This window comes from Martes martes (assembly GCF_963455335.1).
Source record: "Martes martes genome assembly, chromosome: 4".
NCBI classification, from domain to species: Eukaryota; Metazoa; Chordata; class Mammalia; order Carnivora; family Mustelidae; genus Martes; species Martes martes.
The window spans coordinates 176,206,893-176,783,608 of record NC_137891.1 but is presented as its reverse complement, the minus strand read 5'-3'; the positions used below and the strand labels follow the sequence as shown (position 1 = coordinate 176,783,608).

The window sequence follows — 576,716 nt, the reverse complement described above, 5'->3', positions numbered from 1 at the left end:
GCGGGCGCACAAGGCGCGCGCCCTGGCCCGCCTGCTCCGCCAGACCGCGCTGGCGGCCTTCAGCGACTTCAAGCGCCTGCAGCGCCAGAGCGACGCGCGCCACGTGCGCCAGCAGCACCTCCGCGCGGGGGGCGCCGCCGCCTCGGTGCCCCGCGCCCCGCTGCGTTGGCTGCTCAACGCCAAGTGCGCCTACCGGCCGCCGCCCGCCGAGCGCGGCCGTGGGGCGCCGCGCCTCAGCAGCATCCAGGAGGAGGACGAGGAGGAGGACGCAGACGCGGAGGAGCGCGAGCGGCCCGAGGTGCTCAGCCTGGCCCAGGAGCTGAGGACGTGCAGCCTGCGGGGCGCCCCGGCGCAGCCCCCGCCCGCGCAGCCCCGCCGCTGGAAGGCCGGGCCCAGGGAGCGGGCGGGCCAGGCGCGCTGAGAGCGTGGGGGGCAGGACTTGCGGCCCCAGCCCCGGCCAGCCTGACTTCCAGCCTCCAACCCTGGCCGTGCCTGCTTCGGCTCCCCTCTGGTGCCCTGCCGCCCCCGCCCCCCGCCCTTGCCTCCCTCGTGGTCTCTGTTGTTGTCTACCCCGCGTCTCATCCTGGCTCAGGGTGACGCCTGATATGCCCTTGATTATTGGGGGACAGAGGGGAGGAGAGCAACAGAAGTATTCGATGTTCACCTTTCCCCCACATCCGGAGTTTCTGACTGCCTTCCATCGTGGAATTGTCCATAAGCTTTACAACAGGTCTTTGTCCATAGACCACCCTCTCGCTCCCAAAACAACCTCTCCAAAGAAGGGGGAAGAAGTTTCCAGAAAACCAGGCGGGTGGCCTCGGACCGTTGGCCAGGGGGAAGAGGTGGTCCTCCTCTTGGCCAGTCAAGCCTTCCTCGCTAGGACGGGACCAGTTCTGGGCAGGCATTCTCATAGAGGACGAATAGTGGCCCCAGAGACCTGAGACCAGGTGCAAAGTGGGAAGGGAGTCCGCTGCCATACACACAGGCCCTATTCCTGGCCTCCCTGGAGGACTTCTGGACTTCACTGCTCTGCCTCTGGAGAAGACTGGGATGGTCCTACCAACCCGAACAACAGGTTAGACCAGGTAACAGCCTTCTGCCCGAGGCAGCTGCCCAAGATTGTGCCCTGGTACCTGGCACCCCCAGAAGACTCCACCCCCCCATCTCCACAGACAGATGTGTGGGGTTCCCCACTAGGTGCCTCCAAGTGGGACCAAGATGGGGTCTCCAAAGGAGGTAAGGAGAACCTCTGGCAGGTGCTTGAGGACACTGACTACCCAGAAAGTGGACACAGAAGGGATGTCCCCCTCCCCCCACCCCCAGTGGAGACTGGTCAGAGCAGGAGGGTCCTGACAGCAGGTGGGTTCTCATAGCCAGCTGAGGAAGGGGAGTGTGTTCACCCAGCAGAGGGAGAAGGTCCCTGCTCGGGTGTGTCTCAAGAAGGCCACAAAAAGCCCAAAGATCTATGTGTCACCAAATGATCATTGTTAATAAAGTGGACCTGCTTTTTCATCCTTGTCTCCACTCTGGTGTTTTGTTTGATGCCAGGCTTGCTGGGGACAAAAATACTATCAGAACTCTAAGGGACAGGACAAGCCCCTAGGAAGGGGCTCCCTTTAGCATCTGGAGCCAAGTGGCAGGATGGGCGGGGAGGGGCTGCCGCCAGGAAGCTGTTCCCTTAATGTCAGGGAAGGAGACGGTAGCAGGTGTGACATCACCTGTGCCAAGCCTTGGAGGAGCGTGTGCTGTCTGTCTCGGCCTCCCAGAATGTCTGTCTGCCTGGGCACTCAGAGGCGAGTGTCTCTGGGATGTTCGGCAGGGAGAGGGCACGGGGCTGGGGACTTCTCATCAGCCCCACCTCTTTGAGAAGATTCCCGTGTATGTCAAAGCCTGTGGTCTGAGCACGGTGTCTCCCCAGGGATGAGGAGGGGGGCGGGTCATAAAGGAGATGGGGTGGGTAGCACATTTTTCTTTCCGAGGAGCTAGAGAAATCTGCCCAGACCTTTGTGACGGTGAGTGTTGAGCTTGGATATCTTCTTTATTCCTGTACTGAACTGGGCACCGATCCCAGACTTCTCCGGAGCCCAGACGAGTAGCCTCTGCAGTGGCTGGCCGTCAGGACAGTTCTGTTTCCTGGAGCTGCAGGAACAGAGGGTAATGCTGCCACTTCACCGGGCAGAGCCCAGGCAGGGGCAGGGCTCCTCGAAGGGGGAGGCTGGAGATGACTCTATGTGTCGGGGAAGAGGAACGACAGGGACCCACCAGCCAGGAATGCCCTGCATGTTCATGGCTCCCCTCTTACGCGTCGCCAGCGGTTCTGTTGGTGTTCCTCCCCATTTGCAAAAGGAGAAGAGGACCCAGGAAGATGTCAGACCAGAGAGGCCAGAATGTGCTGCGGCCAAGGCAGCTGCTGGTGTGTGAGGCAACCTCACCAGGAAACAAGGTCGCAAGTGCACCATCTTTAATCAGACTCATGGGGGTAACGCCGACCCGATGCCTGTCTCGGGACAGGCACTGAGCTGGACACTGAGGGTCCAGGAGTCCCTCCCCTTGGGCTCTTACAGTCTTAGGTGAGATGCACATGATTAAAAGAGCAGAATTGCTGCATAATAATGCACAGGCACGTTCTCAGCCTCAGCTCCTACTCCACTTTCCTCTGGGAGCCTCCCAAAACACACACACACGTGCGCACGCATACACACACACACACACACACACACCCCTCCTCCCTCCTTCCCATTCTACTCTCTACGCCTGGGATTAGAAGACCAGGGCGAGGGGGCTCTGCCTCCTTACCAGCTGTGTGACATGGGGCAACTCACTCAGCCTCTCTGAGCCTCCACTGGATTAACAGTAAAAAAAAAAAAAAAAAAAAAAAAAAAAAGGATAATATCGACCTCACAGGCTAATTGTAAGAATGAAATAGAATCCTACCCCAAAACACTTTGGTAAACAATAAAACACCCAGCACATACGGAGAACAGCTGCTTTACCCAGAGGGCCCTTCTCTTTATTTATTTTTTTTTAAAGATTTTATTTATTTATTTGACAGACAGAGATCACAAGTAGGCAGAGAGGCAGGCAGAGAGAGAAAGGAGGAAGCGGGCCCCCTGCTGAGCAGAGAGGCCGATGCTCGATCCCAGGACCCTGAGATCATGACCTGAGCCAAAGGCAGAGGCTTTAACCCACTGAGCCACCCAGGCGCCCAGCCCTTCTCTTTAGATTAGGACTTCAGTTTGCCTGCCCAGCACCCACTGCACCCCCACAGCAGTGGTTACAAGTTGTCTTTCTGGCCACATCTCCACCTTCAATGACATAAGCCACAGCGTAGCATAAACTGCTACCAGGTTATAGAAGGGGATCTCTGGGAGCATCATTCCCATCCAGAGAAGGGGTCCACTCCCACCTCCATCTCTGCACTGACCTTGGCTCTCTCCCTGATCTTCGGTACAAAATGGAGAGGAGCCCTGACCCCCTGGTCAAGCTGTCTGGTGCCCCTGCGTGCTCTCTCCCGGCCGCTACAGGTTCCCCATCTGTAAAACGAAAATTGGGTGGGCTGGACCAGTGATTTTCAAATCATGTTCCTCTGATTCCCCAGGGGTGCCCATGATGCTGCTATCGGGAGTGATAGGCATATGGGATGGGAAGGCCCCCCAACCTGCTTTAACTGAAGCCGCTTATCTGTTGTTTTCTCTTTGGGGTTTCTGTGATTCCCTTTGAATAAGGGGACCCTCCCGATTTTCCTTTTTTAAGTTCAAATCACTGGGTGACCTGCTCTGTCAGCTCCCCTTCCAGCCCCGAGGCTGCACTCATCTGAGGTCCGTTGGGCTGACGGGGTCTAAGAAATAGCACTGGCATATGTCTTCCCAGGACCTCTTGGGCCTCATTTCCCACTCTCCTGCTCCCCCTCCACAGCAGCTGAGCTGTGACAAATGTGGCTTGTGCCACAGCCCACAGATCCCAGCATCAAGTCGCTGACCCACCCTTAATGCCATCGTGACTCTGTGGCTCATCTTCCAGACCGGGTCCTCTTCCCAGTTCCCCAGACCGGGCCATGTGCTCCCCCACCTCGAGGCTTGTGCCTGTTCTCACTACCGGGAATGTCCTCTTTGGCTACACATTTTCAAATCCTACCCTCTCTTCAAGGCCCAGCTCAAATGCCACCTCTTCCAAGCTTTCCCTAATGCACATCCCTCTTCCCCTCCTGCCAGATCCAGGGGTGAGCTCTCCTTTCAAGCTCGCGCAGGACATGGTCCTCCTCATGTGACCCCCTAGGATTGCCCTTTTCCTGTGTGTCTCTCATAGAGATCTATTTCACTTCCCCGCTCCCTTCGGTACGTTGACCACAGTGGGGCAAGGGCCGGTGCTTGATACGTATTTGTTGAATGAGTGAGTGAGTGAGCCAGATGAAAGAGCCATCACAGGGTAGGAAACCAAGTGGGTGGAGAAGCGTCCCTTCTGCCAAGCTTCTGCCTGGAGATGCTGAAGGAGAGCTATATCCTCAGACGCCCTATTCAGATGGATGGCTATTCTTGGGGAGAAAATCAGCAAGCTGACATGAGGTCACTGGGGGAAACAGAAGCCACCGTCCCTGGGATCTGCTCTGTGCTCCAAAGCCTCAGGACTAGGCTTTCTCGCTCTGCAGACTAGACCAGCGCCCAGCACAGGGCTGACGCAGGACAGAGCAGCTCCTCGTGGTGACCCTCCACGCTTGCTGGCTGGGCAGCCGGAGGACCGCGCAGACGGCTGCACTCTCCAACACACAGGTAGTCGAACCCGGATTTGGGCGTCAGACACATCTGAATGCCAGCCCCAGAGCTGCGCTTTGGACGGCTGTATCACTTTGGGCAGATTTCCGAAGGTTTCTGGAGCCTTGGTTTTCCATCTGCAAAAACAGCGATAGATGAGTCTAGGTCTTATATGGGTGTTGGGAGGGTGAAAGAAGGAGCTGCCTTTGGGTAATTTATTTAGCCCCGTGCCCGCCAAACTCAGTAAGCAGTAGCTGCTGCCTTCTGTTTATTATTACCATTCTAGCTGACGCTGCTCACTGACAGCACTGGGATGACATCAGGTGCCTGGTCACATGATGCCTGCTCCCCACCCCAGGGTGGCTCTCCGCCTAAAGTCCCATCATCTCTAAATCATGGGAGGAGATTCAACTACCGCGTGTCTCATTTTTGTCTCTAGTTGTTCCAACCGACATAAGCCCAGTCCTCTTAACTCTAGAGTAGACCTAGTATCTTGTGTCTTTTTTTGTACATCCTTTTCTTTTTGCAAAAGCATGCCGAGCAAAGCGCACCTAGGTGAATGAATGAATGAATGAATGAATGAATGAATGAATGAATGAATGAATAAATGAATGGGTGAATAGTGAGTTAAGATTAGCAGCTGCAGGCAGCAGTGCTGACACGGATCCTTCCCAGCCAAGGTCTTCAGAGAGCTGGGAGGTCATTCCTTTGTGAGTGATGGCTCCGCTTCTCCCTGCCGCCCCCCACCGCCCAACCCTGTTTGTCCTTGGCTCCAGGCTATGGAGACGAGGAGGATGCTGCTGGCTTAGGGACCAGGAGTTCCCCAGGAGAGCATAGCAGGAACGGATTAAGGGGGCTGACGTGCAGATGTCATGAGTCTCGGAGCCAGAACGGTCCTCTCTCTCCTTCTGCTCCACTGCCTGCCTGTCCAGGAGCCCATACGGGTTTGCTGACTGATCCAGAATAACTGACTTTCATCATCCTCAACTTCTGAGGGGACAGGAAGCTGGGCAATCAAGACACTAAAGAGGAAGCTGGCAGTCAAACCACCATAAGGCAGACCTCAGCTCAGAAGAGCGGGCTAGTACTGCTGCGTGCTGGGACATCTTGGCAAAGAGAGAAAGGAGCTGGGTGGTACTGGAAAACAGGCAGATCTTGGTTTTGCCTGCCCAGCATTGCCCCCCTTTATGGTGGAGTCTGCTTCCTCTTCCTCCTGGGAACACAACTAAATTCTCCCATTCTCCTCCTGTGCTGAGGTGTGGTCATGTGACTGAATTCTAGCCAACACAAGTCATGACTGTCACCTGGGAGGGGGCTGGACCACAAAACATAAGCTTTGCTTTATTCTCCTGCCTGCCTGCCGGGTGTCATCACCCAGGGTGTCCTTGGCAGCCATGTGTTGAAGATGACAGCGCCTCCATCAGCCTGGGCCCCTGAATGACCGCAGGAAGTGGACCCCCACCCCTGCCGCCAAGGGGAGTTAGAAATAACATTTTCTTGTTAGCCCCAAACATGTCAGGGCTGTTGCAGCACATAGCTTACCTTCTTGTGACCCACTGCCCCGGTGCTCCCGGTGAAACCACCATCCCCCACTCTCAGTTCCTGGCGTTCTTTCCAGGGGAGCCGGCCTCGCTCACTTGGGCTCCAGCGGAGGTCATGTGTTCGGGGCCTGATCAACCACAATAGTCCGTCTCCTCAGCTCCAGAGATTGGTTCTGGGATGGGCAGGAGCAATCAGAGACAGAAGAACTTCATTCTGGGGCTGTAGGTGAAACTTGGGGAAAGAGAGACTCTCTTTCTGCCAGGGTTCCTGAGAGGTGGGGATATATCCGGTGTTGCCGGCAACCATCTTGCCACCATGAGGATGGAGAGCCTGAGAGACCAGCACTGTGAAAAGCAGAGGGGGACACAGAGAGAGCAAGACCAAGCCCCATGGCATTGCTTGAGCCCCTGGATCCCACCACCCCTCCCCAGTTCTACTTTCGGTGTTTGCAGTTCCTAAAGCCAACAAGTTGTACTTTTTGCTTAGGCCAGTGTGAGTTGGGCTCTGCGTCTCTTGAGTCAGAGAGAACCCTGGCCCTGCCATCACTGTTCTCATTGGGTCCCCCATGCTGGAAAAGGGGGATCCTTGAAAGGCTTCAGGGTCTGTCACAGGTCAGGTCTTGTTATGGGACATCCAGCTAGTTCACGAGATCCCTAAGTCCCCAGGCCCCTTCCCTCTCTGGGGGCCACCCGGTCTTCCACCCTGGCTTCCCTTTACACCCCTTCCCCCTCTCCTCTCTCTGGTGTGGCTTCCTTCCCTGTTCATGTGCCTCCGTGCCTTTGCCCAGGACATGGCTCTGACCCCAGCTCCACGTCTGGTTACACTTCAGTATAACCAAAGTCTCTGGCCTTCTTTCAAGTGCCACAGCATGAGGCAGGCAGGTGCAACTCAGCCTCTGGATGGTCCCCCAGCTCTCGAATCCACCCTCCCCCACTTAGCTCCAACTGGGGAGTGGGCTCACCAAATGGAAATCTCTTAGGGGACCTTCCATGGGGAGACTTGCTTCCGACAGTGGAGCCGAGGCTGAGCAGGCTGATCTGGAAAGCAAAAGCCTAGAACTGCCTTCTAACTGCTCCGAATGTCCACTTTCTCGGTCACGTAGAGGCGACGCTCCCAGCCGCTCCTGCCTCGGAGGGTTATTCTAAGCGGCCGTCCAAATGGGATGGAAGGCCCAAGAGCTGTGAAAAGCATCAGCTTCCATAAAAGAGCCTGGGGCCTGGGTGCATCCTTATTGGCTCCAAGCCAAGAAAGCTGGGGCGAGGCAGCTCTGCAACACTCAGGCTGAAGGCTCCCATTTGGAGGAAGGAGCCCACAGCAAAGGAAATGAGCACAGAGCCCAGGGAGGGAGGTTTAAAATAGACATCTGCAGGGATTTCCCGCAGGGGAGAGCCACATGGCCAGGAAACAGCTTGTGGAGCTCCCAAGATAAGCTCCCCACCTCCGCGTGTGCACAGACACCACCCCCCAGGGTGGACTTGGGGGAAGGGTGGTGCACCCCTGTCTGCACACAGAGGGGACCCCCGAACACCCTCGCAACCGGAGCTGCCCCTGGAGTTCTAAAGCAGGAATGGGGAAGAGCGTAAGCCCACCTGTGCTCTCCTCCTCACGGGCCCTGGGCATCTCCAGTGCACTCCAGCCACTAAAGACAGCCTCAGATCTCATCCATCGAGTGTGGAGACAGGGAGGGGAGAGGGACTTTCCAGTAAGATCAAAGAGGACACTTACCGCTTACTCAGTCTCCAAGGGACAGGAGACTTGCATCATACCAACCCCTCTGCCAAATGCCACTGAGACACAGGTGCAGATGGCAAGATGGACTCTGGGAAGTCTCCCGCTAGCCTTAGGGGAAGCACACTGGCGGATGACTTCCAAGTCTAAGTATTGCCCACGGAGCCGTGCATGTTGTCAGTGGCAGGAGATGTCTGCAAGGATGTGTCCCCCAGCGGTCTGACTCCTTAGAGATGAATTAAATTATTTTTCTAAGATTATAAAAAGGAACACTTTATTTTGAAGCTAGCAAAATGACAAAGATTTAAGAAAAAATTAATACTCTCTCCCAACCCCTCTCTATTCCTTGATTCCCGTGCCCTCAGCATGCACACACTGCTAGATAACTAATGGTACAGACTGGGGGTTCCTCTCTCCCACTGTTTTCCTTACTTGTGAACGTAAATAAACCCACATACACACATATAGCAGTTTTGCCATTTGGTTGCACAAAAATGGAGTCATTCTCAAACCCACTCTGCAAGGAGTTTTATTCTCACTTACTTCATGCACCCCCCCACCCCACCCAGTTCCCTGGACCCGAGTCTGACTCCTTCTCTTTCAACAGAAGCACAGTGTAGTCCACATCTTCTGTTAGTGTGTGTTCAGGTGGTCTCTTGTTTTTAAAAGCACTTAATGAACGCCTGCCAAATGCAGATCTCCAGACCACGTCTCCAGGAACTGGACCATGAGTTCTAAGAGCCCTTTCAGCTGAGACATCCCAGCACCATGGAGCAGGAGGAAGGAAGCTCTTCCCAGCTGTGAGGTCTGGGAAGAAGGAGTGTGCTAGGAAGAAGAGGTGTGCTGAGCATATCCACATGTGGGCTGAAAATAAATAGAGTCAAGAAGAATTGACAAGAACTCCTGGTGCCGGGATAGCTCAGCGGGAAGGGCCCCTAGAACTTGTGGTCCAATTCCCCGATTTCCAGAGGAGAAGGGGGATTTGTCCAAGGTCCCTCCTGGACCCCCAGCTGGAATCCTGGCCTCCCTGTGGGTTTCCCAGCAGGCAAAGGAGATACTGACCATCTCTCTAGGGTTTCCTGTGCTCCAGGGATTGGGCTGCCGACCAGGAATCCATAACCTGCCTCCACTCAACTTTCTTTAGGTCAATGCCGAGTGCCTCCCGCATGCCAGGCACTGTCCTAGGTGCTGAGGAGACAGTGAACAAAATACACAAAGATCTTCCTGCCCACATCCTAGTGAGGAGCGGCCAACAATCAATAAGAATCATAATAAATGAATAAGTTCTGAGAAAGGTGATGGATATATGCGAAAGAAAAGAAAAAGTAGAGTGGCACGAGGAGAGTAGGTACCTCTTCCCTCCCCTGGTCCCTTGAGATGGAAGAGTCCAAGGTTATCAAATTTCTGGGCTAGCAATGGCCATGGTGGCAGAGACTGGTTAGTTAGATGGTCACCAAACCTTCTTCTTCCAGAACCATAGCTACACATTTCCTAGCCTGGCATGCTGCCAGGTGTGCCCATGTGACCGAGTTCTAGCCAATAACATGTGAGCTCTCTTTTGTGGCCCACAAAAACCTGCCCTGAACACAGCCTTGTTTTTCCACTCCCCATCTGCCAGCTGCATGGAGAGGACACCAGGGGAAGGGGGTGCAAGTAGGGAGCACGGCCCCGGGAGGAAGGGGTCTGGCTCCCTGAAAATGGGGAAAGGGCAGAGTCCCTGAAGAGACTCAACTCCCTCATCAGACTTTGCATGAGGGAAAAGAGGGTTCATCATGGGGCTTGAAGACGAGGGAGGTGGTCTGCAAACAATTTCAGGCAGAAAAGAGATGCCAGGGGCTTTTAGATCTGTTTGAAAGACTTCTCAAAGTCTTCCTTTCTCACTGTCCCCCTCCTGTCCTACTCCACAACCCCCACTCATCCATCCATATTCTTATTCATTCAACTAATACTTATTGAGCTCCTACTATATTCCAGGCACTGTTTGAGGCACGGGGGATATGGCAGAGAACAAAGCAGTTGAAAATACCAGCCCCCAAGGGGTTTCCATTCTCTCCAATCTACCAATCATCAGACCATAAACCAAATAAGAAGAAAAGAGAACGCTATTACTGGACCCATTTTACAGACGAGCAGCCTGAGGAGCAGAGGTTAAGTGACTTAAGCGGCTATGATTTTGGCTGCTTGTTATAAAAGCACAGCTGGGAGCCTGGGAAAGACAAGCCTGCCATCTTGTCATTTCACAAGGTGGGGACTTAATTCCTTTACAAGACAGTGGAGCACCTGAGCCACGGAAGCCAAGAGCTTGGGTTCACGCTGCCTCTCAGCAGGCGAGGGGCCTACAGCATGTTTCTTACCCTTTCCGACCCTCAGTCTCCCCACTCGTAAAGCACAGGTAATAACATCCTAACCTCTGCTGCAGATCGCTCCATAATAGCCTCTCATGAATTCTCCCTCCCCGTACCCACTCCCTCCTGTGGCCCCTTCTCACGTTGACTCTGAACTTGGCCACGTGACTTTGTTTGGTAATGGGACTTCCACAGACTCGACGACTCATGCGAAGGGGTGAAAACTGCAGGATGGGGCTTGGCTGTCTTGGGACTCTGTCGCCCCATGGAAGAAACCCAGGCTGGCCTACAGGAGGCAAGTGGCCCCGTCCGCAATCGGTGCCCTCCCCCAGACATACGCAGGAGCCCATCTTCAACCATGTAGCCCCAATTGTGCCCTGATGTGATTGTACACGCGGGACGGCAGGCAAGACCATCAGAAGAACTGCCAGTTGAGACCAATCCACATTTGCTGGCCTGCAGAATGGCGAGCGAGTAAAATGGTTATTCTGTTAAACCAAGGAGGGTCGGGATGGATTGTTTTATGGAAACCTCAAGGCAGGGTTCTAAGGAGTCAATGAGAATATGCATGCAAAGCACTTAAAATGTGGTTTGGCACAAAATAATAACTCAGGGGCGCCTGGGTGGCTCAGTGGGTTAAGCCTCTGCCTTTGGCTCAGGTCATGGTCTCAGGGTCCTGGGATCGAGCCCGGCGTCGGGCTCTCTGCTCAGCGGGGAGCCTGCTTCCCCCTCTCTCTCTGCCTGCCTCTCTGCCTACTTGTGATCCCTCTCTCTCTGTCAAATAAATAAATAAAATCTTTTTAAAACATTTAAAAAAATAAAAAGAAAACAAAATAATAACTCAATAGGTTGTAGCTATTATTAATACCGTGTCACCTGGAGCCAAGTTTCTTAGTTTCAGGAACCCTCCAGGTTGGCCTCTTTAGTTACCCAAGTGTAAAGTGAGCGGATTCTGGAGAATTCTGTGAGATCCCTTGAATCGGCCTGCAGTGGCTACAGACTGGGAGGTTAAGGGCTATTTGGGTGGACTTTAGCCTAACTACTCCTGAATGAGGAAAAGGCAGAGACCGGATGGCCCCAATAGGGAGTTATTTAAGGTTATGTAACCAAGATTGGCAACACTGTTACGGACTCCTGGGTGTTTTCTGGGGCCCCGGAGTTTGCCCTGAGCTGTACTTTGTGGGCTTCTTCCCTCCCTTCCAAGTCTGTGTTTTGAACCTCTACTGTGTGCCAGGGACAGGTCTAGGTGCCCAGGACACAGCAGGGAACAAGACAGACAACCATCTGTCTATAGGTAGAAGGACCTATAAGTAATGCCATCAGACAGCCATCAGGATCTGAAGGGACATGGGTAGGGTAACAATAGAGAGTGATGGGGAAATGAGGTCAGGAAAAGGCTTGTGGAGTGGGGGCCACGTGAGGATCCCAGGAAGGGACATCCAGGAAGAGAGAAGGGCCTGTGCCAAGATCCGATGATGAGAACCTCGGTGCGCTTGATGAGCCTGGCAGCTGATGGTAGAAGGCTGGGGCCTGCGGCCAGAGGGACAGGCAGAGCCTGTCCACTTGGGCCGTGGAAACTTCTGGAAGCCTTGTGTCTTCGAAAACTCACTCAGACCACTTTTTACAGGATGGAATTGGGAGAGGGAGACACAGAAGAAACAGGAGAACCAGTCAGAGATGCAGGTGGGAACCAGTGGTGTCTTGGACCAGGACGGGAGCCGTGAAGACGAGAAGCAGCTGGCCTCAAACCTAGTTTGAAGGAAGAGCCTGGGCGTGGTGCTGGCGTGAGTGTGACCATGAGAGGAAGCGAGGAGCTGGGAGTCATGGCCAAGTTCGTGGCCTGAGTAACTGGGTGACCAGCCGTACCTTTAATGGAGGCACAGATGGGGCGGAACCGGGCAAGTCGGGGGCCAGGAGAGGGGAGAAGCGATTCTGGTTCAGATCACCTTGGATTCAGATGCTAACAGGCCTCAGTCAAGGGGCCCAGAGGCCGAGGAGGCGACTAGGTAGACACAACTGGCTCCAGGATGGAGGCACATGAAGTCTGGGGGCCACGATTCTAAATGGCATTCCAAGCCGTACTTCTGGATGGAGTCTTCCGGGAGAGGAGTGGCCGCAGAGAGAGGCAAAGAGGGCCCCCCCATGCTTGGTGGCTGAGCAGAGAAGGAAGGAGCCCAGGGTGCGGTCACAGAGGGGCAGGAGGAAACAGGGAGATCAGGGCTTCCTGGAAGCCGAGTAAAGAAAGTGAACAAGAAAGAGGGCGTCCATGCATCTAACAACACTGCAAGGTCGAGGGCGATGACCTCAGAAAACTGACTCATGGTTTTGGCAAAATGGAGGTCACTGGTGATCTCAGCCAGGGCGACTCCAGCATTAAGAGAGAAGGGAGAAACAGGTGGGGAGAGAGTTTTGTTGAGAGCACCTAAAACAGAATGACCGGCGGGGACGGAGGTCGTGGAGCCTTCTCTCGGTCAGCCTCTCACTCCCCCAGCACACGGCTTACGGAGCTCCAGAAAGGGCAGGCCCTGAGCCCTGGGGGACAGTGGGGAACAGGGCAGTCCCCTCCTTCTGCCTCAGCTTGCCAGCCAGCTCGTGAAGAGATCTTGTCGACCCCGCTACCCGAAGTGGGGCCCCTGGGCTCTTCTCTGTGCCAGATCGAGCTCATATTTACAAAATTCAAGGTCCCTTTGGGGAAACTGACCCTGATGACTTGTTACCCTCTTCCTTGCTAACTAGAGAACTAGAGTAGTGATTTGGCCTTAAAGGAAAAATACTCAGGTGTTTGGGGAAGCAGCTCACGAGGGGCCCCGACCTGGTCTCAGTCGTCAGAGGCCTCCTGAGGAGCTGACTTTTGAGTCAAGTCCCAAAGGACAGCGCATCTCAAGGAAGAGCAGCTCAGACTCAGGGGAACAGCAGATGCAAAGGCCCTGAGGCGGCAAGGAGTTTGACACCTGAAGGATAGAAAGTGGGCTCTGGAGAATCGTGACCAGGACAGTGAAGGTTTGGGAGCAACAGCTTATGAGGGACATCAAAGAAGCAGAATGTGGAGTTTGGAGGAAAGAAGACTGGGAGGGGGCAGGGGCAGGAGGTAGGATCCCTGTCCCTCCCAGTCTGCCCTACCCTCAAAGCTAACACCTGGGGCAAGAAGCAGCTTACCTCCTCCCTCCCTGCGCAGTTCCAGGGTCCAGGGGGCAGCACACCCACCCTCTATAGGTGGAATGTGGTTTAAAAAGACCAACAGGGAGACAAGTGACAAGGGACAGCTGTGGTGGTGGGAGTGGGTAGAAGAATGGGAAGAGGCTTTTCACTTAAGACAAGGTCAGGACGGGGGCAGGTTGGGCCCTACTATGTACTCGTCTGGGTCCTTTAATTAGCAGTCACTGAACCCCCTTCTCCTCCCTCTTCAAACCCCACTCCAGGGGAGATTTCTGTCTGTGGATGGGCCTCACTGTGGATGAAACTTGGACCATATAAACTCCCCCACTTGAGTCTTTGCTGGCAGGAGGGGGCCATCCTGGCTCCCTATCCCCGCCCCACAATGGGTCCCCATGCAGGGATCCTCTCATCATCCCTCTCCCATTTACTGGCTTCCCTGGGGGTCCCATCAGCTTCGAGGCTGTGGTGGCCACAAGGTGTCCTGAGCCCTACAAAGGTGTGGCCCGTACGCCTGACCCCATAGCCGACATCCTGAGAGTTCCCCACAATGTGCCTGGCGGAGCCCCACCCCAGGCAGGAGGCTCCTCCCTCTCAAGAACGAGGGTTCCCCGCTGGGACAGTAGAGTCTCAACAGAGCCGCTCATACACAGGAAGAAAATGCCGCTGCCTATTTTGGTCACATGTTCTCCTGCTCAATGGCGTCTAGGGTCATAAAGATCATGGGTCCCTCTCTCCCTTGCTGAGGGATTCTGTGCAAGGGATTTCACCTCTCAGAGCCTCGATCTCCTCATCCATGCAATGGGCAGCACATCTCCCTTGCACAGTGGCTGCGAGAACGGCAGGTGCGTCACGGCACCCAGCTCGAGTCCTGGCAAGTGGTGGTGTTCATCAGACTCATATCTCCCCTTTCATGGCTGCCCCATCCAATCACCTGGGCTCTCTTTTCTCTGGGACTAGCCATGACCTAGAATATTCTCCCCAGCATCCTGTTTACAGGCTCCAGAACAAGGCCACATACCTTTGATACTTCGAAGATTTTTACCATTAATCTCTATAGGGAAACGGAAGTAGCAGAACAGTGGACAGCACCTCTGAGCTATTGTGCATGCTGTTCCCCCTTTCTGGAATGCCCTTCCCTGCTTAACTCACTGGTGAGCTACTCATCCTTCAAGATCCAGCTGTCATAGCACTTCTTCTGGTGCAGGAGTTTCTTGCTGTCCCCTCCCCAGGTAGAGAGACTCCTAGCCCTCTGTGCAGCCCTGACCCATGAGAGGAGGGAGCACTGCAGAGACACACCCTGGTCAGAGGTGCATGGAGGGTAAGCACAGAGGGAGCATCTTTGCAAGGTCCCCTGCTGCCTCCCCCCAGGCCAGCCTCTACCCTACCCAGGGATCCCTGGAACCCTGGAAAGGGATTCTTGGTCTCAGAGGTAGGAACTCAGCCCTTTGGACCCTGGGCCATGTTAAAAATTAATCTACAAGTACTTCATGCTACCCTGAGCAGGCCACTCTGCAGAGAGTTCTAGAAGTTGTCCCACCACCTACTCTGTTGCTGGGGCTCGGAGAAGGGGAAGGACTGGCCTGTGAGTTCCTCTGGGATGTTTGGATCATAGGGGTTATTGTCCATGGGCCTTGGGCTAGGAAGGATTGTTACCCTGGGAAGGACTGGCTCAGCCAGTGGTTAAGCAGGGAAGGACATTCTAAGAAGAGGGAAAAGCTTGTGCAATGGCTCAGAGGTACAGTCCATCGTCCTGCTAGACTTTCACTTCCCTTCACTGGACTCAGCCAAAAAGGTCCCCAAAGTCCCAAGGCTTATTGCAACTATAGCATTAGCATCAATAACAACAATAGCTTACAGTTAGTAAACATCCTCTATGTGTCAGGCCTTGTGCAAGGGCCCCGTGCGTGTTCTCTTGTGTGGTTCTCAGAATAAACCCACCAGAGAGGTGCCGTTGTTACCCCCACTTTCTAGGTAAAGAAAATGAGCCTCAGGTCACCTGGGTGACTCAGTGGTTGGAAGGCTGCCTTCGGCTCAGGTCATGATCTCAGGTCCTGGGACTGAGCCCCACATCGGGCTCCCTGCTCAGTGGGGAGTCTACTTCCCCCTCTCTCTCTGCCCTTCCCCTACCCCTGCTCATGCTTGTGCTCTCTCTCTCTCTCTCTCTCTCTCAAATAAATAAATAAAATCTTTAAAAGGAAAAAAAAAAAAAAGGAAAATGAGCCTCAGAGAGAAGCTAAGTCATGATCAAGGTCGTACAGCTAATCCACTAGTCCCTGTGTGATTTAGCAGTGGCCCCTTTTTTCAAATACACTTAATAAGTTTATTTAAACAGAAAAGATCGGCTTTATTATGCGTGTGTCTTTTTGGTTCAAACGTATACCTTTATCTAATCTTAAGTCAATCACTGAGAACCGTGAGCCATTGTAATATTTTGAAAATCTCGAGCTGGAGCTCTTGCCTGATCTTTCAATCTTAGAGCAGCTTTAGGATCTATTAGACCGACGTTTTGTAAGAATGCCTCTAGAAAATGCTCACTCCCATGGATAATAGCTACAAAGGTAACCATTCATGAAGAGCTCACCTGCAGTATCTGAATGCTCTCTAACTGTTCTGATTCAGAAACTTAAAAGAGGCATGATAAATAAGCACATTTTGTTTCAAAAACAAATTCATTGTCTAAAAGTTACTCGCGCTCCTAGCAGAGAGGGTCAGGAGTATTCAAAATGTACCACAAGGGGGCGCCTCAGTGGCTCAGACGTTAAGCGTCTGCCTTCAGGGGCTCAAGTCATGATCCCACAGTCTTGGGATGGAGCCCCACATCCTGCTCCCTGCTCAGCGGGAAGCCTGCTTCTCCCTCTCCCACTCCCCCTGCTTGTGTTCCCTCTCTTGCTGTCTCTCTCTCTCTGTGTCAAATAAATAAATAAATAAAATCTTTTAAAAAAATGTAGTAAAATGTACATTAGACAAAAGGTCACCAGCTGTTGTAAAACCATCTCACTCAGGGGTTAGTGAGTAGAAATCTATCTAGGTACTCCAGGCAGAAAGGAATTTAATACAGGGAACTGATGCTTATGAATCACAGAGGGACCAGAGTAGTGGAAGTTGGGGGTTCAAGGTCATACTACAATAGCTTCCAAGGTCACTGCTACCATCCACTGCTGCTGCTGCCCAACTGTCCCGCACCTATGACCACTCCCCTGCTTGTGTGCTCTCTCTCTGGGGGGGGGAAAAAAATCATTGGCACTCTCCTATGTACTAACATTCTTATGTGAAAATTTGGGGGATGTAATTTTCTTCAGTATGATTTTTTTAAAGAGTTAAAAATACATGTTAGGAATGATAGACTTCTAGTTCCTGATGAAAATCACAAGCCAGCAAAGTTCCCAGTCTCCCTCCCTCAAATCCTGCCCTGAGAGTGCCCTAGAAAACCAACGTGGCTGTGGAGTGGTGATGGATAGAAGGAAGTGAGAACGTGCTAAGGTGTTGTCTTGTTCAGAAGAAAAATATGAATATTGATAAGCTTTAGAAATTGATGGGAAATTAGCATAAGCATGAGTCATACTAATATGGATAACCACTAAAGAAAAAAAGAAAATGAATAGAAAAAAAAAAACACGGATTTAGTAAAAGTCGAAAAGGTGAGGACGGGAGAAAACAAAACACCAAATCCAAAAGATAACGGCACCCCAGGTCCACTGCAGCTTTACTCGGAAGAGCCAAGATATGGAGCAACCTCAGTGTCCATCAGTGGATGAGCGGATAAAGAAAATGAGGCATAAACATGCCATAAAAAAGAAGGATCTTGCCATCTGCCACAGTGTGGAGGTATCTTGAGAGCATTATGCTAAGTGAAATAAATCGAAGGAACAATTCTGTGTGATCTCACTTATATGTAGAATCTAAAAATAAGGGGCAAAAATGAGCTTCTAGATGGGGAACAGATTGGTGGTTGCCAGAGGCGAGGGATGCGGGTGGGTAAAATTGGCGAGGGGATCGAAGGTACAGATTTCCAGTTATAAAATGAGTAAGTCCTGGGGGCGCCTGGGTGGCTCAGTGGGTGGCTCAGTGGGCTAAAGCCTCTGCCTTTGGCTCAGGTCATGATCCCAGGGTTCTGGGATCAAGCCCCGCATCGGGCTCTCTGCTCAGCAGGGAGCCTGCTTCCTCCTCTCTCTCTGCCTCCTTCTCTGTGATCTCCGTCTGTCAAATAAAGAAATAAAATCTTTAAAAATAAAATAAAACAAATAAGTCCTGGAGATGTCTTATACAGCACGGAGACCATAGTTAATACTGTATTGCACGTTTGGAAGTTGCTAAGACAGTAGATTTAAAAGTTCTTACCAGGAAAAAAAAAAAAAGTGTGTCACTATGCATGGTTATGGATGGTAAGTAGACTCGTGGTGATCGTTTCACGATATATACAAATATCAAATCATTACACTGTGCACCTGGAACTCGTATCAGTGGCGTGTCAATTACATCTCAATTAAAAGAAAGAGGGGATTGACTACGGGGATTAGTTTGGCTTCAGACTCGTTAGAAGGATGGAGACACAGACTCTATTTCAGGAATAACCCCGAATCTCACTGCAAAACTAGCCTGGTGGGGGCTCCCGCCACTACTGCTACCACTGCTGATTTAAGGACTTTGTGGCCGGTTACAGTCAGGAAAACCTCCATGCAGGCAGTGGCTGACACTCCCACTCTGCACCAAGAAGGCAAGGACCATCCTGGCATAAGGCTTCCGCTGCAGCTTCTGCAAAGGAACTGAAACACCTCCCAACAGTGCATCCGGAAAAGCTACGGGTCCACCTCCTTCCAGAGCTCTACCTTCCATTTCTGGCCAGCTGGCATCTCCCTGGCAGAAGCCAAGTGATCTGTGGAAATCCTAGCGGCAAGAGAGTCTGGAGATGTCCTCTCTAGCATTCCAGCCTCCCCAGCAGAAGCTGTGATGGAAGGAGCTTTGGAGGGATGCTGAGTAGGGTCAGTCTTCAGTATTGGCCACAGTCCACCTCTTAGTTCCTCAACATCCATCCCCACCCTACTTTCCATCCTTAAGCCCACAAAATAGCCACCACGTGTCACCACCCAACCTAATGCAAGTGTGTCTCAAACAAGAACATCTTTAGCCTTTCCTCAGAAAAACAAATCGTAAGGCCGGCAGTAACCGCATCCAGCTCCCACACCAGGGAGCCTGAGCAATGTTCTCCTCTTCTCAAACCACATCTTGATATCCTATAATCTATACACTTAATGGTAAAGTTTACCACCAACAAACCACGCTGTACAAAATGGCAGAGGAAGGAGGGACAATTGGCACCATCAATAAACATTTACATGACTTAGTAGAACACATCAATAAGTACTATAATTCTCATTTCTGTCACAAGCCATGAGACATTTAGAACATCCTTCCTCTGCTGTCTATTCCATGTTCCCTAACCCTTCAGCAAGTATGTCTTGGGGTCAGAGGTTTTGACCTCCTGGGATGATCTGAGCTTCATTCAGGAGGAAACTGAGCCCGCAGTTGTCCTGCTCATCCTGGGCTGCTGTCCTCTTCCATTAACTTTTACCACCAACCACGGAATTAGAAAACACCCCAGAGGATTTCATGGGATCCAGAGATGCCCGTCTCCCTGTTCCTACTGTGAAGCAGCAATCAGAATTCTCCCTTAACGACCAGAATCGATCACTCCAGCCAACACAGAACCATTCCCCCCCCCCACAAGCCTGCTTTATCCCCCCACCCCACTTCATCCAGGGCACGTGGATTCTGAAATGGCCAGATGTTGGTCTCAGTTTCCAAATAAGGGGGACCTCTGTAGTTTGCCCTGGCGGAAACATTCTTCCTAGCATAATAAAACCTCTAAACTAGCAGAGCCCAAGGTCTTGGGGAGCAAAAACTTTAGAAGTTACCCAGCCCAAGATTCCCCAATCCATGAATTCTGGAAGAGAGAGAAGTAGCCCTTTGCACTGGCTGCCCATTCAGAACATATGCCGACACTGGGCAAACACTTCAGAGTCATACGAGGTCATCTTGTTCACTGATCCTAATCAAGTCACTGACCCATAAAGCAGAGTGATTCTAGTGATTAAAGCATTTGGCAAGACCCGTGAATCTCATGCTGACCTACCAAGTTCTTTATTGCTTTTGCTGAAAAACGAGGCCTCTGGTCAGAAGTAATGCTATTTGCATTACCAAGATTGTGAATAAGATGTTCAGGAAATCCACCAATGATGTTTCAGGCAGAAGGATGGCAGACAGAGCATGCAAACCCATAGCCAGAATAAACACCTAGTCCTGGGAGGGCTGATCAATCCAGCCTCCATAATGAAAGGAACCCAATGTAACCAACCTGCCACCAGATGGCAGGCTGGTCCTCTCCAGATCAGGTACCATATTGAAGGCTCAGAGCCACCGTGAACAGTTGGCCTTCAGCCATGGTGAAGAGACTTGAGCAGAGACTGCTAAAGGTCACCCAATATGCACTGATTTTGTTCAGGCCATCCATGTATGCATCCAAGAGAAAGCATTTCTCAGCTTCCCTTGCTACGTGATGAGACCATATAACTAAGCTCTGGCTAATGAAATGTAAGCAGAAGTGCACCCTTACTACTCTTCTACCCTTCTTTCTGCTGCTTGGAATGAGTTTAAGGCTTAAGCTCCAGTAGCCATCTTGGGCCATAAGAGGAACTTGAAGATGGAAACCACAAGCTAAGCGGGTAGAAGCTGGGTCCCTGATGGCTATGGGATCCTAGACTAAGACAGAGGAAACTGTATGTTATTTAAACCACTATTATATAGTGTTTTCTCTAATGTAAGTCAAATCTAATTCAAACTGATATATAGATATCATGAGTAAAATGTCAGAGGAAAATCTAAAACAGCAATTATTACAATAAGTGTAAATGGACTGAGTATCTTATCAAAAGACAGAGACTTCCAGAAGAGTTTTTTTAAATCACCAGTAATATATCATTTATAACTCAATCACTTACAATGAAGGACCAACAGATTAAGAATAAGGCAGGGGATGGAGCGCCTGGGTGGTTCAGTTGGTTGGGCATCTGACTTGATTTCAGCTCAAGTCATTGTGAGGGTTTTGAGATCAAGCCTGGCTTTGGGCTCTGCACTGAGTATGGAGCCTGCTTAAGATTCCCTTTCCCTCTCCCTCTGTCCCTCCCCACACTGAAGGAAGGAAGGAAGAAGGAAGGAAGGAAAGAAGGAAAGAAGTAAGAAAAGGCAAGCGTTCTTGTTTTAAGACCCACAGACTCCCAGTAAGTCATTGGATAAAATTCAAAGAGTCTGTGAACTTGGAAGGAAAAAATATGCCTTTATTTTCACTAACCTCTAACTAAAACTTAGCATTCCTGTTATTTATAAATGTAGACAACAAATCACAGAAATATTAGCACATCTGTGACTTTGTCACCAAAGTAAATCATACATATTCTCATATCACTTTATTGTAGTATCCTAAAATATCTTTTACTCCTATCACTACTTCAAAATCACAGTAGTGGGACACCTGGGTGGCTCAGTGGGTTAAAGCCTCTGCCTTCGGCTCAGGTCATGATCTCAGGGTCCTGGGATCAAGCCCTGCTCTCTGCTTGGGCTCTCTGCTCAGCAGGGACCCTGCTTTCCCCTCTCTCTGCCTACCTCTCTGCCTACTTGTGATCGCTGTCTGTCAAATTAATTAATTAATTAAAATTAAGACATAAAAAACAAAAAAAAGTCACAGTAGTTGTTGGGCCTACTGTTCAATCTTGTAATTTGATACATCAATAAAAAACTACATATAATATGACAAATATTTTAACTACTCTGATAACTATTTTAATATAATTGGTTTGCTTTCTAATTCTATGCATTTATTTTTTTAAGATTTACTTATTTATGTATTTATATATTTATTTAAGAGAGAGAGAGAGTGTGAGCAAGAGGAAGGGGAGAGGGAGACAAGTAGACTCCCCATTGAGCAGAGAGCCCCAAGAGGGGCTCAATCCCAGGACGCTGAGATCATGACTTGAGCCAAAATCAAGAGTCGGATGCTTAACTGAGTCACCCAGATGCTCCAATTTCATGCATTTAAAAACATTATTTTAGGGGATACCTAGGTGGTTCAGTTGATTGAGCGACTGCCTTCGGCTCAGGTCATGATCCTGGAGTCCCAGGATCGAGTCCCACATGGGGCTCTCTGCTCAGCAGGGAGTCTGCTTATCCCTCCTCCTCCCCACGATGTTCTCTCTCTCATTCTCTCTCTTTCAAATAAATAAATAAAATCTTTTTAAAAAACAACATTAGGGGTGCCTGGGTGGCTCAGTGGGTTAAAGCCTCTGCCTTCTGCTCGGGTCATGGTCTCAGGGTCCTGGGATCAAGCCCCACATCGGGCTCTCTGCTCAGCGGAGAGCCTGCTTCCTCCCCTCTCTCTCTGCCTGGCTCTCTGCCTACTTGTGATCTCTGTCTGTAAATAAATAAATAAAATCTTTAAAAAATATATTATTTTGGGGGGGCCACCTGGGTGGCTCAGTTGGAACAGCTACATGCAAAAGAATGAAACTGCCCACTTTCTTTCACCATACGTAAAAATAAACTCAAAATATGATAAAGAGGGCTACCTGGCTGGCTCAGTCAGTGGAGCCTGTGACTCTCAATTTCAAGGTTATGAGTTTGAGTCTCACATTGAGTATAGGGATTACTTAAAAAAATAAAATCTTGGGACACTTGGGTGGCTCAGTAGGTTAAGCATCTGCCTTCAGCTCAGATCATGATCCCAGCGACCTGGGATCGAGTCCCACATCAGGATCCCTGCTCAGTGAGGAGTCTGCTTCTCCCTCTCCCTCTGCCCCTCTTTCCATTCATGCTTGCTCGCTCGCTCGCTCTCTCTCTCTCTCTTTCTCAAATAAATAATTTTTAAAAATCCTTTTATGGATCCATATGAAAGTATTTGCTTTCTAGGTAAGCATCTTTGCTTACCTAGAGCTGGAAGCAAAGCATCTCAAGGTAAACACGCATCTGATTTCACTAAGTCCTGCTACATTACACTGTGGAAGGCTGTTCCAATTTGCAACCCCAGCAGCTGCACATGAGGGTTCCAGCTTCCCCTCATCTTTACTAACACTTATCACCACCCAGCTCTTCTTATTTCAGCCATCCTAATGGGTGTAAAGTGACATCTCCTTGTCTTAATTTCATTTCTGTGACTGTAAAGAGGTCAAGCAAATACTTCCTTCACCATTTGCATTTCCCCTTCTGCAAACTGCCTACTCATATCCTCTGTCCAGCTCTCTGTAAGTCTCTGGTCTTTTTCTTGTTGATTTGCCATGAGCTCCTTACATAGTCACTGCATTTGTTTGCTATTGTTCTAGCCTTTGAAAAGACTCCCCCCTCCCCCAGTTTTTCAACCTTCTGCCAGCTTTGTCTATCAAGTCTTTAACTGAACAAAATTCTTTAATTTGTATGTGGCTAACTTTGAAGACAAAAATGTTGACAGAAGTTCTTTCCATCCCCATTTCCTCTGTAAAATGCCTGTTCAAGTCTTTTGCCTACTATCCAAATGGGATATACATGGGTGTGTGAACCCAACTCCAACACTGGGGCTGGGGTGTTGCCCATACACCCAACAGCAAGCAATTCTCGAACCCCAGTTCCGTGTCCTACAATTCAACTCAATTCGAGCAGTACCCACCAGGAGACAGCATCAGATTCCACAGGTTACGGGTTCTGTTCTACAAGAGGGCACTCTCCCATCCCCCATCCCTTCAGGTGTCTGTCGCAAGCCCAGATTGTCACCTGGACTTCTCACCAACCAGCTACAGAAGGTTCCAACAACCCCTCCTTAGGTTCAATTAATTTGCTAGAGCGGCTCACCGAACTCAGAGAAACATTTAACTCACTCAGTCACCGGTTTATGGCAAAAGGCTAGAACTCAGAACAGCCAGGTGGAAGAGATGCACCGGGCAAACAGAGTATATGAGGAAAGAGATGTAGAGCTTCCGTGCGCCCTCCGGTGAATCACTCTCCCTGAACCTCCACATGTCCGCCACCTCAGAAGCTTTCCAAGCTCCTTCCTTTTGGGTGTTTATGGACACTTCATTATAGAGATGGATTAAATAATTAGACATTAGTGACTGATTCAGCCTCTAGCCCCTCCCCCACTCCTGGAAGTCAGGGTTGGGAGGTAGTGGATAGGACTGAAAGTTCCAACCCTCTAATCATGAGGCTTAGTCCCCTGGCAAGCAGCCCTCCTCGTTCTTAGGTAAGGTCCAAAACTCACCTCATTAACGTAATCAAAGATACCTCTTATTAACTTAGGAAATTCCAAGGATTTTTGGAGCTCTGTGCCAAGAGCAGAGTCAAAGACCAAATGCATATTTTTTTAAAGATTTTATTTATTTATTTGAGATAGAGCAAGAGTGAGAGAGAGAGAGAGAGAGAGGGCACAAGTAGTGGGAGCAGCAGGCAGAGAGAGAAGCAGGCTCCCCGGTGAGCAGGGAGCCCCATATGGGGCTTGATCCCAGGATTCCAGGATCATGACCTGAGCTGAAGGCAGACGCTTAACAGACTAAGTCACTCAGTTGTCCCCAAATACATATTTCTTAATATAAATGAAAATATTACAGGATACCTGCCATTTTTCCTACTGATTTTAGGAATTTTTTTAAAGATCTTATTTATTTGAGAGGGAGAGAGCACGAGCAGGGGAAGCCACAGAGGGAGAAGGAGAAGCAGATTCCCCACTGAGCAGGGAGCCCCATGTGGGGCTTAACCCCAGAACCCTGCGATCGTGACCTGGGCCAAAGGCAGACACTTAATGGACTGAGCCACCCATGTACCCTGATTTTAGGAATTCTTGATGTATTCTGGATCCTAATCCTCTAGGAGGCATTAGCTCCCCTACATTTCTGGCCTACCCTAAGCACTCCTACGCCCAGGGTATGCTTAAGGTAGGAAGCCATAGGTCTGTCCAGGAACCACCCACCAAAGCTGGAGGAGACACCTGAAGGGGCGGAGGGTGCAGAGGTGAGACGCTCAGACTCGCTGTGCTCACTGGAGTGGTTTCCTAGCGCCACCATGCCAAAGTACCACAAACCAGACTTCTCCCCCAGTGCTAGAGGCTGAGGCTACCAAATCAAGCGGTCAGCAGGTTGGGTTCCTTTGCAGGGCTGCAAAGGATAGAGTTCCATGCCACTCCCCTGCCTTCTGGTGATGACCAGCAGCCTTGGCTGGTCGATGCCCCATCCAACTCTGCCTCCATCTACCCGGGGTGTTCTCCGGTGTCTCTGCGTCTTCACATGACTGTCCTCTTAGAAGGAGGCCGGTCCTATTGGATTGGGGACCGACCGTACTCCACCATGACTTTGTCTTAACTAACTGCATCTCCGGTGACTCTGTTTCCAAGTACACTCACATGCTGAGGTTCTGGAGTTCAGGACTTCTGTGTGTCCATGCGGGGGTGGAGGGGAACACCATACAACCCATCACACCCACTTTGTCCAGTGTGGACATCCACCCATGATGTAATACTCCTGTCATTTCCGAAGCTTTCTCCAACCCCCCTGACCACCACTTCCTCCCAACAATGAGTCACTATTGCCCCAGGCCCCGGGAGCTGCTCTTGGGTTGGGGTGTTTTGTACCCATCCAGTGACGTGTCTGTCCCTTCACGAGAGCATGAGGTCCTCCAGGGCCGTGTTCAGGTCTCATTGACCTCTGATTCCCTGATACCCTGCACAGGGCCTGGCACATAGTACTCCTTTTTTTTTTTTTTTTTAAGATTTTTATTTATTTATTTATTTGACAGAGACACCGCGAGAGAGGGAACACAAGCAGGGGGAATGGGAGAGGGAGAAGCAGGCTCCCCTGTGCTCAGCAGGGATCCCAACGCGGGGCTTGATCCCAGAACCCTGGGATCATGACCTGAGCTGAAGTCAAATACTTAATGACTGAGCCACCAGGTGCCCCCACAGCACTCCTTACAATGGGAATGACCACTGAGCATTTATCCTGGGCCGGTCCTTGCACTAAGAGCTTTACATGTATTACCTTGCTTGATTTTTTACAATCGCAGGAAATAGTACATTAGTCTAGATGCCACGGGGTTGCTAGAAACAAAACTCAAACAAGTTTAAGCAAGAAGTCAGGGTTCCTGGGTGGCTCAGTTGTTAAGCGTCTGCCTTTGGCTCAGGTCATGATCCCAGGGTGCTGGGATCGAGTCCTGCATTGGAGGTCCCTGCTCAGCGGGAGCCCGCTTCTCCCTCTGCCTGTTACTCCCCCTCCTTGTGTGCTCTCTCTCTCTGACAAACAAAATCTTTAAAAAAAAAAAAAAAGTGAATTTATTGGTTCAATTAAAAAAAGTGTAGAAGTATGTCTTCATGGCCAAATCCAGATAATCAGAAAAAAAATCAGGGTTTTTTTTCCCCCCGCCCCCCGCCCCCTGCTCCCATCTCTCAGCTCTGCTTTTTCCACCTGGCTTCACTTTACAAGCAGGCTTTTTCTGCCCAGAAGGCAAGCGAGCTGTCAGCAATAATCAGATCCTCCTAGCTCAGCAACCACAGTGGGAGAAACCAAGGCTCCCACTGACTCAGGTGGAAAGTGAGGTCTCTGGCTGGCCGTCCTGTGTCCACCGCCTCTCTCTACCAGGGAGTGGAAGCACCGTGTCCGGGAGCCCACCAGGAGGTCTCCCCCAAAGGAACCGCAATGAAAGAAATGTGAAATCTTCCTGTGCCCAATAGGACTCCAGTCACCATGACCCACCACGGTGGCTACTAGTGCCGTCCCTTGTACAAACAAGGAAAGAGGACACCGAGGGATGAGCTAACCTGCCTGGGTGCCCAGCTAGTAATGAGAGGCAAAAGGAGGCTTCAGACTGGGGGGTCTGATGCCAAGGCCTGAGCCCCCAGTTGGTCCGTCATGGCAGTTCTCCGTCAGTTCTGGGACAGACCATAGCTCATGAGTCATTCAGATGGGGGCAAAGAGACTCGGGTTTGAGATCCCCTTCTGATCTCTGTAAGCTCGAGTGTCCTTGAAGCAGGAGAGCAAGGTTCTTGTCTCACAGAGACGTAGAATGAGTCTCGCGGACAAAGGAGAGTGAGCAGAGCGATAGAATTTCATGAAGCAAGGGTACAGGGAAAGCCCTCAGGAATGAGAGGGGTCCTGACCCCGTCGCCAACATGGGGACCTTGTTGCCTTACCAGTATTGTAACATCTCGGTTCGGGGAAGGACTGGTGATAACATCTCTAATGGCTTACTTCCTCTTTGGGGTCTGGTCATTCTTTGTGGTCACAATGTGATGTCATAAGAAGACCCCACCTCTGATACCCAGGGCGGGGTGGTCTGGTTTGTTTTCTTGTCTCTGATTTCTTTGGCCTCAGCATTTCTGGGATTTTTGCGGAGCCTGATCCTGTAGACCCCTGCCTGTCCCTCCCTACCTAACCCTGTCTGTCCCTTTCTCATTCCTCCCCCTGGAATAGTAAACCAAACTGCCAGTCAGGGATTTTCCTGGCTGTTTCCTGCTGAAATGGGGTGACAGGCTGTGCGGCTGTTAGAGTCTAACCAAGGGTCAGTCTGGCTGACGGTATGGCTCCGGGAGGGGGAAGGGGTTGTGTGTCAAGATGGACAGCAAATGATACATGCATCACACAAAAGGAGAAGCATAAAACAAGTATGAGGCCCAAAATTACAACCACATCCCTTAGATAAGATCCCCAATTACCAATTTCATCAAATAGACCAGTGGATATCTTGATCTCATTTAACTGATCATGAATGTCCCCTATTAGTTGATAGTTAATTAATAATATATAAATTTGTTTGCATATTATATAAATATAATATACATTTAGCATAATTAATTATTAATTAATTAACACCTTGCGGGGATTATCGGTAAAGTTATGACAATACATGTGAGGAAACTCCTCACACCCCTAATGGTATAGCAATAGTGGAAAGCCAACAGTGGCCCAGTTTTTGACTCTCTGGCTTCATTTAATTCTTGGATGAATGCATCTACTGCCTGGGAGATGCCATTCAGAGTCCAGCCAAGCAAGCATACAGACGAGGATTGCCATGGGACAAAGAATACTTACTGAGACCTTTTGAATTTCAGAGGGTTCAGGTAGAGAGAAAAGTTAAATGCTACAATTTGTTTATAAATGAATACTTTATCACGTTTCTATAAGTCATAGATATCGTTTATTTATTTATTTAATTTTTTAAATTTTTAATAAACATATAATGTATTATTAGCCCCAGGGGTACAGGTCTGTGAATCGCCAGGTTTACACACTTAACAGCACTCACCGTAGCACATACCCTCCCCAATGTCCATAACCCCACCACCCTCTCCCTTCCCCCCTCCCCCAGCCCCCCTCAGTTTGTTTTGTGACATTAAGAGTCTCTTATGGTTTGTCTCCCTCCCAGTCCCATCTTGTTTCATTTGTTCTTCTCCAACCCCCCTAACCCCCCATGTTGCATCTCCACTTCCTCATATCAGGGAGATCATATGATAGTTGTCTTTCTCCGACTGTATAAGTCATAGATATCTTAAGTGAAAGTTTCCTTAATCTGGAAGAGTAAACATTAGAGAACAAGCAATGTTTCAAACAAGGGTCATGAAACTATCATCTTTTTAGTTCCTTTAGTCCCATGTTACTAATTCTTGTTCGGTCTGAATACAGCCTTTTAGTTAGTTCTGGACATTCTTACCCATTTCAGTTTCATGATCTTAAAGATAATGAATACCTGTATTCATCCTAAAAGTCCTTTTTACGAATCTCCTTGAAGATGAAACTCATTTCACAAGAGGACAATTATAAGTGACAAAAAAATCAAAAACAAATCTTGTTAATGACCTGAGAGTCCATTATGATGCAACTGACAAGGAAATTCACTTATCTCTACACAAAACACTTCAATAATCAGAATATCAGGTGATGATGGCCTTATAACCAGAAGGTAACATACCAAACAAACAAGCCTAATTAGTCAACGAACTTCGAGATTTCATTTATGACTCAAATCTTGGAGAAGTTTGTTTGTTTGGGGGTTTTCTAAGATTTTATTTATTTGAGGGATGCCTGGGTGGCTCAGTCGGTTAAGCGTCTGCCTTCGGCTCAGGTCATGATCCTGGGGTCCTGGGATGGAGTCTGGCATCAGACTCCTTGCTCAGCAGGGAGCCTGTTTCTCCCTCTGCCTGCCATTCCCCCTGCTTGTGCTCTCGCTCTCCCTCTCTGACAACAAAATCTATATATACATATACATGTACATATACATATATATATATTTTTTTTAACTTTATTTATTTGTTAGAGAGCATGAACAGGGGAAGCAGCAGAGGGAGAGGGAAAAGCAGACTCCCCACTAAGGAAGGAGCCTGATTTATGCAGGACTCTTGGGATCATGACCTGAGCCGCAGGCAGAAGTTTAACCAACTGAGCCACCCAGGTGCCCAGGATGGGCATCAGGCCGGGGGCGGGGCGGGGGGGGGGGCAGGTTGTTGTTAAACCCTTAGAAAGTTCTAAAGCACAGGCCTAAATAGGATTAGGGATCATTAAAGACCTGATTAAAGTAAATAATAGAAACTGGTTTTTCTGGGAAAAGAAAAAAAGCCTTTGCTTCATTTTCTTATAAAGAGCAAACCAACAATTCAAGAAAACTTTCTTTTTAACAGAGAGAAAGCAGACTTTCAATCTTATATCAATATACCTTAAAATCCATTTACTTCCATCTTAGTCCATCCTGACACCTAAAATTCCTTTCCAAAGATTTCCCTTCACAAACTTTCCACAACTTTCCTTTGCATTCAGATTTTGTCCCAAGCCATTTCTTTCCAAAAAACCCGTCTTACTTAGGATAGAATTACCTTCATTTACCTTCAACAAAAATGTGGTTCCATTCCTTATAGCTTTCTTAAACCTACCAAGCTGCTTGCCTATTTCCATCAACCTTAATTCCACTTAGCCAAATTTTAACTCTTAGAAACCTCAGCCAAACTACTTAGTGAAGACAAAGTAGTAACCAATGCAAATTGTCACACTAGAATTCTTTGGATGGCAAACCCACGAATCTATTAAGCATGGCTTTTTCCAACAGATGAAAGTATCCTTAGTTTCTTTGCAATAAGAGGTCAAACGGGCACACCTGCATTTGACCATCAATGCTTTAGCACTCTGTCCTGTTTGGAAAACACCTAGATGTCCAATGAATTCAATCCAACTTACCATCCAAGCAAAACTTCAAAGTTGCAGGTTATCAAAGATTTTTCTTTTTAAGATTTTATTTATTTGACAGAGAGAGATCACAAGTAGGCAGAGAGGCAGGCAGAGAGGGGAGGAAGCAGGCTCCCTGCTAAGCAGAGAGCCCAATGTGGGGCTCGATCCCAGGACCCTGGGATCACGACCTGAGCCAAAGGCAGAGGCTTTAACCCACTGAGCTACCCAGGCGCCCCAGGTTATCAAAGATTTTGAAAGCTATCTTAATAATTACCTATGAAAACTTTGAGACAAACAAGTCATCATTTTAAATAACCACATTGCAACAGAGATAACATGAGCTTATCTGACCCTCAGTAGATCTTGGTAGAACAAGTTTCAATTAGTTCAAATGTCAAAATGGTGTCCCATCTGGGTCCACTTAAAAGTCAATCAATTTGTTCCCCATTGTTTATTTTTACCTGGGGCCCTGGTGGGGAAATCTGAAGTGTGTGGCGTTAGAGGCCGCACCCAAGGTGATGTGGAAACTGAAGGAGGGAGTGGGGGAGGGGGAGACAGAAGAGGCGAAGTGCCGCCCTAAGGCAGAGAGAAAGGGTTCCTGATTTTAAAGCTCATCCGCTTGGACAGATGAACAAATGCCATGGTTTTTTGTTTTTGTTTTGTTTTTAAGATTTTATTTATTTATTTATTTGCCAGAGATCACAAGTAGGCAGAGGCAGGCAGAGAGAGAGAGGAGGAAGCAGGCTTCCTGTTGAGCAGAGAGCCCGATGTGGGGCTCAATTCCAGAACCCCAAGACCATGACCTGAGCCGAGGGCAGAGGCTTTTAACCCACTGAGTCACCCTGGCACCCCTGCCATGTTTTTTTCCCCACCAAGAAGTGGAACAAGGCAGTCCATGACGGGTTGGAGAAGGGAATTTCCTTGAAATAAAGGGAGTTTCAGCAGCTGCTTGGGAATATTCCTTAAAGTACCCGTCCTGAGGTTAACTAACTACAGTTGGCTCCAGTGACAGCCATTAACCTGATCATGAATGAGGGAGAAGCCCCCACATCTATTAGGACAGAGAGAGAGAGAGACCGAGAGAGAGAAAGTCAGCATCCCCTTCATCGGGGATAGCCTGTTTCTTCCAGCAACCTGGGTTCTATTAGGAGACCTATTTGGATAATTATCATCCAATAGATCACGAGGGATCCTTTAAGCGAAAGATGACAACAGGGGACGTGGTCTTTGCATGTCCTATTTTTCCTTCAGAAGCCCATACCTGGGGGTTGACTTCAACCTGTTAGAGGGAGACATAAAAGCTATCTGGGGGCCACCAAGACAGTAATCATCTGAGCCAAAATAGCTCTTCCCAGTAAGGGTGTCGGGCTTTCAGGCATGATTAGAAATCAAAGAGTAAATATTATCTCTTCCCAGACACAGCAGAGGGCTTCTCCCGAGACACCCCTTACTGTAACCCTCTGAGTAATGAGGTCACCAGGATTGGAAAGAAGGGCAGAGTAGGTGGCCCATGTATCCAGAAGGAAACTGATTGTGTTTCCTTCAGTCTCCAGTGGGACCCAAGGCACCTGCGTGGTGATGATCTTCTGGGCCACTGGGCAGAGGGATGGAGATCCGGGCCCCTGTCAATCTTGCTGGATCCCTTGAGAAGGGGACCAGGCCCCAGACCTTTGTCCATGAGGACAGTTGCTTCCAATGGTCTCCTCTGCATATAGGACAGAGCTGTGGCAGCTTTGGGATGGGGGAAGACATTCTCATTTGAAGTGCCTGATTTGCCTGCATTTCTAACAGGCAACCGAGTTCCTTGGATCGACTAGAGTGTAAGGATTTACAGGTGAGATACACACGACACCAGGCGAGATAGGCGCAAGGCAAGGTTTATTAAAGGCGCCCTCAGGCGAGGTTCCGGGACTCAGGAGAGGAGAGTCGGGGAAGTTGTGCCCGGGAAGGGGTTGAGTGAGCTTTTATTGGGCCAAGGCAGGGCAGGGCTCATAACCATATTTGGTAAGGTTAGAGGTTGGGGGTTGGAAAGTCCCAATGTGGCTGGTTTCTGTTTCTCACATAGGTTTCAGTTTACTCAAGGCGACGTGTCCTTGACAGATGTCCTTCTGGCGGGAAAGTCATGGGTAGAGGAAGATGGCGGTCTGGAGGCCATTTTATTGTTCCTCCTGCATTCCCAGGGCCGCCCGACCTAACATAGAAGTCTTGTCCTTTACGGCTGCCGCTAGAAAAATGGCTTCCTTTTGGTTGCCCCTTTCCTTCTCCTGGGCCTCCCATGGATCTCTATTAATAAAAGGTGGAATTAGCCATCTTCAGCAGTGTGTCTAGGGAGCTGGCTGGACCTACAGCCAGCTTGTGCAATTTTCTCCAAATACCGGAAGCCGATTGAGTTACAAACTTATCTTGTGATATTATTCTCCCTCTGGAGTATCCGGGACGAGAGAGGTGTGTCATGTTAAAGCCTCTCTTTGTCTAAGGTAGACTGGGGCTCGAAGGGCCCCTGCACTACTTGGGCCAGCTTGGACTAGTTTAAATACTTAGCCCTGGTTCTCTTAATCCTTCTAAAACACATGCCTGAGAGTGTTTTTGTCTCCATAATCCCAAGAACAATCATAGTCCCATCTGGAGTCTTCTAGAGAGACCTCCTGTTTACCAGCTGGGCAGGTCTCCTGACCTATTCATGTTACAGGATTTCTTTCTCCATCGGTGCCCGTGGCTCTTGGTCACGTGTCTTCAAAGAACTAAAGAGGTAGACCAGAGAGTGGCGGGCAGCAAAGCAAGCCTTGCCAAGCAACAGCAAAACGATCGTACAAGCCTCCCAAAAGGGAGGGGACCCGAGAGGGTTACCACCCAAATTTCTATGTCTGGGGGCTTTTATGGGCTTGTTGGCAGGCTGTTTTAATCCGATTAACCCTCCCTGCACCGGTCATCCAATCAGGTTTTTGTCTTGTGGGAAAGGGTGGCGGGCTTCTTCCAGGATGCTGTAAAATCCTTTTAAGGGTGGTTTCCTCTTAGGGCAGGGGCTCCTGTCCCTGCCTGCCGGTTTTCCAATGCTCTGTCGTCACTGGTATTCCTTTCCCCATCGGCCATGCTTCATCCCCAAAGTACTGAGCAGCCTGTAGGGCAGCTGGCTTTTCTGTAAGAATCAACATTACAGCTTCCCAGTCTAATTCCAACATTCGAGTTAAATTTTGAAAGACTTCAGTGTATTGGTCAGGGTTATCTGCGAATTTGCCCAAATCCCTTTTAATCTGTTTAAAATCTTGAAGAGAGAAAGGTCCGTGTACTTTAGTTGGGCCGAATTCACCGGCATCTTAGTTCATGGACATAACGAGTGTACCTAATTTATACCCAATTTATAGGTTTTACAAAAATCTGCCTGCTTTCACAGGGGTAAAAAAAAAAACCTGCACATAAGGAACTTCCTCCCATTTACCCTCTCTTCTACAATAGAGATCTAATTGTGGGTTTTTTTAAAGATTTTATTTATTTATATGACAGAGAGAGAGATCACAAGTAGGCAAAGAGGCAGGCAGTGGTGGGGGGGGGAGCAGGCTCCCCACTGAGCAGAGAGCCCGATGCGGGGCTCGATCCCAGGACCCTGAGATCATGACCTGAGCCAAAGGCAGAAGCTTAACCCACTGAGCCACCAAGGTGCTCCAATAGAGATCTAATTGTAAGGTAATATTATATCTAATACTTGCCCCTCTGGGGGCCAAATTTCACCATCCTCCAGGTGACATTGAGGCCAGGCAAACAGAAAAACTTCATACATTTCCTTTTAAGCATCTGTGGATCATACTTCTCCCTGTTTTTGTTTTTCAAGGTTTTATTTATTTGACACACAGAGACACAGCGAGAGAGGGAATACAAGCATGGGGAGTGGGAGAGGGAGAAGCAGGCCCCCCGATGAGCAGGGAGCCCGATGTAGGGCCCGATACCAGGACCCTGGGACCAGGAACCAAGCCAAAGGCAGACACCCAACTCACTGAGCCACCCAGGCACCCCAAATTTCTCCCCATTTATCAGGATGCATTCAAAAGGAGTTCCCATGGAGGATGCGGTGCTTCCCATCTCGCGATCCTGGTGGGAGTCAGTTGCCTAGTACCTGTTACAGAGAGGTGACTACAAAGGTGTCTATCATCTCTCTCATAAGCCAAGGCATTCCTTAGCGTGCCTACCCAATGTGAGAGGATGGCCTAACATCTTGGGGTGAGGAAGGACCAGGCCGGCAGGAGTAGCCATCCTTGCCTGCTTTGGGGTGTGACCTCCCAGGGCCATCTCCATCCTTTTATGTGTCTCAGAGACCCCCGGGTCACCCATGGAGACCAAACGCCAGGTGCAGAATGCCAGATTGCCAATCCTTATGTGTGCTCCCTGGCTGAACCTCGGACAGAATAGGGGAAATCCTTTTCAAGGGCCTCATTCTTCGGAACTCTCTCGATTGAACTCTCATTGTTTGGTCATATAAATTCACTTGCCACCCTAGCCCCGTGGTGCCTGGTCAATCAGGCTAATTATAAGCCAAATTCAATTATGTTCCCTTGCCTTACGCCTTGGGCACTTTTTCCATCCATATACCTGATGTCCCATTTGCAAGTATGGCCTGATGAGGGGGGCGGGCCCTGACATTTAGCATCATTGTTATTCCATATTCTTTGTTGTTGGAGCAAGAAAGTCTCAACTATATGACCCCTTAAAGCCCCAGCCACTAATGCAACTAATCGAGGAGTTGGCTGGGGGTTTTAAATTCCCTCCTTAATGCCCAAAGGATTCCATGGAGAGTAAAGGTCCAGGAAATTTGCCACATAAGAAGATAGCTCTAATCCTGCTTGCTGATAATTTGGGTTTTAATTTCTGTGGTTACACTTAAATTGTACCTAACAGAAAAACCTTTGTCTTACCAGGCAGCAAAAAATGAGGGAAAGGTGATACCTCCTAAGCTAAGTTCTCATGAAAGATACTTTTTTTATTTAAAGAATTTTATTTATTTATTTGACAGAGAGATCACAAGTAGGCAGAGAGGCAGGCAGTGAGAGATAGGAAGGAGGAAGCAGGCTCCCTGCCAAGCAGAGAGCCCGATTCAGGGCTCGATCCCAGGACCCTGAGATCATGACCTGAGCTGAAGGCAGAGGCTTAACCCACTGAGCCACCCAGGCACCCTGAAAGATACTTTTAAATGAAAAAGTCTTATATCTACATAGGCAACCCCCTTCCCACAGATGACAGTCGGCGGGAAGACCACTTTCAGAACCGCTGAACCCATGATTCCCAGGTGCTTAGAGAAGAAATTGCAGAGGATAGAAAGCGATTTTAAATCCTAAAATGAATCCCTGATTAGAAGGGGGTACTTGAGGCGCCTGGGTGGCTTAATGGGTTAAGCCTCTGCCTTCAGCTCGGGTCATGATCCCAGGATCCTGGGATTGAGCCCCACATTGGACTCCCTGATCAGCAGGGAGCCTGCTTCCCCCCTCTCTCTCTGCCTGCCTCTCTGCCTACTTGTGATCTCTCTCTCTCTCTCTGTCAAATAAATAAATAAAATCTTTTAAAAAAAAAAAAAGAAGAAGAAGAAGAAGAAGAGGGTACTGATTATCGGGGGTTGGAAGGGCCTTACTATGGGCAAAGTCCCTGAGGTGGGAGAAAGCCATTTTTAAAAAGTCAGTGAACAAGGGCACCTGGGTGGCTCAGTGGGTTAAATCCCCTGCCTTCAGCTCAGGTCATGATCTCAGGGTCCTGGGATCGAGCCCCGCATCGGGGTCTCTGCTCAGCAGGGAGCCTGCTTCCTCCTCTCTCTGCCTGCCTCTCTGCCTACTTGTAATCTCTGTCTGTCAAATAAAAGAAATAAAATCTTTAAAAAAAAAAAAAAACAGTGAACAGAAAGCAGAGCTGCATAGGGTTAGGCCAACATTCCCTTCTTTTATGAAAGGGGGATTGACCAAATCTTTGTCCAGAAGCCTGTCCCCTGAGACTTGAGACCAATGACGACACTATTTGCTTTTAACTGGCTGACAGGTGCCTGGTTTTGTTGTTTATTAAAAGAAGAGGTCATCCAAGGGAAAGACACCTCCCAGGAAAGAAAAGAAAAGAGTTCACTTTTCTCACCCTTTGGTGGGAGTGTTCCCGGGTTTCAGCACCAAAACAAAGCAAGAAAGTGAGATTCTTGTCTCACAGTTGAAGAATTAATTTTGCAGACAAAGGAGAGTGAGCAGAGCCTTAGAATTTTATGAAGCAAGGGTACGGAAAAAAGCTCTCAGGAGTGAGAGGGGTCCCAACCCCGTCGCCAACATGGAGACCTTGTGGCCTTGACAGTCTTGTGACATCTTGGCTTGAGTAAGGACTGGTGATTTCATCTCCAGGGTGGGGTCATCTGGTTTGTTTCCCTTATTTTTGATTTCTCTGGTGCCAGCATTTCTGGGGTTTTTGCTGAGCCTGATCACGTAGCCCTCCGTACCTAACCCCGCCTGTCCCTCACTCATTTTCATCAGTAAAACATGAGCAGGAAACTTGCCTGCATCTACCTCTTGGTGAGGATAACACGAAATAATTCAAATCATGTATTTAGCCCAGGGCTTGGCGCATGGGAAGAGCTTAATAAGAGTTAGCTGTGATTATGAATAACTGTTCTTTGAATGAAGAAGTCAGTTAATGGTATCTGAGCTCTAAGTCGGGCATCCTGGGTGGTCCTCCTTCACAGAGGAAAGGCCTGGGGGTCGGGGGGAAGGGCTTTGGGCCCTGACAATCTCCACCGCCACTCAAAACACCTCTCTTAGATATTCCTATTCTTTGAGCTGGGCAATTAACTTTTCTTAATTTTATGTAGAGCAGAGATTAAAGCATGTTTAGAAAACGTTGGTTAATATTATTAATCTAAAACTTAGCTCTGTACATGTTTTCAGGCCCACTCTCCCCTTCCAGATGACCACTCCAAGCCCGTTCTGTCAGGAATTCTGGAACGACTGCTGGTCCCAAGCCCCATTCAGCTGGGTGTGCAAGGGGCACTGTCCCCACTTGTGACCCAGGTAAAGAGCTTTGAAGGGGCCAATGCCATAATTTGCCTGGAGGTCATCCACGTTTTCCTGATGCTATGGAGCCAAGAAGCCCAGCCCCAGTCCCAGGTAGGGCTGGCCTCGGCTGATGTGAGTCAAGACAGGGCAGGGGACAGAAAGAGCACTGCTTATAGAGGTGTCCGACAGGCCTGATAGGACAGCAGGGCCTATATCCCTTGTCCCTTTGCAATTATACTTGGCTCCCAAAAGCTTTAGAATTCTTTCCGTGTGGAGTGGGTGCACTCGGTCCCCAGACATCCTTTGTTTTCTTTCCTGGAACCTTAGGAGAGGGGACATCAGGTAGCTGGGTAGTACAGCAGTACAAAAGCCAGAGGAACATGAGGACTGGTTTCTCTGCCAGTCCTGCTTCAGATCCAAGAAAATGCTCTCAATGCCAAGTGTGTAGAACCAGAAGAAAATTGCATCAGCCGGCAGGAAGGAACCAGCTGCCTCTCTGAGGGCTAGATGTGTAGAAAGGGGGTGGGAGGAATTTGAAGGGAGGGGGGCAGGAGAGGGGAGAGGAAAACGAGGCAGACTTTGCCCAGCTGGGTGTTTGCCTATACCTCCATGTGGGAGAGCTCCAGGCTAAAGGACACAAAGATACTGGGCTGCGTCTGTTTTGCCCGAGATGTCCGCATGCAGGATATGGACATGCTGCCTCATTTTCTCCCCCTCTTCCACTTTCCCCCCTTCTCCTGTCCCACCCTCTGTCCAAGACCTCGGAGAAGCTGCTGGTTCACTTCCACTTGCTGGGGGTCTGTGGACGTTTGGACACCTCTGGACATGCTATCTGGTGTTCTGCCTTTCTTATATGATCTTGGCCCAGTCACTTAATGATAATAACTTCGTCTGCATGAAGTCACAAAGTGTGCTTTGTCGTGATGCCACAGGAGCCTCTAACCATACTCACTGGACACACATTATCTCATTCGAACCTCATGACGACTCTGCAAGATACTGTTAGTGCACCCACTTTACAGACGAGGAACCCGAGGCTGCAGAGACAGGTGGTATTAATTTCCTAAAGTCCCATGGCTAGTAAGAACTGGAATTCCAGCTAGGGTCTACTAAACTCCAAAGTTCAAGCTCTTCTACAATTCAAGTAGGTAGAACAGAGATGGTCACTATCCTCACTGTAGAGATGAGGAAACTAGCTCAGAGAGGTCAAGGAACTGGCCAGTGGTTGTACATGTGGAAAGTGGTGCTGCCAATATGCAAACCCATTTCTTTGGCCACCAACCCAATGTTTATTTTGCCAACAAAAAAGTGAGGAAACCTGAGTAGACCACCTCAGAGATTCCCTCCAGCCGAGATACATTTAAATTCTGGGTTAAGACAGGAATCAGAAGGAGAATGGGTGAAAATAAAGAAGCAATTTGGTCCTACTGCTTTGTCTCACACTCCCTGCCTCAGGAAGCCTGAATGGCTGCCCCAGCTCTGCCCTTTCAGCCTCATCGCATCACCCAGCGAAGGAGACAGTCAACACATTGAGGTGCATTTCAACCCTTGGAGTTTGGACTCCCCAGACCTCACACTGACCACCCCCCACCCCCGCAGCCTCTTCCCTGAGGAGCGAGGAGCGTGTGTCCACAGTCGCCCCTTACACAGGCGCATCCATGCCCTGACCATTCGCCCCTCAGTGTGTTAGCAGCGAGAGTGGTCCCCAGGGAAGAGGGTGAGCACACGTGGGCACAGTCGCATCCTTACACACTGGGCCCCACACGGCACCCTCTAATCCCAGCCTGCGGAGGGGGGCGGGAGGCGGGGGGGGGCGGTGGCTGGAGACCCCGGCCCCGCCCAGCGCCCCACAGGGACACGCCCCGGAGGGAGGAGCTAACGTTTCGCTGGCCCGGCGGGGCTGGGAGCTGACTTCTGCGCCTCCGCAGCCCCGGGGGAGAGACATGGCCCACGAGCGTCCCGCCGGCGCCCTGGAGCCCGAGCTCGTCCAGCGGCTGCTGCTTTCCTGCCGGGAGGCCAAGAAGTCCGCCTACTGCCCCTATAGTCACTTCCCCGTGGGGGCCGCGATTCTCACTCGGGACGGAAGGATCTTCTCCGGTAAGGGCGCCCCGGGTCCCCCTCGGCCGCAGCCCCGGCGGGAGGTCGCAGGAGGACGGGAGGGAGGCGGCAGACCGGAGGGCAGCTCTGGCCGCTCGTGGCTGGGCCACCCTTGTAACGCTGGCATCCCCCCTCCCTACCGCCCCCCCCTCCCCCGCCCTGCCTGCTGTCCGGGACCGTGGGGCTGAATGCAGGTGCTGCTCAGATGCAGCGACCTTTTCAATTCTTAGCGGACTGGGAAGCCAGAGGTGGGACGGGGAGGGACATGGGAAGGGGAGGCCGTAACTCAAAGCTGGGAGGGACACGTCTGATACTTTGTGAGCCCCCCTCCACGCGTGGCCCTCTGCGAAGGCTTCCAGGTTTCATTACCAAGTCCTTACCTCTCACCCCACCCATATCCGTGTTAAGCCCATTTTTCAATAGAGAAACTGAGGACCAGAGAGGGGACACGGCTTGCTCAAGGTCACACGGGGCGCTGGTGGTGGAACTCAGGGCTGGGGTCCACCAAACCCTGCTTTCTTCCCATCACCTACTGGGCGAGGAAGGAGATTGAGGAACCCATGGCCAGCAGGCAGTGACTTGTTAGCGGAGTTCAGGCCTTGCAGAGTGATCCTGGAGGAAAGAAGCAGAGAGAAGTTTGGGTGACTAGCAATGATCGCTGGCCTGGGGAAGGTGGGAACTGGACGATGGAAACTGGAGTCAGCACTAATCTGTTCCTAAGCTCCCTTTCTTTGGTCTGTTGGGTTTCTAGAAGAGCTCACTTGAACAAAAGTTCAGGCTTGTTTTTGCTAAGCTAAGAGGCATTCTCATTCAAAACAGTGGGGGACTTGGTGAGGAAGTAGTAGGGAAGCTATGCCCCTCCCCACCACTTCGGAGGGTAGATGAGAATTGGCACAGTGGGACAGATGGGGACACCCAGCACTGCTGCCCAGAATCCGCCTCTACTTGGCAATGGCAGCTATTTAAAGGGACAGAGGTTCACAGGTGGACATCTAATCCATGACCTCCAGTAGCCTAAGGCCAGTTGTGAGCCACTGCTCGGCTGTGAGTCTGGCTGGGGATCCCTGTCTCCCCTTGAATGGTGCCCCACCTTCCCACCCCCCCACCCCCCCGCCCCGGGCTCTCCTTGCTGTTCATGTTACCTCTTGTCTTGGAGGTTCTGTCCCATTTCTCCATTTCAGGAGTCACCTGGGTCTTAAACCCCTTTGAGCCGGAGAAGGAACCTTGAGGGAGTGCTAGTATGTGAAAGGATAGTGAAGAATGTTATCCATTAACCCTTATAACCCCACAAGGCAGTTTGAGATCACAGAGAAGGAAATGGAGGCTCACTGGAGCTAAATGCCCAAGTCATAAAGCTGGGATTCAAACCCAGAGTTCCCCTGACTCCGAGTCGGCTACTCTGTAGGGAATCAAGACTCTGTGTGTCTTGTGGGAATTCAGGCCTGGCCTGGTGGCTCAAATGACTATTAAACATTAACCACCTCCACAAACAACATTGCAGCCCACACTGTCCTTGGGTGCCAGGGGCTTGGACGGTGAATCTGCCATTGGCTCTTTCCAATGCCTCCTTGCATGGGATTCATTCATTCAACAAATATTTGCTGAGCACTGTGACTTCAGAGGTAAGGTGCCAAGTACCAGGGATATTGCAATGAGCACAAATGATGTAATCTCTGCGCCCCCCTCCGCCCCCCACGGAGGTTCTGTGTCTTACACAGATCATGGTTCGAAAGGGGAAGCCTCAACCAATGACTATAGGAGTGAATGAAAGAGGCGAGCCCGAGTGCAGCCTGTTGAAATTGCAGAAGAACCTGGTCGTGCAGTGGAGATTTAGGGAAGCCTTCTGGGATGGGGCGAAGGCTCTGGACTGGGTGTGAATCCTGGAGCTACTGTTTAACCAGCTGTGTGACCCTGGACATGACCCTTCACCCTAATGTGTCTTACACATTTGTAAACTGAGGATCGTGCACCCACCTTTCTGGATGGCTGTGAAGAGAACTGGTTTCCACCCTGATGGTTGGTGCCTGTGCTGATCAGCCATCAGGTCATGAGCTCATGCCTATAAGATGATTAGCACAGTTTCTGCCCACAGGAAGGATGCCACAAGTGGTGGCAGCTTCTTCTCTCTTTTTTTTTTTTTTTTAAGATTTATTTATTTATTTATTTGACAGAGAGATCACAAGTAGACAGAGTCAGGCAGAGAGAGAGGAAGGGAAGCAGGCTCCCCACTGAGCAGAAAGCCCAATGCAGGGGCTCAATCCCAGGACTCTGGAACCATGACCTGAGCTGAAGACAGAGGCTTTAACCCACAAAGCCAACCAGGCACCCCAGCTTCTTCTCTTTTAATACTATTATATTATTTTTAAAAATACTATTATATTATTACTATTAATAATATAATTTATTACTATAAATATATAATAATATATATTATTGTATTATTATTCTTTAGAGGCAGATTGTGGAGGACTTGTGAAGGCCAAGCATTGACACTGAGATTGGAACGTAGGGAACCAGGAACATTATTAAGAAGAGTAACATGAAAATGGAATTCAAGAGCAGTTAGTCTGACAAGTACTCAGGGAGGGCCAAGACGGAGGAAAGAGTGTCAGGAGGATGATGTCTGTCTTGTTTGCTGACCCATCCACAGGGCCGGCACACTGACCAGCCTTAACATGTCCTCAGTTAAAGTTTGTTGAATGCATGAACGAGTGACTCGGACTAGGACAGTGGTACATGGAACAAGGAAGGAAAGGCTTGAGAGAAACTGTACAGGACAAGTGGACTGGGCTTGTGGTGAGCGGTACTGGAGTGAACGAAAGGAATACAGTTCTAGATCTTCAGCCAGGTAGACCAGGGGAATGATGAGGCACTGGCCAAAGCAGGGAGCAGAAGGCAGAGCTGGATTGGATGGTGCTGAGGACATCATGGGCAGGGACCAACAGCTACAGTGGATTGATCGCCCACTTAGTGACTGATCATTCGCTAAGCACTTGGCATGGAAGATCTCTTAGGAGATCTCGTTTGGTATCTCAGAGCCCCCACATGAAGGGAGACAATGAGTGTCACATGCACTAGAGCAGTTTCAGTTGTAAATGACAGAAACCAATCAGAACCATAATGGGTAACAGTAGATCTTAACTCAGGGATGGCTGGGCCCAGGAACTCAGATGTCGTCATGCCCTTTATCCTTCTGGGTGCTTGTTTCTTTCTCTTAACCCTGTAGGTGGGCTTTCTCCAGGCATCAGGAAACATGAGTGCAGGCAGCCTCTGGTTCACATCAAAAGCAGAGAAGCAAGAACTCTTTCTCCACTAGTTGGAGATGGAAAACTTCCAGGGAAGGGCTCTGATTGGTCCATCTCCAATCACGTGCACACCCTCGAGCCAATCACTGTTGTCATGATAGAGTAGCGCAATTGGTCTGGCTGACTCACACGCACATTGTTCCCAGGGTGGCGTGGGGGGTGTTTTACCACAAGAAGGAGTATGGAGGTGGCAGAGCAAAACCCAAACACGCGCTCTACAAATGCTGTAACTCAGGTCAGCTCTTTGTGCTGCCCTGTGCCGCAAGGTGCATGTGCGGAGGGGGCCTGGAGAGGGGGACGAATGGAGGGTGTTTACCAGAATCCCTGACTCACCTGTAGATGGGAAGAGAGGACAGAGGGTAGTAAAGCAGGGCTTGGAGAGGTGGGGACCTGGAACAGTCAGAGGAAACATGACATGTGTCATGGGATGAACTAGAGATGTTTGGGAGACAGAGAGGGTGCGGCTGAATTTAGACACGGAGTTTATTGTTTGGTACGAGACAGACCTGCCAAGTTCTGTGACTTTTTCCAGTTGTACCAAAGACCAGCCTCTGTGGAGTTTCCCTCCTTGGGACAGCTGGTGCCCCATTCAGTTCAAAAGCAAGTCTGACAGCCTTGCTGTCATGGCCTTGTAATAATGATCGCTTCCCCTTGACCCTGGCCAAGGTCTTGTGCCTCTTAAGGATGGGCCACAGGATGGTGACTCATCATGACAATTACCTTCTGTGATCGCTGCTGGAGACTTGCGGGGGAGAGGAGCAGCCCACCAGGGAAGGAGGAGCTGCAGAGGGAGAGGGAGGTGGGGGGACAGAAGAAATGGGGCAGCAGGGGGAGTTGGCAGGGACGGTGGGGTATCCCGGGGCAGCCAGGGTTTGTGTAATGCCAGATGGGAGGTGGTGGAGGAAAGTCATGGAGACCACTCTTTGCCGGCACCATCCAAGGGATGGGCAAATTTGTCCTTGGGATGGTGGTCTGTCTCCCTCACCCCCTCTCCCTAGAGGGACTTCAGCACTCTATATCCTCCTTTGCTGTTTGGGGGAAAGCCACTTTACTGGATCAGCTGTAGTGAATTCTGGGAGGAACAAACCACGTTTCTAAAAAGACACTTAGGGGCGCCTGGGTGGCTCAGTGGGTTAAAGCCACTGCCTTCGGCTCAGGTCATGATCCCAGTGTCCTGGGATCGAGCCCCGCATCGGGCTCTCTGCTCAGCGGGGAGCCTGCTTCCTCCCTTCTCTCTGTCTGCCTACTTGTGATCTGTCTGTCAAATAAATAAATAAAATCTTTAAAAAAAAAATAAATAAAAAATAAAAATTAAAAAAAATAAAAAATAAAAAGACACTTAAAGATGTCCTCGTTAATCGCTGAATCCAGCTTGTCTTGGCTTTAACCTTTAAATCTGATCCTTCATGGTCTTCCCCCTGAAGAGCCAAAGGAGATGAAGTCCAACAGGTAGGCAGGTTGGGACCAGGTTTTGTGAGGCCTTGTAGTCCCCGGAAAGGATTTCAAAGTGTCAGAAGGGCAGACTCAGAGCCACCATCACACCTTGTCTAGAAGGAACAGGTGCTCAGTCACACAGGCCTACCACCACCAAACCCTTGCCTTTATTATCATTAAATTTTATTTCAATTAATTAGCATGTAGTATGAATTTCAGAGGTAGAGTTTAGTGATTCATCAGTTGCATAGAACACCCAGAGCTCATTCCGCCACGTGTCCTCCGTCCTGCCCATCCCCCCGTTACTCCATCCCCCACCCACCACCCCTCCAGCAACCCTCTGTGTTTTCTCTAGAGTTAGGAGTCTCTTACGGTTTGTCTCCCTCTCTAGTTTCATCTTATTTCATTTCCACCAATTCCAAAATTGTGCATTTGGTAACAGCAGCTGGCCACTGCTGACCCACAGCGCTGTGCTCGTCGCTCTACGTGTGTGATCTCGAATCTTTCTCACCAGAGTCCTCTGAGGGAAGTGCTATGGCTTTCACTTCATAAATGATGAGAAAGTTTTAGTGTCTTTCCCAAACTCTCAGAGCCAGTAGGGCCAAGGGTCCCAGGGCAGAACGGAAACTCGGGGCTCTTTCTTTCTTTCTTTTTTTTTTTTTTTTTTAAGATTTCATTTATTTATTTGACAGACAGATCACAAGTAGGCAGAGAGGCGGGCAGAGAGAGAAGGGAGGAAGCAGGCTCCCTGCTGAGCAGAGAGCCCGATGGGGGGCTCGATCCCAGGACTCTGGGACCATGACCTGAGCCGAAGGCAGCGGCCTTAACCCACTGAGCCACCCAGGCGCCCTCGGGGCTCTTTCTGCAAAGCCCTGATTCAGCCGTGGGCTCTCTTCTAAAACAATCTCTCAAAAAAAATGAATGAATGAATGAATGAATGAATGAATAAAACAGTCTTTCTTCCTTCACTGGCCCTTTTAAATTTTTAGGCACAGTAAGGAAGATTTCTCCGTATGAGGCCATTCTGAACTTCAAGTGCAGACCCAGGCAATCGACCTGAGGAAGGAACCTTCCGCCAAACCCAAGATTTCTGTGAATCACGTTTAACAGGGAGAGTGCCCCTGAGTCAGGGAGGAGGCAGGGCTGGGGTGGTTGCCTGATAGGGAAGGACGTGGGGGGAATAAGGCCAGCAGGAGAGGCAGAAGTCAAATGCAGGCAGGCCAAAGTCAGCAGAGGTGGGCAGGGCAGGCAAGGGCTTGTTTAGAGGAAGTCATTTCAGGCAGGCACTGGGAACTTGGCTGGGGAGACTAGGTGGGGGAGCGAGCTGCATTCATTCATTCATTTAACTTTCATTGCCCTGGAGAGAGGGCCAGTTATCCGGCTGTAGTGACTCACATGTGAATGCAAAGAAATGTAGTGACTCACATGTGAATGCAAAGTCAAAAACACTTGGCGTTCAGGGCTAGAAGTCCCTGGTCACTCCTTGTCCCGCAGCCCAACTGTACAGACTGACTTCTGGGTGACCGTAAACGACAGATGCCCATCCGCACTATTAGACAAAAGGAGGGCGTGTTGGCTCCTAAAAGTGTGGGAAGAGATGACGTGTAGCCGGGCCTCAAGGGCAACTGCACCAGCCCAGACTCTTTTCTGGCCATCTCTCATCTCAGCTCCCATCCGTTCTTCTGAGTGTCCATTCCCCCAGCGGTCTCCTCCATAATGAACGGAAACCAGGGCAGCAGCCCGGCCCAAGCCCAAACTCTCAGTCTCCTCGAGGAACTGAAGTTCCTGTGTAGAGAACTGTGATTGGCTCAGTGTGGGTAAGGTGCCTGGCTCTGACTGGCCCAGGGAGTTAGTTAGGTGCTCAACTCTGATTGGCCCAGTGTGGGTCAGGTACTCATCTTTCGACCGATAAAAAGGTCATGTGAGACAAGATGGCCGCTCCCATTTGAACTGCTTGTTGTGGGGTTTGTTGCAGGAGGTCTGGTGACATTCATTCCTCTCCATCTGTTGGACATGAATGCCTGTGATCTTGAGAACCATCATGATGATTAGTGGATCAAATGATTAACTGAACCCCTCCTAAAGCGTCCATGTAAATAATGCACTGACAGAAAATTCTGTGGGGAAAATACATGAGGAAATAATGACCAATTTCCAAATTTGACTACAGTAGGAACCAAATCCTGCATAATCACATTTGAAAAAAAAAAAAAAAAAAGGAGTGACTTAGGTAAGGAACAGTCTCAGGTGATGAGACAAATAGAAACATAGTGACTCGCACAAGATGGCTGCTTGCTTCTCTCATCTAACAGACCAGGGATGGGCTGGAGTCTTGGGCATATGGACTGTTCTGCTCTGCTGTGGTCTACGAGGCTATTCAGTTCAGATTCCTTCTCTCTCGATGTCCTGCCATCCCTAGAGTGGTGTCCACAGCCACGTGTTCCAAACCAGTACACGTCATCACATCCATGTTCCAGCCCCCAGGAAAGGGAAAGATGAAGTGGGGAGCAAACAATGGCCCCATAAAGATGTCATCTGGAAGTTGCACCCACCACTTCCACTTGTATCTTAATTGGTTAAAGCGACAAGACTATAGGAAGTTTCCAGTGAGGCTGGGAAATGTGGTCTTTTGGTTGGGTAGTCACATGCCCCACTCAACTCCAGTAGCTTCTGTTGGGACAGTGAACCCTGGGAACAATTAGTCTTTGCCACAGGACTACCTGTGGCCTGTAAGTATCTGTATACATCCTTCTTTCCACATGTAAGACCCACTTACCACCTTCTTAAGAGAGGCGACCCAAAGTCCACCCAGTCATGGCATCCAGCTCCGAGAGTGGAAACTCAGAGCTGTTCAGTCTCCTTCCTGAGATGTGGATGTGGTCCTGTTGGCCTAGAGGCCCAAAATCTAAAAGTAATCACCCACATCCCAGTTCCCACTCACTCCCACAATATTCAGTGCAGAGAAGGAGCAGGAAAGAGTAGGAAAGAATAACCACCATCAAATCTTCTGATTGGAAAAGGGAAGAACAGGGAGCACACAGTGGCCACCAGTCCATGCAGTTGTCGGTCCTACTGGGCAAGAAGTGTGAAGGCTTGCTGCCCTGGTACACACTCTCTTACCTTTCTGCCCTGAGGGTAACTGTCCACTCTCTACGGTGGCCCCAGACTTTGCCCTCTGGGAACTCTTCCTTGACTATCCTAAACTCAGCCACACATCTGAAGTGGGTTTTGGGGAGAATCCCCCCCACCTTGGGGGCATACAACTCTCTCAGTTCACTTCTGATGGTGGGGTTTTGGGGACCCAAGGGTTTCTTTTGGGATTAAACAATCACAGGATTTTACAGAGCAGACTTTTGGCTTCTCTGGGCTAGCCAGTTCTGTGAAAAACTTAGAAACCTCCTGGTTTATTTGCTTCCAGTCTCTTCCATACAGGAGTACCATACTCGAAGATCCTTTCTGGGCATAGTTCTTAAGCCTACCAACTCCCCTTTTTTAGTAACTGGCTTCCCTGTTTGGCCCATCCCTGCTGCGTCATTTTGATGATGGCCTCCTTGAGGCCCCAAAACAATAGACTGGGTAAGAAGGTGTCACCCTTCATCAGATCTTTGCCATGGAGCTGATTCCATTGTCAGGTAGTAAATCCTAATGGTATGTAGCACAGTCTGCTTCCCAGGTTATTAAAGAATGGGGCTTTACCAAATAACCTGCCGCCAAGTAACAAGGGCCATCAGCTTTCCACAGGGCCATGTCTGTTTTCCCATTCACATCGCCCAACTGCTAAGCCAAGGCCATGTATTTTTTTTTTCTTAAGGTTTTATTTTTTTTGTCAGAGACCACAAGCCAGGGGAGCGGCAGGTTGAGGGAGAAGTAGGCAGAGGGAGAAACAGGCTCCTAATAAGCCATGCGCCCGATGCGGGACTTGATCCTAGAACCCTGGGGTCAGACCTGCACGGAAGGCAGACACAACTGACTGAGCCACCCAGACATCCCAAGACTATATATTTTAGATGTTTGTTTTTTCAAGGCTGCATTTCACTCTCATTACCAATTTCTCTATCAGTTAGATGTAGGTTAAAGCTGCTGTAACAAAAATTCCCAACACAATGACTCCAACATGACAGGATTCTCTTTTATTCTCACATAACAACTTAGAGTAGACAGTTGTGCCAGGGCAAACAGGTGATTCAACTCTGCTGCATGAGTTGGACCAGGGTCCCGAGTGCCTTCTGTCCTGTTGCTTCTCCATCCCCATGACCATAAACGGCACAGCCAGAGCTGTCCCACCTCCCCCCAGCCTGTAGAACATAGAAGAAAGGAGTGAAAAGCTGTCCATCTCTTTACCAAAAATGTGATCCTGAAGTTTCCCATCTTGCTTTGGGCCACATCCCACTGACCAAAATTGAGTCGCATGGTTGTACTATGCTGCCAAGGAATCTAGCAAATACGGTCTCTCGCTGAGCGGCTGTGTGGGCAGCCATGTTGGAATAGGGGTCATTTGTATTACTTAAAGCAAGAAGGAGAAGGTCACCTGGGTGGCGGTTAAGGTTCTGCTTTGGGTCATGGTCTTTGGGTCTGGCATGGTCACGTTGTGATTTCAGGGTTCTGAGATCGAGCCCCACATCAGGCCCCCTACTCAGTGCTTCTCCCTCTCCCCCTCCCCCATCTCCCCCCACTTGTATGTGGGTGACTCACACCTGTCCGTGCTCTCTCTCGCTAATAAATAAATAAAATATTTTTTTTTAAAAAAGGAAGAAGAAGACAATAAATCCTGGGGAGCAATTGATAATCTCTGCCTCAGAGAGAAAGGCAAGCCATGAAGAGTGACACAGACCACATCCTGACAGTCAGGGGGAAGCCCACTTTCTGCGGTGATTATCTCCGTGGAAATGGAGAGTTTGTTAGTCATTCAATCTGGCTATGCCAGTGTTTTGTGTCCTGGGAACAGGCCTTGCCAGTTGTCACCCAGGGACGCTCCTGGGAGGGACACTGGGGAGGGCTCCCTGACTGTGGGCTCTGCCACCAAGCAGCCGGCCGCCCATTGGAGGGCTGGGATTGCCCTGAAGGCTTGTGCAATCACAGACACCTTTTGCAAAGCTTGGGAGTTCCTTGTTTGTTAGTGTGTTGGTTTTGACAGTTTGTTTTGCAACACGACTCAAATAGAGTTCACTTGAACTCTGAGAGCTGGTAAACACCACCAAAATTTTGCCCAGGCCCAATCGTTGAACCTTCTGTCTCTTAGATCCAGGGCTGGGGGGGGGCTCTGCTCAGCCTCTTAAGCCACAGCATCTCCCTTGACCTTGACCTTGACCTTTGCTGGGGAGGGGGGACTGTGCTGCCCCTGCTCCCAGGCTATGCTTCAAGACGGAGGTATTGGGTGAGTGACAGGGGTCGGAATGCTGGGAAGGGCCATAGCAGTGGCAGGGGGTCACCGAGTCTCTGAGAGCTTCCTGTCAAGCTGTCCTCTCTGAGTAATAGTGTTCTCCCTGCGCTGGAATGGGGCAAGCCTCTTCTGCAACACCTGCCACGGGAAGTGGTTCTGCTGGAAATGCCACTGGGTTTTCCTCTCTTCTCAGGGTGCAACATAGAAAACATCTGCTACCCGCTGGGCGTCTGTGCGGAGCGGACGGCAATCCAGAAGGCCATCTCAGAAGGACACAGAGAGTTCAGGGCCATTGCTATCTCCAGGTAAGGGGTGGGAAAAGCGGTTGCAGCTGTATGCATCCATCTGTTTGGCCAACACTCGCCACACACGTGTTATTCATCCATTCATTCATCTAACACATTTATTCTGTGCTTCCCATGTGCAGGCACTGTTGGGCTTGGCTGAGTGCTGAGAATAAAGAGAAAAATCAGAAAGGGACTCTGCCCAGGATGCCTGGGGTGGTTCAGTTAGGCAACGGCCTTCGGCTCAGGTCATGATCTCAGGGTCTTGGAATCAAGTCCTGCATCGGGCTCCTTGCTCAGAGGGGAGCCTACTTCTCCCTCTGCCTGGCACTTCCCCTGCTTGGGCATGGTCTCTCTCTCTCTCTCTCTCCCTCCCACAAATAAATAAATAAAACCTTAAAAAAAAAAAAAAAAGAAAAAAGAAATGGACTCTGCCCTCACTGAGTCCAGAGCAGATAAACAACCAACATATCTTTAGCTTAAGGGTAGGTGTGGTTTTTGTTCTAATAACAGTGCAGACTACAACAGGATGCCTACAAGCCACAACAGAAAGGCAGCATAGAAACCTAAAGCTGGAGGGACTTAAGAATCACCTGGTATAGACTCCCTGGCCATGACCCCATTTTACAGATGGACAAACAGGCCCAGCAAGGTTGGGCGACTTCCCTGGGAATTCGTGGCAAAGCTGGGAAGATCCCAGGTCTCTGTAGTCTCACTCTGGGCTCATTCCGTGCCACCGTGCTGTGCTGGGAAGTCAAACACCCTTCCCCACTCTCAGGGAGCTGCCTCAGGGATCCCTCACTGTGAGAGGTGACTATTACACTTGGCATTGCCCACCTTTGAGTGCCAGGAAGCAGGCTACCAAGACAAGCTGGTGGGGTGACAGCCAGGTCAACCCGGGTTACTGTTCACACTAATCAGATTCCATTTGGGTCCTGACTGAACAAAAGCATTAATCAAGTCTCTCTACATGCTCCAACATAAATAACCAGGTTCCTGCAGCCACTCCGGAAAACAGCATGGAGGTTCCTCAAAAAGTTGAAAATAGAGCTACCCTACGACCCAGCAGTCGCACTACTGGGTATTTACCCCAAAGACGCAAAGGCACTGATCCGAAGGGGCACCTGCACCCCAATGTTTATAGCAGCAATGTCCACAATAGCCAAACTATGGAAAGAGCCTAGATGTCCATCAACAGATGAATGGATAAAAAAGATGCAGTCTGTATATATACCGCATCTTCTTTATAATATATATATATTATACAGCCATCAAAACCCCCGAAATCTTGCGATTTCCAATGACATGGCTAGAACTAGAGGGTATTATGCCAAGCAAAATAAATCAATCAGAGAAAGACAATTATCATATGATCTCACCGATTTGAGGAATTTGAGAAACGAGACAGAGGATCATAGAGGAAGGGAGGGAGAAATGAAACAAGGTGAAACCAGAGAGGGAAACAAACCTTAAGAGACTCTTGGTCTCAGGAGACAAACTGAGGGTTGCTGAAGTGGAGGGGGATGGGAGGGATGGGGGGGTTGGGTGATGGACATGGTGGAGGGTATGTGCTATGGTGAGTGCTGCAAATTGTGTAAGACTGATGAATCACAGACCCACCCCTGAAACAAAGAACGCATTATATGTTAATTTAATAATAAATAAAGAAATAAATATCAAGGTTCCCACATGTGGACCCTCACAGGACATTCACTGAGTTCTTGTCATAGGTCATAGGGTAGCTCTGTTGGCCCTGGACCTAGGCAAGGTAGCATCGGGATTTGAGTACGAATGGGCTCTTTCACTCCCTCGGACCCTGTTCCCCTTCCAGTTTGATGGTGAGTTGCTCTTGTGTGCACCTTTGCATTGTCTGAGGGCGAGTTCTCTTTTATTACTCTTTTTTTTTTTTCCCAAGATTTTATTTATTTATTTATTTATTTGGGAGGAGTGCGAGTTGTGGGAGGGAGAATCTCCAACAGACTCCCTGCCAAGCCTGAAACCCCACGCAGGGCTCAATGTCATGACCCTGAGATCATGACCTGAGCCCAAATCAAGAGTCCAGGAGGCGTAACCCACGGAGCCACCCAGGCGCCCCCAAGAGAGTTTTCTCAGCAGAGTAATGGTGCGGGGGAGATGCCACGGGAAATGTTTAATCTACTGAGAGAGCGACTTCGAGGCTGACCAGATGTTGGTCTTTCAGGACCACCAGGTGCCTGGGTCACAGATGAGGAGTGCACTACCCCTCCCTCGTGGTGGCCCTGCAGGGCCTTGTGGGCAGAAACGCAGGGACTTAGCACAATGCCCTGCAGGGGCCACATAGTAGAAACAACCCCCCATTTCTTTTTTTTTTTTTTCTTAAGATTTTACCTATATATTTGGCAGACAGAGATCACAAGTAGGCAGAGAGGCAGTAGGCAGAGAGAGAGAGAGAGAGAGGAGGAAGCAGGCTCCCTGCTGAGCAGAGAACCCAATGCGGGGGCTCGATCCCAGGACCCTGGGATCATGACCTGAGCCAAAGGCAGGGGCTTTAACCCACTGAGCCACCCAGGCGCCCCCAAGCCCCCGTTTCTTTATAGGATCCTAAACTTTGCCTTAGTCTGGCCCTGAAGTGGACCGGGCTATTGAAGGCTATTTTCCTGAGCGACTGGAGCCAAGGGGCGCTGACGGAGAAGGGCCCAGCTTCCCAGAGCCTTCCCTTGTCACCAAGGTCTGTCCTGGCTCCCCTTCAGCTTAGGGAGGAATAAATGAGGCTGTGCTGGGAACATTTTGTGCAGATGAGCAGAGCTCGGGATGTGGATTACACTTAATTTAAAAGCAGGGTGTGGGGAAATAACTCATACAAAGCTGATCCAAGAAAATAACGGTATTCTGGGCGAAAAAGAGGCCAAAGTCAACAAAAGAGGATAATGGCACGGGAGCTTTGCTCTGTTTAGAATGTTCTAAATGAAAGGCTTTTTCTCCTGGTCATTATCTACTTTTAAAAAGGACTGGGTTGGGACGGCTGGGTGGCTCAGTCGGTTGGGCATCTGTCTTCGGCTCGGCTCATGATCCCAGGGTTCTGGAATTGAGTCCCACATCGGGCTCCTTGTTCAGAAGGGAGCCTGCTTCTCCCTCTGCCTGCTCTGCCTGCCTCTCCCCTTGCTTGTTCGCTCTCCCTCTCTCTCTCTCTGTGACAAATAAATAAAATCTTTAAAAAAATAATAAAAATTAAAACTAAAAACTTAAAAAAAAGGACTGGGTATTGCCAGCGATGATTAGCAAATGTCCTTATTTACATAAAACCTGCATTTTTCTAGCACCCATTTTTCTAGCACTGCTCCAGGGATCCAGCCTGCCCCAGTGTCCCTGAGCCAGCAATGCAGCCATTATTGCATTAATGACTGGTAAATTGGGAGCGTGGGTGCAGAATGAGTGGAAAGTGCCAGCTCCCTTGTTAACACTGATGGGTGTGAACAGTTTCAGAGAGCCCCTTTGAGAGCTCCAGGATGTGTGGAGCCCAGGATGGGATTTTGCTAACAGGAAGCTAAGCTTGTCCCAGGGGGGGCCCCAGTGTAGGCATCAAAGGCGATCGGTTTCCAGCCGGTCGCGTCTGATGAGGATGCTCCCAGTGTGTGAGCAGAATCAGCACAAATACAGAAACTGTCGATCCCAGCACAAGGCAGGAGAGGTAGATGTCCCGCTGCATCAACCGTATTTTGGGGCGTATCTTCTCCCAAGCTCTCGATTCTTACTCTTGACAGGAAGATTGAGTAATGGTTAAAAATCCTGGTTCTGGGGTTAGTGAGACCTGGATAACCCTGTTCCACTGCTTTTTGTCCCTAGCACGGAGGAGATTAACACACACACCCTGGGCTGTCACCACGCAACAGGAAGTGATTTCGGTACAGGTCCTGTCACAGAGTATGCAACAAATTACAGCTATCGTTTTAACTTTATCCTTATGACTTTTGCAAGCTCCCAAAGGCAGAGCCCGCAAATCCTGGATTCAGATCTTGGTCCTGCTAGCTCTGTGACCTTGGGCAGGTCATGTCATCTTCCACGACCTATAACATGAGGATGATAAGACTACCTACATAGCCCCTACCTTATGGGGTTGTTAGGGGATTAAATGAGTTCGTGTCCCTGAAGTCCTTAGCACAGGAGCCCGGCACAGAGAAGTACAATGTAAGGGGAAGCCAGGACTGTTACCAGGCTCTCTCTCAGCCTAAGAGCTATGCTGCCTGGAAGTGATTTCTTCTGACCTTTGAAGCCAAAACCAAGTCCAACTTCCCGGTTGAATGCATGTTCACCCCACCCACTTGAAGACCCTAATGCCGGGCACCTTGTCCAGGGAACTGTCCTTTGGACAGTTGGCCATGCATATCACAAGACTGAGAAAGGGAGTGGTGAGCTTGGCAGAGGCCAGATTATACAGGGCCTTACAAGGCATGGAAGGGAGGCTGAATTTGAATCAGAACTCCTCTACCATGGTCTTTTTTTTTTTTTTTAAGATTTATTTATTTTAGGGGAGATAACACAGAGAGAGAGGGAGTTGGAGAGGGAGAGAATCTGAAGCCGACTACCCGCTGAGTGTGGAACCTGACATGGGGCTTGATCCCACAACTCCGAGATCATGACCTGTGCCGAAATCAAGAGTCAGAGGTTCAACCAACCGAGCCCCCCAGGAACCCCCCCGTCCTCTCCCATGGTCTTAACCACAGCCTGCCTGTTTGGAAGTATTAACATGCAGACTTTATCTCCCCTTCCAGACAGTAAGATCCCTGAAGATAGAGATTCTCCAATTGGTCTTTGTTGCTCCTTTCTCGTGTCTGCCTGGTATGGTCAACATGTATGGGAAAAAGTAAAAAATAACACAGAATCCAGCCTCCAAAGAGCTTCTGGAAGGCTCTGGCTGCAACCCCCGTCACCTGGTAATCATAAGGGTTCATTTGGTTCAGTGTGCATCCTGGGTCACAGGTCCCCACCCTCTCACATCCCCGTGTGCTTTTGTTCTGAAGCTGGGAGCCTGCTCAGAAAGGACTCACCTTTCCATGCAGCAGAACCTTTCTTTGGAACCCCACCTATGAAAGGGAGTTACAAGGATTCGATGAAATAACACATTATCACTGTCTCTTCCCTCAGCTGCTTTATGCAATCCCTACCGTCTGTGTCTATCTCCACCTCATGCATCATTGGTTGGTTCATTAGCCGATTATCCGGCTTCTCTCACTGGTCCTGACTCCCGAGTGCAATGAGTTTTGTCTGTTTTGCTCATTGCTGTATCCCCAGCACCAACAGTGCCTGGCACAATGCACCAATAAACATTTGTCAGTTAAAATGAGATAATTCATTTAAGTGCTTTGCAGGATGCCTGGAACCCTCCAGGCACATATTAAATAATATGGTAATCATTGCCAACATATATATGATAAGTTAATTTTAAATTATATGTAAGTTATATATAATAAATCTGTGTGAGGAGGTACTAAAATGAAGACAGAGCTAATACGTGTAAAGGAATGAGTGCCCAATAGTATAGGCAGTAGTGATACGTGTAGACCACTCTAAGGTTTACAAAGCCCTTGGCACACTATCTCATTTTGTCTTCCAGCATTCCTACAAAGTAGGTGCCATGATTCCCTACACGTTACAGGCAAAGAAATGCACATTGAATGGGTTAAAATGACTTGGTTAAAGTCACACAAGATTAGCGAAAGGAGGAGCCAACCAAAAACCAAAACTGAAGTCCTGTGTTCTTGCAGAGGTCTCTCAGATTTGTGGGTCTAGAAGAGCAAGGACGATGGTGGTAGCGGACATAACCGCTGGTGCTCCAGCAGGCTTGGTGGTCCCTACTGTTAAATTCACCTTCCTTAAGTGCCACCCCTCATCCTGCTCAAAGCTGGAGGACTGCCTGTAGGTGCCTCCTTTCTGAGAGGCCAACCCTTGGCTGTAAGCGTCTCTTCTCTAGACTTCTCAGATGCCAAGAGCCTGTTTTACCCTTTGACTCACGTGTCTTTTTTTTTTTTTGCATGCCACAGGGCCTTTGCACATACTATTTCTATTGTCTGCAGCACAGAAAAACATGAGGCTTCGGTCTAGCACCTGTTAGTTACTTCATTTCACTGAACCTGTTTTCTTGCAGATAAAATGGTCATTCTGACACTCAGGTTGCACTGAGAATTCAAAGAGATAGTGGATAGCCAATGCCTGGTACAGATCTTGGCACACAGTAGCTGCTTGCTAATGGTGACTTAGGAACGCTCCATTTCCTCCAAGGACAGGACCAAATGCCACCTCCTCCACAAAATATTCTCTATAGTTCCTCTGTCAAGGATTGTCTCCCCGTAGAGTACGTTCTTATCACATTTTGTTTAAAATGATAATTCATCCAGGTGTCTGCTCGTTCACTGGGCTGAGCAGACTCCTGAAGGCCAGAGACATATTCCTCTTAACCTTTGTGTCCCTGGTGTGTGGGTGACAGTAAGTGTTTTGTGTCCCCGGAGTGTGGGTGACGGTAAGTGCTCACTAAACGTTTCCCAAAGGCACTGATGAAAACAACACGCCTCTGGTTGGAAACTGCCTGGTGGGGTGGGGTGTGACCTCATCCAGAGCTGGGCAGAGCCTCGGGGCCTGATCTCGGCAGCTATCCTCATGCCTCAGGAGAGACTGATCCAGGTTTGATTCTCTGTCCCCACAGTGACCTGCAAGATGACTTTATCTCACCCTGCGGAGCCTGCAGGCAAGTCATGAGAGAGGTAAGCACCTTGCCTTTCTGGAAAAGGTACACCAGGTGCATCCCTAGCGTCCCTGGGATCCCAGGCTGTGGGAGCAAAGCCAGGCTGCCAGCCAGGACACATAGCTACCGTCCTGTGTGCCCTGTTGGCCAACAAGCTTGCCCAAGCTTGCATGAATCACTGGAAATTATTCGTTCATACGACAGCCACTGGAGTATCTGCTGTGTGCTGAGCACTGAGCTAGGGCTGGGGTGACAGCAGTGACCAGACAAGCCAGGCCTTGTCCTCATAGTTCACAGTCTAGTGCAAGAGACAGACAACAAACAAGGAGCAAAATAAACAGTTTCTGAGAATGATGAGGTCTATGGAGAAAAGAGTGCAGAAAAAGGAATCCAAGGTCAACAAACATTGGTCCAGGGCGAATCCAGCCCCGTCCCCTTACTTTTGTAAATAAAGTTTTATTGGCACACAGCCCCACCCATTCCTGTATGTTTTGTCTGTAGCCGCTTTGGCCCTACGACAGCACAGCTGGACAGTTACAACGAAGCCCTGTGGCCTGCAGAGTCTAAAATAGTTCCTGTCTGGCCCGTTACAGAAAAATAGTTTGCCCGCCGCTGCTTTAGATAGCCAGGAAGGGCCTGTCTTGGAGGATGACATCAGCGCAGAGATATAAGTAATAAAAAATGAGGCAGACAAAGATCTAGAGAAGGTTTCCAGGCAAAGGAAGCAACATTTTTAGTGCCCATACAGTTGGTGAGTTTGATTAAGTCGTGAGAGGGCCAAAGAGGCTGGAACACAGTGAATAAGGAGGAGAAATGATGGGACAGAGGGCCTTATGGGCCATGGGACAGAGGGTACACTGGCTTCCAAAAAGAAAGGGAACTGAATTGTGCCCTTAGAAATGGTGAAAAGCAGATTCGATGAGTTCTTAATCTTGACTCAGTGGTAAGTTTTTTTGTGCATATATGTACATTTGGGGAGTGTCAGTAGCTTTCCCAGGCTCCCCAAGAGGTCTGTGTCCTCCAGAGTCCCCAAAAGGTTAAAGCCACTGGCCTGGAGAATCCCACAGGCCCTTGAACTTCCAGGTGACATCATCAGCCCTTCTAAACACAGCATCTCATTTCATCTTGACCCCAGCCTATCAGGGAAGTGGGGGGTCATTACCCCCACTTCCCGAGAAGTAAAACGGCCTGCCGAAGGACATACAGCCAGATGGTGGTGAGCTGGCGTTCATGGTCAGTTCAGGCTCACTGCTCCTCACGGCTGTCCCCCTGCCTTTGTGGGTCTGTAAACAAGACTAATTCCCTTGGGCCCTGGAGGAGATATAACGGTGCTCTGCAGACTAGGAGAACAGGAGTGCCTGGTGCCCTGGAGATTTCTGCTTTTAGAGTTGTTTACATCTGGGAGAGAAGGGGTTGTTTCCTTTCATTTGCTTTTGTGCCCTGGGGTTTCAAAGCATTGCCGGTGCAGACAGCTCCATTGTGTCTCTGCTTCTTGCCACGCCTGCAAACCAGACACAGTTAGCAGCGCATGGTTCCCCAGTTCAGATGCAAATGCCACCATAAAGGCATTGAATCCGCAATATGGACTCATCTCACGTTCGAGGGGGCAGAAATGGCTGCCCAGCACCTTGTCGTGTCCAAGGCCATGTGAGGAAACCACATCAGGGTGCCAGCTCCCTGGCGCCCCAGGCCCCGGCTTAGGCCAACTGCTCATTGCTGTTTTCCCCAAACAGATTAGATGCTGGCAAACGAGAGAAGGTGAATAAAAAAGCTGAAGGAGGGAGAGGCAGAACTGAAACCAAAAATGCAAATAACAAGAGATGAAGCTTGGGGGCCAGGACTCGCCACCACTCAGGTTTCATCCATACCCTCAGGCAGAGCCTGCCAAGCAGAAAAATCTCCTTCCTTAAAGCATTAATTAAAAAAAAAAAAAATCCAGAGACTGATCATGCCCCGTAATAATGTGATTCAGACAGAAGCGTGGAAGGCCATTAGGCTACTAAATACCAGTCAGTAAGAACGGCTTCCATTAGCTGAGCACCGCTATGCCCAGGCACTATGTCCAGTGCCTTCTGTCCATCATAAGTCTCAAAACGCACAGCCGGGCCGAGCCCCAGTTTGCTGACTCCAGCTCTGGGGCCCTGCATCGTGCACAGCTGTCTTCCTGCCTGGTACTTTCTTCTGTGTTTTTGGTTTTTTTTTTTTAAAGATTTTTATATATTTATTTGACAGAGAGCTAGAGAGAGAGAGAGAGAGAGCACAAGTAGGCAGAGAGGCAGGCAGAGGGAGAGTGAGAAGCAGGCTCTGCTGAGCAGGGAACCCGACGAGGGACTCAATCCCAGGATCCTGGGATCATGACCCAAGCCAAAGGCAGCTGCCCAACCAACTGAGCCACCCAGGTGCCCCACTTTCTCCTGTTATTAAAGTCATTTCACACATCAAGATGCTGAGCCCCAGAGGATCGGATCATTTGCCCAAGATCAAACATCAAGCACGTTTTAGCTCCTGAGAGTAGAAGAGAAAGATGGGGAGACAGATCTGAGCTAAAATTTCTTCTTTGCTGGCTTTACCCTCTTAAGCGTAAAGTAGGGGTATGATAGCACGTACCACAAGAGCAGAGAGTAAAATCATGCATGGGCAGTATCTGGTGTGTAGTGAGCCGAGCATGCACCTGCTCATGCTTGGGAGGAGTGGAGGACGTGCTGGAGGGAAGCAGGGTTTTAGTTGTCGAATGTCCTGGCAGGAGGAGGTCTGGCCCTGGGGGTTACTATTCCTGTAAAGCCCCGGGCAAGTCTCATCACAGAACAGAGCGCTTACTGCTCCTTAATAAAGTGCTGAGCACTGTTTTAATTGCTCAGTGGGCATTCTTACATTGGCTCTGTCCTCAAGCTCTCTGGGCCAGGTATGATTACTGTCATCCCCACTTTACAGATGAGAAAACTGAGGCACAGAGAGGACCATTCTGCAACTAGAGTCAGACTCAAATCCACGTCAGTCCTAACCCCTTGGGCACGCTACCTCCCTCACGATGGCTTTGCTTCTTTTCCAGTTTGGCACCAACTGGGCTGTCTACATGACCAAGCCAGATGGCACCTATGTTGTCAGGACAGTCCTGGAGCTGCTGCCTGCCCCCTTCGGGTCCATAGGCTGGCAAAAGATCCAGTGAGTTCGGAAAATGCCCACTGCCTGGAAGAGCCTGGGTTTCCACGTGTGTTTAAGGGGACAGCTGTCCAGAGAACTTCACGAAGATGTTCTTACAGACCTGGACAGGGCTGGGCAGAGATGGCTTTTTTAAATGACACTCGAGCACGGAGATCTTCACTGAAGCAATAAAGGGTTTCATTCCAACCTGGGCCAGCATCCCTCCTGGCAACCCACCTTGTCCTTCCTGGGACAGGAGCACCCATCCCTTCCTTTCCTTCCCAAGGGCCATCTTTAAAATTCCAGCCAAGTCTGGACTGCTTCCCCATCAGTCTTCCCAAGTTTCTATACTGTTCTGAGCAACTTTTCTAATTATAGACCTCACAGAGTGTGCGTTTTGCTCCGTCTCTATCATTGTTCACAACTCTAAGGGTGACAGAGTGATTTGTCTTTCTAGAAAGACCTGGACACTTTCTGCTAGGGGAAAGTGGGACCGTGTACCCTTCGGTGTGGAGAGCTGGGTTTTTAGGCAACTTGCTCCTCCAGATGGGAGGCCCCACTGGGTTGGGCCAAACTGCCAATGGCCATTTCTAGAGTCTATTTTGGACTCAGGGTAGACCTGAGCACCTCTGGATGCTGTCCCCCTCTCCACAGCTGTATCTGAGTGATTCCAAAGTATAAGGGGAAAGACAGGAGTTCGTCTAGACAGGGTAAAAATGTATCTCTGGGGGCACCTGGGTGGCTCAGTGGGTTAAGCCTCTGCCTTCGGCTCAGGTCATGATCCCAGGGTCCTGGGATCGAGCCCCACATCGGGCTCTCTGCTCAGCAGGGAGCCTGCTTCCCTTCTCTCTGCCTGCCTCTCTGCCTACTTGTGATCTGTCTGTCAAATAAATAATAAAAATAAAATCTTTTTTAAAAAATGTATCTCTGAAGACCGACTGTGTGCTGAGTACTTCCCCATGGATTCTTTTTTCTTTTCTTTTCTTTTCTTTTTTTAAGACTTTATTTATCCATTTGACAGAGACACAGCAAGAAAGGGAACACAAGCGGGGAGGGGGCGGGAGTGGGAGAGGGAAAAGCAGGCTTCCCGCTGACCAGGGAGCCCGACATGGGGCTCAATCCCAATCCCCATCCCAGGACCCTGGGATCATGACCTGAGCCAAAGGCAGATGCTTAACTCTGAGCCACCCAAGGCGCCCGCGTGGATTCTTTTTATTTAAAGTGCCCAGCCGCTCACTGAAGTGGTTATCTCCCCCTTCTTAGAGATGAGGGCACTGGGCTTCAGAGAGGTTGAATGACTCACTCTAGGACTGTGGGAAAGCTCAGACCCGAACCCAGGTCTCGGAACTCCGAGTGTGGTCTAGAAATAGTGCGTGATCTTTGCCAGGAGCTGTGCTAAGGCGTGTAACACATATGAAGGCTTATGTGAACCCTCATTCATCAAGCTCAAAGTGCATTGTCCTCATTTTACCAAGGAGCAAATGGAAACTCCGAGAGGTAACATCCCTTGCCGGAAGTCACACAGCTAAGAGGCAGCAGAGCTGGAACTGGAGTCGGGTCTGTCTGATTCCAAGTGTTTTGCTGTTGCTGTTTTTTCCCCATTCTCCTGCAGCTGAAGTTTGGCTGCCTTTGTATCTTTTACATGGCAAATGCTGCAAAGTGAAAGATGCATAAGAAATAGTCTGTGCCCTTGAGGAACTAACTCACAGTCTGACGGAAGAGAGGTGTAAACAGGTCAAGTGCGCGGAAATATACACAGTGATCCAGGCGAGTACCGGATGCGAGGTGCCATGCTCCCTTCTGGAGTGTGAGGAGGTTAGGGAGGGGACCATTGCATTGATGCAATGGTTACCAAACGTTGTCCGTCTGTCTGTCTTTTGTCCCTCTCTCATGCACACACACAGTTAGGAAGGTGAGGCCTCAGTAAGGGAGGGAGTCAGGCTGGCCCTCTAAAGGGGGCTGATGGCTCTGGGTGTCCTCCCTGGAAGTTGGCCTTGGGACCAGCCCCACTGGCTGAGGTAAGAATAGAGCACAGATTTCTTCTTTCCTAGGCCAGCAAGTTACTGGGGGCGCCGGTAGTGGACAGGCAAGTCACCCCTTTCCTGTGAGTCCTTTCTACTCAGATCCAGACCTCGTGGAAGTATTGCTGTCTGGCTTTTCCACAACACACCCAGACCTCCCTGCCGCCATCCTGGGAGGCAGGAAGGTGGTCCCAGCATGGCCGCACGGCGCAGAAGTCAACTCTGCCTTTCTTTAGAAATGGTCGATGGGGTCTTCAGCTCAGTCTTCTGAATGTTCTCAATGAAGCGGGATGGAGAAAGAAAAAAAAAGAAAGTTGAAAGAAAATGCGCTAAGATGTTAACATCAGTTAAAATTCTGGTCAATGGGAATCTCAGTTCATGACTTGTTTTCTTTGTACATATCTGAATTTTTAAAAAATATTTTATTTATTTATTTGACAGAGAGAGACACAGCGGGAGAGGGAACACAATCGGGGGAGAGGGAGAGGGAGAAGCAGGCTTCCCGCCAAGCAGGGAGCCTGATGGCAGGGCTCGATCCCAGCGTGACCTGAGCCAAAGACAGACACTTAACGACTGAACTACCCTGGCGCCCCCATATCTGAATTTTTTTAATTTCCAAAATGTTTTTAAGAACTTTAAAAAAATGAGAGCCCAATGGGTTTCAAGTTTGGAGTCAGCCAGCCTCCAAACTAGGCAGCTTTGGGCAAGTTGTTTGATTACTCTGAGACTCAATTTCCTCATCTCTAAGTCAAGGATGATAGTGTCCACCCCATAGAATTGTTGTGCGGGTTGAATGAAATCCTGAGCCCAGAGGTGGACCTTCAGTAAGCTCTTTTTGATAAAATCAGCCATGACTTTTATTAAGGGTGACAAATGTTGGTCCTTTGAGGACAGATTTGATTTTTACCAACAAGCCCATCTACCCGTTCCTTTAACAATGATTGATCTGATGCCTACCGTGTTCTAGGGCTGGTGCCAGACCCTGGGGACACGGCGGTGAATAAGACAGATAAAATTCCTGCCCAGTTCTCAGTTTACCCCCTGGGAAATGAGATCTAAAGATTATAGGACGTCATGACAGTCACTGAGGGGAAGACAGCACTCTGGGAGGAAAGCAGCCAGAGTGGAGCTTGTCTGAGAATGGGAAGGCAGCTCCGAGGAGGGATCGCAGCCAGACCATGAGAAGGGTCCTCCCATTAGGGAACAGAGCTGGGGAGGGGCGAAGAATGAGGACTGCCAGAAGCACTAAGTCCAGTGTCCTTAATACTTCTGTGGAGACAGACTGGGGAAGACAATCCTCAGAGATCCCAGAATTACTCCAACAATGTCTGCTTGGAAGAACAGAACTCACTTGGCTAAAGAGAGGCTGGGATGTTTGTTTAAAATAAAAGGACACTCGTTTTGTGTCCCCTGTTTGAGGCCCTGTGATTTCAGAGCAGCACATGCACTGTTATTCAGAGCCGTCTGTGTTTTTTAGGACTCTAAAGTAGAGTCCCAGATTCCCGTGGAAAAAAATAGAAGCATGTATATTTCTGCTGCTCTTGGCAGCCGCTGCTAATTGCTCATGTGAAATAGAAGATTCTTGAGGATTTCCTTTTAGCGGGGAGGAAAGCACAGCTATAATTGACAGGTGCAAGGGGGTACTTTGGGTGCCTAGGTCAGAAGTGAGGCTAGAAATTACTATTCATGAATAAATAATGGAATGGCCTAGTCTCTCACACTTAGTGTTTTGTGTATGATTATGGACACAGAAACAAGCATGGAAAGAACATCCAATCTGTTACCAATATTTTTGAGGACTAGGGTAAGGGACAGTTAAGGGGAGGGGGATTAAAACCTCAATGACTGAGCAGGAAAAAATAGGGCATAATGATTGCATTACATACCGATTGCAGTGTAACAAATTATGCCCAAATATTGCAGTAGCCTAGGACAACAAAAATGTATTATTTAACAGTTTCTGTAGGTCAGGACTCTGGGCAGAGGGGGGTCATTTGCCTCAAGGTCTTGTATAAGGCTGCGGTTTAGATGTCAGCCAGGGCTGTGGTCTCACTTGAAGGCTTGACCAGGAAATGGTCCACTTCGAAGCACACTCACGTGGTGTTGGCGGGATCCAGTTCCTGTGGACCATTGCTGTTACTAGTCCTCGCTACATGGGCCTCTCTGCAGGGCAACCTACAACAGCAGCTGCCTTCCCAGAGAACAAGTGAACAAGACAGTGGGAGAGAGTGAGCCAGACTCCTTTTGTAAACCAACCACAAAGGCGACATCCCATCCCTTTTGCCAAAACAAAGAAGCCATATAAAAATTCATTAGCATTCCTGTAGCTTAAATACTATGGGGCAAATGCAGTAGTTGGTCCAGTGGTGGTGGGGAGGGGAGGCAGGGATGTGTGTAAGCTATTTGACATTCTGAACTGCTTCCTTCTGGCTCCTCTCTACCCCCTCCCTCCTTCCCAGGGGGAGTGAGTGCTATGATTGGGAATTTAAAAGGATAGCTCAGCCCCTTCCTCTCTCCTCCCCCTTGGGGGCCAGGCTGCCCACAGAGGGCTGTCAGGCAAGGGCTAGAGAGCCAGCAGGCCCCACGCTGGGTGCTGGGGACCCCAGGTTTCAAAATCACAATCCCTGAACTAACAGAACTAACAGTTTAGAGGAAGAGACAGAGAAGAAGCATCCAGCCCAGTCTAGGAAAGGTCAAGGAAGCCTTCCTAGACTAGGTATGAATGGGGATTCCTTTAAAGAGGTAAGTCAAGACAGAGGCACCTGCATGTTGCTTGGGACATCTGCAAGTAACTCAATATGGCTGGGCCATAAATAAAGGTCAGGGAAGGGGGGCAAGAAGAAAGATGCCAGGACCAAACAGAGAAGGACTTGCTGTACCAAGCCAAGGAGGTTGGGCTTTGAGGAGCAAAGGGCAAGGGCAAAGAGCCTGCAAAGGACTGTAACAGCAGGGGACGGGGCCATGTTTCCACTTTGAGTTATCACTGCGGGGCAGCGAATTTATGGGACTCGAGCCACAGAGTGCTGAATTTCTGAGCAACACACCTTCTCCCTGACCCCCATCATGTTTTCCTCCATCTCGGCCAGACGAAACAGACACCCTTCTTCCCAATGAAGTCTCTCTCTCTCTCTCTCTCTTTCTCATCTCTGCCCTCCAAAAACTGCAGCCCAGGAATTTCAAGTAGCCGGATTTTGATCTCGTAGCGGCTTTGCTCTGTCAACAGTTTTAGCGAAAACTCCTCCACCTCTGCTGGCAAATTAGAGACAGCATTTCTGAAATGGTCTGTGGATAAAGGATGTTGCCGCTCTGGGAAAATTTGTCTCCTGCCAGGAGGAGACAAAGAGCATGAAATGCTGCCAAAGGACGTTGTCCACAAGGGAAGGTCAAACATCCCTCAACAGATCTTTTTTTTTTTTTTTAAGTCTTGTCTTTTTCCATTTTTACACCAGCATCAGCTTTTTCTCCCCTGTGTCCTTTGGGGGAAGGTTAAGGGATGCTTCTTAGGATTATTACCAAAATGACACAGTCTTGTCACCTGGAGGGTAAAGGGTACAAGGAAGACGGAGGGATGCCACAGAGCTGTGTGTCGGAAAAGCGTCCTGGGGCTTCTCCAAGGACTCCCTCTGTTCTCCTCGAATTCCCGTGGCTGAACATAGCAAACCACGCCTCGTTCAGAGTAGATATGTAATAAATGTTCTAGGGATGAAGGAGACAGGGTACACAAACATTTCCGCAGAAGACCACATACCCCACACCCCTCCCCAACTTCATCGTCTTGGGATAGCACAGAAGAGACAGAAGAGGTTTCAGGAAGATGCCCTAAGACCTGAGACTTGGGGCCACTCTCGGAAGCCTTCTCCTTCTCAGGAGGACCGAGGGGGACGAGTGGAATCAGGGTCACAATCCCTAAGAAAGTCAGCTGTTGTGTCTCACCACATGAGGCTGTTTCTCTGCCCCGAGAACAGAGAACACAGAACCCCTGCGATTTCTTGGGAAGCCTCTCGTTTAGAAATCCACTCGCCTGCCCTTTCCATAGGGAGGGCAGTAGAAGACTCGAGCTTTGTGCTGTGCTTGATTCAGACCTGTCAGAAGAAACATCGATTTTTTTTTGTTTTTGCAGGAGAACTCTCTGTTGAACCAGAAAGTACTACAGCCTCCAATGGAGGGCTAATTAATATCACTCTGGACAGTTCCTTTCTGCAGGTGGGTGGGTTAAGCATCAAGGGCTGGCGAGGTGGTTTATAGCTCAGGGGAACAAAACCAAAGGGGGACAACAAATGCCCTCTTTACTCAAAAACACTGATATAACGTCCCTTCGGTGAATACCTCTTATAAGCTGGGTAATTCATCACAAGCCTTAGGGTAAAATATTCCATTCCTAGGAGAGTAAAGAAAACCCTTGTAGTTAAAACATTTAGTCTCTCTGAGAACCTCTTGTTCCTTCTCAGTAAACATTAAAGAGAAGGGATGTAACGACAATGACACAAAGCAGATGAATAGATATAAACTTCAAATGAGACCTTTGCCCTGACTAGGTTTCCATGGATCAGCCTGAGATTACTGGAGTGTGAAGTTTCTCCAACCTTCTCTTCCTTAGCTTTGTCCAAAGGGCAATTTCAATGGAGCATTTAAAATTGTAACTTAAAATTCTCTGAGATCCACTGAAAAGAAAAAGACAATACCTGATGTCTATGTGCCCCTAGAAAGAGGAAAGAAACTCATCTATGTATCTATGTATGTCTCGGGGTGCCTGTGTGGCTCAGTGGATTAAAACCTCTGCCTTCGGCTCAGGTCGTGATCTCAGGGTCCTGGGATCAAGCCGCATCAGGCTCTCTGCTCAGTGGGGAGCCTGCTTCCCCCCTCTCTCTGCCTGCCTCTCTGCCTACTTGTGATCTCTGTCTGTGAAATGAATTAAAAAAAAAAAAGTGATACATATCTATGTATGTCTCTCCCACATTAATATGAAGGGGTGTCATCAGGGCCCTGCAATTTCTCCTGATAAAAGAGATTAGGGGCGCCTGGGTGGCTCAGTGGGTTAAAGCCTCTGCCTTCGGCTCAGGTCATGATCTCAGGGTCCAGGGATAGAGCCCCGCATCGGGCTCTCTGCTCAGCAGGGAGCCTGCTTCCCTTCCTCTCTCTCCCTGCCTGCCTCTCTGCCTCTCTGTGATCTCTCTCTCTGTCAAATAAATAAATAAAATCTTAAAAAAAAAAAAAAGAGAGAGATCAGAACACACACACACACACACACACACACACACACACACACTGCTGAGACAGTTGACTGTCTGACCTGTTCCTAGCCAGGGGCCCACCCCATGGCCAAGCAAGCCTGGGGGTAGGTGATTGAAGACTCCTTCCAGCATTAACATGTCCCCCTTGACTTCATATTTAAGGTGGAAGAAAGGGGTTGAAACATGTTGTTCTCTCTTGGTGTCCTGCCTCTCCCACCACAGCATCATCAGGAGAATTGAAGAGAAGATGCTCCCTAATGTTGGCCTAAACAATGGTGATTCCCATCCTCTGTTTCAGAAAGAGGTTGACTCAGATGTGTGCTACTGCAGAGCAAAGTTCGACTCCAGGTTTACGATTCAGCAAAGTTCATTATTAAAATGCATTTGTTGGGGCGCCTGGGTGGCACAGTGGGTTAAAGCCTCTGCCTTCCGCTCGGGTCATGATCCCAGGGTCCTGGGATCGAGCCCCGCATCGGGCTCTCTGCTCAGCAGGGAGCCTGCTTCCTCCTCTCTCTGCTTGTCTCTCTGCCTACTTGTGATCTCTGTTGGTCAAATAAATAAATAAAAATCTTTAAAAAAATGCATTTGTTGTTTGATACCACTAAGTTCAAAGACAGTAAACTTTGTGAACTTTAACACACTATTCAAAATAAGTTCATTTTGGGGGGCACCTTGGTGCTCAGTCGTTAAGCATCTGCCTTCAATTTCAGGTCATGATCCCAGGGTCCTGGGTTCCAGCCCCGCATCAGGCCTCCCCCACCCCGCTCAGCGGGGAGCCTGCTTCTCTCTCTTCCACTCTGTCTACTTGTGTTCCCTCTCTCGCCATCTCTCTCTGTGTCAAATAAATAAAACCTCTAAAAAAAAAAATTCGTTTTTTTAAAAGTTGAGACCATGAGTTAGACCGAACTTTTCAAAGAAGTTCTCATGATGTTAAAAAGATGCTTATGTAAAATGTTTATTGAGATGTTACATACAGAAAATTGCACAAGCCAGAGTGTAAATCTAGATGAACTTTCATCAAGTGAACATACCCAGATCAAGAAAGAGAATGTCACCAGCCCCGAAAGCCTCCTTGAGTCTGCTTCTAGTAAGTACCTCCTCAGGCCAACTGTTCTCTTGACCTCTGACACTGTAGATCAGTTTCACCTGCCTTTGAACTTGATGCAGATGGAATCATAATAATCATTCTTTTCTATGTTTGCCTGCCTTCCCGATCAGTGTATTTATGAAATATATCCATGCCGTTGCATGTAGCTGTAGGTACTTTTAGACTATTTAGTAGTCCACTGGGTGAACATACAATTTACCCAGTCTGCTGTAGATGGCCATCTGAGTTTTTCCAGTTTTACACTATGAGAAATAGCACTACTCCAAACATTCTTGGGGAAATATATATATGCATTCCTCTGATCTATACCTAGGAGTGAAAAATACCAGGTTCCCATTTAATGCCTATGTTAGTTTCAACATGTTTCAATTCACCAATTCAAGGGCGCCTGGGTGGCTCAGTCAGTTAAGCATCTGCCTTCAGCGCAGATTATGATCCCAGCTCCTGGGATGGAGCCCAGAGTTGGGCTCCCTCCTCAGCGGAGAGCCTGCTTCTGCCTCTTCCCCTGCCCCTCTACTTGCACGTGTGCTCCCTTTCTCTCTCTCTCTCTCAAATAAATAAAATCTTTTAAAAATTCATCAATTCAAAGATGAAGCATTTTGCTGTTTTTACATTTACAGGCTAGCATTTTTACATGCTAGCCTGCTATCCCTACTTACTGCACAGCCTGGAACCAGGGCTGTCGGGAAGGACCCATGGGAGCTCTGAAATAAACGGGTTAGGCTGTGTCTATTTACTCAAGCAACGGTGAGGTGGGTCTCAGACCAGACAAATGTCTCCTTGCAGAGAGGCTCACCCACACCACACACACACTAAGCTATGTGGCCACGCCTACCCAAACGTTTCACACACCTCCCAGGGTCTCTTGCTCACAACCAGCCTTAGGGGTGAGGAATAGAGCTACCCATGATTACAGGGACATTTAAAAACTGACACCACATGGGGCACCTGGGTGGCTCAGTGGGTTAAGGCCTCTGCCTTCGGCTCAGGTCATGATCTCAAGAGTCCTGGAATCGAGCCCCGCATCAGACTCTCTGCTCAGCGGGGAGCCTGCTTCCTCCTCTCTCTCTGCCTGCCTCTCTGCCTACTTGTGATCTCTGCCTGTCGAATAAATAAATAAAATCTTAAAAAAAAAAACAAAACCTGACACCACCACAAAATATACATCTGAGGGTTGGCTTCATATTCTTGTTAAAGAATAACTCACTGGCCCAAATAAATCACGTAGACCGTGTTTGGATCCCAATTTGAATTACTATAAACCAAAATAAAAAGATGGGGAGATCTGAATATCAGCTGGAGAGTAAATGATATTACGAAGTTCATGTTCCTCTTTCTAGAGATGATAATAGTATGGTTAATGGGGTTTATCTTTTAAAAGAATTCTTATCTCCTAGAGATAGCTACTGAAGTATTTATAAGTGAAATATAATGTCTGGGATTTGCTTTAAAGTAACGGGGGGAGGAGGGTTAGTAGGAAGGTATAAATGAATAAAATAATGGCTATTTGTCGGTAATTGTTGAAGCTGGATAACGGGTGCATGGGGTTCACTAAATTCTTTTTGTTGCGTATATTTGAAATTTCCCATTAAAAACAAAGTCAAGGAAAGAAAAAAGAAACCACTCAGTACAAATCCCTCTACCAGCCGTTCCTAACAGCGGCTTTGGGTAAAAGGGCTTTGCCACTAATAGGCAATGTGACTTTAGGCAAGCTGCTTCATGTCTTGGGGCCTTAGCTTACACATTGGAAAAACGCAGACTTAAGGCGAGATTTCTCGTGGGGGGTCCTAAGAAGGGAAGAGGACTGTGGGTTTGTAGAGAGGAGCCTAAGGGCATGAGGTGGTGGGATGGGTGTTTCAAGGAATCCATAATAGCTGAACTTGCCATTTTGAAAAAGGAACACTATATTGCTATTATAAAAACCTAGTAGAGACAGAAGTGGAAAGGGAAAAACAAAGGAATCTACACACAGACAAGGGTACTAGGAAGCAGTAAAGGAGAATAAGGCAAAGTTACATCTGCAGGTTCTTACAACATCCAGCCTCATCAGCTGGGGAAGCCCCTTGGAGACAGCCAGGCTGGAGGTTGCATTGAGAGGCCTGGGCTGAACATCCTCCCCTCAGGTGAGATTTCTACCCACCGTCCCCATAAGGGCCATACTTCTACAGCAAATAATGGAGTCTGAAGTTAAACATTTGTTTGCCTACATGCAGTTTGGAGCAAGCTGCATTCCTCTGTTATCATGTCTTTACGGCAAGGAGCCTGGGCTAGGTGTGTTTGACCCCCACTCCTGGATTCCATTCTGGGGGCTCAGCCCAGCCTGGAGCCAAAAGGGATATAAGGCAAGATGTATAGCTCTTTGGAGTCCAGGCCAGAAAAGCTAGTTCTTTTTTTTTTTAAGATTTTATTTGAGGGGCACCTGGGTGGCTCAGTGGGTTAAAGCCTCTGCCTTCGGCTCAGGTCATGATCCCAGAGTCCTGGGATCGAGCCCCGAATCTGGCTCTCTGCTTGCTGGGAGGCCTGCTTCCTCCTCTCTCTCTGTCTGCCTCTCTGCCTACTTGTGATCTCTCTCCATCAAATAAATAAAATCTCAAAAAAAAAAAAAAGATTTTATTTGAGAGTGAGAGAGAGCATGAGTGCAGAGGGAGAGGGAGAAGCAGACTCCCCACTGAGCAGGGAGCTCAAGTTGGGGTTCCATCCCATGGCTCTGAGCTTATGACCTGAGCCCAACGGCAGATGCTCAACCAACTGAGCCACTCAGTTACCCCCAGAAGGGCCAGTCCTAACCTGGAGCCCACCTAAAGTCAACTAAGCAGGCTCCCGAAGTCATTCATACAGGACGAGTCTCACAAACAACATTCTTTAGCCTGCCTGTGTGGGTGCAGGTCAGGGTGGTCCGTTATGCAGGACAAATCACAGAAACCTCCATCCATATACGGCAGTGGGCAAGGCTCAACAATCAGGGCAACGTGAACTTTCATCTCAGCTCTGACTGACACCGCATGTGACAACAGACTGTCACCCCCCGCTTTCCATGCCTCAGTTTCCTTATCCATAAAAATGGCATCCTGTGCGAAAATGAAATGAATTAACAGATGTAAAGAGTCTGGCGCGGCGGGCGATGGTCCATCAATATCCGTTTCCTTTCTCAATTTCTCGATTTCGCCCAGGAGCGAGATGTTCACACTCAAAACTCTTAAACCCTCCACGCTGCGTTCAAAGTGCACAAGCGAGAAAGCACCCGCCACGCAGGTACGCGCACGGCGCCCCCTCGCGCCCAGCCGGGGAACCGCCGGAGCGGAGGCCCCGCCCCCCGGCGCCCGCGCCTGCGCAGAGGCACGGCCCCAAGTTTGTTGTGGTGCCGAGCGTCCCGGACGCCTGAGCGGGCTGGAGGGAACCGGGTCGCGGTGCCACCATGGCGGTGCGACAGGCGCTGGGCCGGGGCCTGCAGCTGGGTCGAGCGCTGCTGCTGCGCTTCACCGCCAAGCCTGGTCCGGGGTACGTCTGGGGGCGGCCCGAGCGGCCGGGCCCCGCGGCGGGCTGGGGTCGCGGAGAACGCCCCGGCCAGACCGCGGGACCCGGCGCGGAGTCGCGCAGGCTCGGGCTTGGGCTTCCCGACCGCTACCGCTTCTTCCGGCAGTCGGTGGCCGGGCTGGCGGCGCGGCTCCAGCGGCAGTTCGCGGTGCGGGCCCGGGGCGGCGCGGGCCCTTGCGGCCGGGCCGTCTTTCTGGCTTTTGGGCTGGGCCTGGGCCTCATCGAGGAGAAGCAAGCGGAGGGCCGGCGAGCGGTGTCGGCCTGTCAGGAGATCCAGGTGAGCGGCGGCCCGGGGCGGGGCCGGGCGGGGCTAGTGGGGGGGGGGCGGGGGCGGGGCTGGGAGTCACCTGCTGCCTGGGACCACGGGACCAAGCTCTTCCTCTGGCCCAGGTGGAAATGCGTTGGACGTGAGCAGTTGAGGTTCATTTGCCGTGGTACTGCTCTCCTGGTTTGGGGCCCGCACCTCCCATGTTCCCTTCCTCAAACGGCATGTTCTGGAAGTCATGCTGCTAATTTTAGTGCCCGCTGCAGCATGGCTGACGGCTTTGTGTAAGTTTTCTAAAATGTAATGACAGTTAAGTCATAATACTTCTTTTCCTGAGGTAGTTGTCATCCCCAGTTTATGGATGAGGAAAAGTACTCAGAGAGGTAAACTAATTTTCTCGAAGCCGCACAGCTATTAGCAGTGCCCAGTCTGGCTCTGCAAAGCCTGTGCCTTTAACCTGAGCCTCCACAGTTCAGCCAATTAGTGACATAGCTGAAGCCAAAGTAAAAACTATGAACAGCCGTAGCAAATATAAGGCCTAACAGTTTTTAGTACATCTGTATGAAGTTACCAGGAGTCACTGGGTATGGGGGAGGGGAGGCTTTGTAAATGCCTAAAACAGCTCAAAGACCTGTTTCTGCTGAACCAAAATATGTATTAGGCTTGTCCAGACAAACAGAACCAATAGCATGTGTTTATTTATTTATTTATTTATTTTTAAGATTCATTTTAAGGAATGGGCTCTGCAGTTGTGGAGGCTGGCAAATCCAAAATCTGTTGGGTAGTCCCGCAGGCTGGAGACCCAGGAAAAGCCATTCTTGTGGTTCAGGTCTGAAGGCCATCTGCTGGCTGAATTCCCATTTCTTCCAGGGAGGTCAGTGTTCTGGGGTCTGAAACCGCTCATGGAGTTAGCAGAGGGCCTGGGTTGTACAGCGTAAGGCTGAGGTCAGGGAAGATGGGGTGACTTGCCCAAGGACACAGCTCGTTAAGGACTGGGCAGTGTCTCCCATGTTCCCTGGTTTCCAGCCCTTGTTCCAGTTCTTACTCATCACCAGAGTGTCTCATGTTTGAGCTCTGGCCAGTCTGGGTGGCAGGTGACATCTGGTCTAGTCCCCAGCTGCTGTCCTTGTCAGCAGTAGATGTAGCTGTGGAAAACAGTATGGCAGTTCCCCCAAAATTAAAAATAGAATTATCATTTGACCCAGGAGTTCCACTTTTGGTTATATGCCCCCAAAGAACTGAAAGCAGGGGCATGAGCAGATGTTTCTAGACCCATGTTCATAGCAGCATTATTCACAATAGTCAGAAGAATCCAGATGTCCATGGGCGGATGAATGGGTAAACGAAGTGTGGTATCTACATACAGTGGAGTATTATTCAGCCTTGAGGTCCTGACACATGCTACAACATAGATGAAATTTGAGGACATTATGCTAAGTAAAATAAGCCAGTCATGAGAGGAGAGAGATTGTATGATTTCACTTACCTGAGGTCCTTATAGTCAGGTTCACAGAACAGAAAGTAGAATGGTGGCTACCAGGCACTGGAGGGAGGAGGGAGTGGGCAGTTAGTGTTTAATGTGTACGGAGTTTCAGTTTTGCCAGACGAAGATGGAGGTAGATGGTGGTAATTGGTTGCACAGCAGTGTGAATGTGCTTAAATAGGGGCATGGGTGGCTCAGTGGGTTAAGCCTCTGCCTTGGGCTCAGGTCATGATCTCAGGGTCCTGGGATCGAGCCCCACATCGGGCTCTCTGCTCAGCAGGGAGCCTGCTTCCCCCCTCTCTGTCTGCTTCTCTGCCTACTTGTGATCTCTCTCTCTCTCTCTCTCTCTCTCTCTCTCTGTGTCAAATTAAAATAAAAATCTTTTTTTTTAAAGATTTATTTATTTGACAGGCAGAGATCACAAGTAGGCAGAGAGGCAGGCAGAGAGCAAGGAGGAAGCAGGCTCCCCACTGAGCAGAAAGCCTGATTCGGGACTCGATCCCAGGACCCTGGGATCATGACCTGAGCCAAAGGCAGAGGCTTTAACCCACTGAGCCACCCAGGTGCCCCAAATTAAAATAAAAATCTTAATTAAAAATTTTTTTTAAAAAATGACTTAAATAGTCCATTTTATGTTATGTATATTTTAACACAATTCGTAAAAATAATTTTAAACCCTGCATGTGAATGTTCATAGCAGCAATATTCATAATAGCAAAATATTAAAAACAACCCAAACATCCTTCAGCAGGTGAATTGTTAAACTGTGGTACATCTGTACATAAATATTAAGCAATAACCAAGAATCAACAATTGATACAGGTAACAACTAAATTAACCTCAAGGGTATTAGGCCTAGTGAGAAAAGTCAGTCCCCAAAGGGTACATACTATATGATCCCATTTCTGTAACATTCTTAAAATGAGAAAACTGTAGAGATGGGGAACAGATGAGTGTTGCCAGAGGACAGGGGTGGGTTAGGGGTAGTGCGATGCAGAGGTAGCATGAAGGAGTTCTTCTGCAGTGATGGCACAGTTCTGGATCTTGATTGTGGTGGTGATTACACAAATCTGTACATGGGATCCGTTTGCGTAGAGCTGGCAGTCCTAGCAAGATGGCGGCGCCCAGGGCAGGATCGGAGCAGGCTAAGAGAGGACTGGGGGGAGGTCGAAGGAAGAGTTCGGGGACTTTAAGAGTCCCTGAAGCTGGTGGCCCTGGTCTGGAATGGGGGTACCAGCGGCATCCATGGCCTGGGCAGGGCAGTGGCCCCAGAGGGTAATCAGAAGAAGGGGAGGTCCCTGCTCCAGTTCCTGGCTGACCACTTCTATAATGTGGTCGCTCTTGACAGTGCCTGCTCTGAAAGCAGGTGTCGAAGGTGCACCAGAAAAATCAACCTTCACCTACACCAAGGGGCGATACTTCGGGGGTGCCTGTGACATCCTGAAGCAGGGAGGTGCAGTCAAGTTTCAGGGCAAGGAGTGGATATGGTCAAATGAACATGGTTACTTCTCTCTTGAGTTCTTGAAGTTCCAGATGGTGCCCCTAGAGGCTGTTGTCGATGTCAGCAGCTGTGTTGCCAACTACCAAGGCCTGGACAGCCTCTGAACCTCCGCAGGCTGGACGTCCCAGACCTCCCTGCTGTGGCCAACCTGGCCCTCACTTAGACCTTGTTGGAAGAGATGCTGTCCATCTGCGAGGTTCTGTGGATGACTGGGCTCAGGGCCTCAAGCTGGGCCAGAGGAGCTGTCTCAGGACACAGTCAGCCCCATCCCTGCCTGGCCCTCGGCCCCCCTCCATCAAGCTGGATCTCGGCCGGGCTCTGCAGACAGTTCTCCATACTTCTGGCTTCCATCTGGGTTCACTCAGCGTGGAGGTTGGAGTGGGCTGAGGGATGTGGCCTGGCGGGTCAGAGGGCAGAGCATGAGGTTGGGGTATTTATTCCCCACCTCAGGGGCTGTGGCTGTGCTGAAAGGTCACAGCTCCTGTCATCCTGTTGGGCAGCTCTTCTCGCACGCTTCACTCCTGGGTTCCACTTCCTGCCTCTTCAGGCCTGGAGGATGTAGACAGCACCAGGGAGCTGCACTCCCCGTGGTTTCCCAACCCTGCCCACCACCATGTCCAGAAACTCTGCTCTTTTGTCCAGAGACTTTTCTCAAAGTGTCCTTATTTGAGTGTGCTGCTGTTTCCTGCCGGGACCCTGACTGATACACAGGGGCTCCTGGCACATTTCCGGGCTGGTTCTTCCCTGCATGAAACTGCTCAGCTCACCGCATGCTGCAGCATCCCTGCACTACAGTCGCTGAACTCCGGCAGTGCCCTGAGTCCCACAGTGTTCCCCCTTACCAGTTTATTGACTCAGCTCCAAATTCAGCTTTCTTGTTTGCTCTGTGAAAATGGACCTGGGCCTTTGAAATGTTTTCCTTTGCTAAGTGACAGGGTAAGATTTGTCAGGAGAGGGTCCAGGAGAGATTGCAGGAGGAAGGGCTTTCGCTTCCTGGTTCCCCACCTATCTGCTTGCTCTGTGGGCTCCTGGGCACCTGCATGGCCTGCGGCCTCCCCAGCATGTGGCTCTCGAAGTGCCTGCCGGGTGGTCGGCAGCTCCCCCCACCCCACACCGCCTCCCTGCAAATGACTCTCCACCGCACCCTAGAAGGGGGATTTCCAGTCAATGCCAAGGCACCTTACCAGTGAATCTCTTGTTATTTCTGTTTGCTGTTAAAGTCAATTAATTATTTTTTTAAAAAATATTTATTTGAGAGAGAAAGAGGGTGTACACAAGCGGGGGAGCGGCAGGCAGAGGGAGAAGCAGGCTCCCCTGCTGAGCAAGGAGCCCAGGACCCTGGGATCATGACCCAAGCAAAGGCAGATGTTTAACCAACTAAACCACCCAGGCGCCCCCCAGTTAATTCTTTATATTAAATGTCACATTTTTAAAAAAAAAAAAAGTTGCAAAGAGCTACGCACACACACGAATGAATGCAGGTTTTAAAAGATGGTGAAAACTTAAGTAAGGTCTGTAGTCTAGTTGATAGTAGTGTACCAATTCACTCTCCTGGTTTTGATATTGAATTGCAGCTTTATAAGATGACACCATGGAAGGAAACTGGGCGAAGGGACACAGGACACTTTGTGCAGATTTTTTTTTTTTTTTGCAACTTCTTGTGAGTCTAAATTATTTCAAAATTAAAACTTAAAAAATAGGGGCATCCTGGGTGGCTCAGTGGTTTAAGCCTCTGCCTTTGGCTCAGGTCATGATCTAAGGGTCCTGGGATCGAGCCCCGAATCAGGCTCTCTGCTCAGCTTCCCCCTCTCTCTCTGCCTGCCTCTCTGCCTACTTGTGATATCTCTGTGACAAATGAATAAATAAAATCTTTTAAAAATATATGTCTCATTCTCAAAGCCATGGTTGATAAAGGATTACTGTACAGAACACTGCTTCTGCTCCATGGAGTTTAAAAACTATTTGGCAAGGCAAGGTAGACTCTCTTTTTTTTTTTCTTAAGTTAAAATTTCTCCCACAAGGTGTATTAGCTTATAGGTACCCAGTGCTGTAGGAATCCTCCAGGTCAGGTTGCTGTGGGCTGGGCTGTCCGGTCTGGTTCTAGAGGAGGGAGGAGCTTCAGGTGGGACTTGGATGAGTAGGGGTGGGCCAGGCCGAACCACTTCACAGAAACAGGTTTGGAGAGAGGCGCATGAAGGTGAGTACAGGCAGTGCACAGTAGAGCCCAGTGAGCTTCCACAAATAGGAAGCACTAGGCCAAGGTACTGAAAAAAAGGTGTTTGAGCGGATGAGTGACCTGTGAACGTGAGCTGGTAACCAAAGGATTAATGGCACTAATAAGCACAGCTGCAGTTTTTACCCAGGCTTTCTCCACTTGCTGTGAAGTACCCCTGACTCTCCTCCCCCAGGGAGGCAGATTTGAGCCTTCTCCCCACTTCCCACCGCCCCCACCTTACTTGGTGGCCTCTCAAAAAAAAAAAAAAACAAACAAACAAACAAAAAAAACCCCTTACCTTGCTGTCTCAGTGATTTTGCTGCGAGTCAGCAGGAGTTATACCCCGGCTACCGTGGCTAGTGTGGGGAATGCGGTGACCTAGGCTCTTTGTCCTAGGGACTGTCCCCAGAGTCGCACCCCCACTGGGCACTGCCAGCCGTAGGCACCTAATTGAACTCTTGCAGCAAGGAAGCAGTTTTTGATTTCAGTTTGGACACGTGTCTCTAAGTGAGTATTTCGTGTACAAGGCCATGTGAGCTTATCTCCTCTTCCTGGTGGGTTGCCTCCAGCTCGGGGACTGCTGTGGATCTCTGAGCCACAGCCTGCTCGTCTGAGAGTTGACTAGGGAGCCCTTCCGTTCAGTGGGTAAAGCCCCAGCTTTGGAGGAGGAACCCATACTCACAGAGGCACTCATGACTCCATTTGGTTTCTCTGTTGATGCAGGTTTTGGTATCTTTGGACAACACCAGCCATGTTCTAATTGGAAAATGGAAAGTGAATTTGATTCCCCAGTGCAGCCCAAACTTGGGCAGTCTTTGTTTTGCAACACTGCTTATCATAATATTCATTAGACTGGAGAGAAATCCCCAATTAATGGAGCCATAAATCATATGTTTGGAAATTGGGCCTTTAAGATTTTGTTTGCATCTCATTTGTGTATTTGTTTGTCCATGTATGCACGTTGGAAATGTGAGATTTTTTTTTTTTCTCTACCTCTGGATGATGGTGCCAAAATTAATTTGTAGAAGAGCTCAATTTAGTTGGTGTAAAGGCAAGTGGTTGTAAGAGTTGGGCATTCTAGGGGTGCCTGGGTGGCTCATTTGGTTTAGCATCTGCTTTCAGCTCAGTTCAGATCTCGGGGTCCAGGAATGGAGCCCTGTATCAGTCTCCCTGCTCAGCGGGGAGTCTGCTTCTTCCTCTCCTTCTGTGCTCTCTCTCTCTCTCTCAATTAAATAAAATCTTTAAAAAAAAAAAAAAGAATTGGACATTCTGATACCAAGAAAAATACTTTCAAGTTCATGTGATCTGGGAAAACATTCAATATTAAAGATAATTTAAGGTTGTTGGCTTAATTACAATGGACATGTTTTTGAAGTTTCTAATAGTAGAGGTAGAACTTTTGTTCTGCATGTATTTACTGAAAGATAGGTTCGTGTTACAAAGTATTATGGATAATATAAACATAATTACTGAGAAGAAACATAGGTTTGTTTTTGGCTTCTTTTAGGAGAAACAACCCTGTATGCAAGGAAAGTGTGACTGATTGTTTAAAGAAGGAAAACTTAGGACAAAACCTGAACGTAAGAAGAAAAGTTGTAGAAGGTCTGTGAGAAGGGAATCTTTGGAAAGAAATTCTGTGCATGGTTGGGACCAAGATTATGGAGATTAGTCAAGAAGTTTATTCCGGAGTGATCGACAGCTGGGGAAAAGACAGACGGTTAAGAGAACAGAATCAGGCAAAGGTCGAGCAGTGACACAACATCAGCAGAAGCCTCAGCCCATTCTCTGAGGAGTTCCAAAAGCTGGATTACCATCCAGAATTGGATTTTATATACTCCTGTTGAACAGTCGTTGGTTGAGACCACCTGGGAAGAGGGCATGACCTCAGCAAGGCAGCTGTCTTCAGTCAGGGCCTTCTCTAGTGACCGCCGAGAGCTGAGGGCTATTGGCTACATTCCCACAACTGAAGGTCCTTCGTTCCTGCTGGGGGTTCTGGCCAGCACATCCCAGCACCCACCACAAAGGCGCAGATCCATGCAGCACCCCGGCTGGCTCTGTCTCAGTGTATGTCAACACGCCATGACAGGGAAGGACAGCAGAGGGACTGCATACATTTTTTAATTTTTATTTTTATTCTAACTTTTTTTAAGATTTTATTTATTTACTTGACAGAGATCACAAGTAGGTGGAGAGGCAGGCAGAGAGAGAGGAGGAAGCAGGCTCCCTGCTGAGCAGAGAGTCAGATGCGATGCCCGGCTTGATCCCAGGACCTGAGATCATGACCTGAGCTGAGGGCAGAGGCTTTAACCCACTGAGCCACCCAGGTGCCCTGGGACTGATACATTTTTAAAAAAAAAATTCATCTTGTTAGAATGAATGAGTTTTACTCTCAGAAGTACATCAATACAAGATTAGAATTTGGTTTTCCTATTAAAATGACCATTTTCTTAGTTATTGGTCTACTCTTAATAAGAAATTATAAACAAAGGCTTTTTTCTTTATCTTTAATCTTCCTAGAAGAAAAGTTTCCATGTTTTGTCTTCATTAGGTCTTTGATTACTTCACACTTGAGTCTTAATATTAAAAGAGCTAAGTTTTGCTCTATAGAGAGCTCTCTTTGCCTTTAGAATCTTATTGCCACCTTGGTTAAGTAGATAATTAAGTATTAAGTTTTGTAATGATCTGTAATCCTGTTTAGGCATGTGCTGTAAAACCTTATGATATTTTTGACCAAATTCCCAAGATTCCGCTTCTAAATGAAATCTTTTTTATTAATGAGGCTTGTTTGTTTGGCATCTTACGTGGAAAGCATTGTCAAACAAGTGGTGACAAACCTTAGATTATGTTATATGGATAAATGCGATAACTGTTCCAGAAATTATGCAAAATTTCCAAGGTTTTGATATGTCCTGGTATAATATCATCATTTGTTCTTTTTTTTTTTTTAAGATTTATTTATTTATTTGACAGACAGAGATCACAAGTGGGCAGAGAGGCAGGCAGAGAGAGAGGAGGAAGCAGGCTCCACGCTGAGCAGAGAGCCCAACTCAGGGCTCGATCCCAGGACCCTGGGACCATGACCCGAGCCGAAGGCAGAGGCTTTAACCCACTGAGCCACCCAGGCACCCCATTATCACTTACTCTAATTACTGAAGTGTTGTGTGTCACAGAAAAACCATGGCCATTTTTAGTCCTTTGTCATTTACAGTCATTGTTTTACTCTGATGCTGTTACAGATATGTTTCAGCTTCAAGGAGATTTGTGGAAAGGACTTTTCACAAGTACAGGTCTCTGATACCTTTAAGATCGTAAAACCAAACTGAGTAAGAATTTCAGGAACTAACAGGAAAACTGCATTCAAGCAGAACAAGAATTAGTAACATGGGACTGAATAAACTGAGGAAGATGATTACTCTTGTTTGAAATGTTGCTAGTTCTCTAATGTTTGCTTTTTCAGATTTAAGGAAACTGTTTTTCCTAAGCTGTTATGACTTGCAGAAATTTGGTAAAATATTCCTTTGTAGACAAATGTGAAACATTTATCTTTTTCCCCCCACCTGATTCCTCCAGATTCAGAAACTCTCCATGAGCATTTTTATGTATTCATGGCAATGTATTTATTTGCATAAGTTCAGTAAGAATCTGTTCTTATGATAGGACACGATTGGAATCATTGGTTATATTACCAAGGCTTTGGCTGGAATATCGTCTTTGAGGGTGACATGCATAGACTCCGATATGACCAGGCAGCTTTAAGGAACTAAGATTGACTTTATGGAGCCAATGAAGCCCCTTGGAAAAATCAGCCTAGTACCTTGCTTATAGGGTTCCCAGAAGCCTTACCAGGTGAATTAAGATCACTTCCTGCAGGTACAGGAACCTCGGGTTATTTTGGGGACCTCAAGAAGAGAGGAATTTACCCAAACCTATAGGTGTTGCAGGCAGAGTCTGATGGCAGATATTTGGCTTGGCTTCTTAGCCTTCAGAGACTATTAAAAGTTCTGAAATTCCTTATGAGAAGTTCTGGCAAAGCAGATTTTCTGTTTAAAAATAAAGCAAACCCTATATGGCCAATCACTGTTTATTCTTGCAGCACTTATGTAAATAAATAGGCCAAGGTTGTTAAGACTGGAGTCTTAATTTGGCTATCTTGGGTGGAAATGAGGGTGATTTTAGAAAGAGAAATCACACATTTGTGGAAGTTAAAGCAACTGTCTTTGGGTGTTTGTTGTTTGCCTCTAAAACTGGGCTGGATCCTAAATTCTGGTTTCCTCCAGTATCTGGTTATGATTCTCCAAACTAAGCTTTCCAATTTTCTCCCATTCCCTAAAGCTGCCCTTTCTTCTGAAGCCCTGCACACTGAAGCTGGACAGCTTGAGGTGGACTTCAGATGTTTTAGAATTATTAGAGCTGTTTTGGAACCCAAGGAGGCAGATACTGTCCGCTGCCAAGGACACCAGAAATGGGACTGCTTGATTGCCCGTGGGAATGATCAGGCAGATCAAGGTGCCAGGCTGGCGGCCCATGCAAAGACTCCAAAACCTTTTACGGAGGCTTTAGTGGTGGACACAGACTTAGCCAAACAGCAGCCCTAGATCTCCTCCGTAGGTCCGAGGAGAGCTGCCCGAGAATCATCCCGTAGCTGCCTGCACAGAGAGCTGTCTCTGTGATCAGAAGCCTCCAAGGTTGTGCGGGGAGCTTGACAGACAAGGCGTGCCAGCTGCAGCAGGGCAACGTTTTGACTTCTTGACTGATGCAGGTTCCGTGCTCAGCGGTCTCTGATTGCAGTGAAGGCACAGAATTTGAGAAAAAATTATTCTGAATGATGGGAGAGAAAGGGAACTTGGCCTAAGCCCAGGATGAGCAGTAAAACCCAGTTTGGCTGCGTTTTTATTAGCCCTTGGTCTTGTCAGTGAAGATCATGCCTGGCTCTGCCTCTCCCCTCCCCCACCACCCTTCATTTGGGCCTTAATAGACATCCTGGCTCATGGTGCGTGTGTTGTTCCTCACAGGCAATTTTTACCCAGAAAAACAAGCTGCTGCCTGACCCTCTGGACACCCGACGCTGGCAGGGCTTCCGGCTGGAGGAGTATCTGATAGGGCAGTCCATTGGCAAGGGTTGCAGTGCTGCTGTGTATGAAGCCACCATGCCTGTGTTGCCCCAGAGCCTGGAGGTGGTGAAGAGCGTCAGGCCTCTTCCAGGCAGAGACCCAGATGTCGTTCCACGAGAAGAGGAGCCAGCTTCAGCCCCTGCTTTTCCCTTGGCCATCAAGATGATGTGGAATATCTCGGTAAGGAGGGAGCCTTTCATCTCTGAATTGGGCATTTCTCAAAACACCAGGGGTACCTGGGTGGCTCAGTCAGTTAAGCGTCTGCCTTCTGCTCATCTGGGGTTGAGCCTCACATTGGGCTCCCTGCTCAGTGGGGGAGTCTGCTTCTCCCTTTGCTCCTCCCCTTGCTTGTGATCTCTCTCTCAAATAAATAAATTAAATCTTCAAAAAAAACAAAAAACAAACAAACAAAAACAAGCCCCAATCTTGGTGGACCTGCCAGTGCTTTTTCCCAGGAGGCAGGCAGGCGGGCTCTCCACAGCCCAGGTACCTGTATGGTTAGGCTTCCTTGCCCACTCATGCAAGAGTCGGAAGCACTCTCAGATTGTAATGTCTGCCAGTCACCTGAGGATCCGGTTAAAAGGCAGATTCTGGTCATCGGGCCTGGGGTGGAGCTGGGATTCTGCCTTTCTAACCAGTTCTCAGGTGATGCCCATGCTTCTGGTCTGGTCCACACACAGCAGCAGGTGCCTAAGCCCCTTGTTCCTCATGATCCAGTTTGCTGAATTTGGGTCTGCAGTTCCCACCATCCTCCCTCTCTCCCTCCCTTGACCTGCCTCACTGGAGAGGAGAGGCCACACTCCTGTCCTCCAGACTCCCCCTTCAACCTCCCCTCCAGATCAAAGGCTTGCTTGTCACCTCTCTGCTCTCAACTCTGGGACGACTCGAGGCTTAGAGAAACTAAGTGTTTTCCCTCCACAAAAACAAAGATTTCGTCTAGAGCAATTTATTTCTCTTCTTGCTATATATGTGGGTTTAGAAAATTAATCAAGGCCCGATGTTCTTTTTCCTGCCCAGAGCATCCACCCAAGCCTAAGCTGGGACACAGCTGTGGCAGCTCACGCTGGACACTGAAGAATTGAGTTTCTGGTTTTGATCTGGGGGATGAAGGTTATTAGACTCTTGCCTTTCCAAGCTAGGTGATTAGCTAACAGGTAGCCAAGGCCTTTGCCTGTGCAAAGCCAGGGTTAGCATCAAAGCTTCCAGATGCGCATACTGACTACTGCACTCACAAAAGCTAAATGACTTGACTCACTAGAGGGTTCCTGACTGGTTCTTGCTGTTATTCCCTTTTACTGAGGGGCTGGGAAAGCCTCAGCACAGCCTTATCCAGGGCAGGTTTGTCTGGCTCTGCCTGTCCGCTGAAGGCAGCCGGCAGGGGCGAGTCTTAGTGACCCAGTGGCCAGTTGGAGCCTGGGGGTGACCAGAGGCATTGATGGCAGGAAGAAAGTTCCCTCCCCCTATCTTGCCATCTCTTCCTACCCTGGGCACCTGAGTTGTCAAGAGTTTGAGGTGAGATGTTGAAACCCCCTGGGAGTTGGCACAGATGGCATCTCTGCCCTCTCTCTTCCTGGAGGGACTAGCTTGACTTGCTATTTCAGTGATTTTATCTTTTTTTTTTTTAAGATTTTATTTATTAGAGCATGAGCAGGGGGAGAGGCAGAGGAAGAGGGACAAGCAGACTCCCTGCTGAGCAGCACCCCACCCCACCCCACAGGGCTCAATCCCACAACCCTGAGAACATAACCTGAGCCACCCGGATACCCCCAGGGAGTTTATCCTAACTTGAATATCAAAAGCAATTCTGGGAGCACCTGACTGGTTCAGTCAGTGGAGCATGCAACTCTTGATCTTGGGGTTGTGAGTTCAAGCCCCACATGGGTGTAGAGATTACTTAAAAATAAAATCTTTTAAAAAAACCTCAAATAATTCTAGGCAGTAGCTGTCTAATCCAGATTGCATGGAGGACTTGGACATGCTCAGGTCTGTGTAACTCCAAATTCATGACTGTGTTCCAGGCGGGCTCCTCCAGTGAAGCCATCTTTAGTACCATGAGCCAGGAGCTAGTCCCAGCTAGTCGAGTGGCCTTGGGCGGGGAGTATGGAGCGGTCACGTACAGGTAAGCACTCGTCTGCCGACCAGACTGGCTGTGAGTTCTTAGCAAAATCCTCACCTGTGTCCTCAGAGCGGCGTCCGGCGGACGTGTAATAGATGGTAAGTGGTGTAGTTAATGGTGGCTTTGTAGTAGTTGGATGACTCGGCCTGGGGAAGAGTGCAGATCTTCCGACTCCAACTGTAGATGCAGATGGCTGGTTCACCCTGGAGCAGAGAGAGCAGGCCGTCCCAGAATGCCCAATTCAGAATGTTGGAAAATCGACCTGACTTCTGATTGTTAAGTAATGCCCAAGGGGAGCGCCACTCATCCCTACCGGCTGCTCTGTCCCTGACGCAGATAACCCTCATTCCAGTCTTGGCAATGCCAGGAGCTTTAAAAAAATGCGGCCTGGGGAACCTGGGTGGCTCAGTGGGTTAAAGCCTCTGCTTTCGGCTTGGGTCATGATCCCAGGGTCCTGGGATCGAGTCCCGCATCGGGCTCTCTGCTCAGCAGGGAGCCTGCTTCCTCCTCTCTCTCTGCCTGCCTCTCTGCCTACTTGTGATCTCTGTCTGTCAAATAAATAAAATATTTTTTTAAAAAAATGCGGCCTGTTCCCCAAGAGTTGTGTGTGTGGCAGAGGAACCAGACGAGTCGGGAGCAGAGGTCAGGGTAGGAAGTGCTAGAATCATGGATGCTCGGGTGCTGAGGGGAACCCATTCAGAAAGGCCTCTCGAAGGGACCATCAGTGCTGCCTTCTCCACAGAGGGAAGAGGGATGGGTGGCAGCCCGCGCTCCCAGCTCTGTGACAGGCAGTGTGCTCGTTTTCCTGCTTGCAGGCCCTGTGAAGAGCTGCGTCTCGGCTGCTTGTCAGAAGCAGGGGGCACAGACGCAGGGACTTGAGAAAGCAAGTGGAAAGCCCCTTCCGTGGTCGGGAAGACTCTCATGTGCCCAAGGGGCCATGTGGGCCAGCAGAAGCGGCTGCTTGGTGGGCTTGGTGTCCTTCTCTCCTTAGTCCTTTGTAGGGAAGGGCTGCTGCTTTTCCTCAGGTGGTTTTCCTCAGGCGGTTCTGTGCTCACTCCGGCCTGCTGACGTCTGCGGCCAAGGCTGCACAGTCCTCCCACCTGAAGTGCCCCCCGTCGGCCTCCGGTCCCTTACCCTGCTTTCTGTTTTTTCGTAGCATTTCTCACCGTCTGACCTTAAATCATAGACGTCTTTGTTCTGTCTCTCCCGTTGTACTGTGAGCCCTCTGAGGGCAGGACTTTTCTGTCCCTACAGCTCAGTAAATGTCCATCAAATGATTCCATGAATTTGACAGAAGGTCTGTTACCTAAGGTACCGATGATGTCAGTGACTCGGACCCTGAGAGCTCTCTGGGCGTGTTTCCGTCTACCCTCTCTGCCCATCTAGGGATGTCAGGCTCAGCCCTTGTAATCTGCTCCTCCTGCCGGTCCCACCTGATCTCTGATCTTGTCCCGTTTACACCCTGTGCTCCACCATACTGAATCCATACTGCCCTCGACGAACGTGCCAACTCCTCCATGCCCATCTTCTGTACAGTTAGCTCTCCTCGGGCTGCCCTCCCCACAGCCTCCTGTCCCACTCCGTGCGTCCATTCGAACACACCCACACGTACACATACCTCGCGCAGCCACTCTGCCCTTGGGCTCCCACGACAACTGGGCTGAGCTCTCCCACTGTGACATGGACAGCCTTGAGCCGTGATCCCGATTCTCCCACTAGCCCCAGTGGCCCCAGGCTAGGAACAACGCTTTAACTCCCTTGATTACTTACAGAGCTGCTCTCAGATGGACTCAGGAGAAAGCAGTAGGCTGCACGTGGACTGACTCCACAGCTCGGGAACTGAGGCCGATCTTAAGACAGGGGCGGGCATCTTGCTCCCTTAGTGTTGGCTTCATGTCTCTGGACTTCTGCTCCATTCTCTGCTTTCTGCCACCCCAGTGTCCTTATTTCCTTTTTAAAAATTATTTTAAGATTCTATTTATCTGTTTTTATCTATTTATCTATTATTTTAAGATTTTATCTATCTATCTCTATTGACAGAGAGCACAAGCTGGCAGAGAGGTGGGCAGGGGGGTGGGGCGGGGATGCAGGCTCCCCGCTGAGCAGAGAGCCTGATGCGGGGCTCAGTCCCAGGACCCTGGGATCATGACCTGAGCCGAAGGCACAGGCCCAACCCACTGAGCCACCCAGGTGCCCCCCAGTGTCCTTATTTCTTACCCCACGTTCTTCTGTGTCTGTGTGCCTTTGGTTTCTACATCTCTCTGGCTTCCCGTGGCCCCGGTCAAGCCTCATGGCATGCTTCACCTTCAGCTCCACTGCTGACTGCTTAGTTACTACCATGTTTTTTCACTAGTGCTCCTCAAAAAGAGAAATGAACTGGCCCTCATCCCTTTTCCCACCAACCATTTGTGTCTCGGATGTGACAGCAGGCTTCTTGCCCTGAAGCTAGGATCCCACCCAGTGAGAGTACTGGCTGTGGGGTGGGGCCCAGACCTAGCAGGCTGACTCACGCCATGCAGAACACAGCCACTGTGCTCCTCAGCAGGGCTGTGAGACTTTGGGGCTCCCTGAAGGGGACAGGTGGGCAGGCAGGTGACTTCACTATAAACTGCATCTGTGTCTGTTCATTCATTCAGCAAAGGTTTTGTGGGGTCTTTTAAAAGATTTATTTGAAGGGCGCCTGGGTGGCTCAGTGGGTTAAGGCCTCTGCCTTCGGCTCGGGTCGTGATCCCAGGGTCCTGGGATCAAGCCCCGCATTGGGCTCTCTGCTCGGCGAGGAGCCTGCTTCTCCCTCTCTCTCTGCCTGCCTCTCTGCCCACTTGTGATCTCTGTCTGTCAAATAAATAAATAAAATCTTTAATAAAATAAAAGATTTATTTATTAGAGAGAGAAGGCACGAAAGAGCAGGAGGAAGGGTAGAGGCAGAGGGAGAGGAAGAAGCAGACACCCCACTGAGCAGGGAGCCCGATGCGGGGCTCCATCCCAGAATCCCAGGATCATGACCTGAGCCGAAGGCAGATGCTTAACTGACTGAGCCACCCAGGTGCCCCTCAACAAAGGTTTGAGCTCATACTACACTTTAAGGGTTATGCCAGAATCTGCCACCAGAGATTCTAGGTCCTTTATATAAGCGTTAACCTTACAACTTAACGTTACTACCTTATTCCCTTTGGCAATGAGACTGAGCCCAGAGAAGGAACCTGGCCATAGGCTTACAGTAGCGGACCTGGAATTCAAACCATATAGTCATGATTCCAGTCTCTTAACCACCATATTCCACTGCGTGGGGATTGATGGATGGAGACGGATGGACCAGGGGAGTCATCAGATGTGACAAGTCATATTTATGGGTTTGTTTTTTCACTTTAACACCAGGTTCTGTACCCAACACACAGCAGATCTACAGTATATATTTGATAAATTAAAAAATGGGTGAATGTCAGTATTTATCATGGCATGATTATCTTTCCAACCGGTTTGTCTGATACTGGATTCCTATATTTGTCCCATTTGGCCAAAATAGAAGATCCAAGGGAGGTCCCAAGCAACTGGCCCCTCACCCCAACATCATCCGGGTCTTCCGTGCCTTCACCTCTTCTGTACCACTGCTGCCAGGCGCCCTGGTCGATTACCCCGATGTGCTGCCCCCACACCTTCACCCCGAAGGCCTGGGCCACGGGCGGACGCTCTTCCTTGTTATGAAGAAGTAAGTAGGAGCTAGTCGTGACTCTGTGCACCTGGAGCCCCCGTTGGCAAGGAGGGGGGCCCTCAACCATGCTGAGGACATAGTATCCCAGGAGGCGGGGTTCCTTTGGGGTGACCTTTCATGAAAATGGAGTCTCCTCTTCATTCAGAACCTAGTTCTCACCAGTGTTTTTAGTCCATTTGACCCTTGCCCCTCTCTATGGCTTGCCTTACCAGTTGTGTAAAACCAGTTCTCCTCCCTAACCCCCTACACCTCCTGGCATGGCTGTCACTGGCATGAGGAAGGAGCATCTGTTCCATTACTTCCGTCATGTGGGGCCCCAGCTCTCCCGCCCTGACTTCAGGGTAATGGGTGGTAACAGAATACTGCGGGGGGGGGGGGGGAAGAAGATCAAAAAACTCCAAGAAGAGGGAGGGCCATCATCCTAATAGTAAATAAGATGTTGGGGGGACCACTGATGTGCGACAGCCAGAGGCCCTGTCACCCTCTCCACCAGCTACCCCTGTACGCTGCGCCAGTACCTTCGTGAGCACACCCCAAGCCCCCGCCTCGCCACCGTGATGATCTTGCAGCTGTTGGAGGCCGTGGATCATCTGGTTCAACAGGGCGTTGCGCACAGAGACTTAAAATCTGACAACATCCTCGTGGAGTTGGATGCAGGTGGGTCCTGGCCCTACCCTCCCAGATCTCCAGGGGCACCAGACTTCGGCTCTGCAGACACTTAGGACCCTTCAGTCCTTTCGGGTTTTATGTCCTACTAGAAATTATGTCTTAATTTAGCTCTGTACCCAAGAGATGAGCAATCTCTCCTTCAAAATGGGGACTTTCTTCTCTTTGTGGGGCTTTTGGAATGATGGTTAATAGTCAGTCCCCCAGTTCCTTCTGTTGCCCACTTACGGAACAAAAACCTCAGTGGTGGAAGTTTTCTCGAAGAAAAGAGAGGTCGATTTAGCTCAGCAGAAAAAAGAATTTTCAGACAGTGGGAGCTGTCCGAATGTAAGCCCAGCTGCCTCTGGAAACAATGAGCTCCCAGCTCCCCACACAGGAAGCACCGAAGTGGAGGCTGGATGGCCACTTAACCTGTGAAGGACAGCCAGAGGTCGGGTAAATTTTGAGCTGGAAGACAAAGTAATGGGCCATTAAATTGCTAGAGGAACTAGCTTCTTGAAGGAAGTCTGTGTGAATCCTTTTACAAATAACTAAACCCCAACATACCCGTTTCTTAGGTTTGGACTTGGGGTTTCAAGTTCAGATCAAAGATCTTTGGGGCATCAGAGCTAAGCGCCATCTGCTGAGTAAACCGGGAGCAGCTCCTTCAGTCTTGGGACAGCTCCGATTACTTGATCAGTTACATTGAGCCCAACTTTAATCTAGTTCTTTGCTTGAGAGCTTTGGTTTCCCCGGAGACATCTTTGGGCTCCTGTAGCTGGCCTCCCGTTGAGCGCCCTAGTGAGTGGCCGCCCACCTGGGCCTCGCTGGCCAGCACTCCTGGGCTGATACCGCGTCCCTGTTAGCCCCTCACCCACGTCTTGGTGTCCGTGGTAGGGCTCCAAGGAAGGCCCCTCAGGAGAGAATCAGTCACTCACCTCTGCCTGGCCCCTCCCCAGATGGCTGCCCCTGGCTGGTAATCACAGACTTTGGTTGCTGCCTGGCTGACGAGCGCACCGGCCTGCAGCTGCCCTTCACCAGCTGGTATGTGGATCGGGGTGGAAACGGCTGCCTGATGGCTCCAGAGGTGAGTCTTGCGGAACATGTCCTGTGCTGTCAGCAGACGTCTCCATCTTGTTTCCACTGACTGGGAGGACGAGACTCGCTGCCTCATTACCTACCCGACACCTCTCTTTTCTGACTCTTAATTTGGCACAAGTCCCTTTCCCCTGTGTGTTAGTCTGGCCCTCCCTAATGTTTGCAGGAGATGTGTGTTTTGTCAGCATAAAGTAGGCAACCTAAGAAGATTCTTCTGGGTCTGAGCCACAACTCACTCAAATTCTGGGTTCCTTGGGACAGAGTTCAGATTAGCCCATGAGTCAGGTGCTATGTAGGTACGTGAGTGTATAGAAATGCCAGCAGCGGGGCGCCTGGGTGGCTCAGTGGGTTAAAGCCTCTGCCTTCGGCCCCCGTCATGATCTCAGGGTCCTGGGATTGAGCCCCACGTCAGGCTCACTGCTCAGCAGGGAGCCCGCTTCCCTCTCACTCTGCCTGACTCTCTGCCTACTTGTGATCTCTGTCGATCAAATAAATAAACTCTTAAAAAAAAAATACCGGCAGCGTGAAACTCACCCGTTGCTTTCCAAACAGGTGTCCACCGCCTGCCCTGGGCCCAAGGCTGTGATCGACTACAGCAAGGCTGATGCCTGGGCCGTTGGTGCACTCGCCTACGAAATCTTCGGGCTCTCCAATCCCTTTTATGGCCAGGGCGGGGCCCACCTTGAAAGCCGCAGTTACCAGGAGGCTCAGCTGCCCGCACTGCCAGAGTCTGTGCCTCTGGATGCAAGACAGCTGGTGAGGTCACTGCTCCAGCGAGAGGCCAACAAGGTGAGGCCGTCCCCAGGGTTTGCAGGGAGTGTGGAAGTTTATCTTCCAGAGTAAAGATCAGGTTTGGGCAAGACTAGAGTGACAGACAGCTCCTCTTAGAAAGATAAAGGCCCAAAAAAAAAAAAAAAAAAAAAAAGAAAGAAAGATAGATAAAGGCCAAGTACAGGAGAACAAACTTTTTAGTATTAACACGAGTAGGGGAGTCGGCCACCAAATGAGAATTCCAGCATCGCAACTCTTCTTGGCTTTAGTGGCTTAAGGTACTTAGAAGATATTTTTAAGGAATATTTAATGGAGTTGTAGTTTATACAACAGTTGACACCTAATGAGACAGATGAGAAGACCTCTCCCTGGAGCAGATCTGGACATTTTCGAGATCAATTAGGGAACTTAAAGGCTGGAATCTTTGAAGCCGTGATTGGGCACCGTCGGCCCAGTTCAGCTGGAGTGCCTCGTGGAAGGGCACAAAGGCGGACAGGGTTCAAGCTGCTGCTCGGCCACTTCCTCCCCCTGGGCGGCATGCTGTCAGGGCCACAGCCTGTGCTCACTGCTGCCAGTTACCGAGTGAGGAGAGGACCCCTCACTCCAGAGAGTGCTAGGACCCAGGCGGTTTGTGGGCCTTCCTTGTTGGGGCGGCTATTTCAACAATGCAGACTGCACAGGGTACGGGTATGCCCCTGGAAAAGCCTGGAGCAGGGGTAGAGAGCAGCCAGCAGGTGTCCGGTGAGTGAAGGGTATTCTAGGAAGCAGACACAAAGGGGTGAACAAGAATTTGGTTTTGGGGCCAGAGAAGGGAAGATCCTAAAATAAGAATTTGCTAACGTACCAGGTTGTGGGTCGAATGCTTTGCCAGTGATGTTCTAAGCTTCCGCTTCCCTGCCTGTTGCAGAGACCATCTGCCCGAGTAGCTGCTAACGTACTTCATTTAAGCCTCTGGGGTGAACATACTCTAGCCCTGAGGAATCTGAAACTAGACAAGATGATCGGCTGGCTCCTCCAGCAGTCGGCCGCCACCCTGCTGGCTGACCGGCGCACAGAGAAGAGCTGCGTGGAGACCAAGATGAAGATGTTATTTCTCGCCAACCTGGAGTACGAGGCGCTGTGCCGGGCAGCCCTGCTCCTCTGCTCCTGGAGAGCGGCCCTGTGAGGGCTCCGCTGTAGCTGGCGTATTACTAAAGAACTTAGCAACATCTGTGTGGTGCTGGTCTGTGAGTGCTGCGGGGCGGGGTGGGCTCCCAGGCACGAGGGTGGGTGGCACGTGGAGGATGGCGTGGCGAGGCTGGTCAGCACTAAAGAAGGCCTCTGGTTTGGCAAATGGAAGGAACAGCCGGCGGCAAAGTTCACGGTCTGCAGCCACTAACTCACCCTAGCTGTGCAATTTCAGGTGCATCGTGTAACCTGCGTGAGGTTCTCTCACCTGTGCTGGGAGAAACTGGACTAGAGCGGAGCTGGAGAAGCTGGCAGACTTTCCGCGGAGCGCCCGTGGTAAATACTGTGTCACGGCTGCTCCACTGTTGTTAGAGCACAAAAGCAGTCTGAAATGCGTAAATATACCGAGATTTGAATTCATGTGTCACTAAATACTCTCTTAAATTTGTTTCAACTATTTAAAAACGTGAAAACCACTTCTGGCTTGCAGGCCAAACTGGCCAAGACATCATTTGTCAACCCGTGGTCTAGATGAATCCAAGGGGCCAAACTCTAAAAAGAAATGATAATCACTAGGCCCTCTGTATATTAGTACTAACGATGTGGTAAGATCAGAGTACAGATCCACAGGAGTGAGTTCTCTGTAGCAGGTGAGGAGAGGGGCCGGTGTTAACTGTGGGCCAGAAGCCCTGCCTCCCTCACAGACCTCTGTGAAGTCCATGCCTGAGCAGATCTCTTGGGGTGGGGTGGGGGGTTCAGGCAAAGCAGGGGTTATGAGGACAGCATGGACTCCAGGAATGGATCCTGGCTGGTTTGAAAGTGGCAGCCAGGACCTCGGTCTGCATGTCTTCTGAGCTAAGGCAGAATTTGCCAGGTCAGTATATGTAGGCATCAAAATGAGAAAACAGCCAGCGAGGCTGGAAAGCTCGGGGCGTCTGAGGAAGCACTTCTGCTGAGCTCCTCCAGCTACTGACTCAAGTCTAACAGAGCTAGAAGCGATGATGGAATGGAAATTGAGAGTGTGTTGTTTAACCTGCTGATCTGCCTTTTGACTAGCATTTCTTACAGGAATTGTGAAGAATTAAATGCACATTTACAACCAAAGAACACATATTTGCTTTGAATTGAATATGTGGCTTTAAGAGTGATTCTTACACCCTAATAAAAGACAAGAAAATTCTGTGAGGAGAGATCAGCAATGGGGACGGGATTCCACATACAATTTTACACGTGCTTTTTAGAGATCCAACTACCATCTAAAGCAAGGTGAACATACACGTCAACTCGATAATCCTATTAGAAAGTCAAACACCTTGCTGTATTTAATTAACCATGTCCTCTCCCTCAGAGTTCTAGGATTTCATGCTTAAGGGAAATGCAGTCCTTGGTCAGCAACACAACTGAACAGCATCCCCACCACAGCAAAGCACAGGGCCAGACAGAGTTGGAGGGCAATGTTTATCTTAGAAATGAGAGTGACCACATATGAAAAATACCACTTAGCGCACATAAAAATCAGTCCCCACCCCCCACCCCTTGGTACTCGATGCTGCATTTCCCCGAGGTAAGGCTGTGCCTCTGTCACAGGGCTTAAAAAAAAAAACAAAAAAAAAAACAAAAAAAAACCCACCAATCCTACGTAACTCCCATCCGCGTGTCTTAAGGAGTCCCAGGGCTCTGCCCCTCAGTCAGACTTCTCCTTCTCCTTCATGTGCAAGAAGACCGTGCTGAAGATGAACAGGCCCAGCATCATGGAGAAGGCGCTGGCATAGTAGGGATAGGCCGAGGGGATGAAGCGCTCGTACTGCGTGTGCTGGAGTGGCCTCACGGACACCTACGACAGGACAGAGGTGACAGGTCTGGGCTGCCCAGCAGCACAGGCGGGGCCGCTGTAGCCAAAAAGGGGACCATGACTGACGCTCACCTGAGTGGAAGAGTGCAAGTGCGTGTAGCCTAGCCGGTTGTAATCCACTTTAAACTGGAACACTCCATACACATCTGGCAACTTGAACTGGACGCTGTATTTGCCACCTGGGGAAGATCCGAGACCGTAACCAGGAGCGGCTTCCTGCCTCACCAGAGCAAGCCACCGTGGGGCTGTCGGCCCGCAGCTTTCCCGTGCAGTGCTCCTACTTACCTTTCTTCTTCAAGAACGTCCTCACGAAAGGATCGATGCGGACAAACTCCAGCTGAATGTCATCACCATCAAAGGGGACCCATCTGCCATCCGAGAGCTGCTCGATCACGATGCTGTACTCCTGAGACAGCAGGCTGGTTAGCCAGGGGGCCGCCACCCTCAGAGCTGCTCTGAACCGCTCGTCTGCCTGACCGGACTCCGGGGGAGCCCCACCCCCCACCCGGGACAGGCACTCCGAGCCACAGCTTGGCACAGGCCCATCCAAGTCTGCACCCAGACCACTCGCTCACAAGTGGGCCGGGCACTCTCGGGCCTTCTGCTGCCACCTTCCCTAGCCCTTTACATCCTCCAGACCCGCCTAGCGAATCCCGCTCCCGGCAGCGAGCACCCGGGGAAGCCATCCCGCTCCTGCTCTTCCACGGCGAACCCACGCCCCTTCGAACCCACACCCCTTCAGACATCAGCTTATGTGCCAGGCGCTCTGCACCTACACGGACATTCTTAGGAGTAGAGATGAATTTCTTCTTCCTCATTTAGGCCACTAAGGCCATCAGAGAAATGTTCAATAAAGACTTTCAAGCCGAAGTAACTTGGCCAAAACCGCAAGGGGACCCTCCTACTCCAAGGCACACTTACCACGAGGTCGGTGACAGTGTAGGCATTGGGTGGGGCTGTCTCACCCACCCGATGATGGGACACAGGCCCCACGCGGAGGACCCCTTCCTCCTTGAACACCCAGCGGGACAGGGCCACAGCTAACTCATAGTTGCCCGTCTGGGAATACCTGCAGAAGGGGAAAACGAGGCTAGAGCACCAGAACCGGCTTCTTTCCAGAGGTGCCTGATAGGTGAGACAGATCCCTATTCATCGAGATAAACCCTGGGGGCTGTGCATATCGAGGTATCCTGCTTGAAGGGCATGTGGCAAAGCTGTCAGGTGGTGGTGCTCTAGGGGGTCACCTGTACAATAAATACACATCAAAACACCGCCAGGTAAGCCATTACTGCTTGAAAAGTTTGGAGTGCCAACACCAATAACAGCAACAAAGTCAAGTCCTCAAATTATTTTAAAGTATCTGAAGATAGCTAGCCTCTGACACCCCTGTCGCTAAAAGGCTCCTCCTTCCCCAGCACCCCGGACCACACCCCCTGGAGCCCCCGGCACTGACCTCTGGGAGCCGGGCGCGGCCTTCTGCACTGCTGAGTTAAAGAAGGCATCACTGAAGAAGTCCAGGGAGCCGCTGAAGATGACCCGGGCGTTGTTCCTGGCCTGGAGCCCGGCAATGAGCAGGGTGTTCTTCCCCACTGCATGGGGGTACTGGGAACAACAGGGGGCTGTCATCCAGGAGAGTTCGGGCAAAGGACAAGCGACTAGACCGCAACCACCTGGGTCTTACCTGATGGTGGCACCTGAGGCCCCACTGCCTGTCCCCCCAACCCCCCGCGTCTACCAACCTCTCATTGCCCAGTCCCCGCAGTGAGCTCTCCTGTTTTTCTTTTTTTCTTTTTCTTTTTTTTTTTTTTTTTTGAGAGAGAGAAAGGGGGCACGGAGACAGGTTCCACATGCAGCATGGAGCCCAACAAGGGCTCAATCTCATGATCCTCGGATCAAGACCTGAGCTGCCCAAGAGCTGGCGCCCCACTTCTCATTTTCAAATAAAGTGCTCTACTGCCAGGTCCAGGACCTAGAGGCCTCAAGGCGACAAAGGCCCCTCACCTGGGTGATAGGTTTATCCGGGAAGAAGGAGTAAGAGGTGGAGGAGCCCGTCAGGATGTCCAATACCAAGGGATTGTCAGGATCAGCCACCATCCTGGGGAAGGAAAAGAGAACACCCGACACTGAGCCCAAGGACCTGCGGTCCCTAAGGGCTGTTTCTTCACAGGGATGAGTCCTGCTTTCTCAACAGCTGAACCCCTGCTACAATAGCAGCCCTCCTCTCACCGCAACAATAAAGTCTGACTCTTGAGTTTCTGAAATTAATTTTGTGCACGTCCTCCAGGGAAAGGAATGCCCCCAAATCATCAGTTTGGGTTAGTTTCCCAACAAAAGAAAGAGGTCCTGTCCTTTTCAGGGTTTCTAGCACCCTGTGCCTTCTCACTCACCCGACCCCTCGAAAGAGGATGGGGTTCAGAGATGATCTCCCGACAATGGTTGGGGCCTTCAACAGGTTCTCGGGGTCAGCCACAATGAGCGTATGCTGCAGCGGCAGAGGGAAAGACGGGGGTCAGGAAGAGGTGCCCCCCACACCAAGGACTCCCTCCCGACCTCCTCTCGGTTTCCCAGCTGAACTCTGCTGTAAGGGCCTAATTACCTGGCCAAGGTCTGAGATGTCATAGTTGTGATGGTCAATGACAGCCGTTTTCTCCTCATCGAACTCAATCCCACACTCACTGCCCAGCTCTCGAAGAGGATCACCTGCACAGACCCAAGAAATGCCTGGCTCAGCCCTTACAAGTGCACCCTGGGCCAAGCAGTGTCACTTCCCCTGGCATCCTGATGACTCGCTCTGTCCCAGTCACCCCAGAGCCCTGCAGCTTTCCCTGGCTGAGGTCAGCCCCAGCTGGACTGCAGGACACAGCATGGCATTCTGACTGCGGGGGTCAGAACCTGAATAGGTAACACAACCAACCACCTGGCTGCCTCCACCCCCAACACACAGAAACCCCTCTTGGGGCAAAGCAGGTACCTCAGACAGACATGACCTGGATGAGGCTGGCCTCACAGGACTTCTCTCCTCCTTGTCACCCCCAATGAGAAGCCCACCCAGTATGGTCGTAAACATCTGGCAATGCTGGGGCACCTGGGTGGCTCAGTCGGTTAAGCATCTGCCTTTTGACTCAGGTCATGGTCTCGAGCCCCAAGTCAGGCTTCCTGCTCAGCAGGGAGTCTGCTTCTCCCTCTCTGTCCCCCTACTCCTATGCTCTTTCTCTCGAATAAAATCTTAAAAAAAAAATAAACAAAAATAAACATCTGTCAATGCTGAGAAAAATGAAACACGGCTGGCCAGGTGCCTGCTGAAGCCGAGTAATGCGCATGCAGACTTCAGGATGCTGCTCTCTCCCTACTGCCAGGTAGCTTTGAAATTTTCCAAAACAGGAAACAAAAAAATAATCTACCAAAATGCTCTGAGGTCTGCCCAAGGAGCCCCTACTTGTCGTCTTTTTGTAAGGGGAGTCCCACCAACATGAACAAAAACAAAACAAAGGGAAAAAACAGGGCCCCCAGCCCTTAACAGGCCCAACATCTCTGGTCACAGGAGCACAGGAGGGACTGAATGGCTCTGGAGTTCCTGTACTCACTGCTCAGCCCGCCTAATGAGCACCAATCTGGCAGCTTCCATTTGTAAAACTCGCCAAGCTTCCCAGAGAAATGATGGAAAGCACTAGACCTTCCCAACTCAGACTTACCAATGTCTGAGCTAGCAGCCACCAGGACACTGCCTCCACCGTCGATAAAGGTACTGATGGTCTCCACATTGATGTTGCCTCCGAAATCTGAAAGCAGCACCAGACTGAGTGAGCCAGAGTGCTCCTCAGACATGTGGGCGGGGAGGCTGGACCGCCGACCAGCCATGATCCATCCGCCTCTGTGGCCCACGACGAGACGGTCATTTACCATATATGCCTCTTTCCCCAAACTGAAGATCTTAAAGGGATGACTTGAATTCATAAGCTTTTAACTTTGAGAAGTACAAATGACAGAGTCAAACACCTGCCAATTACAGTTGTCAAGTAAATAATGCACATTTCAAATCACATATAAAATACATGTTCAGAAAAGCTGCATTTTCCCACTCAGGTTTCATGATACAACTTCATTCAAACTCACCACCTGCGCCTTTCACATCAGTATCTCTGTCATCAATGGAGTGACTTCCGGCTGACAGTTTTCCAGAGCCCATCAATTTCACTTCCATCTAAATTGTCTTAGAATGAGCACTTCTAAATGAGGACGATGCAGTCACTTGACACTAGTACTCATTTGCCAACAGGCGTAACTTTGCCCCCTAGTAATCCTATGATTTAGATCCACAAGAGCCACAACAGAACCACTCTGTAGACTGCTTTTATTAAAGTGATCCCCAAAAAGGCACATTAACTTCCAACCTTTGTACTTATGAGACGGTATCTTTCTTTGGTCAGTCAGTCCTGGTCAGGGGACGGCCATGAGCATCCAGAACCAGATCAAGAGTCTTCCCCAAAGTAAAACCCGATGTTCAACATAGACTAATGTAGGGAGTGCTTAGGAATTCACTTAATTATTACAAGAACATTATTTCTTTTGTGCAGAAAGAAAAGGACAGTGGGAGGGAGTGGGAGCTACATATACAGAATGTCAGGGAAGACCCAGGGCAAGTAGCATCTGAGGTGTGAGAGTGGCCCAGGCAGCATGGGGGGCATCGAGAATGACAGGTGTGGCGTCCCCGAGGCAGGTGAGCCTGTCCCAGCAAGGAGCCCAGCGTGGCTCAGCTGGAGTGTGAAGGGGCGAGGAGAAGCAGGTGAGGCCGTGCTGAAGCGGGGAGGGCAGCTCACGAGGCTTTACAGGACCCTGTGAGGTTGGCTGGCCATGAGGAGGAGCCATTGGCGGCTTTCGAACAGGACACCAACATGACCTGCTTTATATTTCTAAAGGACAATTCTGGCAGCTGGGTGGAGAATCAGGTACTAGAATGGAAGCAGAGCAGTGGGTTAGGAGGCCACTGTGATAATCCAGGCAGTGAAGAGAGTGAAGAGAGAAGTGTAAGGGAGGGAAGGAAGAGAGGAGGAGGAAGACAGGAGGGAACGGGAGGGGGGCCTCACTCCTATTCTGAAGGTAAAGTCAGCAGGGCCTGTTATGGACCAGATACGGGGTATGAGAGAGAGAGGGGTGCTAAGGACAACCCCAAGATTTCCAGCTCAAGCAAGTGCCGTGTACTGAGACTGGATAGAGAAGTCTGTCCATTACACATCCATTATGAGTCCGTAATATGACTATATACAGATACAACTATGAGAATGGCCTTCTGAGGGGTCATTTTCAGGAAAAAACAAAGAAAAAAGCAGTTTACCTTACCTTCAGGCACTGACAGAATATTTTGTACCTACAACTTCACCTCTTCTACTACATTCAGAAAGCCCTCTATCCCCCCTCCTACAGACAGGTCGGGCAGGGTCGGACAATTCAAAAGCAGCTCCAGGCACAGTGGACAGTGTGGTTCCCGGCCAGGGGCAATTCTGCCCTACAATGTCCGGAGGTGGCTACTGCCATCTAGTGCAACACAGGCTCAGAATGCTGCTACACATCTTACAGTGCCCAAGACCGCCCCCTACAACAGAGTTATCCAGTCCCAGATGTCCAGAAGCGCCACTGTTGAGAAATCTTTGTACAGTGGCAAGAATTCAGGCTGTGAGATGGAGCTACCTGGGCTTGAATCTAGGACACCTCTTCACCTTTCTGTAGTCTTTTCCGGGTACGAAGGATGTGCTAAAGGACCAATTTTCTATGCCATCATTGCATATGACTTGGGAGCTTCCTAATCGCAAAGTCAGGGAGGAACCCAGGGGGATGGAGAAGGAAGCCAGGCCAGGGTTCTCACACCTGAGGGGGCTAACTAGTCACAGCACCACAGAGCCAAGGCCAAGTTCTTACCCTAAACCGCCCCCAGCACATACAAGTCTTCTCCCCAGGACTGCCCATGCAGCTTTCCTGCAGCATGCGGGACTTACTGTGCTAGGCGCAGAAAAAGTACAACAGTGATGTGGGGCAGAGCTTTAAACACTGAATCTCAGAGAGACCTTGCCCCATCAAAGAGAATGTCTTAGTTTGATACTGATCTTAACATTTCTCTAATGTTTGCTAATCTCCTTTAAATGGAAGCCCCAAACTCAGTGCCTTCAGCAGGCAACAGAAGCTGGCTAGAACTTAACAGCGTTTACTCTATTTATAGTTACATTTCAGTGAAAAGAAGTGAGATACCAGCTTTCCATTTTTAGTGGAGATACTGGGTTCATTACTGGTTTCCTTTTAAAATGCTGTTAGAGTTTTCTCTTTTTTCTTTTTTTAAAGGGATCAATTTAAAGAAAACATTAAGTATTAAAGGGTGATATGGAATACAGTAAAAATCAGGAAGGAGGTACAGAAATGACTAAGATTTGAGAAACACTGTTTAGCTTCTCTGACAATCCCAAAGCAAGAGCCTAGCTCAGCCTTCCCCCAACCCTTCTCACCTTCAGCTCGCTTCCTTCTCGGTGACACTCCCATCCACCTGCGCACAACTTGTATGCTGTCACAGGGATGCTGACGTATCAATTGGATAAGCCAGTGAAGACATTCATTCTGTTCAACAACCAGCTCTCTGCTAGGCCCTGGACATACCCATTGAGTCTCCAGTAGGGGGCTGGGCTAAATTATGGCTAATGTTCTAGCCATCAGAAACCGAATCCATCTCAATTCTTACCATCAGTTATCACAATGCCTCTGCAAGCAAACTATTTAATAGCATGCCATTTTCTCTCCCCCCCACAGAGGCCAACCAAAGCAGGGGCACTCTCTGTCTTTCCTACCAGACCCTTTATAGAGAAAACCCCCTCTCAAGGTAGCAGGGCCTGCACTTCCACCGTCTGTGCAACACTTGAACCCACAACCCTCAGCTGTGTCTTTTAGAAAGGAGACATTCCCTCCCGGGCCCAGGTCAGAAGTGAACATTTTCCTCTTCCCGCGTAGCAGCAGTGTCCAGGGCTGGTGACCCATGCCATGACCCAGAAAATGCACAAGATCCAGAAGAAAGAGATCAATCAATCGTGGGCCTTGAACCCCAGTTCTGGGAGCGACGTGCAGTACTTACTTACCTTCTACCGAGGGGGAGAAGATGATGAGATTGTCGTAGAGGAACTCCCCGTACTTAATGAGGGACAGGCTCGGGTCATCTGCGGTCTTGAATGTGAGTTCAAAGGCCCTGTCTGGACGAGAAGAACAGGTTGCTGAGGCAGACGGGACGCCAGGGGAAAGCACCGCTGCAGAGACCACGACCACCCCCCGCGAGCGAGAGGCCAGAGTGGACAGCCTCTTCGTGGAAAATTGGTGGGAGGGAGGGAGAGTAGTCGCTGCCCTGGGGCTCGGGAGCTTTTCCAACCCGACTTTCCCCCATCGCCCCCTCGGGCCCCGGTCTCACCCTTCAGGCTTCGGAAGAAAAGCGAGTGCGTCTCCCGCAGGTTGAGGTTGTCCAGCAACACTAAGGTACGAGGACCGCTGGCGCAGGCCGGGCCAAGCAAGGGCAGCAGCACCCACAGGAGAGACCAAGCGCGGGCCGCGGCGCCGGGCTCCATCTTCCTTCTGCCAAGAACCCAAGCACCTGGGCACCGGAAGTGCCCCGTCTAGGCTGCCCAATCGCAGCTCGTGGTCTTGGAGTAACACCCGGAAGTGATCTGAATACACCGCGGCCGGACAGCCTGGGCCGCCGCCGGGACGGAGAAGATGGGAGAGTATCACCGGAAGTTCCCCGGTTGGGGGCGGAGTCTCTGAACCCTATTGGCGGAAGGGGCGAGAGGTCCCGCCTCCCCAAAGGAAAAGGTTCAATCCTAGAAAGACAGCTCCGCAGCCGCAGCCAGTCAACAAGGCCGAGCGCCCGTAGGCTCCGCCCAGGCCGGACTCCCGCCCGGACCCCACGTCCCGCCTCTTCCACCAGACCGGCCTGTCCCTCTCGGGACCTGGGGCGGTGGTGGCCGCCAGGGAGCACCTCCCCGGTTAGGGTTAGGCTGGAAATAGAAACGACGGCGAGGCCCAGCGCTCCCACTCACCTGCGGCCTTTGGAAAAGCCTGGGCTCGTGGGAGCTCGAGGACAGGTTTGAAGCACCTGGTGCAGAGTGAGACTGAGCATCAGCCCCACCACGGGTCTGAGTAAAAGCTGCCGCAATCAGTTCCAAGATTTCGGTGACTCTCTGGTCCCAACCACAATCCTGGGGCAAATGGTGAAGGTAATTGCGGAGAGAGAAGGTAGCTGTTCTGACCTTTCACACTTGTCCTCGAAGCGCAAAAGTCAAAATCTCCCTCCATCCGTCCCCTTAACTGATTCTACCTCCTCTCCATCTCCACTGGCTCCGCTGTGAGTTCAGCCTCACCCCTGCCTGGGGCCGCAGTCCAGCAGTCCCGCCCTTCTGCGTGTGAGCCCACATCTGTCCCCCTGGAACTCAGACCCAGTGATGCCATTTGGTGGCTTAGGAGTCTGCCAGAGCTCAGGGACACCCAAGACTCCTCACTCAGGTCTCTATCGAAGCTGATCTTGGCAGCCACATCCTCCTCTCAGCCCTGCTCAGGGCTTCCCTGCTGCAGGGCTCCAACCTTGAACACTCTCTCCACCTTCTGCCTTTGCTCATGCCCCCCCCATTCCCATCTTAAGCCCCCCCAGGATCTTCTCCATCCTTTATGATAGCCCTACCCTTCACAAGGGCACTCTGTTCCCCATAAACACCCGATCTTTCTTCTTCTCAACACGGGTACTGCAGCCTGCCTGCAGTTAGACTGATCCCCAGGGCGTGAGCTTGGCCCAGGCATGTGGCTTGTGGGATCCACCACAGTAATTAATGCAAAATGCAGAGGAGAACAAACAAGGGGGATTAATACGGGGCACCTGCTACATGCTGGGAACATCACTTAACTCTCATTGAACCTTCACAATACCCCTAGGAGGCAGCTGTTCCCCTCTCACAGATGGGGCCCAGGGTGAAATGAGTTTCCTCTTCAACCAAAAGCCAGGCCTTTTCCCTCAGATGGTGGGGCCCTCCTGCAGGGCAGGCCTGGGGTACGAAGGGCAAGGGGAGGGCTGTGCCCTCAATAGCCGGGATGACCTGGGCTCATTCCTGGCCACTTCAGGGCACCCAGTTCCAGCACAGCCCCTGAGGACACGCCCCTGGCCTTTTTCTGGGTTTCAGCAAGACACAATCTCTATTGTCCAAAACAAGGGCTCTGCTTTCCTAACTCACAGATCTTTGGAGAATTGAATGACAGTTGAGGTGCTCGCCCCAGAAAAATGTACTTGTACTCATGAGTGTGGGGAGTTGCGGAAACCCCACAGCCCATTTTAAAGGCATCAGGTAGTTAAGAAACACCGCTCCAAAAAGCACTTCCCCGGGAAGGCCAGGCAGCCGTGGCAGGAGGGGCCCCGGTGACGCCGTCAGAGGACTGGGGAAGGGAGCTCATCGGTAAAAGGCAGTTTATTGGGGCAGCCTCATGTGGGGAAGCCTCCTCTAGGCCACAGACCAGCTGGGTGTGAGCTCCAGGACTCCTGTGCCCACGCCATCCAGCTTCCCGGCCTGGTAGACAGAGGCATGATGGTCTGTCACCGAGATGCTGTCCTTGATCAACACGGAAGTTGCTGCCCACTCTGTCGGGGCTGCTGGTGAACGCTGTGAGGTTTCTGAGCCCATCGAGGCGCAGAGTAACAGAACGGGGGAGGGGGCGCGCGCGGCGGGCCGTGGCAGGTGAGCAGATGAAACACTGGTGCGGCATGGAGAGCTGGAGCGCACCGGCGCACGGATGGGTAACAGGGAAGGGAAAGCCTCTTTGCAGGGCAAGGACCCCTCTGAGCATCCAGACACCGTGGGGGCAGTGGGGAGGAGGTCTGGCTGGGGCTGCCCTGGCGGGGGTTGGGGGGGGCGCCTGGCAGTCTCAGGGAAGCCCCAAGGCAGGGCAGCAGCGGGAGGCCGTGTTCACAGAGGCTCACTGCCAAAGCTGCTTTTGCTTTTCTTACGCTTGGCCTTGGAAAAGGGGATGTCAAGGGACTCGAGGCGGAAGGGCCGGGGCTGGGGCATTTCGGGGGCCTGGGTAGGCGACATGGCAGAGGTGTTGCTGAGTGGGGAGCCGAGGCCAGGGGGCGAACTGTGATGCGCTGTGGAGAAGGGGGCAGAGAAGCCAGTGAGCCAGGGGCATGGGGATGGGGAGCCCACCTCACCCCACACAGTTGAAGGTCTGGTCCCACCAGAGGGTCTGGGCCAGGAGCTCGGAGTTCTAGAGACTCAGACTCAGGCAGCCCAGGATCTTGAGCCAGACAGGCCTGCACTCAGGGCCCAGCTGCGTGCAAATGTGACCTCGGGGTGGGGATGGTGGTGGGTGGTGGTGCTCAGTTTCCTCATCTGCAACATGGGCACAGTGCCGGGTCCTCAACTGGTGTTCATTTGTGTCCCGTGCTATTTTTCCCTCCCGATCCGCAGCTCTACTGAACTCTGCCTCCTCAACAATCTCAACGCAGAACTGAGATTTGCTTTTTGTGGCTATTTTATTAGAAGCTCTGTGGCCTTTGATTTTGCTTTTAGAAATGGAAGAACGAGGGGCACCTGGGTGGCTCAGTTAAGTATCTGACACTTAACTTGGTTTTGGCTCAGGTCATGATCTCAGGGTTGTGAGATCGAGCCCAGCGTCAGGCTCCTCAGTGGAAAGTCTGCCTTAAGACTCTCCCTCTCCCTCTTTCTCTGCCCCTCCCCTGTGCTCTCATGCTCTCTCTCAAATAAATACATAAATAAAATCTTGAAAACAAAAATGGAAGAACAAAGTGATTTTCAATTCTTGCTTTTAAAAGTGTTTCACTTCTGTGGCCCCGTCTGCCCCCTTTGGCTCCGTAGGAGAAAGCCACACTACTGACATTTGTGGAAGCCGGTGAGCACATGCCGGGACCCCAGCTGTGTGTCGCAGGCCTCCTGTGCTCGGGGGAGGCAGAGGAACCAAACACAGCCGCTCTGTGCCAGGAGAGGAAGGGGGACAGGGAGAGGGAGTCTGGGCACGGAACATACACCGTGTGCCAGGCCCTGGGCTGGGCCACTCCCCCGCCTCATCTCACCTAACCCTGGGAGGTAGGCATGCCCCCTCGGTGTACAGCTGAGGAAACTGAGGCTCAGGGATGGGAAGGGGTTTTTACCCTGGACCTGACTCCAACCCACCCATCGCGTTTGTCCCAGCTGGCAGAAGGCGGGCAGGGCTCTCCCTGGGAGGGGCTGCGGGACAGGAGGTGGGCGGGGCTCTCACCGAGGCTCTTCATGGGATCCGTGCTGAGGATCTGGCTGGCTCGCTTGGACCGGAAGTAGTTACTGGCAATGTTCTCGCTGTCGCTCCGGCTGAGCATCAGCCTGTAGCGGTCTTCCTCCTGCTGAGATACCACATTCTTGTGGGTCAACGCCCTTTGTGTCTACAGTCCTCCCCTCTGCTAGCCTGCTGGGGCGGGGGCCGCCCGGAGCCTCCCGGCCCACTCTCTGGACCCCACTAGAGACCCCAGACTCCTGGGGTGGGATCCAGGCAGCTCAGGAGAGTCACAGCTCCGGCCAAGCTGATGCCACCTGCCTTCCTTGGGATAGGAAGTGTCTTGTTCTCCAGTACCACGTAGCCCAAACCCATCACGACGTAGTCACAGACGATGAATGCTCCACGGGCACCATCAAGGTCATTACAACTGGAGCCCCCATCTCTGATCCCCAAAGACTATGATTTGTCACCACTATGACGGACTCTGCGTCAGCCTGACTCTCCCTTCAGGGCTACCCTTCTCCCCCTCGACATGGTCCTGGTGAGGCGACCGTTCACTGTGCCCTACCACCACCACGCCCTCTCGCCCACGCCCGGCTGCACAACTGGGCATGTGACCAGCCCGAACCAGTCACAGAAATATACATCTTCCAGACATAAGTCCCTGGTCCAAGAGCAGACCCCCTGACCCAGACACGCTGATCAGAATCTTTCCACAAGGGCTGGTTTAAGATGTAGTAAGAGACTGGGTCTCTTCCTCTTGGATCCCCATCTGTCCTGCCGCGCACAGAAAGCCTGCCTGAGTCGAAGCTGGCACCGCCGGGGAAGCGGAACCGAGAGGTGAAGAAGCGCCCAGAAAAACGGCGTGCTCTACAGGAAGGTTTCCTGACCTCCGCTGTTGTAATACGAAACATGAGAGATGGGCGAACCGAGTGACTCTGGAAGCCCAGTTACTGTTTTGTGGGCTCTTGAGGGCCCTTTGGTCGGAGGATCCCAGCGAGGGCCCAGGGAACCAGAATGTACGGCCTGGCCTCTGCGACTGAAGACGAAGCTTCGGTCCTTGGTCAGTGGGATGGACTTTCCCTCTGGTCTCTAGGACCATAAGTGCCTTTGAATGAGACCCAGAGCAGGGGAGGGTCCAAGAGAGGGAGACAGAAGAGATCGGCTTCTGCTCTGACCCTCAGGTGGGAGGAAAGTAGAAGCCCAGGGCCCTATAGGGAGGCTGACCAGCAAGGCCCCCCTCCCCATCACCCCACCCACACGCCAGCTCCCCACACCTCACCCCCTCCCCCACAGGCCTTACCGTGCCTGGTTCACCATTGTCTGCTGTGGAGGCTTTGCGGACTGCCTTGTGCTGTGGCCCTGTTGGAACTGCTGTGAGAAACACAAGCTGAAGTCCCTGCTGCCTGGTCCCCCGTCCGCGGGCCAGAGGGCCAGGTGGGCAGGAGCACTCGCCCAAGCTTGCAGGCCCGGAGCCGGGGGGACCACACTGCCCAGGCCACAAGATGACTTTGGGAAACATACCAGGAGGGCTCAGATGCCAAAGCAGCCGTTCTCCTGCTTCCCACACCCCAGCGGGCAGGAGAAACCCTGCGGACGATGCCAGTGCTTGGGAAATGACTCAGAGACTGAACAAACGTTCTCTGATGGGGGGAGAGGGGGCGCTCCCAGCTGTGAGGTCGGAGACAGACCTTCGAGACCACCTTCCCCAGCCCCTTCTTTGTGAAGATCCGGGACCAAGGCCCAGAAAGAAACAGTGACCTTCATAAGGTCACACGGAAATCAGGGCCAAAAGCAGAAGGTGAACCAGTTTCTATCCCTGGTCCCGGGACTCGCTGCTCTGACTGGGACCCTGGTCACTTCTCTATCTGAGGTTCCAGCTCCTTAGATGTAAAACAGGTGCAATCATCTTTGCCCTCCCCACGGCGTTGGGGGAGCTAATGAGTGAAGATCACGACAGTGACCAAACGTAGCACACACTTGCCTCAGCCCAGCCATGGTGCTAAGGGCATCACACGCATGAACACATGCCAAGCCAACTAGCGATCTTTACAGAAGGTGCGGTTACTAATCCCCATTTCACAGATGAGGACACTGAGTCCCAAAGAGGCCACACAGGGAGCAGTGGGGTACGAATTCCAGCCCACATCTGTCTGACTCCAGAGCACACCACTTCTCTCTCGGGTCCCCACTGTCTTGGAGTCCCAGGGTCCCCCCGGCTGCCGCACCCACAGCCAGCAAGCCCGGGGCCCCGGCTCCGGGCCAGCCCGCAGGAGGGCACGCTGCGCGGAGGAGGGCCGAGGGGACGGCCGAGCACCTGACCTACTGGGAGGCTGGTTTTTATGATGATGGGCTCGGGGATCTTCCAGAAGCCATTGTCCTCGTCCCAGCAGGCCTCTCGCCTTATCTTCTCCAGGTTGCTGTAGTTACAGTCCCGGCGGATGAGGGGCTGCACCTGCTCCAGGAGCTGCTGGAGGAGCAGGGAGTCGCGCTCCTGCCGGCGGATGGTGGCCAAGTAATCGATCTTCTCCAGCTGGAATTCCGACTGCAGGTCTTTGATCTCCACCTCTGCTGCCCGGAGCTGAAAGCAAGGGGTTGGAGGGTGGGGGCGGCAAGAGGTGAGCAGGGAAGACACCGAGCCATGTCGCCATCTGCCCACCCACAGCACCCACGGCCTGCGCCTCTAGCCGCGCACTTGCCATCTGGGCGCTGACCCGCCCATCCACCCACGTCTGCCGCCCATCTGTCCACTGGCACTAAATGAGCACCTACTGTGTCCACAGCCCTGCAGGAAACAGGAAAAGGACTCACTCATCAGCCCCCCTGCCGGCCCCCTGGGATGATCCCGCACAAACACATTTTATCCAGGAGCCTCTGAGAAAGCGCCACACATAACACTGGGGTTACCATGTCCTAAAAGGTGTCAGAAAGTTGTACAAATCCTTTTCCTGAGGGGAGTGGAGGCATAAACTCTCAGCCTCAGCAGTGATGGCTCTCCCATGACCACGGCCAAGTTATGATGTGACAGACGTCGGACTTAAGAGGCAGAGCCACCCCGATTTGACCATGGATTCCACACTTTTGTGATCTCCTGCCCAGGACTGCCTGAATGGAGATTTCCCCCCAAACACAGGTGACTCCCAGCTGCAACCGTAACCTTGCTGTCCCTGAGCCCCAAGCCTCCTGGGTGCACAGTCTGTTTCCTCAAAGAGCAGGTACAGTTTGATTAATAAAGAAGGATGTTTTCAGTTCACGGGGATGATCATCACACGTAACCAGGTGAGAACGGACGCCGCCCGGTAGGACACAGGTGGGGAATTAATAATGCTCCATTCCTTAAGCTGGATGGTGGATACATGGTATTAAGGGTAAAAATTTTATATATCTTTGTACATCTGGAAGGATCTGGAATCCTTCACAGTGACTTCTGTAATTAACAGATGTATTGCGATAGAATTCTCACGTCCTACAACTCACCCATTTAACATGTACAAGTCAATGGTTTCTAGTATCTTCCAAGTAGTGCAGCCACCAGCATGGTCAGGTTTAGAACATCTTGTGGTCCAGAAAAGAACCCCACCCCCACAGGTACTCATCCTCCGCTTCTCCCCAACCCCCAGCCCTATGCAACCACCAATCCACTTTCTGTCTCTCTAGATTTGCTTATTCCAGAAATTTCATATCAAAGTAATATACAATATTACTTTTGTATATTGTATATACAATATACAATTGTATATACAATATACAATATATAATATACAATATCTTCTGCATGTGGCTTCTTGCACTTAGCACTGTTTTCAAGGTTCATCCCTGTCGGAGCATGTGTCAGGACTTCCTTTTCTTTTTTTTAAAGATTTACTTATTTATTTGAGTGAGACAGAGTGGGAGAGGGGCAGAGTGAGAGAGAGAGACTCTGAAGCAGATGCCCCGCTGAGCACGGAGCCCGACTCGGGGTCAATCTCACGATCCTGAGATCACGACCTGAGCTGAAACCAAGAGTCAGATGCTTAAATGACAGAGCCACCCAGGAGCCCCAGGATTTCATTCCTTTTTACTGCGCAATAATATTCCATCATGTGGCTATACCACATTGTATTTTCCCATTCATGGTTGTTTCCACTTTGAGATTAGAATGAATATTGCTGCTATGAGCATTCGTGTACAAGTTTTTCTGTGGCTGTATTTTCATTTCTCTTGCTTGTAACTGCTGGGTCACAAGGTAACACCATGTTCAACCAACTGAGGAAATGCCAGACGATTTTCCAAAGCAGCTGCACCATTTTACACTCCCACCAGCAATGTATGAGAACAGTCATTTCTCCACCTCCTTGACGACGTCTGTTACTACCTGTTTTATTATGGCTAACCCCCGTGGGTGTGAGAGGGTAGCTCTACACCATAGATGGTAGTTTTGTATTGGAGATTTGCATTTCCCTGGTGGCTAATGACATTCAGCACCGAGTTTCTCGTGTTTATTGCCCAGCTGTTTATCTTCTTTGGAGAAATGCCTGTTCAGATCCTTTGCCCATTTCTAAATTGGATTATTTGTCTTTTTATTCTGGAGTTGTAAGGGTTCTTTATGTATTCTGGATATAAGCACCCTATTGTGATATATTACTTGCAAATATTTTCTCTCATTCTATGGGCTGCATTTTCTCTTTCTTGATAGTATCCTTTGAAGCACAAAAAGTTTTAATTTTGATTAAGTCCAGTGTATCTATTTTTTTTCCCTTTGTTGTTTGTGCTTTGGTATCATACCTAAGAAAGCAATGTCTAATTTATTTTTTTAAGATTTTATTTATTTAATTGAGAGAGAGTGAGGGAGAGGGAGAAGGAAGTCTGACTCAGGGCTCGATCTCAGGACCCTGGGATCATGACCTGAGGCAAAGGCAGCTGCTTAACTGACTGAGCCACCCAGGTGTCCCAGCAGTGTCGAATTTAAGGTAACAAAGATTTACACTTTTGACTTTTATAGTTTTAGCTCTTCCATTTAGTTTCTTGATCCATTTTTGAATTAATCTGTGTATATGGTGTGAGGTTGGGATCTAACATCATTCTTTGCCATGCGGGCATCTAGTTGCCCCAGCACAAAATTGTTGAAAAGACTGTAATTTCTTCACTGAATAATCTTGGCAGCCTTGTAGAAAATCAACTGACTATAAACACAAAGGTTATTTATAGACTCGCAGTTCCATTCCATTGAACTTTATGCCTGTCTTCATACCAGGACCACACAGTCAGGATTACTGTAAATTTGTAGTACGTTTTGAAATAAAGAAGTGTGAGTCCTCCAACTTTGTTCATTTCAAGATTGTTTTGACTATTCTGTCTCTTGAATTTCTATATGAACTTTAGGGTCAGCATGTCATTCGTTGCAAAGAAGTTATTTGGGACTTTGACAGTGATTGCCTTGAGTCTGTACAACAGTTTGAAGAGTATTCCCATCTAATCATTATTAAGTCTTCCAATCCATGAACATGGGGTCTTTCCATTTATTTAGGTATTCTTAATTTCTTTCAACAAGGTTTTATTGTTTGGGGAATATAAGCTTTATACTTCTTTTGTTAAATTTATTCCTAAGTATTTTATTCTTTATTGATGTATTGTAAATTAAAAATTTTTAAACGTTTATTCTTTTTTCTCAAGATTTTATGCATTTATTTGAGAGAGAGAGAGAGAGAGAGCACGTGCACAAGCAGGGGGAGCAGCAAGTAGAGGGAGAGGGAGAAGCGGGCTCCCCGCTGAGCAAGGAGCCCTATGTTGGGGTAGATTCCAGGACCCTGGGATCATGATCTGAGCCGAAGGCAGACACCCAATGACTGAGCCACCCAGTGCCCCATGGAATTCTTGTTTTTTTAATGTTTATGGATATTATATATTTTTATTTAAGTAGTCTCCACATCCAATGTGGAGGTTTAAACTCATGACTCTGAGATCAAGAATTTCATACTCTACAGAATGAGCCAGCCAGGTGCCCTGTGGAATTGTCTTCTTAATTTTATTTGTAGATTGTTCATTGCAAGTGTGTAGAAATACAATTGCTTTTTGCTTATTGATCTTGTATTCTGCAACCTTGCTGAACTTATTGATCCTAGTAGGTAGGGTTTTTTTATTTTAGCAGATTCCTTAGGACTTTCTACATAAAAGATCATGTCATCTATAAATAGAAATAATTTTATCTATTCTTTTCCAATCTCAGTGCCTTTTATTTCACTTTCTTGCCTACTACCCCAGCTAGAACCTCCAGCCCAATGTTGAACAGAAGTGGTGAGAGCAGACATCCTTGTCTTGTTCCTAATCTTGGGGGTAAAGCTTTCAATCTCTCACCATTAAGTATGATGTTACCTGTGGACATTTCATAGATGCCTTTTATCAGAATGAATTAGTTCCCTTCTACTCCTAGTTTCCTGAGTGTTTTTATCATAATAGATGTTAAATTTTTTTCAAATACTTTTTCTGTATCATTAAGATGATCATGTGGGTTTTGTCCTTTATTCTATTGATATGGTATATTACATTAATTGATTTGGGATACTAAACCAACCTTGCATTCCTAGGCTAAATCACACTTTGGCATGATGTATAATTTGGTTTGCTAGTATCTTGTGGAGCATTTTCTGTCTATATTCATAAGAAATACTAGTCTATAGTTTTCTTGTTATGTCTTTCTATGGTTTTGGTATCAGGTGATATGGGCCCCATAGAATAAGTTAAGAAGTGTTTCCTTCTATTTCACAATTTTTTTTTAATTTTTTTTTGACAGAGACAGAGATCACAAGTAGGCAGAGAGGCAGGCAGAGAGAGAAGGAAGCAGGCTCCCTGCTGAGCAGAGAGCCCGATGCGGGGCTCGATCCCAGGACCCTGGGATCATGACCTGAGCCGAAGGCAGAGGCTTTAACCCACTGAGCCACCCAGGCGCCCCTCACAATTATTTTTTTTAATGTTTTTTAAGGGTGCCTGGGTGGCTCAGTGGGTTAAAGCCTCTGCCTTCGGCTCAGGTCATGATCTCAGGGTCCTGGGATCGAGCCCCGCATTGTGGGGGGGGGGTCCCTGCTCAGCAGGGAGCCTGCTTCTCCCTCTCCCTCTGCTCCTCCTCCCTGCTCATTCTCTCTCTCTTTCTCTCTCTCTCCCTCTCTCTCAAAGTCCTGGGTACCTGGGGATGCTGGCAGCTACCTAAATCTGAATCTCTCCAGGGAGACCCTCCGAAACAACACACAGAACAGGGAAAGAAAATGAAACTCCCCTCCGCGAAGCCTACACCAGCAGGTCCAAAATATCCGAAGCCCAGCAGAGAGCTGGTGGGCCTGCCCCACAGCGGGAGGAGTGGAAAGCGCCCAGCAAAGTGTGGAAGGGGGAGGGCAAGATGCTGGAAGGCAGATAACATCACTCCCGCAATGAGAAAGCCCTACTTTGAGCGGGGAAATACTGAGGATAGATCAGATACTGCAAAACCCAGAATGCACTGGAATGCAGGTCGGTCTCTGCAAGTCTCTGGAGAGACCGAGGGGTGAGTCTCTGCAGGGCATTGCTTCTGGACGGTGTTGAGAAGTGGGAGACCCCTTGAGATGCAAAATAAAAGTCTGCAGAAACAAGAGAAAATCACAAAAGACACACGGACCCCTCCCACTGAAAGAGAGATTGAGAGAGAAAGAGCGGACCCAAAGATGAGAGCGAGATTTGGAAGGCAAAGTCTCGACCCCTGTGATTTCCACCCCTTAGGACGTGCCCGTAACTATGTTCCTCTTCCACAGCAAAAAGGACTTTGCAAATGGAATTAAGGTTATTAATCTGTTGACTTTAAAACAGGGAGATTATCCTGGATCACCTGGTGAGCCCAGTGTAAACACGTGGTGTGACCAAGGGGTGTGGAGAACCAGGCAAAGGAGAAGTGATGCTTTAGATGAAGGAGAGTCAGAGAGCTGAAGCCGAGGAGGGGCCGGCCCCAGCAGTCTCTAAGGAGGCCAGGGGGCAGGCGGCCTCTAGAAACAGAATGACCCCCAGCGGACAGCCAGCAAGGACATGGGATCCTCAGTCCTACAGCTGCATCGGCCTGAGTCCTGTCAACAACCTGACTGACCCTGGAAACGGATTCTTCCTTAGAACCTCTGAGGAAAACCAGCCCTGCCCACACCTTGGTCCCAGCCATATGGAATTCTAAGCAGAGGAGTAAGTCATGCTAGAGCTGGACCGTGACCCAAAGAACTGTGAGATAGTAAGTTTGTGGTTTTTTAGGCAACTCTATCTGTGGTGACAGCTAACTCCCACAGTAATAGGGGACAGTCTATTTAATACTGCACTTCACTACAGGAACAGAAGAGTGTGCTGTCGACTGAGCAAACCCAGCCAGCCGCCCAAACCCTCACCTCTGCTTTTAGCTGGTCCTGAAAGTGCAGAAAAACAAGACACTGCAAAATACACAGGAAAGAGCAGAAGTAGCTAATCAAAGCTGCTCTTTGAAGAAAGAGGAAATGAAAATCAAAGCATTTCAGAAGAAAATTCCCCCCCCAAAGCATGAGCACATAGAACCAAAATATAACCCAACATCCCAATGTGCATAAAATTTCCTCCAGTTCACACATAGGAACATTTCAAATCAGCAATCCAGAAACCTTAAAGTGGGAACGGACAGAAACGAAGAAGGTATAAAATGGGACGTTTAACCGAAGCCCAGAAAGAATTTTTCAAAACTTAGGTGCATAGACGAGATTACAGAATAATCCCAGGAAGAACAAATTTGGCTGAAAACATAAAAAGGGTATTAAGAAAAAGCACGAAAATAACCAAGAAAATGTAAACACTACAGAGGTTCAAAGAGGGGAAAAGCATCAGCTTCTGCTTTGGCGAGATCTTTGGGTGAAAGGTGTCCGCTGGGGATGACAGGTGCCCTGCGGATGGCCGAGGGGGACGAGTCAGGGGCCAGAACCCCTGGGGGTGTGCCGAGGGACGCAGATGGTCGCTCCTCCGCTGTTGTCCTCAGTCCCCGTGCTCAGTCATAATTGCATCCCTTCTCCTCCTGGAGCCACTAAGCTCATATTGGGTACTGGTCCCTCCCCCAGCCTGGAAGGCTCTGCCTTGCGGTGCAACCTGGCCCCACCTTTCCTAAGGTTCGGGTCCCACCTCAGAAGCCACCAGCTCCAGAGAACGTCCCTGCCCCCCACCCAAGGTGGCCCCCAGGAACTTCTAGGGTTCTGCTAATGCTCAGTTCCCCAGTGCAGGTGGTGGTTCTAGGGGTGCGTCCACTTTGTGGAAATAAGTTGCGTACTTGTGACTGACATGTATGTACTTCAATCCAAGAAAAAAATCAAAATAAAGCCACCTGATGTGGAAAACAAAGGCAAAAGAAAAATGATTACATTTCCTTACTGCCTACAGCCCATGGACATGTCCTTGAAACTGGCAGAGGGACATTCCTCTAGGAGCTCAGCTGCCTTGATGTCGACACTTTGTTTAAGGGCGAGAGGCAATCCCAGCCTGACCCCCACCCCCGACCCCCACCAGGATCCTGGAAGCCTACTTTAACATATAAAAATTCCTTTGGAAACTTCCTTTATCTCTACCCCCCAAGATACGTGCTGGCAACCGTCCCCCAAGCCTATGGCCCACCGATACACACCTGCAGGGTCCATGACTCGGGTGTTACGAGACGGTCATGAATGACCTTTCCCCAACGATAGCTAGCCCCCTCAAGGTCCTGGAACCTTGCTTCCAAAATTCCTCGGAGCCTCACACTATCCCAGCGGGCCACTCCTCATGGCCCCGGTGCAGCTCTTTCTGCCCACAGGTCCTGTCCCCGTGCTTTGATAAGGCCACCTTTCTGCACCAAAGATGTCTCAAGAATTCTTCCTTGTCCGTCGGCTTTGAACCCTGATGTCTTTCCTACATCATCACCCTCCCCCAGAGTTCCCTTCACGGCACTATCACTGTCCAGGCCTAGCCTGCTTGTTTCTCTGCCGTCCCGTTTGGTGCACACACTCGCCCAGCACAGCAGACACGCGTCGGTCACCGGGACGGCCTCCAGGGCAGGCGAGGCATACAGCAGGCACCCGATAAATGCCCATGTGCGGAATTACGGGCCGCAGCCGGGGCCAGCGGGGTGTGCGCCGGGGCCTCACCTTCCGCTGCATCCGCTCCAGCAGCTTGCTCTTGGCCCGCACCTCCTCCTGGATCGAGTCATAGACATTGAGCAGCACCCAGTCGCCGCCGTCCTCGTCCGAGTTCTGCAGGGCCGCCACCAGCTGCTTCTTGCGCTCGTCTGCGTACCGCTTCCGGCATTTGTGCTTCTCCTTCAGGTCCTTGTTCTTGGCCTGCTCTCCCCCTACCACCTGCTGCTCCAGCAGCTGCAAACTGCCGGTGGGGAGAGGAAGGGACATGTCAGTGGGGCGGGGCCGTCACCGGGCGCTCGCTGTCCAGCGGGACATCGTGGGGTCCTCGCAGCCACCCCTCATGGACACAGGCTTGGGCTCAGACCCCAGGGGTTCCGAGCAGAGTCACCCAGTCCTGTGCGCCCAAGAGGATGGGCGAGCATCTCCCTGTGGGCCAGAGCTGACCCACCTGCCACCTGCCCCAGGCCTCCCAGAGCCCAGGGTCCCCACAGCGCACATGTTGGCAGCCGTGTTCCCCGGAACCCTGTGGGACCAGAGCAGCCCAGGCTGAGCAGTGTTCATCGTCTCCCTCTGCAGCCCCCCACCCAGCTCGCTCCAGGTTTCCCTGCTGTGCGTTCTCTAAACAACCAGGCTTCTGCCCCGCGCCGCACTTTTGGGCCACCCTGTATCTTGATGCCTTCCTGAGGCTTCTGGCCTTCAAACCCCATTCAGGGGGAGCTAAGCAAAGCTACTCTAAGAAACGGAAAACAAAGGCTTCTGTGAAGGCTTCCCGGACCATACTCCAGACCACGCCCAGACCACAGCCACGGGCATGGAGAGTTTTCTCCGGGTCTGGTGCTGGGTGGGCGTGGTATCCTTTGACCCCCATGACGAGCTTCTCAAACTGGAGCTCTTATCACCCATTTTGTAGATGAGAATCTAAGGCACAGGGAGGTTTAACGTTGGCTCCGGTGGTAGAGGTAGCAGTGAAGGCGGATGGGAGCCCAGACAGTGGACTGCACAACCCACTGGCTTCTCACACTACAGAAGCTGGCCCTCCCTGGGCCTGGGTAGCTGGTCCCCCTGGACCATGGGCCCCCTGCAAGCCAAGGTGGCAGCTCATTCGTCCTGTGTCCTGGTTCCCAACCCGCAGCCCCTGCTTGGTTCACGTTTGAACCGTGGACTGTAGGACTGGGTTTGCCACTGCTAAGAGGAGGCTGACCCCCTGGCCGTGGGGCTGACCATCACAGAGGTGACCCTGATGTTATTCTCATTTACAGAAGTGAGAACCAAGGCTCAGAAATGTTAAGTGGCTGGCACAGAGTGAAGACAGCCCAGCTCCCCAGACGGGCAGCCTCTGAGGGTGATCAGGGTGGCTTGTCCCCAGAGTGAGCAGGTCTCACATCAGGAGGGCACGCTGGGAGCTGAGGGAAGCCTGCGTCATGCCACCCTGGGATTCCTGAGAATTCCTGAGAATGCAGGCGACAGTCCCTTCCCTTTCTCCCGGAGCACCTGTGCCCCAGCAGGTGCCTGAGGGAGTCTGGTGGCACCTGTAAGGTTCCCCGGGCAGAGCACCGCCCGCCTGGCTGATGGCACCATCCCTGCCCCTTGCTCCTAAAGAGAGGATCAGGGCCTCTCCAGCCTCATCAGGCAGGGGAGTGGAGTGGAGGCTCAGCTCTCCAGGCGTTCCCATCCCCAGGCCTGGTCACAGCCCCTCCCTGCCCTGCCACGGGGCCCCACCAGCCCCATGCCCCAGCACTTACCGGGCAAGCACCTGCTGCTGGTCCACGACAGGCAGCAGGTCGTCGGTCAGCACCGCCACCTCCACGCCCACACTGTCCCTTCTCACACTGGTCGTGGCCAGCAAGGGCTGAGGCTGAGCCTCCAAGGCCATCTGGGCCTCAGCCTCAGCTCCGACGCCAGGTTCTGCTGCCGGCACCACCTCCTCGGCCACTTCTGGGCCCGGGTCAACCTCCTGAGCACAAAGAGAAACCAAGATGGAGGCAGAGAGGCCGCCCCCTGGACGCACGCTCCCGCGGCCTCAGTCCCAGATGGCAGCAGCAGGGTCCCTCATGGCCCAGGATGGGTCATTCGGGCTCAGAGCCACCCATTACCTGGTCAGGTTCCTACCCCACCATTTCCTCCAACACCCGGAAACAGTTTCTTTCCTGCCCTCCTGCCCCTGGGGACCCAGCCTCCCCACGGCAGCCGGGGCAACTTTCTCCAAATACAAATCCATGACAGCCCTTTCCCAATGAGAACCCTGCACAGATTCCCAGTGGCCTGGCAGTAAAATCCAGCTTCTTCCATGGCCTTTGTGCCCTCCGTGCCTCTCCCTGCCTTCCCCCTCCCCCAACCGCGTCCACCCAGCTGCTTCTCTGGCCTCGTTTTTCTATTGCTGAGAAAGTCGAGCTCTTCCAGGCCACAGGACTTTGGCACATGCCATCCCCTGGCCTGATGCTCTGGCCTGGCCCCTTCTTCCTGCTTGGGTCCCCTCTCAATGTCACCTTATAGCCAGGGCACCCCAGGCCACCCCATCTCCCATCTACTGAGAACCTCAAGTATGCCAGCTCCTACCCAGTGATCCAGTCCAGAGGCTGGGAGATAATTTTCTCTCTCCACACACGTGGGTAGATTGAAAGCCTTGCTCTCATTCTCCACGGCCTCTTGTGCTTTCTTAAGCAGAAGAGAGAAGGGAGGGCTCTGAGAGCAGCAGTGTTCAACCTGGGACCCAGGCGGCTCCCTGCCAGCACGTCGGGACCCCCGCCCCCGCGCAGCAGCCCTCGCCATCAGCACCCACCGGGGCCTTCATGCTCTAGACAGGCTGCCAAGGCCAAGCAAAGTCTAAGAGTTGCCGAGCAGTGGCCTCTTAGTCATAGCGATAATAAGAGGTAGGCCTGCTTTGTGACGGGCCAGTTCCGATAAGCTGGGGGTGGGCTGGGTTCACAGCCCCCGTCGTGGGGATGAAGACACTGAGGTCCAGAGTGCCACAGGAAGACCCAGGCTCCTGGGACTCCTCCGGCCTGAGGGTCTGGACCCGGGGGGGGAACTCACAGTCCCGGGCAGGAGGAAGTCATCTGCCTCAGCTTCAGACCTAGCGACACCAGGCCCCAGCAGATCCGTCAGGGAGGGGTGCTGGCAGGAGGACAGGGTCGGGGAGGGAGAGGGACAGTGGGCCAGGATCATCTTCCACTCCCTGACCTCCCCTTCAGTGCCCCACACCCCAGCCCGGCGCCTCACCAAGCCACCACCTCCTGCTGCCTGTCACCGCTGAGGGGACCACTGGGGAGCAGGGGCGAGGCGAGGAGAGAACAGGGAAGAGAGAACGCGGAAGGGAGCGAGCTCCGGGAGCATCGACTGTGGTACCTGAGGTAAAGCACGCGTCGGCACCCCCATTTTAGAGAAGAGGAAACCGAGGCCCAGAAAGCTGACTGCTCGGGGTCACACAACTCTGTGGGTGGTCGAGCCGGGCTTTAACCCAGGTCTGTCTGGCTCAAAGGCCCGTGCTCTTTACACACACGCAGGAAAGGGAAGCAAAGGAACAGGATCACGAGGGAGACAAGGGGAAGAGAATTTAAACCAGAAGAGAGAGCGGGAAGGGGGACATCACCCAGCAAAGCGGCAGGAGGGCAGGGCAGCCCCCGCCAGAGCCGGGGGTGGGGTGGGGGGTCCCTGAAAGGTGGCAGCCTTCCCGTAGCCTCCAGCCTCCTCCGGCTCCTTCCTTCGGGGCCTAGAAGCTCAGTGTAACCATGGCAACCCAGCAAATCCCCCAAGTGGGTGTCCCTCCATGAGCAGAACAGGTGCCCACCCGGCAAAGCCTCCTGTCTCCATCCCCTCTTCCCCACCGATGAGCTGAGACTGGGTTTCTGCGGCCGCCAAGCCGGAGCCCCCGCACGGACCGGACCGGACCGGACCGTCAGCACCTGCGCCAGCACCCTGCGTGCCCCCCGCCACCCGGGCCGAGCTCCGCCTGCTGCCTTTCGGCACGACATCCCGTGTGACATCAGCTACCTGTGTGGGGAGCCTGGGGGTGGCCGCCTGGGGCGCCTCGGCCCCGGCCACCGCGGAGGAGAGCCTGGCCAGCTTGGCTTCCACCTCGGCGAACGGGTCGTGCAGGCCGGGGAGCAGGCCCAGCGCCGCCAGCCGTGGCTGCTCGTCCTCGGGGACCGGCCCGGCCCTCCGCGGGGCTCCGGCGGCCTCCCAGCTGAGGTCGTGGTCCGGGAGGGAGCTGCCCACGGCCTCCGCCTCGGGCGCGGAGAACTCCACGTTGGACGGCTCCTGGGGCGCCGGGCAGGCCTCGGACATGGAGGTGTCCTCGAGCGTGGAAGACTCATCAGATCCCAGAGACGCCTCAGACTCGGAGGTCCCCGCTGTGGGCAGCTCCTCGAACCCCGGAGAAACCTCAGTCTTGGAGACATCCTCGCCGGCCAGAGCACACGGCGTGGAGTGGATCTCGGGCTTCGTGGCCAGCTCGCAGTGGAATGCAGGGGAGGACTCCGACCAGCTGACAAACTCCGCCCTGGACGTGCCCTGAGCCTTGAGGACCTCCGCCTTGAGGACCTCCGCCTTGAGGACAGCCTCTGCAAATGGAGACTCCTTTCAGCGTCTGACAGAGTACAATGGGTGACCCCCTGGGGGCCGGCCCCAAGCACATGGTCTCTGAGGGGCAGGCTTAAGAGCCAGAGCCTCCCAGACCCCCAAATACTGGCCTCCCGTCTCTGCCCTCTCCTCTGTCAGAACTCAGACCCCGCTCCTGCCTCCTCTTCCAGGAAGTCTTCCCTGACCAGCACCAGGAGCTCTCTATTCTCTGACCTCCCCGGCCTTCAGTTGCCTTGGGGCTGCTCTTCACACAGAAGGTGACTGCCCTGTGGGTCTTGTGGCCTCCGAGGCCGAGAGCTCCCGCTCAGCAAGCAGACTTCACACCCGAGACCCGGAGCAGGGGCCTCTACAGGGCACCCCTGCTCAGGGCTCTCGTCCACAGAAAATGCTAGCTCCATGGGAGTTAAAGGAACACCGCGGATGATCGTTAGACCAAATAAAACCACCTGGAGGCCTAACATTCAAACTGGACTAGAGGAACACTCTGAAGGACAGAACATGCTAGAACCTGCCCTTCCCTCTCCTCTGGGTCTGCCAGCGTGGACGAGACTACAGTCCCAAAGGCCTCCTCAGGGCTCCCAGCTCATGGGCATTACAACCACTCACTTCTTTGTCTCTGTGCCCTGGGCTGGAGACACATTCCCTTTGCTGAAAGAGGACATCCTCTCCCTAGCTCAGCGGCCAGAAGCTCCCCAAGCCTCAGTGTGCACCATGGCAATGTGAGGACTCAGCATGTCCTCACTCACTGAGGGAGTACCTAGCACCCAGCACCTGCCACGCAGCAATTCCCAATAAAAGGTACCCATGATGTGACCAATACTGCCGTCATGACAAGGCGGGGTTTATAGTATTTGGGTGAGTACTAGGAAGTCTGAGCTGCCTGGCAGCACAGGTGTTTGGAGGATAGTGGTAGGGTAGAACATTCTAGAATGTCAAAAAGACAACGAAAATCTTCAGCAAGGAGGAACTTCTTGATAATAATTGAATCCTTATTTGGGGATGTGGTTGCTTTGTTCACAGAGCAGCTCAAAAATGAGAGGAGACTAGAAAATGCTGAAGCAGGAGGGGGGAACTTACCCATGAAATATGGGTGATACGTTGTATTGCTAAGTCAGCCTTGGGCTAGGGCCCAGCCTGGGGCCAAGGCTTCACGGATGCAACGCTGGGTGGGTGAGAACACTGCCTGGGTTCCAATCCTGACTCACTTCACCAGCTGTGTGACCATGGACAAATTACTCACCCTCTCTGTGCCTCGGTTTTCTTACCTATAAAATGAGCCTCATGGCGGTACCTACCTTGCTGGGCTGTCGTAAGGAGTAACTAGAACTGAGCCTGGTGCATAGGAAGTGCTCTGTGAATGTCAGTTAGTAAAATGGGGAGGGGGAGCCAGCTGGCCACCCTCCCGATAGCCCGGGTCAGGTGCCCACCTGTCTCCTTACGCAGGTTCTCCTCCAGTGTGGACAGCTTCACGTCGTAGGAGTTGCGCATGGCAGTGATGTCCTCCTCCAGCCGGGCCCTGGACTCCTGCTCTGCCTCATAGTCGGCCCTCAGCCGGGCCAGTCGTTCCTCGTACTCCTGGGAGCGGGAGTGGGGGAGGGTGGGGGGAGAAGACACGGGGTGGGGGTGGAGGCCCAGGCAGCATCAAACCACAGTTCACCTTCTCTGTCATTCAAACAACCCGGAAATACCAACAAGCCAAAAGACCTAAGTTAAAATTACCTACACAATACAGGGATGAAATTGGCTGGGGTAGGCCCTTCTGAAGTTTGTCGGCATTTTTTAAAAGATTTTATTTATTCATTTTATTTTATTTTTTATTAAAGATTTTATTTATTTGACAGAGAGAGACACACAGCGAGAGAGGGAACACAAGCAGGGGGAGTGGAAGAGGGAGAAGCAGGTTTCCCACTGTGCAGGGAGCCTGATGTGGGGCTCGATCTCAGGACCCTGGGATCATGACCTGACCTGAAGGCAGATGCTTAACAACTGAGCCCCCCGGCTGCCCCTTTATTTATTCATTTTAGAGAGAGAGAGAGAGGAGGAGAGGGTAGAGGGAGAGGGGGATCATCTCCAGCAGACTCCCTGCTGAGCACAGAGCCCTACACGAGGCTCCATCCCGTGACTCTGAAATCATGACCGGAGCTGAAATCAAGAGTTGGACGCCCAACCGACTGAGCTACCCAGGCGCTCCTAGACTATTTCAGTGGCTTCCTATGTTACAGGGCAAAATCTAAGCCTCTCGACCGAGTCCCCAGAGATCTGGACAGCCCAGTCCATTACATATACCCCACATTGGGCACATGGACCACTTTCCACTCTTCGACAGGCCCACGTTCCCCTGCCTCGGGGTCTCTGCCCTCATCCCCCAGCGAGCTCTTCCTTCAGCCCTCAGCTCAGTAACACCCCCTCCAAGTAGCCCTCCCTGACCACCCTCTCTGACAGCACCGTCCCCTCCTGCAGCCTCAGCGCCTAGCACAGAGGAGGGAGGGGCTCGGGGCAAACTCCTGAGTCCATGAGTGCCTGGAGCCCACCGCTGGCCTGGCCAGAAGGTAACCGGACCGCTCTGGCTTCCAAGCACACCTCCCACGGGCAGGGCCAGGGATCAGGCTGATGACAGTACATGACCTCCTGTGTTGTGAAGCTGCCCCTGAGAAAGCCAGACGGACAGGCCGGGGGAGGAGAGGGACAGCCCCTGCGCACACACCCACCTCACCAGGACCCTTCCAGAACACAGCCTGGAGTTCTACGATGGCACAGACTCTATGACCCGGGCTCTCGGGGAGGGACAAAGGATCGTTAATATGTGACTGAGGTGCATTTGAGTCCCAGGGCCAAACATAGGGCTGCTAGGGCCCAGGGAGGTGACTTGCCCAGAACCACACAGCTCTCCAGTGGCCACAGGAGACCTCCTACACCCCATCTGCTTTCTCACTGCCCCCCCGCCCCCTGCCCTGGCTTCCTCTCCTCCCCAGCAGGGACTCGGGCCCTACCCTACACTCCTCCTTCAGCAAGCTCTACACAGCCCCCTCCACAGTTCCCTCTCTGCACGGCCCTGGCCCCAGGGTCACCCTGGCTCAGCCTTGTCACACCTACACAACCAGGAAGACCTGGCTGGAGATGCAGGTAGGCACATGTACACACTCACGTGCACACGTGTGCACACACACACAGCAGTACCAACCTCCAGTCCCAGTGGTACATGTGTGACCCTGAACCACAGAGGGTCTCTTAAGCTGCTGAGCGCCCCTCCCGGGTCCTTCTGCTCTCCCTCCTTCTGCAACCCTCCACCTCTCCCATTTCCCATCTCCTGCTTCCCAGACAACACTGAAGCATGCCCTCGCCATCCCAGCCCACGCCTTCCCATCTACCTGCAGATCTACCCGAAAGCGCTTCATCGTCCTGCGACAGTGGACAAACCATGTGAAGCCAAGCCACCCACTTAGTGACTTTGCTCTTTCCATCCCTGTCTCCCACCCGCAGCGCAGACTTCTTTCGAGATCACCCCCAGCAGTTACAGAATGTGCTCTGATACTCGACACAGAACAACTCTCCCATGGCCCCTTGCAGAACCCCAGCTACAGGGCCCAGTGCCAGCAGGGGCTTGGAAAATGCCTGCCAACCCAGTCCCCCAAGTCCTGCTTGGTGCTAGTTCCACGGTCCCATGGTAAGAAGACCCCCAAACAGTCTCCGAGAGCTTCAACAGCCTGTCCTGGGGCACGGAGCCCACCAAGAACTGGGCTTGCAGAATGGAAAAGCTGGATGGACCCAGGAATCTTCTGGTCCAAATCCCCCCTTCCCTGGTGCAGCCGGGAGACTGAAGCCCATGGAGTCATATCTCCCACTCGTGGAGGAGCCCATCCCTGGCCCGGTACCGTCGCCGCCACACACAGGGGCCACCCCCTCATCGTGAGAGTCCTGACTGGTTCCGGATGGGAAAGGAAAGCACGGTTCCAGGCACATAGTAGGTGCTCAATAAATATGAGGGGCTCATAAGTGAAACGGGAAGGAAGGCGAGAGGGAAGACAGACACCTTTGACTCTTCCTCCAAGTGTGGCTCACAGAAGAAATAGCAGGGCCTGAGAGGACACGTGGTGGTGGCCACGGGCGGGGGGTGGATACGCAGATGCAGCAGCCACGGGGCTATCTCGTGAAGACAAGGCCAGCGATCGCCACCCCCGGCGGAAGGACCTGCCAGTCACTGGCTCCCTGAAGCAGCCAGCCCAGAGTGGAGTCTCCTCTCTGGTGATGCAGGGGGGATGGTGGTGCCCTGCTCCTTGGCCGGGGTGCCAGCCCCACCCAACCAGGCTCCCTCAGGGGGAACAGCTGTCATGGATAGCTTTTAGGGACTCTGGCCAATTTCTCCCAGCCCTCCAGCCCACAGGACTCAGACTCCCAGGACTTACCTAGTCTGCCCCTCAGAGGCTCGGCCCCAGACCCCCACAGCCTCACTAGGGCTCCCAGGGGCCCCAGGGCTTATCACTGAGTTTATAATTGAGGGGCAGAGGCCCAGCTGCGGACACATCCAGGGATCCAGTCCCTGCAGAGCTATCCCAGTCTGGCCTTCCTTCTCCACCAGGAAAAAGCCAGTGTCCCACGCCATGCTCAGGTCTCTGAATGGGGCCCTCAAATGGCAGGGATTTCCGGAAACCAGCAGGGCCTGGAGTCAGGATGGAGCCTAAGCTGGGAGTTAGGGGCTCTGCTGAGTCTGGCTGTGTAAGCTCCCCGCTAGGGATCAGCTCGGTATCTGTAAACCAGGGCATTGTTACCTGGCCTGCTGGTTCCCAGAAATGCTGGAAGGTACACATGGGGAGAAAGAGGGGGCCCGAGGAGACAGCTTTTTCTGGGAGGCCAACACCCCACTTACCCACTGGCCAAATGAGTGCCTGGGCCTCCCCACTGCCCAGCCAGAGCACCCGGCTCTCAGCCTCTGACTTGTGGGCACCTGACAAAGCGACCAATTCTTCCGCTCTGCCCCCTCTGCCCAGCTCAGGCTGTTCCCACCACCAGGAAGGCCTCCATTTCCATCAACCCACAGCCACCCTCCTTCCCACAGTACGGAAAAGAGACAGCACCCCATTCTAGAGTCAGGACCTGAGTTCAAATCCCACTCAGACTCTCCTTAGCTGGGAGACCTTGGGCGAGTCACGGCACCTAGCTCCAAAAGGGAGACTGAGGTACCAAGCCCACGATTCTGGTGGGGGTAAAATGATATCATTCGGCAGGTGCTCTCCTGCTGGGCCCCACCTGCCTGCCTTTCTCCCACCTACCCCGGGGTCTCACCTCTCGGATCAGCTGCTTCTCGGCCTCTGTGTCAGGCTGGATCACCGGTGGGGGCGCCAGCTTCTCCTCAGTCTGGACAGCATTTAGGGGGGCCTGACCGGACAGTAGATCTGGGAGAGAGACAGAAAGGAGGGCTGTGACCGAGCTGCGCAGAGTCTGCGAGAACCAAGCCAAAATCTGGAAAGAGACAACCACAGACTTAATGCAAAACACACTTCACAGCATTGAGTCTCTTTCAAGCACGTCTCTATGTAAAATACTAATTTACTCAGTCATTCAACAAATATTTCTTGAGCACCTGCATGTTCTAGGCACTGGCGACGCAGCATTAAACAAAACAGACAACACTCCACACCCACACTGAGTTTTCAAACAGAGGAAGAAGGTACACACAGTAAATAAGCAAAATGCTAACATGTTATAAGCGGACGTGTTCTAGCAAGAGAGAGAAAGCGGGGAGGGTGCTCAGAGTAAGAACCAAGGGGGTGGGGGGCACAATTTAAACAGTGCGTTCAGGGAGGACCTCTTAGATAAGGTAAGGTAAAGGCAGTGGCCTGAAGGAAGTGGGAGAGAGAAGCAGGCAGAGATCTCAGGGAAGAGCTTTCTAGACAGAAGAGAGCAGTGAGTGCAAAGGTCCTGTGGCAGGAGTGGGCCTGGACTGTTCCAGGAACAGCCAGGAAGCCAATGTGGTTGGAACGGAGTAAGGGAGGGAGAGAACAGGTGACGAGGAGCTCAGAGAGGGTGTGGGGGATCACAGGGACACTGAAAGCTGTGCTGATGACTTTGGGTTTGACTTGGTTAAACAGGCCAAGGTTGGGGGGGGGGGGGTTGTGCAGGGCCGTAAAAGGACATGCATTTGGACAGGACCTCCCTGGCTGCTGTGTGGGGAATGGACTGAGGGGGATAAGGACAGACTCCTGGATACCTGTTGGGGGGTGTCCCCTAGTAATTCAGGTAGGAGATGCTAGTGACTCAGGGGACAGCAGTGGACAGATTCTGGACATCTCTTAAAGGTAGAGACAAGATCTGATGCTGGATTGGATACAGGTTTGTGTGAAAACGAGAAGCTAAGGGCCACCCCAGGGTTTCGGGTTTGAATACTCAGAAGGAAAAGGGTTGCCATCCCCTGCACGGGGACCGCCAGGCTGGGGGAGATCAAGAGCTCAGTGTCAGACACGCTAAGTTCCAAATGATCCCTCAACAGCTGGATGTTCAAGTCTGGAATTCAGAGGACACTGTGTCGCAACTGTTTTTTAAATTGTCTCTATTTTGTGATGTTTGATATAGCGGGGGACTTGCCCGCCAGGGAGAGACGGCCTCTGGCCAGGCTGGCTAATTCCTAGAGAAAGCAAACAAACTATTAGCCCGCCTTTCACCTGCCAACCAAGCGAGTCCGCACCCCTCCTGCCCCTCCATCTGACTCGCACTCCCAGCCAGGATCTCCCCTGCCCTAAGTTCCCGGGGGCCGGGACTGCCCCTGTGCCCCTGCCCATAGGAATCCTTCAATCCAGTCCTTCCTGGGCTCTTGCTCCTGCCCAGACTTTCCCACAGAAACCCTAGTCATGGCTCCAAATCCAGCTCTGGTTCCGGATCCCCCTCGTTCCTCCCTGTCTCCTGACCGACGCTGGAGCTCCCCCACCGGACCCCCCCAGGACATGTGGCCCCATGTGCTGTCCCATCCTCTTGTTTCTAGTGTAACGCTGACCTCTCCAAGGGCCCCCGCAGGCCCCTTTATGAATGAAGACCTAGACACAAACCACACGGCCAGGCTGGGGGGGCCACACGGGAGCCAGAGCCCAGAGATGGTGTTTAAAGCCACAAGGTGAGGCCACCTTGGAGGGAGTGTGGAAAGAGGGGAGGTCCTGGTGATGAGCAGGAGCAGAGGTGGGGAAGCGGGGAAAGAGGAGGAAGGCAGACTGCCGGTAAGATCTCTCACCTCGGCGCTCAAGGCCCTTTTCAGCCCAGCATGTCCAGCCCTTACTGGCCGTCTCCCAGCGCCCGGCTCGGCAGGCTGCCAGCACGACTGCTTGTTTCCCAAATATCCCTTATAGTTTTGTGCATCTTTTCACAGTCTGGCCACTCTCATCCTGGCTAACAGGGAGACCTCTCTGCCTCCAAGACTCTGCTCAATCACCTCCTCCTCTGGGAAGCCTTCCCTGACTGACCACACCCTACCCCTAAACAGACTTGGTCACTTACCCCCTTCTGCCCTCTAGTGGCCAGTTCGGCTCTCTGACCTATGTGTACTGTCTGCTGGAGGGTCCTTCTCCCCCAGACCAGATGCCCATGAGGCAGAGGCTGGATTGGATTCGTCTCTGGGCTGTCAGTGCCCAGCACAGGTGCACACACAGGGGGCTGCTCAGTGAGCTTTGGGTGGGTGGATGGGTGGATGGATGTGTGGGTAGGTGGATGGCTGGGTAGGTGGGTATGTGGATGGGTGGGCGTGTGGGTGGGCGGGTAGGTGGACGGTTGGGTGCATGGGTGGATGGATGGATGGGTAGACGGGTGATAGATAAATGGGTATGTAGAATGGACGGACAGAGAGGAAGGTGGGTAGGGAGGTAGATGAGTGGATAGACAGACTCAGGCTCTTTTGTGCTCCCTTCCCCAGGGAATTCTCCGGTAAAGAAAACCCCAGAATGTGCAAGGACCCCAGAGAGCTTGAGCTGCACATGGAGATCTCTCCTTGCCGGATGACAGCCAAACACCTGGGTGTGAGAGCTGCGCGATCACAAGGTGCCTGAGTGGGGGTGGGACACGGGGGAGTGAGTCACCCGGCTGCTCGGCAGCATGGTGTCACGATGCTGCCACAGAGACAGATGCTGCCACAGAGACAGCAGCCACACAGGTGGGATGGTGGCTGCGCGGCCAGGAGGCGGCGAGCCCGTGGCTGACGGAACAGACCAAAGAGACCCCTTCCCGAGTCCCTGGGGGAGCAGAGGGCCCCCGACCATCACTGAGCCAGCTCTCACCGACTGTTCATGCTCACAGGACGCGGAGAGGAGACGGGGCTTCGCTTCTGAGTCTCGCGGATGGGCAGCCAGAGGCAGAAGACTAAACAGGGGCGGCAGGGGGGAAGCCTCTGTCCCCAGCCCTGGGCCTTCCTGCCCCCTCCTCCCCCGGCCACCCACCTGCCAGGTTGCCGGGGCTCATCTGCTGGGCCAGGATCTCCTTCAGCTTCTTGATCTCCTCCTGGTACTCGCGCAGGAGGGCGTCCTTGGGGTCCTCGTTGATGCGCGGCTTGTTCCTGATGTTCTTGGCCCGGTTGGCGTAGCGCAGGGTGCTGAGCGTCTCGTCATAGTTGTTGTCCGCAGGTGACAGGCAGGCCACCATCAGCGTCTTCGTGTTGCCGCCCAGCGAGTCCTGCAGCAGCCGCGTCAGCTTCGAGTCCCGGTAGGGGATGTGCTTACAGCGCCCGTCCACCAGGGCCGAGATGACGTTGCCCAGGGCCGACAGCGACAGGTTGATCTTGGTGGCCTCCTTGAGCCGCTCCCCCGTGGCACCCGTCTTGGACTGCCGCTCGCTGCCCGCCAGGTCCACCAGGTTCAGCTTGCCGGCACGGAGGTGGTCCTGGCCCCGCTCGTCTGTGGACGGACCAGGTGGAGGGTGAGGGGCTTTTGGTGAGCCCCACGTGGGACCCTTAGCCACAGGCACACATCACTCCCACCACCAGCCACCTAGGAGCCCCTGAGAGAGGCACTGTCACCATCCCCATCTTACAGAGGAGAAAACTGAGGCTCAGAAAGGCATTTAACTGGCTCAAGGTCACACCGCCGCTAAGTGGCAGACCCAAGGTCAGAACACAGGGCTGCTTGACTCGGGGAGCAGAGGCTAGAAGGTCCAGACTATTCTCTGAGCGTGGTGGGGATTTCTTTCAGTGATCACAATGGCTCCCCCAGATTCCCTGCGAGGCCAAGAGTGGGAGTATATGACTGGGTCACCCAGGGCCTTGTATCCTTCACTGCAAAAGACATTGGCTTTGGAGGCTCTTGGACCTGGTTCCCGACCCAGCCCCACCTCCTCCTTGCTGTGTGACCTTAGCAGAGACTTGCACCTCTCTGGTCCTCAATTCTTACAGCCACAAAATGAGACTAACACCATTTCCCCACTCGGGAGGAGTAAAGTTACAGAGTTGACTCAGGGCCCAGCACACAGCAGGGGCTCATCCCCCCAAGAACAAGCCTGGATCTGAGGTGACCAAGGTCGTGTGAACAAGGCAGACCCCAGTGGTGAGCGTGACAGGAGTCGGGCCCTGGCTGGTAACATGGGCTCAGAGCACAGATTTTGAAGGCGCAGATCTTGGGCGTCCAATCTTGATTCTATATCTTAATTGCTATGAAACTTGGGGAAAACAGCTTGACTCAGTTCCCACTGAGATGGGCGCGGGGAGGCAGGTGGAGGGGCAGGAGGCTTCCTCCTCGGTCTCCTGCGGGTTGAAACCAGAACTGGCCTCATGGTGCCCATGCACACAGCAACCTGGAGTAAATCATATATAGATGGACAGTTTTTTTTTTTTTAATCTGACACCAGATCCCCAGCCACATCATATATAGATGGACAGTTTTTTTTTTTAATCTGACACCAGATCCCCAGCCACATCATATATAGATGGACAGTTTTTTTTTTTTTAATCTGACACCAGATCCCCAGCCACATCATATATAGATGGACAGTTTTTTTTTTTTTTTTTTAATCTGACACCAGATCCCCAGCCACATCATATATAGATGGACAGTTTTTTTTTTTAATCTGACACCAGATCCCCAGCCACATCATATATTAAAAAAAAAACTGTCCATCTATATATGATGTGGCTGGGGATCTGGTGTCAGATTAAAAAAAAAAAACTGTCCATCTATATATGATGTGGCTGGGGATCTGGTGTCAGATTAAAAAAAAAAAAAAAAAAAAAAAAAACCTGGAGTAAATCAATAGCGAGTCCGGCTGGTACCCAAGAGAGACTTGGACACATGAGGGGCTTGAGGTTTGGGGCTATTTTTTTTTTTTAAAGCAGCAGCAGGACAGAGGGACTGGGAACTGTGCTCTTGCCTGAATGTACTGGGAACCTTAAACAGGTTTGTACTCTTCGCCCCAGGAGGTCCACTCCTGGAAATGTTATCCAAGGAGATGACTGTAAAAGCAGAAAAGGCTGGGTGCACCAAGATGTTCATGGTAGCATTGTTTACAACCCCCCCAAACAGGAAACAACCTCACTGCCCTTTAAAGATTGGTTAGAAAAGCACATGAGAAATGTGCCCTCCTTCAGCCGGCACCCAGGGTCTCAAAGACCAGGCAGGAACGATGCTCGGGGATGGCGTGGGGAATGGGACGCAAGGGAGAAACTAAATACAGCGTAAGAGTTCGATTGTTTTTATAAATTTCACAGGATAATAAGGACCAAAAAACCCCAATACACTCAAATGCTAACAGGTGTGCTTATGAGTAATTTTACCTACCTTTCTCTAATTCCTAAATAGCATTATTGAACTTATTTTATAATGAGAATGATGGACAACTTTTAAATTTGTTGACAGGGCACCTGGGTGACTCGTTTGGTTAAGTGCCCGACTCTTGACTTTGGATCCGATCATGATCTTGGGGTCATGAGATGAAGCCCTGCTTAACATTCTCCCTCTCCTTCTGCCCCCCTCCCTGCTCACACACACACTCACTAAAAAAAAATTTAAAAATAGAAAAATAAATTTGTTTAAAAGCCTGTCTCCAGGCAGCCTGCTCCATCCTTCAAACCCTTCTGCAAAGACCAAGGTACACCCCCAAAGGCACCCTGTCCAGATCCTTCCTCACCTGCCCTAGGCCCTGCCCCCCAAGCACAGACTCATGGCAGGACGCCGTGACCTCACTGACCCTGCCCAACCCATATCAGCACCCTGGGGAGACTCAGACCCAGCAAGCACCAGGCAGTTGGCCTGGGGCCAGGTCACCCCATATGCTGGGCGATGTCGTGGGAGGTACCCCGGCTTTGACCTTGGGTCCGGGATCTCTCCAGAATTATGTTTCTGGTTAGGCGGAGGCTGTTTCCTGCTGCAGTGCTCTAGAGAGTTCTATCCATGATGGACTTGGAGGCAGCTGCCATGTTATTGGGAAAAGCCCAGATGTCAGAGAGAATCAGGTTCAAATCCCAGCTCCCCCACTTATCAGTGGGACCCCACACAAGCAAGCCACTGCACCTCTCAGAGCCTCAGTTTTCCCGTCTGTAAAATGGCAATAGAACGCCTGCCTCTAGGACTCCCGTGGGCTGTAAACAGAAGGAAGCCTGGGAAGTGCTTAGCATAGCCGCTACCAGTGGCCAGAAATAAATATGAGTTTCTTCCCTTCCTCAGGGACTCTTCTAGACAGGGGGACGCGGGGGATGACTGAAGGGTGGGGAGCACCGCAGAGAAAGAGGAGACACGGAAATATCCAGGCAGGACACGCTGGAGACAGAGCCCTGGGATCGAGGCCCAGCTCTGACACTTTCTAGTTGCGGGACCTCAGTTTCCTCATTTGTAAGATGGGGGCGATGCTGGTAGCCACCTCCTGGGCTGTGGTAAGGAATAAACAAGCTAACGCACAGAAACTGCGTGGCACATAGTAGGTGCTCAGTGTGAGCGGCCAGCAGCAGTATTGTTGATGCTGCTGCTTATCCAGGAAACCTGGGCCCTACCTAGCACAGGAGGGTCCTCCTGGGCGGCTCTCAGGCCGTTTGAGCACCTTCTCCCAGTTTCGAATGGGGCCCCCAAGGGCCCTGGAGGTGAAAGGTCTCGGCGCCCGGCTCCGGCTCCCCCGCCCCCAGCAGCACCCGCACGTACCCACGGCGTAGATCTCGATGCTGATGGTGAAGATCGAGTGGGAGCGCGAGGAGTCCTTGTTCATCAGCGTGTAGCCCACTGAGCGGTTCTTCCAGCCCATCTCCATGATGCGCTCACACTGGGCCACGCTGTGCACCGTGTGCATGGAGAGCCCCTTCACGTACACGCCCCTCTCCGGGTGCTCCTTCAGCTGTGGGTGGGAGGGACGGGTCAGAGCCTCGTGGGACCAGGGATCCCCAAGGGACCCAGGGAAGGGCCCAGTTCGGGCTGCCTCTGCCCTCCTGCAGTGCAGGGAGGCACCTCACGGTCCCTCAACAGGCAGGGGCTTTGCTCCGGGTGGAACCAGCCTCAAACCCACCCCACCTCTTTCTTCCTTGTTGTGGGATCTTGAGCCAGTAACATAACTTCTTCGGGCCTCGGTTTCCGTATCTGTAAAATGGGTATGAGATACCCATCTCTTAGGGATGGGATGGGGATTCAATCAAATAAGGACCGTCCAGGCTTGGCACAGGGACTGGCACGTGGCAAGTGCCCCGTAAAGCCAGGCGCTGTCCACGTTGTTGGTGGTGGCAGGATTATTATGAAGGGGCGTTCTAGCCCGGGCACTCAGCTGCCAGGGGCTGACCCTGTGGTCCCCCGAGGGCTCGGAAAGCTGCTCCTTCGCCCTTTCGACAGGGCTCCTGGTCGCCTCTCTGCTGTAGCTCCAGGGAAACGGGAACGTTCCCAGGCCCTTGGATCGTGGCCGGCAAAGGGCCATTTGTTGCCCAGAACTCCCACTGGCGCCAGCTCAAACCAGCCTCCAGCCCTCAGCGTGATGGCAGCGAGCAAATTAATTTATCTGACTGCTCCCTGCTTCCTCTCCAGGCAGCCAAGTTATTTTGTTGCTGACACAGAGCTGTGAAATGCAATATTTTTCAAGTGTGAGGAAATAAAACCACCCCGGCGAGAGCAGAATGAATTAGGACAAGTCATGTCCCTGCTGGTCTGAGCCACAGAGGCTCAGTTGCTTGGCTCCCGACAGCTCTGGGGTCCCACGTGGGGCTGAGCCCTCGCTGCGTGGGGTCAGGGGACAGACACACAGGCTTGCCCTATCTGCTCAAGTGTGGAGAAACACCCAGACCCAGATTGAAGGACTGGAAAACCATCAGAGGCACAGACTAGGAAGGGATTTGCTGAAGGTCACAGAGCTATCAATGGGGTCCCCCGCGATGGAAGGATCCACAGGCCTGGGATGGAGAAGCCGGAGCATCCCGCAGTAACTGAAGTCTGAAATGACAAAGAGCTGACCTTGACCTAGGACATAGGGGGTGAGGGTAGAACACCAAGGACGGAAGCAGGAGACCCTGCCAACAGAGGGTGGTTGAAGCCAGCCTGAAATGCGCTGGCAGCGCCCTCTGGCTCCCATCACCTGCCCGCCTGCCCCCCCCCCCCCGCCCCAGGACCTGGAAGCCACCTGCACACAGTGGGATCTGGGCCCTGGGGGTGAGCAGTGGCTCCCGGCCTCAGCCTCAGGGAGCAGCAGGCTCCTGGTCTCCTAGGGCAGAGGCCTGGCCTTGCCACTTGCTGGCCGGAGAAGTCAATTCGCCTCTCTCCACCCCGGTTCCCTCTTCTGTCTGATGATGATAAGTCCTGTTTCTGTAAGACCACTAGGAGGGCTGAGAAGAGGAAGGAGCTAGGGGCCAGTCTGGGGGGTACGCGGAGGGGCGCCACCAGCCGAGGGCATGGGGGGTTGGGGGCGCCCCTCAGGAGCAGGGAATGTGGGCAGGGAGGCAAGCCCTCCCGCAGCGACGCCACTGCCCTACTTTTAGGCCCTGGAAGGCTTGCTCCCCAACCTCACGATCCCCCACAATCCTGCCCCACTCAGTCCCAGTCCTGCTGCCCCAGGGAGGCCCTGAGTGCCCGAGTAAATACTCCCTCCGACCCAGCCCAGAGCCTGGGCACCATGGCAACAGCTGGGATGCAGCTGGTGAGGGGCAGGTGCCCCAGGAAGAAGGGGCTCCTGTCACTGCCCCCCAGTACAGTGAGAGGCCCCCGAGGGCTCTACCTCTACCGCCCAGGGTGGCCTGGTTCCCTGAGGCTGGTTGGTAGTGGTGTCCGGGCCGATCTACTCACCTCTAATCACCAAAACCATCAGGCCCTGTGGGAAGCACAGGTTCCCAGCCCGTGCTGCGGGGCCGGCCACCTGGACTCAAACCCAGCCTCCCCCTTTCCTGACTGTGTGCGCGGAGGCTGGCCCCGCCCAGGCGCATTGAGCCTCCGTTTCCTCCTCTGGCATAAAGGGTCAGAGCAGCAGCCCCTCCTAAGTCTGTCCCGAGGTTCCCAGGAGCACCCATCCGCACCTTCTCCAGGAGACAGCGGGTCAAACCCCCCACACCCGGGGCGCTGGCGGGGAGTGTCTCGGGGTGCCTCTGTCACTGGCACCCCCAGCAGCCTGACTCACCAAGCCTGAGGCCTGGGGGCCGGATGGGGCAGGGGCACAGCTGCCAGCCCTCAGGGCCTGCGTCATTGAGGCCCTTCTAGGGTCCTGGGTGTGGAAGGAGGGGAGGTGAGCTCCCTGCTGCCCCAGTGCGGGTTGGCAGGGGACCCTGATCCCCCAAGCTGGCCTTTCGGGACTGACACGTGGGAGCAACGACCTGTGCCTTCCTCCTCCTCCCCATCTCCCTGCCTCGGGGCTGAGCTGTGACTCAGCTGCTCCAACTCCCGGATAGAGAAGACAGTAGAAAGGCTGCAGGTGGGTGGCCAGAGGTCCCAGCCCAGAAAGGGTGCTGCTGCGTTTGTCGGGAGCTGAGGCTGGGGGGCTGGGCCGGGCCGTCCCGTCAGGATGGGACCTGGTGGGGGAGGGAGGTCACACCCGTGCCGACCTGCTGTAGCATGCGGCCGGGCACCTGGCACCGGAGGTTTTCCCAGGCTTCGCTGCACGAACGGGTCACCGGCTGGATGTGCTTCCCTTGGCTGGAAGCCCCCTACTGGCTTCTTAGTGCCCCGGGGGGTTCTCTGTGTTGCTGACCCCAAAGCATTCTGGCAGGAAAGCCCCTGACCACTCAGATCCCACAGGGTCTGCTACCAACATCATTACTAGCAATTAGCTGTGTGGCCTCGGCCACGTCCCTTCTCTTCCCTGGGACTCAGTTTCTTCATCTGTGCTAGGAAACAGCCGACTAGAAGCTCTCTAAGGGTCTCCCCAGCTCAAATTCTTAGGGACTTTTTCCCCCAGTATGGCCAAAACAAACACATTTTTCAAGACATCTGCTGCCTGGGGTCTGATCTGTTCACTTGGATCAAAGCGTGGTCGCAGGTCAGACAGGAACTCACAGACGCCCCCGTGGGGGTGCCCAGGGGACAAGTAGGAGGTTCAAGCAGAGTAGGGACATAGCCCTGCCCCCTCCACGTGGGTAGGAATCGGGGGAACCAGGTGCTTCCGACACCCTGTCCAGTCTGGGGGTCACCGGGGGTCAGGAGGACCGGGAGGCATCAGCAGCAGCCCCGTCACCTGGTTCTGTCAAGGATTGGGCCCTGGGGAGACTTAAGCAGCTTGTCACAGAAAATGTCCAACCCTGGGGATGCCTGGGTGGCTCAGTCCGTTGACGGTTAAGCGTCAACTCTTGGTTTCGGCTCTGGTCACGATCCCAGGATCTCAGGGTCCTGAGATCGAGCCCCACACTGGGCTCCGTGCTCAGCACAGAGTCTGCCTGGGACTCTAACCCTCTCCTCCCCCTCCCTACTCACTCGCTCTCTGACTCTCATTCTCATTAATTAATTAATTAATTAATTAATTATTATTTTAAAAACGAAAGAAAATGTCCAACCCTGACTCTGGCTTCCTAGCCTCAGGCAAGTCACCTTCTCTTTCTCAAACTGTTTCATCCATAAAATGGGAATCTCCATGGCAACCTCCTGGGGGTGATGCCCGCCCCAGCTCAGGCATTCTGACTCTGCAGGAGGTGGGCCTCTTGGGAAGTCCCCTGATTGCTTGGTTAGATAAGAAGCATGGGAGTCAGGGGTACCCCCCCCCATTCTGGCCACAGGACTGGCTCAGCCTTCCCCCCCATCCCCGCCCCCTGGGCTGGCCTCTCCCCCTTGGACCCGACCCGGCTGCCCCAGCATTTAAAGAGTCCCAGAGAGGACACATAATCCAGACCTCCCACTCAGGCCGAGACCTGGGTCCAGCCTTGCCACCAACTGGCTGTCGGGCCCTGGCAGTTCACTTGACCTCACTGGGCTCCCCAAGGGGTCAGCCAAATTCTGCCTATCGTGTGTGACCCCCTCAGAGCCGCACGCTGAAGGCCTTGTGTGCGCTGGGCTCTGCGAAGGGCTCATGCTTGCCGCCCTCTTCGGTGCTCACTTTGTAAGGGTCATGTCACCGGTCCTGGGGTGCCCCACACCAGACACCTTGCAAAGGGGAACAAAGTCCCAGAATCTGAGGCCACAAACAACCGTGAAATGGGATGTTTGAGAGTCACGACCTTGAAATCAGACAGACCTAGGTTCAATTCCGGTTTTGGCCACGCACATAGGCAAGTGAGTTAAGCTGTCTAAGCGTCCCTTCCCACACGGGGAGACTGGGGATAGCAGCTACCCAATGGGACCACTGTGACTAGTGACAGGGTCGTGTGCCTAGAGCAGCAGCAAAGAGAACTCAATAAACGATAATCATTATCACCTTCCTTCTAGCTTTTGGGGCCCTCCGAGATTTTTAAGTAATTTTTTTAGAAGTGGAACCTATTTTTCAAATGAAATCTATCACAAAACTCCATCTACTTCACCAGATATACATGGCCTGACCCCAGGTAAGCTCCAGTCCTCTACTGTATGGTCGGGGGTAGGCCTGTGAGCGCCTCCCCTGCACCAGGGACTCTGAGAATCCTTCAAAATTCAAGTTCAAAAGTCCCCACTCTCATCTGAACCAGAGCCTGTGGCCCCAGGATACCTTCCCCGTGCTTCGGAGGGAGCACTGATGCCAGCCTCTCCCCTCCCTCGGTCCATCCCTGCCCCGGGCCATGTTCACACCCACCTCCAGCTTCTGCTTGGTGTCCGTCCCCAGCAGGTCACGGACATCTTCGTTGTAGATCTCCAGGTAGGAGGCCCGGACCAGGAACTTGGTATTCTCTGCACACTGCCAGGTATAGACAGGGACAGCCAAGACACCTGAGTGCCTACTGCCAACACTGACCCAGCCCCCTACACCCTCTCCAGCCAGGACCTAATAAAAGGACATCGCGGCCAGAGAGGCGTGACGTCAACGGGAGGGGAGTCCCCAAGCCCTCCTGGCCCTGCCTGCCTGCCTGGCCAGCTGCCCGCCCCTCCACTCCAGCCCCGTGGGTCCCTGGGCTCCTCTGACTTGCTTAATTCTCATACTGCTACTGTCACATGCTCTCTCCACCACCTCATAGGAAAGGAAATGGGAGAGGCCTCCCCATTATTCAGGTAGAGAAACTGAGGCCAAGGTAAGGACCAAGCACTGGCTTTGGTCTGATCCTTCCTTGTTGCTAAGGTTCCCCGGGGTGGAGAGAAGGCACAAAATGAGTCCTGGGAGCAGGTACGGTAGGCTCTGTGGCTGACTGGGGTCGCAGGCTCCACTCTGCCATCTCCCCGATGCAAGGATCTCTGCTCATGGCCAGGACTGGCCACCAGGGCAGTCCTCACCTGCAGCCCAGACACTGGGACCCCCAGTCTTGCCCTGCATAGAAGGGGGGTTAAGTCTGGGCTTCCCTATGTCGAAAATGGGGACAATGGAGATCTCCTGGGCAAGGGTGGGTGTTTGGTGAGATCATGACGCAAAGGGATTCCCACTAGGCTTCGTCAGTAGCAACTGCTTCATTAATCGTCACAATCCCTTCTCGGGCCGGCGCTCTGGGTCATCGGGTCCACATGGGACAGCAAGTAAAACATTGGAGTCCAAAAATGGCAGGACAAAACCACGGAACTGGGAGGCAGGATTTTCTCAATGTGATGTTCTTCTCCCATCCCCCTTTCAGAAACCGGAGCGTGCCTCTGCTCACGGCAAAGGTCACGGCAGTCTCCAATGTGCTGAGTCCTTGCTGCGGGGCACCGGTGCTCCAGGACCCCTCGCCGGAACGTGTGGGGAGCCCCCGGGCCCTGAGCGCCAGCCCTGCCCCTTCCCGCCGCGAGGCCCCTACCTGGACACTCTCGAAAACGTGCTCGAAGGCCCTGGGGATGACGCCTCTCTGGGAAGGTGGGTCCGGCAGGCCCTGCATGGTGAAGGACTTCCCGCTGCCCGTCTGACCGTAGGCGAAGATGGTGCCATTGTAGCCCTCGGTGACACCCTGCGTGGGGGGACCACAAGCCCGGTGCTCAACTGGCCGGGCCCAGCGGGACTCGGGGCCCCTCCCCGGGTCTCACGATGGCACCCGGCTGGCAGGCAGTGCAGGGACGAGTGAGCCCCGCTCTGCCCTCAAGGAGCTCACCTCCTGGTGGGGAACCTGACACATGCAAGTGACCCTCGTACCAGGCAAGCGGAGGTGTCCGGGGAGCGGGCAAGGAGAGGGAGGGCAAGGAGGGCATTCTAGAGCCTCCGGGGGGGGGGGCAGACAGAAGAGGAGGAGCCACAGGTGGCTCAGGGTTCAGGAGGAGGATGGCCCTCCGGGCTGATGGGAGCGCGGAGCGGGCAGAGGCTGAGGGCAGGTGGAGCGGGAGGAGGGGAGGGAAGACAGGAAGGAAACCAGAGCAGCACTGACGTCGGGCTTCATTCATGGACACATTTATTCATTCCATAGGCACAGGCACCACACTCTAGCTGGGGACACAGTGATGAAAAAGGTGATCCCAGTCCCTGCCCTCGAAGAGCTCATGAGCTCATGGATTCTAGAACTCAGCCTAGGGGAGGGGGGAGCCTGTGTCAGCGCGCAGGACAGCTGCTCCCAGGCCCCGAGGGCCCACCTGGCATCTTCGCCCAGCAACACTGCAAAGACCCATCCTGTGGACCACCGTGGGGCCCGGGATCCCCAGGGACTGCTGCTGGAGGAGACCCCAAGTCACGATTCACTGCTTCTCGGAGGCCTAGGCCTCATTTTTATGGGCAGAACTGGACAAGCACCTCTGCTTTGTCCAAGGAAGCCCTGAATGTGTGGGTTCCTGCACCTCATCAGAGGGAGGGGGGCTGCATGAAGGGACAGCCCCCTGCAGGGGTATGGGGGGGGCAGGGCAGACTGGTCACCTGCTGGAAACCTCAGAGCCGGGGACACCTGCAGCCCCCGGATCAACATGGTGCTGGGCCCAGCGTATCTGCGTCACCCAAACCCGGAGGAAGTGTTCTACGAGAAAACAGAGATGGCTTCACTGGCGGGTAGGATAGCCAGCAGCCATGCTAGAAATGGGCCCAGTGGGACTGAGAAACTGAATTTCTTTGATTTGATCTAGTTCATTTGCATCTAACTGAAGCAGTAAGAAATGTTTTTCCATTAAGCATCACTTTATTTTTGGTTTCATTTCGTTTTAACTGTTGACACTCGAGCATCTGCACGGAAACATGGTACAGTGTAAAACACGGCTGAGTTCAAAAACTGCATGAAGAAGGAATGGGAACTATGCCACTGTCACTGTATGATGACAACATTTATCAGCGCGTTTTCTTGAAATAAAATTTTGGGTATACTGGGTTAAATAGAATCTATTATTAAAGCTAATTTCACTTTGTTTCCTTTCCCTTTTTAAAATGCTCAGTTGGGGGGCACCTGAGTGGCTCAGTGGGTTAAAGCCTCTGCCCTCAGCCCAGGTCATGATCCCAGGGTCCTGAGATAGAGCCCCGCATCAGGCTCTCTGCTCGGCGGGGAGCCTGCTTCCCCGCCCCCAACTCCGCCTGCCTCTCTGCCTACTTGTGATCTCTGTCTGTCAAATTAAAAAAAAAATCTTAAAATAAAATAAAATAAAATGCTCAGTGGGTTGAGCGTGGGACTCTTGGTTTAGGCTCAGATCATAAGGGGTCCTGGGATCGAGCCTCGCATCGGGCTCCCTGCTAAGCAGGAAGCCTACTTCTCCCTCTCCCTCTGCTTGTGCTCTCACTCTCTCAAATAAATAAACAAAATCTTTTAAAAATAAAAAAATTAAAATAAAAAAATTTTTAATTAAAAATTAAAAAGTCACAGCTCTCACAAATCTTCTATATAAAACAACAAATATCTTTTTGTTTTTTAAAGATTTTTATTTATTTATTTGTCAGAGAGAGAGAGAGAGCGAGCACAGGCAGACAGAGTGGCAGGCAGAGGCAGAGGGAGAAGCACGTTCCCCGCCGAGCAAGGAGCCCGAGGTGGGACTCGATCCCATGACACTGGGATCATGACCTGAGCCAAAGACAGCCACTTAACCAACTGAGCCACCCAGGCGTCCCAAAACAACAAATATCTTAATAAAACCAAATGTGCTTACTAGAACATTTAAATTAAGCATGTGGCTCATGTTACATCTGTACTGGAGATCCTTGCTCCGGATCTAGGCTCTTCAATGCGGCAGCCACTAGCCACATGTAGTTATTTAAATTTAACTTGACTTCAAGCAAAATGAAAATTCAGTCCTTCAAGTAGCACTAGCCTCTGTTCAGGTGCTCACCTGCCATCAATGGCCGGTGGCAGCTCGATACAGAACATTTCCACCGCTGCAGAAAGTTCTACAGAACAGCATATCGTTCTGCAGTGAGGTAGAGAACAATTTTATGTGCATTTTTAAGGCAAAACATAGGATTTCAAAAAGTTTTCACCCATCAAGTGATACCTCCAGAGCTGCAAGGGACAAGCTTGCCCGCGGGACAGGTCCTGACTGTGGCCCCTCGTTCCTCCACCCCAGGGTCCACACGTCTCCCTGCTCTCGTACCAACCAGCAGACTTGCAGGAAATCAATGGCTAACGGACTCTTTTCAACTTGCTGTCACCCTTGGCAATAGTTCCCATGAAACTGCATTACAGGCTGGATGTGCTGAGTACTTTTCTTCCCTTACATTAAACATGTAACTATTGCAACTGAAATTAAAAGCATCTGTCCAGGCGCGCCTGGGTGGCTCGGTTGGTCAAACATGTGACTCCTGATTTCAGGTCAGGTCATGATCTTAAGGTCTGGGGATTGAGCCTGCTTCTCTCCCTTTGCCCCTCTCCCCACTTGGGTTTTCTCTCTCTCTCTTCCTCTCTCTCTCTCTGAAATAAATAAACCTTAAAAAAAATTTTTTTAAGAGCATCTGTCCTAAATTGCCTCATGTCCCCCTTCACCCCTTCCCAAGCATACCACTGAATGTCCTATCTGGGGACTGAATCCCATGGCTTCTACTGCACTGATGTCTGGGCATGGTAGAAGTCATGGTACCTGGCCTGTGGGTGGGCTGGGGACGGCTCATCGGGGCATCTCCAAGACCATGGGTGTGAAGCCGGGAGAAGGGGCAGATGGCAAAGTCACTGGCTGGGAAAGAGACCGTCGACCAGGTGGCAGGCCAGGCACGGAGGTGAGGAGCTCAGGTGAGAATGGGGTGAGGAGGTGGAGGGGAGGGTTTAGGGTGGGCAGCACCCAGGAAAGCCAAAGAGATCACCCAGGGACAGAGAAGATCAGGAATAGGGACGGGATTTGAGGCCTGGAGAAGCAGGAAAGAAAAGGGCAGGAAGGAACAGTCAAGAAGTGCCGGGGGCTTTGTGCAATAGGGACCCAAAGTCAAGGGCCTGGATGGGGGGCCCCACGGAGGTGGCAGAAACCCCAGGAGAGCCTGAGGCGGGCTCAGAGCCCCGCCGAACAGACCCACAACCCCTGGCCCTAAAGGCACAGCTGCTCCAGGCTGAGTCACTGGAGCTGTGCTCGGCGTGCTGCTCACTTAATGGGAGGCAGCAGGATGGAGCACGGGACCAGGCACTGTGCGGGGTATCAAAACCGCCCCTCAGTCATTCTATGATACTCCAGACCTCAGTTTCCCCACCAAGAATGAGGACTCCAGCTCTATACTTGTCCCCAGAGTCAAATGCAGGCCTCCACCTGGAAGGCCCCTACCTCCACCTTCCTACCTGGCTTACCCCTCTCATTCTTCAGGTCTCAACTTAAACCTCACCACTTTCAGAAAGCCCTCCCAGCCTTCCTCTCCCTTCCTATACCCTCCAAGCCCAGGTTCTCTAGCTGTCAACATGCCCCAGGCTTCCTCTCCCCTTCATCACCTTGGATTGTAGTATTACAACCCTGGAATGTGGGCAGGGGGCTGGAATTGGTGTATTAGCTTAGCTGCTCCTCCCCATGACCATGAGCTCACCGAGGGCAGAGGCCATGCCTTTCAGGGCTGCGCTCCGCAAGCCGAGGACCGGCCTGGTGTGGAGCTGCTACTTTATAGCTGAATGGGTGAATGAATGAAAATGAGCTTCTGTCATGTTGAATTTGAGGCTCTGGGGGATGTCCAGAGGCAGGTGTCTGGCAGAGAATCCCAAGTAGTGGGGGAACTCAGGACAGGAGGGAGAGCCAGAGGGGAGATGTGATAGAAACACTGTGTCCTTAGTGTCTCCTACCCGGGGCTGGGGTTTCCTGAGGAAGTGCTCAGGGGAGTACTTCCAGGATGAGGCAGGGACCCACGGGCAAGGCCAAGGAGGACGCGATCTCGAAATCTTTAAATCTCTAAGGGGCCAACCCTGGAAAAGGGAGCAGAGGAAGTCTGTAGGGCCTCGGAGACAGAGCCAGGACAGGTGGCTAAAAGCTTCAGGGACACTAACTCTGACTCACCACAAAAAACAGTCTCCTAGGAGCCAAGAAGCAAAGGGGAAAGGGGCTGCTTTGGGAAGAGTGAACTTCTGCCACTGGGTGGACATTCAAGGACCCGGTGAGGAGAGGGGGCGCACCAGACACAACCCCTCAGGTCCCTTCCAGCCTAGGACTGCGACAGCCTCCCAGTGCAGGAGGACAGCCTAGCCATCCCCAGCGTCTGGGACCACAACCTAGGGAGAGCTGCCCTCGTCTCCTGGGCATCATTTCCATAGGGCCCTGACCACTGGGGAGTTCTGGGCTTCAGAACACTTCAATGCTCTCAAGGGAGGGCTTTAAGCCTTGGTAGAGAAATGGGGCAGTCGAAGGAGGTGCTCTGAAGGATTTAATTGGCCTGCCAGCGAAAACAACAAAGGTTCTACCACGCATTTTGGAAACACTGGGTTTAGGAAGTCAAATCAGATTCTTCAGTGCAGGACTCTCCAGAGCCTCAGGTATCTGAATATGCCTTGGGAAGCTTCAAGCGAGGGAGGGCGTAAGTACCATTTCCCAAAGTTGTCCTTTTTTCCCGGGACAACCTGTGACATCTCACTTAACTAATGACTCTCTGAATGGCTGGGGAGATGCCTTGGGAAGAACCCGTGGCCAGAAGACATGAGGCGTAGCTCCAGCCACTCCTCTGCTGGAAGCTTGGGCAAGTTTCCCTCTTCTGGGCCTCAGTCACCCCATCTGTGAAATGTGCAAGCGACCTAGTGTGAGTGCTCCGGGAAGCAAAAGCCCTATGAAGGGTGACAAACTGGTGTTGCCTCTTTGTTCGTCAACTGCTGAGAGGAAGATGATGATGGGTTAGATCAAAGGGAAACGGTTTCCGTTCCTCCCAGAAAAAGGCAGAAAGGAGGGAAGCAGAGATCTTTGTTGGAGGGAGGATGAGAGAGGATTCTGGATGCTGAGGGGAGAAAGCAGAGGCTATAGCCGGGGAAGAGGAGGAGGAGGCTGGGGGAAGAGGCTTGAGCGTTTGGAGAAGTCCTTGGGTCCTCTGATGGTGGAGGGCAGGCAGCCTCGGAGGCTGGAGCTCTTGTGGGCAGGGGGCTGCGAGGGGTGGGGGCGAGGGCCAGCTCTGGCCTTACAGACAGTGGACACCGGAACCTGGACGTTGTAGGTGGCTTCCAGCTGTCTCCTTCCTAGACAAAAGACTTCAGCCCAACCTGTTGGTGTCCACCTACTTCTTCCAGAAGGGCGTCCCAGCCCAGCTCGGGGACAGCGCTGTCCCTTCAGGCCCCCCGGGCGGCGGCCTCCCGGGCGCCCTCACCTCCACCAGCGGGTAGGCGATCTCGTTGTAGATCTGCTCGGTGAAGTGGTCCATGTAGTAGGCGCCGTCGAAGGTGAACTGCTTGGGCGGCTCGTCGGCGGCGCCGGGGTTCTGGATGAAGCACTGGCCGCGCGCGGAGTCCACCGTCACCACGGGCTGGCAGTTCAGCTCCCGCTCCCGCTGGTTCATGGGCCGGCAGCGCACCACCACCTTCACCGACTCCGAGGCCATGGCGCCTCGGCGGGGGTCCCCCCGGCGCGGCCCGACGTGGGCGGTGCTGCCCGGACTCAGGACCGCCGGGGTCAGGGGGCGGGGCCAGCGCCGGGCGCGGGGGGCGGGACCTCGCGGCGGGGGCGGGGCCGCGCCCGCCGCCGGGGGCTGGGACTCCCCGCCGAGCGCCCCGAGAAGAGGAGGGGCGCGGCGGTGGGCTCGCAGGACCGGAGCCGGGACCGCCGCCTCCTCCCGCGCCCGGGCTCGCCCGTCCCTGAGGCCCGGCCCGGGGAGGAGGCAGTGGGGGATCCGCGCTGCAGGCGCCGCCGCACGACCGAAGCCCCGGAGCCGCCCCAGCCGCCCGCGGGCACGCGCGCCGCCGCGGCGTTCGCGGTTGCCCGGCAACGCCTGTGGCGTCACAGCCGACGGTTCCCAGGGGGTGGGGGTGAGGGGTCTGCGCGTTCTCGGCACCCAGTCCCTGGGAGAGTCGCGCAGGAGTCTAGCTGTTGGCTGGCCGGGGCGGCTCGCTTCGCTGGAGCGTCAGCTCTCTCCTCTAATTCCCACTGCCCAGTTCAGAGAGGTTAAGCAGTCTGCCCGAGGTTGCTCAGCTAGGACGGGGAGAGATGCAGGAGGCAGGGCTTCACGCGGTAGTTAGAGGACTACTGAGAAAGGCGACAGGGACCTTGCTGCCTTTTATCCACACCCCTCTACTGATTCAGGGGAGGGCTGCCTCCGACAGAGCAAATCTTCCTTCTAATGCTGCCCTCATTTTTTCTAAGACAAAGGTTAAAAAACAAAACAAAACCGTTTTTGAGAACCGAAGTCTTTTGGTCAGAGAGGTTGCCAGGCCAAAATCCCCCGGCTCAGCCCAAGTCCCTCCAGCCAGAATGGCAACTGTCATTTCCCTGCAGGAAGTACCCACTGAGGATTTTAACAGAAGAGACAGGATTTTAATTAATCTACCTATGCTATTCCTTCAGGACATCCTGAGCCCCTGAGGACAGGATCCCTCTGGTTCACCACCCAGCACCAGCTAAAGTTATGGTTGGCAAACCAAGAAAGGCAAACTGGACAAAGGACCTTGACTTTCAAAGGAAAAGTCTGTGCTAGACAATCGGAAGAAATGCATTTTATTTGTTTGAAGTGCACACAGTAAGGAGAGCTGGTTACCCAGATGGTGCCAGTTGGAACAAAGAGAAAACTGATCTATGGTTAAGACATTGAAGCATCTGCACACACGGGTCAAAACCCTTGCCCTATGCATACCACGGGATGAGTACTGTGTGAAGGAATGTTAAAGTGCTTTGAGAACATTCTTGATACCTTGTCCACACGGAGGATATGCTCAACGATACCCATCTCTCACAGAGGTAGGCTTTGGCCTCAGGCCAGGCCAGTCACCCGGTCTTAACCGCGTGTAATACCAGCACCCCAGGACACCCTGTATCGGCAAACCCCTCTTCTTGCCAGGGAAATGTGAGACCAGGCCTCCCACGAGGGACCGTGGGTTCTGGTGGAGATGGCTATAAACTGAGTCCCAGTTCCCCCTCCCATTCAGTTTAAACTCAGTGCTGTGGTTCCAGTGAGAAGAACCCCCAAAGGACAGGCACCTCCTACCCCTGCTACCCCTTGTGATGAGAGTGACATGGTCCCCAGCCCAGCCCATTTCCTGGGCAGGAGGTTGTCAGCTGGGAAGCCAAGGCCTGACCTCCGGAGGAGCCTCCCTTCTTTCTCTTCCATCAGGGCCTCCCTCTTCCTCCCAGGAGTCAGAAATTGTCATTTTCAAGGCACAGAACAGTTACATCCCACTCCCAGATGTGGGAGAGGGCAGCCCCCAGATTCGTGACTCGGCCTCTGCCTCAGGAATAGAAGTTCCTCCAAAGTGAAACAGTTCCCTAGTAATTCGGTATTCGTGTCTGTCTTTCGAGCTTACTTGTTGTAAAGGCTCTGGGTACCTGGATCTGTCACTCACTACAGGACCACTCCCTTAGGCCACAGTCATTTCCCTGTTACTGCACCCACCCCTCGAGGCCCAGGACCCTCTGGCAGGACCCACATCAGTTCCACCTTCGGACGGTTCTGCTCTGAGCCCAGCCCCAGCGCTGCAGGCCTGGTGAGGCGGCCCCTGACAACCATGGCCAGCGGGCCGTTGTGGGGAGTGGGCCAGAACCAGGTGGCTTCCCAGGCAACCCCCAAACCCAGACCGGCCCACAGGATGAGCTGAATAGGACCCTGGTCACCCTGCACACCTGTGGCTCACTGCGGACCCCCTCCTAATGCACAAAGGAAATGAGCCTGTGTGTGTGTGTGTGTGTGTGTAGGGGTGTGTGTCTCGGTGGTCCTGGGGGTGTAGGGGCGGGAATCACAACCCTGTGGATTTGATTGGAGACAAACCAGCCTTTCTAAGCAGCACAGAGTTTCTTTGTGCTGTTGGCTCCCATCCCTTCTACAGACAGGTTTCTGCGCGCGTGCGGGCGTGTGGGGGGTGTGGCTCTTCGTCCATCCTGCCCTTCTGTGCCCTCCTAAGCTTCATTCCTAAGAATGGAATTCACAGAATTCAGTGGAAGGCTCCCTCACTGTCAGAGGCTGTGAGACACAGGCTGGCAGGGTGCAGCTGGGCCCAGCCGCCAAGCGCGTCAGCTCCTCCGAGCGCTCTCGTTTCTCTCCTGGAGAGGGTGGCTCCCTCCCAGGTGTCTGCCCACAGCGAGGACTCACTCCGGCCTCCCCAGTCACCTCCCTCATGTGCCCGGCCACCTCAGTCAAGTACTGTCGGGAGACTCCCGGTCAGGGCCCTGAGGGCTGGCCTCTTCGGGAGAGGACCACATCCCTCATGAACAAACCTTCCTGCCCCTCAGAAAGCCCCCCTCCCGGGCGTAAAGTGAAGCCCAGAGACAAGCATCCGAAGTTACCCAGCAGGTGACCGGGAAGCCTGGAGCTCGGCCCGCCCCGCCTACAATCTCCGCAGGCCACATGTCTCATGAGAAGCCACCAGCGATCCCCAGTGTCAGCGCTCCCCCCTACCACAGGCGGTGACGTGATGGAAGACTGGTCCAAGGGGCAGAGTCGGTGGGTGGAACCGGTGACCAGCAGGGCAGCAGAGGGGCAGAGCGGCCTGGTGAGGCCCAGGAGCCAGGGTGAGGGAGGGCCGGGGGCTCGCCTCCTAGCCCAGGCCCTGCAGCTCTGCCTCAGACTTGGCATGGCCAAGGGGCCGCAGTGTCCGGGGGGGTCTGCCCTCGGACCCGCAGTCCTGCTCTTCGTAGCTGGGGTTCAGGCGGCCCATGTCAAGGGAGCAGAAGAGGCTGCGCTCCGTCCCAGCGTGGTGCTCCAGCAGGGCCTCCAGGCTGGCAAACTCGGCCGGCAGGTGCTAGGGCGGAAAGGGCTGAAGCTCCGGCTTCCCTTCCCCCACAGCTCCGCTCTGGGCACCCTCCACCCCCTCACAAGGAATCCTGCCCCACTTCAGAATGGAGGAAATTCGACCTCAGATAGGTCACCGTCTTGCCTACGGCAGAGCCAGACACTGTCTCCTCTCTTTCTGTCTCGCCAGCCTGGACGGGACTGAGCCATTCATCTTGTAACAAGTGCACACATCCAGCCCCTGGAAACCTGTGGTCAGGCCAAGACTCCAGACTTGGAAGCCCAGAGGCTGGGTGAGGTTAGGCCAGTGTCTGCCCTCTCTGAGTCAGTTTCTAGCTCCGCTAAAAGATGGGCTAGGGCGTGGGAAAGCCACTTTTTAGAGCCTGGATTCCTATAGAAATGGGAGGCATGATCCAGGCCCAAGACTCTGAGGGCACCTGGGTGGCTCCCACGGTTAAGGGTCTGCCTCCGGGTTAGATCATGATCTCAAGGTCCTGGGATCAAGCCCAGCGCCCGCTCCCTGCTCAGTGGGGAGCCCCCTTCTTCCTCTCCCTCTGCTGATCCCCTTGCTCGTGCTTGCTCTATCTCTATCAAATAATTAAATAAAATCTCTAAAAAAACCAAAACGCCCCTCTGGAGGCCTGAGGGTGGGGCCAGCTGGGCCAATGACAAACTAAATGGAGAGTTAGTTAAGGGGTGTGGCCAGAGAGAGCCAATGGGGTACCATGATGAGGCACCTGTCCCCCCCCCCAACTCAGGTTATAAAGGATGGGGCTGGGACGAGGGGCCCGGGGCAGGGCCCAGGGGCAAGGGCAGAGCAGGGTGCTTGCTTGCTCACCTCCACGCAGTAGCGGCCCAAGTGGTTCCGGAAGACCTGGTGGGGGACCACACCGCACTGTGTCCGCACCGACAGGCACCACTGGCCACTGGTGCCGGGCTCGGGCCACAGCAGGAAGGCCCCAAGCACGTCTCTCCGCAGCAGGGCGAGGGCGCTGGGCCTGGCAGGGCAGTGGGGAGAGGCTGAGGGCAAAACTCCGGCCTCACGTCACTCCCCGGGGTTGATGGCATCACCCGACCCCTCTGCCGAGGGAAGCTTCCTTCCTAAGAGGCGTTAAGGGGCCCTTGACTGCTGACCGCTGCAAGACCCACCCTGGAGAGTTTTGAAGAGGTGGCGGTTAGGAAGCAGCTGCCCTGTGACAGGCGAGGTGCTGAGAGCTTTCCCGGAATGACCCCGTTTGATCCTCTCCACAGGCCTGCGATTATCTCCATTTCACATTTGAGAAAACAGGCCCAGTGGCGGAAGCCCCTGGCCCCAGCCCACCAAGGCCAGGATGGCTCTGCCCCTGTCCAGGAAGGTGGCACACCTCAGGGCCCCGGGGCAGCCCACAGTCCATTCCTCTGCCCAGCCCAAGGGGCTGTGCACCAGCCCGGGCCAGGCACCCCCGTACCTGGAGATGCCAGCAAAGGCCCAGATGTTCTCCGTCAGGCTCCCCTCGCTCTCCACCAGACACGAGGGGCCACCAGGCCCCCAGGGCCACGCCTCCCATGCGGCAGGAACTGTGGAGACCACCCAGCGGTCAGAGGGAAAGAGGCCGCCCCACAGCTACCGACCCCATCCCGGCCATGCTCCCCTCCTCATCAAGTCTCCCCCGAGCAGAGATAGATCCACCCACAGGCACAGCCCACGCGCACCCACCCGCTCACCAGCTGGAGCACACCCACAGCTGTCCGATCACCTGAGCAAGCCCCCAGGTGTGCACACCTGGCTGCACACTCACGTGCACACACGCAGATGCACACACAGGCCCAGCCCTCTGGTTCACAAGGACGCACGCGGGCCTGCGCCCCCGCACCCACGCGGCAGGCGAGCCCCGGGGACTCACAGGCCTCCCGAGCGGACAGCTGCAGCTGGGTCTCGTAGGTGCAGCCGCGGTAGGCCCCAGAGCGGATCACCTTGCTGCGAATGGCCTTCTTGCGCACCAGCGTGGGCGAGCAGTAAGGATTCCCCAGGCGGGCATGACGGGCCCCGCCTCGGCCTTCGGACTCCAGCAGCTCCTTCTAAGGCACCAAGAGGGGCCCACAGGGGCAGGCCGACTCAGGCCCCTGCCCAGTCAGGCAGAGCCCCTTGCCGCTGCTGCGCTGCATTCCCCTCCCATGACCCCCAAACCCTCGCCCAATTCCCTCGTCCACTGCCCGCCCCGCGGCGGGGGTGCTGCGTACCCCACTGCCCACGGGCCCCTCTGCTGGCAGCCGCCGGAAGGAGACCAGCGCGTGCACGTTCTGTGAGAGCTGACCACGGCTGAAGGGTTCCCGTACAAGGCCAGGGGGGCCCCCAGGGCTGGACAGCTGCTTCGGGGCTATGTCCCCTGCAGACCCCAGGCAGGACTCGGGCTGTGCGCGCTGCTCAGGGTGCTGCAGGAGGTAAGCGAGCTGGAAGGAGCGGCAGAGCAGCAGGTGCAGGATCTGGACCTGGGGAGGAGGAAGAGGCTGGCTCAGGGGGGACGGGGTCCCTGGGGGACTCCTTAGACAGCAGCAACCCACTCGCTATTAGCGCGTGCAGCCCGCGGCTTGGGATCCTCTGCCCCATTCTTCCTGGGAAAACTCCCACTCATCCCTCAAAACTTCACCACCACGCAGTCCCCCCAGCAGCTTCCTTTGTTCATTGAACAGATCCTGGCCCCGCTTTGTTCCAGGCGTCACGCTTGGAGCTGGGAATACACAGGCTAAATGCACGCCCGCCCCTAGCTTGACTACCCCACCCCATGTCCATTCCCTTTTAGAGGATCGGCTACGAGCCCAGGCCCTCCAATCCCAGCTCTGTCACTTAGGGGCTGCTGTGTGATTCTGGGCAGGCAGACGGGGGACTCCCCATCCCCACTTTCCTGTGCTCCTTCAGTGAAGTAGAGCACAGAGAGCCCCCAGCATAAGCTTACCGCTTTGGGGCCAGTACGTTCTACCCCCCACATACATTACCCAGCCCCAAAATGTTGGAGCTGTGAGCTCCGGAAGGTCAAGGGCAGCGTCTCAGGCCCCTGCCCTTCCAGGAGCCCGCACAAGAGCTTGAGATACAGGGCTGACGGCAAATGTTGCTAGCTGGCACCAAGCCCAGTCCCTGCTGGCCACACAGTCTTCTGCCAAGCCTCTGCTGTTCATGGTGGCCGTGCTGGCTTTGGATCTGGGATCTACCCACTCACCCACTGGCCCCACAGGGACACGCACCAGAGCTGTTCAAGACCTGGCCCCAGTTTCTACTGTCAAAGAATTCCATTGTCTGTGATTAGGGACAGACCAGTGACAGAGTGTGGTTCATGTTCCGAGACCTCAGAAGGAAGAGTGGTCCGGAGGACTCAAGGTAGGCTTCAGAGACACCTAGGCTGGCCTTGAAGGTCGAGCTGGAATTTGCCAGAAGGGGAAGGGAATTCCAGGCTAAGAGACAGCATGAGCAAAGGCCTGACAGAGTGACCATCCAATTTCTAAGCACATGGCCTGATCCCCATGTCCAGGCCCTGGGGAATGCTGAGGCCACTAACCTCCTTTTGTGGAGTCCTCAGTGGGCAGAGACACAGAAGGCGCTGGTGTGGGAAGGAGTGGCTGCCTGGAGGGGACTCCGGCCAGCTTAGCTGAGCCTCCCGAGGCCTAGGGGTCTGGAGCCCATGCTGATGCACAGCACATCCCCAAACCCAGCCTTGGTGGTGGCTCCCCTGCCCCGGGCCCCAGGTACCTCTCCAGGCTGGTTACCCACGAAGAGGTGGCAGAAGAGCTTGCTGGCCGGGCTCTGGGGGTTTCGGGCCATGAATGCGAACTGGCAGTCAGCCGGGCACCAGGTGGAGTAGAGGATGCGCCGCAGGGCGTGAGCCATCAGGAGAACCTGGGGAGGAGCGGGCGGGATGGGCTCCATCAGCCCCACGTGGCCTCTAGCTGCTGGCCCAGGGGGTGCCTGCCCTGTGGGTCCCACACGCCTGCTGGCTGGCCTCTGGGGCCTGGTCTCTGGCCTCAGAGCCCAGCTTAACCCACCCTCCGCCCCCCAGCTCCTGGGGGAAGAACTCTTCCCTCCTCCCAGGCCTGCCCAAACCCTGCTTCAGATGGGAACTCTCAGCCTTCCCGTGGCCTCCCAGCTCGGTCCTGGTCCCGTGCTCCCCACTGTCAACCTGCTGGCTGGGATTGTGCCCCACCCACCACCCCGCCCCCAACCGCACTCCCCATGCTATGGATCCAAGTGGCAAAGCGCTCACTGCCTGCAGAGGCATGAAAAGAGGCAGTGGCCAGGGGCCCTGGGGTGCACGTCTGGTGTCTGGAGTCAGAAACCACCACTCTCTGGGTGACTCGATCAGGTAAGCACAGCCCTCTGAGCCTGCGTGACACTTACTAAGTGGGGACAGTGCCCCCTCTGATGGGGTTGTGGGTGGGGGCCAGTGAGATCTCGTGCAAGTGCCCAGGACCTGACCGCAAAGCCTCCATGACGCCCAGCTCTGGGACACGGTTCGCACCCGTCTTAGGAGACCGGCCCCGGGGTTGTGGGGCACACAGTCCGACACAAGGTTAGTGTTCAACACACACTGGCTTGCCCCAGGACGAGAAGGACTGGCGATCAGACAGGCACTCCCGACGGGCCTCTGGCCTGAGTCTGGCCCTGGCCAACCTTGGGCAGACCCACCCAGAGGCCCGCAGCCTGCAGAGAGCTGACGATCCTGACGCTCAGGCCAGGAGGTAGCACCTGGAGCTTTTGGAGGGCAGAGCCGGGGGTGAGAAACCTTTGCCAGGGACATTCAAAGGCCCAGAGCAGGCTGGGGAGGCAGGGACGCTCGAGGGGTGGTGCAGGGCTGGGGGCTTTCTGAGGGAGGAGGACGCCGGTCCCGTCCAGTCCTGGCTGGCACCCACACAGGCTCCTACCTCGCCCTCCCCGCTGTAGATCTTGAGGCCCTGAAGGCTGAATTTCAGGATGACAGCCCGGCGTCGGGGACAATCCTAGGTGGGAGAGAGTTGGTCGGGCCCTGCCTCAGCACCAGGCCCACCAGGCTGCTCAGTCAACTCCTCCCCGGCTGCCAAGGGACTGGGCCCTGGAGAGTGGACTCCCCAGGAGCTGCGGAGGTGCGGATGGGGCCTGGCAGACCGCCCCCCAGCCAGAGTCTTAGCGGGCCATGTTATGACCATCCCCCACATCTCCATTGTGGCCTCCACCCATGGGAGGCAGGTCACGATTGCCCAAGGGAAGCGGTCCCCGGGGTTTAAGGGACACGGCTTCAGGAGCCTGGGTGTGGTCGTCTCTGGGCCCACTTCTCAGAATGACTTTGGTCTAGCCCCTCCCTGGGCCTCCCCCGTCCCATCTCTATGATTGGGGTTGGGTGAGATGGTCACAGGGGCCATTCCAGCCTGACCCTCCCAGGCTGTGATCCCTGCTAGGGACAGGGACAGGGACAGGCACGTGCCCGTCCTGGCTCCCTACCTTCAGTGCCCACAGCTGTTGCTGCACGAGCCACACGCTCTCCTGGGTGTCCAGGTCGTCCACGGGGAAGGAGCCCACGTACTGCTTGGGGGCATGGTGAGGGCGGGAAGGAGGCCAAGCAGTCAGGACCGTGGCTGCTGATCCCATCCTCCAGATTCTTCCCCCCGCCCCTCTACCAAACACACTCTGCTCTGCCGGGTAAGCTGGGGACAGGTTACAGAGCACTGGACTCAGAGTCTGGCAGGGCCTGCTGCCTTCCCAGCAGGCGGCCTTGGTCATGCCTCTCTGCCCCTCTGAGGCCCCACCTCCTCATCTGTGCCCACACGCATTCTAGAGTCTGGGTCCGCTGGGCAAGCGGACATAGCTCCTCCCCACCCCCCAGGACCTGCACTCAGCTCCAGCCCACCGAAGCGCACCCCGTGGGGGCAGCCCCACCCACCTGGGCGAACTTGGTGATGCACCTGGGCCGGTGAGGGGCAGGGCCGCAGTCAGAGGCCCTCCGGCCCCCTGCCCCGGCCCTCTGCATGGCCCCCAGGGTCCCCAGCGTCCAGCTCCACGGGAGAAAAGACTGCAAAGGGCAGGGGAGAAAGGATGACTCCCGGGAACTCGAGCCGCACTGCTCCCACTCAGAGGCCGGGGAGCTCCTCCACCCTGCAAATCCTTCCCGGGCCCTTGCCGTGTGCCTGACAATGTCCAGGGCACTGGGAACACAGGGAATACACAGCCCAGAATAAAACGACAGACTCCCTCCTGCCCTCGGGGAGCCAACAGGCTTGTGTGGAAGACAGACACTGAACAGATCAATCAGTAAGATATGGAACATGCTAGATGGTGATAGAGGAGAGAGGAGGCGGGGAAATGCAGGCTGGGGGTTGCTGCAGCTGCAGGGGAGAACACTCGGGGAGGAGCTCGAGGTAGGGGTGGGGCAGACCACCTCTGTGCTCTGGCCTCAGCCTGCCCCGGGGTGGAAGTAGGGGCGAGGGCCATGGAACCAGCCTGTATAAAGTGCCAGGGAAGGGGGAACGCCTGGGAAGGTAGCATCCGAGAGGAGGAATGTGACAGCAGCCACTGTGCAGAGGCACAGGGAAGAAAGCAGCTGACCCCTTGGCTAGACCTTACCAGAAGAGTGGGCCAGAGCCAGACTGGGATCAGCCTTTAATGTTACTCCCCAAGGCAACTGAGGCTGTGCCCTGTGGGCAGTGGGGAGCCATAGAAGGCTCTAGGCCAGGAGCTCTGTGACCTATGGGAATGGCCCATGAGCTTGGTGGGCTGAGCTCCTGAGGCTAGCCATGTGCTGCACAGGCCCCGCCTCATTCGGCCAGCCTGATTGAAGGAGCCCTGCCCCCCAACTCAGCCTAGGTTTTGGTCTTTCGTGGGGCCCCTTTCCCAAATCCACTAGTGGAGGAGAGAAGGAAACCTCCCTTACTAGACCACCCTCAAGGACAGGGAGAGCGCTCACTCCCCATTTAGAGCTCATGACCGCAGCTGGTGCACAGTGAACATGGAATCAAGGCGTCTTGACAAAGAATGGCTGACGGCCTCTGTCTGGGTCCCCCATGACTCAGTTCCCTCAGTCCTTCCTGGGGCCAACTCAGACCCCACCTCCATCCCCCATCCTGCCTGGCTACTCACCAGACTACTTCCAATCACTGCACTTAGGATCAGAGAAATCCGGGTCCAAATGCTGTGTGACTTTGGGCAAAGAGCCCTACCTCTCTGAGCCTTCATGTCTGCATCCCCAAACCTGGGATCATGTGAGGACCCTAGAACTGAATGGAGGAGCAGGCACCCAGCATGATCCCAGCTGGGCCTGGAGGAATGCTTAACAGGTACACGGAGGGTGGGGGGACCCCAAAGCCTGCTGTTCAGGAGGGAGCTTGGGAGGACAGCGAGGTCTGACCACTTTCAGGGCCCTCCTTGCACGGAAAGACAGGAAGACCTCCCAGTCAAGGAGAGTGAGGCAAAGGGAGAGGCCGGCCTGGGGGCCAGGATTCCTCCAGGAGAGAGCAGGTATTAGGGCGCTGGGCAGGAAATGGGTGTGTCCCCAGTGTACTCAACCCCCCTTCCTACAGACGCTCTCAGTGCCAAGAGCCCAGGATCCTATCGGTGTCTGCCCAGACCTTCAGCCCCAGGCTCAGCCCAGGTGGGGCCGGCAGCAGCCACCCACAACATTCTGGGAGCAACCCCCTACTTCACTTTCCATGAGTGGCTGCACTAGAAGAGCCAGAAATAAAGGCTGCAAGGTCCCGTGGACGCTGTCCTGGTTCCTCCTTCCTGTACCCTCTCCCCTCCTGCTTTTCTGGCCTCGCACCCTCCACCGTTTGATCCTGATCATTTTTTCACATCACGTCCATTACCTATTGTCCATTTTATGGTTTTTTAAATTTATCTTTAGTTTTTTGGTCCATTTGATGTTTAAATACAACCAAGTTAGATGTGTAACAGGCACAAAGGCTGTGTGGCCGCTGTTCCAAGCGTGGAGATAGCGCTTCCAGCGAACTCGCCTTTTGTCTTCATCATCACAGTATGGGCTGGGGTGCCCTGGACCCACAGGTGGAGGCAAAAACCAAACCACAAGTGGGGCAGGAGGGAGAGAGGGAGAGAGGGAGAGAGGAGAGTTTGAAAGGCAGTCAGCAGACGTGGGAACAGAGAAGTAAAGACAAAATAATAGATAAAGGAGGGATGGGGGGAGGGAGAGATGAACACATTTCCCATCCTGCCTGTGCTGACACAGCCCCTCGGACACTAAGGGTGTAAGACAGCAAAGAGCCACAAGGGCCCTCGGCACACTCACATTCACACTCACACATGCCGAGACAGCTGTGTCTAGGGCTGCAAACCACCTCCTCCTTCCAGATACAGAAAGGCAGCTTTCCTGGGGACACTCCACGGTCCAGATAGTGGGGGTGGGGAGCCCCCCGCTTCACCTGATCCTTCCCCCAGGAAACTGGAAGTTTCTCTCTTCCTCTCTCCCTCCCAGTGCATGTCACCCCCAGGCCTGAATTTGAGGGTACCCAAACAAGGGAGGGTACCAGGCTCACCCTAACTCCAGAAACAGACCTGCTTACTCATTCTGGGCACAAACACACACTTATCTCTTTGGAGCACACTTGTTTTTCCAAGGTTTTACATAGGAACCTGGCTGGGCCAATACCATTCTAGGAGGACACTTTTGGAATGAGCCCAGGGCTCTTCTTTTGCTCCTCTGAAAATTTCCAGGTGGTCCTGCTTAGAGACAGGGTACTGAACGGGTTGACTTGCCTCCAGGGTCAAGGACAGAAGCCCTCTACTGCACTGCACCATGGCTGAGTTGAGTCATGGGGTTGGGGGGCGCTTTATAGCATCCTGGGAGACCACTCAGCCTGGACTCTGGGCTTAGCAAAGGGGAGCTCAGAGGGGTGAAGCCACTTGCCCAACGTCACACAGCACAAGGGAGAGCTTGGAAGCAAACCTGGGTCTCTGGGAGCTTGTCCCCTAGGCCATGGCAGTGTCCTTCTGCTTAGACGCCTCTCCCAAGTAAGCAGGTGTCCATCATGGGAGCCTGGCGAGTCCCAGTCTTATCCCCCTGCCCCAAACACCTCAGGTGCTGGGGGCTGATCTTACCAGCAAAACAGCTGCTTTCTCAGTCTGACTGCCTCCTGCCCAGATGGTCTGGGGCTGCCAGAGCCTCTCTGGCAGCTGCCTCACCTCCACCACCTTTGGCTAAGCCTCACAGAAGAGCCTCCCCCCACCCACCCACCAGCATCCTGAGGCACTCCTTCTGCCCTAGGCCACCCAAGCAGCTGGAGCTCAAGATCAACATCATGGATTGTGAGGTCCGCAAGTCCTCTCAGCCTCCATTTTCTCACCTGTAAAGTGGGGATAGTAATAGCAGCTGCCTCTTGGGGTTGTACATTTATCTGCTCCTTCTGACAATATTCCAAGTGCCAACTATGTGCCGGGTGAACAAAACAGAGTCCCAGCCCTTGGGGAGCGCCCAAGCAGGGCTAGGGGAACGGTACTGGAAATCAACATTTCCGGGGGGCTTAAATGATTTGGAGAAAAATACTGTAGGGTGAGGAGGATATATGATGGGGGGGCGGGGGTGCTATTAATACAGGGTGGTCGAGGATGGCCTCTCCGAGCAGACGTCTTGGAGCGGAAAGTGCTGTTTTCAGGATTAAGTGGGGCGCTCTCCCGCGTGGGTCATTTGTCCTGCTATCATCGTCGCGCCTGTGGAGTGCGGCCAGGGCTTTGGGCTGACAGTCCCCGGCCCGGGGCAGAGAAACTCCCCGGACCACCCGAGTGGCGAGCGAGGCAGGACGCTGGCGGAGGGACAGGGGAGGTGACCGCGGAGGTGATGGACGGCGACCGTGGCGGTGGCGGTGATGGAGGGAAGCGGCCGAGACGCTCCTCCCCATCCGAGACCTCTTCCCACCTCCGCGCCGGGGGTACCGAGCCCCGCTCCCGGCGATCCGCCAGCCCCGGCCCCGCTCCCCCGCGCTCACTCACCGCGGCCGCCGCGTCTCGAGTCCCGCCGCCGCAGCTCCGCGCAGCACCCCCGGCGCGCCCTGCGCGTCTCCGCCGCCCGCCCCCCACCTCCCCGGCGCCCCCCGCCCGCGCGCCCCCCACGTGGCCGCGGGAATCAGCATCCCGTATCACCTGGCGGCGGCGCCCAGCCCTGGCCGGCCAATCGGCGCCCGCGGAGCCGCTCCGGTTAGGCGCGCCGCCCAATCAGCGGCCGCGAGGGGGCCTGGCACCGCCCCCGCCTGCTCGCGCCCCGGCGCTCCGCCTTAAAGGGCCTGAGGGGTTCCTCCCGCCCAGCGCCGTGCCCTCTTCTCGGGCTGAGTCCGAGTGCCCAGGGCCTGGATGGCAGTTCCTTCTTTGAGGAGACCTTCCCCTCCTGCCCCCTGGGAAGCTCCTCCTCCTCCAAACCGCGGCTCCCGCAGCTCCTCCTCCGGGAAGCCTTCCTAGACCACCAGTGACTCCTCCACCCCCTGCAGAGCCCTCGCGACTCTCGCTGGTCACCCCACTCCTCTTACTAGCGTGCAAGCGGCACTGATCAGCAGGGGCCTCCATCCCCAGTGCGCAGGACAGAGCCTGGTTGGTTCAGTGGTTGTCGTCTCGACGACCGAGTGAATGCGCTCAGGACCCGGCCACCGGCGTCCGGGGCACCCGGACCAGTCTCACCTTTCCTCCCCTCAGCCTCGGATGGTCGTGGGTATCCGCATCCTCTTCCTCATCCTCTCCCCGCCCGGCCGGTTTCCTAGGACGATCCGAACGTTGGCCCCCGCACTGGGGCCGTGACCCTATCCTTCGGGTCGCACGGAAATCCACTTAGATGGGGGAAACCTGGTGGGCACACCCAGCCTGAGTGTCAGCGTCAGCTTTGAACTGGAAAGCACTTTTGTCCCCATCAGGCCAGGGACATTTTTGGTGCCAAAAAATACATTGCAAACTCGATACAGCCCAGCCTTTGGTGCGTGGGAAGCGTGAGTTCTGCGGAGGAAACGCGGGACATTGCGCACGTGCCACTCCTCAGAGAAAGCCGGGGTTCAAGTCCAACGGGAAGGGCACGCTGATAGAGGCGGGCGAGGCAGAGGAACAAGGTCTGGAGCTGAGGACTTCAGGCGGGTTCCAGGAGGAGGCTGGTTTGAGCCACGCCTGTCTGTGTCAGCCAGAGCATCTGCGTGCCCTTCCAGAGGCAGCACTGGGCTGTAACGGCTAGAGAGGCTTGGTCCCGAATTTGGGCACGTTGTCTTACTAGATGTGGGACCTTGGGCAAACACCTTAATCCCTTTAATCCTGAGTCCCTCGTCCCTAAGTGTTACTAACACTTGACTCATAGCAACGTCAGGATCCAATGAGTTATGTGGGCAAAGTGCTTGGCACAGTGCCTGACACACAGTGAGACACTCGGTAATTAATACTAGTTGGTGTTAAACTTTGCTTCTATCCTTGAGTCTCTTTTATATATGACTGAATGGCAGGTGTTTAATGAATTCCACATATCAAGTGCTCTAGGAAGCCCTTCATGAAGCCATGTTGAGAGCCTTGGCCTTGAGTACAGTGATGAGAAAGATCTAGATGGTTTACAACTTGCTCCTGCTTTTTGAAAATCTCAATTTATGGAATGCAGGGCATACAAAAGATAAAGGGTTAATTCTTACTAGCTTTTTTTTTTTTTTAAAAGGAAAAAGCATGTGAATTTTGTTTTGTATTGAAAAGATTATTTATTTGAGGGGCACCTGGGTGGCTCAGTCAGTTAAGACTCTCCCTTCAGCTCAGGTCATGATCCCAGGGTCCTGGGACTAAGCCTCATGTTGGGCTCACTGATCAGCAGGGAGCCTGCTTCTCCCTCTCCCTCTGCCTCTACACCCCCCTTGTGTTCTCTCTCTCAAATAAATAAATAAATTCTTTAAAAATTTTTTAAAAGTAAAGATTATTTGAGAGAGCTGGGGGTGGTGGAGGGGTAGAGGGAGAGTCTCAAGCAGACTCTGTGTTGAGTGCGGTGCTTGGACTGTGAATTTCATTTTTTCGGCATGTGAATTTTTTAAAATTTATTTATTTGACAGAGAGAGAGAGAGAGATCACAACTAGGCAGAGAAGCAGGCAGAGAGGGGGGTGGGGGAAGCAGGCTCCCTGCCGAGCAGAAAGCCCGATTCGGGGCTCGATCTGAGAACCCTGGGACCACGACCTGAACCGAAAGCAGAGGCTTTAACCCACTGAGCCACCCAGGCGCCCCTAGTTTGTGACTTTTAAATAAAGGACTTGCCAATTACTAAATTTGCAGTCCCACTTTGACTATTCAGAGAAAGTCACAGTTTTATTAACTACTGACTCTAACAAGTTTCTGATGCATGCAATTAAGGCTGATCATACACTTTTAAAAACGGGGATGGGGAATGCCTGGGTGGCTTTGTTGGTTAAGTGCCTGCCTTCAGGTCAGGTCATGATCCCAGGGTCCTGGGATAGAGTCCTGCATCAGGCTCCTTGCTCAGCAGAGAGCCTGCTTCTCCCTCTGAATGCAGCTCCCCCTGCTTGTGCTCCCTCTCTCTCCCTGACAAATAAATAAATAGCATATTTTAAAAATAAATAAATAAACGAGGGACTGGAATTTGCTTCAGATCAAAATGAAAAAAGACCAAGGAATTAAAATCAGATGGTGAAACAGGCAAATCAGAAAGAGAGTTCTGCTTTCTAAATGCTTCTCAGGATAAGGGGACAGGTCAAAGTCTCAGTGGCAGGCACTGCACTAGGTCCCAGAGATCCTGAGATTTTAAACAAAACATCACAGAGCTGGAAAGATAAAGTGCAAAATATATATGTTACATTGGCTCCCGACCACTCAGGATCCCCTTTTCATTGATCTTCATCCCTACCCAGAGACACCATGTTTCAAAACCATTAAATACATTTATACATTTGAAGTTCATTCCTTCATTTTTATTTATATATCAAAGTGATGTAAGTGCTTATCTGAGCGATTCCCCCAGGTTACCAAATTCAGTTGATCTAATTCCAGAATCTCCAAGCTTCTACTGTGCACACAGCCTTACTAAAGGTGCGTTAGATGTAGAAGCTGATGTTTGCATCAAAGGAAACAGATGCCGGCGGGTGTCAGCCACCTCCATGTCAAGCCAACCTAGTTCCGCTCAGGATGGCCGCATAAGCCGGTCATTGCTGCCTCCTTATCCACCCCCTGTCTAATCCTACATTCTTGTCAACACAGCTCCCCGGAGCCATCAGGGTGGGACTTCAACCATTGGATTCATGACTCACTCTTGCAGGAAGCCCAAAGGAATGATCTATATTCAGCAGAGAAAGAAATGACAAAAAAGGCAAGCTGGGGCGCTGGATTCATGAGCCCTGAACGTGCCGGGGCGTGTGGCCAGGCCGTGGTTATTTCCTGATGAATCAGTAACATTGACTGAACTTGCTCGCTCTCACAATCTCCCCTTTTCTCTAAAATCCCAGAATCTCATACTGGAGCTGTCAGCTGATGAATGTTGAGCGGGAAGTAACACCACCTCATTTCGAATCTGATCGCCGAGGTGGTGGGCCTGCCACAAGCCTGGACGCAGCAGCTCCTGCACATCTGGCTTTCACGGGGCAAGCGTCCATGCGCTTGCTCTGTAACACTTCCCCATGTTGACAGTTCCTTACAACCCTGAGCACCATTAATTCCATTCTCTAAGGTGACTGTCCCTGCAACTTACCCCCAATAGTGCACCCTCCCAAAGTGAGTAACCTAGGACACAAATTCAACAACAACAGAAAATCAACCAACCCAGAGATGTGTTATGGGTTGAACTGCATCCCCTCTCTTAAGCCCCCATTCTTCAAGTCCTAACCCCTAGTGCCTCAGAATGTGACTGTGACTCAAAGAAGGGGTCTGTGAAGAGGTAAATTAAAATGAAGTCATTAGGGTGGGCACTCTTCCAGTATCACGGTGGGGGGTCCCGATAAGAAGAGGAAATTCAGACACAGACACACACAGAGGGGAGACAAGGTGAAGACACAGGAAGAGAGCCACGCCTAAGCCGAGAAGGACTGGGACAGATCTTCCCTTGGCTCTCAGAACTAGCCCGGTTGACACCTTCAACTTGGACTTCTAGATGACAGAACTGTGGGATGAGCTGCTGGTAAACAACCCGGTCTTTGCTACTTCGTGACAGCAGCCCAAGGCAACTTAAGACCATGATTGATATAAGATCCCTTTTCACCCATTCAAAATGTGGAGGACAAGCCTATGGGGCCAGATCCCTTTTCCCACGTATTCTGGTTTGGCAAAGTGTGGAGGTTACAGGATCAGAGAAACGTGATCACTTTTCCAGTTGGGAACCAGAAGGTTAAGTGCCTTGCCTGAGTTCCCAATGGGACACAGACCGTAGGCACCTGTCAGGGGGTCATGGTTCGGGGAGTGCTTCTGCTTCTGGGGGAGAGGGAAAGGGCACTGCCCCGAGGGTCATCTGCGAGAGCCCAAAGCTGCTGCTGCAGCTGCCATTTTATTTCTAGGAATCTTGTTTTATCTTATTAATTACTGCGGACTTCGCACTTTCTTCTCTTTGTTTCAGTTTTACCATTGATATGATGGCATCCCTCCTAATATCTAGGCACTCTATCTAGCTACCTGCACCCTACTTGAGCAGGGGAACAAGGAATGGTTCCCAGTACTTTCCCACCTGGAAAGTATAGGTCTGAATAGGACCTTTCTCCAGAAACACTTGTTAGGACTTTGTTGCCAGAGAAAGATCAAATAGAGGAGACCTGGATATGTTTTGGAAAGGCGAAGAAAGGCAGTGAATAGCAAATATTCCCTAAAGTAACGACTATGTTGAAAAACATGAGCTGGTAATAGTATTCAATGGAGCTTAAAAAAAATATTGGCATCTCCGGAAGGCATGTGACTCGACTCCTGGCCGTCAGTTCGAGCCCTGTGTTGGGTATAGAGATTACTTAAATAAAACTTAAAACAAAATTGCACATGGAGCAGGCACAGTTTTCTTTGAGCCTCTCTTCACCCACAGCCAGTTAAGGCCCTAGCTTTGACCCAGCTGGCGGCTGATGGCTGCCTAGGCCTCTGGTGACCCCAGCTTAGAGGGGACTCCTAGCTCTCAGCCACCTGGCTGCCCCTCTCTCCTGCTCCCTGGAATTTGAAACTCAAAGTTATAACCGTTTCCTCTTTTCTTACTCATCTTCTTTTTTTTTTTTTTAAAGATTTTTATCTATTTATTTGAGAGAGAGAGAGAGAGAGAGGTCACAAGTAGGCAGAGAGCTGGAAGCAGGCTCCCCACTGAGCAGAGAGCCCGATGCGGGCCTCGATCCCAGGACCCTGAGATCATGACCTGAGCTGAAGGCAGAGGCTTAACCCACTGAGCCACCCAGGCGCCCTCTTACTCATCTTCTAACAAGCTCCTAGCAGTTTAAAAACCTAATTTCAAAATCTGCTAACTGCTGCCCACTGATCTTTAGCCCGAACCTGTTGTAAATTGTAGCCCGAAAAGTTTTGCTCCCTGAGCTATCAGGGTCTAAAAGTGCTAGGGAGGGTGTGGAGGAGAGGTAATTGGCATCAGGTCTACCAAGTCTGGGTTCATGTGTAACTCCGTATCACTTACTACACATTTAATCTGGGGGAAATTAATTTGCTTCTGCAAATTGGGGTTCATTTCACACATCTTTGAGAATATATTTCTGAGGACTTGAGCTAGTGTGATTACAGTGCCTAGCAATAGGAAACTACAGTGAATGGTAATTTAAACAAGTACTGAACTCTTGTGGAATTAGATATTCTAGCTCATTTATTTAAAAAAAAAAAAGTCTTTCCTAAAATTCTAAAATGCCTTAGTAACCTTAGTGTAGTGATCATGGTTCAATGCTTTTACACTTGCTTATCTCACATTACCTTTGGGTGGTTATTCTAAAACAAACAACTGTGGATTTAAACACCTCTCTTTATTTTTTTAAAAGATTTTATGGGGCACTTGGTTGGTTCAGTTGTTAGGCATCTACCTTTGACTTGGGTTATGATTCCGGGGTCCTGGGATCGAGCCCCACATGGGGTTCCCTGCTCGGCAGGAAGCCTGCTTCTTCCTCTCCCACTCCCCCTGCTACTGTTCCCTCTCTCGCTGTCTCTGTCGGATAAATAAAACCTTAAAAAAAAAAATTTATATACTTATTTGAGAGAAAGACAGCGCGCATGCACCGAGGGAGAGAGGGAGAAACAGGCTCCCCGCTGAGCAGTCTGATGCGGGGTTTCCATCCCAGGACCCTGAGATCATGCCCTGAGCTGAAGGCAGATGCTTAACCGACTGAGTCACCCAGGCGCCTCCAACACCTTTCTTTCACACGAGGAAATGAAAGCTCAGGGAGATGAGGCATCTTGGCTGGTAAGTGACGCAGCCTCCAAGGACCACAGCTACAGATGTTAGGATCCTGACCTGAGCAATGTACTCTAGTCACGAGTCTATTTCAGTTTGGAATTGATGAGAATTCCTTACTTGATATACTGCACCAGCAAAGTTCTGTTACACAAACAAGCAGTGTAAGGGATTTCGGTCTGACGTGAGAATTTCATCAGAACAAAAGTTCTTTTTTTTTTTTTTTTAAAGATTTTATTTATTTATTTGACAGAGATCACAAGTAGGCAGACAGGCAGGCAGAGAGAGAGAAGAGGTAGCAGGCTCCCTGCAGAGCAGAGAGGCTGATGCGGGGCTCGACCCCGGAACCCTGGGACCATGACCTGAGCTGAAGGCAGAGGCTTTAACCCATTGAGCCACCCAGGCGCCCCAGAACAAAAGTTCTTAAGCAGTAAAGTAAATGAGCAAGGATGCTGGGTAACTCTCTGGGTTTTAGGAAAGAGTATCTGTTGGTACTGGGGGCAAACAAAGCAGAGAGAAGGGGAGACCAGGTGACTAAGGTTTCTCTCAGAATCATGAGTAGCAAGGATTACCAATATTCCAGCTCATGATTACTAAGCAGATATCCTGTCCACAACATTGTCAAACGATCCCCCTTCTGGCACTGCTCTTGGTGGGCCTCCTGAAGTACAAGTTTACGGCTTATAAGGAGGGGAGAGCTGCTTACTCAGCAATGTCACAGTTCTGATAGAGGCTGTGGCTCCTGGAGAACAGCTCACAAGCATCAGGATCCCGTTAACCGTGAGAACCTGCCTGTAGGGGCACCTGGGTGGCTCAATGGGTTAAAGCCTCTGCCTTCAGCTCAGGTCATGATCCCAGGGTCCTGGGATCGAGCCCCGCATCTGGCTCTCTGCTCAGCAGGGGGCCTGCTTCCTCCTCTCTCTCCTTCTGCCTCTCTGCCTACTTGTGATCTCTGTCTGTCAAATAAATAAATAAAATCTTAAAAAAAAACAAAAAAAAAACCTGCCTGTAGTAAGTCAACTTCGAGGAAATCAGAATGTGTCCCAAGGCTCGGATTTGAGAATGACCAAGTCCTTGTACCGTATCCAAAATACAGCTTAGGGAGGCCTAGACAACATTCCCCAGTAATCTGAGATCTAATTGTAATAGTTTTTATCAAACTTCTTAAGCAAACGTCTAGAAGCAAACTTAGTAAGTTTCATCTCATTTCCAAATCCTCTCTGCTCTTAACTCCTTTGTCAGGAACAGAACACAAACTCCACTGGGTTACAGGGTAAGAGAATTCAGAACCCTGAGGCACTACCGGTTGGAAACAACAGGGCAGAGCAGCTAGAGACGGCTCGGCCTTCTGAGAGTGTGGGTTTAATTATGGCTTTGCCATTTACTATGACTTGGCGCAAGTCCTGAACCACACCTATGCCTTAGTTTTTCCCTTCTGCAAAATGGGGATGATACACAATCACGATCTCATAGGGTTGCGAGGATTAAATGAGATAATGTATGTACAGAGCCTGACTTGTAGAACAAATTCAGTTCGTGTTCACCATTATTGTCACTAGTCTGACTTATGTTAATAAGTCAAATTTGTAACTACACTTCATTGACCATTCAAGGCACTATAAGCATAGATTTAATAGCAAACAGTGCTCATTACACATTTATACAGTACTAAGAAAAAGAGAATTGCAGATTTTGAGGAAAATGACTGGGGTTGATGACAAGACTGAGTAGGAACAGTTCAGACTAAGTGAATAAATTTAAATAACCGAAGGTAGAAAATTTCTCCAGCAGAAAAACCAGTTAAGAATCTTACGGAAAATGATAGAAGGAAATAATACAGAAAAAAATGTTAGAGATTAGTTTTTAAACTTTTTCTTAGTTGGCTAAATACAGCAGTTCATGAATATGGCTGGCTTCCCCTCTTCCTCCTGAACCATCAGGATGGCAAGAGCTATCACAGCTTGAGCAAGAACAATTTCGTAGGTTCTTTACGGTAGGCACAAAAACCGGTTAGCAAACCTAGACTAGGGCTGATAAACTTTTCCAAGACAGGAATGATGGAAAAAATGTTAAAGGTATCGGTGTATTACCTAGCTTTTGTTTTCATGTAATTTTCTGGTTAATTATCCAATAGACGTGATTAAAACATACCTGTTTTCTAAGATTTATATTGGACCAGGCTTACTTTAATTAAGTCCGTGTGGATGGTTAGCATCTGTATTGAATGCTTTTATCATATTACTAAGAAAAGATCTCAATTTTTTGTTGTTATTGTTGCAATGGTAGCTCTTCCTTCTCATTGTGTAGGTTAAGAAGCTGACAATCTCTCTCCCAGAATTTTCTGAGACTCATTTATCAAAGCTAGTTTGTAGATGGTTTAAGAAAACATGAAACAGGGCACCTGGGTGGCTCAGTTGGTTTAGCGTCTGCCTTTGGCTTGGGTCATGGTCTCGGGGTCCTGGGATTGAGCCCCATGGCAGGCTCCCTGCTTGGCGGGAAGCCTGCTTCTCCCTCTCCCACTCCCCCTGCTTGTGTTCCCCCTCTCGCTGTGTCTCTGTCAAATAAATAAAATCTTGAGGAAAAATAAAAGACTACATGAACCACTGTAGTTGAGCTCAGTCACTAACAGAACTGAAGCCACTGATCCATGCCAGAAGTTGCTGGGATTACCTCTTGAGTTTGCGGTTTTCCCTTCTGTAACATGGAAGTAAAATTTAGGTGTCCTGCTCCTCTAGAATGCCTAGAAGGGAGAAAAACCCAAACATTCCTTTATCTCAAAAAAAGTAAGGTGCTTGTTTTTGATGATGGGAATTTTCACTGAAGAGTGCAGTGACCCTTCTGTCTTTTCCCTTTACGTGATTCTGAAGGAAGGACCGTTTTGTCCTTACGTGAACTTTGTGAAGTTAACACAATGTCAGAGCTGGAAAGGATTTCAGGTGATCTAAACTTCCTCCCCGATGCTGGAGCCCCTGATGTACAATATAGCCACCAGGTGACCATTCGGGGTATCTTCTTAAAAGCGGTATCGTAAAACAAAGAAACCAACCAAAATCCTCCAACTTTTGACCCCAGAAGAGTATTGTTCGCACAGGTACCCAACAGCCATACTAAGAAATTACTACCTGCCAAATAGCGTAACAGAAAACAGAATTAGGTCTGTAGGGTTTATCAACCCTTTGGCAGTCTTTTTTTTTTTTCCTAACCCAAGAATATATGTGAACATTAAACATAAAATAACTGGACTCTATGGTCTTGAAAATAAGTACCTTAGTAAAATGCAAAACAAATTTTTTAAACCTCTTACTCATTAAATAACCAGGTTCAATATTATCAAGAGAAACATCATTAACCATCCATATAAAGAATTCAAAAGCAAATAAACTGGAGCTTGTATTTAAAAAGGAAGATGGGGGTTTGCTGCTGGCTCAGTCAGCCCAGCATGTGACTCTTTATCTTGGGGTTGTGAGTTCAAGCCCCACACTGGGTGTACAGATTATTCAAAAATAAAATCTTGGGGTGCCTGGGTGGCTCAGTTGGTTAAGTGACTACCTTCGGCTTGGGTCATGATCCCAGGGTCCTGGGATCGAGTCCCACGTCGGGCTCCCTGCTCCTTGGAGAGTCTGCTTCTCTCTCTGACTTTCTCCCCTCTCATGCTCTCTCTCACTGTCTCTCTCTCAAATAAATAAATTAAAAAATAAATAACTAAATAAAATAAAATAAAATATTTAAAAACTTTTAATTAAAAAAATAAAATAAAAATAAAAAGGAAAACGGATGGCAGCTATTCCAAGGAGTAGAAAAGACTCAAGTGAATGCGACTTAGCTACTTCTAAGGATATACTAGAAATTTTTAAATATAAGCTACAGTTCAGCAGCTTTAAAATTTCATGTTTATTCATATTTTTCAAAATATATGTACATAAAAAAAGGAAGATTTACAACAGGAAAGATTGCCTTACATGCAACACAAATTCCAATGGGCTCATGATGGGATCACACATGATTTTGGATCTACTTCCAGCCAAAATTCTCCAGTCCATTTCCCAGCCGCACGCTAGGCCGCAGACGAGATCCCAGGAGACAATGCAAGTGGAATGAACGAAACAAATGTCTTTTGCCTCTGGCAGCACTCAAAGGGGCCAGAGGCATACACCAAAAAGTTTAAGACAATTAAAATGTCAAGTGCCATAGGGAGGGTAAATGATAACCAAAAATCAGTATTTCCCAAGTAGAAAGCTAGTACTATTGAACACAACTGCACAATACTGAAACAAATACAAATGAGGAAGGTTTAGGTAGTCGGGCTTCATTTGCCTTTTTTTTTTTTAAAGTATCTCAAAAAGGAAGCCACTTGCTTGATATCAAAAGTGCTGTGGAAAGAAAGGAGGGGGAAAAAACCCACAGATGAATCTGGAATTTAGTTTATTTTAGCAAATTGTATGTTTTAACATTTCTACATTAGCAATGATGTAACTCTCCAACATTTCCTTATAAAAAAGGCAAACTGGAAATGATAAGTCATGCTCCAAATATTAAAAAATATATTTAAACATTTGATCAAGAAGATTTTATATGTTTTGGTTTTTGGTAACATAGGTGACACCAGAAATCACAAATTCAATGTATTCCTATATTTCTCCTTCAGTCAAAAATCAAGTGGTGGAGGGAATTTGTGCTTGCGGTTGAGGGAACACAATGCCCTGGGCCAGTGAAAAAAAACTGGAAATTGACCAATATGAAAGTGGCCCAAAGGAGTCACAGGTCTTCAGAACCTAATGAAATCATAACATTTTTTGGCTTATTCCCAAAGGTAAGGTGTCTCTGTATTTATATAATTGGAGAGAGAGGGTTAGTGGAGTGGTTTTATAAATAAGATTAATTATTATAGCTATAACTGGAGTCTCCAGGCAGAAGGCTTTACAATTCAGTCAGTGCTATATACTGCCTCTTTTTTACTTCCAGCACCTGACCAGCATCCTATTCATGATGCTTTCTACAAATATAAAAATCTTTGCAACTGTTTAGATAAAGCTGGAAGGAGGGGGGAAAAAAAGCCAAAGCTGACCATAAAAAGAGGGTTGGGTGGAGGGAGAAAAAATGACAAGTGTAGATTATACAGTTCAGGAAAATCCAGAGTTACCGCAGAAATTAAAAGGACTGAGGGAAGGGGCAGGCACCAAGAACAGCACCTAAGCTAACAAATGCCTAAATTGGTTTATTTATATTCCCTCCCCACAATGTTCATAGGGGAGGAAAAAAATGTAATTTTTAAAAGCATCAAAACTAAAACAAATGCACACTGACCTTAGAAAATAAGATTCTGAATTTTATCATGATACCCTTTTTTTTTTCCCTATAAAATTTACTTTTTTGTTTTGAAAGATTTCTTCATGTTGGATTTGCCCTTGCCGGGCAATTTCACTTCCTTTCTCACACTGGCTGCAGGCTTCTTTGAAGAGCCACCACTAGGTTTCTTGATGACTGAAGGTGAGGGTCTGGCTTTCTTGGCAGGAGTTTTAGCCTTGGGAGGGGCTTTCTTGGGCGGGGGCCTAGCTTTCCCACGCTGGGCAGCTGGAACTTTAGGTGCAGGCTTGGACACTCTCTGCTTCACAGATGCAGCCTTCGTGGATGCCTTCGCTGGGGTTTTCTTCTGCAACCTGTGAGAACCAAAGAGCAAAGACCATCACTTAGTACTTGAGAGATTCACGTTGCCAGGATGACCAGATACTTTGCCACAAAAGATCTAGCGCAGATAAAAAGCCACTGATGGAAAGGAAAGAAATGTTGTTATTACTATTCTTTAAAAAGATTTTATTTATTTATTTGACAGAGATCACAAGTAGGCAGAGGGGCAGGCGGGGGGAACCAGGTCCCCCCGCCAAGCAGGGAGCCCCATGCGGGGCTTGATCCCAGGACCCTGGGATCATGACCCTCATGAGCCAAAGGCAGAGGCTTTAACCCACTGAGCCACCCAGGTGCCCCGGAATGTTACTATTTTTTAACTGGAGCCTTTACTAAGGATTCATGGAAGTCTATACGTAATTCATGATGTTTTTACTAAAAAAAAATGGGATTATTTTTCTTTGAATAACCAACAAACTATGGACACACATACAGATTTGACCAAACGGTAAATTACGTATTCACAGGGCTTCCTAAGTTCAAAGTCCCTGAACTTTCAAGAAGACAAAATCAAATGTTACACAAAGAACTTTCTGAGAGGGATCCGAGTTGTTAAGTCACTGTCACTATTACTGCCATTTTTACCTCCTCTTAGGTGGAGGCTCTTCATCCTCAGAGTCTTCTTCTGAGGAGTCATCCTCCTCTTCATCCTCGTCTCTTGAATCATCTAGCTCTTTCTTTGGAAATAGAACTCCCGGGCTATGAAAAGAAAAAAGGGAAGAAAAATTAGGTAAAATTAGGTCAAAGAGAAGTCCCATATAGGACAAGAGAGAAATGTGAACCTAGGTGCTATTTCGTGGACATTCAAATGCCATGCTGCAAGTATCAGGTTACAGTTTAACTTATTCTGAACACACAGTTATAACAAATCTGTAAAAGTCCCAGACCATACCTCATTCCCTTCCTCCTGCCATTTAATCAAATTGATTCTTAATCACTTAGTAAAACAATTACTTAAGCTCTTAATGTGTGTCCAGCACTGTATTAACCACTGAATACAGAGCAGTGAATTGTCTATAAAACAGCAAACCGTTTACACAGCAGTATACATTTTTTGCCCTCCTGATATTGGCAAAGACCTCAAAATAATATAAAGGCTGAATCTCTTCAAGTTTTGGAGAAATACAGTGAGGATTTTCTATTTTCTTTGCCGTTACTGATAAAAATATTGATCCCAGGACGCCTGAGTGGCTCAGTGGGTTAAGCCTCTGCCTTCGGCTCAGGTCATGATCCCAGGGTCCTGGGATAGAGCCCCGCATCAGGCTCTCGCTCAGCGGGGAGCCTGCTTCCCCTCCTCTCTCTGCCTGCCTCTCTGCCTACTTGTGATCTCTGTCTGTCAGATAAATAAATAAAACCTTAAAAAAAAAAATTGATCCCATTGACTAATAATTCCTTAAATTATAACATTTTATGTGCATGACTTTAAGAATTAAATTTAATGTCTGAGAAATTTAAGTAATACGCAACTAACCAAGTAACACCTATTTAGGCTTGTGCACAAGGTACAATATAAGAAACTACACTATACTCTTGCTAAAATAAGGTTTTAAGAGTGCCTGGTTGGCTCAGCCATTAATCATCTGCCTTCGGCTCAGGTCATGATCCCAGAGTCCCGGGATCAAGCCCTGCACCAGACTCCCTGCTTGGCAGGAAGCCTGCTTCCCTCTCCCACTCCCCCTGCTTATGTTCTCTCTCTTGCTGTCTCTCTCTGTCAAATAAATAAATAAAGTCTCAGAAAAATAAAATAGGGGCACCTGGGTGGCTCAGTGGTTTAAGCCTCTGCCTTCAGCTCAGGTCATGATCCCAGGGTCCTGGGATCGAGTCCTGCATTGGGCTCTCTGCTCGGCAGGGAGCCTGCTTTCCTCTCTCCCTCTCTGCCTGCCTCTCTGCCTACTTGTGATCTCTGTCAAATAAATAAATAAAATCTTTAAAAATAAATAAATAAAAATAAATAAAATAAAATAGGGCTTTAGTGGTACATGTCACAGCACTTTACTAGAAATGAGAGTGTAAGAAGGCCATCAATCGCATGGGCCACACAGGACAGTGCTTGGCCCATGGGAGGTGCTCAACTTATTTTTTAGTGCAGTAATAAAGATAAAAAAGGTTTTTAAGGAAATGGCCCTGCCTCTATAGTATGGAGAAGGCAAATCAGTATTCTTGGAAGCAGCCAATGCTCTTTCTCCTTGAACAACTGACAATTTAAAAAAAAAAGATTTATTTATTTATTTGTTGCGAGAGAGCGAGTGAGCGAGCATGAGCGAGCATGAGCAGGGGAAGAGGTAGATGGAGAGGGAGAAGCAGACTCCCCACTGAGCAAGGATCCCAATGTGGGACTCGATCCCAGGATCCTGAGATCACGACCTAAGTCTAAGGCAGATGCTCAACCGACTGAGCCACCCAGGCACCCTGACTATGGACAATTAAAACATAACCAATCCTCTAATAATCTTCTTCTCGTTAGCATTCACTTAATAAAAGAAGGACTGAACATAAAAATGGCCAAGGAGCTCAAAGAATTCAATGCCTGATTGTAGGAACGGATGGCTAACAATAAGCTCTGGCAGGGTAGCCCAAATCCCCTGATTCCTACATAAAAAGCTTTTACTCTAAAACCATATTGCCTTAGGTAGGGGCACCCAGGTAACTCAGTCAGCTAAGCATCCAACTCTTGGCTTTGGCTCAGGTCATGATATCAGGGGTCATGAGAATGAGCTCTGAGTTAGGCTCTATGCTCAGTGTGGGAGTCTGCTTGAGATTATCTCTTCCTCTCCCCACCTCCTGCTTGTGCTAAAATAAATAAACCTTAAAACAAAAACAAAAACAAGGGGGCGCCTGGGTGGCTCAGTGGGTTAAAGCCTCTGCCTTTGGCTCAGGTCATGATCCCAGGGTTCTGGGATCAAGCCCCACATCGGGTTCTCTGCTCAGCAGGGAGCCTGCTTCCCCCGCCCCACGCCGCCCCCTGCCTGCCTCTCTGCCTACTTGTGATCTCTGTATGTCAAATAAATAAATAAAATCTTAAGCAAACAAACAAAACCAAAACAACACTGCCTCAAGTAGTCTTTACTTTCAAGTAGGACAGTAACAAGTTAGTAAGTTAAAAGCCCAAGCCTGTAACCTAGAATCAGATTTTAAATTTACAATGACCAACACTTCACATTATGGGCTAGCTGCTTACCTGGGATAATAGGGAAAACAGAGCTGGAAGGTGCCACTGAATCCTTTGCCAGAGATCTGTTCCATCCACCCATTCTTTTCACATTTCTGCAGAGTTTTCTTCAGCAAATGCACTGAACAAAAAATTCAGAAAGAAAGTTGTTTATTAAATTTGATAATTACCTCAACTCTAATCAGTTATACATCAATTTACTGTCTTATCACAGATACTAGTTGACATGTGCTAAGGGAATTCTTTGTGGTCAAAGGGATGAATAATTCACTTAACAATTAAGTGCCCAGAAATTTGAAAAAGTTAAACTGTCACAGCAAGAGATTTAGAGACCATTAAGCCAAGTTCTGAATTTCAAAGAAAGGAAAACAGGAGCCCAGAGTGGTCACTTGCCCTACAGTGGCACAAAAATGATTAAGAGCCAACTTAAAACTAAATCTCTCATCTCCATTCATTTGAACATCCCCTGAATGCCCGTCTGTACTAGGAAAATCATCTAGGAGAATATCGATAAAGAGTAACATCACAGCAAACCACAGAACAATACTATGGCTTCTAAAAGGCCTCACCGATTCTCATCTTTCATACAGAGATACATCAAAACTACATTTTATGGTGATTCAGTGTCCAAAATACAGTAGCAGTATCAGTGAAACTGAAAAGGTTAATAACCAACTTCATCTTCTCTTCTAATACTCAACCAAAGGGGAAAATCATGAAATGGTTTGTAAAGGGTCAGTAGACACAGTAAACACAGTACATATTTTAAGGAAGGAAAGATTAAAAAAAGTCACAGCAGTTTTCAAAGTAATGTATGAAAAAAATGACCAGAAAGCATTCTTCCGTAACATTAAAGAATTGATACTGCATATATGCTAAGCCACTTAATATTAAGGCTTCAAAAGTACTTTTAATTAAAATAATACAGTCTAGTTTGCATTTTGTTACCTATTTTCCACATTCTTTACCTACACCACTATGCCTAGTCTAGCACCTCACTGAGAAAACGCCCAGCCACACTACTCCATATATGACCGTGCTGCTAGGATGAGACTTTGAATCACAAATCACTACCTGACAGAGTAAATACACTTTACTGAAAAAAAAAAAAAGCATTTTCTGTTTTAGGGCTTAAAAGGCAATCAGCAATAGCAAGTCATATTTTAAAACACCAGCTTGGTTTCAAGGTGAAATTAGACGTTTTAGTAAATATTCAGAAAGGCAAAAAGAAACTATACTTGAGAGGTGTCCTGAACCAAGGATTTATCTAAATTACAACAAAAATAAATATGAGAAAAACCTTTACAGCGAAGTAAAATCAAATCCTCATCTTCAATAGAGATTGTAAAAATTAAGGAAAAGGGGATGCCTGGGTGGCTCAGTGGGTTAAGCGGCTGCCTTCGGCTCAGGTCATGATCCCAGGGTCCTGGGATCAAGCCTCAAATCGGGCTCTCTGCTCAGCGGGGAGCCTGCTTCCTCCTCTCTTTGCCCAACTCTCTGCCTACTTGTGATTTCTGTCAAATAAATAAATAAAATATTTTTCAAAAATTAAGGGAAAGCTTTGATAATTTTTCTTTTTGTAAATAATAAATCTGTAAAGTTGTTGTTCCCTCTTAGTTTCACAGTCGGCACTTAATGCTTTGTCATTAACAGCATGAGCTCTAAAATGTTTCATAAGGTAATTCCCCTGAGCCCAGTCACCGCACACAACTCTGAGTCTTACTTTGATAGTTAGAATTGGTCCCTGGGTGGTTCTCCAGGACATACTTCTTCAGAGCAGTGGTTGAGCAGGTCTTCGGCTCATTCATGGCAGCAATGGCAGACAAGATTGCATATTCCATCAGGCTTCCACCAAGCAGGGGTTTCTCCCCTGATTTCTTCAGCTGTTTTCCAAGGAGGAAGAGAAAAGCATCAAGACAACACTCTCCCAAAGCAGGTCAAGACAAGACTCCTCTGCACCAGGTGGGTCGGAGTTCCTGCATTAGCACAGATATGTTTTACAATAAATTGTCAGGTTAGGGACTTTCTCTTCCCACTCATCAGGTATTCAATCTGACTGAGGAGTCCCAACCCTCCTATGGCCTCTCCTCTCTCCATTTCCCCTTCCATCCAACCTAAAACAGCAACAGCTACCCTAACTCAGAGTAATCGCTCTACCCCAATAAGCAAGTTAACTTGTTAAGCCCCAATAAATAAGATACTTTTGAGAATACTCCTTTGTCCCAATCTGAAAAATGAAGTAGTTATAAAAAAAAAAAATAACCTTTTTAATCCTCCAAGGAAAACAGCAAAGGAAAAGTTTAGTAACTATTTAGGGTATCATACAACAGAAAATTACATAGCATATTCCAAGGACAAAAGGATGGGGAACAAAGATCAGCATCAATAATCAAAAAAGGGTAAAAGGACAAACTCAGGTATGGTCTACAACTGAGATTCTCAAAGAGCAGTCTACAAATTCTCTGGGGTTCCCAAGACTCTTTCAGAGGATGTGTAAGGTCAGAACAATTTTCATAATAATACTAAGATGTGATGTGCCTTTTTCGCTGTGGTGACATTTGCCCTGATGGTAGAAAAGCAATGGTGGGTAAAACTGTTGCCACCTTACCACAAATCAAGGAGGAGACAAAAAAAATGTACCAACAGTTACTGTATTCTTCATTGCTATGCACTTGTGTTTAAAAAAAATAAGTCAATTTCACTTAGGAATGCCTTTGATGAAGTAGCAAAAATTATTTTACTGCATCTCAACCGCAGTGCACTCTTTTTGCTATTTTATGGGATGAGATGGGAGGAACACATAAAGCCTATCAGCTGCATTGGAGGTATGACAGTGGTCTCAAGGACAAGCACCCTCAGCGACTAAGCTGTGAGCTGAACTAGCTGCATTACTCGTGGAACACTCTTTTTACTTGATGGAACAACAATCAGATAAACTATAGTTATTTAGGACTTGGGATTCTGGTAGATATTTTCTTGAAAATGTATTAAATAAGCGTCTCCTTCCTTCAAGGAAAACTAACAATATTTGTTACCAAGCATAAAAAGCAATTTTTAAAAAATATTTATTTATTTATTTGAGAGAGAGAGAGAGAGAGTGTGAGAGTGGAGAGGTCAGAGGGAGAGCAGACTCCCCACCGAGCAGGGAGCCCGATGTGGGACTGACCCCGGGACTCCAAGATCATGACTTGAGTCGAAGGCAGTTGCTTAACCAACTGAGGCACCCAGGTGCCTCTAAAAAGCAATTAAAAAAAAAAAAAGGCAATTTTTAAAGAAAAATTTTAAATCACAGAACACTTGTATTTACACCATGGTGAACGTGGTAATTTCCCAGTACTTAAATATTGTTCTGATGAGGTCAGCAGGTAATTTAATGTTACTTTTGTTATTATTTGATGAAATGTGGTAATATTTTAATAAGCTACATAATTCAGTGAAGCACTATTTTCCAAATGATCCTGTTATGAAACTGTGCCTGATTAGAAGATCCACTCCAAGTTTAAGACCAAATGATTTTAAGGGCAAGAATACAAAAATTTCACTCATACAGTCTCAGGTTCTACATGGCAACTAACCTTTAAGGAATTACTACAAAATCAGTTAATGTAATACATGATATTAACAGGATAAAGGACAAAAACCACACAAACATCTCAAGAGACACTGAAAAATCATCTGACAAACCCAAAAGCTGTTCACAATAAAAACTCCCAGCAATTTTCTCAACTTGGTAAGAGGCATCTATGAAAAGCCTACAGCTAACTTAATGGTGGAAGACTTGATGTTTTTCCCTCTAAAATGGGGAATAAGATAAGGATGTCTGCTCTCATCACTGTACTGGAGGTTCTAGCCAGTACAATTAGGCAAGAAAAAAGCAAAACAAAACATCTAGATAGGAAAGGTAGAAGTAAAACTGTCTTTATCTGCAAACAATATGACTATGCATGTAGAATATCCTAGGGAGTCCACAAAAAATCCTAAGGAGCCTACAAGAAAACTACCTAGAACTAGTAAATGAGTTCAGCGAAGTTGAATTAATATAAAATCAATAGACAAATCAATTGTATAAAATCAGTAGACAAATCAATTGTATTTCTATAGACTAGCAATATCCAGAAGTGAAAGTATTTCCATTCACAATAACATGGAAAAAGAATAAAATACTTAGGAATAAACTCAACGAAAGAAATCTAAGACCTTTATACTACAAAATGCTGCTGGAAAAGTTAAAGCTCTGAATAAACAAAAAGACAGTGATCATAAACTGGAAAAATCAATATTATAAGGATAATGATTCTTCTCAAATTGATATATAGGTTCAATGCAATCTCTAACAAAATCCTAGCTGGCTTTGTGAAACTTGACAAATGGATCCCAAAATTCATATAAAAATGCACACGACCCAGAATAATCAAAACATTTTTTTAAAAACTACATTTTAACATTTCCCAGTTTCAAAACTTACTGCAAAGTTTTCAAAGCTATAGTCATCAAGACAGTGTAACCCTGGCATAAGAATTCACATACAGGGATGCCTGGGTGGCTCAGTCGGTTAAGTGACTGCCTTCAGCTCAGGTCATGAGCCCAGGGTCCTGGGATTGAGTCCCACATCGGTTCTCCACCTCCCTCTGTTCATGCTCTCTCTTGTTATCTCTCTTTTAAATAAGTAAATAAAATATTTTAAAAAAAGAATTCACATGTAGATCAATGGGACAAAATTTACAGTTCAGAAATAAACCCTTACCATTTAGAGTCAATAATTTTTTTTTTTATAAAGATGCCAAGGCAATTCAGTGGGCAAAGGACACCCTTTTCAATAAATAGTGTTAGGACAAGTGGATATCCACATGCAAGAACATAAATATTTATATCCTCACTTCATACCACAAATAAAATTCAAAATGGATAGGCCTAAATATAAGAGCTGAAACTATTTAAAAGACCATAGTAGTAAATCTTGTGATCATAAGTTAGGTGATGATTTATTAGCTACAACACCAACAGCAGAGGCAATTTTAAAAAATGATCATCTGGCTTTCATCAAAATTAAATACTTTTGCACCTCAAAAGACACCATTAGGAAAGTGAAAGCACAGACCACAGAGTAAGAGAACATATTTGCAAATCATGTATCTAGTGAGGAACTTATATCTAGTTACATAACTTTTATATCTCAGTAAGATAAATAATCCAACTTTAAAAACAGGAAAAGTAATTAAAGAGACATTTTACCAGAAAAGATAAACAAATGTCCATTAAGCATTTGAGGAAGCTTAATTCTCATTAAATATGAGAAGATGGTCAATCACGAGGGAAAGGCCGACCCAAACCACAATGAAATGACACTCTATCCACCAGTATGGCTAGCATTTTAAAAAGACAGTAACAAGTGTTTGAAAAGATACAGAAATTAGAACCCTTACACTTCATTGGTGGGAATGTAAAATAATGCAGCCACTCTGGGAGTTTCTTACAACATAAATTTACCATACAGTCCAGCAAGTCCACACTCCTAGTTATGTATCCATGTGAAACAAAAACATGTGCCTGAACAAAGATTGAGATGTAAATGCTCACTAGCAACATTACTCAGAAGAGTAAAAACAGTGGAAATAACCCCAATTTTCATCAACTTGTGAATGAACAGAAAGTGTTAGATTCATACAGTGTGATACCATGTGGCAACAAAGGAATGAAAGCACTGATTCATGCTGCAACATGGACAAGGCTCAAACAAGACTATGCTAAGTGAAAGAAACCAGACACAAAAGCCACATATTGTATGACTCTATCCATATGAAACATGTAGAAAAGGCAAATCTATATGAAGAGAAAGTCCACTACTAGGTTGGCTGAGAATGAGAATGGGGAGAGACTCCAAATGGGCACAAGACAGCTTTCTGGGTGGGGAAAATGTTCTAAAACTGGATTGTGGTGATGGCTGTACAACTTTGCAAATTTACTAAAAATCACTAAATTATAAATCGTAATTTAAAATAAACGTATTTTGGGGCACCTGGGTGGCTCAGTGGGTTAAAGCCTCTGCCTTGGGATCAGGTCATCATTTCAGGGTCCTGAGATCAGCCCCGAATCAGGCTCTCTGCTCAGTGGGGAGCCTGCTTCCTGCTCTCTCTCTGCCTGCCTCTCTGCCTGCTTGTGCTCTCTCTCTCTCAAATAAATGAATAAATAAAATCTTTAAAAAAAAAAAATTTTAAAGGGGCGCCTGGGTGGCTCAGTGGGTTAAGGCCTCTGCCTTCGGCTCAGGTCATGATCTCAGGGTCCTGGGATCCAGCCCCGCATCAGGCTCTCTGCTCGGCAGGGAGCCTGCTTCCCTTCCTCTCTCCCTCTGCCTGCCTCTCTGCCTACTTGTGATCTAATAAATAAATAAAATATTTAAAAAATAAAATAAAATAAATGTATTTTATGATATATAAACCATACTTCAATAAAGCTATTAAAGAATTATCATTTGTTCCAACTCTTAGTGTTGGCTCAGGTCATGACCTCAGGGCGGTGAGATCTGAGCCGTGGGTGGGGCTCTGCACACAGTGAGAGGTCTACTTGTCCCTCACCCTCCCTTCCTGTCCCTCTCACCCCCTACATGCTCAACAGCTCTCTAATAAATAAATATAATTTTAAATTATCATCTGTTGAGTTTTCATATAGGATCAAAGAATAATGTCCACAACTATTTAAAAATTATCTGAAAATACTCCACACTTGAGTAACTGTATTACTATGTGTGGTAAATTTTCTTCAGATACAACCCAAAATGTGTTGAACAGATAGATACCAGCTGTCTTCTCTTCACCAAGATATTAAAGACTTTCGCAAGTTTTTAATAAACAGTACCTCTCTTCTCTTCTTATTCAATATTTTTGTTTTGGCAAATATATTTATTTTTCACCAAAAAATTTATCATTTATGTTAATGTGAAAAATTTTTTAAAAATTTAATATTGAAAAGTTTCCTCAGTTTTAATTTCTAATACCATAAATATTGACAGGTATAACCCACATAAAAAAAACCTCTTGGGGTCCTCAAATTTTTAGAGTGTAAGGAGGTCCTGAAATCAAACTTCTGAGAACCACTTCTCTACAATCCTTTTCAGCCTCTAACCTGGAATGTCCCAGAAGCACCTTTGCCAGTTATTTGTTCTAACTGGCCTCTCTCTACTGCTCTCTGCAGAGCATTCTTCAACAGCTGAGGCCTGCAGAGAAAACAAAAGAATAGCAATCAATACATCAATGAAGGAGAGATTTGAAGAAACAAATCCAGGGTTATTCCCTGAACTATGTTCTAATTCTTATTATATGTGCTACTTTGTTAAAATGGACAATAATATAAAGTACTGGCACCCTTAACACAAGTGGCATTCTTTTTTCTTCGAGCAAAGAAGTCATTACCCAGATACACAGAACATGTACCACATGCAACCAATTTCTGAATTTCAAGACACTCCAAACACCCTCCATTTATTTTCATCAACAATGGCAACCAAACCATGTAATCAAGCAAAGCATGGGTATGTTTAAAGTCCCATTCAAGGGGCGCCTGGGTGGCTTACGGGTTAAGCCTCTGCCTTTGGCTTGGGTCATGATCTCAGGGTCCTGGGATCGAGCCCTACATTGGGCTCCCTGCTCAGTGGGGAGCCTGCTTCCCCCTCTTTTTCTGCCTGCCTCTCTGCCTACTTGTGATCGCTCTCTGTCAAATAAATAAATAAATAAAGTCTTAAAAAAAAAATCTCAGAATGGCCCATTCTTTCACCACTGCCATAACCTTAGTACCAGCTACTATGCCCTCCCTTCTGGGCACTGTGCTGTTTTCTGTTTTCATAATGCATATCACTATTAGGTCAATACACCTACGAAGTCCACCTTTATGATGTTACTCAACTGATGAGGTGTCAGGGTCCTAATGCCTCAACCCAGCTTCAAAGACTTCCATGACGTAATCCCACTTCTTACTAGTCTAGATGCAGTCAGACCCTTTAGTTATCAAAAAAGAATGCCAACTCCTGCCGCTGCAATTTTCTCATGAGGCGCCTTTAAGAATGTCTTCCCCACTCCAACATCCATCTAAATTCTAAACCCCTGGGACACCTGCGTGGCTCATACCAATTAAGCGTCTGCCTTTGGCTCAGGTCGTGGTCCTAACGTCCTGGGATGGAGTCCTGCATCAGCCTCCTTGCTTAGTGGGGAGCCTACTTTTCCCTCTGAATGCAGCTCCCCCTGCTTATGCGCACTTTCTCTCCCCCGACAAATAAATAAAATCTTAAAAAAAAATTCTACTTTCTTCCAGATCTGATCAAGCCCCATCTCTTTAACTTATTGGTAATTCGCAGGCACAGATCCAGGTTCTGAAAAATTCTACAGTCTGTATCACACCATTCTGCACTTACTAAGATGCCAAGTGCTATCTGAAATACTTTATTTGCATGGAATAAACTAGAAAATACAACAAATCCAAGAAACAGGTACTATTACTGCCCATACTTTAGTGATGGGGAAAGCTGAATGACACAGAAAAGTCATTTCTCCAAGGTCAAATAGTAGGCAGTGGAAGAACCAGTTACAAATTTAGACAGTCTGATTCCAGATTCTACAATCTTGCTCACTATGCTATGCTTGCATTTTCCAATAAAAGACACCCAGAACAGTGGAAAAACCAGGAAGTATGAAATTGAAAAACAAAATAAAGTTCTGGCTTTACCAGTGAACAGTCAGGTAACCCCAGGTAAGGAAAATTGGGGTTGGGATATGTATTTTTAAGTCAATTTTAAGAATTACGGAAAACAGTGTAAATAAAAGTGTTTTATACTATGAAGTGCTATACACATTTAAGGGACTTTTTATTATTATAACAAGTTTTGTTCTTAATTAGATCATTATACCACTTTAATTAGAAGCAGGGAATAATGGGTGATTGCTGATAGCCAAGTTTTTCAACTGTGGAAAAAATCAGTCTGCATTGACGGATATAAAAATGAAAGCCATGCACAGAGAGAACCAAAGGTAAGGGATGGAAAACAAAAATGCAGCTGACGGCAGCAAGGATTCTGAGTTGTAAGCATCTGAATAAGAAAGTTACATCAGTGATGCCTGCATGGCTTAGTCATTAAGAGTCTGCCTTCGGCTCAGGTCATGAACCCTGAACCCTGCGTCCTGGGATCAAGCCCCACATTGGGCTGGTCTCCCTATTCGGAGGGAAGCCTGCTTCTCCCTCTCCCACTCCCCCTGCCTCTTCTGTTCCCTCTCTCACTGTCTCGGTCAATTAAGTAAATTTTTAAAAATCTTTAAAAAGAAAGAAAATTACCATCAGTCTGGTAGAAATGCATTAATGGGGCGCCCAGGTGGCTCAGTCCGTTAAGTGTCTGCCTTCAGCTTGGGTCATGATCCCAGGGTCCTGGGATCAAGTCCTGCATCAAATCCCTGCTCAGCGGGGAACCTGCTTCTCTCTCTCCTTCTGCCCTTCCTCCCTGCTCGTCCTCACCCTCTCTTGTGCTCTCTCTCTCAAACAAATAAAATCTTAAAAAAACAAAAAATCCATAAATGGAATTAAGAACATCAAAAAACTCTTGAAATGAGTGCTGAGAATGTTAAGAAGGGTCACCAAAGATACTAAAAAGTTTAGAGAAAAGTATAGGGCATACAACAGAATTTTGCACTATGTTCTTATTCTGGTGGAGGCAGAAAAAAAATCAAAAAGACAGTATGAATTTATATCAGACAGAATGATTCCTAATGCCTTGGAAAGTTTTTTTAAATTTTATTTATTTGACAGAGTGAGAGAGGGCATGTGCATGTACGAACAGGGGAACAGCAGAGGGAGAGGGAGAAGCAGGCTCCCGGCTGAGCAGGGAGCCCAACGTAGGGCTCAATCCCAGAACCCCCAGATCATGACCTGAGCTGAAGGGACCATAACGCTTGACTAACTGAGCCTCTACCCTTGAAAGTTCTAAAGGTACCTTCCTAGAATAAACCCAAAATCTTGTAAACCCAACATACCCAGTTTTTAATTTAGAGTTGCAAAAAATCATTGCTACCAAATTAAAGAGGTGACTTGCATATTATATAAAAAACACTGTCTTTTTAAATTTATATATTTTTAAAGATTTTATTTATTTATTTGACAGACAGAGGTCACAAGTAAGCAGAGAGAGAGGGGTAAGGAGGCTCTCTGCTGAGCAGAGAGCCCAATAAGGGGCTCGATCCCAGGACCCTGGGATCATGACCTGAGCTGAAGGCAGTCGCTCAATGACTGAGCCACCCAGATGCTCCCAAATTTAAGGTTTTTTTTTTTTTTTAATTTTTTTTTAAGATTTTATTTATTTGCCAGAGAGAGAGACAGAGAGAGTACACACAAGCAGGCAGAGAGGCAGGCAGAGGCAGCGAGAGAAGCAGGCTCCCTGCCGAGCAAGGAACCCGATGCGGGACTCGATCCCAGGACTCTGGGATCATGACCTGGGCCGAAGGCAGCGGCTTAACCAACTGAGCCACCCAGGTGTCCCTAAGGTTTTTTAGAGAGAGAGAATTGGGGGGGTGGGGAGAGGCAGAGAGGGAGAGAGAATCTTAGGCAGTCCCCACACCCAGCACGGAGCCCCACATGGGGCTTGATCTCACAACCCTGATCTCATGATCTGAACAGCAGTTAAGAGTGGGAAGCTTAACTGACTGAGCCACCTAGGTGCCCCTAAAAAATAGTCTTTAAACATTAGAATCATATTTAGCATAGTGTAATGCTCATACCATAAGAATGATGTTGGAACTGAGACTGAAAATATTAACATGCATTGAGCACTAACTATATGCCAGGCACTGTTCTAAGAGCTTAACATGTGCTAAGAGATTTGAGCCTCCTAACAACCTTATCAATATACTGCTTATCAGTGAGGAAACTGAGACACAAAGGGATAACTTACTTAGTGATACAAAGCTAGGAAATGACAGAATCAGGATTTAAACCTAAGGGGTCTGGTTCCGAAGTCTGTGCTCTTAACCATAGTGCTCTTACAGCTTCTAGGTATATGGGAGAAGAAATTCACGTCTCATTTCACATGCTCCAGGACACAGTCTCCTTGCGGAATGGCCAGGTGAAAAGCCCATATTCATTCATTCATTCATTCACTCATTCAACTAATATTTACTGAGCATCTACTATGTGTTAGGCTTGGAGGAAAAAGAAGTGAACAATTTAAATAAAAATCCTGGCCTTTAGGATTCTGACATTTTAATGGGGTAGGCAGGTAATTTTAGAAAGACTAGGCAGATGTAGTATATGTTAGAATGTGATGAGTGGTATGGAGAAAAGTAAAGCTTCAGAGAAGTAGAATTCTGAATCCTGGGAGAGAAGGAAAAGGCTGCAGATGTATTTTGGGTGGTTCCATCAATAAAATGCAGTGTATGGGCCATGGCTGGATATTGACTGCAACAAAACTACAAAAAGTCATCCTGGAGGACACTGAACATGACCCGCACATTAGATGTTAAGAACTTAAATCATGTTAGTATGATGGTTTTGTTCTCACTGCATTTATGTGTATGTTTATAAGTTTCCAAAATAAAATGATTAAAAAAAAAAAAAAGGGAAGGTGATCATGGCAGAGTCAAGGCACTCTAACGATGACATTAGAGTAAAAACCTGAGGGTAGTGAAGGCCAAGTGGATTATGGGGGAAACCATCCAGGCAAAGGAAACAGCAAGCATGCAGACTCTGATGCCAGTTAAGTGAGGGAAGGGTAGTGGTGGTTTGGTCAGAGATGCAATGAAGTGTAGTGTCTTATATACTGTTTCCTGAGACTCTGGCTTTAATTATGTGGGGGTTGGGAAGCCACTAGAAGGTAGAGTGGCAAGGGGATATGATCTATCTTATATTTTTACAAGTCCCACTCTCATTGCTATGCTAAGAACACACTGAAGAGGAGGAAGCATGAGATGTGCAGTTAGGAAGTCACTGCTGTAATACAAGTTAGAGACAATGGTGGCTTGGAAGAGAGAGGTAACAGTGGAGGTAATGAGAAGAGGTCTGTTTATAGTAATATCTTAAAGCCAAAGTAATTGCTTACAGATTAGATGGAAGTGTGGAATAAACGGAAGAGACTATCATAAAAGCAATGTTTCCGGCTTCAGCAGCTAGAAAGATGATGTCGCCATTAACTGAGGGATAAGATACGGAAGACAAAACTTTTTGGGGAGGGGTTCAAGAGCTCAGTTTTGAACATGTGAAGTGAGAAACACAAGTAGTGACAGGAAATAAGCGTCTGTCTATATGAATGTGCAGCCAGGAGGGAGGTATGGGCTAGATTTATATATCTCTGAATTAGCAGCGTACAGCTTTGACAGTAAAAAAGAATTACCAAGTGAATGTGGATAGAAAAGACAAGAAGGAAGCCTGGCTAGCTAGCTCAGTCAGAAGAGCCTGAGACTCTTGATCTCAGCATCAGGAGTCTGAACCCCATATTGGGTATAGAGATCACTAAAAAACAAAAACAAAAACACTAAACAAAACAGAAACCAAACAACTAAAAAACAAAAAAAAGACAAGAGACCTACAATCTAATCCTTAGGAGACTGAGAAAGAATGGGTAGTGAAGTTGGAAGAAAATCAGGAAGATAGGCTGCCCTAGAAGGCAAGTGAAGAAAGTAAAGAAGGAAAGGAGAGGAGTTCGTGAATGCGTTAAGTCAATGCCACTGAAAGACCAGCAAGTAAATTAAGGACTATGAATGGACTACTAAAATTTATAACATGGACGTCACCTGTGGCACTGACAGGAAAAAGTATTTCAGGTAAGATGGTTGAGAGTGAAGTGTGACAAAAGTGGGTTTAAAAAAAGGTAGGAGGGGAAGGGCACCTGGGTGGCTCAGTCGTTAAGCGTCTGCCTTCAGCTCAGGTCATGATCACAGGGTCCTGGGATCAAGCCCTGCATTGGGCTCTCTGCTCAGCAGGAAGACTGCTTCTCCCTCCCCCACTCCCCCTGCTTGTGTTCCCTCTCTCGCTGTCTCTCTGTCAAATAAATAAAATCTTAAAAAAAAAAAAAAAATAAGAGGGGCAAGGAGTGCCTGGCAGGCTCAGTTAGTAGAGCATACAACTCGGGGGCATGATCTCAGGAGCACAATCTCAGGGTTGTGAGTTCAAGCCTCACACTGGGTGTAGAGCTTATTTAAGAAGAATAAATAAAATTAAAAACAAAATGGGCAGGAGGGGGAAAACTATAGACAACAAATACAAATAACTTGTACTTTAAAACTGCATTTTTGGGGCACCTGGGTGGCTCAGTGGGTTAAGCCTCTGCCTTTGGCTCAGGTCATGATCTCGGGGTCCTAGGATCAAGCCCCGAAAAGGGCTCTCTGCTCAGCAGGGGGCTGCTTCCCCCCACCTTCTGCCTGCCTCTCTGCCTACTTGTGATCTTTCTCTCTGTCAAATAAATAAATAAAATCTTTAAAATAAAATAAAATGAGGGGCGCCTGGGTGGCTCAGTGGGTTAAAGCCTCTGCCTTCAGCTCAAGTCATGATCTCAGGGTCCTGGGATCGAGCCCCGCATCGGGCTCTCTGCTCAGCAGGGAGCCTGCTTCCCCATCTCTCTCTTCCTGCCTCTCTGCCTACTTGTGATCTCTGCCTGTCAAATAAGTAAATAAAATCTTTAAAAAAATAAATAAAATAAAATGAAATAAAACTGCATTTTTTTTGCTCTTTTGTTTGACCAAGTCTAAGTACAGCTAAATTGTCATGTTAATTGTATGTATGACAGGATTCCACTACAGTCAGAGACAAAATTATTATGGTGTCACAGCAGTTAAAAAAAAAAAAGAGTTTCAAAAGAAAAAGTTATCGGGTGCCTGGGTGGCTGAGTTGGTTAAGCAACTGCCTTCGGCTCAGGTCATGCTCCTGGAATCCCAGGCTCCAGACCCACATCAGGCTCCCAGCTCCATGGGGAGTCTGCCTCTCCCTCTGACCTTCTCCCCTCTCATGCTCTCTCTCTCTCTCTCTCTCAAATAAATAAAATCCTAAAAAAAAAAAGTTATCATTAATAAGGTCATAGATAAAGGTCTTCAGGTTTGTTACCATTATGGGTTGGTAACCCATCTATTATCAGACAAATTTTATTTCAACATAAGACGATGACGAGAAATGTTCCCAAAGATTAGATGCGGAGTGAAGTTCTGCTGCTAGCAACAACCTGTCTCCTGTGAGAAGAGCAGTATGGTAAGGAAAGAAAAAAGCTGGGAGGAGATAAGGTCTCTAGTCACCAGAGAGTAAAGAGCAATGAACGTGAAATGTGTTTCCATCTTTAAATGCATCGTACATGCATCATACATGCATTTCTAGCTCACAGCTCTAACTGTGGGTCATACTCGGCAGAAATAGCATGAAAAAAATCAGGATATTAATTTCAAACTTTGTGCTTCTATAATTCCCTTTTCTTTTGTACCATTTCACTGACTCTTTAATTGGGCACTCTGAAGATCACGAAGTGCTTTTCTGAAAATGTGGCGTCTGGGTTGAAACTTCAGCAATGCTAATTGCAGGCCTCAGCAATGCAAGTACGTACTGGAGCTAAACAGTACAGGACAATGTGCATGCAAGACAGAAATCACAGAAATGACTCTGGATTGGAAGACAATTCTCTGAAAGTCATATAACAGATCTCACATAAACACACTTAAAACACAAACTCTGCAAATTATAAATTTAAACAATACGTCTACATGAATCCACAAATTAGCACATGTGACAGTCTAAATGATCATTCACGTATTTTTTAAAGCTCTTTTTTTTTTTTAAGATTTTATTTATTTATTTGACAGAGAGAGACCACAAGTAGGCAGAGAGGCAGGCAGAGAGAGTGAGAGGGAAGCAGGCTCCCCGTTGAGCAGAGAGCCCGACGCGAGACTCGATCCCAGGACCCTGAGATCATGACCTGAGCCGAAGGCAGCGGCTCAAACCACTGAGCCACCCAGGCGTCCCACATTCACGTATTTTTAAGTAGCAAATTTTTTAGAAATGAATTACTATCAAAATTCTCCCAGAACCCTACCTGAAATGTTTAAATGACGAAGACAGTACTGTCTCTGTAGAGGTTTTTAGAAACCTGAATTCTCTTACGTTTCAAACTCTAAATAAAAAGTAGAGCATACACCAATCACCTCATACCAACTGAGGACAACTAATATCAAAATACCAGAAAAACAGGGGTTGGCGAGGACATGGAAAAATCAGAACCATTGTGCACTGTTGGCTGGAATGTAAAATGATACAGCCGCTGTGTAAAACAGTATGGCAGTTTCTCAAAAAAATAGAAACTAGAATTATTGTATCATCTAGCAATTCCACTCTTGGGTATAGACCCCTAAGCACTGAAAGCAGGATTTTAAAGAGATGTTAGTACATCTCAAGTCACAGCAGCATTATTCACAATAGCCGGAATGTTAAAGTCAACCCAAGCATTCATTTTTATTTTTAAAGATTTATTTATTTGTCAGAGAGAGAGATACTGAGAGACAGAGGGAGAGAGCGTGTACACAGGCTAACAAGCAGGGGGAGCAACAGGCAGAGGGAGAAGCAGGCTTCCTGACAAGAAAGGAGACTAATGGGGATTTCAATCCCAGGACCCTGAGATCATGACCTGAACCGAAGGCAGACTGAGCCACCCAGGTGCCCCTAAATGTTCTCCTTCTTGAATATTTATTCTTTCCCTTTCTCATGAGAAAGGGGCTAAGGGAATAACACAGACCTCTGTATTTTGAAGTCTAGGCCAACAGCTCATACCTGATGTCCACTCTAAGTTTAGGGTAATACTGAGACACGTATTTCCTGATGAGACTGTAGGAAGCTTCTTTAGGTTCACAAAGGCGAGTAAAGGCCAATGGGAGAATATCCTCCAACTTTACTTGTGGTTCTGGATCCACTGCAGAGTTTCTGTTCTGAAATATAATATCAAAAATTATCATCATTACAGAATATGGAGTTCTCTGTTCGAATGCTTCTATATTCAACTCAAGGGCTTACCTAAATTGACTGCTAAATCAATTGCAGAATACTATCACTTTTTTCCACATTCAAATAAATATACCACAGGGGTAGTATAATGGCACTTGTGAGGCAACTTATTTGAGATAAGAACTTCAGATTGAGAGTTAAAATATGTATAAATATGAAAAGAGGGGCGCCCCGGTGCCTCAGTCGGTGAAGCATCCGACTCCTGATTTCAGCTCAGGTCATGATCTCAGGGTTGTGAGCGCAAGCCCCAGACTGGGCTCTGCACTGGGTGTGGAGCCTGCTTAAGATTCTCCCTATCCCCCCCTCTGCCCCTCCCTCTCTTAAAACAAAGAAAAGAAAGAAAGAAAGAAAGAAAAAGAAATGGTAGACTTTAATTAAAGGTCCTAGTTTATCCTTAGCCTTTAATAACAAAGAATGAAAAGGAGCATGCAGCACCAAAAAGCTCTGTAAAGAGTTTATTCCATTCAAAGTTTTAGAAAAAAAGTACAAAAATCTTTGGAGTTAAAACAGACATAGAGGGGTGCCTGGGTGGCTCAGTGGGTTAAAGCCTCTGCCTTCGGCTCAGGTCATGATCTCAGGGTCCTGGGGGCTCTCTGCTCAGCAGGGGACCTGCTTCCTCCTTTCTCTCTCTCTGCCTGCCTCTGCCTACTTGTGATCTCTGTCAAATAAATAAAATCTTTAAAAAAAACAACAACAACAAAACACAGACACAGAGAAATAGTCATGATTTCAGTTACTGACATAGAGAAAATACTACATATTTCACTTTATTATAGTACAAATACTTTCCATATATGAAATTATGTATCTCAAGGAACAGAAGTGTTATTAGTATGCACGAAAAAGAAAAGGAAAAGGAAAAGGAAGAGGAAAAGAAAAACGACAACAAAAACAAAAAGGCTCTGGGTATAGTTCTGGGGTCTAATATTGGGTAAAGATGTACTCATATGCCCCTTTTACTTTAACATTTCATATTTCATTAAAGGGAATATAATTCATACAGTTGCCCATAATTCAACATATGGCAGTTAAGTGCACGGGCTCTGGGGCTGGAGTGCTTGGATTTACACACTGCCTGTTTTCTACTCATTAGCTGGCCAAGAGTGAGCGAATCATTTACAACCTCTCCAGGCCTTAAGAAAAAGGCTGCACTGGGCACAGTGCTGGCACACAGGGAACACTCAATCAGTGCTGCTATGTTTAGTGGAAGAAATAGTTTTACAGAGCTCAAACTGTGGTAGAGACTTCTTACCTTTCTATTTCTGGATTTCTGAGGTGTTTTTCTTGATTTTTGGACCACAATAAAACTCCCAGAAGCACCTTTTCCTTTTACCTAAGGTAAAGTAATTACAGTTGCAATAATCAGTATTTTTAAATTACTGTGTTATTACTATTTATAACTTTACACTACCCAAACAAAATACAGGGCATGGTACTACAAGAACTAACGTACAGTACTGCTCAACCCTTCAGAGAAAAAAGAACAATGGACAGACTGAAAGGCTTGGGATTGAATCCTGTTTACGGTTACCATCTAGCCATTTAGTACTGAACAACCCCCTAAAGTTTCTGAGCTTTTGTTTCCTCATTCACGAAACTGGGAAGAATGCTATTGTGATACCAGGTTAAATAGTCTACGAGCTTTCCACCTCCCAAAAAAGTACTATGAAAGAAGGGACAATCTTGGGGCGCCTGAGTGGCTCAGTGGGTTAAGCCTCTGCCTTCAGCTCAGGTCATGGTCCCAGGGTCCTGGGGTCGAGCCCCGCATCGGACTCTGCTCAGCGAGGAGCCTGCTTCCCCGCTCTCTCTGCCTGCCTCTCTGCCTACTTGTGATCTCTGTCAAATAAATCAATAAAATCTTTTAAAAAGGGGGGGGGCAGACAATCTCTTGGGGATAATAAGAAAATCTCTATCTTGAAAGGAAGATCATTCCTTGGCAAAAGTTTACAGCCTGCTGATCTCAAACTACAGTGCTTCCCAGATCGCCCATTAGTGATTATTACTGCACATGGGAATAGTTATCTGATTAATTCTTAGTCACCCCATATGGTATGTGTAAGTCTTACCACATATTTCCACAGTTTACAAAGCACTTTCATAGAACTTTAAAGCTGATTGGCACTAACCTGAGTCCTCCACACCTTAGCTTTATTTGTGCTACTATGAATGTAGCAATCAAGCTGAAATGCTTTCAGCCTATAAACTGTTGTTTAAGCATCAAACTGAGGTCAGCCTACGAGGCAAGAATAGGTCATAAACTATATTTCATAAAAAAAAAAAAAAACACACCACAAAGCCAGCTCATAAACTGTGCTGACATACGCTATGGTAGAGGACAAGTCTCTGGTTCTAATTACATTGGTTAGATAATACCTTTTAATCAGTGACTGTTTTGAAGGCCATACAATTATCGTTATACAACATTCTGAGAAAGCTGTGACATTAGCTCCACAGCAGGAATCTGTTTTACTCACTGATGGGCCCCTAAGGACCTGGCACACAGGAACAATATATATTTGTGGAATGAAGTACTTCTTGAAAGATCCTAATCAGAATGTAAATGCCTGAGTGGCACAGAATTCTGTATTAATCAAACTGTGCAGAAAGAAAGGCAACAGGACTCTTGGAATGCAGTTAACTAGGTCCTCTGACCATTTTTGCCACTACCATGGGATTGTGATTACTGGACCCATGAAGAGGATTTAAGATAAAGTCCATTCCAACTTTAAATTTTTATGATTCTAAGCAGTATTTTTATGTATTATGCAAAATTACATGGATTTAGGCCTGAAATCAATATTGGTTTTAGACCAGTCTCAATTTACTCAGGCTTCTCTGAGCTCCTAACAAGCTTTAATATTGTTAAGTTAAAGCGAACCTATTTACATACATACATTACATACATACATACATTAACAGTAACAAGTCTAGTTACATAACTTGGGCTTTAAAACTAACAAACACAGGACAAGAATAATTCTTTTTTGCTGCTCCAAGAAAATGATTCCTTAATCCTAGCTCTCATCTTCAGTACTAGGTGATCTCAAGCATATGTGGCCCCCAAAGAAAATCTAATTATGGGGCACCTGGGTGGCTCAGTCAGTTAAACAACTGACTCTTGATTTCAGCTCAGGTCATGATCTCAAGCCTTGTGTGGGGCTCTGTGCTCAGCACGGAGTCTGCTTAAGATTTTCTCCCTTTCGAGCTCGCGCACTTGCTCTCTCTCATTCTCGCTCACTCTGCCCCTCCCTCCTCCCACCCCTAGCTCATGGACTGGTGCGTGCTCTCTAAAAAAATAGATAAATAAAATTTATAAAAGTACAAGGAGCACCAGAAACAAATTACACTATCATAATGCTTCTGCTCTCCAAAACAGTTAACTTATCAAAGGTAACTGGCACCCGTGATTCTGAAACCTAGTCTCAAATAATAAAAATAGGTTAAGCTTAAGCATTTCAATCATGTTAATTTACAAAAGAGGACACAAAAAATCTAAATGTTGTGGACTTATAATTAATACATGCTAAAATGATCTCATCCCCAATAACTGGTTAATACCTGTTTGATGACACCTCTATTTAATTCTCTTTTCAGTGCTTGTTTAAGGAGGTAGCCCCTTCTCTCCAACTCCAGAGAAGGGTACTTATGGATAATGTATTTTCGAATAGCAACCACTGATGCACCACTCTTCTGGAAGCATGCCTAGAAAACAGATTTACCAAACCATACACATTACTTTATACTAGCTGCTTTTCATTAGACAGAAAAACTGACATGTTTTCAAAATAAATTATTTTGGAGGTGAACTTGACAAAGGATAAAAATGGCAGAAAGAAGGAGTAGTCTTTCAGGTAACTTCAGTTCATCATGGCTGTTGAAAAATACAGAAATACAATCTTTTTGCAACAATAATTTTAACTTACTTCAAGACAGGCAAAGAGAAAATACAACATACGAACGATATTCTCCGTGTCAAGGAAGAACCTCTTCCCATTTTAATTCTATTCCATATTTAAAAGACAGATCTCCAGCATTAAAATGAAGAAAACATAACATTTTTATTACTTGTAAGATTACAGATCTGGTTCATTTTATGGAATGAGCTTTAAGCATACAAGGACCAATATTTCTCTGTAGACTTTGTGTGAATGTCAGCAGAGAACATAAAGATAATCTGAATAAATGGCGTAAAACGGTTTACAGATGGAAAATCTTAAGCAGAGTTTTGGGTAACAATGAGGGCATTCGGCTGTGACTTAAAATGCCCTCTTCTGTTTCCATCCAATTTATCTATACTCCATTTGAATAAGGACCATGGAAGACTTACATAGGTCATTACGTCACTAAGGTGGCAAATTTTTTTCAAATGCTTTACATAAAGAGCATCTGTTACCAACCTAATCGGCTAGTACACCAATTTTGTGTTGCCGTTGTCTGTAAACTAAACGTGTCAATTAATTCTCATTGGATAAAGACTTGGTTGAATGTTATTTTATATACTTTGACAATAAAGAAAAATTGTACAACATAAAACAAAGTTGTGTTAATATGGTTCACCTACTTCAAGTAAGTATCTTTGATCTATTACGACCCATTAAAGTTTACTCCTAATCTTTTAAGAAAATACAAAGAAAATCGAGCAGAAAAGAACTCTTTAATGCTAAAACAATTCATGCTGCACCAAACTGACAGAGATGGAAGTAGACATCAGGACTTCTGTTTATTCACAAAATGGTATCAGTGGTCTGAAATCATGATTTGTTACGTTGCATGGAACACAAATACACACACGTAGCCTCATTTGTACAAATATGCGCAGTCAGATTCAAACTATTCTTCAGGCCTATATTGTTCTTTTTGTTTCACTACTTTTAAATTTTAGTCCGTTCTCCAACCTCACTGTAACTCTGCTCCTCAAAATCTAGGTTGAGAGGTCATGAAGTGAATGAAATCCTGGAAGAAAGGATATACAAAGAAAAGAGATCTCACTATAGTCAAGCTATCTAGACCAAGAAAGTTTTAAGGAGTTGAGAGCCCTCTTAAAAGAGTACAGGGAGAGGTCTGAAGGCAAACCCTTTTCCAGTTCATGTGTCATTCTCAAATTCTGAGAATGACCACAAGGCTCCTCTTTCCTCTGTACACCACAGTTGATTACACTGGTCTTTATCCCTAATTTTGACTGAGATCCTAGCAACAAGGTCCCGAAAATGAGGGCATTTTATTAATTTGGATGATGAGATGATAAGAGGAGCTAGTGAGATTATCATCTCATCATGCAAAATTAGCAAGGTAAGCATAACCAGAAAAACTTAAACAAAAAAGGCAAGGTCAGATTAGAAGAAAACCTTAAAAATAAAAATAAGCAAGCTACCGGTAAACTAATGGGAGTCAGTGGATTACAGCAAAGTCATAAAACTGTGCAAAGAGAATTTTTGGTGATGAAGCAAAGTAGTAAGGTTTTTAAGAGGGTTTCTTAGAGCTCAGGTGAGAAAGCTAGCTATTACCAGTATTAGATACTCAGCTTTAAATTGGACCTAAAGACAGTGTATCTTTTTAAAATAAAAATCCTCTATGCGACTCAGTTACTCTCAGTCAGAATCAGACTTCTTAAGGGCAAAGATGACCCTGTTTGTTTTTTTCTCTGCTATATCCTTAGCAGGGTTACAGATACACAGAAGTTAGTCCTTAAATATGTTTGTCGAATGAATTAACAGGTTCAGCCTTCAAATAAATACTATATTTAACCAATAAACTGAAAAAAAAAAAAAACACCAAAACACTAAAGTTAAAATACTTGCTCTCATAAATTTGAATTAAAAAATTAACAGTGCTCGCCAAATGTGATTTTCTTAAAAAACAAAAACAACAACAAAACATGAACTTCACAATGGCTTTCTTCTATTTAAGTACCTTTTAGGAAGCAGAGCAAGATTTCTCATGTCTGGACAGGAATATGCCATTTTCAAATAACCCAAAGACAAACAAAATAAATCTAAGATGAACTGCTTGTAATAAAAACTTGCCTTAATGGCCTCAGTTAGGATTGCATCCATCTTGGGACGTGGGGAGGAAGCCATCGGTGTTTGTTTCTGGGCCCTGGCTAGCTGGCTGGCAGAAAGGGTAGCCCAGGAAGGTATTGTTTTTTTCACTTTCTTCTCCTTTTCTTTAGACTGATCTTTTTCACTTTAAAACAAAGAATTGTTATTATGCAAAGTAAACTGCAGAAAGAGGTACAAAATCAGAAAGTAGACAAGGGAAGGATAAAAATGAATGTTTTATTTCCACACTAAAGTGATACATAAAACGAGCAAATTTTCACAAAATAAAACCTTTTTAAAAAATTGGATACTATAAATGAACAAAAAGGTGTTTTCTCTTAGTTGCAGAAGTCTGATAAATTAGCACTATGAAGGTCCAGCACACTAAAGAGATGAGAATTTTAAAACATATTCTAACTACAACAGCTGTCATTTAGCACAGTGAAAAGAACTCAAGCTCTGAAGTTGGAAGACCTGGGTTTGGGTTTTTGCTCTAACATGTACTAGCTATATGACCTTGGCAGGTGACCTGAGTCTCAGCCTCCTCAGCTGTAAAATAGTAATATAAGGCCAAATATTTCACAAGTTTGTTGCAAGAATTATATTTGTAAAAACAATTTTGTGAGCCATAAAGCATTACACAAATTGTATTCTAAAAATAACAATAGCACTCCATGCACCTAAAATACAGGGTAGCTGCTAAAAATTCCAGAGAACTTAAGCCTATAATAGATTCCCTGAGGACTATACCCAGAAAAGTGCAGTTATTACTTAGTTATTCATTCATTTAAAAAGCAATTCCTAACAATTCTGACCAACTATGAAAAGAACAGAACAAAACCAGCTGTCCTGCAAACAAACAAAAAATCAAAAACAAAAAAAACCCACTTTAAATTAAAAAAGAATTACTGGGGTGCCAGGGTGGCTCAGCCAGTAAGCGGCTGCTTTTGGCTCAGGTCATGATCTCGGGGTCCTGGGATGGAGCTCTTGTTCCTCGCCCTCTGCCCCTCCCGCTCTTGTGTGCGCACGCGCTCTCTCTCTCAAATAAATAATAAAATCTTAAAAAAAAATAAAGATAAAAAAGAAATGCCACCACATTGTACAGATTATCAGTAGCAAATTTCACTTTCAGATTCTCAATGTCACCCTCCAACTGATGAATACTTCGTCAAACATACACAGAGTCTTAGGTGACTCTGGCAATAGTTGGTACAGACTTATGTTTTCTTACAGAAGCATATAAAAACAACTCACAGAGGCAGAGGCAGGAATAAAATGGTGAAGTGTTTCCCAGGTCAGATTTTTAGAGTCATGTTTCATTTCTTATTGAAATTATGTCAATGATTAAAATATCAGACACTCCCACAATGAATTCTAAGCAAAAAAAATTCCAAGGGCAAGAGCAATGAATTTTGAGTTATTCAAACCACTATTACGATAACTACTACAAACTCTAATAGGCCATACAACTACATAACAAACCTATTTCAAACAATAATTCTAAAAAGTAAATCCAAGTACACAGCAAATATCTAGCATAAACCAATGTTACAATGCCTTAAACAATCTGATCTACAGTCCTTTTACACAGTCTTCAATTACTATAAATAGCAAGAATGCATGGCTCCTTACTCCTTTTTGGTTTCCTCTGAAGACTTGTTCTCTTCCTTCTCTTCATTCTCAGGTTCTCCCTTTGGCTGCTCCGTCTCACTAGATGTAGCAGGTGGAGTTTCATTCTCTTGTTCTTCTACAGTAGAGACAGATTCCTCTGAACTTATGTCTGGTTCTAAAAAATCAGGTGAGCAGAATTGGATCAAGTAGATATATTAGAGACTGAGTCAATAAAAGGGCAAAAGTCTAATTTATTAAACAGAAAAGCCAAATGCTCCAACTGACAGATGTATTCTAAAACAAACAAATGACAATCAGTTGCTGTTTTCTTTCCTTCCTTAGGTCACTCAAACTGCCTATTCAATGGATTGTTTATCCAGACCATTAGGTGAGAAAAGGAGATGGACCAGGCAATTTGAGATTATCTCAAATCAAATCTCTTGCCCACAATCTGCAATATTAATGATAAGATTCATAATTAAGAAATTAGCTATTTCATAATTGAACAGACAAATGTCTTAAGAAGGGAATGAGTAACAGAAAATTAACACCTATTTTCCACGTTAAAGGACTGGGACAAGAGCAGAAATCCGAGAGGGGGAATAGTGAGGTCTGCAGTTGCTAATTTGGGTCTTTCTCAGCATTTCTCTTAGACCAGTTACTACAAGACACAGTATGCCAGATATGGTTAAGTAGGGACTTCAAAGAAAAGGACTCTCCAGTGACAAAACTTAGGCAAAAAAATAAAAGTATAGGCTTGAAGAGTTTGGTCACTTAAGGGGGCGCCTGGGTGGCTCAGTCGGTTGAGTGGCTGCCTTCAGCTCAGGTCATGATCCCAGGGTCCTGGGATCAACCCCCGCATCGGGTTCCCTGCTCGGTGGAGAACCTACTTCTCCCTCTCCCTGCTGCTCTGCCTACTTGTGTGCGCGCTGTCAAATAAATAAATAAATTCTTGAAAAAAAAGAGTTTGGTCTTTTAAATTATGTGAACAAATTACTATCATGATGAAAACTTCTAAGAGAACAAAAAAAATGCCACTTCCTTCTTATAACCAAAACATATATATAGTTCTAAAGGAATTTCTAATTTTCGACAAATTAAAATTCTAAACCATGAATTTGAGGACAATCAACTATCATTTGTTGATCTCATCCTAGTTATGCCCTTCAGCCAGACTTGCATATTAGCTGAAAATCCTCCCACATGCGTTTAGCCAAAATTGAGGTTTTAGAGTCAGACACACCTGGATTCAAGTTCAGCCCTTACAACTTTCTAGCTTGCTATCTTAGGGCAAGTTCTTTGATGTCTCCAAGTTTCAGTAATCGTACCTCAGATCTATCATGGGTATTGCATACAGTGCTTTGTACGTGCACGTGCACTATGTGGGTGATTCCCATTCTCCTTTGGCCTCTCTTGCTGGTTCTAGAACTATTTTGCAAAGTATTAAAGCTAGAACTTCATTATAACAATGGTATCTGTCGACTCAGATAATAACTGTAAAATGTATTTTTTAAATCATATCTTTTACTACCCCTCACCCCACCGATTTAACTCCTGCGTGGATAAGAACTTACTAATAGTTAGTCGTTATGCTTATTTATACATTGTCTTATTCTAAAAAGGACGAAAAAAACCGTTTACTGGGTTTTTCTCTAAGAGTAGAGCTATAAATTCAATTTCACATTATCTTCTCAAGAATAACTGCTTAGGGAAACCTGGGTGGCTCAGTGGGTTAAAGCCTCTGCCTTCGGCTCAGGTCATGATCCCAGCGTCCTGGGATCGAGCCCCACACCGGGCTCTCTGCTCAGCAGGGAGCCTGCTTCCTCCTCTCTCTCTCTCTGCCTGCCTCTCTGCCTACTTGCGATCTCTGTCAAATAAATAAATAAAATCTTAAAAAAACAAGAGTAACTGCTTAACAGTTGATGGATTAATAAAAGTGTAGTAAACGCAACAGACACTAACTACGCAGTATGTATAAGACACTGTTTCCAACTCCATAAACTCCATTGTGTCTGTCTCTGTGAAATGCAGGATTTATAAAATCTAAAATATGAGTGAAATCCTATTATTTTTACATACAAAATCCTATAATGGGGGATTACACACAGAACTTGTGAAGTGAATACGGACCCTTTCTAAATTCCTGGTTGACTTCTCTAATACCTAAACTCTCCACAGGTATTCTGAAAACTGATGCGATTAGTGATTTAGTGGCTTTTAGCTGGTCAGTTGTTAAGCAAATGTGGCTTAAGATGGGCCATCAAGGGCAGTGCTGGACAAAATAACCAACTTCACCTCACCAGCACCTCTCCTTTTTCATATGCTGATTCCCACGTCTCCTAAGTGCCTCAGGCTATTCATCTGGATCATCTTTTAACAGTCATTTTGAAACAAAACCCAGCTTCAGCTGGAAAAAGAGTATACTCCTGCTGCAGTGAGGTATAAAGGCAACAGCGTGCACATTATTTTTTATTCCCAATCTATGCTGGTCAGCAAATATTTAGTTCTAATAGCCACAACAGGGACAGCACCATGTGCTCATCACTGGCAAACCAAAGCTGAAAGGCAAGGGAGAAAGGGGAAAAGGATAAGGAAAGAAAGAAAAAAGTCACAAGAAAAAAGCAAGGAAAAGGAGAAGAGGCAATTAGAGATGCCATAAAGGAGCACTATTACCCAGTTTGATGGATCTACATTTCTCTTGATTCATTATGTTTCTGACTATGTCTAGCCGATCTTCTCTCCACCAACGCTAAATACAAACCAATACCCTGATTGCCCATTTGCTCCTTTAAGGCCTCATGATGATTTCTGAGTGACACTGCACTGTCCATCCTGAAGGCTCAAGTCCCCCATTTCTCCACGGCCTTCATCACCACAACACGGTATGCCCAGAAGCCACTCTTCGATGGTTCCTGTTCATGCCAACTATTTACTTTTGAATTCCGAGAACATGAAATTTTTGCCTTCTAAAAATCTTTAGAGAAGATGAAATTCTTACTTCGCTCACTTTGGTCTGGAAACGACTTATCTATAGGTACCACTTCTCTCTTTCAATGTCCCCCCAAAACAGCCATGAAAAAAGAACAACTAAGTTCAAAGGAATTTATGGGATACTCCAAACTGGAGTAGAAACTTTTGCTATTTTAGGTTGTTTACTGCTTTACTTTACCTGGCTTTTCTTCCTCCCCTTCAGCAAGCTTGCTTTTGGGAGGGGTTTCCCGCGTAGAATTCACAGTTCGACGAATTGGCATGGTGCTATCTTCTACCTTCTAAGAAAAGAGACAGCCATAGTCACACATGCATAAGAAAACTTCTCTATTCTCTCTTTCTCAAGGGGCCTAACTGGGTGTCAGAAGATGTAGGAGAATTCTTCAAGTCGACTCCAGGATCTGATGCAAATTACTTTTAACAGGTTTTTTTTTGAAGTAATAAATATGGTTTTTAAGATGTACTTCACAAAATATTTTATTTTAGCTAGGATTTCAAATGGAAACAGGTAATTATACTTGATTTGGAATAAATTTAGAAGGTTGGAGGTTTTCTCAGGAATTTGAGGGGAAAGGGAAGATGAAAAGAATTTTGTATGTTTGATCCTTTTTCAGATTCACAACCCAGAACTCCCCAAAGTAAGGAAAGGAACATGTACCAAGAAGGACCCAGCAGGGCCTGAAGTCAGGGACTGATCCAAGAGTGAGCTTCAAGAATGTGTCAGCCCCTACCTCACCTAACTTGTCCGCGTGGATCAGCTGAGCTCCTACTATAAGTGGGAGTGCCTTAGGATGGACGAGTTCACCTTGAGACGTATCAGTCGCCATTTAAAATAATTTCTAGGCCCGAGTACAGGTTACACTCTGAAGCCTCTGCTGTTAACCACAAGGATTTTTCCTAATGGTTTCAGTGTGAAGAGTCAACCTAAAGCACAGAAAAGACCTGGTGTGAAGATTAACAGAAACAAAACTAAACTAAATGTCTAAATTTAATACACATCCAAAGGGGAAAAAATTAACTATAAAACTTATAGGTAAGTGACAGATGACTTGATCAGTTATCATTCAGAAAGATAAAATCAACTATCACAATATAGACTATGTAAAGCAGCCACTAAGACAAAATGCACAAGCCACAGCAGCTGTTGTACCTTCCACATGAACAAAGGCAACACGGACAAGAAAGCTCCTACGGAACCTATCCCCAACCCCCTCCGGGTACCATCAGGAACTTAGAAAGGACAGAATAAGGAGACTAAGGAACAGTTTAGTCAAATGTTACTCAATACTGAAGAGAGAAGGTTTTTGTTGTTATTGTTCTCAAATGGATTAAGAAAATAATCTGCAACCTTGACTTCATCTCCATTAAATAAGCAATCCAAGGGCAAAAATCCTGCTGAAGACAACGTGATACTCTAAGAGCCTCCAGACCTAGAGAAGCAAATTTAGACTGTCACCTAGGAGAACAGAAGTATGCCTCCAAGACCTTACTTATTACTTTTAAAGTAGGCAAAACTAGCACAGAAGAACATAATTAAATATTCAAAGATAAAATCCATGTTTTGAGTGACCATGTAGTCACTCAAATTTACCTGATCATTAATACTCTCTGCCCTCAAAAAAAAAAAAAAAAAAAAAAAAGCTCATCTGGGACTCAGTGACATTTTACAATAAAAATCTCTATAAAATATAAGAAAATGATCATTTGAGTGTTTAGATCTTTGTGCTAATGAACATTAACAAAGACTTGGGGAATAGCAGATCAGTCATTCAACCTCTACTTTAAGCTCTGACCCTGTCTAGGAATTCAAGAGCTTTCTATTTGTCATGTAATAGTCCTAAGCTACAATAACTAGGATAAATCCAAAAAACCCAAACATAGAGAATCCTTTCACATTTACAGGGAAAATCTTTTTATGGAAACCCCCAAGAGCAAAGCCAGACTTGTGACTTGTCAATCAGCTGCAAGCAAAGGCAGCTGAAAGAATTCAAGATGCACTAAAACTTATTATCAAGAGTAAATTAGTAATATCCATGAATATTTTAAAAATTATGTTATAAAAACTACTTAAAATGTTCCTGTAGCAATTCACTTCAAAGAATTATAAAATACAGAAATAAGAATAATTGTTTTTTGGTCTGTGAAAAGATGGCCACATTGGGCTTAAGAACACTATTTAGGCTTGTGAAACCTGGAAGTCTATCTTGGAATAATCTGAATACAAAAACCTGCTCATTCATGCAACTAGCACTTACACAGTAATATGTTTTCTCGAACAATTAAAAAAAAAAAAAACTAAGCAAATCTGCTGCTGTCTTCACATGTGAACCCTACAGAGAATTAAACCACCACAATCAGGTTATTCTTCGTAGTGATATGCCTAATGAATTCATCTTTCTTAACCCATGATAACACTAGCTATGCTGAAAATGCTACTGCAAAGTCAACAAAAACCTTTAGAAGACTCTGTTCATAGAGTATCCTAAAAAAAAAAAATTCTCCCTGTAAACACAATACTGAAAAAAGTATCAAACCTTTCCAGGCTACTATATTAATTACTCAAAACTAAAACAAATGAGTTAAAAGGGGAGGGGACATGCAAAGGAAGCTACTACTAATGCCAATGTGATGAAACTAGTATCAGCGCAACAAGCACATGGTCCATAAAAAGATATTAGACATCATTAATCCAAGGACAAAAATGACAGTTTAAATTAGGTTGGGTAAGAAGCATGCTCAGGTTGGAATTTAAAAAAAAAAAAAAAAAAAGTTGGTTTGCCCAACTTTCTGGCTGCCATCCACCAAAAATATAAATCCTGACACTCTCTTGCTCAAAACCTCCCAATTACCATATCTCCCTATTTTACTAATCTCACCTCCTACTACTCCACCCATCACTCTACTCTCTTGACCCCAAACACAAAAACTTTCTTTTGGTCCAGGCACTGTGCTCTGCTCATCCCTGCCTCAGGATGTCTGCACTTGCTGTTCTCTTAAACTAGAACCCTTTTTTCCTAGACACTTCAATCAGGTTTCTGCTCACTGTCACACCGCTCAGGAAGGCCTCCCATCCTCCCCATTCTTTGGGTTTCTTCAGCATTTAATACCAACTGAAATTCAAAATATGTGTTTACTTGTTTATTATGTATCTCTCTCAAATGCACTGTAAGCACTACAAGGTCTAGGACCTTTAATTCACACTGTATTTGCAGCACCTAGAACAGTGTCCAACACATAATGTGTTGGACAAATTTTGGGGAAAAAAGTTAAATGAACAATGCCATCTAATTAACTATTTATCACTATATTTAGTGTATGTGAATAACACTCCAAAAATGAAACCCAAAGTTATTTGGGATAAATATTAAGAAATGTTTCCTTCAGAGGCACCAGGTTGGCTCAGTCCATAGAGAGTGGAACTCTTGATCTTGGGGTTGTGGGTTCGAGCCCCACATCAGGCAAAGAGTTAACTTTAAAATAAAAATGTTTGCCTCAGCTCTGAATTTCCTTGGGAAGGGTCATGGAATTTAAAGCTTCAGTGTGTAATACTTTCTTTTTAATAGACTGAATAATGAGTTACTTAACATGTTCAATGTTCATTACAGACCTAACAAAACTATATGAATGGTTAACTCACACTGCCTTATCATCACCATGTACCTATTAATTTAACTTCTTGTTGCTGTACTCTTGAATCAGACTTTTAGGCTACCATGTTTATTCCCTAGCAGAGATCTTATCTAGGTGGTTCACTGCTGCATACTTGGTGCCTAAGAATACACAAAGCACAGAATAGGTGCTCAACGAGTATTTGTTAAATGAAAGGATGATGAATACATGAAAAAGTTTTCCAGCTAGGTTTTTTTATGTGCCAAAACCAATATGTGTTTACCTGTGGTTTATGTGGTCCTCCTGTGGTCTCCAATCTGGGTTCTTTTTTTTTTTTTTTTTTTCCCCTCCAAATGTTAGATTAATTACACAAAGAATTGCCTTTTTAAAAGGAAATTCTAAATTGTTTTTAATTTAATGCCAGCAATAGAAAGAGGTGATAAAGTCTGGAATTTCAGAGTTTTTATTTTTCTCTACGTTATGAGAAAGCAATAGAAAAATTAGTAGGAGGTTAACAATGTATTTCAGTTTACTGACATCCTTGAAGATACGCATTTTAGGGAAAGTACTACTATTTTCATATTTTATCATAAAATGTGCAACAGGTTATAAATCACAAAATCACTAGTTATAGGCACAGAATATATCAAACTGTTTGCAACCTCGTCTTTCCCTGTATTCTGACTTACTAGTAATGTCACAAAAAGCATGCCAGTAATTTGGTGGCAACTACCCCCCCAACTTTTACACTTCAATAAAGCAGTATGTACCTAATTAGTGTCTACCTTGGGAATCTATGGTATGTATGGACACTTACATGGCACCCCCTTGAAAGACAATCATAACGTTAACTGCCTAAATAGTTAAGATTTTCATCTATCTATGGACAGTTCAGAGTACTTCCTCCAATTTTCCGCCCTAAATCGTCCAAGTTAGTTTAAAAACTCAGCCAAACCAAAAATTAAACAAAACACAAAATAAACCTTTAAAATGTTACTTCTACTTTGAAACATAGTAAACTGAACTTTTCAGTAGAGCACTAAAAACTTTAAAAAAGGGTCGCCTGGGCGACTCAGTGAGTTAAGCCTCTGCCTTTGGCTCAAGTCGTGATCTCAGGGTCCTAGAATCGAGCCCCGCATAAGGCTCTCCGCTCAGCAGGGAGCCTGCTTCCCCCGCCCCCCGCCTGCCTCTCTGCCTACTTGTGATCTCTGTCAAGTAAATAAATAAATCTTTAAAAAAAAAAACCCTTAAAAAAAAAGCTCCAAGTAGCTTTATGCCCATGCCAGATAAAATCAAAGTATCTTCCAAAATAAAACCAGTCACATCTAATTTCACTCTAAGACACGAGAGCTACCTCCCATCAAGTCCCAGGCGAATTCCTAGACGTATTTCTAATTGGACTCTCGCCTTTCAGTGTAATGAAAAGTCAGGAGCGTAATAAACAACAGAGAATTCAGAATTTGTACGTTGAAGAGGCAATCAAGTTCACCTTGTCCAGTCCTCCGTGCAGAAGAGAATACTCCCCCCCAAAGGCTAGGTGACCCGTTCTCGGTCACAGACAGTGGCCAATTCGGTGTCAAGACTCAGATCTGAGGCTCTCACTTCAGCAAACCTGCCGCCAGCTCTTGACAAACGCCCACATTCACGAGTTCGACTTTTTAAATTAAAACCACACCTTCTAAGGCGCGGTGAGTTACAAGCTCCGGGCATGCCAGACGGGAAAACGAAAGCTCAGGCCCGCATCGCGGCAGCAGCAGCAGCAGCAGCAGCAGCAGTGGCGGCAGCGGCAGCTCGGAAACGCCCGCCCTGACCGCTGAGAGGCACACGGGGAACAGCGCAGCCGAGACAAAGAGGCAGGGAGCGGCCGGTGCGGGGCGCGAGCAGAGGCGGGGGAGCGCAGGGCCAAGAGGAAGGCAGCGCTGCGGAGGACAGGAGGGCTCGGCGGCGGACACCGAGGAGCCCTCCGCGCGGCGCAGGCTCCGCGCGGTCGGCGGCTCCGGGCGCGTCGGTCGCGCCCGGGGATGCACGCGGCCGAGGCCGACGCCACGACCCCGGCAGCGGTCGCCCGCGCGACACCAGAAACGGCGGACCGCGACCACTAGCGCTCCGCGCACTCACCACTGGGAGCTCCGTAATGGCGGCGGCAGAGGCGGAGAAGCCGGGGGGCGGGCCCGCCGCAGCCAGTCACCGCCGCCGGCATCTTTCGAACCCGCTCCGAAAACCGCTGAGGGAGTGGGGCGGAGGGGGAGGGTAAGGCGGGGGCAGCGGCGGAGTTCGCCGCGGGCCTCGGGAGCATGCGCAAGGCCTCAGCCAATCGGAACGCAGCGGGAGGACGCTGGCGCAGGCGCGCTGGGACGTAGGGCCCGGGACCAGGGAAGAGCTATCCCCTCCTCCCCTCAGTCCAAACAAAACAAGGGCGGGAGCGCGCGCGCCGGAGGGCCCCGGAGGAGGCGTCAACGAGAGGGGCAGGGGGCTAGGTCGCAGGGGAGAGGGAAGGGAGGGCGGAGCGGCCCGGAAAGGCAGACAAAAGGCACCACCTCCGGGGACCCGAGCGCCCCGCCCCCTCCACTCCGGGAGCGGCGTCGGCGCCCCGGGCGAGCGGCCTCGGCCACTCGCCTTCGGGGTCCATCGAGCCCGCGCCCACTCTCCGCCCGCCTGTTCCGTCCTGCGTTACCTCTGCGCTCCCCCCTTCCTGGCGCCCGCGTTCGGCACGGCTTCTCAGCGCCGCTCCCGCTGCCGCTCGTCGTCTCCGCCGCCGCTGTCCTCCAGGCCCAGCCGCCGCGCTCTGCCGCCCCGCCCCCCTGCCCGCGGTCCCGCGCGCGCGCGCACTCTCGTGCCGGCCCCGCCCCCGCGCGCGACCGCGACCGCGCCCCCAGCCCGCGGGAGTCGAGGGAACGCGCGCGACTGGCCTCCCCGGCCGGGTGCGCGAGAACGCGAGAGGGCGCTCGGAGGAGGGAGGACGCCCGGGAGGCGACAGTGCGTCGGGCCACGCTTCTCCCGGGCACTGCCCCGTGGTGCCCGTTAGCTTGGGTGCGGTTTCGTTTTCCTCGGAGGAGCCCTCTTTTCACTCCCTTCCCTTTCGCTACTCTCTAGTTGGCTCCCTGGTCTTAACCGGGTCTCCGCTTTGGAGATCCGTTTGCCTTTAGAGGGGCTGGCATCTCCCGCTTCTCAGTTTAGTCACCGCACAGGAACAAACTGCCTTTCTCTGATGACCGTGGAAGAGTTGAACAACCAGATAGCGGTGAATTCGATACTTCACGTTCATTCCTATTAAGTATCCAGACAGTATAGAGCAGAGTAGTGATTCAGGAAAAAAACTGGAAGAGTTGCTTTTCTAGTCTATGAAGTCCTTGGCCGCCTGATCTGCATACGCAAGAAGGGTTCTCGGAAAGTAAACCCTGGCCATCAGGAAAGAGGGAATTCCCTTTGAATTGTCATGTCACTTTGGTATGAGCGGACTTCAGCAATGTACATACTGTTGAAAAATGGAACTTTCCAAAGCCAATGTATTTAAAGTAGGTGTTTTGTGGTGGGGTAGAGGTAGTGTGGGTAATGAATATAGGGAAATAAACACTAGAATTACCCCGAGGCCACAGCAGTGTGGCTGATACTCAAATGCATGTGCTAATCATTCTAAAGATTTTTTAGGAAACCATTTAAGCACTTGCTAGCCCAGTCCTCAGGCTGTATAGTTAGCATTTTAACTATCTCACCAGCTTTCACAGTCATAGCCATCCTCTCCATCAACTGCAAAATGAGCTGTATAAAATTTAACCACCACCACCCAAAACTGCTTACTAATGGCATGACCAGTGCGCTGGCACTCTGTCGTCGTATTCAACCTGTTCATAAGGGGTTTCAGTCATTTTGTGCCATTTCTTTGTCCTGCTCAATTCCTTTATTCTTTGTTAACCTTTCTATCCTTTGCATACCTTTTTATGGACTCTATTCCATTTTATGTGTTCATATACTTAAAACATCTTACCTTTGCTCTTTTTCTCTAAAGTGTCTTTAGTGCCATTTATACAAGAAGCAACCCAGTTAAGAGCAAGCTAGATTTCTCCTCCACAGACTTTTGCTCAACACACACACACCCTTTATTCTGTTCTTTACAGCTGAATACCCAAGAAGGGAAAACCTTAAAATTCTTCCTCAGGGATGCCACACACAAACCATGTGCTAAGGCTACACTTGCTGAAGTCTTAAGTTTTCTACTTACAAAGGGATTTTAAATTTTCTTACTGTACATATATATTGGTTGAGGCATCATACATCTGCTAAATGTAACATCTGGCTAGTTTTGACTTTTACACTTAGCTGCATCTGAGTTAAGACTCCATGGAGGTATGGTTTTATAGCTTATCTCACTTGGCTTTCTTTGATCTATACTGTAAAAATATTGTTGTGTTTGTTAAACAGAGTTACAGGATGAATTTTGTACTATTCAGCTTTTAAGGCTGTTTGGCTTGAGGGGTGCCTGGGTGACTTAGTTGGTTAAGCAACTGTCTTCAGGCTCAGATGGTGATCCCAGGGTCCTGGGATCCAGTCCTGCATCAGGCTCCTTGCTCAGCAGGGAGTCTGCTTCTGCCTCTCCCTCTGCTTGCTGCTCCCCCAGCTTGTTCTCTCTTTGTCAAATAAATAAAAATGCAATCTTTTAAAATTAATTTATTTTTTAAAAGATTTTATTTATTCATTTGACAGAGAGAGATCACCAGTAGGCAGACCGGCAGGCAGAGAGAGGGGGGAAGCAGGCTCCCCACTGAGCAGAGAGCCCCATTCGGGGCTTGATCCCCTGACCCTGAGACCATGACCTGAGCCGAAGGCAGACGCCCGACTGACTGACTATTTCACTTGAACTGGGAGGAACACACACCTTGTCAAGTTTAGGAGCAGGTGAGCTCTTATGGAGTGTATGGAGCCTACCGTCAGAGCCTTGGAAAAACCCTATGCTCACAGAGATCTCTTACATTGATATTAGAGCCCTTGAAGTCCCAGCATTCAGAGACTCATTCCTTTGGTTTAAGCTTCACTCTCTTCTATAACACTTTTAAAGTGCTAATGCCAAGGAGAGCTAACAAATAAGTCTCACAGATCATTGAGAATTCATTGTTTTTCTACCTCTAAACTTGAGAATTAAAGCCTTCCCTTCCACAGTCAGAGATCAGAAGAGTAAGAATTGTGGGTGTCTGATTAGAAGAGGAACTTCTAGCAGACAGAAGTAGTAAACGTGCTGTTGTCTGTGATGACTTAATTCTGCCCAGGAATACCTGGGATACAGGAATGACCTGAGAGTTCCAGAAACACAAGGAAATGTAGGTTTTTGTGAACTAGAAAGCAAGTGTTAAGAAATCCCCACAATGCAACTGCATCATCTCTAGTTTTCCACAAAATACCCACTTTTTCAGAAGCCGATTCCCTGTTGAAACTTTTAGCATACAGCAAGATTTGCAGATGGCCTGTTGTTAGTGCAACAGATAGTTTTTCACTGTCCCTCAAATTTAAAGCTAAGTGATACTTAAGTCCGTTAGGCTAAGACGCCTTGTTTTGTATGGAAAGGCAAAATGCGTGGCTTTGGAGTTTGGGGCATAAGGATAGGGGACGTTGAAACAATTGCAGATTCCAGGAGGGTTCCAGAGCAGAGCTATGATATCGCAGTCATGGGACTGAACACTGAACGTTACATCTACCTGATTTATTCATATTCCACCTCATGTTAACAAGGAGAGATTTGAAGAATAATTCTTTATTGCCTGGTGGGGAGAGGTTTCTGTTCCTAGCAAGGCTGATCTTTATTATCCCCACAAATCAAGGCTGAGGGACTCTCATTTCATGCAGAAGTAACCAAAAGCTGGGCCAGGGCTTGGATCCCTTAAGAATGTATGGTCCTGGCAGGATTGGGAGTCATTTGACATTTCTGGTTTCCAGCCAGAGAGACTGGAAATAACTTTCAACTTAGTTGTAGCTCAGAAAGAGGTGGCGAGACTTAACAATTTACACTATTGGGAAAAAAAAAAAAAAAAAAAAAAAAAAAAAGCAAAAATATTATTCCTCCAACTCCCCTGCTATGGTTTACTTATTTCTAGTTATCTGAGGCTACCACTCTGGTTTAGAGACAACAATCACCCTGGGTCCTCCAGTGTTACACTTTCCTCTACTCATTGGTGGTAATAATTTTATTCAGCCCAGCAGTCATCGACCTGTAAGCCTTTTTTCTAAACTATAAAAAACTCTGGATCTGAAAGATACCTGGTCCCCATTGTTTTGGTTAAAAGATGGTGAACCAGTTATATAAAAACCAAATCGGTTTACAAAATAACACTTCCTTCACGTGTTCTGTTCTATTATTTTTTTGAATGCTGGTTGTCAATGATTGATTTAGTCATTCGGTTTGATAACCTCTGTCCTAGATGCCATTCGCCCTTCAGTGTTCAACTGGAGTCAACATTTCTGGGTACTTGAGGGGGGTCTGAAAAATGTGTCAAGAGTTTATTATTATTTTGAGGATGAGGGTTTTAAATAACAGTGGTCCGTTAGTTTGAAGTATCTGACATATTGGATGGAGTTACAGTTAAGTCCTCAAGGCAACAAAAACATGTGGGTATGTTATTACAGGTATCCTTCAGTGGGGAATAGAATCTAGAACCGGGTAAGTGAAGTAATTAGTTCTACCATCTTTAAGGAAAACAGGACTTACTTTCAAGTTTGTTTTCATGTCAGGTTATGGAAACTATGTGTTGCACGGTCTTTCCCCCTTTCAAACACAAGAGGCAAGACAACTACACCTTAAAGACTAAAGATACTCTATTTGCTAGATTTACTGAAAAGCAAAACATACCCAGTTTTGTTTTGACTATATAACCTGACGTCAACAGTATTACTCATCTCCCTCCACTCCTACACTTTGTTGCTTATTTGGAGTAATTTGTCTGCAAGGCAACCAGGCCTGTGATAGTGGCCAGAGATAGCTGTGGTTCAGATCAGTGACACCCAGGGTGACCAACTATTCTGGTTCACCTAAAAGGGGGAGGTTGAGGGGCGCCTGGGTGGCTCAGTGGGTTAAAGCCTCTGCCTTCGGCTCAGGTCGCGATCCCAGAGTCCTGGGATGGAGCCTGGCATAGGGCTCTCTGCTCAGCAGGGAGCCTGCTTCCACCTCTCTCTCTCTCTGCCTGCCTCTCTGCCTACTTGTGATCTCTGTCAAATAAATAAATAAATAAAATCTTTAAAAAAAGAGGGGGGGGAGGTTGACCATTAGTGGGAGACAGGACTCTGTTTTTAAACCAGGAAGTTGCAGCAAAATGGATTATTTTAAGACATCCTTTCTTTGTGGTTATTTAGTAGTTTTAGAAACTTTCTTTAAATGGGAAGATTTGGGGGCCTGGGTGGCTCAGTTGGTTGAGCGACTGCATTCGGCTCAGGTCATGGTCCCAGAGTCCTGGGATTGAGTCCCACATCAGGCTCCTTGCTCCATGAGGAGTCTGCTTCTCCCTCTGACCTCCCCTCTCATGCTCTCTCTCAGTCTGTCTCTCTCTCTCTCAAAATAAATAAATAAAAATCTTTTAAAAAAATAAATGGGAAGATTTTTTTTTATTCAGCAAAACCTAGTAATTTATGTTTTTTAAGGTTTATTTGGTGGGGGCAGAAGGACAGAGAAACCCAAGCAGACTCTGTACTGATTGTGAGCCCAACACAAAATTCGATCTCAAAACCTTGACATCAAGACTTGAGCTGAAACCAAAATTCAGATGTCCAGCCAACCGCACCACCCAGACGCCCCTGAAATCCAGTAATTTAAAGGAAAACATGAGTCACAACAGAATTTTTAAAATTTCAGAATTATGAAATTGGATCCATTTGTTTCAAAAAAGTTCTAAAAAGATGGTGATGGAAAGAATCCTTTCCTTTTATAAAAAAGTGAAACTGCATGGTGATAATGGAATCTTCTCAAAAAGGGAAAACCAGAAAATACCAACTTTGAGTATTATTTATTTTTTAAGGATTTTATTTATTTAAGAGAGACAAAAGAAAGGCAGGGGGGAAGGGAGAGAGACAAGCAGACTCTGTGCTGGGCGTGGAACTGAAAAGGGACTTGATCCCACCACCCTGAGACCATGACCTGAGCCAAAACCAAGAGTCAGATGCTTAACTGAATGAGCCACCCAGCCACCCCTGGCTTTGAGTATTCTTGAAATACTTGCAGCAAGGCTGTTAAAATTTCAACCAAAAGTTCAGAAAGAGTGGCATAATTCTTGAGAACCATACATATTAAGACTCAAGACTGTTAGTTCATGTTTTAAAACTCATATTTTATCGGTGATGCCCCTGGCTCTTTCCAACAGATAAAACATTTTGACCAAAAAGACCCTACATGATGATGTTCAAATTTAACATAACTTTTGTGTTTCTGCTTTATATTCTCCTTGGTTGAGTCTATGATACTTAAAAAAACAACAACAAAAACTAGAATACATGTCTCATCAACTGGCAAGCTTATTTGGTATAGTTGTCTCTGTATCTGAAGTAGGTAGCATCTCCTACAATAGGAACAAGGCCAGAGTTGGATGTTACAGGATAAGCACTTTTAAGTTTATTATGGTTTTGTAGCAAAAACTAGGCAATTTTTTCTTTCACTCTAGGTAGGGGAATGTGTAACTTGCAAAAGGACACTAACCATTAGTCCTGTTGCGATACCTTATGAAACCCTAGGAAAAGAGAAAGCTAAAAGCTTCTACCCCTCAGGTTTGTTAGCAAAGGATAAGCCTGAGACTTCATAGTGTATGTTAAGGAAAGCAAAATAATGAAAAAATCTGAACTGTACAAGGAGCATTAAAGAAATGTGGATAGGCAAACCATGATCTCCTATGGTTCCGAAGATAGTAAAGATTGTTTGTGACTGAATACAGCTAAGGTTGTAGAATGTGGTAGAAAAGGAACACTGGACACAGGTAGGATGTGCACTAGGTATTCCATGCAGAATGCTGAGCGCCTGATCTGATCTCTTTTTGTTAATTTACTCAACAACCCTATAAGGTAGATGGTGTTATCTTATTTTACGGATGAATAAACCGAAGGTTTAAACAACTCAAGCAAATTTAGAGTAAATCCTCTATTCTTCTAATTTCAATCCTTCAAAGTATATCCACACTTTTTCCCCAGTGTGGATTAAGACTTCTGGTGGAGAGCAAGCATATTTTTGGAAATAAGTGACTTCTAGAAAACCAAGCGCAAATCTCAGCTCTGACACTTGTTAGGTACCCGACTTCTGTGACACTTAGTTCCCTACCTATGGAAAGTAGGCAGTACACCTCACAGAGGTCATAGGGCTGATGAAATGAATTAGAGGAAACCCTGGAATGCTTAACAAACTATACCTTACAAACTGTTCTAACATATATTGGCTCATTGATACTGTGATGTAAGAAGGGCTTATTGTTTTTGTTTTGTAGATGTGCAAACAAAAGACTAAATGAGTGCTTGTTTTTAGTTAGCTTTCGGTGAAGAGCTTTATAAACCAAGGCAGGCAAAGGCAGTACTCCTAGGCAGTGGTTCTCAAACTTCAGTGTTCCCAAGAATCAGCTCAAGAGTTTAAGTTTCTTGGGCTCTTTTAACTCATTCGGTTTTGGTTTAGTAGGGTGGGATCCATGAATCAGCAGTCCTTTTTAAAGTTTATTTAAGCAATCTCAACACCCGAGGCGGAGCTTTAACTCATAACCCTGAGATCAAGACTCACATGTTCTGAGCCAGCCAAGTGCCCCAAATCGGCATTTCTAGTGAGCTCACAAGTGATACTGATGCTGCTGGTCTATGGCCACACTTTGCATGACTCTCATCTTAAATATAACTACTCACTCCAAAGAGCCTGAAGTTATTCCAATCCACTGTGTGACTTAATAATGGGGATTGGAAATGATACTGCCATGTCTTTTGCTGAGAACTTACTTAAAAAAACAAACAAACAAAAAACAAACAACTAAGATTGGTCTCTAAGGACTTCTACTAAATTGAGAGTACAAGGCAAGTTTCAGAAAGTTCATTTCACCCATTTGTCCAGAAGGGGTATGTCTGGATTAATTTGTGATGGGCATGTTTAAATTCCACTTTTGAATGTGAAAGTGAACTCTCACATACTCTGCCACTCTTTTTTCGTTTCTCAAATATAACATGCATCCCCCTGCCACAGAGCCTTTGCACTCACAATCCCTTCTAGGGATCACCTAGAACAGAGGAGACGACCACTCCCTTAACTATTCAATACTTTTCTCAGTTTAAAATTCTTTTCCTGCAGGAAGCATTCCTGAATCCCTTTACAGAGGGTCATTATATGTACTCGTAGCACTGTTTTCAAAACATGTGCCATTTACAGTTGTGTGTGCCAACACCCTGCAGTTAAAAATATCTTAAATATTTGAAAATATATATCAATCTCTAAGTTGCTAAGTTAACCAGGTAAGCCATTCCACAGAGGTCTCAATCCTGCCTCGTATTAGGATCACATAGGGAACTTAAAAAAAATGATGCCCAGGTCTTAAACTTGGAAATTCTGGAATAACTGGTGTGAGGTGGGGGTCCCAGGATTTTTAAAAAAATTTTTAAACATTTTATTTATTTGAAATCAGAGAGAGAAGGTGCTCACAAGTGGGAGGAAAGGGAGAAGCAGGCTCCCCGGGAGCAGGAAGCCCGATGCGGGGCTCAGTCCCAGGACTCTGGGATCATGACCCGAGCCAAAGGCAGATGCTTAAAGGACTGAGCCACCCAGGTGCCCCTTGTATTTTTAAAAACTCTTCAGGTGAATCTAACATGCAGCAATGCTGAGCACCATTACTCTATGTTCTAGGAAGTAGTTAAGGCTGGACAGCTATTTGCGCTTGGGCAAAGATAGTTTCCTAAGACTTCAGGCCAGAAGACCTGTATTTACCAACAAAAGGTAAAAAAGTCAGAAGAGTCAGAAAGGAAAGCACTGGTAGTACAAATTCAACTGCTAGATGGTAATTGGTTTAGAGAACCTTGATATTCCTAACTTTTAAAAAAATATATTTATTTGACAGCGATCACAGGTAGGCGGAGAGGCAGGCAGAGAGAGAGGAGGAAGCAGGCTCCCCGCTGAGCAGAGCCCAATGCGGGGCTCGATCCCAGAACCAAGATCTTGACCTGAGCCGAAGGCAGAGGCTTCACCCGCTGAGCCACCCAGGTACCCCGATATTCTTAACTTCTTTGAAAAGTTTAATATCCTGTTATCAAGACTTTGTTAAACATGGTCAGCAGGGATTCTGGATGTGCTCATATGGTCGGTGTGAGTGAACCATTCTAGGGAGGACAGTGAGGCCCACAGGAGTGGAGTGGTCAAGTGACCGGGAAAGAGCAGCAGCATAGACCACCAGTCTCCCACCCGAGTCAGGACCTCGTCTCTGCTACAGCATACAACTTCCTCCTATGTAGAAACTCCTGCTATCTACCTGATATTGCTATTCCCCAGTGGTTCTTCTGATGGCCCAATTTAACTCTTTCATGTCTCCTAATAGATGCATTTAAGATTTATATTTATTTCAAAATACTATTTTAGGGGGCGCTTGGGTGGCTCAGTCAGTTTAGCATCTAACTCTTGATTTCGGCTCAGGTCATGATCTCAGGGTTGTGAGATCCAGCTCCCCCCGTGTGTGGAGTCTGCTTGAGAGTCTCTCCCCCTGCCCCACCAGTGACGCGCTCTAATAAATCTTTTTTTAGAGGGTTTTATTTTTTAAAAGATTTTATTTTTTTTGAGAGAGAGCGCATGAGAGGGGAGAGGGTCAGAGGGAGAAACAGACTCCCTGCTGAGCAAGGAGCCCAATGTGGGACTCAGTCCTGGGGCTCCAGGGTCATGACCTGAGCAGAAGGCGACTGCCTAACCGAGCCACCTAGGTGCCCCTCAAATAAATAAAATCTTAAAAAAAACAAAAAAAACCCTCCTATTTTAGCTGCAGTGTCACACAAGTTTTGATATGCAGTACTTAACACTGTCCGTTAACGTCTAGTTATCTAACAATTTCCCTTATTATTTAACTAGTCACCCAGGTAACATTTTAATATTGCACCGTATCATCGCTTGGTAAACTGAATATTGCTAGCTAGCTAATGAGGAAAGAAAATAAAGGGATAGTTCCAATCTTTTTTCTTGTTATGTAGAATGAGGAAAAGAATGATTGGAATATCTATATAGTTGTGTGTTCTAGAAACCAGAGGTATATAAAAAATGAAGCAATATTTTCTACAAGTCATTGGTGTTCCTTTGAAAGTGGCTTACTCACCTGGCAAGATCTTATCTTCAGTAAAAAAATGGAATTTAAAATGCTGGCAGATCTAGATGCAGACACACTCCAGGAATAATGAGCTCACCCAGTGGTCAGATTTTGGTGTCTACACATTTTTCTAAAGGAAAGCAAGTCTCCTTAAAATGGCTGATCATAAGGCTAGGGCAGGGAAAATACAAGATATGCCAGTAACAGGGTGCCTGGGTGGCTCAGGTTAACCCTCTGCCGTTGGCTCAGGTCATGATCTAAGGGTCCTGGGATCGAGCCCTGCATCAGGATCTCTGCTCGGCAGGGAGCCTGCTTCCTCCTCTCTCTGTCTGCCTACTTGTGATCTCTCTCTCTGTCAAACAAGTAAATAAAATCATTAAAGAAAAAAAAAAAAGATTTGCGAGTAGCATCTTATAATGTCACAAAGTAAGTGCTCTTGAAGAAGTTTGAAGGAATGTCAAAGGGTTACATGAATGAACTTGAAAAGAGCTCCCAAGGCCGAAGCTGGAAATCTGGGCAACACAACCATGTTCTATTGCGTTACAACTCAAAGTATAAAATAAATATATAGAAGTCTGTAGTGATGCATTTATTTACACACATACACAGTCAAATAAAGAAATGATAGAGGAGACAAATCTTCCTTGCAGGAGGATTCCAAATAATTTTAGATACTCCTCACTCAAGGAAAGAAGTGGAGCTTAATTCTCTCTTCCCTCCTCCAATGTAGGTTGGACTCAGTGACTATATTCCAAATAGACCAGAATAAGAAAGGGAAAAGGAAAAAAAGGAAAGTAACTTGAGTGGAGAACCTAACCACCTGAACCATGTAGTCAAGGTTAAACACCACCAGTGATGTCATGGGAATCATATTCCCCCTGATATGGTAAGGGCACTTCACTTACATGGTATTTTTTTGTTTGTTTGTTTTTAAGATTTTATTTATTTATTTGACAGACAAAGATCACAAGTAGGCAGAGAGGCAGGCAGAGAGAGGAGGAAGCAGGCTCCCTGCTGAGCAGAGAGCCCGATGTGGGGCTCGATCCCAGGACCCTGGGGTCATGACCTGAGCTGAAGGCAGAGGCTTTAACCCACTGAGCCACCCAGGCGCCCCCACTTACATGGTATTTTGACCTCAAACCAGTAACTCCAGTTTAGGTCTGAGAAAAACACCAGACAAAACAAATCAAAGGACAGTCTACAAAATACCTCACTAGTACTTCTCAGAACTGTCAAGGTCATGAGAAAAAAGTAAAGATGAAAAAACTGTCAAAAGGCCAGAGGACAGTAAGGGTATGCAATCACTAAATGCTATGTGGTATCCTGAATTGCGCCACAGACTAGGAAAAGGGCATTAGGAAAACTCAAATAAAGACTGGGGTTTGGGACACCTGGCTGGCTCAGTTGGTAGAACATGTGACTCTTGATCTCTGCATCATGAATTCAAGCCCCATGTTGGGCGTAAAGTTTACTTTAAAAAAAAAAAAAAGAAGAAGTAGTCCAGTGTTTAGTTAATAGCAATGTACAAATGCTGGCTTCTTAGTTTTGACAAATGTTGTATGGTAATGATAATCATATTAGTGGTAACTGAATGGGGGGTATATGGAACTCTGTGTAAACTTGAAACTTTTCTGTAAGCCTGAAATTATTTCAAAATAAAGCATTTATTTAAAAAATTTGTCATATGATTGTTCTGGCTTATTTCTTTGATATGTAAATCATTTTGTGACTTGTTAATACAAAACAATGTCTTTCTTCTTCTTTTTTCGCGGGGGGTAGTCCCAACACTGAATGATTATTTTTCCCCTCTTAGGGATACATGTAATATTTGAAGCTGGTGAGCACATGGTGTCTCTCTCCCGAAATTACTGGAGGATACGGAGACCTACAGCTCAAGCTTAAAGGTGACTGAAAGCGATCTTCTATAAGACTAATGAACTGGGACTAACTGGTGGTAGAGGTTCTGCCTCAATTTATTTTTATTCCTTACTGAGCAATTTTACTCTCAAGACAAGCAGTCTTAGCTCTTCAATAAATAGGTCACACAGTATTTGAGGCAAATGTGCCTAAATGAAGAGGACACACAAAACCTCAGACTCCAAGTCTTAACTTTTTTTTTAACATCTTAACTTTTATAGAGTACACTGTAGTAGCCTTTAATTCACACAGGAATTTCAATCCTGAAGAAAACTACTCAAGTAGCAATAAATGAGAAGTTAAAAAGACCAGACCCTCGGTGCCAGTGCTAGGATGTCAGCCATCTGTGGTCATATACACCAAGTCCACAGGGTGACAAAAGGAGTCTCAGGAACTTATTTAGATTAAATATGCTGCCAATTATACGAAAATAAGTGACAGAGAACAAAGCTAAATCAAAAGGTAAGGAAAAACCTGGGTCTAACCCCTGCAGTCAGGTCCCTCACACTGTAAACACCTGTGAGATTTGAACATTTGCTGAATGTTGTAGGTCAAAACAAAAAGCAATGGAATGCAGGATTTCAGTTATGTGGAATGTCCAGAATAAGCAAATTCATCTGAACAAAAAGTAGATTAGTGGTTCCCAGAGGCTGAGGAGAGTAGAGAATGAGAAAAGCCTGCTAAAGGGTATGGGGTTTCTTTCTGGCATGATGAAAGTGTCCTGAAATTACACAGAGGTGATGGTTACACAACTGTGACTGTACTAGAACCACTGAACCCGCATACTCTGAGAGGGTGAATTTTACAGTACAGGAACTATCTCAGGAAGAGAAAAAGGAACGCAAACAAAGAAGAAACAATGCAACACGTTCCTCTCCACAAAATGGGGAATAATAGAGTTCACAAGTGCTAATGGCATGGTCAAAATGGAACATCTGAATCCCTACACTTTTTTTTTTTTTTTTTTTTTGGTAAAGAACAAAACCTGAGTAATGAAAACACAGAATTAGATCCAATAGCCTAAGATGATTTTTTCTACCTTAGAATCCACTGGACTTGAATAGACCCATTTGAAACAAAAAGATATGTCAAAACCCCCAGAACTGTAACTTGTTTGGAGAGTGGTTCTAGAACAGAGAAAATGGTCTTTGGATTTAATTTTTGTAAGTCATCTAGAATGCATTCTGAAATATGAAAATAAGACAAAAACCAACCAAAGATCTGTCAGGGTAATGAGGGGCAGACATTACTTAGTGGGATAGGAGGTTGATGAAGCATGTGTAAACCTCTAGCTCTTTATTTATTTATTTATTTTTGCATGAAGAACATGAGGTCCATGAGAGGAGAGACTGTTTTATTCAGTTATATTCCCTGCACTTAGTACACAGTAGATGCTCAGTAAATACTTGCTGAACAAATCAAATTTATGATGCAGCTCTGAACTGGCTTGTTCATCTATGCAAGGATCTAAAATGAGTTTATTTTGAAAACTGGCATCTTGTTCTTTTGCTAGAAAAAAATTCTCCTTTAACTTACTGAATAGCTGTAAGTTAACTAGTTTGAATACAGGCACAAACCACCTGAATTAATGAATTAAACTTAAATTAATGAACCTGTTCCCAAAGTTAAAAAGGGTGAAAGAGCTTTTGCAAAAGCCTGAAGGAGTAGACGCCATGTCGTTGCTGGCCATGTCACCGATTACTCTACAGCAAAAACCACCAAACCCTGCCTTCCAGTAAGAACACTGCAAAGAGGGTAGGAATCATGATGATGCTTTGTAGTACAGCTGGTATTAGCAGAGATCAGTTATTGCACTTTGCTCTTATGTTGCCATTAGCTAACAACCCTTCTCCCCGTAAGTAAAACTCTGTGTTTATGTAAAGCAGTAAGAGAACCCAAATATTACTCTGGAGTCAGCCTTCATCACACCTCATGTTTTAGGTGAGATTTCAAACATTAGTTATTATTGTACAGAAGCATTTTCAACTCTAGAATTTTTTTTCAAAAATAATATTCTCTTCCCTCCATTCCTGACACTTGTCCAAGTCAAAAATACTGATCAACAGGCCCTTACTACTACCTGAAGGCCAGAGCCCTGCAAGCAACAGCCGCTGATTTCCAAGAGGCAGTCACTGCCCTGCTTTCCCCAAACTGCCCCCTGCACCCCGTGAGTGCTGCCAACACCTAAAAAGACCTACATCACTCAGGAGAGTCCTGGATCAGAATCCTCTGTACTTAGGTTCTGGCAGCTATTAAAACTCAGTGTATCATAGATTCATGTTACTTCTTCCGACTGAGAGATTCCAGGCAGAGCCCACAGCCAGACTCTGAAACAGCTTTTCAGGCCCCATTTTTTATGACAGATGCTGTCACATCTCTGTCACAAGACTTCCAGGACTTGGTTCTTCGAGAACAGCTCTCCACCACCGTGGAATGGGTTCTGTGGACTCACGTAGCAGGATCCTGTATTGTGTTCAACTACACTCTGAAGAAAAACATTTTATTGCTATGGAAAATTTTGTTCTTGTGCTTCACAAGTCTTGCCAAGTCTCTTAATGTGGATATTTCTTCAGAGATGGAAGCCAGAAGAACTCTTTGGTTATACAGATAGAAAATGCAAAGACTGTTTATTTGGGAGCAGCCCTGGCTTTCTTCGTAAATACATTTTGTAGGGGGATGGCCTACAAACAATTGAAATGAAAAACCATCTGTAGAGACTGCAATTTCATAAAAGAAAAAACAAAAAAAGCACAGTGTTCCAGTATCTGTAGGAGAAATAGGCTTAAAACACAGTTGGTTTTATACTCACCAGACTGGCTTGAGTGAAGTTGAAGTTGGGAACAATGTGATTGTCACACATGGTATTGGTTTGGTTTTAAATCCCATACCCACTTTAAAAAAGCATTATTTAGCTTTGGTTTCTTTCATTCTTTAGAAGACATATTTGGGTTTCTTAAGCATCAGAGGTAATTGATGACTTAAAATTAATGGTAGTGGTAGTTTCAAAATGGATTAGTTTCCCTACTCCTACTACACACAAGGGGACATTAAGTTATTTAAAAACTTGCCCTTAGGTTTGCTCCCATCCTGAATGCATTTCTAGCTGAAGTTGGAAAGAAGCTTCCTCTGGACTTCCCAAGGGGCTCTCCCACCCAAATATAAGTTCCCTCCTTACCCACAAAGTAGCTTGCCCTCTTCCAACTGTAGATAGACAGACAGACAGACAGACAGACACACACACACACACACACACACACCCCTCAGGAGTGATTTGGATTAGACAACGATTAGCCAGACAGCACCTCCCAGAGATGGGCGCACATGCAGCAGCTGTCAAAAGGAGAAGTCATTTTACTTTCTTTTAAACTTGCAATGTTTGTCTTTATTTTGTTCTTTATATTTTGAAAGTGAAAAGAAATAGTATTGAGTCAATTTTTGTTTTTTTTTTAAATATTTGTTCTATGTATTTACAAGCCTTAAAGTTGCTCTAAAGATTTCAAAAGTATTAAGAGTACTTTTCGCAGGGTAGCACTTTTTTTAAATTTTTTAAACAATTCTTGGAGTTCTCTGGTCCACAGCATTTCCTTCTGTTCCAAGGTTATGTATGTTTGATTACTATTGTGATTTTTTTTTTTTAATTTTCTGAAGCAAGCTGAGAGGCAGGCAGAAAGATTTGATGCCAAAAAAAAAAAAAAATCTTTCTTACCTTGTTCACTCCAAACCTTCTTAAATCTGGACTAACTACTATGCTTTAAAACAAACGTGAGGTGCATCTGAAGGGGAGGGAAATTTATTTCTCTGCTTTTCTATTATACAAGTTGTTTACAGAAACTGCAAATTAAAAAATTACACTGGCATTTGCAGTCCTTAAAATAAATTAAAAGTTCTCAACTTTTTTTTTCTGCTAAACAGATGTGTTTTTTTAAAGTATGAGTCCTTGTTTAAAAAGAAAAGATTAAAACAGAAAATATTTTCTATAAATAATACATGTATTTTGGTTTTAGTGCTCCCGCCCTCAGGTTTGAAGTTTACTTTTTTCCAGTACCTTTTTCCTCCATGATCACCTTTTTTCTCTTTCCCCTCTCCCACTCGTGCACACGTGGGGATTTCTGCGAGAATTGGCCTTGCTGCACTGTGATTGGCGAAGACGTGAAACTTTTTAAAAAAATACTTAAATTGTTTCTTTTGTTTCGTTTTGTGTATTTGAAGCTTTAGTTATCCTCAGACTCCTCTTCTGCTTCCCGCAGCCACGTGAAGAACGCTGTGACAGATTTCAGAGCCACACCCTTCCCATTCTGCTCTGCAGGGTCCTTGCTGCTCTCCCATTTGTAGAAGGCATCCTCGGAGATCACCTCCTCATCATACAGGCAATCAAAAAACATCCGTAGCAAATCTGCAAGGACGTAAAATACACCATCAGTTCTGGAGGCGCTGTAGTTGTGATGGAGAGACTGTATTTCCAAGGAATGAATGAATGAATGCACATGAATCCCCCTAGAGAAGAATATCCCTAACAATTTATCATACTCCCTTCTTTATAGTATAATAGCAAAATAACTAGTCTAAAGAACAGGAAAGGGGCACCTGGGTGGCTCAGTGCGTTAAGCCTCTGCCTTCTGCTCAGGTCGTGATCTCAGGGTCCTAGGATCGAGCCCCACATCAGGCTCTCTGCTCGGCGGGGAGCCTGCTTCCCCCCCTCTCTCTGCCTGCCTCTCTGCCTACCTGTGACCTCTGTCTGTCAAATAAATAAAATCTTAAAAAAAAATAAAGAACAGGAAAAAGATTTAAGCAATCTAAATTATTTTTATTGCTACTATTTTGTTCAATCTGAACTATTTTCTGATAGTGCTAAGGTGTTTGATATTATGTAGTTCTCAAACTACACACTATAAAAATTAAATACAAGATTAACTTTATTTTCTTCTTTATGCATTCTATACTGGTTGAAATTTTACAATAAAAATATATACTTTATATAAATTTTGGAAGAAAAAGGCAGAAGGTACTTTTCCTCTTTCTAATGTTGCTTTCAAATTGGAAAGAGTAATAATTTATATGGAAAACATGGGTAAAAACTATCTCCTCTGGATTTTATCCAGAGAAAAAAAAGCCTGTTGTTTTCAATGCCCTGATGATCTGGGCAAATTTAATTTTCTGTTTTGTTCCCATAGTGGAAACTTAGCTTATGTTATTGTTCAAAAAGAGGAAAAGTTGGTAAAGTTATATATTCTTTAGTTTTAATCCCTTCATTATGGGCTCTTAAGTTCATTTAAAGTCAGCCTCCATTCATATGAATGAAGGGAAGCAACAGAATAAACAATAATTGATAATAAATATTAGGCTTAGAATGAGTCATTACTAAAATTTTTCTTTGGATTTATCTTTGTAATTTTATTAGTTAAGCTAAATTGAAATCACTTCATTCTCTAAACCTTGGTTGGCCTATGGGGAAATGGAAACAAGTGGTCAAGATTCTACTGATGGTAAATCTAGAATTAAACATCTCTCCAGGGATTATCAAAGCTGATAATTATGGGAGATACTTTAATTTGACTGGCTGAGTACATAGCATCAATTTCATCTCTTGAAAAGTGAATGAGTCCTCATCCTTATAAGAACAGAAAAGGGAAGTCATGATGTTAAATGACCCTCCAAAGGTCTTGAGAAAGAGAAAACAAAGTCAGTTAATTCTCTGATTCAGACTTGATGTCTCCTCAGTTACAGCCTGAGAATTATTTGTTTCAATCTTTTCCTTTATCTCCCAGAGGGATTCATCAGCACTAGCAAAGAAGGAAAGCCCAGCAGCAAATACAACCTAAGGAAGTACCAAAGAGCTACTTCAATGTCATCTTTGAAATTGCCCTCTACTTTCACAAGTTTCAACTGAATTTTCAAGACTTAATATAAGACTTGGGTGGTCCAGGTTACCTTATTTGTCTGGTTAGCAAAGAATTCATCATAACCCTGAAGTGAAAATTAGTCTAAAACACCTTAATGTCTCTGTTGGGTGTCTGAGGATTCTGAAGAGTATCATCCTCTTTAATTACTAAAATCTGTGCCAAAGAAGGTAAAAGACTGTAATGCATGTATGCTATCACCAGGATGGTCTGCATTATCCAAAAGTGTAGCCACTAACCATGTGAGTTATTTACATTTAAATTAAATAAAGTTTAAAATTAAGCTCCTTAGTCACAATAGTCACATTCACAGTGCTCAAGTGAATATACTGTACCATACTGCATGGTACAGATATATTCCCATCAGTTAGGCAGATTTGCCCTACAATGAGGATTAAATCTCTAATACAAACTAGTTTTATTACCATTTTCTCACAAAAGTACATTAAGAATTCAGGTTTATTCAAGTTGTTGGTTATCTGAGCTTTTGTTAGTAGTGATTATTTTATTATTTACTATTCAAAACCCATCAAAGCATCATAAATCTTCCCCACTGGTTGCGTTAATTTTAAGAGATAAACTTACTGGCAGGTTGATCAAGTTTTACTATTGATGCTTGTAGTGCATAAAGTGCTTGCAGTTCCTTCTCTGTATCTGAGTCTAGGTACTTGAGTAAGATCGGCACTCTCTGCTTGATAACAGCAGTGTCCACTCGGAAGGTAGAACAGTCGGCTACAGGTGATACAAGAGCTAAATGTTACATTTAAGGAGTTAACGCACAGCCATTTCAAATTTTCTGAGTTGGTAAGACGTGACTACAAGGAAAGTGGAAGCAAGGGGGTCCAAGGAAAAGATTTCGAAATCTAAGATATTCTGAATTTATTAATGGGACATTCTTCCTGCAATAGTAAAAATACTTAGAGGGGGAATGTATTTTGAGTGCTGGGTTCCCTCAAAAGAAGTGCACCAAATTCGTTATCTTTAATCATAATGAAACATGGACAGTGGTTTTCTGACATTCCAAACTACAAAAGAAACATTAAAAAGAAATTAAAGTGATACTTCATGCTAATCTTTTCAGAAGGGTAAAACAGAACCATGTTATTGTTACTAGGAGGGTGAGGACTAACTCCAACAGTGGCAAACAACACATACAACCTAAGCCTTCTGGGGTAAAGGCAGAGTAAAAAGAGGTTGAAGAAATCATCCTCAACGCCAAGAAGCATGAGGTTTTATTTCTTCTGTAAGTTAGCACTGGGACACAACCTTGTTTTTTAAAGCAGCTTTTATACTTTCCAATTGTGATTTTTATTTTTTAAAATATTTACTTTGAGAGAGAGTGTGAGTGAGCACAGGGTGGGGGAGGAGGGGCAGAGGCAGAGAGACAGAATCTCCAGCAGACTCCCTACTCCCTACTGAGGAAGGAGCCCAACACAGGGCTCAATCTCATGACCCTGAGATTATGATCTGAACTGAAATCAAGAGTTGGTCACTTGACTGAGCCACCATGCACCCTTAAATTGTGATTTTGAAACACCAGCCTTACGGAGCGCCTGCGTGGCTCAGTCAGTTGAGTGTCCAACTCTTGATTTCAGCTCAGGTCATGATCTCAGGGTCATGAAATCAAGCCCTGCATCGGGCTCTGTGCTCAGCGTGTCCCTCTCCCTCTGCCTTTTCCCCCTGCTCGCTCTTGTTCGCTCTAAAATAAATAAACAAATCTTTAAAAACAAAAACAAATAAACTCCAGAAAAACCCCAAACACCAGTCTTACAGTTCCACAGATAGTAAAAATGACTTATGACATTTTTTATAAAGACTTTCTACTAGCAGTTTGTTATTAACCTCATTAAAGACCTAACACTGAATATTCTTCTACAGAAAATCTTAAAATATAATTCTGAAGCTATCTTCTAAAATGATGACAGACCTGAAATTCTGAACAACTTTTGAACTGACAGGATTTTCTTCCCCACTGCAGCGATAGAAATGTGAATTTCTACCTGAGGCTAGGTGCATGATCTCATTCAATACTGTTAAATACTATACGCAGCTGAAGTAAGCAGGGTTTGTACCTGCCCTAACCCTATCCACCTATGTGATTAGCATTCAGTGACACTGTCGTATCATCTAAGATCAACATAAAGCAAAAGAAACAATTGTTTTCTTTCCTCATATATGTTTTTATATAAAGTGGCTTCTCTCTTGAGATGAGAAGCCCTTCCTTGATTCTAGGTTAAGAATACTCAACCCAGGGGCACCTGGGTAGCTCAGTGGGTTAAGCCTCTGCCTTCGGCTCAGGTCATGATCCCAGGTTCCTGGGATCAAGCCCCGCATCGGGCTCTCTGCTCAGTGGGGAGCCTGCTTCCCCCCTTCTCTCTCTGCCTGCCTCTCTGCCTACTTGTGATCGCTGCCAAATAAATAAATAAAATCTATTAAAAAAAAAAAGAATATTCAACCCATTCGTTATAACTCTTGAGTGGAAGACAGAGGAGGCATCAGGTACTAGAGGTGAAAGGTGAAGGTAAAACCACACCCAACAGAGAGAAAACCACCCAAGAGGCATGCACTCACTTTCTTCCTGAACTAGAAGAACACAAGGCACAGGGTGGCTGCTCAGATCTGGGTTTTCTACAGGTACGGCAGCTAATTATCCCCCTGCCTGAGACAGCCAGGCATTGGAGACAGAAACGGCACCCATTTGCACAAGAAAATGAGTTTCACAGGGCAAAATTTGAAGGCCATATAAACTCAGACCCATATCATCAGCAGTTAACATAACAGGGATTTCAGATGTTAAGAGCTGCCTTCAGAAATGTTACTTACCTATAATAGCTGCTTTACAAACGGCTGTCATTAAAGCTCTAAGGAATGTAGGTGAACTCATCTGGCTTTCATCTAGATTAGCCTGAAATCAAAAGTAAATGGAACAGTTAAAAGTACCCTTACATCAGAGAAATTATTTCTCTTAAAGCAGGTCTCATCTGGCACCAGGGACAGATGGGGTCACATTCAACGTTCTTGTAAAAATTAATCTTGAGGGGCGCCTGGGTGGCCCAGTGGGTTAAGGCCTCTGCCTTCAGCTCAGGTCATGATCCCAGGGTCCTGGGATAGAGCCCCGCATCGGGCTCTCTGCTCAGCGGGAAGCCTGCTTCCCTTCCTCTCTCTCTGCCTGCCTTTCTGCCTACTTGTGATCTCTGTCTGTCAAATAAATAAATAAAAATCTTTAAAAAAAATTAATCTTGATTCACGGGGAAATACTTGGGCTACCACCGGTTCTGTCTGAAAATACTCTAAGTGGCAGCATTTAGTTTTCAGAAAGCTAACTAACTGCTGCCTGCATTTTGCTCAATTATACAGTGTTGCGCACTATATGCATTTGGAAGTACAACCATTTAAAAACATTTTCTTCCTCAATAAATAACTTATATTCAGATGATCTCACTACAGTGTGTTTTAGAAACTACTTTTCTGAGTAGTGTGCAATGAATTTTAGATGTGCTAACACTGCTTTTTTATCTTAACTTTAATGTGAACTAGAGATTAAACTCAAGCATTGTCTCAAATCTTTCAGGTGGTGGTGAGAAAAATGTTACTCTTTTCTAAGGATGGCAGAAAAAAATGTATTTAGAGATATGTTTAGTAGAGTAAATGGGCCTCAAATTTGTTTTAGTTTCTCTTAAGATCTTATCTTCTTATCTTGCTATAAAACGCTATACTATGCCAGGGGTGCCTGGGTGACTCAGTGGGTTAAGCCTCTGCCTTCAGCTCAGGTCATGATCTCAGGGTCCTGGGATCGAGCCCCGAATCGGGCTCTCTGCTCAGCGGGGAGGCTGCTTCCCCCTCTCTCTCTATGCCTGCCTCGCTGCCTACTTGTGATCTCTGTCAAATAAATGAATAAAATTAAAAAAAAAATCCTCAAAAAAAATTAAAACAAAAACAAAAACAAAAACGCTGTAAATGCCAGATGAATAGCAAAACACAAACAAAAGGAGACATTTTCTAGGCAGGTATTTAAAATACTTTTCAAAGTTTATGTTCCTTATGCCTGTGAACAGAATTAATGCTTGTCTCAGCTTCTTTTAATAGCACAGCACAGTATTTTCCACTGGGTCAGCCTTAAAATGACTGGCCAGGAAAAAACTTAGGATGTCACTATAAGCCTCTGTGTTAGAAATTAAGAATTTCAAAGATATTCAGAGATCATTTAAATGTTTATGAATATTAAAACTGACACAGATTAACTAGCAGCTCTCCCTCTGTTGAATACTTAACCTCAAACATCATTTGGTGAGAGCCAAGTTAAGAGGGGTTAACAAGTCAGATGGTCAGCTCTGCAGGATACCAGCAGCACTGCACATGGCGGGCTATGTTACAGTAAGAGGTTTCATTACCAATCTTTTCCAAAAGAACAGAAACATGTGGTGCCACTGCTAACTGTGGAGAATGGGAATGGGATGGGGGAAGAGACATATATAAAAGATTTGATGATATATGTGTTATAGCCAGTTACTGGTTTACACCTTGTAAACAAACAAACTTTATTTAGACTGAAGCCAGGCTGGTCTAGGCCCAGAAATTACTTTTGCAAAGTCTGAACAATTATTTTTGAAGAATAAATGAGAGAATAAGAATACACCATTACTTTTTGGTTCAACAATATTTAAAAAAAAATAGGTTGATAGAGAGCTATTTCAAGTACTGAATATCATCTGAAATTCCCAAATACTTCAGAAAAAAATCAACAAATGAGCTAAAAAGAATTAGATAATAAATACCACTTTCAAGCCATCTGTTTCTTATAAAGAAACAAACCGCATATTGCTTCTACCAAATAAAGCTAAATGTTGTAATTTTAACATTTAAGAATACACTAGACCTAAAGAATAGTGTTGAGAACACTATAGATTTAAGCAAAGATCTTTTTTTTTTTTTTAAAGATTTTATTTCTTTATTTGAGAGAGCGAACGAGCACGCACAGGCATGGGGAGCAGAAGAGGCAGAGGGAGAAACATGCTCTTCACTGAGCAGGGAGCCTGATGCAGGACTTGATCCCAGGGCTCTGGAATAATGACCTGAGCTGAAGGCAGACGCTTAACCCACTGAGCCACCCAAGTACCCCAGATTAAGCAAAGATCTTAACAAAAATGGGCAAGATCAAGAAGGCAGGTGGGTCTGCTGAATAAGCAAATTCAGATGTACATAATTCTGGTACCAAACACAGAGCAACACATGTCTTCATGTACTATGAGCTCAGCTACTCTTACATTTTTGGTTTTTCTCTCCTTTTAAAAAAGTCATCTTTATTAGCATAATCTACATTGTGAAATTTACCCTTTGTCTTCTCTGTGAGGAGAATAATTGTTGGTCTAGAATAGGCAGAAAAAATAGAGATATAAAAAAATGAAGCCCGACATTGATGAAGAGGTGAAAATAGCCTCATTTGGCAATATATGAGAACATAAAAGACCAAATGGTTGAAATGATGGTGATCTATGAAAAATCATGGCAAAAGAAAGTAACGTTAAATATGTAAACACTGACTGGATTTCTATTTTTTTAAAAAGATTTTATTTACCTGAGAGAGTGTGAGAGAGAGAGTGGGCATGAGCAGGCAGGAAGGGCAGGGAGAGAGGGAGTAGCAGACCCCCCACTGAGCAGGTAGCCTGAAGTGGGGCTCAATTTCATTACCCTGGGGTCATGACCTGAGCCGTAGGCAGCTGCTTAAAGGACTGAGCCACTCAGGGGGGCTCCTGACTGGATTTTTTAAAAACAGAAAATACGGCATGTCAATAACATACCAGAAAGGCTGGTGCTGATTCTATGCTAACTCCTACAACAAACTACCACATAAATGACTTAAAAGTCTTAGAGAGGAAAGAGGTGGTTATGCCAAGAGGAGTAAGTCAGTACATGAAAAACAAGTGACGCTAAACGAACCTCCTTGCCTTTTCTGATTTGATTAGTATACGGTAGCTCAGACGGATATAAGTATATATCCCCCGGACTTCAGCAAGGCTTCTGACCAATTATGTAATGGCAGCTGTACCCTTGTGGGCAAGATGATGAGATGAGACAGACAGTAAAATATTGTGAAATAATAAACAGCTGGAAGTGTACATGGGGGTAGGGGTGGGATCTTGTTCCTAAAAGGAAGCTAATTTGCCCCATTCACATATTTTACCCACAACTTGGATGAAGATAAAGTTGACATATTAATGAAATGCAAGGAAGACACAAAGTGAAAAAGATAGCAAGGAAATTTTATGACCAAAGTCAGAATCTAAAATGTCCTGATAGACAAAAACTTGTATCTAGTTTAAGAAGATGAACATAAGCAGAAATAATTTTTAAAAGCCCCATTCTGGTTCCAAAACTAAACGCATTAAAGTTGCAGGCGGCACAGATGACTAAATAGTAGAACATAGAAGAAAGGGTACTCTATGACTGAAAGAGCAATCTGAGTTCAGTGTGGTGAGCGCAGAGTCCAAAACAAAAAACATGACAGCACTGCCTAACTCCACACTGTTGCATCACATCTGGCAATCATGTTCAATTTGCACATGTCACTTGTGAGAGTGATACTGAAAATCCAGGCTATGTTTGTGTAAGAGTAACCAAACAAGAGTCTGGGTATCAAGATTTTAAGAAAGAATGAGAGAACCTAGAGAGGGAGACAGGGATATAATGGCAAACTATTACAATTAATTAAAAGATTCCCAACTAGGTGACAGGATAGATTTACTACCCTGAATAGACATGGAGGAAAAAAGATTAAAAAAAAAAAAAAACTGTCATAAGTTTATTTCTCAATGCCTAAAGTAGATAAAGAATGAATAACCCATTACAAGGACTATAAAAAAGGATTTATCCAAGAGGGAAAGGACCAGATTAGTCTTCCATGACTTCCTTTCAACTTGATTATATGATCCCATGGAAAATGTGTACAGTAAACATACTTACATAAACAAGAATCACTCAAGGAAAACAGTAGCAGATTAAAAAGAGACATGATCAACAGATTGCACATGAAAGGTATAAAATTTTCAGAAGGGAGAATTACTATGAAGATGAAAGCCAACATAATTCAGAACAATTACATATTATTTATTAATTTCATCCAGAATGGTATTTAAAATGCAGGAACATTTAGGAAAAACATATATTTTTTCTAATGAATCATTTTTATTTATTTATTTGAGAAGAGAGAGAGAGAGAGAGAGAGAGAGAGAAGGAGAACAGAGAGGGTCAGCAGACTCCTGCTGAGCAGAGAGCCTGACGTGGGACTGATCTCAGGACCCTGGAATCATGACCTGAGCTGAATGCATGTGCTTAACTGACTGAACCATGCAGGTGCCCCAAATATGTCTTTTTTGAATAGTAAAATGTAGGGTCTATCCTAAACTAATGATAGGCCCAGGAAAATGGCTTCTGTTTGGAGTAGTTTTACTTGACCTTATAAAAAACTGTAAATCTTATAAAGATAAAAAACAGCCTTATAGTTTCAAATACACATATGTGAAAGAATAAGAAGTAACTTCATTAAGGTTAAATACTCCTATGAAGTGGAAGGAAGATACAGGCATACCTTGTTTTATTGTTTATGTACTTCAGAGATATTGTGTTTTTTACAAATTGAAAGTTTATGGCAACACTGCATCGAGCAATTCTGTCAGCGCCATTTACCCAACAGTATTTGCTCACTTCAGTGTGTCACATCTGGATAATTCTCACAGTATTTTGAACTTTTTAATTATTACTGTATTTGTTATAATGAACTGTGATCAGTGATTATGACTCACTGAAAGCTCAGAAGATGGATGGGTAGCACTTTTTAGCAATAAAGTATTTTTCTTTAAGATACTATGTACTTTTTTAGACAAAATGCTATTACAGACTTAACAGACTACAGCATTGTGTGAACATAACTTTCATATGCACTGAGAAAACAAAAAATTAATCTGACTTGCTTTATTACAATATTCGCTTTATTGTGCGCACTCTCTCTGAGGTGTGCCTGTACGTGAATGCAAGTGTTCCCAAAAGAATCGTTCTTGCAGAGATACCAGGGAAGGTGACATAATCTCTATACCTCTACCCAGTCAAAGATCTGTTCATCATTCGCTTTGTCCTCGATAATGAGTTTCTCGAGTCGCTTATACAGCTCTTCAGCAGAGAGTTCTTTTTTTGAAAGTGCTTCAGAGGAACAGGAACTATCAGACTCTATAAAGTCCAACTTCTGAAACATAAAATGTTGTATATATTAACGTAAGTCAATATTAGTAACACCCTGAGAGGAAAACAAAGTCATGGGCAATGTTTTATTTTACATGGGTCAAAATTATCAGCAGAAGCCATTTTCTACTTATAGTTCTGTAAAAGTCACTCTCCTACCTTTCTGAATATTTCTCCAACTTTTTATATTGTCTATCTCTGATTCTCCTTAACAACAAAAAACCAACAAGACCTCTACAATTATCTCTGTGGCTATGCTCACTCCAAATCATTCAGTTGTGCTCTTAGCAATGACATAGCTGCATGGCACGGCATGAATACTAACAGTACAATTTAACTCCTTCTGCAGCCTATGGTTTAGTATCAGTACTGGCACAGAACAGCTGTCAAAATTCTAAATTTGGTGAAGTCCTTCAAACACCTCCTGACCATTCTGAATCCAAGTCAGAGAAATGATGCTATATTATAAAATTCCTGAACAACCAGTGTATTATAGGGAGGACAACAAAAATGAAGGGTTTCATCAGTATTGCACAAAAGACCTTTTTCCCCACAAAAATCATTCAATTCCAAAGGACTGAATAATCTGGTATGGAGAAAGACTGTATATATGTAGTCACTGCACCAAATCACACCATCATGGCCTGTGTGGGTCCAACCCAAAGCAGAAATGCCTTTGCATCAGCCTTGAGAGCACCACCCGCACACACAGTTCACACAGGCAGCAGGCATAGAGGGCCCCTGGGAAGCTCTGTGAGCACACATAAGGAGCTCTGGCAGCCCTATTAGGAGCACTGGTTTCACTTCTCCTGTCCTACTCTCACTCTGTTCTTAAATACTTTATAAGAGTTATCTGGCTGTTGCTTCACATCCATGACAATGACCCTGGACAGCCTAAAAACAAATGTACATGCCTTCAAATTCTCCTAGAACACTGGCTCGCTCTACCACGTAAAGTTCTAAGGCCCCCACAAGTGGCAGCTTGATGGAGCACAGATATAAGGACTCTAGAGTCAGGGATGGGGGTTGGGAGTTCAGGTCTGATTCAGTTACTTCTTCTTCTTCTTCTTCTTTTTTTTTTTTTTTAAAGATTTTATTTATTTACTTGACAGAGAGAGAGAGAGATCACAAGAAGGCAGAGAGGCAGGCAGAGAGAGGTTGGGGAAGAAGGCTCCCGGCCAAGCAGAGAGCCCGATTTAGGGCTCGATCCGAGGACCCTAAGATCATGACCGGAGCTGACAGCAGAGGCTTAACCCACTGAACCACCCAGGCACCCTGACTCAGCTACTTCTACCAGGAAGGCTTGTTCTAAGATGAGAAGACTACCACCAACCTCAACCTCAGCCAGTTCCAAGGGCTGAGGGCACTAAGAATGTGCACCCTGCTGGCACCAACAGGGCTCTAGGACCATACACTTGGTAGAGCCACCCACTAACGTGGAAGGGAAAAGCTCTATACCAGCAGGACCACACAGGCGCCCCAACAATTCTTTTGCAATAAAAGTATTTTGGGGGGGGCACCTGGGTGGCTCAGTGGGTTTAAGCCTCTGCCTTTGGCTCAGGTCATGATTTCAGGGTCCTGGGATCGAGCCCTGCATCAGGAATCTCTGCTCAGTGGGGAGCCTGCTTCCGGCTCCCTCTCTGCCTGCCTCTCTGTCTACTTGTGATCTCTCTCTGTCAAATAAATAAATAAAATCTTTAAAAATAAATAAAAAGTATTTTGGGTGGTGGTTGCACAACATTGTTAATACACTAAATGTCATTGAATCGTACATTTTAAAATGATTAACTGGATGTTATGTGAATTTCACCTTGTTAAAATACTTGAAAAATTTTGATGATTTTTATGCCATTCTGACACATGTACATAAAATTATGATTACACACATATACTAAATATAAAAAAGGAAATCATACCATAATTGTTCAATTCTTAGAGGAGTGGTTAAAAAAATAATCAAAATCATTGGTAATTTTCAAGAATATAAAGCAATGTGATATAGAAGTATGCTTTACTCAGTGAAGTTTCACTATACAAAAACCATAGGTTAAAATATTAAAGATTATTAGCACCAGCTTTACTCTAATACCTTTGGGGACATTGATATATTCTTATACCTTTCCCAGATCCACAAAGGAAAAGCTACCTTGAATTCCGGGAGAGAAGGATTCATCCTACTGTTTTGATTGTTTTTACCATTTATGTAGCATTTTTTTTAAGAATTTATTTATTGGGGCGCCTGCGTGGCTCAGTGGGTTAAGCCTCTGCCTTCAGCTCAGGTCATGATCTCAGGGTCCTGGGATCGAGCCCCGGGCGCTCTGCTCAGCAGGGAGCCTGCTTCCTCCTCTCTCTCTGCCTGACTCTCTGCCTACTTGTGATCTCTCTGTCATACAAATAAAATCTTTTTAAAAAAAAAAAAAGAATTTATTTATTAACAATAAAATCAAACAAAGTATATTGCTCATTAATAAAATACAACATAAACATTTAAAAATGAAAGCCTTTACCACTGCCAAAGAGAGTTGGCGCTGAGCTGTAAAGTTTGCAATCGTCCCTGGAAAGAAACAATTGCTTCTCAGAACCCCTGTGTTTCTGCATAACTTATCTCATCTTTCTGGAGCCCAGAAGGCTGGGCTTCAAATTTACGAATCAGTTCATCACTACCTCTTGCAGAACGTACTAGGGTCCCCAGGAAAAAAAGGCACTGAACCAAATATTTTAGAAAAAAGCCAAAAGTCAGGATAGGGAAGACCAGGTTTTTTAAAACCTCATTTTTCTAACTACCCATTAGATATTTTTATTAGTAACAACAATATTCATAACTGATTACTTCTCTGTGTTCAGTGTTTCTTAAACATTATCCTATTTAATCCCCATAAAAATTCCACAAGGCAGGTATTATTATCATTTCCTAGGTGATGAATCTGAGGCTTAGAGAAATCAGGTAATTTGTTCAGAGTCACATGAAGTGGTTCAAGGCTGGAACCTGAATCCAGGTTTATTTGAAACCCAGGTGCCATATGATTTCCTATTTCCGGATATATACCTAGAAATGCAATTGCTGGGTCATATGGCAATTCTGTGAGAAACCATCTTCATGTTATTTTTATAAATTATATCTTTATACACTGTGTGCCTGTTTATACATATTTATAATTATTATTTTATGGATTTGCCTTTTAAAACATATAGGAAACAAAAAAGAGAAACCACAAACCACAACACAGTAATACTTGCTTTTATACTTACCTATGTGGTTACCTTAACCACCAGTGATCTTTGTTTCCTCATATGGCTTGAGGTTACTATTGAGTGCCCTTTTGTTTCAGCCTGAAAGACTCACTTCAGCATTTCCCGTAAGGCAGGTCTACTGCTGACAAACTCACTTAGCTTTTAAACCTGGAAATGCTTCACTTCCTCTTCATTTTTATTTTTTTTTCCCTCTTCATCTTTAAAGGAAATTTTGCCATATAGAAAATTCCTGGTTTAAAGTTATTTAATTTCTTTTTTTAAATTTATTTTTAAAGATAGTATTAATTCATTTGAGAGAGAAAGAAAGCACAAGCGGGGGTGGGGGAGCAGTGGGAGAGGGAGGAGATACAGACTTCCTGCTGAGCATGGGCCCCAACTAGGGGCCTGATCCAGTCAGACATTTAATAGACTAAGCTACTCAGGTGCCCCCAAAGTTATTAAATTTCTTAAACAGATCATCCCAGTATCTTTTGGCTGATGAAAAATTGGCTATTGATCTTACTGAGGATTCCTTGTACAGACCAAGTCACTTGTTTTTTAGCTGCTTTCAAGATTTCAGTCTTTGTCACTCAAAAGTTTCATTGTAATACATCTCCGAGTAAATCTCATTCAGTTTATCTTGCTTAGAGTTCACTGAAATTTCTACACATGTAGATTCCTATCTTGGATCAAGTTTGGGATGTTTGTGGCTATTATGTCTTCAAATAATTTTTCTGCCCTGTCCTTTCTTTCTCTCTCTCTTCTCCCTTCTGGGACTCTCTAATGCCCATGATAGTATGCTTGATGGTGTCCTACAGGTCCCCAGGCACTGTTCATTTTTTTGATTCGTTTTTCTTTCTGCTCTGAAAACTGAGCAGTTCTTTCAAAGGCCCCTTTATATGTTTAATGAATTAATTTTCCAATATGTATTATCATAAAGTTTATTTTTAAAAAAACCCAAAGTATGAGGATTTTTAAAAGTTTAAAACACTCAGTGAGAGGCGCCTGGGTGGCTCAGTGGGTTAAGCCTCTGCCTTCGGCTCAGGTTATGATCTCAGGGTCCTGGGGTCGAGCCCCGCGTTGGGCTTTCTGCTCAGCAGGGAGCCTGCTTCCCCTCTCTCTCTGCCTGCCTCTCTGCCTACTTGTGATCTCTGTGTTAAATAAATAAATAAAATCTTAAAAAAAACCCCAAAAAACCCAATCAGTGATACTCATAGTTTCATATAACACCACCAGAAATTTCATTTCAAAAATTAAAGATGGATTTTTATGGCAGCAAATTAGTGTCAATCAGTGACCCCCTGACTGACAGAGCAATTTCAACCACTTTATATTCAAATTTGTGGATTCTTTCTTCTTGTTGCACCACTCTAGTTATTTTCTCATTTTAGCTATTCCAACTTTCAGCTCCAGAATTTCTATTTGGTTTGTTTTTATAATCTCTACCTCTTTATTGATATTGCCAGTTTGATCATACATCATTCTCCTGATTTCCTTTGGTTCTTTGTCCATGATTCCTTCAGCAATTTGAGCATATTTAAGGCAGTTAGTTTAAATTCCTTGTCTGGTTATGTCCAACATTTGGGCTTCCTCAGGGATGTTTTCTGTCAATTTGTTTTTTCTTGTGAATGAGCTGTATCTTCCTGTTTCTTTATATGCTTTGTAATTTTTTGTTGGCAGTTAGATATCTTGAATATTGTAATGTGTAACTCTGGATATCAGACTGTTGTAGTCAACTGTTTATTGACGTTAGACAAAGACTACCTTCCTTCCTGTGTGTGTGGTCATTACAGTCTATGACCCATTATCTCCCCACAACGCCAGTGACCGTGCAGAGATTTCCGTGAATGCATGAATCCAATGAGAAAAGTGTGGGGTAGGGTGGAGTGGGGGTGAGTAGGACCACAGTCAAATGCATCTGGTTCTGTAAATTCTTTGACAGACACCATTCAGGAAACCTTTGGTCTAGGCAGTTAAAACAATGGCCGGGCCCTGCACTAGACCCTCAGCAAACTGCCAGGCAGATTAAAAGGCATAGCACCCATCTTTGGAGGACAAGGTCTTCATTTCTCAACCTGACACCAAAAAACTGTACCACCATCTCCCCAACTGTCTACCACAGGGCTAGGGGCTAATAGCTTCTATGCAAAATGCCAAGGTTACTGAAATTTACCAGATTTTTTTTTTCACCAAGCTTTTCCCTGGTGTTGGTAGCACACTGACTAGACTCCACAATTTCAAAATAGCTCATTCTAACACATCTTGCTAGCTCAACAGTTGTTTCAGTGGAGGAGTAATTCTGGAGCTGCTTACTCCTTCATCTTCTATACATCCACACAGTGATTTCTGAATGTTTTATTATGTTACCATAATATTCCCGTGATAAAGGCTACCTGGTTGTGATGTATTCTTTTTTTTTTTTTTTTTTAAAGATTTTATTTGACAGACAGAGATCACAAGTAGTCGGAGAGGCAGGCAGAGAGCGAGAGAGAGGGGGAGAAGCAGGCTCCCCACTGAGCAGAGAGCCCAATGCGGGACTCGATCCCAGGACTCTGGGATCATGACCTGAGCAGAAGGCAGCGGCTTAACCCACTGAGCCACCCAGGTGCCCCAATGTATTAATCTTTTAATATAATGTTGGACTTCACCTGTGAAAATTTTGTTGAGAAATTTTCTGGGCATTTATTAAGAATATTGGTTTATAGTTCTTTTTTTATCTTGAAATGTATCTGTCTAGTTTTATTACAAGAGTAATGCTGGTCTTATAGAATGAGCTGGCAAGGAATCTCTCTAATTTTCTGGAGGAACTGGTACAGAATTCTTTGCAGAACTAGTATTACTTCTTCTTTAGATGTTTGATAGAATTCAACAGCGAAAACACCAGGGCCTGAAGTTTTCTTTGTGGGAATGTTTTTAACTACTTCAGTGTAATAGATGCTCAGGTTATCTATTCTTGAGTTAGGTTTAGTGGTTTGTACCTTTCAAGAAATCTGTTCACTTCAACTAAACTGAGGTACTTACTGGCATAAAAATTATTCATAAGTTTCTCTGATCCACTATTACGTGCAGAAACTGTGTAACATCATCTCTCTCATTCCTTCTACTGGTAATTTGCACCTTCTTTTCCAATTTTGTTTTCTCTGATTAGTCTGGTTAGAGATTTAACGATTTTATCTTTTCAGAGGGCCAGCTTTTGACTTCACTGACTATTCTCTATTGTTTTTTTTTCCACTGATTTCCACTTTGATCTTTATTATTCCCTTTTTCTATTTCCTTTGAACTTCATTTGTTGTTCTTTCTTCTAATTTCATAAGGCTGAAAATGAGGTCACAGATCTGTTCTAAATACAGGTGTTCAGTGCTAACAGTTTCACTCTGAGTACTATTTGAGTTGCATCCCACAAATTTTGATGTGTTGTGTTTCTTCAATCAAAATTTTTTTTTTAAGATTTTATTTATTTATTTGACAGACAGAGATCACAAGCAGGCAGAGAGAGAGAGGAGGAAGCAGACTCCCTGCTAAGCAGAGAGCCCGATGCGGGGCTCGATCCCAGGACCCTGGGATCATGACCTGAGCCGAAGGCAGAGGCTTTAACCCACTGAGCCACCCAGGCGCCCCTTCAGTCAAATATATCTTACTATCTTTTATGATTTCTTCTTCAAGCCACGGGTTATTTAGAAGTGTGTTAAGTGTCTAAATATATGTCACCCACATTCTTTTTTGTTTTTTTAAAGATTTTATTTATTTACTTGACAGAGAGAGAGATCACAAGTAGGCAGAGAGGCAGGCAGAGAAAGAGGGGGGAAGCAGGCTCCCTGCTGAGCAGAGAGCCCGACGTGGGACTCGATCCCAGGAACCTGGGATCATGACCTGAGCCGAAGGCAGCGGCTTAACCAACTGAGCCACCCAGGTGCCCTGTCACCCACATTCTTAAAGGTTAATTTAGTTGGAGAGACAATTCTAGATTAACTAACTGATACTCTCTCAGCCCTTTGAGATTATTCCACCATCTTCTGTTTTTCACTGTTGCTACTGCAAATTCTACTGTTTCTTTGTAGGTAACATACTTCTTTATAACTGTTTTAAAAATCTTTTGTCTTTGATATTATGCAGTTTCACTGAAATTTAATTATCCTCCATAGTATACATGTGCTTTCTATATAGATTCTTGTTTCATCAGCTCAGGAAAAGTCTCAGTCACAGTCTCTTCAGATACTGCCTCTTCATTTACTCTGTTCTTCCTCCTGGGATTTCCATGAGACATTTGTTGGACTTTCTCATTCTACCCCCTAAATCTCATGACATCTCTTGGAAATCTACCGTAGTTTCTTCATTTCTTTCAAATCTTCTCAGTCATTTTGACTAATCTTTTCTTATTTGCTCATTTTTGTGAATTCCTCTTTCGTATATAGCATTATGTCATATTCCAAGTGAGAATTCCGTTATTTCTAGTCTTTGGGGTCTAAATCTACCATTATTATCTGTTCATTCTCACTCATGGCTGCTTGTTTCATTACAGGTTAAATGGGCTCTAAGTATTAATCATGTATTTAGATAATGTTAATTTTTAGAAAATAATCAAGAGACCTAAGTTGAGAATGTTTTTTCCAAAAATAATTTTGGTTTGCTTCTTCTGGGAGCCAGGGTAATACTGAACTAGGACCATTTCAACTTCTTCCGAGATTTTTGGTAGCACTTATAATGGCACTGAGCAACATGCCCTTCATGTGTGCTCACTGCTAAGGGTTCAGGTTTCATCTCTGGCTTTTTTCTTCACTTACTAGGTTAGTTCCTTAGCAATTACGTTCACTTTCTACGAACCCAGCAATGCAAATAAATTATGCTTCATCTAGGCTTTTACCTTTTGGCAGGAGGGCTCTCCAGAGTATCTAGGAAGTTAACGTCCCCAGTAACCCAATGCAGTGTCTTTACCCAGCACAACATACTTACTTTAAAATAATTTTCAGATTGCTTTATTTTCATTTTACCTGAGTGATTTTTTTCTACTTATTCATCATTTTGTTAGCTGTCTTGGTTTTAATTTTCCTATACTTTAGGACTTGATTTGTAGGATAATTTTTTTTAAGATTTTATTTATTTATTTGTCGGGGGGGAGAGAGAGAGAGAGAGAAAGAGAGACAGCGAGCACACAAGCAGGGGGAGCAGCAGAGGAGAGGAAGAAGTAGGCTCCCCACTGAGAAAGGGATCCAATGTGGGACTCAATCCCAGGACTCTGGGATTATGACCCGAGCCAAAGGCAGACACTTAATTGACTGAGCCACCCAGGCATCCCTTGCAGGATCATTTTGAGAGGGAGTTGTTTCCTTTCTCTGTCACTCTTCCTCATCTAATATTTTTATGGTTGCCTCTACCTGATCCTCCACAATTCCTTAATGAGAACCAGAATATATTGATCACGGGGTCTTATACCTTGTTGTGGATTTCTGGATCAAGTTACCACGCGGACAGCCTACCTAAGGTTTCGGCTCTATGACTGTGTCTATTTCCTTGCATATATCTTTCTATGGAGTTCCTACTTGGTTTCATGCAGTAAGCCTATCCTCCAATTTTCTTCCCTGTAAGGGGCATACTGTCCTCATTACCTCATAGAAATAATTTCTGCCTGTCTCTACTGGTTTTTAGACCCAGAGCTCAGAAGACTTACAGCTTTAGCCCTATAACCCCCGCTTTATTTATCAATTTCCTTTCTGGTTCATGGAGATATGTAGCTTGTTTTCTGTGTGTGGCTACATCCTTTAAATTTTATTCTTTATCGATCAGCTAATGAGTGAATAGTGGAGTGGCCCTAAAGCATGGACTTAAAATGACATTTTGACCATGAGTCTTATTTTGGTCTACTTTACATGACTGAACTACTAATGAAATGACCTTCGTTTAGTCTATAAAACAGACCAACTACTATAAAGCAGGAAGGTATAAACCTTGTTCTTACCTGCTCCAAGAGAAAATTATGTACATCTTCTCCTTCTGGTAAAAAGTCCTTCCAGGTGAGGTCAGCCTCCCTCCATAAGGCTCCCACTTTCTTATGGCTCTAAAACAGAGATAAGTCCAATCCATTTACTTTTACATTGTGATAAGAAGGAACAGGGGGAGAAGGAGGTGGAGGAGGAGAGGAGAAGACTTGCTTAAAGTCAAGAGTATAGAATTGTAAAGACTGAAAACTCAAAACTTTGCCTTTTTTTTTTTTAAAAGATTTTATTTTTATTTATTTGACAGACAGAGATCACAAGTAGGCAGAGAGGCAGGCAGAGAGAGAGGGGGAAGCAGGCTCCCTGCTCAGCAGAGAGCCCGATGTGGGGCTCAATCCCAGGACCCTGGGATCATGATCTGAGCCGAAGGTAGAGGCTTTAACCCACTGAGCCACCCAGACAGCCCAAAAGTTTCCCTTGTTGATATGAAGTTAATGTCTCAGGACTCCTTGCTTTCACACCAAGGTATCTGAATGTATGCAAATGTAATGGTGAATGACTGTGATATAGCTATTTAAGGTTCAATAACTTATTTTATCAGATGACTAATCTGGGGAACTGTAAACTCATGTTTGGGATTTATGAATTTAAGCACCTAAAAAAGGTTCAATTCAGAGTTCATAAATTCAACAGTGTCTCTCGTCCTAGATAGTGTTATATACATCTGCTATTAAAGCCATTCATCAAGCCTCACTGGAACCCCTCCCTCTTCATAGTAGATCACAATTACGCTAACATGAGAATGACTAAGGAGGTTACTGCTCCTGAACCAGGAATGAGAAGTATTTCAAGGGCAAGAGGAACATGGTTGAGCCCAAGAAATAACAGAGAAGAGCTGCTGTCAGCTGAAAACTGATGAGAAGGTACAAGTCCACTGCCTGAATGAAGTCACAGTGATAAAGGGAAAGGTCAGCCGTTAAGCCGTGGCTACCAGCTATGAAACATGTACTGATTATTTCATAGAGTAACTTGCCCAAGGCACAGCTAGCTGATAACCCACCAAAGTCAGGATGTAAACTCAGGCTGACTGCAGAATTTATGCTCTATGAGAACTTGGTCGGGAGAAATGAGAATTTGCTTTCTGTTTCTACACATAAAAGTTAGTAAGAATTTGAGTTTTTAATAAGGACTAAAGTGAAGTAGGTTAGGAAAAGAGGAAGGAATTCTGGACCTACAAATTAGGGTTCAATAAAAACTTTAGTGCCATCCAGTAAGTAGTATTAATAACAAATAACTAGAACTAGAGTCCAGGCTCTTTAGTACACCCGTCCATGAATAACTCATACAGAGATGTAATACAAAGGGACTTCTGTGCACCCAGAGGGAGAAATGAAACAAAACAGTTTTACTGATGCCTATAATAAAACAATGAAATCTATCATCCCAATACCTTTGGCTCTGGTTTGAATAAGTCAGGATTCACTCCAGAATTTTCATGTATGAATTTTGTTTTGATGTTTCTCACCCCAGGTCTTGTTAATACCACTTTCCCAAACCTCTTAGACCTCTAATAGAGCACTGAAACACTCTTCAAAGTTTTGGTTTAGACTTGTCTGTCTCCCTTTCTAGTTTATGAATTCTTTGAAGGCTTAGTTATCTTTGTAAACTGGGAACCTGGCATAGAGCTTTGCAGAGAAATGTGCAGTATTTATTAAACTAAATTAAAACTAAATTAAATATAACTTTAAGATAGCAATTCACAATCCTGTAGAATAATTTTTTTTCTGTAGAATAATTTTTAACACCTATTACTAATCAGATTACCTATCCTGAGATCCAAAATTAATAAAATTATCATTTTAGGCATCTTACCTTGCTCTAAAAGCAAGGAGTTTTCACTGAAATCTACTAAAAAGTATAAATAATACAGCCATTATGTTTCAAGAAGATAAAATTACTGGCCACTAATACAACATATTTCGAGATTCTTTAGAATTATACCAAATCCAGTTGAGATTAGAGAATTCTTTGCCAAGTTACTACTAACAGAAGGAGAAATAGACCTCTGTAAGAAATCAGGTTGAAACACTTCTTTTTAAATAATAAAAGGCTACAGAAATACTTGCACAGTGATACCTAAGCTCTTCACGGATAACTCAGGACCAAAAATTACTGCCCTTCCTAATACGCTGTTGAGTCTGACACTCGGTTTAACACTCACCATTTGTTTGCATAGAAGGTGCAATATTTCAGAAAGCAAGACCCCAGCTCTTCCAACAGGAAGTAAAGGTTTGCTAAATTCTCTGTAAAAGACAGGAGTAGTGATTAAGTTCCTCTGAACAAACTCCCTATTCTAGAACAGTAGGCAAACAATGTATGCCAAAAGAACAGATACTACACAACCTAAATAATAATGGGCAAGAGAAAGCTCCAGGACATGCTCTAAGTAATGTTCAGCAGAAGACTTCAAGTTCACTTTATGCTTCATGGAGAAGCTGGAAAGGGACCTTAGAATTCCTGAGTTTTGCCTTTTTCTTTGATTGCCTTAGTGATAGAAGCAATGCAATGATCAGTCTCACTTAATCATCTATTTACGTAAATACCAGTTCAAGCCTAAAGGAGAGAAGAACCTTAGGTAACAGGGAGCTGCAAAGCTTAATTATGAAGTATTTTTTAAAAAGGAAGATGTTCTTTAGGACTATGGATGAAACAGAAAGGGACCATTTTTTTTCATAGTCTAAATCAGTATTTCCCACACTGTGTTCCATAGGATATGAATAATTATTCCTCAAGAAAAGGATTCTACAATTAAGTGAGGCAATGCTGAATTAAACAAAGATAAAATCTTTTTAAATTTGCATTTTTTTAAAAATAAGCTCTATGCCCAGTGTATGGCTTGAACTCATGACTGAGAGATGAAGAGTCGCATATGCTACAGACTGAGCCAGCCAGGTGCCCAAAGTTAAATAGTTTTTGTTATTTTGTTTTACTACAGAATTCTCATATTCTTTAATGTGCTGCAAGCCTCAAACAAAAGGGACACATAATATGTGGAGTTTGACCATATGAACAGTTTTTGGGGAAATACTAATGTTGTCAAAAAGAGTTTAGGAAAAATTAGTCTGTACAATATAGCAACAATTCCCAACTCCTGTCCAAATCTAGGAATGCCTAAAATGCAGTTCCTTTTATTATAACCAGAGCATGTACTATGCAAGTGTCAGTCTGACAAGCTATTATGTAGAAATAACTTCTCATGGCATTTAAATAATGACAGACATAAAAGTCAGATCAACATTAAGTTTCCAGGACCAATAACTTTCCAGTTAAGTGATTCTGGAGCCCTATCGACAAACATTGTTAACCTCAATGGACCACAGGGTTATCATATCCCCATGACTTCTCCACTGCAGATAAAGTGTAATGTAACATTTTCACAGTGAAATGTCTTTTTTTAAACTGAAGTATAGTTGTATTAGTTTCAAGTGTACAACACAGTGATTTGACAATTATATATATTATAAAATGCTCACTGTGATAAGTATAGCTACCATCTGTCACCATACAAAGTTATTGTGATATTACTGGCTATATTCCCCATGCTACAGGTTTCATCCCCATGACTTATTTACTTTGTAACTGACAGTCTGTACTTCCTAATCCCCTGAAATGCGAAGTTGTGAAGAGTCACAGGCTGCATCCAAGAGCCTCCAAAGGGACCGAGGGAACAATACTACGCTAGAGTTCGCTGCTAAAGTTTCGCATCAGTTTAGCTTGCTGTATACACACCCACAAAAACAAAAACAAAAAGCAAGTAAAACTTACATGAGAAGTTCTCTCATGGAGATTCCTCCTTCTTTTAACATGGGGGTCACCAGTTCAGCAAGGTACAACCAAATGTGGGGAATATCAATAGCCATGTCATCTGCCAATTCCAATGTTTCTGAAAAACTGAAAAGAGTAAGAGAAAAAGTCACACAAATGTAATTCAAAAGTTAAGATTAAATAAAGAGACCAAAAATCAGTCAGTCAACAAATACCTATTAAAGCATCTATTATGTTAGATACCATGCTAGGCATAAAGTAACTGATAAATAGTAAGTTCTTATTCTCAAGAGCTTACATTAGTGGAGGAGAAAGAACAGCACAAACAAAAGCACACCTGCAGAAAGGACTAATATCTGAAGAACATGAACTATGGTACTAGGATGTCCCAATCTAGACGGGGACAGAAGATAACTCCGTATAAAGGTGACACGCGGAAGATTTTAGGATGAAAACAAGGCAGCCATGTTATGTTCTGGGGGAAGAGATATTCAGTCTAATCCTACACTATCTACAGTTCAGTATGGTATTCCCTGTGTCAGTCAGATGCCCCAAGTAAAAATTTTGGCGTAATGTAGACTAGACCTAAAGAGAAGAAAGGACAAAAATCCTTGTCCTTGAGGAGCATACAATGAGGGCAACAAAGTGACTGGATATAAAAGAGTCTGATAACATTACTAATAATATTATCATTATGACATATTAAAAACTGTTGTACCTTTAAATAAAAGCTAATGGTTTCAGGATAAATGGGATTTAAATATAAAAACTTGGAAAGTCAAATAAATACAAAATATCAGTACAGATCTATTTAGGGTGAAAAATCACAGCTATTCATTTTTTAATATAAAAACATTTAATTCAAGACTTTGTGAATTAGTCCCATACACAGCATATTAAAAAGGACAAAAACAAAAGTAAATTTAAATAAAGGAGACATACATATAGTTACAAGGACAATTGTAGGTAATTGTAAGGAAAGGGATGAGTAAGTGCTGGGGTATGGGCAGGTATATTTGTCTTCACAGCTTTCCATATCTCTGCATACAGAAAATGTGTGCTTTTTTTCACTGTAGTTCAATTCTTAGCTAGAGCACAGCACTCTGTGTACCTACCATAAGGGTCTACACGTCATTAAAAATTCTCACTTAAAAAGAGATACCACTACAAGGCAGGGTTACCTTTCTGAAGGTGCCATTTCAAAACAGTTTGTAGCTCTGCGACATTATTTAACTCTGGGCTTCATGAATCCTTAACACCAACTTTCTGGCCTCACAGCTCATAGTGATTCGACATCTACTTGCTGTACAACATATAACTTAACTATTCTCTTATTATGTGCACACTTTAAGCTCAGTTAATGTGCCACTGATGGCACATTATCTGGCTGGACTCCACGATTTCTGGGCTAATCATCCTATAATGTCAATTCATGTTCTATGGCTTAGTGGCATAGATTAAGCTATTTAATGAGCCCATGAGACAACTGTAGCTTCTGGGTCTCTCAGCAGTAGATCTGTGATTTTCACTTCACTTTACAACTAGAAGACGTCTACCCATACTCTTGCCTTTGTTTTCTATTCCTTGATGAGTCAGTACATCATGAGACGGTCTCCAGAACACAATCACTGGTCAAATCCATACTGCTGATAAAAAACATATTTGGCTGAACACAGGGTTTCTATAGAACAAGCTTGTAAGAGGCTTCTTTTCAGACTTACAGGTCCTAAATCATCTTGTACATTTTTTAAAGAAAAACACGTGGTGGGGTGCCAGGGTGGTTCAGTGGGTTAAGCCTCTGCCTTCAGCTTGGGTCATGATCTCAGGGTCCTGGGATTGAGCCTTGTGACTTCGGGATCTCTGCTCAGTGGGGAGCCTGCTTCACCCATACCCTGCCTGTCTCTCTGCCTACTTGTGATCTCTATCAAATAAATAATTAAAATCTTAAAAAAGAAAAAAAATAAAAACACATGGTGTACAAAAGTCCCTAGGTAATTATCTTTATGTCTTTGGCATATTACATAGCCTTTAACAATGCCTTGTATAATACACATTTTCTGCTGGCTGAATGAATGAGACAGAGCTACACCATAATCTTGCTTCTTGGTACATAGTGACCATTACATCCAATGGACTAAACTTTGGGGAAGTCCAGAGGTGGGACTTTAAGCATCCCTCCCTCATCTCAATTATAGAGGCTCTACTTTTACTCACTTTATGAGACTGAGTTCCTATCTAAAATTTAATTAAAGGGGTACATGTGGTTAAAAGTAAAAAAAAACAAACTTTTTTTTAGTTCACTGAAGTTCAGAAATCTGAAAAGGCAATCTTTTTTTTTTTTTTTTAAAGATTTTATTTATTTATTTGACACAGGGAGAGAGATCACAAGTAGCCAGAGAGGCAGGCAGAGAGAGAGGAGGAAGCAGGCTCCCCGCTGAGCAGAGAGCCCGATGCAGGGCTCGATCCCAGGACCCCAGGATCATGACCTGAGTCGAAGGCAGAGGCTTAACCCACTGAGCCACCCAGGTGCCCCATGAAAAGGCAATCTTTCATAATTGGAAATGGTATTATCAGCAGCATCTCCCACAACTTCCACTGTGATAATTAAAAAATATATATCTTGATATATAGATAAACAAGAGAGACAGTGAGGACATCTAAAAATCAAACAGGTTAAGCATTATTATGACTGGTCATAACAGAATCTAACTACAGGTAAAAGGAAGAAATAAATGAAGATGAAAGCTTCTTACACTTCAGTATCATATTCAAAGGATCACTACAAAGATGTTTTAATTTTTTAAGATTTTATTCATTTATTTGACAGACAGAGATCACAAGTAGGCAGAGAGGCAGGCAGAGAGAGAGGAGAAAGTAGGTTCCCCGCTGAGCAGAGAGCCCGATATGGGGCTCAATCCCAGGACCCTGGGATCATGACCTGAGCCAAAGGCAGAGGCTTTAACACACTGAGCCACCCAGGCACCCCCAAAGAAGAGTTTTTAAGCTAGCCCTTACCTGTGTAAGCAAATGTGGTCTCTACTGTCAACCAGCACCTCTGCAATTTTTTAAAAAATTTGCATTTCTGCAATTCTGCATCTGAAACTTAAGTCTGCATGTCTGTGTAAGCTTTGAATAGTGGGGTAGAATTGCCTTAAGTGGCAGGAAAAGTTGCCCAAAGTAGTCGAAGAGATAAGAATTTTCTCTCCAACAAATATCTCCCAAAGTGAAACACTAATATATCAAACTTCCTAAAGGTACATATTGTGTGTCTATTGACAACTCCAATTTTTACCATCCTGGTTTTCATTTGTTTATTAAATTTCCAAATAGATTCCAATTCCATGGCTAATAGTGAACTGTACACAACTATTTTTACTAGATAGCTTTAAGAATGAAGTCTTCCAAAGCCATGTTATAGAATGAATGTATCAACACTGTTTGCAATACATCTACCTATACAATAACATATCTACCAACTAACCTATCTAATTGGCATCATGAAGTATTTAGATTTAAGTCCTGAGAATTTCAAGATGGCTTGATGTCACCTTTGTGGGAATATTTTTTTTAAAGATTTTATTTATTTATTTGACAGAGAGAGAGAGAGGAGCATAGTAGAAGGAGCAGCAGAGAAAGAGGGAAGCAGGCTTTCCACCAAGTGGGGAGCCTGATGTGGGGCCTGATCCCAGGATCCTGGGATCATGACCTGAACCAAAGGTAGGCTCTTAACTGACTTGAGCCACCCAGGTGCCCCTATGCTTTTGTTTTGTTTTGTTTTGTTTAGGCTTTATTTATTTATTTGAGAGAGAGAGAGCTCACACGAGTCAGCTAGAGCACAAGCAGGGGGAGGGGCAGAGGGAGAGAGGCAGAGAGAATCTCAAGCAGACTCCTCAATGAGTGTGGAGACTGATACAGGGCTCCATCTCACAACCCATCAGATCATGACCTGAGCAGAAACCAAGAGTCAGACATTTAACTGACTGAGCCACCCAGGAGCCCCACGGGGATTATGTTTTACACTCAGCAACAATTATGCTTTGCACTGATAAACTATCTAGTAAACAATATGACACAGACAGCCTATTTGAAACTTCTATCTAGTATCAGAATTTAGTAGCAGTGCATACTTTGAAGAATTCTGTAGAAGAAATGGCAGACTAATAGCTGGCTAATCAGGGCCCAGTAAACAGGGAGGCCTTCTACCTTCCATCACCTCTGGCTTGGGGAGCTGGGCAGAAACAGCTTTAACAACTGCTCAGAAGGGGTGCCTTGGTGACTCAGTCACTTAAGGATCTGAGTTCAGCTCAGGTCATGATCCACGTCAGGCTCCTTGCTCAGCGGAAAGTCTGCTTCTTCTTCTCTCTCTGCCCCTCACCCCACTCAAGTCTGCTTCTCCCTCTGCTCCTTACCTGTTTGTGCTCTCCCTCAAATAAAGAAAATCTTTAAAACAAAAACAAAAATATTAACTGCTTAGAAATTGGCATCTACGGGGTAGCAGCATCCTAGGAAGTTGACCTTAGATGTTTGCCCACAATGCTATGTAAAGACAGAGGTCTTTGGATACTGGGACTAAAGAGACAAAAGTCTCAGGGTATTTCTGTGGCTCAAATGAAATGGCCTCTCTGGGCTATGTGGGGGCTTGGGGGGTAGGAAGAGAATAAATGAAACAAGATGGGATTGGGAGGGAGACAAACTGTAAGAGACTCAATCTCATAAAACAAACTGAGGGTTGCCGTGGGGGAGGGGGGTAGGGAGAGGGTGGTGAGGTTATGGACATTAGGGAAGATATGTGCTAAGGTGAGTGCTGTGAAGTGTGTAAACCTGGCGATTCACAGACCTGTACCCCTGGGGCTAATACTACATTATATGTGAATAAAAAAAAGAAAAGAAAAGAAATGGCCTCTTTGGACAGTATGAACAATTTATAATTTGGGCTTTAGAAGTAAATGAAAAACTCTGATCTATTTGCAAGAAAGCTCTTGGTGGAAAATGACAAGTGGCTATCACTTTGTGTTCATCTTAGAAAAAAACTGCTGGGCCTCTCGATTTAGGAAGGAACAGGGGTCTTCATAGGGGTTTTAGCCTAAGGATGGCATGGTTAGGTCTAAAAAAGTATTAAAAGTGAGGTCTAGAGTCACTGCATTATCTCTAGCTGGGGAAGGAAGTAGGGATAGAGGAAGATGAAGTAGCTACTGAGACACAGAAGTGTTCATCTCATTTTCAGTATAAATAAAAGGTGGTGGTTGTATTGCCAGGAGTAGCAATAGCATCACCACCCATGAAAGTGTAGACACAATGTCTCAGTATGACACTTTTTCGTCAAAGAATCCCCCAAAGGAAAATACCAACATCTGAGGTAGCCAAGAAATCAAGCTAGCATCTCACAAGTTCAATGAAGTGATAAAGCTAGACCCTACTTCCTAGGGTCTTTCTAGATACAAATAAACTATAGAGTATACTTTGAAGAAAGAGAGAAAGGGTAAATAGTAATCCAGCATTCTCATTTGTAAAATTATCCGGTGAATACATCATAACAGATGAGAAAGAAGCAAATATTTACAAATTAATATAATTGTGACCTCAACTGTAGTTTGCAAGGCTTGAAACTATAATTTAGAGTTGGCTAGGCTCAGAAAATTTGTGAGGGCTCGGATACCCTCATTTGCTCTATTTACACAGGCTGATTATTGAAGTGAACTGATTTCTCTTTCTGAAACTGGGAAACCATCTAGGTCTTAAAGGCCAAGAATCATAGTAACTTTAGCCACAGTTTCTAAGAAGGCCTTAATCTAGTCATTTATTGAATTCATCAAAAACTACCTTATTGCTAAAAGACAAGTTATTAATTATCCTAAGGGCAAGTATGTATTTTCTAGGACCTTGAAGACACTGTCATAGTTCCTCACAAAATGAAAGGAGTAATTTATTCATAAATACAATCAACTCTGGCATTTAATGGTTACCTTATTCGAAAGGGTTGACCATATCTGCAAGACATACAGTGGCATTTCATCACAGGTGCATTTAATTTACAAGAATGTACTAAGAGCTTGGCCAAAATGGTTTACAAAGAGAAAAATAAGTAGTGCAGAATTCTTACTGCCATTCTACCCAATAAACATTTACGCTGAAAATGAAATATGAATCTGATGCTCAGCCTTCAGGAGGTCGTAGTTCCTAACTGATTAGAGAGTGGGCACCTGGCAGTGCTGGATGTGTTTCTATGTTTACATTTGCACAACACGGCTCCTAAAATGAAATTTTTTACTCTATGCAATTTTTACCTTAAACATTGATTTCAGAACCTAAGCCTGGGTAAGATTCTGGGTTATACCACAAAGAATCCATGCACATATGATGATCACAAACATATAAGAACCTGATCTGATGAGTACACAACACTACTGATAACTAGACTTCATCAAAAGAGCCATCAACAAGACTCATAATGAAACCAATCTGAAACAGACTAAATCATTAACAGTTTGGAGTTAACCTCCTTCTAGGGGGATAAAGTGGGTAGACAAGCATTCATTGACAAAATAACCACAGTTTATTGAAAGTTTTAGGTTTAAGTTGATTTTCCAGAATTTTCCTCACACAAGAAAAGCTTTCTCCTTAAAGAATATGCACAGTTACCATTTAAGTGGGCTGGTGAGGGCCTGAGTTTCCCTAAGATTAAGGGGTCTCTGGTACCTTACTTATACCATAATACAGATCTAACAGTAAAATTTAGGAAACCAGGAGATAACCTTTATGCCCTAGCACAATCTACCACATGCCATCATATCCACTAACATACTATCAACATATTATACATCAACACATTATACTGGACATAATTTTACTCTATGAAAATAAATGGTTAAAAATGTACTTTAAAAATTAACCACTGCTCAAGAGCCTAGAAAATGAATGTCACTCTAGAGGACGATACTGACCCTTTGAAAATGTCCTGTTTGCTGAGTTTTTCTGACTGTACCAGCTGATAGAGTAATTGGCCCATGTGATCCCTGGTGATCTGGCTCCTTTCCAGGGTGGACTCCACTCCCATTCTCACAAACACATGTAGCAGGCCCTGGGCATTCAGCTCTTCCACACATTGCATGGCTTCCTGTTCAAACAGCAAATAAGAGCTTACTCTGAAACCTGGATCCCATTACCAGAGTGTTAAAAATAAGTTTAAAATCTTACACTTACGACAAAGTCAGCAGAAACCTCCACAAACAAGACAGTCTTCAGATATTTTTTTAAACATTAATATAGCTCAGTAAATTGCAGGCTAACATGGGCAATATTAACCATATTTAAAAACAACAGAATAGAGGATCTTTACAAGGGTAATGTATTTAGGTTAACAATTTTACTAAAGATCACTCAAAGAACCAGAGTCAAAAATATATTTTTCTACAGAATGTTTACCTGTGTTATGATCATTTAAAAAACTAAAAATGGCATATTATGAAACATTCAATATCATGAGTCAAATGACTCAATGTGGCAACTGAGATAATTTTGTTTGTTAATATTTGCAAAATCTTAAGTGAAGAAGGTCTTCCTTTATAGGAAAGTTAATATGGTTAGCTTAAGTACTAAAACCTTTTAGGAAGTTCTTGGGGGTGTGGGCTTGTGAAATGGTCCTTAGCATAGGGGGATCTGGCGAGGTCCGTGTCTCTGAAGCCAGGCAGCCAGGGCTGCTGAATCACCAATATAGCAGTGTACCTCCCTGCCCTGATCTACTTAACTTTGTCTGAATCCAAAATTCTTTGGTTGAACCTCTGAAGAGAGTAGCTCTTCTGAGGGGAAGATGCATGTGAGAAGGGCAGCCTCCTGACTGAGGAAGGCAGGAAGGCACATCTAAGTTTCTCACTGCTGCTTTATTTCCCCTCTGTTATTTTATCTCATACCTCCCCCACATCCACTTTTTATCTAAAAAACTTTCAAACTACAGGGAAATTGAATAGTACAATGTACACATATATAGCTTAATTCAATTGTGATTCATAAATTGTTAGCTCTCTTTACATATATGTAAGAATTTTAATATCCATATAATGTCAATAAAAATATTATCTGAGGGACGCCTAGATGGCTCAGTGGGTTAAGCGGCTGCTTTCGGCTCAGGTCATGATCCCAGGGTCCTGGGATCGAGTCCCGCATCTGGCTCCATGCTTTGTGAGGAGCCTGCTTCTCCCTCTCTCTCTGCCTGCCTCTCTGCCTGGTTGTGATCTCTCTCTCTGTCAAATAAATAAATAAAATCTTAAAAAAAAATGCTATCTGGTGGGGGGCCTGGGTGGCTTAGTCAGTTAAGCATCTGACTTGTGATTTCGGCTCAGTCAGGATCTCAGGGTGGTGAGATGGAGCCCTGCACTCGGCTCCATGCTCAGCAGGATGTCTGCCTGAGATTCTCTCCCTCTGCCCCTCCCCCAACTCAGGCTTATTTGCTCTAAAATAAATAAATAAATCTTTAAAAAAATGATATATGGGGTGCCTGCATGGCCCAGTTGGTTGGGTGACTGCCTTTGGCTCAGGTCATGATCTGGGAGTCCTGGGATCAAGTCCCCCATCAGGCTCCCAGTTCTGCGGGGAGTCTGCTTCTCCTCTAACCATCTCCCCTCTCATGCTCTCCCTCACTCTCTCTCTCAAATAAATAAATAAAATCTTTTAAAAAAATGCTATCTGATATATAGTGTATATTCAAAATTCCCACAACTGTCCCCAAATGTCCAACATAGCTATTTGTTGTTGTTCTGGATACAACTGAAACCCTGACATCACATGTCAGGATGCATGATGTTTCTTTGGACTCCTTTAATAATAATTTTATTTTTATTTTTATTTTTTTTTAAAGACTTTTTTTGTTTTAAAGATTTTATTTATTTGACAGACAGAGACCACAAGTAGGCAGAGAGGTAGGCAGAGAGAGAGGAAGGGAAGCAGGCTCCCTGCTGAGCAGAGAGCCTGACGCGGGGCTCGATCCCAGGACTCTGGGATCATGACCTGAGCAGAAGGCAGCGGCTTAACCCACTGAGCCACCCAGGCATCCCAATAATTTTATTTTTAAGTCATCTCTATACCCAACGTGGGGCTCAAACTTACAAACCCAAGATCAAGGGTCACATGCTCTACTGACTGAGCCAGCTAGGCGCCCCAATATCATGATACTTTTAATGTCTCAGCTATTCATAATCTTGTCCTTTCCCTGATTTTCTCATGATTTGAATCTTATCATTCAGTACTCAGTACTCAGTACTCAGCTGAACTGACACCTCTTATGGTCTCTGTGACTAATCATGGGCTATTGTGTCACCTAGTTTTACTTCTGCACTGAAACATTACTTTTCTTTTTGTATTTTTGTTTATTTATTAGCTATCTTTAGGGCTGCTCTGTACCTCTCATTAGATGGTAAGCTCCACAACTGACCCACAGAAGCAGACTATGTTGTTCACTATATACACTACAGAATATCCAGGCAGTCTTCCCCAAAATGTGGCTGGCACATTTTAGATACTCAATAACTATATATCACAAAGGCTAAAGACACAGGGTGTAGAATCAAAGAAATGTAGGTCTGAATCCTGGCTTTGCTACTTCCTACTAGGTGAATTTAGGAGTGTAACAATCTTTCAGTCTTAACTTCTCCTCACAGAGTTACTGTGAGGAATGCACATAAGAAAAGGACTGGACACACTGCCAAACACAAACAAAGGTTCAATAAATATTAGTTTGTTTTTTTTTTTTAAAGATTTGTTTATTTATTTATCTGAGAGAGAGACAGAATATGAGCTGGGGAAGGGGCAAAGGGAAGGGTAGCAAGAATCCTCAAGCAGACTCCCAGCTGAGCAGGAAGCCTGATTCGGGGATCAATCTCAGGACCCTGAGATCATGACCTGAGCCAAAATTAAGAGTTGGCTGCTTAACCAACTGAGTCACCCAGGCACCCCAATTTTTAAATAATAATAGCAGCTACTAAGATGCTAGAAAAATCTCTTCCTTAAGATGTGCTCTGTAAGCCTTTAACACAACATACTGATATGCTAAAGGTAATAAGATATGCTCTGAAATTAGAAGCCTAATTTAATTATTTTTAAAAAATATTTTATTTTCAAGTAATCTTTACACCTAATGTGGGAGTCAAACCTACAACCCTGAGATCAAGAGTTGCATGTTCTCCCAACTAAGCCAGCCAGGTGCCCCATTTTTATTTTCTTAAGTAATCTCTATTCTCAATGTGGGGCTCAAACTCATGACAACCGAGATAATGAGTCACATGCTCTACAGACTGAGCCAGCCAGGAGCCCCTAGAAAACTAATTTTAAATCCAGAGTCAGCCACTTAGCAGCAGCATGACTCTGAGAGAGTTATTTTACATCTTTGCTTCTCAGTTTCCTTATCTATAAGATAGCTATTATAATAATATTAACATGAGGAGGGTGATCCTCCTAAGGACTAAATGAACTAATACATATAAAATATGTAAAACAGCACACCTAGCACATAGTAAGCCCTCACTATGGCTAATAATATTACTTGGTTCTTTTTTTTTTTGTTTTTATTACTTGGTTCTTATCATCACTCACAGCAGAGCTGTTTTACACACTGTACAATGAAATTCCTGAGTCCTTGGGTGCCTGGGTGGCTCAACGGGTTAAGCATCTGCCTTTGGCTCAGGTCATGATCTCAGGGTTCTGGAATTGAGTCCCACATGGGGCTCCCAGCTCAGCGGGGAGTCTACTTCTGCCTCTCCCCCTCCTTGTGATCTGTCTCTATCTCTCAAATGAAAAAAAAAAAAGCATCTGCCTTCAGTGAGGGTTGTAATCCCAGGATCCTAGATTGAGACCCACATTGGGCTCTCTGCTCAGTGGGAAACCTGCTTCTCTCTCTCCCTCTGCCTGCTGCTCTCCCTGCTTGTGCTCTCTTTCTCTCCCCCTCTCTGTCAAACAAATAAAATCTTTAAAAAAAAAAAAAAAGAAAGAAAGAGAAAAGAAATTCCTGAGGCCTAATTAACTCTGTTTCTTCCATCCTGCAGGCCAGGCCTAGGGCTAATGATTTTTCAGAGAGCTCTTCTTTCACACTTAGGTGTTACCAAGGTCTTCCCCACACCTCCCCTCATGTCTTCAGTTCATCATAGGGTCATACTTTTCTCCTTTCCGTGTATTTGTTGCTCACTGACGGGGCATACCTTCCCAAACTACCTGGCTCATCATCAAAATTTCTTAGTACTTCTTCTCCATTTTGAACAACTTCAGAGGATTGAGGGTTTTAGAAAGTTAGGCTATGGTTAACCAAGGTGACTGTTAAGTAGAGGAAGCAGGTAATGACTACACTGTCAAGAGAACAAGTAAGCTTGAAAGAATTTTTAATATAATGCCAAAGTAAAAGAAGTTAATATATCTGACAATTTAAAGATAAGTCTTTGCTGATTTCGGATCCCTAAACTAAGTCCTATTATATGATCTTCCCAAGACCCAAAGGTCTACTGGCATTTATTATAACTACAGTTTAAATACTTATCTGTGGAGTTAAGTTTTAATGATCTGTTTCTGCCATGAGAGTACAGAGCTCATGAAGTCCAGCATTATGTCTATCTTACTCACTACCATCTTAAAATGAAGCTCAAAGAGAAGGCTAGGGTTAAAGAATGGCAGATTTAAACCTGGGTCTTGAATGTTTCACTTAGGTTATTTGACCCTGACACAGTGCTTACTCCTTGGTGCCTGTTTTCCATTTATGAAATAAATAAAAAGTAACACCAGCCATACTTCAAAGTTAATACAAGAATGATGATAAAATGATTCCCATGATAAAGTTCATGGGAAGCAACACAGAGGGAGACAGAAATTCCTAATAATGGTAACATGTTATTTTTTGTTTATTAGTATCAAAGTCAAATGTGGTTATCCAACCGTAGGGATAGACTGGTGTCCATTCTCCCTTCCTGCTTGCCGTGTGATCCTGGGAACTCTGTTATCAACATAAAAGAGAATAGTTGGCAAGGATGCATCAGAGTTGTGCAAACTGAACTGTGGGGGACTTGGATTACTTCCTCTAAGTCTTAGCGACAAGAGACTTATTAGACCAGAACAAAGTTACTGTATCTGTTACGGGGCTTTCTGTGTTGTTGTTGTTGTTTTTTAAAATTTCATTACCTTAAAATCGTTAATGTGTAGAAATTCGTCAATAATAGATTTGGACTTCTTCTCCATCTCCAATTCTGACAATGCAGGTTTGTCAGGAACTGACGTTGCTGGAATTTCTGGTTTCACTACTAGTGAGGTTAAAAAAAGTAAAAGTAAAAATGACAAAAATTATCATTAAAGTGGTGGGATTGTAGCTGACAATATTTATGTGTTATTACATTAATTTTCCCATAAAAACATTAAAAGAGACACAAATTTGACAAGGCAAGACATCTAAAAGCAGAAAAGAAAAATGTTTATTACAGCATAGATACACACTAAGTAACTTCATATTCTATAATTAAAAGAATATGTGGATATGGTAAACTTTTTATAATTAAAGCATTTTTGTTCCTTTCTGCATTTTGATTCTTCTCCACTGCTCCAATGATGAAGAGCACGTGAAGCTTCCACAATCACGAACAGAGCTCTAACCATACTGGCCTTCGGCCGTTGCTTGAACATACTGTGGTTCTACCTGCCTACTACTCCTTTTCTCATAGTACTCCTCCTGGTTGGAATGCTCTTTCTCTCTGCTCCATACCCATCCCTCCCTATAAACCTATTTTAACTCCTACTGGTCCATCGGACCTGAGGGAAGCCTTCCCATCCCTGTGTGTCAATTCTAGCTAGTTCCTTTGTCAAGTACTCTCTTAGAACTCTGCTCCTCTCCTCTATAGCATTTTCCTCAGTCTGTACTTGTATATGACTGAAGGCTGAGAGTGGAGGTCCAGGGCCCACAATTCACTAGGTGGTAAGTGTGCATGTAGTGAATAAAGCAAATGACCCAGATAATAAACATACAGAGGGCAGCTGTGCTATATTACTTACTACACACTTGATATTTTCATGCCCTATCTTGTTATGTTCCCCAAATACCTACCATAGATAAGAAAGCCACATGTCCCTAAAGCTAAAAGATCTGAAGTCTAGATCTGGGAGAAGACATTCCAATTTGTCTTTGAATTCATTTAGAGATTATAGTAAGGAAACATAATTTAAATACTGAAACAAATCTGAAAACTATAAAAATGTTATAAACAACCAGTACTACTTCAAAATTAAGATTTTAAGAATGCTGAAAATTACATTTAAACTGTTCTTCATTGTTGCCATCATCATCATCATGACATCTAGTACCTTTTGAAAAATCTGTTATTTATCAGATAATGTTCTAAGTATTTTACCTGCTTTAACTTCTCATTTAATCTTCACTATAATTCTACAGGGGAGGTACATTTACTAACCCCATATAACAGATGAGGAAACAGAAACACAGATAGGTTACATTCATGATAGTAATTTTTAGAGCATTACTGGAGTTGGTCCTCTAATCATACACATGCTAAACATATAGAAAAACCACAGAAGTTTCCAAGACTAAGGTAACAAAAGATGATCTGATATTTCCTCTTAGGTTTGCCTTGCAGTGGCACAATAATGTGAGAATTTTCATACACTCGAGGGCCCTACAAAGCATATATGTACTCTAATGCACAGTGAGTTGTTATTTATTTATTTATTTTTTGCATAGTGAGTTGTTATTTTGAGAACTTGTAAGAAATTCAGATTGCTTAATACAGCAAGTGGTCCTCGTCACCATCACATTTACTAAAGAAAGCAGAAAACTTACAAATTGTTGAACAAAGGGATAACTGAGAAATGAGAACGATGTTACAGAACTACTTAGATGCCCTTTACCTTTGAAGACACCACTGTGTCATTATCACACATTGATTCTGAAATCTACAGAGGCACAAGGTGTCCTCTGCATTTTTTTTTTCCACATTTAAGGCCCAAATCTCCTTCCTGTATGTATCAAGTCTCTCACCTGACTCACGGGCCTTGTTTCGGTCAGCCTCAGCACTGCTCCTTTCCACATCCATGCCTCCCGTAAGCTGTTTCACGGTCTCTAGCATCTCTCTGCGTTGCTCTTCCTGAGACTGATTGTCCAACAGGTCTTTGCTGCTGCCGCCCCTCATGAAAGTATTGGGACGAGCTGCTGCAGATGGAAGGGGCTTGTCATTCTTCTCTCTGCCCGTGCTTCCACGACTTAAAAGACAAAATACACTTTTCAGAAGAAAGACCACCCCTTCCCCAAATATTCAAATTATAAAATAACACTTAGACTTTCTAAAAGTATGCAGAGTAATTTTTCACACATAACTTCAAAGGTGTGAGGCACCAATTATACTTCAAACTGTATTTATATAAACAAGTGGAATCAGTGCTTTCAAGAGAATGTTAAGCATGCTTTTACTTTTTTCACATATGTTAAAAGGGATATTACTTAAAATTTTAAAATGCCAATGGCATCTCTTTATTTTAGTTTTTAAAATTTTTTAAGAATAAAGATAGTGATGAATGTATGAGCTAAAAAACTGAGAGACAGAATACCAAATAAACACGGTATCACTACCTTACAAATTACAGAATTTATTCAGAAACCTCAAATAGAAGTAAAATATTTTGAGAACCAAGTAGAAGTAGTTTTTTAAAAAAAGATTTATTTTAGAGAGAAAGCGCGCTAGACTAAGAGTGCAGGGGGGGAGCAGCAGCAGAGGGAGAGAGTCCCAAGCAGACTCCAAGTACTGAGCCTAATCTGGGGCTTGATCCCATGACCCTGAGATCACAACCTGAGCCAAAATCGAGAGTCGGACACTTAACTGACTGTGCCACCCAGGCACCCCAGAAGTAGATTTTGAAAGGCCAAAGTCACACATTTTATTAAGAGAGAATCTTCCTAAATCTCCCTATTTAATCACTAAACTCCCTATTTAGACAATTCTAATCAGCTGGGCAAATAGTTTCTTGGCCCATAACAGATCAGGAGCAGCCAATTAAAAGGAAGAGTAGAGAAATGACTAGAGGCACAACAATGATCTAACCTCTGAAAGAACATACACGAAAAAGTACTCAAAACGCAGAACCATCAGGGGAAATTTATGGCAGGACAAAGAGCCACAAATACCCCAAGAGCACAAATGATGCTTCATGGCAATCTGAGCCATCATTAAAATCTGAATTAGGCTAAATATATTTTGTTGCAGAAGCCAAGGGAACAGTAACATTGTTTAGAAGTCTACCTGGTCAAACTGATTACAATAATAAAAAAGAAAGTTTCAGAGCTTAAAGCAACTTCAGCACTAAAAGCGCTTAAATAAAAAAAAAAAAAAATTTTTTTTTTAAAGATTTTATTTATTTATTTGACAGACAGAGATCACAGGTAGGCAGAGAGGCAGGCAGAGAGGAAGAGGGAAGCAGGCTCCCTGCGGAGCAAAGAGCCCGATGTGGGGCTCGATCCCAGGACCCTGAGATCATGACCTGAGCCGAAGGCAGAGGCTTAACCCACTGAGCCACTCAGGCGCCCCTTAAATCAAAATTTTTGAGGGGAGCCTGGCTGGCTCAGTTGGTAGATTGTGTGACTCTTGATCTTAGGGTTGTAAGTTTGAGCTCCATGTTAGACACAAGAGATTACTTGCATAAATAAAATTTAAAAACTTGAAATTTTAAAAAATAAAAAATGTTGTTTTCTGTCATTATTCTACAGGTCTTTATTCATTCTTTGTAAACCAACCAAAAGAACACTTCACTATATCAATCCTACAAAATGAAAATAGCACAATACAGAGAATAGTGAGAAAAAAGGAGAGCCTCAAATATAACTCGAAGACCAGTGTGACAGAAAAATATACGGATAGGCTATTATGCCCTTTAATTCATGTGCTTCGAAGTATGAGCCTAATCTAGAGCATACTGAGGCTTTAGCAAGCCCAGCACCGGCCTCCAGGGCTATTTGGGTGGGTCTGGTCTCTTAAGAAACAAACTATTAGAAATTTTCCAGGTAACCTGCTCTTCTTTCTCACCTCATCCCAAATCTACCACTCAATTATGTTCTTATCTTGGAAATTACAAAATGTGAAGATCAAAGGAGGAAAAGAAAAAGAAAATCAACCTTAGGGATAAAAGGCACCCATGCCATAAGGATGATTATCATAGTATCTGTGGGTGTCTGTGTGTGTGTGTGTGAAAGAGAGAGAGAGAGAGGGGGAATGATAGAGAGAGAACACACATCGACAAGTAGGTCAGTCCTGAGTTAACAAGGAGTAAGCTTCTTACCTGGTTAAGGTCCGTCGGGAATCAAACTCTAAAGGCGTAGATGATGTAGACCCTGAAGGTGCTGGAGGTTGCAAAGCAGAGAATCTGTTTAAACTGGAAGCACTGGACCGTAAGGCATCTATAGGTGTTGAGGATTGAGGGGGAAAAAATACAAATCACATGACTAAAATGCAGCTGCCTTTAATTTTTAAGATTTTATTTATTTATTTATTTGAGAGAGAGCATGAGTGGTGGGGAGGAGCAGAGAGGGAGAGGGAGTAGCAGACTCTCCGCTGAGCAGGACCTCAGGATCATGACCTGAGCCAAAGGCAGAAGCTTAACCCATTGAGTAACCCAGGAGCCCCTCAAATGCAGCTTCCAAATCATCTGCCTCCCTTGGGATGAAGGTGGATTGTTGGGAGACTGGGTATTTCTAAAGAGCCTAACAAGGTGATGTCAATCTCCTGGTCCATAGACCATACTTAGAAGCATAATGTTAGAAGGATTTTATCTGTCTGAGGAATGGGGTAATTGGGTGATAGGCATTAAGGAGGCCATTTGATGTAATGAGCACTGGGTGTTATATGCAACTGATGAATCACTAAACTCCACCTCTGAAACTAATAATATACTACTTGCTAATTAAATAATAATAAAAAAGGAATTAGTTGCACCCCCCCCAAAACTTAGAAATCTTGTTCATTACAACCATTTGCTGCTTTAAAAACATAATTAAATTATCCTAGGTAGGCAAGGGGGTGGGAGTGGTAGACAGGGAAGGAGGGGGACAAGCAAAAACAAAATAAAATACTGAAAAGCTAATACAAATCCTATGTATTTATATTATGTAAAATTTGCATGTGGGCTTAAGTGAATAACACAATTTATTTTAAAAACTTTTCTTAGGGGTGCCTGGGTGGCTCAGTTGGTTAACTGTCTGCTTTTGGCTCAGGTCGTGATCCCAGGGTGCTGGGATCAAGTTTCACATCCAGCTCTCTGCTCAGCAGGAAGTCTGCTTCTCCTTCTCCCTCTGCACCTCCCCCCTGCTTGTGTACTCTCTCTACCTCAAATAAATAAATAAAATCTTTAACAAGTTTTATTTGTAGAGAGAGTGAGAGCACAAGTGCAGGGAGCGGCAGGCAGAGGGAAAAGCGGAGCCCAATGCGGGACTTAATCCCAGGACCCTGGGATCATGACCTAAACTGAAGGCAGGTGCTTAACTGACTGACACACCCAGGCTTCCCAATAGTACAATTTTTTAAAATTTAAAGAAGCAAAGGTCAAAATTCCTTAATAGAAGGGAAATATGGAAAGGAGGTTAACAATGAAGTTTTTTATTTTCCATCGGACTTTCTTAGCTTTAAAAAGATGTGTTTGTCATGATCTAACACTTGAGGCCTAAGGTCAAATCTCTCAAAATGTGACTTTTTTTTTTTTTTTAAGATTTTGTTTATTTATTTGAGAGAGAATGAGTGAGAGAGAGCATGAGAGAGGAGGAGGTCAGAGGGAGAAGCAGACTCCCCAAAGAGCTGGGAGCCCTATGAGGGACTCGATCCTGGAAGATCGGGATCATGACCTGAGCCGAAGGCAGTCGCTCAAACAACTGAGCCATCCAGGTGCCCCTCAAAATGTGACTTTTGTTTCAAATTTTTGAAAAATATTTCACTCCAATTCTTTCACAACTTCCTTTTACAATTCTTTTTCTTAGCAAAATGAGTTTTCTTTTTCCTTTGGGGTACTAGTAATTTCTCTAGTTATACTGAATTAGTGAACATCAACTTTAACAAAGGAACCTAAGAAACTAAAGTCTTAAATTAAATAGCCTAACTGAACTAAAAAAATTGTAAATATTTAAAATACCTAAGGATCCACAGTGAGAGGGACACCAGTAAGTTTGGGCACCCTTCGTCTATAGATCTTTTCCTAAAACCATTATTAAATGATTGTGGGAGTGTGCTATAAGCTGAATATTGACAGACCACATCCAGGTTCCCAAGAAGGGACACTGCTTACTTACCAGTCTCACTTGCCTTTGCTCCACCACTGCTGCCCTTTCCCCAACTGCCCAGCTGTGCTTTAGGTACCAGCTGAATTTTCTCATCAATTGTGGGCTGTAACATAAGTGACCACAAACCAATTACAGGAAACATTCCAGAATGATTTTTCTTCTTTTCCTATAAAGATTTATTTATTTCAGAGAGATAGTGAGCATGCATGCGAGTGGAACGGAGGGGCAGAGAGAGAGGGAAAGAGAGAATCTCAAGTAGACTCCTTGCTGAGCACAGAGTCCAAAGCCGGGCTGGATCTCACAACCCTGAGATCATGACCTGAGTGGAATTAAGGAGTCAGCTGCTCAACCAACTGAGCCATCCAGGTGCCCCTAGAATGGTTTATCTTCTTTCCCCCTTCAGTGCAGTGAAAACCAACTTTGGCAAAAAGAATAGTCCTTGGGGGGCGCGTGGGTGGCTCAGTGGGTTAAAGCCTCTGCCTTCGGCTCAGGTCATGGTCTCAGGGTCCTGGGATTGAGCCCTGCATCGGGGTCTCTGCTCAGCAGGGAGCCTGCTCCACCCCCCCCCCACCGCCTACTCGTGATTTCTCTCTGTCAAACAAATAAAATCTTTAATAAAAAAATAAAAAAAAGAATACTCCTTGGAATAACAATTTAAGAAATATAAACTGGAGCTGTTCACATTCACACGGGATTCTGGTGGACCCTGAACTACTTTCTTGGAATCCAGCGTCCACAAAACAGTTTGGAACCACTGGTCTGCAGAATGCATTCAGGTCCTCTAAGTTGGTACACCATTTGACTAAATGTAAGCAGTTTCTAGTAATTCCTCCTGTCTAGTAATGCCCAGTGAATATATAAATTTTGTATACCACAAAATTAACAGATTAATCTCTTCACCTTACTGTCAGAAAACAGGTCAGATGGCACAAAGATTTCATATTTCAGCAAAGCCTAATATGTGGGAGCTAAGGATGGAGAAGTGGAATCGTAGTATTCGATAAAAGGCAATAAGAAAAAAAGTGAATATAGGAAATTAGACAGGAAGTTAAAATGCCTCTTTAAGGTTTAATCCCCCAAACACAACTTCAGCACAAATGAATGGAATTAGAATGCAATATTAAATAGAAAACACATACCAAAAGCTGCAATGTAGCTCTTTGCAATAAAAGTGTTCATAAATTCTCATAGTGCTGCCTTGCTCTACCACATGCTTTCACACGAATCTCTCCCAGTTAACAATGCCTTTGTTTAATGGTTTTCAACTTTTTCTAGGGTATTTAAGTAGAGTACCTACACTGTAACTATCGGAATATACACAAAATTTATTAAGAATTTAAAAATTTGCACAATATTAATAATATTATAGTTTTAATACCAACACTATTCATTTTTATAGCATCCATGCATGGAAACAATATGTAAAAACACAAATATTATTAGTAAGTACTGATATAGTTTTCAAAGATGCTGGAGTTGATATTGGAGGGATTGTCTTTTTAACATAAGATTTTTGTTAAAATAAAATAGTCTCTTGCTAGAAACAGAAGTGGATGGGAATCAAGCTGTATTCAGCAATGGAATCCCTGCACTGAGACATAAATAACTAGAAGAATGTACCAGAATCTTAGAGAATAGGATCTTTGCTAATTAAAATCAAGGGCAATCTAGAGATGGAATGTTCTATCCTGAAGCAATACTCTGACATGAAGATGAAAATGACATAGTCCATCTTCTTCCAATTTTCTCAAACTCTTTTTCTTTCTGTCAGTTCTCTTTCATTTGGTGATTCCACAACAGCTTTAGATTGCTATTAGTATCCTACCGGTAGGCTGCCAATTTTCAGAACTATGCAAAGTACATGACATAGGAAGGATCAAACCAGACTTGCACATGATTTGTAAAACCCACTGGGCTGTAGGAGGTTTACTTTTACAAAAGGTAATGCCACTTGCTCTATGTTCTCCAAGGTTCTTCACCTGACTTACAGTGATCAACTTCTACTGCTGAAAACATCTGCTAGGAGAAACCTCTTTCCTCTTACCGCCCACAGATTCTCAAGAGAGGAAGGTAGAACATATTACATCTTCATCACAGAATGATTTCTAGTAGTAGTCTTCTGTGATTTCTTTGAGGCCTTGGATATGGCAAACCATTAATTCAAGCTAGGCTTCAACAGGTAGTTGCTTCTTCCCCAGAGCTAAGGATACATTGTATAAAGCTTACAACTTATAGCTATTGAAGTATCTTTATTATTATCTCTCCTAGAGTAAGCATCTCATAACTTTATCATCATAAACTCATCACTTCCCCCTTAGCAAACTCTCCAAGAAATGAGAGGAACAGCAGGAATGAGTAGTAAGAATATACGGATCAATACTGACTTGGAGAAAAGCATCTGCATTAAAAAAAAAAAAATACTCACCTACAAAATCTGCAATATGGCTATTTTATATGAGCAAGAAATAATTTTGAGAGTTACATTCTCTCAATAAGTTGTGTTTTAAATGTCACACTCACCTTAGTGATTTTAAGGAATTTTGAGGGGTCTAATACCCGACTATTCTTGGCCCCTTGTACAGTGTTCCATCCCCCTTCATCCACTCTCTGGACACCTGCAGGGAGAACAGAGTGTACGTCTCTCATCTACCTCAAGTCAGTTTGACAGCGACAGAGTGAGCAGTATTTTCAACTCAGCAGCTCCAATGAAAATCAAGGAAAAGGACCAAAGAGATGATTAAAGCATTGCTGACCGTCTCTTTAACATCCAGGATGACATGAAAATATCAGGTAGAAATACCAGGAGAGCCCACCTAGGAGAAACTAACTGATACAAGGGCCAAATCTAGTGTTTATAGTGCATGATTAGAACCCTTCAGGATACATCAGATGGAAAGTATTTATTACAAAGTTTTTATTACACTTAATAGTGTAAATGACACAGTACACTTGGCTCATTCCCCCAAAACCTGCTTCTCCAACCCATCAGCTGCTCAGGCAGAAACCCTGTTCCTACTTCTCTCTCTCACTTGGTACCAAATCTTGTCAGTTTACCCTTAACAATATATTCAGCATCTAGCTCCGTCTTATTACTACCCACACTACCATTTTGGTTTTCACCAGCAACACTTAAAGCATAAAAACATCTTCACTAGCTCCAATGCTTCCATCCTCCCCCGTCTGCTTCATTGCGGCCAGCACGGCCCTAATTAAGTGCAAGTCAGGTCCTGTCACTGCTGTACTCAAAACACTTCTATTAATCTCTCCAACTCACTCAGACAAAAAACCAAATTACTTCTAAATGGCCTACAAGCTCTGAGTAATCCAGCCTCCCCCATCTCAAATCTCAAAGTACCTATCTTCCACTACTCTCTCCTTATGTTCTTTGCGTCAGCCACTCTGGCCTCCTTGCTGTTCCTTGAAAATGCTACTTCAGGGCCTTTTACTTATTATTCTCTTTGCCTAAAAACCTTTCCACAAATACCCACATGGCTTAATTCCCTCAACACTTGCTTCAGGTCTTCACTCAAATTCCAATTTTAACAGGCACCACCATCACCCTATTTAGAACTGTACCTTTACCCACCAAGCCTGGCACGACTCACACTTTCTCACAAAATTACGTATTTTATTTGAGCATCTGTTGTCTGTCCCCCTGGTACGGTGTAAGCTGCATGAAGGAAGGGATTTTGTTTCTCCCGTTAAGTGACGGGCACTTAATATTTGTTGAATGTAAACCATCAAACTCTCTATTCAAAAGCTCTTCTGATCCTCACATACATGATTTTCTTTGTGCTATCCGGTATTACTGATCGTGAACAAACTCGTTTCTTGTTTTTTTTTTCTTATATCCTAGTCCTTCTTCCTCTCCAGTTGTTCTTTATCTGTCATTTTCCCAAGACTTCTTTTCTTTAGTCATCTGTGGACATCTTTCCATGGACTGGGCTTTCAGTCTAGTTCAATAATAAGTCATTACGTGAAAGGCACTGTGCTAGGTTCTAGGGCAAGGAAGGTGAGGGAGTGTGGTGTCACATGAAACTTAAAAGAACACTTTCTTCCATGGAGGATTCATCTCTCATAACTTCATTCTGAGCTCTACTGTTTGTGTTAAAGAACAGTTCACGGTCATTGAGTAGTGACTATGTGCCAGGTGCTATGCTGAACACTTTACAAGTTACGCCTCACCTCATCCTCACACAAACCCCAGCAACCATTATTTGATCCATTTTACAGATTACGTGACTTGCGCAAGGTCATACAGCTACGATGTAGGAGAGCTGAAATTCAAACCCAGACAGTCTGGCTTCAGAGTCTATGCTCTCAACCATTACTTACATGACCCAGTAACCACCATGCTCATGTAACAGCCCAGTGGACAAATGAAAGCTCCTATTTGGATGTCTCTTGCCATCTCAAAACAAACAGGTTTATGAGAAGAATGATCATTTCCCTTCTGAAGAAGTTTCCTCTTCCAATGTTCATATGCTTAGTCAATGAACTTCCTGTTTTCTCCAGTGTAGAATGCCTTCTATGCCACTTTTCACATTTCCCCACCCATTTCTTCCTTTTATAATTATTGTTACCAGGATTTCAGCAATGCAACATTTCTGAGTCCAATGTGCCCTTTGATTCATCGTGTAAAAATGATCAGACTTGTTTTATTTATATACCACTAGCATGACATCATTCCTTTGTTTAAAAATTTTTGATGGCTCCTTGATGTCTACCATGTACAAAGTCAAAATTTCTTAATCTGGCTCCATTCTTTCAGACAAACATTTTCCCACTGAGTCTCAACACTTAAATTTTGCTCCAATCGGGCTTGTCTGTGCCTCTTCACAATATATATTTATTTTAATTTCATGACTAAAATTATTCCTTTCATTCCAAATATTTAGCATCCACCAGAACTCAGTTCAAGGGTGCATTCCTAAAATAAAGATGTGTTCTAGCTTGCTTTCTTCTTCTCCTCTGAGTCTTAACAATCTTTTTTTTTTTTGGAGGAAATTTGAAGATTTTTATTTTAATTTGATTATGGAAATTTTCGAGCATAGAAGAAAATAGTATGAACCCCAATGTGCTCAACACCCAACAATAATTTAAAACATTTGCAAATATCCTTATATCTATCCTTTCTCCTTTTTTCTGTAGCATTTCAAGAATTACATAATTTTATCCATGTGTATGCATATGTAACCAAAAACAATTATCATTTTCAGATAATAACCATGATGTTATCCCAACTTTAAAAACTAACAGTAATTCCATAATAGCATATAAACAGTACATATCCAGATTTCTCCAGTTCTTTCAAAGATAGGTTTTTACAATTGGTTTGTTCAAATCATGGTCCAGATAAGGTCTGCACAGTGCATTCAGTTGCCAAGCCTCTTAAATTTTTTTAATCTACAGTTTCCCTTCTGTTTTTTGCTTTTGTTGTATTTTAATTGGTATTACTGTTTTGTAAAAAAACTAGGTTGTTTATAGAATATTCTACATTTTGCTTTTCGCCAATTGCAACCTTGTGGTGTCATATAATTTGTTCCCCATTGCCCCATATTTCTTTTCTTTTTTTTGAGTCTTAACAATCTTGAGAATACTTTCATAATTTTATTATCTTCTACTTGACAAATGTTCCCTTTATTAGTTTTGTCTTCTCAGATAAACTGTATGCTTTCAGAGAAAAGAAACTGTATCTTCCACTTCCTTTTATATCCCTCACCAATTCTGAGTATACAGAAGATGCTCAATAAAGTCTTGTTGATTACTGACTTTAAAGTAGTCAAAGAAACCATGATGAGTCCTGCATTCTTGGGTTTTACTCAAAAACCAGTCTCCAGATGAAACTGCTTCACTTACAAATTATCACTCTATTTTTTGTTTTTATTCTTTCTGATGTCATTTCATATCTAAATATAGAATTTTTAAACATCTGTCATTCATCTCCCTAGTTTTCCTAACACCCCACTGGACTCCACCCCTCACCTGTTCTTCTCTTCTCTTTGGTCATGAGCTGCTGGACCTTCCTTTGCTCTTCTTGTTCTTCTATTTTAGCCTCTTTGTGAATCTGTTCAATAGTTTTAGGTCCTTGATCTGCTCTTCGAGATACCCAGTTGCACTATAAAAGGAGAAAACAACATTATCAGCTAGTAAACAAAAAATGAACAAAATAAAATTTTGAAAATCTATTTTATACTTCTCACTGCTGGAAAAGTATAAAATATATGTAAAATCTGTACTATAGTACTTTTTTCAACTGTCTTACAGATGGCACCATGTGCAGTTTAGGATTAGAGACAAAGAATTAGTCTGGGGGCCCCTGGGAAGCTCAGTTGGTTAAGCAGCACAGACTCTTGATTCGGTTCGGGTCATGATCTCAGGTTTGTAAGATCACGCCCCGAAACAGTCTCTATGCTCAGCAGGGAGTCTGCTTGAGATTCTCCTTCCCTCTCCCTCTGCCTCTTATCCCCACATGCTCTCTCTCTTTCAAATAAATAAATCTTAAAAAAAATTAAATTTGTCTCAACCAACCCTGAACTATTATATGCTGAGTATTCCAATAGCTAATGAATAAAAAGAGTGAAAGACTGATCCAAATCTATTTTTAAAAAATTATCTTGTGGGACACCTGGGTGGCTTAGTCATTGAGCATCTGCCTTTGGCTCTGGTCATGATCCCAGGGTCTTGAGATCGAGCCCCGCTTCGGGCAGGCTCCCTGATCACTGGAAGCCTGCTTCTTCCTCTCCCACTCCCCCTGCTTGTGTTCCCTTTCTTGCTTGTCTCTCTGTGTCAAATAAATATATACAATCTTTAAAAATAAATAAATAAAAAGTTATCTTGTATATTTGTAAGGAGGAGCCAGAAGAGGAATCAAGAAAGCTCAGGGTTCTTTAGCCTTGCCTTCATCTGGGTTATTGGTACCTAATTCATATCGCATTCCATGGGGGCTCTAAATCGAGAACTAGCATTTTTCTTCCTCCATATCATGGTTCTCATATCCTGCACAAAGTGCCACCTCTCTGCCCTTTGATTATCCTATTAAGGGCAAGACAATTTGTCTGATTACAATGATACTTCTCCCTTTCCTTCCCAACCATAATCCCGACAAGTAATTGAGGGCACAGGTGAAGAAGTTTTTTATGTTTATTTACATTTCCTAGATGCAAGGAGGCAAATAGGTCCAAATCAGCCCACAAATTCTGATCACCTGGCAGTGGCTTTGGTAATAAGAAGAATCGTGAGGTCACATTTAACCTTTAGCAAGATAAAGAACCATCACCAGTGCTATATGGTCTAGGTATAGGGCAGGGAAGAGGTAGAACCTGCATTCTCTTTCTCTAGTTTAGGGTCAGCGGCAGTAAATAAGAATAGAGAAAAGAGGTGGGAGTGGTAAACACTGCACCTGTTATGAGAAATAAGCAGCAGCAGCAGCAGAACAGGAGGATATACAGGAAAAACAACAGAGAAGAAACACCAACACTTCCTATGAGCTAGGCACTTTACATAACCACATCACTAAAGCTTGTGCAAGGTAGGCAACATCCCCGTCTTAGAGAATAAATATGTAAGGCTCAGGGAAGTTAAATATAACCATTTTGAAGATGAGGAGTCCTGATAAGCACACTAAAACTAAATTTAATTGAACACAGTTTGAATTCAGAATGGCTGACTTTAAAAATACAGTGTGGTTTCATAATTAGCACAGAGAGAAGAAATGTAAGAGGCACGTATATGTGCTTGTATTCTCTCACACAGCTCTGTCATGGAAGTGCGTCAATTCAGTTTTGGAAGTCCTTCCTGCAGCATTATGTTTTTACACATGCACATACTGGGACATCCTCCCCATTCCGACTCCTTAAAAAAGACTGGAGTAGTTGCCTTACATTTCTCTACTTACCAGCCTTAGGTCTATCACATCCTGAAGCATGAATCGGATCCTAGATGAGGTTTTTCTTTCTTTCACGATTTTCTCCATCTGATTAAAATACTGGTCCATACGTGGCTGCAAGGGACAAAATATTCAGTATGCTTGGCTGAGGAACTCAAATGTACTTTTATCATATAAAATTTTTAAAAAGACTAGGTATACAACTTATAGCCAAAAGATAATGAGGCAGAATTTTTAACTGAGCATATGATGCCCAAAATAAAGGTTATGTATTCTAAGGGCTGTAGTCACATGACAGGCAAGCAGAATAAAAATGGAAGTGTCATGCTGCAGCCCCTGGAACCTTCCTTAAGAAAGAGGTGGCCATGACCTTTGCCTCTTTCCAACCTTCTCTGCTGAGAATGTAAGGACAAGGGCTATACTTTGGGGATGACAGAATGTTAAGCACGAGGAACTGAACTGTTTATCACCCCTGAGCCACCAAACCAACCTCAGATTTCTCACCTCTGAACTTTACTTACTCGAGTGAGAAACCTTAATCTTGCATAAACCACTATATTTGGGATTTTTTGTCACAAACATAATCCCAGCTGATTCTGATGTTATTAAACATTTCTGATACTACTTCTTCAAAGCATTTCTAATTTTCCTGCCCCCTTACGTGGAGAGCACCATGTTATGTTTGGGTCATAATATTGTTAATGATTTCTTATGGTTAGATAGCCCTGTGGTTAACTTGAGCATAAACTTAAGAAAACTCCTAGGTTTTCACTTCCGTAACACCCTCAGTCCTGGCCCACAGTAGCTATTCTCCTTGCATTTCTGCTGATAATATGCTATACATAAAAATGACCTGTGAGGGGCGCCTGGGTGGCTCAGTGGGTTAAAGCCTCTGCTTTCGGCTCAGGTCATGATCTCAGGGTTCTGGGATCGAGCCCCTCATGGGGGGGGGGTGTCTCCGCACAGTGGGGAGCCTGCTCCCCCCCCCAACTCCCACCTTCTGCCTGCCTCTCTGCCTACTTGTGATCTTTGTCTGTCGAATAAAGAAAGAAAAATCTTAAAAAAAAAAAAAAAAAAAAAAAAGACCTGTGAGATGGTCATGCAGAAAAAGGAAAAGGGACAAATAATCTGAACAATTTCCAAGTTGGCCTCATCACTTACCATGATGGAAAGGTGGTAAGGAGCTCACTGGCCAAACACCTGACAATGAGAAGGGCAAAACAAGACAAAGAAGGAGCCTAGACTGCTGGGGTGAGGTGGAACTCTCCTGCTGATGGTTCTAGTTCTAGTTCTTTTCACAACTGACAGAGGCCACTCTGGGTGCTTCTGAGTTTGGGGTGCTTACCTTTGCCTTCTCGAAGTCCAGGTCTCTGCCGATGGTGGTCAGCAGGCGGCACAGGCATTCCAGGGACTCCTCATCATGGTTCTTCAGCAGCTTCACCACACAGTCATGCATGATGGCTTCCGTCAGCATCTTGAGTTTGAAGAGTTCCCCAATAAACTTGATGTTACCAATGGATCTCCGCCGGGCTTTGTCCTTAGCTTCTTCTAGTTCATCATGAAGCCTCGTCCTCTCCTCTGGCTGTTGTATAAGGAAGAGTAATGGGAGCTTGATGAAGACAACTGTACTGCACACAAGATGCTAAGAACATACACTTGGACTCATGGTCTTATGCTGTGTGGGAGGTCAGGGATAGTCTGAGAATCTGACAGTAACTGTAGTCCTATTCCTTAGAAAACTGCACCACACCCAAAACTTTGCATCCATTTCAGGAGATTTCTGGAACTCATTGACCCCTCTGAAATCTGGGTTCTGAATTCCTGTCTTAGGACGTTGAGCTGCTCTAACAGATGGCACTAAACGGAATAAAGCATTCCTCTAAACGTCAATATGTCTCCACATGAAAAAAGAAGCCACAGTCATCTACTGAAATAGGGAGATGTAACCAGCTTCATAAAAATGCTGTTCGCTAACAAGAGAGCATAAGCACACTGTCTTTCTGTGCAAATACTCACAGCACTGGCAGCCTCGAGTTCTTTCTGCTTCTTCTCAAAGACATCATCATCTGCTTTATCTTTTTCAAACTCCTTCTGGCAGCGGTTCAGTAGCAGCTTCCGGAAATTCACTGTGTTACCAGGTTTGTCTGCCATGGGTACTTTCAGCTGCATCCATATAGGAAAATGCAAAAGCATCAAGATTACTTAAAACATTCGATGATTCTCTCAAAATATCTATCGTCTTTACTTAACTATAGGTAATGCTGAATGAACTACAGGTAAGCTTTTACAAGAGGTACACAATTTAGTTTCAGGCAGTTCATGTTTTAGTGGTAAGAGGTCTGTAATTTTATACAGAAAAGATATACATTCCTTTCATATAAATGTACTCTATCTTTATGGTTGGTTGTGCCTCTAGCTGACTTTGAAATCCATGTCTTACTGTGACAACTACAGCTCTGTCCTTATCTAAGACCTTTGTAACTCTACAGGGTTTTACCTTTGTTTTTTTACTACCATTGTAGGTACTGTGGTTTAAAGAAACAGATAGAAATGACATAAAGCATGGCCATAGGAAAACAGTTGTGGGTGGGGATCCTTATTCTAGAAAAAAGCAGAAGAGGGGTGGGGAGGACAAATTTGATGATTTTTGAGATATCCTATCCTTGGGGAAATGTCATTAACAATGTGATGCTGGTACTTACCTTGACTATCAATGCACTATGTTTACTGATTATTTCTTATGTGCCCAAAGAAAATACTAGTTTTCTGAAAGTTCAGTCTAAAAAATGGCCACCTGTGCAACATTTTTTTTCATACACAGGAAGACCCAGACTGGAGAGGGCAGACCATGTGGAGGCAAGATGCTTACAGAGTTTCTGTTCGAGTCTCAGAACTGCTTTCTAGTAACAGCAATAGCTCTTATCTTCAAGGTTATGTGTAACCTTGGTTATGTGTAACACAGAAACGTTCTTATAAGAAAGTGGACTGGTACACTGAATGACTAAAATGCATCATTTTACAAATGCAACCTCCCTAAGCACCATTCTGAACAGCTACTGTATAACACAGCAAAATGTTTTTTTTTCTGGAATCACAAAATGGCTCTCAAAGTTCTGAAATGCATGGTCTTTGCCCTAGGTTTAATGGGAGAACTTCGTTAAAAAACAGAATGCATTGTATTTACACTCACAAAAGAGTTAATGTTATCAACCAGAATGAACTTGGACAGTTGTTGATTAAGGTCAAATGGCTAGAGAAACTTCTTGAGAATTGAAGACTATGATGCTATACTGGATTTGTGCTAGAACTGATGGACACACTCTCCAACAGATGCTCTACGACACATGAAAGACCATTTAACAGTCCAGTGCTTTTTTAAACATTTTATTTATTTATTTATTTATTTATTTTTAGATTTTTATTTATTTGACACAGAGAGAGAGAGAGAGAGAGATATCACAAGTAGGCAGAGAGGCAGGCGGGGGGAGGGGCATCAGGCTCCCCCCTGAGAAGAGAGCCTGATGTGGGGCTCGATCTCAGGACCCTGAGATCATGACCTGAGCCGAAGGCAGAGGCCCAACCCACTGGGCCATCCAGGCACCCCTAAACATTTTATTTTTAGGTAGCTTCTACATCCAATGTGGGGCTCAAACTCACAACCCTGAGATCAAGACCCACTTACTCCACCGACCGAGCCAGCCAAGTGCCTCAACAAGTCCAGTTCTAATCAATAAAGAGAGCAAGCATTTCATTACACATTGTTTTCAGCTGGAAATATTAACTCAGGAAGAGGGTAAGTTCACCAAATATTTTTTTTTAGTAAGCATAAAAAAACTAACATGTCCTTATCACCAAATTCAAGCCAAACAAATTCAAGTGACCATAGATAATTGCATAGTCAGGCCTACTCCAAGACTGCAAAGGAAGGCAGGCATTTAATCAGCCTTTAAGAAAGAAATGCTACATGAAAGCAAGGGCTTTCCAAAGGAAAAGCCGAAAGTGGACTCTATTTAGGACCCAGAACATAAAACAACGTACCACAAAAGAGAACCAGAAAGCATATCCATAAGCAAGGTGGTATATAATAGACCAACAACATGATATTGGGTTCCAAAACATACTAAAACTCTTAAAAATCAGCAGAACAAAACCCTCAGCAGTTGTTTCCAATTTGTTGCTTTACAGGAACACAGTAAACCAGCCAAAAAGTTCTATCCAGCTTCTTGGAATATTTACCAGCATCATCTACATTAATTCTATGGACACAATCGGTAAGATAAAAATCGGATGAGCCACAATCTATCAGCCCTAAAGAGATGTTTCTTGTATTATGGATTGTAATGTGCAGGCAATGGAAAGACTGTGGACAACAGTATGAAAATCCAAGCCACGCTCTCATGAGGAGAGGGACCAGAATTAAAATGAATCAAAAAGATTAAATAAATACAACTTATGACACTTTGCTTTACAGTGAACAAGTAGAAATGATACAAGGTAAGGGAGAGCTTTTCCTACACAAAGGATATAAAAAGCTATGCCTTTTAGACTTTTTATACAGGGAAGGCTATGTTCAAAGTGTTGGATTAAGGAATGGAAGATAAGCTTACTTACTTTTAAACAAAGGCAATTCTTTTAACCCAAGTTTCCATTTCATCCTCCAGAATAAGGGAGACACAATACCCAAGTCTAACCTAGAGTGCCGCTTTGAGCATCCAATGAAATAGGTTTAGTGGAAGCACTTTGTAAGTCACAGAGAAGAAGGATGGGATGTTTGAAACACTGAACATTGAGCTTTAGTCTCTTCATCTGCAAAAGGAGACATTCTAATGACTACAGACTGAATTATAAAATAGCTGTTGAAACAGAAACTAATCCCTGCTCTGCCAGCTGACTTTGGCCAAGTTACTCAGTTTCACCAAACCTTTATTTCTTTCTAAAATGGGGATGATAACATCTGTCTTTTAGGACTGTTGGAAGAATTACATGAGATTAGTTTAAATAATGCAAACGATAGTGGCTGGCACATCACCAAGAGTTTAATAAGCTAACATAGCTCTATTTATATACTTAGAGCTGCAACTGACATGTTTATGATTAAAAATAAAAGAGTAATCTAAATTATAACATGGGTGTCAAAAAAAACCATATAAGCCAAGTCTGCTCACTAAGAAATTAGGGAGAAAACCATAAATGGCAAGAAATAGGAATACCTGCTCTACCAAAATGATGATCAGGGGAGATTTCCCATGTACAAGTCATAAAAAACATGACTGTAGAGAGGCTTTTTAGATATAATCAAATGGAAATATTAAAACTAAATAATCACCAGAATGGCCACAGATCTGCAAGTACACATATCTTCAAATGAATGAATGCCTAGCTACACAACCTCCTAAGGACTTGTTTTGGAACATGGTTTTAATGTTCTTGGGATGATGAACAGGGTAGTGGAAATATGGAAATAGGCCAGTGAGAACATATTCTCTGAGAATGGTGATGCATGGTAATATTTTTGTTCTTGAGATGATAAATTCAACAGGGTTATGACATCAGTAAGTCAGCCTGTGTTGTCTGCTGGACATAGACTACTCAGGAGACCCAATGAAATTGTTTAGTTAGAAAAGACATGATGAGTGGATGTCTTGGTCTGCAAGGGCTGCTATACTAACTACCACAAAATCGTGGCTTAAACAACAGACATTTATTTCTCCCAGTCTCTCAGTTCAAGACTAAGGTGTCAGCAGATTGAGTTCTTGGTGGCCATCCTTTTCCTGACTTACGGCTTTCTCCTATATCCTCAACTGGTGGTCAGAAGCTCTTGAGTCTCTTCCTCTTATGAAGGCACTAATCTCACCATGGAAGCTACACCATTAGGACCTCATCTAGCCTAATTACCTTCCAAAGGCCCCACTTATTGATGCCAGCAGACGAAGGGTTAGGGCTTCAACATATGAACTGGAGGTGGGGGACAAAAATATACAGTCTGTAACAATGAACAAGGTAGATATTTGCAAGTGTGATCATGGAAAATAGCAAAAAAAAAAAAAAAAAAAAAAGGTGATGTGCTACAGTGAGAACTTTAATTTTCTTTAAACAGTAGTCCACAATCAAAACTAAGACATGTTTTAAATGGGTTGTCTGGGGGCGCCTGGGTGGCTCAGTGGGTTAAACCTCTGCTTTCAGCTCAGGTCATGATCTCAGGGTCCTGGGATCGAGCCCCGCATCGGGCTCTGTCAAATGAATAAACAAAATATTTTTAAAAAAACGGGTTGTCTGAGATAGTTTCCCAGGAAGTAAGGGAGTCAGGGGGAATAGTTCAGTAAGGCTGTTCAGTAAGCTAGATACACTGGAGAGAACCTGGCTTTTCATTTTTACACAACTGTAAACTAACAGTGTAACATATTAGACCATAAACTAATCACACCATGTATCATCTCATATTGGGATGAGATCTGTCCACATATCAGTCACCCAGCAATCTTGGATATGAATGTTGTCAGCATTAGGAAGTCATTTTCTTTAAGCAAAAGGGCCTGTACTGCTGATATATTTGATAGTGTTGAGGGTAAATCCTTCTTATTCCTAAAAAGAGCAAGGGTTGCCAGCTACGTGTTAATTATGGTAGTCAAATAAGAGACTAGACTATGAAAGTACCAGCCCTGGCCATGCTTAGCATGCTCCCGATTTTCCAAGCTGTCTCAGAACATAAGCAGTGCTAGTGGGAACCCATGGCCGAGGAGCCATTTTGCTCCTGAAGCATGTTCCAATATGAGGTAAAGTATTTGGAATAACTGGTGTAATGAAGTGCTACCTCCAAGTTACCTCTAACACGTGAAGTGAACAGTAATAAATCAGTTGTCCAACTGTCACTCCTGAGTCCATGGTGACATACTACTCTGTCAGTAGTTATGTCCTGACCTTAGCAAAATCACCTATTAAAACTGAATGAACACACATACTCTGAATGTACTACAAACACATGAATTAAACTGTATCTCTGGTTAGACACATCTGAAGCGGTATGGCGTTCTGAGAGATGCCCACAAGATTCAAAATGGAGTTATGACAGGGTAAGTCATTTCTCCTCAATGTTTCTTTAAAGCATTTTGCATCTTTCATCAGGTGAATTGAACATTCCTCCTCTTCCAGTTGACTCTAGCCACTTGCTGTTGCCCAAAGCTGACTTTCCTGGTCTGTACTTCAAAGCTGCTGCTGCTTCTTTTTTTTTTTTTTAAAGATTTATTTTTGACAGAGACACAGCAAGAGAGGGAACACAAGCAAGGTGAGTGGGAGAGGGAGAAGCAGGCTTCCCACAAAGCAGGGAGCCCAATGCGGGGTGGGGGTGGGGCCTCAATCTCAGGACCCTAGGATCATGACCCGAGCCGAAGGCAGGTGCCTAATGACTTAGGAACCCAGGTGCCCCTATACTTCTAGGCTTTTTCTTTTTTTTTTACTTTTATTTATTTATTTGACAGAGATCACAAGTACGCAGAGAGGCAGTGGGGGGGTGGGGGTGGGGGTAAGCAGGCTCCTTGCCAAGCAGAGTGCCCAATGCAGGGCTCGATCCCAGGACCCCTGAGATCATGACCTGAGCGGAAGGCAGAGGCTTAACCCACTGAGCCACCCAGGTGCCCCCTAGGCTTTATTTCTGATGAGATTAAATGTGTCTCCTTCATTCTTTCACCATCTCTTCCTGTACTCAACCCTCCCATTCTTTGCATTGTTTACACTTAAAACACTTGAGGAGTGGCAACAATGAAACCTCTGGATATGGCATAACAGGACACAGAATGCTCAAAAATCTGCCTTTAGTCCCTCCCTTTATAGATGAAGCATGCATGTCTGCCACAGCGCAGATAAAAAGTACAAACAAAGCCCCCCTTTATAAAATGCAAAGCATTTAACTACAATTCAGTACTCCTCTTAGGAGGATGACAATTGAATTGAATGGCTAACAGAGAAGACTGGACAAGAGAGAATGTTGTCCTGTATTAAATTTGGAGTTAAGTTAAATAAAATTTTTAGTTGGATTGTTGGTAATTTCAAACTGCTGGGCTTTTGTTTAATCATAATTCAAATCAAAATCCACATCTCATGAACCCCATGAGCATGTAAACTCCTAAGGGCAGGTACTTTTTCTGCTTTTTTGTTGTTTTGTTTTTTTCACTGCTAAATAAATTCCCAATGCCTAGAATGGTTCCTGACACATCACAGACTCTCAGACATATGCTGTAAGTGGGTAATGCATGAACAGAAGAATAACAACTTGAGTTTATTTTATGCTCAAAGTCTGTTTTGGGGTGTTGGTTTTGTTTGTTTGCTTGTTTTTACAATATTTTTATTTATTCATCTGTTACAAAAAATGCTACTAACATTTTTGCATATGTTGCCTGGTATGTAAGAAATGTAGGTTTATCAGTTGGGTACACACTTAAGAATGGAAATGTTTATTATAGCAAAAAATAATTTCAGCCTTCTTTTCTTCTTCTTTTTTTTAAGTAGGTTCCATGACCAGTGTGGAGTCCAGTGCAGGACCCAAACTAATGACCCTGAAATCAAGACCTGAGCAGAGATCAAGACTCAGATGTTTATCTAACTGAGCCACCCAGGCACCCCCAACTTTAGCTTTTACAGTTAAGCTTGTCTCCAAAGTGGCCCTCACCACTTTATATTCCCATTAGCAATGCTTGAGTTCTTGCTTCACATATTTGTCAAATCCTGGTAAGTTAAGCAGTCTGGAGTTAATGTAAAGTTTTATACCTATCTAGTTAATGTCATCATTTTGTTGGTCATTTGGATGACCTCTTTGGTGAATTGTAGGTGTAAGTTTATTGTCTGTTTAAAACACTGAGTTATTCTCGATTTCTTTCAGCTTGACCAAAAATCTGATATAGACCCTTCATTGGATTTCGTGTTGCAATTATCTTTTCCTAATACACGATCTGCATTTTTACTCCCTTAATAACATCTTTTGAGGAAAAATATGCTAATTTTAATGTAGTTCAATTTTACCAATCTTTTTTTTGTACACAGTGACATTTGGGTCCTAAGAAATCTACTAACAAATTATTGTTCTTTTTTTTTTCTTTTAAAGATCTTATTTATTTATTTGACACAGAGAGAGAGATCACAAGTAGGCAGAGAGGCAGGCAGAGAGAGGAAGGGAAGCAGGCTCCCTGCTGAGCAGAGAGCCCGACACGGGGCTCGATCCCAGAACCCCGGGATCATGACCTGAGCCGAAGGCAGAGGCTTTAACCCACTGAGCCACCCAGGTGCCCCAAATTATTGTTCTTATTAATATCTCCTCCCCATCCTGGTTTCTTTATATTTTTTAAATGTAAGCCTTTACTGTATCACCAGTCTAAACATTTTCCTTCATTTTCACTTTTTTTACTATTATTCATGACTGGGATTTGTAGGAAATTGTTTCAACCTATGGTTTTAACATCTTAGTACTTATGAAAAATTTCTCAGCCACTTTCTTCAAGCATCGCTTTCTTCCTACTTCCTCCTCTCTCCTCTTGGGACTCCAATTAAAGCAATGTTTGACCTTATGGAATCTTCCTCATCATTTACCCTCCCTTTTGTATCTTTATTTTTTGGTCTATCTGCTTCTTATGGATTCTGCAGACACATCTTTTACTTCATAATTCTTTATTTCATCTGTATCTAATTGGCTATTAAGCCAATCCATGAAGTTCTGAATTTTATTATATATTAAGTTGTAGGATTTCTATTTCGTTCTTTTGATACTTTTTCTCTCTCCGTTAAAAATTTCAGCTAATCTTTATTACCTTGAGCATAATATAGTTATCTGATGTCTGTGCCTGATAAAAGCCAATATCTGGAGTGCCTGGGAAATTTGTTTATTGCTGTTTCCCACTCATGGTGATCTTTTTCCCTTGTGTGACTGTTTCTAACTATGTGCTGGACATTTTATTTGAAAAATTGTTCAGAAATAATCTGAAGACTAATAGGACAGTTTGAAAAATATGATAACTTTAAAAAGAATTTGTGCTTGCTTCTTCCAGGCACCTAGCAGGCACTAACATATTCAGAAATCACTACAATCCAAGTTCAAGGACTGAGATTATCTGATGTTGAGCTACACACAGTCCTTGTGAGAGCAGGTCAATTTTCGATTCGTCCATGTTTCAAGCATGCAGTCCTTTGGGATCTCAACCTAAAACATGAGTCAAGCTCCATAGCCTCTTCTACCACTCTTTTGGTAAACACTGTTCCCAAATTCTAACCCCTAGTCCAATGAATTTTTGAAAAACAAGTTTTTCAAGATGTTTTAGTTGCCTCTTCTAGGGGGAAGTTTTACTATACGTGTCACTTTTCTTTGGATTTCTACCTTCTCCAAGATCTTAACCTTAGTAATTCTTTACTTCTTTTAGCTCTCTGATACATTCAAGATTTTAAAGATTATTGTAGCCAATTTTTCTAATTGTTATCCACGGAATGGGTGGTCTGGATCACCTAACTTGTCAAAACTAGAAGCTCTAATACTTACTCCTGTGTACTTGTCCTTAATCTAAAGGCTTTTTATCTCTTACCTTGAATTTGATGTTTGGTATTTCCAAATGGTCTAATTTTATTATATATATATTTAGTATAAACAATAATTTTATTTTGCATATTGTAAGTATTATTAAATGATGTTATACTGTTATTCAGTACTATTTTTGAGGTTGATTAACCCTAACACATTTAGTATTACTTCATTAATTTTAAATGCTGTATATATATTACTATTCAAATCCACTGACCAAATAAATTGTGGTATACCTATTGTCTTGTTTAGGCTTATTTCATTTGTTTCCTATTATTCACTATTAAAGCCAATACAAAAAATAAACATTCTTAAAAATGATTCCTTATATTCATCTGGTAATTTCTGTGGGGTATATATCAAGAAGTAAAATTCCTGAGGAATAGTATATGAACATCTTCAACTTTATTGTTTAATTACTCATCAAAGTGACTGTTTTAAAATGATTTCATTTTTTTCCTTACTCTAACAAGTGTGACTTCTATAGAATTGGGGTTTATTTGTTATTTCCCTAACCATGAATAACGCTGAATATCTTGTTAAATTCATCAGCTAACAGATTTTTATTTCTATAAATTGCCCATTTAATTGGGCTGTTTTCTTACTGACTTTTCTCCTTAATTCTGTATTTTAATATTTTATCAATTATTATGTATTCCAAATAGATTCTGCCATGCTGTGGCTTAGTCTTTTTATTTATAGTATCATTTGCTGCACACCAAGGATTGTAAATTTTAACAGTCAAATTTTGATATCTTTCTGTTATTCACTTTGGATCTTAATCTTGCTGAACAAAATTTTCCCCAACATTCATGACAATAGTCTCAATTTTCTCCTAAAAGATTAGCTTTTCTTATTTGGATTTTCATTATTCCCATGACTGTTTGATTTTTGTATTTCCTACATAGTAGGAACCAATGATGACTCTATTTCCATTGCCCCCTTTCATTTTAAGTCCTTAGTACCTCAAAAGTCCTAGAAGCCATGACAGTGGTTACTTTTAAGGAATAAGGAACAGTATAGTTTTATTTACTGACCAGGGTGGTAGGTATGCTCCCTTCACTGATATACACTGAGCTGTACACTAATGATGTGTATAACCTTCTGTATGCATGTTGTAATGGTGTGCTAAAGCTAGCTCATACTGGGTCATGGGAGCCAACAATTCAGTTGATATTTTGTGAACTACTGTCAAACTGTTAATTGGCTTAAGATCAGCCATGAAGATACTGTATCATGACATCTGACAAAAGCAACAAATGAGGAATTTTTCTTTTCCCCAATAGCATGTATGTCTGTTATACTTCAATTAAAAAAGTTTAAAAACTTTTATCGTTTGGTATATAACTGGGGAATTTATACTAAAAAAGTAAATCCTCAACACGTAAATAAAGGAAGTATACTTTGGTGTTTATTGGAGTGCTGCTTGTGGTTCCAAGAAAATCTGCAAAAACCAAAAAAGTAGAAACAACATGGAAGAAAAAGAGGAGGGGGATGGGGCGCCTGGGTGGCTCAGTGGGTTAAAGCCTCTGCCTTCGGCTCAGGTCATGATCCCAGGGTCCTGGGATCGAGCCCCGCATCGAGCTCTCTGCTTCGCAGGGAGCCTGCTTCCTCCTCTCTCTCACTGCCTGCCTCTCTGCCTACTTGTGATCTCTGTCTGTCAAATGAATAAATAAAATCTTAAAAAAAAAAAAAAAAAGAGGAGGGGGAGAGAGAGAAAAGGCTGGGGAAACTATGGTACATGTATGTGTGTGTATATATATATCTTCAGATATTATGCAACTACTAAAAAAGTAGGAGTAAAATCTCTGTAGTGACATAGGGGTATGCCCAAAACATATTAAGTGAAAACAAAGTAAACTGCAAAAAAATACATACATGATAGAATTTAACTACTACAAAACCAAAAGTATTCTCTTTATATATATATATGTATTTGTGTTTATATACTTTTATGAATACAAATAAAACTGTGTAAGTAAAGATATAAACCATTCACAAAGGGAAGTGTAACTGGATGGGGCTGAAAGAAGAGCAGTAGCTTTCTCTACGAATACCCCTTATACTGCTGGACTTATTCCAAAAGGTTATTCTGTAATTTAAAATAATCTAGTAAAGTTTAATCAACCTTATTTAAAAAGGGCTGAATCATAACCAAATTCACATAAGTGGTTGGTTTATCTATAACTGTATTTTAATTTAACTTATATTATTGCCTTTCCAAAGGCCATTTTCATCAAAGATACTCTTCTATTAAAAAACATTAACATGGGCACCTGCGTGGTTCAGTCGGTTAAGTGTCCTTAAGTGACTCTTGATTTTGGCTCAGGTTGTATTCTTGGGGTTGTGGGATTGAGCTCCACATGTGGCTCCCGTCTTGATAGGGAGTCTGCTTGAGATTCTCTCTCTCCCTCTGCCCCTCCCCCGACTCTCGTGCTCTCTCTCTCAAATAAACAAAATCTTAAAAAAACAAAACAAAACAAAAAAAATTAATAATCCTTCACTGCCTGTAGGATTAAATCTAAAATTAGTAAAAAGCACTAAAGTATAAGTCAGGAGATCTGGGATCTAGTCCTAGTTCTACTGAGTGGCTACAAGATGTCATGGTTGCCACCTGCCACAAGGAAAATGAGAATCATGAGATGGAAAATTAGTCCGCCTTCAGATACCTACAGTATGGTACATTAGAAAGAAATATGGCAAGTGGTTCAAGAATCCTAGACTTGGATTCTAGCACTGCCACTTACTAGTTATGTGACCTTAAGCAAGTTACTTACCCTTTTTTAAGTCTCAGTTTCTTGTTCAGTAAAGTGGGGCTAATAATACTAAACCTCCAGGGTTATAATAGCTATCAACAAGAATATATGTAAAGCATCTACCCGTAATGCAACCTAGTAGGAGCTAAATAGATAGTTTCTGTTATCACAATCATCCTCATTCAGCCAGCATTTCAAGACCTTTGCAATCTTTTCCACCACCAATACAATTCTGAATTATTTAGGGATGATACAGGTCAAATACTGAGCTAGGAACTTTACATACGCAATCTCATTAAATTCTATTATTAGTAAATTAATGTTATCATTGTAATAGCCTCAAATTGTGTGACTTAATCTTATTTTATGATTAAAAAATGAGGTAATGTAATTTTATGAAGTTACAAAGTTTATAACAATTCATTATAATTTATTACAAAGTTTATTATTGAGTTAGCAGCTTGCAGAGTAGGAACTTAAATTTAATTTTAAAGTTAGAATTTAAAGTCAGAACTGTGAGACGAAAGGCCCGTGTCTATGACTACTGTGCTGCATGCGCTGCCTCAGACATGAGCTTTTGCTGCTCTACACTTGTTACCCTCAACCGCCGAGCCTCTCAGGCCCACCCTGAACGCCACCTGCTTCACAGAAGCAGTCTGTCACTCTACCAATAACACAGTCATTTCCTTTTTGCTCTACTTGGTTTTTAGGTCTAGAACATCCATTCAAGCATCAACATATTGCAATTTCACAGAATATGCTCTAAGTGATCAATCTGTTAAATGCTAAGTTTTGTTTTGTTTTGTTTTTCAATATGAATTTTAAATTCCTTAAAGACAGAAGAAGTAAAACTTTCCAGGTCACAACAGACTTACCTATCTTTGACACAGGAACACAAAAATACTGGGAGAATGACAGAATTCTGCACTTTCATAACAAGGCAAATGACAATGAATTGTGATAAGAAAAAACCCCAAATGTTAAAAGACACACGTTTCTGACACAAGTACCTGGGTAACAGTAACAGGCAGAGAAAACACAGATGGTACATGGTAGTGTTCTGACTGCAGAATAGAGGACAATGAACACTAACCAGAAGCTCTTTGGTCTCCCATTCTGTCTTGCCCTAGATTTGACAGGCTGCAGAGATTAAATGGCTGTGGACAATGTAAAGAGAAAGAAATCTAATAGTTTCTAAGAGATGAAATGATCACTTTTGAAACTTTTATGACCATAACTATCTTTTCATTTCACCGAGGCTCAAATGAGAACCAATATATTTTCAGTTTTGAATTATATGTGATTGTAAGCATTCACTTTATAAGAGACAACAGGAGAGGTAGGTTGCTCAGGCCAATAATTTCACATTACTAATTTAAAACTTATTCAGTATTGCTCACGATGGGTGGGAACATATCAGGCCTATTTCAGTCTATTTCTTTATCCCCTCCAGAGGTGAGGATATATTTTAATAAAGCAAGATTCTTTTTATACATTGAGAATATTATATTAAAAAGTGCTAAAAATATATTCTCCCCTTTATGTTGCCCCAATAACACTTCTGGGAAGAATGTGTAGTGAGGGGAGAATATACCTCTTGGAGATTTCTGGTTTTACTCCTTCCTCTCTTCTTACCGTTACTAGACATCGACACATGTTTGCATAAGCCACAGAGAAACTGGGCTCATCGATAGCCTTCTCAAAGACCAGGTCAATGACTCCCTTCAGCCGCTCCTCTGTGTCAACCGTAAGTCCTGACACTTGCTTCATCAGTTGGTTGAACATCTGTGGTGTCAGTTTATTTAAGATACTTCGAACTTTTCTAAAAAGTTCCTAGAGGGGCCACAAAAAAAGAAAACAGTGTTATAGTAACTGTGACAGGATGATTCTTTCTGTAAAGATTAATATTTTGTTTATAATTTGTAAGTTCAACTTCCCAAATTAACAAGGATTGTGAACTCATAACAGAAATAATTAAATCTATCTATTTTAATAAACATCAAACCATTATATCACTTCTTTTCCATAACTGATGAGAATTCTAGGAACTAGGTATATTCACTGGCAAGAGTATCATCTGGTACATTTCTCAAGGCAATTTGGCAAGGTGTATTGAAAGCTTTAAAACTATGACGTATCTTTTTGTTTGTTTGTTTTTAAGATTTTTATTTTTTATTTTTATTTGAGAGAGAGAGAACAAGAGAGAATGAGCAGGGAGGAGCCAGGGGTAGAGCGAGAGGGAGAAGCAGACTCCTGCTAAGCAGGGAGCCTGATGAAGGAGTCCATCCCAGGACCCTGAGATCATGACCTGAGCTGAAGGCAGATGATTAACAGACTGAGCCACCCAGGCACCTTTATGATGTATCTTTCAAAACAACTACTATACTTTTAGAAACTTATTCATATTTAAGGATAGCTACAAAAGATTTTAGCCACAATAACTTTCATCACTACCCCTTTATAGCAAATAAATGTCCTAAAATAGAAAATCTGTCTAAATTATGATATAATATAAATTATGGTACAGAATACTAGGCAGGAGGTATTTTAAACTCTCATCAAATTAAAAACAGAAGAGAACTTCCTCAATTAGGAAAAATTATTTCCCTCTAAGAATAGGAATAAGGCAAGAATGTCCATTCTTACCATCCTATTCAAAGCCATACTGGAGTTCCGAGTCAGTGCAAAAAAGCAAAGAAAAAGAGCTACAACCTGTATAGATTGTAAAGGAAGAAATAAAACTCTCTATTAGTAAATGATATGATTACGTAGAAAATCATAAGGAATCTACAAAGAGATACTAGAACTAATAAATAAGTCTAACAACACTGCAGAATATAAGTCAACATACAAGTATCAATTTTATTTCTATATATTAGGAACAAACTAGAAATTACATATTTTAAAAGTACTATTTACAATAGCACCAAAAACCATGAAATACTTAGTTAAAATCTAACAAAATGTCTATAGGAGCTATATGATAAAAATCATAAATCACTGATGAAAGAAAAAATGGGAAGACCTAAATAAAGAGACCTATGTCATGTGCCCATATTAGAAGATTCATTATTATTATTATTATTTTTTAAAGGGATTCTTTTTTTTTTTTTTTAGATTTTATTATTTATTTGACAGAGATCACAAGTAGACAGAGAGGCAGGCAGAGAGAGAGGATGGGAGGCAGGCTCCCTGCTGAGCAGAGAGCCCGACGCGGGGCTCGATCCCAGGACCCTGGGATCATGACCTGAGCCGAAGGCAGAGGCTTCAACCCACTGAGCCACCCAGGCGCCCTGAAGATTCATTATTATTAAGCTGTCAATTTTCTCTAAACTGATCTATAGATTTAAAACAATCAAAATAAAAATCCTAGTAGGGTTTTGGAGCTTTTAGACAAAAATCAAGAAGCTGATTCAACAATTTATGTGAAAAGACAAGGGAAAAAAAAAAGCGAGAATAGCCTAAATGATTTTGAAAAATAACAAAGTTGGAGGACTCATACAACCTGCTTTCAATATTTACTATACAAAGACACTGTGATATTGGCCAGGGAACTGACACATAGATCACTGGGACAGAATATAAGTCTAGAACTAGATTCACACATATATAATGAACCAATTTTCAACAAAGGTACAAAGAAAACTGAGTGGAAAAATGATTTTTTTAAAAAGATTTTATTTACTTGAGAGGGAGTGAAAAGCAGAGCCAAAGAGAGAGAGCACAAGTGGAGGGAAGAGCCTGACACAGGGCTCCATCCCAGGACCCTGAGATCATGACCTGAACTGAAGACAGACGCTTAACCAACTGAGTCACCCAGGCACCTGAGAAAAAGGATAATCCTTCCAATAAATGGTGCTGGAACAACTGGATATACATAAGAAAAAGAAAAGAAAAAAAGAACCTTGATCCATATCCTCCATGAAATAAAGAAATTAATTAAAACTGAATCACAAACAGATATGTAAAACCTAAAACTATAAACCTTTACAAGATATGAAAGGAGAAAATTTTTATATTCTTGGGTTATGCAAAGATTTTTTAGATATGACAAAAGTACAAACCTATAAATGCAGAAGTTGATAAATTCAACATGATCAAAGTTGAAAAATTCATTTCTGCAAAGATACTCTTTTTTTTTTTTAAGATTTTATTTATCTATTTGACAGACAGAGATCACAAGTAGGCAGAGAGGCAGGCAGAGAGAGAGGAGGAAGCAGGCTCCCCGCTGAGCAGAGAGGCCGACGCAGGGCTCGATCCCAGAACCCCAGGATCATGACCTGAGTCGAAGGCAGAGGCCTTAACCCACTGAGCCACCCAGGCGCCCCTCTGCAAAGATACTCTTAAGAGAATGAGAAGACAGGCGGGGCGGGGAGCCTGCTTCCTCCTCTCTCTCTCTGCCTACTTGTGATCTGTCTGTCAAATAAATAAATAAAATCTTAAAAAAAAAAAAAAAAAGAGAATGAGAAGACAAACCACGAACTGGAAGAAAATTTTTGCAAAACACACATCTGATAAAAGATTTGTATCCAGAATATACACAGAACTCTCAAAAATCAATGATACGAGAACCACCAGCCAATGAAACAGGGTAAAAGAAGAGAAATTTTACTGAAGATACAAGAATGGCAAATAAGCACAAGAAAAGATTTGTTTATTCAATATATTATTCATTCAGAATCACAAATTAAAACAATGAGATGCTACCACACATGTGCATTAGAACAGTTAAATCTGTAAAGCACAAAGGAACAAGTGCTGGCGAAGAAGTGGAGTAACTGGGAGTCTCGTGCCTTGCTGCCGGAAACGCCAAACTGTCCACCCTGGCAAACAGTCTGGCATTTTCTGATAAAGTCAAACCTATATTTACTAGATAATTCACGGATGTCATAGCTACAATTTTACCCCAAGAGACAAAACCTTATGTTTACACAAATCCTATACAATGATTATAGCACTTTTATTCATAATTGCCAAAACCTGAAAACTGTTTCCCCTGTGAATGGATAAACTTCTATGGTGTATCCGGAACAATGGAATACTAACAGGTAATAAAAAAGTAATGAATCATACATGACTACAAATGGAATGTGCCAAGTGAAGGAAGCTACATTCAAAATGATTCCATTTATTTGGTATTTTGGAAAAAGCAGTGCTATTGGGACAGATTAGTGACTGCTTAGAGGTGGGCATGCAGGGAGAAGATGGATATAAAGTAGCACAAGGAAATTTCTGGGGTCTGATAAAAACATACCATATCTTGATTGTGGTGGTTGTTACATGCCTACATGTGTTCAAGAGTTGCAGAATTATACACCAAATAGTAAAGCTTACTAAATATAAATTATGTCTCAGTAAAATATGAAGTTACAAAAATCCATGAAACCATGATATAACTGAAAAGACCTATAAAATGTTTTATTTGATCCCTAAAAAATTAGTATCTGAATGTAAGGATTGTTAGAATACATGTCAATATGTTAATAGTTTTCTCTAGGAAGGAGAGAGTAAATAAATCCATTTATATCTTTAAAAAATTATATAGTCAGGTTTTTTCAGCAATGAGTTAGCACTGCTTTTATTTAAAAAAAAAAAAATTCAGTTTCTTAGGGGTGGGCAAAGTCACCAAACTTCTCTCAATTGCCTCGCTCAATTGATAGTATTGGTGAGATCTAAAACAACCTGTGCTTTATATCAAGGCGGGGGGAAAAACCACCTTGGGGGCGCATGGGTGGCTCAGTCACTAAGCAGCCAGCCTTTGTCATGATCTCAGGGTCCTGGGAGGGAGCTCCATGTTGGGCTCTACACTCAGTGGGGAGTCTAACTTGAGTTTCTCTCTCCCTCTCCCTCTGAAAATGCACCTGCGCTCTCTTTCTCTCCTTCTCTAGGGAGGAAGAAAGAAGGAAAGAAGGGAAAGGAAAGGAAAGGAAAGGAAAGGAAAGGAAGAATAAAGACGGAGGGAGGGAGGAAGGAGGAAAGAAGGAAAAAAACCACAACCTTTAAATATCTCAAATATTTCAGATGATAATCTGAGCTTAAAAACTAAGATAAAAAAGTAATTTATTAATGAACAGCAAGGTGACTACAGTTAATACTGTATTGCATACTGCATCAAAAGTTGATAAGACGGTAGCTCTTAAAGGTTTTCATTGCAAGAAAAAAGAATTTGTAACTATGCATGATAACAGATGTTAACTGGACTAATTATGGTGGCCATTTTGATATACACAAACGTTAAATCATTACAGTGTATAAACTGAAACTAACAAACAACAAATTTATTGAAAATCATTAATTCACATCTACTTGAGGCCCAACAAATTCTGTATCAGGTACAAATAAAATGTCACACACAGTTGCTGCCTTCCAGACCACTGACTTCAGCTGCAAAGACAAGATAATTGTAAGTGAGGTGATGAGCAAACACCAGGTGAATTAGGAGGCACAGAAGGGAGCAGTTTATGTATTAGAGAGGTCAGAGGCAATGGGTTAGTCAGCAAATGAGAATTGGGCCAGGTTATGAAGGACAAAAAGAGCTGGCTAAGTGACTGTGTATCAACTATACTCAAATAAAAACTAAAATTAAAAAAAGAAATAAACAACTAGGGGTGCCTGCATGTTCAGTCAATTAAGTGTCTGACTTAAGGGCCCCCAGGTCATGATGTCAGGGTCCTGGGATCGAGCCCTGCATGGGGGTTTCCTGCTCAGTAGGGAGTCTGCTTGATCCTCTCCCTCCACTTCTACCCCTCCACTCGTGCGTCTCTCAAACAAATAAGTAAAATCTTTAAAAAACCACCACCAACAAAGAAAACAACTAGCCAAGTAAAAAAGAAAGAGAAGAAGACATTTTATTTATTTTATTTTTTTTTTAAAGATTATTTATTTATTTATTTATTTGACAGACAGAGATTACAAGTAGGCGGAGAGGCAGGCAGAGAGAGGAGGAAGCAGGCTCCCCGTGGAGCAGAGAGCCCGACGCGGGGCTCGATCCCAGGACCCTGGGATCACGACCTGAGCCGAAGGCAGAAGCCTTAAACCACTGAGCCACCCAGGTGCCCCGGAACAAGACATTTTAGAAAGGGGAAACATTTTAGGAAGGAGTTATTAGTGAGGGTTTTCTATTTTGGGAATAGAGAACAACAAGGAAAGAGCATAGGGCTAGTGTGTGAATTGTTGAGAGAAAATGAGGTATTTATTTTTTATTTGAAAATGAGGTCATTAAAGACAGGTTAAAAGCTAGGATAGAGATCTAAAAATCAGTCCTTCAGGTAGAAGAGTCAGGCAGAAGCAGTAGGAATGCTATAGCAAGAGAAGAGAAAAGAGACAAAAGCAGGGGATCTCAGCAGTGGAACCACCACAGTAGTATATGTGGTTGAAGTCTAGACAAATCATGAGGCAATGACTCCTAGAACTGCCTCAAGGAGAAGATGAAATCTTATGATATAGGAAAAATAAGGTCATTGGTATTATTCATAGTGTTGTTAAAATACAGCGGTAGGAATGAAGTCAGAATGAAAGAGGTTTTTAGAAGTCGAAGTGGCAACAATAAAACCACTCTTTGACAAAAGAGTAAAGAAACAGAATTAGCAGGAACACCAGGTCAGTGTGATGTAGACCTATGCAAAAGAGAAGAATGGAAACACCAAAAAAAGAGAAGGAAAAGAGCAAAGATGCACCATACTCAGAAGAAAAAATATCAATAACAAGAGGATTGTATTCGCCCTGAAAAAGAAGCCTATTAATTCTCCACTGGGTTTGCTTTATTTTTCACTAAAGAAAACTTAGCCAATTAATGAATGATCCCTCAAGACAAAATTATGTTTCTGAAATAAAACTTAACCAGTAATGGGGAGAACTTATGGGGCGCCTGGGTGGCTCGGTGGGTTAAAGTCACTGCCTTCGGCTCAGGTCATGATCCCAGCGTCCTGGGATCGAGTCCCGCATCGGGCTCTCTGCTCAGCGAGGAGCCTGCTTCCTCCCTTCTCTCTCTGCCTGCCTCTCTGCCTACTTGTGATCTGTCTGTCAAATAAATAAATAAAATCTTTAAAAAAAAAAAAAGTAATAGGGAGAACTTTGTTACAAAGTAAACAGGCAGATTACAAGGTGCAAGGAATGGACTATTCCACAATACCGAGGGTAACTTAATTTCTCGATACTTCAATTTTCTCATATATAAAAGAAGGAAAATATCCATTCCCTCCTTCACAGCTGCTTCAATAATCTAATGAAATGAGGCACGGATACAAGTGCCTTAACTACTAAAACAAGACCTCTTCGCCTTCAGTGATAAAGATTCACCAGGAATTTCACCTATCCTTGCAAGTCATTTAGGCCCCTTATCAATCAGCTCTTCTCAGAAGGATTGGGGGGAGAGATATAGAAGGTATTTCTAAAATAAGGCTGAGATACATTGAAAAGAAATTAGATACTTGATTTCAGTGACTCTGGAGGAGGATGTACTTAGGGACAAATAGCTGAGGAAATCACTAAAAAGATGAACAAATACAAGCAGCCAATTGAGGTTTGACAGCATGGCTTTGTGATGAATAAGTTCATCTTGGTCTTGATCTGTATGAACAACTTTGTTAGTTAGTTTATTTGTTTATCAAGTATACTGAGTATCTACTATGTCTGTGGTTCTATGTTGGTGTTGAATTAAGATCTAGATGTATAAGGCACACATCTGACCCAGATCATCATCATACCGAGTACCTGGGTTCCAGGAACCATGCCAACTGCTTTATATTACTTTATTCAATCTTCAAAATAGCCCCATAAGGTAGGTAAAGGTAGGTGATATTAGTATCTTCATTTTACAGTTGAGATTAAGAACTTGCCTAATAGGACTTGCCTGTCTCTAGAGCTGCAGCTTTTCACTGCTGTATTAAACTATTCACAATGAGAGGAAAGATACTTAAGGAATGAGACACTGACAAGTCAGCATATGATCTGTGATGCCTAACTCTGATATAGGTGCAAAATTCAAGAGGAGACTCTAGTCTTGGTGCCTAGAAGCAAAAAATCCAAAAAAGATAGTAGAGGTAACCGTAACCCAAGTATAGGAAATAGCATTGTGTGTACAGCAAATGATGAATGAAGACTACATAATTTGACACAAAAATTAATTTTGTTTGGATTAAAGGAATTTATTCAATTTATCCTAAGGAGTTCTGCAGGCAGGTATGCATAGAAAGATACGAAGAATTCAATTTTATTCCAAAACAAGATTGGTTTCTGAATTCTAACTTAATATAGAAATAAAGGCCTGACAAGGAGACATAAAGCAATACGCTAACTGGACTAGCATAGGGTACTAAGAATCTAAAAACACATTTTTAAGAAAAGCAAGCATTGATCTAAGCCTAAATGATCAAAGTCTATGACATATAAACCCTCTAGATACAGTAGTTGTTTTGACAACCAAACAAGAAAAAAGTAGGTACTTGGCACCCCTTATGCTAAAGATTTTAGGATAATGCTTTTAAAAAACAAAAAATGTACAGAAATAATGAACTAAAATCTCTAGTACAGGGACGCCTGGGTGGCTCAGTTGGTTAAGCGGCTGCCTTCGGCTCAGGTCATGATCCCAGCGTCCTGGGATCGAGTCCCACATCGGGCTCCTTGCTTGGTGGGGAGCCTGCTTCTCCCTCTGCCTCTGCCTACCACTCTGTCTGCCTGTGCTCGCTCGCTCTCTAACAAATGAATAAATTTAAAAAAATTTAATTTAAAATCTCTAGTACACTAATAAGACAAAATAACAAGTTAAAGCACATTAAAACAACAGCACTGAAATTCCAAAACAATGTGAGAAAGTGCTTCTGTTCTCACCTGAGTTTTGATGTTTTCAGGATCCTCAGCTTGGCTGTCTCGTTTTTGGCTGGGCTTCCAGGCATTCTCTGCTTTTTTCAGGTGCACATCTTCTTTCACAGAGACTGTGATAATCTTCCTCGGCTCTCTTCTCTGGCCAGGTTGAGATCTTCGTGGTCCAACATTCAACAACTAGGACAAGAATATTCTTTATTATATCTACAGAGTGTACTTAAAATTTACTGCCTCTGCTGTGCTTCCCAAGTCAAATCTGACGATCACACTGAACATTTCTTACATGCAAAGATGGATATTAAGCACTCAATTTGATGTGATCTTTCTGGGGGAGAAGAGGAGGACAACCTTAGAATAACATCAGTGTAATGTTCTCCACTACTACAGTTTCTAACCCTGAAGTCCTAAATTAGATAATATGATGGAAAATTCTGTTTGATACTGCTATTGTTCTTAACAAAAAAGAATACCCCAAACTGAAGCTTTATTCTTCACTAGCTGTGTGACTCTGGATTGCTCACTTGAATAATTATACAAATTCACAGGCAGTAATCATCACAGTTACAAAGCTGCTTCAAAAACTAGGTTTCTATACTGCCAGTGTGAAATGCAAATACAATTTTATCACAAAAATTCTTTATAGCATAGACATCCAGCCTTAGTACAGATTTCATTTATTTATTTATTTATTTATTTATTTATTTATTTATTTATTCGACAGACAGAGATCACAAGTAGGCAGAGAGGCAGGCAGAGAGAGAGAGAGGAGGAAGCAGGCCCCCCGCTGAGCAGAGAGCCTGACGCGGGGCTGGATCCCAGGACCCCGGGATCATGACCCGAGCCGAAAGCAGAGGCTCTAACCCACTGAGCCACCCAGGCGCCCCTTAGTACAGATTTTAATGGATCCCTATAAACTTCCTGGGCCAGAAATACTAAAGTAAATCTTTTTTTTTTTAAAAGATTTTATTTATTTATTTGACAGACAGAGATCACAGGTATACAGGCAGGCAGAGAGAGAGAGAGAGAGAGGGGAGGAAGCAGGATCCCTGCTGAGCAGAGAGCCCGATGCGGGGCTCGATCCCAGGACCCTGAGATCATGACCCGAGCCGAAGGCAGAGGCTTTAACCCACTGAGCCACCCAGGCGCCCCAGTAAATCTTTCTTAAATCATTAAATGAGATTTAACTAAATTGTTCCCTGAAAAAAAATGTCTTCTCTTTGTCAGTTCTTAGTTCCTGCTAGAGTCCCACTATACTCACTCTGTTAAAAACACTTGTTGGGGGGCGCCCGGGTGGCTCAGTGGGTTAAAGCCTCTGCCTTCGGCTCGGGTCATGATTCCAGGGTCCTGGGATCGAGCCCCACATCAGGCTCTCTGCACAGCGGGGAGCCTGCTTCCTCCTCTCTCTCTGCCTGCCTCTCTGCCTACTTGTGATCTCTGTCTGTCAAATAAATAAATAAATAAACCTTAAAAAAAAAAAAAAAACAAACACTTGTTGGCCTGTCACAATGGTCATCAGATTAAGACTAATTACTGTTAGAGATAATGAAGTAAAACTGGCATTCTGGGTATTAAAATATCACTAACAGTTGCTATCTCAAATGCCAGGAAATAACCTTTCAAGATTAAACATTTGGGTTGATGTAAGTTTTTTTCCTCCCAGATCTATTGCATACTGACAGCCTTTCCATTTTGTGATATGCCATTTTTTTTCTTCCTTTTTTTAAAGTAGGCTCCACAGCATGGAGCCTAAGCAGGGCTTGAACTCACGACCCAGAGATCAAGACCTGAGCTGAGATCAAGAGTAGGATGCTTAACTGAGTCTCCCAGGAGCGCCCGTTATATCATTTTCTAAATCCTGAGTAAATATTGTAATTAAACTTTAAGAGGGAAGGAAAAAAAGTCATACAAGACATATAGATCAGAATCATATCTCTATTAGTGCCCTAATATTGCCCTTCTGAATTTATATGAAGCTTCAGAGAAGGAAGCAGAAACTTAAATTTCAATGCTTTATATTAAAAAACAGGTTCTAAGAAATACATGGTCTGAGGCTGAAACTGGTAAGACTGAAAGCCTTTAAACAACACTCATTCTCAGAATTATACTTCATCATCTGCCCTAATCAGTAATAGCAGTATCAAGCATGTATCAGGATCAAAAGTTAGCCTTCCTGGGCAATACACACCAATCTTGTCAAATATATCCAGCTAAGTACTCAGAATAAATGATACAATCTCAGAGTATTCGGTACACATTAAAAAACATGAGGTACCACACACAGTTTAACTAAAAAGGACCTGAAGAGGATCACACTAGAAAAGTACTAACAGGGAGCAGGTGCTAAACTGGACAGTACTACTATAAAAACATTTATTTGTAACTGAAACTTTGATATAATAGCCCAGACAATTCTTTTTCTCTCTTTTTAAACAGAAATAAAGATTTATTATTTTTTGTTTAGATTTAATTAATTTATTTTAGAGACAGAATACGAGAGAGAGCATGAGAGGGGAGGAGGTCAGAGGGAGAAGCAGACTCCTCACAGAGCTGGGAGCCCGATGAGGAACTCGATCTCGGGACTCTGGGATTATGACCTGAGCCCAAGGCAGTCGCTAAACCAACTGAGTCACCCAGGCACCCCCAAAACAATTCTGATAAGAGAATGCAGCACACCAAATATTATCTGATTTTTGTAATTCAGGTTGTATTCTAGTATAAACAAGAATGGATAACTAGTGTGGGTTAAAATCTTATCAGTGCTTGGATAAGTTCAAATAACTTATATATAACTTGTATCATAGGACATTTATTTTTTTTTTAATCATAGGACATTTAAATTAATCCATGCATTTGCACATAAAAATCTGTCAAGAACAAAGATTAGGGGCGCCTGAGTGGCTCAGTGGGTTAAAGCCTCTGCCTTCAGCTCAGGTCATGATCCCGGGGTCCTGGGATCGAGCCCTGCATCGGGCTCTCTGCTCAGTAGGGAGCCTGCTTCCTCCTCTCTCTCTCTGCCTGCCTCTCCGCCTACTTGTGATCTCTGTCTGTCAAAAATAAGTAAAAAATCTTAAAAAAAAAAAAAAAAAAGAACAAAGATTAGTGGGTGCAATGAAAGGTAATTATGTCAAAATCAGATAAGAGGCATAGTAATCATAATTTGGGGATATAATGTTTTTTAAAGATTTTATTTATTTATTTGACAGAGACATAGCAAGAGAGAGAACACAAACAGGGGGAGTGGGAAAGGGAGAAGCAGGCTTCCCATGGAGCAGGGAGCCTGATGTGTGGCTTTATTTTGTGGGGCTCGATCCCAGGACCCTGGGATCATGACCCAAGCTGAAGGCAGACACTTAACGACTGCACCACCCAGGCACCCCAATTTGGGGATATAATTTTAATCATGTTTGAATGAAGTATGAAATTTCCATTCCCTAAACGTACTTACTGGAAACATCAATGACTATGCAGTGAGATTTGAATCTAGGAAGTAAATATGACTTATGCCAAATCTCTTTACCAGCTCTAACACAAATATATATGGATTTCAAATGAACTGCATAAGATGTGAGAAATATTACTAAATAGGTAACGTTTCAAAGGAAAGTAAGTATTTAAAAGGGAACATAAGCTGTTAGTCCCAGATAAAAAATTGGTATTATAACCTATGTGCAAGCTCCCAAGACAACCTTGAAAATTATTTGGTTCACTGCATATAATAAGAAAGATAATGTTCACAAATATTTAACCAAGAATACTGAGTCTTCAACAGATCTATTATACTTATAAATGCTTAACACACTTAATACATTAATCTCTAATGTACTCATGCTTATACTCTGAAAATGAAAACATTATGTGGAACATCAGTACCTGGAAAGACTATGGTACAGCAGAAAAAGAGGCAGATTAGAAGACAAAAGGACTGTTCAATTCTGCTACTTATCATCAAAGTTACTGTGAGCAGGTCTCTGAACTCTGTTGAACGTAGGCTTTCTCATACATTAAATGCCAGTCCTACCCACAGAAGTTACATTATGAGGATCAGGGATATAAGACATATAAAAGGACCTTAAAAACTAGGTTAAGTTATCATCAATACAAAAGAAGAAAAAGAACTTTTTAAAGAAGTGTTATCTAGGGGCGCCTGGGTGGCTCAGTCATTCGGCTCAGGTCAAGATCCCACTGTCCTGGGATTGAGCCCCGCATCAGGCTCCCTGCTCAGCGGGAAGCCTCTTTCTCCCTCTCCCACTTCCTCTGCTTCTGTTCCCTCTCCCGCTGTGTCTCTCTCTGTCAAATGAGTAAATAAAATTTTAAAAAACTTTTATATAAAAAAGTGCTATCTATACTGATATATTAACCTTAAACATTTCATGTCCTTTGGTGTGTGTGTGAGCATGTGGAAAGCTTAATACAAACTATCAAATTTATAGCAACCTTCGAAAGATGCAACATATATAATGAATGATTTATTTACTAAACACACATGAAATTAAAGAGTTATGAAGTGTACATATATAAAAATGAGTCTGGTCTCCTTGCTTAAAGGAGAGACAATCCTGATTGGAAGAGGAACTCCCTGGCTGGCAGAAGAATTTTAAGGCATAGGGTGCTCAGGGTCCAAAAATGTGACAACTCAAATGAAACATCAACATTTGGCATTGATTGGGATGCCTGGGTGGGTCAGATGGTTAAGCATCTCTCTTTGGCTCAAGCCATGATCCCAGGGTCCTGAGATCAAGCCCTGCATCAGGCTCCATGCTCAGCAGGGAGCCTGCTTCTTCCTCTCCCTCTACTGTTCCTCCTGCTTATGCTCTCTCACTCAGTCAAATAAATGAATAAAATCTATAAAAAAATCTTTCTGGCATTGATTAACTAGTGAGATGCATTTTTTCCCCAGGTGAACTGAGTTTTAATTTTTTTTTACCTTCTCTCATATATTTTTCTTAAATGTATTAAATAAAAAGCCATACCCATCTCTGTTTTAGAGATCAATATACATTGCTCTTATCTCATAGACTATAACATTAAACTTAACCCAAACAGGACCAATAATCATCCTACCATGTTTTAAAGAGAAACAGCCAAGTGTTCATTTATGGAGAAAGGGAAGGATGATATAAGCTCAGGAAACCTCTATGCCCATAGAATTTTTATAATAGCTCAGCTAGGGGTGCCTGGGTGGCTCAGTTGGTTAAGTGTCTGGCTTTGGCTCCGTTCATGATCTCAGGGTCCTGGGATCGAGCCCCGCATAGGGCTCCCTGCTCAGTGAGGAGCCTGCTTCTTCTTCTCCCTCTGCCTACAGCTCCCCTTGCTTGTGTTTCCTCTCTGCACCTCTCTCTGTCAAATAAATAAATAAATAAAATACTAAAAAAAAAAAAAAAGCTCAGCTAACCTCAAAGCTAACTGAAATAAATATGAATGGTAAATTACTAGTCTCGGTCCACTGTCTCTTTCAATACATGTCTCTTGGGGCACTTTCTGTGATGTCTGCCCAGATTACCATTTAAATTAACATCACAGGGGCGCCTGGGTGGCTCAGTCCTTAAGCATCTGCCTTGGGCTCAGGTCATGATCAGAGAGTCCTGGGATCAAGCCAGGCACTGGGCTCCCTGGTCAGCGGGAAGCCTGCTTCTCCCTCTCCCACTCCCCCCAGCTTGTGTTCCCTCTCTCACTGTGTCTCTCTCTCTCTTTGTCAAATAAATAAATAAATAAATCTTTAAAAAAGAATAAAAAAAAATTAACATCACCCTTGCTAAGTAATTCGACTTTTAAAAAAGTAGAGAGGATACTGCTTGAGTGCCTCCAACAGATCTATACATTACTATCCATCAAAAGACGTTTATGTTTGAAAATGTTATGTAACTGCATATGACATGTTAAAACAATTGCTACCCACTTGTAATAAGTCTTCTGCAGGGAAGTTTATAGTAGGAGTCATAGTTACTTAAGCCACACCATGAAGAATTAAGTCTAGCAGATCTTAAGATCTTTGGATGGTCATCATTTATAAGCCAATTGGGAGGCTGGGAAAAATGATTAGAGGTATGGTACCAAAAACAATGAAGAGTAAGACTGCTTCTTTTTTTCCAAACAGCATTATTAACCGTTCCTTTACATGTTACATAGCTATATCCTATGAAATTCCCATTTGAATCCACAATAACATACCAACATAAGCAGGACAAATTAAGTGGAGCATGTTTGTTAGCTGTGGGAGATGCTGGAAGAATAATTACTTGCATTAGGCTTAACATACCAGTATTACTCTGACAGATCACAATTTTACTTAAAAATTAGCTTGTGTCACCTGACAGAGCTATTTAAAGAAAGTGAAATAACTGGAGCTAACCTTTTTGGAGACATTACAAATTCCTCATAATGGCTCATTTCCAATCATATTTCTTGGTACCAAATAACTCATTTACATATGTAAGCAGATAGATTAGTGATTATCACATTGTGATAATTTTAAAATTCATTTTCTAATTTCAATATTTTAAAATAGACATAGCTTATTCTCAGTCCATAGCACTTCCTTTTTGCTATACCTAGCTATTAAACAATAGCAAGCTGGTGATGAAAAGTGGCAGTATACACTGGAAGATGAGACACGTCAAATCATACCTTCTGTGAGTGACATATGAACAAAACAGAGCAATATGATAATGACAGATGCTGTTAACCTGAAACTAATCAAAAATGGCATCAACATTATTTCCAGTGTTTGGCAAAGCAAAGATATATATCAAAACCGAAACAAAAACAAAAACAAACACTAATAGAAACACAACTTTGCACTACCAAAAAGGGAAATAATGCTGAAAAATAAGGTATCAAATGGTTTCTAGAAAGCTGCTTTCTAAGACTTTCTGGTGAGATAATTAAAACTTGAGAAAAATTTTCATTTAGTATACAGAAAATAAAGACTAAATTTCCAACCTGGGTGAGAACAGAAAATCACACACAGAGATATTGTTAAGATGGTAATGCTCAATGAATAACATGCTTCAAATTAAGGAGATTTTCTGTAGGTTTTACAAAGCCTTCAACGCACTATAGGCACTGAAGTATTTTTAATTAGTATTTGGCTGCAGACAAACAACAAATAATTCAAATATCTACAAAGTGACATTTGTTTCCTGATGTGTACAGTCTTATTGCAAAGCAGGTTTCAAAAGTTGCCACTCCAGAAATAAAAAGGTGATGGGAAAAATAAAAAGTGTCACCTTAAATAAAAGTATTTTTACAAACAAAATCAAGTAGATTTGCAAATGTACATCAAACTCCAAGCTCCTCCAGAAGTTTAAGTTAAGTGCTCTCTGTACCACTCCAATTTGGGAAAAACAGGTATTCACATCACTGGCAACCTTCCCCCATGCTTTCTGCAAGTCTACAAAGCAGGGAGTAGGCACAGCCTGCCACATCTTGCACAGCGCAGTGCCCCAGCATAACTCCACTGGTGACGTCACTTCTACCGCTGAAGAGCCTGCCAATGGGGGTGTAAGTGCAACCTGCAGTATACCAACACTGCACTCTTTTGTACATGTCATGTGTTCATATAGTGACTTCACAACCTACAGTAAGTGAGAAAAACAAAACAGAAAAGATCATAACACCAGAGACTATTGTTAAAAAAAAAAAAAAAAAAAAAGGATTCAGCGCACCCCTAGAGGCAGGCTCTTCAGGGGTGGGTGCGACATCGCCAGTGGAGTACAAGCTGGGGCTTTGCTCTGTTCCAGAATTGGCAATCCATGCCTGCTCTGCACTTTGCAAATCTGTAGAAACAAAGACAAAGAGATGACCATTAGCTGAATGTCATCAGAGAACTCAACTATATCAGGACACCTCAAAATAAAGCAGGAATCCTATTTAAGGTTAGCTCTATTTCTAACCCATCTGCAGTTCAATTGAAAAAAATACGGAAAAAAATCAAGACCAAATTAATGCAGACCAGTTTCTCTCAGGTAAAAACAACTCAGTGTATTCTTTATTTGCTTTAACATTAGTATGGAAAAAAGGACAGTTGTCACCTCTTCTACGTCTTCTTGGTTAGAGGAATCAATGAAAAAATGCTGCTCTCTTGCCATTAGACAAGTTGTCATGGAGTCTCTAACAGTTTCTAACTAATTGGGTTGTAGGGAACTTGCACTTACAGGTACGCCTCTTCCACCAGGGGTTTGCCTTCCAAAATCTGCAAAGGCTGGAGTAAAGTCTGGTCCTCGAGGCAAAATCCGAGGATCCAGAGTTCGCATTGGCAATTTGGGTTGGTTGATCTGCATGAAGAAGCAAAGGAAAGCTTAACACAAGTTTCAGAACACTCGGTGCCCAGAAAGTAAAAACTCAGACTGAAAAGTTATGTCAGCTAAAATGACGAACACTGGCTTTCTGAAGCAGTGAAGTCCAATCTGAACCACGGTAGCTTCTCTGGACTTATCCCTGGGAGTGATTAGGCCTAAAATTTCCAAGGAGAGGCTAGACATAGTAAGTAGACTGGCTCAACAGACTCTCAAGGACCAGCAGAACGGCACAAGAAAAGCTATGAGATCCTATGAAGTAGGGACAAATGAGGGAATTTTTTCCAGGATATTCACCAGGAAATCAGAGCACTTGCTTTGAAAAATCCTGTTATCACTTATGTCAATTGTGCTGTTGTTGTTTTATGGTTAGCAAAGCAAATATTCTGAGTGAATAGTAAGTCTCTAAAGGAGATATTTTAAAAATCTCACTCAATCCGCCTTGTTAATTGGAGCTATCTGGCTTTGTATAGGCATGTATTGTGATGGCAGACGAAACAAAGTGAAGTAGCTCAGGGAGAAATCAACTAGTAACTGGGTGAAGTCAGAAACCAGTAAGGTAGGGAGACAAGAAAGAGTATCTTCTAGAGGGTAACTCAATTTAGGGTATGTAAAACCCACCCTCTAAACAGTCTCAAATTAGCACTACCATAAGTAGCCGAGAGAGAAGACCTAGATACCAAGAGAAATAAGAAACCTTGTTGCTTTAAAGAGGAGAATAATACACTTAGGGATTGGATAAGCAACTTCTGGAAATCTCAAAAAGAGGTATATCTCGTTCTGAAAGACAGTTACCCTCTATGCTTCAAAAAGGACTAATATTTTCTCTTCAAAACAAAAATATTTTAAGCTCTGTCATCATTGAGAGACATAAAATTATTTGAGCACCTACACATCTGACTCTACTCTTTTTAAGTTAATAAAGATAAAATAAATACTGTACTAATTTCCTATATGCACTATTAAGCTCAGATGTAAAGAGAAAAGATGCCTACTTATTTGCTAAAACTGAAAAGTAATCACTGTAAGTATTTATTAGAGAAATTTTGAGATATAACATTATTTGAATTATGCTGATTACCACTTGTTTGATTTGCCAAATACACTCTTAGGCATCTGACCTGTCCTCAACGCCATTCTAACTCCATAATGGAATTTTATTTTATTTTATTTTATTTTTAAAGATTTTTATTTATTTTTTTGTGAGAGAGAGAGAGAGAGGGAGAGAGAGCATGAGAAGGGGGAGGGTCAGAGGGAGAAGCAGACTCCCTGCTGAGCAGGGAGCCCGATGCGGGACTCGATCCCAGGACTCCAGGATCATGACCTGAGCCGAAGGCAGTTGCTCAACCAACTGAGCCACCCAGGCGCCCCCATAATGGAATTTTAGAACAGTGAATAAAGAGCTCCATATCCCTTTAGCCGTATTAGCCCAGCAGACACACATTTTCATATCACTATGCAATAGCAATAATAAGCAGGCAATGAATGAATTTTAAAACATTACCACTCAAATATGCACCAAACCCCAAAGTTTCATTAATCCACAATAAACCCCAAATCCAACAATATGGAGGAAAACTCTAAGACTTAAACATTATATATTTTAATTCAAATACATATAGTCTAACAATTCCTAAAAACTACTCGTACTTCACACATCTGTACTGATAACTGAATCCAGTTCCCTGTACAAAGAGCTTTCTCTGAGTATACAGCTTACTTTGTCAAGAACCACATCACTGATGGGAGGCAGGCCCTCCGGTTTCTGTATACAGGCTGGCATGAACTGGAAGTCCAGCAAAAACTCCCTGTCATACTGCTTCTTGCCTTCAGTATCAGCAGGCTTCCAGGAATCTAGAAAAAGAGATGCAGACAAACAAGTCTCTACGGTCATTATATGGATAACCCGTAAGAGTTCAAACTGGATTCCGATATTCACTTTACCCTGTCATAGACTAAAATACAAAGCAAACACTGAGCTACTGTCAGAAAATGTCATGTAAAAATTTTAAACTGTCTTATGTTCCTTTATCCCTTCTGAATACCATTAGCTTGTAATCTGAAATTGCTACAGAAAACACTTAACTATACACATTAAGCAGCCTTTGGCCAGAAACATATAATAATACTCATTAGATAAACTACCAAGCCTTTAAATACCTCAGAAATAAGGAATCTATCTATAATACTCTTTGGTTTCACGTAAAAGGATACTTTGGTTGTTCACTTGGAAATGCTATTTTGGAGGGAAAAAAAGGCAAAAGGACACGAAACAAATATAAATAACTTCTGTGAGATTCTGAAAAGGCTAACCAGCTATATATAATTTTTCCCCCGACCATGGTTTATTTTATTTAGTAGTGTATTTTTTATTATATGTATTATATATATATTATATAACTAGTTTTTATTTAGAAGTATAGTTGATTCAAAATATTGTATTAGTTTCAGTGACTTGACAATTACATACATTACAAAAGGCTCACTTACCATGGTAAGTGTAGTTAACCACCTGTCACCATATAAAGTTATTACAATATTACTGACTACATTCCTTACGCTGTACTTTTCATCCCTGTAACTTATTTATTTTGTAACTGGAAGTCTGACCCTCTTAAACCATTTACCTTTTTTGCCCACCCCACATCTACCTATCCTCTGGCAATCACAGGTTGTTCTGTCTCTGTTTTTGTTTTGACTTTTAGGTTCCACGTATTGGTGAAATCATATGGTATTTGTCTTTTTCTGTCTGACTTATTTCACTAAGCATAATACCCTCTAGATCCATTCACACTGTTGCAAATGGCTAGATTTCATTCTTTTTTTATGGTTGAGTGATCTCCACCATGTGTGGGTACACCATGCATGCAAAAACACATGTATATACACACATCTTCATTATCCTTTCATCTATCAGTGGACACTGAGGTTGCTTACATATCTTGGCTATTGTAAATAATGCTGCAATAAACATAGGGATGCATATGTCTTTTCAAATTTCTGTTTTTGTTTTCGTTGGGTAAATACCCAAAAGCAGAACTATGGGGTCATATGGTGTCTCTATTTCTAATTGTTTGAGGAACCCCCATACTGTTTTCCATAGCAGTGGCACTATCGTTATTCCCACCAATAATATTTTTTTTAATTTAAGATTTTACTTATTTATTTGACAGGCAGAGATCACAAGCAGGCAGAGAGGCAGGCAAAGAGAGAGGAGGAAAGCAGGCTCCCCGCTCAGCAGAGAGCCTGATGCGGGGCTCGATCCCAGGACCCTGGGATCATGACCTGAGCCAAAGGCAGAGGCTTTAACCCACTAAGCCACCCAGGTGCCCACCAATAATATTTTTAATATTAATTTCAAATTAGTTTTTTGCCATAGCACTCACTTTGCTACTATGACTATTGTTATAGGTATCATTTCTCACAATCCTAATCTCATTATATAAAGTTGGAGAATTTCCTGAAATTTTTGTTGGATAAGAAAAGCAAGTCACAGTATTTTTCTTTTAATTAACAAAACTCTCATCAAAATCAGGCCCCAGATCACTTCACGATAGTACTTTGGGTCCTTTTTTATGTTAGTGATTCTTAATACATAGGTGATAGACTCATGATGGTCTGTGAGAACACTGTAGATATTTTCAACCAAATCCTTATTATCTTCTTATATTCATTAAAAGGCAGGCAGTTTATTGGGATCTAAATTTTAAACTGGCAGGGAGCCTGGGTGGTTCAGTCAGTTAAGCATTTGCCTTCGGCTCTGGTCAGGTTCTCAGGGTCCTGGGATCAAGCCCATGTTGGCCTCTCCACTCAGCAGAGAGACTGTTTCTCCCTCTCCCTCTGCCTGCTGCTCTGCCTACTTGTGCTCCATCTCCCTGCCAAATAAATAAATAAAATCTTTAAAAAAATAAACTTTAAATTGCCATTTTCCAGTTACTGCAAGGGTATATTACAATTTAGTTGTTCAATATAGTTGGGGCCTTTTCCCTTGCCAAAGGATAAAAATATAACTGATAGGGGGCGTATGGCTGGCTCAGTCAGCAGAGCACGGGACTCAGAGTCATGCATTTGAGCCCCATGCTAGGCATAAAGCTTACTCAAAAACAAACCCACACACACACACACACACACACACACACACACACACTCACTGCTATAAATGACAATAGTGTCTCAATCTCCTAAAGGACTGGTGGTAGCCACAAGTGCTTTGTGATATAATACAAACCTAGATCTGTAGAATTTTAGTATACTGAGTCCTAAAGTTGAACGAAAATTTTACTATAACATACCCCTACAATTTCATAAAGCCCATTGGCAGCAGTTTACTGGTAGTGAAAAGATCAGTTTATTAAGGTGGTATCTATCAGTGACTTTCAAATATTTCTTACTACAACTCCCAATAAGAAATATAATGACTCCATGACTCAGAACAAATACAATTTTTTAAAATTTTTTTTAGAACAAATACAGATTTAAATAAAAGAAATCAAAGTTTCTTAAAACAATATTTGCCCTTGCTCCTGTAATGCACTGACAATTTTTTATTCTCCATGTTAAAAAATGTTGGTTGTACATCACTAATTTTTGTCTAAGATTATTTTTGATGTCTGATATTCTGCTTTCAAATCCAATCTCACACAGAAGTCACTCAGATTTCGCAGACTATGAAAAACGTTGTACCTATCCCAAACTTTCTATCAAATGAACCATCTTCTCCCACATGTCCATGCCACATCACTCTGAAAATCTCAAAGTCAATCATGATTTATATAGGATTGGAACAGACTTTAATGGACTTGATGGTGCCTGAAGATGAAAGAGCCTCTGAGGCTCATCACGTGTTCCACAGGGCACGTCTCATACTGCATGTGCTTAATAAGCTAGTCACACTGCTTCTGACGATTGTAGTTCAGTTCCACAGAGTGATTTCTGTCGTCAAATTTCTCTTGTGAAATCAGTGAGTTACAACCAACATTTTAAAATTCTTTTTGTTTCTTTTTTCATTTCTTCCTTTTAGGTAGGCTCCATGCCCAACGTGGGGCTTGAACTCATGACCCTGAGATCAAGAGTCACTTGTTCTACTGACTGAGCCAGCTGGCTCCCTACAGTCCAACATTTTAAAAAGAGAATAGAGTGAAAAATGTCAGTGTGTTACATGTAATAAGGGTAAGTTTTAAGGCTTGTGAAATGATGAGCACAAAAGAGCACTGAAACAGCCCTTTCAATTAAACTAAGTAAAATTAAATTCCTCTTGTTGAATTCCACTAGCCTAGCACTGACCATTATCCTCTGCCAGCTGCTCTTCCAATGCCTGTAAAAGCAGAATACCGGCATCAGATATCACTTCCGTCAACAGAGAACTCCCTGGATTTGCTACTTACTAACTTATGCCTGCTAATCTATTCTGTAAATATTATACTGTGATGAGCCTCTTATCTTCCATCCAATATCTCTCTACAAAGAGCCAACATTGCTGTAAGGTTAGAACAGTGAAGGTGAGAAGGAAACACATGCACAGGAAGGCAGGGATACACTTACCTGGTTTGAATGGGAACATCACCCCTTCACCAGAACTATCAGTGGAGCCTGAATTAGCATCTATTCCTTCACCCTCAGAAATACTCTCAGCACCATTACGTACAGGCTCAGCTTCTTCTCCATTTTCTTCCACAGTTTTTACTTTTTTTAGGTCAGAGGGGTCTCTTCCAGGATGAAACCCTTGGCTCATTTTATCCTGTTCAGATTCAAGTACTTTGTCACCTGAAAGCTCCTCTTCAGCTTTAGGCTAAAGCACAAGTGAACACAGAGGTTACATGATTTTTACCATGTAAATATGCATGAAAAGCTGTACCTATCCCCTCAAAAGGCAAGGGAAAACATCACTCAAAAAAAGGATGTCTGTGTTCGGCATATGGTACTAGCATGCTAAGTTTATTTAAAACACTTTTCTCATTTCATCTCTTGGCATAGAGAAGACAAGTCACATGGCTACTGAAATGCTTTAACATGACTAATGACATCTAAATGTACCGAAGGATAGAATGGAAAGAACTGTTAATCCTTGCACTTGTTGGACATGAAAGAGTCCTAGTCAGAAATCTAAATCAAGCACTCCTACCCTTGCCATTAAGGCTCAGCAAATATAAAAAGAAACATTAGAAGGTATTTTTTGTGTTCTTGTTGCTGCTAAATGGAGAGTTTGATGAATAAAGTATCTAGGTCCTGCAAAGTTGATCATCTCTCATTTTATAAGGAGGCCACTTGTTAATTAAAATCTACCTTGTTTATTGATTCCTGGAATTCTCTGTGGTTGTAACCTTATTCAAATTATGTATAGAAAAGTGCTTGGCATATAGTCTTCTATGGAGGGAGAAATCTGGGTTCTGGTGCATCCTATTTCTATTTTTTAAAGATTTGTTTTTATTTATTTTTGAGAGAACAAGAAAGCACACAAGTGGCAGGGGCAGAGGCAGAGAATCTCAAGCAGATCCTGTGCTGAGCACAAAGCCCAATGCGGGACTGAATCTTAAGACCCTGAGATCACAACCTGAGCCAAAACCAAGAGTGGGATGCTTGACTGACTGTGTCACCAAGGCGCCGCTGATGCATCCTATTTTTAAAAAGCAAAATAGAATTGAAGTTATTCACCAGATGATTTTTGACCACCATCTGACCCATGGTTTTGGCTCAGATCATGATCTCAGGGTCATGGAATGAAGCCCTACGACAGAATTCTTTATCAGCGCAGAGTCTGCTTGGGATTCTCTTTTCTCTCTCCCTCTGGCCTTCCCTCCACATGCACTCTCTCTATACATAATTAAATAAATACAATCTTTTAAAAAAAATTTCTTGAGGATCATATGTGAACTATCAAAATTCCTTGAGGCAGTTCTCATGAACTTTATGTCTTTCTTTACCATGAAGGGTAAGCACTCTAAAAAACAAGCCTTTGGAAGAAGCACTCAGAGGAAATAGACATTCTAAATTGATAAATTCATGCTAGGAGAGAAAAAATAGAGGCTCTGCTGAATTCTTTCAACAGAGGATTGTATAAAAGAATGTCACATACACAAACAAGTGGTTATGCCCAACTGATTCATAAAATTGTTTTTTCAAAAAATTAAAGAGTTAAAAATCCTACTTTCTTACATAAGTGAAATACTATTAACAGATAAACTACCAGTCAATTTTCTTCTAACATACATCAGATCATGGGAAAAGACAAAATTTTAAAATGCTGTCTACAGGGGCGCCTGGGTGGCTCAGTGGGTTAAAGCCTCTGCCTTCGGCTCAGGTCATGATCGCAGGGTCCTGGGATCGAGCCCTGCTTCAGGATCTCTGCTTAGCAGGGAGCCTGCTTCTTCCTCTCTCTCTCTCTGCCTAGTGATCTCTGTCAAATAAATAAATAAAATCTTAAAAAAAAAAAAACCAAAATGTCTACAGAAACAGATGGTTTTTAGGACTTGCTTCCATGATGAAAACAAAGAGTTCATGCAAACACAGACACACATACACCCACACTGTGTGTGCATGTGTGCTTTCTCTACTCGCCCAACAGGAAAACATAGTATGGAAACCATCAAAAGAAAGACATAAAAATTTCAAGAAAATGCAGGTTGAAATAATTTTTTTTTAAAACATGGCGCAGAATGAGCATCTTTTAAAGTTTGAGAAAAAACCGAACTCCCAAGTTTGAATCATGAATCAACAAATTTCTTTTTTCTTATTCTACATTCTCTTGTAGTCTAACTTATAATGACCTTGCAAAGCCACCTTCTAATTAAGTACAGATCATCAAGAAGATCTTTTAATAATTTGGCATGAGAGTCTGTCACTGGTACTTAAACTTATTAAAGAGCAGTATAGCTACATTATACAGTTATAGAGAGTTCTTTTTTCAGAGCTTATAAAATGAAGAAAAATGTTATTTTAGAGGGAAAAAAAATTATTATGTCCTCTTCTCTGTACCTAAAATCAGCAAAAGAAAATCTACTGGATATAAGTAGAGCATGTATGACTTGGAAAAGTTAATTTCTAACTGGAAAAAGAAGTATGAAGAAACTTGGTTCCATGAATGACAAACCATAATTCAGAGAACACAAAATCACTGAGCTGTCTGAGGCACACTGTTAGGATATTTTTCAAGGGACTCACCAAATGAGCTGCATTATTTAGCTGGATGAAGCCCTATTAAACGAGCTTATAACTGTCTAACAGTTCCTAACCTGTTTACTAAGAAAACCAGACTGAAGAAAGGAAACACATTATTGGCTGGACTGCCAAAGGTTAAACTTTCATAGGAAGTTGTTAAAAGAAGAATTTAGTTGATAAAACTGCCTATTTAACTCATGAGTTTTAAAGTGCCAGAAAGCCAGACCAGACCACTATGTATGTTAATAACTGATGAAATATCCTAAAATTTTAAAACAAGTTTTAAGATGCCCTGATCAGCAATTTTAAGATGACTCACCCTTCATGTTACCCTTCTAGGCTATAATTTATAGAATTTGATAAAATATTTGCAATGATATAACAACCAAATATATAACCTAATATGCTCATATCTGAAACATTCTTTTAAAGGCTGAGAAAAATCAGTTAAGAAAAGGAGAGCTTAAGGATCAGTGAAAATAAAGATAATGACAACCAGTATGCACTAAACTACTATAATAAATGCTCAACTACAGGAAAGACAAGGAATTGGGATTTCTGGGGGGGGAAAAAAGGTCTGTGTGCAAACAATCAAATTCTTTTTTATTATACCTTAAAACTATAAGGTAAAGAAAAAGGTGACTGATTCAGAATGAGTCAAAACAGTTCTCATGTATGAAGAATAACAATCTGAAGCAGGCTTTAGCCAATTATGGCTCATGGGTCAAACCTGGCTCATCCCATATCTGTACAGTGTGCAAGGAAAGGATGTTTTCTGCATTTGTAGTCACTGAAAAAATTTCAAAGGAGAATATTTTATGACACATGAATATTATATGCAATTCAAATTTCAATGTCTGTTGATGAAGTTTTACTGGAATATAGTCACGGCCATTCATTTATACATTGTCTATGGCTGTGTTTGGGCTACAGCAACAGAGCTGAGAAATTGTGACAGGGGTCATTTAGTCTACAAATTCGAACTATTTACTATCTGGACTGTTACAGGAAATGTTGGCCAACCCCTGACCTAAAGAAGAGGATGAATAGTAGTGGTGGCCTACCCATTTAATATTCAATAATGCTTAGAACTCTAGCAATGGAATATGAAGTATAACAGAAGAAAATGAATAAAAATAGCGGAATCTAAAGAGAAACCAGTTTATGAAGCTCTTACAGCCATACCAGGAATGTATGAGATTCCCCTGCCTCTGGAAGGTATTTTATTCTCTGTAGGAGCAACATTTTCTTGTTCAGCTGCAAGACAAGTGCAGCAACTATTTACACCTCTACAACTTCCTGCCAATTCTTATCCCCTGATAACCACACTGCAATCACTTCCATGAAACATTTTAATGGTTGCTATGGGACTAACTGTGACATCAGGAGAGCATCATATAAGAGCAGTGACAGGACAGGGGGAAGTAACAAGGGGGTACTGTGAACTGCTTGCAAAGGGTAAGAATTATAACTAGAGAGAAAAGCCTTTTGAAACAAATGCATTTAAAGTCACTTTAAAATAATCCATATATTCTAATGTTATCACCTAATGCATTTAATAAAAATTACTTTAATAAAGTAGATGCTAAGAGTTTAAAAAGAAAAAAGCAACATACGGATTTTTTAGATTACTCTTCATTTATAAGCTTCAGTATATAGCACTAAGGATACTGAGATTATAGACTATGAAACTGATAGGACACTCCTTAGGACTAACACTACCCTTGTTTCTTTCTTCCATGGTCTCCTATCATGCTGTGACTTACAGCAAAATCTGGCACGGTTTAGTTCAAACATGTAAATCACATGTGAAAAGTTATGTTACGGGGATGCAGTTAAAAGATGACATTTGCAAAATGAATTTCTCTAAATGTACTTGATAATTTCTACCACCACTGCTACTCAGTATTTGAAAAAACTGCTTCTATTTTTTTTAATTTAACTTAATTTTTTTTCAGTGTTCCAAAATTCATTGTTTATGCACCACACCCAGTGCTCCATGCAATACGTGCCTTCCTTAGTACCCACCTATTTTTCTTTACCAGAGTAGTTTTTCCATCTAGTTAACAGAAGGAAAATTTCAATTGAGGGGGTTGGAAGATTAACCAAAAATTAAGCAGTAACTCAGTTTTGCCATTTTAGAAGAGGCATTTTGAAAGACAGACAAGATTCTAATGAAACTGAACATGGTATCAAAAATCTTTTTAAAATTCTGTAGGTGGACCAAAAACAATCAGACTCTGAGCTTGATATATCACATTTTGTTTGAAAAACAGTATCTCAAAAAAGAGATATAAACCCACACTTGTCTTAGGAAATGGCACCACTACTCTGAAGATAAGCTAAAGAGATTTACTTTGTCCCTTACCTCCACTTCTGCCTCTAACACCTCTTCAGTGGTTCGGGTCCGATCTTTTGGTTTCTTCCACATCTTTGGTGCAGCTACAGCTGTCTGAGCTGAAATACAAGATCAGGGCCATTACTTCCCACTGCAAAGTCATGTTTGGAAATACTGAGTCTAAAATGATACCTGTATTCAAATTTAGCATAACACAAGAGGGCTTCACCCATATGGAAGAAACAGCTGAATGATCAAGTGAACAACTGTGTGGTTGTGGCCCAGACACTGCACCAGCACATATCTTAGGCACAAAGTGTTCACATCAGCACATAGAGCCTTCCAACCACTGTCCTAGGTTCCTCCTGTTTTATGGTTAGGATACATAATTTGGTATCTATACAAGAAATTGGCCCACCAGCCAATTCTAGACTTGGGTCTGCTTCTATTATAATTAACTATGTGACCGAAAGCAAGTCACACTTCTCAGGCACCTGCACATTTAACTAAAAAGAGGGGAGTGAGATTAGGTGGTATCTAAGCTTCCTTTAAGTCACAAAACATATCAAATTCCAGCTTCTGTTTTTCAAAGCTTTCTCGACAACAAAGCAATACTCCGATTAAGATTTCACTAGCTAGGCAGCACTTCTACAACATTTAGTTCTCATTTCAGATCAATACTGTCAGTCTAGTCATCCACACCACTGGGGAGAAAATCAAGAGAGACAATCTAATTTTTACTGATGATAATTGGATCAGAAGTTCTATTTGGGAAATTAAGCCTAAAAAGGATTTTTAAATATTTATTTGGCTTGTGAATTTCACAAAATCATTCAACACTTGGATGTACAATTTAAAGACTAAACTTCAGATAGCAAATAGAATATATTAAAAGGAGTCTACAGAAGTCAACACCTGAGTCAACAGATAGAAGTGAGATATGAAAGGCAGATAGGTAGGGAGAAGAGTCCACAGAAAGCCACTTAACAAATAGAGACATTATCAAAAGTGAATAAACACAAGCTGAAAGGTTCCCTGTACTGTTTCCCTACAGGAATATAAGATAGTTCATTAAGCAAAACCAACCAATCTCTCTGGACAGCCTACTCTTTTTCAGAAGAACAGAAAAATATGAACACTTATACTGTTCTGCGGAACAAGGAAAAAGAAACATTCAACATTCTTCTCAAAATTATTGCACCATCCTAAAAAATACTATTGTAAATCTCCTTTGTTACACACACCTCAATTTTTTTTTTCCCTTCCCCTCACGGACCATAATGAACAAGAAAACATTAGATCACTGTTATTCTTCTTTGGTGATCTACTCAAAGTAAACTATTCTCCCAAAGTATGGAATTAAGATTGTGGTAACCATGCACAGGTTTAAATTTTCTACTGTCTCACAGTCTTATACGGGATACGTATGTTCACGTGTGCATGTATGCATGTAGTGGTCTCTTCATTTTTTATGGGTCTTCTGATTTTATATAACCGGTCTGTTGTATGTGCATCTCTCCAAAATGTGACTAATTCTCCTTCCACTGCAGAATCCTTTTTAAGAGAGTTTAGTAAACATGTACATTTTATTTTAAATTTTATTTCATGTAAGCGTAAATTCAGCTCTAAATTCCATTCATAGAAAAGGGGAAGACCACTTTCTGGAGGATTCTTTGCTATTGAATATACACCTAGGAGTGGCTTCCTCTAAACAACAAAAATCAAAGATGTAAATAAACTTTATTTTTCAAGAATATATCAACCATACCCAACCGAAAACCATTTAAAAAAAAAATCCAAAAGACAAAAAAACAACAAAAAAACCCACAAAAACTATTTCTTCCATGGACAATGTAACACATTTAACATATTTTTTTAAAAAAAGAGCTACTTATGCAGCAGAAATTGTTACTGTGTTTAAGTGGCTATTTAAAGTTCTGATTTAAAGTAATAATTCAAGGGGTGCCTGGGTGGCTCAGTGGGTTAAAGCCTCTGCCTTCAGCTCAGGTCATGATCCCAGGGTCCTGGGATCAAGCCCCGCATCACATCGCATCACATAGCATCGCATTGGGCTCTCTGCTCAGCAGGGAGCCTGCTTCCTCCTTTTTCTCTTTGCCTGCCTCTCAGCCTACTTGTGATCTATCTCTGTCAAATAAATAAATTAATTAAATAAAATCTTAAAAAAAAAAAAAAGAAGCTACAGAGGTTAACTGACCCACGGCCACACAGCCAGCAGGTGGTGGGACAAGGGCTGGCAGCCGGGAAGCTGAACCACTGCTTCCCCACCCCCCTCTCTGCCTGCCTCTCTGCCTACTTGTGATCTCTGTCTGTCAAATTAAAAAAAAAAAAAAAATCTTAAAAAAAAATAAAGTAATAATTCAAAAATGAAGTGAGAGAAAACATACACTTCTTTTGGGAGATATGCAATCTTTTGAAAACCTGAACACAGATATACACACATACCTAGTGTCTGGAGAGATTATGATATACATCCCCTCTCCTACCATTACTGATGGAGAGGTGCACTAAACTTTGGGTGTTCTACAGTGGGGAGGAGAAGAGTGGGGAGGAAAACAGAGACATCAACTCTGATTTACAGGACAATTAATCCTGAATTAGCTAGAATAAGACAATTATATTTAAGACACTGTCTCAGATTTGTTGTTTCCTTTCTCATCCACTCCCAAAGCCTACACCTTAGATTAGGACCATACTATTGCACTAATGTTACCATAAGATGATCTCTTAACTAAGTATCTCTGATTCTTATTTTAAGATATCATATGCAATACTGATGGATGGCCCTTATAAATAATTGATCTGACTGGGTTATTCTTTTATTGAAAATATTCTTCAAGGCATCATAAACCATGCCAAGCATAGTTCCTTACACAGAGTGGATACTTAACTTTGTTGACTAAAGAAATAATAGCAGCTCTATGTGAAAGATATAATACTGACATTCCCAAGACAAAGACATGGATTCTTTCCCCCTTGTCTTCAATGAAAGCACCATAGGACAGGTGACAATCTTTGTATGAGATTCTTAATTATCTGAATTTAGAGGTACCTAAAGTAGCTTCCCCTATCCCTCATAAGAACTCAACTCTATTTTTTTTTTTCTTAAGGTTTATTGAGAGATCACAGGTAGGCAGAGAGGCAGGCAGAGAGAGAGGAAGGGAAGCAGGCTGGCTGCTGAGCAGAGAGACCGATGTGGGACTCGATTCCCGGACCTTGGAATCATGACCTTAGCCAAAGGCAGAGGCTTTAACCCACTGAGACACCCAAGCGCCCCTATGATGTCACTTTTGTCAAGAGTAAGTAGGAAGAAAGAAAAACTACCTTAACATGGAATTATTCTGCTGAAGTGGCAACTGACCGAGACCAAGTCGCAGCAAAGATTTTTATGAGCTACTTCGAGTAGCAAAGATTTGGCTTTGGGCTAGTTAGATTCGGCTAAGGGCTTAAAAACAGATTAGGCTAAGAGAGAGAAAAGGCAAAATAAAAAATTCATTACATTTATAACATGTAAAATACTTACATAAAGTCTGGAAGGAAATGAAGAAAAGTTTAATGTTAAGACTCATTATTAACTATGAAAAAAAAGATGCAGGACTACAATATTTGAATAATGGGGGGCTTTCCTCTGTTCTTTTATTATAAATATTTTATTATAAATAATAAAAATTATAACAATAATTTAAATTTGAAGAAATAAAAGAGTGAAGCTTTTAAAACTGATTTTTACTCATTGTTTCAATCTTGTTTTATCTTATATGACTGAAGTGGATGTATTTTGTTCTAGATTTTAGGACTGCTCTTTATAAAAATACTACTGAAATAAATATTAAAAACTGTTAATCTTCTTCCAGGATGCCTGGGTAGCTCAGTCACCTAAGTGCCTGCCTTCGGCTCAGCTCATGATCCCAGGTTCCTGGGATCCAGCTCCACACTGGGCTCCTTGCTCACCAGGGAGTCTGCCTGTCCCTCTGCCCGCCACTCCCCCTGCTTGTGTGTTCTCCCTCTGGCAAATAAATAAAATCTTTTTTAAAAAGCCTGTTAATCTTACCAAAGATGTTAAAATTTTACATATGTTTTTTGATCTGTGGACTTGGAGAACTCATGGAGCTCTTTGACAGCATTTGCTTTATACCAAAAAGTGGAAGCGTCATCATTCCACAGAGATTAAGAGAATGTGAAAGAGGTGATTACATAGGAGAGGTAAACTTTCAGTCCCAACGTATTCCACTAGCTATGCAATATAAATCTGAAAACAACTTTTACTGAAGATACCATGTTGGTAAACTTGCTTCTTTTTACTAGATCACTTCTTCCTTATTACTTATTTCTTCAGTAGTCAAGTTAGTGCCCAGTAAACTGTTGTGGGTTAAGAAAATTTCAATTTTTTTCTGGTGCCCAAAAGGGAAAAGACCTTTTTTACTTTCCCTTTTCTTAGATCTTTGCCTAGAGAACGCTAGTAATTGTAAATCCTTCCTCTATCCATCTGATATATGTGTAAATCTTTTTAAGATGCTAAAGACTCTTGGCAGCTTTGTAATTCAGGAATGTTTTTCTTAAGAGCCTGGGAGCCATCTCTCTCCTTGGAATCACAGGAGCCTCCTCTCAGCAACTACCTGCTTATCACAAACAAATGTCAAGTTTAACTTCCCCTCTGGATAAAGGCAAATGACTAACATAGATGTACACCCCAACTACAAAGATAATTTCTGATGAACAGTCCTTCTGGTACAGTCCTGCTACATGAGGCCAAATTATCATCTTAAGAACATGTATGTAACAAATTGTATTTGCCTGGCTTGAGGAAAGGGTGAGAATTACTTCTGTAAGTAATCTCATTAGTGGGTTGTATACGAGGCTCACTTAATGCTTATTCAATAATAAAACTATTTTCTTTCTTTTCTACATTTGTAAAGAGCATTTTCCGGTTTGGCAGGTTGTTTTAAATTTTTCCCCAGGATCCAGTAACAAGAATGAGATGGTCTAGGAGTACTTAAAAGGAACAAATCAGCTAAAGATCTTGTGGCCATATAACAACCAGATAAGAGACCCTGAATTACACACATATATATATTTTTAAGAGACCCTGAATTATAAAAAGTCTCCCTTCTAGCACTCTAATCTTTTGGAATATAATATGAACTCCTTAGCTCTAAGACTTAAGATGAGTGTGCCCAGAGTCTGAGTCTCTGGACTGAAGAGACACAACACTATGAAGAGTTATTAAAAGCAGATACTTCCCTACTGGTAAGGGAAGGGCCTCCTTACATTGTCACAGGGTTGTGTATAAAGAGTAGAATGTTCCAATAATGGAACTTCCAATCAGAATTCCCACACTTAACACCCAGTTCTAATCTCTTCTCTTTTCTATCATATTTTCACATTCTTTCCCTTTTTTGGATCCTGGTTTTTAATTCCTAGAAGCTGGCATTAAATCGATCTGATTACAATATATCCAAGAATTTTATTTAAAGTTTCTTGAGGCTGGGGATCCTAATCTTTTTTTTCTTCCATAGATCCTTATGAGGACCTAGGAAAATCTGATGATTCTTCTAAGAAACTGGGCAAAGAAAAAACCCACCTGAGAGAAGGTTAAGTTTTTACAATGGAGATGTACGTGAACAAGAAAACTAATAATTGTGATAAAATACATAATAATGATGGGTCACTGAGAGATGTCAACCAAAAGAAACACTAGGGAGTAAGTCTGTCATTGTTTTCCAGCCATCTTCTCAGGGGTTACTATTTGAAATGTATGAATGGCTTGGTGATTATGCTTCCCTTCATATGTTAAAATGCTCTATGACTTCTTCAGGTAAGTTAAAATAGTAAATACAAAATAGTATATAAACATAAAATAGTAAATAAAAAAAAAAGTAAAATAGTAAAACTGGTCTGTTCAGGGTCTAGCACTGGAACCAAAAAAGGAAAACAAAATGAGGGTTCTAGAACAGAATTCCACCAAAGACATACATCTGTAACACAATTAAAAATTTTTTACTTCCACGCTGAATCACTACGTTGTACATCTGAAACTAATGTAACACTGTACATTAACTGGAATTAAAGTAAAAATGTAAAGTTAAAAAACAAACTTTTTTACTTCCAGCTTTAACATTACATATTGTGAAGCTAAAAGTCAAGCTGTAGTTTTGTTCATTTTTTTATTTTGGTTTGTTAATCCTTTTAATGTTCTCAATAATTGCTTTTTTCATTATATGGGTCTTTTTCCCTAATTCTTTTGTTTTCTATTTTTTTAATTTCCCTATTACCTTTATTATTTCCGTTAGGCTTAATTTGTTCTTCTTTTTAAAAATATCTTGGCTTTGTTGAGGTAAAACCGACAAATCAAATAATAAGACATTTAGAGTGTACACTGTGGTGATCTGATAGACGCACACACTGTGGAATTCCCTTCATCTAGTTCATTAACACATCTATCACCTCACATATATATTTGGGGGGGGTGGTGCTAAGAACATCTAAGTTCTTTTTTCTTTGCAAGTTTCCATTACACAATATGATGCTATCTATCAACTATAGTCACCATGTTTTACATTAGATCTCAGGCTTTATTCACCTTACATAATTTGTTATTTGAATAGCTTCTTCACACGGAGGCTGAGGTCATTAATTTGAGACCATTTTTCTCTCCTAGTATGTGCATTTAGTGATATAAACTGCCACCTAAAATCTATATTAGCAGTTGTGATACGCGGAACAATGCACTGCCAAAGACGTCCATGTCCCAATCCCTACACCCTATGAATAGGTTACCTTACATGACAAAAGTGACTTTGCAGATGTAATTAACTTAAGGGATCTTAAGATGGGAAGAGTCTTATATTGAATTAACCTAGTGGACCCAATGTGATCAAAAGGGCCCATACAACTGGGAGGGAAGCAAGAGAATCAGAGACATATGAAGATGTTATGGTCCTGGCTATGAACATGAGGAAAAGGCCAGAACCAGGAGGAATATAGGTAGCCTCTAAAAAATGGAAAAAGCAAGGTAACAGATTCTCTTCCAGAGTCTCCAGAGAAAACACATTTTTGTTGCTATCTCAAGTTTAGTCCAATGAAACTGATTTTGGATTTCTGACCTCCCAAAATGTGACATAATAAATGTGTGTTCTTTTCAGTCAACAGGTTTGTGGTGATTTGTTACAGCAGCAACAGGAAATGAGTATAAGCACAAATTTTGATTTGGGTTTTACTTCCACCCAGTTGAAAACACTTTATAATTTCCCTTTTTACTTTCTCTTTTGCCCCTGGGTTATACAGAAATATGTAATTTAGTTTCTGAATATTTGGGGGATTTTTCCAGAGATGTTTTTCTTACTGATTTCCAATCTAAATGCATTGTGGTCAGAGAACATACCTGCTTGGACTTGAATCCTCTGAAATTAAAACTTGTTTATAAGTCATAATATGGTCGATCTTTGTAAATTTGCCATTTGAACTCATGTGTCTGTTGTTTGAGTGTTTTGTATCAATTAGGTCAAGTTGGTTGATTGTGCTACTGAAGTCTTCTATAGCCTTACTAATTTCTGTCTACTGTTTCTATCAATTATGTTTCTCTAATTAATTAGGTCATGGATGTCACTACTTTTTGAACATGTGAAATGCAGTTATAATAACTGTACTCAATAACTATTTTGTCTGCTAATTCTAATGGCTATGTCAGTTACAAATCAGTTTGATTGACTCATTTTCTCCTCATTATGTGACCTACCTTTTTAAAAATTTTTAAAATATTTTATTAATTTATTTGCAGAGAGAGAATCACAAGCAGGCAGAGAGGCAGGCAGAGAGAGAGTGAGAAGCAGGATCCCTGCTGAGCAGAGAGCCCGATGTGGGGCTTGATCCCAGGACCCTGAGATCATGACCTGAGCCGAAGGCAGAGGCTTTAACCCACTGAGCCACCCAGGTGCCCCATGGGACCTATTTTTCCCATAGTTTCATCAGTCAATTCTACTAATCATTTGAGGTGGAAGTAATATCAATTCTACACAAACTTTTCTAGAATACTGAAGAGGAGGGACTGGTTACCAACCCATTCTATGAGGTCAACATTACCCAGATGTCCAAATATGAAAATTATCAGAAAAACCACAGGCCAATATCCCTCAAAAAACCTAAATAATACTTTACCAAACCAAATTCAACAATACAAAAACATACAAACCCACCCTACTTCAGAGACAAATTTTATTTCAGGAAAGCAAAGTTTGTCTATTATTTAAATATCAAGTAATATAAAGCAAGTAGTTAACAAAAGAAACCATGACTGTCTCAAGATGTGTAAGAAAAACATTCAATAAAATCCATTTCTATCCCTGATTGAAATAAAAAATCTCTCAGAAATTTAGGAATAAAAAAAATTCCCTTGACCAAACATTCAAAAACCTACAGCTAACATCATACTTAACGGTGAAAGATTGAATGCTTTCTTTCTGAGATTGGGACCAAGATAAGAATGTTTACTTTCACCACGTCCAGTCAGTATTATATTGAAGGTACTAGCTAGGGCAGTAAGTCATGAAAAAGAAATAAAAGGTGCCTCCAGTTAGAAATGAAGTAGAACTGTCTTTGTTCAGGAATGACAAAAGTACTTACACAGAAAATCCAAAGAAAGCTCTATAAAAAAATGCTAATAAAACTAGTAAATGAATTTTAGCAGTACTGTAATATAAGAGACTGAAAACTCTATTGTATTTCCATATACTAGTAATGAAAAATTAAAAATTGAAAGGAAAAATACCATTTATAACAGCATCTAAAGATACAAATTTGACAAAATTATGAAAGACTTGTACATTAAAACCTTCAAAACACTGCTGAGAGAATTAAAGAAGAAAAACTGTGATGATATGCCATGTTCATGGGTCAGAAGATTCAGTATTTTAAGATGTCAATTCTATCTATAGTATTCAACACAAATCCAATTAAATTCCCATAATGAGATCAAGAGTTGCATGCTCTACTGACTGAGTTAGCCAGGCGCCCCAACCAACAGGCTTTTTTGTAGAAAATATTTGTAGAGAAAACTGATTCTAAAACTAACATAGTTAACTGTACTAGAATTAAGATAAAAAAAAAACTTAGTAAGATGCAAAAAAATAAAATAAATTACCATAAAAAAGTAAAAGACTTAGAATGGCCAAAACAATTTTGAAAATGAATAAAGTTGGAGGACTTAATACTATCTCATTACAAGAATTATTACAGGCCTCAGAAATCATGACAGTGTGGAACTGGCATCAAGAAAGAAAACTAGATTAATGGAAAAATAGAGAATCCAGAAATAGACCCACATATAATATATATAACATATTTTGGGAAAAGGTTTTAAGAAAATTCAACAGAGAAAGAACAGCCTGAAATTCTCACACACTGCTGGTGGGGCTGTAAAATAGCACAAATATCTGGAAAATGGTTTGTAGTTTTTTAAAAAGGTTAAAACATACATTTACATGGAACCAAGCCATTTCACTCTTACGTATTTACTCAACATATTTAAGAGAAATGACAAAATATATCCTTAAAAGACTTGTACACAGATGTTCACAGAACTCTGCTCTAATAGCTCCAAATTGGAAACAACTCAAATATCCAATAGGTGAACAAACTGTGGCACATCCATAGCGTATCAGTAATTAAAAAAAATAAAAATGAGCTACTAACATATGCAACAATATGGATATATCTCTTGAGTAAAAAAGCCAGATCAAAGTTTATGCTTTCTGATTTCATTTATAAGACATTCTAATAAATGCAAACTAATCTATAGTGACAGAAAGCAGATCAGTGCTTGTCTCTGGAATGGAGTGAGGGTAGTGCGCTCAAAGGGATTTATAAAGAGGTATGAGGAAACTTTTTGGGGTGATATTATGTTTATTACCTTGATGGTAGTAATAGTTTCACGAGCATATATACAGATGTCAAAACGAATACAATACTTTAAAAATATATACGTTAACTTTATGTGAATCACATGTCAAAGGTGTTAAAATGGTTCAGGTTGTTTCTTAAAAAAAAATTAAAACGGAAGTATATCCACGTATCTATTATGAACCTGCTGAAAAGTGATAAGTGTTTTTAAAAGACTTTGAAATAGCTTGCGTAGTATTCTTCCATTTATGAAAAGAAATATATATCTGTACATCCAAGTAATGGGGCTCCCAAGGGCTGTTTCTTCTTCCTGTTGTTGCTTTTTATCTGTTTTCTTTTTTTAAATGACAAAAGTATCAATTGAAACAAATATAAAGGTAATACCCCCCCTTCCCCAACTAATTAATTCTAGTGGCTTGAGGTAAACAACATTAACACTCTTTGGTATACAGTTGGCCACACCTTAATGACTCATACAAATAATCATAACCAAATACATGTATTTATTTTAAACGGAAAAATGGAGTCATACTAAAGTTATTTTGCAAAATGCTTTATTTTCCCTTAATTTATTATGAAAATCTCTCCAGGTTATCACACAGTTCTATCTCATTCATATATTAGTTTAAAATATCCAGAATAAATATGTATAATTTCCCTTGAAAGATATTTTGCTATTTTCTTGCCAGATTTACCCCCAAAAAGGTAAAAGTTAACCCTTACACAAATACATGAGTGTTGTTATTTCCTCCCTTCTCACAGGTAACTTGGTATTATAGCTAAAAATGGTATTTCCCACTCAATAATGGATGGGCATCTTTTCTTTCTTTTTTATGGGGGGCCTATTTGTTCTTTCTTTTCCATGAATTATTTTTGTTAGTTACTCAATCTTCTATCAGATTGTTTGCTTTCTTCTTTTTTTTCTTAACTCACAGGTACTCTGCAGACAGGTTAACCTTTTACATACCCATTGTCCTGTTTCTTTTTGCCAAGATAAAATTCAGAATTTTATAATGAATTTTCTCTAATGAATGCATGTTTTTACAAACAACACCAACACAAAAACCATGAAAGAAAACACGCATTTTAATTATTCTGAAATTAAGGCAAGGAAATTTGATAATGACTAAAAAACTTAAGAATGTAGAACTTTAAGATCCAAAGATTTTTAAATGGATTCACTTGAGGGAGCCTGGCTGGCTTGGTCAAAAGAGTATGCAACTCTCGATCTAGGGGTTGTGAGAGTTTAAGCTCCATGCTAGGTGCAGAGATTACTTAAATAAACAACACTTGAAAAAAAAAATAAAATTGATTCACTTGGATGAGAATAAATCCACTACTAGCAATCATCTACTTCGCAATCTTTAAGACCACATGTTTCTCTAGTTTCTGAAGCATATCCAAGCTAGGAATTTATCTTCTATCTTGCAGGACCATTTCCTGCCCCACCAGCACTAAAAATTTTACCACCAACACACTTAATGAGTCTTTGCTATTCTAAGGCAATCATGGACATGACACAAGTTAAGAACCCAATTATTAGAGTTTGAGCCCTTTGATGATAAGGACTACATCTTTTTGGTCTCCTTTGTATATCCACCATTTAATATAGTACCTAATCCATAGCAGATGCTCATTGAAAATCTGTTAATGAATGAACTCCCTGCAAGCAAAATTCAGTCCAAAGTTAATGTCTCTCCATAACACTAAACACTGGTTGAGTCTCCTGTGCATTTGGAAGTACTGCATTATCTCCATTTCAGAGATGAGGAAACTAAAATACAGACAGATGAACTCAATTGCCCCAACCCCAGAAACAGTAACCACTGGAGCTGGAACTGAAACACAGATGTAACTGAAAAGTCCTTGCGTTCGCAACATAACACCCTCTTAACTCTGGCTTGTTCCTGCACCTTCTCCCCCAAATTACAAATTCATTTACATTTTGGTTAAGAAGACTTTTGTTCTGTAGCAGAAGAGGATAAACAAGGGAGGGCAGTGTAAAGAACAGTTTGTCTATCACCACTATGGCATAGTATGTCATGAGGAAAATAAAATGGCAACGTAACGTTAAGGAAAAGATCTGTTTCTAAAAGCCAGAGGACAGTGCATATGCAATTCTATCAGCAGTAAGAGCAAAGATGACTCCGATGAGGCCATCAGCATATTTTCTAAGTGTCTGTATTTTACTGCTCTTTCTGCATTAACCTAGGCATTTCTGCATTTTAATAAATGCTTTTGTACCACCACTACCATAATCAAAATAGACTACAACTGAAGGTTTAAGTCCGGCACAGACGAAGAAATGTCAATCACTACAGCACAAATAGACAAGACACTACAGCACAAGCAGCTATGTTTCTGTGTACTCAATGCTTTTCAACTCTAAATACAACACAAAGGCTCACTGCCTTGAATATGCTAGAAAGTAGATTAAAAAAAAAAACACCTTCCTGTTTGATCATCAGTGAGATCACATTGCCAGTGCTTTGCAAAATGCCCAAGATCACTGAAACCTTGATCTGGGAGAGCCACTATGAGTGATAACACACATCCTAACAGATATGTATTTCCTCATTTCTTCATCTTACCCATCTTAGATTTACACATGTCTCTCTGTAAGATCACTGAGTTCCCAAATACTGTCAAATGACAGAATTATATTTAGGTGTTAAGGGTCGAGGAATTATCAGAATGGAAAATTTTGTGAAGACAGCCATACAGAAAAAACTGTCAACAGGGTCTTTAGCACCTTATTGGCTGAGAAGTGAGCATGACGACAACAATGTGGGAATTAGCACCTATTAAACAGTGTGAAGGACTGGCCAAAATAAAATTAGAGAGAGTTAGGAATTCGGCCTTAGCTGAAGGCTTACCCGAGTCTGGATCTTAGACTTTTGAAACAACTGTCTATACCACTCTTGGATAGATATATCCAGAAATTATTTTCTCTGGAAGACTTTACTGGAGTTTCCAAGAAAAGTCTCAAAGCAGAAAGAGCTGTGATAGTTGGGGTAATCCGCTGGTCTATGAAACGGACTTTCTATAAAGGAAAGTGGACTGAAAAGGTAGATGAACAAATGAAGGGGAAGGACAGCTGGAAGGACAAGAAAGGTCAAATTGTGGGAGTATTTACCCAGAGTGGCTCAACAGAGGCAAAAATACACAAGAACTAAGCTAACTAAGAACTAAGGAAATGCAGGAATCATTACTTCTAAAACACCAATCCCTGATGTATTTCATCCATTAATACTGACATTGCTCTCTCAGCGCAGTCAGGTGTTCCATATTTGTGACATCAAACAATGCTCCTAGAATGGCTACTACAGTGGCACATTCACTACCTAGCTGAGAACACCCTCTCAAACTCAGGTAAGACATAGCTACTCGTAAAACAGTAAGATAGAGTAAAAATAATACAAAGTTCAGACATAAAATACATCAAAAGACGATTGGCTTTTGGTTGTACTCCAACATTCTTCCAAATCTGGTGCTGTTGATTATGATATTTTTGTTGAAATCTATTTCCTAAATTTCTAAGCTATAACTTCCCTAATTGGATTCATTTCTAGCTTCAGGGTTTCCTAGCATTAACTTCTAAGGCTGATGCCTCTGACAGATCCTTTTCTTTCTTTTTTTTTTTTTTTAAGATTTCATTTATTTATTTATTAATCATTCATTTATTTATTAAGATTTCATTTATTTATTTGACAGAGATCACAGAGATCACAAGTAGGCAGGCAGAAAAAGAGAGGAGGAAGCAGGCTCCAATCCCAGGACCCTGAGATCATGACCTGAGCCGAAGGCAGAGGCTTTAACTCACTGAGCCACCCAGGTGCCCCTGACAGATCTTTATATACGCTGGTGACACAACCACTCGAAGTCCTATTCATTTTTTTAAAATAATAGCTTTATTGAGAAATAGTTAATATACTATAAAGTTCACTTTTTTAAAGTATACAATTCAGTTGTTCATAGCTGTAATGGAAAAGTCTTGCCACTTCCCTTTGTAGGGAAAAACTCAGTTATTTCCTATTGTGTGTTTCCTTTACCACTTGGAACACTTCTTGTCATCAAATATATGGGGTTTTCCCCTCCATAACAAGCAATTCTCCATGACACCAACTGGGTGTCCTACAATTTAACTCAACTCAAACATTATCAACCTGAAGATGTCAGATCCCACAGGTTAGGGCTCAGTTTCACAAGATGTTCTCCTCACTCCTACTTCAGATGCCAATCGAAAGCCCAGGTGGCCAATAAGTATAGCTCAGAAGTTCCAAAGACCACCCTCTCCTCAGGTTTGATAAATTTCCTAGAGCAGTTCACAAAACTCAGGGAAACATGTACTTGCATTTACCAGTTGAAGATATGATTACCAGTTTAAAAGATATAAATAATCAGATGAACAGCCAGATGAAGAGGCATAAATAGGGTGAGGTCTAGGAGGGTCTCAAGCGCAGAAGCTTTGATCCTTGGAGTTGGGAGTACATTAGTTGTTACTGGTATGGACGTGGTTGCCAGCCTGGAAGCTCTCCAAACCTCCTCTCCCTGAGATTCTACGGAGGCTCCCTCACATAGGTATGACCAAATACTAATTCCATATGCAGTCCCTTTCTTCTCTCAGGAGGATGGGCCATGGGGCTGAAAATTCCAAACTTCCAATGACTTGGTCTTTCTGGTTACCAGCCCCCATCCAGAAGCCATCCAGGAGTCCACCTGGAGTCACCTCAGTAGAACAAGAGGATCTTAGTGCTATCGCTTAGAAATTTACAAGGCTTTTAGGAGCCATCAGTGGAGGTAAAAGACCAACATTAGAACAAGAGATGCTCTTAGTGTTCTTACCACTTAGTAAATTACACGGGTTTTAGGAGCTCTGTGCCAGTAATGGGTGACAGAGACCAACAGATATTCTCCACTGGAGTGCCTGGGTGGCTCCATCGGTTAAGTGTCTGCCTTCAGCTCAGGTCATCATCCTAAGGTCCTGGGATTAAGCTCCATGTCAGGTTCCCTGCTCAGCAGGGGAGTATGTTTCTTCCTCTTCCTGTGCCCCTGTTCTTGTGCTCTCTCTCTTGCTCACTCTGTCTCTCAAATAAATAAATAAAATCTTCAAAATACATATATACATATCTATATCTATTCTATTATTTCACAACAGCATATTCACAGAGTTGTGTGACAATCACCACTATCTAACTTCAGACACTTTCATCATCCCCACAAGAAAGCCTATACCCATTAGTACTCCCTCCCCAGTTCCTCAACCTCTGACAACTATGTTTCTACTTCTTCGGAGAATTTGCCTATTCTGGACATTTCACATAAACAGAATCATACGCTATGTGGTCTTCTGTGACTTTTTCACTTAGCATGATGTTTTCAAGGCTTATCTATGTTGTAGCATGTATCCATACATCATGCCTTTTCATGGCAGAATAATATTCTCTATTACACACACACACACACACACACACACACACACACACCCCATTTGTTTATATATTCATCAGTTGATGGACTTTGAGGCTGTTTCCATTTTGGGACTATCCTATTCATTTTTTTCCCCATTCGTTTTTCTCTCTCTGCTTTTCTTCCTAATTTTCTACTGACCTAAACAGGAAGTTAATGTTATTTGTATCATCTCCTTAAACGCATGCCTAAAGTTTTTCAATGGTACAGATTTTCCTGGTAAAATTCACTGTTCTAAACATACCTCCTGCCTTCCAAATGACAGCAGAGGTCACCACTAGAGGTGTGTGGCCACTGGGAAGGTTAAAAGATATAATGGGCACAGAAGCCTCTAATCAAATTTACATACACAGAAGGGACTATTGTGAAGAAGGGCTTTCCACCATTTCATGCTCATGATTTAATTAAGAACTTCTGAGATGGTATCATCTTATTAAGCTTCTCTTCTTTGGAATATAAATTCCTAAGGACGGTGATAAGGACACCCATTTATTCTGTGTAACATAAGTACAGTTCAAAGGGAACATTTGGTCCCTTAATACTAGCTGAAAATAGAAATATTAACATTTAACATTTACAGAGTACTTATCATGTGTCAGACACTGTGCTAAGTGCTTTACATAGATCACATTTTATGTTTACTAGAATTTTATGAAGTAAATATAATTATCATCTTAAAATTCTGGACAAGAAAAACTCTGAGGTTAAGAAACTGGCCCATGGTCACAGAGACAGGGGAAAGGCTAAGGTGCAGGAGTGTCTGACTCTGTTGTCTTGATCTTGACCACTACACTTTACTGATAGTGTTGAGATTAACCAAACACACAAAAAGTAATAAACAGATCCTATGCATAAGTATTCAGAAGACTGCTCCTATAACTAAATATAACAAGAAGATCTTGTAGTAAAAAGTAGAAGTGTAGAGTTTGTTTTGAAGGTGAATGCCCCCCAGTGCCACCCAACATCCTAAAGGGTTTAAGCAGAGATAAAAAAGGAGTGGTAAAGTCAGATCTATATTTTAAAGAGATAACTGCCAGATGGAGAATGAATGTGAAGGGGGGGCAAAACTGGAAATGCCAGGGACATGAGAGGTTATAATGCAGTGAGAGCAGTAAAAGGAGAGGAGGAAACAAATTCAACAACCATACCAGGTAAAAATCAGAGAACCTTGTTAAATGATTATACAGGGAAGATGAGTAACTCAAGGAGTAAGTCCATCAACACTGGCTTCAGGATTTTAGCTTCTGTAAAGCCAGTGGCATAACTGAGATAAAGGAACAGGTTTAGGGAACTAGGTGATTAGTTAGATAGTGGACATGTTAAATCTGAGATGGCTCTGGGATTTTCAAATGGAGATATATGGCAGGCAATAGGAAACGGATGATAGAAACTCAGAAACAAAGATGAGTATGGAGATAAAAATTTGGAGGTCATCTGCATATACCACTGGGAATCATCTACCATCAGAGTAGATGAAATCAACCCTGAAGACTGTGTTGAGTGGTGACAGAATGAGAGCACGACCCAAATATAACGGAATTGTTGAGTGATGGAACTGTTCTGTATTTTGACGGTGGTAGTGATTACATGACTTAATGTGTCTGTCAAAATTCACAGAAATGAATGCTAAAGGGAGTGAATTTAACTACAAAGAAATTATAGGCAATAAATCTTACTAAAGAAAAAAAAGGAGAGAGCAATGAGTAGTGTCACATTTGGTGAAAAGACCGTACGACAGCATGCTGGGGGCAGAAAGCAGATGATGTTAGTTGAAAAGTAAACAGAGAAGGAGCAGAAATGATTGACTGTTCTTGGGAAGCCTGGATGAGACAAGGAAAAGCCGAGTTTCAATGACAGCTAAATGGACGTGTTGGACTGAGGGTGTGTTTTCACTAGGAGGTAGACTTCAGCAGATTTACAATGACAAAGAAGTCTATGGGAAGGCAGTGAATATATAGGAGACTGCAAGGGACAACTAAGAGACTCCGGGGAAAGTCTGGATGGAGTCAGGCTGGTAGTTCTAGCATAAGGTTAAAAAAGGCATACGTAATGCACTCAATAGTCTACAAAGACACAAAGTCATTTGCTGAGGGTGAGGAGGGTTGGGCTGAGTACAGGATTTCATAAATGGCAAGTCATATAGGAATGGTTGGGCAGAGAACATGAATTGGTAGATATATCTACATTCACAGTGGCACGTATTGTCCAATAGTACTCTGCCTGCTGGAATTTAAGAATAGAGAAGATGGGGTAAAGCTAACTAACGTTTCTCAAAAGGAAAAGTTGGTAGGAAAACTACAGATTTTTATAAGAGGATAGTTCAGATAATCATTCTCCTCCACCTCTGCTTAAATCCTTGAAGACTACAGCTCTGTTCATGTGACTTAAACATAAAACCTGCTGCCTCTCCAACACTCCTTTCCCTGATTATTTTTATATCACTTAAAACATTCTAACACACGGGGCACCAGGCCGGCTCCATCGGTGTAGCATATGACTCTGGATCTTGGGATTGTGGGTTCTAGTCCTACATTGGATGTAGAGATTACTTAAAAATAAAATCTTAAAAAACAAACAAACAAAAAACCTTTCTAACAAGGGCAGAGATCTTTTGGATTCTTCAATTCTTGGAAACCTTGAGTGCCCATAACGACAGACTCATAGGAGGCCCTCATTAACTATTTGTATAGTTGAAACAGGTGGGCTTCTACATTTCTCTCTGAATATGGGTCACCAGCCCCTAAATTCCAAAACATTCAAAGAACTTTACAGCAATATGGAAAGCATGTTAGAAAAAGTAAAAGAAATGTGAGGTAAAGGAAGGCTTGATTTGTAATTCTTCTTATGCCTCTGAGAAACCCAATTTACCAATGCATGGCTTATTTTTTATATCAGCAAAATAGGAACAATTCTATCCCAGGAATAACTGCTTAAGTCATAAGATTAATGCCTGAGAAAAGGCTCTGTAAAAATTAAGAAAGTAACACAACTTTATTATGACTGCAACAAAATTAGCAAGTACTACTAATACAGCAACAGTAAATAGAAAAAAGAAATATATTGAAGAAATGTATTTTGGACCCCTTTTTGCACTAGTAGGTAAAATTTTCTTGTTGAAAGTATTAGAAACAGTTCTCAAGAGTACTGTGTGCAAGGCGGAGATCAGTACTGGGAGAAGAAAACACTTTTAGCAAGACAAGGTTTTCCTGTCGAGAGCTCTCTTGCCCAACAGAGAACAGCATTCCCCAAGCTGTCTGGATTACTCTGTACGGAAGCAGGTAAGCACAATGGGTTTCTTTTGAAAGTATATTAGTTAAGTCTGGGGAAAAGTGGGCTGAATGCTGGACAAAGAGAATCTATGTCTACTCATGGAGATATATAGGACTACGTTTATTAATATCCAACGAATGAAACTTTTGAGACTCATGTTGCAAAGAAATGAACTACTATAAATAGTAGGAAAGTGTATATCATACACAGATGAGAGATCGTACAGGGGTTTGCCACAAGGCTTAGCACTTGAGTCTGTTAGTACGTTACAACATTTGGTGTCTGGGTTCATTCTGCAGCATATAAAAGAAATTGAGGGGCACCTGGGTGGCTCAGTCGGTTAAGTGTCTGCCTTCAGCTTCAGATTATGATCCCGGGGTTCCGGGATGGAGCCCTGCATTGGGCACTCTACTCACTGGAGAGTCCACTTCTCCCTCCGACCCCCAACCCCTGCTCATGCTCTCATTTGTTCTCTCTCAAATAAATAAATAAATAAATGAACTTGACCCAACCCCAATATTTTCCAGAAAATGCTTAAGATTTCACTGTGAAGAGCAGTAAGAAAGTAGGAATCACAGGGCAGAAATGTACTTTTTAGGCAGCTCTGTTTCGACCATTTTTATAAATAAGGTGAGGAAAGTCAATCATTTTAATTTATTTATTCCTAAGGATCACTCAAACTCAAGCCTCTGAAAAAGGGAGCCTAAAGCCTTTGTTTTAAAAAGTGCTCTACTATTTTGATAGATAACATGGAACCAGGAACATGTAAGAAGTCCTGCACATGAGGCTTCAGAACATATTTTCTCTAAAGGAATATGAGAAACTAAATTATAAGGATGTAGATTAAGGGAGGGATTAGGCTGGCTTGTGGGACATCAAATCACAGGTGATCTGTTTTTAGCCAGAGGAACTAAATATTCCAGGGATGTTTCAAATATTTCTTAGAAGGTGTAAGTTGAGCATGGCAAGAATAAATTTTAGATTCCTAATTCTTGCTGCTGACCATCAGATCATGGTTTTCACATGAGACTCGGGTTAGTCTACCCAAACTGAAAGGCTTTTGTTTTTTTGTGCTTACTTATGTTTTATTTCTTTTAAGGCACTGTGAATTATTCTCACAGGTGAAAATAAATCAAAGATTACTACTAGGGCACCTGGGTGGCTCAGTGGGTTAAAGCCTCTGCCTTCGGCTCAGGTCATGGTCTCAGGGTCCTGGGATCGGGCCCCGCATCCAGCTCTCTGCTCAGCGGGGAGCCTGCTTCCCCCCCTTCTCTCTCTGCCTGCCTCTCTGCCTACTTGTGATCTCTGTTTGTCAAATAAATAAATTAAAAAAAAAAAAAAAGATTACTACTAAAACATATTTTCCTGAGTTAAACCATGTTCCTTTTATGCTGAAGTGAATCAAAACCAAAAGAGAGAACAGCAATGTCACTGGCTATATGGATCAGTATTTTATTAACACCCACAATACACACAAATGTACCTCCATTTGAGAAACAAATCTCTCTTCTTGCAACCTACAGAATCTGGAAACCATCACTCAACCTTAGCTGAGCTTCCAAGAACATAAGGGAAACTCCTGGAAGCCACATAAACAAGGTGTGTTGTTGCTACTACTGTAGTCGCTACACTACCGGGGATATGGGACACAATGCCAGTCTCTAAAACCCAGGAGTTTACATTTTAACATCAATGTGGAGATGAAAGATCTTGGATCCCAGTGAAGTGAGGACTTGGAATTGAGGTTCTCACAAAAAGCCCTGAGACTCCAGGGGCGCCTGGGTGGCTCAGTGGGTTAAAGCCTCTACCTTCGGCTCGGGTCATGATTCCAGGGTCCTGGGATCGAGCCCAACATCAGGCTCTCTGCTCAGCGGGGAGCCTGCTTTCTCTCTCTCTCTCTGCCTACTTGGGATCTATGTCTGTCAAATAAATTAAAAAAAAAAAAAAAAAAGGCCCTGAGATTCCAGAGTGACAGCCTCAGTGAAAAGGTAGTTAAAACAATAAAAGAGAACAAAATAAACCAGTGAACCAACACAGAGTAAAGACAAGAAAGGATGCTTGGTTTCACCTAGGTGGAAAGGGACTGTAGTCATTCGAAAAACAGTATCCACAGGGAATGCTTTCACACGTTGTTTGGAATATGGAAAGAGATTTAGGACATTGAACTCAGATTAAGGTCTAGGTAATGTTTTCCTCAAGACACATGGTAAGTAAAGCAAACACAAACACACTTTGGGATGACTTGCCCACAATGTACATCCAGTAAAGTTTTGCTGAAGAGGAATTCATAAAACAATTTTTTAAAATACACAAAGAAACAAGGTACTATGAGCAAGAGCCAGAAGACACAATAAGTTGAAAGATTAAAAATCTCCCTCTGCCAAAGGAATGTCAAACAATATTTTTATATCAGAGATAATAAAAAAGCCAAACTCATTATTATTTTCAAAAGTGAAAAGCTCACATCACCTGGTATGCACCTTACATTGTACGCGCATTCAGGAAATTATATAAAAATGAATTGCTGGATGAGGAGTCGGGAATGTTTTTCCACAAGTTCTGAAACCCTTTTATTACCCAACAAGTACACAAAAACCATAATAAAAACCCTAAGACTTCAAGAAATAGCCAATTAATATAGATTTCTGCACATTTCATTACTGAGGTGATCATATGAACTAAGTAATCAAAGGTCTGGCCAATCTCCCAGGCTTCTCAGAGCACTCTGAACATAAACACAATTATCACTTCACAGGGCTTGCTCTTCAACACCTAAGTATCCAGAATTGCTGCATTTTGTTCCAGTCAGAAATATGATCTAGAATAGTTTCAAGAAAATGTTTTCCAGCACAAGTTAAGAAAAGGGACTATATGCCCAATGTCTGATGTTACAGCTTTAAACAAGTATCTCTATACCAACTACGAGGTAGTCGTCTTATGTACCACACCTGTCAAAAGCAAATGTGTTCTGAAGCGAGCTTTAAAGTGCTTTATCCTCAGGCAGATGCAGTGAGACCTATTCTCAAAAGTTACCAACAGGGGTGCCTGGGTGGCTCAGTCTGGCTGGATGTTAGACACTTGGCTTTGGCTAGGGTCATGGTCTTGGGGTCCTGGGATGGAGCTTGACTGGGCTCTGCACACAGGGCAGAGTCTGCTTGTCTCTCTCCTTCCCCTCTGCTCCTCTCCCCTCTCGTGGCTCTCTCTTTCTCAAATTAATAAATATTTGTTTTTAAAGTCAACAAGAGGGGTGCCTGGGTGGCTCAGTCGGTTAAGCGGCTGCCTTCAGCTCAGGTCATGATCCTGGGTCCTGTGATTGAGCCCCACATCGGGTTCCCTACTCCGTGGGAAGCCTGCTTCTCCCCTGCCTGCCATTCCCCCTGCTTGTGCTTGCTTTCTCCTCTCTCCCTTGCTGTGTGTCAAATAAATAAATAAAATCTTTTAAAAAATAAATAAATAAAAATAAAAGTCAACAACAGAAGACTGATATCCAAACCAAATTGTTATGATTTAATTATCTCTCAAGGTAAACAAGATACTGAATGAGTAAGTGCAAATAAGACTATAGTCATTAGGAACAGAACAACTTCAAATGGATAGATCTTCAAGAGTAATGATAATTTAAACACTTGCACAGAAATGAGAGAGCCAAGAATGTTTTTGGTAGCTTTGTAATTTAAAAAATGCTCTTTACATGGGTTCTTCAGGTCCATTTACTTTGAATTCTGAAGAGTATAAAAAATCAAGGGTATCACAGAACTTGTAGTTCTTTTAGTACACATAATACATTTATAGGTTAAAAAAAATCATAAACCTAGAAAAGTGTCAGGACACTTTACTTCCCAACATCACCAATCTCTACCCTCACCCCTAAATCATGCAAAAAAGACATTTCATTCTTTTCTAGCTATCTTCTGGTTGCTGCTGAAATATCTACATTCTCTCACTAAGCTGCTAGAGGCATATATTACTAATTCCCAGAGGACTGGCATTTCAAAAAAAAAAAAAAAAGGAACCATGATATGAAAATTACTTGCCATAAAATCTGTCTGTCCATCTATCCCAGGGCACAGACTTGCAAACATCAGGCCACCTAACTGACACACTACTTAAAAACACAATGTCAGGAATGAGTGGAAGTAGGAGTTTGGTGTGGGCTTGTTCTTTACTTATTTCAGGATTCAGGTATGGTTTGTATCTCTGACTTGTATTCCCTCTGATTATTTTGTTTTTCTTTCTGTCCCTTGTTTTTTGTTTTTTTTTAAACGTTTGTCTTCAATAGCTTCTCCTAATTTTGGAACTACCACATCACTAGCTATTGGATGACAACTCACAGGTAAGTATGTGAAAGGAGACAATGAAGGGTCAAACTACTCTTCTCCAACACAGGAGTGCTCCTTGGGGGGCCTTCACCTGTAGCCACATCCAAACTGTTTTTTTCGTAAAGCCCCAGGTCATCACCCCACCAAGAAAAGAAGGTTCCTGAAATAGTGATGACACTGTGAATTCTGATCTGTTGGAGGACAATCTCTTGAGAAAACAGGTGATTTACAAACTTTATGATAAATTACTGCCTTTCTCTACCACCGTGCAATGTTGCACTATGTTGAACTAGATGTTCTTTTGTTCCAAGGAACCAGACAACCTCCCTAAGAAATTCAGGAGGAAAATGCCTCAAGAACTGAGAGCTGTGTGGGAAAGCTGTATCTTAAAACTAGGGATCAGGTTTTTGATTTCCTAAGTTTCCCTATCGATTAGACAGCTCAAAAAAGACAATTAGCACCAAGGATGTTGATGACTAAAACCTCCCCACCCAGTGCATTTCTGGGACAACTGCTGGGGGAGCATACAATTTTCTAATTATATAATTCCACCTGGGAGGTATACAGAGGGTAAAGTTTACTGCATGGGACACTACTGCACCAGATGGGCTAGCTGACTTATTAAAAGCCATGTGGCTTTTAATGTGGACTAATGACTCAAGTTGATAAGCCTCAGATAATTTTTTATTAAAATTATAAAAATTCAGGGGCATCTAGGTGGCTCAGTTGGTTAAGCATCTGACTCTTGATTTCTGCTCAGGTCATGATCTCAGGGTGGGGAGATCAAGTCCCTAGGCTGGGCTCTGTGCTGGGCGTGGAGGCTCCTTAAGATTCTCTCCCTCTCCCTCTGTCCTTCCCCCACACACCCCCAGTCACCTGCACTCCCCTCTCCCTCCCACCTTTTTGTCTCTCTTAAAAAAAAGGGACAGCACCTGAGTGGCTCAGTTGGTTAAGTGTCTGCCTTTAGCTCAGGTCATGATCCCAGGGTCCTGGAATGGAGCCCCATGTCAGGCTCCCTGCTCAGCAGGGAGTCCGCTTCTCCCTCTCCCTCTGCCCCTCCCCCCAGCTCCCCCTATCTCACACACACTCTCTAGTGTTCTCTCTCAAATAAAATCTCTTAAAAAAATGACAAAAGTCCAATAATTCCTAAGTTCCTAAGATCCTAGGTGATGCTACATTAAATAATTAAGTAATTTTGAACTGGGAAGAATATAATACTTTGAAAATATTAATGATAAAATTCGTATTACAGGAAAAAATGAAACCTCTAAAGGAAAAAATGAAGAGCATTAAATTTCTCTTTGAATCAGAGAGGGCACTTTCATTTTTCAGAACTAGTTATAAACTTCAACGTTGTCACTGCTATTTTTCTAAATCCCAAATTAACTAAGTGATGAATTCCTTTATGTTTAGGATTGATGGGGTTCTAAAATTTTGAGAAGATAGGATTAAGGACTATGGAGTATGCTTGTTTTAATTGGTTTCCAGCCCCAAAGCTACTAAATTAACCAATGAGGAACTGATTCATATGAACAAGGCAAAAAAATTAAAATAAAAACAAAAAACACATGTACAGTGACATATACCTTGGAGGCATTTTGTATATTTGAAATTTCATTTGCATTTTTAGACAATGGAGTAACTCTTTTGCAGGCTGCACTAAAACATAAACACACCATTGAAGAAATCAGACTACGAATGTCAGCATTCATTTGATGTTTCTGGAAGTCAAGGAAAGTAGCCAATTAAAAAATAACTCAAACACTGCTTCTTTTTCATGTTCAGCAAGCATACAATAATTAATGGCACAGTAGCTTACCTGGGCCAGGGCTCTTTCTTGAACTTAGGCTCTGAGCATCCATAATCTCTTCTGTTTGCCCGTCTGCTTCTACCTCTATTTTGTTCTGAATCTCTTTTGCATCTTCACTAAGGCAAGTTCTTATGCTCTCGTCCTCTTCTAAGACCCTCTGGACTGCGGTGGGAACACCAGCAGTACTAACATTAGAGGCAGCAGCAGGAACAATGGCTGGTGTGGGAGGAGGAGGAGCTGGAGGAGTTGGAGGAGATGGAGAAAAGGAAGGAACTGTGGAAGGGGTAATGGGAGCCGGGACACACTCCACTTTCCTTTCTTCTGGGGCATTTTCCAGAATCTCCAATTCAAGAGTCAATGGCAACACCTCCTGTTTTACTATTTCCACAATGCTCTCTGTGGCTGGTAATGGTTCACTAACTCCATTCATTTCATTAATTAGATTAGTACTAGCAATCAGTGGAATATCATTAGGTGCTACATTACAAGATTTCTTGCATATATCATCATCAATTACATCTGTTGGTGATGGATCTGATGTCTCTGTGCAAGATACAGGGCTGGGTACAGGAATTGTGTCTTCTTTTGAGGAAGAAAGTTCACACCTGTCATCTACAGCAGTGGCAAATATTGGCTGGCTACTAAGAGCAGCAGAGGTGGGGGAAGCAATTGTACTTCGAGCAAGTGGAGAAACAGTGGTAGGTGATGGAGGCAGAGGAAGCTCTGGCATGGATTCTACTGCAGTTGTCTCTGATGTCTGGCCTGCTTGTTCTTTCTTCTCGCCACTAAAGACTAGCCTAAGGACTGGGGAAGGAGACTTTAACACTGGATCGGGTTTTGGCTTCTCTTCTGGGGAAGAAAAAACAAAAGAGTTTAAGAATAATCTTATATCAGAGATTATACTGTATTATTTCGGGCTCGTTCTTTTAATCTCTTACCCAAAATCATGGTCAACACAAGACACACCAAATTATTAGACTTACTCTGCCACTCTAAAAACAGTGTCATATTTTCTAGTTATACCTAGTGTTACTTGGCCACCAATAAATTTAAAGTTTATTTTGGAGAAAAAGAAGGAATCAACAATTAAACAAATAATTAACTCAAGAATACAACAGAAAAGTTCATCAAAATTGAAGCTAAACCATCCAGAAATGGGAATGGGGCTTTATTTTGCTCCCTATAGAATTTTTTTCTACCAGGGATACACTACAGTGGCAGAACAGATCAAGAACAAATAAGAACAGATTAAATTATTGTAGACTGGTATTTTTATTTTATATATTTCTGCATTGAGGAGAATTTTTGTAAAAAATGTGTATTACTTGTATAAAAAACTGTTTTAAGAGAAGCTATCATGGTGACATTTATTATCAGTACAATTTATTATCTGTGAAATCAAGTCCCTGAATATAAAAATTCATTTACAAATTAAGTTAACTTCCATTTTTCAAAAGAGGCAGCATGTATATAACCAGAAATAATGTGAAAATATAAAAATGAAAATATATCTTGTAAAAAAAATTTTTCAGGGAGAAACTGAAGTTAATATTCAGATAAACAAGTCCAATTAAGAAACATAATATATACATCTGAAATACTTGAGAATATATAAAATGTGTATCTGTGTATAGATGAAAAAGAAGAGAAGAAGAAGAGAGAAACTGATTACAATAAAGGTATACCAGAAATATGTAAGAAACTGTAATTCATGAAAATTTCCATATTCTAAAATTCTAGGTAAACTGATATGTGATTCATTCCAGGGTCGATGAAGCCACAGGACATTTAGACTGGTTTCCAGCCTGATCCTTCTGTAGCATGATAATGAGGCTCCACTGGAAAAACAGATATTCATGAATATGTTCAACAAACAACAAAAATTTTAAGCACTACTAAAAGTCAAGTTTAAACTGAAAGGGACTTTACTTTCTCTGCCAGAATCTTTATGCATCAGTGAAAACAAGTCTTTACAATAAATTATTGTAGTTAAGTTTGTCATAGAAAATGTGCTCTGTTAATCAGAAAAACAAATGGTAAATATTACCATTAAGTTGTTAAAGGATAATTCATCCTTTAATATCATTTATCATTCATCATTCATTAACCACTTTTGCTGGCCTTAAAATTCATTTTAATTTATGGGTGTAGTAACCAGTGCTTCTTAAATTGAACTCTACCTGTTCACTGTATAGGAGAAATAGGATCATTAGGCTCTCACTGTCAAATCCCTCAGACTAAGTTGTCAAGGCAAAAGACAAAAATATTTCGAAGCAATCTATCTATTATATGTATTACATACATGTAAGGAATATAAGTACACATTTATTAAAATATCGCTCACAAAAATAATTTCCAACTCACTGGAGTTGGAAAACTGCTACAAGGGTCACCCAGATTATATGAAAGCACTGTGAAAGCACATCAGAGTAACACCCCTTTTAAACACTGAATGAAGCAGTAAATAGTAAAAGAAGTAACAGTAAAATAAAATAAAATAAAAGCAGTAGATAGTAAAAAGTGATTCTCAATCTAGTAAGTTTGTCAATTCTACTATTAATTTTGAAAAATAAAATTTCTAAAACCAAAACAAACAAAAGCAGACCTAAACTGAAATTTCTATATAATCTTGAGAAAAATCTAACATGAAGAAAAAAAAAAAACTCTTTTAAGAGGTCCTCATTCTGAAATAAAACTCCTTTAATTCATTCAAGTTTTAATACAGAAAACTGAAAAGTATACACAGTAAATCTAAACAAAGAACACTGATTTTATCTGAAAAGTTTTATTATTGAGTATGCTTTGCAAAAAAAAAAAAAAAAAAAGAGTATGCCTTGCATGAAATAAGTCAATCAGAGAAAGACAATTATCATATGCTCTCCCTGATATGAGGAATTTGAGAGACAGAGTGGGGGGGTTTGAAGGGTATGGAAGGAAAAAATGAAACAAGATGGGATCGGGAGGGAGACAAACCGTAAGAGACTCTTAATCTTACAAAACAGATTGAGGGTTGCTGGGGGGAGAAGGGGTGTGGAGAGGGTAGTTGTGTTATGGACATTGGGGAGGGTGTGTGTTATGGTGAGTGCTGTGAAGTGTGTAAGCCTGACAATTCACAGACCTATACTCCTGGGGCAAATAATACATTATATGTTAATAAAAATAATTAATAAAAAAAGGATTGCAAAGTCATGATAGTTTGAAATCTAATATACTGCATTACAAATATTTCTATCATTTGGCCATCTTCAAGAAATTGTAGGAATTTCATCTTTAATAATTTTTTAAATTCTTAAATCATGCAAGAGGGAGCAAAAATAGAGGTCTGGAAGATTTAAGGTTATTTATATTAATAGTGTATAAGCAACAAAATGAGAGAGAAATAGACTAAACGTCGAACATGAAAGATTTATTAAAGAAACAACAGTGTGGGCCATATAATGGTATAATACAAAATCATTTAAAATAGGCTCTTAGAAGAGTAGTGATATGGAAAGTTGTTTATGATAAACGATATGTTTTCTCAAAAAGCAGGGCACAAAACTGTATGAGAACATAAACCTAACTTGGTAACTTAAAAAAATGTATGCTACTAACATATGCACATGGGAAAGTCTGAAATTAAGCTTATTGACAATGGCTCTAGATAATGAGGCAAGAGATATTTTCTCTTTCTACTTATCCACAGTTTATACAATGAATGCCATATTTATAAGGAACAAACTGCTCCCTTTATTCTCAGATGGCAGTGGAACCAGCTGCCTAGATGGGTACCTTTTGGTTGCCAGGAGTCTCATGTAACTGAGAAGGTGATACCATCATTTAATGGGCAGAGACCAGGAACAGTAAGCATCCTCCAACTTGAGGGACATTCTCACTTGACAGAGAATAGTCCTGTCCTAAATTCCAGGGGAGCTCCAATTGAACAGCACCGCTATAAATCGTTGAATTACAACAGAATATCATTCACTGAGTATCTACTCTACACTAAGTGCTTTCAGAAAGCACTAAGGCTACGACTAAGTCTTTCACTGTCCATACCATATCCTACACACTGGGCTGAATGTACCTACTCAAACAATGGCAAACAATCAAGCTGTGTCTAGACATCATCAATGCCAACTGATAATTTTAATTCATTCAACATTCAATGGCTTTCTCTCTATAAACCAAGGTGAAGGTCTTCCCTGTGTCTCTCTCTTTATAAAGTAGCAAGCAACTGGAAATGTCATATTTCTCTGGCAATTTGGTGTTCATGTAACCATTTCAGCTGTTCATATCACAAACTCTGAGAAAGCCACAAGTTTAATAACGGTAGCTAACGTTTATTAAGCACTTCTTATGTAGTAGGAACTGGGCCAAACACCAAACATACACAGTGTCCTTTAATTTTTACAAAGACTGCTGGGGTAGAAACTATTATGTTCATGTTTTACAGATGGGGAAACTGAGTGTTTTATAGATTAAGTCATAGGTCCAGGGTCATATAACAGTTAGTGTTGGAACTTGAAAAGGATTCCAAATCCCATATTTTTCCAGTTCAAGGGGGAAAAAAACAAAGGTGTATGGAAAAAGAAGTATTTCAGTGAAGCAAGCTGGTAGGAGATTTTGAGGCTAACATGTGATTCTGTTACCCAATGCAAACCCACAGCAATGACATTTCGACTGAGAGAAAAACCAATCTGACTATAGAATGCAGAGGCTATTGTTTCTGAAGGTAATCTAGCAATCTTTGAAAACAGTATATTTTTGTATCTTTAATTTTAAAAGGACTAAAGGGTTAAAAAGAAAATTTATGAATTTCTCAACTGTAAAGAAATTTTTCTGAAAATTGCTAAGCCTTTTCTAATGTTACTTGAATTACAGATATTTGGTTTAAAAATTACACTGAAAACTATTCTATACGTTGGCAAACCATGGTTACAGTTAGAATTAACTGAATTTTCTAAAAAATAATTAGTACTAAGAAGGAAAGGGCAGTAGTCCCCCAGAGTAATTTATAACCACTACAAAATATACTTAAAATTCAAATTTTCCTTTCCATCAAGGTAACCTAAAACATTTTCAATGCACCCATACCTATATTGAACATCAATCTGGAATGTTTATTATTCAAATTTCGACTAAGCTTAAAAAAACAAGAAAAAAACCAAGAGTTCTGCATTCTTCCTTAAGGAAATCAAGGCCTAAATATGACAAAAATGAAGGTTTTTCATAATCTAAAAATTGTAGCAGGGCAGAGCTATCACTATTAAGACATCTTATGAATTCTTTATATTGTGGCCCAGCTGAAGTTTGCATAGAAGAGATCCATCGTGAGGCCTCTTCGGGTGGTAAGTATTCAATGTGCTTAGCATAGCTCTAACTAGCAAAAAGATTATAACTGTGCAAACTAAATAATAAAGTTTTTAAGAGAATACCCTGAAAATTCTTCTCTACTCTGAAAACATTCTGATTTTTGACTCAAAAAGGCTTTCCCACTGGAAACAGCATCTTCTACGATATCTACCAAGTGCACTCCTGAAAGGTGAATGGCTTTCATATTAAAAAAAACTAACCTCAAGCATGCATAAGTCTTTAATGTCTGAACCCTGCTGAAAGAAGTATCTGACAGATCAACTTTTAGAAGCATGCCAAGTTAGGGTTTATTACCTATTTTTTTGTTTGGAACAATCCTACAAAACAAAATATACAATGTATCTCTGTTCAAGTTAATTAGGTTCCTCAATACTAAAGGGCTCTAGAAAACACTGAAATCAAACTTAAGTTTCTAAGTGTGAAAACATATAAAAAATAATATTAAATAACATGCTAAGGCTATGTGCCAACTCCCAAGTACTTTTTAAAGAATAATTTTTACAAATTACATTTATTAACATCCACCTATAAAGAAGTCTGGAGGAATGAATAAATCGAAAAATTAGAAATCACATATACTTTCTATTCATTCTTACAATGAAGTCAGAAACATTATAGAAGCATGTTCCAAGTCACATGTTTTCCCCCTTGTTTTTCCAATTTCCCCCAATTTTGGTTAAGGTCAACCTACATCCGACTACTTAAAAAAGAAAGACTGTGATATGCCATTTTCTGACATGAACTTTCCCTGACAGTTTTCTATTATAATCCAAAAGGCAATTTGTGTATTTATTTTGTGTATTTATTTCAACAAACATTTTATACTTCACGTTCAAGGTAAATAGAATAGAGACCTCAGTATGATTAAGATACACAGCATAATGACTCATCAAGACCAAACACTAGTGCATGATGAAGCCAGAATAAACTCAGTACTTTAGAACTGAAGCTACAGAAGCCAAATTTGTAAGAAGACATATTTCACATTTTTAAAAATAGCAAGATACACAGGAACATGTTAAATGTAAAAATGAAACGTTATTATTGTAAAGCAACGTATACTTTATTTCCTCAACCTTGTTCCCCTTCCCCACTAAAAAACAAAATAAAACCAGTTCCAGGCAACTAAATTTTTAACCTACAAATATATATCAACAGTGAGGCATTACTAAAATATAGGAACACATTTTTACTAATCAACCCTATTTTACTTTCCTGGAGGTAGAATGCTTTGATTTTCTATTTCAAAGCTTTGTTTACAAGTGGGTATCTAAATAACCTTCAGATATTTCACTCTTGCTCTTAAATGCTGAGGGCAATATAATCAATTTTTTTAAAAAAAGGGAAGAAAAAAGTTATACACAAACCTTGCTTCTGGTCGCTAGCTGCAGTGACAGGGGTGCTGGCAGCAAGATGAGCGCTCTCCACAGTCCCATAAACCACAGGGCTGTGCTCAGGGACCTGGCTGGACAGCTGCTGGGATTTGAAGTACAAAAAAGGGTGATAATGAGCGTGCGAACGTAAAAACTAGCAACATGGAACCCAAGCAAGTGGGAAACACAGAGTGGTGCGGGAGATCACAAAATTAAAGAAAAAAAAAAAAGGAAAGCAAGGAAAAAATATATAGGCCAATTTAATTCAAAAAGTACGGAAGACGGCAAGAAAAGGAAAGAGGCAGCAGAAAAGGGGAAGGAAAAGAGATGATTACTATTAACCACAGCAAGAGAAGATAGCACAAAAATCATTAGTATAAATGCATTCTCCAGGATTCCTTCTAAGGACAAACAGACTTTCTACCTAACAGCAGACATCAGATCTGGTATGGAATTTAATCTCTTCCAAGTCAAAGACCAAAGGGATCTGGTCAACTTCACCAACAAACTACCTAGCAAAGAAGTTCATCTGACAAAAGCTGGAAAAACAAAATACGATGAGTTTTAAAACCAGTCACTGATTCAAGAAAGCAATATTGAAAAGCGTTCCTCGTCATTTGTCTATATAATCACAAATGTGAAATGCAACTTGTAAAGTATCAAAAGGCATTTTTCCCTTAAAATGTCTTTAGATTCTGGGACAAGGATGGTATCTATTCAGAGTCAGAAATCTGAGTAAAATATCTGTTTTTCAGAGCTAAGAGGAAACTCTTCATTTTCACTCAGCCACTTTATTGGAATCAAAAATGGCCACGAAATCCTAGCACAGTGGGTTGAAAAAAATGCAGCCATTGTTCAACTTGGGAGGGAAAAAGAATTACACAAGAACGGACAAGAACACTCATTCTACATCACCTTCCATGCAGGTATTTGTTCTGGATTTGAGGGTTACACAAAAGCCAAAAAAAAAAAACCAAAAAACAAAGCTGTGTCTCTCCTCAGAGATCTAAGGTCATTTTTTCATTAACTATAATCTACATTGAATTCTATCAGTGCTATCAGAGCAGTCCCTGGACAATTCTGATGGGTGTGTGTGTGTGTGTGTGTGTGTTTTAGACACAAGGGGGAATTAAAGTGTGAATGAATTTGGGGTGAGTAGGGACACTTAAAAAAGTGAGTCTTAATAAAAAATATTTTCAAATCAGTAAGTCTCATAGAGAATAGGAATATAAAATAAACCAGTTTAGATGCATACCTTTTATCATATGTCATTTTAGTAACTACTATCCAGAATGTACAGCATGTAATTTACATTTGATTATATCTGGACTGTAGAGAATAATAGACAGGAAGAGGGAAAATTCACCTATTCATCAGACAATGAGAGTGCTGATATTCCAAATTATTTCTAAATAAAGACTACTAAAATTATATTCCTATATATAAAAATTGAAGAGTTAGTGTTTTTACTTTGAATCATAGCCAAATAAATGAATAGCACTGCCTTGATTGCTCTGAATCCTTAGTTCCAGTGGGAAAAATGTTGTTATTAAAATTCAAAAATTAGGACCTCTTCATAGCTATAAATGAAAATATGGACAGGCTAAAAATAACTCTAGAACAAAGGAAAGGCCCTAAGTTACTTAGCATTTATTAAAAAGGAAATAAAGACATATAAATGGTATTATTTACCTAAAAGGGAAAAAATATTAACTACTCCAGTTGCCTGGGAAACTAAACCCCAAAATGGGTAACTGCTAAAACTAGGTCACCAAAATGACAGGTATACATAAGGTGAGATGTTTAAGACAGTAAAAGGCAAATGATACCTACACATCTATGTTAAACAGAGAGTTTCTCAAGGTCAGATTAAAATATCTGCAATCATATTCAAGAGACAACTGCACAGACATTTTTAAATTAACAAAGTCCTAGGAAGATTTTGCATACAAACATTTACAAGAAAGGACTGAGATAACATGCTGCTTAAATCCCAGTTCCAAACCCAAACATCCACAACATAGTTAAACAACCACAACCTGCTAGGAAAGGACCTTTCAGTTTCCTCAGCTGTAAAATGAAAAGGAACTAAATAAAGATCCTCCTAAAGATCCTAAAGTCCATTTAGGTTTAACAATCTCTAAGCCTCTGAAAGGATCAAGAAAATGAAAACATAATATTCACATCAATATAATTCAATACTCTCACCTTGTTTTAGATTAATTTTAATGTAGGATAATCTTAAATTTCAGCTTAAGCTCTAATTTCATCTCTTTTCACCTAGTGAAATAACTACAAAAAGCCTGTAACAAAGGAGTTCCTTATCATTCCAAGGTATAATTAATCATGGATTATTTTATCTAATTGATAAATCAGAAAAACCAGGAAACAAACTTGGAATATTGTGACTGAAGACATCATATCCAATGCTATACACATTCAAATCCATATATGGAAATACAGCTTTTGGGTAGCTGGAGAACTGAGGTAGTATTTACTATCTAAGATCTACTCTGCTCAGAATATATTTAAGGACTTTCAGAATCTCTCCCCTTTATTCATATTCACTATTGGTGGGAATGAAAATTTATAAAAATCATTCTGGAAGAGCAGTTAGTATAAAAATATCAAGTAATTCAATAAAGATACTCAGAAAGTCAGAGTTAAAAGGTTAGGGTTGATGTGACAAGTACACACTATTACAATTCATAATTTAGGTCAATGCTAAATTCCATTACCTCCACATGTTTCAAAATTAAGGCTCTAATTGGCAGAAGAAAAAAAACTTCTCTCATTTTTCAACTACACTTACAAGGAATCTTACAATATGGCAAGATATTAGATATCCGATAGTATCAAAGAAATTAATTTCCATTAAAAATTCTTTTAAAAATCTCCTCTGTTGAAAAAAAATAAAATTTAGTCTGTTGAAGATTTACATATTAAATCTGAAGTACTGGCCTCAAGAGATAATGGTAGACTATGGCAAAAATACTGGAGAAATTACTTTTTTAAAATAGTGCTTACCAATAGGTAAAACAGGCAACAAAATCTGGAATTTGTCCTTAAATAATTTTTATACAATTAAAAATTCCCATCTCTTTATATAGCCCACACTATTCCTATCCAGAAAGGGGCTATCTCCCTTTACTACCTATTTTAAACTTGTATACAATTATTAATTACACAGAAGTAGTTATAGACAGAATGTCAGCAAACTATGGCCCAAGGACCACATACCTGTTTCTGTATCACCCATAAAATGTTTTTTGCATTTTAAATAATTACCAAAAAAAAATTAAAAGAATAAAAGTTCTTGACACTTAAAAATTATATGGAACTTAAATTTAAGTATCCACAAATAAAGTTTTGCTGGAACAGCCATGGCCATTCATTCACGTATTTTTTATAGCCACTTCTATTCTACAATAGCAGAGCTGAGTGTTGGTGAAACAGACTATGCCTGAAAAGTTGAAAATATTTACTATCTGCTCTTCTGTACAAAATATTTGCTGACTACTATTATAATTCACCAAGAAAAACCAGAGACTCTAAGTAGTAATGCAAATATCACAGGATGCTGATATAATTCATTACCATCACAAGATACTGTATTTGAATGGTTCCTATCCCATGACTTTAAAATAATCATTCTAATACCTCATGTGTTTTTGAACATCTACAAATCCTGGGAATAAACAAGTATAGCTCTCCTCCACCCTGCCCTGAGAAACATTATAAAGATTAAGAAGTAAAATAATAATAAATGATGCCAGAAAAAAGGACCAAAACCTGCTTCTTTCTTAAGTGGGAGGAAGTCTTCTTTGTTTGTTTCCTTCTGGTGTCTACCATGCACAAAACATTAAGAACCCACTGCTGATTAAAATAAGACAAAAATCTTTGCTTCACAGCACTTTTATCAACAGAAACATATGAAAGAATAAAGCACATAAACACACAATTATGGAATATTCACCCATAGAAAAGAATGAAATCTTGCCATTTGTGATAACACGGATGGACCTAGAAGGTGTTATGCTAAGAAAAGTAAATCAGACATCAAAAGATAAATACCATATGAGCTCACTTATATTTGGAATCTAAAACAAAACAAAACCAAGCTCACATGAACAGAGAATAGACCAGTGGTTGCCAGAGGCAAGAGGGTGAGTGGTAGGCAAAATGGGTACAGGGAATCAAAAAGTCCAAACTTCTAGTTAATGAAATAAGTAAGTTATACAGATGTAATAAAGAGCATAGTGACTACAGTTAATAATACTGTACTGCATATGTGAAAGCTGACAAGAGTAAATCCTAAAGGGTCTCATCACACACACACAAAAAGATTCTGTAACTACATATGGTGACAGATGTTAAGCAGACTTACTGCAATGATCATTTTGCAGTATATACAAGGGCTGAATCATTACGTTTTATACCTGAAACTAGTGTAATATGCTGTATTAATTATAACTCAATAAAAATTATTTTTGCATCAAATTAAAAGAAATAAACCACAAAATTAATGATTTAATTACCAAGGCCATAATTCTACACTGGAGTATTAAGGGTACAGAGATAACATATATTCTGAGGTTCTGAATTTGTATGTGGGTGAGGATTTTTTGAGAAAGCAAAATTTAGGCTGAACTTCAAAGAGTCAACATGAATGCAGTCATATGGGTGGTATATGAGAGGAAGTAGGAGGAAGCAGGTCAGGCAGAAGGAATAGCACATATGAAGGCTCTGAAGGGAAGTGTATTAAATAATCAACCCGCTTTTAGGAGTGGGGGAGGAACACAGGAAGAGCTGGGGAACTTGAGAAGTACAGGCCACAATAAGCATCTTGGTCCTTATTCCTTCAAAAATGGCCCAGGAAAAGATTTTAAGCAGAAATGTGATATAATAAGACTTATGTTTTTGAAAGATCCTTCTGACTGCTGCATGGAGAATGAACTGGAGGGAAAGAAGAATGTTATAAGGACATAACACAGAAGTTTACTGCAGTGGTCCAAGAGAAATAATTATGATGTAAATAAAGGGTGCGTGTGAATAAATTTACTTAAACACGGGAGTTAAACTGACAAGATTTTGGTAACTGATTAGTTATGGTACGGAAGTATCACTAAGGAGAGACGGGATAAAAAGAAATACATTAGCTTTCTAGTTTATGAGATGTGCGCCGGTCACTGAGATAGGGAACACTAGAGAGAGATACCAGGTTCTGGCAGTCAAGAAGCAGGGGAGAGGAAAACCACAAACTCGAGTTTTGAGTGTGAAATGCTTGTGAGATACCTGACCATAGAGTACAAGCAGAAGTTGGATATGCAACCTGAAGCGCAAAAGAGTACTCATTATGTAAGCAATCTACGGAGTGATATCATGAATACCTCTTATTTAATACAAGGACTAATGCACAATAAGTAATGATCACAGCAATAACGTAACAGTAACAATGCACTGAATTCTAATGCTAGAACCAAATAGATCATAAGATGTACGAATAGAAAAGGCATCAACCACATGATCAGTTCTTTCATTCTTTCTACACTTTTCCTAAGAAACTACCAATTCTATTCAAAACATCTTAAATAACATCAAATTACTATTTCCAATGGTGGAACCCTTCTCAGGACTGGACAAGTGTTTTACCCCGTTATCCAATGTTCCTGGTGGCTCTGAAACAAGAATCTTATCTCTTCTATGGAAAAGTTTCACACAAACTGACTATCTTATCAACAATTATGCCTTAAATTAGGTGCTGGGAGTATAGGGCTCAAAAAGACAAAGTACTCCTTATGTTTAGAGAGCTAACATTTTAGTGGTAGAGACAAACAATAAGCTAGAAAATAAGCATAAAATATGTCAAGACAAAACTTAATGCTATCAATAAAATTAAAGAAAAGTAAAGACCAAAGAGTGAAAGGGGTGTGAAGGTGCTACTTTAAAGGAATCTGGAATGGTTTTCCTGAAAACATGATATTAGAAGAGACACCTGAAAGGGGGAAAATGACATACTTGGGATGTAGGAGACCATTTCAAATATAAGGAATAGCAAGATCAAAAGTGAAAAGGTAGAACAAAGCTTGTGAATCAAGGGCAGGGAGGCCAGTAGCAATCACTGTCATGGAGGAGAAAGCGAAGGACAGGAGAAGGGATTAGAGAAATAGCCAGAAACCAGATAATATATGACTCATAAAGACCTCCAAAATTCCAGAAGTATGGACTTCTGTATAGTTTAGTCACCAGCAGAGAGACATTGAATAGTTTTTAGTAGGGAAGGGATGTGATCAGATTTATGTTTTATAATGACTCACTATGGCTACTATATAAAGAACAGACACAGAATATGTCAAAAACTCATTAAAATTCAATAGCCAAAAAACAATCCAATTTTAAAAATGGGTAGAAGATCTGAACATTTTCCAAAGAGGACATAAAGATAGCCAATAGGTACATGAAAAGGTGTCCAACATAACTAATCATCAGAGGAATGCAAATCAAAACCACAAAGGGATATCATCTTATACATGTCAGAATGGCTATTATCAAAAAGACAAGAAATAACTAACAAGTGTTGGTAAGGATGTAGAGAAAAGGGAACCCTTGTGAATTGTTGGTGGGAACGTAAATGGTATGGGCGCCATGGGGAAAAGTTTGAAGATTCCTTTAAAAAAAAAAAAAAGGTTAAAAATAGAACTACTATATGATCCAGCAATTCCATTTTTGGGTGTTTAGCCAAAGAAAACAGAAACACAAACTCAAAAAGATATATGCACCCCATGCTCACTGCATTACTTAAAATAGCCAAGACATAGAAACAACCTAAGTGTCCATCAATAAATAAATGAATAAAGAAAATGTGGTATTTGTACACACTGTTCATTTTAATTTCAAAAATACATTTTTAATAACAGATAAAAGATGAAACCTGATGGTTTCTTGTGATCTCCTGTAACACTTTTGACCCCTGGAACTAAAGACATCATAGTTACTGGAAGACTGTAAGCTGCAACACCACTGTTCAATGTCTGACTGGGAGTAGGTGGCAAGGGACAAGAATCGTGCTACATGTGTAAAAACTGAAGTTAAGTTACACTTTCTTTATAATTAGGATTCAGATTTAGAGTATCTAAGGTAAAATCACATCACTATAACAGCAAAAGATTTCACAAAATTTGAAGAACTATGAAAAAACATCGTTCAAAGTAAAGATGAAGAATCACTGAACATAAAATAAAATTTACTATTATTAATGTTCTGTAAGTGGATCTTTATTGGGATGCCAAAACAATTTAAAACACATTTGCTCCACCAGTTTCTAAAAAGATAAGGTATCTCAAAAACGGCCTTACGTCAAATTTTGTTTTCTGGCTTTAGGAGATTCCCATAGGCATTCAAGCTGGATAATCTTGGTTTCATTAAAAATTCAGGACATTTTTACAAAACCCTGATTGGATACAGACCTGATGAAATCAACAACTCTGCTTTATGACTCTAAGTTGGACCCCGATTGTCCATTTACAAATTCATTTTCAACAACAGAACAGATTAACCCTATAACCATTAAGGGTCTTTGCTCATTGCGACATCTCATTTAAAACTTTTAAGAGAATCAGCCTCCCAATTAGATACCTGATTAAAGTTTACAACACTTTCTAAACTATTGAAAAGTACTATTTCTTTCTTTTTTTTAATTTTTATGCCCAACATGGGGCTCAAACTGACAACCCCCAAGATCTCGTGCCCTACGGAATGAGCCGGCCAGGCACCCCAAAAAGCACTATTTTTAAACAAAAGAGATTACTAATGAGAAATTATTTTATTAAAGATGAAAATGATGTGATTTAATTCCATGACCACTATCTTTACTGAAGACAACACTAAAACAAAAACATACCTATGTGCTTCAAGATAGACAAGTATATTAACTCATTAGTGCTATGACTAATTTGAAAGGTGACATTTTAAAAAGTTAAGATGGAAGGTCCCTGGGTAGCTCAGTCAGTTAAGCATCTAACTCTTGATTTCAACTCAGGTCATGGTCTCAGGGTCCTGAGATTGAGCTCAGTGTGGGGCTCTGTGCTCAGCGCAGGGGTCTGCTTGGGATTCTCTTTCCCTCTCCCCCGTCTTGTGCATGCACATACTTTCACTCTCCCGCTCATAAATCTTTAAAAACAAAAAATAAAAATTAAAAATAAACGTTAAAACTGGGTTTGTTTGCATTACATGGATATCTTCTTTAAATTCTTTATGTACAAACTTACCTACTTACTGTACAATTGCTTGTATCATTGTCTAAGCTTCAGAACCTAACTTAACTACTACTGCTAAAACTATAACAAATGGTCAGAATTTAAGGTTTCCAGTTATCAAGTTAATAAGAAGCTCTTCAAAAGACTGAATGATTTGCTGATTTGGCAATTTTTCTAAATGCCAAAGGGGAGGCTATATCTTTCCTAAGATATTCTAGCAATCCATAAATTCTGACTTTCTCTGCGCTCCTATACTCCATGGCATAGGACTCTCTCACACATTGTAATAGTACTTCACTGTAAGAGTAATTTTTTTAAAAGAGTAATTTTTAAAACAGAAAAAAGAACAAAGGTAGTAGGGAGAGGAAGAAAGATATATAAAGTAGTTCATTTAAAAAATTGAGTCATTTTTGATTCACCACCCCAGCCTTCAGAAGTAGACAATTCTGGAAGCCTTGCCTATATAGCATCATATATTTATTTTTATCCTAAGGGGTTCCATAAAAACTTCCAGGCATCTAGCACATTTCTTAATACATAAATGTTCCTTGTGCCTTATTGCTATCAACAACAGAGACACAGCTGAGAGATTATGATGATGAGGGAAAGTAACAAACACATCCCCCTTCTTTCCCACTTTAATATTTAAAAGCTAAAAGGGAACTAAGTTTACTTACTACAATCTCTCATTTTACTGATGAAAAAGTATGGCTTCAAAGGACTTAATGTTCTGCACTAAGGTCATATATCTAAGTGACAGAGTGGAGAGCTGCAGCAAGTGTTCTAGTACTCGATGAGGTCTACACATGCACCTCTCTCAGTGCACTGTGATCACCTGAATGGGCATGAGTACATACATGCATGTATTTTTTATATATTTGAGACATAAAATCTTCAGGTGTTATTCCATAGATCATTTTAAAACTGAAGAAGGAGGACAATTTCAAATTCAATCTACTCTTTAGGGCAAAAACAGTAGCAGCAAACCCTGTTTATCCTCTCCCTTCTCCTCACATATACCTACTACAGTTTCCCTAAATTCACTCCCTCTTATCTTGAATGCTTGCCAAAATGAAACTTATTATTCCCCTCTTCAAATATAATCATGTATATTCTATGTTATATTTTACTATAAATGCAGGTGTATCTAAGCTGGAAGAGTCAACCTCTGACCGTTCCCTCTTTTACAAGTAGGGGAACCATGCATCCTGTTTATCTGAACAGTACCAGTTTATGCCTGTTGTCCCAGCAAAATGACTCACAGCATCCGCATGCACTGTAAAACTGCCCCCAATTCAGATGACAAATTATAAGGTCACTCTATAATCCTTAGTAGTAATCAACTGCTACATATTCTTCTATTTGTAAAAAAATAACTCCCTAATCTATCACATGAAATGACAATCCTCTCCCTTCATCCCGTTTCTCATCTCTACCTGCCGCCTTCTTGCACATGCTGTCCCTCTGCCTGGAATATCCTTCTCTCTCTTTTCATTATGTGAATACCAATCTGGGAACTCAGACCAAATGTCATCTCTGCTGTGAAGCCTTCCCAGAATCTTCCAGTCATGTTCTGAGCCTTCTGCACTAACGACTGCAATATTAGTAACGGAAAGTGTATATCGAATGTTCGCTGTGCTCCGAGCTCATGCAAATTTTAGGTATTTACTCTTATTTAATGGTAGAATAACTCTACATGGTAGGTTTTGTTTTCCTCGTTTTTTTTTTTAATGTGGAAATTAAGGCTCTGGAAAATTCAGTAATCTGGCTAACATTACAAAACTAAGTGGTGGAACTAGGACTCAAAACCAAGTATGTTTGGTTCTGAGCCAAAGCTTTTAAATCCCTCCCCTGTATTATCACACCAGCACCACCATTAACAGGTTTCTCTGATCCAACATATTTGAGCCTGTGTTGTAATTCTGTCCCACTTGGTCACTTCTGTGCATTCATAAGTCTTTGTATACACTCCACAGGAGATCCAATCATATATTAATAAGTGTCCTCTATCTCACTTAAGATGGGGATGACCTCAATGATAGGGAAAGGCTTTGCTTATTCATGGCACCTGCATTTGTACTTAAGGCAGATATATGATAAAGCCAAAAGCAATACAGTACTTACTATTCAAACATAAATTCTAATGCAGAGGGTTGTTTCATCTGTGGTCTTAATAACTAGAATGTGGTGCAGGAGCTATCTAGAATTAGACCACAGCTGCAAACTAACAATCTTTAGGGTAAACCTAACAGGTTTTCTTAGGCTGGCACAGTGCTATTGGTACTAGAATTAGCCGTCAACATTTAAAATGTGCAGATTTTTTACATAAATAAAGATCTCTAGCTTCTTTTGAAACACTGGGTCAACATTTTTACATAATCTAATAGTCAGGAAGTAAAAACTGCCTACTTTACCCAGGGATGTCTTCTCCCACTCTATGTGCACCATTCTCTCTATATTTCCAAAATTAAAGCCAATGGTCAGTTGCCATCATCATGTTTATGCAGTTGTTCTCTTTTTTTTTTTTTAATATTTTTATTTATTTATTTGACAGAGAGAGAGATCAGATCACCAGTAGGCAGAGAAGCAGGCAGAGAGAGAGGGGGAAGCAGGCTCCCTGCTGAGCAGAGAGCCTGATGCGGGGCTCCATCCCAGGACCCTGAGATCATGACCCGAGAGGAAGGCAGAGCCTTAACCCACTGAGCCACCCAGGCGCCCCTATGCGGTTGTTCTTAAAAGGAAAACAAAATGTTTCTAGCACCTAGATCTTTGCTAAAAAGTTATGTGTGCATTCCATGAATTTCATGCATTTGGAAAAGCTACACATTAATAAATGTGGTTTTGAGTGCAAATAACAATGTAAACTCAGGCTCAGGACAATATTACACATCAAAAAGTATTACCAACATTATAATTATTGACTGGTGGCCTTTATCAATTAAAAGCACACATTTAATGTGCTTTATGTTTACACAAACACATACACTTGTTTTCATTCAGGCCTGCGGTCCCTGATAAAAAATAGAGAGCAAAAGGATTTCTGTAGGGGCGCCTGGGTGGCTCAGTGGGTTAAAGCCTCTGCCTTCGGCTCAGGTCATGATCCCAGGGTCCTGGGATCGAGCCCCGCATCGGGCTCTCTGCTCAGCAGGGAGCCTGCTTCCTCCCTTCTCTCTCTGCCTGCCTCTCTGCCTACTTGTGATCTGTCAAATAAATAAATAAATAAATAAATAAAAAAAAAGGATTTCTGTAGCTAAGGGTAACCAAAAGAAGGTAGGATATCAACCTGGTAATATTAAAGAAAAACATACCACAGGGAATTAAAATGCAAAAAGATATACTAAGACATATTTGATTGAGAATTCGAACACAAATCAACAAAAGGTTGTCAAGTATATAGACTCAGAGTAGTAGTATTTTAATTAATGTGGGAAAACAGAGATCAAAATTTAACTGGCCGAAGCAACAAATTCCAGGTTTTTCTGTAGTATGCTCTCATCTAACTGTGCACATAAGTAGAAAGCTTCAATGCATAAATGCTACCTGTATCATATTCACTCACAGGGAGGAAATTAAATAAACTCACACATTTTCAAGGGGCTCTGAACTCAGCCATTTATTTGTGATCTCAATTTTTAAGAACATTTTTAACAATTTTTTTAACCTGTGCTACTAATATCAAGTCAATAATCCATCATTCTAAAATATTTAATCATCCCTATCACTTGTTCATAAACTAGGTCCTGAGGAATACCTCACAATCAAGCCACGAAGAGGGAAGCAAGCAGCCCCTACTCCTTAATAACTTTCATATTTTCTGTCTTATACACTGAGCTCTCAGTTTAGGTATTTTAAAGCTTTGAAAATCAATCATCTCCTCCGAATGGTTTTTCAAAATTTAAAGTGATCAAGTGATGAAATCAAAATCCTGGCAAATTCGAGGACTTTCAGCCTCTACTACAGTTTACTAAACTCCAGTTCTTCCTGGAATGTCTTGATTTCTAAAAGCAAGAAAGTGAACTATTAGAAGACCATGATAACTACTACATTCTGCAATAGGAACAAAAAGGTGCTTAGCTGACAGAATTTCCTAATACCCCATGTAAATAATTAAAGAAGACACCCTCCAAGCAAAAAGCTCATTTATGTAGTTCTAAAAGGTAAGAGGGATACCTAAAATACATCCAACTGTACTCTGAATTACACAGGCACTCACACCAAACAATACTGTTAAGTAACAATGTTTAAATTTTCAACCTTAATGTTTTCACGAACATAGTATGCAGCATTTAATTCCTACGGCTTCATACTGAAACATGAAATACTGATGAGGTTTCCATAGGAATAGCAGCTCCTTTTGGTATCATGCAATAGTTCATTAGGAAGATTGGCAGCAGCTATGCTCTGAATGTGGAGACAATACATAGAAATATTACCAGTAAAAATCTGGAGGTTATAACAATTTGTGAAGACAAAGAGCATGTCTGCTTAAATATCATTTAGATATTCAAGGCTATGAGACAACTGATGGACATGAGAAGTACAGAGATTGGCTAGAGAAAAAAGAAGAGCCCAGCAGAGGTTAGCGAACAAATAAATACACAGTGTCATCCCTCACGGTTCACTCTGTCTTACCTGAGGAGGAGTAGGTGTGGAAGTGGGTCTCCCTATGGGAGGAGTAGGATTTCTGCTGCCACCTCCAGACATAATCTCCTCTGTTATGTCTTTCCCTCCCTGGTTTGGATCCCGAATTCTTATCTGTAAGGTCAGAATAAGATGGCATATTGAGAGATGGGTATCTATGTGGTACATTTATAGGCATATGATTGTTAAAGGTATAAACTGGGAAATCTATCAAATGTTAAAGTTGATAATCACCACATATGACTTTATTTCAATCACAGAACCATATGGGGTCATTCAAAGAAGTTTAGGACATTACATTTGACTTAAACTAATTAGATTTTTTTTTTTTAAATTTTTTTTTTTTTTTAAGATTTTATTTATTTATTTGACAGAGAGAGATCACAAGTAGGCAGAGAGGCAGGCAGAGAGAGAGGGGGAAGCAGGCTCCCTGCCGAGCAGAGAGCCCGATGCGGGGCTCGATCCCAGGACCCTGGGATCATGACCTGAGCCGAAAGCAGAGGCTTTAACCCACTGAGCCACCCAGGCGCCCCTGACTTAAACTAATTAGAATAACACACTAAAATGAGATCCAGTTGGTTGAATTTCTGGATCAAAATGGCCAAGTATTTATTAACGCTTATCTTATAAGCACTGCCAAATTCACTGATTTTATTTACAATGCTTAACATAAGATTCATAAATAAAATCATTTTAAAATATATGTTACTCTGTAGAATAAAGCTTTAGGGGTTGTAAATGGTTCTCTAACAAAATGAAAAATGCACAGATCCTGGTAATTAGGAATAATTTATGTTGCAGATAACTTACATATGTATATAAGAATGTTCATTTCAATAGTGGCTTTTCAAGCAAAGGCAAAGAAACACGTTCAAGGCTGATCAAGAATATAGTAATTAAAAAATATGCTACATCCTTACAATTAAATATTAATCAGCCAATAGAAAGAATGAAATAGATCTACATGTACTGATATGGAATGATCATCTATATGTATTCATAGGTAAAAAGCAATGCAGAACAATGTGTTTGGTGTTCTTTCAAATTTTTAAAGGCTAGTTACGCTTATAGATGTCAGTGGAAATGGTGCTGCAAAGGAGACAGAGCACTTGGGTCTAGGCCTTCTATCCTATGACAGTGCTGAGACCTAAACACCCCTTCTGCTATCACTACCTCCAGAGTGAAACCAAGGTAGCCCTGGATTTCTAGATATGTCAAAGCATTTGTTAATAAAACCCCCTGGAAGGGCACCTGGGTGGCTCAGTGGGTTGAGGCCTCTGCCTTCGGCTCGGGTCATGATCCCAGGGTCCTGGGATCGAGCCCCGCATCGGGCTCTCTGCTCAGCAGGGAGCCTGCTTCCTCCTCTGTCTCTGCCTGCCTCTCTGCCTACTTGTGATCTCTGTCCAGTAAATAAATAAAATCTTTAAAAAAAAAAAAAAAAAGCCTCTGCCTTTGGCTCAGGTCATGATCCCAGGGTCCTGGGATCGAGCCCCACATCAGGCTCTCTGTTCAGTGGGGAGCTTGCTTCCTCCTTGTTCTCTGCCTGCCTCTCTGCCTACTTGTGATCTCTGCCTGTCAATAAATAAAGAAAATCTTTAAAAAAAAAAAAAACACCTTGGATCTGGAAATTGTTTTGGGAGTTCTTCAGTAAGATTTCTAATATCAGCTATTTTTTCAGATACAGAAACCTGTCTCTTCTACAGTTTTAAACATTGCTTCTCTTTCATTTGTTCTACTTTCTTGTTCAGCTACATCTATTATGTCTTCCATTTTCATCATCTTCTTTATTAATGTTTCTGCATGCTGGGTATTTTTCACATCTAACATCTACCATGCTGTTTCAACATTCCTAAAGCACACTTTCTCAACTCCAGTATTCTGATACATGGGTATGTCCTGCTTATTATGGTGCATGCACAAGAAATTTGTTTCTCGTAATAAAAGAGCCAAATTTTGGAACCTTATTAATTTTTATTAAATGAGAGTACTTTCAAGAGTACTGAATGCTATGGGAACTCTCCCACATATCTCATCCTTGTGAATTCCATTTGATGTGTCCTAATGGGTAAGAGATTGCAAGCCACTCTTCTATAGGCTCTCCCGCAATGTGAATTTTATATTACTGCACTCTAATATTCCTGGGCCTGACTTACTAGACAGAAGCAAAGTCCCTGTAACTTCCTAAAAACAGAATACATTTTCTAAATTCTGCTATTTCTAAAAATAAATCTATTCCACAGGGAGGATTTTTCTTATTGACCTTAACACCTTGGTCATTTCTACTTGTGCTGTTTTTCCCCTGTAAGTTTATATTTGAATGTAGAGCTGATTAGAACTGAAGTTAAAGGACAATAATCACTATGTGAAGATAGAGCTCAAATTTCTCCCACTTAGTAAGATCTCAGGGGACTGAACTCTCCCAGTTATAAAGAAGGCATGTTGTCATCTAGCATAACTAGCTCAGTGCGTGTTGAAAAATGATATTAAGCAAATGGTTCTTGTAACTTCTACTTATTATGTCCATACAAACTGTCTAGGTCTAGCGGTAAGGATATAAGCAAAGAAAAAAAAATGGCAGTCATTTGTGAACTCAGATGAATAATGATTACAGCTGTGGGTAAACTTATTTAATAAGTTTATTTTTATTATTATTTATTATTTTTATTTAGTGTTTAAGTTTATTTAATAAGGGAGTGAACATTCAATTGTAAAATAAGAAAAGTTAGTAAGTATCTCTTACGGTTTTTTTCTCTCTCTTGGCTGGAGGGGGCTGCTGCTGCGTAGGCACTATGATTGGTGCTGACTGATACACTGGCTGACTTGGGTAAAAAGGCGTTCCTAAAGAATTAGAAAAAAAAATGAAAAGAAGCATTCAGTTATTTTGTCAACCATTATAAGACTACTAATGGCACCGTGTCTCTGGACAATCAGTTAAAAAAATAAGTAACAAAAGCATTCTTCTTAATCTTCTCTATCCATTAGCTCTCTTCTATTTACGGAAGTACTCAAGAAATGATTCCCCAAAACTCAAGAACACCTAACTCTTTGTCAGCATCCAATATGAAGACAACTAAATATGAAGACAAATAACCAACTCCTGCAGATTGCCACCAGAGTCACCTTTCAAAAAAACTAATCATATTATGTAACACTGCTTTTAAAAAATCTATTCTGGGTGCCTGGCCATTCCCTGCAATATGATTCTCAAGCGAGGATCTGTGTGAATATGTTTTGTGTGGGGGTTTGGTCAGAGGAAGGAGAATACATATGATCATCTTATGGAGTGGGAGTGGTCTGATTCTTCTCCCTACTTACAGAGAACCATTATCATAGGGAACCACCCTTAAGGCTTAGAAAATATCACACTATTGGAGCAGAAAAATGTCTGAGAACAAGCAGCTGAAAAATAAAGTCTGATACTAGGAGTCCAGGGTTTTAACTACCTTATGTACCATTCTCTAGCTCCATACCTTTGCTCTAGCAAAAACCTATACCTACTACTATCCCTTGAGTACGTGAATTTCTTCGACATTTTTCGTACCTTTGACTCTGTTGTCCTTCTACCTGAAATTACCTTTTTCCACCCACCCCGTGGACTCTTAATGAATACTTTCTTAAGTTTCGAAAGTTTGGCTATTGTTGTAATTACTATTAAGCCAGAGTACTAAGAGAAGAGGTGATGAGAAAGGGTCAAATACTGGATATATTAAGTAGCACCTACAGATTTGCTGACAGAGTGGATGTGACTATGACAGAAAGAAGTGTCAAGGAAAGCTCTTCAAGGTTTTCTGTTGCAGCAAGTGTAAGAATGACAATGCTATTTACTGTGCTATTTCTTTACTTAGCAAGATGAGGAAAACTAGACGAAGAGTAGAGTTTAGGGCATAAGAGTCAAGAGTTCAATTTCGGACATGTAAAGTTTAAGATTCTTACTAGACCTCCAAAGGCAGATAGCAGCAAGTAGGCAGGAAGAGACACAAGTCTGGAATCAGAGAATCGGTGTCCAGTTTGGAATTAGTGGAGTATGGACAGTATTTAAACCATGAGACTGGGTAACTGAGGAAGTTAGTACAAATACAGAATGAACCCAAGGATGAAATTTTAGAGCACTGTATGTTGTTCAGAGATTATAAGTATAAAGAAAACCTAGCAAAGAGGATGAAAAAGAAAATCAAGGTAGTGGTTGAAGTAAAGAGAAGGGTTCAGGAATGGGGAGCATGCATAGTTATCTAAAATGTCACTGAGAGTCAACCAAGATTCAGCAAAGTAGAATACACATGTGACCCTGACAAAAGTTCTAAGGGTGGAGGGGCAGGAAAGTGCATCCTGATTAGGGTGGGCTCAGAAGTGAATGAGATGGAAATGAAGAGAGCCGAGTATTCTTTTCTTAAAATTTTGCTATAAAGGGAAGCAAAAAAGTGGCTGGGGTTTTTTGTTTGTTTGTATATACCTGTATGCCAAAGGGACTAAACCACCAGCAGAGAGAGAAAGAAAATGATAAAGCCAGAAAGAGAGAAGAGAACAGCTAGAGTAATAGCCTTAAATGTGTACATGATGGGATCCAGTGCACAAGCAGTACAAGCCTTTGGTAGAAACAGTGATGGTTGAGTCATGATAGCAAGAAGGAAAAACATGAAAGTATAGGTAGGTAGTTAATACAGGTAAAATCCTTGGTACTTTAGTTAGAAGTCAAATAATGTTGGCTCTATTATCACTGTCATCATCAACAACAAACCACCCCCGCCTTCATAACGTCTTCAAGAGGTAATTTCTTGGAAGCAGTACCACATTTGCAGGTACCAGAATTCTGCAGGTCTCAATCAAATCTGGAGAAGATTTAAATAGGGGGCATGGCTAGGATTTCAATGAATTCAGGGTAAAAAGAGAAAAACGCCTTATTAGCCATACTTCTGGTAGTGCATACACTATTCTCAAAGTCAAGCTTAAATAGGTGATTCTATACTACCTTATAATGTTACTAGTTCCAAACTCAGAAAACAATCCCCTAAGACTGGTTTCAAATGCTGCTAGACAGGCAATACAGTCTGCTCACTTTGCCATATTTTTTAAACTAAGTGACACAAGATCCAAAAGGTGAATCATCCCTTTAAGAAAAAAATTCAGATTGTTCTAATGAAACAGTTTTGAGTCAACACGACTGGGGTAGAGATTGGCATATAATACACAAGCAATAAATACCAGCTGAATAAACCTGGTAGCATAAGACATCTTGGTAATGGGGTTAAACACAATTAGTAAAATATCAAGTAAACTGTGGACCCCAGCAGAGTGGGACTTCTATCCTACCAAATAATGGTTATTTTTTATAAAATACTAATTCAACTTCTTATATAGTCAGAGACATTTAAAAACATTTATTCTATTCTATTAAAAATGGGAATAACTTTTACATACCATTTACTAATTAGGTACGTTACATGATGCCCCTGACCTCTTATGCATGGAATGTAGCAGGTTTATCTGGATTAGGGGTATGTCAACTAAAGCCAACAGGCTAAATCCAGAATAAAGTTTTATTGGAATATACCTATATATAGTTTTTTATCTGTTACCTGTGGCTGCTTTTTCACTAAATGGCAGAGTTGCATAGTTACAATAGAGACCATACGGCCAGCAAAAGCTACAATATTCCCCGTTACAGAAAAAGGGCTAACCCTTTTCTTCCCCTGATCCCCGTTCTCGATTGGTGGTTCTCCAAACTCCAGTCTATACAAAATGCGTCAATGATATACAGCAAAATTTATTCAATAATAACCACATTACTACACTAACACACACAAAGCCACAACTATAGGCTTGCTAATTTGACATTTTGGAAAGGTCTGTTACTATTCTGAAATTATTTCAGTCTTGTTCCTTTGTTGTTCAAACAGCCTTCCTATATGAAATGCTTCTGACATTAAATAACAGTTTTCTTTGAAAGACTGTGGCAAAATTAAAAAGGGAATAGTTCTGTATGTTTCTTCCTTTATTTTACTTTACTTTTTAAAAATTTTATTTGACTAGGATATAGAAAAATTTGGAAACCAGTGATCTGGTAAACATTTACATTTGTTCTCAATGGTAAAACCCCAAACACAAATATCAAACAAATGCACTTCAAGAGCCTGAAAGGCAAGGAGAATATCTCAACATTTATAACCTATAAAATACCTAGCACATTGTCTTATACGCTGTAGGACTTCCAAAAACCTACCAAAACTGAATTTTCCCACAGAAACAATATAAAGATAGCGGTTAAGTATGCAGGTTGGCACATTAAAATCAGTTTATCCCATCCCAGAACAACAATGTTAGTATACAACCATATCAACACAGTATTTTTTGTTGTTTTTTTTTAGATTTTATTTATTTATTTGACACAGAGAGACACAGCGAGAGAGGGACACAAGCAGGGAAAGTGGGAGAAGGAGAAGCAGGCTCCCCACTGAGCAAGGAGTCCAACATGGGGGGTCGATCCCAGGACTCTGGGATCACGACCCAAGCCAAAGGCAGACACTTAAAGGCTGAGCCACCTAGGTGCGTATTCACAGTATTTTTAAAAAAAGATTTATTTATTTGAGAGAGAAAGAGCATGAGCAGGAGGGGCAAAGGGACAGGTAGAGAGAATCTCAAGCAGACTCTGCACTGAACACAGAGCCCAATGCAGGGCTCAATCCCAGGACCCCAAAATCATGATCTGAGCTGAAACAAAGAGTTGGTTGCTTAACGAAATCACAGTATTAATCACAGTTGATTAACAATCACAGTGTTAACATTCCATTAACACATACCTTGGACGCCAGAAAGTTTCCCACTTACACACCATGGAGAACAATGAATGAATCCCTCAGCTCTTAGGAGCTGCTGAATAAGGCACCCAAGTCCCCACTGAGCTCAGAAAAAGAGTGCAAAAGAAAATGAAAGGAGGAGGAAAAAATCACATGGTACAGTGAGAAAAGGGGAGAGTATACTGGTTTGAAGCAAAGGAGAATGGTGCTTTTTTTTTTTTTTAAGATATTATTTATTTTTCGAGGGAGGGGGAGAGTACAAGCAGGGAGAGTGGATGCAGAGGGAGAAGGAGTCTCCCCACTGAGCAGGGAGCCTGATGAAAGACTCGGTCCCAGGACCCTGAGATCATAAGCTGAGCCAAGGCAGATGCTTAACTGACTGAGCAACTCAGATGTCCCAGAATGGAGTCTTTTAACTATGTAAATTCTCACTCTTTTCTTTTTCTTTCTCAGTATCACTGTCACTGTTAACTGCATCTCTTTGCTCCCAAACCCAAATTTTCACACCTTGGGCCATCACCTCTAGCATTTGCCTGGAAATAATTTCAGTCTTCATGAGGTATTTTTCTGATACAACAGGCATCAAAATATTTAAGAAACACTGATGAGAGAAAAACTGAAAAGTAACTGATTAAATACTACACATTAGTTATTTTTCAACACTATAGAAACACTCCAAGAATTATAATGTATTAACAGAATTTTATGATCTTGGTTATTGAACTTCAGTAAGGATAAAAACATTCTTTGAGAATCATTGTTCAAGATTAAAACTGAATAGAGGAGTAAAATATTATTACCCTAGAGTGAACTGTAAGCTAAGCACAAAGAACTAAGACTTCAGCGAAACAGACTGTCCAACTCACCAACTCCACCAGTAGGGCAGGAAGGAAAAAGACTAGGATTCTTTCCTTACCAATTCTGCCAGAGGAAGGCCCTCTGCCCTAGAAGATAGGACTGCTGTGCTTTAGAACAGAGAATTAGGATTCCATTCCTTAAACTTGCTTTTTTTTTTTTTTTTTAAGATTTTACTTACTTATTTGATAGAGATACAGCGAGAGAGGGAACACAAGCAGCGGGAGCGGGAGAGGGAGAAGCAGGCTTCCTGCTGAGCAGGGAGCCCGATGCGGGGCTCGATCCCAGGACCATGGGATCATGACCCGAGTTGAAGGCAGATGCTTAACGACTGAGCCACCCAGGATCCCCTCCTTATACTTGCTTTTAACCTGAACCCAAGATTAGGAAGAAGAGGAGGAAGAGTAAAGGGGGACGAGGATCAGAGGGAAATGAAGAACTGGGAATGGAAGGGTAAAAGAAGAGATTCCAAAATGAGAAAACAGGAAGGGGGATGTTTATATCCTCTAGACCGTAAGGCCAGAATAGCTGCCCTGAGGTGGTACAGCTGAAGGACCTATAACTGATGGGAACTATTGGATCAGAACTTTTAAGTCTGATAAAAGCATACTAACTAATGATAAGCCTTAAAACTAAAATATCTGCCCAAATAATGAAAATAATCTAAGCCTATCAGTAGAGGACTGGATTATACATTGTGATTCATGTATGATCATGTATGATTCATTCACCTAAAATATGTTATGTAGTTTGAAATTCTATAGGTAACGAAATGGAAAGATGTCCATGAATATACTGTGAGATAGGGGAAAAAATACCAGAAAGTTTTAGAACATTATAAATAGTATGTGACCATTTATATTAAAAATTTGCTTAAATATAAATGGAAAAGTATATATTAAACTGTTAAATCATTATTTCCTTAGGGAATGGAGAAAGGGAAAAAACTGGCTACTTCAAGTTTATACATTCCACATCATTTATATTTTTCTCACTAACTTGTTTACTTTCGTAATGAAAAATTATTTTAAGATTGTTTTGCTCATCCTAGCCTCAGCAATCAGACAACAAAAGAAATTAAAGGCATCCAAATCGGCAAAGAAGAAGTCAAACTATCACCCTTTGCAGATGACATGACACTATATGTGGAAAACCCAAAGACTCTACTATAAATCTGCTAGAACTTGTACAGGAATTCAGTAAAGTGTCAGGATATAAAATCAATGCACAGAAATCAGTTGCATTTCTTTACACCAACAACAAGACAGAAGAAAGAGAAATTAAGGAGTCAATCCCATTTACAATTGCACCCAAAACCATAAAATACCTAGGAATAAATCTAACCAAAGAGGCAAAGAATCTATACTCAGAAAACTATTAAGTACTCATGAAAGAATTTGAGGAAGCCACAAAGAAATGGAAAAATGTTCCATGCTCACGGATTGGAAGAACAAATACTGTGAAAATGTCTATGCTACCTAAAGCAAGCTACACATTTAACGCAATCCCTGTCAAAATCCCATCCATTTTTTTTCAAAGAAATGGAATAAATAATCCTAAAATTTATATGGAACCAGAAAAGACCTCAAATAGCCAAAGGAATATTGAAAAAGAAAGCCAAAGTTGGTGGCATCACAATTCCAGACTTCAAGCTCTATTACAAAGCTGTCATCATCAAGACAGTAGGGTACTGGCACAAAAACAGACACATAGATCAACGGAACAGAATAGAGAGCCCAGAAATAGACCCTCAACTCTCTGGTCAACTAATCTTCGACAAAGCAGGAAAGAATGTCCGATGGAAAAAAGACAGCCTCTTCAACAAATGGTGTTGGGAAAATTGGACAGCCACTTGCAGAAAAATGAAATTGGACCATTTCCTTACACCACACATGAAAATAGACTCAAAATGGATGAAGGACTTCAATGTGAGAAAGGAATCCATCAAAATCTTTGAGGAGAACACAGGCGGCAACCTCTTCGACCTCAGCCGCAGCAACTTCTTCCTAGGTACATCGCCAAAGGCAAGGGAAGCAGGGCAAAAATGAACTATTGGGACTTCATCAAGATCAAAAGCTTTTGCACAGCAAAGGAAACAGTTAACAAAACCAAAAGACAACTGACAGAATGGGAGAAGATATTTGCAAACGACAGATCAGATAAAGGGCTAGGATCCAAAATCTATAAAGAGCTTAGCAAACTCAACACCCAAAGAACAAATAATCCAGTCAAGAAATGGGCAGAGGACATGAACAGACATTTCTGTGAAGAAGACATCCAGATGGCCAACAAACACATGAAAAGGTGCTCCACATCACTTGGCATCGGGGAAATACAAATCAAAACCACAGTGAGATCCCACCTCACACCAGTCAGAACGGCTAAAATTAACAAGTCGGGAAATGACAGATGCTGGCGAGGATGCGGAGAAAGGGGAACCCTCCTACAATGTTGGTGGGAATGCAAGCTGGTGCAACCACTCTGGAAAACAGCATGGAGGTTCCTCAAAAAGTTGAATATAGAGCTACCTTATGTCCCAGCAAATTGCACTACTGGGTATTTACCCTAAAGATACAAACGTAGTGATCCGAAGGGGCACGTGCACCCAAATGTTTATAGCAGCAATGTCCACAATAGCCAAACTATGGAAAGAACCTAGATGTCCATCAACAGATGAATGGATAAAGAAGATGTGGTATATATATACAATGGAATACTATGTAGCCATGAAAAGAAATGAAATCTTGCCATTCGCGACGCTGTGGATGGAACTAGAGGGCATTATGCTTAGCGAAATAAGTCAATCAGAGAAAGACAATTATCATATGATCTCCCTGATATGAAGAAGTTGAGAGGCAAAGTGGGGGGTTTGGGGAGCAGGGATGGAAAAAATGAAACAAGATGGGATCGGGAGGGAGACAAACCATAAGAGACTCTTAATCTCACAAAACAAACTGAGGGTTGCCGGGGGGAGGTGGGTAGGGAGAGGGTAGTGGGGTTATGGACATTGGGGAGGGTACCTGTACCCCTGGGGCTAATAATACATTATATGTTTATAAAAAAATAAAAATATATGAGAACAGCCACAAAAAAAAAATTGTTTTTCTCACCTTAAGGAAACTAGGTAAACTGTTTTAATCTAGATGACAAACTGCCTACTTGATGGATTTTGGATCTGCATAAGAATTTCCCAGGGAAGAAAGAATATCTAACAAGAGGAACAGACATCAACAGTGTCTGAGAAACAACTGCCTCTCAATACCCTGTTTTTTGTGAAAATAAACAAATACAGTCTATAATTAATAAAAATAAAGCCAAATACATTATAATACTGTATATACAAATCAGAAAAATATTTCCCTACCAGTAAACTCATCTATATTGTTTCTATATATACTGCAGTAGTATTAAGAGCAATAAAGAGGGCTGGCACAGATTTACAACAGAATTTTAATGACAACATTTTGTGTCAAAAAATTATTTATATGATGTGGGGGCGCCTGGGTGGCTCAGCGGGTTAAAGCCTCTGCCTTCAGCTCAGGTCATGATCCCAGAGTCCTGGGATCAAGCCCCGCATCGGGCTCTCTGCTCAGCAGGGAGCCTGCTTCCTCCTCTGTCTCTGCCTGCCTCTCTGCCTACTTGTGATTTCTGTCTGTCAAATAAATAAAAATAAATAAAATCTTAAAAAAAATTATTTATATGATGTGTAAACAAACAGACTAGAATTCAGTGAGAAGCCTTTCAAAATGATTTTGTGAATTAGAAGATACAACTGCGTAAACCTGGTGATTCACAGACCTGTTCCCCTGGGGCTAATAATACATTATATGTTTATAAAAAAAAAAATTAAAAAAAAAAAGAAGATACAATTGCATTCCCATTACAACATGGGATTGAAAGAGAAAATTCTATGGATTTTAGCATGCTTACTCTGCCAGTCAGTTTCACTCACAGGTTTTCTATTCAATAAATTCTTGATGATAACAACTGTCAATTTTACACTTAAAAAGAATTTTAATTGGGGATGCCTGGGTGGCTCAGTCAGTTAAAGCGTCTGACTCTTGATTTTGGCTCAGGTATGATCTCAGTGTCCTGGGATCGAGCCCCATGTCAACTCTGCCCTCAGAGGAGAATCTGCTTGTCCCTCTCCCTCGGCTCCTCTCCCTGCATGCTCTCTCTCTCTCTCAAATAAATGAAACGAATAAATAACTAAATAAAATCTTTCTTAAAATCGAAAAATAATTTTAAATGGATTTAAATTTATAGAATAAGTACAAAGACACTAAAGTGGTATGAAAACCCTGAGTTCAAACTAACTTCAAGGGGCTCAGAAGGGACGCCAACAGTACTGTCAACATTCTACATCAAAGCTGGGTGATGCACATGTATTATTTTATTTTAAAACACCTATAAGCCACGTGTTGTTTTGAAAATATCAAATATTTCCTAGTAAAAACACAACTTCAGTAAAACCATGTTTCATACATACTTGCAACAAATATTTCATGACATTATGAAGTGTATCATTTTGCAACTGGCAGTCTCACAAGCAATAGTAACCAAGGTAAAAGAAAGGTTTTCCCAGGACGCCTGGGTGGCTCAGTCATTGAGCCTCTGCCTTCGGCTCAGGTCCTGATCCCAGGATTCTGGGATTGAGCCCCGCATCGGGCTCCCTACTCGGCGGGAAGCCTGCTTTTCCCCTCTCCCAATCCCACTGCTTTTGGTCCCTCTCTCAGTGTGTGTTTGTGTGTGTGTGTGTGTGTGTGTGTGTGTGTGTGTGTGTGTGTCTCTCTCTGTTAAATAAATAAAATCTTAAAAAAAAAAAAAAAAGGAAAGGTTTTCGCTTTTCTAGAAGTAGTAAAACCAGGTTCCTTGGCCTGTTTCACCTCAAAACCTAAGGGAAATGTTCTTGGGCTATTCTAATGCCAATTAATTCTGATGTAAAGAATTGAGACACTAAATCTCAATGTTAGGAAATTGGTTAGTGGATACCTATTTATCTAAAATAGATTACACTATCTTAAAAGAACAAGTTAAAATTTTAATATGTCCTTACTGGTAACAGAAAAGATCAATGCTTAGTGAATCCTAAAGTTTAATTTTTCAAGAATTTGCTGATTTTAACTCTTAAAATTCACTTTCTATATAATAAACCAAGTATAATATGTGGTAGAAATTTATGGAATAAGTCATCTTAGTACTGGTTCACAAAGTATAAACATGGCACTTATTTCTCTACATTAAAAAAATTTTGATTTTTTAAGGCATTTTCATTTCACTAATTCTCATAACCTTCCTATGACACAGATCTTATCACAATTTTGCAGAAAAGGAATCACAAAAACACTGAATTATACTCAGGCATCCCACTCCAATACCTTGTCACTATAGGTGTTAGGGATACAGGAGTGAACAAAACAGTAAAATTCATTGCCTTTGTGGATAGTATATTCTAGTAGGAAAACGTTAACAAACGTTTTGGTAAAAGGTGATAAATGTTTGGAGAAAAAGAAATCATGGAAGGGAGATAAGTTATAACTGACCTTTGAACAACACACGCGTTAGGGGCACCCTCTGTTGGCCTGCATGCAGTCCAAAATGCATGTATAAGTTTTGAAGCCCCAAAATCTTATCTAATATAGCTTACTGCTGACTGAGAAGCCTTACCAATAATGTAAACAGCTAACAGATATTTTATATGTTACATGTACTACATATATATATTCTTACAAAAGCGTTAAGCTAAGAGAAAAGATAATGTTAAAGAAATCATAAGAGAAAACACATTTACAGTACCATACTGTATCTATCCAAAAAATTCGTGTTTAAGTGGACCCATGCAGTTCAAACCTGTGATGTTCAACAGTCAACTGTATATTTATTCCATCATCAAAAATCCAATAAAAATCTAAGTAATGATGAGTTAGTTGGTTGCAGATTCAGAACCTTAAGACATGGGTTCTTTGCAACAGAATTACCAGCTCTTTCAGGTGGTGTTATTAACTAAAATAGTTCTGTAATATCCTCTCCTTGTAAATCACTCCCTAAAGAGCTTTTGATTCAGAACTGTTTGCAACATTTTATTTAAAAATTCTTTATACCACTAAACCTCACTGACTAAACTGATCAGCCAAACACAAAAACGAACTAGAAGGAATTCCTCAGTATTTCATACTTACCATAAGCATTGGGGAAGTCCCCAGGTCCTGGTCCAGGATAAAAAGGCCCTGGCCCTGGTGGCTGAACTGGATACTGTTGTGGGGGCCCAACATAAGGAGGGCCACTATGACGGTACTATAAAAGAGAAATTAAAGATATTTATAAATAATATGAAGAAGGCTATTAAAAAAAATAAAGTTGTGTGTGTGTAAGACAATTACTGAAATAAGGTGAAAATTCTTGGTTAAATACTTAAAAAAATGCTTGCTTGCCATCAAGATGCAATGAGGATGAAGAGAAAGATGTGCATTAGGTAAAAACCTTATAGCACATGAGTGCACAGAGAGACATCAGCTCGCTGTAAAATTATTTTAGGCTGGTAGCTTTCAATGAAATTGAATGTTATCACAGGAACAGCATAATTACTGAGTCTGTTTTAGAGCAGATGGATATGTGAAAGGGATGGGGTAAAAGCAAGAAGATAAAAATAATTTCTCAAACATCTTAGAAAAATGTAAGAGAAATATCTCTTATAATATTATGGAAAATGACAAAATAGCCAGACTTACAGCCAATAGAAAAGTTCACATACCACTAAAAACCAATGCCATCACCCACCCTCCCTGCTTCCTCTGATGAGAATTTGGGTTAATTTCCCACTCTACTGCTGGACCACACAGACCTGAGAGATACTTTACCTGTGGAATACAGTACTGAGGACCCTGGGGCACTGGGTACGGCATGGGAAGATGGTTAACCATCATGATGTGCTGATTGGCCTGATACACTGCAGTGGGTGTCTGTGCACCAGGACGAATGGAAGGACTGCTGTTCGGGATGGTAGCTCTAGGAGGCTGTATCTGAGGCCTCTGAAAAAACTGAGGAGGGGAGAAAAAAATATTTATTTTTTTTACAAAGGGGAATATGTAAATTTTACTATCTTGAGCTTTCTCCTTTTGTCCACTAATAGAAGTGTTACCAACTGCATTGGAAATACAATATACACAAAAAGAGGCTAAACTGCATGTGGCTGGGATCACTAAAAATATTCTATACTAGAATATTTTTAAGTCAAGTTTTGATCAGTGCTATCACACATATGAAAACAGTCGGGCAGTCTCACTTTTAAAATGAAGCCTCAGCTATCTTAAACAAAAAATTATATACCATAATTATTAATTTTAAAATGTGTGATAAAATAACAAAAGGAGTAGCTTGTGTTTCTCTAAGTTGTTCTGCTATATAAAAGTACTTATATTAAAAATTAAAAGCAGTCCCCTAAAAAGCTACCATTCAAGTAATTTATAAAATATTTCTAGACATAAAGATTTGCATCTCAGTCTATCGAAGTCAAGTTAAAGTAAAACTATCAGGAGAGTTGTTACATGCTGATTTATTACATGATGGGAATGGCCTTGCTTTTCTAAAAAGTGGAAACCCCATATTAAATTGAACCCAATTTTGCTTTCTTGAATAGTTTGCAATAAAAGTGGAAAATTTAGACAGACTTAAGAATGGTCTGGAAGGAGCAGAACTCAAATTTATCAAATGGCAGCCAGTACCTGTGGTTATTTATGGCTCTCATTGCAGGCTTAAAAGCCTTGAAACAATATACCAACAATAAATTCTCACCGTGAATGCATGTATATTCATCAGCAAACAATCAATCTCACTGTAATAATGATAAGGGAACAGAGTAATAAAGAGGCCATGCAGAACCAGTAGTTGTTACCTGGATGGGTCTGAATCCTCCCTTCAATTATGAAGCAAGAAAGCAGCAGGAAACAGAAAGAAAGCCAATGGAAAAGCTTATAGATCAGTAGGAAGGGGTAGGACATAGCATGCAGCTCAACAAAAATATCTTTCTATTTCGTAATAATAGGAGAAGAAGGAAGATTAGAAAATCAGAATGACAATTCTCCACTTGAGAATTCAAGGACACATGGAACTGAAGAACTGAATCACACTTAATATAAATAAATCCAGTGGCAAAAAATATTCTTATAGTAGCTACAAGTTATTAACAGCTTGAAAGGATATGTCTGTTTTTAAGTACAGTTGGGACTGATTCCTGCTCTTGGCTCTACAGACACCCATTATGTGATTTGGCATTAGTTATTTAGCTTCCCTATGACCCACCATCTTTAATGGAGAAAACAGTTAATAATAAAAGTGCCATTCATTATTTTAAAGTTTGCAAACGTCCTAAGAAAAACTAAACTTTTCAAAATATATCAGGCCCATCAGGAAAGAAATCTGCTCTTCTCAATTAACATGTCATGTAAGAGCCCACTTAAAGCTTTAAAATGAGGAAACATAAAACTAGTCTTAAAATGTTGTTTAACTCCAAAATCTCTTGAGTTGTCTCACAATTCCAGACATGAATATTGATTATGATTGGTCCAAATAAAGCAAGGATGAGCTTTGACCTTTGGGCCCTCTCAGGTCTTATCCTGCCTTACTCTTAAGCATCAAGTCACCCACACATAGTAGAAGAAATTACTTTTTATCTTGTGTTGTTTGGAAGAATTAGGATCCAACGTCCAAGGCTCATCCTCATTCGGCCTTCATAACCCAGGACAAAGAAAGCCCTAAAAAGAGTTAAGTCACAGAAAAGCAATAGACAGTACAGCAGGAGAATGGAGTGGATGAGGGAACCAGATGGGGAAGGCCATAAAGAGTAGTTGATGAAGATGAAAAGAAAGTACAAGAAGCAAAGCTGATAATAGGAATCTGGGCTGGACCACACCAACAACGATAGTCTTGCTGTTATCTCCACTGACACAGTTTTGGTGACAGACCCAAGAATTCTGTTGGCTGCAACCAAGAACATGAACCAGTAAACTTTCCATCCTACACTTCACCTCTCTTAATTACACAGCAGACAGAATCTATTATTCATCAATGCATGTGAGCTGTAAACACACTTCACGAATGAACTTAAGCATTTTTATAACTTGGTTAATATGACAGGAGCCACTAAACTGTTACAGGCCTCAAAGAGAGGACAGTCATTCATCTGCTCAACTTAATGAGCATTACTCCATGCTGGATGCAGTGGACAGAAATCTTACTCCTGTAAGATCCTCTTCCACCAACTCTAGAGGGCAGCCAAGACAAAGAGTATCAAACACAACAGATGATGATCCACTGTAGTTATATTATCACCAAATTTTGTAAGAATATTTATGTTAAGAGTATTTACTGCCTGGTGCACCGAAGAGGCATGGTGTTACTAACTTGTGCAGAGCAAGAAAAGCAGATATGGGCAAAGTTTCTCCATAATTCTAACAGTTTACTGTATGTGAGTCCTTCTCCTGGCACTAGTTTCCAACTCCTCTGCTGGAGTTTTTAATGCCCTGATTACGACAGTTGAGAATACAGCTTATTCAAGGAGGATTCAGAAGCCTGTTTTCTTCAGTGGTTTTAAAAAAGAAATAAACAAGTGTTTCTGATGATGGTGCTAATATTAACATACAGCTGAACCCAAAAAAACACAAAATTTATGGTTATGTGGACATGCAATATTTTTAATAAACTAAGACTTCAGCTTTGAAGCAGTGTAGGAAAGTGTATTCACATATGCACATTAACTAACACTGAAGCTTGATATAGCACTTACTAGCTACCATGTACTACTCCAATTATTTTCCATATATAGTAAATTATTCTTACAACAAACCTCTAAGGCAGGTAGTATTATTAACACCTCCATTAGATATATGGAGAAATTGAGGGACAGGGAGATTAAGTAACTTTCTAAAGGTCTCCCACCATAATTTAAACACAGTCAGATTTAGGTGTATAAACTTTAACTGTTACACACTCTCCTCTCATGAAATGGAACACCCCTCATATTTTCAAACAACTGTTGACAGTCAAAAGATATTTTTTCTAAGGCTCAAGGTATGTGGTGAGACTTTTATCCAACTGCACTAATGGGTAGCATATCCCTCAATTTTAACATTCCTGGTAACAGCAATTACTTCACAAAATTCATGCTTATTATACAGGAAAATAAACTTCTTCTACCTACAACACTCTAATTCTCTATCTCCCTTAAAGTAACTGATACCTGTTCATACGCTTTTACTTCCTCGGTACAACATTTAACAGACCTTTTACTCAAACTCACTGCACAAGAATTTTATAAGGACAGGCTGTCTGGAGCTTATTTTTCACCCTTAAGAAGTTCCCTCCCTTCCTCATTCTCCCTTTCCCCTTCCCCCATACAGGAGATTCTACTATCTATAGGATTAAAAAAGGTATAATGGCTGGAAAGGCAAAGAAATAAAAAGAGAATGTACTAAAGAAATAAATAAAAGAAAGAAAAAGAGAAATAAAAAATTAATGTACTCTCTCCTAACCATTCAATTGTAAATTTAGAATTAGATTTAATAGTGGTACAAGAAATTAAAAATCTGTGGGTGGGCATGGCAGCAAACTACATGTGAATGTGAATGGGCCTTCCCAAACTGCTGCAATGCTTCTGAATCCCTTTTCCTCTCCACTAATCAAACTCTCTGGGATGCTAGATGGAAGGACAGTACAAGCCATTTAGTCTAACCACATACCTAAAATTTAAATCTCTTATTTGACATGCCCTTCAGGTTACGACACTTGAGCAACCAAAGACACAGTCCATTTCATTATTAAATGGAGTTCTGACTTTCTGTCTACTGGCTCCCAATTTTTCTCTCTGTATCATTTTCCCTCTGGTCCAATAAATATTCCTAAAATCACATCAAAGTCAAATCCTTCTTCCACAGAAGTGATAAATCTCTAAGTTATGTGGAGACATCCATCACTGCCAACCTTCACACCAATGTCTATTTTTTGTTCAAAGCCAATTACTACCCTCCATGCCCTGTCCCTCCAACCAACATATTAAATTCCCTCTTCAGTCTTCTCTCAATATGGTCCCACAGTTAAAAGTCTCACTAAATAGAGAACCACACAAATACCCAGGTGGTGTCTCCCTAGAATGTACCTGGCCTCACTCAATAAATTTATCTGTTGCTAAATGAAACAGCAACATCTCTCTCTTATTCTGGCTGACTGTATTTCCATTGATAAAACCAAGAATAACAGGAGCTGTTTTGTCAACCACATTTTACTACTGACTGGTACTGAGTTACAATCTCATAAAACCCTTACGTCTTCTTTATATATAACCTGGCAACAAGTCATGTTCTTCACTTCTGTGTATACTCTTAGAGCTGTGTAATGAAATTCAGATAGGGAATTGTGTATGTTGTTTCTTTGAAAATGTATTTGGCTAATTTCAACCCATCATTTCAGACTGTACAGATACTTCTGGATTCCAAATGTATAATACAAGGTCAAAACCACATAACCATCAGCAAATTTGACAGGCATGTCATTAATCCAAGTCACTGATGAAAATGCCAGAAAAGGCTAGGTAGAGAAAGGAGGAATCATGTACAACATAAGTATCATCCCCAAACTTGATTTCAATCTGTTTTAAGTCTTTTATCCTTCAATGGTCCACTAGTATGCCAGGAGAATGGCAAGGCAAAGAATCAGCTCTCATTTGAGGTGGTACTTTGTGCAACTTTTCCAAAGGGCTTGGATACATTTCTAACAGAGGCTGAATTTAGAGTACTCATGATAGCTAACTTTCACTGTAACATTCTAGAAACCAGAAGGAAAATGTTACCCCTTGGAAAATCCTTCTATAGATGTGATAATTATACCATTACCTAAAGTTTCCTTGCCAATAACATTAGGAATAAATGTTTTTTGAATATGTTGGTAATTCTATCACTTTTCATGACTTCACTCTTTCTAAAATCATCAAAAGACAAGGATGTCTCTAAAAAACTACATAATAATTTGATATTCTCTGAAAGCTACCTATTCATTTTCAGCAACTCGAAAAATCATATTCAATAACATTAGTTCTTCCTATGTGGAAAAAACTACAGAATAATTATTACTTTGCAAAGCAATAAAAGCTATATCAAAAATATGCTTCTGAAATCCCTAGCTTTCTGCAATATATAGTTCAGCCTCCTAGAGGTACAGTAAGATTTGCAATTATGAATTTTTTAGGTTAATATCTTCAAAAATTCTAAAGTACTTTTGAGAAAAATAACAGTGTTATAATTTTCTCACAAGTTGTAAGGGAATAAACAGTGAAGAGTCCATGTAATGGGATATCATTCAAGTATCAACCAGATACTCTGCTGACTTACACCAATTTATAACGAAGGCTATTATATTCTAAATTCTTTCTGTACCTTCCCTGCATGTGGCCAATATCACATAATTTGTTTCATTAAGAATTAGAAGATGTAAATAGCCAAAGGAATATTGAAAAAGAAAGCCAAAGTCGGTGGTATCACAATTCCAGACTTCAAGCTCTATTACAAAGCTGTCATCATCAAGACAGTATGGTACTGGCACAAAAACAGACATATAGACCAATGGAACAGAATAGAGAGCCCAGAAATAGACCCTCAACTCTATGGTCAACTAATCTTCGACAAAGCAGGAAAGAATATCCAATGGAAAAAAGACAGCCTCTTCAACAAATGGTGCTGGGAAAATTGGACAGCCACATGCAGAAAAATGAAATTGGACTATTTCCTTACATCACACACGAAAATAGACTCAAAGTGGATGAAGGACCTCAATGTGCGAAAGGAATCTATCAAAATCCTTGAGGAGAATGCAGGCAGCAACCTCTTTGACCTCCACCGCAGCAACTTCTTCCTAGGAACATCGCCAAAGGCAACAGAAGCAAGGGCAAAAATGAACTATTGGGATTTCATCAAGATCAAAAGCTTTTGCACAGCAAAGGAAACAGTTAACAAAACCAAAAGACAACTGACAGAATGGGAGAAGATATTTACAAACGACATATCAGATAAAGGGCTCGTATCCAAAATCTATAAAGAGCTTATCAAACTCAATACCCAAAGAACAAATAATCCAGTCAAGAAATGGGCAGAGGACATGAACAGACATTTCTGCAAGGAAGACATCCAGATGGCCAACAGACACATGAAAAAATGCTCCACATCACTCGGCATCAGGGAAATACAAATCAAAACCACAATGAGATACCACCTCACACCAGTCAGAATGGCTAAAATTAACAAGTCAAGAAATGACAGATGCTGGCGAGGATGCGGAGAGAGGGGAACCCTCCTACACTCTTGGTGGGAATGCAAGCTGGTGCAACCACTCTGGAAAACAGTGTGGAGGTTCCTCAAAAAACTGAAAATAGAGCTACCCTACGACCCAGCAATTGCACTCCTGGGTATATATCCTAAAGATACAAACGTGGTGCTCCGAAGGGGCACGTGCACCCGAATGTTTATAGCAGCAATGTCCACAATAGCCAAACTGTGGAAAGCGCCTAGATGTCCATCAACAGATGAATGGATAAAGAAGATGTGGTATATATACACAATGGAATACTATGCAGCCATCAAAAGACATGAAATCTTGCCATTTGCGACGACGTGGATGGAACTAGAGGGTATCATGCTTAGCGAAATAAGTCAATCGGAGAAATATAACTATCATATGATCTCTTTGATATGAGGAAGTGGAGATGCAAGGTGGGGGGGTTTGGGGGGAGGTAGGAAAAGAAAAAATGAAAAGATGGGATTGGGAGGGAGACAAACCATAAAAGACTCAATCTCAAGAAACAGACTGAGGGTTGCGGGGGGAAGGGGGACGGGAGAGGGTGGTGGGGAAATGGACATTGGGGAGGGTATGGGCTATGATGAGTGCTGTGAAATGTGTAAACCAGACGATTCACAGACCTGTACCCCTGGGGATAAAAATACATTATATGTTTATTAAAATAAAAAAATTAAAAAAAAAAAAAAGAATTAGAAGATGTAAGCTCTAGAGCTGAGCTGTCCAATACAACAGCCACTCGCCATATTTGATGACTTATAATGAAAGATTCGTTCTTCAGTTGCACTGCACATTTTCAGTGCTCAATAGCCATATGTGGAAACATGTGTCATGAACAACACAGACACATTAACATTTTCACCACCATTACAAAAGTTCTACTAGATAGTAGTGCCATAGAGGATTATGTCAGATGGAAGGAAAAAACCCCCAGGATTCTGTTCAGGGACAGGTGTTCTGTCTGTTCATGCTGCAGACTCTGAAAAATGAGCATCCTTGTAGAATACTTTGCTCACAGGTAAAAACAGGCTGAGAAAGGAGGGAAAGATAGGCAGGTTATGTCACTGTTAAAGAAAATTGACATTTACCCAGAATCTACTATATGCCAGGGACTCTGACAGGCAGGTACTCTGATCCTCATAATCCCCTTAGGAAATAGGTGCAGTTGTTGTAACACTTCAATATTTTATCACTTATGAGCATACTTTATCCATTTCCCAAGATAAGAAATCTGAGGCTCGAAGTTAGTTTGTAGCGAAGCTAAGATTTCCAGTTATGCCAACTCCCAACCTATATTTTTCTTTACTATCTCTGCCCTAACCCTACAACTCTTTGGTGATTAAGGCACTAGATAAACTGCCCATGACTGACTTACATAAGCTCTGAAAAATCTAAGAGGACTGGTCATAAGGCTGCATAAATTCTTGATCTTATTTCCAAGTAATATCCATTAGACTCTGATATGCCAAGTCTGACTCCAGAGGCAAACCTCTAAGCTTACATTTATTTTATTTTCCAAATCTAAGAAACTGCCTAGAGCAATACAAATATTTCTCTAACAGAAACTAAGACTTCAAATGTAACAACACAAAAACCTTGAAGGGTCATAATGAAAAAAATTTAAAAAACAAAAATAAGCCAGTTGTTTTCTTTTCTTTTAATCTTTTAGCAAAAAGAACAAAACTACAACAGGAAAACATGCACAGTTTCACTGTTGTTTGCCACTAGGTAACATATTTCTTTGATGTGAAATACTGTTAAGCTTTATCAAGCTTTATTTGTTTACACTAAATCCAATTACTTCGAATATGGCACACTATTCAACATTTGTCAATATTATGGGAACTAAAATCATGTATCAACACACTGCAAAATATTTTTGTTCTATGAACACTTTTAAATACCAATTCCCTGGTCTTTCTCAAAATGCAGACTACTCAGCCATAGAATATAACCAACACTTGATCTCTGTTGTGAAACCCAAAAGTAAAATAAGGACAGGAACACAAGTAACTTTAAACCACAACTACACAAATTTCAACAACTAAACATGAAATTAATAACACAAGCCAGAATCTACATTATACCAAGTGACTTGCTTTACTTATGAGTGTACGTTCTGTTCTTTCTGTTTCTAATTACCTTGGGATTTTCAAACATCAGAGTAAAAATAGTTGCCATATTTCTAAAGCCATGGGTGTCTGCATATAAAATTACTTAGTACTTCTTCTTTTACCTTGTAAGAAAATTGTTAGTCTAATCTAAAGCTCTCTTCAGGCTACAAAATGCAAAAAGAATGGAACATCCTAATTAATTAATCTGAAAGAATTCCTGTAAAAGCCTAAAACTAAAAAACTAATGGTACTGGAAGAAGACACGGCTGACATAATTCTAACTGGAGCATGGTATCCCTGACTTGAGGGACTCAGTAAGAGCTCTAGCTGGCCACACATAAAGATACTCTACCTAAAAGTAGTTCCAAGAAATACATTCTGTAACAGTTTCTTGATCCTATTCAACTAAAAATATCACTATCCAGAACGTTGTTTCATTTCAATTCAGTTAACTTCATTTTACAAAGAAGAAAAAAAATATATACACATAGGTTCTATATTACTAAACTGGACAATTGTGTTTTCATTTCACAAGCAATTACCTCCAATTAGCTTATCTAAATAACAGTATATTTATTCTTTGTAATGTTTATAGAACCAATGGTTACTAAGCAGTCACAAAAACTTAACGTATTTACAGTTGGACTTTAGAAACAACAATCACAGGAACCATCATCCAGCATCAAATTACTGTGTTTAAAAAAAAAAAAAAGATCAAAGCATGAAAGGATATGTGGTCAGAAAGGCAGCCACTGATGAACAATTCAATAAAGGAGAAATAAGAAATCTATTCACTAAGTCTAACTATTCAAAGCTAATTCTAACCCCTGATTTAATTCTTTCTGGCCAAAGGAAACAATTATAGATGAAAAAAATCATTTGTGCCTTCAATTCACAACAAACCAAAAATAACCTAGTACACAGATGTTTTACCCTTTAAAAATATATTCTCTGTGTACCACTCAATGTTTTTTACCATTTGCTCTCATTATATAAGTTTCTATGTACTGTTTTGTCTTATGAGCATCTCCTTCTCTATGAACCTCTACCTGACTGACTTTCTTTTTCTTTTCCTTCCTTCCTTCCTTTCTTCCTTCCGTTTTCTTTTGAGACATCGGATGGGGATGCGAGGAGGAGCACAGGGAGAGGGAAAGAATCTCAAGCAGGCTCCATGCCCACCAATGGAACCTGACATGGGGCTCGGTCTCACAACCCTGAGATCACAACCTCAGCCAAAAACCAAGAGTGGGACACTTAACCAACTAAGCCACCCAAGGAGCCCCGCTACATGACTTTAGATTTGAGGAGAAGACTGTTTTAAATACAAACGTCAACCATTAATTCTCAAATGGGAAATAGTATCATCTCCATGGGGGTTATTTGGAAATATGTGAAGGTGTTTTTTGTTTTGTTTTGTTTTTTAATTGTCACTGGGGGAATTCTACTGGCATTTAGAGTCCTAAGGTTGCTAAATGAACTGCAATTTACAGGGAAGGATTTCATAACTGGTTATCCCACCCAAAATACCAATACTTATTCCATACTGGAACAAACCAAACTGGACTGTACAGCCATGGATAAAGCAGAGCAAGTTCTTCCTAACAATTCGCTCTCCGCCGCACCACGGCTTCAGCTAGCTCCCGCTCAGCAGTGTCACTTCAACTCCCGGCCCTCCCTCTCCTAGTCTTCCAAGGGGACTAATTCCTACCGCTGGCTCCACCAAAGTTATAGGTTTCCTTAACTCAATTCTCTCTGGTGTTATGAAAAAAATTTAACTGCTATTTAGAAAGGAGGAATGCCAGAGTAAAAAGCAGCCAGCTCTCTGAAGTTTTTGTATCCAAAAGTAACACTCTGGATTTATGATCCATCTCAAGAATCGATTTTCAAGAACTTGTGTCAAAATGTAATTATTTTCCTTGCTAATGAATAAATAGTAAGTATATACACATAGAGAGTTCTACTCTGCTAATGGTTGAAACATGCCATAACTTCACAAGCATCATCCCATAGCTAAATAAAGAACCAATCTGCCAAAACTTTCTTGAGTCATATGACACATGAAAATCATTTCAGAAATGAAATCAACCTTTTCTCACCAAGACTCCTTTAAGTTTTCCTTGGTTTTTGGAATTAAAGAAGACAAAGAGTATCACGAGACTTTAGGCTCAGGAGAAAGTTCAGAAAACAAATTTTCCCAAAGTAGACTTTTTTATAAAGGCTTAACTACAACATCCCTATTTGAGGACCAATGCAATTGAATAGAAATTATAGAAACACTCAGCCTTATATGAAGGAGCTTAGAAATAGTTTTTCTTAATCAGTAGTTTTTTTCTACACTGCTTCTGGAGCAGAGATCTCCCAGGTTTCTCTGTTAGGAGTAGCTCTCTGGCTTGATCCCTGACTAAAATTTAAGCCTTGCCTCCATGACTGTTGATGAAATATTTTATAAAATTTATAATCAACTTTTTTACCTATGGGCTTATCTTCTTTTCAATTATTGGTAATCAATCTAGAATTGTAGTATATGCCAAACAGTGTTAATCACTGTCCTTCCATTATCTCATTTACTCTTCATATCAGTCCTAAGATGGGTACCAGTATTGTCCCCATTTTACAGATGAGAAAACTAAGGCTGAGACCAATGAATAAATTGCCCAAAACCACTCAGTTAGAAGACTCAAACCTAGGTCTAGTTGACATCACACTGCAAGCTCTTAAAGTACTTTAACAACACTGTCTGTTGATACTAAAAAATACCCGAATTTTATTTCTTCATCTAACCCAAAGAATTGCCATCCACTTCACATAACCATATATGCAAAGTGTCCTTAGCACCTCAGAATTTGCTTGGTTTTACATCATCTAAATTGAAGACTTTATTTTGAGAAATAGAGCCTTATATCACTGGTAGACAATGAAATCCTGCAATTACACCATGTCCATTTACTCAATAATAAGAATTCTAACTATGATTAACACAGGTAAACAATGGGTAACACTTCTTTCATTTTATCAAACCATGCTAGGCTGCATAACAGTATCAAAAAACAGCTACCACTTATTGCTGTTTACTATGTGTCAGATGCCTAAGGAATCTTATCTCTAAAATGGAGGGCATTTATTCCCGTTTTCCATATGAGGGAACTGAGGCTCAGAAAAAGATCTGTTTAACCCAGCTGTTGCACAGTAAACCTGGTAATATGAACCCAGATCTGTAAGGCCTAGGCCCTCTCTACCGTCGCAAGAGAAAATGTTTCAGGACACTCTGTAAGAAGCTATTTGGAGGGAAAAACCCTGCAAGGTTTTTCTTTATCCCAAACCACCTCCTCTAGTATATTCCTGCTAAATAAATTAGTGCCAGCATATACATTTTTGAATTTTAATTTATATAATTACTTCATTTAAAAAGAACCAACTGGCTACAAATATTAAAATTAAATAATGTATTTATTTTCTACGTATCCTGAGAATAATTCTATGAAACAAATGACTATGTATTACTGTTAATTTGATATTAGATCTAAGTTAGTAACTGAGATTAAATGGTTTTAGAAATACTAATGCTATTTTATACACATCAATACAAGTTACATCAGAATGTTAACAGAAAACCCTTAGAATGTTGCCTGTTCCAGTCAAATTTAAACAATACATATAACCACAAAATCTGTGAGGGCTCACCATATCTGAAATTTTTCAGTGTTCCCTAAATTGAGAGCAATTATTGTTTTGGGGAAAAAAATCACTTTATTATTCTTAAATTGTGCCATTAACAGAAGGGAATGTGTTCGTTAATAACAAAATGCCATGAAATTAGTGAAGGGCAAAAAGAACAGAATCACAGGAGACTGGAGCTACTCTTAAAGAGTACAGGTTGGGTGGTTCCCTGGAATGGCAGCATTCTAAGGGTCAGCAGCTACTAAAGCCCCCACCTATTAGTTAAAGGTGATAGTGAAGGGGCAAGGGTACAGTACCTGGTGATGGGCAGGTCGAGGCCCCGCTGCAAACTGAGAAAAGGAGGGAAAACAAACACAAAAGGAAAGGCACAAAGAGTCAGAAACACCACAACAAAAACCAAAATGTCACACAATATGCCAAAAGAAAAAAACCCACAAGAAAAAAAAAAAACAAAACAAAACACAAACAATCAAAGCTTTGCTGCAGGACAGTGACAGACAGGTACTAAGATTCAACAGGTTAACACCACTCCAGCTATAGTTTCCCATTTATCAGCTGGGAGAGAAACAGCTAAGCTGTTAGGCACGTCAGGGTATCTCTATGATAGGAATATTAAAAAAAAAAAAATCCTAAAATAAAGCAAAAGAAGGTTTGAAATACTAAGTGATTATATTAAGACAAACATGAAAAAGTCAAGGGTGCTTATGCAACTGATACAGCTGGAGGAAATGGAGAAGTTTTTATATTACAAGAAATAGCCAGGAGGTAATTAAAATGTCCAACAGGAAATACAGAATGTTAACAGGACCGATTTCAAATTCACTTTAGTTTAATGGGGTATCTCACACGTGAAATGGAAATTCAGTATCTTCCTTTATTTCTTAAAGAATAAAATATCATTTATATATCTATAAATATACAAATATATTTATAATATATAAATATATATTTAAATATATAAATTATGACATATATATTTAAATACAATTAACTAGTAAAGTTTAATATCAGGCATACCAAAGCAAATAGCTGGTAAAGGACATCACCCTCTAAAACGGTTAATCAAAGTGGTACTATTATAAGCTCAGGAAGAAAAAACAGTGAAAGAAATCAAATCTCTCAGTTTTTATACACAACAGCACAACACTGTCCATATGTACCTACTGCTATTTGATACTGAGAATAAAAACAAAAAAATATAACTCCTTAGCCCAACAGAGTGCTTAAAAGCAGGTAATACACACTCTCTTACTTTCCCTAATGTACAATGAAAGAAAAAGCTTTCCTACTAATAAAATTTTAAATACTAAACTTGTAAGATCAACTAATTCTTCACTAGACCATTAATTAGACTTCCAGTGTGATTTCACTAAAAAAGACAGAGAAAACTATTCGGGACATAGTGTCATGTACTGGCTACTAATACATTAACTATTGAAATGTTAACGACCCCTTTAATAGTGAAAAGAAAATATTTACAAAGCAGTTTTGAACGCAAACCACACAGGACTTGAATGGAATACATTTAAGAAACTAAAATACGTCTTCAGTTATTTCCTAGAAAGCCTTCCTTCTATTAACTCAACACTGCAGGTGAATCAGACTGAAGATTAACTAAGAACCAATCCCTCATACTCAGAATTTAAGTTACATGCAAGAGATGTGGAGTTATTCCCCAACTGCTGTTATTTCACGTAAATAATTTTCAAAAAATTGCAGTGGAGCACATGCCACAATGTAGGAGATGGCTGAAGACTGCTTTATTAAGAATTCTTCTTAGAAGCTAAATCATCACCTATTTTTCAAGTAATGAAAAGTGTCTTAAACACAATTCGAAGTTTTTCAGCATAAATTAATGAGCCCTTGATGACCTGTGTGATTAGAGTGTGTTAGGTCAGCCATTATATCTGCTAACTACTGTAAAAGAGTTTTTTAGAATGATGATAAGGGCACCTTTACTTCGTGAACTTTTTCTCTTCATAGAAACTGAGGTCTTATATTTTCAGTTTTCCAATTATGAAAAGAAAACAGATCATACCTCTACTATGGGCACCAAATTTCAAGAATAGGCAAAACCACCCATGTGGTATGAAAGTAGGGGGTGGAAGTGAGATGTTTCTTCATGACACTTTTGAAGAAAATGAGAGAGAAGGGCCACGTTAAAAAATTAACCTGAGTACAGCAGTACCTGTCTTATCACTGTTCCACAGAAAGGTCTCATTTCTAAGGCTCTAAAATAAAAGTTGCAACTTCATATATTTGGAAGGTTCCAGTCAAAAGAGAACTTTCTATGAGCAAGAGGAGTACCTTATAAAATTACACAAATATTAAAAAAAAACAAAAACAAAAACAAAAAAGCAAACAAACCAAAAAAAACACAAGTTAGTGGGAAAGTACCCTAGTCTATTTTGCACTAGTCACCATTGGCTATTGAGCTTTCCACTTGGAATGACAACAGTCTTAATCCTATGGGTAACTGTAAGCAACAGAACAAACTGTAGTCGCTGCTGGCTCATATTAAAAATAGAAACATTCATTTCTTCCTTTTATTTTTTAAGGGGTTTTTAGATGGTGAGGACTGTAGATATTAAGGAAAGCAGCCTTCTGTGAACTTGGATCCAATGTTAATGCCACCCATCCACCTATTCACTCACTCTTCTGTGCACAGTTGGCAACAAGGCATGGCCAACATAACACTGATGCATCTTTGGCACTTAGAACCACAAAATATAACCAGTGGATACAGGTTACTGCAAAAGCCAAACTGTTCCCCCTTCCAATGAGGCATTTAATAGATACTCTGGAGGCTATTTAAAAATAAACTATTTTTTAAGGAGTTCCAGTATAACCAAAAAATGGAACAGATAGGAAGCTAACCAGTACCTTTTTGCTTTTAAACAAATTTTCAATAATATGAATTTCACTAAGATACTATACATCAAATAGAAATATGGACACAAAGATAACCTGAAAGAGGGAGGGGGTGTCACGTGAAGCCACTTGGATTGCAAAGGCAGCTGTCCAGGGAAGAACAGAAGAGCCTAAACTGTGCAATTGCCAATGGCCCATTAATGCAGAAATAGAATGGAGTAAGCTTTAGCTGCTCTACAAAGCCAAGGGAAGGGTCCCTTCCTTAGTGCAACAGCTTACCTCTCCTCACCAGTTGAGATAGCTGTGGGATGGATGAGACTAAACTATGGCAACTTGGGATGTAGAAAGAAAATGCAATCCTGTCAAATTTCATATCCCAACTTCACCCTCCCAGCACCAACACAAATGAAATAAAGAAAACTGGACCCAAAACAACAAGCAAGAGTAGTCTAGGGTTTGCTAGTCTTGCACTTGTTTTGGGATATGTAATGGAATGTTATATGTGTGGTTTTTAGTAATGGGGGTGGTAATGGTCACTAGCAGAGCAGATGGCAAAAATTGCATAGAGGATAGTATCTGAAGAGTTTATGACCACAGAAACATGGCTGACAACTACAGACAATTTCCTCTTTGATATTCAATTATAAAAAGGAAAGAGGGAAAAAAAAGCCTTGAAATTTATCTTTTAATATCAAATTTATCTGAAAGGGATATCCCTCTTCGAGTTTAAAATAAAGAAAAATCTAAACCCCAAATTACTCCTGGCTAATTCCCAATCAAGAAGACCCACCCAATTTGTTATTCTTTTCCCCGCGATGCCTGGCAGAAACTGCCATGCTAGGTTAGACTTCCAGAGAAGAAGCAATCAAAGCATTTTTGTTCATCAGCCAATAAATGGATGTGGTCAAAAATAATGAGTGCCAGAGGCACCACTGCCTGCAAGAAGTACAGTTTGTTATATTGCTTACAATGCAGTATTTTATCCAGCCTCTTCCAGCCAAGGACCTGTAAACGGGAGTCTGTTCCAAAACCTTCCTCCTCTTCCAGTTGTCTGTGCAATGTATTGGCACTGTTCTGCTGGGCTGTCAAAAAAACTGGTTTAGAGATGCAGCTCTTCAGTCAGGTTTTGCGCCAGTTCTAACCATGTAAATTTCTTTTCTTTCAATAATTATAAAAGGGGGATGGGGGTGAAGAGGGCCATAGTTCGTTGCAGTAAGAGCTTACCATAATGTCCCATGTTTAATGACTAGAAGCAGGGACTATCTAAATTAATCTGGTGAGATCTCAGGCCCACTCCAAGTAGTCAAGTATCCACAACCCCAAACCACTCTCAGAACACAACTTGCATTGGACATCTTGTTGATCATTTCAGCAAAAAAAAAAAAAAAGAAAGAAAGAAAAAGAAAAGAAAAAAGAAAAAAAAAAAAGACAAGCAAACAGGCAACTAGGACCAAAGTCCCACCTCTTTAGAAAGGTTCTTCCACCCCCTGGGGAGAACCAGGATCTAAGAACAGGTATTGGAGAAGAGGGCAATAGGGAAAAGGAAGACAGAAGAGGGTAAGAAAGAGATTACATTTTGGTGCAGTCCATGATCTCTAGTTCTTTGAGCAATCTTTCATACATTTCAACATTTCTCAGTTCATGCATAAAACCAAATGAATAGGAGCTAATACAATGAAATACCCCTATACTACAGGCAAAAAAGCAGGGGTGCGGAACCAAAAGAAGATACCTGTACTCTGAGGAAAACAGAGTTGAGATACAAGTAGGAATGTGAGATACAACATGAGATGTTACAGAAGCACCTTCTGGCAAAAATTAGTCATGCAGGGCAGGAAACGACGTTCTAAGGAATGGACAGCTGAAGCCACTATATGCTTTTGTGAAACAGAAGGATGAACCTAGAGTAAATTCTCAGTCTTTGCAATATTTATTGCAATCCATGTAAAGGATGAGCAAAGAGGATGACAGCATTTTAATTTGTATCGCAATTTATTTAACATCTGAAAAAATGAATACACCACTGGTGTATGTCATGCATATGTCCAAACTGTCAAATGGTTAGAACTGATCTAGTGACACCGATTCAGAAATCTTACTTCCCAAACCACTGAAATTTGAGAGTCTAATTAATGAAATTTAATTTACTTTTAAAATCACTGTGCTTTACTGTCCTCCTGAATTGTGAACAGTACAACAAATTAAGAGCTGAAATGAACTTGAATGCAACCAGATTTAAAAAAAAATCATGCCACAGAAAAGTAAAAGAAGATAAAAAGCTCCATTTCTTCTCTCAATAAATTTAAAATTATTCCTATACTCAAAGTCTGAAAATGTAGTGCTGACCAATAATAATAATAAAGTAAAATAAACTGTCCTTGGAACAAGTTTCCAAAAACGAGTAAAAGTTTTAGCCGAAGGAACCCAAGCTCCTAAAAACACAAACTTAAACGGAAAACATTGTCTAGAACAAGCTTCTGTATACTTACCGGAGAACGGGTTTGAGGTTGTGAATTCATTGTCTGAGGGGCTTGAGGGTATACCAACGTGGTTGGACCTGCATTCTGTCCAGAGGGATATGGGGTCTGTCAAAAAAATGACAAGAACAATATCATATTTTGAATATATATGGCAGGATAACTCAAAGTATTCAAAAGAAATTTATAAAAGTATTTATTAGCACAGTTTACAGGTCTACTTTTAAAAACTTATCTTTACCACAATACACAGCAATTCAGAATCAGAGTGGCATTTTTTAAGAGGTTACCTTAAACACCTCCTGATAAGGAGACATCTGCAACCCAACAACTAGGTACAATGATTTGATAACCTAAGTACAAAGAGCACTCACTGTCAATTCATCTATTTCAGAAACGGACAGACCATGCCACAAACAAAATGAAACACGGCTGAGAGAATGTGTTACTGCTGTGGTGAGTTTTCCAAAGTACCTACAAGCAAAGAAAACCGTTGAGGAAGACACCCCAGAGCCAAATTAGCAGTTCACTAGGTTAACTGCTATATTGTTGCTGTTCTCTTCCACTGCTTACACTTTAATCCTTTTACACGACCATTTTTTTTTTTACATAAAAATATATAATCAATACGAACTTTAGACAAAAGCATGGTGTAAGTGGTATTATGTACTAACTTACCAGAGGTTTTCTGAAAATAAGAGTATAAGCTTTTCATTATGAAACCATGTTAAATACTACAAACTAGCATTTGTGCTACTGAATCCAGGAAAAAAAAAAAAAGAAATCTGTAACATGTTTAAAATGAAATAAGGGCAATAGCAATGGACACAGAATCACAGGACTTGGCTTCAAATCCCAACTGCCATTTACTTGGGCAAGTAATTTATCCTTCCCATGAATGTAAAAATATTAGCTAATCTACTTCACAAGTAAGTTCCTAAGATTAAATGAGCAAAAATCAATTACTGTACAATCACCTTTTATTACCAAAATGCCAGTTCTACAAATGAGGAAATCAAAGGTCAGAAAATTCAAGTGTCAGGGCACCTGGGTGGCTCAGTTGGCTAAGTGTCTGACTTTTGGTTTTGGCTCAGGTCGTAATCTTGTGGGTCAAGAGACTGAGCCCCACGTCAGGCTCCACGCTCAGTGGGGAGTCGGCTTAAGATTCTCTCTCTCAAGGAGGCTGGGTGGCTCAGCGGGTTAAGCCTCTGCCTTGGGTCGTGATCTCAGGGTCCTGGGATGGAGCCCACATTGGGCTCCCTGCTCAGCAGGGAGCCTGCTCCCCCCGCCCCTCCATGCCTGCCTCTCTGCCTACTTGTGATCCCTCTCTGTCAAATAAATTATAAATAAATTCTTTAAAAAAAAAAAAAAAGATTCTCTCCCTCTTCGCCCACTGGCAAGCTTGCTCTCTTTCTCCCTGTCTCTCTAACAAATAAATAAATCTCTAAAAAAAAAAAAAAGAAAAGAAAATACAAGTGTCTTATCCAAGGTAACAAAGTAAATGCTATCTCTAGAAAGTATTCTAACTTTGTTTTAAAAGAAAATTCTACAATTTTTAGTGTCTGCTGACCATTTAGTGGCAGTTTAGCTGGGATTAACAATTTAAAGCAAATGTTTGAGAGATGCCTGGCTGGCTCAGTCAGTGTAGCATCCAACTCCTGATATTGCAGTCATGAGTTCAAACCCCAAATTGGGTGTAGAGATTACACACACACACACACACACACACAAAATCTTCAAAGCAAATCTTTGAAAACTTTATCATAACTTTTAATTAATGAAAACAAAACAAAATCAATGGACACATACTGGACACAGAGGATAACTTGCAATCTTTGAACATGGTAACATTATACCCATCTCTATAACCAACATTAAGGTCCTACCTACATCAGGTTAGTTTCCCTTTTTCACAACAGGTGTACTAAATCTGACCACAAATTGAAAATTATGACAGCAAGCATCTCAAATCTATCAAATAGGTGGTAATTGCATCACATATGACCCAAAAGTTAGCCATGGATTTCTCACCAAAGATAATTTTTAGCACTGTTTGAAAAATCAAGTTTATGTCTATGTATCACATTCAAACTCTAGAAGGCTGGAGGTTGACTATTTCAACTTAAAGTTAACTTTTTAATTGAAGTTAACTATTCCAACATAAGAGAGGTTAAGTAGATTTCTTTGCCAATTTGAATGCCTTTTATTTCTTTTTGTTGTCTGATTGCTGAGCCTAGGACTTCTAGTACTATGCTGAACAATAATGGTGAAAGTGGGCATCTCTATCATGTTCCTGACCTTAAGGAAAAAGCTCTCAGTTTTTCCCCATTGAGAATGACATTTGCTGTGGGCTTTTCATAGATGGCTTTTATGATACTGAGGTATGTTCCCTCTATCCCTATAGTTTGAACAGTTTTAATCAGGAAAGGCTGCTGTATTTTATCAAGTGCTTTTTCTGCATCAGTTGAAAGGATCATACAGTTTTTGTCTTTTCTTTTATTACTGTGCTCTACCACGCTGATTGATTTCTGAAAGCTGAACCACCCTGCATCCCAGAATAAAACCTTTTTCTTTTGGGTAAGCCTGGGCAAAGGTTTACCAATCTTACTAATTGCTTCAAAGAACTAGTTTCTAGTTTCACTGATCTGTTCTACTGCTTTTATGATTTGTATTTCATTGATTTCTGCTCTAATCATTATTATTTCTCTTCTGTTTAGTTTAGGTCTTATTTGCTGTTCTTTCTCCAGGTCCTTTAGGTTTAAGTTTAGCTTGGGCATATAGGATTTTTCTAATTTTTTTGAAGAGGCTTGGATGGCTATGTATTTCCCTCCTAGGACGACCTTTGCAGTATCCTACAGGTTTTGGGTCGATGTGTTTTCATTCTCATTAGTTTCATTGAATTGTTTAAGTTCTTGAATTTCCTGGTTGGCCCAAACATCCTTTAGCAGGATACTCTTTAACTTCCAAGTGTTTGAGTTCCTTCCAAATTTCTTCTTGTTGAGTTCCAGTTTCACAGCATTGTGATCTGAAATATGAAGGTGATAATCTCAATCTTTTGGTACCAGTTGAGAGCTGATTTATGACCCGGTATGTGACCTATTCTGGAGGAAGTTCTGTTTGCTCTGAAGAAGAACAAGTATTCTGTTGTTTTAGGATGGAATGTTCTGTATGTATCTATGAAGTCCATCTGGTCCAATGTGTCATTCAAAGGTCTTGTTTCTTGGTTGATCTGCTTAGATGATCTGTCCATTGCTTGAGTGAAGTGTTGAGGTCTTCTACTACTAATGTATTATCAATGTTTCTTTATTTTGGCTATTAACTGGTTTATATAACTGGCTGCTTCCATGTTAAAGGCTTAGATATTTAATTGTTAGATCTTCTTATTGGATAGACCTTTTAGGTATGATATAGTGTCCCTCTACATCTCTTACTATGGTCTTTGGTTTAAAATTGAATTTGTCTGATATGAGGATTGCTACCCCAGCTTTCTTTAGAGGTCCATTAGCATGGTAAAGGTTCTCTATCCCCTTACTTTCAATCTGGAGGTGTCTTTAGGTTCAAAATGAGTCTCTTGTAGACAGCATATGGATGTTCCTGCTTTCTTATCCAATCTGAAATCCTGTATCTTTTATTGGGAGCAATCAGCCCATTTACATTCAGTGTACTATTGAAAGATAGGAATTGAGTGTCATTTTATTACCTGTAAAGTCCATTTCTATAGATTTTGTTTCTTTCTGGTCTGTGTGACTTATGGGTTGCTCTTCACTTACAGAATCCCCCTTAATTTTTCTCACAGGGCTGGTTTGGTGGCCACATATTCTTTCAGTTTCTTCCTGTCCTGAAAGCTCTATCTCTCCATCCATTCTGAATGACAGCCTTGTTGGGTAAAGTATTCTTGGCTGCATGTTCTTTTCATGTAGTACCCTGAATATGTCTTGCCAGCCTTTTCTGGCTTGCCAGCTTTCTGTGGACAGGTCTGATGTTATTCGGATGTTCCTCCCTCCATATATAAGAAATCTCTTCCCTCTAGCTTCTCTAAGGGTAACTTCCTTGGCTCTAAGATTTGCAAGTTTCACTATTATATATTGGGATGCTGACTTATTTTTATTTATTTTTGGGAGGAGTCCTCTCTGCCTCTTGGACACAAATGCTTGTTTCCCTCCCCAGATTAGGGAAGTTCTCAGCTATGATTTGCTCAAATATACCTTCTAGTCTTCCCTCTCCCTCCACCTCCTCGGGGAGCCCAATAATTCTGACATTGGTATGTTTCATGACATCATTTTTTGATCTCTTTTCATGGGCTACTAGCTGCCTATCCCTATTTTCCTCAGCTTCCTTCCTATCAGTTTTTTTCTAGATCACTGATTTGCTCTTCTGCCTCATTTATGCTCGCTCTTAGAGTATCCAGTTTAGACTGCATCTCATTCACAGCATTTTTTAAAAAAGATTTTATTTATTTGACAAAGAGAGACATAACAAGAGAGAGAACACATGCAGGGACAGTGAGAGAGGGAGAAGCAGACTTCCTGCCGAGCAGGGAGCCCGAGGCTTGATCCCAGGACCCCAGGATCATGACCTGAACCAAAGGCAGATGCCTAATGACTGGGCCACCCAGGCACCCCTCATTCATAGCATTTTTAAGTTCAGCCTGATTAGATCTCATTTCTGCCCTTAGAGAGTCTATATTGTCACTAATGCTTTTTTCAAGCCTAGTAATTGACTTCATGATTACTATCCTGAATTCCATCTCTGACATCTTGCTTATATCCATGTTCCTTAGTTCTGTGGCAGAGGACATCGTTTCTGGTTCTTTTCTTTGTTGAGAGTTCCTCCTCCTAGTCATTCTGTCAAGGAATGGCTGAGTGAATGCAGAGTCCAAAATATCAACCATGACCCAAGCTAGATGCACCCTAGCAAAATGCAGAGGGGTCAAACACCACCACCAAAGAAAAACTAAAGCAAAAATGAAACACAAGAATAAAATTGAAAAATTGAAAAATGGTGGGCTATAATTTCTCATTGGGCAAAACAGGGTATTTCAGTTGTTCCTGGGTTTATTTTGGTCTGTGTGTTAGAGGATACCACATCCCAAAATTAAAAGGAAAGTAAAATTTGTATATATGAAAAAGGTAAAACTGAACAGAGTGAAAAAAGGTCTAAAATAAAGCATATATCTATTTTTAAAAAGTGTACATGTGTAAAAAATACAAGTTAAAAAGCAACTGTGAAAAATAAGCTGATATAACAGACATCTAGCTGAAATGAAGAGAAGAGAAAAAGAAAAAAACAACAGAGAAAAAGCATGAGAAAAGGAAAAAAAATCTGAAAAATAAACAAGTTGTGAAGTCACATCTGGAGCTCAATATACAATTTTCCTCTGGCATTGGGATTTTACAGCCTCATAGGATCCATAGGATTCTCATCCACCTGTTCTTCCAGCCTGTCTTCTGGGGGAGGGGCCTGCCGCACTGTTTCTCAGGTAACCCCACCTGTGCAGAGATACCCTGCTCCCTGTCAGGAGGATGGGCTCAGTAGAAACCAGTCTTCTGTGTGGCTTTTGCTCCCTGGATGCTTTCCCTGCCTCTTCAGAAGATCAGAGCAAAAATAGCTGCAGCCAAACTTCTGGCCCAGAGCAGAAAAATCTCAATCTGTCCTCTTTAATAGCCCTTCCAGGACAAACAATCTCCACTTCTGCAGGTGTTGCTAAAAACTGCGGCCTCCTGTGGTGCGCGCCCATAGCAACTCTCTCAGAGGTAGTAGTCTCAGGGGCCCAGGAGTGCCACTGCCCTTTGTGATTCTAAAACCATGAGTGGCTGAGTTCATGTGTACACCTAAAACTCTGGAATCAGGTCTAGGTTCTGCTCTGAAGCCCTCTCCTGGCCACTACCATGCTGTGAGTTTTTGCCTGGTTGAAGGTTCAGGTTCCAGATTTTTTCAGGCTCTTGAAGGAAAGAGCAGTTATCGACTGGCCTGGCTCCCAGTTTATGGCAATCGGAGCTGAGAGTCCCTTCCTGGGTTCACTAACCATAACCTGTTTCCTGTCTCCAATGCTCAGGTACTCTACCATTTCAGGAATCCCATTCTGCTCTGTGGTTCCCCCTAAACTGAGACCACAATGCTCTACACCTAGAATTTTTGCCTTTTCATTTCCTGAGCCCCCATTAGAGAGGTATGTCTCTCACTAGAGCAGATTTCTAAGGGTTCTGAATTGGCACTCTGCTGTTGTACCCCCTTCCAAGGTACCAGCTTTGGAGGTTCCCTCCCCGCCTTCTGCTCATCTTCTGGTATTTCCCCACGGAGTCACGACTCTAAACATCCTACCTTGCAAAAAGCAGCTGCATTTCTGCTTGTTGAGATCCAGATATATATTCATAATCTAAGGCTGATTCCATGGGTGTTCAAAATGGTTTGATATATATCCCGCTAAATTCAGGGGACCAGTTGAAACAGGATCCCCTACTCCTCTGTCATCTTGCCTCCTTTCCAAGAGAGGTAAGTGGATTCTTATCAACTCTGTCTGCACTCTAAATTGAAAAGTATTTTGTCGAGTTTCATAACAACATTTTGGATATAGTTGTAAAATACAGCACCAATTTCATTCTTTGTCAAATTAAACAAAGTGAGTAACTGTTAAGAAAGCCATATTCTCAGTGGTAAGGCTTGTTGGTTTAAGGGAATCTTGACACTTTATTCTCAACATTTAGTTGATGTTGGTTGAAGCAAAAGCTTCTGTCAAGATACCAAATACAACATTGAAAAGTACAACTTACAAAAAACATACAGAAGTGTTCTCTTTCTAACCTTCAAGAAGTTACATGAGAATTTTGCCTTCCCAGAGCTACAGTACTACAAAAAGGAAGAGCACCCTAATTTGTTTTCAGAGAAGATGCTGAAAATATGCTTAATGGCCACATCTGACTTAATACAAAATTTTCATTAATATCTTCAACACTGGAGACATATAAGGCAACAAACACATCTACAGTTGACTGAAAAAATGGCATGTGAATTACCATTCAGGCACAAGTTCTTTCATTAGGTTATACACCATTCCTGGCAACACATATAGCTGGTTCCCTGTCAATACATGCACTGTATCATTGGTCTTAAAATGAATACTATTAGAAGAATTTATTTTCCTTTAGCTTTGAATTACTATTTTAAACAAAAAATAATCAAGTACTTCTTCTACTCAATCTATATGTATGCCAAGAGCAGATTCATATTCTACACAAGCGGTTTCATCTAAACACGAAGCATAATATCTGATGACAGCCACACACAGAAGTGATTCCACTTTCACAACATATGCCATTGTGGCCATTGTGCCATTATGGGATTTTTTTTTTTTTAAGATTTTATTTATTTATTAGTCAGAGAGAGAGAGAGAGAGAGCAGACAGAGTGGCAGGCAGAGGCAGAGGGCGAAGCAGGCTCCCTGGCAAGCAAGGAGCCCAATGTGGGACTCGATCCCAGGTCGCTGGGATCATGACCTGAGCCGAAGGCAGCCGCTTAACCAACTGAGCCACCCAGGCGTCCCACCATTATGGGATTTTAATAGAAGCACAGATAAAGGAATTTTGCCTATAATAGCTCACTTAGCTTCTCTCAGAGGATTACTCAATTCTTTGTGGCTGGTTTTAGAAACTTCTTTGGAATGATAAAAGTTGTACCTGTCGATGCTGCAAAGAGTGCAACTGTGAAAGATGGGTCTAGGTTTTTTTCTCTCTTCTCTGCATGTAATGACCTGATTCACCAAGTTTAAGTCACTCTGGAATAACTTGCTTAATATACTACTATACTTTGTTGGAAAATATTGCAAATATTTAAATAGGAAAATTCTATAAGCGTGTTTCATAATATCGAATGAACAGAGAACTAGGGACAGATCAACAGAATATCACTTCAATAGTCATCATAGGTTTTGTTTGTCCTTTTTCTTTTTGCACCTTCACAGGTATTACAAAGACTTACTTCTCCAAAGACATATATATGAATTATTCATATTTAAACTGTCAATCAGTTCACTGTTAAATTTACATGAGTTACAGACTTAAAATCTCATTTTCATCATTACTTTTATGTTTCAATGAACCTTCCTAAGTCACTGATACCTTCTTATCAACTTGGGGAAATAAGAACACAACAGTAACAAAAACTAGCAAATGGTGTTAACTGACAAACTGCTAACAGAATGCCAATTTAAAAAAAGCCAACCAAAACAGTTTCTGTGCTGCAGACATAACCTTTAAGTCCATAATAACTATTTAAGAAACAGTGATTTGGATATTTAAAGATAAAAATCTGAGGGTAAATTCCATTACAAGACAGAACACCATAATATAGCATCAGGTCCAGATGTGATGGTTTTTAAAATATATGAAAAAATCAACAAGGATTTTCAATTTTGGCAATATAATACAATGGACTTAAACCAACAAAAATAATTCTAACAGGGGTTGCCTAAGTGGCTCAGTCGGTTAAGTGTCTGACTCTTGATTTTGGCTCAGGTCATGATCTCAGGGTCCTGAGATCAAGTGCTGCATTGGGCTCTGTGATCAGTGGGAGTCTGCTGGAGATTCTCCTTCTCCCTTTGCCCCTCCCCCTGCTCACTCACACACACTCTCTCTCTCTAAAACAAAAAAATAAATTTTAAAAAAATGAAAGGGGCACCTGGGTGGCTCAGTCTGTTAAGGAGCTGGCCTTGGCTCAGGTCATGATCCCAAGGGTCCTGGCATTAAGCTCTACCTCAGGATCCCTGCTCAGCGGAGAGCCTGTTTGTCCCTCTCCCACTCTCCCTGATTGTGCTCTCTGTCATATAAATAAATAAAATATTTAAAAATAATTAAGATTCTCCTATTTAAGACTCTTCCTTCACCTGAAACAAATACGACCAAAATGTCTAAATTCAATACTGTGAATGTGTGCATGAACATGCAAATCTGATTGAAAAATGAAGTTGCAGGGCACCTGGGTGGCACATTTGGTTGGGAGACCAACACTTGGTTTTGGCCGAAGTCATGATCTCAGGGTCACGGGACAAGCCCTGTGTGGGTGTCCATGCTCAGAATAGAGTCTGCTTGAGATTCTCTCTGTCCCTTGCCCCTCCCCATGCTTTCTCTCTCAAATAAATAAATCTAAAAAAAAAGAAAAGAAAAGAAAAAATTAAGTTCCCACAACGTTCTGAGGAGCTAGTAGATAACACCTGCCAAATTTTACTTTTTAAAATTTTTATTTCAGTAAAGTTAACAATAGTGTTACATTAGTTTCAAGTGTACAATATAGTGATTCAACAATTCACACCACATCTTCATTGTCTATCCATTTATCAGTGGACACTTGGGCTGCTTCCATAATTTGACTATTATAAATGATGCTGCAAAAATATTTTTGAATTAGTGTTTTCATAGTCTGACATTTTAAATAAGCTTATCCATTTGATACAAGAATTCCTTTCAAGAAACAGATATATTCAGGGTGCCTGGGTGGCTCAGTCGTTAAGTATCTGCTTTCGGCTCAGGTCATGATCCCAGGGTCCTAGGATCGAGCCCCCATCAGGCTCCCTGTTCGACAAGAAGCCTGCTTCTCCCCCTCCCACTCCCCCTGCTTGTGTCCCCTCTCCCGCTGTGTCTCTCTGTCAAATAAATAAATAAAATCTTTTAAAAAAAGAAAAAGGGAACAGATATATTCATAAGGCCAAATAAAGGGGAGGCATGTTAAATGTTGGTGTTTTTCTAAGTAAGAGGCGAAATTATACTACAGTAATTCAATGAGAGAATATAAATGCACCCTACTTGTGGGGATTTTTTGATACATAAAATTAATATATTAATAAATGAATAAATTTACATAAGATGTCTTCCTAGGCAAACTTAGTTTGCTAAGCAAACAGCATCACCTACTTCAGAGGAATGGGAACTGGAAGGAAAGTACAAGATACAACTTATGGTTCTATTTAAAAATTCTGTATTACATGTTTTTCCTTATTCAAGGATCAAAAGGATTACTTTAATAATAAAGTCATGGAAATAACCTTTATCCTTCAGTTTCCTCTTCACATGATAGAAAAGAAAAAGAAACTCAGCCAGAAAATCCAGTAGGAATTCTGTATTTTGCAAAATTCTAAATATTCTTGGAATATAAATGTCATCTCATAAATCACAATTAAGATTAAATCAACAGCATTTATTGAAATCTAACACAAAGAGACACTATATATAGTTGTGGGCTATGTACAAAAATGAGGATGAAGATTTATTGGTGCAGGTTTCTTAACTTTCAAGAAATTCACAGCTTAACCGATAAAAGATAGATATAAATGTAAAAATGATTTACTCAGCCATAGAGTATAATCTTTTATAGTCATTAAAAAAGATACAGAATAACATGATATAGAATGAATGTTACTGACAGAGAATGTTGAAATAAGCACATATATGTATAGAAGGTACTAATAGCATTTCAAGTCAGTAGAAAAATACACAGAATTACTTAATAAAATGTTTTGGGATAACTGGATAATAATTTCTGGTAAAAGGTGAATATATACCCTTAACTCATGGTACCAAAAAAATTCCATTATTAATATAAAATGCTAGAATGTAAAATATTAAACTGTACAGGTGCTAGAGGCAAATCTTTTTCTATCATTCAGAGCTGGGAATACCTTTTAAAATCTGAAAAGAAGACTACAGCTACACCAAATTTTTAAAACGTAATTATTAATTTATAGAAGTTCTGAACTGTTTTATTCTTTTTCTTTATATGTGTGTGCATATACATGAATGTATTCCTTCATGCTTGTTACTAGCTACTATAGAATATAAATAGTGAGAAACTCTTCCACCACACAAATAAATATTTGATAATTAAATCTGGCCAGAAAAGCAAAGATAATACCCTAAGGTAAAGTCTAGACCAACACTCTGACCATGCTGGTATCCACAATGCCTCCAAGCACCTCAACGTCTTGAGAACTATTTTCTTGAATGTTACACAACCAATGTAATTAGAAATTTCTGCAACAACTGTAAATGGCCTCCATCTAAACTGTTCAATATGTCAGCCATTAGCCACATTAAATAGTTGAAATCTAACTAATGCAACTGAAAACACAAATTTTTCATTTTATTTAAATGAATTTATTAAATTAAAATATATTAAGGGCACCTGGGTGGCACATTTGGTTAAGCATCCGACTCTTGTTTCAGGCTCAGGTTGTGAGACCCATCCCCACCTCGGGTTCCACAGCACAGAGTCTGCTTAAGATTCTCTCTCTCCCTCTCCTCTGCCCCTCCCATTTGTGCTCGCACACTCATGTGTGCTCTGTTTCTTTCTCAAGAATAAACAAATCTTTTTAAAAAATTAGAATATTTTATTGTGGTACGAAACACATAATACAATTTATAGCTCAACCACTTTTTTAAAAAGATTTTATTTATTTATTTGAGAGAGAGAGAGAGCCCACAAGCAGGCAGAGTGGCAGGCAGAGGGAGAGAGAGAAGCAGGCTCCCTGCTGAGCAAGGAGCCTGATGCAGGACTTGATCCCAGGACCCTGGCATCATGACCTGAGCTAAAGGCAACTGCTTAACCAACTGAGCCACCCAGGCGTCCCTCCATCATTTTTAATTGGACATTAGTGTTAATTATATGCACACTGTGCAAAAGATCCACAGGATTTTTTCATCATGTAAAGCTGGAACTCCATAACTACTAACTCCACTTAAATTTTATTTATATACATTTAATCTTTTAGATTTTAAACTTAAATAGCCAGATAAGACTAGTTGCTACCGTACTGCACAGCATAGGTATAGAAAGCTGTTAATTTGAAAGTTTTACTCTTCTCATGTCTGCCATTTATATTATAAACATCTATTTCTGTGTTTTCAGAGAGTACAGTAATATCCAACAAACAAGAGTATAATATAAAACACTGGAGAGAGAGGCAGAGACCCATATACAGTCTTAAGTATATTACTTGTTTTCCTCAGCTAAATAAAGGCTGGGAAGCTTTAGGTCACTGATTCTCAAACTGTGGACTGCAGATGTCCGGGCATTCCTGAGAGCTCAATTAGAGGGTCTGCCAGGGAAAACATTTTCAAAATATTAATGCTAAGCTATTATTAGCCTGTGCTAACACTTGCACTAATGACAGAAAAGCAAGGTGGGTAAAACTACCCATAGTCTTCACTTCTACATTCTATGTACTTACAAAAAAAAAAAAGTACTTAAGAGTGCCATTTATGTGAAAGTAAAAGTTATTACTTCTTGAGTAAATCTAAATTCACATGGAGTTTAAAAAATAATACAGAGAGTTTCCACACAGATGCTCTTCATCTAGTTTTCCCTAATGGTAACATATATCTACAGTATAACAACAAACCTAGAAAAGTGACACTGATTCAGTGCATCAGCCTTATTCATAATTCAGCAGCTTTATGTACAATACACATTCCTGTGTTTAGTTACTGGCAATTTTATCACATGTATAGATATGTATCACCACTACTACAGACAGAATAAATAACAGGTTCTTCACAAGGATCCATCAGACCACCCTATCATAGCCATATTTACCTTCCTCCCTTCCTCCCTCGCTCTCATGCACCTAATCCATGGCAACCTAAAGTCTATTCTCATCTCTGTGATTTGGTCACATATAAAACATTATAAAACTGGAACTACATAGTAAAGAAGCTTTAGCACATGTCTTTTTTAATACTTAGTGCGACCAAATAAGAGAAGATAAACAGTGCACTTCCAAAGCATACTGGCATAAGATGTCTGTACTGAGAAAGAGTAACTGCTTGAGTTAAAAGCTGAATTACATGCTCATTTCATGCAACACCATTTTATTTGAAAGAATAAGTAATAGACAAACTATGCTTATGAAGACTCTGGTACATGGCAGACATTTTAGTAAAGATGAACAAAGTGAGCCTGTCACATCAAGGAAAATAAACAGTATTTGTTACCAATAATAAAATTAAAACTTTCAAATAAAAATTAGACTGTTGAAAATACGTATCTGTCACTACAAGCTTGGTACCTTCCCAATATTTAGACTTTTCCGATGAGAACGTGATTTTTTTATACCATGTAATAAAAAGTTTTGTGTATAGGGCACCTGGGTGGCTCAGTCAGTTAAGTGTCTGACTTTGTCAGATCAGGTCATGATCTTGGGGTCCTGGGATTGTGCCCCACAAGCTCCCTATTCAGCAGAGAGTCTGTCACTCTCCCTCTGCCCCTCCCCCTATTTGTGCTCACTCTCTCAAATAAATGAATAAAAACAAAAAATCATTTTTAAGAAGTTTTGTGTAAAATTCAGTGAAGCAGTATTTTTTGAATGACCAATGTGTGATATTACAAATTCATATAATAGTAGATAATTAATTCAAGTGCAAGACACACCAGTAGATTTTAACATACCAGAGGACCAACAGGTCATGAACATTGATTCAGATTCCAGAATGCAAATAACGTTACCACTTAATGAATGTGACATAATTTCAAAGAATTACCACAAGTTTCTGAAAAGGACTGTATAAAGTATGTCTCCCTTTCCCAACTACACACCTGTGTAAGACTGTATTTTCTTCATATACTTCAGCTGAAGTAATATACTGTAACAATTAGAGTGCAAAAAGAGATATGAGATCCCACCTAACTTCTATTATTGCAAAACTGTAAATAATACAACTTTTTCATCAATGTTTTTGTTTTGGAAAATATTTTTGCATAAAAATATATTATTGATGTGTATAATAAATGAACTTTATTTTTACTTTAAAATAAATATTTTTAAATTCCTCAGTTTTAACTCCTAATGTAGCAAATACTAATAGACATAACATGAAAAAAATACTGAGAACCCCAGAGCTATTTAAGAGTATAAAGAGGTCCTCAATCAAAACATTTGGAAACACTGACCCAGATTAATACTAAAGTTAGAAGTGACCCTCCTCTTGCTCTGAAAATACTGAACACTTACTTTATTTCTCTACTCTTAAGTTTATCCTTAAAAAAACCCAAAAACCACACTTGCCATTCCTGATGGCTGTGAAACAGTTGTTTTCACTCTCTCATATTTACACAGGTCCTGTGTTTTACTGTGAACCTAAAACAATTTTCCATCTACACTGTTTCTGAGCACCTTCAACCTTCTCAAAACTGTCTTCCTGAGCTCTACACAACCACATTCAAAAGGATAGGAAATATAGTGGTGTTTTGCGAGCCCCTGCCCAAACCCCCTCCCTGGCATGGCACAGTCTGGAGGAAGCCACCCAATTGCCAGTTTCTCCCTTGAGACAGAAGAGAAAAATGGAACTTGTGTGCAACATTCTGACTTGGCTTACCTAGGGGCTGCTTAAGAGACTGGTTTCTATTTCACCATACTCAGAGCACTGATGGAAACAATGGCATAGTTTGTATATCACCCTGGAGTCCCACAGAAAGCAGGGGCACCTGCTGAGCTACATGAGAACCCCAGGGAGACTTCAGACCTGCAGGCATCTGGTGCAAGAGATTACAGGAGGGGGAATACAACAGAACATTTAAAGCCATGAGAAGGAGCAAGGGTAAGACTCTTAAGGAAACTGAGACATTTAAAAGAAGCCATGGATATAGTGGAATTGGAGGGAAACCACACACAAATGCCCAGAGAAGATGTATGAACAAAAAATGCCTAAGAAGATCTTTATGCCTTCACACTGATGAGTAATGAATGGTCTTCCCCTGCAAGGAGCCAGGCCCCCAGTACTAGGGGGTGTGGCTGCTTTTCAAATGCTCAATTACAAGGCATACAAATAAACAGGGAAAACTGACCAAAGAACAAAGTAAATCTCTAGAAACCAACCTTAAAGAAACACAGACTTGGGAGTTACTTGACAGGGTCTTCAAAACAAACAAAACAAAAACAATAATCTTGAATATGCTCAAGAAAATAAAGGAAAACAGAGACCTAAGAAAACCAGGAAAACAATATATGAGCAAAATCAGAGCATCAAAAAAGAGTTATTTAAAAAAGAGAGAACCAAACAAACTTTGAAAAGAGCACAAATCAGAGTATCAAAAAAATTGTAAAAAAGAATCAAATTCTGGAGTAGAAAAACTCAGTAACTTTATTTTTAAAATTCACTAGAGGGGTTGAAAAGCACACTTAAATAAACTGAAAAAAGAATCAGTGACTTTGATCAGAGGACCCTTGAAATTACCGAGTGTGAAAAGTGGGGAGAGAGAGGAGAAGAAAGATGAGGAGCAGTAGGAAGAGGCAGAAAGTGAACAGAGCCTGAAGAATATAAGGGACCAAGGGATCCCTGGGTGGCTCAGTGGGCTAAGCCTCTGCCTTCGGCTTGGGTCGTAATCTCGGGGTCCTGAGATGAGACCCCGTGCATTGGGCTCTCTGCTTGGCGGAAGCCTGCTTTCCCCTCTCTCTCTCTGCCTGCTGCTCTGCCTACTTGTGATCTCTCTCTCTCTCTCTCTCTGTCAAATAAATAAATAAATAAATAAAATCTTAAAAAAAAAAAAAAGGAATACAAAGGACCTCATTGAAAAAAATCCATATATGCATTATGGGAGAAAATAGAAAAGAAAGGTGCAGAAACCTAATTTGAAAAAATAATGGCTGAAAATACCCTGAATTCAAAGAAAGACAAGGACACACAAATACAGGAAGCTCAATAAACTCCAAGCAAGAAACATTATAATCAAACAACTGAAAGGAAAAAACCTGTCAAATGAGAATTCTATGTTCCTCAAAAATGTCCATCAAAAATAAAGGTGAAAAAATACTAGGCAGTAGCTGGAAGCCACAGAAAAATACAAAGTTCTCCAGTGAAGTTAAATTCATGGGCAAATATAAAAACCTGTATTCGTGTAACTCTAGCTCATAACTGTTTAATTATTTTATGGGATTTAAAGAACAAAAGCATGAAACTAATAATCTAGATTAGGTACATCTTCTGTATATACAATACAGAAAGACATAATCTATGACACCAGTAACATAAAAGAGGGAGGAGGCAGAGGTGAAAAGAAGTAGAGTATTTGTAAGTTATTTGTAAATTAAACTGTTATCAGTTTAAAACAGATGGCTGTAATCTTAAGATGTTACATGTAATCCTCATGGTAATCAGAAAGAAAACATATATAGGATATACACAAGAAGGAAATGAGAAGTGATTCAAAACATGCCACTACATAAACTCAACTAAATACAAAGGAAGACAGTGAGGGGGAAAATGATTTTTTAAAAAAAGAGAGTTTTAAGTCATAAAGTAAATAACAAAATGGGGTGCCTGGCTAGTTCAGTTGGTGGAGGATGCAACTCTTGATCTCAGGGTTCAAGTTCCATGTTGGGTGTAGAGATTACTTAAAAACAGAACCTTAAACAAAACCAAAAGACAACTGACAGAATGGGAGAAGATATTTGCAAACGACAGATCAGATAAAGGGCTAGGATCCAAAATCTATAAAGAGCTTAGCAAACTCAACACCCAGAGAACAAATAATCCAGTCAAGAAATGGAAAGAGGACATGAACAGACATTTCTGCAAAGAAGACATCCAGATAGCCAACAGACACATGAAAAAATGCTCCACATCACTCCGCATCAGGGAAATACAAATCAAAACCACAATGAGATCCCACCTCACACCAGTCAGAACGGCTAAAATTAACAAGTCAAGAAATGACAGATACTGGCGAGGATGTGGAGAGAGGGGAACCCTCCTACAATGTTGGTGGGAATGCAAGCTGGTGCAACCACTCTGGAAAACAGTGTGGAGGTTCCTCAAAAAACTGAAAATAGAGCTACCCTATAACCCAGCGATTGCACTACTGGGTATATATACTAAAGATACAAACGTGGTGCACCGAAGGGGCACGTGCACCCAAATGTTTATAGCAGCAATGTCCACAATAGCCAAACTATGGAAAGAACCTAGATGTCCATCAACAGATGAATGGATAAAGAAGATGTGGTATATATACACAATGGAATACTATGCAGCCATCAAAAGAAATGAAATCTTGCCATTTGTGATGACGTAGATGGAACTAGAGGGTATTATGCTTAGCGAAATAAGTCAATCGGAGAAAGACAACTATCATATGATCTCTTTGATATGAGGAAGTGGAGATGCAATGTGGGGGGCTTGGGGGAAGGTAGGAAAAGAAAAAACGAAAGAAGATGGGATCGGGAGGGAGACAAACCATAAAAGACTCAATCTCAAAAAACAGACTGAGGGTTGCTGGGGGGAGGAGGGACGGGAGAGGGTGGTGGGGATATGGACACTGGGGAGGGTATGGGCTATGATGAGTGCTGTGAAAGGTGTAAACCTGGCGATTCACAGACCTGTACCCCTGGGGATAAAAATACATTATATGTTTATTAAAATAAATAAATAAATTTTTAAAAATAGAACCTTAAAAACAAAAACAAAAGAAATTAACAAAATGGCAACAGTGAATCCTTAAGTGCCAATTAATTTAAATATAAATGGTTTTAATTCTTCTTCCAAAAGATGGATTTGGGAGGCCCCTAGGTTTCTCAGTCAGCTGGGCCTGGAGCATAATTAAGAAGAGATATATAAAAAACAAAAAATCCTCAACAGAGTATTAGCAAACAGAATTCAACAGCACATGACCAACTGGGATTTAGTCCTAGAATGCTAGGATGGTTCAACATACAAAACCCAATCGATATAATGCACCAACACTAACAGAAAGAAGGGTGGGGGGCAGTTTATGATCATTTCAACAGATGCATGTAAAGCACTTGACAAACATCAACATACTTTCATGATAAAAACACTCAACAAGGGGCGCCTGGGTGGCTCAGTGGGTTAAGCCTCTGCCTTCAGCTCGGGTCATGATCCCAGGGTCCTGGGATTGAGCCCCGCATTGGGCTCTCTGCTCGACGGGGAGCCTGCTTCCTCCTCTCTCTCTGCCTGCCTCTCTGCCTACTTGTGATCTCTGTCTGTCAAATAAATAAATAAAATCTTAAAAAAAAAAAACACTCAACAAACAAGAAATAGAAGGAAACTACCTCAATATAATAAAGGCCATACATGAAAAGCCCACATCAGGCATCATACTCTTGGTGAAAGACCAAAAGCTTTTCTTCTAAGATCAAGAATAAGACAAAGAAAAAAAAAAAAATAGAGTAAGACAAAGATGCCCATTTTCAACACAAATATTCAACATAGTACTGGATATTCTAGCCAGAGTAATCAAACAAGGGAAAGAAATACAAGGCATCCAAATTAGAAAAGAATAAGCAAAATTATCTCTGTTCAAAGACAACATGATCTAGAAAACCCTAAAGACTCCACAAAACACTGTTAGAACTACTAAGAAGTTGACCAAAGTTGCAGCATAGTGAACACACTAAAATCAGTTGTGTTTCTGTACTTTACTGAAGATGAAGTTAAGAAAACAAGTTCATTCACAATAACAACAAAAATAACAAAATACATAGTATTAAACTTAACCAAGGACATTAAAGACTTGTAAAGTGAAAACTACAAAACACTAATGAATGAAACGAAAGAAAACACAAACAGAAAGAGATTCCACATTCATGGACTAAAAGACTGCCTAGTTTAAAGAAGTCACTATTACCCAAAGAATTTTACAGATTTAATGCAATCCCTATCAAAATCCCAATGACACATTTTTGCAGTTATAGAAAAACCTATCCTAAAATACATAAGGAATCTCATGGGACCCTAAATAGCTAAAACAATCTTGGAAGTTGGAAGTCTCATACTTTCTGATTTCAAAACTTGTTACAAGTCTATAGAAATCAAAACACTATGGTACCTGCATAAAGACAGACATACAGAATGAATGAGGACAGTCCAGAAATAAACCCTCATATGTACTAGCATATGATTTTTAACAAGGGTGCCAAGACTATTCAATGGGGAAGGAAAACGACAGTCTTTCAACAAATGATGTTTAAAAACAAACAAACAAACAAACCTGGATGGGGCGCTTGGGGGCCCAGTCATTAAGTGTCTGCCTTCAGCGCAAGTCATGATACCAGAGACCTGGGATCAATTCCCCATCGGGCTCCCTACTCAGTGGGAAGCCTGCTTCTCCCTCTCCCACTCCCCCTGCTTGTATTCCCTCTCTTGCTATCTCTCTGTCACATACATAAATAAAATGTTAAAAAAAAAACAACAACTGGATAACCACATGCAAAAGAATGAATATATCTCACACTATATATAAAAATGAATTTGAAATGAATCAAAGATCAAAACCAAATAACTAAAATTATAAAAAATCTTATAAGAAAATATACTGAGCAGGGGATGCCTGGGTGGCTCATCTGATTAACTGTCTGCCTTTGGCTCGGATTCTGATAGCATCCTGGGATTGAGTCCCACATTGGACTCCCCTGGTGTGTATACACTTTGTATGGCGACAGATGGTAACTACACTTTTGGGGAGCACTGCATTATGTATAGAATCATCAAATCACTATATTATACACCTGAAAGTAATATAAAACTGTATGTCAACTATACTCCAATTTGAAAACAAAATAAAACAAAACTTCTGGGAACCAAAGGACACAATCAACTGAGTGGAAAAAAAAACCCACAAAATTGCAGAAATTATTTGTAAACCATGTATCTAATAAGGGGTTAAGATACAGAATATATAAAGAAATCCTACAATTCAAGAGCAAAAAAAACCCAAACGGCCATACTGAAAAATAGTAAACACATTTGAATAGGCATTCCTCCTAAGAAGGTACACAAACAGCCAATGATCATATGAGAAGATGTTCAACATCACTAACCACTGGGAAAATGCAAATCAAAACTACAATGATATAACAAATCAAGCCCATTAGGATAACTACTGGAAAGAAAAAAAAGAAAGAAAACACAGAAAATAGCACCTGTTGATGAGGATGTACAGAACACTGGAGCCCTTGTGCACTTTGGGGTAGTAATGTAAAATGGTATAGCCACTATGAAAAATATGACAGTTCCTCAAAAAATGAAAAACAGAATTAAGCTTGTAGTCCTGGAATTCTATTTTTCTGGATATATATATATATATATATATATACTCAAGAGACTTGAAAGCAAGGTTCTCAAAGGAATCTTTTTTTTTTTTTTTAAGATTTTATTTATTTATTTGACAGACAGAGATCACAAGTAGGCAGAGAGGCAGGCAGAGAGGGAGAGGGGGAGAAGCAGGCTCTCCGCCAAGCAGAGAGCCCGATGTGGGGCTCGATCCCAGGACCCTAAGATCATGATCTGAGCCGAAGGCAGAGGCTTAACCCACTGAGCCACCCAGGCGCCCCTCAAAGGAATCTTTTTATACTTAGGTTCACAGTAGCATTATCATAATAGCCAAAACATGGAAGTGAATGTGTCCACCAACATGTGAATGAATAAACAAAATGTGGTATATACATACAAAGGAATATTATACAGTCACAAAAGATAAGAAAATCCTGACACATGTGACAGGAATGAACCTTGAAGACATTCATTATGCTACGTGAAACAAGCCAGTTACAAAAAGACAAAATTCTGCATGATTCCACTTATGAAATATCTAAACTACTTAAATCTAGAGACAGAAAATGGAATAACTGTTGCCAGATCCAGCTGGGAAGGAGCAAATGGGGAATTATTAAATGGATACAGAATTTCAGTTTTATAAGATTATATGGGTTCTGGAGAGAGATGGCAGAAAACATCACTGTACTTACTTAACACCACTGAACTGCACATTTAAATATAGTTAAGATCATAAATTTTATGTTTATCTCACAAATTAAAAAGTTTTATTTATCAATATATTTTTATTTTAAGTACCAACCTTTGTTAAAGTATCAACATTACTCTAGCTCAAAGTCTGATCACAAAGAACTTTGTTTCAATAAAATTTATCCAACCTCGTCAATTAGTTGTCAAAATCATACATATTTGTACATATATACTTACATATATTTGCTTATAACTTCTTGCATTTTAAGCAGTACTTGGTAAAGCAGACCCGCCTTAACTACTGATGACTTGATAAAGCACTGTAATCAACTTGAAACTCATCAATAACAGCTAGCTATACAAAACCATCTAACAGATCAGAAAATCATTTAGCAGTCCGTACAAAACACAACGCCTTTCCCTCTATTTCAATGAAGGGAAAAACCACATTCTTATCTTTTATTTCCAAGAAAGGAGAGTAACGAGGAGAATCAGATCCAACCAAAATACCTAGTTTCCTGTCTCACAAAGTGTGAGGTATTATGAGAAAACAAAAACAGCCCCCCCTTCCCTGGACATCAAGAAACACAAGTGAGTAGAGGAAACAGAAATAATCCTCCACTGCAGAGGAGAACACTGTGTCTGTGTGTCATGCAGGGTTCAGTGGAATATCTGTTGCAACTGCCAATGTGACAGGAACTGGAGAACTACTTTCTCTTTTGCTAAATCTGAATTTGTCTCCTATGGAACAGCTGAGTCCATTTGAAATCATTCTCTTATTTGCTCTTGGCATCATGCCCAAGCATCAGGGCTGGTCCTTGGGTTTCAAGCCCAGATAATGTTAACACTGAGAAATGACCAGCTTGTTATATATCTATCAAGATGAGGGCAGGTATGGGATCACACACCCATAGTCAGTGCAATTGCTGGAATTATCTTCAAATGGTGTTCAAGTCAGGGTCCATTTATATGCAGTAAATTGAAAGGGTCATATTCTTTTTTTTTTTATTTTTTAAGATTTTATGTCTTTATTTGAAATAGAGTGAGAGAGGGAGCACAAGTGAGGTACAGAGAGAAAGGGAGAAGCAGGCTCCCTGTTGAACATGGAGCCCACACTTGATCTTAGCCAAAAGTCCGAGAAGCGATGAGCATGGAGCCCAATGTGGGGCTCAATCCCAGGACCCTGGGACCCCATGACCTGAGCCGAAGGCAGACGCTTAACTGGCTGAGCCACTCGGCCACCCCTAGAGGTCTGAATTCTTTTTTTTTTTTTTTTAAGATTTTTATTTATTTATTTGACAGGCAGAGATCACAAGTAGGCAGAGAGGCAGGCAGATAGAGAGAAAGGTGGAAGCAGGCTCCCTGCTGAGCAGAGAGCCCGATGCGGGGCTCGATCTCAGGACCCCAGAATTATGACCTGAGCCGAAGGCAGAGGCTCTAACCCACTGAGCCACCCAGGTGCCCCTGAAGGTCTGTATTCTAATATACCATTCCAGGTATATTAAATTCCTAGTGACAGCACATGTAAAAAGATGCCAAAATAGAAATCCTAGTAAATATCCTAATGGTCTAATATTGAAAATAAAAACTTAAATCTTCCCATGTTTGCTTAACATTTTTGGAAACACAGAATGAAGCAAATACAGTGTAGTAACTGTTTAATGCAAAAGTCATTTTTTCATCAACATGAAAAAGTATGTATTTCCCACCTTATATAGAGTATCAATCATCAAAAGTAAAGTAATTTTACAGGCTAATAGACTTATCAAATATCCCCACTCAGTTAAACATTATTGTTAATGGAATGCTGGCATTTATTTCTTCTTAATGAATCCAGTTTCTCTTTCCCTTTGGAAATAATCTCAGACACACAAGTACATATGCTGCATAAACTGCACCTCCAAGAGCAAGAACACTCAGATGTCAAATAGAAGAAGTCATAGTGACTCACTGCTTCTTTGACAAATGAAGAGATTATTAGATACACTGAGACCTCCAAGTGCTTTCTCTTTCAGAGCCAAGCATATAAATAGGCAAACAGGGTAATAACAACATTTTGACACACTGGAAGGCCCAATTACAGTACATGATGGCGCAAATCTTGAGTAAAGGGTTAGTAAAACAAGAACATCAAGGTAAAAATATTATCATAATTTATTATTAACATAAAATCCAGAAATATATACACCACACTAACATTTCCATTTCAAAAAGACATTGGCTATAACCTGACAAAAAGGAAACAAAGTTCCTATGTAAAACTTAAGCACATAAATACCTGAAGCACCCAAAATGTCTGTTTGTCCAGGATACAAGCTAAATTGTAATTGTACAGAATTATTTTCTGTATAATTAGAAGACTTTCTTATTTTTCTAACCTTTTATGTATCCTTTATACATTCATCTCTACATTGAAAGAATTGAAAAAGTATTGGCAAACTATTTATTCAAAGTTATCTATAAGGAAAAACCCTCACCAGTGGGTCTCCATTATGATTTTTCTATCTTATGATGCTAAATGCAATGAGAAAACAAAAATCCCCTACAAGTTATTTTTAGATCATCACAGAGCTGGTTAAATAAACATTATGCCTGCTGCGTAATGTGACTCCCCTAGTACTTACCCTGCCAAGAATAAACAGACATCACGCACACTCAATCACATGAGACAGGTTTAGAAAACAGCTGAGTCACCCACCAATAGCCTTCCTGCTCCCAGTAACACAGTGGAAATTTCTGTCTTACCACAACACTTGGCGTCTTCTCCCATTCCCACTAATAAGTTACAGTTCCCTGAAAGCTTTCCCAACAAGCTTATGATAAAGCTCATTTTAGGAATCACATGGTTCTACCTCCACCCCAACCAATATGCCAAGTGCTCCTGACAATACAAAAACAAAGACAAGCAAAAACAGGAGGCTAATTAGGCTAGCAAGCTTCAACTCAATTAGGTCAGGTCTATTTTGGAGAAAAACATGTCTTTCCAGTAGACCTGGAAGTGAAAGTAGTTATCACTGCACTGTCCAAACAATGTGCTTATTTTGGACTTGCCTATACATACCCTAGGTTTTCTTTTGGAAGCCTCCTTGAATGAAGTGGTCTATGTTTTTGTCTCCTACCAAAAATAACAAGGCCACAAAGCAAAACTGCTTTAAATTTCCTTTCCTCTGAGGATCCTAATTAGTAGTATCATCAATGGAAAACATTAAACACACAAAAGCTTTTCACTCAAACTGGAATGAAATAAACCCTCAAAACATACATTACTTAAAATGTAGCAATTCATCAACTTTTTTATTCAGCATCAATTGGAATCCTAAAGTTGAATCTATATTCAAGGGATTTACAATTTACCTAACTCAACTGTAAGGGAATATAGACAATATTATAAGGAATGTGAAAACCACGTCAAGAAGCAAAGCAGAAATGGATTAATTCTTCCTCAGAGAAGACTTCCAGAGAGCATCCACAGGTAACAGTTCGACCGTGGATGGATAGGTGAGGGGAGTCAGCCACATGAGGAGAGGGATACCATATGCAGGCATAACAACAAGTATAACAGCAGCATGAAGACTTGGAAAAGCAGGGCTTATCTGCTAAGCCCTGAAACAGGTTAGTTAACAGCAGACCAGAGTGGCAGGTGAGGAATGAGGCCACACAATAAGGTTGGGACCAGACAAAAAAGGTATATAAAAATAAGTACTTTACCTCGAAAGGAACCCCAGGAAATGTTAAATAAGGCAGCAATATCACCGAATTTGTTAAATAAAAAGAACTATTACAACAGTAATTAGTCCTGGAAAAGAGATCGTGTCATGGAAACAAGTCAGGGAGCTACTGCAACAGTCATAGTCTATGTACACGATGATTAAGAATCTGGTCTAGGGGCGCCTGGGTGGCTCAGTGGATTAAGCCTCTGCCTTCGGCTCAGGTCATGATCTCAGGGTCCTGGGATCGAGCCCCGCATCAGACTCTCTGCTCAGTAGGGAGCCTGTTTCTCCCCCTCTCTGCCTGCCCCTCTGCCTACTTGTGATCTCTCTCTCTCTCTGTGTCAAATAAATAAATAAAATATTAAAAAAAAAAAAAAAAAGAATCTAGTCTACCACAGAACACCTGGGTGGCTCAGTTAAGCATCTGCCTTCTGCTCAGGTCATGATCCCAGGGTCCTGTGACTGAGCCCCGTGTGGGGGGGGTGGCGGAGGGGGTCTCGGCTCAGCAGGGAGTCAGCTCCTCTATCTCCCTCTGCCACCCCCCTCGTGCTCTCTCTAAATTCTCTATCTCAAATAAATAAAATTGTAAAAAAAAGAAAAGAAAAGAAAAAGAATCCAGTCTATCAAAACGAATCTAGACAAAGGAGGCAGATTTGAGAGACAATTAGCACATTGAAACAGCAGGACTTTCTTCACAACTATGTACGAGGTAAGGAGGGAGACACTCCCAAGGTTTGAGGATGGATACATTAGGATACTTATAAAACCAAAAATGACTGGGCCCCAGGCCACCTCTTGGACCTCATCTCATACCCCATTACTCTTCAGCCACATTGTCTATCTTTATTTCCCTCAAACATATCAAGGTTCTTTTCATGTAATGCCTTTCTTTTCATTAGCTGTTTTCTCTGCTTTGGATAAAAAAGTGATAAATTCAATTGTATTATGTTGAGTTCTAACTGTTGGAAGAAACCCTCAAGTACAGCTACATAGAGCGCAATTATACATGTGCAGAGCACAGTCATCTTCACAGAGGGATCTGGGAATCAGCAGCATAAAACCAACAAACAGTCCTTGCAGCAAGAGTGGATGAGATCACCCAGGACACAAGATCAAATATCAGAAAACAACTTGAAACAAACATACTTACAATAGGAAACGGATCTTTAAAACATAAAGATGTAGCTTCTGAAAGTTGGGACCTAAACTCCCTTTATTGAGACTCTGTTTACTACTAGTCACATATCTAACTTAACTATATGCAACCTCTATGAAGTAAATTTTTTTTTTTTTAAGTAGGCTCCATGCCCAACATGGGGTTTAAATTCATGACCCTGAGATTAAGAGTCAGATGCTTAAAAAAAATAAAATAAAATAAAAATAAAAAAATAAAGAGCCTGGGACGCCTGGGTGGCTCAGTTGGTTAAGCAGCTGCCTTCGGCTCGGGTCATGATCCCAGCGTCCTGGGATCGAGTCCCACATCGGGCTCCTTGCTCGGCGGGAAGCCTGCTTCTCCCTCTGCCTCTGTCTGCCAGTGCTCGCTCTCTCTCTCTCTCTCTCTGACAAATAAATAAATAAAATAAAATAAATAATAAAGAGCCAGATGCTCTACCAACTGAGACAGTAAATCATTTTAAAAATGAGAAAACAGAGGCACCCGGCTGGCGCAGTAGGTAAAGCATGCGCCTCTCTGTAACAGGGCGGAAGTCCTGGCCTCACACTGCAGGGAGAGTTGACTTGGAAAAAATAAGAAGAAGGGTGCCTGGCTGGCTCAGTGGGTTAAGCATCTGTCTTTGGCTCAGGTCATGATCCCAGAGTCCTGGGACCAAGCCCCACATCGGGCTCTCTGCTCAGCAGGAAGCCTGCTTCTCCTCCTCTCTGCCTGCTGCTACCCCTGCTTGTGCTCTCTCTGTCAAATAAATAAACAAAATCTTTTAAAAAAAGAAAAAGAAAACAGGTTCGGAGGACAAAAAGTAACTTGCCCAAGGTCACATATATAATGGCTAATTCAGAATGTGAACTTCAATCTGCTGACATCAATGAAGTATAAGGAAACCAATGGCAAGTGATGAAACAAAATACTGATTAACTTCAAGTCAAGATAATGGTTCCCAATGGGGAGGAAGGAAGGAATAGAGATAAAGAGGCACAGGAGGGCTTAGCCTCTGAAGATACAAAGAATGTAAGAGAGCTAGTAAGATCCACCTGAAAGGACTTCTAGGAAAATAAGTTAACCTAAATTTCCAGAGTGAGGAGACAGTGGAAGGGTGAGAGAATGGGAGGAAAGGGTGCTAAGTCAGAAACCTGATAACTGAACCTTTCCAGAAAGTCCAGTAGCAGAGATTCCACAAGCACTTTAAAGGCTATGGAATAAAAGTATAAGCAGATAAGTATATAAATAGCAGAAGACAAGTTTCCTGGTTCCAGAAATAATCTGGAATTTAGAGAATGGTCACATAAACTTTGGAATATTTAATCTTCTCAGAGATAAGTGGCTTAAATACCAAGTTAGAAGCTTTTGTTTGTTTGTTTAAGATTTTTATTTATTGATTTGACAGAGATCACAAGTAGGCAGAGAGGCAGGCAGAGAGAGGCAGTGAAGCAGGCTCCCCACTGAGCAGAGAGCCTGATGCAGCTCGATCCCAGGACCCTGAGATCATGACCTGAACCTACGGCAGAGGCTTAACCTACTGAACCACCCAGGAGTCCCCCGAGCTGGAAGTTTATAAGGAAAATAACTATCTTGCTTTTAACTTTGTGAGATAGCCTTTTCCAAAAACTGCCATTTGTGCTTAGCACACAGTATGCACTATACAAATACCTGGCATCCAAATTATTTGTGAGAAGAAATGTGGGCCTTCTAAGAAAATGTGGCCCTTTTTTCAACCAGATCATCTTAATAATAATAAGCTTATAATAAACTTAAAAATAAACCCTAGTAATTAGGAAGGACATAGAGTCAATAAGAGCTTTTAAAAAGTATAAAGGAAAATTAAACCACATAAATCCTATTTACTGCAATAAATCTATATGGACTCCTGTATCTTATTTAGATCACTTCTAACACTGTCTTCTACCAAAACACTGGGAATACAGCACAGGCATTTTCCTGCAAAAATTTAATTTATTATTATTTTTAATTCTCCTAAAAATCCAGTAAAATCTCTCCAGATTTTCATGATATTTGTCTTATAACTAGTTCATCTACAGAATCACTCATTCCCAATAACGTGGCTCATCTAATAAAATATGTATATTATAAATCAAAGTCATCTAATCCAAAGCACAGCTCTAACAGATGAGATAAATCTGAATGAAGCTTCAAGTAAAACAAAATACAATTAATCTACCCAAATACTAATAGATAGTGTATCATCTCTCGTCCACCCCACTTCTCAAATTACAGTCTTAAAGCAGAACAATTCTCGCTTTGCTTTTGATTTATTTAGGAAAAAATATTTCAGCTGTTGAAATAAATGTTTATGATGCTGATTTACAATAAGGGCAAAAACAAACTTTATAGAAATGTCATGTTATCATTTCAGGTATGATTTTTAAATTTTTTCATCTTGAATTCTATTAAAAGAGTTAATTTTAATTCAAAGACTTAAAAGCAATGGATCAGATGTCACCTTTAATTTCTTTTGCCCAGGATTCTATAGAGCAGTGAACAAATTACAAGAAGAGAAGATGGTAAAGATGAACCAGTGAGAGGCCATAATACACCTCACAAAATAAAATGGAGCATGCATAAACCAGAAACTGTGCATTTTCTAAATACATTATAATGCAATGAGGACTACTTCTCAAAGCAAATAATAGATGTACCTACTAGATAGATTTTTTCCGTTTCATGTACTAGAATGTTTGCCTGACAGTTAACAATGCTGAATGATTTCTGGTAAAGTTCACAGATGAACCTTACTATGTTTCTGGGTAACATCAAGGTCATTACAATGGCTCTTACCGTGGGATTTCTAAACCACTCTAAGTATCAGCTTTGCCCGAAGTTTAAGTTATTGCGTATGCTTTTTTTTTTTTTTTAACAATTCTGCAGGGGAAATATATCAGACATATATGTAATAAATACAGTGAGAGTCAAACTAATAATTAAATCTTTTAATAAGATAGGACAATAGTGTCTAATGATATAAGTGCCTATGTAGCAAGGTCTGGATTTCAGCACTAATGAACAGTTATGACATGATTTTTAAGTGTTTAGAAAAAGTCCCATAAATATGACATTAAAATGTGATGCCACAGAAGACAAATAATTCATTTCCTGAATTAATTCCAACTCTAGAGAACAAACTGATGGTTACAAGAGGCAGGGGGAGAGTAAAACAGGTGACAGGGTGAAGGAATGCACTTGGCGTGAGGAGCGGAGGTGGGGTGTACAGAAGTGCTGCATCACTATATTGTACACTGAAACCAGTATTACACTATATGTTAAATAACGAGGATTTAAATAAAAAATTTTTAAAAACACAACAGAGGGAAAATAAAAACAAACTAAAAAAACAATGTTAAATACTCCAAACCTATTTTAGCACAGGAGATACAACCAACATTTATGAGCTTTCAAGACCTCTGCATTCGTTATTTGATCAAATTCTCACACCATCCTGTGATGCAGGTACAGGCATACTTCATTTATCGTGTTTCACTTTACTGCACATCACAGATACAACTTTTATTGTAAATTGAAGGTCTGTGGCAATGCTACATTAAGCAAGTCTATCAGTGCCATGTTTCCAACAGTATTCACTTACTTCACGTCTCTGTGTCACTTTTTGATATTACAATATTTCAAATATTTTCATTACTATATTTGTTACAGTGACTTGTGATTAGTGATTATAACTCACTAAAAGCTTCGGATGGTTAGCAATTAATGTAGCGATAAACTCTCTTTAAATTAAGGTTACATACATTGTTTGTTATAGAGATAATGCTATGGCACACTTAACAGATGATAGTATAAACATAACTTGTTTAGTACAGGAAAACCAAAAAATTCTGTTTGGAGGGAGGTTTAACTTACCCAAGTTCTCATAATCAATAAGAGGTAGAATTGGGTTTTATAACCTGGTATTTTTTGTTAAGGATTCATTTATTTTAGAGAGAGACAGTGAGCCTGGGTGGGGCAGGGGAGGACACAGGCAGAGGGAAAGAGAATCCCAAGCAGACTCCCCAGGAGTCTGAGGCAGGACTTGATCCCACGACTCTGAGATCATGGCCTGAGAGCCAAAATCAAGAGTCAGAGGCTGAACCAACTGAGCCACCCAGGTGACCTTGGTCTATATTTTTAAAAAGAAACTCCACTTTCTGTAATGCAGCCTTCATACTGTAGCAACTAAGAATTCTCTCCCGTGGTTTATACTTTGGATGTGGGGGGTGGAGCTCTCTGCCTCAGGAAAGATGGGAAGACTATAGGATCAATCCCTTCTTTAATTTAAATCAGTAGAGAAAATCCTGCTGGGACTCTTATCACTGTTCAACTGCTGGGTTGTACTCTAGGCCTCTTCAGAAGTACTCCAGCAGAGAGTATTAATTTCTGAATAGAATCTCTTTTCAGCACCAGAGACATGATTCTTAGAAAATTAAAAGGGTTATATTTTAAATGTTATCTAACACAAACACTATTCTTAATTGTGGCTTTTGGACATTTTTAAATGAATGTTTTAGGCAATTCAACTACTCATTAAGTCATAATATGTGTTTCATTCTGCATTCGGACTATCCAATTACTCTTACTCTTTCTTACCTCACAAAGAGACATTTACTGAGCATTACTCTACACAAGCTGAAGTGTACTTTACTATCGGTCACCACCCATCTCAACAGTTGTACCCGTTCAGCCAGGTTTTTGATCAACCCAATACTAGAAATAATTACCATGATAAACATAGCTCTAGAATGAGACAATTTTGACAAATAAACTGATTTCACAACATATTCTGTAAACTGAAATAATTAGCACGAAAAATGAACCTTAATCTCTCATATTACATTTCTTTAAATACCTTACCATTTAAAATCAGTTACCCAGAGACTGTATTTCTTTGCACCTAACCACCACAACTCTATATAAAGCTTATCTGTGGATTATGTTCAGAGAATATTCAGACCAGAAAATGAAATCATTTGCTAAGAAAAGGAAATAAATTCTATATTCAATATAGTACTGAACTGATTTTTTAAAAACCTAAATCCTGTCATAGTATCCTGACCACGGACTTTTCCAGCTTAGGAATCCAATCTTAAATATGTAATTCATGGGACTTCTAACTTCCTCTATGGTCTTGATTTCTGACTCCCAGGACAGAGCCAGCCTCCAGCACCTCATGCTCATCAGGGAGTCTGCTTGTCCCTTCCACTCTCCCTTTGCCCCTCCCACTGTTCATGGACAGGCCCACTCTCACTCTCTAAAATAAATAAATACAGTCTTTAAAAAACATTTAAGGGTGCCTGGGTGGCTCAGTTGGTTAAGCGACTGCCTTCAGCTCAGGTCATGATCCCAGAGTCCTGGGATCAAGTCCTGCATCTGGCTCCCAGCTCCGTGGGGAGTCTGCGTCTGCCTCCGACCTTCTCCCCTCTCACGCGCTCTCTCATTCTCTCTCCCTCAAATAAATAAAGTCTTTAAAAAAAATAAAAAACATTTAATTCATGATAAAGGACAGCTGGAATACTGAGAAAAGATTCCTACACACTTCCTCAAAATAAACCTCCTCAGAGCCAGCTCTCTAAAGATGCAACAAATGAGTATTTGGTTCTTTTTTAGTTAGGCCTGTACCTGTAAAATAAAGTTTTACTGTACAACAAAAACTGTACAAAGTACAAACTACAAACAAAGTTTGTACAAAGTACAAACAAACTGTACAACAAAGTTAAAGGTACCAGTCAGAACAAACCTCCACTGTTTAGCAACTAAAGCAAACAGCCATGAAGTGACACTTCTGGAAAATTTCATTTAAGGCTATTTTCATCCATCAAAGATTTAAAGACTTATTTATGGTTCAGACACTGTACTAGAGTTATGGAGGAATGAAAACCCTGCCATTTAAAATTTGAAAACAACGTACTGCAGCTGTAAATCCAGGAAGAGTTGATTGTACTGACACCAAAAGCACAGACAACCAATTTTGCTCTTACTCTGCTTGTATTAGAAGGCCTAATCATACAACACCTGTCAGGATAGAATTTGGTTCTATCACCAAATCAGTATACATTAGCAATACTGTAAAAACCATTTTAATATAGACTGTGATACAGAAGTGGATCGCCAGTAAGAAGTTTTTAACAGTTTCCTATAGACACTAGATAGAAGTGATTTCTCAAAGCCATCTTCCCTAAATTAAGAAATGGCCAAATTCATTAAGTTTGTATGTCATCTAAAAGTACTCCTTTCACTGAAAACTACTCCCAGCAAAGAACACCTAAGAAGTGTCATTTAGGGAGTAAGTTCCACAGCTTTCTTCTCAACATTGGAATTACCTTGGGCCCCATCCCAAGCGATTAAATGCCAATCTCTGAAGAATGGGACCCAGGCATCAGAAGGTTCTAATGGCAGCCAGGATGAGAACCACTGATACTTCTCTCATTTCTGAGCAATGACATAATATGGAACAGGAAAACACTGCCTAAATTTACCATTCTTTCTGTACTCTTTACACTTAGTTCAACCCTTAAACACTATGGTTTTTCACCTTTCAACTAGACAATGACGGAATCATATGATAGAATGGCTTTCATAACATACGTAGATCTGACAGGCTACTTGCTTTCCCACAATATTAACTATATATTCTTCCTTCTTTAGCTTTTCCCTCCACAGCCTAACAACCAGCACCAGCTCCTCCAGGCTACTGGACTGAAAGCCCTGGTCTGCCTATAAAGGAGAGTTCAGTGCCTGGTTCACTGAATTCCCCGGGAGCGAAGGTATTCTATCATCTGCGCACTGCTGGCTCTGTGTTTCCAATGTCCGTATCTGCTGTTCATCACACCTTCTATACTTTCTACATCTCTACTACTTTTCTCCCTCCATCACTCCCATCTTTACTTAGTTTCTGATTTCTTCTCCTAATTTTCATCTAAAACATTCCTAGGCAGACTCCCCATTCCATTCATTCATCACACTAGAGAGAATCTTTACTCTAGGTCCTGCTGAATCTCAGTTAAGACTATCTCCTCCTCCACTAAACTCTTAAATTCCAGATTTAGATGTGTGGCTCTACATTTAAGAACCAGAAGCCTAAATATCGTGTGGCTGAATTTTTATAAAGCCCCAAGTTTGCAAATTTAAGTTGCTTCGGGTGACTGTTTTTACTATTTCATAAAAATAATGTTGTTTAAGTGGTGGCTGTATTCCCAAAAGAATTTATGAAAGGAGAGTCTATTTAAACTAAGCCTGAAATAAAGTACTATGGTGAATTATAAAAAGGAAGGAAATGTGCCAAGGGTTAGGATCTAGTGATATGGACTTGGTCCCTTTACCAATGCTACCTAAGGTCCTGAAGCAAGTCATTTTGTATTTTCCACTCGACCCTCCCAAGATATAAAATGGGAATGATCATAACCATCTTATAGTGTTTTGTAATAATAAAATATAGTAAATTGAGAAATGCTCTGAAAATTCTAGCCTATATCATTATCACCAAGATATTATCCTCAAATACTATAATCTGATGAGTACACAATAAACACTAGTTCATGCTGTTATAATTAAAGTTATATTAGGAAGGACAGGTTGTTGTTTTTAAGATTTTATTTATGTATTTGACAGAGAGACACACAGTGAAAAAGGGAATACAAGCAAGGGGGGGGTGAAAGAGGGAGAAGCAGGCTTTCTGCTGAGCAGGGAGCCCAGTGTAGGGCTCAATCCCAGGACCCTGGGATCATGACCTGAGCTGAAGGCAGACGCTTAATGACTAAGCCACCCAGGCACCCCAAGAAGGACAGCTTTTAGTTAAAAGTATTTCTCAATGTTTCCACAGTCAGGTCTTCCTACCACTGTCCTTATTTGTTCAAAAGTTGAAATTTTTGAGAATTTGTTATTCTGATTCTTACCGTATTAGATCTACTTATAGAGCCAAAGACCCTCTAAGGATGGCCATTCTTCAAGAAATCTTTATTTCCTTTTTTTTTTTTTAAGATTTTATTTATTTATTTATTAGCGTGAGAGTCTCGAGCACAACCTAGAGGGATGGGAAGAGAGAGAGAAGCAAACTCCCTGATGAGCAGGGAGTCTGAGCAGGACTTGATCCCAGGACCCTGAGCTGAAGGCAGACACTGAACTAAGCCAACCAGGTGCCCCAAGAAAACTATTTCTTAAGGCTTCTGGAGAAGTCAAACTAAGCTAAACACAAAGATTTGGTGAAGGGTGCCTTCTGTATGCAACCAGCTTTAAATAGCTTTAATCTTTTCTATAAATTGTACAAAGTTCTACAATCTCATTTCAAGTATGCATTTTTGTTTTCCTTTTCTGGTTTTATATCTTCCTAAAACTTCACTGTTATGGAAGCTAAAAGATAATCACTCTCAAAACCAAAGAGATAGTAGAACAATGCCTTCTAGGTCTTTGATATTTATTCTCTTCCCCTGTTGGCCAGCCTTCAGTTTTTCTGCTCCTTCCCTTCCTTCTTAAAAGTTGCCAAATGGTTACGTAAATAAGCCAGCTGGCTTCTGAGTCATCACTTCCGTATCCAACTTCTCTAACTCTCAATGTGAACCTTGATATGCTCTATGAACCCTTAGCAGCCCTTGAAATTTTTCAGTGTCTTTTTGAACATAACAGCTGGACATTCAGGGATTTTTCTCACCCCGATAGGGTTGTTAATGACACCTGTTGCTCACATTTTAATAAGTATATCTATCATCCCTTGTAAATATGCCTTTCATCTTGGCATCCCAAGACATTTTTCTCTAAACCTGCTATTGCTTTCCAAAATGACAAAATCTCTACATATGTAAAATTTTATAAGTTAATAAGAAATGCAATAGTCTACATTACTAGTTTAATGAAATAATTGGGTTTGCCAATGGCTTCTTTGTTATGATACCAAAGACACAGGCAACAAAAGAAAAAACAGATAAATTAGACTTAATGAAAATTTAAAAATTTTTTGTGCAAAGGACACTACCAACAGTGTGAAAAGACAACTAATGAGATCATGTATTTGATAAGGAATTGAGATCTAAAATATATAAAGAACTCCTACAACTCAACAAACCTAATTAACAAATGGGCAAAGGACCTCAACAGACATTTCTCCATAAAATATATACAAATGGCCAATAAGCACATGAAAAGATGTTCAACATCACTAATCATTAGTGACATGCAAATACATTCTCTGTCTCATCCACACTAATTTTCTGACCCCATCATTAAGTTTGCTATTATCAAAAGGAGCATATTCTGAATGACAGAATAAGTTGGCCAATTCAACAATGAAAATATTCAAAGGAAAGTTAGTTACTACAAAAAAATTCCTGATTCTTAGTATTAAAACAGATAAAGCACTGTGGTAATTTACAGCTGTGTTTACAACCAAAACCATCATAACAAGAAGTACATCAAGCACAGGTATGAATTAAAGAAAACCTATAATCCCAAAGTACAATGCAACAATCTTCCATCCAGATCACCTGCTCAATTATCTTCTATTTTTTTATCTTCTACTATATGCCCTTAAGACTAAACATTTTCCTCTGAATACCACTTTATTCACATGAATAGGATTCACAAAATCTTATATGAAGTGACAGCTCTCATTCATTTCCAAAGATAACATTCTCTGTTTGGGGTTTATCTTTAATTCAAGAGATTTATAGACTTCCAAATAAATAGATTTTGTCATTTACTCCTACATTGTGTTTAAGATTATGAAAAATATAAAATTATGTTCAAATAAAATAAGTAATTCTGATAAGCTTTTTAAAAAATAATTATGTTCTGTATAGATATAGCTTAAACATAATTTAGATTTTGTTATTCTTTTGTTGTTAAGCTCTAATTCCGTTATATATTCAAAAAAGGATGTGAAAAAATAAGAAAAAAGGATGTAAATATGATTGGAATTTAATATTTTTCTCTCAGCCTAACATGATCAAATTTTTAAATGCTCTTGGAGTATTTGAAAAACCAAAGAGCATGATCTTAGTTCAACAAGAAAAAAGATATTTAAACAAATTTAGTAATTATTATTTCAATGAAATTATCAGTAGTTTTTTTAAATCTTTTACCTTAGTTGAAACATAAGAAGTTATCTACATGCTGTTATTTGATACTTATGAAGTTCAAATCATGGATATCCTCAATCATTTTGATCATGATTAAATACATACAATATTTCTCACACACATTATTCTTGTGCTATGTATGTACTATTTATATATTTACATCTGTATCTTTATATAAAACAAACTCAACTATTTGTATCATTTAAACATGTGTTTTTCTAAGGCCAGCTGAACAAAATTTTTCATATTTAAAGGAAGAGAAGGAGGAGGGAGGGGGGAGAGAAGGAGGTGTTGAAGGGATTGAGGGAGAAGAATGGGGAGAGAGAGAAAAGAATGTGGGAGGGGAACAAGGGAAGGAGTGGGAGGAGAATAATATGTAAAAGACTATCTGGCCCACAAAACCCAAATTTTTACCAGCTGGCCTTAACAGATTAAGTGTGCTGATCTATGTGAGGGGTTGGCTATTTTTTTTCTATGAACATTCAGATAGCAAGTATTTTAGGCTTTGCAGGCCACACAATCTCTAGCAACTTTTCAACTCTGCAGTTGTAGCACAAAAACAAAATCCATAAATTAGTATGGCTGTGTTCTAGTAAAAAAAAAATTTTTTTAAAGATTTTATTTATTTATCTGACAGAGAGAGAGAGAGCATAAAAACAGGGGAGCAGCAGAGGTAGAGGGAGAAGCAGGCTCTCTGCTGAGCAGGGAGCCCAATGCAGAACTTGATTCCAGGACCCTGGGATGATGACCTGAGCGGAAGGCAGCTGCTTAACTGACTGAGCCACACAAGAGACACCCCACCCCCATAAAATTTCATGTACCAAAAACAGCAGGGGCGGGGTGTCAGCTGGGTGGCGCAGTTGGTTAAGCATCTGCTTTTGCCTCGGTTCTTGATCACAGGGTCCAGGGATTAAGTCCCACATACAGCTAGTAACCTGCTAGTAAACCTGCTTCTCCCTCTGCCTGCCACTCCCTGTGCTTATGCTCTCTCTCTCTCTTCTAAAAGTAAATAAATAAAATCTTAAAAAAAAAAACAAAAAACAGGAGACGGGCCATAGTTTGCCAAGACCTGATCTACATGATTATACTTACCGATCTGTCCACTTCTTTGAGATATCACTCTCCCACATTAATTATGGATTTGACAATTTCAATTTATTTTACATATGCTTCATATATATTCTAAACAAATTAAGAAAATAAGAGCTTATGATGTTATATCTTCTAGGATGTAACATCCTAGAAAAAAGATGTAATTAAATCTTTGACTATAGGAATTCTCTTTCTCCTACAGGTTTGGTTTTTTTTTTTTTTTTTTTTTTGCCTTGAATTCTATGTTAACTTGTAAAGGTTGCTTAAGTCTGCTTTCTTTCTTTTCACCAGCATTTTCCTATTAATGGTTCCATATTTTTGTTTTCAATCTTTCCGTATCATGTTTACATGGATATACCTGAATTTTGGGTTTTGACCAATTTGAGTCACTATTTAATTGAAGAACTTAACTTCATTATTATAGTGACTAACATGTTTCATAGTCCTATTTTATCACATTTACTTTGTATTATCCCCTTTCCTGTCTTCTATTAAATTCACTGGGGTGTATTGGTACCACCTTATTCTTTTTTTATTGTAATTTTTAATTAACATATAATGTATTATTTGTTTCAGGGGTTCAGGTCTATAAGTCAACAGTCTTAACACAATTCACCGAGTGTGTGTGTACATCTTATTTATCCATTCATCTGTTAATGGACATCTAGGCTCTTTCCATAGTTTGGCTATTGTGGACATTGCTGCTATAAACATTGGAGTACAAGCGCCCCTTTGGCTCACTACATTTCAGAGGTAGAGGGAGAAGTATCTTCAGGATAAATACCCAGTAGTACAACTGCTGGGTCGTAGAGTAGCTGTATTTTCAACTTTTTGAGGAACCTCCATACTGTTTTCCAGAGTGGCTGCACCAGCTTGCATTCCCACCAACAGTGTAAGAGGGTTCCCCCTTTTCTGCATCTTCGCCAACACCTGTCGTTTCCTGACTTGTTAATTTTAGCCATTCTGACTGGTGTGAGGTGGTATCTCACTGTGGGTTTTTTTTTTTTTAAGATTTTATTTATTTATTTGACAGACAGAGATCACAAGTAGGCAGAGAGGCAGGCAGAGAGAGAGAGGAGGAAGCAGGCTCCCTGGTGAGCAGAGAGCCCAATGTGGGGCTTGATCCCAGGACCCTGGGATCATGACCTGAGCCGAAGGCAGAGGTTTTAACCCACTGAGCCACCCAGGCGCCCCTCTCACTGTGGTTTTGATTTGTATTTCCCCGATGCCAAGTGGTGTTGAGCACTTTTTCATATGTCTGCTGGCCATCTGGATGTCTTCTTTGCAGAAATGTCTGTTCATGTCCTCTGCCCAATTCTTGACTAGATTATTTGTTCTTTGGGTGTTGAGTTTGATAAGTTCTTTATAGATTTTGGATATTAGCCCTTTATCTGGTATGTCATTTGCAAATGTCTTCTCCTATTCTATTAGTTGTCTTTTGGTTTTACTAACTGTTTGCTGTGCAAAAGGTTTTAATCTTGATGAAGTCCCAATAGCTCATTTTTGCCCTTGCTTCCCTTGTCTTTGGTGATGTTTCTAAGAAGTTGCTGTGGCTGACTGAGGTCGAAGAGGTTGCTGCCTGTGTTCTCCTCAAGGATTTTGATGGATTCTTGTCTCACACTGAGGCCTTCCATCCATTTTGAGTCCATTTTTGTGTGTGGTATAAGGAAATGATTCAATTTCATTCTTCTGAATGTGGCTGTCCAATTTTCCCAACACCATTTGTTAAAGAGACTGTCCTTTTTCATTGGACATTCTTTCCTGCTTTGTGGAAGATTAGCTGACCATAGAGTTGAGGGTCCATTTCTGGGCTCCCTATTCTGTTCCATTATCTATGTGTCTGTTTTTGTGCCAGTACCATACTGTTTTGATGATTACAGCTTTGTAGTAGAGCTTGAAGTCTGGAATTGTGATGCTGCCAGCTTTGGATTTCTTTTTCAACATTCCTCTGGCTATTCGGGTTTCTTTCTGGTTCCATATAAATTTCTTTACTAGTAAGGAAATTACGTATCCTTCTACCACTGTATGTGCCAGTTACTTACCTATTATCTTTCAGCTCTAACCTCCTCCAAGTAGGAGGGTGCTTTCACCCTGTCAGCATGGTTCCAGACACCAGCTCCATTTCAGATTCCAGCCTCTCAAAGCTATTAGAGATGCCAACAACAGACAGGCATACATAAAGTATCAGCCTCACCTAATTCTCTCCTCTACAGAGTTTCTGTTGTCTAGGGACGAACCTTTAGTAAATCCCTTCTCAGAAGTGTCATCAATAGTCCCCAGGGACCCTTCCTCCAAGCTCCTAGGTCTGGCAACACCACCACTTCTTTCATTCCTGCAGCATTAGGGATGTTAGCTGCTTCCTATGGTCATTAATCTCTGGATTACCTCAGTATCTCCTTGATAATCAATCAGCTGGTATAAAAAATTTATGTATTAAATCCCCTCTATTTGTGGCGCCTGGGTGGCTCAGTGGGTTAAAGCCTCTGCCTTCGGCTCAGGTCATGATCTCAGGGTTCTGGGATCGAGCCCCGCATCAGCCTCTCTGCTCGGCGGGGAGCCTGCTTCCCTTCCTCTTCTCTCTGCCTGCCTCTCTGCCTACTTGTGATCTCTGTCTGTCAAATAAATAAATAAAATCTTTAAAAAAAAAAAAAAAGAAAGAAAGAAAATCGAACTACTAACAGCTTACTGCTGACCAGAAGACTCACCACCAATGACATAAACAGTGGATTAACACGTATTTTGTATGTTATATGTATTATAAACTATTTTTATAATAAAGTAAGCTAGAGAAAAGAAAATATTAAGAAAATCATAAGGAAAATATATTTATAGTACTGTACTGCATTTATTTAAAAAAAAATCCACATATAAATAGACCTACACAGTTCCAACCTGTGTCATTCAAGGGTCAAATGTAATAGTTTCTCTGTTCTTCCATTCCTTGGAAATTGATTCCCCTCCCCACCCCATTAAGCTGGGGTATCTGTGCCAATTGTACAGATGGGTACGATTAAACTCAGGACAATATTCTACCTAGTATTTACCTCATCTTCAGATTTTTCTCCCATAGTCTTACCTGCCCACTTTCCCCCACAGCTCTCTGAATCACATAAATGGTACATGGATGGAGTTGTGTCTCTCCCTCACCCACCCCCCAAAACTCATATACTGAAGCCATATCCCCAATGTGATGATATTTGGAGACAAGGTCTTTGAGAGACAGTTAGGTTTAGATGAGATCATGGGGATGGGGCCCTCATGGTGGGAGTAGTGCTTTTACAAGGCACACCAGAGAGCCTGCATGTGTGTTTGTCATGTGAGAACATAACAAGAAGGTGGCTTCCTGCAACCCAAAATGGACCTCACAAGGAACCAATGCAGCCAGTACCTTGATCTTGGACTTCCAGCATCTAAAAGTATGAGAAATGAATGTCTGCTGTTTAAGTCACCCAGTCTATGGTATTTCGTTATGGCAGCCCAAGCAGACTAAGACAAATGGAATATGAATTTCTGTGGGAAACATCACAAGCAGATTGAACTGAATTGTCAGGCTGCTCCATCTCCTGATTATCTTTAAAATTCACCTGTTCAATTTTCCATCCCAAAATTTACTGACACATGCTAATTTCTGTAGCCAAACTAAAGTTGTAATTTTCACAGCCATAAAATCTAAAAATTCTCAATGTCACAGCCAGTAAAAAATAGACTGATGGCACTCAAGTGACTATCTCTTCTAAAACTCGGGAAAAGAAGTGAAGTGTGATATTCCAAAGTGGTAAACTTGCAAGGAAAATGCTGAGAGAATGCACTACCTATTAAAACGATGAGCGGTAGCCACAGAAATCAAGAAAACACAGAATCAGACGTATATATACAAAGAACAAATTGGTGGCTGCCAAAGGAAAGGGGGCTGGAGGAATGGGAAAATGAGTGAAGAGGAGTAAGAGATAATAGGCTTCCAGTTAAGGAATGAACAAGTCACAGGAATAAAATTTACACCATAGAGATTACAGTCAGAGGTTTGGAGTATCATTGTACGGGGACAGATGGCAGCTACACTTGTGGTGAGTACAGTATAAGATACAGAGTTGCTAAATCACTATGCTGTATATCTAAAACATATGCTGTATATCTAAAACCTTATACTGGTACAGTATAAGGTACTATATTCTGTACCTTATACAGTATACAGTATAAGGCATATAAAGTATACACTTTATATATACTGTGTGTGTATATATATACTGTATATATAAAAAGTACATACTTTATATATACTTTATATACCTTATACTGTATAAGTATATACTATATATATACTTTATATACCTTATACTGTATACTGTGTATATACAGTATATATATATACTGAGTTGCTGAATCACTATGCTGTATATCTAAAACTGATGTAACATTGTATGTGGACTACCCTCAAATAAGAATAGGAGGAGGACAAGGATGAGGAGGAGGAGGGGTGGAAGCAGTGCTCCCCTCATGATGTGTCCAGAGGAAGCAACTCTTCAAGATCTCAAAGACAGAATCCTAAACCTTTTTCTCCCTGACAGAGCTTGGATAAAAACGAACATCACAAACAAAACCAGAGCCCCTATCAAAGACAACAGATGAAATGTCTTTGAAATAACAGTTTTTACAGATTGATTCTTACAAAATTCTTCGACTTTCTAAAACAAGGTTGAATTAATGTAGCATTTTAAAACTTTCACTCCTTATACTTCAATATTTCAAAATATAAGTTCTCGTCTTATCAATTTGCCAAACAGAATCTAGAACTCGGAGTTTAGGGTGACGAAAACCTGAGTAGTATTTACAACTTAACTATCATCCTTGCAGCAATAGTTAAAAAAAAAAAGAAGAAATTTTAAATAAAAATCACTGGAGGGGCGCCTGGGTGGCTCAGTGGGTTAAAGCCTCTGCCTTCAGCTCTGGTCATGATCCCAGGGTCCTGGGATCGAGCCCCGCATCGGGCTCTCTGCTCAGCAGGGAGCCTGCTTCACCTTCTCTCTCTCTGCCTGCCTCTCTGCCTACTTGTGATCTCTGTCTGTCAAATAAATAAATAAAATCTTTAAAAAAAAAAAAACACTGGAATTTTTTTTCTAGACACATGTAATGAAAAGTATGATCAAGCATATAAAAACTATTTTAGGCATGTTTCATTGTAAGTTACAAGACTGCATAAAAAATGAAATTCACCTAGTAGAAAAACATTCGGAAATCCTACTTTATAAATATGGTTACAACTATTTTAATAATAAAAACAAAAAAAGACAAAACAGCTGAAATTCTCCAAATATGACAACATTAAAATAATCTCAACAATTAGAGGGAAAAGCTTATCACAATTATTTAGCATATACCAGATGAAACCACATATATTAATGATCTAGATATTTTATTGGTCCTTATAACTTCTATGCTAATGATATTTGTAAAGGTATGTTAATTGATAAAGTGTTTAAGGACAGTATGTGTTGCAGTTTTCAACAAGGTATATATACATTTTTAAGTACATATACTAACAACTAGGGGGGGAAAAAGAAACAGATGATTTGGCACCATGAGGGTCAACTCAATACAGTTAATACTGCAGGTTTCTGAACCCACATCAAATCTGTATGTGGTAGAAATGCAGCTTCCAAACACCACACATCTTAAAAAAAAAAAAAAAAAAAAAGACTGCCTTAGATAGCCACGATGTGTTCCAAAGGAAGAAGGGGAGTAAAACATAATAAAATTTGCTTTGCTTTTTTATAGAAATTCAATACTAATCTATTTCAATAATGAAATATGAAAAAAAATTTCAAAGCTTCCTCTATTTTATCCTGCTCATTACAAGCCAGACCATCAGAGTTGTCAAATCAGAATTTATTTTCTTCATGAAAGAAAAAAACACAAAAAAGTATAAAAGCTTGCATGAAGTAAATAAAATCACTATCTTAATCATAAAGAAAAAGCAATTAGCAAAGCCTAAAATAATCAGTCAATCAAGATCTGCAAAGAAACATGAGAATTTTTCTGTAGTAAAATAAGACTTCTGAAAGGAAAGTGAAGTCTGGAAGTTGGATAAAATGCAGAGACTATAGGAACCATGACTCATCTGAAATGTACTAATAATGAAAATTGTAGTGTTAAAAAATATATCACGGTACACTTACCCTAATGAGCATTGTGCAATGTATACAATTACTGAATCAATGTATTGTATACCAGAACACTGTGTTAATTATACTGGAACTAAAATTAAAAACTTAATAAAATTTTAAAAAGAGAAGAAATATAATGACCAAGAACAATTCCTCAGTGAAGAAGTCCTTTGCTTAGTATTTCTAGAAATAATAAAGAACTGAACCAGGGGATCACATACAATCACCATTCTCAGACCACTATAAAACATGACTGAGCTGATCTCGCAGAAGAAAGGGAAACTGAAAGAAATTTCCAGAAGCATACAGAAAACATCTATTGCTCCACTTCTTTGGCAATGTTCTGACCACACTTTCTCACTACCTACTGTGAACATAGCCTACGAGTCACACAGTCACACAGTGACATCAAGGAGTGGGGAGAAAAAGGCCTCAATGTTGAACCTGGTAATCAGTGCCAGTCTGATCTCCTTGTTTGGTAATTCAGCTCAATTATGTAAAAATTTACTGAGTCAAAGCAAATGTGTAACTACAGTTAAGCAATAAGTAGGAAACAGTTGTTTTGCTTAAGATAATCCAAATAACAAACTTCTGGTATTTTTTGAAAAGATGAAAACTAAAACAATGTAAAAGTTTATCTAATTTTAAATATAAAAAATACAGCATTCAGAAGATTTTCACAATAAGAATCGCCTACTCTGAACTAGTTTCTAAAACCCATGAAGAGGGGCGCTTGGGTGGCTCAGTCAGTTAAGCGTCTGCCTTCAGCTCAGGTCATGATCCCAGAGTCCTGGGATGAGTCCCACATCAAGTTCCTTGCTCAGTGGGGAACCTACTTCTCCCTCTCCCTCTGCTGCTCCCCGGCTTGTGCTCTGTCAAATAAATAAATAAAATCTTAAAAAAAATAAAAATAAAAAATAAAACCCATGAAAATCTTAAAGGGAATTCCAATCTCATTTAATACAAGCCTCTTGTTTACAAAGAGAAAAACTGCACATTAATAAGAACTTCCACTGGGTCAAAATCTGAAATAATAGTGGCAGGACTGAGACTCTTAACTCAGGTCTCTTGACTCCTGGGAGAGTGCATTTTTCTACTTACTTTGAAATCTGCCCCAAAAGATACTTTTAAATTCCAAATTCTTCACCATTTCCCAAGTAAGGGGAATTTTGGATTTAGAGACTATTAAAGTGCTGCCATTTCAGGGTAAATGAAAAAAATCCACACTTAAAAAGACTCCGTGTCTCTCAAATTCCCTGTAGTTTGAAAATATCCTTTGAACTATTAATCTCTTATAGACTAATAGTCCAAAGTTTCTCACTCTGATTAAACAAAACCACCAGAGGGGGCCCCTGGGTGGCTCGGTTGGGTAAGCCTCTGACTGGATTTCAGCTCAGGTCGTGATCTCAGGGTCATGAGAAAGAGGATGAAGAAACTCCTCAAGATTCTCGCTCTCCCTCCCCTCTGCCCTCCCCTCCTCCTCGCTCAAAAAAAACCCAAAAAACCCCCAGGGAGGAGAGGACTGGAAAAATTTATAAGTCATATAACAATGAAAATGCAAACAAAGCCTTAAAATTTAGCATGCACACACACATATGTAAAATCCTATCTTGAAGGGAAAGAAGTAGATGAAGAGGTTGCCGTTGATGAAACAGAAACAGACAGGGTGGCGGGGAGGGGCCCTGGGAGGCTCAGTCGTTGAGCATTTGCCTTTGGTTGGGGTTGTGGTCCAGGGTTCGGGAGTAGCCCTGAGGTGCGTCGGGCTCCCGACTCGGTGGGAGGCCTCTCCCCCCCACACTCCCCCTGCTTGTATTCCCTATCTCACTGTCTCTCTCTGTGTCAAATAAATAAATAAAATCTTTAAAAAAAAAAAAAAAGGAAAGAAAGAAAAGAAAAGAAAAGAAATTGGTGGGGGGGCGGGGCGGGAGACAAAGAGGGTATGCCTGGGTGGCTCAGATGATTAAATATCTGCCTTCGGCTCAGGTCATAATCTCTGGGTCCTGGGATGGAGCCCGGCATCAAGCTCTCTGCTCAGCAGGGATTCTGCTTCTCCCTCTCCCCCACCTCATGCTTGCTTGTTCTCTCTCTCTCTCTCTCAAGTAAATAAATAAAATCTTAAAAAAAAAAAAGTTAAGAAACAGACTGGGAGCAATTTTCTACATTTTCCTTCTTTTATGTTTCAAAGCTATGAAATTCACTCTTCTTCAACTTAGTTGCTTTCACTTAAATCCTAACAGATTCATTTAGTGTCAAACATTAAGTCACAGACACAGGTAGCTACCTGGGACAAAAACACTGGATCACAGAAGCAGGTGAGACTCATCATAAATAGCATGTGGCTGACGAGTGTCTTTACTCTTTTTTTTTTTTTTTTAAGAATTATTTATTTATTTATTTGACAGGGAAATCACAAGTAGGCAGAGAGGCAGGCAGAAAGAGATAAGGAAGCAGGCTCCCTGCTGAGCAGAGAGCCAGATGGGGCCCCCTGAGACCATGACCTGAGTTGAAGGCAGAGGCTTAACCCACTGAGCCACCCAGGTGCCCAAGAGTGTCTTTATTCTTATCTTCAGTTGATTTGTGAATAAGAATAAACGACACTAACTGCTAAAGGAAAATAAACAAGGTTGGCCTCTTCCTTTATCCTGCACAGGATAAAGCAAAAACTTGGAAGAGATCTCAAGCTCTTTGGGAGAACTTCTGAATTTTAGAGTAAAACCAGTCATGTAGTTAAATTAGATGAGTTAGACACACATACACACATACATACACAGGCACACACACGTAAGTCCTGAGGAGAACCAAGTCTGACAGCCATGAAAACAGTAAATGCCACTTACAGAGCGTATTTAGCGTATCCTAATCTAAGGCAGAATTTTATATAATCCTCATAATAACCTTATTGAAGGATGGTCGAATTCAAATTCTCACCTATACAGCAGATGATAAAACTACGTTCAAGAAATATTAAATAATTTACACAACATCATGTAACCAGAAAGTGAAAGACTGAGCCCCAGACACTAGGCCTATTTGAGCCCAAGCTTATAATCCTTTTTCCTCTATTTGAAGGCTCTGCTTTCCATTATGTTCCAAGAATATGTTAACTGTGAAACCTAAGGAAACTTGAGTTTCCCACAAAACTCCTCAATTTTCCAAGCATGCCACTCAGAAAAAATTCCTCACTCTATCAAAAGAGGTTAAGACATTGCTCAGAAACAAATGAATCCCTGTAAATCAGCCTTTGTTTGAAAGGGAAGGGAAAGAGGGGACTGTGACCAGTTGTGATTTACTGGGTTCCTTAATCATATAGGCAATATGGTAGCAAAAGAGACCACAAAGAAAAGCAAGACAGATAATACATGGTGACCGTTCTCCTAGGATCCATGTACTCTGGACTTCTAAAGGTAACTAATAAAATCGCATACAGAAAGCCATCTGTGGGCTCAGCAGCTGAGACCGCAGGGAGAACTTTCTTTTTTAAATGCAAACTATGCATTTTTAAGCAGCAAGGTCTTTCAGAAAACTTAAGTGCTTTGAGCCAACTGCCTAGGTCAAATCATAACTTGAAACAGTAAGAATTTGAAACTGAAAATTAAGTTATTTCCTTTATGTGCCACTGATCAGTTGCTTTTAAGCTCAAAATTTACCTTGTCTGTATACTCAAAATGGATCTGGGCTCCCTAATATTTAAATATTTTAAAATATTTTAAATATTTTCCCATTTCAGCTGACACAATGTTATGCTTTGTCAATAGAGGGCCCTACAGAAATAGTGCAGGAGGAAAGGGTTTTGATTCCTGGTTCCTATTTGGCTTGCACATCAAGCTCCTGCATTACGGGCAGCTCTTCCAGAATCTGGCTTCTCCAGGGCTCAGCTGCCCTAGAGCACACATCATCTTCAGTACAAGGCTGCTAGCAATGCGCAGCAGCCAGCTGGCCCCACTGGTTAACAGTTACCCCTGGAATCTTCTTAGGCAGCAAAATACCTCCTCTAAGAAACCTACCTGTGAAGAGCTTTCCCTCACTACTCTAGAGGGAAGCATTCTGGCAAGTTGCAGAGGGTGGATTTCTAGTAAATTCTACTGGAATGTCACCACAACAACTTCTCTACCACTCTGTGAGCCGCGGCATGCCCTGTTCAACAAGGTCTGGATCTCAGCCCAAGATGGGAGAGGAGTCTCTTACCTAACACTAACTACCATGAAAAAAAAAAGAGACAGACACAAGGTTTGGTAGCCTTTTTAGGAATTTTAAGAACAACATACACTACACATTGGAGTGTGCCACACTTTGACCTACTTACAAAGTCACCTTGGGCGTTTATAATTTTGAGTTAAGAACAGAACAAAAGAAGACCCTGCAGCAAGTTTAGGTTGTGATGCAAGCTACCACGTGGGGCCTATAATCCGGCATAGTCAAGGTTATCTGAAGTATCTATGGTAAACAGAGAGGCTATACAAGGAGCCTCTAGCCACTGCACACTGCAGCAGCTCTTTGCTAAAGGAGACTGGCACTAGAGGATCCAGCTTTCCCCAACACTCAATAAAGTACATTTCCAGCAAGTTCCGGAGGGAGGGTTTCTACCATATTCCACTGATAAAATACTACAATGACTTCTGTACCATGAGGTTAGCCACAGCCATGCACTCTCCAGTATCAGCCCTGGAGAAGTAGGCTCTTACCTATGTATTGTCTCAGCCCCAGGATAAGCATCTGCTCCTTATAGTTGCTATTTGTATATTCTTCAGAGTTCTCTTTCTTTAATAAGCCAATCCTTCATTACTCCAATCTCCAATTATACTGAATAATCTCTTTCTTTAAAATAATCTATTATAGGGGTGCCTGGGTGGCTCAGTGGTTTAAGCCTCTGCTTTCGGCTCAGGTCATGATCCCAGGGTCCTGGGATCGACCCCCGCATCGGGCTCTCTGCTCAGCAGGGAGCCTGCTTCCTCCCCTCTCTCTCTGCCTGCCTCTCTGCCTACTTGTGATTTCTGTCTGTCAAATAAATAAATAAAAATCTTAAAAATATATATATAAAAAAATAAAAAATAAATAAAAAAACCTTTAAAAAAAAATAAAATAATCTATTATAACCCAACATGGGGCTCAAACCCACAAACTCCAGATTAAGAGTCACATGCTCTACCTACTGAGCCAGACAGGTGTCCCCTGAATAATCTATTATATTAAATTTTCCCTATTTACATTACTACATAGTTTTTTCTTCTTGATTAGAATTGGACTAATACACAATATTAATAGCTTGAGTGGTTCTGCTCCATGCCATGAAAACCAACATAAGAACCTCCTTTTAAACAATTAAGAGTTCATGGGGCGCCTGGATGGCTCAGAGGGTTAACGCCTCTGCCTTCGGCTCAGGTCATGATCTCAGGGTCCTGGGATCGAGCCCCTCATCGGGCTCTCTGCTCAGCAGGGAGCCTGCTTCCTCCTCTCTCTCTGCCTGCCTCTCTGTCTACTTGTGATCTCTGTCAAATAAATAAAAAAAATAAAATAAATAAAATCTTTAAACAATTAAGAGTTCATTTTGCCATTTTAGTTTTAAAACTCAGAATTAAATAGGAATGATTTAAACCAAGTTTAAGCATAAAACTAAGTGCAAATTAATTTATGTATTTTTAAAAATATCAATTCATGGTTTGGAAAGTTGTACATTCCTTCTCCAAATGTTCTACAGTCTTTAAACAAACAATAATCAGCCCTGTAACACAATCACCAGCTTTTAGTATTATTTTGAATAAGTAATACTTTATCTCTTATTTCGTAAGTTCTAAAAAGCCTAAAATGTGGAAGCAACAATTGAAAATAATAAATTTTCATTATTAAAAGGTACAGTTGTTATGTATAAACACTGACAGTCTCAAACAGCATGGGTCAATTAGCTTGACTCTCTCCAAATTCCAGTAAGAGACTTCATAATTCTAGCATGCTCTTAACCACAACAAAGCCCAAACAAGCATATAATGGGGGAATGGTACAAGCTAATCAGTATCTTGGGAAACGGCTTAAAATGAAGGGGACCCAACAGTGACTTCTTACAACAGGGTTTCAATGTCCCCTGCACCTGTTAATTGGAAATACACTATGAAGTTCACATTCTTTAACAATCCAACATAATTTTAAGCCTAAGAAGGTCCAATAACCTATTTATGAAATAAAAAACCAAACCAACAAAGAAGCCCACTACAATTGCTCTAAGAGGTAAAAACACCCACTTCTTTTTAAGTAGAAAATAACCACCACCACTCCACCAAAAAGAGAGAAGGAAAACTAGCAGATTATACACTAGAAAGCAAACAAGTGATTTGTGCGGTTTTTTAAATGGCCTCTATAGCCATACTCTAATTTCTTCAACAACAAAAAAGGAAAACTAAGTATCAATGATAGTTCATTTTGAATGACTCAATAAATATAACTATATAAAACTGTCAGTAGCCACAATTATGAGGTATGTCTAAAAAATTACAAAATAGATAAATTAAATAAAAACTATTCTTCAAGTAATGTTGTATGTTACTGCTCAGAAATTTGCTTCAGAAAACCAGAAAAACTACTTTTATATGGAAATTTCTTTAAGAATAAAGTTTTTCTTACTTGAGAGAGTCCAGGGGACGATGCATGTCCCGGGGGCGTCGCCGCAAGATTTGGATGCCCCTTACTTATTTCATGTGCTGAATAAGGGGAAGGGGTCGGGGGTCCCGGTTGTCTTGCTACTTGTGTTACCTGTGAGGAAATCAATATTTAGTAAGAGCTTTATACTAGTCACCCAATCTTAATAAATACTGCTGAACTGGTTAATTTTTCAAATTGAATTCTCTACCTCACAATTCATACTAAAATAAGTGTCAGGCCGACTAAAGACTTAACATTTCAAAATGGAGCAGTAGAATGATTAGGGGAAAAAATGACTATTATCATCAGTTTGATAAAAGATTCCTGAAGCATAACCTAAAACCAAAAACATTAGGAGCACCTGCATAGCTCAGCAGTTAAGCATCTGACTTCAGCTCAGGTCATGATCTCAGGGTCCTGGGATGGAGCCCTGCGTCAGGCTCCCTGCTCAGCTTGGAGTCTGCTTGTCACTCTACCTCTCCCTCTGTTCATATTCTCTTCTCAAATAAATAAATAAAATCTGTATAAAAAATAGTAAAACCAAAAACCTTAAGGAAAATTATGCTAAATGCAATGCTAAATGCATGTAAATTACATGCTGTACAATGCCACATATGTGACATTTTGTAAAAGAAACAAAAAAGAAATAAACGATTGCAAGGGAAAGAGGATGACTACAGAAGGGACACAACATTGTTTTCTAAGTGAAGTAACCGTTCTGTATTTTGACTATAGAGGGAAATACATGTCTCTAGGAGTTTGTCAAGACTCCCAGAACTGCACACTAAAAAGGTGAATTTTACATTATGTAAATATCCCTCTATAAAACTGAACAAAATGGGGCAACTTACAGAGTACACCTAAATATACATGTATAGTCACGTGTGTATATTTCTATACATATAACTTTGCCTCCATTCTATGTCTAACGTATATGTGTATATATAAAGTGCACACACATAAACACATACTCATAGGTTTACGTGTTATATTAAAAAGATCTGTAAGGAAAAAAATAAATAATAAAAATAAAAAGGTCTGTAAGAAGATGCGCAAATATCTTAACAGAAAGCATTACAGGTATTTTTTTCTCATTTTTATTTTCTAATATAGTTCAAAGTCATGAATTTGTATAGAAAAATTATTACATATGTTTTTAAGTAAACAAAAATTACATTTTCCCACTTATCATTGGCAATAAAGTGCCCATCAACCTATGATGGAAATGAAAACAATTTACCCAGGCCACTTCCTAAAGCCTAGCAATCAATCCTAGCCAGCTCATCTCTAACACAACCTAATCCAGACTATTACTGAGTTTGAAAAATGCCCATGAATGGGGGGCAATTCTGTTGTTATCAAATATAAAAGAATTCATTCTCCTTAAGGTGAGGTTCTCAAATTTTGGGGGGAAGCCATGAAACCTTTTACAATCTAGTGGAAACTACAGACCTCTCCTCGAATATTTTGAAATGCATAAAATACATAGGCTAATGACAAAACTAATTATATTGAAATGTAGATATTAAAATACTAAGGTAAATTTGTAGTATAGTAACATATGTGTTCTTTACTTATGCATTAAAAAAATAAGAACTAGTGACAGTTGTTGCCTACCTTCATAATTCAAAGAAATGATAACATTCGATTAGGTATTTTCTCCATCTAAGTTCTTAGATCCCCTGATTTCTCTCACAGTTGAAAACTCTCCCCAGGTAGAAAGGAAAGAAGTTTTCAAATGGTATCAGCTCTTCCTGGAATTCACCCAGTCAGAAGCTCTGAAGAAAGTCTACTCCCCAGTAACCTAACTTTAGAATCCCTATGTCTATCTAAAACAGTTTTAGGGGTGCCCGGGTTGCTCAGTGGGTTAAAGCCTCTGCCTTTGGCTAGGGTCGTGACCCCGGGGTCCTGAGATTGGGCCCCGTGTCATCCGGCCCTCTGCTGGGCAGGGAGCCTGCTTCCCTTCCTCTCTCTCTGCCTGCCTCTCTGCCTACTTGTGATCTCTGTCAGTCAAATAAATAGATAGAATCTTTAAAAATAAATAAATAAATAAAACAGCTTTAAATACCCACATGCTCAGCTACCTGACCCCACTGCCAAATTAAATAGATTGACAGAGAACTAACTAGAAGCAAAAAGCTTAAAGACTAAAAGAGATATGAATAATGCTAACCAAAGTTTAAGACTTAAAGTAATTATATTTAATTTTTCTTGTTTTTTTGAATAGCTCTATGATTTTCTTTAAAAACTTCCAATTTTGAATGAAAATTACATTTATATGGACACAAAGTTTACTGTGAAATGCTACTGCATTTATAAGCCTCAAAAATTTTTCAAAGGACAAAAACTGGATTACCATTTAAACATCTACTTTAGAAAAACAATAACTAGAAATGAATTCTTGCAACCAAATTTCTCCTTGACTAGGTTTTATAAATGTATCTTATTTCACATGTTTTAGAATAAATTATTTATATAGCTAAAGTAAAACATCAAAATGGATATATATATATTTTTTTAAAGATTTTATTTATTTATTTGACAGAGAGAGAAAGATCATGAGTAGGCAGAGAGGCAAGCAGAGAGAGAGGGGGAAGCAGGCTCCCTGCTGAACAGAGAGCCGGATGCGGGGCTCGATCCCAGGACCCTGAGATCATGACCTGAGCCGAAGGCAGAGGCTTAACCCACTGAGCCACCCAGGCGCCCCAAAACGGATATATACTTAAACATTAAAAAAAGAAATTCATGCAATGAAAGTGAAAACTAGTAAGTTATTAGCTATATAAAATCCATGTTATGTCAAATCTCCAATTCATCCTGATATAACAAAGATTAAGTTTACTGAGGATAATATATCATTAATAATATAGGAAAATATAAAAAATAAACTGCCATTAAGAATAAATATTGGGACACCTGGGTGGCTTGAGCATATGCCTTCAGCTTGGGTCATGGCCCCAGGATCCTGGGATCCAGTCCCACATCATTCATGCTCCTTGTTCAGTGGGAGCCTGCTTCTCCCTCTGCTTCTGCCCTTCCCCCTGCTTGTGCTCTCTTGCTAACAAATAAATAAAATCTTAAAAAAAAAAAAAAAGAGGGGCGCCTGGGTGGGTCAGAGGGTTAAAGCCTCTGCCTTTGGCTCAGGTCATGATCCCAGGGTCCTGGGATCGAGCCCCGCATCAGGCTCTCTGCTCAGCGGGGAGCCTGCTTCCCCCTCTCTCTCTCTCTGCCTGCCTCTCTGCCTACTTGTGATCTCTGTCTGTCAAATAAATAAATAAAATCTTTAAAAAAAAAAAAAAAGAATATGGGTGCCTGGGTGGCTCAGTCATTTGGCGTCTGCCTTCGGTTCAGGTCATGATCCCAACCAGGGTCCTGGGATAGAGCCCCGCATCGGGGTCCCTGCTCATCAGGAAGCCTGCTTCTCCCTCTTCCATTCCCCCTGCTTATGTTCCCTATCTTGCGGTGTCTCTCTCTGTCAAATAAATAAATAAAACTTAAAAAAAAAGAATAAATATTAAAACATAGTACTCATACACGTCATTAATAACAAAAGTAACATTTACACACACACACACACACACACACACACACACACACACACACACACACACACACTTGACCCTGCTGGCAGGTATCTAAGAAACAGAATATAGGTAGGTACTCTGAATGAGTTTACCTTGTCTCCAAAACTACAGAGCAGTGTGTCACAACTGCATTAAAACCACCCAAAAGGTGGGATGCCTGGGTGGCTCAGTTGGTTAAGCGGCTGCCTTCCGCTCAGGTCATGATCCCAGCGTCCTGGGATCGACTCCCGCATTGGGCTCCTTGCTCTGCGGGGAGCCTGCTTCTCCCTCTGCCACTCTGTCTGCCTGTGCTCACTCTCTCTCTCTCTCTGACAAATAAATAAATAAAATCTTTAAAAAAAAAAAAAACCCAAAAAGTGATTCCAATTTGGGGTACAAATCTTCTAAAGAAATAATCTCACCTCAAAAATTAGGAACTTCAAAGATCTATCCAGCAGTACTACACGTGATAGCAAAAAAGGTAGAAATAGCAAGTAACAGGAAAATATAGTAACAAGTGGACTAAAGACATGAAAAATATATAGATGTGGTCTGTTATCAATAGAAATGAATATGTAAAATAATCAGAATAAAAAAGAAAAAATATACTTTTTAGAACTGTAAAGAGTTTCTTCTATATACTGATGAAGATAGAAAAAAAAAAACCCCACATGAATGATTTCAGATAAAGGTTAGTGTTCATCTCATTCATTTTTGCCTGAAAACTACTTGAGTGTACTTTTTAAGGGTATTAGGTCAGCCAATAAAATACACGTTTGGGGAAAAAAATACAAATGTTTGAGAGAAAAAGATACATCATTTGCCAAAGCCAAAAATATTGTGCTATTACTACATTAAAAATTTCCTTAAACAAGCACTAATGAAAAACAACCTGCACAGGCAAATATTCCTGTGGTGTGCAACCTTTCCCATTCCCAAATGGCTATGCCAAACTGCAGAAATCCTTCAGTATTGTATATTCTACAGGGCACTCCCTCCTAGAATTGGGGGTTTCTACTAATGAAAACAAGCCAGAGAAAATAAATCTGTATCAAATAATAGGAGAGGGGTAGCAGCTGGTGTGCAGTGCTGACATCTCTCTGCCAGGGATGGGAGCTGAAGTCTGTGGGGAGGACAGGACAGAAAGAGCAGGGCCAGGTGACCAGGCAGTCCATGTGGCCAGAGAGCACAGGAACCATCTCTGGCCACAGCCTGAAATCCTCCAAGACCCATGACCTGCCGAAGCGTCCCCTCTGAGGAACCTCTGAAGGAAATAAAAATGTTCACATGGGTAGGCATTATCTACAACAAGGAAGTAATAAAAAGGACACGTGACTGAATTTTGGAAGATGACAAATTACCCCCACTCCCCACCAGAAAAAAGATGAAACCAATGCTGCTCCCTTCAATGAGTTGCTTCTGAGAGAAACCTTCAAAAAAAAAAAAAAAAGTAATAGGAGAATCACAAAAATCATATCATTCTAAATTTTTCCTAGGGGCACCTTGTGGCTCAGTCAGTTAATTATCTGCCATCGGCTCAGGTCATGAACCTGGGGTTCTGGGATAGAGCCCTGCATCAGGCTCCCTGCTTAGCAAGGGCCTGCTTCTCCCTCTCCCTCTGCCAACTGCTCCTGGTGCTTGGGCTCTCTCTCTCTCTCTCTCTCTCTCTCACTGTCAAATAAAAGTCTTTAAAAGACATTTTTTCCCTAGAAACAAGCTGCTCCGTGCAATAAATCTCTGACCTGTAATTGTGCTCTGCTTAACACAAAAAGACCCCTATTACAAGTGTCACACTGCACAAACACACTATACCTTTGCTTTTAGTGTATTATAGAGCTTAATACCTTTGCCAGGGAAAAAGGGTATACCAGCTTCAATTAGAAATTATACAAAATGTAAGTAGTTAACACAAGCCTAACCCAAGAAAATGGCACAGGACTAATGAAGTTGTTGGGGACAAAAATCAAAGTTATACAAAACTTTGAATACCTCTTTCAAAATATTCCTAAATAAGTGATTATTAAAACTTTTAATCTCTGACTGGAGTTTCTTCCTCCTGGCTAAATTATTCCATCTCAGATCATACTGTTAAAATTCATGTACTTCGAAGGTAGAGGAAAAAAGTTTTCATAGAAGGAGAAAAACATGTTTCCCCATTATTTCACACATATTACTACCATCTCAATTATGGAGGCAGGGAAGAGGTATAAAATAGCTGATTATGACGATACTTAACCAATTCCAAAGCAAAAAAGATTATTGTCTTTCATGTAATATTAATCTAAAGCAAAATTAATCGACAATTTCATGAAGTATACTGGTGCATTGCATTAAAGTTTAAAAGATAATATGCCCAATAAACTTTTGTATTTTTTAAAGATATTATATTTTTTGGGTGCCTGGGTGGCTCGGTCATTAAGCACCTGCCTTCAGCTCGGGTCATGATCCCGGCATCCTAGGATCGGGCCCATATCACATTGGGCTCCCTGCTCAGTGGGAGGCCTGCTTCTCCCTCTTCTACCCTCTTGCTTGTGTTCCCTCTCTCAATGTGTCTCTCTCTGTCAAATAAATAAACAAAATCTTTAAAAAAAAAAAAAAGAAGAAGAAGAAGAAGAAGAAGAAGAAAGATATTATATGTTTGCCTTGGCAACAACGGGCAGCTTCTAGAATTCTCACTCATTTGCTGGTGGGAATATAAATTTGTACAACTACTTTGGGAAAGAATGTGGTACTAGCTACTAACTATGAAAGTAGGCATACCCTATGATCTAGCTACTCCATTCCTAGCTATACATCTGTGAGAAACAGGAAAATGTGCAACAAGGCACATGTACAAAAATGTTCATAGTTGTATTGCTCTTAGTAAGCAAAAACTAGAAATAAAACACCTGTTCATTAACAGGAGGATGGATCAATAATGCAAGATCTTCCTATACAGAAATTCAATGAAAAACTACAGCAACACACCACAACCTGAATGACTCTCATAAACCATAAAGAATATACACAGTATGATTCCCAAAAAGTTCCAAAGAAGAAAGCATTTGACTAAATTAGTTTAGAAATACATGGATGGCAAACTGTCAATAAAAGCAGGGACATTTTCTTCTTAAAAGCAGATACATTACTTTGAGAAGAGAGGGAGTTGTTAACAGGAAAGACCATACACTATTTTATTTTTTGTACCTGGGAGGTGATACACAATTTCTGCTTAAAATGATTTGTTGAAGTCTTCTAATTTTCTGCACTTTTGTGCATGCACATTTTAATACCTTCTACTTCCTAAAAAAGATTGAAGGCAAAAACAAGCAAACTACCCAGTAGCTGGAGTAAAATATTAGTCACATTAATATAAGTTATAGTATGTCGTTACAGAGTAGAAAGAATATATAAAAAAAATTTTGGCACAAGAGAGGGAACCTCTAAAACTGTGACTCTGTGAAAACTTCAGCTCACTAGTGAATTTTCATTCAAGACCTCTACCTTAAAAAAAATTTCCTATAAAAAATCGATATTTGGTGATTGCTGACCAATATAAATTAAAGGATCTTTTGAAAATATAAAGGGAAACCATAAAGTCGTTACTTTTTTTTTTTTTTTAACTTTGATAAAGTTCATTTAGTGAGGTCAAAAACATTCTAAGAGCTTCAGCTCCCATATAGAAATAACCACGTTCAATTTGGGGAAGACTGGAAAGATTCCAAAGCTTTCCTTACTTGGTTACTTTCAATACTATGACCTGCTAGCAGCTGGATGGGTAAATCGTTTTTCCCTCTTAGTTTTTCATATCATACTAGTGTTTCCTTCAGACCATTTGTTTCCCACTATTTACAGATATTTATTAGAGAGACTGGGAAATACATAAAAGCAGGCACACTCAACTAAAAAGGAGCATCATACAGGATACTAAAAAACTTTCCTTCATGTCATGACATTTTTCACATTCTCTCTGACATTATCACTACTAATGCCCACCTAACCAACAAGAAAGAAGAGAAGGGCACCTGGATGGCTCAGTCGTAAAGCAAGCCAAGATTATCAGAGAGTAAATCAGTAATATCCTAAACTAAAATTTAAAAAAATTCACAGTCTCAGGAGATGCCCGAGGGTCAGTCAATTAAGTGTCTGCCTTCAGCTCAGGTCAGGATCACAGGGGCCTGGGATGGGCTCCCTGCTCAGCAGGGAGTCTGCTTCTCCTTCACCCTTTAACCCTGCCCCTTCTCCTGTTCTTTCTTGCTCTCTTTCTCTCAAAATAAATAAACAAAATCTTTTTTAAAAACGTTCAGAATCTCAGAATTACAGAGGTGACTAAGCCAATTTCAGCAGTCTTAGGATCAATAAGGACATAGGACCACAGGAAAAAAGAAGACATAACAACAGATTTTTTTCCCCCCTTAGGTTGCTTCAGTATTGTTTGTAACTGAGGTATAATAGAAAACAATTTCTTAAAAAATATTGGGTCTGCTGATACTAAAACAATATAAAGGACAGAAAAGATACCATGCAGAGATCATAATACAAACCAATTTGATACAATCCCTAATTTTAAATCCTTTTTTTAAAAGATTTTATTTCTTTTTTTTTTTAAGATTTTATTTATTTCTTTGACAGACAGAGAACACAAGTAGGCAGAGAGGCAGGCAGAGAGAGAGAGAGAGAGAGAGGAGCAGGCTCCCCACTGAGCAGAGAGCCCAATGCGGGGCTCGATCCCAGGACCCTGGGATCATGACCTGAGCCGAAGGCAGAGGCTTTAAACCACTGAGCCACCCAGGTGCCCCTAAAAGATTTTATTTCTTTATTTGAGAATGAGAGAGAGAGAAAGAGCACGAGAGGGGGAAGGTCACAGGGAAAAGCAGACTTCCTGCTGAGCAGGGAGACTGATGCAGGACTCCATCCCAGGACTCTAGGATCATGACCTGAGCCAAAGGCAGTCACTTAACCAACTGAGCCACCCAGGCACCCCATCCTCTCTCTTAAGTCAACTGTAAGCTTCAATGCTCCATCAAGGTCTGTATTAAGCTATAGAGATAAAATACTCCTTGTCTGAAAGGAGCTCCAACAGAAAGGAAGTCACAGGTAAACAAAGAAACAAATCCTGTGATAATTACTATTTGATGTACATTAAAAGTACTGCTGAAAACCAGAAGTAACCAGGTCTGAAACTTTGCAAAGGTCTGGTGACATCTGAGTTGTATCTTGAGAGGTAAAAAGCTTCAGTTCAGACCAAGAATTAGAAACAGGATATCAAAAACAAAGTTAATGGGTTCAGAGGTAAGAAGGCAAAACATGTTCTGCAAACTGGAAAAGGGTTCTCTTTGGAAAGGGTCTGCAGAGGAGAGAGAGAGAGTTAAACAGAGAGAAATGGGACTGGTATTACTACAGCCTGATTTTATAGCCAGGTTGTGAAAAACTATAGAATCTTTACTAAGATATTTTAATTTCTTCTTTTCAGCAAAGAGGAGCCACTGAAATTTTAAAATCTCACCTCTTTTCTATTTTGTAATGAGAAGAGAGAAGCTAAATGTTGACACAAAAAGTGTACATAAATGTTCAAAGCAGCATTATCCATACCAGCTGGAAAGTGGAAATAACTCAAATATCAACCATCTAGAGTTACTTACCAATAGATAAAACAAATATGGTATATCCATACAACAGATATTATTCAGCGATAAAAACATTATGCTAAGAGACATAAGTCATCACAAAGGACAGATACTATATGATTCCATTTATATGAAATGTCCAGGCAAATCTGAAAGAGACAGAAAGTAAATTAGGGGCTACCTAGGGCTGGCTGGGGGTGATGGGCTAATAAGGGAAACAGGATTTCTTTTTGGAGTAATGAAAATGTCCCAGTACTGACTGTATTTATGACTGTGCAACTCTCAACATGATGAAATCCAGTGAACTGCAGATTTTAGATGGGTGAGTTATATGATATTGAATTTTATCTCAATAAAGTTGAGAGATAAGAGACAGAAGCTGGAGCTGAGGAAACAAACTAGGTAGTGGGAAAGGAGATGATTTTCACATGGGATTCAACTAAAAAAAAAATCTGTGGGATGCCTGGGTGGCTCAGTCAGTTAAGCATCTGCCTTCGGCCTGGGTCAATCCTGGGATCAAGTCCCACATCAGGCTCCCTGCTGGGCAGGGAGCCCAGGGAGCCTGCTTTTCCTTCTCCCCTCTGCCTACCACTCTCCCTGCTTGTGTTCTCTCTGACAAATAAATAAAATAAAATCTTTGGGAAAAAAAACAATTTGAGAAATAACAATAACTTTAATCAAGAGTTTCAGAGATGACTTGCACTTTCTACCTGCAATACATCACAGTAACTGAAGGCATCAACAAGAAAACTACGAAGAACCACGTCTGACTGCAGGAAAAGACGTGACCAACTTTGAAGTACTTTCTCCTACTCACCTAATCTGAACTTCAGATCATGGGCTTCACTGACACAATAGCAAACTTAGCAATATCTCTATCTTAGTTACTACTATTCATGTTTTTTTTTTTCTATTCTTCTTTCTTTTGGTAAAAGCTGAGGTACCGAAAATATCATTGGAGAAAATATAACCATATGTAGTTTCAGCTCTATCATTTAACAGGTGTATTACTATGGGCAAATAACTCAAAGTTTCACTTTCCCACCATATAAAATAAGGAAATCTTAGAGGTATGTATTGAAGATTACAGATAAATTTTAAAGAGTACCTAATATAATGCTTAATACAGAAAAACTGGAAGCTAATATTATTTCTACCCATAAATTAAATATTAGGTTCATAAAAATCTTTGTAAGAAGATACAAATTATTTATTTGTTTGTTTGTTTGTTTGTTTATTATTTTTGAGAGTGTGTGTGTGCCCTGGCACACAGGGGAGAGAGAGAATCCTCAAGCAGACTCCACACAGGATGCAGAGCCCGAATGATGCAGGACTCAATCCTCGGACTCTGAGATCAAGACCAAGATTCGGACTTTTAATCAACAGAGCCAGCCAGGCGCCCCACAAATTTTATTTGAAATACACAATTTAACCTGCTATGTAGTTCATCTGTAAACATGAAGTACATGAGTTTGTATTACACATGTGGACAATGACTATTTTTAGAATATAAAAATATTCAATTGGGAATTAAACAAGGTTTAATTTAGTTTCTCTTAGCAATATTAGCATACAAAGGAATTGTATACGCTAGAGGGATGGCAAATTGTATAAACCAGAGGGATAACAAAGCTTTTTTTTTTTAATATTTTATTTATTCATTTGACAGACAGAGATCACAAGTAGGCAGAGAGGCAGGCAGAAAGAGAGAGGGGGAAGCAGGCTCCCCGCTGAGCAGAAAGCCCGATGTGGGGCTTGATCCCAGAACCCTGGGATCATGACCTGAGTCAAAGGCAGAGGCTTTAACCCACTGAGCTGCCCAGGCACCCCATAACAAAGCTTTTTAACTCACTATATCTTCTTCACTGTTATGGTCACAGAAACAAATCAGCAAAAAGTGCAGCAGAACAATAAGCAAATCATGAAATTCTTGTCAAAAAAGATAAAAGGGAAATATAACACTGAATCACTGATTAGTGGAAAAGGGACTAATTGACTAACTGTATAATGAAATAAATTCCTATATGCTCTGTTGAAGATTCTTTAAGGAAATGATCATTGGTTCCAAAAGGAACACCCCTACGTTTGAGAAGCAGATTTTCAGTACTCTTACATAATTCAGGTTCAAACAGTACAAAGGAGAGAATCCCAAGGGAACAGATTGACACCATACCTAAAACTATATTTGGATTAGAAACAGAGATGGTTTCCCTAAAGTTTAGTCTACTTTATTCAGAGGCCACTTAAGAGCTCCTGCAAATCTCAAGGGAAAGATACCACAGAGATTATCATTCTACCTCAATACAGGAGTTAACAATAGAAATTCTCTTAAAGGTGAAACGAGAAAAAAAAAATCAAACAAAAAAAGAGTTAAGAGTTCAAAAAGCAACAGATAAGCAAACAGGACTGTTGCCTGGGTGGCTCAGTCGGGTCTAAGCATCTGACTTTGGTTCAGGTCATGATCTCAGGGTCATGAAACCAACCCCTGTGTTGGACTCCACACTCTCCTTCTCCCTCTGCCCCTCCCCCCTCACACTTTCTCTCCAAATAAACTAATAAATAAATAAAATAGAATAGAATATGATTTCTATCAAGTGTCCAAACTGTATGTTCTAAAAATCTCCTTAGCTGTTAGCGGACCAAAACAGTGACCTAACTACATTGAGAGTAAACAGAGGAAAGAAGGGAGGAGTACAAGAGAACTGAAACACACCAGTCCTCAAAGCAAAGACTCAGTGGGTAATGACAAACCAAACACTAATAGAAAATTGTTTTATTTAGAGATACAGAGGTAATACCAGAGAAACTAAATGCGAAAATAGCTAAAAGCAGGACTGCCCCTGCAGGGAAAGACTGGACAGTGAAGAGTAAGCAGGGGACTATTTCTTTGCATTATAAACCCTTCCATATTATTTGCATTTTTATTTTTTTAAAAGACTTTATTTTTAAAAAATATCTGCACCCAACGTGGAGCTTGAACTCACAACCCCCAAGATTAAGAGCTACACGCTCTGCCGGCCAGGCACCCCTACTATTTGCTTTTTAAAAATCATATGCATTCTCTGTTTTCGTGAAATAGATGGGTAAGTGTTAACCAGCTGTTAACAATTATCATAAAGGGATGCCTGGTCAGTCAGTTAAGTGTCTGCCTTCAGCCCAGGGTCTTGGGCTGAAGGATCCTGGGACCGAGCCCCACATCTGGCTCCCTGCTCAGCAGGGCCTCTGCTTTCCCCTCTCCCTCTGCTGTTCCCCTGTGCATGCTCTCTTGCTCTCAAATAAATAAAATCTTTAAAAAAAGGAATTACCATAAAGAAATCACCAAGATAATAAAGATCCATAGACAAGGATAAGAATGTTCATCACAGTATTATTTATTTAAAAAATATAAAAATCACCGAAATGCCCATCAACAGATGATTAGTTTTATAAATCAAAGTACAAAAGGAATATTTTTATGAACATCTTCACCCCTAAAACTGCTTTCTTCTCAAGACAACCAAAAATCTCATGATATAGTTTTCTATTTAATGATACAAGCCATTAAGAAGCTAAGGTACTACAAATATCATAGGAGGGAGGATGTATAATTCCATGTGTATAATTCTTTCTTTTTTCCTTAAGATTTTATTTATTTATTTTACAGAGACACAGCGACAGAGGGAACACAAGAAGGTAAGTGGGAGAGGGAGAAGCAGGCTTCCCGCCGAGCGGGAGCCTGATTCGGGGCTCAATCCCAAGACCCTGGGATCATGACCTGAGCCGAAAGACGCTCAACTAGTGAGCCACCCAAGCATCCCCTATGTGTATAATTCTATAATGACATGATAAGATATGCATGATATGCTAAAACAAAAAATGTAATTTACAAGTAATACATATTAAGTATAAACAGAAGGTTTTTAAAGTTATATTTGCATCGTAAATTTTTCTGTGTCTATTTTACATGCATATAAAAACATAAAACATCTAGAAAAATTCTCACTCTATATAGGTATTTCTCTGGGAAATAAGATAATGGTGGACTTTCATTCACTTCACACTTTCATTTTGTTTTTTTCCTAAATTGGCATTATTTCATCAGAAGAAAATTAAAGCAGGAGTCAGCTGTTTAAATATTATTTAGGGGCGCTTGAATGGCTCAATCGTTTAGCATCTGTCTTCCATTCAATCATGATCCCAAGCTCCTGGGATCCAGCCCCCCATAGGGCTCCCTGCTCAGTGGGAAGACTGCTTCTTCCTCTCACACTCCCCCTGCTTATGTTCCCTCTCTCGCTGTCTCTCTAATAAATAAATAAAATCTTAAATAAATAAATATTATTTAAACATGATATTTATAGAAGTAAAAAATAGATTATCTCTTGGGGAATGGGTAATTACATCCTTCAAATATACAGTTGGAAAGACTTTTTTAACGAGAAGATGCCTATAATTTAAGGGCAAGAAAGAGGGAAAATGAAATTATGGGTACATTAATTACAAAAGTTTTTTTTTTAAGTGTACAATAAAACAACTATAAGAAACATGTCAATAAGAGTGGCATGATCCTTTTTGTGGCAAGAACATAGGTCATTTCTTTTCCCTCATACTTTTCTCTGAGTTGTTTTTTTTTTTAAGTAGGCACACATTAATTTCATAGTGAACAAAAATCTGCTCTTTGGAACTTGGTTGGTTGTTAAGGTTTCCAGATTGACCTATGATATCCTACTTAAGCCAATAATGTAGCCGAAGAAAACAAGGTTCACGTTACCCTCACTGCCATGTTGCACTCAGAGCAGAATCAATCATCATGGTGATTCTCATTATCTGTTTGCCTCCCTGTAGTACTTATGGAAAGGGACAGTATGTAACAAGCACTTATGACAATGCCTACAGACAAGTGGCCACCCAGACGATTAAGTATAAATACTGTATTATTAATTCCACCAAATCTTAGTATTTATAATTTGGCTCTTTTGACAGTAAAATTGATTTAGAGTATCAACTCACAGATACCAGAAACAAGTCGGGTGCCCAGAGCTGCCTTAATATACACAAAGGGACTAGGCTAGGATAGCAAATGGATTTTTTATTTCCTTCATTGCTAACAGTAGCCTCGAAAACTGTCTTAAGATTCCAAGGTCCTGCTTTTGAGAGGGAAGACGGCAGCAGAGTAAGGAATTGTTGAATCACTGCACTGTACAACTGAAGCTAATACAACACTGTATCTTAACTACGGTGGAATTAAAAGGAAAAAAAAAAAGATTCCAAGGTCTTTTCCCAAGTCAGTAGTAAAACCTTAATCAAATTAGGAATAGCTGTCTTGGGAAAAAACTACAGAGAATGGTTAAGGAGTATTTATTCTATGAACAGATAATCCAACCATTTAGTAAAACTAACTTCACACATAAATACCAGTAACTCTAAGTTTTCCACCCTGGACAAGTCTGCATGTCAGTTGGGAGATTACTGTATAGATTTAACAACTGCAATGGTACTAGTTATTTTTCATTTTACAACTTAATTTCTTTTAAATTCTGGTTTGCTTTCTTTTTGCTGATCTTTCGGGCACTAATGAACCATTTATATAACTAATCAAGATAAGCGAATTTGTTTTTAATCCCAAGGTATTAGCACTTAGAACTTGGTGTTCAATTATATATAAACATAAATTCAATTACATTATCAAAATCAATATTAAGTTGCTCTGGAACAGACCTAAGGCACAGGTGACATATGATACATGATCCTACAGAGAAAGATGAGTTAAAGATCATCACAGTACATAAAATAAATGAACCCTCTCTCTTATTACTTGTTCTCCCCCAGATCCTAGCCCAAAACATAAGCATTAAGAATGTCAGCTTCTCTCAAACCCTTTTCCTGTGATGTCACTTATTATCTTCTTCTGGAGAATACTTAGTATTTATGATAAAATGTTTGGCCAATATTCAGAAAGCTTCCCAGTCAACCCAGTTGACTATCAATCAGCCTAATCTTTTAGTCATACATCTCACTGTTACACCTCTTTACTTTTCTTTTCGATAAATGTCTTTATCAAGAGAAAACTCTCTGAATTGGCCTTTAAAAGTCTGAAATAAAGGGCGCTTGGATGGCTCAGTTGGTTGGGCATCCCACTCTTGGTTTCGGCTCAGATCATGATCTCATGGGTTGTGGAATCCAGCCCTGCCTCAGGCTCTGCCCTTGGTGGGAAGTCTGCCTGATATGTTCTCCCTCTGCCCCATCCCGCATTTGTGCACGCACTCTCAAATTAATAAATCATTTAAAAGATTTGAAATATATTTCACATGTGCTAATTTTTCTGAATTTTGTGAAAAGTTACTAACAAATGCTAATTGAACAAATAAAGACTAAAAATATACTGCTGATTTTACAAATCTTACAATTCCTAACACAGTCAAAGGTTCTTTGGGATGTGTAACAGTTAAAGAAATTAAACACCCTTTTATTGAACACTCTGCATGCTATATGGCAATTAAACAAGCAAAGAATGACACAATGAACAAAGATGCTAATCCTTCACAATCTCTTGCCTACAGGATTCCTGACAGCCAGAATGTGCTTTTAAAAGATAAAAAGGGAAACTGCATGAGGTGGAAGTTAAACGTCTATCAAAGCCTGCAGAAAAAATGACCTTGCTATTCATGCCGCCAACTTCACAGTGATAATAAATCCATGGGTTTTTTTTCTTTTTTTTCCCTTGAAATAATTACAACTCCATTTACCATACAATTACTTATGACGGTCCAATTTCCTAGGACTCATTTTATTTTAAATTGGACCCTATCAGTTGTTTTGTTTTTAACAACGGTACATATAATACTTTATAAATGAACCTGAAGGGAATATCCGAGTTTAATGAAACATTTTCAAAGTTCTTTGACATTAAAGGTCTTGTGAGGGGCGCCTGGGTGGTTCAGTGGGTTAAGCCTCTGCCTTCGGCTCAGGTCATGATCTCAGGGTCCTGGGATTGAGCCCCGCATCAGGCTCTCTGCTCAGCAGGGAGCCTGCTTCCCCCTCTCTCTCTTGCCTCTCTGCCTACTTGTGGTCTCTGTCTGTCAAATAAATAAATAAAATCTTAAAAAAAAAAAAAAAAGGTCTTGTGAATTGGGATGCCTGGGTGGCTCAGTTGGTTGGGCGGCTGCCTTCGGCTCAGGTCATGATCCCAGCACTCTGGGATCGAGTCCCACATCGGGCTCCTTGCTCGGCAGGGAGCCTGCTTCTCCCTCTGCCTCTGCCTGCCTCTCTGTCTGCTTGTGCTCACTCTCGCTCCTCTCTCTCTCTGACAAATAAATAAATAAAATCTTAAAAAATAAATAAATAAATAAAATAAAGGTCTTGTGAATTGTTTCTATGATTTTCTTATCTGAGAAAGTCAAAAGCAATTTATAACTGACATTTAACAACAGAACAACTTTTGTATCTTTAAGGTTAATCATTCTTTTGAAGGAGAAAATGAGGTAAATACATATTAAATAATATTTTAATTAGGTATGTGATTTAACATTTAATGAGCAAATCTACATTTTATATATATTTGGTTTTTTTAAAAAGATTTTATTTATTTGGCAGAGAGAGACACAGTGAGAGAGGGAACACAAGCAGGGGGAGTGGGAGAGGGAGAGGCAGGCTTCCTGCTGAGCTGGGAGCCTGATGCAGGGCTCAATCCCAGGACTCTGGGATCATGACCCGAGCCAAAGGCAGAAGCTTAACTGAGCCACCCAGGCGCCCCCTACATTAAATATTAATAAGAAATCCTAATTTTCATAAATGTCATCACTCAGCAGATACCAAGACAGGCACGAAAAACAGACCTAGAATTTTTTAAAACCAGGATATAAATAAGGCCCACATATATAAAAGCTAAAAACAGGTACTTCAAGATGGAGGGTAGGTAAAATCTTAATAAGGCAGGTCCATTTAACGTACAATGTATAAAGTAATAACTAGGCTACTTCCCTATACTAAGAATTAGCACCAGAGTTCAACAGAGCATCCTTGCAAAGGAAACATAATCTAGACTAGAGCAAGGAATCTTGTGAGGGTCCTTTTGCTACATTCAAAGGATCCTGGGACTCTCTTTAAACTGCAGTAAAAATATGTATGTTTATATGTTCACTGTTCTGCAAAGTAGATCCTTAGCTTTCATCAAAATGATCAAGAGTCCTGATCCTAAAAATGTTGAGTGTCGTAGTGGACTTCACTGGAATAAGTTCACTTATCCCTACTTCACTAAGATAGAGTCCAAACCTTCTGCCCATCTGCGCTTGATGGCTGAAAATCCATCTAGCCCTCTTATCTCTCTCATGAATAGTTATATGCTCCACTTCTCCAAGTACTTCTGCCTAATGAGAACCCATGATAATTCTACCAATAAATGTTACTTACTATTTAATTACATACTTGTCCTAATTTATATAGTTATTAATGTGCCCTCATTTTCTAATATGTACTTAAAACAATGTATTACTATCTTGCCTGGTAAAATAAGAACTCTTTAAGACAAGAATCACAGTATCCACCAGCATTTTCCCATACTGTCTGACACAAAATCTTGAACAGTTATCACTCAATAAACATTTACTAAACTAGGTTTACCTCAATTATTCTTTGTACTCTGTCACTTTTTCAATATTTAACCCTTGATAGCAAACTCCAACAGGCCAGTTTTTCAGATGTATTTATAATGCTACAGAAAATAAACTTCAAGCATATTTTAAATTTTATAACAGATAAATAAAACTATTCCATATTTAGAAAGAAAGTCAATATAGAAAAAAGACTGGACCTAATTAACAAGCATATTTTTAATAACAAAATTCAGCAGGAGCAGCATCAGTATTTCAGCATTTCATGAGGCTGACTATGAGATTTATCTAAAAAAAGAGTGATATTATTGGTGATAGTAAAGAATCTTTAAAAAATAAAAAGGATTATATTTATTTGAGAAAAAATGAAAGTGAGCACGAGCAGGGGGAGGAGCAGAGGGAGAGGGACAAACAGACTCCCTGTGAAGCACAGGGCTCAACACTGGCTGGATCCCAGGACCCCAAGATCATGACCTGAGCTGAAGTCAGACCAACCACCTAACCCCCCCAGGAATCCTAAGAATGAGCTTTCGAACATTCTAAAGATATTAGTCGAGGAAGAATTAAGAAAATGATGAAATATACTCAATCCTAAATATCTTATAAATTTTTGTAAAATTCAATCCAAGGTGATCTCTCAAAATAATAAAAAACTTGGAGTGCCTAGCTGGCTCAGTCAGTGGAATATCTGATTCTTTTTTTTTTTTAAGATTTTATTTATTTGATAGAAGACACAACGAGAAAGGGAACACAAGCAGGGGAGTGGGATAGGGAGAAGCACGCTTCCTCCTGAGCAGGGAGCCAGATTCGGGTCTCAATCCCAGGACCCTGAGATCATGACCTGAGCTGAAGATAGATGCTTAACAACTGAGCCACCCAGGCACCCCGGAACATCTGATTCTTGATCTTGAGTTTGAGCCACACGTTCCATGGAAACATTATTTTTTTTTTGAAACATCATTTTTTAAAAAATAATACAAGGCTTACATTCAGCAGGACTCTGTGACTCAGCAATGCCACATCTGGGTATATATCCAAAGGAAATGAAAACAAGATATCAAAAAGGTTAAGTGAGTTCTGGGGAGCCTGGTGGCTCAGTCGGTTAAACATCCAACTCTGGATTCCGGCTCAGGTCATGATCTTGGGGTCATGAGATTAGCCCTTTATGGAGCTCCACACTGGGTGTGGAGCCTGCATGAGTCTCTTTCCTCTCTCCCTGTACCCTTCCCCTTCCCTCCCTCTCTCGAAAAAAAAAATAAGTGCACTCCATGTTTATTGCAGCACTATTCACAACAGGCAAGATACGGAAATGACTTCAACATCAGATGAATGGATAAAGATGTGGTGTACGTATGTACACACTCTCATTTTTCATTCAGCCATTAAAAAAAGGAAATCTGCCATTTGAGACAACATGGATAGATCTTGAGGGCATCATGCTAAGCGAAGTAAGTCACATAAACAGACCAATACTTTATGACAATACTTTTATGTGGAATATAAAACAAATTCATAGACACAAAGAATAGAATGGTGATTACCAGGGGCTGGAGTTGAGGAACTGGGGAAATGCCGAACAAAGATTCTGGGATCTAATGTAGAGGATGGTGATTAGAGTTAACAATATTACATACTTGCAAGTTGTTAAAAGACCATACCTTAAATGTTCTCACCACAGAAAGGAATGATAATTATGTGACATGATGGAGGTATTAGCTAAGGTAATGCTGATAATCATACTGCAGTATAAAAGTGTATCAAACCAACAGGCTATATGCCTTAAATTTATAATGCTATATGTCAATTACATTTCAATTAAAAAAACCTTCTACATGGAAATAAAAGTAATACATGCTTTAGTTCAACTGACTACCTTTCTACAGTGCCAATTTTTGTTACTTTTTTAAAAACCAATTTATAAAAATTAGGTAACAATCTATAATTACAATAATTCTTAGCAACACTGTTGAAATTCGATTATCTCAGCCAAAAAAATTTGTATTGAATTATTAAAAATAAAGCAGTATGGGGCGCCTGGGTGGCTCAGTGGGTTAAAGCCTCTGCCTTCGGCTCGGGTCGTGATCCCGGGGTCCTGGGATCGAGCCCCGCGTCGGGCTCTCTGCTCGGCAGGGAGCCTGCTTCCTCCTCTCTCTCTCTCTGCCTACTTGTGATCTCTGTCTGTCAAATAAATAAATAAAATCTTAAAAAAAATAAAAATAAAAATAAAGCAGTATGTCCAATAGTATGGCATTTATTGATCAACAGGAGGAAATATAAAGAGTTAACAGTATTTAACACATGTAATGAGACTACAAGTATTTTATCCCCTAATTTTCTTAGTTTTCTAAAATGTACATTAGTTTATTAAAGAAAAGAGCTTACTTAACTATTTTAATAAATTTAGACATTCCAAAGATTATCTTGTGTGATACTGAAGTTTTAAAAGCCACATTATTAATAATTAATAATAATAGTAATAAACTGCTTATGGAATACATAAGCAGTTTCTCTAACACTACATTAAGGTTGTTCAGATGTCATTTCAAAGGAATGGTAAGAGCAGTCAGTATTCCCTGGTTCTTGTTATAATAGTGGTAAAACCAGAGTGGTGACAGGGGACGCAGTTGCAGCTAAATACCTGAATGAAGATTACATATCAGGTTTAATCAGTTTTAAATGGATTTGTCTCATTTAACCTTCATAATGACCTTTGGAGATGAATATAATAACCATCTCCATTTTATCAATGAAGAAGGAAACTGAGGTACAAACGAGTTAATAAGCAATTTGCTCAAGGACATAAACAACTGCTATGTGAAAGCGTCAGGATCTGAATTCAATCGGTAGGGTTCCGGAGCCCGCTAGCCACGTTTAACCACTGCTCCCCATGTAAACTGCAAATTCCAACCCATCCACTAATACCATAAATATCAAAGTATTTTTATAATTTAAATCTATATCATGTTATATCCATGCCTGAAATCCTTCAGTGGCTCCTGCATGTCAAATAAAATCCAAATGCCTTTTAGGGACCTTACAAAATAAGCATGATCTACACTTTGTCACTCTCTAGAGCTGCAGTTTCCAATATGATCACCAAAGCAGTTATTTAAATTTCAAAGAACGAAAATTAAATAAAATTGAAAATTCAGCTCCTCGGTCGCATTAGACACATTTCAAGTGCTGAGCAGGCAGGCTTTTAATGGACAGCACCAGTTCCCAGCATCCCATCTTGTGCTGTCTCCAGAGCACTGAGCTTCCCACCACCAGGAGAGCTCTACTCATCTGAATGCCTTGGAGCCTCTGAAAATCTATTCACGCATTTATTTCCTCCCTATCCATGAAGGGCTGAATTCTCCTCATAGTTTGGATATCCTAAAATGCCACCTTCTCAAGCTTCCCACTCATACCTAATTAAGAATTACTCTCTTATCAGGGTGCCTGCGTAGCTCAGTTGGTTAAACATCTGCCTTCAGCTCAGGTCATGATCCCATGGTCCTGAGATCGAGCCCCAAGTCGGGCTTCCTGCTCCTTTGGGAGGCTGCTTGTCCCTTTCCCTCTGCCCTGCTCATGCTTTCTCTCTCTCTCTCTCAAACAAATAAAATCTTCTAAAAAGAAAAAAAAAATTACTCTGTTACTAATTTTGTATCCTGTGTATCTCCTTCATAGCACTTACTACAATTTTCATTAGTTTTTACATTCATACCAATGTTTTTCTCCGAAAAGTAGTATAGTGCATGGTGGATATTCAACAAATACTAGCTGGATTGAGTCTTAACAATTTTAAGTCATCTTAATAATGTTACTAACATCTAAGTAAAACAGAAATCAGGTTTGCTCAGCCATGGCATTACTGACATTTTGGGTTGGATAATTTTTGTTGCGAGGCTGTCCTGTGCACTTTGGGACGTTCAATTGCATCCCAGGTCTATATAGCCTTCAAATGCTATGGGAATTCCTTTCCCATTTCTGCACCAAATTGTGACAATGAAAAATGTCTCCAGACATTGCCATATATGCCCTAGAGGGCAAAAACATCTCTAGCTGAGAACCACTGGACCTAAATTTTTTTAAGTGATTATACCGAATTCTAAGTACATTAAAACAATGGTGAATATTAAGAAAATAACTAAACACCAAAAAACTGGATAACCTAGGTGAAATTGACAAATTCCCAGAAATGCAAAATCTCCTAAGACTAAATCACAAAGAAACAGAAAGTAACTAGTAAGGAAAATGAATTAGTACTCAAAAACTTCCAAAAAGTAGAAAAGCCCTGGATTTGATGGCTTCATTGGGAAAGGATACCAAACATGTAAAAGGAAGTAACACCAATTCTTCTCAAACTTTTCCAAAAACCTGAAGAGAAGCAAATAACTTCCTAACTCATTCTATGAGGCCAGTGTGATCCTGATTTCAAAGCCAGATAAAGACACTACAAGGGGCGCCTGGGTGGCTCAGTGGGTTAAGCCTCTGCCTTCGGCTCAGGTCATGATCTCAGGGTGCTGGGATCGAGCCCCACATAGGGCTCTCTGCTCAGCGGGGAGCCTGCTTCCTTCTCTCTCCGCCTGCCTCTCTGTCTACGTGTAATCTCTCTCTCTCTGTCCAATAAAGAAATAAAATCTTAAAGTAAAAAAAAAAAAGGACACTACAAGAAAATGACAGACCAGTAACAATGAAAAAATCCTAAAAAAAAAAAACCCCAAAAACAAAACAACAAAAGACACACAACACTAGCAAACAGAATCCAATAGCATATTAGAATGATTATATATCATGACCAAGTGAGATTTATTCCTGATATGCAAGGACAGTTCAATATATAAAAATCAATCAGTGGAATACTCCACATCAACATGAAGGAGAAAACCCATTTGATCAGAAAAAATTTCACCACCTTTTCATGATAAAAAAGACTCAACAAACTAAAAATAGAAGGAAACTGCCTCAACATAATAAAAGCTATATATGAAAAACCCACAGCAAATTTCATACTCAGTAGCAAAAGACTGAGGCTTCTCTCTAAAATCAAAAACAAAGCAAGTGCTTTCACCACTTCTTTTCAACACAGTATTGGAAACCCTAACCAAACAATTAGGCAAGAATAAAATACAAAAGACATCTGAACTGAAAAATAAGTAAAATTACTTGTTTGAGATAAGATCTTCTATGTAGAAAAGATTCTCTTCCCACAAGAAAACCATCAGAAAAACAAGTTCAGGAAAGCAGCAAGATATGACGTCAACACACAAAAATCAGTTGAATTTCTAAACATGAGCAATAAATAATCTGAAAACGAAAGGAGGAAAACAATTCCATTTACAATAGCCTTAGAAAGAATACATAGAAATTAACAAAAAACGTGAAAGAATTCTACACTGAAAAATATAAAATGCCACTGTAAGAAACTGAAGACATAAAATGAATGAAAATACATTACATATTCATAGATTTAAAGAGTTAATATTGTTAAGATGTCAATACTGCTGAAAGTGAACTACAGATCTAATGCAACCCTTACCAAAATCCCAATGGTATTTTTTATGGAAACAGAAAAATCCAACCTAAAATTTATGTGGAATTTCAAGAAAGCATAAATAGACAAAACAATCTTGAAAAAGAACAAGACTGAAGGACTCACATTTCCTGATTTCAAAATTTACTACAAAGCTTATTAATAAAAAGCGGTGTGGTTTTGGCATAAACACAGACATACAGACCAACAGAATAGAATACAGGGACCAAAAATAAATACTCGCACATATGCTCACATGATTTTCAAAAAGGATGCCAGGACCATTTAATGGGAAAAAGAGTCTTGTGAACAAAGGATGCTGGGAAAACTGGAAAACCTCATGACTCAAAAAGGAAGGACAAAATGGAAGGACATTCTGACACCTGCCACAATACGGATAAACACTGAGGACATTATGCTAAGTGAAATAAACTAGTCACAAAAAGATAAATACTGTATAATTTGACTTACACAAGGTACTTATAGTAGTCAAAATCACAGACATAGAAAGTAATATGGTGGTTTCCAGAAACTAAGGGGAAGAGAAATGAGGAATTGTTATATAGTAGTTGTAGTTGTTTTAACAGGCAGAGTTTCAGTTTTTAAAGTGAAGACTTTTAGGGATGGATGGTGATGGGGCTGCACAAAAATGTGACTGTATTAGTAGAACTTTAAAATGATTAAGACAGGGGCACCTGGGTGGCTCAGTGGGTTAAAGCCTCTGCCTTCGGCTCAAGTCATGATCCCGGGGTCCAGAGATCGAGCCCCGCATAGGGGGTCTCTGCTCAGCAGGGAGCCCGCTTCCCCTTCTCTCTCTGCCTGCCTCTCTGCCTACTTGTGATATCTGTCAGATAAACTAAAAAAAAAAAAGAAAGAAAAAAGAAAAGAAAATTATTAAGACAGGGGATGTCTAGCCAGCTCAGTCAGAAGAGCACATGGCTATGAGCCCCATATTGGGTGTACAGATTAAACAAACAAATAAAGTTTTAAAAAACAATTTTAAAAAATAAAATGATTAAGATGGTAAATTTTATGTTAAGCCTATTTTACTACAATTTTTTTTTTTAAAAAGAGGAAATATCTAGGGGCGCCTGGGTGGCTCAATGGGTTAGGCCTCTGCTTTTGGCTCAGGTCATGATTTCAGGGTCCTGGGATCGAGCCCCGCATCGGGCTCTCTGCACAGCGGGGAGCCTGCTTCCCCATCTCTCTCTCCCTCTGCCTACTTGTGATCCCTCTCTGTCAAATAAACAAATAAATTCTTTAAAGAAAAAAATCACATAGCTTTTATTTTAAAAAAATAAATAAATAAAAGTAAAAAAGAAGAAATATCTAAATGTGATTTTCATCTTTTATTTTAATTTCAAACACAAAAACCTAGATTTCTAAATATGTTCACATATCAGCAATGCTATTGGAGAAAAGTGACCACAATAATAATTGTAAAACTACAATCTTCTTACAACAAAATCTTTTTTGTCACAACAGACAGGAAAATTTCATTTCTTTTGTATACTCCGTAATGTAAAAATACTGAATGGGAAAAAGCATTAAAAGGCTTTTAAAAAGTCCCAAAACATTCCTAATTATTACATTTCTACAACTGTTAAACCTTTGCTAATTTTACAGACAAAATATGATTTACCAATGTTAAACATTCTTCCACAGCCACTTAAAACCTGCTAATTTTCTCCTTCGTGAACTGTAAAATAGCACTTTTAACTGATCAAGTTAGCAAACACAGTTGAAATGGGAACACCTGGAGGTGTCTGGGTGGCTCAGTAGTTTAGGTGACAGACTTGATTTCAGCTCAGGTCAAGACCTCAGGATCGTGAGATCGAGGCCCACAATGGGTCCGTGATCAATGTAGAATCTGCTTGAGATTCTTTCTCCTTCTTCCCCTGCCCCTCCTCTTACTCATGAAATAAATAAAATATATATATTTTTTAAATGTGAACCCCTGAAAGTCCAGATACAATGAAATGGATATACTCCTATACTGTGTGGCAACATAACCTACCATAACTATATAATATCAAAAATATTAAGCATCTTTAAAGATACACATAAGTATCTATTATGTGTGTTATTTTAACATACTAAGGCTACTTTTGAGAATCTTAGCCTAAGGTAAAAATCCTATTTAAACAGATGAAAATATGCACACATATGTGTATGTATCTTATTTATGCATATGTACATATCATAAAATTATCTGAAACAGAAAATAAAGGGAATCTTCAAGACAAACACTGGTTCTTAAATTTAATCATTATGGAAATTATGGTTCACCTCATTGATATACTTAAACTTAAGTTTGTGCTTACAATGTTTGTAAGTGTCATGTAATAACATAGGAAATTATTTACAATACAATCTTGTATTCAAAAAGAAAGCAGGGGTGCCTGGGTGGCTCAGTGGGTTAAAGCCTCTGCCTTCGGCTCAGGTCATGATCCCAGGGTCCTGGGATCGAGCTCCGCATCGGGCTCTCTGCTCAGCAGGGAGCCTGCTTCCCTGTCTCTCTCTCTCTGCCTGCCTCTCTGCCTACTTGCGATCTCTGTCAAATAAATAAATAAAACCTTTTAGAAATAAATAAATAAATAAAATAAAAATAAAAAAGGAAGCAACCAAATTGTATAATCACATGATTTTCATTATGTTTAATGAAAACCGAACTCTATCCTTAGAGGGGAAAAGAATATATAGAACATGTAATTGTGTCAGCCCTATATTTTGAGCCTAAAGTTTATCTTTTCTAAAGATATTATAATAATAGTAATAATAATAATAATAAAGTTTATTTTTTCTTCCAGGAAGAAGCTACTGATAAACACAATATGGAAATATCTCAAAATAATTAACCTGAGTGACTAAAGTCAAAAAACAACCAGCACCTACTGCATTATTCCTTTTCCTATTATAGCTTTTAATAAAGATCTAGAAAATGAATCCATAATAACAAAAAGCAGACCAATGGTGGGGGAAGGTGGAAAGGAAAGATTAGAAAGACAAATGAAGAACTTAAGAATGATGCATGTTAATTTTGATTGTGGCAAAGATTTTTATGGGTATATACATATGTTAAAACTTACCAAATTATACACTTTAAATAGTACACTTTAGATATATTTAAATCACTGGCACTGTATATACTGTCTGTCAAATATACCCCAATAAAGCTGCTTTTAAAAATAAAGTCTACAAAAACAAATCATCAGTTCAACTGGCATATTTACCACTGGGGGGAAAAATGGATTGTCATTCTGGGCTGCATTATAGGGCAATGAAGTAGATTTACATCTTGCTAGATACAGCTGACTAAGGAGTACTGATCCACCCATGCTAAATTTTGTCCCTGTGCAGGTATCTCCACTGATATGTTGGGCTACTCAGTATTTATCAGTGACTAGAAAAAAAAACATAAAAGCATTATTTTCTAATTAGATATCACAGAACTACAATATGACAGAATCAAGACTTTAAAAGTATAACCTGGCTAAAAAGGATAAATGTTACAGCATTAAGGAACAATTTACTCAGATTAACTTATTTATAGGAATTTTGCAGAAACTGTTAATAACACAACTCTTCCAATCCACCAGAATATGTGTGATTGCTGCTTCTTATAGTAAAGTCATTATTCCAGAAAACTTTGTATTAAGTTTATTTCTGCAATTTTATTAAAAATACTGGCTAGGGACACCTAGATGGCTCAGTAAGTTATGCAACCAACTCTTGATCTCAGCTCAGGTCTTGACCTCAGGTGGTAAGTTCAAGCCCCATGCTGGAATCTATGCTGGCATGGAGCCCAGTTAAAAAAATAAATATTGACTTAATAGTCACAAAATCCAATTTCTCTAAATAAAGTATTAAGCCAAAAATATACAACATGGTAAAATCTCATAGTTTGTTCTTAAGAAGCATGCCAATTAGGAGAGTTATTAGCAAATATACTTCAAATCAGCTCATTCCTCTTCAGCTTTGCCATTTCCTCTCTACCATATAATAAATATTTCCCTTACTAGAACTTAAAGACTACTGGCTTCATTCTTTTTTTGTTCATATGATCAATCACTCTCATGTAATTATGGCTCATAAGAAATAATGAAAAAGTATCTCTCCCATTCCTGATAAATGTTCTAAAGAGAAACGTCTAGAAATCAGGCTAAAATAAATAAATAAATGACAATCAGCCTAAAACATGTAACATGACAGCATTATAAAAACTGAGTCTTGGGTCACCTGGATGATGTAGTTGATTAAGCATCCAACTCCTGGTTTTGGCTCAGTTCATGATCTCGGGGTCCTGGGATTGAGCCCCACGTCAGGCTCCACACTCAGCATGGATTCTCTCTTCCTCTCCCACCCCTCCTCACCCACCTCTCTCTCCAAAACAAATAAATCTTAAAAAAAAAAAAAAAAGTCTTCCTTTTGATGCTTCTTTGATTATCCAGCAGAAAACCCATCTAAAATGCTGACATGAGGGCATAAAGCCTACATAACAGAAAAAAAAAAAAATCTTTGATTGTATAATTTTTTTAAGACTGGCCAGGATTCATTTTTGCCTTTCAAGGAATTCAACCAACTCAATTAAAGGAACATATGGGCACCATACGGTGAGACAGGAGGAGGTGAACTGAGGGTTAGCCTGTATTTTATGACAGAAATCATGCTAATGGACCTAGACACTAGAACAATAGTAACAAGTAACATATCTTGGGGCTGAGAAGAAGGGGGATTAAAAATGTCAAAGCACCTGGTCACAAACTCTCTTACTCATTCAGTTAAAGTGCACAAGACTGTAAAAGTGAGGCAGAGACTTAAATTGCTAAGAATGGAAACAAGTGATCAAGAAAGTGAAGACTGCCATATTTTAAGGTAAGTTTTTATTGCCTAAAATAAAATCTCTTGTCCTTCCAGAATAGGCATCACATATACTTGGTGCACCCACTTTTTTCATTGACTAAAGGACTCTTAATATAGCAGCAGCTTCAAATAGCAAATGTCAAATTGGATCAAACTCAAAAATAAATTCAAAACCTTTGTTTCAAAACATGACATGTAAACTCTGTAACAGGCATTGTGCTATCATTCACATGATTTGGATAACCTCCTCTCCAAATCACTAAGTTTACAAAGTCACATGTCTTCATTTATGAGGAATTTAAAAAAACATGTCTACATTTTTAACTCAGTAGTTTCATTTTCTAGGAAGTTATTCCATAAAAATAATCCACAATTCAGAAAAGGCTTTAAATTCAAGTAAGTTATTTCTAATAGGTAATATCAGAAACAACCTAATGTTTAACTTCTCCCCTAAATAATGTTTACATCTACTGATTTTTCTCAATAAAAACCCTAGTCCTCACCCAGTGTTCATCTGCATGAAAAGTACCATGTTCATTCAGTTACTCAAGCTAAATCCCTAGCAACACCATTTACTCCTCTTTCATATCTCATATCCAAGCTACCGTGATATCCTTTTCAGTCTACTTTCAAAATACATACCAAATTCCACTACTCATCTCTTTTTCTGTACTGCCTTAGAGGAAGCCACCATCATCTTCTGCCTATTTTACTACAATCACCTTTTTTTTTTTTAGATTTTCTTAAAGATTTTATTTATTTGAGAGAGAGAGAGAGAGAACAAGTAGGCAGAGAGGCAGGCAGACAGAGAGGGAGAAGCAGGCTCCCAGGAGAGCAGAGAGCTTGATGCGGGGCTCGATTCTAGGACCCTGATATCATGACCTGAGCCAAAGGCAGAGGCCACCCAGGTGCCCCTGATTTTTTTAAATTAACATATAATCTTAATATTATTTGTTTCAGGGGTACTGGTCTCTGATTCAGCAGTCTCACACAATTCACAGCACTCACCATAGCACATACTCTCCCCAATGTCCATCACCCAGCATCGCCATCCCTCCCACCTACCACCACTCCAGCAACCCTCAGTTTGTTTCCTGAGATTAAGAGTCTCTTATGTTTTGTCCCCCTCTCTGGTTTTGTCTTGTTTCATTTCTCCCTCCATTTCCTTATGAACCTCGGTCTTGTTTCTCGAATTCCTCATATCAGTGAGATCATATGATAAATGTCTTTCTCTGATTGACTTATTTCGCTTAGCATAATACCCTCTAGTTCCATCCAAATCGTTGCAAATGGCAAGATTTCAGGGTTTTTTTTTTGATGGCTGCAAAATAGACCATTGTATATATATACCACATCTTCTTCAAGCATTCATCTGTTGATGGACATCTAGGCTCTTTCCACAGTTTGGCTATTGTGGACATTGCTGCTATAAACATTGGGGTACAGGTGCCCCTTCGGATCACTACATTTGTATCTTTGGGGTAAATACCCAGTAGTGCAATTGCTAGGTCATAGGGTAGTTCTATTTTCAACTTTTTGAGGAACCTCCATGCTGTTTTGCAGAGTGGCTGCACCAGCTTGCGTTCTGACTCTAACTAACAACCTCTTAACTCATCTTGCTTCCACTTCACCACCACAGCACATCCCCTTATCAGTCTACTCTCTGTAGAATAGCTACAGTGTCCTTTAAACAGAAATTCAGACCTACTGCTTTTAAATTTCTAAAGGCTTGGGGCACCTGGGTGGCTCAGTGGGTTAAAGCCTCTGCCTTCAGCTCAGGTCAGGATCCCAGGGTCCTGGGATCGAGCCCCGCATCAGGCTCACTGCTCAGCGGGGAGGCTGCTTCCTCCTCTCTCTCTGCCTACTTGTGATCTTCGTCTGTCAAATAAATAAATAAAATCTTAAAAAAAAAATTTCTAAAGGCTTTCCACCACATTTAGATTAAAATCCAAATTCTTACCATAGTAAATAATGCCCTACATAATCTGATGCTCCAGATACTTCTCTGAATTCTATCCCACTCCAACCACACTAGTTTCCTTGCAGTTCTAAGAACACATTAAGCACATTGCTATCCCTAAGCCTTTGCACTACATTTTACCAGAAATACGTTTTTCCTAGAAATCTGCAAGGCCACTCCCTCACTTCTTAGCTTTCTACTTAAATGCCTTTAGACAGAATGTCCAGGATTGTCCAGTCATTCTCCATCCCTTTATACTACTCCATTTTCATCAAGACCCTTACTCCTACCCACCACTATATTGCACATATATTTGTTTACTTTCCTTCTATCCCACAGAACAGTATAAACTCCATGAGTAGTGTTTGGTTTGCTCACTACTACATCCACAATGCCAAACAGTGCCGGACACACATTAAAAGCTCAAGAAATATCTGTCAAATGTCCAGTGAATATTAAATTCTTATGACAAAATAACCATTATTTACGACATGCTTCAAATAGCATAGGAAAAGCTAACATTATAACATAAACTGACCAAATAGAATAAAATATCTTATATAGAACCTACAACACAGAAAAAAAGACAAAGGAAACTATACCAAAAAAACGGTTATAGTAGTTGCTTCTAGAAATCACTCAAGATTACTAGAAATTTTCATTTTCTTCTTTTACTTATCTTAATCTTGAAACAGAAACTGAATGGCAAAGAGTACACTTCTAATTAGAAAAAAAATGTATTTTATGAGTTATGCCAGACTCGGGGCGCCTGGGTGGCTCAGTGGGTTAAAGCCTCTGCCTTCAGCTCAGGTCGTGATCCCAGGGTCCTGGGATCGAGCCTCACATCGGGCTCTCTGCTCAGCAGGGAGCCTGTTTCCCTTCCTCTCTCTCTGCCTGCCTCTCTGCCTACCTGTGATCTCTGTCTGTCAAATAAATAAATAAAAAAAATTTTTTTAAGGGTTATGCCAGACAAATTTAAGGTGCCCTTAAGCTCAGTACTAACAAAACACAACACAACAAAACAAAACCCTTTGGCCTACAGAAAGTTTATGCCAGAAAAAAACTAAAAACTGTTTTTCAATGTAAATTGAAGGTTCTCAATTACTAGGATGATCAGGCAATTTGTCACCTAAATGGAGTCCATCTGAAAAGTTGGGGGTTCAAATAGTTTACAAGTGTTAACTGAACTATAACAGGTGTAAACTGAGACTTGTTTCAGGAAAACCATCCTACCTACTCATTCCTACAAAATAAGGTTCTAAGTCTTCATAACAATCTTAAAACCTCCAAAACCCATCTACTATCTCATCTCTACTTCCGCTACAGAACACTGCCACACAAAGTTGACTAGTGACCACTCCATTAAGCATGTGTCTAAATTTTAACTTCCTAGAAGGCCTTGTGTTCCCTACTCTGCCTAGAGAAGTTCTATGCCTTCCAGCTTAGTGCCACTTCCTCAATGAAGTGGTCTCTTCCTTTCCCATCTCTAACTAAAGGTTCTTAACTAACTCCTTTGCATCTCTAACTAAAGGTTCTTAACCTTGGGCTGATGAATGGTCTAACGAATATTTGCAAAATTCTGAAATTATATGTAAACACTGGGTATATGGTCTCTTTTGAGAATAAAGCATTGTGGCTATGTTCAGATTCTAAAGGTAATTCATAACCCAAAAGGATAAGAATCATTGCTTTATCATACACATTAGATTACAATGACTTATTTACTCTTCTTTCTCACCATTCTGAGTTTCTTTGAAGCACCCTATTTGGAAGACGAGGAATTATTGGTATGATAAACTGAAACAATAAAAAGATGTCTGACTCTTCCATTCTCCTTAAATTCCCTTAGGCTCACTGTGAGACACCTGAAATCTGCTTTTAATTTTATGACCTTCATCCTCTACCTTTTAAATCTCCCTTCATTTATGCATTTGAATTAATCATTTAACATAAAAAATTAAATTTCCCAGATTAAAACCAATGTTCTCATTTCCAAACTTCTTTTGCAATTTTTTTTGTAATCAGAGAAGGGGAAAAAATGAAAAACCTTTAAATATTAAAATTTTTTAAAAAGATTTTAGTATCAAAAAAGAAAATTAAAACTCAATGTCTTCAAGAGTCACAAGACAAGGCCAGAAGTTGATTTACAGAAAGGTGAAAAAGGAAGAAAAAGACAACAGGTATATTAGCCAATGTATCTTAAGACAATGTTTGTTTCACTATTAAATTATGATGAAGGGGAAAAAAGCCTATTCACCCTTCTTATATTAAATACACCTAATTCAATTTCTGATTTTAATGAACCTTTGTCAAAAACCTTTCACATGCCAATCAAACAAACACTGCTGTGGTATCAAAGGCTCATGTGCCAGAAGTTAGGCGCCGCAACAGAGACCTCAGGTACTCACCGTGCTGTACACCGCCGAGACAGCAGGAGTGAAGATTCGGTCCTCAAGGGGCTGTTGCACAGGTCCTCTAGGGATTCTAGAAGAGCGAGTTAAGGATAAGAGAACTCAAAAATGCCTTGCTTTAGCATTAACAGAAAATTACCGTCACAAGGTTCTGTCAATGACCCAACTTTCGTCACTCAATTAGTAAGGTTACTCATTTACTTCTCTACAAAACTGGAAAACAAATATTTCAAATTTCTTAATGTAATCAGATCAATCTCTCCAAAAGTGATTCCCATGATAAACATTCCATGGCAACTCAAAACAAGTAAAATTGCACAAGCCTCCACACTTTAGGTCCAGGATGAGACTCTACCACCTTTACTTTCTAGAGAAAAAGACTTAAAGTATAAGCGGGATATTTAGGAAGATACGTGGAAATTACTGACAAAGACACAGTCTGTTCTGCTAACTACATAGAAATGGCGAATATAATTGTCTCCTTGTTTTTCTACTTAGCTGCTACTTTCCCCATATCCCCATTAAAAAGAAAAAGAAAGGCTCTCCAGCATAATGTTTAAAATATTTCAGCATGTTGCCAGGATATTTTGTTAAAAGACAAAAGACTATCATTTTATTAAACTTCAAGACCAAATGATGTGAGCTCCATCTACCTGGTAAAGTGATATTTTACCTCTTTAAGAATGACAACCAGAAAAAACACATACACACACACACACACACACACACACAACCAAAAGATTAATAGCAATTCTCTCCAGACAGTAGGATTACATAACTGTATTGTATGTTTCTATAATAATTCAAGCATATTTTTTTAAAAATGACTATGAATATAATAAACCCAAAATGAAATAGAATGCTTCCTTAACCTAACAAATACTTCATACTTGTATCATAATTCTTTCTAATGCAATGAAACACTGTGGAAGACAAAATGACAGCTGCAAATAATAACTCTACATGAATCACCACAAATCGATGAAATCTGAATCATTAGAAGATAAATCCTTTATATGTAAGTAGCAACAGTTTACTGAGGTGGGAGAGGGAAAATAAAGCAAAAACCCTCAAAGCTGGGGCACCTGGGTGGCTCAGTGGGTTAAAGCCTCTGCCTTCGGCTCAGGTCACGATCCCGGGGTCCTGGGATAGAGCCCCACATCAGGCTCTCCGCTCAGCAGGGAGCCTGCTTCCTCCTCTCTCTCTCTCTGCCTGCCTCTCTGCCTACTTCCTCCTCTCTCTCTCTGCCTGCCTCTCTGCCTACTTGTGATCTGTCTGTTAAATAAATAAAATCTTAAAAAAAAAAATTAGTAACACTCTACCAGTCTCTAGACAATTCTTAAAACTAGCAACCTGAGACCACAGTTCAAGGTGTCATAAATGCCTAGATACAAAGAACTGATTTAAAATGCTGTAAAATTTCAGTAAACAGTATTTGAAAATTAAAAAAATAAAATAAAATAAAATGCTTCAAAAAATAACAAAGCTAAAGCATTTCATAAAGGAACTACTTCATCCAAACTATATGTAAGTTTGCAATGTAGAAAACATAAGGCTAACAAGTTCCAGACAAAAGCTCTTCATTATGAGTTTGTCAATTCTCTCAAAATGAAGATTACCCTTGGCTAAAATAAAACTTTCTTTGAATTACAGTACTGCATTGTGGTTACATGAATGGTGGAAAATATAAGACTATTTTTTCTTCTGCAACGCCAACAGCTATTGTTTTTTCTAGCTAAGGCTAATTCTCACACTATAAAAATAAGTTCTCAAATGAGAGTTCTCAGTACTATGCCCCAAAGGTTGAGCCACACCATTTAAGATTACAAAGGAAGGCTAAGATTCCTGATTTCTAGTAGTTATTTTATTGGCTAAAATATAATTACAAGATTTGTAAAGAGGCAATCATTTTTCTAGTCAACAGTCCCAGTAACAAACATTCTTCCTCCTGGGCCACAAATACAGAATGATGATTTTGTTTTTATTTTATTATCTGTAAACCACCAACAGAACACTGTGGATTGATAAACTGTTTCTTAAAAAGAAGTTCTGAGTAAAAATCACTTATTTTAAAACAAAAACACAGTTCTGTAAAAAAGAAAAGTGAAAACAGAGGTCAAGAGATCTGAATCTAAAGTAGCCTGCAAGCCTAACCAACTATGTTGTCTTCGCTGAACCATTTTACAGTATCTCCTGTAAACTGAGGTTCAGCAAGAAGTAACTTGCCCAAGTTAACAAGGCTAAATGGTCAGGCCAGGTCTCCCTGAATTGTAAAGATCACACTCTCGTTTAATTAATTTAATTCATTAATTAATAAAATAGAGATCACTCTCTTCCTATCATATATATCAGTGTGTCCACAGACAGAACACTTCATTGCATAGTAAAAAACAGTATCACAACCTGGTCAAAATATGGTTGCCCTACCCACATGACAGAACTAAATGAGCAGTTCACCTCATAGAAGCATCAATGAAGTTTCACCCCCAAAATTCCAGAAACTTCCAAATTCTTGGCTCAAACGGAATCATCTGCCCACAGCAAACAAATACCTAGTACTACAGACTGGGCAGGTAATGCATCAGACCAAGTAAACTTATTTTACAAAGCAATTTTCTCCTTAATTCTTAGTGGTTATATTTATCTTCATAAATATACTAAACTCACTGAACTATACACTTCAAAAGTATGAATGTTATGATATGCGAATAAGATCTCAATAAAAAATCAACTTTAGTAATTTACAAATAAGTTATTTAGTCCCATTTCCACTAAAAACAGCCTCTACAAATTAGTATGAAATAGACACTTCTAGGCATTTTCTCCATAAATAAGTGAATTCAAAGAAATGACAGGCATATAAAGCTCTTTCACTACAACATATCTCAACCTAATTCTGCCTGCATTTTTTTTATTTATTTATTTGAGAGAGAGAGAGAGAGAGAGAATGAGAGTGCATGAGCAGGGGGATAGGCAGAAGGAGCTGCTGAGCAGGGAGCCCGAAGTGGGACTGGATCCTGGGACTCCAGGATCATGACCTGAGCTGAAGGCAGTTGCTCAACCAACTGAGCCACCCAGGTACCCCTAATTCTGCCTGCATGAAGCTTATTACCAGCTTTCACCAACCTCTGTATCCTCAGCATAAATCACTGGATGTTCACTTTTTTACGTTTGGGCTCAAGGTAGGAAGCAAATGGCTTCTCATAGTATCACTTAAAATTCTAATTCAATCAATGAGCAGTGTAATATGCATGTGCAATGCTCTAGAGCATGTTGTTTTTATTTTTTAAATCTCATAAATGAAATACAGGATGCATACCCACTTGACACCTCTGTGGTTCAAATTGCTATAAATTATATCATTAGGAAATATAAGCAAAATCATTTTAAAAACTAGCCAGATGGTATGTAATAAGTGAATTTAAGACTCTAAGTAGAAATACAAAAATGCAAAATTTTTAATATTTAATTTTAATATTATTAAATTAATTAATTAATATTTAATATTTTAATATTTAATATTTAAAAATGCAAAATATTTTTAATTCCCCACTTTCATCTTCTATAAAAAATTAACAGATTTCAGAAATAAATAAAATTAGATTAGAGAGTATTAAATATTAAAGCACAACAGACTCAAAATTGATTATTAAAGTACTTACTACATACTCTCCACATTAAATGTCAATTAGGCAGATAAAAAATTTTCAAATACCAAATTTCATCAAAGAAGTTCAAAGACCTATGAGATTACATAATGACCTGCATGTTTCCTACTGATGTCAGGGAAAAAAGAAGGGACCAATAACTTTTTAAGCACACATGTGTACTGAAATTTCATAAATGATGACCTCTCATTAGGATGAAGCTTCTTGATCAATGGCAATCATATCTGACCCTGAGTTTGACCTATAATCGGTATTTCCTCAAAAGGCAGATTTTGAGAAATTAGAAAACAAGTAATCAAAGTCAACAGAAATCTTCCACCAGTACGCTGAAACACTAATGTTCCATTTACAGCTCTGAGCTGAATGTTCCTAAACGTTGCCTGGTCCACTGTAAGAAAAGCTACTATCCTGGATCAATGCTCAGCATAAGTAATATTCTTAAAGTGACAGCCTCAAGTTATTATTGCCTCATTGAAAAGGAAAGCAACAGTACAAATCCCACTGCACAAACTACTATAGAGAAGACACAGGCAACTGATTTCAGGAGATGAAAACAAATAAATGATAAAGATCTTTTTCTGCATCATTTCTTATTTAAGCCTTATGGCAATATGGTAATGAGTCAATTTACACCTTCTCTTTTTTTGGATTTTACTTTTTTAAATAATCTCTACACCCAACATGGGCTCGAACCTACAACCCCAAGATCAAGAGTCACATGTTCTGCCAACTGAGCCAGCCAGGAGCCCCTGTCCTTTCAATATATGAAATCGAAAAAGGCATGATAATGAGAAAGGAAGAGAACTTGTATAAAATATAAGGGTAAGGGCAGAATTTTTACACTATGCACTGCTTCACAAAGATATCATACATGGGGGTGCCTGGGTGGCTCAGTCATTAAGCGTCTACCTGTCCTCGGCTCTGGTCATGATCTCAGGGTCCTGGGATCAAGTCCCACATCAGGGTCCTTGCTCAGCAGGAAGCCTGCTTCCCCCTTTGCCTGCTGCTGCCCCTACTTATGCTCACTCTCTCTCTCTCTCTCTCTCTCTGACAAATAAATAAAATCTTTTTTAAAAAATAAAAATTTAGGGGCGCCTGGGTGGCTCAGTGGGTTAAAGCCTCTGCCTTCGGCTCAGGTCATGATCCTGGGGTCATGGGATCGAGCCCCGCATCTGGCTCTCTGCTCAGCAGGGAGCTTGCTTCCTCCTCTCTCTCTCTGCCTGCCTCTCTGCCTACTTGTGATCTCTGTCTGTCAAATAAATAAAGAAAATCTTTTACAAAAAAATTTTTTTAATTTAAAAATAAGAATGAAAAGATTAATGCATGTCATCATGAAGGATGAAATAGACAGGACTGAATTAATTTGAAGTTGTCAAGTATAGATCAAGTATGTAAAATGTCCCACAAAGTACAACATCCTGAATGATCCTATCCAGCAACTATAGAAATCTCATGGGTCACAACGTTAGTAACTCTTGAGTGGACAAAAACAGAAACTGCATTCCCAAACCTAAACACTATGACATAACTATTCCTGCTTTAACTCTGGAGTCTGTAAGAAAATATATTTTTTAAAAAAGATACCATTGTTCTAAGAAAACCAAAACCTTCTTCATTGTTCTGTATCTTTTCCCACTAAAACTGCAAGGGAAATAAAACTAGCCAATTTTATTCTTTATTTCAATTCAATTTAATGTTGGACTGTTAATTTAGGTCCAAAATACTTTACTGGAATTCAGATTTTTTCCACTGGTAGAAGGCTAACACAGTTGTTACATCATGTAACACCTCCAAGCAGGGTCTACGGCAGCATCCCTTAATCAAACACACTAATATCTCTTCTGCAAAATATGTATGTATTCAGGCTTCAGGCTTTCTGTCCAGTGTTTTTGCTAATTTACCAGAAAAAAAATGAGTTTTCCAAACCCTTTTTATTGGAAACTACAAAAAGCCTATACCTTCCTTCCCATCCTATTTTTGCTCTAAAAGTCCCTAGAAATCACCACATAAATGTTAACTAGGAACCATTATAAATCTGGAAACATTGGTTTCAAAGTGCTTAGCCAGAAAAGCCCCTGTTCTGGCTCTGGTTTTCTACCAACTCAGAACTCTGGATTTCTACTAACTCAGAAATTGATTTCCTGACAGTAACATTTAAGTATACCCAGAAACATACGCTGCTTAGATGGGTTAAAAAAATACAAAAACAAAAACAACATTGCCAAGAAAATGGCTGCTTACCACGGTGTTAATACTTCTACTCAAGACAAAAATATAAACTTTCTATGAGATAAAGTGATAGACACATGAAAAAAAGAGAAAAACATACTCACAAATTCCAAACCTAGCTTTTAGTTCTCAAGTTTTTAATTCTAAGACAAATACTGAAGTGTTATACTAACACGCACTTCAGATTAAAACATCGTCAATCCATGTGGCAAAGCAAAAGCAGAAGGCAACAAAGTACCCTTCTTCCATTAAAAATGCCCATCTCGAAGAAACTTCATTAAGAAGGATAAAGTGCAATTAGCAATTCCATTTGTTTCCTACATCTGAATCACTCAAAAAGCCTTAGACAATAACCAAATAAAATATGCTGGTATACTAGATTTCTCTTGATACAGATCCAGAAAATAACAAGTATGGAACACACATTTGACAGATTTTAAAAGCTATCCTCCAAAAAAAAGGAACTGAATGAGCTAGCCATTCACATATGACAAAAGTCAACCTCCACTGGACATTCTACTGCTGGCTTCAAGTTTTTAATAAAACTCTAAACTTTGGAAAATTTTCAAGGACTTGACATTTACCTGAACTGGTAGACCATTTTTAAAATGTAATTCGAAGATGAGATCATAATTGCAATGTTCTGAAATTCCAGTAGTAGAACTTAGGCTTAAAAAGAACCATGACAAGTTAGGAAAGATGAAAAAGACCTGGAGATGGACGGTGGTTATGGGTGCATAGCAACATGAATGTACTTAAGGTCACACTACTCTACATTTTAAAAGGTTAAAATAGGGCCGGGGAGGTGCCTGAGCGTCGGCAGAACATATGACTCTTAGTCTTGAGGTCAAGAGCTTGAGCCCCATGTTGGGTTGTCCAGATTACTAAAAAAAAAATTCAAAAATTTTAAGAAGGTTAAAATGGTAAATTTTAGGTTATATATGTTAACACAATTTTTAAAATAAATTTTAAAAATAAGAAATTAAAAAACCACTGACTACTGAAGAGCTAAAGGAGTATTTTCTTGATTCTTTAAGATCGGTATTACCATTCTATACAAAATGTATGGAGATTCTATCAATGATTCTACCTCTTTCTGATTTTTTACCTTCTTTCTGGGATCAAAGAAATAAGAATCTTTCTTTTCATAGACATGGTGCAGTACACTAGGATGATGCAGGCAATGGTGATCGTGTACACCTGTACGCAATGCAATCATTTTCAGTCTGTATTCCTAGGAAAGAATGTACACAATCTCCCACATTCTCCCCACATGATAAATCTTCTATCTCTGTGGGTCAAACCGTGGCTCACAAATTCAGATAGAAAGGAAGAAATGACTCATGAATTTGGGATATTGCTATATATTGTTCCTACATAAAAGAATATTATAGATTTGTTTTTAATGATAGGGAAAATGTTGTTTCTGGCTTTGAATAAACAAAAGGAAGGGAACATAGAAGAAACATCCAAACCTTAAAATACATGAACCTCAAGTCACTGTGACGTCAACAAAAGGACTGACAGACACATCAGTGAAACCGACTAGAAAATTCAGAAACAGAGCCATAAAAACCTAGTGAGTTTACTTTTCACAAAGATGTAAAGGCATTAAATGAATAAACAATATACTTTTCAACAAATGGTGCTGAAATAATTAAAAAACCATATGCAAAACAATGAATCTCTTTGTCATATACCTTACCCCTTAAACAAAAATTCAAAACATACCATAGACACACCGCAAAATTTTAAATACTAAAACTTTCTGAAAAACCTACAGAAAGAAATAGATGCGACTGTGGACTAAGCCAAGAGTTCTTAGATGTGATATTAAAAGCATGCTCTTTAAAAGAAGAAAAAAACTGATTAACTTTGATATCTCAAAATTAAAATTTTCTACTGAAGATACTGTTATGAAAAGATAGAATGTAGAAAATACCGCCAAAATCTCGAATCTGATTAAAGGACTTGTATTTAGATTATATAAAGAACCCTCAAAACTCAACAGTAAGACTACCTTTTTTCAAAATGGGCAAAAGATTTGAAAAAATGCCACCTCACCAAAACAGATGTGCAGATGATGGACAAAAACATGAAAAGATGCTAAGCATCATTTGTCAATAAGGAGTGTAAACTAAAACAACAGTGAACTATCACTATACCTATTAGGTCTACAAAATGACAATACCAAGTGCCGAGGATGAAGAATAACTGGAAATCTCACACTTGGCTGTTGGCACAGTACAAAATGGTACAGCCACTTGGGAAAACAGTTTGGTAGTTCTTACACAGTTAAGCATATATTTGTATGTATGACCCAGCAATCCCGCTTGTACACACTTCCCAAGAGAAATGAAAATTTATACTCACCCAAATGCTTAAGCACAAAGGTTTATAGCATCTTTATCCATAATGGCCAAAAAGGGCAAAGAGCGCAATTATCTTCAACTGGTAAATAGATAAAATATAGTACACCCATATAATGGAATACCCCAAACCACTGAAAAGGAATGAATTACTGATAGAACAACGTGAATGATTACCAAATGCTAATTAAGTGAAAGAAACTAGACAAAAAAGGCTTTGAGTCCATTTATACAACATTCTGGGAAAGGCAAAACAACAAGAATGGAATAAAGCTCACTGACTGCCAGAAGCCAGGGCGTGGGGAAAGGTTATCTGCAATGCCAGCGCACTGAAAGACTATAATTGGGTGATGAAACTTTTCTGTATCTTCAGTGAAGCGGGGTTACAAAACTCCACATTTGTCAGAATTCACTGAACTATATACCTACAATAAATGAAAACTGAGTTTCCCCAAAGGTTAAGCAATAGAGTCACCACGTGACTCAGCAATTTCACCCCTGGTTATATATCCCAAAGAAATAAAAACATATATCCACACAAAACTTGTTATGAATGTTCATATTAGCATTATTCACAACAGCCAAAGGGTAGAATCAACCTAAATGTCCATCAACTAAAAAACATATAAACCAAATGTGGTATACCCATACAACGGAATTTTATCTGCCAAAAAAAGGAAATGGAAGACCTGACACCTGCTACAACATGGATTAACCTTGAAAACATAATGTTAAGTGAAAGAAGCCAGTCACAAGGGACTACATACTGTACAAGTCCTCTTAAATGAACTACCCAAATTAGACAAATCTAGAGACAAACCATATAAATAATCCATTAGTGGCTGCTTAGGGCTGGGGGGATTGATAAAAACAGAGGAAGGAGGAATGACGGCTAAAGGGTATATGCTTCTTTCTGAGGTAATCTGAAAGTTCTAAAACTTTGGTGATGGCTGCAAAGTCTGTAAATATACTAAAAAACCACTGATTTGTACATTTCATTGTTTGGGTTTTTTTTTTTTTGTATCTGTATGGTTTTATTAATGTCTTCCCTCTATGTTCATCTTTCATAATGGTAGAAAGAGCAAATCACTTCACAGCAAAATCCAACCACATGGAATTCTAAAATGGATACAGACACTCCTATGTGAGCCCAGCATCCTCCTCCTGAACTGTACATTCTAAATGAATGAATTCTGTAGTATATAAATTATCTCTCAATAAAGCTGTTACCCAAAAAATGAGTATTATTACATGTAATTTTAAAATAAAATTTTTAAAATAAAATAACTGAGCCACCTGGGTGGATCAGTCAGTTGAGTGTCTGCCTTCAGCTCAGATCATGATCCCGGGGTACTGAGATCAAGCCCCACATAGGGAGCAGGGAGCTGACTTCTCCCTCTCCCTCTGCCTGCCACTCCCCCTGCTTGTATGTACTCTCTCTCTGTGTCAAATAAGATCTATGAAAAAATAAAAATTAAATAAAAATAAAATTTTACAATAATATAAGAACTCCCCAGTGGGACAAGCACTGTATCTGTTTTGTCTACCACTCTATATCCCCAGAACCTAGAATATCGCAGAAAGGGGTCATATACTCAAAATGTTTCATCAGCGTGATCTAGTCCAATGAAGTTAAAAGTAAGTCTCATCCTAAGAATCCACAAAGCAAACAAGGAAAAGTGTTATGCAACATAATAGTGAAACAGGTATCCAAAAGGAAAATGGGTAGCTCGATTCCTCAGCAAACTACATTTCTTTCAATGACAGAAAGCAATACAGGATCTTATTAGTATAAGGATCTCCTGAAACCCTGCCTAATGACCTAGCAATATGCAAACTTGTCCAGCAAGCTTTTTGACACGACTCTTAACAAATGTCTCTCTTCGGTAATAAGTGGAAAAGATCCATTTCTATCCATATGCAATAAACCCAAGCCAAAGCACAGCTATGCTAAACCAATAGGTCAACACTGCTTGTCGATGTACCAAAGAGGAGATTTAATTACAGTACCTAGCAATGAGTCAAAGTACTTATGGACACTAGAAAAATGGTAACACAGATTAAAGCTGACCACTACAAATAACTTCACAAGATAAAGAATCATGGTGAATTCATCAACAGTAAAAACCATACCACATTACAGTTGGAAGTGCCTCACTGCTCTATTCAACCTAATATCAAATGCAGGGATTCCACACACCCAGGGTACACTACTCCACAGGAAAACCCTTCAAATATCTGAGAACTTAATAAGTCCCCCTTTATTCTTTTCCAAGTAAAATACACTCACATCCTTTGACCATTCATCAAGAGGCAGACATGCCATAATGCTGTGAGAGTAATGTGGATCGGAGACACTTTCCCATTATCAATGACCCATAGATTATGTAAGCTTTCTTTACTTCATAACTACTTTCTACATCACATTGTCTACGATAAGCTATTTCCTATACGTTTTCTTCCCATATAAAGTTGCCACAAAGTCATGTCTGAGGCATTCTGTGCATAATAAGCAATCACTTCAATGCACACAGAACACTTGACATTTGCACCTGTTTCATTTCATCAAGCAGATTTGGATTTATTTCGTTTCGACATCTAACTCTACACTTGATTTTTTCATCTAAGTTACTCAGTAGTGTTAATGTACTATAACAGACTAAAAGACAGCAGTCCAGTAGCCCAGTCTGTGTGGCCACGTGAACTCCTCCTATTCTCACTTCCTGTCTCCTTCCACACTCCAAGTACTGCCAACTACTCCATCCCGTACATCTAATGTTCACTATTTAAACAGCAAGGAAGCAACCAAAAAGGAATGTTAATTCCTCTGTGTTCCCTAACTATTGCTCAACTTTTTAAAATTCTGATTTTAGACTGTGGAAAAGTTGTGAAGAATTCCCAAGAGAATACTGAATACAATCCATTTCATCTAAAGAAGGATGAGTGAATGGTGATTACAAATACACACTTAACAGTAATAAAAAGGTGAAAGAGAAGTAGTAAGATCCATTAACTGGAGGAAGGTAGCAGAGGAAATAAGACTAGTTAGGAGACTATACCAGTGTCTAGGTAAGAGATGATTATGGCTTGAAAGACTGTAGTGGAAATAAAAATAAAAAGCCAAGTTTAAACAGTAAAATCAACAGGATTTGCTACTGCATTGAGAAGGAAAGGAGGGGCTCAGTTGGTTAAGCATCTGACTTAAGCTCAGTTCATAATCTCAGGGTTCTGAGAACCAGCCCAGTGTCAGGCTCCGAGTTCAGCAGTGAATCTGCTTGTCCCTCTGCCACCTGCCCCGACTTGTACTTTTTCTCTCAAATAATAAACATATTTACATTCACTGAATTCTCATGTTCAATAGCCATATTCAAATCACTCAATTCTCTTCAAAGGGCTCTTATTTGAAAATCCAAATGCTATAATTTAGCATGGATTTAAGAATAACTTTAAGATTTTATTCACTTGAGAGAGAGAGAGAGCACGAGCGGAGGGGCAGAGGGAGAACCAGACTCCCCACTGAGCAGGGAGCCCAATGTGGGGCTCAATCCCAGGGCCCTGAGATCATGATCTGAACCGAAGGTGGACCCTCAACCAACCGAGCCCACCCAGGCGACCCATAGAATACCTTTTTCAAAATATTATTCACTACCACATCTAGCATATGTGCTTTGGTTCTTCCTTACTGTCTATAGCCAGTCTGTGCTAAAACACTTGACTTTCTCTTTTAACTAGAAAAAGCACAGAATCCAAATACAGGAAGAATAAAACACAAATACAAGTACCTTACCTAAGCCTAGCATTTTGGATCAATCCTACAGAATTATAATATTCAAGGCAAGAGTGTTCAGCCTCCTATTAAATCAGGTATTAAAGATATGTTTTTTTTAACTTTGACTATTCTTTTTTTTTTTTTTTAAAGTAATCTGTATACCCACAGAAGGGCTCAAACTCATGACCTTGAGATCAAGAGCTGCATGCTCTTCAGACTGAGTCGGCCAGGCGCCCCATAAATGAGGTAATGAAAATTTAATGTTACAGGCAATAAACCAAATGGAACCCCAGAAATATTTTAGGATAAAATTAATTATTTGGATTACTTTTAGACTGTACTGTACATCCCTGGGTACTGACAAACAAGTGACACATTAGGAAGGGCAAGTATTTTGGAAGTGGGAAAGAAGAGAATTTGAATCCCAGCTTCCTCATTTACTAGCTAGGTTATCTTGGGAGAAATGATCTGATCTCCTCAAACCTGTTTACTCAACTATACTCTGTGGGAATGTTGTAAAGATTTAACAAAGTAAGGTTTGTAATTTGAACAGCACATAGAATAGGTAATAATTAATTATTATAAATAGCTCTTCATAAAGATTGTGATGTTCCTTTCTCCGGACCACTCAAATGGCAAGGTATTAAACTGTTTGCCAGAAACTTGCTAACCACCCAAGAACTCTCCTACTTCATTCTGCAGAGCTTAGAAAAGCTAGGGCGAAAGATGTGGTAAGGAAAAGAAGGTCTTTCGGAGCTTCTGACAGATACTGTGAGATGAAAAGGGAAGCTAGAAAGAATGCAATCTGTTCCACATCTGACAAAATTCTGAAAGATACTGATGGACTTTTGCAACTTGGATAGTGAGCTTTTAAACAGACATTTATTTGCCTCTTCAAAGATTTTTCTCTCTCCTACGAAACTTGTTGATTCTGAACTAACTGTTCTTCCCAAGGTGAGCAGCTAATCAGACAGATTTTTTTTAAAGATTTTATTTATTTATTTGAGTGAGAGAGCAAGAGAGAGAAAGCATGAGAAGGGAGGAGAGACAGAGGGAAAAGGACAAGCAGGCTTCCCACTCAGCAGAGAGCCTCCTGTTACACAGGGCTCAGTCCCAGGACCTGGAGATCATGACCTGAGCTTAAGGCAGACATTTAACCCACTGAGCCACCCAGGCACCCCATGAGTTCTCAGTTCAAAGTTTATATGGAAGAATGTCAGGTAAAGGAAACTGCTTTCCTAATTTATATATGAACTAACGTCATTAGCCAAATTAATTCACCCAACTATCACGTGAAGTGATATTCAGATTACTGAAAATACTTGATCCCACCAGGCCAGCTATCAAGGAGACTTATAGAGAAAATCAGTAACCTTTTAGTAACAAAACCTATCTCCAAAGACCCCTACCTACTTAAAATTCATGTCAATCTAATTTTTCTCAAAAAAAAAAAAAAAAGATATGATAAAAACCAAAGGTGGGGCGACCTGGGTGGCTCAGTCGGATAGGCATCTGCCTTCAGCTCAGGTCATGATCTCCAGGTCCTGGGATTGAGCCCCACATCCGGCTCCTGGCTCAACAGGAGTCTGCTTCTCCCTCACCTTCTCCCTCTGCCTCTGCCCCTGCTCATGTTCATGCTCTCTCTCTCTGTATTGCTCTGTCTCAAATAAATAAATAAAATCTTTAAAACAAAAATCTATAGCCTGGTTATCCATTAACATTTATTACTAGGGCGCCTGAGTGGCTCAGTCATTAAGCGTCTGCCTTCAGCTCAGGTCATGATCCCAGCCAGGGTCCTGGGATGGAGCCCCACATCGGGCTCCCTGCTCAGTGTGGAGCCTGCTTCTCCCACTCCCCCTACTTGTGTTTCCTCTCTCGCTGACTCACCCTCTCTGTCAAATAAATAAATTAAATCTTAAAAAAAAAATTATTCCTAGGGACACCTGGGTGTTAAGCATCAGACTCTTGATCTCAGCTCAGGTCTTGATCACAGGGTCATGAATTCAAGCTCTGTGTTGGGAATGAATGCTGTACATGGAGCATACTTACAAAATTAAAAAATTAAAATTAAAAAAATTTATTCCTGTCATATTTTTTAAGGGACTGGGACCAATTTCTTCTATCTCTTGGTACTTAGAAATATTTAATAAATTTGATGGTTTGGGAAATTTAAATATTTGTGAAGCTGTATTATATGACTGCATATGTATAGAATACCTCTGAAAAAACACATAAGGACCTGATAACAGTAGCTGCCTCTGAGAAACACAACTAGGGACTCAGGGGAAAAGGGTTTAATTTTTGCTATATACAGACTTTTGTCCTATTGAATTTTTTTTATCATCTGTAAACATTACTTTATAAACATAATTTTAAAAGTACTAAGTTAAAAGATGCTTATCACAGGCTTGGTGAACACAAAACTAACAAATATTATAACTGTCACTTGTATAAATATCTACAAGGTATCTATGCTGATATCTGGAATATGCTTTGCCCCCAATATATCATTTCATCATCAGAGTTACTGCTCAGCTTAATTGGAAGGAGGAAGACATGAGTTCAAGATAGTAAGACTATGCAGGATGGGGTCCACAATGGTGGAGGAGACCTTAAATTTTGTCTGGTCCCAGGAATTCAGCTAGATAGCTATCAAATCATTTCTTTTTTTTTTTTAATTTGTTTGACAGAGAGAGAAATCACAAGTAGGCAGAGAGGCAGGCAGAGAGAGAGGAAGGGAAGCAGGGTCCCTGCTGAGCAGAGAGCCCGATGAGGGGCTCAATCCCAGGACCCTGGAATCATGACCTGAGCCGAAGGCAGAGGCTTTAACCCACTGAGCCACCCAGGTGCCCCGTTATCAAATCATTCTTAACACCTACAGAGAGCTCAGCAGGAGACCTAAGAAAAGAACAGCTTCAACTCTACAAATAGAAAAGTGACCACTTTTTGCAGGAATGACAAGACAGAAAAACTCACCTCAAAAAAGAGAACAAGAGGCAGTACTGACTGCCAGGGACCAAATCAGTATGGGTATACTGATGTTGGAAGGTGCTGGAACCAGAGTTGAGAATAGCGATTTTAAAGATAGTAGCTGGGCTTGAAAAAACAAAAAAGCAACAACAAACAAGCAAAAAAACAAAAAACAAAAAAAACCCAGAAGACACGAGAGGATCCCTTTCTGAAGAAATAAAAGAACTAAAATCTAACCAAGTAGAAATCAAAAAGGTTATTACTGAGATGCAATAAAAAATGGAGGCTGTAACTGCAAAGATAAATGAGACAGACGAGAGAATTAGTGATACAGAAGACAAAATGATGAAGAATAAAGAGGCTGAGAAAGAGAGAGATAAACAACTACTGGATCACGAGGGGAGAAACACAACCGTGCAGAAAAAGTGACTACACTGGACTTACTGAAACACAGTACAGTGGTATCTGATACGACTCCTTTAAGAGAGACTTTTATCAATAATTCTGACCTTGCAGTTTCTGAATTAACCATCCCACCACTACCAGTATACTTCTGTGTACAAAACATCCCAACCACTCTTTCCTATTACTTTCTTTTCCAAATGTACAGTACCACGCTAGTTATACCGTCCTCTGCAAAGATGCGTTTTAATTATTCCACCCAAAAGCCAATTTGTTATATATCAAACTCTACTGCATTAAACATTTTTTGTATTTAAAAAAATCCTACTGGCTAAAATGAGTCAATCTATACCACCTCTACTTCAACACAGCAACAGTCCAATTACTTACTAACGTGCAAGCTAACTGCCGGAATACAATTCCAACCTATGAATTCATTCAATTTCCTCTCTATATCATTTTTGTAATTTTTGTAGAAGCTATCTTCACCTTCCCTTTCCCAAGGCCATGGCCACCACCTCAATTCAGTTATTTTCTACTTGCAGCAGCTGCCTACATTTTCCTAACTAGAGTCTCTTCCTCTTCAATTCGTAACAGCTACCATCAGCTCAGTCTTTCTGAACAACATTGGTCCTCAATGAACAATAAATGACTCTCGGTCTGTTTTTTACTTCCAAATGCATATCTTGTGATTTGACTGCCTGGAAGTCTTCTCCTAAATAACAGACAGGCTCTTTCCTGACTGCTCTTAAAACTCCCAAAGCCTGGAATGCCTTCCCCCTTCCCTCCACTAATCTGAATCTTTTTTTTTTTTTTTAAGATTTTATTTATTTATTTGACAGACAGAGATCACAAGCAGGCAGAGAGGCAGGCAGAGAGAGAGAGAGAGGAGGAAACAGGCTCCCCACTGAGCAGAGAGCCCGATGCGGGGCTTGAACCCAGGACCGTGGGATCATGACCTGGGCCAAGGGCAGAGGCTTAACCCACTGAGCCACCCAGGCGCCCCCACTAATCTGAATCTTTAAAACTCCCAACTGCCACCTGGATTAAATTCCTGGTTTCCCTACCTTGTTGTAAGAAATCACATCTTTCTTCCTTTCATTTAGCTTCCATTACCCTATTATTTGGAAAAGGAGACAGGAAATACCTCAAAGAACTGTTGTAAGGATTAAATACAATATATAATCTTTATAAAGATCTTTGTACATACTAGGTGTTCAATAAATGGTATCCTATATAAGAGAACACTAATTAGACACTTTCTCATTTTCCTTATGTAAATGTCCTTTCTCCAACTTGACAAAAAAACTTTTTTATAAAATCCCTGGTTGAAGAATTCATCAAGCGAATCTATTTCAAAGTTATAAGAATCCAAGGCTGTTTAATTCTTTTTTTACTGAAAAAGGCTTTTAGGGTAGGGATTATTCTCGAAAATAAGTCTTGGTCTGAATGACCAAAAAGGATCACTTCCTTAGGTGAAGACTGGAAAGGACATGGCATTCCAGGCAGCCCAAGAATCACCCAAGAGTACAGATACTGCTTCAAAGATCAAATCAAAGTACCTAAATCCTAGAAACTCCACTGTCTCTTCCAGCCAGCCTACCCAGCTGCAGGCACCACATATCAGTCTGTGAAGAGAGGCCACCAACAACCCAGATGACCCATGTTTAGAAGACTCCAGTAGGTATACAGAGCAAAGGGAATAAGAAAAGAAAAAGAAAAAACTGGGCAGAAAAATAAGAGTCAAATTCCCCCCATTTTCCCCTACCCACTCATGTTGCATGTGAGGAAGCAGACAGAATCCAAATAAGTAACCACTTTTAGGAGAGTAAGACCTAACTTTGAATCTCCATCCCCCTACTTCCTCATAAATAGCAACAGCCATCTCACAAAATTATTATGAAGATTAAGCTCGATGTACACTTCCTAGAATATGGCAGACATTCAACTGATACTGTTTCCATTCCCCATGTCTTTGACTTCCATGCTATCCTTTACAAAGTACAGAAGAAAAACTTTATGACAAAAGAGGAAGGACACAAAACAGTATAAATGAGGATATTATATAAGTATCAGCTTAGATGTAACTTAAATATTAAGTGAAATTAAATCTAAGAGAAAAGTAGGCAATAAAGACAAACATTTTATGTGATTAAGAATCTGAACTCTGAGGGACATCTGGGTCACTCAGTCGGTTAAGGATCTGACTCTCAATTTCAGCTCAGGGTCCTGGAATCAAGCCCTACCTCAGGGCTGCGCACTCAGCAGAGAGTCTGCTTCTCTCTTTCTCCCTCTCCCACTAACCCCTTCCCACATGTGTACTCTCTTTCTCTCTCTCTAAAAAAAAAAAAAAAAAAATCTTTAAAAACAAAAAACGAACTCTGGGGGGCTCCTAGGTTGCTCACTCGTCATGATCTCAGGGTCCAGAGATCAAGACCTGACTCAGGCTCCAAAATGGGCACAGATTAAGATTCTCTCTTTCCCTCTCCCTCTGCCCCTTCTCCCACCTCATCGTAAGCACGTAGTCTTACTCAGGAAAAAAAATAAAAAAGAATATGAACTCTGATGTTAAGATGCGAAATTCAAATCCTGACTAGCTGTATAATTCTGGCAAGTTACTTAAAGTTACTGAGACTCAATTTTGTTATCTATAAATGGGAATAATAATAGCACCAATACTGATGAAAATTAAATAATACATATGAAGTGTTGGATATAATCCCTAACAAAGAATTTATAACATCTAAATTAATAGATTATGTTAAGAAATTTTCCTCCTGTAAAAAAATAACTTCATTAAAATAGAAGGATTAAGAAATGACAGTTTTAATTATTGAGATGATCTACTTCAGTGTTTCTAAACTTTATGGTCTCAACACCTTTATACTTAAAAATTATTATGGAACCTAAAGAGCTTTGGCTTAAATGGGTTTTATCTATGTATATTTACCACAACAGAAATTAAAACTAAGCGGCACCTGGGTGGCTCAGTCAGTTAAGCATCTGCCTTTGGCTCAGGTCCTGATCCCAGAGTACTGGAATCAACCCCTGAGTCGAGCTCTCTGCTCAGCAGGAGCCTGCTTCTCCCTCACCCTCTGCTTGCCACTCCTCCTGCTTATGCACTTTCTGTGTCAAACAAATAAGTAAAATCATTTTTTTTAAAGAAATTAAAACTAAGAAAAATTCTGAATATTAAGTTATTTTGAGGTACCAATAATAAAACAATGACATGCTAATATAAGTAACATTCTTTATTTTAATTTAGGGGAAACACTGGCATTGTTTTAAATTTCTGCAAACCTCTTTAGAGTATCTTTAATACCTAGTTTACTAGACCAGCTGAAATCTTAACATGTGCTAATGCATTCAATTGCAACATGTTATTTTGAAGTCTATGAATAAAATCTAATCTTGAGGTGCCTGGGTGGCTCAGTCATTAAGCGGCTGCCTTCAACTCAGGTCATGATCCCAGGGTCCTGGGATCAAGCCCCACATGGGGCTCCCTGCTCAGCGGGAAGCCTTCTTCTCCCTCTCCCTCTCCCACTTCCCCTGCTTGTATTCCCTCTCTTGCCGTCTCTCTGTCAAATAAACAAACAAAATCTTTTAAAAAAATAAATTTAAAAAAATAAAAATATATTAATAGCCCTTCCTGATAACTGTAGATATTCTTTTTTGCTATTACACCAGAACTTGACAAGTGGTAGTTCTTAAGGATTAGAGATGATATGGAATCTGAAACCATATTAACTTTTCATACAGTTACATTACAATTAGTTGTACTATATTGCATTTTAAATGGATCTTTCACCTACGCTTAATTTTGGAATATCTGCATAGATCACCTAGGAAATGTTGGTACATTAAGTTATGCATATTTTCCAAATGTCGACACATTTCGTTGTACAGTATTAAAATAAAATCTGTTAGTATCACCACTGATTTCCTCAGAAAAATCTATTAAAGTATTGGGAAGCTGTCAAACTCATGGTAGCAAATACAAGTTTCCAATATTCTAATTTTCACCTGAAACCTGTAATTTTATTATTGCCAAGAGTTTTCCTTGAAGTAACAGGCACACTCATTTATTTCTGAAAATATGTCTGCTAAATATCCAAGTCTGAATACAGTTTATCATTCTTTCAAGTTAAAATGGTGTTACATAAAAAAAGCAGTTAGTGAAATACTAACACTCTATGTTAACTATACTGGAATTGAAATAAAAAAAAAAAAACAAAAGAAGTGGTTAAGTGTGCCTGGGTGGCTCAGTCAGTTAAGCATCTGACTCTTGATTTCAGCTCAGGTCATCTCACAGGCTCATGAGATGGAACCCAGCATCAGACACAACACTGGGTGCAGAACCTGCTTAAGATTCTCTATATCCCTCCCTCTCTGTCCATTCCCCGCTCATGTGCTCTCTAAAAAAAATTTTTTTTATTTAAATTCTGAAAAAGTGGTTAGTTTTGCCTGCAACTCACTCACACGAGTCGTTTGAACCACTACTGGAGGGATGCCTGGGTGATGCAGTCAGTTAGGTGTTTGAGTTCTTATTTTGGCTCAGGTTGTGATCTCAGGGTTGAGAGATCAAGCCCCATGTCAGACTCCATGCTCCGTGTGCAGTCTGCTTCAGTTTCTCTCTCCCTCTCCATCTGCCCCTCCCACTAGTGCATGCACACACTCTCTCTAAGACAAATAAATAAATAAATATTTTTTAAAAAGCCATTATTAGGGGCGCCTGGGTGGCTCAGTGGGTTAAGCCGCTGCCTTCGGCTCGGGTCATGATCTCAGGGTCCTGGGATCGAGCCCCGCATCGGGCTCCTTGCTCAGCGGGGAGCCTGCTTCCTCCTCTCTCTCTCTGCCTGCCTCTCTGCCTGCTTGTGCTCTGTCTCTCTCTCTCTGTCAAATAAATAAATAAATAAAATCTTAAAAAAAAAAAAAGCCATTATTAGACAACTATGTAACAGAAGTGCTTTATGCATGCCTCCCATTTCCTCACACAGAACATTAAAAAGATGTCTACTGAAGGGTCAAGATTTAACAAAACAAGTAAGTTTTACTGTTTCATGAAATATATTAAGACAAACAAAAAAAAAGATATTAAGTGAAACTGGCACCTTTGTTTTTTGTTGAGAGTGCATGTTGGTGAAGAATACAGTAATTCTGAGGACAGTTTGGTACCACTATCTTGATTCATTCTAAGGCTCCAGCAGTGTGACCCACCTATGCTTTTGCACCATCAGTGAAGATGTCAATAAAGTGAAAAAGGAAAAAATACCTCAGAACAATTATTAAAATAGTTCTGACCTCATCTCTCCCTCTAAATAGCATGCTATCCTATGAAAACCATATTCTTTCATACAGGGCTCACTAATGTCAGGAGCAGAATTTTAATACTACTAATATCCAAAATAAAAATCCCAGAGCATAATAAATCTAGGTAAGCAGGCCAGAAGCACACTGCTCCAAGTCAGGGCACCAGAGAACCCCATAAATGTAGTTATGCTAAATTCATGCAAAAATGGTCGTCAAATGAGGTCATGAAAAAAATCCAAAGGGCTTTTCATTCACACTGACAGAGAACTACTGTGCATTTGAGAAAGGAAATATGATTACTCATTAAAGTTCTTTCTGGAAAAAAAAAAAAAAGAACAAACTGGTATTTATGCTGCAATGCATTCCGTTAGCCTGAGTTTAGTATAAAATGCTAAAATAAATGTAGCAGTAGCAGCCTTTACTACTGTTTCCCCAGTGTAGCCATTCTGTCTAGGCCTCAGCCCAGGGTCACGTAGCTCTCCATCTTCAACTCATCTTTTGGATCTTACACTCAATGCCCTTTCAACACGGCCTCACTAACCAGCACAGTTTAAACCACTAGAAAAACAAAGACTCACTGTTCTTCACTTCTCTTAAACCTCTTTTCCTTTTCTCTAGCTTCATCTTAAGTAGCTAAACACCCACACCTCATGAGATGTCTTTCTGGAATGGGTACAACAACTGAGATGGACCAAGCCAGTGGCTCCAATTTAGGCCAAGAACTCTTAAGTTGAATCATATACATCCCACACAAAGCTCTTTAATCTAGAAACTTGAACCAATAATGTCAGCCAACATCTAGGATTCAAAGAACTTGAACATATTTCAATTAGAAGCTCAGAATTTAACTGAAATAGATCAATTCAGAATATGTCAAAATTACAATTCTAAAAACACTGAACTCAGGAGGCAGTTTACTCACATCACAGTCTAGAGCACGAACACGATTTTACCATTCCAGTTGTTTTACTTACTACCTTTGTAACTTCTGGGGAAGTTACATTTAATGTCTTTTTTTTTTTTTTTTAAAGACTTTATTTATTTGACAGACAGAGATCACAAGTAGGCAGAGAGGCAGGCAGAGAGAGAGAGGAAGGGAAGCAGGCTCCCCGTTAGGCAGAGAGCCCGATGCGGGGCTCGATCCCAGGACCCTGGAATCATGACCTGAGCCGAAGGCAGAGGTTTTAACCCACTGAGCCACCCAGGTGCCCTGGCTTTTTTTTTTTTTTTTTTAAACATAATTGAGGAGAAACAAGATACAATTTTATTTTTTTTTAAGGTTTTATTTATTCATTTGACAGAGATCACAAGTAGACAGAGAGACAGGCAGAGAGAGAGGAGGAAGCAGGCTCCCCACTGAGCAGAGAGCCTGATGCAGGGCTCGATCCCAGGACCCTGGGATCATGACCTGAGCCCAAGGCAGAGCCTTTAACCCACTGAGCCACCCAGGCGTCCCTAACGTCTTATTAATATGTGTCTTCACCTGGAAATTGAGGACAATAATAGTACCTACACTTCATAGGGTCAAGAAACAGGTTAGAGGATTTACATAAGGCATCTAACCCAGTGCATGGTATACGCTGGGCATACATTAAACCAGGCTAGTACTGATCTCTAAAAGCAATTACTCCAAGAGCATAACAGCACTGGTGTCTGAGTGATTCCCAGGGCCCAGCAAAGGGACCAGATTTCCAGAGCCCTGAAGACAAAGGGTAACAAAATATGGACTCATTTTCCACTCCACCTTCATTAGCCAACACAGCTGCCAAGAACAAAAGCCACATCTCCCGATACCTGGCAAACAAATGCAGTACTGCCTCACAAAGTGACTGCTTCTCTGAGGTGCCCACAAATGTATTTGGGGAGAAGCTTCAAGAGCAAGTTGAGGAGCACCTGTCCTTCTACGAGACAGGAGAGATTCCACAGAAGAATCTGGATGTCATGAAGGAGGCAATGGTTCAGGCAGAGGAAGCAGCTGCTGAGATGGTGAGGAAGCAGAGAAGCAGGTAAAGAAAGGCGTAAAGGAAGAGAAGAATCGGCTGGCTGCCCTCACCCTTGTGTCTTTGGAAAACAGCAATAGTACCCCAGAGGACTGTGAGGGGACAAATGAAAGACCCAAAAAGAAGAAAAAGCAAAAAGCCCGGGAGACTCCACAGGAGAACAGAATGGAGATCATGCTATCTCTGTCGCTGTCTCAAAACCAAAGAAGAAAGCTCCTTCCAAGGAGGAGCTGGTTGGTATTGATCCTGAAGAGACAGCTGGCAGTATAAGTCTTTCCAAGAGGAAGAAATCTTTCCCCAAAGAGGAACCAGTTAGTGATGCTGAAGAGGCAGGAAACAGGGGCATCCCCAACAAAAATTCTCTTCCAAGGAGGAGCCACTCAGCAGTGGACCTGAAGAGGCTGCTGGCAGCAAGAGCAGCAGCCCCAAGAAAAGAAGAAAGCTCCAGAAGCTAGCCCAGGAAGATGAGAATGGGCATTTACCTGGTGGGCATCACCCACATGACATTTCCCAACCCATCCCTTATATCCCAATAAAAACAAATTCACAAGAAAAAAAAATCAGAATAGCAGCAGAACCAATGACAAAGCAATAGAGAATCTCCCTCAGAGTTCAATTACATATTTATGTAACAGCTTAAGTAACATTAACTGTGAATAAATTTTCACCATGTTGTATATTATATTCCCTTCATAGGATATATACTATCAAGCCTTAGCATCTAAACATTTAGTACATATATCTAATACTGAGGTTATTAAACAGAACTTAAAATATTCACAAACGTTTTCCAGCAGACACTATGTAGTGGCAAGGGTAACGAACTGTGACACTAAGTTTATGCTAACAAATGACTTGTCTAAGAGTAAAATGAGTGACAGGTAAGCAAATAAAAAACCATAAAATCGGTGTTCATAGGACACCAATCAAAAGACATTTGGGGTTCAATAAAATCCTCCAAAATCTCCCAATAATACGAATACAACAAAACTGGGTGCTATGTGCACTACTGTTTATTACATTATTCTGTAATTAACTTTCTATATGCATGAAATATCTCATTAAAAGATGAAACACCTATGTAAAACAAAAATGACAACAGAGATAACTCAAGTAAATTAAAAATAAAGTTGAATTAAAAATAAAATTGCAGGGGTGCCTTGGTAGTTGGTTAACTATCTGACTCCTGATCTTGGCTCAAGTCTTGATCTGAACAGTTATGAGTTTGAGGCCAGTGTGGAGGCTACTTTAAAAACAAACTGTAAAATATAGCCCAGCTCTACCTGATAAAGTTGCCACATCCAAATGTGCTGTTTTAAGAATAACTTTTGGGGGAAAAAAAAGAATAACTTTTGGGGGTACATGGGTGGCACAGACAGTTAAGCATCCAACTCGATTTTGGCTCAGGTCATGATCTTAGGGTGGAGGGATCAGATACAAATGTACAAATCAGATACAAATGTAGTGATCTGAAGGGGCATGTGCACCCCAATGTTTATAGCAGCAATGTCCACAATAGCCGAACTATGGAAAGAGCCTAGATGTCCATCAACAGATGAATGGATAAAGAAGATGTGGTACACACACACACACACACACACACACACACAATGGAATACTAAGCAGCGATCAAAAGAAATGAAATCTTGCCGTTTGCAATGCTGTGGATGGAACTAGAGGGTATTATACTAAGTGAAATAAGTCAATCAGAAAAACACAATTATCGTATGCTCTCTGATATAAGGAATTTGAGAGGCATGGTGGAGGGTCCTGGGGGCAAGGGAGGGAAAAATGAAACAAGATGGGACCAAGGAGGGAGACAAACCATGAGAGACTCTTAATCTCAGGAAACAAACTGAGAGTTGCTAGGAGGGGTGGGAGGGAGAAATATGGTATTCAGGTTATGGACACTGGGGAGGGCATGTGCTATGGTGAATGCTGTGAATTGTATAAGACTGATAATTCACAAACTTGTACCACTGAAGCAAATAATACATTTTATGTTAATTAAAAAAAAAGAAATAACTTTAAAAAGAAATAACTTTTGCTTATTTCATATTGATGATTTATATAATCAATGCAACACTATTTACTTTTTCCTGTCAACTGGGGCAAGAAGCATTCTTTGAATAATCCATATAACTGTTCATATTATCTAATAAAACATAAAACAATAAAACCATCAGACATTGGTGAAAAAGATTTTTTTTAAGGTTTTATTTATTTGACAAAGAGAGAACAGGAAAGCACAGGTAGGGAGAGTAGCAGAGGGAGAGGGAGAAGCAGGCCCCCGCTGAGCAGGGAGCCCGACGTGGGGCTTGGTCCCAGGACCGTGGGATCATGACCTGAGCCTAAGGCAGTAGCTTAACCAACTGAGCCACCTAGGCACCCTGGTGAAAAAGAGTCCTATCTGTATCTCATGAATTAATATCAAGCATCAACTATGAGTTAGTGGTGCTGGTGGGGAGGTGAGTGGGGTGATAGGGTAACTGAGTGATGGGCATTAAGGAAGGCAGGTGGTATGATGAGCACTGAGTGTTAAAGGCACCTGATGACTTACTGAACTCTACTCTGAAACTAATGATGTACTATAGGTTGGCTAATTGAATTTAAATAAAAACAACAACAATGAGTTAGATGAGATATAGCCATACAAAAAAGAAAGTTTATTTCGACTTTTTAAATGACAAAGAATAATGTCAACAAGATCAAGTCCTGAATAATGGCACTTATGTAGTAATGGCATTTTCTTTATCAAAAAAACCATGAGAGGAAATGAAACTTTGCTTTTCTTTACATTTTTCATTACAAGATACTGGATTTCGCTTTTGCAACTGTTTATTTTTAAGTAATAAGGTAAAATTCTAAAACTGATCCTGTTGCTACTACGAAGTACGAACAATGAGACTGGGGGTGGTGAAAGAGAAAGGCTAGTGCAAGCCCTAACAAAGGCCCAGCACACCGGCTTGGGCTAAACTCCCCAGAGTATGAAAGCACTCTTTGTCTTTCTGGTCAATGCAAGACCATTGAATGTCCTAGTATATAGTTAAGTGGAGGGGGGCAGAAGAGGGAGGATGGGAGTTCTGCCTCTTTAGGGGATGTCTCCTCAGCTGCCTGGCTACAGTAAGGATGAAGACTGTAAAAGCACAGAAAAGCTCCCAAGCATGCAGCTACCCAGTAGTTGTCTATTAATACACACCAGCAAAAAAGCACTCATGGGGGGGGCGGGGAGAGACACTCATGTGCCTTCATTACACTACATCTTACTTTACTACTGAACAAAATTCTAGGAGGGTTTCTATTTCACATTGACCCTCTCAATCTAGTTCATTCAGAAAACCACAGAGGAAATAAAGTGTTTTGGCTTCCAATTTGGACTCCAGCAATAATAATCTCTTCCCTTTAGTTTGAATAGTACTCAGAAAAGTTTAAATTAAGAAAGACCTTTCAGGGACACCTGGGTGGCTCAGTTGGTTAAGCATCTGCCTTCGGCTCGGTTGTGATTCCAAGGTCCTGGGATCAAGTCCCACATCATGCTCCTTCCTCAGCAGGGAGCCTGCTTCTTCTCCCTCTGCCTGCTGCTCACCCTGCTTTGTGTGCGGTCTCTCTGACAAATACATAAATAAAATCTTAAAAAAAAAAAAAGGAAAGACATTTTCTTTTTTTGCTCAAATGTTTTTCAAAAAAACAAATAAGCAGCGGAAGTTCTCTAACGAAGGCAACAGCTCAAGGTTCACAAAAAGGACCTCACAAGTCCATTTCAGTGCACTCTGTTTACTTACTACAAAAACTGTACACCCTCAGGGTGTGGACCATAACCATTTTCATCATTGCTATAACTTTATGAACTGCAGGGAAGTTAGTGAAAGAAGCTGTCATAGTCTAATTAAATTTGACTGATAACCCATTGTATAATTTCTATGAAGCTACAATTGGCATAAGACACTACTTCTTTTGAGGTTCTAAACAAAGAAAAGGCTCATTTTCCAGTATTATGATTGAAAATGAAAATGTTGATTTGCTTAAAATACACACACACAGGGACGCCTGGGTGGCTCAGTTGGTTAAGCGGCTGCCTTCGGCTCAGGTCATGATCCCAGCGTCCTGGGATCGAGTCCCACATCGGGCTCCTTGCTCAGCAGGGAGCCTGCTTCTCCCTCTGCCTCTGCCTGCCTCTCTGTCTGCCTGTGCTCACTCTCTCTGACAAATAAATAAATAAAATCTTTAAAAAAAAAAAAAATACACACACACACACACAGCCCTAGTTAATATGTCTTCAGTGCTGGAAATTTTCATTTCAAAATCCCACTCGTGACTCGAGATTTTATACATGCATATGGATGATTTTAAGCGGCACTAGTTTAGCATTCCAATGAGACAAATCCGATTGCAAATGTATTTTAATAATTAACATTTATTCTGAGAGTTATACAGATTTTGGTTAAATAGAAATCTTGCTTGTAACACTACTTTAAGAATCACTGAATTCTATCTTTTGAGCTGAAATGAGTAGGATATTATAAAATCAGCAATTTGGAAAAGTCCTGGGAGATGATCTTACAAAAATACACATGTAATAATGAAGGAGGGTAGGGGCAGATAGCCTCAGAAGTTAAGTAACATGCTTAAGGTCACACAGCTCAATGTCCTTTACACAGACAGTGGAAAATAAAAAAACCAAATTCATATATAGTTTGCAACCTCAATTTTACTGGGTCATAATTTGCAAATGAATAAATCTTCTACTAGTCCCAAAGGGCCTCTAAACAATTTTCTGGAAACCATACTGACTTCTGAAGTGAAATGGTATTTTGGTGAGAATTAAAAATATGTAACAGGGGACGCCTGGGTGGCTCGGATGGTTAAGCATTTGCCTTCGGCTCAGTTCACGATTCCAGGGTCCTGGGATTAAGGCCTGCATCGAGTTCCCTACTCAGCTGGTAGCCTGTTTCTCCCTCTTTCTGCTGCTCCCCCTGCTTATGCTCTGTCTCTCTCTGCCAAATAAATGAAATCTTAAAAAAATAAAAATAAGAATGTATAATGAGAACAAAGAAAACCAGCTGAATTTATTTGGTAAATAAAAGGAAGGAGTAAACATTATTTATTTTAAAAATAAGGCAAAACTATAGATATAACCACAGTCTGTAGGTCTGTAGCTCTCTGGCTATTAACCATAACTAGTTTTTATAAGAGCACTTGATAAGCCTTAAACAAACAAACTGCAAATGGCACAGAGGATATAAAGTAGAAAGTACCAGCAGGGATGGATCTGAGGTAGAAAGTACCTTCCAACACACAGTCTTCTTCTTCTACAGGTAACCACAGTCAAGTTTCTAACACATCTTCCCACAAATATTCTACACATAAACGTACACTTTCATTTTTAACAACTCTGAAAAACTGCTTCTAAATTCATCTAAAATGTCAGATCACGATGGGTTTAAGAAAGAAGAATGAAATTCCTAAACATGGGTCATTCACAATTATGAAAACATGATGATTATTACACGAGAGAAAAGTTGCAAAATAGAGAAAATAAATGTACAAAGTGTTAACTAACAGCGCATTGTGGTCTAATTTTCCATCTGCAAAGACCATTTTCAGCATATAATTTCACACAATGGAGCCAATAAAAATATACACACTAAGGGCACCTGGATGGCTCAGTGGTTAAGCATCTGATTTGGCTCAGATCATGATCTCAGGGTCCTGGGATCAAGATCTGTGTCAGGCTGCCTGCTCTGTAAGGAGGAGTCTGCTTCTCCCTCTCTCCCTGCCCCTCTCACCCCTGCTCATGCTTGCTCTCTCTCTCATATAAATAAAATTTATAAAGAAATAAAAAATAAAAAACACTACCCAAGAAAAATAAAAGTAGCCACTGATTCTTTTACAATTTTCGTATTATAAGCACGTTACCAAAACTTTGTAAAATAGAAAATTTTAAAACTACCCACAAATCTGGGGACCCTGGATGGCTCAGTCGGTTGCGTGCCCAGCTCTTGATTTCGACTCCATCATGATTTCAGGGTCATAAGATCAATACATGCATTGTGCTCCATGCACAGCAGGGTGTCTGCTTGAGGATTTCTCTCCCTCTCCCCTTCTCTCAGCCCCTCCCCCAGCTCTTGCATGTGCACTCTCTCTCTCTCTCTCTCTCTCTCTCTCTAAAATAATCTTTAAAAAAAAAATACATATAGGGGCACCTGGGTGGCTCAGTTGGTTAAGCATCGGCCTTTGGCTCAGGTCATGATCCCAGGGTCCTGGGATCAAGTCCTGCATGAGACTCCCTGCTCAGTGGGGAGTCTGCTCCTCCCTCTCCTCCCTGCTCACACTCTCTCTTGCATTCTCTCTCAAATAAATAAAATCCTTAAAAATAATAAAAGTTAAAAATTAAAATTAAAAAATACATATATATATAATACACACATACACACACACACAAAACCATACAGAATTATTTTGTTCCTCAAGTGTTTATATATAGCTAGAAATAAAAGTAAAATCTTCAAGTCTGAAACACTTAGGGTCAGAGCAGCAGGAAACACATTCCTTTTTATTAGTGTTTCCTTCCTGTTGGTGTATACTCTAATTGTTTCTCTAATATTTTTAAAGAGAAAAATGTTACTCCTTTGACAGATCCTGACCTGATCATTCAAGTCTGTTATGGAGCCCAGAAAAAGAATCACTGCAAGTTATCCACACCTCATCTCCAGAGCTCTTCCAAACCACCCACCATCTGCCCAATCCACTGTATATTCTCAGCATTCCTAGTTCTAGGACACTCCTCCCACCACTATTTTGGCCCTATACCATTGATCCTACTTTTTGCTAAACGCTTTAACTGACAACCTCATTGGGATCACCAACCCAGCCTATCCTGTCTGTCAGTCCTATCCCCACGCCAGCTGAAAAACAGACACAAGCCAAATTTCAAGTGAGGTTTGAAACCCACTATTCATCTGGCCTTCCCACACAAAAGAAACAGATACAGTGAGATATTACATTCTTCAGCTCAAATGCAACAGAGGACTACAGAGAACAGAAATACTTTCAGTTCTGTTAAGATTTAGTCATTCATTCACTCATTCATCATTCAACAAATATTTATTAAGAGCCTATTCATGCCAGACATTTTTAGGAACAGGAGATAAAGTGATTAACAACAAAGTCCCCACCCTCTTGGAGTTTATATAAAATCAGTTAACAGTAAGTCAACATCTTGGTAATGACATTTTCATCCTAAGGTTTTGATCTTCACATACTCAAAAACAAAACAAATTAAAAACTGTAAAACAAAAGTTTTAAAAGAAAAAGGGACACGGATGGTTTCGTTAAATGTTATGAACAAATTCACAATGTAATCTGCACTAACAGTCATACTAAATACATTCTGGGGGGAAAAAACAGGTCTTTCCCTTTATAGGCTATCAAATCTCAATCTCCTATTGAACTGTGATAGATATCTATTCTAACTATTAGCGAGGGTGACCACAAAGCAACCTGTAAAAGCTAAGAGTGAATAGCTATTACAGACAAAAAATATACTAGGCAACTAGAATATAAAAGGGTAAAAGGGAATTAGTAAACGTACATCCATGCTGGGCATTATACTACAAAACACAGTCTCATCCTCAAAGAGCTTACAATTTGGTTAAATTATGTATGTGTATAACAAATAATCATTCAAGAAGTTTTCTGAGGAATGCCAACCCGTAACATCAGTGACTGTGCAGGACTTCAGAAAACAAAGAATTATTTGTGGACTACAAATGATTAGGAACCATCCACAAGGAAGAAAAGACTGAAATGGATTGTACAGGAAGGTTAAGACTGAGAAGTAAAAGACCAAGAGGCTTTCTTAGTAAAGAAAACACAGAGGCAAGAATGTACGTGGAATATTCTACGATTTTATATTGTGACTGGTATCAGTACTGCAAATAAACAGGAGGTCCACAAAAGATCAGAAAGTCATAGGATGGCAGAGCTAGAAAGAATTCCAAATTCTACCCACATTCTTCCACAGATGAAAAAAGTGAAACTCCAGAAGGTCACCAAATAAGGCCACACAGTAAACTGATGGCAAAGTTAAGATTATAATCTAGGTTTGCTGATGTTTATGACTGAACACTAGCTCCCTTCGGACTATGAACTAATGGCAGGATGATCCAAGAGAAAACATGCGGCAGGTATTGAGGCAAAGGTCCAGGTAAAGAAACAGTATGGATTTGTTATCCATCTTAAAGATAAGGTTTAAAGTTATAGGAGCAGATAAAATCTTGGGGAATTATATGGAAGAAAACAAGAGCCAAATCTTAAAAACTGTACGGGGATCATGCTCTCTTCCTCCCCACATACCTGTCTTACCCACAAAATGGACACTACTGCCATTTTTTCACATTAGTGGATAAGACATGGTATCACTGTGCATGTGGCAGGCCATTTTGTTCCTCTCCTCTAAGCAGTAAGCTCTGACCTAGACTCTTAAGGTCCCAAGTTCTGCTGGTGACTAGGTTAAACCCAAAGAAGTTAGAAGGGATGACAAAAGCAGATGTTTTGAGATTTGAAGGAACCAATGTGATCATCTTTCTACCCACCCCTTAAAAGTTCTAAGTAAGAGAAAAACAATTGTCAGAGAGAAATAAAAATGTCAGCTTTACTACTAATAAAACCTCAACTAGAGGGGTGCCTGGGTGGCTCAGTGGGTTAAGCCTCTGCCTTTAGCTCAAGTCATGATCCCAGGGTCCTGGGATCAAGCCCCACATCAGGCTCTCTGCTCAGCAGGGAGCCTGCTTCCCCCTTCTCTCTGCCTGCCTCTCTGCCTACTTGTGATCTCTGTCTAATAAATAAATAAAATCTTTAAAAATAATAAATTTTAAAAAGAATCATTCATTCATAATATACATAAAATGACCATTTTGGTATTCTTTGTCTGCCTTAGGATGAAGTTCATTTCAATCTCACTCCAAGATTTTCTACCTTAGCTCAGATCATCACTGAACCTACTTATTCCCCTGTACTCCCCCAAAAAGTTCATCATCTTCCATCTTCACAAAATTCATTTTTTAACTTATGGTATAACTGGCATACAACATTATAATAGCTTCACATTTTGCAGTATATACTGCAAAATGATCATCATGGTTAAGTCTAGTTAACATCCATCACAATCTTTTTTTTTTCTTATGATGAGAACTTTTAAGATCTACTCTCTTGGTAACTTTCAAACATGCAATACAGTATTATTAACCATAGTTGCCATGCTATACAGTATTATCTGCACAACTTATCTATCTTATAACTGGGAATCTATGCCTTCTGACTCCCTTTATCCATTTTGCCCACCACCCACCCCTGGTAACCACCAATCTGTTCTCTTTATCTATGAATTTTGTTTTGGGGTTTTTTGTTTTAAATTTCACATATAAATGCAATCATACAGTATTTTTCTTCATAAAATTCTTTAATGCTGGTTTTTCCAAGGAAAAATGAGAAAGAAGACTTATTGTGTGGATACAAATACATGGCAGGAATTTTTTTTTTTTTTTTAAGATTTTATTTATTTGAGGGGCGCTTGGGTGGCTCAGTCAGTTGGGCAGCTGCCTTCAGCTCAGGTCATGATCCCAGTGTACTGGGATCGAGCCCTGCATTGGGCTCCCTGTTCAGCGGGAAGCCTGCTTCTCCCTCTCCGATTCCCCTGCACATGTTCCCTCTCTCTCTGTCAGATAAATAAAATCTTTTTTAAAAAATAAAGTTATATTCTTAAAAAAAGAAAAGAGTTTATTTATTTGAGAGAGCATGCATGGCGTGGGGAGCAGAGGGAGAGGGAGACAGACAAGCAGATCCCCTGCTGGGTGGGGAGCCTGAATCAGGGCTGGATCCCAGGACTCTGAGAGATCATGACCTGAGCCTATGTCAGATGCTTAACAGACTGAGCCTCCCAAGCACCCAACCTGGAGTATTTTAAAGGTTGTTATTTCAGGGGCACCAGGTGACTCCAATCGGTTAAGCCTCAGACTCTTGGTTTTGGCTCAGATTGTGATCTCAGGATGGTGGGATACAGCCCCAGCTAGAGCTCCAAGATCAGCACAGAATCTGTTTATCCTTCTCCCAACACCCCTCCCCCTGCTCGCACTCATGTGCTCTCTCTCTCAAACAAATAAATCTTTTTTAAAAAATTATTACAAGACTAACACTTCAGATTGTGTCAACTAACTTGCCCTTTAAAACAGTATATTCTTTAGCAGCCATAAATTATTTTTTTTTAAGATTTTATTTATTTATTTGACAGACAGAGATCACAGGCAGGCAGAGAGGGAGAGAGGAGGAAGCAGGCTCGCCGCAAAGCAGAGAGCCCGATGCAGGGCTCGATCCCAGGACCCTGAGATCATGACCTGAGCCGAAGGCAGAGGCTGTAACCCACTGAGCCACCCAGGTGCCCCTGTTTTTTAGTTATATAAGCTTAGAACCTTATACATACTTTCAATGCTTCTTTAAAAAAAAGTCTGCTTCTCCTCTCCCCCCAATCATGCACTCTCATATAAATCCGTACAAAAAAAATTTTTAAAGTTTAACTCCATTTGTATTCTGTTGTGCTAAAAAAAAAAAACCTTTCAACTTTGCTTTTAAAGAGTTAAATTAAATAATCTTTAAAAAAAAATTGTAGCAATGAGAATGAACAACTATATACAACTGGTATCAATCTCACAAACAATGCTGAGTAAAAGAAACCAGAAACAAAATAGAAAATTCTGTATGATTAGATTCACAGAGACTTCAACACCTAACAAAAAATAAGTTATGCTATTAGAAGTAGGTCAGTGGACACAGATACTAACTGGAAGGAAACATGGGGGTCTTCTGTGGTTCTGTTTACAGTACATTTCTAGCTATTCTACACCACTGTTTTCAGTATGTGAAAATATTGTGATGTTCACTAACAATTGTCTTGGGATGGTTTGTTACACAGCAACAAAAGAACTTCATCTATGCACAAACACAACTCTTCCATTAAAACAAACTTAGAACACAGCATTATGGCCAAGTATGGCCAAGTTAAGAAACCCCATACGTAAAACGGAATTGCTGTTAAGATTAAATGAGTCAATCCTCTACACGGTAGCTGGCATAGAGTCAGCGCTCAATAAATGTTAGCTCTGGGGTTTTTATTATTATTCCTTCAAAGCTCTCTAAATATGCCATATTCACTTTCCCTCCTGTATCTCTGCCTCACTTTCATCACCTAGCTCCTCTGAACTCACACAATCCTAACTAGTCCTCAGGACCAAATGTAAATCCTTTCTCTCCAACAAAGTATTTTATGACTACTCTTACCTCCAAATTTCCCTTTTCTAAGGTCAACTGTATTTACTGAGTAAATGCACAGAACAGCAAAACATAATTATTCATGTATATATTTAAGTTTTGTTTATCTTCAAAGAATCCTATTTCACTTTCCCTACATGTTCCCCAATACATAACAGAGAAGACACAATAAGCTAAGTAGAATTCACAAACTATTAGGTCCATCCGTTGACCTGTCACACAGATGAGTAATAAGAGGAGTGTTCTAGTTGGATACACCATGGGATCTTCTACATATCCCAAATATTTAAGTGACCACTGAAAACTATTCTGTAACTTCAAAGTCCTACTTCAATGCTCCACTGAGGAGTCAGGTGAGTAGCATAAAAAGGGGGGTGGGGATAAATTTTCACATTCTAAAATCTGAAGTTCAGTAAGAACAGCACCTACACTATAAAAAACAAAGGCTAACTCCTCCTTGTATGAAGAAGAATGCTGAAGGTAAGGAGAAAGGTGCCACTTTAGAGAAAAGAGGCTCTCAGTAATGGCACAGCACTGGGGGAAGAATGAGAAAATTAAACACAACATTAATAGCAAGACACTACTGAGCACTCCCCGCAAGTTGCACTCCGTGCTAAGCATGTACATGTACTTGTCATTTAAGGCTCAAAACAATTTGTGAAATAATGGCTCTTAAACCCATTTTAAAGATCAGGAAGCTGAGGAAAACAGACATTTGGCGGCCTTCCCACAGTCACACAGCTAGTAACAGTCAAAGCAGGGATGCCTGGGTGGCTCAGTTGGTTAAGCGACTGCCTTCTGCTCAGGTCATGATCCTAGAGTCCTGGGGTCAAGTCCCACATCAGGCTCTCTGCTCAGCAAGGAGTCTGCTTCTCCCTCTGACCCTCCCCTTCTCGTGCTTTTTCTCTCTCTCAAATAAATAAATAAAATCTTAAAAAAAAAAAAAAAACAGTCAAAGCAAAGATTCAACCCAGGTCCCTGAGCTCCAATTCCAAAGAAGCTTATGGCCACCATCCTGTTTCCCCTGTAATGAATTCATGTATTTATAAATAATGGACTTAATGACTGGAAAGAATCTTAAAAGCTATATTTCAATTCAAAAAGATAAAGGAGTTTAGGTAACTCTCAATAGTACTTCTTTCACATTATACAAAAACTGCTTTATGCCAAAGAATAAATTCTAAATTACCAAATAAAAATAAAATCATGTGACCATTAAGGCATCAAATAATTTCTATCTCCCTATATATCAGAAAACCAAAATCCAAGTGACTAATTCAAGCCATGTAACTTCTTTTTCTGTTAATTCATTACCAGTTCTGAAGTACAGGGTGAGAGAAGGAGGACGACTTTTTTGTGTGAATGTCATAAATTAGTTGGAATTTAGTCACAAATGTAAACTTGCCGCTTTTCAAATAAACACCTCATTATTTAATATGCTTAAGGCAGTTAGCATACACATACAGGACAAATTTCCTGCCAGGTCAAACAACAGATTTTTTTTCACTTTAGACTAATTCAAGTTCAACTGTGATTCAATTACTACAGTCCGGGCCAATACTATTGAGCACTTTCATGTAAGAAAATAACACAAACTTTCCCTCTCTCACTCTCCCTGCTTGTGTTCCCTCTCTTGTGTCTCTCTATCAAAAAAATGAATAAAATCTTAAAAAAAAAAAAAGAAAGAAAATAACACAAATTAGATGTGTGAAAAACTACTTTCCAGTGCATTTAACACATCAGCTGGGGGCTTAGTCTGCCAGTTTGCATTACACATGCAAATAATGTGTAATTGCACTTATACTAGTTGCAATGCTGAATTTCAGACTCAGGCAAGACTTATATCATGATAAATCTGGAGGCTAGAAATTTACAAGCCAAAACCACCTGTGAAGGCAAAACTGCCTAGCTGGATATAGAATGTTAAGAGTCATATAATCTAATCCCAATTAAAAATAAAATCCTCTAGGGGCGTGTGGGTGGCTCAGTCGTTAAGCGTCTGCCTTCAGCTGGAGTCGTGATCCCAGGATTCTAGGATCGAGCCCCACATCATGTTCCCTAGTTGGTGGAAAAACCTGCTTCTCCCTCTCCCACTCCCCAAGCCTGTGTTCCCTATATGGCTTTGTCTCTACCAAATAAACAAATAAAATCTTCTAAATAAATAAATAAGTAAATAAAATCCTCTAGAAACTGTTGTACCATTTGATACCAGGCTTTTTCTGAGATGCCTTCATGACCCTTCTCATTCTCTCTTAATGGTGAATTATCAAAATATCTGAAGATTGTAAAACATCTCTTGAGTCTCAAAAGATCTGCATTCTTTCTATCTGCCCTAATCTATAATGACTCTGAGTCAGTGGTTAAAAAATAATAATAAATTAAATAATAGAAAGCAAAACACTTGAGGGGAAAAAAAGGAATCAATCAAAAAAGAAAAACTTGATGGCTTTAGCACCTAAATTGAAAGAGATCCGAACATTTGGGCCAAAAATTGGCTTAAACCTTACTGGCATAGAGTAAAAAAAAAAAGTGATGGGAACAAATTGCTCTGAATGGGGGCAGGGTGGAGGGCGCTGGATGGCTCAGTCAGTTAAGCCTTGGACTCTCGACCTCAGCTCGGGTCTTGATCTCAGGGTCCTGTGTTCAAGCTCCTTGTTTACTCCCTGCTGGGTTTGGAGCCTACTTTAAAAAAAAAAAAAAAAAAAAATCTATGGGACACCTGGGTGGCTCAGTGGGTTAAAGCCTCTGCCTTCGCCTCAGGTCATGATCCCAGGGTCCTGGGATCGAGCCCCAAGCCCCGCATCAGGCTCTCTGCTCAGCAGGGACCTTGCTTCCTCCTCTCTCTCTGCCTGCTTCTCTGCCTATTTGTGATCTCTGTCTGTCAAATAAATAAATAAAATCTTTAAAAAAAAAAATCTAATATGCCATTCCCCACCAAACAGAAGCTCCATAAATTTAGGTAGTTACCATACAGTGCAACAGTGGTTTCTGGAGTAGAATTCAGTGATTTATCACTTACATACAACACTGCACTGGTTAATTTTTTATTTTAAACAGAAAAAAAAAAAAAACTTACCTGCAAAAAAATTCTTTCCTACATTATAATTAAGTAAAATTTTGCACAGTGTCCATGAAAACCAGGAATGCTACTAAATGGTATAATCCCAGGGATGACAAAGTGCATACAGTGAAGGCAATTACTAGAAGACTGAAATGCTCTGGTACGCAGTTTCAGATGGTCTAGGGATCAATTATGGGACTGGAAACACATCATATTCTCTTCCTCAAATATCTCAAATATTATATAACTCCTCCTCAAATTCAAGTGGCATTCATTTTGGCGTGCCAATGAACTATTTTCCTAAATACTTAAACAGTATAACTCTTTGAAAAAAATTAATACCAACCATTTAAAATTGGTCAGGGGCACCTCGGTGGCTCAGTCAATTTAATGTCCAACTGTTGATTTTGGTTTGTCATGATTTTGGGGTCATGGGATCAAGCCCCCCCATCAGGCTCTGCCTCAATGTGGAGTCTGCTTGTCCCTTTCCCTCTGCTTCTCCCCCATCCCGCTGCTCCTCCACCTGGACACGTGCACATGCATACTTTCTCTCTAAATAAAAACCTTTAAAAAAAATATATATACATACATACATAAAATAGGTCGAGCTAAAGACCTGCATTTTTTTGAAAATACATGCTAAGGTATGCCTTTTCTCAATTGTTAACTGAAAAAGGAGAAAGGGGGAGCCTGGCTGGCTCACTCAAAAGAGCATGTGACTCTTGATTTCATGATCATGAGTTCAAGCTCCATACTGAGTGTAGAGATGACTTAAATAAACTTCAAAAAAAAGGGAAAGATTAATATTTCAGTCATGATTTTTTTTGTTACTACAGTGTTTTCTGGCTTTGTTCTTCTTTACTACCAAATAGATCTAAAATTACCACCATATCAACTAACTGTTTCAACTCCTCCAGGTTAAAAAACAAGTTCCACAAGTCTACATCCAAAGTAAAACACATTACCAAAAAAACATCAGCTACTATAAATTTGAACAAGAGGCAATTTAATTATATATCCACTTAAAGCCACTAATTTCTCAATAACCATGTGCCCATTAAAATGCTAACATGTAAAAGATCAAATCTGACATGCATATGAAGCTTATGAGATATAAAAAACAGCTTTTTAAAAGAGGAGATACAATAAAAAGAGTAAGAGGAGGGCAAACCAAGAAACAGACTCAACTACAGAGAACAAACTTAAGGTTACAAGAATGGAGGCAGGTGGGGGAATGGGCTAAATAGGTGATGGGGATTAAGAGGTGCACCTGTGATGAGCACTGGGTGTTGTATGCAAGTGCTGAATCACTATATTCATCATTCATTCATTCATTCACTGAAACTAACATAACACTGTATGTTAACTAACTGGAATTTAAAAAAAACGAAGCGAATCTACACTACACTACAATAAAGTAAATTAAAAGAGGAGACACAATTACAAGTATAATACTGTGGTCACCTTAACAAACAACAAAATAGCATTACAGTTCTTCATGCTTAAAGAACTAAACTCTTGGAATATAAAAACCTCTGATAATTACAGACCTAACCAACAAAGTTCTTTTTTTTTTTTTAAGATTTCATTTATTTATTTGAGAAGGAAAGAGAAAGCAGAAGCAGGAGAGAAGGGCAGTGGGAGAGGAAGAGGGAGAGGGAGAAGCAGACTCCCCACTGGACAGGGAGCCCAATGCAGGACTCGATCCCAGGACCCTGGGATCATGACCTGAGCCAAAGGCAGATGCTTAACCGACTGAGCCACCCTGGAGTCCTCTTTATAAAGCAGGAATTTTAATTAAGATGTTCCATTAGCCTACAAATATGACTGGCTTAATTATTCAAACACAAGTTATTTCTGTATACCCAGTCATCAGTCCAATTTCAGGGACATATTAAGACTTAAAATTTTAATGGTCACTAGTTTATTTCAAAATAGAAAACTGAACCAGGCATATTTTGATGATCTAGGAGATAGTACATTCCATCAGAATCATTCAACTGCTGACAAAATTACTGTGAAACAAAAACAAACAGGGAAGTCCTAGATATACTGTTTAAACACTGTTGAAACACCTCACTTTGTTAACGACAAAGCGCCCTTAAAAGCAAAGGCTTATGGTTACATATTCCATATAATATGAACAGCTCACATTATTAGGCCCTTACTATGTATGCCCCCCTTTGTTCTATGCACATTAATTCATCTACAACAAACCTAGGAGGAACGTTTCATTATTTTGTCCCATTTCAGGGAGGACAACTGAGGCACAGAAAAGCAAAAACAAAACAAACCAAAAAACTCGTAGGCTGGAATTCAAACCTCAGTATTCTGACTCTGGAGTCCACACTCTTAGCCACAATACCATTCTATGTTTATCTAAAGTATTAATACTGAAACTAAAGAGACTTAAGCAAACATTACACCAACATAAGGGAAACAAAGTCATCAGGTATCACAGTTCACACATGAACAGAGATGACACTAGGTCAACTGATGAAGTAGTTGAGTTTTGCCCTCAGTACTCACTTCTGTACCCTCACCTATTTTGCCTCCCCTAGTGGCATTCCCCCTTTCTTTCATAGGCATCAAGCACCTTTAGCATCACTGAAAAGAGTAAAAGACTGAATCTCAATCGCAGTATACCTTAATAAATAAGTGACAAAAAATAGTTAAGTCTTCTAGAATTATTACTATTTTACCACAACAATAAATTACTTAAGATCAAAAAAATGTTCTAAAAGTAAATTTTGATATACTCTCCAGAAAACAGAACAAGTATTTTAGAAGAAAATGGGGTCTTCCTGGTATCTGTAGACAAATGGAATGATTTGATAAAGCAGTATAATAAGTTAGATGTTAATTACAGAATCTAGGGAGGTAAGTATATGTAAAATCGGATTCTTAAAAAAGTCATATAATTTCTCTGCTCTAAACCCTCCAATGTTTTCTCGCCTCAGAATAAAATCCAAAATCCTTACCATTTCCTATGAGGGCCTACATGAACTGGCCCCTGACATCCTCATCTCAAATTATACTGGCCTCCTTCACATGCCAAATGTGTGTGAATGGTATAAACTTAAGAGATTTTGCACCTACTGTTCCCTCTACCTGACACACTCCACCCACAGATATGCTGACAACTTAACGCTCCACTTCCTTCATATCTCTGTTCAATTTTCCCCTTAAAAAAGACTTCCTTGGAGTGCCTGGGTGGCTCAGTGGATTAAAGCCTCTGCCTTCGGCTCCGGTCATGATCCCAGGCTCCTGGGATCGAGCCCCGCATCAGGCTCTCTGCTCAGAGGGGAACCTGCCTCCCCCTCTCTCTCTGCCTTACTCTGCCTACTTGTGATCTCTCTCTCTCTCTGTCAAATAAATAAATAAAATCTTAAAAAGAAAAAAAAAAAAGACTTCCTTGATCACTCTAAGTAACAACTCTCTCCAGTGTCTTTGTATAGTGTTTTTTTTTTTCACATAGCACTTATTACCAAAGGACTTGACATACTTGGTACTTTCTACCCTGCTATAATACAGGTTTAGTTAGAAAAGGGGTTGTTGGGGCGCCTGGGTGGCTCAGTTGGTTAAGCCTCTGCCTTTGGCTCAGGTCATGATCCCAGGGTCCTGGGATGGAGCCCCGCATCAGGATCTCTGCTCAGCAGGGAGCCTGCTTCCCCCTCTCTCTCTGCCTGCCTCTCTGCCTACTTGTGATCTCTGTCAAATAAATAAATAAAATCTTTAAAAAAAAAAGAAAGAAAAGGGCTTTTTTAAAATTCTCTGGGCTCTTAATATAACACCTGACACATAGCTGGTATGCAATAAACATTTCTTAAATAAATGAACAAATGAGTGAATTCCTTAACCCCACCTATGCATAAGGCCACCCTGACTTCCTAGTAATAACAGGTTAACGAAGACTGTGAGATTCAAACAGCAACTATCTCATAAACCATTTACCATATAACTACCATCTTACATCACCCTATTAAGCACTAATTGATGAAATTACCCAACTCCTACTCTACGACCCAGCAATTGCACTACTGGGTATTTCCCCAAAGATAAAAATGTAGTGATTTGAAGGGGCACATGCACCCCAATCTTTATAGCAGCAATGTCCACAACAGCCAAACTATGGAAAGAGCCTAGACGTCTATCGACAGATGAATGGATAAAGAAGATGTGGTATATATATGCAGTGTAATATCATGCAGCCATCAAAAAAAAATATTGCCATTTGCAACGACATGGATGGAACTAGAGGGTACTACACCACAAGCAAAATAAGTCAATCAGAGAAAGACAATTATCATATGATCTCACTGATACATGGAATTTGAAAAACAAGGCAGAGGATCATAGGAGTAGAAAGGAAAAAATGAAACAAGATGAAACCAGAGAGGGAGACAAACCATAAGAGACTCCTAATCTCAGGAAACAAACTGAGAGTTGCTGGAGTGGTAGGGGGTGGTTAGGATTGGGGGGGCTGGGTGATGGACACTGGGGAGGATATGTGCTACAGTGAGCGCTGTGAATTGTGTAAGACTGATGAATCACAGACCCACCCCTGAAACAAATAATAAATTATATGTTAACTAAAAAAAAAAAAAAAGGAAAATTACCCAGCTCCTCCAGTAGGGAATGTAGGGAAATTACACACAATACACTTAAAAAGAAATAAGGACAGGTGAAGAAAGACAAGTATCTATGTTAAAAACAGATGTCTTGGGGCACCTGGGTGGCTCAGTAGGTTAAGCCTCTGCCTTTGGCTCAGGTCGTAATCTCGGGGTCCTGGGAATGAGCCCTGCATCAGGCTCTCTGCTCAGCGGAGAGCCTGCTTCTCCCTCTTTCTCTGCCTGCCTCTCTGTCTATTTGTGATCTCTCTGCCAAATAAATAAATAAAATCTTAAAAAAAAAAAAAGATGTCTTACATATTACATAGTTCATTCCACTAGATACACCAAGTAAAAACTATTTCTTCCTACATTTAAAAGGCATCCATGAGGGGCGCCTGGGTGGCTCAGGGGGTTAAAGCCTCTGCCTTCGGCTCAGGTCATGATCCCAGGGTCTTGGGATCAAGCCTGGCACAGGGCTCTCTGCTCAGTGGGGAGCCTGCTTCCTCCTCTCTCTCTGCCTGCCTCTCTGCCTACTTGTGATCTCTGTCAAATAAATAAATAAAATCTTAAAAAAAAAAAAAGGCACCCATGGAAATAAATTTATACCAAAAGTTTGAACACTGTCAATCTTATAACTTTGTCGTTGTCATAATGAAGCTCAGATCCAAATCTGCAACCCACACTCAACAACCACCCAAGGTCGTTGGCACTTATTTCAATAGAATACTCAAGCTCTACCTGTCTGCCTGTTTACCCACATCCTGTTTTCCCTTCGCTTTGATTTCCTTATCTAGTTTCTTCATCTAATGTTACATAAAGCATTTTTGTAAACCACATTGAATCCTTTTTGGAATTAAGTTTATCATAGGTTGATAAACTCTAAAGAATTTCATCAGATTACTGTTTCCGCTTAACATATAGAAAACTGCAAAGAATACAGCACCCACTCTAAAAGAAAAGGCCAAATAATCGAAAACACCACAACTTCACTTGAGCCCATCAGAGACTGCTAAAGTTGTGAGGCAACCAAATAAGCCAAATTCCAAAGTCAGACAAGGCCCCCCAATAAAGGACAGAACACACATGGCAGACTACAAGAAAAAGAGGTAATTAGGGGCGCCTGGGTGGCTCAGTCATTAAGCTTCTGCTTAAGCTTCTGCCTTTGGCTCAGGCCTCAATCCCAGGGTCCTGGGATCAAGCTCGCATAGGGCTCCCTGCTCAGTGGGAAACGGGCTTCTCCCTCTCCCACTCCCCTTGCTGTGTTCCTTCTCTCTCTCTCTCTCAAATTAAAACAAAACAAAACAAAAAAAACTTTAAAAGAAAGAAAAAGAAAAAAGCTCCTAAGAGCTAAGTGTAGACTAGCATAACACTCTCCCAACTCGGTATCCTAGGTACAATGGGAGTCTACACTCACTTGCAAGCTCTTTTCTAAAGGCCTCCACTAGGTGCTCATGAGAAAGACTAGATTCATGGCAAAAAAAACAGTTTCCCACTCAATATTACAGGAGTGTAGGAAGTTTTCAGCCATTACTGAGAAAGGCACAAAGACCCACTGGCACTGGCTCCCCAGATCCTTTTCTCCTATGAAGCAAAAACCTTATTAGGCCGCTGAGAAAGAGGCAACAAACATTCACACTGACAGGACACTTGCAAACATCTACTGTTGCCAGGATAAGACAATAAGCAAATTCCTCTACCCTTGTGGGGAAGGGTAAGAAATCATTTTGGGCCTAGGATCCAACACTGATACACCAAGCAGAAGTATCCTAATGCTGGGTGAGGGGCAGGAAACCCCATCCAAGAACAACCACAAATACAAGGCAAATACTGACTGTCAAGGGAAGGAGGAAAGGGAACAATGATAAAGCCCCATCTTTAGAGCCAAGGTGGACATTGAAGCCTAACACTGAGGCTGGACCAGAATAACTACATCCACAATCCTAACATCAACTAGCAAGCAACAGCCTTCTACCAGTGGGCTAACATTAGCCACCACTGTAAGACTTTGAAGCCTGTGGTACACTGAAGGTGAGAACAATAAATCCCCATACTAGCTCAACTCATGATGAATTTGACTCAACACCCCACCACAATGGGTGGCCGTATTTTCAAGAATAAATACTATTTCCGTCAGTCTCTACTACACTACAAACAATGCCCAACACTTAAATAAAAATTATGAGACACACACACACCAAAAACCACCAATACTGAACAGAAAAGGCAATCAAGACAAGCTGAACTCAAGGATCACTCAGATACTGGAGCTACCAGATAGAATTCTTTCTTAATTATGATGATTAATATGTTCAAGGACTTGGTGAAAAAGGTAGATAATATACGTGAACAGAGACATAATTTCAGAAAAGAAATGGGAGGCTATTTCTAAAAGTCAAATTAAAATGCTTCAGTGTCAGAAATAAGGAATTCTTTCAACAAACTCAATAGCAGAGTGGACTCAGCTAATGAAAAGAATCAGTGAACTTGAAGATACATGAAGACACATGAATAAACATTACCCAAACTGAAACAGAGAGAGAGCAAAAAAAGCATCCAATGTTGAGAGACACTATCAAATGGCCTAACTTACATACAAAATGAAGTCTCACAAGGAGAAAACAGAGAGACTGGGGCAGAAGAAATACTTGGAGATAATGGTCAAGAACTTTTCAGAGGGGCACTTGGGTGGCTCAGTGGGTTAAAGCCTCTGCCTTCGCCTCAGGTCATGATCCCAGGCTCCTGGGATCAAGCCCCGCATCAGGCTCTCTGCTCAGCGGGAAGCCTGCTTCCTCCTCTCTCTCTGCCTGCTTCTCTGCCTACTTGAGATCTCCGTCAGTCAAATAAATAAATAAAATCTTTAAAAAAGAAAAAAAAAAGAACTTTTCAGAAATAGGGGCACCTGTGTGGCTCAGTAAGTGTCTGCCTTCAGCTCAGGTCATGATCCCAAGGTCCTGGGATCAAGGCCCCCACCCCCACCCCCATCAGGCTCCCTACTGAGAGGTGAGACTGCTTTGCCTCTCCTTTTGTCCTTCCCTTTCTGGCTCAAGCACTCTCTGAAATAAAATCTTAAAAAGAAAAAAAAATTTTTCAGATTTTTCAGAATTTTCAGAAAAATTTTCAGAAATGATGATGATGATATCAAACCACAGATTCAAGATGCTTAGAGAAATCCCAAGACAACCAACACAGATGCCTCCCCACATCAAAGTCAAACAGCTCAAAGGCAGCTAAAGGGCTGGGGGTGGGAGGGGTTGAGGGGTGGGTATTACATATACACTGAAGAACAAAGATAAAAATTTCATCAGATTTTGTCAGAGATTATACAAGCTAGAAGACAAGGACTTTTTTTTTTTTTTTTTTTTTTTACTACTTCAAAGTAGCAGAAGAAAAAAACTGTCAACCCGGAATTCTATATGCAGGAAAAGTATTTTTCATTATGAAGGCAACATTAAGATGACTATCAATATAAATAGTGTTCACCATGCCAAACTAAAGATAAATACTGCAAGATATTTTTTACTTGAAATGCAATAAACATAGTAAAAAGTGTCCTTGACCCCAAAATAATGCTGAAAAAGAGGTTATTTTTCATAACATTCAAACATTTCCTTCACCTTTCAAATAAAAGTTTATCATCTCCTTAACATCCTACTAAAAACCCTTCCTGTTAACAGATAACTTCTCATCCAATCCTATGGTTTAGAATACTATGGGGGAACTGAAGCAATTAAAAGAGAATGAAATAAACCTTGAGAAACATGCTAAATCCAAAAAACTGTTCTGAATAATGTAATTATGGTTGATTTTTCTTCACATCTTTTAAAGCTTCCCAATTCCCCGTTTTGAACATTTATTTTGTTTCAGATGGAAAAGTTCTATTAAAAACAACAATGTACCAAAATTAAATAATATTGCAACTTTACCCTTACTCCTTCATGGCTGATGTCTGCGCCACTCCAGTTTGGACTATCACCACTACTTACAGAGAAGTGAACGCAGATCAATCAAGAAATAAAATAGCTCTACCTTCTACCATAGCCCCACCTTTCAGAGTATGAAAAATCAAAAAGGAGGGACACCTGGCTGGCCTAGTTGGTAGCACATGTGACTCTTAATCTCAGGGTTGTGAGTTAGAGCCAAACTCTGCCAGGCACAGAGTTCACTTAAAAAAAAAAATCAAAGGAACATCATCCAGCTTATATACACTACTCATAACCATCTTCTCCAAAAATTAAAAAAGAGGCTAAGAACAGACTGAGATTTCAGGCAGCTTTTAAAACCTAAAGACCACAAATATTAAGTTTTGAAAAATATCAGATATGCTAATAAAGGACTGATGGGGGGCACCTGGGTGGCTCAGTGGGTTAAGGTCTCTGCCTTCGGCTCAGGTCATGATCTCAGGGTCATGCTTCCTCCTCCCTCTCTGCCTGCCTCTCTGCCTACTTGTGATCTGTTTTTCAAATAAATAAATAAAATCTTTAAAAAATAAAAAAAAAATAAAGGACTGATGGTGGTTCAAGGTATATTAAATACTCTAGTAGTCTCCCCCACCCCCCGCCATTATCCTAACACAAGCACCACTATTCCCATTATGGATAAGGAAGCAGAAAAATCAGAATTTAGATCCTTAAAGATCACTATCATCGTATGTATTATCCCCAGTCTCTGAACTAAATTTCTTGATTTCCACTGTGTATTCCAATGTCACCTGCTTCTTCTCTGCTTATGCCTATCAATAGTGAAGAGACCATATTTAATAAAACCTCACATGAGAATTTTACTTCACTGAGCAAAATAATTTAAAATGGTCTTGTCCTTAGCCTTTAGGAGATAAAAACCTTAAATGTTCAAAATATTGGCCAATAACACTTAGAAAAGCTCTCTGAAATAAAATGTTCCATTTCTCAAAATGAAACTTAATAATTCTATCCAGAAATAAAAATTTGGAAGGAAGTTTAGAAAAAACTCCACAGGCTTAAAAGGTAGTCACAGCAATTGTGACTTAAGAATGCTGATGTCAGGGGCACCTGGGTGACTCAGTGCGTTGAGCCTCTGCCTTCGGCTCAGGTCATGATCTCGGGGTCCTGAGATCGAGCCCCGCATCGGTCTCTCTGCTCAGCAGGGAGCCTGCTTCCTCCCTCTCTCTGCCTGCCTCTCTGCCTACTTGTGATCTCTGTCTGTCAGATAAATAAATAAAATCTTAAAAAAAAAAAAAAAAAGAATGCTGATGTCAGGCACCTGGGAGGCTCAGTGGGTTAAAGCCTCCGCCTTCGGCTCAGGTCACGATCCCAGGGTCCTGGGATCGAGCCCCGCATCGGGCTCTCTGCTCAGCGGGGAGCCTGCTTCCTCCTCTCTCTCTGACTGTCTCTCTGCCTACTTGTGTTCTCTCTGCCAAACAAAAAAATAAAATCTTAAAAAAATAAAAAATAAAAAAAAAGCTGATGTCTGAGGTACCTGAGTGGCTGAGTTGTTGGGCTTCTGCCTTCGGCTGGGGTTGTGATCCCAGGGTCCTGGGATTGAGCCCCACATGAGGCTCCTGGCTCAGCAGGAAGCCTGCTTCTCCCTCTCCCACTCCCCCTGCTTCTGCTCCCCTCTCTCTTTGTGTCTCTAGCAAATAAATAAATAAAATCTTAAAAAAAAAAAAAAGAATTCTGATTTCTTCTGCAGTGTAATAAAACTAAAAAGATTTGGAAAACTGAAATACAAATATATAGAAAATATACAAAGAAATACATTAGACTAGGGGTGCCTGGGTGGCTCAGTGGCTCTGCCTTTGGCTCAGGTCATGATCCCAGGGTCCTGGGATCGAGCCCCAATTTGGGCTCTCTGCTCATCGGAGAGACTGCTTCCCTCTCTCTCTGCTTCCCTCTCTGCCTGCTTGTGATCTCTTTCAAATAAATAAATAAAATCTTATAAGAAAAAAAGAAAGAAATAACATTGGACTAATAGGTCCCAAATTCAGGATAACACTTACCTCTGATGAAAGAGAGGAACAAGTGATCAAGGAGGGAACATGCTGAGGGTTTTATATTGATAACATTTTGTTTGTGAAGCTGTCTGATGGATACATGGATTTGCTGTATTATAGTGTACTTTTTTAATATCTGCAGTATTTCAAAATAGTTTTTTTTCAGTTTTCAAACCAGATGTACCCCTCTGCATCTCCCTAAACACAAATGTATATCTTATGTAAAATATAATCATCAATCACACTATTATTATGGATTCTAAAAGGGAAAATATATCCAACCATACACACTAAACTTATGCACTAATTCCATTCATGAGAAGTAAATGCCTTTTTTTTATTTTATTTTATTGGGGCGCCTGAGAGGCTCAGTGGGTTAAAGCCTCTGCCTTCAGCTCAGGTCATGATCTCAGGGTCCTGGGATCGAGCCCTGTATCGGGCTGTCTGCTCAGCAGGGAGCTTGCTTCCCACTCTCTCTCTGCCTGCCTCTCTGCCTACTTGTGCTCCCTGTCAAATTTTTTTTAAAAAATCTTAATTTTGTTTATTTATTTGACAGAGAGACACAGTGAGAGAGGGAACACAAACAGGAGGAGTGGAAGAGGGAGAAGCAGGCTTCCCACTGAGCAGGGAGCCCAATGTGGGGCTCGATCCCAGGACCCTGGGATCGTGACCTGAGCCGAAGGCAGGTGCTTAAGAACTGAGCCACCCAGGCATCCTGAAGTAAATGCCTTTTGTAACAGAAAAAAGTTATAACCCATCTTCATCATCTATACCATGAGGTCGATACCACCTACCTATCCACAGCAGTATTATAAAAATTAAATGGGACCAAAAAAATGTACAGACCACACAGCATATGTTCACTGAACATCAGTTATTACTAATAGCAAAAAAAAAATGCTAAAACTATGAGACTGTATATCAGTATTTACCAACTGTAGAATCTCTGCATGTAGACTTATTCCTGATGGTGTATACATTTTCTTCTGTTCCCAATTTGAGGAGTAACCTTGGGAATGGATACACGTATAACTAGTATGAGTGACATAACACATCCAGCTTTCAAAAATGCAATAAATCATGCTATAAATCTTCACAGGCAGGGTTTAAAGCTCCCTGTTCTCCATATAGACTTCTAGTAAGCATTTGTTTATTAGTGTCTACTTTGTGCCAAGCACTGACAAACCCTAGGGAAATTGAAACAAAAAACAGTTCCTGCCTTAAGCAGTTGGTTTAGTGGAGAAAATCGAGAAATAATAAATCTATCCATAGCTGTTTATAGAGCAAAAAACCCAGATGGGAAGAGGTGTAAAGCATCCTCCTATTGACTGGTACTCCCTGCCACATAGCTCATCTTCTTCATCTTTCCCTGGTCCTCTCTGAAAATAGACGGTAAAGCAGTATTTATCATACAGATACACTACAGAACTATAAGTTCTCCAGATAGCCACTAAGACACATGGAGGTACTGAGTTTTTGAAATATGGCTACTGCAAGATAGGTGTGCTCTAAGTGTAAAATACACACTGGAGTGGAAAAATTTAGTACAAAGAATGTAAAATACAATATCCCACTAATAATCTTTATAATGAGCACAAGGTAAAATGATAATATTTGGGGGGCCTCTGGGTGGCTCAGTCTGTTAAGCATCCAACTCTTGACTTCAGCTCAGGTCATGATTTCAGGGTCATGAGATGGAGCCCCACACTGGCTCCCCACTCAGCAGGGAGTCTCCTTTAAGATTCTCTCTCCCTCCCCCTCAGCTCGCTCTCTCTCTCTAAAATAAATAAATAAATAAATAAATAAATAGATAAATAAATTTTTAAAAAAATATCTTGGATGCTTGGGTGGCTCAGTTGGTTAAAGATCTGCCTTCAGCTCAGGTCATGATCCCAGAGTCCTGGTACTGAGTCCCTCATCAGGTTCCTTGCTCAGTGGGGAACCTGCTTCTCCCTCTGCCTACTGCTTCCCGTGTGTGCTCTCTCTCTGACAAATAAATAAAATCTTTAAAAAGGAAAAAGTGTATACAAGTATAAAAATCATAAAGTACACTTAAGATTAGCATACTTAAAAAAATAATAATATATTATATATACTGGGTTAAGTATGTTATTAAAATCAATTTTGGGGAGCCTGGCTGGCTAGCTGGAGAAGAGTACAACTCTTGATCTCAGGGTCATGAGTTCAAGTCCCACAGAAGGGGCCGATATTACTTAAATTAAAAAAAAACTTTAATAAAATTCAAAAAATTGATTCCACCTGTTTCTTTTTACTTTTCAATATGGCTACTAGGAAACCTAAAACTACATAGGTGGCTCACACATTTCTACTGAACAAATGATCTATAAAAAAATCAAAACAGGGGCGCCTGGATGGCTCAGTGGGTTAAAGCTTCTGCCTTCAGGGTGCCTGGATGGCTCAGTTGGTTGGACGACTGCCATCAGCACAGGTCATGATCCTGGAGTCCCGGGATCGCATCCCACATCAGGCTCTCTGCTCCCCAGGGAGTCTGCTTCTCCCGCTGACCTCTCTCCTCTCATGTTCTCTCTCTCTCATTCTCTCTTCTCTCTCAAATAAATAAATAAATAAATAAATAAAATCTTTAAAAAATAAAATAAAGAAAAAAGAAAAAAGAAAGGTGGAAAAAATAATGTTTAAAAATGTTTAAAAAATGTTAAAAAAAAATAAAATAAAAAGCCTCTGCCTTCAGCTCAGGTCATGATCCCAGGGTCCTGGGATCAAGCACGGCATTGGGCTCTCTGCTCAGCGGGAAGCCTGCTTCCCCATCTCTCTTTCTGCCTGCCTCGCTGCCTACTTGTGATCTCTGTCAAATAAATAAATAAAATCTTCAAAAAATCAAAATAATACACAATTCACTTCAAAAATATTAAGTATTAATTGGATTTGAATCTAAAGAAAAGATCTATGCCATCAGAATTCTAATTGCCTTAAGTATGTGTTTACAGTCTGACAACGGAATTCATTAACCCAAGAAATTAAAATCACAAACTCTACTTTTCTAGATTGATATGCAGTAAAATTGTTCCTCCTCCTAATACAATGAATTAAACTAGAAACAGCCCATTGGAGGTGCCTGGGTGGCTCAGTCGCTTGAGCGTCCACTCTAGGTTTCAGCTCAGGTCATACATAATTTCAGGGTCCTGAGATTGAGCCACACATCAGGCTCTGAGCTCAGCATGAAGTTTGTTTAGGATTTTCTCTCTCCCTCTATCTCTGCCCCTCCCCACATCTGCTTGCTCTATCTCTCTAAATAAATAAATAAATCTTTAAAAAAATAATAAAAGAGCCCAGTATACCACAGTTCATCAAAACCATACCACATCAAAATCCAAGCTCTTTTTATTTTTTAAAGATTTTATTTGTTTGACAGAGACAGAGCAAAAGAGGGAACACAAGCAGGGGGAGTGGGAGAAACAGGGTTCCCACTGAGCAGGGAGCCTGACACAGGGCTAAATCCCAGGACCCCAGGATCATGACCTGAGCCAAAGGCAGACCCTTAACTGAGCCACCCAGGAGCCCCAAAATCCAAGCTCTTTTTTAAGACTGACAGGCATAAACTTCAAAACATTCTAGAAGCAAGAGAGTTACTGATGAAAGCAACCCATTCGTTTTTATTTTTATTTTTTTATTAAGTAAACTCTACCCGCAATGTGGGGCTCAAATTCATGGCCCCAAGATCAAGAATTGCATGTTCTACTGACTGAGACAGCCAGGTGCCCCATGAATGCAACCCATTTAAATTACCTGTAAGTGCATAATTAAAGACTCTGTCCCCTGGGGCTAAAAACCAAAGCACTTACTCTTCAATGTCTAGAGAAAAGCCATGACAATTCATTAGGTACATGACTTACACTGACCTGAGTTCCTCCAGAATGAGCTGAAGAAAAATGAGGACCAGAGTAAGAGCAAAAAGAGAGAACACTGAATGCCCTCATTCTCCAAGCCAAGGAGATTTACATAGCTCTGAGAAGGTTCTGAAGAGATCAAACCAAAGGGACTACAAATGGATCCTGACATCCAGGGCCCCTAAGGAATAACAAGGCATTCCCTCATCTCTTTAAGAACTCAGATAAAGATCAGCCCTAGGGGCGCCTGGGCAGCTCAATGGGTTAAAGCCTCTGACCTCCACTCAGGTCATGATCCCAGGATTGTGGGATCGAGCCCCACATAGAGCTCTCTGCTTAGCAGGGAGCCTGCTTCCCCCTCTCTCTGCCTGCCTCTCTGCCTACTTGTGATCCCTGTCAAATAAATAAATAAAATTCCCCCCCCTCAAAAAAAGATCAGCCCTAAAGAAGCTGTAAAAACTGTTACTCTTCTACTCAGTACTCATATTCTTATGTGAAACTCCTAAAGCCCTGGAGATTTGACCTCAAGGACCTATGTAATACATATGGCCAAGAATCACAGACCAAAGGCAATCAATCTCCTGGCCAGAACTTCATAACACAAACGAAATGTTATCTGAGGGCAAGGCAAGGCCCCAACCGCACACACTTAAAAGTAACCACTTTAGGGGAGCCTGGTGACTCAGTCGGTTAAGTATCCGATTCTTGATCTCAGCTCAGGTCATGATTTCTCTCTTAATAAATAAAATCTTAAAAAAAAAAAAAAAAAAAACTTTAGCCAAACTGCAGCCTTAATGATTTATAATTTTGTTGTTCAGATTTTCACAAATGAAGACCTATTAATTCTATACAAGGTCCAGGATTAAAGCACAAAAACACCAAACACTTAAAAATAATAATGGCCAAGTGGTTCCATAGCCCTTGGTGATACTGGAACACAACAAGGATGGACCTAAGTTCAGTACCCACGCAGAATACAAGCGGATATTTGACACAAGACTTCTTTTGGCTTAAGAACACCCCCAATGTGATTCACCCTCAGCCTGAGTTAGGTAAAAATTGGTATCTGTGTTCCTTTATAACCTTGTACTTTTCTTTAATACACCAACTATTACATTTACCACTTCAATCATCTATCTCCCTTACCATACTGCCAGATCACAGCATTTCTGGCACTTAACATAATGCTAGGCATATCACTGAGAACTCATAAAAATGTATGCTGCTTAAATGCATAATCTGGGGCTATACTGGCCAATAGGACAGCACCCAGCTACATGTAGCCATTTGAACATAATTTTTTTTTTAAAGATTTTATTTATTTGTGGGGCACCAGGGTGGCTTAGATGGTTAGGTGTCTGCCTTCGGCTCAGGTCATGATCTCCAGGTCCTAGGATTGAGTCCCCTGTTGGGCTCCTGGGTCAGCAGGCAGTCTGCTTCTACCTCTCCCTCTACCTCTGCCTCTGCCTCTCCCCCTGCTTGTACCCTGTCTCTCTCTCTCTCCCTCTCTCTCAGATGAATAAAATCTTTAAAAAAAAAAAAAAAAGATTTTATTTATCTGAGAGAGAGAGAACACAAGCAGGAGGAAGGGGAGGCAGAGGGAGAAGCAGACTCCCCACTGATCAGGAAGCCTAGTGCGGGACTCTCATCCCAGAATTCTGGGATCACAACCTGAGCTGAAGGCATGCTTAATCAACTGTGCCACCGAGGTGCCCCATCAACAGAACTATTAATCTGAGAAAGAAAATGTAGGAAGAAAAATGTTTTTAAATGTACACCAATCTAGTAAGCAAGCCAATGAAAGGAAAAGAGTTCTATAATACTGTCTTCAGTAGCAATTATATTTCAAACTTCTCTGGTAATTCTTTATTACTAAGGTTTATTTGGTTATCAACACCCTTCTCTGCTCTGCCTCAAAGAAAGCGGGTAGTAACAAAAAGGGTGCTGCCTATTTCTAGGGAAGATGAAAGAAAGGATATGAGACAATTTCTGCCCTAAACATAAGCTAATGAAATAAACAGGTAAAAAAAAGAGTTAACTCAGGGGTACCTGGGTAGCTCAGTGGGTTAAGCCTCTGCCTTCAGCTCAGGTCATGATCTCAGGGTCCTGGGATCAAGCCCCACATTCGGCTCCTGCTCAGTGGGGAGCCTGCTTCCCCCTCTCTCTCTATCTGCCTCTCTGCCTACCTGTGATCTCTCTCTCTGTCAAATAAATAAATAAAATCTTTTAAAAAAAGAGAGAGAGAGAGAAAACTCAGTCTACTTAATCAATTTTACAGAAGAAAACACCGAGCACAGTAAGGTAAAATAACCCCAAAGAGAAGAACAGATGCTAGAAGCAGACCAAGCAGGCAAGAGATTAAAAAAAAAAAAAAAAAAAAAAGGCAGAGTGCACAGAATGCCAGGAAAGTTTTCTGTTTTTCACAGAATTATAGCATATTTTCTAAAACATGAAGAGTCTACATTTAAAAGGGAATGATAAGCACTAAAAGGTCTTTGATTTTTACCAAAGGTCAGGTAACTCTCCTAAGTTAAGTTTTGTCTTATGTAAGACTCTAAGTTTGTCCTTAGAAACCCTAACATATTACTTAAATGCTTCACTGGCAGTTTACATTTCCTTCAATAAGGTAATCAATCAAATAAGTCACTAAGTCTCTATAATATAATCACATAGAAACAATTTATTCCTACCAGTCAGAGTAGATTTCAATGAAGCCACAAATACAAGAAACTAAAACTGGAAGTAGAAATATTAGTAATTATTTTCAATGGAAACATAATTCCAATAACAAGGTTAGAACATAAATACTGAAAGTGAAACTAAGGGTAAGAAATAATTTGCTTCTCTAATAAAAATGGATCACTTCTATCAACCTGAAAATGGTATTTGAATAAAAACCAAAGTAGGAATGTTTGTACTTCGTAAGAGATTTTCACTGCCACGAATCATAAGTAAAAATATAAAATGAAAAGAATAACTCTTAAGTTCCTATTATCGCTTCACCTTGAGTAAAAGCAAATTCAGTGTAATAAATCCTAAAGTGTTATTAAAGACTGACAAATACATTGGATTTTTTTTAAGATTTATTTATTATTTGAGAGAAAGTGAGGGGAAGGCCAAAGGGAGAGAGAAGCAGACTCTCCACTGAGCACGGAGCCCAAAGTGAGGCTTGATCTCACAACCCTGAGATCATGACCTGAGCCGAAATCAAAAGTCAGGCACAACCAAGTGAGCCACCCACTAACCCCTATCTTGTTTTGACATTAATTTATGTGGCTCAAATTCTCAGGTAAATATTGATTTTTGTTTCTAAAAGGGCACAAATCCCTCCTTTGTTGAGATTTGTATATCTAATTTCTTATACCTAAAGAGACAAGAAAGCTTTTAAATCTGTTCCACTGTGAAAACGGAAAATATCAAACCTAGAGCTGAATTTTCTTTCAATAAAATATGTCAAATGATATGAGAACTTTATAATAATACAAAAAGGGAAAGGAAACAAATGGTCAGCAACATAAAAATTTTATTTTCCTAACATATTTTTTTATCCTCCATGTTTATTTCTATAGCTTGTTACAATATTCATATCTACTTAGACATGTTAAATAATGGAAAACTATATCTCACAAATACATACTTTATAAAAATGCAGAGTAAAACACTAACTTACAGAATGAACTTGGAAGTAGGGAGAGCAAGTAGCCGAAAATCTCCTGTGAAGATTCATTTTACCTTCATTACCACCATTTTTTTAGTTCATTACTTGGAATTTCACACAGCTAACAAAGATTTTACCGGCAATTACTGACTACCTTAAATGAATACATTATTAAAATACAATTCTGTTAATTGGGTTATGACTCAATCATACTATTTAAAAATCTTTTAAAGGTGGATGGGTAGGCTGGTATAAGAACCATTAGCCCAAACTACCTCTTAAGAAAGCTACTCATTTTACCATGTTTCTTTTCAACCACTAGCAAATGTGTGACATACTTGTTTATAGTTTTAATGAACTTCTTCCTGTTCAACTGTCTCATGTGAGTGTGCTCAAAAAAATTAAAGCTAATTTATAAAGAAGCTGTTTGTCTTAAGAGGTGTAGCTGTCAGGGGCCTGGGTGGCTCAGCTGGTTAAGCCACTGCCTTCAGCTCAGGTCATGATCCCAGGGTCCTGGGATAGAGTCCCGCATCAGGATCCTTCCTCAGCAGGGAGCCTGCTTCTCTGCCTCTGCCTGCCACTCTGCCTGCTTGTGCTCTCTCTGTCTCTCTCTCTCTCTCTCTCTGACAAATAAATAAATAAATAAAATCTTTAAAAAAAAAAAAAAGTGATGTATGAATCTTCTGGCAAGTGCCCTTTAAGAGAAGAAGCATCCCTTTGTCCTCTCCCTTCTCTTTCCTGCTAACTGGCATGCAAGCTTACAGACTAGAGCTGGAACAGCCCTCCTGAACCACAAGGTTCACTTGATCAACACAGGGCATGTTGAAAAGACAAAACCTAGATCCCTGACACCTCAGAGTGCCACAATGGCTTAGGACCTGGTGATATGCTAGTTATGGAAGAATTCAGATTAAAACCAAGGAGTCTCTCCATTACACACTGAAGGACAAGTTAACACATTCCCTTCTATAGCTAGCACACATGGTTTTGTTTTGTTTTTTAAGTATTAGGCAGGTTTATGGTAATTCTAATAATTAGTAGTAACAATAGGGGTAGGACTAATAGGCCTTACTCATTTGCACAGAGCTAGCACAAAGCCCTGAACACAATAAACTTCTGAATTAAGAAAGTACCCTTCACAGGAAGAAAGCAAACAGAAAGGTTGTCAGTGCCCATTAATTTGTCAATCCAATAAGATACTGGTAATAAACTACGTCAGGTTGTAAGAGGATGTAAGGTATAAAATCCCTGGTTTGTGCTTTCACTTTACCATGTCCCAGAATGAAGCTATTTCAAAATGGGAAGAGAAAAAAAAAAAAAATCCCCCTCTAGTCATTTGCCAAACTCTATTTCCGTATTAATCTGGAAAAGAAACTTAAAGGACATGTCCCCTGAGAAGTAAGCATTCATTACTTGATCATTATAAATCAAGAATCGTAACAAGGAAGAGACATCAAATCAAACAGCAAGCATCATGTTAGTAGCACTCCACGCTCTCAGAAAAGTCACTGTCCAAAAATAATTAAGCAATACTAATTTAATGTACCTTAAATATTATGTAAGACCTAATTAACTCACAAAAGACCATTCCAATTTTCTAAACCAGAAGTCTCTAACTTTAGTTGCATATCTAAAACCCCAACTCCAAAATCTGATTAAGAAAATGCCTATATATATATTTTTTTTCTTTTGCAAGATTTTCTTTGACACACAGAGAGAGACAGCGAGAGAGGAAATAAAACCAGGGGGAGTGGGAGAGGGAGAAGCAGGCTTCCCGGTAAGCAGGGAGCCCGATGTGTAGCTCAATGACCTGGGATTACGGCCTGAGCTGAAGGCAAATGCTTAACAACTGAGCCACCCAGGTACCCTTGTATATTTTTTTAATTGCAAAACTGATTCCAACAAGCAACCAAGATTGAGTACTAATATCCTATCCTTACCAAGTGCCTAAAATAATGCTAATTAAGGTGGCATTTTCTTGAATTAAAAAAAAAAAGAGAGACACTCCTTACTTGGATCACTCATGTCTAATGAAAACGTTAATTTGGGGCGCCTGGGTGGCTCAGTGGGTTAAGCTGCTGCCTTTGGCTCGGGTCCTGATCCCAGGATCCTGGGATCAAGTCCCACATCGGGCTCTCTGCTCGGCGGGAAGCCTGCATCCCCTCCTCTCTGTCTGCCTGCCTCTCTGCCTACTTGTGCTTTCTGTCTGTCAAACAAATAAATAAAATCTTTAAAAAAAAAAAAAAAAGAAAATGTTAATTTGGTTCAATGACTAAAAAAATTAGCATTTCTTACATTCTTTTAAAGATTTATTTTTTTTAGAGAGAGAAAATAAGAGCACATCCATGTGTACAGAGTTGGGGAAGGGGCAGAAGGAAGAGGAGAGAATCTCAAGCAAACTCTTCACTGAGCATGAAGCCCAATATGAGGCTCAATCCCACAACCCATGAGATCATGACCTGAGCCAAAATCAGGAGTCAGACGCTTAAGTGAATGAGTCACCCCAGTACCCCAGTATTTCTTACATTCTTTATTATTATTATTAAAAGACTTTATTTATTTGAGAAAGACAGAGATAGCAAGAGAGAACACGAGTGGGAAGGAGAGGGAGAAGCAGGCTCCCTGTTGAGCAGGCAGCCTGACTTGGGGCTCCATCCTCGGATCATGACCTGAGCTGAAGGCAGACGCTTAACCAACTCAGCCACCCAGGAACCCCTATTTCTTACATTCTTTTTTTTCTTTTAGGATTTTATTTATTTATTAGACACAGAGAGAGAGATCACAAGTAGGCAGAGAGAGGGAGAAGCAGGCTCAGCTGAGCAGAGAGTCCGATGCGGGGCTCAATCCCAGGACCCTGAGATCATGACCTGAGCCTAAGACAGAGGCTTTAACCCACTGAGCCACCCAGGCGCCCCTATTTCTTACATTCTTAAACACACTCTCCCAATTTATTTTACACTGGCTTCTCTCATCAACGGGGCATCACAAAGTGTCTTTGTCAGGAAAATACAATGTTCTCTAGACATTTGAATCAAACTGATTTTCCAATCACAAAGAAGGCAATAAACTAAAATAACAGCACAGCAGGAAAAATAAAATGTTTTTCTTTTCACTAAAATTCAAGTTTCCGATAGCTGGGGCAGGAGAAATATTCATGCAGCAGATTATAAAAAGATAAAAATACGAAAGCAGTTTTTAGCAAGGGACGACTATCATTTGAAAATGAAACTAATCTACAAACTGCACAAAATGGGATCTGAGAAAAGAAGACATATTTAGGGTTAGGACTGAAAGATGGTTAATTACTTTCTTGTTTTACGAAAGCTCTGAAGTTTCAATTAAGCACTTCAGCTAAGGAACTGAGAGCAAAAAAGTGTTGTTACACTACTAAAATAAAAACCAAGCAACACTTTAAAATCATCAAGGGGCGGGGATTTCAGTGGCTCAATTAAGCATCTCACTCTTGGTTTCGGCTCAGGTCATGATCTCAGGGTCATGAGATAGAGCCCTTCATCAGGCTCCACATGGGCATGGAGCCTGCTTAAGATTCTTTCTCCCACTCCCTCTGCCCCACCTCCCATTCATCTGCATGCATTCTCTCTCTTAAAAAAATCAGGATAAAAAAATTAAAAAGTTAAAAAATCACCCATGGAAAATTAAGGTCCTTTAAAATACAGTTAGTTACTTGTCCATCAATTTGAGAATAGCTTAATGAATGTGTTAAATCCATATTATGGAATATATATATATATTTTTTTTTTAAATGAGGAAAAGCTGTATTATAATCATTACAGCTTACATTTACTAAGCTAAATATCATGTGCCAAACATTATAAGCACCTTACATTTTAATGCTGATTCAAACAATCTTAGAAACAATTATCATTTCCATTTTGCAAAACAGAAAACTAATTTACACAGCAATAAAACAGTCTGTCCAACATCACACTATGTAAGTGGAAAGCTGGGATTTATCACCATCAGTCCAGCTCCAAACACCAAGGCTCTTAACTTCTTACCAAACTGATTCTCTTTCTGTGTAATGTTATAGGATATCTAGGAGACACTAAATGCAAATAGCTACAGAATAGTGTATGTGTGTTTGAATAATTCAATCTCATTTTGAATTAAGAAATAAAATTCCCTTGGGTATGTATGGATATTTTTTTTTTTTCCCCTACCAGAAGCAAAAAAAAGGGGGCAACTCAGTCAATAAAAGCATGCAACTCTTGATCTAGAGGTTGTGAGTTCAAGCCCCATGCTGGGCACAAAACCCACTTAAAAAAAAAAAAAAGATTAAGATTATGCTTACCTAAGATGCTATACTACACTTTTTATTTTATACATTTCTGTGCTGTCTAAATATCTCAAAAAAAGTATGAGGTTTCAAAAAAATATTTTTAAAAACTATGGCTTAATGACAATGAAATTTGTAGACTTAGATTACTTTTTTATGAATATTTACAGTATTTAATATCAGTCTATAACGTCAGGAGTAAAGAAAACACAGTTGAGAAAATTTACTATTTTTTAAAATCTATCAGTGATTTGTTAATTGTCATCTCAGATAAAGAAGACAGCTTTTGCCTTCAAAGTGCTTACAGTTATTAATGGATGATCAAGGAGATGCATGACTCAAGGCAGTAGACTGCCCTAGTAATTCCAAAATCTTTTAATTCCACCTATATTTGTCATAGACATATATGAGGAACTAAGATAATCAATACAGATGAGGCACAAAGTCAGTCATCTAGATTCTTTCAAATAAGCTCACACTTTAACAAGTACAAATATTACTTACCTACATTTGCATACTCTGTCCCAACGGACCAAATTCCATTCAACTTAAGCATGAAATCAGGAATTCATTAGCTACCACCTAAAATTTATCAAGCTTTTCTTATGAGTAGCTACTGCTACATTATTTTTTAAAGGTTATTTTTTGAAATAAAATTTAAATTGGCAAGTTTGCTAAAAATAGAAAACTTGAAAAATGTGTTTAGTTAACAAGAAAAAAGTAAGTTACTATATGTCACAATTTAAAATACATCATGTCCTTGGCCAAATAGGAAAATTATGGTTTTTTTACTAAGTCCTGGTTCTTTTTTTATTTCCTGGTTCCCTTTTATGACAAATGTTGTTCTATTTTCCCATTTGTTATAAAAAGGATTTAAAGTGGCTAATTAGAGCAAACTTAATAAAGCAAGACAATACAAATAAAAGATAAAAAAGAAGAAAAACAATAAAGATCTAAATAGAACCAGGAACCAAACCATCAAAACTCACAATAGCAGAGGTGCCTGGGTGGCTCAGTCATTTGGTGTCTGCCTTCAGCTCAAGTCATGATCCCAGAGTCCTGAGATTGAGCCCCACATAGGGATCCCTGTTCGGTGGGAAGCCTGCTTCTCCCTCTCCCACTCCCCCTACTTGTGTTCCCTTTCTCACTGTCTCTCTGTCAAATAAATAAAAATCTTAAAAATAATAATAAAGATAAAACTCACAATAGCTAGTATTTAATGTTCATACCCTTTGGTCTATTTCATCCTTTGACATTCTCTTCATGCCTTTTCATCTCCTCCTATGATCTGTCCCCAGAAATACCTACTTAAATACAAAATGTATTCGTATAAGAATGTTTAGTGCAGCATGGGTTCATAATAGAAGAAAATGGAAATAACCCAAATTAGAAGGAACTGACCAAAAGTAAGTTAAGTAACACCCATACCAAAGAATTCTAATCACTTCTAAAATTACAATAGAAATGTATTACTGACACAGAGAATTGTTCTGGCATATTAAGAAAACTTAATTAAGGAAATTGTATGTATTGGGTATTATTACACTTAAATATATATTAACATACATTACACATATAAACTATATGTTAAGGACAATATAAAACAACATATACAGTGCAATCCAATTTTAGTTAAAATAAAAAATGTTAAAATAGGCATAGAACATAATCTACAGAGAAAGATATCATACTGTTAACTGAGGAGAATGAAACCACATGGGTATTTTACCTACCAATGTATTTCTATAATGTACAAGATACATCTATTATATTTTAGCACAAAGTAAAACTCATTACACCAAATATTTATTAAACACACAAAATAGGGGCACCTGTATTTCTTAATATACCAAAACAATTCTCCAGTCACTTGAGCAGCTGGTTCATGATCTTAGGGCCCTGGGATCTGACCCTGAGCAGACTCCCTGCTTAGTGGGGAGTCTGCTTCTCCTTCTCCCTCTGCCCCCCTCAACTTGTACACTTTTTTTTTCTTTTTAAAGATTTTATTTATTTATCTGTCAGAGAGAGAGCACGTGCACAAGCAGGCAGAGGGAGAAGCAGGCTCCCCACTGAGCAGAGAACCCAAGGCAGGACTCAATCCCAGAACTTTGGGATCAGGACCTAAGCCAAAGGCAGGCACCCAACTGACCGAACCACTCAGGTATCCCTTCCTCTCTTCTCAAATAAATATTTTTTAAAAAGTTAATAGGGGCACCTGGGGTTTCAGTCGTTAGGTGTCTGCCTTCGGCTCAGGTCATAATCCCAGAGTCCTGGGACTGAGCCCCACACAGGGCACCCTGCTCGGTGGGGAAGCCTGCTTCTCCCTCTCCCTCTCCCCCTGCTTGTGTTCCTGCTCTCACTATCTCTCTCTCTGTCAAATAAATAAATAAAATTCTGGGCGCCTGGGTGGCTCAGATGATTAAGTAGCTGCCTTCAGGTCAAGTCCAACTGAGCCCCACATCGGGCTCCCTGCTCAGCAGAGAGCCTGCTTCTCCCTTTACCTCTGCCTGCCGCTCTACCTACTTGTGCTCTCTATCTCTGTCAAATAAATAAATGTTTTTTTAAAACTAGATTATAATAAACAAGCCATTTTAGAAGACAAAGAATGGGTCCTAGCTTTACAAAAAGTCCACCAAGAGGCATCTGTATCAGGCTAGACTTACTTCTCACCAGCTTTTTATATCCTGAGCTTTGAAATACAGGTTTCTCAAACTGCAAATCCTGGATACAGGTATCAACATAAGAAGAGCTTAACAAGTATTGATAAACATTGTAATCTATCTTTAGTTCAAGTCTTAGAAAACGATGTTTATTTTCTACTGGCTAGACTAAATGATAGCATCAGTTTTCTGAGTACCAACTAAGTGCCAGACAGTACACTTGGTATTTTGTAGAGAGGATTTCATTTAATCCACAGAACAACTTGAGAGGTATTATTAGCCCCTCTTACAGAGAAGGAAACTAAAATTCAAAAACATTGAGAGAGGGGCGCCTGGGTGGCACAGTCAGTTAAGCGTCTGACTCTTGATTTCAGCTCAGGTCATTATGGCAGGGTCATGGGATCGAACCCCATGTTGGGCTCCACACTCAGCGAGGAGTCTAGGTGAGATTCTCTCTCCCTCTTCCTCTGCTCCTCCTGCTTGTGCTCCTCTCTAAAAAATCTTTAAAAAAATAAAAACATTCAAAAATAAAATAAAAGATGGGGCGCCTGGGTGGCTCAGTGGGTTAAGCCTCTGCCTTCGGCTCAGGTCATGATCTCAGGGTCCTTGTGATCTCTGTCAAGTAAATCATAAACAAAAAAATTAAAAATTAAAAAAGAAAAAGAAAATCTTGGGGCACCTGAGTGGCTCAGTGGGTTAAGCCTCTGCCTTCGGCTCAGATCATGATCTCAGGGTCCTGGGATAGAGCCCTGCATCAGGCTCTCTGCTCAGCGGGGAGCCTGCTTCCTCCTCCCTCTTTGACTGCCTCTATGCCTACTTGTGATCTCTCTCTCTGCCAAATAAATAAATAAAATCTATAATAAATAAAAATAAAAAATAAAATAAAAGATAAAAACATTAAGAGAACTGCCAAAAATTACGTGATTATAATTGATAGAACCAGAACCTAGGTATGTTCAACTCTATGGTTTGCTCTTTTTATTCTAAGTGTTCCTTCCTGACCAACATTCTTCAAGTACCCAGTGTAGTTTACATTCGTATTTTATCAAATTAATGCATCTGAAGCAAAATTAGAAATACACATTGTGATGTCACTTGAGGAAAACATATTCAAGTCTGAATGGCAAGATCTCACAAAACTATTCAATTATCTCGTATTCAATACTACAGCTAAAATCTGGTTATAAAACAGGTACCCATACCAAAACCTAGGCAATTTCACAAATTCTGAAAGATTAAAAATTAGAGTACATAAAAGGCAAACATAAGGTTTTAAGAGTTAGGCATACAAATCAAAGGTGATACTATTTTTAAATAACAGGTTAAAATGATCTAAGAGATAAAGGCAATAGCTGTCATCCAATGACGTGACCATGAAAAAAATTAGTCTCAAAGAGTTTTTTATTTCAACTAGAAAGCCTAAAAGTACAATACAATAATGCTAATGCAAAATGAGCTTCAATTCTTCAAAAATTAACAAATTCCCCAGAGAGATGTTATTTTATAAATTTTAGGATGTCCTCCTCACAATCTACTTGTGAGGAGTAATTATGGGTCCAAAATCACAGCTGAAATGTATTTGGAAAATACTGTGCACGAGAAATTCCACAAAACATACATAGTATGCAAATATATAAAAAGCTGACTATACCACAAACTTGCTAACATGAATTATCTTAAGAGAAATGATTTCTACTTTCATTAGCAATACTATCCTTATAAAAATTATTCCAATTGGGGCACCTGGGTGCCTCAGTCAGGTGAGCAACTGACTCTCGATTTTGGCTCAGATTATGATCTCAGGGTTGGGAGACTGAAACCCATGTCCAGCTCCATGCTCAGCACAGAGTCTGCCTGTGATTCTCTCTCTCCCTCTCTCTGCCTACCCTTCACCCCCCACTCCTGCATGCTTTCTCTCAAATGAATAAGTATTTTTTAAAAAATTACTCCAAGAGGAAATAAAGGTATAAATACAGTAAACTCGTCCCCTGGTGTCAGGCCCCAACCACAAAACTTGAAGACACATTCAATTATGGAGAGGCCTACTACCCAGCTGCAAGAAATCCAACTGCCCAACTAACTACTGATCTACCTCATCTTCATAAATATGAATGGAAACTACCAATTACCAGACATTAAGAAAGTAAAGAACCAAGGTGCCTGGCAAGCTTACTTGGTAGAGTGTGTGACTCTCAATCTCTGGGTCATGAGTTTGAGCCCCACACTCAAATGTACAGAACTGACTATATTGCAAACTTGTTAACATGAATTATCTTAAAAATGATTTCCACTTTCATTTTCATTGGAGGTTGAGATTACTTAAAGATAAATAAATAAATAAATAAGCTTTTAAAAAGGAAGTGAAGAACCAAGAAGAAAAAACAAAACCCTGGAGAGAAATGGTGCAGGAAACAGAAGACTTTTTAAATTTCTAATTAGTACCTAGGGAAGTATTCAAGGTAATATTAGTCATAAAACAGGACACAACTGCTACCAATAAAGGGGGAAGGAGAGGGAGAAAGCAAAGCTCTTGGATATTAAAAACAATTGTCAAATTTTTTAATTTTTTATTTGCATACCCTTCAATTGAGCAGTTCTACTTACAGGACTCCATCCTACTAAAATACACATTATGTCCAAGGAAAGGCACTACAAATTTTAATACAAAAAAAGGAAAAAAACCCTAAAAACTAAACTAATACCCATCATCAATAGCAGAAGACTTAAATAAATGATCGTACAACTACACCACAGAATCATCAGTATGTATCAATATGGCAAAGATTTGTAAGATACATGAAAAAACCAGACACTAACATGTACAGTATAATCCCACTTCATGTTTTTAAACAAAATATATCATATAATAACAGTAATAGCCATGACTACATTATTACACAAAGTGCCAGGTACAATTTCAAGCATTTTATACACACAAACTCATTTAATCCTCACAACCACCTGAGGCACTAGTCTATAATTACCCCTTTTTACACATGAGGATACTGAGCCACAAAAAGGTGAAGTCACTTTCCCAAGGTACACAGCCACTAAACCACGGGAGCTGGGACCATGATCTGTGGCATTCTAAAGTCCCCACCTAAAGTCCCCAAGATCACTCTTCACATTTCAAGCAGTTGGGATACAAACCACAAAGTTCACCTCCAGAGCCCAACCTCTAAAAACCTCCACCTCTCTCCTCCTCCACACTCTTCCCCTGATTCCCTCTTCCTCTCTATTTATAAATAAATACCAAAAGATCTGTAAGAACAGACACACTAAACTGTCAACTGTGATAGCTTATAATGATGAGTGGAAATCAAGTTTTTCATATATTTAAATATGCAACATATATAAATTGATATGATTTATATCCATTATAATATATATGCACACATGCACTATTTTACTAAGTTTTGAACATCACCTAAGATTTCCATAAATACATGAGTCTAGGATATGAGCAGATAATTCAAATCAGGAAATAAAAGCTAACATGGGAGAAAAAACAATCTTTTTTTTTAACGACTTTATTTATTTATTTGAGAGACAGTGAGAGAGCATAAGCAGGGGGAGCAATAGAGGGAGGGAGAAGCAGGCCTCCCTACTGAGCAGGGAGCCCGATGTAGGCTTCCATCGCAGGGCTCTGGGATCATGACTTGAGCCAAAGGCAGATGCTTAAATGGCTGAGCCATCCAGGCACCCTGAAAAACTAAATCTTATAATAAAAGAAACGCAGATCAAAATTGTTTATCAGTCTACCTATCAAATTCACAAAAATTGAAAAACTAGAATATTTGATGCTGGTAAAAATACAGCAATATACATCAATTATTCTAATGTTCACATCTGCTACCCCAATAATTTTTACTTTATTAGGAAATATCTGATATATTGAAAAATGTTATACACAAAGATGTTAGACTCAGCACTTCTTTTAGTAGCAAAATTGTTAACTCAATAATCCAGTGATATGGGTTGTGTCTCTAGCACATATAAAGAAGTATTATGAAAAATAATTAAATAATTAAAGCACTCAAAATGTTTACTGAAATGGGAATAGGTCAATGCTAAAATACAAAAACTACGGGTGCCTGGGTGGCTCCATCGGTTAAACATCTGCCTCTGGCTCGGGTCACGATCCTGGAGTCCTGGGACCTAAACCCAAATCAAAATCCCTGCTTGGCTGGGAGCCTGATTCTCCCTCTCCCTCTGCCTGCAGCTCCCCCTCCTTGTGCTCTCTATCTCTGTCAAATAAATAAATTTTTTTTAAATACAAAAAATAATAAAATGATTTACAGAATGATATACAGCTATGCAAAAAAATGCACATACATAAATACATATAAATACAAATGTATGCAACACATGCATACATACATACGTACATAAACATATAAAAATTCAAGGAAATATATCAAGGTATTAACAACAGTTATCAATGGGTAGTGGAGTTCTCATTTTTTTCCTGTGTGTTATTACAATGATCACATGGCTGTTCTGCAAAAGGGAACTTTTTTTTTTCCTAAAGCAGAAAAGCCTTTTCTCTTCATCATATTAAGAGAATAATGAATGAATTACTGTGTCACTGCCATCCGGATATACCACATCTCACTGTTTGCTAGGCAGCATATCCCAGCGGTCCTACATCATACCCATCTCTAGTCACAAGCAGAAAGGACGGAAACTCAAGCACAAACATACCCCATCCAAATGTCAATGCATTCACTTTAGGGAGTGGCTTAAGCAGCACATACAGCAACTTCATTTCTCTATTCAAACCGCTCTCCATCTCTCACCTTAACCTTCTAGGTTGACTTCGGATGTGCACAACACTCCTCACAGGAGCTACCCACAGAGACAGACCTTTTTACTCCTCTACTCCACGCCACCCACTTTGTGCCTGAGGGAAACAGTCTCCCTTCAGTAAATTCACCCAAGTCAGAAGCCACTGTCATGCTGGACACTTCTGTCATCAACTGATATAGACAGGTAAGCCGTTCTGTTTTCTGAAAATAGCCAATCTTGCTCAGCAAATGACAGCCTATCTAAGATTTCATACTCCTATAGAGAATGGGCGGTGTCCCTGCTAAAGGTATAAATTACAAATCCCTCCCAACAACAGAATCTGCAATAAAGCAACTCTTCGACAAGAAAAGCATAATTCTCAGGGCAACAACCTTTAAAAGAATCCTGACCCAGATCCTATTCCCCAGGCTGCTCCTCCTGCATCGTGGCAGAAACCACAGCAGTCAGTCTGGTATGACGCCTGGCCCTGTGGCAGCAGCAGCCATTTTTGGCTCACCCCTGCAGCAGCCCCAGATGAAAGCCAGGACAGTCAGAACAAGATGGCAAAGGACTTTAAAAAGCAAACTCAGGTAACAAATAACCCGCAACAGGAGAAAATGTTGCACAAATCTGCCACATTGTTAAAAAGGCTTTTTTTCTTTCTTTTTCTTTTTTTTTAAAGATTTTATTTATTTATTGGAGAGAGAGAGATCACAAGTAGGCAGAGAGGCGGGCAGAGAGAGAAGGGGAAGCCGGCTCCCCGTTGAGCGAGAGCCCAATGCGGGCTCCATCCCAGGACCCTCAGATTATGACCTGAGCTGAAGGCAGAGGCTTAACCCACTGAGACACCCAGGCGCCCCTTCTTTTTTTTTTTTAATGGTAACTCTTTTAAAGTAGTTTAAATCAAGTCTCTTTATGTCATGCAAACAAATTTGGGGAGATCAGCACATATTATGGTAAAACAGATTAATTTCATCAGAATACCTGAAGCAACACACAATTCATAATTCCTTTTTACTTAACTGTTAACCAAAAACATGCCCTCTCTCTTCCCTGGATTCCCTGTCAAAAATCTAAAAATGTATTTTAAATCCTCTTTACTCTCTTAAAATAATGAATATAATTTAATGTCTTTCCTGAATGTAGAATATATAAGGAGTCACATTTTAGCTTAGTTTCATTTCTCAAAATAGAAATAGCTTTATTTTTCTGATTACAGAAATAATACCTGGAGAGTTTTTTGGGGTTTTTTTCTTTTTTTTAAGTAGGCTCCACGCCCAGTGTGGGACTCGAACTCATGACCCTGAGATTAATGGTTAAAGAAAATGAAAATCACCAAGTCTCACCAGCAAATAGAGATCTCTATGAATACTGCTGTTTAACCAAACACTTTTAAAATATTTTTAAGATAAAATTTGATCAGACATGCTTTTTTAACTGGCTTCCACAAAATAAATGTGGACTTTTTTTATTTTTATTTTTAATTTTTTTATGTGGCTCTACCCCCAACAAGGGTCTGGAACTTAAGACTGAGATCAAGAGTTATATGCTCTACCAACCGAACCAACTAAGTGCCCCTGGACTTTTTTTAATGTCAGTAAATGTTCTGCAACATTTTTAAGGGTTATATAATACTTCAATGCATATACAGTCCATAATTTCCCCCAAAACCCCATTACTAGGCCTTTAATGTGTTTCAAAAGGTCCACTATTATAAATGATGGTGTGGCAACAATCAGAATTTTATTTGAACACCAACTTTAAAAGTACAAGTCTATAAAAAAGAAGGTACTTATTAAAAAAAAAGATAATTTCAGGGCGCCTGGGTGGCTCAGTGGGTTGAGCCGCTGCCTTCGGCTCAGGTCATGATCTCAGGGTCCTGGGATCGAGCCCCGCATCGGGCTCTCTGCTCAGCGGGGAGCTTGCTTCCCTCTCTCTCTGCCTGCCTTTCTGTCTACTTGTGGCCTCTGTCTGTCAAATAAAAAAAAAAAAAAAAAGATAATTTCAAAGTAATCCTTGGATATATGTCTAAATAATCCCTTAGGACATTATCAAAATTTAATATGGGGCGCCTGGGTGACTTAGTTGGTTAAGCGTTCAAGTCCTGATTTTGGCTTAGGTCACTATTTCGGCATTATAGAATCAAGCACCACCTCAGGCTCCACACTCAGCGAGAGTCAGCTTGTCACTCTTCCTCCACCCCTCCCCCCACCGGAGTGCTCAGAAGTACATGCTCTCTCGCAAGTAAATAAAATCTTTTAAAAAATTAATATAACAGTAGCTCAGTTTCTGTTATGTACACCTAGGGGCACATGAAACAAAATCTTAGGTCAAATGGGCTCATACACAGCACTTGAGAAAAGAGATTAATTTTATTCTCTGTCTCACCCCACATACTGTTTTAGTAAAACAGACTAAATTCAAAGAAGACAACAGCAGAGCCTGGGGAAGCACTGAAAGCAATTCCATGAGGTGAAACTGATGTAGGACTCTAACAGGGTATTTCCGAGGCCCATCTTCAGATTGGAGTATGGGGAGATTAAAGGCTCAGAAGAGGTTCTAAAGATTCCCAGATCTCTAAGTGACAAAGAACCAAGCACTTAGCAAGAGCAGCTGTGCTTAAAACTGTATCTACACATTCTGTCACAGAAATTCCTTTGGATTAACAAATTTATTTGAGAAGGCCAACTATTACTGGTTCTGAATCCCTTAGATGGAATTAGTCAAACCTGCTAATACTAGGAAAAGGAATCAGGACATTAAAATTCCCCCCCTTCAGGACGTTTAACATGGAGCTTCTTTATGAAAATGAGTTCATTTCCTTCCAACCCATAAACTGGTTCCTAATTCAACTTCTATTACCTTTCTACCCTTCATTAGTGGTAACGGTATCTACCCACCATGAGTTCAAGAACCTCCCCAAAGGGGCGCCTGGGTGGCTCCGTGGGTTAAAGTTTCTGCCTTCGGCTCAGGTCATGATCCCAGGCTCCTGGGATCGAGCCCCGCATCGGGCTCTCTGCTCCGTGGAGAGCCTGCTTTCTCCTCTCTCTCTGCCTGCTTCTCTGCCTACTTGTGATCTCTGTCTGTCAAATAAATAAATAAAATCTTTGAAAAAAAAAAAAAAGAACCTCCCCAAAGCCTTTCTTATGAGATCAAAAGTGATTATTAACTGATGTGATTTTATATTGTATAATGAAATAAATCCATATTTGAAAAATCTGCATAACCTAATGAGCCAATATTTTCCAAATGACCAACACATGGTATTACATAAAAATCACACATGGGTAAAAAGATCTATTCAAAGTACAATCAGACCAATAGATTTAACTGCATGAAAAGTTCAAGGACATGGTTTCAGGTTCTAAATTGAAACTAGCCTTTAAGAATTTACACCCTAGTTTTGGTGTAATAATAAAGAAGATCCACAATTATCTGAGAATAACATTAAAACCCTCCTCTCCTTCCCAACTACGTATCTGAGTTAGACAAGATTTCCTTCAAACAAAATATACAGCAGAATACAGTTTCTTCCACTAAGCTAGACATTAAAGAGATTTGTAAAAATAATGCTACTATCCTGCTTTGAAAAGCTTATTTTTCATTTGTCAACTTTATGCTAATATAATGGATCTGTTATTGTTATTTAAGTGAATATTTTTAAATTTTTAGTATCTAATATTGTAAATATCAACAAATAGCCCACTTAACAAAAGCTCTCTGAGATCCTCAACGATCTTCAGTAGTGTAAAGGAGTCTTGAAATCAAAAACAAAATCTGAGAACTGCTGTTTTAAGTCAATGGCTTCACTATGCCGTCTGTGGAAAATCTGCCATCAGTTTCCTGGAGTATGGTTTCCAATTTACAGAAATAAAATCTATGGGAAGGAGGGACATGCCTAGATGGCTCAGTCCATTAAGCATCCAACTCTTGGTTCCAGCTCAGGTTATGATCTCATGGTCGGGGGATGGAGCCCTGCGTGGAGCTCTGCACTCAGCACTGTGAGTGACTACCTGAGATTCTCCTTCCCTCTCTCTGCCCCTCCCTCCACTCATACACACACACACACACAAACACACACACACGCGCGCGCGCGCTTTCTCTCTCAAATAAATAAGATCTTTAAAAATAAAATAAAATCTATGGGAGGTTTTCACTTCTGAATGGGATTTTTTTGCATCAAAAATCTAAATCACTGGGACACCTGGCTGGCTCACTCAGTAGAGTATGTGACTCTTGATCTGAGTTGTGAGTTCAAGCCCCCTGTTGGATGTGAGATTACTTAAAAATAAAAACTTAGGGGCGCCTGGGTGGCCCAGTGGGTTAAAGCCTCTGCTTTCGGCTCAGGTCATGATCCCAGGGTCCTGGGATCAAGCCCCACATCAGGCTTTCTGCTCAGCAGGGAGCCTGCCTCCTCCTCTCTCTCTGCCTGCCTCTCTGCCTACTTGTGATCTCTGTCTATCAAATAAATAAATAAAATCGTTTTAAAAATAAATAAATAATTAAAAAATAAAAACTTAGGGGTGCCTGGGTGGCTCAGTGGGTTAAGGCCTCTGCCTTCGGCTTGGGTCATGATCCCAGGGTCCTGGGATCGGCCCTGCATTGGGCTCTGCTGGGCGGGGGGCCTGCTTCCTCCTCACTCTCTGCCTGCCTCTCTGCCTACTTGTGATCTCTGTCAAATAAATAAAATCTTTTAAATAAATAAGTAAATAAATAAAATCTGAAAAAAATCTAAATTGCTGCTGTAAGAGCTCACATTAATTTATATAAGCCTCCTTCGCAATGTCAGTATCAGCTGAATCAGCTTATACATTTGTTAATAAACTGGCTCCTAAATGTTCTCCACTTCCCTCTTATCTATTTTCTAACTAGATTAGAAAATTATCAGGGTCATCTTTCTTTTTACTTCTTCACACAGTCCTCCTACAGCCCATGGCAGGAATTAAATATATGCTACCCCTATAATGGTCACTTATAGCCACTTGCAGAATAATGTGTTATTTTTGAAGAAAAGCTAAAAAGCACATCTCAAGGATTTCTAGACAGAAGTAAAAAGTCCTTGATCATTCAGAAGACTGTAATGACATCTAAGTGGTATCTTTAATTCTTATAACCATCAACTATGGCATCTACCACAATAACATTTGTGTGTGTGTGTGAGTGTGACATTTCTTTTTGATAGTTGAGGCCATCTGAGAAGGTGCTGAGTTAAAGGATTTCCATGATCCTTTCCAACCCTCATATTCTAAGACTCTGATTCCTTTTATTCTCAATCCCAGCATTAAATAATGCTGGACACTATGGTTGTTTAGGGGCTAAACGATGAGTCAGCAGGTAAAGCCATTTGTGAGAAGCAGTTGCATTACACTTCCAACAACAGAGAAGCCAGCAAAAGACAGCTGCCATTGTTTACATTGCTGAACATGCTGTCGGCTTCACAGGCCTGTAAAACCACCTATTGTCAGCAAACTCCAGTTTTCTTAGTTAAGGGTTAAGAAGCACAAGACTTAGCTAACAGCTCCAAAGCACATGAACAATCTCTTTTCTCAAAATGCAACTACTGTAAGTGCCTAAAAGAACATTCAAAAACCATTCTTGCAACTAGAAAATGCCTCCGTTTACAATAACCCAGTCCCTTCAGAGACTACAGTTATACATGCTCAGACACAGAAAAAGTCCTTCCGATAGGAAAAACAAAGGCGGGGCGCCTGGGTGGCTCAGTTGGTTGAGTGACTGCCTTCAGTTCAGGTCATGATCCTGGAGTCTCAGGATCGAGTTCCACATCAGGCTTCCTGCTCAGCAGGGAGTGTGCTTCTCCCTCTGACCCTCTCCCCTCTCAAGATCGCTCGCTCTCTCTCACTTTCTCTCTCTCAAGTAAATTTAAAAAAAAAAAAAAACTTTAAAAAAAAATAAAAACAAAGGCATTTATTTAAAACACACACACAGGGGCGCCTGGGTGGCTCAGTGGGTTAAAGCCTCTGCCTTCACCTCAGGTCATAATCCCAGAGTCCTGGGATCGAGCCCCACATAGGGCTCTCCTCTCAGTGGGGAGCCTGCTTCCCTTCCTCCCTCTCCGCCTGCCTCTCTACCTACTTCTGATCTTTCTCTATGAAATAAATAAAAATTAAATCTTAAAAATAAATAAATAAATAAAACACACACACAATGCTGTTTAACTATTTAAAGCACAGTTAGCTTCTTTAACACAGGTGAAAATAAGCAGGCAAAACATGAATTGCTAATCTTTTTTGAGACAGCAGAGGAGGCCAACCTGAGTGAAACTCAGTTTCACTTCTCAGAACCAAAAGGGTTTGATCTTTAAGAATCCTTTTGTCCTGGGGCACCTGGGGGGCTCAGTGGGTTAAGCCTCTGCTTTTGGCTCAGGTCATGATCTCAGGGTCCTAGGATGGAGCCCGCATGAGCCCGCATCTGGCTCTCTGCTCAGCACGGAACCCGCATCCCCCTCTCTGCCTGCCTCTCTGCCTACTTGTGATCTCTCTGTCAAATAAATAAATAAAATCTTTTAAAACAAACAAAAAAAAAAGAATCCTCTTGTCCTGGACACCTGGGTGGCAGTTAAGTGACCGCCTTCGGCTCAGGTCATGATCCCCGGGTCCTGGGATCAAGTCCCACATCAGGCTCCTTGCTCAGTAGGGATCCTGCTCCTCCTGCCTCTGTCTCTGTCTCATGAATAAAGTATTTAAAAAAAAAATTATTTTGTCCTAAGAAGGTTCCCTTCCAAATATATTTTTCAGAGTTGTGATTTCCAATGAAGGACTGAACTGAAAAACACCTCTCAACTGCTTTCTAGTTTTATATACACCTCATCTAGGCATTACACCTAAATTAATTTCCCTTTTCATTTGAAAGCACTCAAATTAACCTAGTATTTCAAATTCCTAGCTAAACTGATAAGGAGATACAGATGTATCTATCTACATATGTGTCTAGCTACTTATCTATATATACATCTATGTATGTCACTATAGTATCAAAAGGCATCATGACAAAAGATGCCCTACCTTGTACTAAGCAGGTACTATTCACCATTATTCGAGTATCAAGATCATCCCTTATAAACTATAAACTTATAAATTTATAAGCTATCTACTATGAATCTGCTACTAACCATGCACTAACTTAAATCAAAACTGTATCTACAGAGAGGGTCAAGTATCATATGGTTTCACTTATTTGTGGAGCATAACAAATAACATGGAGGACAAGGGTAGATGGAGAGAAGGGGGTTGAGGGAAATTGGAAGGGGAGGTGAACCATGAGAGACTATGGACTCTGAAAAACAACCTGAGGGTTCTGAAGGGGCGGGGGGTGGGAGGTCGGAGGAACCAGGTGGTGAGTATTAGGGAGGGCATGGATTGCATGGAGCACTGGGTGTGGTGAAAAAACAATGAATACTGTTACACTGAAAAGAAATTTAAAAAAAAAAAAAAGCAAATAAAAAAACCCAGATGCTTTAAAAAAAAAACAACTGTATCTACTTCTTAGGATATATAAAAGTTCAAGTGATCTTTAAATGCATGTTGGGTAACAACCATGGAAATTTACATAGCTCCAACTTTTCCTTTTTTTATAAAAAAATTTTTTAAGACTTTATTTGAGAGAGAGAGAGAACATGAGCAGATGAAGGGCAGAGGAAGAAGTAGACTCCCCGTTGAGCAGCTAGCCGATACAGGGCTCAATCCTGAGACTCTGGGATTATAACCTAAGCCAAAGGCAGATGCTTAACCGACTGAGCCACCCAAGGGCCCCAAGTTTTCTTTAAAATTTTTTTCAAGATTTTATTTATTTATTTGTGAGAGAGAAAGAGAGCACGTGCGCACAAGCAGGGGGAGCAGGCAGAGGGAAAACCAGGCTCCCCACAGAACAGGGAGCCCGATAAGGGACTCAATTCCAGGACCCTGGGATCATGACCTGAGCCGAAGGCAGACGCTCAACGAACTGAGCCATCTAGGTGTCCCAGCTCCAAGCTTTCTTGCACAAAAATATCTAAGCATGTTTCATAAAACTGGAAAACTGCAGATCAGAAAGTAAACAAACTCATAGTCATCCTTAGAAAAAGTACACTTGTGTTTGCTCTCTGTCAAATAAATAAATAAAACCTTAAAAAAAGGGGTGGGGGGATTCCTGGGTGGTGTCAGTCAGTTAAGCGCCTGCCTTCGGCTCAGGTCATGATCCCAGGGTCCTCGGATCGAGTCCCGCATCAGACTCCTTGTTCAGCAAGCCTGCTTCTCTCTCTGCCTTTGCCTGCCACTCTGCCTGCTTGTACTCACTCTCTCTGACAAATAAATAAATAAAATCTTGGGAAAAAAAAAAAAGGAAAAGTACATACAACATACTTTCAAAAGTTCCAAGCAAAAATTGTAGCTCACATGTCAATCTTGGATTTGAATTATTTACTACAAATACCTAACTCAATCCTGCCTCCTAATAATCCTCCAGAATGGTCCTTTAAAACTCGAAATGACCATATCATCCCCCTAGCCTACAGCTGATAGCTCCCCGCTGTCATCTGGGTGACAAGTTCCTTAGCCTGGCTTATAATGCCCTTTCTGTGGGAAAGGGCTTATAATGCCCTTTCTGTCCACTGCTCCACTCCAAACTGTTAGCCTACCAATGGTGAACAAGTCATTTATCACTGAGTCTCTGTATGTGCTGATTCCTGGCTGGAATACCCTTTTTCCTACCATTATCTTTCATATGGCTCATTCATACTTTCAGACACAGCTTAGAAGTATCCCCTTCTCCAGGAAGCCTCTCCCTTCATTCCTCCCAATCCTCTTCCAGCCCCACCCCCAAGACAGATGACCCTCCTCAGAGCTCAGTGCTGTGTTTGATTCCTGTTTACTTACCTTCTTACATATCTATCTCCTGTACCAGTAAGCTTCTCAAAGGCAAAAACTAGTATTTCTAACAACTCAGTGCTCGCCAAACATCTATTGAATGATTACGCTAGAATACATAATCAACAAAACAAATTTTTCTTTAAAACCTATGGAAAGGGATGCCTGGGTGGCTCAGTTGGTTAAGCAACTACCTTCAGCTCAGGTCATGATCCTGGGGTCCTGGGATCGAGTCCCACATCAGACTCCCTGCTCAGTGGAGAGCCTGCTTCTCGCTCTCCCTCTGCTGCTCCCCCTGCTTGTATGCTCGCTGTCAAATAAATAAATAAAATCTTTAAAAAAAAAAACAAACACTACGGAAAAAGTATCCCAACTCTGCTTTGTTTTACACTCCATGTGACACAGCTTGCCAAATCATCAGTTCCCAGTTGGTACAAATATTGGTCTAAGAGGTTCCCAATTTGTAAGCCAGTCTCTTTAGGTCCATAAATTCATCATCCACAAGCTATTTTATTTCAAAAAGCCTGAAAAATTATAAGTCAATCCACAATAATGAGGAAAAGACTGGCTAACTAAAACATCAGTTCCTTTTCTTCTGCTTAAAATTTACCAATCAAGAGTGTTAACAATGGGTTTAATCACACTGTGTTGAATTCCTGATCAATATATATAGATCTTTCATTAAAAACGTGAATTTAGGGGCACCTGGGTGGCTCAGTGGGTTAAGCCTCTGCCTTCGGCTCAGGTCATGATCTCAGGGTCCTGGGATCAAGCCCCGCATCAGGCTCTCCGTTCAGCGGGGAGCCTGCTTTCCCCCTCTCTCTCTGCCTGCCTCTCTGCCTACTTGTGATCTCTCTGTCAAATAAATAAAATCTTTTAAAAAAAAAGTGAATTTATCTTTTTAAAGTTTTTTTATTTCTTTGACAGAGAGAGACACAGCAAGAGGGGGAACACAAACGGGGAGGAGTGGGAGAGGGAGAAGCGGGCTTCTTGCCAAGCAGGGAGCCCGATGTGGGGCTCGATCCCAGGGCCTTGATGATCCCAGGGATCATGACCTGAGCCAAAGGCCGACACCTAACGACTGAGCCACCCAGGAACCCCTAAAAAGATGAATGTAGGCAGTACCTGGGTAGCTCAGTCGGTTAAGCATCTGCCTCTGGCTCAGGTCACGATCCCAGGGTCCTGGGATAGAGCCCCACAACAGGTTCCCTGTTCACCAGGAGCCTACTTCTTTCTCTGCCCCTCTTCCCTACTCGTGCTCTCTGTCTGTCTGAAATGGATAAATAAAATCTCTAAAAAAAAAAAAAAAGAAGTGAATTTAGGCATACCTGGATGGCTCAGTTGGTTGAGCATCCGACTCTTGATTTCGGCTCAGGTCATGATCTCAGGGTCATGAGATTGAGCCCCGCATCAGGCTCCACACTTGCCTGCTTAAGACTCTCCTTCTCCCTCTGCTTCTCCCACTCCCCACTACAAGTTCTAGAGCTCTCTCAAAAAAAAAAAAAAAAAAAAAAAAAAGCAGATAGAGCACACAACTCTTGACCTTGGGGTCATGAGTTTGAGGTCCACACTGGACCTAGAGTTAACTAAAAAAAAAAAAAAAAAAAAAAAAAAAAGTGGATATAAAGTAATGATTTCATAACCACTGCCCAGAATCCCAATAGCAGCCTATGAGTAGCCAAGGTAGGTAGTGATTTAAATCCATTTAAAGTTTTTTCATTATAACATATGTGAATATTATGGACACTGGAGAGGGTATGTGATATGGTGAGTGCTGTGAAGTGTGTAAGCCTGACAATTCACAGACCTGTACCCCCGGGGCAAGTAATACATTATATGTTAACAAAAATAATTAATAAAATATATATATATATGTATATGTGAATATTATAGAAGCAAATTAAGCTTCTTTAAGCAAAATAAGCAAAAGTATAGACTTAAATATAAATACCCAAACCAGAGCCCACCAAGGACTAATTTTAGGCTTGCAAAGAAACCCTGGGAGAACTTCTCTTCAGTCTCCAATCTTCCTTAAATGTAGGAACAATTATAGAGGCAGAGTTCAGAGTTTAAATCAAAAGTCTACCTGTCACTTATTCAATGTCACTTTCCCCATCTACATAAAGCTCCATGGAAACCTAATCTGGAAAGCTGTAAAAGACTATGCTTTGGGGGTTCTTTTTCTTCTTGGCAGCTGCTGCTTCCTCTTTTCTCTTGTTTCACCATCCTCATCACATCAGCAGTTGCTGCATGGACCCCTAAGAACCTTTGTTTTCCTCTTCACTCTCTCTGTTATGCTTTATTTCCACAAATTTGTTTTTCCAGCCCTTTCTCTGCTCACCAGACTTCCATCTCATTTCTAAACATGTTTTAGAAATGTCCATCTCTTATTCAAATAAGATGTTCCATTCACGTTAGATCCAACATGTCCTCAACTAAATTTATCTGCTCACTACCTCAAAACATGATATATAAAATCAAATCCTACATCTTCTTTACTTCATCACCGACAGTATCATTTTCCAGTCTCAAACCCTCGGAGTCAGTTTTAGCTCTTTTCATTATTTCACCAAGGATATTCAAATCTCTAACTTTCTTTGAGAGCTTTCATGATATAATCACCCTTTCCATCTCCCTCTAGACTACATGTGCACCAGTAAAATCCTGGAAAACCTTAAGTGGGTCCAGCATATTAGTCTCCATGCTTCTTATTGATCTCAATCCATCCAGCACGAAATTCATCTTCCTCTAACTACCAAATGTGTTAGTTAGTTAGTCAGGTTTTCAAAAACTTTTGCTCGCTACAAGATAGAAGAACAGATATCCAAAAGTTTGCAAAACTGTCACATGCACTGCACATTAGGTTTTCAGTCAAGCACGTCTTCTGACTACCCTAAATATATTATCTACTGTATTTCCTAGCTGCTATAAAAGCATTTTTTTTCCTCAACTGTAAATGTCCTCTCTCTCCCATCCACCCAAATCCTACTTCCTAACTCCTCCAGTCCTCACTGATCTCTCAGGCCTCTGACCGCCTACCTCTATTTAGAGAGCATCTTAAATTCTTTAACTGTTTGACTAGAGCACTCACACTTCAGGATTCTTTTTTATCTCCATCAACAGCTAGCACACACAGTTATTTAATAAACACTTGCTCCTTTCGCCATTTAATAAATCACTATCTATCTACTAAGCATCAGGCACTATTAACTTAATCTGTGGAATCCAAACAATGACCAGAATTTTCCTTCCCTTTTCTACTTCTACTTCCATCATGTTTTTCCTTCTCCCTTGAGCATCCTAACCTTGCCATTTCTAGTTATCCTGCTCCCTTCAGTTGAGCCTTCAACTGAATAGTAACTAAGCTACTTTCAAAAATAGGATTCTAGAACACACATACACACAAAAAAAATTACTCTTCTCTCCAAATATTCAGAAAAATTAGGAAGGGTGACCAGCAATGTGTTTCCGAAGGTTATGTTGCCAGTTGGAAGGTTCTCACAACTGTCCTTATCATTGACACTAATTTTCACATATATCCTTATGAACAGACCAAAGCCTTCAATTTCACAAAAAGCAGACTTACTTTCTGTACCTAGACTCTGTGTTTGATAAATACATGATTAAATAGAGAAAAGAACAATTACAGACTAGAGGAGACTAAGGAGAAATAATAACTGGATGCAATGTGGGACCTGAAACAGAAAAAGAACAGTGGAAAAACTGGTAAAAATCATTAGCTCTGCCCTTTAGTTGATAATATTGCATCAGTGTTAATTTCCTGTGCTTGATAACTGTACTATGACAATGGAAAATGTTTACATTAGGGGAAGGAGACAAGGGATAGGAGAGAACTCTATTTTGGCAAATTTTCTGCAGGTCTAGAATCAGTTCAAATAAAGTTTCTTTTTTTTTTTAAAGAGGATGACAATACTTTGTTATTTAGTTCACATGCTAAGGTCAAAGACCTTTATAACTACAAGATCAAATACAAATTGTTAGTCCAAGGAATTTATAATGTCACTGGGGGCACCTGGGTGGCTCAGTGGGTTAAGCCTCTGCCTTCAGCTCAGGTCATGATCTCAGGGAGTCTGCTTCCCCCTCTCTCTCTCTGCCTGCCTCTCTGACTACTTGTGATCTCTGTCAAATAAATAAATAAAACCTTAAAAAAATTAAAATAAAATATCTTGCTGCTTCCCAAGTATTTTAGTAACATATACAGAAGTAGCATAAAGACTCCTAATTTTCTAAACTATATAATGGTTACTAGATAGGATGACTGTATAATTTACCATCCAAACCAGAACCATTACAGGAGCAAGGAGATTTCTCATCACCTACTGGTAAGTCAAAGTGATCACTGTTGTTAAACACCTCAAATCAGTTTGAGTTTGTACAAACCTGATGCTTTGGCAAGTCATCAGCACCTCCCTCAACCTCAGGAACAAACACCCCTAGGAGAAGGGACAGAAAGGTGGACCAGAGATCCCCAAAGGAGATTATATAAAGGGAAAGTAAGTCAATACATACTAACATGCTTATGTCTTTTAATTATGATTTTCAGGGGTACCCGGGAGGCTCAGTAGTTAGGCATCTGCCTTCAGCTCAGGTCATGATCCCACGCTCCTAGGATCAACCCTGAATCAGGCTCCTTGCTCAGTGGGGAACCTGCTTTCCCATCTCCTGCTGTCCCTCTCCCCACTTGTCCTCTCTCTCTAAAATAAAAAAAATCTTTAAAAATAGTAATTATGATTTTCAAAAGAAAGTCAAGAATAAAATCACTGACTTTTCAGAGCAGCATTCAGCTTTTACTGCCTTGCCTAAAATGTACCACATTCAAGTATATTCACCCAGTCACAACACAAAACGTAATAAGCTAAGGTCAAGTACTCTGCTGTCTACTTTTGAAACAGCAGTTACCCTCCAGAATTTGGACTGGTTCCAAATTCTAATATTTGTAAAAAAGACCAACAATATAATATTGAAATTATCAGATGAGTACGATATATTATCCTCAAAGTCTCAACAATATTAATCGGATACTTGAGGTCATTAAAATTTTACATAGGTTAAGACCCACTTCCTTCATATATTTAATGAGCTAAGCTAAAGACATGCATACTTATTTATGAAACTTAAAAAGTAGATATAATCTTAAAAAACCAACAACCCCATTCCCACACTGTAATATTTCAAGTCACTGAAGAGACTGTGTGTGTAGAAAATTTTCATCCAAAACACTGTTTCTATTAGACCCGAAAGGTTATAAAAAGCCGCTTCAAAAAAAAAAAAAAAAAAGCCTCTTCATTAATGTAGTCTTTTCCTGAATAGCAGAAAGCATCCTTTTAGACAGAGGTGAGCAGTATTTCCCAATTTTATTTCTTTATAAGAATGTATACATTAGAATAGCCTGAAGGTATAACCTAATAAATAAAAAATCAAATTTAACTTGAAAATTAAATAAATGCTCCAGGCAGAACTAATATTCTATGTGAAATACAATAACCCAAGAATTTGTAACTTAAAATTTCAATTCTTCACAGAACAGCAAAATAGTCAAATGCCCTTATGTTATTTTTCACAAAGCTATCCTGCCTAACAGGAATTTTTCTTAATAGAGATAGGCAAAATCTCTTTTGGGTAGCTCTCCTATCTTTTAGGCATTATACAAAAGGTGAAAATGATCAAAGTTCATTTATTCTCTAGGCTTTATTCTATAAATAACACACCTCACTAAATCTCAAACACTTAATGGATAATAAAACCTTAAATGTAGTTCTGTGATACTATTCCTCTTCTCTTAATCTTTCCTATTCCTTCTTTCAACCTACACACCTCAACAAATCTTCAAATTTTCAGCATGTTAGTTTCCCAATAAATAAAAAACAAAAACAAAAGGAATACAACCGATTTTTGACAAAGTGCTCAGACAATTCAAAGAATACTTCTTTCAACAAATAGTGCCAAGACAATTGAGCAGTCACACGCAAAAGAATGAACTTGGACCCCTACTACACAGCATACACAAAAATTAATTTAAAGTGAATCAAAGACCTAAATTTAAGAGCTAGAATTATAAAAGAAGAAAGGAGTAAATTTCCATGACCCTGGGTTAAGGAAAGCCTTCTTAGACACACTAAGGAAGCAAAAGTGACAGAAGAAAAACAGATAAACTTGATTTCACCAAAATTAAACATTTTTTACGCTTCAAAGGACACTACAGAGAAAGTGAGGAGAGCCTGGCTGGCTTAGTCAGTAGAGCATACAACTCCTGGTCTTGGGGTTGTGAGTTCAAGTTCCAAGTTGAGTGTAGAGAGTCCTTAAAAATAAAATCTTTAGGGGCACCTGGGTGGCTCAGTGGGGTTAAAGCCTCTGCCTTCGGCTCAGGTCATGATCTCAGGGTTCTGGGATCGAGCCCCGCATCTGGCTCTCTGCTCAGCAGGGAGCCTGCTTCCCCCCACCTCTCTCTGCCTGCCTCTCTGCCTACTTGTAATCTTTGTCTGTCAAATAAACAAATAAAATCTTTAAAAAAAAAAAGCTTTAAAAAAAAATAAAAATAAAATCTTTAGGGACGCCTGGGTGGCTCAGTCAGTTAAGTGTCTGCCTTTGGCTCAGGTCATGATCCCGGGGTCCTGGGATTGAGTCCTGCATCAGCCTCCTTGCTCAGTAGGAAGCCTGCTTCTCCCTCTGACTGCCGTTACCCCTGCTTGTGCTTAATTGCTCTCTCTCTCTCTGAGATAAATAAGTAAATCTTTAAAAAATAAAAAAAAATAAAAAAATAAAATCTTTAAAAAGAAACAGAGAGAGAAAGAAGACAACTCACTGAATGGGAGAAAATATTCATAGGGGCACCTGGGTGACTCAGTCAATTGAGCTTCCAACTCTTGATTTGGGCTTGGGTCATGAACTCGGGGTCATGAGGTTGAGCCCCTGTAGGGCATGGCTCCGTGCTCGCAGGAGTCTGCTTGAGATGCTCTCTTTCCCTCTCCCTCTGCCCCTCCCCACACACTGTGCACTGGCACGCCTTCTCTCTCTCTCTCTCTCTCTCTCTCTCTCAAATAAATAAATAGATTTTTTTTTTTTTAAGATTTTACTTATTTATCTGAGAGAGTGCAAGTAAGAGAGCACAAGCAGGGGGAGCAGCATAGGGAGAGGGAGAAGCAGACTCCCTGCTGAGCAGGAAGCCCGCTGTGGGGCTTGATCTCAAGACCCTAAGATCATGATCTGAGCTGAAAGCAGCCAGTTAACTAGCAGAGCCACCCAGATGCCCCTAAATAAATAAATCTTTAAAGTACGTGTGCGTGGAGTGCCTGGGTGGCTCAGTGGGTTAAAGCCTCTGCCTTCAGCTTGCGTCATGATCCCAGGGTCCTGGGATCGAGCCCCACATCAGGCTCTCTGCTCAGCAGGAAGCCTGCTTCTCCCTCTCTCTCTCTGCCTGCCTCTCTTCCTACTTGTGATCTCTGTCAAATAAATAAATAAAATCTTTAAAAAATAAAAAATGTGTGTGTGTGTGTGTGTAAATATTGTATCTGATAAGGGACATGAATCCAGAATAAAGACCTTACAACTCAATAACAAAAAGACAACCTCATTAAAAACTGGGTAAAGTACTTGAACAGACATTTCTCCAAAGACAAATGGTCAATAAACACACGAAAAAATGCTCAATAAGCCACCAAGGAAATGCAAATCAAAACCGTAATGAGATACCACTTCACAGCCACCAGGATGGCCTATGATAAAAAAAGACGGATAGTAACAAGTGTTGGAACCCTCATACTTTGCTGGTAGGAATGTAAAATGGTACAGTCACTTGGAAGAAAGTTTGACAGTTTCTCAAAACATTAAACGTGGAGTTACCTTGGGGCAACAGGGTGACTTGATTTTGGCTCTGGGCATGATCTTAGGGTCCATCATGATCTCAGGGTCATGAGATTCGCCCAAGACAGGTTCCCCACTCAGCAGGGATTCTGCTTGAGATTCTCCTTCTCCTTCTGCCCCCCCGACCCCGCTCTCATGCACGTGGGCTCTCTACTACATAAATCTTTTTTTTTTTTAAGATTTTATTTATTTATTTGACAGACAGATCACAGGTAGGCAGAGAGGCAGGCAGAGAGAGAGGAAGGGAAGCAGACTCCCTGCCGAGCAGAGAGCCCGATGCGGGGCTCGATCCCAGGACCCTGAGATCATGACCTGAGCAGAAGACAGAGGCTTTAACCCACTGAGCCACCCAGGTGCCCCTCTAATACATAAATCTTAAAAACAAAACAAATATGGAGTTACCTTATAAAACCCAGCAGCTGCACTGTAAGGTATATACCAAAGAGAAATGAAAACCTACATCCACACAAAGACAGTCACAGCATAATTATTCATAATAGTCAAAAAGCTGATAAGGCGCCTGGGTGGCTCAGTCAGTTAAGCATCTGCCTTTGGCTAGGGTCATGATCCCAGGGTCCTGGGATCGAGCCCCACATCAGGCTCTCTGTTCAGCAGGGAGCCTGCTTCCTCCTCTCTGTCTGCCTGTCTCTGCCTACTTGTGATCTGTCAAATAAATAAATAAAATCTTAAAAAAAAAAAAAAAGTTCTAAAACTGGGTCACCTGAGTGGCTCAGGTCATGATCCTGCTCCCTGCTAAGCAGGGGTCTGCTTCTCCTTCTCCCTTTCTCCCTCCCCCTGCCTTGTCTCTCTCTCTCTCTCTCTCTCTCTCTCAAATAAAAATCTTTTTTAAAAAAAGTTCTAGGGGGACCTGGGTGGCTCAGTGGGTTAAGCCTCTGCCTTCAGCTCAGGTCATAATCTGAGGGTCCTGGGATGGAGCCCCGCATCGGGCTCTCTCCTCAGCAGAGAGCCTGCTTCCCCCTCTCTCTCTGCCTGCCTCTCTGCCTACTTGTGATATCTCTCTCTCTCTCTCTCTCTCTCTGTCAAATAAATAAATAAATAAATTCAAAAAAAAGTTCTAAAACTGATTTTGGTTATGATTGCACAGTTGTGAATATACTTAAAACTACTGAAGGGTACACTCTAAATGGGTGGCTTGTATGGTATCTGAACTATATAGCTCAATAAAACCATTAAAAAAAATAATAGTTTCACACAAATGAAGTCTAACCTTCTCTTATATTGATTCAAAGCCCTCTACAATCTGGATCCATTATTTCAAATATTCTACCACAATAATCCTCCTCTCCAAGCACACTGATGAGGAGCCTCACAACCCAGCATACAGCATACTTATTTCATGCCCAAACCTTGGCTCCTGTTAATTACTCACTCATCACAATCCACTCCCCTCTGCCCATCTAAACCCTGACTGTAGTCTTAAGTACTTGTTTTAGTGTTTTTTAAATTCATCTTTCAGTTCAAATTCTGTTTCTTATATGCTATTTTCTAGGGCCTAGTTTCTGCTGGCAGATAGTTAAGTAACAAAGTAAGCAAGACACAGAACTGTATATGTAGTCCCACTCTGGCCCCAGTCCCTGTTCCCTCTACAGTAATAGAAACACTCCTGGGACCCTGCCAGGATGGGGGAGACTGAGACAAATACTGCTGTCCCTCCAAAGGACATTTTTTAGCAATAAAATTGTCAAGTATTTAAAAAGAAAAAAGAAAAAAAATCCCATTTATGTAATTTAACCTTATGTTACAACAAAAGGACAAAATTTAAGCTCACTAAAGCCCACAGAAAAAAGTACGAAAAAGAAATATACCAAAATGTTAACAGTAGTTATCTCTACGTACTAAGATTATGGGTGACTTGTTACTTTTCCGTGTTTTTTAATTTCCTGATTTGATTACGTTAGTTCTTACAATCACAAAACAAAATTTTTCATAGTAACATTTGACTAGAAATGTTCTTCCTCTTTGGCCTTATACCAACCCTCATCATCAGTATCTATACTTCAAAGGCAACTCAGCCACATTACATGACTTTGTAAACTGGGTCAATGCTATGCCATCTCAAACAAAATTATGAAACTATTATCAATTCAATTACACAACAGTGCAAAACAATTTTAGAGCACCCTTGAATGCTAAATGTGAGTTGTGATGCCATCTATATTGGCCCTAAAATTTATCTTAAAACTGATTTCCAGACTCTAACTTAATCAACATTTCAACAAATATTTACAGACTTCCTATCTGCCAAGTACTGCTCAAGCGGCTAGCAATTCAACAGCAAACAAAACTGACAAAAATTCTCTGCCTTTACGGACCTTACCTTCTATTGACAGAATTTAGTATCTCATAAGAGGGAACACACATGGGCTTGAAAAAGTATAAAACTACTACTAGTTAATGAAGGTCATAAAAACTAAACTGACAAATTTCAAATGTACTTAAAATAGTTAAAACAGTCTCAAATTTCAGCTGAGGCTACAAGACAGTGAAAAACTCCTTCTGGATGGCAGCAGGCCAAAGAACTAGGAGCCATTTGAGAATTCAGGAGGAGCTTGGGATCTTGCAGTATTTCATCGATGTAAATCTCAGCTGCAGTTTTTATATTCTGCTTCAAGTCAGGCACCTGGCTAAGAATCAGGGAACAGTTTCCTATTTTATTAGCTCAAATTATTATTCCTAAAGTAAAAATAGATTGTATCTCATCACAAGAGTTTATTCCAGAACTTACTTTCCTCATACTTCATAATGAATTAACTGTATCGTCAACCAAAGCAAGCCAGCATCTGGCTGGTCATGGCAACCTTATTTTATGGTCTAAACCCATCTTACTCTTCACCACCCAAGTCACAGAGGCATTTCAGTCTGTTTGACCCACTTGATCTTAGCCAAAAGGCCAAGAAGCAATCGGTCTGTTTGATTAAATCTAACATTAATTAGCCAAAAAACGGAGGCTTCTTATATCAAGCTTCTAATGTTAGCATGCTTCTAATATCAATGTCACTGACCATCAGACAAAGAATCCATTAATAGGACTCCATAAATCCTTCCCACCTACTTGCAAGAACAAAACAAACCTCAAACCATAATCTTCAGAATCATAAACAACTGTAATTCAAGAGTCATTTAATAAACTAGTCTAACTCCTTCATTTTAGAGGAATGGAAACTGATGACCAGAGCATTTATGTGATTAGTCCAAGATAACACCTCTAAAAAATGGAAAAGCCTAACTAAAATCCATATTTTTTTTTTACCACAAATCAGGTACAGTTCTCAATACATCAAGATAAATATTTACTTATATTTCAAAGCTAGTTTCCAAGCCAAAAATCTAGTTATCAGAAAAGCAGGAAGGTATTATGAGATGAGTGGGAAGGAGACCAGGAGACCAGATCTGAAATGTATCTTCTCTTACTCTAATTCCCGGGATCATGGTGCAGAAGATACTTTGAATCTATGGCAATTGTGTTTTGATTGCCATGGTGTAAGCTACCTCCTCTAGCTTCTCTGCTCCTGCTAAAGACCTGAATCATGACTGAAATCCATTTACTTAAATTCTATGCAGCAGCAACAGCAATGGAATTGGGAAAAGTCAGCGGCAGGAGAAAGCTCTGTAAACCTCGGGTAATTCTTACTCATCCTTCTAATGTAGTTCAGATGTCAATTTTTTCTAGGAAGCCCTAATTCCTCCCTCCTCCAGGCTAAGCTCTTACAGCAGAGTTATCATCACACTTGCTTCATGGTATTCTATCACTTACCTATCAGGACCAAATTCTCTGAGGGTAAAAGTTTGTTGTTTTTTTTTTTTTGAGATTTTATTTACTTGAAAGAGCACAAATAAGGGGAGCAGCAGGCAGAGGGAGAAGTAGGCTCCCATCAGAGCAGGGAGCCCAACGTGGGGCTCTATCTCAGGACCCTGGGATCATGACCTGAGCCAAAGCCAGATGCTTAACCAACTGGGCGACTCAGGCTCTCAAAGGGCAAAAGCTTTTCAACCCTACACCAAGCTCTGAGTTTGGCACACAATATGTGCTCAATAAACAAATCAATTTTAAAACTTGCCACTTACACTGAAGCTCCAATATAAATGACTAAAACAAGGCAATCTCATTATGATTTAAAACACAGTTTTAAGGGGCACCTGGGTAAGCTCAGTCAGCTAAGCGTCTGCCTTCAGCTCAGGTCAGGATCCCAGGGTCCTCCCTCTGCCCCTCCCCCAATTCATGCTCACGCACATGTGCAAAAACACGGTTTTCAAATATTTTTTAACAGCAGACCTTTTCATAAAAATCTTATCAGAAACCCCAATGTGGAAAAGCAACGTATCAGTCCTTCGGTGGTTTGGTCTTACAGTTTGACAAAAAAAATCTCACTTTAAGACCTGTAAGCCTATGACAGGGAGTAGCAGCAGCAGAGGCAAGAATCAATGTGACTCAAGCATCTACGTAACATTCTTCCTTCCCTATCTTCATCTTGCAATGGTCTCCCCTCTACTTCCTAGAAGAGGATCTGCCCTTTAGAGTATACATCCATCTCTGTTGATGGTGGGGCTTAGGAGCAGCGAGACAGCTGCTGCTTCATGAGCTATAGAGGTCTAGCTGCTAGTACTACAGTATTTTGCTGGAGGCCTTGCTAACTTCTGAACAAGCAGAAACATGCACTAAATCAAAAGTGCAGGCCTATTCTTACGCTTTAAGGCTCAATGAGGTAAAGATAACCTACATGTCTTATGGTATGTGACTATGAACTAATTAAAACAAGATACAGTAGCAGCCGTTCTAGAGGACTCCACAGAGCCTCTTAACTGCATACAGACCTTCCCCTAGCTACCTCCCTCTCTCATATGCAGATCTGGTAAGAAGCAACGAAGCAGTAGAAAGGACATTCATGAGCTCTGGAGCCAGTCATACCACTACAGAACTGCAGACTCCTACTTACTAGATGGACAACCTCGGGAACATTACTTGAACTTCTCTGCTCTTCAGTTTCCTCATCTGTAAAACCAGAGACAGTACCTACCCTCATTAGGATTGTGAGAATTAAATAAAATCATGCATGTATAGTACCTAGAACACTAGGCACTCAATAAACGAATACTATTGTTAGTATTATGCAGATTTAGATCTGGTCAAGAGGCAAAGAGGAAAACAAATGTTTTTGGCTTCAACCTATAAAACTGAAAATCAACAGAGAAAACAAAAAAATTTTTTTATTTTTTTTAAAGAAAATTAAATACATAAAACACCCTCAATGGGCATATTTGTTTTTAATATATGTCACACCCAAAACAAAATAGCTGAGGACACAGGTCATTTTCTGGTTGCCACAGGCCTTTACCAAATTTAGTTCCTTCAAAGAACCCACTGCCCTGATTTTCTTAACCAAACTGGCTGCCCCAAAACAGTAACTAGACTCCCCAGAAGTGTCAGCAGCTCTGAGAGGAATTACACCGTGAAGTCTTTCCACATAAATAGAACACTGTGTATTCATAACAGACTGCAAAATTGTTCTAAGTCAGAACTATTTGGGCACCCAAATTCAAACTCATTTATCTTTAATTATCTGAAAGGTAAGCAATTTCCATCCAAAGGGCTAGGCTTTTAACAGGAGCCCAAGAACCCCCTGAAAATGTAAGCAACAGTTTTCTGTGGAGAGGGTCTATAAGCTTTCATCAAAATGTCAAAGTTGTTTGTTACAAAGAAAAGGTTAAGAATCACTTTTAAGATGCTCAGCAGAGCTTCTGAGAAGTTCATACTGGGAAGCTGGGAAGAGCGTACCTCAAGGCAAGTACATTGAAGTGCCAATTGCATAAACTATTCACAGTGGATTATGTTATAAAAATTCTAAGCATATTCCTCCCTCACCAGTAGCACTTTTCACAGCAGGGTTTATCCTCTTTCATCCCCCACCATCCCTGCCACCCTCCATCATTCCTTGCCAGGCCCCAATCCCTGCCTCTTGGCGGTCAAAGTCCTCTGTCTAAATGGCTTTATGAGCCTGCCATGCAATAATGATGCCTAGAGGCAGGTGCCAGTTGATATTCCAATTCATTATTGCCAACATTTCCCTTCATTTCTGATTTGTCACTTGAAAACTAAGTACAAATGAAGGACTCTATCAAATCAATCTCCTTTTGGTATTTTTATAAATTTAAAATACTATATGAATTTATTAATGCAATTCAAACCCAACTGCACTGATGTATTTTGAGGAACTGGAGATTTAACCAAGCCATAGAAAAAGCAACTCCAGCCTTGCAGTCCAGTCTCAAAGCTTCATGTCTATCAACTTACCACATGATGACCACTTTTCATCAAACAAATGCAAATTCCCACACTCCCTCAAGGTAGAAAAGCAGAATTGCCTTTTCAATCCATTTTAATCAATTCCCCATTACCACTGATAATATTCCATTATTAGTATGTTCTAATGAAATCTGTAACCTGTACCTCATTTACTATACAAACTTTTAGATTTTACTAATCGAAACCTTTCAATGAGTAAAGCAGTAAGAGAATTGTGAAATACATCAAGACTTGTAATTTCTTCTATGACATGAGACAAAATAAAAATTTAAAGCCACATAAAAACCAACTATCCCATATTTCTAGAAATAGGTATACCTAAGAATCATCTCCACTGGAAATTACACCTTAAATTTATGCCCTTTAACAACTGTTGCAGTACCAGTAACTACTTCTGTGTTGCAACCAACTCAGAGCTTTTATAAGTCCTTCCTTTGTGAAATGCATTGAGAAAAAGCACACTTGAAACACTTCAGTCACAGCTCTTTGTGTACGAATAAAGCCACCAAATTCACCAAGCACTGGTCCTCACTTACCACTTTGTACATCCAGAACACACACTATGTGCTTCCTTTCAATGCTTAATTGTGAAAATAGCTCCAAAATACAGGTAATGAAAAATTTACTTGGTGGCACAGTACATAAATTTATAGCCCTAACCAAGTATGGGCAATCAAGACCAAAAAAAAAAAAAAAAGACAAATTAGAAAGGAATTCAAACTCACAAAGCATTCACTGAAGATATGTTTAAGAGATCCAGCACTGAACTCCACCGTGAAGTAGGCTATCGGCCAACCCTTTTTCCCCCCAAAGTAAAGCCACTAGGGATACTGATCAAAACTAACCAGATTTTCCATGAGCAACACTAAGGTATCACTAAGCATTCTCATCTGCGAAAAATTCTTAATTGAACAGAATCATGCAGGATAAAAACATTATGAAATCAGTACACACATCACACTGGAATGGAATTTATCTTTACTCTGCGCCACACCGCCTGGATTGAATAACAATATTTAAAGAACAGAGAAAATGACACTTGACAGAAACCAAAAGGATGACCTGAAATGACTCTAGAAGGGAGATACCTTTCCCTTCTCAAAGTAATCGATACAGACAGGAATCAAACTACAGACTGAAATCGCCTGTGGACTTCACGGCAGTTACTTGCTCACACACCCTACTCTCCCTGGAAGTCAAACACAAAATGACACAAATACAAAAACACAACACATCTAACATCCAATGGTTATTTATTGATTTACACAAATACAACGGAGGGGGGGAGGGAAAGATGCATGATGAAATTTTATTCTCAGGTCCGTAATACCTTTCTAAATCTCCGTGGAATTAATGAATTCAACGTTTTACCTTCACCGGCTAGTTTCTGACTAAAATACCTCGTCATCAAGTCTTTTCAATCAAAGCTGTACAATCGAGCAAATAACATGAAATTAGATACATTCAATACCAGGCTCTCCTCCAGAAGCCCTGATCCCCTCTAGTCATCGGGCCTAAGAAGAGGAAATTAAAGCCTTTAAAAATATCCATCATAACACAAGCCTTCCAAGAAGTGAGACTTTCGGGGGTGATGGGTAATGTCAGTTAACTTCCTCTTCCTTTAAAAAGGTCAAAGACAGGGAAGCGTTCGGTGTAACATTTCCTCCTCAGACCGCGTTCCACCACAAACCACATCACAACTCCCCCCCATCGCTAAACATCAGCCAGAGGGGGTGCTTTCTGCACATTTTCACCGCAGAGTTAAAATCCGACTTACCTCAGAAACGAACTGAGCTTAGTTTCAAACAGGAAATTTACCAATAAAGTTTATTATGTACTAATAATAACAATTAGGGAAGCCCACCAGGCCCCGCTGCAGGGGGAGAAGGGAGAGGGAGAAGACGAGGAGGAGGAGGAGGAGGAGGAGGAGGAGGAGGAGGAGGAGGAGGAGGGTGTAGTCCTCACAACAATCAGAGAAAAGCCTTCCCTGCAGGGCTGGTCCCAGGCACCAGCAAATTCGGCCTAATAAAGGGGGGTGGGGGGAGGCGGGGGGAGGCGAGGAGAGGGGGAAGGGTCCCCCAGCTCTAAAAGGGAAGGGCCGCAGAGGCCAGGCCGAGCGGAGCTAGTTTTCACAGTACTGCAGAGGGTCCCGGGGTCCCCCGCAGGGCTGCTGCCGCCCAAGCACCCCGAAAGCTCCGGCCGAGCCGGCCGCGGGGGCTCAAACAGCAGCCCCTTCCCCGGCAGGGCTGTGGCGGCCGACAGGAGGGTCCCCGGGGAGCCACGGCCCCCCACCCCCCACCCCGGGCTGCGGCGAGGTGCCGAAGGGCCGACAGGAAGGTGAAAAGGATACTGTTGGGGCGCCTGGGTCTGGAGGGCCCTGATGTTCGGGTGAGGAGGGGCCGCTGCCGCCGCCGCCGCCGCCGCCGCCGCTGCCGCTGCTGCTGCTGCCGCCGGGTGAGGAGGCGGTACCGCTGCTGCCGCCGCCGCCGCCGCTCCGGTGCCGGGTCCGGTTCCTGCTGCAGCCGCTGAGCCTGATTTCAGAGCCGGTTTCTGCGGTAAACTCATGGCAAAGCGAAGCCACCAACCCCCCCAGAGCGGGACCGGGCGCGCCGGGGTGCAGGGGCCGGGGGCAGCGGGGGGGCGGGATAGGGGCAGACCCGGGGAGGCGGCGGGAGCGGGGGGCCGGGGGGAGGCTGGGAGGAGGAGGAGGAGGGGGCCGGGGCCGGTCACACACGCCCGCCGCCGCCGCCGCCGCCGCCGCCGCCGCCGCCGCCGGCAGCAGCAGCCGCCCCGCGGGCCAGCACCACCGGCTGCCGGTCTCCGTGACAACGCGACCCCAGGGGGGGGGCCGGACCCGGCGGGGGCAGGAGGCGGAGAGACCGGACCTTTCACGGCAATATCCTCATGGGCCGGCGGCGGGGGGTCTTTATCCCCCTCCCCGGGGGAAGCGGCGCCCTTCTCGGTAGCGGGGCTCAGGCGATGCCGGCGGATTTTCTTCACTCAACGAGCAGAGCATCCAACATGGCGCTGCGGCCGCTTCCAGCAGTCCGGCAGGACGGCCGCTCGGAAAACTTCGGGCCTTTTCGGAGCGGCTCGGGAGGCCGAGAGTGGGAAGCGCCTTCGGCTCTTTCCGGAGACTGCGAGCGGTCGGGATTCTTCGGAGACGCTCGGGGGCGTCTTCGGACGCCGTTCGGGAGAGCTCTGGGGCTGACTCGCCTCCTCGGGAAAGATCGGCGAGGGGGGCTTCCCAGGCTCGCTGCGGCGGGGGTGCTGGGTGGAGGCAGAGACCAAAGGCGAGGTCTGGTCCGCCAGAGCCCTCCCGTGCCGCCCAGCCTCCAAGAACAATGGCAACGGCCCTGGAGCTTGCGGTCCGCAGAGCCCTGCCCGCAGGGGCGGGAGGCGGTGAGGCGAGAAACCTCGGTTACAGTGGAAGGAACCGCTTAACCAGAGTGAAACCGCTGGAAAGAAACCCGCTGCGTGCATCTATTAGCGTAATAAATAGCACTCGCCGGCCCCTAAGGCAGTTCTCGTCCATTGTGTCGACACTTCGCCCTCCTACACGCGGAGAGGTGAGTGGAATGAGGAGCCTCACTCTCAGAACACCCTGAAGCCCGGAGAGGAAAAGTGACTGGCCCAAGGTCACCCAGCCGGGAGGGGGCAGGGCCAAGCCCGGAGCCGAATCCCACCTTCATCTGGAGGAACTTTGCCGACTCCCAAGTTGCCTGGGGACCTGATGCGACCCTCCTCATGTACCAGCCGCCTAGACTCAGGGGTCCTGTGGACGGATTTGTCCAAGGCCCGCCCCATGAGAGGGGCGCCCCTTGCCCAGCAGCTCCCCAGGGTTCTATATGCCGGGGTAACATTTGCTCTTGGCTCCCCACTGGGCTGACCGAGACCACCCAACCCTTCCCCGCCCATCCCACCACACGCAGGGGCCCTGTGCTGGCGCAGGTGATTGAGTGGAAAGGAATCGCAGGGATCTACGGAGCGATCCCGGTAGGACCGGTTACTGGGCACAGAGCACTTAATACGCATGATCACACGCATTCCTGCGAAATAGGTAGTACCCATTTAACAGATGAAACTGAGGCTCGGGAAGGCGCAATACCATCACACAACGGAAGCGCTGAGAAAATTGAGGCTCAAAGCGGACAGGAGACTTTCCCAAAGTCACATAGAGAGTGTAGTTGACAAGAGTTAAAACTCGAATTTGGTTATGACTCCTGCTATATTGCTTCACACTGCCTGCCTTTTTTTTTTTTTAATTCACATAAAGCTCTATGCATAGCGGCTGCTTAATTCTTGACAGTCCCTGAGAGCCAGACGCCTCATCCCCCATCTCCAGACTGGAAGACAGGAGTTACTTCATACTCTGGAGCCCTAAACTATTTGGATTTGTTATACCTGACGACAGGGTTGGATTTTCTGCTCTTCTCCAGGCATGACTGGCTCCAGGAAAAATTCCCAAGTGGTTCAGTTCCCCCAGATTCTCCTTCCTGGTGTTCTGAGATCTCAGACTTCCTTATCCCAGTCAAAACCCGTTCCCAGGAAAGAATCTGGCTTCTCATTTACACTGGAGTGATAACAGACTGGTAATTGCTTAATTGCTATTCTTTTCTAAGTCAGTTTCATTTTCTAACTTAATAATAGCTACAAGCATCAGGTGATTACTGTGTGCCTGATCTTTGCTAAGCACTTTGTGAACATTATCTCTCTTAAAACGGAAAGACCTTGGGCAAAATAATGTAAAAGTCCCTGATAAGATTCTGCCCCCAGGCAAAATGAGGGGAGGCTTACAGAGAGCAAAGTCAAAGAGATAGAATGCTCTTTCATCCAAAACATGACCCTGCTCAACACCCCTCTCACAGAGCCCCTAGTATTCATTAAACACCTACTATGTGCCGGGATACAACTCTGCTAAACGTTTCACTTAGATTAACTCTTACGCCCCTCAACAACTATACAAAGTGTTATTTTATCCTATCTACAAATGAAGAAACAGAGGCTCAAAGATGTAAGGAAGCAACCTGTATAAAAAAAATTTTTGTAGGCTCCACGATCCAATGCGGCACTTGAACTCACGACCCTGGGATCAAGACCTGAGCTGAGATGAGTAGTCAGATGCTTAACCAACTGAGCCACCCAGGCGCCCCTCAACCTGTATAACTTTTAAGTGGAAAGGCTGGTATACAGCACCAAGGCATCTGACTCCAAGTCTGATTTGCCACATTTCCTTCAACACAGCAACCTCCCCAGTCGTAGCCAGAGGCACCGTCAAAAAGCAGAGCTGGGGACACCTGGGTGGCACAGTGGGTTAAGCCTCTGCCTTTGGTTCAGGTCATGATCTCAGGGTCCTGGGATCAAGGCCCCCCACATCGGGCTCTCTGCTCAGCAGGGGTCCTGCTCCCCCTACCCCCTGCCTCTCTGCCTGCCTTTCTGCCTACTTGTGATCTTTCTCTCTGTGTGTCAAAATAAATAAATAAAATCTTTAAAAAAAAAAAAAAAAAAGCAGAGGTGGTTCTGTGAACTTGCCTCGCCCTCCAAGGTCCGTCTCCCTCCCCCACACCATCTTCAGGACCTGGTCTGATTGGAGATCCTTAACAACCTGGGCTCTGTTTCCATCCTGCCACTCACATCTAGAGCAGCAGCCACCTTAGTCTCCTGCAAACAAAGCCATTTTCCTTCTCCTGCAGGGGCCTGTCGGCAGACTGCTCCTAGTACCAATAACCCCTAGCCACCCTCTCCCCGCTGGGCCCATTGGCTTAGCTCAGTCCTCACCTCTTCCAGGCATCTTTTTCTCACTGCCCAGGCTGAACAAGGCACCCTGCCTCCAGGCTCCCAAGGCTTAGCTCTCAGGACACCTCTGTTGAGCCACTTACAGTTGATGCCATTGGAATCAACTTACCAAACTGAGTTTGATTCTCAGACCTGCCTTTTTTTTTTTTTTTAAAAGATTTTGTTTATTTGTTTGACAGAGAGAGAGAGATCACAAGTAGAAAGGCAGACAGGGAGAGAGGGGGAAGTGGCTCCCCGCTGAGCAGAGAGCCCGATGTGGGGCTCGATCCCAGGACCCTGGGATCATGACCTGGGCTGAAGGCAGAGGCTCAATCCACTGAGCCACCCAGGCACCCCCAGACCTGCCTTTTATTAGCTCTATGACCTTGAAGACATCACTTAGCCTCTCTGAGCCTCGGTTTTCTCATCTGTCAAATAGATTCTGCCTCCTAGCATGAGAAATAAGACAACAAATACAAAGGCGCCTGGGTGGCTCAGTTTGTGAAGTGTCTGACTCTTGATTTCAGCTCAGGTCATGATCTCAGGGTGCTGGCATGGAACCCCACGTCAAGCCCCACATCAGCCCCACGCTCACCAGGGAGTTTGCTGGTCCCACTCCTTCTGCCTTCCACCCCCTGCTGGCGCTCGTGTGCTCTCTCTCAAATAAATAAATATAATCCTTTTAAAAATTTTTTAAATAATAATTTTTAAAAGACAACAAGGGAAGCTTGGGTAGCTCAGTCAGTTAAGCGTCTGCCTTTGGCTCAGGTCATGATCGCAGGGGCCTGGGACTGAGTCCAGCATTGGGCTTCCTGCTCAGCTGGGAGCCTGCTTCTCCCTCTGCCTGCCTCTCCCCCTGCTTGTGTTCTCTCTCTCTCTAATAAAAGGGGAAAAAAGAAAGAAAAAAAAAAGAGAGAGCAAATGTAAAGAACTTATCCCAGACCCTGGCATAATAATTGTCAGATATATTACTTACACATTTAAAGTATCCCAAATAGGGACACCTGAGTGGCTCAGTCCATTAAGCGGCTGCCTTCAGCTCAGGTCATGATCCCAGGATCCTGGGATGGAGCCCCGCATCAGGTTCCTCCTGCTCAGAAGAGAGCCTGCTTTTCCCTCTGCTTATACTCCCTCTGCCTCCTGCTCCCTTTGCTTATACTCTCTCTCTCTCTCTCTCTCTCTCTCTCTGTGTCAAATAAATAAATAAAATATTTTTAAAAAATAAAACATCCCAAATATCTAGCACTCAATAAATAGGACGTGAAACTTGCTGAAGGATAGGATAATTGTGAATTGTCAGAGGATTTTATGCAACCCTGGAGTCCTGGGGACCCCAGAGCCCCAGCTGGGCCTCATACTACACAGAGAAAGAGAAGGAGTAGAGTATCCCAGAGCAGGCACCAATAGCCCACAAGAGGAGTGTTATACCTTGGACCTCTGCTATTGCCAGAGCCTCCAACACAGACTTGCATTCCCCCCACCAAATAAATATATCTCTCCATCCTCATTCAAAGAGCCAGCAGACAAGTGAAGACTTGGTTTATCCATCTCATGGCCGGGTGATAGAGTTTTCCTTATTTGTTATCATGTGGGATCAGTGCTCTGTTTCTCTGAGTGAACTGGAGATTGGGCTCGGCAGGACCCCTTACTTCCTTTCCTTTTTTTTTTTTTAAGATTTTATTTATTTATTTGACAGACAGAGATCACAAGTAGACAGAGAAGCAGGCAGAGAGAGAGGAGGAAGCAAGCTCCCTGCCAAGCAGAAAGCCTGATGTGGGGCTCGATCCCAGGACTCTGGGATCATGACCTGAGCCGAAGGCAGAGGCTTTAACCCACTGAGCCACCCAGGCGCCCGACCTCTTGCTTTCTTAATTGAAAACTGGAGAAAACTGTTGCAAGCTGGAGTTCTCTCTCCCCTTCAATTTTCCTCCTAGAGAGGACTGCCCTTTTAGCATAAAGACAAGCCATGTTGTGCCAACGGAAGCCATCTTTAGTAGACACGCGGGGAGGGGACTTGTAATGATTTGTGGTTCTGCTCAGCGACATCCGAATATCCACCAAGGGTAGAGCTGGGCATAAACCTTAGTGCCCCAAGATCTAGACCATCATCAGTTGAGCCCTGGAGATGGGAGGATAAGAACGTTTAAAAACATTAAAGAAAAAAACAAAAGGATTGAAGACTGAGGAAGGAGACACTTCAGGGCACCCATCCAAAGCGGATGGGGTGGTAGGAGAGAAGCCCCCATGGGAAAAGCAAAGAAATTCTTTGGCCCATTTTGTGCACCACAGTAAACGTGTTCATAATCAGCCATGAAGGCTCTTCAGGGCAGAGCTGTGCTGGCAGGCCCTTCCCATACATCACAGAGCCCAGTGGTAGGTGCCATGATTCCCTGCAAGGGTGTTTTGGTTTTGGTTTTGTTTTTTTAAGATTTTATTTATTTATTTGACAGAGATCACAAGTAGGCAGAGAGGAAGGGAAGCAGGCTCCCCAGTGAGCAGGGAGACCGATGCGGGGCTCGATCCCAGGACCCTGAGATCATGATCCCAGCTGAAGGCAATGGCTTTAACCCACTGAGCCGCCCAGGTGCCCCCCCCCCCCCGCAAAGGTTTTAAACTTCAACACAGATCTGGGTTCTAACCTTACAGACCGGCTGTACTACCTTAAGCAAGTTTCCTAACTTCTCTGGGCTATTTACAAAATGACTGGGAGGTCTGCCTCAAAGGATTAAAGCAAGATGGAAAGCACTAAGAAGCCCTGGGGATGAAGCCGAATTCCTTTCCTGTTCCCTCCAGGGCAGGGAGCTGCTTTTCTTCTTTGCGGCCGTTCTCAGTTCTCCTGGCACCAAGTTGTCCAGCCCCTTTGCCCACAGTGTGGGGAGTGGCTCTCCCTTGCTCTGTTTCTCCTGGAAGCGATCACAGCTTGCTGCTGCAGAGCGGGCGACCTCACTAGGCTACAAGAAGGACCAAAACTAGTCTCATGGAATGGTTGGTTAGTTAAGATGGTAAACTTTGTGTGATTTGTACTTTACCACGATTTTTTTTTTTTAAGTATTATCCTAGAGTCTAGTCAGGACTGAAAATACCTTAAAGACGAGCTTGCCCAGTGTTCTGGCTTTAGGAATAGAGCCCAGAGAGAGGCAAGGATTTTTTCAAGGTCACACAGCCTCTGCCTTCAGTTCAGGTCATGATCCCAGGGTCCTGGGATCGAGTCCCACATCGGGCTCTCTGCTCAGCAGGGAGCCTGCTTCCCCTCCCCCCTCTGTCTCTCTGCCTACTTGTGATCTCTCTCTCTGTCAAATAAATAAATAAAATCTTTAAAAAAATAAAAATAAAAACAAAAATCTACTCAATGGTCTGCAAGGCTCTACATGAACTCTGCCTCCCACCCTCACCTTGACTTCTCTGAGCTTCTGTCCTACTCTTCTTCGGGTTTAGTGCCTTCGTGATGTTTCTTCGTGATGTTTCTTCACCAAGCACACTCCCACTTCAGGGCCTCTGCATTTCCTGTTGCCCGGCCTTGAAATCTCTGCCCTGCACCTTCCCCCACTTGCTTGTGTTTCTGCTCAAATGCCACCTTATCAGAGAAGGCTTCCCAGACGTCCCACATAAATTAGCCACGCACCCCCATCCCCAGCACACCCTGGCCTGCTTGAATTCCCTTCATGACACCCATCACCATCTGACATGCGGCATTTCCATGTTTATGAGTTCATGGTCTACCTCTATCCCGTTAGAATGTTAGCCCTAGAAGAGGAGGGACTTAGTCTGTTCCACTCACTGGTGTATCTCTAGGTTATAGAATAGAGCCAGACATGTATTATGTGCTTGTGATACTGTAATTTTAATAAGAAATTTATATTTGCTCTTTGGTTCCTGGCAGAGAGCTCTAAAACCCTTGGAATTTCCCAAGAGATTAGAATGATAAAGGTAACTTTTGTTATGTTAACGAGGTGACTTATGGAAAGTCCCTAGGTCACCTAAGGATGGGGGTGAGGGCGCTGGTTGTCAGGGGAACCAACCCTATTCGTGGAGACGTGGAACTTTCAGCCCCAACCCAGGACCTCTGAGAAGGGAAGGAGAGCTAGAGGTTGAGTTCCCATGATTTATTCAGTCATGCCTAGGTAATGAAGCCTCTGTTAAGAACTCCAAAGGATGGGGTCCACAGAAGCTCCTAGACTGGTGAGCTTGTGGAGATGCAGAGACAATGGCGCCCCTGGAGAGGGAGGGGTGGTCAGACCCTTGCCCACACCTTGCCCTGTGCAGCTCTTCCAGCTGGCTGTCCCCGAGTTACACCCTTTCATAATAAACTGCATAATAAACATAATAGACTTACTCTAGTGAGTAAGATGTTTCTCTGAGTTCTGTAAGCCGCTCTAGCAAATTAATCAAACCCAAGGAAGGGATTGTGGGAACCTCTGATCTCTAGCCAGTAGGTTGGAAGAACAGGGGGCAACCTGGCCTCCCAGCCAGCATTTGAAATGAGTGTGTGTGTCGGGGGGGGGGTGTCCCATAGGACTGAGCCCTCACCCTGTGGGATCTGATGCCATCTCCAAGTAGATGGTGTCAAAACCGAGTGAAGCTGTAGGACCCTCAGCTGGTGTCTGAGACTTAGTGTTGGAAACCCCGGAGCACTCCATGTTTGTCACCTGGACACAGCCTGACGAATGCTGTGGGAACACGGGTTGTGGGAACAGGGGCAGAGTGAAGAGGACGGAGCGCAGTTTCCACTTTCTGACTCCTCAGCACTTCCATTCTCTGACCTAACTTGAGCGAAATTAGGACTGTCCTTCCAGCTGCATACTACTCGCAGCTTTGAATTAATTAATTAATTAATACTTTGAATTAATTAGAATTTGCTACATCTGGGTATGTCCATCATCACCATGATACATCTTTTCTCTTTGCTGGTTAGTTGTTGTTTTTTAAGATTATTTTTTAAAGATTCTATTTATTTATTTGAGAGAGAGAAAGAGCAACTGGGCACATGCATGGGGGGTGGGGGACATCTCAGAGAACAAGCAGGCATTCCCTCTGAGCTCAGAGCCCAACTCGGGTCTCTATTCGAGGACCCTGAGATCATGACCTGAGCCAAAGTCAGAGGCTTAGCGAACTGAGCCACTCAGGTGCCCCTAAGATTTTTTTTTTTTTTTTTTAAGTAATCTCTACACCCAACATGGGCCTGAGAGCCATCTCTATACCCACAACCCTGGGATCAAAAGTCACATGTTCCATCAACTGAGTCAGCCAGGTGCCCCTTTGCTGGTAAATTTTGAACAAAAACAGAAGCATTTTCCTAGAAAGAGGAAAGGAAATCCAGGGAGCCATCCCAGGGGTCACTGGACGCAGATAGAGCCCGGTCCTAGTTACAAGTCTGCTACTTTTTTTTCCCTCCTCCTTCTTCCTGCAACTATTTTTTTTTTTAATTGTGGTTAGATACAACATAAAATTCACCCTTTTAACCTTTTTTAAAAAAGATTGATTTATTTTAGGGGCACCTGGGTGGCTCAATGGGTTAAAGCCTCTGCCTTCGGCTCAGGTCATGATCCCAGGGTCCTGGAATCGAGTCCCGCATCGGGCTCTCTGCTCAGCGGGGAACCTGCTTCCCTCTCACTCTCTCTGCCTGCCTCTCTGCCTACTTGTGATCTCTGTCAAATAAATAAATAAAATCTTAAAAAAAAAAAAGATTGATTGATTTTAGAGTGCGAGCACAGGAGGGGCAGAGGGAGAGGGAGAGAGAAACTCAAGCCAACTCTGCACTCAGTGCAGAGCCCAACATAGGCCTCCATCCCACAACCCTAAGATCACGACCTGAGCCAAAACCGAGTCAGGTGCTTAGCTGACTGAACCCCCCAGGCGCCCCCACTTTAACCATTTTTTTTTTTCTTTAAAAAGATTTATTTATTTATTTGTCAGAGAGAGAGAGGAGCGAGAGTGAGCACAAGCAGACAGAGTGGCAGGCAGAGGGAGAAGCAGGCTCCCTGCTGAGCAAGGAGCCCGATGCGGGACTCGATCCCAGGACGCTGGGATCATGACCTGAGCCGAAGGCAGCCGCTCAACCAACCGAGCCACCCAGGCGTCCCTTAACCATTTTTAAGTGTACAATGAAGCGGCCTTAAGTGTCATTCACATTTTGAGCAATCACCACCACCGTCCATCTTTGGAACTTTCGCCACATCCCAGACCAAAATTCCTATACTCATTAAACAGTAACTCCCTGTCCTTTTCCCCCCTGGCAACCACGATCTACTTCTTGTCTCCATGAATTTCACTACTCTAGGCACCTTAATAAATGGAATCACACAGGGGCGCCTTAACCCACACAGTGGGTTAAGCCTCTGCCTTTGGCTCAGGTCATGATCTCAGGGTCCTGGGATCGAGTCCCCCATTGGACTCTCTGCTCAGTGGGGAGCCTGCTTCCCCCTCTCTCTCTGCCCGCCTCTCTGTCTACTTGTGATCTCTCTCTCTCTCTCTGTCAAATAAATAAATAAATAAATAAAATCTTTTAAAAAATATAATAAAATAGGGGCACCTGGGTGGCTCAGTGGGTTAAAGCCTCTGCCTTCTGCTCGGGTCATGGTCCCAGGGTCCTGGGATCAAGCCCCGCATCGGGCTCTCTGCTCAGCAGGGAGCCTGCTTCCTCCTCTCTCTCTCTCTGCCTGCCTCTCTGCCTACTTGTGATCTCTGTCTGTCAAATAAATAAATAAAATCTAAAATAAATAATAAATAGATAAATAGATAAAATAAATGGAATCACACAATACTTGTCCTTCTGTGTCTGGCACATTCCACCTAGTATAACATTTCTTAGGTTCATCCATCCTGCAGCATGTATCAGCACATAACTCCTTCTTAAGGCTGAATAATATTCCATTACATAGATAGACTACATTTTGTTTGTCCATACGGGGATCAATGGACCTTTGAGAACGGGCATGCAAGTAGCCTTTCTAGTTACTTCTTTCAGCACTTTGCCATCTATACCCGGAAGTGGAATTGCTGGATCCTATGGTATTTCTGTTTCGTTTTTAAAGATTTTATTTATTTACTTATTTGAGAGAGAGAGAGAGAGAGCATGAGGAGGGGGAAGGGCAGAGAAAGAGGGAGAAGCAGACTCCCCGCTGAGCAGGGAGACCAGCTCAGGGCTCGATCCCAGGCCCCTGAGACCACGACCTGAGCCGTAGGCAGACGCTTAACCGACTGAGCCACCCAGGTGCCGCCATTTGATACCTTCCTTATGGAAATGTCTACTCAAGTGCTTTGCCCATTTTTAAATTTTTTTCAAATTTTTTTTTCAAGTTGGCTCCTTGTCTAATGTGGCACTTGAACTCACAACCCTAAGACCGAGAGTCTGGCACTCTACCTACTGAGCCAGCCAGGTGTCTCCCTGCGTGTGTGTGTGTGTGTGTGTGTGTGTGTGTGTGTGTTTCAGTGGGCTCCACACCCACTGTGGAGCCCAGTGCCGGGGTTGGAATCACGACCCTGAGATCAAGAGTCAGACGCTCAAGGGACTGAGCCACCCAGGCACCCCTCCCTGATTGTCTTTTTGTTGTTGAGGCATACAAGCTCTTTCCTCTCTTCACTTTTAATTGTGTCTTTGAGCAGATTCCATAACCCCACTGTGCCACAGCTTCCCCAACCATAACAACAATTGTTTTCGCCTATTATTTTCTACTTCCAAGAGCTGTCGCGAGCATTCAGTAAGCTAGCAAGCAGAAACCAACCATCAGCGTGTCTGATGGTTAAAACAACAACTAACCTTCACTGAGCATTTGCTGCAAGCCGGGCACTGGGCAAAATTCTTCATATGTATCAACGCATTTAATCCCCGATAGAGCTCTGAGGACTAATACTGCTTGCACTTAGGACCTGAACCCTAACCATGGCTGCTTCCTCCCTGGTCTGGTTAACCACCCAACATGTTTGGGAGTGGCTGCTAGGTCTGGAGGCAAGGCAACCTTTGACCTCGCTGATGCCAGGCCTTATCAGAACCCCCTACACCAAATCTCCGGAGATCACCCTGCACTGCCACTGGGCCTGGCCCAGTGAAACGTCTCTAATACCCGCCTAGCAGGCTTCTAGCCCTCTCTAAAACAAGGGACTTCACACAATCACCCACATATCCCATCTTGAATCTGGAAACCATATCCTCTACCCTGGGTGGCCCAGCCTTCCCCTGGCTCTTGTCAAGCCAGATGCTATTTAATCATCCTGCCAAGTTGGCTGCCTTGGGAAAATCCTGGGCTCTGTTTTCCCCCTATCCAATGACTGGAAGAGGAAGCTGGATTTCCAGATGCCCACAGCTGGCCCCAAGCACCAAACTGGTTCCAATGATCTCCCTGAGAGCCAGACTGCCTGCCGGGCCTGGCCTGCTGGCACTCCAGACACCTGGAAAGAGGCTGGGGCGAGTTGCTAGGCTCTGCCTTTCCCTCTGGTGTGAGAATGAAAATAGCAGCAATTTAGAATTAATTCTGCAGATGGACATTTTCAGTTTCCCAGATTTGGCAATCATGCTTTTCCCCCCCACCTCATTACACGCCTTTTCTTCCACCGAAGTAGAGAAGTTGAAGAAGATGCCTGGTTCTCCCCCTTATGCAGGCTAAGTGGGGACTGGATAGAGCGCAGGTTCCTGACTGGGGTGCCTGCCTGACTCCTACCAATCTCTGCACCCTCATTTCCTGCCCCTTCCCCCATGGATATGCACCCGAACAGCCATGCATTTTCCTGTTGCCAAGTGCAGCCGTGTTCCCACCACTTGGAATGTCTCTGGCTCTTGGACTGCCAAGCAAGCTCCTACTGATCCTTCAAAACCCAGCTCAAGTACCCTCTCATGGGACAAACTTTCCTCCATTCTCTTCCTGCTCCCCAGACAGATTTAATTGCTCCTACCTTCTGCTACTATTTTATTTTTTTTCTGCTACTATTTTTAAAAATATATTTTATTTATTTGCTTAGAGAGAGGGCAAGCATGGGGAAGGACAGAGAGAGAGAGAGAATCTTCAGCAGACTCTGCAGAATATGGAGCCTGACACGGGGGTCGATTCCACAGTCCTGAGAGTACGACCTGAGCCGAAACCAAGAGTCAGACACTCAACTGACTGAGCCACCCAGACGCCCGTGTCTTCTGCTACTTTCGTGTTGGAACATTATTTTCCTATGCTTCTATCACATTCTGTTCAGACGGGGCTTCTGAAACCTCAGACCTGGCTGTAGTAATGGTCAATAACCATTAACCTCTTTATCTCATCAACAAAGCTGTAAATGGCTTGGGGATAAGTATCGCATCTGTACATCAGGAAATTAGAAACTTCTTTCATTTCATGCCCTAGCATGGCCGACTTTCAGCTCTCAGTCCTCGAGTCAAGGTGTCAGGAAGGTTCCTGTAAGTAAATGCAAACACCCCCCTCCACCCAGGCCAACAGTCCCCGCTGTGCGCACCCGTAGTGCCATTGGCCTTCTCACACCTAAACTTACTTCTCTCGTGGCGGTCCCTTTGCTAGAGAGTGAGCTCTCGATAGCAGCGATCATGACTTTCACATTCACTGCTGGGTGCCCCGTACCCAGACCGAGTCTGGCACATAGGAGGCACCCCATATATGGAAGGATGGATGTTGATTGAGTTCCTGAGTGTAACCCTACTCTGGCAGATTGGGGGGAGCACTACCTGGACAGGTGGGAATCCTCCGCCATGCAAGGTTTTCTGGAAACCCTGCTCTTACAACACCTAAACACCTCTCTGGCACTGTAGCTGGGGAAGTCGGGAGAAGGCCACAGTGCTGTAGGGCCTCCATCCCGGGAGACAATTGCCTTGGCTCAAAACCCAGTTCTGAGACCTTAACTGAGTCACTTCACCTTTCTGGGCCTTGATTTCTCTCATCTGCTTGGGGATGACGGGAGTTTCCATGTTCCAGCAGAGCCGTAAGGTGGAAAGACCGAGCCCAGTACTAAACACAGAAGATGATCAGTAAACAGGGTCCTCTTCCCTTCAGCTCTTCCTCATACCTGGGGTTTGCGAGGACTCCGTTCTCTGGACTGCCATTTCTGATGCGAGGGCAACCTGGCGGCGGAAGATTGCCCAGTGGCACAACGGAGTGGGTAAAGCCCAGGTCTGGGGTCAGACCCAACCTGGGTTTGAAGCTCAGCTTTGCCACTCCCTAGCGAGGCCACTTTTCCTCTCCCTCCCGTGCCAGTGTCCCACGAGGAAGCACGAGACGTCTATCCACTAGGGTGGATTCCAGAATTCCAGGGAATACGCAAAGCGCCCAGGATGGGGCCAGAGCCAGAGAAGCCGCTGGCGAATGGTGAGTCCCTCCCCACCCTCCGGCTGGCACTCGGCCCCTCCCCGCTCTGGCACGGCCTGCCAAGTCCCAAAGTGGCTGCTGCAGCTGTCGTCCTGAAAACACATTCCCTGGCTGCTTTTGTCCTCTCATCCAAGTCTTCCCCAAAGCCTTAGACATTCCCACATCAAGGGTTTAAGAAGACAAAAAGCCCGAGCTGACCTATCCACGCTGCTGGTTGGCACATGTCCCAGAGGATCTGGCTCTGCCAGTCACTGAGCTCGACATTCGGTTCCCTCAGTCAAATTCACTCACATCCGACAAGATCAATGAGAAAAATAGGGAGCGATGATCAAAAGGGCCGACAAAGGCTCTTGGGGCGGCTCTCCCAGCAGGACCGCACACCACACAAAAGTGCACGCAGGGACTGTTTCATAAAAACTCCTCCACGCACAGGCATCCCTCAGGCCCAGAGACCAAAATCCGGTTCCCATGACAACGCTGCAGCAAATGTTATATATAAATGTGTGTGTGTACACAGCCACACGGAGACGCACAGAAATAAACTCTTGGCAAAATTCTTTCCTGTTCCAAACACGAAATAACCTGCGAGGATTGATTGCTGGAAGAGAAAGCAAGGAAGCTTTTGAACAAACATGCTTCCCACGGGCTGGCTTTCCGTGGATGACACCTGTTTTCATGTGGGTCTGTTTGGTTTCTGCACCTGGAACATAGTCGTTACCCAATAAATACG

At 42.5% G+C, this 576,716-nt stretch overlaps 8 protein-coding genes across 38 annotated transcripts in view; 3 read left to right on the top strand and 5 right to left on the bottom strand.

Moving 5' to 3' along the window:
- Positions 1-421, top strand: part of FAM43B (family with sequence similarity 43 member B) — a gene marked incomplete at both ends in the record, with an annotated part of 975 nt that extends 554 nt beyond the window's left edge. Inside the window, one exon of the mRNA XM_080802886.1 lies at positions 1-421. This exon is cut by the window's left edge and continues 554 nt beyond it. Within this exon, the coding sequence (XP_080659012.1) occupies positions 1-421 (421 nt within the window).
- Positions 422-38,625: 38,204 nt separating this feature from the next.
- On the top strand, positions 38,626-60,014 carry CDA (cytidine deaminase). Its single transcript, XM_080799994.1, has 4 exons — positions 38,626-38,831; positions 49,144-49,255; positions 55,911-55,968; positions 58,999-60,014. The coding sequence occupies exons 1-4, from the start codon at positions 38,678-38,680 to the stop codon at positions 59,113-59,115; spliced, it is 441 nt and encodes a 146-aa protein (XP_080656120.1). The 5' UTR covers positions 38,626-38,677; the 3' UTR covers positions 59,116-60,014.
- A 10,768-nt stretch (positions 60,015-70,782) lies between these two features.
- PINK1 (PTEN induced kinase 1) lies at positions 70,783-92,246 on the top strand. Of its 2 annotated transcripts, XR_013966760.1 has the most exons (9): positions 70,784-71,261; positions 81,461-81,739; positions 83,578-83,678; positions 87,199-87,381; positions 87,878-88,041; positions 88,989-89,116; positions 89,680-89,916; positions 90,806-91,124; positions 91,301-92,246. XR_013966760.1 is itself a non-coding variant. In XM_080802393.1 (8 exons), the coding sequence occupies exons 1-8, from the start codon at positions 70,866-70,868 to the stop codon at positions 91,061-91,063; spliced, it is 1,746 nt and encodes a 581-aa protein (XP_080658519.1). In that variant the 5' UTR covers positions 70,783-70,865; the 3' UTR covers positions 91,064-92,245. The 2 variants fall into 2 exon arrangements, 1 of the variants encoding a protein (XP_080658519.1); XM_080802393.1 differs by having other exon boundaries at positions 70,783-71,261; positions 90,806-92,245.
- Positions 92,247-92,511: 265 nt separating this feature from the next.
- DDOST (dolichyl-diphosphooligosaccharide--protein glycosyltransferase non-catalytic subunit) lies at positions 92,512-100,667 on the bottom strand. The gene is made up of 11 exons (XM_080802394.1): positions 100,353-100,667; positions 100,030-100,140; positions 96,610-96,696; positions 95,514-95,617; positions 95,305-95,399; positions 94,919-95,012; positions 94,371-94,519; positions 93,839-93,986; positions 93,203-93,323; positions 92,990-93,096; positions 92,512-92,899 (listed from the first exon to the last, which is right to left on the bottom strand). The coding sequence occupies exons 1-11, from the start codon at positions 100,504-100,506 to the stop codon at positions 92,750-92,752; spliced, it is 1,320 nt and encodes a 439-aa protein (XP_080658520.1). The 5' UTR covers positions 100,507-100,667; the 3' UTR covers positions 92,512-92,749.
- A 2,218-nt stretch (positions 100,668-102,885) lies between these two features.
- Positions 102,886-143,172, bottom strand: KIF17 (kinesin family member 17; the record flags this gene model as incomplete). Its single annotated transcript, XM_080802807.1, has 15 exons — positions 102,886-103,064; positions 104,195-104,315; positions 105,492-105,562; positions 106,511-106,769; positions 114,307-114,538; positions 116,040-116,251; positions 117,331-117,411; positions 118,288-118,856; positions 120,303-120,450; positions 124,156-124,265; positions 127,287-127,739; positions 130,965-131,154; positions 135,976-136,077; positions 137,102-137,248; positions 142,942-143,172. The coding sequence occupies 15 exons, from the start codon at positions 143,170-143,172 to the stop codon at positions 102,886-102,888; spliced, it is 3,105 nt and encodes a 1,034-aa protein (XP_080658933.1).
- Positions 143,173-146,311: 3,139 nt separating this feature from the next.
- Positions 146,312-152,474, bottom strand: SH2D5 (SH2 domain containing 5; the record flags this gene model as incomplete). 2 transcript variants are annotated; one of them, XM_080802742.1, is made up of 9 exons in its annotated part: positions 146,312-146,515; positions 147,344-147,503; positions 147,954-148,062; positions 148,389-148,563; positions 148,726-148,974; positions 150,227-150,373; positions 151,396-151,470; positions 151,949-152,032; positions 152,388-152,474. In XM_080802742.1, the coding sequence occupies 9 exons, from the start codon at positions 152,472-152,474 to the stop codon at positions 146,312-146,314; spliced, it is 1,290 nt and encodes a 429-aa protein (XP_080658868.1). The 2 variants fall into 2 exon arrangements, with proteins under 2 accessions (XP_080658868.1, XP_080658869.1); XM_080802743.1 differs by having other exon boundaries at positions 151,949-152,029.
- A 14,204-nt stretch (positions 152,475-166,678) lies between these two features.
- On the bottom strand, positions 166,679-204,707 carry HP1BP3 (heterochromatin protein 1 binding protein 3). Of its 9 annotated transcripts, none has more exons than XR_013966730.1 (13): positions 204,575-204,707; positions 199,023-199,215; positions 198,473-198,572; positions 195,325-195,478; positions 193,678-193,837; positions 191,213-191,356; positions 188,907-188,987; positions 187,424-187,578; positions 178,778-178,868; positions 173,382-173,634; positions 171,668-171,779; positions 169,075-169,188; positions 166,679-168,464 (listed from the first exon to the last, which is right to left on the bottom strand). XR_013966730.1 is itself a non-coding variant. In XM_080801952.1 (13 exons), the coding sequence occupies exons 2-13, from the start codon at positions 199,116-199,118 to the stop codon at positions 168,170-168,172; spliced, it is 1,662 nt and encodes a 553-aa protein (XP_080658078.1). In that variant the 5' UTR covers positions 199,119-199,215; positions 204,575-204,707; the 3' UTR covers positions 166,679-168,169. The 9 variants fall into 9 exon arrangements, 7 of the variants coding, with proteins under 7 accessions (XP_080658078.1, XP_080658081.1, XP_080658083.1 ...); XM_080801952.1 differs by having other exon boundaries at positions 173,382-173,541; XM_080801955.1 differs by having other exon boundaries at positions 173,382-173,541; positions 198,473-198,569; positions 204,575-204,706.
- A 14,811-nt stretch (positions 204,708-219,518) lies between these two features.
- EIF4G3 (eukaryotic translation initiation factor 4 gamma 3) lies at positions 219,519-562,970 on the bottom strand. Of its 21 annotated transcripts, none has more exons than XM_080801932.1 (36): positions 562,799-562,970; positions 562,264-562,444; positions 469,897-469,972; positions 437,379-437,507; positions 387,832-387,927; positions 386,311-386,424; positions 370,202-370,381; positions 369,524-369,638; positions 358,439-358,536; positions 355,690-355,812; positions 342,797-342,905; positions 336,084-336,923; positions 311,325-311,413; positions 306,344-306,590; positions 302,523-302,656; positions 300,662-300,781; positions 300,173-300,283; positions 292,515-292,685; positions 284,322-284,519; positions 271,392-271,538; positions 270,721-270,957; positions 269,385-269,489; positions 267,473-267,605; positions 264,008-264,102; positions 261,497-261,590; positions 259,501-259,618; positions 257,213-257,433; positions 255,352-255,470; positions 250,143-250,315; positions 243,202-243,327; positions 241,598-241,679; positions 239,400-239,498; positions 230,073-230,219; positions 224,807-224,888; positions 222,569-222,715; positions 219,519-220,479 (listed from the first exon to the last, which is right to left on the bottom strand). In XM_080801932.1, exons 5-36 carry the CDS (start codon positions 387,859-387,861, stop codon positions 220,298-220,300), a joined length of 4,986 nt encoding a protein of 1,661 aa, XP_080658058.1. In that variant the 5' UTR covers positions 387,862-387,927; positions 437,379-437,507; positions 469,897-469,972; positions 562,264-562,444; positions 562,799-562,970; the 3' UTR covers positions 219,519-220,297. The 21 variants fall into 21 exon arrangements, with proteins under 21 accessions (XP_080658058.1, XP_080658059.1, XP_080658060.1 ...); XM_080801933.1 differs by having other exon boundaries at positions 342,797-342,902; XM_080801934.1 differs by lacking the exon at positions 386,311-386,424 and adding an exon at positions 382,768-382,800.
- Positions 562,971-576,716: the final 13,746 nt, after the last annotated feature.

What these genes read in the sequence shown, in the direction of transcription:
- CDA (XM_080799994.1), top strand. Translation starts at nt 38,678, where the DNA reads ATGGCCCACGAGCGTCCCGCCGGCGCCCTGGAGCCCGAGCTCGTCCAG. An exon ending in AGGGCCATTGCTATCTCCAG is followed by an intron (nt 49,256 to 55,910) that starts GTAAGGGGTGGG and finishes CTGTCCCCACAG; the next exon opens with TGACCTGCAAGATGACTTTA. An exon ending in GCAGGCAAGTCATGAGAGAG is followed by an intron (nt 55,969 to 58,998) that starts GTAAGCACCTTG and finishes CTTCTTTTCCAG; the next exon opens with TTTGGCACCAACTGGGCTGT.
- EIF4G3 (XM_080801940.1), bottom strand. Translation starts at nt 562,478, where the DNA reads ATGAGTTTACCGCAGAAACCGGCTCTGAAATCAGGCTCAGCGGCTGCA. An exon ending in AAGAAAGAGCCCTGGCCCAG is followed by an intron (nt 311,414 to 336,083) that starts GTAAGCTACTGT and finishes CTTGTATTTCAG; the next exon opens with CTCAGACAGCTGTAGCTGCA. An exon ending in GATGTTCCCATTCAAACCAG is followed by an intron (nt 302,657 to 306,343) that starts GTAAGTGTATCC and finishes CTCTTTTTCTAG; the next exon opens with ATTCCTGGAAGCCTGCTGAT.
- HP1BP3 (XM_080801952.1), bottom strand. Translation starts at nt 199,118, where the DNA reads ATGGCGACTGATACGTCTCAAGGTGAACTCGTCCATCCTAAGGCACTC. An exon ending in ACGCGGACAAGTTAGGTGAG is followed by an intron (nt 198,573 to 199,022) that starts GTAGGGGCTGAC and finishes CTCTTTTCTTAG; the next exon opens with AAGGTAGAAGATAGCACCAT. An exon ending in ATAGAGGTGTCATCAAACAG is followed by an intron (nt 188,988 to 191,212) that starts GTATTAACCAGT and finishes ACTTTACCTTAG; the next exon opens with GTAAAAGGAAAAGGTGCTTC.
- PINK1 (XM_080802393.1), top strand. Translation starts at nt 70,866, where the DNA reads ATGGCGGTGCGACAGGCGCTGGGCCGGGGCCTGCAGCTGGGTCGAGCG. An exon ending in AGATGATGTGGAATATCTCG is followed by an intron (nt 81,740 to 83,577) that starts GTAAGGAGGGAG and finishes ACTGTGTTCCAG; the next exon opens with GCGGGCTCCTCCAGTGAAGC. An exon ending in CCTCGTGGAGTTGGATGCAG is followed by an intron (nt 88,042 to 88,988) that starts GTGGGTCCTGGC and finishes GCCCCTCCCCAG; the next exon opens with ATGGCTGCCCCTGGCTGGTA.
- DDOST (XM_080802394.1), bottom strand. Translation starts at nt 100,506, where the DNA reads ATGGAGCCCGGCGCCGCGGCCCGCGCTTGGTCTCTCCTGTGGGTGCTG. An exon ending in ACATCTCAGACCTTGGCCAG is followed by an intron (nt 95,400 to 95,513) that starts GTAATTAGGCCC and finishes CTGCCGCTGCAG; the next exon opens with CATACGCTCATTGTGGCTGA. An exon ending in CGGATAAACCTATCACCCAG is followed by an intron (nt 94,520 to 94,918) that starts GTGAGGGGCCTT and finishes TGTTGTTCCCAG; the next exon opens with TACCCCCATGCAGTGGGGAA.